Raw genomic sequence first — 442,971 nt, 5'->3', positions numbered from 1 at the left:
TCATTGCAGTGCCTTCTCTTGTTGCGGAGCATGGGCTCTAGGCACATGGGCTTCAACAGTTGTGGCACGTGGGCTCACTAGTTGTGGCTCACGGGCTCTGGAGCGCAGGCTCAGTAGTTGTGGCACACGGGCTTAGTTGCTCTATGGCATGTGGGATCTTCCCGGACCAGGGCTCGAACTCATGTCCCCTCCATTGGCAGGTGGATTCTTAACCACTGTGCCACCAGGGAAGCCCTAGAATTTATTATTACCAAATCCATGTGTATGGGGAACCGTGTTAAATCTCTTGCTGATAAAATGAAACTAAGTGCAATCAGCTTTGGAAACCACGGTGGGAAGCCTTGGCTCCTAACCTCTGTCCAGACAGATACTAATTCTGGCTGGAGTTTTCCCTGGTCCCTGGGGATCAAGCAAGCAAAGAAGAACATGTAGCACACGCTTCAGCTCAAAGAACTCTCATTTAATATGTGACTGGGAGCTTACAGCATTTCGGGAGTTAAAATGTCTGCTGTGTTTGAGATGGTGGTCATAGGAGATGGCAGTGTGCTTTTTTCGTATTTCTAACTACTTTTCCTCTTTGCCTTGGTTTTCGATCTCAGCTGAACAGCTAAAGGAATGCAGTGCGATGAATGGGAGTGTCTGGGGTTCCTCATCGTGGCCTCTTTTTCTCCAACTCCAACTTGATTGTTCAAAATAAAGTCACTGAGACGGAAGCCCTGGTTCTGGGAGGGCTGAAACACGACATGACACTTCTACTCCAAGGCATAATGGGTAGGGGGAGAAGCCACCCAATGTATTCAGATACATATGGCAGAGCCCCCTGTCATGAGTTAGCTATTTTAGGGCTCAAGTCCATTAAGTCAGTGGGTGGTGGAGGCTGGATTTGAACCCAAGTCTGTCTGGGGCCAGAGCCCATGGGCACACAGGCCCACTGCCCGTCCCCAGCATTAATAGGAGGCATTCAGGCAGGAAGACGTGAGTGTGTAACCACTCCGCATGGATTCACAAATGGGTCAGGAAGTGACCTCAAAGGGTGGAGGGAACTTTCTTTTCCTTTTCATATAAAAAGAAAGAAAAGCGGGAGGGGGGAATAACCTGAAAGAAAATCGTGTTTTAATCAGCATTGTCTTGACTTTCTATTCTGAGTCCCTCACCAGTCCTCAGGGATGCACATGTTTTTCCCCATAACCCTCTTCCATTTGCTAGCAGCCATGGTGCATTGGACCATTAGCCAACCCCCTCAGTGCCTCAGTTTCCCTCTCTGCAAAATGGGTATATTAACTGTCCTACCTCCCAGGGTGATTATAAGGATTAAATGAGACGAGGGGTAAAACAGGCAACGTATTTCAACCATCAGGGCTGACTATCTTCAGTATTGTTATTGGGAGGAAGAAGAAAAAGCCCCGTGGTGCAATGGGAAGGTATGGATTTGGAAGACAGGGAGATCTGGTTTCAAGTCCCAAATGGCCACTTCCTTAGCTGTGTGACCTTAAGCTGGTAAGTTACCCTCTCTGAACCTCCAATTTCCCCATCATTCGACCTAACTTTGGGATATAAAGAATAGGCAATCTACAGAGATGGAAAGTAGAGTAGTGGTTGTCTGGGACTGGGAGACATGGGGGTCTTGGAAGGTGATGACTAGGAGGTACAGGGTTTCTCTGTGGAGTGATGAAAATGTTCTAAAATTGATCATGATGATGGTTGCACAGCTCTGTGAATACACGAAAAGCCATTGAACTGTACACTTTAAATTTTTGTGTTTTTTTGGCCACGCTATGCGGCATGCTGGATCTTCCCTGACCGGGGATCGAACCCATGCCCCCTGCCTTGGGAGCGAGGAATCTTAACCACTCGACCACCAGGGAAATCCCTGAACTGTACACTTTAGATAGGTGAATTGTATGGGATGTGAACTCTGTCAAAGCTTTTCAAAACAAACCACCTACCTTAGAAGGCTGTTTAAAGAATTAATGGCTGGGACTTCCCTGGTGGCGCAGTGGTTAAGAATCTGCCTGCCAGTGCAGGGGACACGGGTTTGATCCCTGGTCCGGGAAGATCCCGCATACGTCAGGGCAACTAAGCCCGTGTGCCACAACTACTGAGCCTGAGCTTTAGAGCCCGTGAGACACAACTACTGAGCCTGCGCTCCAGAGCCTGCGACCCAGAACTACAGAGCCTGCGTGCCACAACTACCAAAGCCCACACGCCTAGAGCCCATGCTCCACAACAAGAGAAGCCACCGCAGTGAGAAGCCTGTGCACCGCAACGAATAGTAGCCCCCACTCGCCACAACTAGAGAAAGCTCACGCGCAGCAACGAAGACCCAACACAACCAAAAATAACTAAATTTAAAAGAAAATTAAAAGAGAAAAGAATTAATGGCTAACACAGCTTAGCACAATGCAGTCTTCAATAAAGTAGCAGCTGCTCATTATAATAATCATTATTAGATAGTGGCTCTTCTGAACCTGGCCGTCCTCTCCCGGTCACGCACGGCAGCGGCCAGGCTGAGGTCCACCACGCTGCCCCAGGCCCTTGCCAACCTCCTCCCTCCACCCAACAGCCAAAAACAACCAGAAAACCCCGAGAGGTTTTGAGTTTGGTTTCCTTTCCTGATATTGTTCAGAGAAGTGCATGTCCCCTGGGGACAAGCTGAGTCCCAGCTGCTGGCTGGCAGGCGTCTGTGAGAGGAAGTACCACCCAGAACTGGCTTCCAGACCTGGTCAGGGTTAGGCTCAATCTAGAAGTTTCTGCATGGGGGGGGCAGTCAGACCCCCCTATTTTTTTTTCAGCTTTCCTGAGGTATAATTGGTACTAAACTGTGTACAATGAAAGCACAGAAGCTGATGAATTAGGACATACGCATACACCTGAGAAACCGTCACTGCAATCAGGGCAATAAACACCCATCACCTTCAAAAGTTTCTTGTATCCTTTTGTTATTGTTGTTATTTTTTGTGTTGTTGTATTTGCATGTGTATGTGTGGTAAGAACACAACATGACCCCTGCCCTCTCAACACGTTTTTTTTTTTTAAGATTTATTTTTTATTTATTCATTCTAGGACGCGTCGGGTCTTAGTTGCAGCACGCTGGCTTTTCGTTGTGGTGCGCGGGTTTCTCTCTAGTTGTGGTGTGTGAGTTTTCTCTTCTCTAGTCGTGGTGCACAGGCTCCAGGGCACACAGGCTCTGTAGTTGTGGTGCACGGGTTCCAGAGTGCGTGGGCTCTGCAGTTTGCGGCACGCGTGCTCTAGTTGTGGCACGCGGGCTTAGTTGCCCCACGGCATGTGGGATCTTAGTCCCCTGACCAGGGATCAAACCCGCGTTTCCTGTATTGCAAGGCAGATTCTTTACCACTGGACCACCAGGGAAGTCCCTCAACAAGTTTTCAAGTGTAAAATACAGTACTGTTAACCCAGAACTTACTCATCTTGTAGAACAGAAACTTTAGATACACTGAACAACTCTCCGTTTCCCCCTCCTCCCAGCCCCTGGCAACCGTCATTCTATGCTCTGTTTCTATAAGTTTGACTATTTTAGGTGGCTCATGTGAGAAGAATCAAGCAGTGTTTTTCCTTCTGTGTCTGGCTTATTTCATTTAGCATAATGTCCTCCATGTTGTCGCAAACAATAGAATTTCCTTCTTTTTAGAGGGTAAATAACATTCCATTGTATTTATACACGACATTTTCTTTATTCATTCCCGCATCCATAGAGGTTTAGATTGTTTCCATATCTTGGCTATTGTGAATAATGCTGCAACAAACATGGGAGTCCAGATACCTCTTCACGATACTGCTTTCAATTCTTTGGGATATACACCCAGAAGGGGGATGGCTGGATCATATGGTAGTTCTATTTTAAAATTTGGGGGAAGCTCCAATGTTTTTCATAGCTGCTGCACCATTTTACATTCCCACCAACAGTGCACAAGAGTTCCAATTTCTCCACTGTCTCTCCAACGCTTGTTTCCTTTTGGTTTTTTGGTGAGAGCCATTATAACAGGTATAAGGTTATACCTCACTATGGTTTTCATTTGCATTTCCCTGATGATTACCGATGCTAAGCACCTTTTCATATGCCTCTAGGCCATTTGTATGTCTTCTTTAAAGAAACATCTTCAGGTCCTTTGCCCATTTTTAAGGCAGGTTATTTGGGGTGTTTGTTTGTTTGTTTGTTACTATTGAGTTGTAGGAGGCTGCTATTCAAATTGAGGGCTGCTTGGGAAAGCCTCTGGTCCTGTGGTTTTAATTTGGGCTTCTCAAAAAATGGGTAGATGACCTAAATAGACATTTCTCCAAAGAAGACATACAGATGGCCAACAGGCACATGAAAAGACGCTCAACATCACTAATTATTAGAGAAATGCAAATCAAAACTACAATTACATACCCCCTCACAGCTGTCAGAATGGCCATCATCAAAAAGTCTACAAATAACAAATGCTGGAGAGAGTGTGGAGAAAAGGGAGCCCTCCTACAATGTTGGTGGGAATATAAGTTGGTGCAGCCACTATGTAAAACAGTATGGAGGTTCCTCAAAAAACTAAAATAGAGCTACCATATGATCCAGCAATCCCACTCCTGGGCACATATCCAGACAAAACTATAATTCAAAAAGATACACGCACCCCTATGTTCACAGCAGCACTTCACAATAGCCAAGACATGGAAACAACCTAAATGTCCGTCCACAGATGAATGGATAAAGAAGATGTGGTACATGTACACAATGGAATACTATCCGGCCATAAAAAAAGAAGGAAGTAGTGCCATTTGCAGCAACATGGATGGACCTAGAGATTATCATACTAGGGGAAGTCAAGTCAGAAAGAGAAAGACAAATACTATATGATATCACTTATATGTAGAATCTAAAATATGACACAAATATGGGCCTTCCCTATTGGTCCAGTGGTTAAGACTCCGCGCTTCCAACACAGGGGGCTCGGGTTCGATCCCTGGTTGGAGGACTAAGATCCCATATGCTGTGGGGTGCGGCCAAAAAAAATATATGATACAAACTTATCTACGAAACAGACTCACAGACATAGAGAGCAGACTTGTGGTTGCCAAGGAGTACGAGGGGTGGGGGAGGGTTGGATTGGGAGTTTGGGATGAGCAGACGCAAACTATTACATATAGAATGGATAAACAAAAAGGTCCTACTGTACAGCACAGGGAACTATATTCAATATCCTGTGATAGACCATATGGAAAAGAAGATGAAAAAGAATGTATATATATATATATATGAATATATATATATATATTCACTTTGCTGTACAGTAGAAATTACCACAACACTGTAAATCAACTATACTTGAATAAAATAAATTTTTAAAAAACATAAATGAGGGACTTCCCTGGTGGCGCAGTGGTTAAGGCTGCCTGCCAGTGCAGGGGACACGGGTTCAATCCCTGGCCCGGGAAGATCCCACATGCTGCACAGCAACTAAGCCCGTGCGCCACAGCTGCTGAGGCTGCACTCTAGAGCCTGCCCGCCACAACTACTGAGCCTGCACGCCCTAAAGCCTGTGAGCCACAACTACTGAGCCCACGCACTGCAACTGCTGAAGCCCTCGTGCTCTAGGGCCCATGCTCCGCAACAAGAGAAGCCCGCGCACCGCAATGAAGAGTAGCCCCCGCTCGCTGCAACTAGAGAAAGCCCGCGTGCAGCAACAAAGACTCAATGCAGCCAAAAAATAAATTGTTTTTTAAAAATGAAATAAACAAGGCTAATTGGGCAAAGCTGGTCAATGCCCTTGGAATAATGGTTCTCTTGGACTGGGGAGGGGCAGAAGACAGGCTCTTGGTGAGCTGTGATGTGCTCAGTTCTGATCTGGTGATTCATGTGAGGTGGTCACTCAATGAAAATGTACCGAGCCTTATGCTTACAACTCATGCGACTTTATGTTATACCTCAATTAAAAAAATTAATATTTTTTAAAGGCTGTTCAATGTGTTAACAGGTTGTCTCTGATTTGTTTCTGCCTTCAGTGTTTTCTACATATGCTTTACTAAGCATGTCTTAGCTATACGAGAAAACCAAATGTGTTTCAAAATCAAGGCTGTCACAGGTCACTTTTCTGCATGATGTCATGCAACAATAAAAACATTAAAATACAAGGGCATTAGCTAAAGGGAAGAGGAAGCATTTAAAATCTTTGCCATGAACCAAAATCAGTAACATGTATTGAATACCTACCTTGCACCAGGACCCTTCATGCAGTAAATGCACTAACCCCTCACAACAAAGTCAGGAAGCTCAATTATTCTCATGTCTCTTTTACTGATGAGGAAACTGAGGCTCAGAGGTGTTAAATGATTCACAGAGGTGACCCAGCAGTTGGTGGCAGAGCTGGACTCTGAAGCAGAGTGCCTTCTTCAAGATCTGGGGTTATTTCGACTCCCACAAAGGACTCTTGCTTCTCCTGGGGTTCTCAGGGAGGTCTAAGACACACTCAGAGATGCTGGGTCTACAGAATCAGAACCTTGAGGATGGGACCTGGGACCTGGGGATCTGCATTTTAACGCCCCCACCCCCCACCCCCATCCCATGATTCTTTTGTACCCTCTAGTATGGGCAACAGTGCCTTCTGCTGAAACAAGGAAGAAACACATCATGGGCCTTTTCAGAGGTGGAAAGCAGTCTGGGCACTTCGGGCAGATACAGGAAGGTATTAGGTATTATAAAGATATTATAAAGATATTATAAAGATAAGGAGGTTATGCCTGGCAGATTCCAGAAAGACGACCTCATAATGAGTTCCTTTGGGAGAGAGGGCATTGACTAATACTCCCTCCATGGAATCCATGATGAATTCTCCTTAAACACCAATTTGACAGATCACTCATTCAGTCATGCAGCTTACCTAAATACCTGTTGAATGCTATGTGTCAGTCACTACTCTAGGTTCTGAGGATAAGAAAAGGAGAGATTCATTCTCTATCAAGAGGTCGCAGCTGGTGGGAAAGATTAGCAGGTAAAAAAAAAATGGTTACCTGTTAAAATGGCTAAACTAAAAACACCTGACGGGGAATTCCCTGGCGGTCCAATGGTTAGCACTCGGCACACTCACTGCCGGGGCCCGGGTTCGATCCCCGGTTGGGGAACTAAGATCCCGCAAGCCTCGCAGCACGGCCAAAAATATATATATAAATAAATATAATTCAAAAAATAAAAACACCTGGCAATAGCCAGGGCTGGAGTGCACGTGGAGCCACTGATGGGAATGCAAAATGGTGCAGCCTCTTTGGAAAACAGCTGCGCAGTTTCTTAAGTTAAATACGCTTACCGTACAATGCAACAATCCCACATCTAGGTGTTTACACGAGAGAAATAAAAGCATACGTCCATGCAAAGAACTATACACTAACGTTTACAGCAGCTTTATAATCACTGAAAACCGGAAACAGCACAGATGCCTTTCAACTGGTGAAGAGATAAACAAACATCCTTACACTGAAATGGCACCCATGGATAAAAGGGAAGAAACGCCAAGGATGCATCTCCCATGCACTATGCTAAGGGAGAGATGCCAGCATCAAAAGACCACAGAGCTGTGATTCCATTGATCGGACATTCTGGAGGAGGCAAAACCACAGGGACAGAAAATAGATCACTGGGTGCCAGAGACTGGGGGTGTGGAGGGGGGTTGACTACAAAAGCACGTAACAGACTTTGCGGGCTGGGGGCAGATGCAACCGTTTTACATTTGGTCGTGGCAGAGTTACATGACTTTATGAACTTGCCAAAACTCGTAGAACTCTGTACCCCAAAGGGTGAATCTTCCTGAGTGTAAATCATATTTTATTAAGAAAAAAAAAGCTGATTACAATACAGGTGATAAGGCCAAGGTTGAGAGAGAAGGGATAATTAACGCAGGTTTGGGGGGAAAAAATGAGAAGAGAGGATCAGGAAGCCTTCCGGAAGGGGTGATCCTTACACTGAGACTAGACAAAGGACAGGAGTTCAAGTTCGTGAAGTTGAACTGGGAGGGGAGGAGAGAGGGCAGGATTTCAGATAGGGGAACCGCCTGCTCTGGGAGTGACTCAGTTCTGCTGCAGTGAGGGCTGGACGTGCCTGGAGGGGAAGGAAGGCAGGCAGGGCTCCACTCCGGCAGGGCCGGCTCAGTCCTGCTGAGGCATCTGGACTCTACCCAGGAACAATGGGAGCTACCGCAGGTCTCAGAGCAGAAGAGTGACTTGGATGATTTCTGGTTTGGAAAACTCACAGTTGACCGGGAGGAGGGTGGGATGAGGGAGCCGGGCTGCAGGCAGGAGGGCTGGTCGAGACGTTCTGTGCCTACGGCTGTGCGTCCTTGGATGAGGCCTTCTGTCACTCAGCAGACACTAACCAAGCACTGGCCACTTGCCAGGCCTGTTAGCAGAAGCCGGGGATATACGAATGCACCCAAACTCCCTGTGTCTCTTGCATTCTACTGGGGAAGACAGACCACAAACAAGGAAGCACGGTGTCAAGGTCACTGCAGATGGGGTGGAGCAGGCGAATATTACGGGGGAGGTGGGGGGGGAGGTGAGGGAGGTGTTTACACCCGGCGGCGGCGGCGGCGGCGCAAAGGCCTCTCAGAGGGGGTGCCAACGGAGCCTGAAGAAGGAGCTTCTCAGGCAAAAGCAAAGCCCCCAGCGACACACCTGATTGCTTCTGAGGGTCACACAACGGGTGCAGGATGTGGAACCCCTAAAGCCCTGGGGTGGGGGGCAGCTATGCCTCCCTGGGGTCTCTGTTCCCGCAGGAGAGGGACAGGGCCTTCGCCGGCAGCAGCTGTTTCCCTTCATATTCTGGTGAATAACAGTTTAAGGGCCGGAGTGTGAGCGTGGAGAGAACAGCCTGAATCCATAAGGGCCGCTTTCCTCTCGGGTCTATCGGTCACAGCCGTTGCCATTATAAACAGCGCCCATGTGGACACAACCACAGCAGCTCCAGAGTCAGGGAGACTCAGGACATACCTGGGAAGGCCAAGCTGGATTTTCACATTTAAAACAATTTTTAAAAGACCCTAGCAAGCAAACACACATGAGTGACAGGTGACTCATGTGTTTCCTGAATCCTCCCCGTCAACAGAGCAGGCTGTGCCTGAGTCTCTCCTGGCCTGTCACCTCCCTCGGCCACACAGCACGGGGTCCACAGGCGTCATTCCTGCACAGATTGAACCTTTGCATCAAGTCTGAATTAAGCCACTAATTGGTCAGCCAGACCCCCAACTTGTAAGAGACCAAAATGTCACTGACAAGTGCATTGGTCTCCTGGGGCTGCCGTAACAAAGTACCACTGGGGAGCTTAAAACAACAGAAATTCGGGGCTTCCCTGGTGGCGCAGTGGTTGAAAGTCCACCTGCCGATGCAGGGGACATGGGTTCGTGCCCCGGTCCGCGAAGATCCCACATGCCGCAGAGCGGCTAGGCCCGTGAGCCATGGCCGCTGAGCCTGCGCGTCCGGAGCCTGTGCTCTGCAACGGGAGAGGCCACAACAGTGAGAGGCCTGCGTACCGCAAAAAAGGGAAAAAAAAAAAAAGGGCAAAAAAATCCAAATAGACGTTTTTTCCAAAGAAGATATACAAATGGCCAATAAGCACATGAAAAGATGCTTTTCATCATGAGCCATCTGGAAATGCAAATTGAAATCACATGAGATACCACTTCACACCCACTAGGATTGCAAACCTGAAAAAGAAAATCACAAGTGTTGACAAGGATGAGGGAGAAATTAGAAGCTGCTGGTGGGAATGTAAAATGGTGTAGCTGTTTTGGAAAACAACCTGGCAGTTCCTCAAAAGGTTAAACAGAGTTATTATATGACTCAGCAATTCCATGCCCAGGTGTATACCCAAGAGAACTGAAAATGTTCACAAAAACACTTGTAATGATGTTAATATCAGCATTACTCATAACAGAGGAAAGGCGGAAACAATCCAGATGCTCACCGATGACTGAACGGCTAAACAAATTGTAGAACATCCCTACGATGGAATATATTCAGCAATAAAAAGAAATTAAGTATCGATACACACTACAACATGAACGAACCTCGAAAACTTCATGCAAAGTGAAAGAAGCCGGTCAAGACAGACCACCTAGTGTGTGATTCCATTTACATGAAACATCTCGAATAAGCAAAGCTACACAGACAGAAGGTAAATTTGTGATTGAAGGTGGTTGGGGAAAAGGGGAAATGAGGAGCAGCTGCTTTATGGGTATGGGGTTTCTGCTCGGGGTGATAATAAATGTTCTCAAATTGATTGTGGTGATGGTTTCACAACTGTGTGAATACACTAAAAGCCACTGAATATACACTTTAAATGGGTGAATGGTATGGTATGTGAATTATGTCTCAAACTGTTCAAAGTGTAAAAAAAAAAGAACTGAAGGAAAATGTCAAACAATGGCTTTTTTCTGTTGGTTTGGGATTGTGTGTGTGTGTGTGTCTGTGTGCTTTGTTTCCCGGGCCTGGCACAAATTGGAGTCCAGCAAATGTCTACTGAATGAACGGATGGACAAATGACAAAAGGATGGCTGGCTGGCTGGCTGGATGGATGGATGGACGCCTGAATGGATGGATGGATGGACGGATGGATGGATGGATGGATGGACGGATGGACGGATGGATGGACAGATGCCTGGATGGATGGATGGATGGATGGCTGGATGGATGCCTGGATGGATGGCTGGATGGATGCCTGGATGGATGGCTGGATGGATGGCTGGATGGCTGGATGGCTAGCTAGCTGGCTGGCTGGGGGCACCAGGGGAATGACTGTCTCTCCGTGGACTTTGTGGAACACTCTTTTCTGATGGCCTGGAGCTCTGGGGGACAGCACAGTCTCAGTGTCCTCGAGGGGTGTCCTTGGAGCTTGCAGACGCGGCTTCAGGAGCTGAGGGCAGATGCTTCAGTTAAAGGTACAGGCGGGGCCGGTCTCCCATGGACGGCCACCTCCCTGCTCGGCGGGGCAACACCTTCCTGCTTGCCAAGACTGACACATGTTCTATCTCCTGACCCCCAACCCACAAGAAGGGGAAGGGTTTTTTTCCAGCCTCACTCTACAGATCAGGACACAGGGGCTCAGAGAGGCCAGGCACTTTGCCTAAGGACACAGAGCTCGCTCTTCCTCTTCAGACACGTCCCTCACTTTGTGCTGTAGCCAGGGTGATGACCTTGGCAGGGGTCACCACTTCTGAGCCAGCTTGGAAAGTCAGCTCGACGCCTGGGGCAAAATTCACATGCTGCAGTACCTGGGACAGAGTAGGTGCTCAGTAAATATTTCTAAAACCCAAGCCCTCCTTTTTTACATAATAATTATCTTTAAAAATAAAAATAATAATAACTAATTTTTTAATAGCTACAATGTGCCAGGCATTTTCTACATGTTACTCTACTTAATCTTCATGGCCTATTCTATTTAATTCTATTTAATACCCCAGAGCAGGTCATTAGTGCCCCGTTGGGGATTTCTGCAAATATTTAAGACAGGCCTGGATTTGACAAACCTAGGGAGAAGTGTCAGGAGGGGTAGGGGCCTCCACTAGTGAGCTCTGCCAGAGGGCCAGGCAAAAAGTCATCCACTAAAGCAGCTGGTGACTCCTTCCCAGGTCCCTGAGGAGGATAAACTGTGAAGTGCATTGCTTTGCGAGTTTCCAAATCACCTACCATGTGGGGTGTGCTGCAAAGAACACAGAAAAGACAAACGGGAAAGGAGAAGGATGGGGAAGGAAGGGAATGGGGGAGGGGAATGGGGAGGTCATGCCAGAGGCTTCTCTCTGTCCCCTCCTAGCACAGGTGAAGGTGGCAAACCTAAAAGTGGGTTCCCAGGACCTGGGGTCCCTGGGTCAACCCCCAAGCATGGTCCCCAAGGACCAAAGTCCTCAGCCTGCCAGGTCTGGCCTTGCCTTCCCCCTGGAATCGCCCCAGGCCAGCAGGGCTGTGATGGGGACCCAGGCCAGCCGACCAGCCAGTGCCCTCACACCAGCTTAGCCTCCACCAGAGGTGGGACTGGCCTGGCCCTAGCCACTTCGTCTCCCTCCACAGCCACCCCTCGCTACCCCGCGCCCTGCAGCTAACTCCGCAAGATGAAGCGCCAAACCAGCGCTCCTCTCATCTCCAGCCAGAGCGCCTCTTCCGCCCCTGTAATCATGGCTATGGCCTGTCTTCGGTCATCCTCCCAGCTGCCTCATCCCCTCCCTAACTCAGGGCCCAGACTGAACCTGGTCATGGAGAACAGTACAGTCAAGCTCAAAGGAAAGAGGAAAGGGCTCCTCCTTGCCTGTACCAGTGCCCGTGTTGGTCAGCACCCAAAGGTTCCCCTCCGGTCCAGCTCAGGCTCTCCCAGAGGTGGTCCAAGGCATGGCTTTCTGGCTTTAGGCCATGGACATGGAGAGAGGGACACCCCCCAGATGAAGAGAGATTCCCAGAGACCTGGAAAAGGCGAAAAAGAAATCTGAGTCCCGGGGAAGGACCAGGGCCAGCCCCAAGGGATGCTCCATGGCAGGGTCAGGCTGGTATGGTGCTGCAGAAGCAGTAAGATTGCAGGATCGGATCTCAGCAAGTACACAGAGGCACCAGAAACCAGAGCTAACAGTTACTAGCACTGCCGGTGTGCCAGGCACCATTCCAAGTAAAATTCTAATGACCACCACAGCCCCATGAGGCAGGTGCTCGCGCATCCCATGTTACAGCAGAGGAAACTGAAGCACAGAGAGGGTAAGGGACCTGCCCAAGGTCACACCACTTGGAAGTGGCAGAGCCAGGGTTGGAACCCACCACGTCGAGCTCCTGATTCCACCACCCTCTGTCGTCAGTACATCCAGAGGGGCCTCCCCAGTGCTTGGGCCCAAATTAAAAACCAACAAATCAGACAGAATTACCATATGACCCAGCAACTCCTCTTCTAGGTGTACACCCAGAAGCACTGCAATAGGGAGTTAAACAGATATTTGCACCGTTATGTGCATTCGCAGCCTTATTCACCGTGGCCAAGATGCGGAAGCAACCCAAGTGTCCACTGATGGATGAGTGGATAAGCAAAACGTGGCCTAGACACACAATGAAATATTATTCAACCACAAAAAGGAGAGAAATGCTGACACCTGCTACAACGCAGATGAACTTCGAGGACCTTACTCCAACTGAAATACGCCAGTCACAAAAAGACGAACACTGTATGATTCCACCTATATGAGGCACGTAGAGTAGTCAGATTCGTAGAGACAGAAAGTAGAAGGGTAGGTGCCAGGGGCTGGGAGAGGGGAAATGGGGAGTTAGTGCTTAATGAGGACAGAGTTTCAACTGGGAAAAACAAAAAGTTCTGGAGATGGGTGGTAGTGATGATTGCAGAACGATGTGAATGTATTTAATGCCACAGAAGTGTACACTTAAAAACGGTTAAGGGCTTCCCTGGTGGCGCCGTAGTTAAGAATCCGCCTGCCAATGCAGGGGACACGGGTTCAAGCCCTGGTCCGGGAAGATGCCGCAGAGCAACTAAGCCCATGCGCCACAACTACTGAGCCTGCGCTCTAGAGCCCACGAGCCACAACTACTGAGTGCACATGCCACAACTACTGAAGCCCACACGCCTAGAGCCCGTGCTCTGCAACGAGAAGCCACCACAATGAGAAGCCCGTGCACCTCAACAAAGAGCAGCCCCCGCTCGCCACAACTAGAGAAAGCCCGCGTGCAGCAACAAAGACCTAACGCAGCCAAAAATAAATAAATTAAATAAATAAATTTATTCTTTTTAAAAAAGGTTAAGATGGTTGATCTTATGTTATGTAAATTTGACCACAAGAATCAAAACAAACCCAGGACTTTGGCTCGACACTGGGCCGGGCACCCCAACAACGGCTGACAATGATGTTTCACCAAACTGGCTAGATGGGCTGAAAGGCTACAAACTAAAGAAAGGTGGTATTCCTTGCGGAACTGAGCTCGAGGGCCATACCTGCTGCAGGAGGGAAGCCGGGCAGCTGGGCGGGTGGGAGTCGAGACAGGGCAGAGGCCAAGAACAGAGCTGGGTAGCTGTGACTCGTGGGGGTGGAGGCATCCTGAGAGGCTCAGGCCAGCAGCAGCTCTGCCTAATAAGAGCTGATACCATTATTAAGCACCTGCTGTGTACCAGGCTCTGTGCTTAGCACGATACACGTAGCACCTCATTTATTCCTTATTATTACAACACTTGGAGGTGTTATTATTTACGTCCATTGCACAGATGAGGAAACTGAGGCTCCAAGAAGAAAAGCAAGTTGCCCAAGGCCTCCAGCTAACAAGTGGCCGAGCAAGGCCTGGACCCTGCATCTCTGGACACCCATCCTCTTCCCGGGCGGCAGCTCCTCTGCCTCTGGGGGCATTTGTTACTGTGGTGTCTGGCGCTGGGCTGGGGTCTTCACCTTCCTGGGCATCCTGAGGGGTCTGGCTGTCCAGGCAGGGGTCCTGGACTTGGGCCACATCCTCCATGGAAGTCGCTGGGAGCAGATTCTGCCCAGGCAGAGCCTGAAGGGAGGGTGGGCAGCAGTGGGTCAGCGTTACGGGTCCCTAGGGAGCGCTCGGGGAGCACACCCACCCCCCACTGCTCTCTGGGGTGTGGGGTAGGACCCTGGACGTGGAGGAGGAGAAATGCCCGCAGCCCGGCGGGCGAGCGTTTCCAGGAGAGCCTCAGAGGCCTCCTCGGCCACCGCCTGGGTGGCTGCCATTAGTGTGGTCACAGATGCCTCCGCCCCAAGGAAAAGAGGAAGTGGTCAGAAGCAGTGAGAGAGAACACAGAGAACCTTAAGAGGACGTGTCCCAACCCACACTGCCCCCTCCCCTCAGAAGAAAAGGGGCCGAGCTGGCCCAGTGCTTCTTGGAAGCTCCCACCAGTGAAGAGGGAACCTGCTTTAACCCCATACTGATGTTCTGAAAACACTCTAGACCTCTGCGGGCCTCCGGCCCTCCAGCCTCGGGGAACCCTGAGACCCAGGGGCAGAGGACAGTGGGAGCCCCCAGCCCAGTGCTCACAGCCATGAGCCATGGAGGATGGGGCATTGTGGGGTTCTGGGTTCAAATCCTGCTCTGCCCTTGTTAGTTCTGCGGTTAGAGACAGGTTGCTCACCTTGCTGGGGCGCCAGTTTCCTCATCTGCAACCTGGAGATAACGAGAGCCCCTAGCTTGTGGTGAGCATTCAGTGAGGCTTTAGATATGAAGTGCTAATGCCATGCCTGGTACGCAGTAAGAGGTTAATAAGCATTAGCTATTGCTATGTCAGGGGAATCTCTGAGGCCCGCAGGTTGCCTCTCTCCTCTAGGAGGGTGGGCCTAGGGCTGGCAGCAGGTGGAGGCTAGGCATGGGGTACATCCAGAGAACACTAGCCATGCTTCTACCACAAATGGAGAGAGAATCAGAAAAATCTCTGGGACAAAAATGGATGAGCCCCACCTCTCCAGAGGCCTACTCTGAACCCCCTCCACAGCACAGTCTAATCCTCAACACCTCCAGACGAGGAGTTGCCACCAACATGCCAAATGGCACGGCACAAAGGGTCTGGGACCCTATCTCGGGAGCTAAGCCAAAACTCTGCTGCTTTGACCTGGATGCAGAATTAGTTGTGTCTGTTCCATCACCATGTTGAACCTAGTTCAGCAGAAATGGTCAGCACCACTCTACCTCGTAGTGCAATAGCTGTTTACAGATCTTTTGTTCTGTCATCATGAAGCAGTCAAGGAACTTCCCTGGTGGTCTAGTGATAAAGAATCCGCCTTACAACGCAGGGGATGGGGGTTCGATCCCTGGGCAGGGAATTAAGATTCCCACGTGCCGCGGGGAAACTAAGCCTGCGTGCCACAACTACTGAGCTCGCGCGCCCCAACTAGAGCCCGCGGGCCGCAAACTACAGAGCTCACGCACTCTGGAACCAGCACGCCACAACTAGAGAAGAGAAAACCCTCACGCCACATCTAGAGAGAAGCCCGCATGCCACAATGAAAGATTCCGCATGCCTCAACGAAGATCCCACATGCTGCAACTAAGACCGAATGCAACCAAAAGTAAATAAAATAAAGAAATAAATCTTAAAAAAAAAAGCCGTCAGTAGGGCTGGGGCTTGAGTGAGGTGATTGAAGTACCTAGGATGGGTCCCTGAGAGTGAGTACCTCCTTACACTTTGTGTATCCTTAAATTTGGCAACTCCTGAAACGTTCACTCTCAGGGTGGACCTTAGGCCCCTTGCTCGCTCCACCCTAGTCTTGGCCTTGGTCATCAGTCTCTAGTTCCCATCACTCCTTCTTTCAAACATTCTAACCACCTCCACTTACAAACTATTCACCAAGAACCAAACAATATACTTTACAAGAACTCCCTAGAATTGAAAGAAGGAAGAAACAGGAGTGACGCTTTGGGCAGGAAACTTCATATTTTTCAAAGCCCTGCATTTCACAGGTTAACTCATTACATTAAGACGCAGAGTGCTCTCTGCTTCAAGTTCAGAAAGCTCTTTTCCAAAATACCCTTGTGAAGGAAGCATTGGAAATCTAAATAGAAACTCTTATGAGACATGGTTTCAGAATTTTACACCATTTGTACGTGACAAAACAGCAAGGAACAGTAATATTTCAGCAATTCACACAAGAGGAAACACAATTGGCCAACCCCCCCCGCCAAAAAAAAAAAAAAAGAGTCAACCTCACTAATCATCAAAGAAATGAAAATGAAATGTCATTTTTACATTCTAGTCAAATAATTTGATATCTAACCTTATAAATTGTTTTTTCTTATGTTTATTCTAACATATATATCTCTGTGAATATATGCTTCTAGTTAGCTTTTTTTTTTTTGAAATGAGATCATCTTTTAACTCACTATAGTGTAGACATCTTTCTGGGCCAGCAAATGCAGCAAACCTCATGGTATATTGTTTGGTTTCGTTTTGTTTTTGTTTTTAATCAGCCGTGTCACTTTGCAAACCCTTGTGCACATGGAGACCCATTGCGTTTAGCAGTTGCCTACTGATGGGCTGTTTACAGTTTTGGGTCTTTCTGTTATAAGCAATGCATCTTTGCACATGTATCTTTGAACACCTGGGTGAACATAATCACAGAAAAAAACCATCTGCCATTGTAAATGCTGGATCACGTACCAAAACGTGTCTGTGTGTATATATATATATATATATATATATATATATATATATGTTTTTTTTTTTTTTTTTTTTCGGTACGTGGGCCTCTCACTGCTGTGGCCTCTCCCATTGCGGAGCACAGGCTCCGGACGCGCAGGCTCAGCGGCCATGGCTCACAGGCCCAGCCGCTCCGCGGCATGTGGGATCCTCCCGGACCGGGGCACGAACCCGCGTCCCCTGCATCGGCAGGCGGACTCCCAACCACTGCGCCACCAGGGAAGCCCTATATATATGTATTTTTTAAAAAATTTTGACAGAAATGCCAAATGACCCTCTAGATACTTCACTGTTGAATTAGTAACAATATCCATCTAATACTTTGATTTTTTTTTTTAAATAAAAGGACCACTTTAAGATTTAAGATTACAGAGATGGTAAAAAACAGCCCAGATGGGCTCAGAGATGAGGTTCTTTGGCTGAGTTAGCTCGTGGTCCCCCAAATAAACCCCCAAACCAGTAATGCATGAACATGTAAATCAAACCCATGCTTTGGATGCCCAGCATTGATGTCTGTTTCCTGCCTGGAGAGCCCCATGTAAAAGCAGCAGTGGGAAGGCAGCTGGGCTGAACTTCAGGCTCCACCTTGGGCCCTCTCCTCCCACCCCCAGCTCTCAGGGCTTGGAGAGGTCCCCTGAAGGAGGGAAGGAGCCAGGCTGCGTCACTAGAAAAGACTCAGTTTCAATCCCAGCTCTGACTTTGGACTAGTTGCTAAGTGCTAAGTGGACTAGTTGCTAAGACTCTCTGAGCCTCAGTTTTCCTAATCTGTAAAATGGGCCTGATAAAACCTGCCTGGCTCATTCATTGTGATGAGGATCAGATGTGGGAAAGGATGTGAAAGTAACTGGTGTTCCTTCTGCTTTGGGTTTGCTGTCAGGTCTACAGCTGGGGAATAGCGGAGCCCAGTCTGGGGTTTTCTGACCACAAGTGCTTTCCCAGAAACAATCTTCTCTTAAGTTGTTATTTTTTTATCTGAATAGATTATATGCAATACAAAGTTCAAAAGGTCTAAAAGGGTAAGGGTGAGAACCTCCTTTTCCCACTCCTGTCCCCCCAACCCCCCATCTCCCCTCCCCAGAGGCAGCCTTTGTCACCTCTTTCTTCTGTCTTCCTCTGGGGTTAGTTTTTGCACACCTCCACAAAAATGCAGCATTCTACATCTATTGCTCTGCCCCTTGCTTTTTAAAAAAATTTTCCAACATTTCCCACAGTTTTCTCCCTACCAGTGCATATGGAGCTTCCTCATTCTTTTTCCTCCCAACTTTTTACTTTGGAGAATTTCAATGCTATAAAAAAAAAATTTGCAAGAATAGGAAAATAAACAACCATATTTTTTAACTTAGCAACTATTAATCAATTATTAATACATGCCACGTTTGTTTCATCTCTTTCTCTCTCTTTTTTCTAAACTATCCAAGAGTTAGTATTTCAATCCCAAACACTTCAGCAGGTATCTCCTAAGAAGGACATTCTCCTTCATAACCACAATACAATTATCTCATTCAGGAAACTCAATCATCTAGTGTATTGCCCATAATCAAACTTCCCCAGGTATTTAAATTTAATTTAAACATCCCTTTAAAAAATTCAGGTTCCAATTAAGGATTTGCCATTGCATTTAGCAGTCATGTCTCTTTAGTCTCCTTGAATCTGGAACAGTCCCCAGCCTCTCTTGTCTTCCATGACATTGACATTTTTGAGTGTCTAGGTCAGTTCTGCAAAATATCCCTCAATTTGGACTTCCCTGACTCTTTCCTCAAAACAGATGAAGGTAAAACAATTTTTTTTGTGTGCAGGAATAGTACATAGCTGACGTTACACCTCATTAGTTTTGATGGCAACAGAGTATCCCAGTGTATACAAGTTGTGTAACTGGTCCTTTATCTACAGATGTCTAGATGATTTCCAATCATTTGTTTTATACACAGTGCTACAATGAATATTCTTAAATCTATCCTCTTGAAAGTTTCTGAGTATAGAGTGTGTCTGTAGGGTAAACTCCTGGAAGAGGAATCACTGTACCTACATATAGATGCATTTGTAATCTTGAAAGCTATTGGCAAATGGCCCTTTCTAGAGGATGTATTTATTAATACTCCCACTAATACTGTGTGAGGACGCTTGCCCCAGAAGCCTGTCATATTTTTAAACTTTCATCTCCCTGAGTCCTGGCTCGCAGGGCCACGCAGCCTTGCAGAGCCACTGTCTGACAAGATTTCCTTATATTTTCCCCTATGAACTTTGACTGGAATCCGAACAAAATCCTACCTTTCAAAGACAAAGTCCAAAGAATTCTCAGGGAGCAGAATTGTTGATATTTGTTACAATACACATCCATTTGTTCATTAAGCTGCTACGATTCAAAAGGAGGGATTTGTTAAGCAACGCCTGATGGATGCCTGCGAAGTGTGCATTATTAACACGCCCACTTTACAGATAAGCAAACAGGATGATGAGGTCAAGCCGACTGTTCAGTCCAGTCTGAGCGAGGAATAACAGATCCAGACCAGTTTGCCATCACAGAAGCGGGAATAGCCTCCTTGGATGTTGGGAGGGGACAGATACAAAAATAAATCCTACAAAATAACTCCAAATCCAAAACTTGTTAACGCCCTGCAGCCGCTTTCTGCTCGGGTGAGATCATCTCGGTTCCCACTGCTGGGTTCTCAGACTGCTTGAAAACTATCTTCCCCAGAATGCATCGCTCTCAGGGATCCTCCGGCCTCTGTGGACTACACTTCCCAGAATACAGTGCGGCCACATCCCGCTGGCGCGCTTCCGCTTCCGGCCTAGGTGTTTTCTGGGAGTTGTGGTCTCTGAGGGGTCCGGGATCGGAAATGCTAGGACCTAAGGGGCTCGGGACTGACCAGGCAGCGAACCCGTATGGCACAAAGATGTCTGGTGGGAATAGATACCGCATTTATAAACCGGGAGGCACTGAGCAGGCCTGAAGTCACTTTCTGCTTCCCTTTACCCAGCAGACTGGCTCTGTCTGTGGCCACACCGCTCTGGGAGGCTATCGGTTGTGACTTTCTCTGACCGACTTCAGGGTTAGCAGAGGTTCCTTTAGGATCCTGGCATTCACTTTACTGCTGAGTCTTCTAAGGGCCCCGAGGTTCCGTCCTTTATTCTGTGACACCATATTGCCCAAGAAGCGCACCCTGTTTCTTCCTCCTTGAGACACCCGCTCCCTTCCAAGCGGTAAAGAAAAAAAAAAAAAAAGGAAGCACCTTTTAAAAGTTATCTTGTGGGGCTTCCCTGGTGGCACAGTGGTTAAGAATCCTCCTCCCAATGCAGGGGACACGGGTTCGAGCCCTGGTCCACGGAGCAACTAAGCCGTGCGCCACTACTGAGTCCACGTGCCACAGCTACTGAAGTCTGCACGCCTAGAGCCTGTGCTCTGCAACAAGAGAAGCCACTGCAATGAGAAGCCCACGCACCGCAACAAAGAGTAGCCCCCGCTCGCGTTAATTAGAGAAAGCCCGCGCACAGCAACGAAGACCCAATGCAGCCAAAAATAAATAAATAAAATAAATTTATTTAAAAAAAAAGTTATCTTGCTTCTTCAGATAGTCAAATAGTTGTATTACAGGCAGGAAGTTCAAAAATAAAGTCTGGACGCTGAAGTCAGCTTCTGAATCAATAGGTGAGAGCAGGGTCCTCAACCTCCTCTCTCTTAAAACTCACAAGCCCAGGCCAACCCAGATCCACTGAATCAGAATCTGGACAAAGCTCCCCACGTGATTCTAACCTGCAGCCAAGGTCATAGCCTCAGGTTTACAGGGAAAATACGAAATGTTTGTATTCTAGATTTACCTACATTTTCTTACAGGAGCTACGAGACTGCCTGCTTTGAGAGCAGTGAATGTACAGAATTTATCACTGCATCCCCAACACCCAGCCCATGCTGCCCAGAATAAGAAGTGCCCTTGGGGTTGATATCCAGCTGATATTTACCATATGGCCAAGTTGCCTGTGGCCATTCAATGTGCAGTGCCCATGCCATCCTGGTTGTTAAATATTTTGAATACAGTTCCTAAGTTATAGTCATTGTTTTGAGAAGGAGAGGGAGAGGGAGAGAGAGAGAGAGAGAGAGAGAGGGGTGTGTATGTGTGTGTGTGTGTGTGTGTGTGTTGTGTGTGTGTGTGTGTGTGTTTCCGGGGGTAGCCAGAATTCAGGAAAATTGAAGCTGGGAGACAGAGAATGGTCAGAGGAGAAGATATTTGGTGGCAACACTAAGAGAATATTGGAACTTAGAGAAAAGAAAGATGTATATGGCCACAGGTCATCACGGAAGGCTTCTGGCAACCCTACCTGTTTCTCATAGGTCAGCACTAGGTCACGTGCACATGTCCAATCAGTGGGAAGAGGACGAGGAATGACTAGCTTAGATCAACCAAGATTCGATCTCTGCGCTGGGCACCCTGATGTGGTGTCAGCAAGGAGGAAAGGGAACCTATAACACCACGTGTTACTGAACACACCTTCTCTAGTTCAGCCCTGCAGGGAGCTGGATGCAAAAGCCAGCGTCTTCACTGGGGCTGATTTACATAAAACGAGCATTTACTGGTTCATGTATTCTTTACTGAACGTTTACAGAATAATGGAAAGTTCCACTGCCCAACATTCTTTTTAAAATCCATAACAGTGTTGGGGTTAAGATTAGACATTTTTGGTCAAGAAAAAGCAGCATTTCTTTTCATCTCCCCTTCCTTCCCATAGTGCCCAGTCTTGTCGGTTCCTCTTTCCAGCTCTCCAAATTTCTCTCAAAAATTCAAATTCCTTTTCCCGCTATTATTTAGAGCAATTCAGTTCCTCCCCAGCTCCTTTTCCACACTTCCTTCCTCATCACCACCATCACTACTACAGTTGACCCTTGAACAACACGAGGGTTAGGAGTGCTGACACCCTCACTGTCAAAAATCCGCCTATAACTTCACAGTCAGCCCCTCCCTATATCCCAGGTTCTGCACCCACGGATTCAACCAACCGCAAATTGTGCAGAAGGTATTGATAGAAAGAAATCAAACCCATGTTGTTCAAGGTCAACTGCACTTATGGAGTCTACTGCTGTGAAATTGGAATCTTTTGGTTGCAAGTGAGAGAAAAGTCAACTAAAACTGATATAAACAAGAAGGGAAATGATCAGCTCATGTAACTAAGGGTCCAGGCCTGCAGTCACAGCTGGATCCAGGAGCTCAGACAATGTCATTATTCTTAGTCTCTCTCCATCTCGCCTGGCTATTTCCTTCTAGGGGGACCTTGACCTCAGGCAGGCTCTCTCCCACAGTAGCCTCGGCAGCTCCAAGTTTCCCTTGTCCCAACTTCCTATCCACAAGGAAGAAGAGCTCCCGACCCACCAAGTCCATTGAAAGCCCTGAGCCCAAGTTCTCATCAGCTCAACGTGGACGAGGTGCCTATTCCTGAGCCCCTGTGTGAATGGAGACGGAATATAGTGACTAGCTTAGGCGGGATCAGATGATCACCCCTAGAGCTGTGGGGTCAGGGACAGTCAGAGCCATCAAACCATGGACCCAGAGTGCATGCGAATTGGTTCCCTCAAGGCACGTGGGAGACCGTCAGCAGAGAAGAGAGGGTGGATGTTGGGTTAGACCATGCGTGTCCACTAGGATGCACGCTGGGCTACACTTCACACAGATTAGCCCACTCATTATCCTGTCAACACTACACAAGAGGGGCTATCATCCCCATTGAATTGATGAGTAAACTGAGGCCAGTAAGTGGCGACAGTGAGATCTGAACCCAGGCAATCCTAACTCCAGAGCCAAGTGAGTTCAGGTGCTCAGTGAAGCAAAGGGTCCTCCTGTCAACAGGCCACCCCTCCCCCAGCAGAGAGTTTAGAAGGTGGTCTTTGCTGGTTGGGCATGCCTTTAAGGGTTCACCTTCCACCCTAAAGAGCTCATCAAAGTATAGCTTATAAAGAAACATGGCCCTCTGCCCTAGAGCAGGGGTTTATTTAGCCTGATGACTGTGGTTAAACGGGTCCATGAATTTGGATGCTGTTACCGATGAAAGTTTGTGTCCTCCACCCCCAGAGCCATGGTTGAGCCCTAACCCTCCACATGATGGTATTTAAAGGTGGGGCCTTTTGGAGATGACCAGGGTTAGATGAGGTCATGAGGGTGGGACCCCACCATGGGAGTAGTGGCTGTATGAGGACATAGTGAGAAGGCAGCTGTCTGAGGGCCAGGAAGTGGGTTCTCGCCAGGAACGGAATCGGCCAGCACCTTGACCTTGGGCTTCCAGCCTCCAGCACTGTGAGAAATAAATATCTGTTGTTTAAGCCACCCGGTCTATGGTATTTTATTACGGCAGCCCGAGCTAATACAGATGGGGAAAAAAATGACACCTTCATTTGCACTAACCTTTAACTGAAATTTAGCGTTTCCTTCCATGATGAACATGGCAACAGGATACAGGAGTATCAGCAGGACCTGTGACTTTCTCACCCTCAGAAGTTACAGATATTTTCACATCACATTATAGTTGTTGCAGACGTCTCAGGGATCACTGACGCTCATCACTCCCTGCAAATTCTAGTATCACGAGACTGCTTACTAGAGCTGGTTATTAAATATGTTACTTACAAGCACAGGTATTATTATACTACAGATTTGGATTTTATATCTTGATAACTCTATTCAATATAACTGGTGTCCTTAAGACTCCTTGGACTTTATTTTATGCACTTAAAAATATTATTTGAAGAAGGGCACAGGCGCGGGCCCAGAGGAAGCCTGGGGAGCAAACTGTTCTCTTTCTTGTTATGCCTCATGGGAAGAACCACTGAAGGGACTTGCAACGTTCTGCCCAAAGCAGGTAAGACCTGGGGACATCGGAGCTGCCATCAAATCCTCAGGGATGTTCGCATTTAGGAGCGAGGACCCAAGATGGAAACTACAGGAAAGCAAGCCTGGGTTTCCCATAAGCAGGCTGTACCTCACTGTCAGAGTGACGTGAGGGAACCCTGGAGTGAACCCACACACCCACTCTTGCCCCCTCCCGTCAGTGAGGCTCACTGTAGCCAAGGCAATCCTCTGGAAGATAAATCAGATCACATCACTCCGTCACTTTACATTCCACGGCGCCCCAGCTCCCTCAGGATCTCATCCAGACTCCGCTCCATGGCCCATGAGAGCCGAGCCATCCAGCCTCACCTTCTTCTACCTGCCACCCCGTTCACTCCCTCCAGCCCACCCCCTCTCCCAGCTTCTGGAATGTGCCTCGCTCCCTCCAGCCTCATGGCTTTTGGCCATGCAGGTGCCTCTGTGGGCACTGCACCACCTTCTGCTCCTTGCCCAGCTGATGCCCGTTCCTCCAGTATCGTCGAGAACGGAAAGCACCCTGGTTCTTTTAACAGAGACCGTGTAATGTAGCTGCTGACCAGGTATTGCGAACCCAAAAGACAACATGGGGACACTAGGTATCGCGGGCTAATAGGGACCCAGGGCAGCCATCATCCCAGGGCTGGAGGAACAAGGGAAGCAGGCGATGATGCAAATGGAGAAGCTTGGAGGGGGACGAGGTGCTGGGCCTGAGGCCTCTGAGGCGGGGCTGGCCAGCTTGTGAGCCGCAATTTGAACATCATCTCCCTCGAAAGGGGGCCCTGAGGGTGGTAACCTACCTGCCCTTCAGAACGCTGTGACATGTGGTAACCGGTGTGCACATGTGCTGGTGTCCGCCTGCCCTCACTCTCCCCACCAGACCCCCGAGAACGGTGATTATGCTGTGTTGTACTAAGTGCCCCCCAGAAACCCTTTGACAGAATCATTCCTCAGGGACGGTGTGTCGGAAGCTCCTTTCGTGGCTGGACTGGGTCTCTGTCAGGTTATCTAAACTCTCCTTGATCTTGAACCTGGGCTGGGACTAGAGTGACGAAGAGGGGCCACGCTAGGTTCCTGTTGCAGGACTTCGGGTGGTGCCCCCTCTGGGGGCCATGCAGGTGCAGGGTCTACCCTGAGAGGGAGCTTCACCTTAAACTCTTCACCTGGGGCCCCTCACGGCCTCATCTTGAACACTAGGCCCTGCCTTGGACCCTGCCGGGCAGGTAGTAGGGCCCCATAAGATGTGTTGAGTGAATGAATGAGTCCAGGCCTCCGTTTTCCAGGGGAAAACAGCCCACTTGGAGTAGCGAGTTCTCTAGGTCATCTCTTAGCTGAGAAGGGCTATTCTGCCTTTGAAAATTCCCTCTCTTAGATGGCACATTTTATATGGATTTTATGATTAAAAAACATTTTTTTAATCGAAAAAAATGCCCCTACCAATAATAAGCCTCTTGGTGCTGTGAGAAGTCCCCCTGCTTTGGAGCCAGACTGCCTGGGTTCAAATGGAAGTGATTCTACTTCCTGGCTGTGTGGCTTTGGGCAAGTCACTTTACCTCTCTGAGCCATAGTTGCCTTGCCTGTAAATGCAACTAAAGCCCCAGCACAGCACCTGGCACATGGTAGGTACTTAATACACGTCAGTTTCCTCTTGTTGTGAGCCCTGATCACACCTCAAACACAGAGGACCTGCCTCTCTGAGTGAATGGGAGTGACCCAGGATGGGGCTGGATCAAAACCAAGGCTGAGGGCCCTGGTCCATGGGAGAAGGGGACTGCCTTGAGGAAATCCCTCCCGCTCTATGGAGCAAAGAAGGTATATGGATCAGAACTCTATTCAAACTTGCTTAAGCAAAATGAGAGAGTTATGGTCTCACATGCTGGGAATCCCAGGGAGGACACTGGCTTCAGGTTAGGCTGGATCCAGGGACTCAACTAGACCTTTATCAGGTTGGTCTCACTCACTAACCCAGTGACTGGCCGGGGAAATAGGGTACAGTGATTGGCCTTGCCTGACTCACATGCCCTTTAGGGGAGGGCAGGGTTGGGGGCTGCGATCGACAGCCCCACTGATCCAGCTCCCCGAGGGAGGGAGAATGGGTGTTGTCACCAGAAGAAGGGAGGAAAGTAAGATAAATGGTAAACCTTCCGACCTGCCACACACTGTCCTAAACACTCATACTTAAGTCATTGAATCCTTATAACAACCCTACAAAGTGGGTACCATTTTCATCACTCCCATATTACAGATGAAGAAACTGAGGCCGTGGGTGCCTCAGGTCACAGTCAGTGAGGGACAGAGCCAGTATCCGGCCCCAGACAGTCTGGCTCCAAGTCCAAGTGTGTCACCACTTTCTCATGTCGCTTCTCCCCATCAGATAAAAACAAGAGACAGTTGTCAGAGGGGCAGCCCCGGAAGGAGTCCCAGGGCTCCCCTGGAGTAGAATGGGGAGCAGCTGAGGACAGCAGGTGGCCCAGTCTTGTCACGAAGCCTGTCTCGAGTGCCTCTCGCTGTATCTGGAAAATGCTGGGAGCTCCCAAAGAACTTACCAGAAATTGAGGACACTCCCAGACTCTGCCCCAGGGGCAAAAGTCCTGGCCTGAAGACCCAGACCCCGGCTTTGCACTGCCACAAGCTGGCTGTGTGAGTTGGGGCCGGTTACTGCCCCTCTCTGGGCCTGTTTCTTCCTCTTGCAAATGAGTAAGTTGGGCCTGAATCTCCATCACTGAGGGCCTGGGCTCCCCCTGGGGAAAAGCTGGGGGTGCACTGCCCTGACTTGTGGTCGGCCACAAACTGCTCTGTCCCCAGCAGCCCTAGGTGCTGGGAAAGCAAGGTGGCCTCCTCCCCAGCCTGGCCCCCAGCACATCACCGAGAAGGCCCAGCCATGAACCCAGCCTCCTTCCGGACGATGGCCCCTAGTCCCTGGCTGACCACTGCTGGGCCCACCCCTAGCCGGCACCCAGGGCGGTGCCACGCCCCCCCAAGCCCCACCCCCCACTGCAACTTCCCCATCCGGTGTCTTAGCCTCCTAAACAGGTATCAAAAACTCGCTAGGGCAGGGGTTCTCAACCGCTGATTTTGTCCCCTTGGGGTTTCCAGATTTAACGAATAAAAATGCAATCTTTGGGACATAATTCTACTAAAAAGTTGTGAGTTGCTCATCTGTGATGCAAATTTAACTGGGAAACCTGTATTTTATCTGGCAACCTCATACTCAGGGGACATCTGTCCACATCTGGAGACATTTTCGATGATCAAATTGGGGGGTTCTATTGGCAGCTAGCGGCTGGAGGCCGGGCTGCTGCTGAACACCCCACCACGCCCAGGACGGCCCCATGAACACCCCACCATGCCCAGGACGGCTCCAGCACAGAGAACGATGCAGCCCAAATGTCAGCAGTGCTCGAGGCTGACACACCTGCCCTGGGTCGTTCCCGAAGCTGACACACATACCCACCTGCGATCTCAGGGACTTGTCAGAGGGAGCAGTGGTTATCCTCACGTGAAAGCCAGTGAAACAGAGGCACAGGTTAAATGGCTTGTTCAAGATCACACCAAGCGGAGTCTTCCGCCTGTCTGTGCCCTCTCCTCTCTAATAACCTCATGCGTTCTTCTAGACAGGGAGCCATGCAAGGCCAGCCAGGAAGTACAGTAGGGGAAGGGGGACTGGTAGAGCTATGCAGGGTCCCCAGACGCCACGCTGGCGCTCTGGGTTCCCAATGGGCAAGCAAGCCAGTCGTGGAGAGGGAGGCTCCCAGGCGTCACTACCAGGGATGCTGTCAGTTGTGTCACCAGGGGGCAGCAGAGACTGGGAAATGATTCCATGTGCCTGTGCCTTCCGCTACTGGAAGGAACTGGGTATTCATCCTGACTCCCGGGTCCCACCCACAGAGATTCTGACTAAGCGAGTCTGCATGGGCACCAGGCATTGGTGGGGTTTTTTGGGGGGTTTTTTTTGTTTTTTTTTTAAACAGCTCCCATGTGCAGACAGGATTGAGAACGAAGGGCTCAATTTTCATGCCTGATTTCACATCACAATCACCTGGGAGCTTTAAAAAATACCAATGTGGAAACAACCCAAATGCCCATGGATGGATGAAGGGATAAACAAAAGGTGGCATATATTATACAGACAGTGGAATATTATTCCACCGAAGAAGAATGAAATTCTGACACATGCTACATGGGTGAACCTGGAACACGCTGTGCTAAGTGAATTACTAGCCAGACACAAAAGGACAAATATTGTATGATTTCACTTAAATGAGGCTCCTAGAAGCAGTCAAATTCACAGAGACAGAAAATAGAATAGATGTAACCAGGGACTGGGGAGAGGGAGGGATGGTGAGTTAGTGTTTCACGGGTACAGACTTTCAGCCTGGGAAGATGAGAAAGGTCTGGAGGTGACGGTTGTACCATAATGTGAATGCACTTAATACCACTGAATTGTACCCTCAAAAATGGTTAAAATGGGGCTTCCCTGGTGGCGCAGTGGTTGAGAGTCCACCTGTCGATGCAGGGGACACGGGTTCGTGCTCCGGTCCGGGAAGATCCCACGTGCCGTGGAGTGGCTGGGCCCGCGAGCTATGGTCGCTGAGCCTGTGTGTCCGGAGCCTGTGCTCCACAATGGGAAGGGCCACAACAGTGAGAGGCCCACGTACCGCAAAAAAAAGGTTTAAAATGGTAATATGTTACATATATTTCACCACAATTACAAAAAAATATGTAATGGGAATATACATGCTGGGTTTCATGATTAAAGTTTAAGATCACTCCACAAAACAAACACAAATGTCCACGGGTCTCACCAGACTAACTAAATAAGACGGTCTGGGGGTCAAGCCCTGGGCACTGATATTTTCTAAGTATCCCAGATGAATTTAACTGTGCAGTTACGAAGGAGGGTCCCTGTTCTAAGATTATTCTAAGATTCCAACATACAGGAAGAATAGTGGGTGTGCCATTCACTTATCTGTTGTGATGGTTTGAAAACCTGTCCACAAAATCTTTGATGCCCTTCCTTCAAGAGGTGGAGCCTAATTCCCCTCTCTCTGAGTGTCATCGGACTTAGTGACTTGCTTCTAACAAACAGAGAAGAAAGAAAAGGGAGACGCGATGGTGATGGAGAAACAAAGGCCTCCCACCAACAGCCATGAGAGGGAGCCATCGTAGAAGTGGGTCCTCCAGCCCCAGCTGATACCTTGGTTGCAATGAGAAGTCAGGACTGAGTCAGAACTACCCAGCTAAGTCACTCCAGAATTCCTGTCCCACAGAAGTGGTGAGATAATGCTTGTTTTAAGCCACTAAATTTTGGGGTGATTTGTTACACAGCAATAGATAATTAATACATCCATTCAGGAGTCATTGAACCATCCATGCATCCCTGTACACACCCACCCATTTATCTACCCACCCACCTCACCTATCCTTTCATTTATCCATCCATCTATCCATTGATCTCCTTATCTATTCATTCATTTATTCACTCACACATCCACCCATCCATCTACCCCTCCATCCACCCACCATCCTAGAACACAGGGCCTAGCACATAGGAGACCCATGTAAATATTTGTCAAATAAATGAACGAACATTTTCTAAATGTCTCCTCTATGTTACTGCCTGAGACAGGCCAGGGGACTTGCCGAGAAACGTGACCCTCGGATCATACTGGGTTGGTACCTGGTCCTGCAGGACAAGCCTGGGCAGCCCAAGGACATACTCTGGCTCACAGAGACTGTTGACCACCTTGTGGGGAGGAACTTCCCCACCTGAGCCCATCCAGCCTCATTTCCTCCTGCTGAGAAGCTTTAGCCTGGAAAAGGAAGACTGGGGGGATGGCAGAGCCGCCTGCCCCTGGGGGTTTTGTGATGAGAAGATCTGGGCTTTCCTGGAGTGGGGCAGCCACAGAAAGGCCGATTTCCTCCTGTGCAGGCTCATTCTCTTCCCTGAGAACAGAATGGAGGCCCGGGCCCTTCCCACCCCATACATGCCTTTCCTAGCCTACTCTTCTTCTCATCCCTCAGGGTTACATGCTAGGACCTCAGTTTTCTCATCTGTAAAATGGGAATAACAAGGGTATTTTGGAGGTGAGATGACTGGGTGCCCGGGAAGAGCCTCAGCAAAGGCCCAGTGGCAGCAAGCATTATACTGTGCCCTGGGAGCTGTGATGAGGGGTGCAGAGTGACAGTAAAACCAACGTCCTCCCGGCGGGGGCAGGGCCGCAGGTGACCACCCTCTCCTCTCCGCTTTGCTCACTCTGCTCCTGCTGTGTCATCTCCTCCTGTTCCTCTAACATTCCATGCCCGGCTGCTCCCACCTCTGGGCCTCTGCACAGGCTGTTCCCTCCTCTTGGAAAGCTCTTCCCCAACTGACAGCTTCGCCCTCCCTCCTTCAGGTGTCTGCTCAAATCGTCATCTTCTCAGCAAGGCCTTCCCTGGCCCTCCTTCCTTTACTCTCTCCATCCCCTTTTTGGATTCATTTTTTTCCATTACATTTATCCTTCTAAGACACTACATCCTTTCCTTACTGCGTTTGCTTACTGTCAGACTTCCCTCAGAACATTGGCTCCACAAGAGGGGGTTTGGCCTTGTTTATGCACTGCTAGATCCCTCACCTGCCAGAGTGACCAGCACATAGTAGGTTTACAAGATGGACGGATGGCTGGCTGGAGGATGATGGATAGATGGCTGGCTGGCTGGAAGATGATGAATGGGTGGATGAACGAATGGATGGTTGGAGGATAATGGGTGGATGGAGGATGATGGCTGGCTGGCTGGAAGATGATGAATGGGTGGATGAACGAATGGATGGTTGGAGGATAATGGGTGGATGGAGGATGATGGATGGATGGATGGAAGATGATGAATGGGTAGATGAACGAATGGATGGTTGGAGGATAATGGGTGGATGGAGGATGATGGATGGATGGATGGATGGATGGAAGATGATGAATGGGTGGGTGGATGGATGGAGGATGATGGATGGATAGATGGATGAATGGGTGGAAGATGATGAACGGGTAGATGGACGGATGGATGGATGGGTGATGACATGATGAATGCATGGATGGATAAATGAACAGATGTTTAAAGTAAGGATACCGAGCGGGACTTCTCCAGCAGCCCTGAAATCAGCATCTAGGTGTAAGTTCCCCACATTCTAGAAGAAGCCAGGAAAGAGAAGCCCAGACCCCAAGGCTTATTAAATGTGCTTGCAAAGGTTCTGCTCTCCCCATTTGTCATCCCAGCACCAACAAAAGATGGGGGTGGGATGAGAAGGGAGAGAAAAGGAGAAACTTCCCTTCCCAGGTCCCAGGCTCAGCCCTGTCCTGCGCCCATCCCCAGGTAAGGCAGGTGCCGCTGATCTTCACGTGGCACCTGCCTGATGTAGGGGCAAGAGAACTGGCAAGAGGTGAGCATTGCAGGGAGGCGTGACTTCTGGTAATCACATGGACACCAGGAAGGAAGCAGGGCCTGAGACACTTTCCTAGTATCATCCCACCCGAAAGCGTTGGCCCCGGGGTGAGGAGCCCTTTCCCCCGACCCCCAGGAAGCAGTGGGAGGTGGGAGATGGACCACAAGGGGAGCAAGCTGCAGGGGAACACGCCGTGGGGACCCTCACCTCTGCCCCCACCCATACGGTTCCCCAAAAAGCACACGTTTGGGCGGCCTCTGAACACCCCTGTGGACAAAAGCATGATGCCTGCCATTTCAGAAAACAAACAATGCTGCCCGCCATCGAGCCATCAGCCACTATAGCCCTCCCATCCCGAAGGTGCGCCCTGAAGGGAATTCAGGATGGAAAAATACAGGACACTGGCCCTAGAGAGTTAAGATGACTATCAAAGGAATCATTTCAATGAGCCAGACTCTTGCACCATCCCATACACAGAAAGACACTAAGATCATTAACTTGAGATGTCTGGTTTTTGTGGTGAGCAGTAATCTTTTGTAAGTCTTTCTACAGCATTTGTTTTTTCCCAGCAAAAACTCCTATATATCGAGGTTCTTCCCTTACCTCTTTGGAACAGTCCCTCAGAGCCAGCTGAGAGGCTGCCTTCCTGGGCTACAGTCCTCAGAAATGTCCTCGAATGAAACATAATCCTCAACTTTTAGGTTGTACTTTTTCTTTTTTTTTTAAGTCAACACCCCTGGTCACTTCTCTGATGGCCAGCCAGGAGAAGCAGCAATGACCAGACAAGGGCAAGGACACCAGTGGTCCCTTCTCCACCTTCGCCCCGCACAGGAGGAGACAGGGACTCAGAAAAGGGAAAAGGCATGAAATGAACGTGAAATTGGATGGGAGGCTAACGTTCTCAACTAGCCTGGGCATTTTGCTACTGAAAGTGTCTTTAAGAAACTGGAAAGAAAGATTTCAGAGAACAAGGTTTAGCGACAAAGAACACACCATGTTACATGTGTGCTCCATACGTGAGCAGTGGGCCAGCTTCCCTTGCTGGACCGCCCTGAGGATCACAGGTGCTCAGCTCGGCAGAGCGCCTGGCACGAGGAGGTCTCCGGAAATCGTTGAATGAAGCTAGGAGTGCGGGGGTGGGAGGGGTCAGTAGAGGGCGCCTACAAGCCCGCCTCCCTTGGCCGCCACTGTGGGGAAGGGCCACAGCCTGAGCTGTTTTACACCAAGACATCTCCCAGACTGCAAGACAGGAGCGTGTCTGGGTGACAGGCTTGCGGGCAGGATGGAGAGCTGGAGGGCCCCCCTCCCGGTGCTGGTACCCTGCCTTCTCCCGGACCGTGCTCTGGGGCACAGGCCCGCAGGGTTCAGGGCTGTTCTTCCTGCAGAGCCTTCCCTGCCCGGGGGTCTCCAGCAGCTGCAACACGTGCTGCTGGAAGCCGGGGGAGGGGGGGTCTCCATGGCAACACTGACGTGTCATGGACCTGGAGTCCCTGAACGCTGCCTCCCGCCCCCCACCAGGGCCTGGTGCAGCCGTAGCCTCACTCAGCAGCGGCTGGGACCTCAGGGGCGTTGGAGGTGCCACCCTGCCCTCCGCTGGCTCTCGTCCTGGCCACCAGAAGCAGACAGCTGTGAACCGGGCCAGCCAGGTCTCACCTGCTAGCCACCTTCCTGATGCCCCTTTGTCCTCAAAGCACTCTCAGCTGGCTGCTAGCTCAAGAGACCTTACTTCCTGTTTCATTAACAGGAAGCCCCGGAGAAAGCACATCTTAATACAATGTGGGAGGTGAGGTGCTGGCCCCAGCCCCCAAATGCTAACCGTGCCTGAGGACTGAGACCTAAGGGCCTTGCCCGTCTGTCCCGCTGCACACTCCTCCTCTCCGTCCTGGCAGTCTGCCCCCCCCAAGTGCCAGGCACTGCCTCAGGGCCTCCACCCTTGCTTCCCTCTGCCTGGAAGGCTGTTCCCTCCTCCATCTCCTCTCGGGGCGGGTCATTCCCGGCTCCTTCTCCAGGTCAGCTCTGTGCTGCCCTGGGCGGCGCTCCCTCCAGCCTGTACTTCCTTTTAGCTCAATAGATACACCGCCTTGATGGAAAATATCTGTGAGATTAGTCTAATGGTCGCCTCCTCCCTCAGGCTGTATGTGGTGGAGGACAGGGTTTACTGTATTCAGTCCTGAGTCCCCAGTGTGCCTGGCACACAGTAGGTACTCAACACATTAAAAAAGAAAAAAAAAAAAACAGGCTTACTGAGATATATTTCACATACAATCCACCCAAGTAACGTGTACAATTCCATGTTTTTTTAGCATATTTACAGAGCCGTGCAGACATCACCAGAGTCAGTTTTAGAACATGTTCATCACCAAAAAGAAACCTCTGCCCTTTAGCTGTCACCTCCTGGTCCCCTGACCCCTCGGCCCTAAGCAACCATTAGTTGACTTTCTGCCTCCAGAGAGTTCCCTGCGCTGGACACTCGCTCAGACAACTGGAACGTTAAAGCATGTGGACCTTGGCTTCTTTCAGTTATCAGTGCTTTCAAGGTTCAGTGTATACATTTTTGCTCAGTGAATGAATGAATGGGTGATTGAATGAATGAAAGGCTATGGGAAGCAAAGGAAAGGTGCTCTCCTGGTGGGATGATGGGCAGCGGGAGGATGGTCCTGGGTCTGTTATGGGATCCACATCTAAGAAGGGACAGACTCTGAAGGAGACTATGGCCTGGCTGCCCCAGAGACACACTTGCTTGTCTCAACATCAAGATTCCAGTCTCACTGTCCAACCCCTGACAGCGGATGTAGGTCAGATGCCCACTGCCCCTTGGTCCATCAGCAGAGCTCCTTTCCTGTCTTCACATCGGAGTTTTTCATTCATTCATTCGTTTATGCCACCGAAATGCATGGTTATGATCTATAAGTCTTTCTCTTGTAAATGAATATGTTTCTTTAAAAAAAAATCAAAATAGACAGATGCTTGCTTTCCAGGGTGACTTGAGGCCAGACCCTCAAACCTGGCAGCTCTGGACATCAGTTCTGCAGGAGGCCCCCCGCAGGGTGTCCAGCCTTTCCTGCGTGGGGTCCCTCATGGGGGGCTCTGAAACAGAGGGAAGGAGGCAGGGCACAACCTTTCAAAGAATAACATAGCCCGAGGACATGACATATTTGGTTCTAATCAGTTTAGGTCCAAGATGGCGGCCCACTTCCAGTGGACCTGGAGCCTCGTTATGCGCTCATTGTGACACATCAGCTAAATGACACACCCACGGGTGCCATGACAGTTCCAAGGCGACCACAAAGGTCCACAAGTGGGTGACAGCCCAATTCCTGGAAATCTCCACCCTTTCCCCCAAAATAGCTGGAAGACTCCCTCCACCCATTAGCCTATGAAATGACCCACCCCTATAAAAACTGACAATCCCATACCCTGGGACCACTCGCGCCGTATGAGATGGCCCACACTCTGTCCGTGGAGTGTGTTTCTCTCTAAATAAATGCACTTCTTATCTATCACTTTGTCTCTCACTGAATTCTTTCTGCGATGAGACATCAAGAACCTGAGCTTCATTAAGTCCTGAGACCAGGTGTGTGATCTCAGGTAAAACAACGTGGGTTCAAGTCCCAATCTGAGGGGACTTCCCTGGTGGTCCAGGCAAGACCCAACAACCCCAGCGCAGGGGGCCCGGGTTCGATCCCTGGTCAGGGAACTAGATCCCACATGCTGCAACTAAGAGTTCACATGCTGCAATTAAAGATCCCACAGGCCGCCACTAAGACCCGATGCAGCCAAACAAATACATAAATAAATATTTTAAAAAACAGTCCCAATCTGAGATGCACAGTTTCAGCTCTGCGGTGGCCGTGAAACTGAGCAGCACCCTGTGGGGCCCTCCCAGGTACAAGCCCTATCTGTGTCCCCTGTCTCTTGTTTGTAGGAAGTGGGCTTTATTCAGCCTCCTTGACCTTCTCTGAGTTCCAAAGGGCAGATCCAAACAGTTGCTAATCAGGGAAGGGAAGGAACACAGAAACAAGGGAGGAGCAGTCAAGAAACAATAGTGCAGGGGCTTCCCTGGTGGCGCAGTGGTTGAGAGTCCGCCTGCCGATGCAGGGGACACGGGTTTGTGCCCCGGTCCGGGAGGATCCCACATGCCGCGGAGCGGCTGGGCCCGTGAGCCATGGCCGCTGAGCCTGCGCGTCTGGAGCCTGTGCTCCGCAATGGGAGAGGCCACAACAGTAAGAGGCCCGCATACCGCAAAAAAAAAAAAGAAAGAAACAATAGTGCAGCCTTGTGGCAGGGTCCTCCTCAAGGAATATACATAACAGTATCTTTGAGTTCTTCTGCAGGAACTTAGGCCCCATCCAGGTGGAGGATGGTAACTTCAGGCTGAGCGCAACATTCCTGAAGCAACGCCCTGTTACCTCACCAACAACCAATCAGACAAAAGTCACACACCCTGCAGCCCTCACACCAAATTTTGCCTATTAAAAACGTCCCCCCACCATGGACTTCCCTGGTGGCGCAGTGGTTAGGAATCCCCCTGCCAATGCAGGGGACATGGGTTCGAGCCCTGGTCCAAGAAGATCCCACATACCATGGAGCTACTCTTCGCAGCTAGAGGAAGCCCACGCACAGCAACGAAGACCAAACACAGCCAAAAATAAATAAATAAATACATTTAGAAAAAAAAACTTCTTCCCCCAGACCATACGGAATTTCGTTTTCTTTTTTTTTTTCTTTAATATTTACTCATTTATTTGCCTGCGTCGGGTCTTAGTTGCGGCACATGAGATCTTTAGTTGCGGCATGTGGGCTCTTATTTGCAGCATGAGAGATCTAGTTCCCCCGACCAGGGATCGAACCCATGTCCCCTGCTTTGGGAGCATGGAGTCTTAACCACCTGAGTACCAGGGAAGTCCCAGGATTTCAGGGGTTTTGACCACGAGCCACCCGTTCTCCTTGCTTGGCCCTGCGCTAAACTTTTCTCTGCTCCAGACTCCCCCGTTTGGGTTTGTTTGCCCTCACTGTACATTGGGCACGTGAACCTGTAACAGCCTCTCAAGTCACACCATCTCAGTAAAAACCATTTATGGGTAAGTGCTGGCTCCAGTCCTGTCCCCTTGCTGCTCTCCCCACTTCCCACCAAGCTGCCACTGCCCCTGCTCCTGGTTTATGGAAATGCTGGAACCATGCTGTCCACACAAGAGCCACTGGCCACATATGGCTGCTACTGGGCACTTGAACATGATTGGTCCTGACTGAGATGCCCCGGAAGGGCAAATTACACACTGGATTTCAAAGACTTTGTATTAAAAAAAAAAAAAAAGAATGTAAAATATCTCAATAATTTGTTTCCAATAATTTTTATATTGCTGGCAGGTTGAAATGTTTGGGCATGTTAGGGTAAGAGATATATATTATTAAAATGAATGTGGCCTGTGTTTCCTTTAACTTTTAAAAATGTGTCTACGAGAACACTTTACATGTGTGGCTTCTGTTCTATTTCTCTAGGACACCACTAGTCTTGAACGGCCGTCCACCAGGGGACACAGCCCCCAACCCCATGGCCATGGTGGACACCGCCGGAACTCCAGGCCTGTGAGGGGCTTAAGATGCATCGCTGCTACCCACAAAAAACCCCACCTCCCACCCCAGCAAATCCCCTGTAGCCAGTGGGTGGGAGAAGCCCCAGACAGGAGCTGCTGTTGAGACCAAGCAGGACCCTGTGGGGCTCCTGGACACAGAAGCCTTTCTGTGTCCCCTGTTTCTTGTTTGTAGGTCAAGGGATACACATAACAACATCTTTGAGCTCTTTACAGAACGAAAACCCCTAACGAATGGAAGATGCTAGCATTCTTCATTCCGGAGAAGATCACAGTTTGATAACCTCGAGAAGCTCATCAAGAGACCATCTGAGGCCAGATCAAAGAAACCAGAAAAGCTCATCGGGAGCTTTTCTGAGACCAGATTAAAGGAGCGCAGGCCCTGCACACACCTTGATCCTTATCAGCAACTCTGCCCTTGAACCACTGCTCTAAAACTCCTCACCAAATCCTCCCAGGTTGGGACACACAGTTTTTCAGGGCACGAGCTCACTGTATCCCCCTTTGCCTGGCAAAGCAATAAAGCTCTTCTTTTCTACTTCATCCAAAACTGTCTCTGAGATTCGATTCGGCACCGGCTGCACAGAGGCAGAGTTTTCGGCAACACTGTGAGGGGTAAGTTGTGCCCAGCAAGCTGCTAAGATTCCAGAACCCCATTACTGAACCTCCCTTCCCACTGGATCTGACAGCCCCTTCCCCTCCCTGGCAAATCAGAGAGGAGGCGCCGCCCGGTGTTTTAGGGGTGTTCAGATCCTCGTCCCTACGTCAGAGGGAAAACAGCCAGGACGTCTGTCACCAGGAGCTTGGTGGAGACCTTCCAGCCCGTCCTCGGCCTCCTGCTTCTTTGATGACCACAAGTTCTCTGGGGAAGGTTTCATTTCTAGAGGTGACTCTGAAAGGCAGGTTTCAATACACTGATCAGGGAGCAGGTGGATTTCATCTCCCTGACAAATCTGGGAGAGGCTAGCCCAGGCTTGCCTTATTCAGCATTACCGCGGAACAGGAGGGAAAAGTCAGCCTTAAGGTTTTCAAGGCCGCATCCAAGTCTGGATAGAGTACACTGAAAAATAAAGCCAAGTCACCTATCCTGCCACGTACAGTTGTGCACGTTGGGCACTGTACAAGGGTGCAGCATTTAGAAGTTTGTATGTTTATTACATAAACTTGAATATTTACTACGACAAATTTCCAGCAGGTGGCAGTAGAGTGTTTTGAGGAGGCGACACAACCATTCACCAAGAGGCTTCGCAAGGACGGACAAGTATGGCTGTGATAGGAGATGTCATGGTGGCATTGGCACCCCTCATGCTCCCCAGCCCAGACACAGCAGAGAGAAGCAGCAGCCACCCTGTCATTGAAAAAATTCTGTTTTGATGCCACTTAAGAAAAAACGGATGCAAAATTCAAATTAAACAAACCACTTTAGAGTGGCATTTCAAACATTCACAATGTTGCACAATCACCACCTCTATCTAGCTCCAGAAATTGTTCATCACTGTGGAGCTGCACCCCGCAGGCCTATAAGGCCTGCACTTGCCCAGCTTTAAGATGGAAGAAAGAGCCCAGAGTCGGCAACAGAGACATCAAAGGTTGAATGGATGGGGGAGCTTCCAGGTCTGAAGCAAGGTCCTGGAGCAACGTCCACGAGCAACACCCCACCGTATGTGGCTCCTGGTGGGTAGGACATGGTGGCAGGCTTCGCTCCTGAGGGCCAGGGGAGGTTACCAGTTATAGGGGAAATGACCTCAGGTGGGCTCATTAGCTAGCAGGGAAACCAGCAGAGGGACACGAGGGGAGGCCCCTCACCGGTCCTTTGATAAGAACAATCACCAGCTGGGGCCCCCGGGGCAAGTACATAGAGGAAGGTCAGTCAGGTGAGTAGGATGTAGGGGAAGCAGGCCCTGGTCGGGCAGGGGTTGGAAGAGAGCAACAGAACAGCCACCTTGAATGGCCTGACCATACACTCAACCCCAAATAAAACCCCATAGCCATGAAGCAGTCACTCCCCAGCCACTGGTAAACACCAATCTGCTTTCTCCCCATACAGATTTGCCTATTCTATTATTTCATATAAATGGAATCATACAGTATGTGGTCTTTTGTGTCTGGCTTATTTAACTTAGCATAAGGTTCTGAAGATTCATCATGTTGGCGCATGTATCAGTGCTTCCTTCCTTTTCACGGATGGACAGGAGTCCATTGTCTATATATACCATGTTTATTTATCTGTTCATCTACGGATGGGCATTTGGATTGTTTCCACCTGCTGCCACTCTTATAAAGTTGATGTGGGGCTTTCTCTGGTGGTCCAGTGGTTAAGACTCCACCCGTCCAATGCAGAGGGCGTGGGTTTGATCCCTACTCAGGGGAACTAAGATCCCACAGGCTGTGTGGCCAAAAAAAAAAAAAAAAAAAAAGTTGACATGTAATGAACACAGTAAATTACACGAATCGCACCCCAGAAGATTCCCTCCTACCTTCCTCATCAATAACAACCCCTGGTGGCACAGCGGTTGAGAGTCCGCCTGCCTGGGCTTCCCTGGTGGCACAGCGGTTGAGAGTCCGCCTGCCGATGCAGGGGACATGGGTTCGTGCCCCGGTCCGGGAAGATCCCACATGCCGCGGAGCGGCTGGGCCCGTGAGCCATGGCCACTGAGCCTGCGCGTCCGGAGCCTGTGCTCCACAACGGGAGAGGCCACAACGGTAAGAGGCCCGCGTACCGCAACAAAAATAAAAAATAACAACCCCTCTTATCTCTTGCAGAGATAACCACTACTGTGACCTCTAAAACCACAGATAACTTGTGCTTCTTCATGAACTTTATACAAATGGAATCACACAGCAAACCCTCATTTGCGTCTGGCTCCTTTCACACAGCATAACGTCTGTCCAATTCGTTCACGCCATTGTGTGCATCCGTTGTATCTTTTTCTCCTTTTCTGCAGAATCCTCTCATATGGACATGTCATCATGTATTTATTCTTCCTCCTGTTGATGGAGGCATTTGCGTCGTCCGCTGTATGTCTGTTCCACAGTTAGTTTATTCATCTCCTGTCAGTGGACATTTGGGCTGTTTCCACTTTGGGCTATTATGAATAACACTGCTATAAACATTCTTGTTTGTGTCTTCGGTGGACACATGAGCTCAGCTCTCTCAGGCGTCCACCCAGGAGCAGAGCTGCATGGTCACGGGGTCAGCAGATGTTTAGCTTTAGTAGATACGCTTCCCAAAGCGGTAGAACCAATTTCTACTCCTGCCAGCAAAGTCTGAGAGCTTCTGTCAGCCGCCACTCCCACCTCTGAAAACGGGTGCAAGCTGATTCCGGGGGCCCCTGTCGCCGAGCTCTTCCAGCTCGGCTGGGAGGCACTTGTGTTGCTGAGGTTGGGACAGGAATACCCGGTAACCTGGTATCCTTGGGAGGGATTTCCCAGCCTGTCGTGGAGATGCTCCCCTCCATCCTGTCCCTCTGTCCCCTGGCACAGTCAGTCACTGTCTTAGTTTGGGCTTCCCCAGAAGCAGGCTCTGCGATAACTATTCCAGCAAAGGTAGCTTATTTGGGAAGTGGCCCCAGGAACCATGAATGGGATCATGGGAAAGTGAGGGGAGAAGAGCAGGAAGTCCTAACAAGCAAGTCAGCCCAGGGGGCAGCTGGAGATTCATCCCAGGGAAGGACTCCAGGAATCAAGGAAGAAAAGGAGCCTTGGAGGTCTCCGCCCCCACCAGGAGCCAGAGAGCAGGGGCATTTGCACACGAGCTCCCCCTGCCACGAGGGCTGCTGCCAGGCAGAGGTGCAATTCTGGGCCTCACAGAGCCTCAGGGAATAAGCCAAGAAACCGAACTTCACCCTTCACTCCTTGCTGGCCCTCCTTCCATACCTATCACCACGTTCTACAGTTTTACTCCTAAGCTTCTCTTGAATTTGTTTCTCCACGTGGTCCAAGCCACAGCCTCAGCCCCATCCACTCACCAGTCAGCAGTGGAGAGATCTTCCCATAATGCCTGGGTCATAAGGTTGCTTTGATCCCCAGCTCCCTGCGTGACCTTGACCAAGAGACCCAGCCTGTTCTGGCCTCCACTTCCCCATCGGTCAAGAGGGATCATGTTAGCACCTGCCTCATAGGCCTGCCAGGAGGCGTAAATGAGTTCAGACCTATAAAACCCTGTTACCACGCCTGGCGTGTAGTAGGTGCTGTATACATGCTTTGTCAGCAAATGGATAAGATCATTGCAACGTCCTTACCATCATTCATAGCCCTCGGGGTAAATCCCAGACTTCGATCAATAAATACGACTAACGAGACACTGGCTGGTCTCACCCCACGCCTGCTCCCCCTGTGATATGCTGAGTGGTGGCCCCAGAAAGTACCTTCACCCGGAACCAGTGACCAGGAATTCATCTGGAAAGAGTCTTCTTCGTAGATCACGTAATCACGCTAAGGACCTGGCCATGAGATCATCCTGGATCATCCAGGTGGGCCCTAAATCCAACGTCAAATGTCCTTACGATAGAAAGGCAGAGGGAAGTGTGAGCTGGAGAAGAGGAGGAACCACATGAAACAGAGGCAGAGACGGGAGTGATGCAGCCGCCAGTCAGGAACGCCGGTAGCCACCAGAAGCCGGAAGGGAGAAGGAAATGTTTCTCCTCTACAGTCTTCAGAGGGGGCAGTGGAAGCGTGAAGTCCTAACCACTGGACCACCAGGGAATTCCCCCTGCCGACACCTCGATTTGGGACTTCCGGTCTCCAGAAACAGAATACATGTCTGTGTTTTCAGCCACCGGGTTTGTGGTACTTTTTGCGGCAGCCCTGGAAAACGGATGCACTCTGTGTTTTAGGGCCGCCGTGAAAAAGCACCACAAACTGGGGGGCTTAAAATAACAGAAGTGTATTCTTTCACAGTTCTGGGCGCCAGAAAACCAAATTCAAGGTGTTGGCAGGGTTGGTTTTTTCTGAGGGCTGTGAGGGAGAGTCTGTTCCCGGCCTCTCTGCCGGCTTCTGGTGGCTTACTAGCCATCTTTGGTGTGTAAGAGGCATCATTCCTGTCTCTGCCCTCATCTTCACATGGCCTTCTGCCTGTGTGCCTGTCTCTTCAGATCAATTTCCTGCTGTGCATGTCTGCTTCTGTGACCAAATTTCCCCTTTTTACAAGGACACCAGCCATACTGGATTAGGGCCCACTCTAATGACCTCATTTTAACTTGAATACTCTGTAAAGACTTTATTTCCAAATAAGGCCACACTCTCAGGTATTAAGAACTTCAACATCTCTCTTTTAAGAGACACAATTCAACTCCAACGATAACAGCCACCACCCCGCCCCCATGCCCACCATGCTTTCCATCTGCAGGTCCCAACACAGATCCCGCTCCGGTCTGTCGCCACATCTTTGCACACCCCCCTTTCCTCTCTGATGATGTGACGAACGTCCTCATTCTTCACTGTCAACAATACCACCTCCTCCAGGAAGCGCCGCCCCCCTGCCCCGACTTCCAAAGCCTGGGTTAGCTGCCACCCTCCATGCCCACCATAGCTTCCTGTCATGGCATCTGTCACACAATATCAGGGCTGCCTGACTGATTGCCAGCATGTGCCAGGTCACTGGGGCCCTGGACGGCGAGGGCCATGTCTCCTGCTTCTTCTAGCATGTTTTCTAGAACGTGCTAGCACCTGCTAGAAACAGGTGTTCAATAAGGAATAGTTGAATGCATGAATGAATGAGGCCAGGACCTTTTCCAAGGCTCTCTGACCCCTTTCCCGGCTGGCCTTTAGAGAAACTTCTAGCAGTCTGTCAGACACAAATGACAACCAGGTTCCCACGTGGTACAACTCCAGGGAGTACCATTCACACTGTAGATCTACCCTGAAATTTCCTGATGAACTTCCCTCCCCAGCTCAAGGACCTAGCGCTCCACTGGGTTCTCACTGGGCCCCTCACCATCAGCTGTGGGGGGAGGGGGGAGGGGGGAAGAGGGGGAGAGGGGGGAGTTGCACGTGTGTTACGGGAGGAACAGGTAGGGTCCTGGCCTGAAACAGAAGACCCACTCTGGTGGGTTCTGTAAAGTCAGTGAGGAAGGGCTAGCTCTGGAGGGGCGGTGCTGGCTAGGTAATTGACAAGGGACGCTGAGGTCCCGGAACATACACCAGGGGGCTCTTACCACGTGCAGGTCGGCAGGGTGAGTGGAAGACGCGGTGTAACTCAGTTTCTGTAGGAGGAGGGCAAGCTGGTGACCTTCTGGTCCAGAGGGTGGGCGGGGTTAAGGAAAGTGAGGCACTGGATGGGCCGGGTTAAGTAAAGTGAGGCACGTGGGTTGGCCGGGGTTAAAGGGAGTGAGGCACGTGGGTGGGCGGGGTTAAGGGACCGTGAGGCAAGGCATGTGGTGGGCGGGGCTAAGAAATGTGAGGCACCTGAAGCTGGCAGCCCGCAGGTCCCTCCAGGCCAAGGCTGAGGGTGGGGGTGAGGGTTGTGCTCAGAGCTGGAATCGTGGAGGGCGGCTGCCGGGGGGTACCTGAGCTCACAGAGGGAGGCCGATTCGGCAAGAAAAGCATGGGGGAGGAAACGCCCTGATTCTCTCTTCCCGCGTCCCCGCCTCTCTGCCAGGTAGCCAGCATTCTCCAGGCTCAGCCGGAGGAGCCCAGGTGACAGGGTGGGGAGGAGGGCTGAGGACAGGTGCCTGCAGGGTCCTACCTTTTCCATCTGGCAGTGATGAGCGCCTGCTGAGCCAGGCCCTCTGCTGGGTGGGAAGGATCAGAGACGGCAGGTTGCGGCCGTGAAGCCAGGGCCATCTGGCCTGAGGACCGGAGCTCCTGGAGCTCGCCCGCCAGCCCTGCAAGTCCAGGGCCCTCCTTGTTCTCACGCAGGGCACCTGGCTTCCCTGAGTGGCCGGAGGTCGTCATGTGGGTCAGCTGACAGGCCGCACACCTGAGGGATGTAGAGGCCTCGGGGAGTGAGGAGGCCAGGGGAGGGGGAGGTGTGCGGAGAGGCAGGGAGGTAGCGGGGGTGGGAAAAAGGTATGGGGTTATCAGGGGGCGGTGAGGGGGTTACACCAGTTGTCCTTGGGAGAGGGATGAGGGGCCTGGCTGAAAGGGCGGGGCGGGGGGGGGGCGGATGGAGGTGCAGAGGGAGGACTCAGCAACCCAGCAGCAGTGGGCTGGCCGTGGGGCAGGGTGGAGGTGAAAGTTCCGTTTCTTCTTATCTCGGGGAGGAGCCAGCTGGCTGGATGCGTCTAGGCACTGGACCTCAGGGAGCCCGCCACAGACCAGAGGCATCCACGTCAGCCAGAGCTTCTCAGAAATGCAGGGTCTTTGGTGCCCACCCAGACCCTGGGGATCAGAACCCGCGTTTTCTGGAGACTCTCACTGGCCTAGAGCTTCCGTGACGCCCTACCGCACAGCAGTCTAGGTGGACGGCCGGGTTCTACCCTGGGGGTGACTCTTCCCCCCACCCCACCCCACCCCACCCCACCCGGGGACACTAGGCCCCATCTGGAGACATTTTCAGTTACAACTGCAGTGGGTGGTGGAGAGGTACTCCTGGCATCTAGTGGGTCAGGGCTGGCGGGAGGCCTGCTCAACATCCTTTGATGCCCAGGGCGGCCTCACAACAAAGGAAGGTCTGCCCCCTAACGCGCCAGGGTGAGGAGTCCTGGACATTCGGAGAGGGTGTCCGGGCTCTGCCGTGAGCCCCCGACTCTCGGCCTAGGTCTCGTCCCTTCCCATCGCCCTGGGAGGCCCCTTCAAAGCCACACAGAAAGGCCAGATGTCAATGAGTCACTTACAGTTTATTTTTGCCTGAAAGTATTTCACATCTCTGAACACAGCTACGTGACAGTAGTATTAACCATCAGGAAAAGCAACAGTGCGAAGGGAAAAGGTGGCATGTCTCGACTCTTCTTTTTTTTTTTTTTCTTTTAAAATTTTTTTTTTTTTTTGCTTCTGCTTCTTCCTGCACCAGAGTGCTGTAAAGTATGGGACCGAAGGGGAGCGAATAAAACCAAACAACAGAAAACAACAACAACAAAAAAAAACACGAAACGGAACACACTCACACGCACACACGAAATCAAACCTGGCACGGAAAATGAATTAAGACTGAAACCCAATTTCTTTTTTTTCCCTTTTTTAAAAAAATGAGGGCATAGTCGGGGGGTAATAAAGTCTACCTAGCAAAGTATAAAACGACAAAAGCATGGTTTCCATTGAATAAGATTAAATATATATAAAACAATTACATTGACTGGGGGTTAGGTCTGGAGGTGCTGAAGGGGGGCTGTGTTTGTGCTAAACCAACAGAAGAAGGGGCTTGGGGGAGAGGGGACCCCAAGTAAACCATGAGGGCTGTTTTGTACAGTGAGGGCTTGTTTATAAAAGAAACAGAGGTTGGTGTGTCTTTGGGGCAGGTGTGGGGACGGAGGGGGCAGAAGGGGCGTCTGCGCTGCAGTGGTCACATTCGTGGGCGGGGTGGGCAGTCAGGCTGGTGGAGGCGACGTCTCTCTTCTCCCAAGAGACCATGCAGAGAGGCGGGCATGCATGAGGGGACCGCGGGAGGCACAGGACGGCGGGGAGGCCACAGGTCGCAGAGCCTCAGCGGGGATGGGGGCAGCAGAGGCCACCGCAGATGGGAGAGCTCCGGGGGAGGGGGAGGGGCAGCTCTCCTGCGGGACGGATGGGAGGACAGGTTAGCACCCTCCCCCTCCAAATGTGTAAAAGGGGGCCGAGAGAAAGCTGGGGCCATAGAGGAGCAAGACGACAATGTGGGGACCCCACTTCTCCTCCCCCAGCTGACCTCCACCCTGTGAGGAAACTGGAGACGTCTGGGATCGAAACACACGGTGGCGTGGCGGGCAGAGGGATGGACGGACGGACCGACATGAGAGCGTTAGCATAGAGAATCCATTACGAAAAAGCAATTAATTTTCCAAGGAGGTTCTTTTTTTTTTTTTTTTTCCGTCTGTTTGTTTCCTTTAAAAAAATAACAAGAATACTACCACTACCCTGACAGCTGACTGGTTTGTACAGTACTACACGCCAGGGGCGGCCGGCGGGCGGGCGGGCGGGCGGGCGGGTCAAAGACTTCATAAATAAGAAGCAGGTCCCAGACCTGCAATTTGTCAACGTTTCTTAAATAGGCGCATTATTTAAATCTTATGTACAACAAGAATCACTTTGCATAGCAATGGCGAGGACACAGGACGGGTGTGGGTGTGATGACGTGACCACGTGACCGGGTCTTGTCCGATGGCGATGATGGCGATGGCGATGGCGGGGCGAGTTCTCCGCAGGGCCTCGGAGGGAGAAAGCATCCTTCCTTGGCCTCCAGGCCCGTCGGGGTTGCGAGACGATGGCATCAGAGTTGACTCTTCCCACATGGCATTGAACACAGAGGCAAAGAAAATCCACAAAGGGTCCCCCCTCCCCAAGCGCCCCCATCCCCACCCTCTCCCCGACCCGCTGCCGCTCCTCTGGTTGCTACAAAGTCCGTTTTAGATCAGGTCAATGTTTCCGATTATGAAGCTAAAAGAATTAGGTGGGGGCTGGGCGTGCTTACGGACCCCCTCCCCACCCCCTCCCCCCTCCGCCCTCCGCCCCCAGAAAGACTCCCCCGTCTATCTCACAGCCAGGACGCGGGGTGGGACCCCGAGACCCGCTGCTCTACAGCTATTAGTCAAGAGTTGCGTGTCGCAGTTGCAAACTCCTTCCTGCCGAGTGGGAGCTTCACCAGGCTTCCGTGTAGCGGACGTCCACCTCCTTCAGGTTGGGAAGCTTGGCCTGGGGGGAGCAAGAAGGATCCAGTCCCTTCCAGAACCTGGTGGCGCAGAGCTCCATCCCGCCCCCGCCCGGCGGCTGGCATTCCCACGATGCCCTCCCCACTTTGTCACCATCGGGGGCTCCCGAGCCCAGAGCTGGGGAACCTCCGGGAGAACCAAGTAGGCGGCACGGGGCTCCACAGAAAGCAGGCGATAGCTGCTGGGGAGCCCACATTCCCACCCCACAGAGGCTTCGGGTCACTGGCTCTGAGGGCAGGAAACCCAGGATGTGCGCCCCCCACCACCGTCACTTGCAGGCCACCTGCCCTTGGGTAGAGCCCTGGCCTCCGGGAGCCGGCTTCCTCATCTGTGGAGGGAATCTGAGTCCAGTCCCTGGCTCACGGGACGGGGCGAGGCAGGGCAAACCCAGAGCACCCGGTCCGAGACAGTGCCTGTGCCCTCAGGGCTGTCAGGAGTCCGGCGGGGAGAGTGGAGAGGGATCCGTAAGCTGCCGGTTCCTGGCGGGTGGGTGGAGATCCTTCCCACTCAGGCTCCCCCACGTGGATCGGTGGCCGGACTACAGGATCCCACCTGCTACTCCTCAGAGCGGCTTCCTGCCCCCCATCGCTGCCACCCAGACGCGCTTCTGCTCTGCCTTCTTTTATGAACGGTTTACTTTTTCTTACAAGCCTTTGCTGTACAGAGAGGCTGCTAACTGGTCTCCTGCCTTTGCTTCCCGCCTCCCCAGCTTCCTGGGCACTGGCCTGCCCGGCAGGCTCACTTTAACCACTCCTTTCTGTGCAGGCTCTCCCGCCCCAATGAACGGAGCTGGCGGTCCCCTCCCTGCTGGCCCCTGAGCCCCGTCCTGCTGCAGTCTGCTGCACGTGTCTGTCTGCCGGGACTGAGCTCTCTCCTGGGCAGGGGTGAGCCCACCGCACCTCGGCGTCCCTGTCCCCAGCGCAAGCCTGCCACACAGAAGGCGTCTGGAGGCTTGGCCAGTGAATGGGCCTCAGGCTACAGGTCTGGCTGAGCTGGAGGGGAAGCTGAGGCGGGGGGGGGGGGGGAGGCCCTGCTGGAGGTGGGCTTCCAGGGCGCCCAGGATCTGGTGCGCTCCTGGCCCGGCCCTTCCTTCCCAGGGCTCTGCGGCTGAGCCCACTCCTCTGGGCCCAGGATGAGGGGGCGGCAGGAGCCTGCTGAAGGCTCAGCCCTTCCAGCCCTGACGAGACATGCGTTTTTACAAACAAAATGTGCCCACCTTCCACCACCCAGATCCTCTTTCCTTGATTTTAAGTTGCCAACCTAGCCCAGCCTGCGGGTCCTGGGTCTCACCTGTGTGACTGCACCAGCCCTGCAAACCTTCTCCATGCTGCTACCCCTTGCTTGTACTCGCCCTCAAAAATCCTGCTTTCCGCGTAACAACCAGAACGAGCTTGTAAAAGCAGAACTCACTACCCTGCTTAGAGCCTCTGAGAGCCTCCTGAACCTGGATGAGATCCAGAGTCCTTCCGTGACCTGCGAGGCCTTATCCGGTCTGGCTCCGGTCTCTTCTCTCACTTTCTAGTCACGCTGGCTACAAAGTCGGTTCGTACCAACCCTTTCTGCCTCAGGACCTTTGCACTTGCAAAGGAAGGAAGGAAGGAAGGAGGGAAGAAAAGGATTACCTTCAGGTCTTCGTAGGTGTCCGCCGACAGCTTGGTGCTGTTCATGTTTAAGCTGCAGAGACTCTTCATGGCTGTCCAGGGACAGACAGACAGACACAGTCATTAGGTCAGTGGGACCCCACAAGGGGCAGTTGCAGGTACAGGATGGAAAAGCTGGGGGCGGACTGAGTTGCTGAGGCCTCTGGTTCAGAGACGGGGTCGGGGAGGTGGGGTTTCAGAGGCACAGCCCGGGACCACTACGTACAGAAGGTCTATTTCAGGCAGGAGCTGATCTGAATTGGGCCCACGTTCTCCCCCTGCCCTCTGAGCCTCTCTCCCTTCTGGTCCCCCTCTGTCATGTCCCTCCACTGCCTGTACCCCAAATGTCCCCAGAACTTGCCTGCCGCACTGCAGACAGTGGACCCCGCTGTGACTCTAAACCTCATCCTCTCTGCCCTCCGTTACCCCGTCACCTGCCCCCAGCCACTCCCAAGCCACCCAGAACGTGCCGACAACCTTGCAGGAGTCATGCCCACTGCCCAGAATGCCTCCCCCTCGGTCAATTCCTACGTATGTGTCTTTCACCCCCAGATCCAGTCACCTCCCTGGGAAGCCTTCCTGGATTCCTCCCAGCTGAGGCCCAGGGCCTCTCATCTAAACCAATGGACCTGGAAATGGGAAATGCAGATTCCCAGGCTCGACATCACCCAAGATTTGAGTTTAGTAGATTGGGGTCAGGGTACAGAAGTCGACAGCTCTAGGTGCCTCGAGTATTTTGGGGCTCCTCCTACTAGGGCGGTGCTTCTCAAACTTTACTGTGCGTTGAGAATCGCCCGGCACTTTGTTACAGTGCAGTTTCTGAGTCAGCAGGTCTGGGGCAGGGCCCGAGAATTTGCATTTCTAACCAACTCCCGGGTGAAGGCTGTGGCTGGGGCTGCAGCTGCTGTGGCGGCTCAGGGGAGCACGATCGCCCTCAGGGGCTGGGACAGCGTCGGGAGCGCACAGGCTGGGCCTCACTCATTCTTCCTTTTTCCTCTAGAGCATCAGCTCCACGAGGGCAGGGATACTTCTGCCTGGCATGGGGGAGGTGCTCCGGGAGCACACAGCACGGTGCGTGAATGGAGGAAGGGAGGAAGGGATGAAGGGATGGATGGAGGGACTCACAGCTGAGGGCCAGCAGGCCGGCGTCGGTGACGGGCGTCTCGCACAGGTTCAGCACCTGCAGCATCGTGAGGTGTTCCGACAGGAGCCGCAGGCCGGCGTCTCCAAACTGTGGGGCAGAGACCTGCTCAGCCTGGACACTGACGCTGGCCTCCCCGGGCGCCCGGGGCGACGACCCCGAGGCAGGGGCAGCGGCGGAGCAAGGAGACAGGACAGAGCCCAGGCCTGAGGCCCATGGCCTCCACGCCTCAGGGCCTGGGCCGCTCTCGCTTCTCGCCAGACTCCAGTGCCCTGACCGGGTTCAAATCCAGCTTCTGCCAGTGCCGTGGACCAGACAAGGGCCCCCCCCTGGAGTCGGTGTTGCCGTCTGTCAAGGGTGGCTTTGAACTCAGTGACTCGTGGCTACTAGCGGGAGCCGAGGTGGCCCTTCCCTGGGCGGGACAGTGGGACAGCAGGGCAGCTGGGAACGCCCGGGTTCTCTTCTGCGAGATGAAGGTGTCGGCAGGGCCTGCACCTCACAATGGAGTGGAGACCACACGTGCTGATACGTGTTTAACAGCCCAGTCGGTACTAAGCACGGGCAGCGGGCACCGTGCGCTGTGGTCATTACAAGGAGGAGACCCACCAGCCGCCTGCACACCCCCTGGGCAGGGGTGTGAGACCTGTGTCACGTGTCAGCTGTGCCGGGCACGCCCCTGCTCTGGGCCTTGGCGACTCCAACTGTGGGACGGGCCACTGGGCTTCACGAGGGGCTAAACCTTCTCTGGCCTGGGACCCTCCGGGGGACGTGGGTGCTGTGCCGTGGAGGGGGCGTGGTGATGAAGCGAATGGCCCCGTGGGTTCTGGGCAGAAAGCCAGCCATGGAGGAGGGTGCAGGGCAGGCCTGGGGCAGGGGTGCACGGTGGGCACGGAGGGGGCGCAGGGGGCAGGGGCAGGGCAGGCCACATGTACCTGAGTGGACCACAGGTTCAGCTGCTTGAGAGAAGGCAGTTTGATGAGGTGCTCAGCGCAGGCACTGGTTACGTTGGTGAAGGCCAAACTGAGGTTCTCCAGGTTTCCAAAGGAGCCAGAGCTCAGCAAACGAGCCAAGTCAGCATCCTGCAGACGGGACGGGCAGGCGGGGTCTCAGGAGGCCTGGGGCTGCCAGCAGCTCCCCGAGGCCCTAAGCCTCCCCTCCCCAGCCCCACAGAAAGCTGTGGCGGGGAGGAGAGCACGGTCCAGTGGGTTGGGACAAAACGGGGTGTCAGGGAGGGCGCGGCTGCCTCCACGTCTCCGTGGCGGCAGCTGCCTAGCTGGAGAAAGCCTTCGGAGCTGTGACCCACAGCCTGAGTCACCAGTGGGGTGTTCCGAGGCCACGTCCCTCCCACAGGCGTGTGCACGTGTGTCCGACCATCTCACTTTCCCAGGCGGGAGCTTGCGCCCACTTCCTACCTGCAAACACTGAGGCCCTTTCCAGGAGTATGTGAGCACTAGACTCTGAGGTCGTTGAGGGTCCCTTCCATCTTTGTGATAGAATCCTTGAGTTTTAGCTGCCAACTGGCTGCCCTGGATTAAGGCTAATCTCCCAGCTAGGTGGGGCCACGTGCTAAACCTGGACAATGGTATACAAGCAGATGTGTCCCGCAGAACTTCCAGGAAGGTCTTTAAAGGGAAGGGGCGTGTTCCTCTTTGCCTCTTCCTCCTTCCTCCTGGCTTGAATGGAGATAAAATGGCTGGAGCTTGAGCAGCCAGTTTGGACTATGAGGTGGAAGCTATGTGCCAAGGACAGTGGGGCAGCAGGATAGAAGGAACTAAGATCCCTGAAGACCTTGTAAAATGGGGAAGGAGGCACCAGCCTGATAGGCTTCTTGTCATAAGATAAAATGAATTATGAGCACAATTTATGTGGTACGTGAATCCTCCATATATATGAGCTATTATCGTCATCATTGTGAGTAACTGGTAACATAGTAACATTAATATCAACAGTAATCTTTATCATAATGTTTGGTTTCCTGCAACCCAGTTCCCTCCTAGGGAGGGAAGTACCATAGGGTCCCTGTTTACCTCCTCCCATCACCTCCAGCAGACACTGTCTGCTGTTCCCCACCGGGGAGGGTAACCCGCTTCTTCCCTCCCAGCCCTGCAGGAGAATGAAACCGACTCACTGTGGACTTGGAGGGCAGTGTTAGCCTGGTGGGCCCGCCTTTCCTTTGCTGCAACAGAAGTCAGACTGGTTACGACCCACTTTTCCCTGAGCCCTCACCCGGTACCCGCACCTCCAGTAACACCTCTCATGGCACTGTTTGTATTCCTTGGGAGTGGCGGGCAACATGGTGGTCTTTGTCTCAGGGGCAGACCCCGAGGCCAGGTCTGAGGGCAGGTGGTATATCAGAGAGGCGACCTCAAGAAACCCCAGCGGTGGAGCGGGGAACTGAGACCACAAGGCCCCTAAAGGAAGAGGCTGTGATCACCCCTGGGCCTCGGGGAAATGGTGGCGAAGTCACATCTCACAGGGAGACCCCACCTCTCCTGTCAGTCACTGGTTGAGAGCTGCTCCAGGAGACCACGGGGTGTGAATTTTCCACCCTTCTGTCCTGCTGTGCCCGTGGACAGAGAAAGCCCTTTGGCCAGGAGGTACGGGTGCTGGCGTTTGGAAATCAAGCCCCGTGCCCTGAAATGAAGGGCCTGAGGGAAGTGGGTGAGGGAGGGAGGGAGGGAGGAGGGGCACAGACAGCCACTGCCAGGCTTGGCTCGGAGGGTGACACAGGATGTGGCTGTGACCGGGCGCATATGGGCTGTTTGACCTTGGGCCACAGACTCAGCCTCTCTGATCATCTGGAAAGTGGCGGGTGGCAATCTCGACCTCTCTGGGTCTGGAGGAGGAGTCAGTGAGGTGGAGGCCGGCACAGGTGCCACGGACCCTGGGCTCTGCCCTGCTCACTGCAGCCACGCTCTCGCTGCTGGGCAGGGGAGCCCCGGAGCCGGGCCGGGCAGCCGGGCGTGGACTCACCAGCTCCTTCAGCTCCCGCTGCCGGTCGCACAGCTGCTCATACATGCGCTTCCCCACGCCCGTGCTCTCCAGGGTCGAGATGATCTGCAGCTGCGTGTCGTTGTTGTCGATGATGTTGTATTCCAGCATCAAGCACAGGATCTGCCAAGAGCCGGGAGGCGAGTTACCGCCAGCCCGAGGCTCTGGGCAGGGCTGGTCCTCGGAGGCGCGGAGGCCTGAACCCTCAGCCTGTCCCAAGAGCCCCTCACGCCTCGGGAGGCGGCCAAGCTCGGCACACCCATGCGTTCCCAGGTCTTGTTCTCTCCCCGCTCTCTGCACTTCCGGCTGTGCGATGCTGGGGGGATCGCCTGCCCCGGTGTCCCCTCTGTGTAACGGGAACATTAGTGCACACACACTCAGCGCGTGGGAGCTCCTGGTTAACGCTTGTGGGCACCATGCACGCCGGGCCCCTATGGCCCGGTAGAGCCCAAAAGACAGGACACCTCTTTCTATCCCTTGCTTTTCCACGGAAAGCTCTGGGAGTCAAACTCTTTGATGCTCTCCCTGCTGAGAGGTGAAGTCTAATTCCCATCCCCTTGACTATGGGCCTGGCCTCGGTGACTCACTTCTATTATTTTTTATTTATTTATTTTTTTCCGGCACGCGGGCCTCCCACTGCTGTGGCCTCTCCCGTTGCGAAGCACAGGCTCTAGGCACGCAGGCTCAGTGGCCATGGCCCACGGGCCCAGCCGCTCTGCGGCATGTCGGATCCTCCCAGACCGGGGCACAAACCCGCGTCCCCTGCATCGGCAGGCGGACTCCCAACCACTGCGCCACCAGGGAAGCCCTCACTTCTTTTTTTTTTTTTTTAATTTATTTATTTATTTATTTGACTGCACTGGGTCTTAGTTGTGGCACGCTAATCTTTAGTTGCGGCATGCGTGTGGGATCTAGTTCCCTGACCGGGGATTGAACCCATGCCCCCTGCATTGGGAGCGTGGAGTCTTAACCACTGGACCACCAGGGAAGTCCCGGGGACCGACTTCTCATGGCCAGAAAGTGGCAGAAGTGATGCTGCCTGACTTCTGAGGTTGAGTCAGGAAAAGAGATATAGCTTCTGCCGGGTCTCTTTGGACAGTGGCTGTGGAAGCCCCAGGCTTCTGGGGACTTTGGGGGAGACAGAGGTGACATGAGTGCCCGGGGCTGGTGTGTGCTCCTCGGTGAGTGGGACGGCTACGACCAAGGCTGCTGTGTGGACGGCGGCCTGGCAGCCCCAGCTGCTCCAGCCTCCGCTGGTCGAGTCCCCTCAGGCCAGTGCCAGACACGTGAGGGAAGCAGCCTTGGGAGGACCTAGCCCACCCCCATCTGACTGCGACCCCATGAGACACTCAGAGTGAGAAGTGGTCAGCTGAGCCCAGTCATCCCAAGACCCAGGAGCAAATAAATGAGCATTATTGTTTTTAGCCCCCATTTGGGGGTGGTCTGTTCTGCAGCAACAGACAAATGGAACAGAAACCTGCCCAGTCGATCCCTTGGACCCACGTGGATCAAAAAGTGAAATTAAAATGAAATTAGCAGACGGTTTGATGAAGGTCTCCCGCTCCCGCTAAGCTCAGGAGGGCTGGGGCTGTGCCTGCCTCATCCGCTGCCGTGTCCCCAGCTCTTGTAATAACTCGGGGCTCCTAGAAGCTCCTAGAAGGTGCTCCATCAACAAGGATGAAGTCCTGGGAGAGTTGGCAACCTTACCAGGGACTCGGGCCAGCTCCTTACCTCCACCATGGTCTGGTTCCCCCTCAGCGCCAGGAGCATGCAGGGTCCCAGCTTGTTTTCTGCCAGGGAGAGCAGGAATTTTTTGGTCTTGTAACAGGAGCCCATGAGGATGTGCACCTGTGAGGAGAGATGGGCCAGGTGAAGGGCAGTGACCGCGTGGGCTGTGGCCCGCGGTGCCTGCCTTCTACGTGCTACAAGGATCGTGAGACCAGAAGACACGGATCAGACACGCCCCACACCCAGTCTGGACACTGCATCCGCAACGATCACCAGACTCTCCCCGGGGGATTCAAAGGATGCCCCCCCCACCCCCGACACCGGCTCCACTGTGCTGCGTGAAGTAAGCCACTCACAGAAGGACATATCCGGTAGGGTCCCACTCATGGGAGGGACCTAGGGTCAGACTACAGAGACGGAAAGGAGAAGCGGGGGTGGGGTGGGGTGTCGGGGCTGGGGGAGGGCGTGGGGAGCTAGTGTTTACAGCGGGGACAGTTTCAGTTTGGGAAGATGAAGGTTTGGAGATGGATGGTGGTGGTCACTGCGGAACACTGTCGGTGCACTTGACGCTACAGAACTGTACACTTAAAGACGGTTCAGGTGGGCAGAAATGAACACAACGTTGTAAATCAACTACACTTCGATAAAAATATTTTAAAAAATGGTTAAGGTGGTAAGATGTATGTTATATATGTTTTACCTCCGCTCCGTACACACACACAAAAGCCCCCTCTCCCGTCCCCCTCGGGACTCTGCTGACACCTGGCCCTCTGGGTCGTGGCACTGTCAAAGCTGGCGGAAACGTCTCGGCAGCCCCTGCTCAGGGTGCGCAGGCCCACCCCTCACACGCAGGGTAGGGAACAGTACGGAGCCCCGTCTCCCCTTCCCAAGCGCCCTGTGAGTCCCAAAGGTATTCTGAGTGATCGCCTGCCCCAGAAACCCAAGAACTGGCCAATTCTGCTCCATCTTGGGTTATCCGCAGGCCGGCCATTAAGAAAAGTGTGTTTCTTTCTGGTGCATCTGGAGATGGGTGCCCAAGGGCAAGGGTCCCCAACCAACGGCTGGGAGGCCCACACACCTGGTGTGCTCTCCCCCTGACTTCACGTTAGAGCAAAGGCCCTTCTGCGGTTGGAAACGGCAGCCTAATCAAGGGGACCTCATCCGTGCCATGCGTCTCCATGGGAACGACGCATCACCATCCAGGGGCTGCCTGCTTCCTTCCCCACGTATATTCTTTTCTGCTCCATCACCAACAACTCTGGCATACAAATGCAATCTCTCAGGCTGGGGAGCTGCCAGCTCCCTGACTTCTCTCTCTCACAGTCCCCGCACCAAGGGGCGGGGGGGACCACGGGGCGTTGCCATGGTGAAGCTGTGACATCAGAGCAGAGAAGCCTGTGAGAGGTGGTGCAGGCAGGCAAGGCCAGCATTTTCAGGACACACAGGGCACTCAAAGGGGACGTGTCAGGCAGCAGGCGAGGAGTGGAGAGCAAGTGCGTAAGGAAAGGAACCTAAAAATAAGCCCCTTTCCAGAGAGGATCCAGAGGCAGTGCTGGGGTCTGTCGTCACTGCGCACACACTGCCAAGTTCACTGCGGAGAGCGCTATGAGCTGCTCACCCCACTGAACCGGCTGCCCAGTAGGGATGAGAATAGCCACACCCGTCACTTCTGCGCACTCACTGTGCGCTAGGCCCTGGCCCGGTGCCTCGCATATATTATCACAGGCAGTCACCATGGTAACCCCGAGACGCCAGGACTACGCTCCCCGTTTCACAGACGAGGAAACCGAAGCCCCGAGAGGCAAGTTACTGATCTGAGGTCATCAGGCTAGCATGTAGCAGGGCTGCAACCTTAGCCACAGCTGGCCTAGGCTTGCGCCTTCCTCAAGCTCTGGAACATGAGTGACTGTGGAACGGAGCTGGTTTCGTCAGCAAGCGGGCTAGGTGAGGTTGCCGGCCGCCTAGAGGAGCATCTGCCCTGGGGAAGGGGCATCTGTGCCTCCTTTCACAAGATGGACACTCTCTGCTACTGGAAGAAGGGCCGGCTCTGGACAGCGTGGGCCTGGCCGAGGGAGGAACCTGGAGGCCGGAGGCCTGTGTGACCTCGGGCAAGCCACTGCACCTCTCTGTGCCCGTTTCCACACAGAGGTAGTTAAGGGATGGGGCTGCCGTGAAGATGAAGAAAGATCGTGCATGTGAGGTGTCGGTCACAGTGCACAAGGCAAGTATCAGGAGTCACCAAGGATGCGGCTATTGGTCTGGGGATCTCAGATGCCTCATCTCCAAGGTGGGCCGGTCATCCTGACCTTGGCGCTACGGGGCAAGGATCAGACGAGCTGGCGGATGGATCTGCAGCGCCTTCTGGGATACCTGTGCCCATTACGCGCTCAGTCCCTTGAACAAAGCAACGCGCTGCAGTGAACCCGATGAGCTTGGGCAGTTAACACCTGTAACGTCTGGAAGATGGGGTAATAGGAAGTGTCCCTCCTCACGCTGCTGGGGGAGCCTCTGGCTCGGGGCCTGCTCAGGTAAGAGATGAGGAAGTGACACCTGTGGCCGGCGTCACCATCACCATCTTCATCACCGGCATCCTTTCAGCCTGGAAATTCCAGGGCTGGCCCCAGCGGGCACGGGGCGGCTCTCTCACTGGTCAGGGGAGGGGAAGCCAGTGTGCCCGCCCGTGGCTCCGGCCACTCCCACCCCTGCCCCTCACGTACCATACTGGCGAACAGCTCCCCGTCGTCGTCGCAGGCCACCCCTCCGGGGCTGTAGAGCTGGAACCAGCCGTCCTTGCCGGCTCGCACGCTCAGCAGGCACGAGTGGACCTGCCGCAGGGGGAGAGGCTTGGTCAGCCCCTGCAGACCCACGACGACGGTGGCCCACGATCCACACACGCCAATGGCAAACGCCCAGACAAGTCCCACGGTTAAGGAACTGGTTTAACTTAGTTTAGTCCAGACCCGCCCAGCCTTCTACTAAATTCCACGGAAGGCCTTTTGGGAAAAACTCTGATATCCATAAACAGGGGAACTCCAGCTCCTCAGGATGGAGGGCCGGGTCCTGGCTTGTTTAGCTGCCCTGAATAAAGCACGTCTGTGGCCAAGTCGGGGTAGAGAGGCGCAAAGGGACCTCTGTGCCGCTCTCTCCTGCACCTTGGATGGGGGCATTTTTTTCTCTTTTCTCTGTCTGGGTGTCTGTCCCCCTCTCTGTGTCTCCAATTCCTCTCTCTCTCTGCTCTCCTTTCTCTCTGAACCTCTGCCCCACTCCCTCACTTTTGGGGCGTTTGCCCCTCCACCTCTGGGGGTCTGCCTGCTTCCCTACTTCACCCTCATGGGTGCTGTCCCCAGGGTTTGCCTCTGTCCCGCCGATGTCTCTCTCTCTCTCTCTCTGGGACCCTGACATTCTCTCCTTAGGAGAAAGGGTCTCTGTCCAGAGTCGGGGGCAATTTCAGTGCTGCCCGAAGCACAGCTCTCTCTGTGGCTCTCAGCTTCCTCCCCAGGGCTCCACGCGTCTGTGTGTGGGTGGCGTGTGTGCGTGTGTGCAAACACGTGTACACATGTGGGAGGAATTCCACATCCACCCCGGCCCCGCTGTAATTGCAGGGAGAGAGTGAAGGACGAGCTCCTGCCAAGAGTCACTTACTCACAGATATTCAGTTGATCACAACCCACACACAAGTAAACAGAAAGCAGGGGCGGCAGGGCTCTGACTTTCCCCTCTGAGTTGGAAGACTATCGGCCGCTAACTTAGCTATACTTCAGAGAAACAAGGAAGCAAGAGTATGAAACTCTGTTCAACAGATACAGCAGAGAATCTATAAGAAAACAACTGTGGCTCCATCTGGGAGGGAGAAGGTGGGAAGGGAGACGAGTGAGGGGAAGAGAAGCAGGAGAGGAAATCAGAGCAGGAGGCGGGCGGAAGCGGGAGGCACGGCTGGCAAGAGGGGCCTGCGGGGGGGCCGTGTCCTCAGCAGCCTCCCGGGCGTTACCCGGGCTGGGAAGTTGCCCTCCTGGCACCCGGCACTGCCGCTCCGCTCTGGGATGCAGCTGCTACCGCTTTTATTCATCAACTTCAAAGTCGGTGTCTGAAATGAAGCCTCACTTTCCAGGGGAATTCTGAGACTCTGCCTTCACGCACGGCGAGGGATGGCTCAGGGTTAAGAAGAACGGAGACCATCGCTGGTACCCAGACGTTTAAAAGCTCCCTGTCTATGGCTTCTGCCTGAGGATCGCTTTTGGAGGCAGGTGTAGAATCATGGTGTTTTCGAACTAGATCCTTCTAGATCCTTCTCGACCCAGGCTTTATAGTGTGGCCTCTTAGAATATACTCTGGCTCCACCGAGAAGAACTCCCTCCCTCATCCTCCGGCTCCGCCTCTGTCCCCGCCTGGGAACCAGGCCCCTCGTGCCCCAGACTCTGTGTGCACAGAGGAGGGGCCTGAGCACCTCAGGGCAGCCCCCGCCCGGCCCGCTGCGCACGCTGCATGGCTCGCCCCTTCTGGAGCCTAACTACCCCCGGGTGAGGGTAGGGCCTCGGCCCGTGTACCAGCTGTGTGATCTCGGGCATGTAACCCCCGTTTTCTCAACTCTAAAAGGAGGGTGATTCCAATGTAAAATGGGGATGATGGCAGCACCTAGTCACAGGGTTGTCGTGAGGATTAAATGAGAGAACGCATGTGCCTGACACAGCGTGAGCACCCAGCGAAGGCTGCTGCTGTCATTACAGCGATGCAATGGGAGAACGGCTGGGGTGGGTTCCCAGCCCACTCTGAGTCCTTGTTCACACACAGGGGCTCTGGGAGGGAAGGCTGCTGCCCTCTCCCTGAAGCCCAGCTGTTGGAGGGGCAGAGTGGCCCCTCGGGGAGGCCCTAGGCCACCATGCCCGGGAAATAAAACCTGGCTCAGATCCCAGCTCAGACATCTTCCCTGGCCCGCTGATACTCAGAACGGCAGGACCAGAGAGGATGAGCCGTATCTCAGAGCTGGTTAGGAGCCCGGGTGCCAGCCTGGCCCTAAACCATGGCCCGTGCCCTAAGGAGCCGGTGGGAAACACCTCTGGGGAGTCTCAGTTTACAGTAAAACACTGACATCACGGGCCAGGCTTGGACACTTGGGTTGGGGGCTGTGTTTATGCACAAGGCAAAGGAGCCTTTGTAAACTGTTAAGGATGCCCGCGGGGCACAAGGGGGCCCCGACAGAGCCACATGCGCCCTGCTGCAGCCTGGACCGTGTGCCTGCGAGGGAGAGGGAGGCCTCACCTCTTGTCGTGGGTCTTCGGCGAACCTCTGAATCACGTACTTCAGTTCCCTGAAAGAGACGGGGTAGGGGCAGAGTCATGCCCTGGGTCCTGGCTGGGGTGGGCCAGGATGGGGGGCTGAGGACAGAGCTGGGGAGGGGCGGGGGCACCGGCTGAGCTGGCGGGATCAGGAGACGCCTGGACGGGCCTGGACACGCGTCTCCGGGAGAACTTCTGGGAGGAGCCATCCTTGCCTCCCAGAAGGCACGTGACGAGGACGGGCCGGAAGGAGGGCTGGCTGCTGGGGGACGCCCGCAGGACAGAGGACACTCGTCCGGGAAGAAGGTAACAAGGGCGTTGCCCAAATACTCACTTGGTGAACTTCTCGTGTGCGAGAGCTCTGCAACAGAAACAAAGGGAAAACCGCAGTGAGCAGGGCGTTCGCAACAGCACAGTGACCCAGGGTCCTTCCTCTGGGGGCGGCAGGCTTTCTGCCGGATTCCAAGAATGAAGGGGAAGTTGAGCATGAAACACCGACATCGTGTCCCCACTCGACATGACATGGAGCAGAGGAACGGGAACGGGCTGAGTTCCCCGGGCCCCTGCTTACTCTAAAAGGAGGGTAATTCTATTGTAAAATGGGGATGACGGTAGCACCTAGTCACGAGCACCAGGCTTCAGAGGAAGCAGAAGCGGCGCTCCGGGGGGTGCACGTGAGCACGTCTGCACGTGGGCACCAGGGACCCAGGTGTGCTTGTGAACTGTTCCACCACTAAGGCGCGGCTGCGCTAATTGCCACCACTCATCCGAGCGGCAACCGGGGACCCTTCTCAGGGCCAATCGCCTCATGGGCCCACCGTCAGGTGTATCCCCGCAGCTGTGGGAACAGTGACTGCAGCCGATGACGCCACTGCTCTCAGGAGTCGGATTTCTCCAGTCTCAAATCCTGGGGGCTCCAGGGACCAGCTGGGCCGGCAAATGGGGTAATTACTGAGTGTAATGGCCCCTGGGAGAGCCGCATTTCATAAACACAGAGCTCCTCCGGAGAGAGCCCCCGGGGCTGCCTCCTGGGGCCCGGCTCCTTCACAGCTATCAAAACAGGCCTGCAGGCATTTTAGGGCCTGGTGATTTAGACAAAGCCTTCTCCTCAGGCCATTATCCACCAGAGAGTTTTCTCCCTATTTTCCCGTGATAAATTCAATACTGGGATAAGGGCTGGAGAGACGGAAGGGTCCGTTCCTGGCCCAGCTCACTGTGGGGCGGGAGCTAATCCTGTAATGGGGGTACTAAGGGAGCTTTCAGCATATGGCCGCACAGCACACAAAGCCATTCCGCACGCGTTATGTCTGGATTTCTACTCTGGCCCTCGGGAGACGGGAGAGGCAGGTTTTCCTACGCCCATCTGACGCACAATAAACACCGCTGACGTGACCGCATGGGGCCTTTGTACTCTTAGCTCAGTGAAGCCATCTAGCCATGCAAGCACGTGATTTCCCCATTTTCGGGGGTGGGAGTGAGCCTCCTCGGGGTCCCACAGCTGAGGACCAACACCTCCATCCCCATCTCCCGCTGTCGTCTGTGGTGTCCCCCGGTGCGTCCCGTGACCTGATCGGTCCCCCTGCTAAGGCCGGGGTGGCCGACGGAGGTTGTCCTTTCAGGGCCGGAGGGTGCTGGGGACGTGTGTGGGACTTACTCTTTGGGGAATGGAATGGGCTGAAGCAAGCTGGCCAGAGACGGTCTCCAGTCATCATAGTCAGACCTGGAACGAGAGGGGCCGACGGTCAGGGCTGGTCTAGACGAGGGGCGGTTAATGGTGTGTTATCACACAGGGTCAAAGATGGGGCGAGAGTCTGGCGACCTCGGCTCCCAGGGGCCCCGAGGGACAAGCAGCTGGTGTCTGCAGCGTGGCCGCGAGGCCTGATAAGCCTCTCCGGAGACTTCCCCGTGGCCGCCGAAGGGGCTGGTCACCCAGCTCCCCGGATTCCTGCTCCTCGCCACCACACCCAGGTTCCCAGACCCTCGTTCCTTCTACCTTCCAGAGCACGGAGGGCTGTCATGGGCTGAAACGTATCCCCCTCAGATTCGTACGCTGAAGTCCTAACCCCAGGACCCGAGCCCAGGAAGAGGTGACTGAGGTAAAACGAGGTCATTGGGGTGGGTCCTAACCCAACCTGACTGGTGTCCTCGTAAGTGGAGATCAGGACACAGACACACACACAGGGATGACCACCTGTGAGCCGAGCAGAGAGGGCCTCAGACACAACCAACACTACCCGCACCTTGATTCCACAGTTCCAGCCTCCAGAACGGTGAGAAAATACATTTCTGTTGTTTAAGCCCCTTGGTCTGTGCTGCAACCTGGCCTAAGCAGAGGACGGCCACGGACCCCAGACCTAATTTGTGGTCCTGTGGGCCCGGGGCTCCCTGATGTATAGAATTCGCTGTTTTTTGTTTTCTTTTGTTTTGTTTTGTTGGCACTGCCGTGCGGCTTGTGCGATCTTAGTTCCCCAGTCAGGGATCGAACCTGTGCCCCCTGCGGTGGAAGCGTGGAGTCCTAACCACGGGACCACCAGGGAAGTCCCAGAATTTGTTGTTTTTCAACCTTCTTTTCATTCAGTTGGACCCCTCTGCCCCCCGCCGCCCCAAGGAGCTTTTTCAACATTTTCCTCAATTGCTCTCTAAGTACACTATATCTGTATGCTGTATGTCTGTCTCTACTTCATTCCAAAAAAGAGGAAGATCTTCTCACCCCCCAGAACAAATAATTCGCCCTCACCAACAATGCACAGTTTAGATAACCCCGGCGTAGGAACTGTTCCCACCCCTCCTTCCTCCAAATAAAGTGATGATAAAGTGGCAGCCTTCAGAATCCAGCTCACACCCTGGAGTGTTCCGCGGAAAGCCGCCGGACACACCGAAAAGAATTCCCAGAAAAGCCTGTGGCCTGAGATAAGTTCTGACAGTGTTGCCAGCTGAGAGTTACTAAGCACTGACCAGGCCAGGCAGTGGGCACAGCCCGGCTCACTTAGTCCTCAGAACAGGCACTTGAGGACAAAGAGTATCGCACCTGCCCTACAGGTGAGAAAGCGAGGCCCCTCGTGCCTCCTGAGTTCAAGCAGCTAGGACGCTCAGAGCAAGGATTCACAGCCAGGTCCTCGGACTCCAGTGCCCGAGGCTGGGTGTGTGCTTTATGCTGCCCATGGGTGGATGGGCACAGGGAGCCCAGATCACGATGTGGAGACAGACCCCTTTCGACCTCATACCTGCGGTCATTGATTTTTACAGCTGGCTTGTCTTCCCTCTAAACCCCTTCCCTCTTTCCCTCCCACCTGTCACTGACTGACTTATGGTTTCCAGAAAAATCTAAAAGTAATAGGAGCAAACACTGTAGACAGCACCTGTCTCGAGCCAGGGGCCCTTCCAGGCACACACATGGATCAGCCCCTGTGTTCCTCCCAGAGACCTGGTGAGCTGGATGCACCCGCCATCCCCATTCTACAGCCAAGGAAACTGAGTCTCGGTGAAGACAGGCACTGGCCCAAGGCCACACAGTCGGTAAGAGCTGGGGTTTGACCCCAGGAGCCTGGCTCCCGTGTCTGTGCTCCTGCCCACTGAACAACACATCTCGTGGCCCCTGTTTCCACCTGCAGAGGCAGGCCCTGTTCCCTTTCTCAAAAGGGGCACGTACTCATTTTTCTTTTGCTTTACAAAAATATGTTCAATGTAGAAATGCCATTAAATACAGGAATCTCTACGGAGTGTTTAAATCACCCATGATCAGAGTGGGTGTCAGAGGAGCTGTGGCCGCGCCTGGTGTGTAGGACCTGCTGGGCTCCCGGACAGACACAGCCCGGACCATGGCTCACTCCGGAGGAAGGGCAGGTGATCAATGAACAGCGTTGTGTCACTGGGTCCAGGTGCTAAGCTCAGTGGGAGGATGGGGCAGGGGTCTAGGTGAAAGTGTCTCCCCAGCCTGGAGCTCGGCCTCCTGAAGGCTCTGTCATGGCAGCTCACGCAGGACCAGGGGGAGGACGCAGGGGTGAAGGAAGAGGCAGAGGCAGACGGACTTCCTTCCTGGCCTGGGCCCTGCCCAGCTCCAAGTTTGCAGCTGGCCCCTGGACTTACTCCAAATGTCCGGTCTGACCATTTTAGCGTACATGGTGGGTGTGCTGGGCAGAGACTGGGAAGCTAGGAGCCCGGGGCCTGGCCAGGCCCAAGGGATGGGCGTGGGATCCCTGTGGCCAGCAGAGCGCCTGTCAGGAGCATCCTGAGAGCAGTGCTGGCCTCAGGGCTGGCAGGCCAGGCTGACCTGGGGTGGAAGGGAGAGCTGCAGGCCGGGCCGTGAGAGGCCTGAGCCCACCTGCAGGAAGGACAGGATAGCCAGGCCTTCCTGGGCTCAGGGAGGAAGGGGAGAGTGAACCAGGTGCCTTAAGCAACCTGAGGGCCTCTGATGGGCCTCAGGTGTCAAGCAGCACACATTTAATCCTATAACCCCCATTTACAGATGAGAAATGGAGGCCCAGAGAGGTCAGGACACCTGCTGAAGATCACAGAGCTCATGAGGGGAGAAGCTGGACTGGAACGAGGCTCCTTGAGCAAGAAATCCAGCCCTCTGGCCTCGGGCTGCTCTCCACGAGCGGTTTAGAGCCTACATGGCTGAGGACTTCCTTTCTCTTGCTTGGGAGGGGGAGCGGGGGCGGCGGGGGGTGGTGGTGGGGGTGGTGCGCGTAGGTAACACCAGAGACAAGCTGGGCCGGGGAGGGGTGGACGTGGGAAATGAGGGCAGAGTGGTTCCGAGGATTTGGGGCGGCCGCCTTGGCCCGGCAGAGACAATGCACACTTGGTAGAATTGTAACCCAGCTTGACAGGTGCTGTTAGACCAGAGCTCGGAGCTGTCCCGTGGACAAGGTGCTTCCTCCAAGCAGACCCTTTCCCCGATTTCACGGAATCTTCCGCATGGCATAGGGAGAACACGCCAGCCTGAGGGCACGGGGGGCCAAGCAAGCCTCTGAGAAGCCGAAGCCCCCAGCACACGGGTCTGGGACGGGCAGGCCTGGCCCTGACGGCTGCGTGCTCGCAGCACCCAACCTGAACCCTGGCTCTGTCACGGCCACAGCCTGGAGAATGCCGTGTGTGGCTCCCTGGGGTGGGGCACTGGTGGGGTCCTCAAAGGGGCCCCTGGGGGTGAGCTAGGGCACAGCGAGGCCTGGGAGACCAAGGGGAGGTCCACGGCCTTTCTAGAAGACCATGAGCAAGGCACCTAATGCAGCCCAGGGCGCCAGGAGGGTGTGTCAGGGACACAGCTCATTCTGCTTTGCTCCTGCCGTCACACGTACAAGTATCTGCTCCCTCCAAAGGCAACTAGCTGGCCCAGGGATTAAAATCCAAGGTGAGAAGTGAGTGGCCTTTATCTCTGAAGCTGGGGACCTGGGCAAACCCCCCTTCTCTGCCTCGTCATCCCACCAGGGACCTTCCAGGGCTGTAGGCAGATCCGCTGGCCTCAAATGCTCTAGGGAGTGTCTGGGTTCTACAGAGTGGCCACAAGCCCCAGGAATCTGCATCTGAAATTTTCCAAACGGATCAGTCCATCTATACGCATACATACACTATACATACACACACACACAGACACACACACACACACACACACACACACACACACGTGTATTTCTGCTGCTCTGCAGACCTCATCTAAAACCCTCGCCGGAAGCCCGAGCACGGAGATGCTGAGCGTGGGGATGGGGGTACCTGTCCTTGCCGCAAGCCTGCAGGGTGCCAGGTGGTGTGGCGAACGCGTGGCACACACAAATTCACTGAATTCTCGAGGCAGCCCTGAGAGCCAGGACGCACTGACAGGCGTCCCTATCCTTATTTCACAACTGGGAAACCGAGGCCCAGAGAGGCGGACTCATTGTCCGAAATCATACGATCAGTTGAACGGTGGGGGGGAAGACTGGACCCCAGTCTGGCTGACATTCAACCAAGGAGGTGAGGTGGTCCTTCCACCCCCGACCCCGGGCACCCAGCTCCCGCCCCCGAGTCCCACTGGGAAGACAGCGGCTGGCAGACGGTGAGCTGACCTGGAGGAACGGCTGGCAGCGGTGGTGTCTGGGGCCTGAGGACCCACGTGAGGGCAGAGATGCTGACTGGGCTCCAGTCCACCCCACCCCAGAGCCTCATCAGACTCCCCAGCCACACTCACGGGCTTCATCCTGGCCGCGCGGTCGCCTGCAACCTCCTTCTCCATCTCTCCGCCTGTTGGAGGCTATTCCAGCCACTCCTTGTCCGCCAGGGTCTCCAAGCCCCCAGACAGTCCCCCTTCCCTGCACTGAACTCCGGGCATTTCCGCTCAGCAGAGCTGCGCTATCTGGCTATGCCAGTCCTTCACGGAGCAGGGAGGTCCTGGGTGATGTCCCCGGCGCCTGCCTTCTACATTCTAGTCACTATCGTGCTTCCCGGTCACGAGGACAACCCCAAGTCCATCTGCATTTTCCCTGAAGGCCCCGAGGGGTGAGGCGTCTTCCAGCTGACCTCCAGCCCAACGAGGCCTCTTTTAAAATCCATGTGTTTGCAAAAGTAACAAGTAGCCAGATTCGAGCTGATCAGAAAACAGTGGATGTGCCCATCTCCCATCTCTCCCTCACGATGGCAGCTCTTTTCTCTTCCTGGACGGAAGGGCATCCCTTTGCCTGTGGCCACACGTGTGTCAGGAGATTCCCACGCTCCATCCCACCGGGCAGGCAATGTCGCTGCTTTCAGAACTTGGTGCTACTCAGATTCAGAGGGAATGAGAGCAGGGGGCGTTGGGTCCCCAGCATTTAGCACAGAACCTGGCCCACCTGGGTGTGCTGTAAGTGTTTGGTGAAAGAATGCATACATAAGTGGGTAAACAAAAGTGTGAACCACACACACGTGCCCAGGAAGTTAAGAGCTGGAATCCGAACAACTATAGGCCAAACGTGCTCTGTCCAGCTCCCAAAGTCCACATTCTTTCCATCGAACCACCCAGCTTGGGCCTCACAGGGTGATGATCTCAGAGTCAGCCTTGACCTGTGCTGGGAATAGTTTTCCTTTTCTGAGTCTCCAGGGAACGTTTTGCAGTTTACGTTACTTTCCAATGGTGTTAAATTCTAACTATTTGAGGGCCCTCTGATGGGAACACAACTAATCAGGGCCCCTGTCCACTCTCTCGGGATGGAGTGGTGCCCGCCTGTTCCTGTGGACGTGGTCTGCCAGGCTGGGCCCAGGCTCTAAGCATGGCTTCTTTGGCCCCCACAATGCACTGATAGGACCCCTCAATTCCACATTAGAGCCTCTGTCCTTCCATTCTTTACACACTACTCTCATCTGGGGAGCCGTCCTACTGGAAACAGCAGTCCACTCTCACCAAGTCCTAAATTCTCCCAATAGCCCCTCTGAGGAAGACACCCATTTTAGAGATGAGAAAACTCAGGCCCAGAGAAGCCAAGAACACTGCCTGCAGTTACACAGCAGACTAAGTCCTATGGCCGCATTTCCTCGATTCTCAGATGCACACTTCCTGCAAACTGAGTCTGCACTGAATGCCACATTCGTGGGTTTTTTTCTTTCTTTTTTCCCCTCTCAAAGTGCTGTTATTAAATCGATGATGTGTCTTACTCCCAATGGTACCTTAAAATAGAGGAAACACAGTTGTAGTCAGAAAGTGTAGTAACTCCCATCTGCCCAGTGTCCATGCCTGCAAGATACCTGCTCTGTGCTGGGGCCCGAAGCCATGCCCTCTAATGGCTGGGGGCAGCTCGACTCAGAGAGGGTGGGTAACCAGTGCAAGGTCACAAGCTAACACTGACACCCCTGGGCCCTGAACCCGGCAGCCTGGCTCTGAATCTGTGCTTTTTCCAACGTATCGTGCTTTGGAGCACTTTGAGCTGCTGGGGTTTTGTGGATTTGACACATGTGAGGCCCTCCAGTGGGCCAGTGAGTCAAGCAGGCAGCAGGGTTAGAGAAGGAAAGCTGCTAGGGAAAGAAGTGATCAGGCCCACATCGTGCTCTGCGCTCCCCCAAGGTGAAAAAGGCTTCTGGACGTACAAACCCTGCTTCGTGGAGATCTCCGGGTGGGGCGGGACGTGCTACCCTGAGCAGTGGTCAGGAACGCCGCCCAGCGCCCAGCAGGCAGCCTCTGACGGGCCCCCTGACCCCCACCCAGGACCTGGCAGCTGGGCAATGCGGGCAGGCAGGAGGTCTGGAAGCAGATCAGGAAGAACAGAGTCCTCATTCATGAGCATGTTGATGAAGAAGGAAAAAAAATGTGTGTCAACTGCATGATGAAACTCAAATCCTTAGTGCTTAATGAGAACTATGAATCAGGGCCCGAACTGGCAGAAGGTCTGGGAGTTCCAGGTGTCTGCGGAAAACAGCCGGAGTCAGGGGCCGCAGGAGAGCCGGGCCCGGCCAGATGAGAAGGAGATGTGGGCCGCGGCTGGCTGGTCCCTCAGAGGGCTGGCCGCCACCCTGGGAGAAAGCGGGGACTCCTCCAGCCTTAAAGAGACTGAGACGTGTTCTCGGAGATGCTCTCTGAGCAGAATTTTAAATCTGCTTTGGGTGGGGAGATCGCTAATCGCGGTCGTGCCCTCAGCTGGCCTTGGCTGCCGGAACCAAGGGAGGCCTCCCCTTCTCCTCTCCGGGGCCAAAGCAAGGGCAGAGGAAGAGTCTGGGGATGCTGCAACCAGAGTCACCTCCAATCGCGAGAAGCCACTGCATAACGTGTACGCCTGTGTGTGCACACACGTGCTCACCTCCACAGACACCACAGGCCTCGCTTTTAGAGCGTGAACAGGGGCACCCCTAGGCAGCTCTCATTCACCAGCTCACCAGGCAACCGGCAGGTAGCCTCCACCCTCCGGACCACGAGCACACTCCGGGCAGCACCCCGTTCATGAGAGCAGAACGAATGCCGCAGAGACGAGCAACAACGACGCGGGGACTCAGTGTGACCCCAGCAACACTGACGAGCCCCAGGAGGCAGGCCCCCCCCAGATCGAGGGGCCCTGGTGCCCTGACATTAGATAAGCGCCGGGCATCGGTCAGACGCGACCATGCCGTCATGCCCCCAACCCCTCGGAAAAGCCCACGTGCCACCACCCACTGCGCCGGGCAATGCCCATCCCTGCAAGTGGCGCCAAGTCCTGTTCTGAAGGACAGAGCTGGTGGGAGCAAGTGGGGGAGGCGTCTGCTGGGTTCTCCCGGCCCGGCTGGTCCACAGAACTGCAGAGCTCAGCGCGGGGCGGAAGGGAGTGGACAGCAAGGCCCTCCCAGGCGCACATAGTCCGAGACGGGTCTGGGGTGTGAATGGTGGAACTGGAAAGACCCTTGGGGGTCAAAGACTAAGACCCCCTCCATTCTAGAGTCACACAACTGAGGCTCGGGGAGGGGCAGGCACGGTCCAAAACACCCAGCTCAGAAGCACCACTCAGAGCAGACTGGTCTCCGGCTCCTGCTTAGAACTCCTCCCACCAGCCAGGCGCGTGGAGCCTGATCCGCATGCCATGCTCCCTCCCCCGCCCGGCGGATGAGGCTGCATGGGGACAGCTGCTGGAACCCGGACGGCCGGTACGCACCACACACGCGAAGCGTGCATGGATCGTGTGACACAGAAACACACCCACATGCTGGCTCATGGGCATATCTGCACACATACACAGAGAACATACACACACACTCCAGCTCTTGTGCACAAATGCTCATACCCACGTGTTGCACTCAGAGCCACTCATGCACAGAAGCAGCACAAGCACCCGGACACACCTACACGTGTGCACTTACACTCACAGGCACTCGAAACACACATACTGCCCCTATAGAGAAATCCACATCCCTCCCATATCCAACTCCTATATGGAGACACACAGACACACACAACACACAGAAACTCGGGCGATCACCCACATGCTGTTATGCCCTCATACATCCAAAGCCATTTATACTCACACAAGGACAATTACAGATTCAGAACGAGCCCACACCCTACACAACACGCAGAGGTGTCCACACACGCACAGACATACTCGGGGCCCGTGCGCTGAAGCACATCCTGGCAGGCGTACACACTCACACATTCTCAAACTCATGGACACAGGTGTAGACATCATGCTTGTGCCCGTACCCTACACACGTGTCCAGATCCTCGAGCATACACGTACACACGCAGCCCTGCACGCACACACCCCAAAACAAGTGCCCTCACACCCTACCTCTGCATCCTGTGCACCCACACTCGGCACGCCCACCCCTGCACGCCTCCAGCCAGCGGCAAGCCCCTCCCCAACCCGAGGGCACCAGGCAGGCCGGGGGACACTCACAGCAGCTTGAGGATCTCCACGTAGCAGCCGAGCGTGCGGTCGGCCTGGGGGCCCAGCTCGATGCTCATGGTGCTGCAGGCGGGGCTGACCATGAGGCAGTCGATGAGGTTGGGCTCGCTGTCGTTGCCCACGCTGGCCGTCAGCGCCGGCTTGGCAGTGCTGGCGGGCTCCACCTCCACGTGGATCTCGCTGGAGGCCACGACCACCGACTTGAGCCGCGCCTCGGACAGCGTGGCTTCCTGAGACACCAGGTCCGGGCTGGGGTGCAGAAGGCGCAGAGGTAAGGTGGGCTTCCGGTCGCAGGGCTGCTGGCAGCCATTCCGGATCTCCTTCAGGCTGGGGGAATTGTCGCGGCTGGGGGAGAGGTGGAGAGGGGCGTGAGTGCGGGCCCTGGGGGCAGGTCACAGAAGCCGCGAGCTGCCATCTAGTGGCTGCTTCCAAGCACCAGGCTGCTTCCAAGCGCCAGGCTGCACACGGCTAAGGGTCCCCGGAACCCCACAGCGGTGCGAAGAGCTGGTGCTACTGTATCCCTCCCCACCAGCGAGGAGACAGGCTCCCTCAAGGCCTCCAGACAGGGAGAGGTGGGGATGGCATCCAAACCGGGCTGCCTGTCATCGAGGCACGTGCTGTAGTCCCAGCACATAGCAGGCGGTCGACACGTTTGTGGAACGAATAAGTGATGTTAACCTCTACACAAGACCCATAAGGCCCCTGGTGTTCACCTCCACCAAGATGCCTTCCCTGGCCACCTTCCGGACACACCTATGAGACCTACTAGCGATTTTGCTTCTAGTTGCTTCCTGTGGTCTAACTGTCCCCCTCCCCCTAATATCCTCGGGGCAAGGCCCAGGCCCCACCTCTGCGGCCCCATCCCTGCTGGGTGAGAAAGCTCAGCTTCTGCCCTCCACCTGGGAACACCCTTCAAAGGGATCCCAAACCCCAGATGCTAGTCCCCTGGAGTCTGCACGTCCCTCCTGTCTGTAGCACCCCACCGCTCTGGGCTAACCCCCCACCCCGCCCCTTGCAGCATCTCCACCGCCTAGAGGAACAATGCTTGTGCAGGGGGTTAACAGGTGTTAGCTGAGGAAAGTGCGCTATGGCATCATTGAGGTCACATGTGTTTGGGAAATGCTGGGCCTCTTTATAGCAGGACTTGTCAGAGCTTTGAGTCTGGGTAAAGCGCCTCCTCACTGGGTGCTTCCAAACATTACGGGGAGGCGCGCGTCAGGACAAAGGTAACTCCAGCAACAGGCTTCCTTTGTTGGTGCCCCTGGGCTAGCACGGTGCTAAGTGCTATCACGCAGACATTTTCAGATATCTCTGAATGGCAGGTATTACCATCTCCACATGACAGGTGAGGAAAGATGCTACCAGAGGTCAAATGACTACCCTGATGACATGGCTCGTAAGTGGAGAGGACTTGGATTTGAAACCAGGTCTCTGACCGCATGTCCAAGATGCTGCATGATCCCATGCAGGTCCTCCTCCCCCACAAAGTCCTCCCTGATTTCTTCCACCCGCCGCTCTCACCCTTCCTGCCCCTGTGCCAGAAGCTTCCACCCATGGCTGGACACCAGTGTCCCTTGAGGCACTTCTAAACATCCTAACGTCCCAGTAGGTCGGAATCTCTAGGGTGGAGTCCGGACACCAGTCATGTTTAGGGCTTCCTGTGTGTGCAGTCACGGTTGAGCCCACTGCTCCAAGAGACTCAGAGCACGATGATATGATCACAAACAGCTGCTCGTCCAGTCCTTCCCTAAGTGGGCCACACGCATGCGCCTGTGCTTCCAAAGAGACGCGTGTGCTCCCTGCGCACAAGGACCGGCTCAAGCACAGAACTCACACCCAGTGTGCTCAGAGGGCCTGAATTTGTCCAGCACGTGCCACGAGCCAGGCCTGAGCTGAGCCCACCAAGGATGTTTGATAAATACACTCTGAGCTTTGCTGGGGAAAAACAAAACCCTTTAGCTAAAGTCCGAGAATTCTATGCCTGATGGAAAATTGTGTGTGGTCCGGCGGAGGATGTGGTGTAGTTACTCAGAGCAAACTTGCTATCCAGTACTCGGCTCCAGCCCCTTTGCCTTTGCTGGGATTTAGGAGTGGATTTTCAAGGCTGCTTGGCTTAGATCGGGCGATTTTCCAGCGAGCTATGCTAACCTGGGTCAAGTTGTCTGTTCTCTTGTGCGCAAGTACATCACGTACCTACTGAGAGTGCCGCAGATGGGCCCGGTAGACGGCACGGGGTTTTATCTTCCAGGGACTGACCGAGGGGGTGGGATGGACCTGAGCCTAGGGAAGGTCTTGCATCCCTCAGCGTGATTTCCTGGGGGAGGTGAGGGCAGAACTTGGATCCCCAGCTACTGTGGGCTGCGAGGGGGCTGGGCTGTCTTGAGCAGGGAATCAGGGCAGGCCCGAGCGGGAGGCAGCAGGCCCGCCTCGTCCTCCCCAGGCCTCCACCCTGGACACCTAGTAGCAACCGCCGCCTACTGGGATCCCCAAGGTCGTGCTTGGCCTCTGCAGCGGCAGCCAGAGGGGAGTCTGGAAACTGACACCTCATCAAGTCCCTTCTCTACTTAAAACCCATCGGCGACTACAACGCCCTTAGAATAAAACCTCCACAACTGACACACAGGCACAGCTCCGCCACTCAAAGCACGGTCCCCAACCAGCAGCAGCGGCATTACTGGGAGTCTATGAGACAAGCAGAGGCTCAGGCCCTGCCGCAGACCCGCTGACATGACCCCAGGAGCAGCTCAGCACGGGAGGTGGAGGTGGGAGAAGCTCAGTGGTACGAGTCTCTCCATGGCCTGGCCTTCCTCTCCAACTTCGTCTTCTGCCTCTGCCCCTCTCTCTGCTCAGGGCACACTCAGTTTCCTTCACTTCCTCCCCTGCAGTGGCCTTTAGCATGGAGCAGATCACTTGTGGAGTTTAAGAATGCAGATTCCTGGGCCTGGCCCGGAAACGCTGCGTCCAGGAGTCTGCATTTTCAAGCAGCACTCCAGGGGACTCTAAAGCAGGTGTTTAAGGACCATGGGTAGGACGTGTGACCAATGGCAGCTCCATCTGCACTGCCGGGCCTTTGCACATGCCATTCCCTCTGCCTGGAACGTCTTGTCCTCTTGCCTTGCTGACAGCCAGCAGGTGTCAATTTAAATATCACCTCCCTGCAGAATCCCCTCCTCACTTCCCCCTAGAGCAGGGGTTCTCAACTCTGGTCACATACTCCACTTGCCTAAGGTGTTAAAAAAAAGAAAGAACCCGATGCCAGGGACATCCCAATTAAATCAGAATTGCAGTGGGTGGGGCCCAGGCACCTTCTTTTCTTCTTCTTCTTCTTTAAGATATAACCAGTGGGATGAGGGTAAATGTCTTAACAACAAAGTCTCCAGAAAAAAAAGAGCCCTGACTGGTAGCGTTTGCCAATTTTCTTGGTGTAAATACTCCCACCATGATTGAAGTCACGCTACCAACATGCCATCCCTCACTGTGGAATTGGGAAGAGATGTGCTTCCAAGTGTGCCTGGGCTCCAGCACACCCCGGGGGAAACATCAGGCCAGTCTCGTCCACAAATCTTAGGTGCAGAGCTTTGTGACTATCACGAATTCCCCTGTGTAATAAGCAGCCACCAGACCAGGGCTCCTCCTCTCGATACTTCAGACACCTGCGGCCAGACAGTTCAGAGGATTCCGGGCTGCTCTGTGCGTGGCAGCGTGTTCAGCGGCATCCCTGACTCCCACCGCTGGATGCCGGCAGCACCCCTCCTTCTGCAGCCCAGAATGTCTCCGGACGTTGCCAGATATCCCCTGGGGGTCAGAGCTGCCCCCAGCTGAGAAGCACTGACCAAGATCAAGATGTGAAACATTTCCAAGGACCCAGAAGCTCCTCTCACGCCTTTCCACCTAAGTCCCTGCCCCGAGGCTGCCACCATTCTGGCCTCTATCACCAGAGATTGGTTTTGCCTGTTCTTGAAACTCAAGGGACGAGATTCACACTCTGGGTATCTTTCGGTTGTGGCTTCTTTTCCTCCATATTACGTCTGTAAGATTAGTTCGCTGCTGGCTGGTTGCACTAGTTTGTTCATTCTTGCTGTCCTGCAGTGTGCCTTCGTGTGGACACACCACAACGTACCCGTTCTCCTGTTGTAGGACACTGGGGTTGAGGCAGATTCTAGTTTGGGGCTATTACAAATAATGCTGCTGTAAACCTTCTTGTACGTGCCTTCTGATGAATATACCAAAGTGATGAGAGCTGGGTCCCAGGGTTTATGTGTGTTTAGCTTCCGTAAAGCCTTCCCAGTGACTCTGACACGCAGCCAGGGTTGAGACTCCTTGCCGTGGACCACGTTAATTACGCCTCTGGCGTCTTTCATCACAGCCCTGATGAAATCGATCGCATTCTCACTCCCACCCGCTCTGCCCACTGCCACACCATCCGCTCTGGGAGGGCAGGGGCCCCATCGGCTGGTTTACTTTTGTACCTTCAGCACCTGGCACAGCAGGGACCCTCACTAAACAAGTGTTGAAAGGATGAGAGAAGGACAGAGGCTGGCTGTTGCCGTGTACAGTGTGCACGGGTCCTAATTCTGGTTCTTTCCATCTCTGCCCTTCTCCTCGGGTGGGAACTGGGAAAGAGATTCCATTCTGCTTCCTGCTCCCCAGTCAGGGAAACCCTGCTCTAGGGCAGCCAGGCAGAGCCTTGGAGTCGCAGAGGGAGAACGCTGCCAGGTGCTGTTTCCTGTTCCTGCCCCGAAACCTAAGTCCCAGCTCAGGTGTCTGCGGAGCGAGCCCGGGGAGGGTGGATGAGGCGGACGCTTCGGGAGGAAAAGGAGCCTGCGAGTCTGTGGCACCCCTGATGCTCTTCCTACTTGCTGGGGTGGCCTGGGCTTGAAATGCACGCGGATCAGCTCCAGAGCTGCAGTGCATGAGGCCAAGGGCAAGTGACCATCCATGTACACAGGGATGCCGAGGATGGTTGTACAGGCCATGCCTTACTCTCTACTGCCTCCTCCTTTTTTTTTTTTGGCTTTTAATATAACATGCTGTAGGGCATGGAACAGGCACCTGGGAATGACCAGCATGACATCTTCATGTTGCCCTGTTTGCACAGGTTTTCAGTGATGCTCCACTGCCTTTCCTTTAAGGACTGAAATACATTCCTGCAATGCTCCCAGCTCTAGCGGCGCCTAGACACATTTCGGTCCTCTCCAAGTTGTGCAGTACTCCACCTGAACAACTGGACAGGGCGGCTGCAGAAGATGCCATCTGTGCCCTGCACATCATACCTTCTCTGATGACCCCAGAGATCACCAGAGAAAGTTCTATATGACCAATGGCATCCACGTCACACTGCATCCCAGGAGCCAACCTCAATCCGGGAAGAATGGGAGCTGGTAAGTAACTACCCGGGTGTCATCATCCTTCAGGGGAGGGACTCTGAGAGAACATTCCACAGTCTCCCGGGAGGTCCCACTGGGACACGCACAGGTGCCTTCAGTGGTCACCTGCTTACGAACGTCGAGTCTGCTGGCTGTCCTCCCTTCCCAGGCTCCCTCCCACTGCTTCCTGGGGTTACCTCCCTAATAAGCTGCTTGCCCCCAAACCCTGGGGGACCCAGGACAGTGGCTCCGTCATGTCTTCTTCCGGTTACATGTGCCCGCTGGTGAGAAATCTTCAGAATAAAACACTTGCTCCTAAAGCCAAGTCAACACGACGGCCTTGCAGTACCAGTGTTGATTCACAGTGTTTGCTTTTCCAGTCACATCCCTGGGTTCTGGGCCCTGGCACCAGCGAACACAGGGGATTTGGCAAACACACTTGAGGCAGGTCCAGTGGAAGCCATTCCACCTCCCCGCCTGGCCAGGTGTGTACAGGTCACCGTCCTTGGGGCAAGCGTGTCCCACCCAGGCCCTCCCGAGGCGGTGGGGACTGACCTGTTGATGAACTCTTCGTAGCAGGAGTAGATGGCGGCCAGGCACACAGCCACCAGGTTGGGCAGGACCCGGGGGTGGGGGCAGTGCCCCGTGGGGCCGTGCATGCTAGAAAAGAGGAGAGGGCTAGGTGAGGTGACGGCAGGGAGGAGGGGGAGACGGGGTGCCCTTCAGACACACACTGGGGGGTGGGATGGGGGGCACCGCAAGTCCTCTGCTGGGGGGTTGGCAATTTGCGTCCTGGCTCTGCCATGTGCAGGCAGCAGAGAGCCAAGCTCTGGGCCGTGGGCTCCAGATCCAGGGAGCCTGTGTTCACGCCCAGCTGAGTGGCCTTGGCGGGCTTCTTAAACTCTGCACTCTTTCCTAAGCTAGAAAATGGGGACAACGGCCCCCTCCTCAGTGGGTACCGTGAGGATCTAATTTTCTAATTCATGGGAAGAGTCAGCGGACAGTGGCCATGCGTCCTGTGTCTGTAAATCATGCCCAGCGGTTCTGTAACCATCATTCACCTCATTTTCCTTTCCAAGTGGCCTGCTTTGAAAGTAAAGTTATTATGGTCAACCTGATCCTGGCCTAGCATGAGGTCTGGGACACATTTGCTAAGTCCTCCATAAATGCCAGCCATTGTTATTCGTCACAGCTAGGTCCGTGCCTCAGTTTTCTCATCTGTAAAATGGGGCTAATATCCCTACTCCCAGGGCTGCTTGGGGCCTGGGGATAATACCTGTAACATTCCTGGAAAATCGGTGTGGCCGCTGGGACTAAGAGGCCTAACCTGAAACAATTTCGTAAACCGTTACTGGGTGCTTTAAAGGGACCCTGGGGTCACCAGGGTTCCAGCAGGACAACTTTTTTTTTTTTTTTAATTTATCTATTTTTCTTTGGCTGTGCCGCGCGGCATGCAGGATCTTAGCTCCCCGACTAGGGATGGAACCCGTGCCCCCTGCAGTGGAAGTGCGGAGTCTTAACCACTGCACTGCCAGGGAAGTGCCCAGAAGGACACATTCCTTGGGTTTGGAAATGCTTTGTGAGTTCCAGGTGACTATCTTTTGGAACCGGCTTCAACAGGCTGTCACGATTTTCTTAAAAAATGAGAAGAGTCGTGATGACGACCACTAACGTTCCCATCACACTTAGGCACCGTTCTTGGTGTTTATGTGTATAAGCTCACAGAATCCTCATGTTACCTAGCTGAAGTAAGTACTATAGTTCTCATCTTACAGATGAGGAAACTGAGGCACAGAGAAAAATTTTAAAAATCAAAACAAAAGCACCCCCTCCCCGCCCCAAACACCAAAAGTAAGAGTCAGAATATCAGGCTTCCTCTAGGCCGAGTCTGGGAGGTGGCTGTTCAAATCCCCAGTGATGACTCTCCTGGGCTAGCAGGAGATCGTTCCCTACACACCCAGCACCCACAGGTGGGATCCACAGAAATCCTCTTATTATTTAGGACTGTTAACCATTTCCTGAGTTCCTACTGAGCATCAGGCACTGTGCTAGGGGCTTCCTCATATATCATCTTATTTAACTGCACGACAACCCCTGTGGATAGCAGAGGAAAGAGGATCAGAGAGGTGCAGTGACTGGCTCAATGTCACACAGCAAGCAAGTGCCTCAGACCACGTGGGGTCAGGAGGACGCAGGAGACGCTCATAGAAGATGAGACGCTCGGGGCCTCTGAACGCCAGCAGCTCCTCTCCAGGCATCGATGGAGTGAGTGGTTCCGGGCGCAGAGGAAAGCTGGCTTGCAGGCCAGGAAGGGGAGGGGGCCCCGCTGAGGAACCCACCTCTGAATGAACTTCTTCACCACCTCCATCCCCGCGTTGAGCTCGTTCAAGGCGAGGATGTACTCCTGAGTGAACAGCCTCAGTCGCGGGCACTTGCCGAAGTCCTGCAGAGAGAGCAGAGGGCAGGAGCTGGGGAGACAGGCAGGCAGGAGGCCAGGGGGTGGTGGGAGCCCACTCTGCCCCGAGACACTGGGGTGGAAGGCAACCGGGACATGCCAGCCATCTCTTCCTAAGAGCACAAGTATCTTTCACTCGAAGGGACCGGCCCTGTCACCCTCTCCTCACAACTCCCGACGGCTGCCCGTGGAGATGGGAGACGTCCTGCCACAGGAGGGTCCCTGACACGTGTCACCCACCCTGTGGGTCAGCGTGCCACCCAGACGTGCTCGGAGAACAGCCCAGCTGGTGTGTTTCCCTTCTGCGCGGCTGCACGGGGGCCTGCAGATGCCCAGCTGGCCTTCAGCGGGGACCGGCTCCTCTTGTGCCGTCCCCCGAGAGTTTCTGGGCCCCCTGCTTTCTCAGCTAAGAGGGGAAAGGCCAACGTCCAAGGTGGCTGTCGGCTCGGGGACGTGTCAGGAGAAGCAGCACAGGCGGTGCAGGAGAGAAGGGCGTGGGCCAGGAAAGGACCGCGTCCCTTCCCACGTCACTGCACTTCTGAACCCGCGTGCTGGGCTGTGAACGGCCAGGAGGGCAAGTCACGGTGTGGGGATGAGGTTGACCAGTAAGACATCGGAGGGAAGCCTGGTGGTCTCCAAACTCCGCTGTTTCTTCTCCTGCCCCTGCTCAGGGGGAACCCATTTAATAAAAAGCAACCTGGATCAGACTCTAATCTAAAATAAAGCCTGTGGAGACTTTCCTTGTAGATCTAACCGATCCTGCGGGTCCTGGGGAAAGCCCAGATCAGAACACTGCCCGCCCACGCCCTCCTGCCAGCTCACAGGAGCGAGTTTCTAGAGCACCTGGTGCTTCTTCAACCTGGAGTGAGAGGCTGAATTAGTATCCTCAAGACGACGGGGGCTCATCTGCTTCCATCCTGCCTACTAGGGTTATGCCTTTGCATAAGGAGGGCAGCAAAAGCCACGAGAAAGCTCAGAAGGATCTGCGCACGCACATGCGTGCGCACACACACCACAAATACATACGTACATACACGCGCACAGAGAGCGTTGGGCTAGAGGATGGGGCCCCTGCATGAAGAGAAGATGGAAGCTTGATTGTGCTTTCAAACTGAGGAAGTTGCCCAGAGTCCCTGAGTCCCCGGGAAAAGGGTAACAGGAAAGCTCTGTGGCCTTGTGCAGCCATGGCCCTCTCTGGGCCTCACTGTCTCCACTGTGGAACGAGAGCTGAAGAAACGATCTCTAGGCCCCTTCCACCCTTAACGTTTTATGATTCTATGAAAACTGATTCAACTAAGCCCTGCTAACTGCCATTATCTTTGTTACTAGATTTCTGGATAGTCAAGGTCATTTCCCTGGAAATTAACATTATAGATGGGTCTGGTGGCCTTTTAACATGTGGGTGAGGGACATTTTGCCTCTTTGGCAAAGTCAAATATGTTGCCTTTGGAAAGTAGGAGGTCAGATCACGGGCCACTAGAGGCCACAGCCACATCTTCTTGTCGCCTCTGCCACAAGAACACGCCAATGAGTGGCATGTGGGCACAGGATCCGTGATCATTCTTGGGGATGCAGCTGAACAAACTGTTTAGAATCTCCAGGGGAACATACTTAAGGGTGCTTCCATTTGTATCTAGTTTTTATTGTGGCCCAAGGAGTAACGTTCTTCGAGACTCTTAACCTAGATTCAGTTTGCTCATCCCTGAAACGGGACACGGGATATAGTGACAAAAGACGCACTCTGAGAGTAGGGGAAGCTCTGAAATCCCAGAATACCACGGGGGTGTGTGACCTTCCCCATTTCCCAAACATTCAAGCGTGTCCTTGAGAAACACTGCACGTGGGGTGAAGTCAGGGCTTAGGCTGTGCTGACAGGTCTGTGGCTGGCGGCAGACAGTGACCATACACCCCACGCCCGCTCCGAAATGCTGTCCCGGCCGATCACTTAGGTTTAGGGAGTGTGAAGTGGGTGACACCGAAGGCCCGCCGCGCTTCCCGTGCCTGGTGTGAGCACAATCACATTTGTCTCTCCTGCAGGAGGGCCTAATTCCCCCACCCTGTCCTGTCTACAGTTCTCTTTGACATAGTTCAGTGTGTAGTTAGTGGACTTTAAGAGCAAGTGGGATCGTGAAGCGTTACAGCATCCCCAGACCCCGGGACCATACGGGGGAGTTCTTTAAAAGTGAAGTAAGCATTCGTGCCCGAGGGTCCCCGGTCTCTGCCAGGCCACAAAAGATGCTATAAATTCTGGATCTGCCTTGTAGGTGTTCTGATTCTTATCCAGAAAATTACAGTCAACACTCCAGGCCCATAAAACTAACCAGGTATAAGGGAGATGCTGTATGGTTAAGCCTTGGGAGGCTGCCTGAAATTTGACATTTTCCCCTTTGAAGTCAGATGTCCTAAAAGAACCCTTATTAAACAGCCTATTGACTACCATGGAATGCGCAAAAATGCTTACGCACCTGAGGAGGCATGGACCCTGGCCAGGGGTGCCCTGGGGATGTGGCTCTGTCACTGACGTGTTGTGACGAGAGAAGGTCCTTTGCAAAAGAAACTCCAGAACCTTTGCTCTGGACTCTGCAAGGGCATGGCCCTCACCTCACACCACATCCACAGTGACTTTAAAGTTAACAATCAGGGGACTTCCCTGGTGGCGCGGTGGTTAAGAATCTGCCTGCCAATGCAGGGGACACGGGTTCCAGCCCTGATCCGGGAAGATCCCACGTGCCGCGGAGCAACTAAGCCCGTGCGCCACAACTACTGAGGCCGCACACCACATTTACTGAAGCCCGCACGCCTAGAGCTCGTGCTCCGCAACAAGAGAAGCCACCGCAATGAGAAGCCCGCGCACCACAACGAAGAGCAGCCCCCGCTCGCCACAACTAGAGAAAGCCCGCACGCAGCAATGAAGACCCAAAGCAGCCAAAAATAAATAAATAAATAAATAAACAAATGAGGGGGAAAAAAGTTAACAATCAGGGACCTTTTCCTCCCAGCTGGCCCAGGCCAGAGAGTGCCCTTGCAATGATTAAGGCCTAAATTAAGGCAGCGCACGCACACACACACACACACACACACACACACACACACACACACACACACACACACACACACCCATCCCCCAGGGGAGTTTCTTTGTTAGTTCTTTTTCAGAAAACAAGAAATACATTTATCTCAAATTAAGGAGGATCTCAGAAATAAGCAACAATTTAATTATGGTGTGTGATCACTCAGGGAGAATGGTAAAGAGAATCTGTAGGGTACCAACATGGTACAACCGGTAGTGGCTGCTTGGAATGCTGTGCAGAGAAAGACTGAAGCTAACTCTGGGCTCTGCAGGAGGAGTGCTATAATCGGCTAATGATGTCTGCCAGGGGTGTGGGATGGGGGAGAGTGGCACATGTGTCATACTTTCCATTCCTGACTGGGGAAGGGGGTAGGTTATGTACTATTCTTTGGGGATCTGGTGTCGAGACAGGAAGGCTACCTCACAAACCAAATTGTGAGCAGGTCACCCCTTTTCAGAGCTGTTTTCACATGCTGCCTCTCGACAGGGTGGGGGGGCAGTAGTCACGGTCACCCCACAACCGATTCAGTGGCCCAACGTGTGATGCAATGACACAGATGCTTCCACGCCACCCAGGCGACGTCAGTCCAGGTTGGTGGCTGGCTCAGCAGAGCCTGTTGGAACACCAGCCCTTGCTTCAGACTGCCGGCTCCCTAGCGCCACTCATGAGAGACCACACCTGCCCACAGGGCCCTGAGTAACCTACAGAAATCACAGCTGCCTAGAGGTTCCAGGAGGAACCCACGGCACTTTCCGGGTTTCCGCTTCCTCATCTGCAGAAGGAGGTCACGGGCCGTCATGGGGGTCACATGACATAATACACTGGAGCGTCACACTGCATCCGGCTCTGAAAGGTGCTCCATAAATACCTGAGAGTAGGCACTAGTTGTTCTTATTCCCAGCTGTGGCCCTGGGGCCAGTTAGAGGACTTTGCTCAGCCTCAGTTTCCCCATGTGTAATACAGACAAAACAATGACATTTGCTGCTCTCACTGGACTGAGGACAGAATGCAAAAGGGCCAGCAGATTACAAGAGCCCGGACCACTGAGTGCGCAATGAAATTCTGCGCCTATGTTCTTTAAAATTAACCTAATTTAAGTCCATACTTTATGCGGATTTCCTTGATTTTCCCCTCATGTCCTTTTTCTGTCCCAGGATCCCATCCAGAAAACTCCACTGCAATTACTCATCACGTCTCCTAGGGCCTCTATGCTGTGACCGCTTCTCAGACTCTCCTTGTGTTCGATGACCTGGCGGTTCTGAGGGCCATCAGGTGTGCTGTAGAATGTCCCTCAGCTGGGATTAGTCTGACGTTTTTGTTATGATTAGACTGAGGTGGTGGGTTTGAGAGAGAAGACCCGCGAGGTCCAGGGCCCTCCTCCTCACATCACACCAAGGGGACATGCCGCACTGTGACTTAACACTGTGGACGTAGACCCTGACCTCTGGCTGAGGTCACGACTGTCAGGTCTCTGCACTGTGCAGCCCTCTTTCCGCCCTTTCCATGGACGCTCCTATGGGTAGCCCCCTCTTAAGGAGTGAGGAGTTCCCTCCCCTTCCTCGAGGGCTGAGTTTCTACAGATATTATTTGTGTCGCTACACAACTATCTCTTTTCCCCCGGCCACATGATTTTTGCCATTCTTATCGTGGAAAGATTCCTCCTGTTGTCTTAAGAGCAAAAAACAGAACCAAGCCGGGTAGGGTGCACGAAAACCCACAGGGTGCAACAGAATCCCCAGCCCAGTCCCTGGCCGTCAGCCGCCAACCCCATCCCCACATCTTTGGAAAAGCGAAAGACTGGAAGCTTGTGCCCCTCCCCTGGCTCTGCGGTCCGGGTGTCGGGGGAACTTACCATGTTATGCTTGAGAATTCTCTGGACCACGGGGGTGAACACTTCGATGACCACCATAGACCGGGGCCGCTCTCTGCAGTGCTGGGGAGGCAGGAGGAAATGGTCAGCGCCGAGCCTGGCGGGGTCCAGCCGGGGCCTGCGGAAGCCCTGACCGTGGTCCGTGGCTCGGGGCAGTGAGCCCGGCTCTGGCGCCTGGGTTCCCCTGCTCAATACTGCTGCATACCTTTTTGTTCATTTTGGGGGAGTGAGAGAAGGAGGTGGGGATGGGATGTTCTGTTTGCTTTTTGTTTTGATCTGACTGACGGTCTGAGGTTGTTTCAGGGGGGTACAGACAGGAGTCCGTTCCCACACAATCCTACTTAACAGGGCAAGATCCCCACAGCGCTAAGCTTCGGCGTGCGTGGTCTACCAGAGGAGCCTCTTGAAAATCAGGTGCAAGAATACCGGGGGTTAGTGCTTGGATGCCAGAATCTCGAAAATTCTGTGACTTCTCAGTTGAAGGCTTTGATAAGCTGGCTGCAGGGTGCAGGCCACACGCAGCTCTTAGAAGTATTTTATCTCACCAGCATGGGGTTTTTGTTTTTCAAAGTGAAATTGATGGCCTTCGGGTGGAACAGACGATGTGCTCCACCACATTTAAACCTGCCTGGGCCTGAAGGTGCTGTTTCCAACCCTGGAAGAGGACACTGGACTTGGGATATTAGAAATCCTAGACTATTCTTGATAAGTAAACTTGCCCCAAATCTCGGGGTCCTGGCTTCCAAGTCTGGCAGGAGAGGCTGCCTGGACGTGTCCAGAGAGCTGGCCAAGTGGACCCGGTGGAGGCGACTTTGTTCCCTCAAGCCTTCCTCTCTGGGTGGGCTGCCTGATGGAGGAAGTGCTGAGGCTGCAACTCCAACCCCCCACCCCCAACCCGAGGGAAAACAGCCCTGAGTCTCACCGATCCCTGGGCCTGGGCCCCTCACTCCAAACAGCAGGGCAGCTACCCAGGGAGTTCTATCAGGAAATGCCAAAAGGGATGGTGTCCTCCACATCACTGTTTTTCAAACTGTGCTACCAGGAACCCTCAGGAATGATTTACTTTGAACAAAGGTCCATTGTTCTAGAACGAAAGTCTGAATGCTGTGAGATCTGGGAGAAACCACCCAGCTTGAGAGGGGAACAAGGAGCAGGTCTGGATTAAATGGGACAAAATACTGCGAGAGGAGATGACCCGCCGGGACAGGTAAGGGAGCAGCTGGCTGCTCTCTCAGGAGCCCAAACACTGGGTGACCTGACTGCCCTGCTTGGGGGTACAACGCCAGGTGCTGGGGGCAGAGAAGGCCCGTCTTAGTTGTGTGCAGTCCCACCAAGTGGTTACTCCTTCCGCAGCTGTTCCCCACGGGGGAGGGGGGCCTTGGTACAGCACAGGGCCCGATGCCTAGGCACGCCCTTGCACACACACAGCTGTGCACTCGGGGCTCACCCGCGTGGGCCAGAGGCCATTCACTGGCACATGCCCACATTAAGAGATGCCCCTGGGCATTTCAGGTAGCAGGCTGGGCCCACCTCTGCTCTGTGGGTCGCTGGGAAAGGTCTGCTGATGGAGAGACAGGGCCAAAGAGGATGATGTGATCCTGCCTCCCTAAAGCTTGCGTCCCCTAACACACACAGAGGACATGCTCCCTGGGTAAGGGGACAGAGGAGCAATAAGTGCACCATGGTCCCCTTCACCCCAGAACCAGCAGGTCCCCAGGAGCCTGCTCTGCCACCCCACGCGCCTGTCTCACTGGTGCACACAGCCCACACCCCCAAAGGACGGTGTGTGGCCGTGGAAGGAACAAGCTCGGTGAAGGGGGTCGGCGAGAGGAAGAGCAGGGGAGCGCTGGGAAAGCAGCAAAGCCAGGCCCTGCGACTTTCCAAGGACATCAGACCACTGCATTAAAAAAAATCACCCAGGGGCTTCCCTGGTGGCGCAGTGGTTGAGAGTCCGCCTGCCGATGCAGGGGACACGGGTTCGTGCCCCGGTCCTGGAAGATCCCACATGCCGCGGAGCGGCTGGGACCGTGAGTCATGGCCGCTGAGCCTGCGTGTCCGGAGCCTGTGCTCCGCAACGGGAGAGGCCACAACGGTGAGAGGCCCACGTACAGGGAAAAAAAAAAAAAAAAAAAAAAAAAAAAAAAATCACCCAGCAAAGGATCAAACAGGATTGTGTGCTGGTCCAGCCCCCGGGCCACCAAGGTGCTCTCAGACGGGGGATGCCTGGTCCCTGATGTGCTCTGGGGATGTTCCACGTAGATCCCACTGCAAGGCTGGCCTGGCGTGGGGTCCCTGGGACTGGATGTCCTGCTCCAGGGCTCCTCCAAGCTCACCTGGCATCCCCTGCCTGCCTGCCCTGTTCAGGGAAAGCCCCACGGCTGTGCCCTCACTGTGGGCCGGCCGGTGCTCACAGGAGCCCTGGCTAATAATAATAGCCCAGCTCTGATGTCAGGAGCTCAGAAAGTCTGCTGCAAACTTCTCCCAAGACAGCCAGGAAGACATTCCAAGGAAAACTCTGATGCTCCTCCCTGACCTGCTGGTCTGACCCTGGGTCTCGCTTATCACCTGTCTGGCGGAGAGGGGGCTGTAACCCAGGAACGGGGTGCCTGGCTTGTCTCTGGCTGTGTCAGGGGCCCTGACCTGGTCAGGGCCGGGGGAGGGCCTAAGTTTGGTTTTCAGCAAATTTTGCAAAACCAGCCCCTGCCGTGCACATGCTGAGACAGGCTGCTTCCTGAAAACACAGGCCTGCTTCCGCAGTGCCATACCTTGCAGAAGAATTCACAGAGATCTGGTGGTGGATGGTTGTTTTCCAGCAAAGGAGCGATTGCCTGAAAGAAAAGGAACAAACGTCAGTCGGAATCTCTTGGAAGGAATCGTAGGGGTGGGGGTGGGGGTGTCTACGTAAGATGGTTAACTCACGGTGGAAAGCACAACCTCCTTGTCACCCTCTGGGCAAAAAAGCCATCCTCTAACTTGCCGGCCAGAGCTCCTAAATTGTGTGTGTGTGTGGGGGGGTACGTGGCTCCCACTGCGAAGCTGATAAAATCTCTGGGCCGCCCCCTAGAAAAATATCCATCTGTAACGATGCATGCAGCTTTAGGGGTTTCACGACCTGCTGATGACCATCCGCGTCCCCCGTGGATCCATAGTGCCTGCCTACAAGGCAGGACGCGTGGTGGTTATAAGCCCAGGCTTTGGGGGCAGAGTCCTGGGTGCAAGTCCTGCTTCAGGCACTTGCTATGATGTGACCGTTAGAGCAAGTTATTTCATCTCTCTTAACCCTGTGGTCCCCACCAGGAAGGTGGACCAGAGAGCATCACTTTGAGGGTGAGCGGAGGTAATCTGTGCAGAGAAGGCTTCTTAGCCTGGCCCTGTGAGCACCTGGGGCTGGCCCTTGCCTGCAGCGCAGCTGTCCTGTGCACTGCAGGATGGCTGGTAGCATCCTTGCTCTCAACCCCCAAGCCAACCATGACAATCAAAACTGTCTCCAGGGCTTCCCTGGTGGCGCAGTGGTTGAGAGTCCGCCTGCCGACGCAGGGGACACGGGTTCGTGCCCCGGTCTGGGAAGATCCCACATGCCGCGGAGCGGCTGGGCCCGTGAGCCATGGTTGCTGAGCCTGCGCGTCCGGAGCCTTTGTTCCGCAACGGGAGAGGCCGCAACAGCGAGAGGTCCGTGTACCGCAAACAACAACAACAACAACAAAAAAAACCTGTCTCCAGATGCACTTCATTTCATATTAAGGGAGGTTAGAATTTCTAATGCCCCTTGAATTCATTCCTCACCGAGTCTTTTTTTTTTTTTTTAATTTTTAAAAATGTGGCTGCGCTGCGTGGCGTGTGGGATCCTAAGTTCCCCGACCAGGGATTGAACCCGCGCCCCCTGCATTGGAAGTGTGGAGTCCTAACCACTGGACTGCCAGGGAAGTCCCACCACCGAGCCTTCTTAGGCCAGCTGTACACTGTTACCTGTTCCCGCTGCCATTCCTGTGCAAGGGTCCCATGGCTCAGATGGTGTTTGATTCTTGATTTTTCTGCCCCTTTCATAATTTCTGTTTTAATGATTTTGCTAAATTTCAAATTCAAATAAAAAATTGGAACAATGGAAAAAAAGCTATGTCCAGACATCGCCAAATTCCCCTTGGGGGACAAAATCGGCCCCAACTGAGAACCCCTGGTGTAAAGTGCCTCTCCCAGCCTGAGATAAGGCCAGCTCTCCATAAACATTCATCATGGGACGGATGGTTAATGCCTACGTGAAGCCCACTCGCTGTGGACTGGTCACAACATTAGGAAATGGGGGACCCAGGACCCAGTTCCACACTGGTCACAACATTAGGAAACGGAAGACCCAGGACCCAGCACCGAGACTGCCGGGCTGTGTGACTGAGTGAGCAGCTCGGCCTCTCTGGACATTTCGTCTTCTAGTCTATAAAACGTGGAAAACTAGAGTTACCAATTCACAGGGTTGTTGGGGGGAGGTGATGAGAGAAAACTCTAGAAGCTTTGGTGTCTCAGGCTTGGGATAAGCCCACTGCCTGGAGTACAGTTTGTCACTGACACCAGCACAGGGGGACCGTACTGGACTCGCCTGACTCCTCAGGAAGGCTCTGTGATGACAGGGTCTCCCCATCACTGAGCCCCATAGCCCAGACCCTGCCTGCTTGGTTTCAGAGGGTCTCCTGGCTCTGCTCCCGCAAGCAGGGCCTTTGGATGTGGGTGCGTACCCCTCGGTGAGGGCTTCCGCCTGTCTCGGGACCGTTAGGGGAAGGAACACGTAGCTCGATGGCAGTAGGGGGATGACCACCGGCCCACCTTCCCCATTATGTGGAAGACGAAATCATCAAAAGCTGAGTCTCTGCTTCACAGCAGCAACGGTCAGGCTGACCAGCAAGTGGAGATGGGGCCCAGGGTCTCACTCGCCTAGGGCTAGGCGGTCCAACATGGTAGCCACCAGCCACGTGTAACTCTTCCCGTTGTAACTGACATGGAAGAAACGATTTCTTTCTTTCTTTCTTTTCTTTTTTTTGGCCACCCTCCATGGCTTGCGGGATCTTAGTTCCCCAACCAGGGATTGAATCCGTGCCCCCTACAGTGGAAGCGCGGAGTCTCAACCACTGGACCGCCACAGAATTCCCAAGAAACGGTTCTAAAGGAAATGAAATTGAAAGTGCAGTTCCTCAGACGCACTGACCGCATTTCCAGTGCTCACCGGCCCCATGAACCTAGTGGCCGCTGCAATGCCCAGCGCAGATGGAGAGCATGTCCATCACCACAGGCAGCTCTCCCCGACGGTGTGGGAAGGGGGCTGGTGGGCTCCGACCAGACTGCAAGGCTGAGCCCATCACCCTCTCACAATCCCCCGCAGCTACGTGGACCAATCATTGCACTGATGATAATAATATACCAACAGCCACACCCACAATAGCCGTAGCTGTTGCAGGCACTGCCTGTGCTGGGCTCTGGGCTGTGTCCTGTCACTTAATCTTCACTGTGTGCTGGGAGCGGGGTGTGCGTCTTGCCCTCTCCTCAGAGAGATAAAGTCTGCTGCCCAAGGTCGCATGGTGAGAATGTGCTGGGGCCGGATTTGAAGCCCTGTGTGTGACCCAGGAGCCTGAATTATTCACCATGCTACTTCTCAGCCCGGGCTCTCCACACGAAGAGCCCGGAAACAAGCAACCCATCTCGTGACAACTCCATAGGAGGAGAAATGGGGCAGTGAAAGACGATGAAACACCCCAAAGTAGGCCGGGCCCACAGTTCGGGCTCTGCACGCTCATTTTCAGAAGTTCAGCGCCCAGCCTGTCAGGTGGGAACTCTCTGCTGCCCATGCTGGTGAACGCAGGGAGAGGTCAGGCCACAGCATCGGTGTCGGGGCAGGGCAAGGGCCTCCCCCAGCCCTCGAGTCGCTGCCTGGCCCGCGGCTCTGCTCCCCACACTGAGCTCTGGGACCACCTCTGGGAGGAAGGATCACGTGCAGGGTGTATCCTCCTGGCTTCAGCCCCTTCAGTCAAGCTGGGCCCACCTCTTTCACAGGGATGAATCAAAGAATAAAGGAGTGGGAACAGATTAAGCGCCCACAGTGGGCGTCAGGCGTGGGCTCCGCGCTTCCACAGCCATTATCTCATTTGATCCTCACGACAACTCTGTGAGGTCAAGCGGTAGTGATTTCCATTTGTACAGATGAAGAGACAGAGGGTCAGGGATGTTGTTACAAGGCCTGCCCCAGTCACAGAGTAAGGATCATTTTAGATCGTATTATTAATAAGAAGATTTTATGTTTCTGCGGCATCTTGCTATGAGCCTAGCCCTCTTCCAAGCATGTTCGGTGTGTTAGCCCATTTAACTTTCCCAGCAGTCCTGTAGGAAATGGCACTGTATCACACACATTTCATAGATGAGGGGACTGAGGCTTAGAGTGTCAAGTTAGCTGGAAATGATCTGAATGGCCATCTGGTTAAATACAAATACTCTAGAGCCAGTGGAAAGAATGGAGTATGGGGTAGAACAGTGGTTCTCAACCAGGGTCAGCTCTGCCCCCCTCCCAAGGGATATTAGCAGGTGTGGAGACAGTGCGATCATCACAACAGGGGAATGCTGGGTGGAGTTCTAGTGGGTGGAGGCCAGGGATGCTACCCAACATCCTACAATGCCCAGGACGGCCCCACCACAAACCATCGTCCATGCCCAAATGTCACTAGTGCCGAGGGTGAGAAACCCTGGGTTAGACACGTGCTTGCATGTCTTGACTTGAAAGAATCTTCAAGACATGCTGTTAAGTGAAAAATCGAACACAGGACGACACATCAAGCTTCGCATCTAAAAGCAAAAAATAAAAACACAACCGTGTCTGTCTCCGTGGGTTTGCCACCCCATGAAAACCTCCAGGGCTGCCTCTGAAGGGGCCGCTGGGATGGGGTGAAATCTTTTTTTTTTTTTTTTTAAACAATGAAAACATGCTCATGAAATCCTTACAAAAGTACTTTAAAGAACATTTTAAAGATACTTTAAGTGAAATTAAAAGCTCTTCCATTACTCGCCCAAGGTCACAGCTGGTAGGGGGTGAGCCCAGGGTCTGCACTCAGCTCTGAACTTGAACCACACTCAGCTTTAAGCCCACGTTCTTCACCAGCACGTGGGAACGCCGCCGGAGTCTGGACTCCAGGTCCACGCTTGTCCAGTGACACGCCAGCTGTTACCAGCTAACAATTACCCACGGCACTGATGCCTGACTGATGGGTTGAATAAAACCAACTTAAATTACTTGTGAAAGTACTTTTGAAAAATAAGTGCATAAAAAACAAAAAAAAACCAAGCCCCGCTGGGAGAAGACTAATTGCCAACAGGTCAAATCAGAAAATGTAATGGCTGGAACGAAAGGAGGCTACAGAAGGCTTCACGATAGTAACAGCACTGGTAATAGAGAACACTGAAAGCAAGGCTGTAAAACGGGCGGCTGAGGGTCAGGCCCTGAGTTCAAATTCTTCCCTGTTCTCAGGCATCCCCACTGAGCAGGGAAGCTCAGCCCAGTCCCATTAGGGGTCAGCCCAGTAAATTAGCTGAATAAATGCAGCTTGGATTTCTCAGATCACAACTCCTTCCCCAGGCTCCTCCCAAGTCCAAAGCCCTGACCCTCCTTCCAGGGCTGAGGTGTACAGTGGGACCCACAGGTGTTGCCAACCAGGAGGGGAAGATGCCAACTCCTTCCCCAGCACCACCCACGTCCTTGCCTGCTTCTCCACCAGCGAGAGCCTCTTTGCCTTTGCCTGTGCTGGGCTCCCTGCCTGGACTGCCTTTCCCAGGAGCATCCTATCCACCTGTTAAGACTCAGTTCACTTACCTCCTCCTTGAAGCGCTCTTCCATCCCCCTCCCAGTCCCCTCCCTGAGAGAGGAGGTCGGGTGCCTGCCCTCTGTGCTCCCCTAACACCCTGAACACATCTCAAGCCCGGACCACGTGATTTCTGGATTATCTGTCAGGTCCCGCCAGCACACAGTAATCCCTCAATGGTGGCTCTGTCTGTGCAACAGAGACCAGCGTCTGGCACATACTTGTCCTCACACGTCAACGAATGTTTTGTTAAGTGAATTTATTAATTAATACCATGCCAGAGAAACGTGGTGGTGGGTGACTGGGGAGGTCCAGGCTGATGCTGCCCCTGTTCTAGCAAGAGGAGGCAATGGGTGGTCAGAGCGGAGCATGGGAAAAACCTCTATATTCTTAGCAGACACCCACTGAGCAGCTGCTATGCGCCAGACACTGCGGTTGGGACACCACAGAAGCTGCTGCCTTTACTCTCCAGGATAAAAGCCCTAAGGCTCACCTCCTTTGGAGCCCACAGGACCCAGCTGCAGCATGGAGGGTGATTCTCCAGGCTGGGCTGACCAGGGCCAAGGGGGTGGGCTCCCGAAGCCCTAAAGCAGCTCAGAGGGGCACGGTGTCTGGGATGTGGCCCTTGTGTCAAAGGCTGCAGCTGCGGGACCTCTTGGGCAGGTAAATGTTCCAGGTCCTTTCCTGGGCACACAAAGCTCTGCCTCTCACTTCCATTTCAAGTTCCGCCTTCCTGCGTCCTACTTCCTTAGGTTTTATGCTCCAGCAATGCTGAAGCTTCCAGAATATACCATGTTGCTTTAAATCTCTGTGCATGGGACTTCCCTGGTGGTCCAGTGGTTAAGACTCCGCACTCCCAATGCAGGGGGCCCAGGTTCGATCCCTGGTCAGGGAACTAGATCCCATATGCTGCAACTAAAGATCCCGCACGTGGCAACAAAGATCCCGTGTGCCATAACTAAAGACCCGGCGCAGACAAATAAATAAACATTAAAAAAAAATTTCTCTGCAAGTTTTGTTTTCTCTCTCTGGAAAGCCCTTCCCCTGTTTTGCCACCTGGCAAACTCCTATTGATCCTTCGAAACCCGGCTCAGACATCATTGCCTTTGCGAAGCTCTCTGGCTTCTTTCCCAGGTGAGTTTATCACTCTACTCTCTCTGTTACACGCCTCTTATTTTTGCAGTGATCTCATTTAATAGACCAAGAACTCCTTGGGTGCAGGGGCCATCTTAGTTACCTGTGGATTCAAATACAGAGCTCAGTGCTTGGCACCCAGTAGGTGCAACTTCATTTCTTTCTTCTCTCTTGGGAGAACCACTTTTCATAGTTTAAAATCACCCAGGAAGATATTTTACACCAAAGATGCTCACATCAAAGTCAAGTCCCAGAAACTACCATCGCACTTTGCACATCAGAGGGAATTCAATCCGGGTTTCTAGGTGTGGATTAATTGGGAGCATGTCCTGGGGCAAGAAAGAGAGAGTTTACCTTTCAGCTAACAGGGTTACGGGCTGAGAGTAAATTATATGGTCTCTGCCATCTCTGGCCTCCTCTCCCTGCGACCAACTAGGGAAGGAGGAGGCGATTAAGGCACATTTGCTACCAACCTCAGAGACTGATAATTACATCCCCCCAATCAACTGGGGCTCTGACACGTGCAAAGGCAGGAGGGAGACATGTCTGGCCTGATAGAAAAGACAAAATTGAGCAAGGCCACCGTGCTGGGGGATGATGCTGGCGTTTCAAGAGTTCACTCAAACCAGGGGAGGCTTGTGGGCACAGGAGGTGGGCGGAGGGAGAGGGGCTGCCCGGGACTTACCACAATGATGTTTTCATGCTCTTGGGTAGTCAAGTTTGTGTTCTGAAGGATGAGCGGAGAGAGCAGGAGGAAAACAAAGCAAAACACACTATTAATAAAATGGAAATTGGGAAATTGGGACTGACACATACACACTACTATATATATATAAAGGAGAGAACTAATAAGGACCTACTATGTAGCACAGGGAACTCAATACTCTGTAATGGCCTATATGGGAAAAGAATCTAAAAAAGAGTGGATATAGGTACACGTATAACTGATTCGCTTTGTTGTACAGCAGAAACACATTTTAAATCAACTATACTCCAATAAAAATTAAATTAATAAATACAATGGCACATTTGCATCTCAAAGGTCCATGCAGTTTCAAATGCTTTCAGCCTCTCGGACAGAGGGCACTTGTCACTTTTTCTTAATTAAATAGATCAGAAGACCCTCAAAGGCAGGGTCGGAAGCAGGGGAAGGACGGCTTCGGGGCAGGAAGAATTGAGTTCCAAGTCCCTGTTTCACCACTGGAGTGACGTGACCTTGGACTAGTCACTTCTCAGTGAGACAGTTTCTTCTTCCGTAGATGGGGCTCCTCTTCGGGCTTAAACTCATGCTTGGCCCTCGTCATAGTGACACATGCCACTTGGAAGGCCAGAGGCAGCTTCATAATAAACATGTAAAGAAACAGACTTTCGGGCCTTGACTTTGTGCCAGGTAGTCTTTGGGGAGCAGCACATGGAATATTTCAGTGGTTCCCAAACTAGGTTCCCAGGGAACACTAGTGTTCCATGAGTTGGCCGAAGATGGTCTAGCTATGTTTAAATTCTAGCAATCAACTTGCAAAAATATTAAGCGGAATGGATTAAACTTGCTAAATTTCTAGGGTTTTTTTCTCCCCCCCACCCCCCACCCCGCCCTGCCATCTGGAATTTGCTTACACAGCTGGTACCTGTGACCACCATCCTGTGTATGCAAATGAGGATGCGAATGAGGTTGCAAATGAGGAAAGGGATGAATATGCAATAAGCAAGAGACAGTGAAAAAAACTCAGAAACAGCCGCTATTGTCTTTTTTGCTAGTGTCCTGGTGTGTTCTGCTCTGACCATCTGTCTCAGTGGACACAAGCTTTCACTGGTATCAACTCTTATTTCCTAACAGCCGTGTTTGCTGTTCATAAGGCACCTCCTCGTTGGGCAGTAAACCCCAAGATCGACCGTTCCCGGGTTCTAGAAAGAGCTCCACGGGCTGAACAGGTTTGAGAGGTACCTGTTAGCTGATGCATTTACACCAGCTACAAGTGGAAGAAAAGCTAGTGAGCTGTGGATTTCCTTTTGTCCAGTAAGCTGGCTGCCCAAGGGGGGAAGGCGGCACAGAACCAGGGTCAGTGCCTGAGCGCCACGAGCGGCCCGGTTCCCATGGAGACCGCCTGACTTATGTGCTTGGGGTCCAGGACATGCGGGAGGATGTCTTTTGGATTCTAACACCTTTTTCTTTTTGTGGATGCTGGTGTGGCTTGAGCACCCCGTTTATGACAGATTATTAAACACTAGCCATTTTTCAGCCGAGGGCAGAGGAAAGCCTGGCTTTGGTCTTTCCTACACACTACACCTAAGGCACTGTTGTCAGGGCTTTGCTACCCTCCTCCCACCCATTTCCTGTTCTTGGGATAGGTTCTATTATCCCAGTGACAGATGAGCAACCAGTGGCTCACCCGGGAGCACAGGTAACAGGTGGCGGAGTGGAGATCTGACCCCTGTCTGTCCTGTTCCAAAGCCTATACCGCCAACCACTGAGCTATACAGCTCAGTCCATGCGAGGGGAGGTTCCATCTTTCAGGCTGCCGTGGGAGCTCCGAAGGGACCAGCCATCCCTCACCACACCCATGCACCTTTCCTAGAAGAGCCTCTGGCAAACACAGGTGCCGTTTCTTTGCTCCCAGTCACCGGTGACGGCACATGGCACTCTGCAGGGAAACTTCTCTCCACTAAGGCCATTTCTGACCCGGGGTGGAGAGCTCTCACTAACAGCCACTGGCCTGGAGGGGACACTTGAATCCTGAAGCGAGCGGCCACTCCACACACTCAACCCAACAAAGGCCTGGGAGGGTGGGGATGCCAGCTTTAACAGGCCTGTCCTCCCCTTCCCTCCCTTGGGATCCTGCCCACCTTCTGGTCGCTTTGGTGATGCCTGGGGCCTCTTAGGAGGAGGCCTCAGGAACAGCTTACGTAAAGAGAACAGACAGGGAATCCAGTCCATACACAAAAAAGGGCAAGAAAGAGGGAGAGTTTGTTTTTCCACCCATCCCCTCTAGACATCTAGCTGAGGGTACTGAAGGTCAAGTTCACAGCCATCTCCCAGGATAACAGAAATGTGACCTGTTATCCATTGGTCCCTATACATCAGGCACAGTGCCAGGCACTGTATACATATTAGAGCATCCAATCCCGAATTCTGTGAAACGGGTGCTAATCTTAGCCCCAACTCATAGATGAAAAGAGCACTGAGAGATCCAGTACCCTGAGCAAGGCCAGGGAGCTCCTGAGAGGAGAACCGGGTCTTCCTCACTCTGCACACCTGCTCTTAACTGCCGTCCTTGGTGGCTGGGTCCCTCACTCACGAAAAAGTCTCTACCGATTCAGGTAATGTCACATTAGCTTTGCAGTTGGGCAGACCTGGGCCTGGGTCCTGCCTACCCCTCACCCAAGTGACCCTGGGCAGGCGACGTAACCCCTCGGAGCCTCCGTTTACATTTCCGTATGTTTTAATACTTACCTTGCAGGGTCGCTGGGAGACATGTAAAAGGACTGGTGTAAATGCCCGCCACTGTGACCGTCACAGAGAACGTGTTCAGAAAACGTCAGCATCGCTCAGGGAGGCGTTAGCCTCACTGGAGGGGACGCCACCTGGGCTGCGGCCCCAGCTCTGTCCCTCGCAAACAGCGCTCTTAGCAGTAAATTGGGGATAGCACGGACCCCTTGCCTGACTCACAGTTGGTGCACAGCAAATCCAAGCTCCCTCCTTATTTTTCCTTTAAATGCCTCTGTCTCTCTACCCTAGCGCTTGGGATCAGCTGACTTTGAGATCCATGATCTAAAGCCTCAGAAGTGATGCAAAGCCCACGAGCACGTGGTCACATGAAACATATCTGAGACGGACAAGAAATCCCTCCAGAGGTCGGCCACAGTGTCGTCTGCCACCTTCGCCATCGTCCTGACGACAAGCCTGATTTAATGACGGTGTGATGGCGGCTGAGACTGGTGGCGTTGATGGGGTGGGCGGTGCAGCTCTGCAGTAAGAGCTAGACAGCCTTAAGGTGAAACTCCCGGCCCCACTGCTTTCTCGGCAGGTCACTCGGTATCTCCGGGCCTCAGCTTTCCCATCTGTGAAATGGAGACAGCAAGGGCTGTCTCTCGGGGAGCGTGAGGATCAGATGGGATGCTGTGTGCGTGGCACCCGGCGCCTGCCCAGCATGTAGCAGGTGCTTCCTGAGGGCGAGCTGCTTCCCCTTCTCCAGATGAGAAGCCAGTCCCGGGCCTGCCGACAAGCCCTTCCCACTCAGGTGGGAAGCCTGGACTCGAGGCCGGGTGTACGGCACAGGCCTCAAATCCCAGACCTTGACCGTGATTCATTTCAGAGCCACGGTCTTTACTCTTCTGGGGGACGAGGCTGGTCTCCCACCCGAGGGCAGACACGTCCTCTGCTCCTTTGCCACCCACTTTCTACCTCTCGTTCCCACCTCCTCCCAGGGTGAGGGACCCTCTCTATTCAGCAGACATGGAAGGCCTGGGCCAGTTTCCTGGACCAACGGGCAGTGACCAGCCTGGGTCTGCAGAGAAAGCGGAGGTTCTAGGTAGCAGGGAACTTGTGCCGGAGTCCGAGGTGGGGGGGCTGGGAGAAGTCATCAAGGGCACCGGGGCAGCCAGAGAAGCAGGGGCCGCTCCCTGGGGAGAGGGACAGAGAGATAGCTCTGCCGGCCACGCATAGCTGAAACCAGGAGTCATCAACCCCAGTGTCCCTAGAGGGCCAGGCAGGCAAATAAATGAGAGAAGTATTAATATCTGTCAAGTGCTTAAAATAGTACTGGAGCACAGTAAACAGAGAGATGTTTCCGAGCACCCCTCGCCCTCCATCGGGCAGCCTAACTGACGGATTAAAGCCTCAGGTCCCACTGTCTTTCCTGCCAGAACGTAAGCTCTAGGAGGGCAGGGGACCATCTTCATCCAAGTGCGCAGAACAGCGCCTGGCACACGGCACACACTCAAAGTGTGGGGCTGCCTGGCAAAGCCGACGGCTCAGCTGGGCGGCACTAAGCAGCGAGCTGCAAAGTGCTGCTGGATTTTCCGACCGTTTTTAAAGAGAACCTGGAAATCCCTATTTTGTTGTGAAATCTCTCGACTTTTAATATCCTGTGTGAGTTGAAGGACAGCTATGGGCTGTGAGGGATGATTAGAGCGGAGAGCCATGTCTGCCTGGACCTCCAGTGCTGGCGGGGGACGGGGCGGGGGGAGACGGAGGCGGGCCCACGCCATGGGTATAGGAAGGGCAGTCTGGGGGCTTCACGGACGTGTTCCCGCTCAGGAACGAACTAGAGAATTCTAGCTGCCATCATCACCATCGCCAGCCCAGCTCGGGCCCAAGAGCAACACCCACCACGTCCTCCCTTGAATCCAGTCCTGGGGCACAGCAGGGTGGCAACCACTCTACCATCGTCCCTGGACGGCTCAGCTGGAAGCACCGGGGGCAAGCCTCCTCCTCAACTCCCTCGTGTTGCTGGGGGACCGCTCACCTCCTCCCGCAAAAGGGAGACAACACAGACTCAAATTCGATTCTGCTGCTTGGTACCGGGTGGTACTCAGCAGGTGTAAAGGAAGCCGACTTCAAAGTGGCGGGGGGTGCGTGGGTGGGGAATGGGATGGCACAGTGCGAAATCAAGCCACGGGGAAGCGTTACCTCTGAGAGCAGTTTCGAGACGATTTCCAGTGGGGCTTGGTTGATGGAGTCATCCTGCAGGGGGGACGTCAGGGCCATGTCCACCAGAGTTCGGATCTCCTTCAAGACGACTTCCCAACGGCTTGGGTTACTCAGGACTTTCTTGTATTTGTAAATCTTTTTCTGGTTGGGAGAGAAAAAGAGACCCACACGTGTTATTAACAGGCCAGGGGTGGAATATACAAGACGATCAAAGAATCAGATGTACTGGATGTGAAAGGCCCCACGTCTGGACCCCTCCCAGCCCCATCAGAATCCGACCCCCGAAGAAGGGACAGTCTTGCCCCAAGTCGAAGGCTGCATTTGCAGATAGTCAGGCCTCCTGAACGCTAGTAATTTCCACTCCTTTTCCAATGACATAAAAAAAAAAAGATGAAGCTATTTATCCTTCAGGTTATATCTTTTGCCAAACTTGTTCCCCAAGTATTCAAACGCAATCGGAGGGGAAGCATTCCGGGTCCACGAAGGCACTTTCTTTGCATTGGAGGCACTGTTTCTGCTCACCCTGACCCTAAGAGGTCCCCTTGGAGACTGTGCTCAGCTGGGAAACCTGACAGACAGGCTTGGGGCCTGGAATTCAGCTCCAGCCAGGTGGGGACCGAGCCCAGAATGGTCCTCAGCTTCCACCTGGGGAGTAAGATGGGCGCGTTCTCACCTCCGCATCCAAAGCTGGCGAGCGGCTGGGGCAGTGGCCGCGGCTCTGTCCATATGAGGCCGGGCTGGCTCCGCCCTCTGACATCATGGAAACAGAAGCCCTCTCTGAGGCCGAGGTCCCAGCCTGCGCTCCCCCGGCTCCGCAGTGGCCTGCCCCACTGCCGCCTGGCTTGCCTGGCCATCTCTCTCTCTAACTGGATAAACTTCATTAAGTGCTCTCTGCTCCTTGGGGAAAACCTAATTTTAATGCCACTGAGCCAGCAGCCAGCTGGGTGACATGTCACAATCTCTGAACCAAAGTCTGAATGAGGGCAGGAGGAGGTGAGGGTCCCCCACTGGCCCCGAGGCTCAAAGAGAAGCTTGTAGGCCACCAGTGTCTCCCCGACCACTTAGTTTCTGAGTTAAGAATTACAAAGGGTCTTGGAAGCCAAGGCCTAAAATGAAGCATTTGGGGGACAAATTCTGCATCCAACTGGGTAGTTCTCTGTGCTGAGTGAGGCGTGGTGGTGGAACAGGTGGTCGACTGTAGGATCAGACAGGCCTGGTTCTTCCCATAAAGTATTTCACCTACGGAGCCTCAGCCTCGTCTTCTGTAAATTATGCATGAAAATACCCTGTGGCCTCTTCCAATGTGGAACCCTTATAAATCCTGGACCCAGGTGGTCCCCTCTCTGTGAGGAGTTACAGTCAAAAGCGTAGTCCCAACAGCACAACCACATAACCCAAAGGGAACTCGCGATACTCAACCTGCCTCTTCTGAAAAACTTTAAAGGAATGAAATGGACAACGCTCAGTGACCCGGACAGCACCCCGTTTTTTCCTCCCATGTTTCTCCCACACTGCATGATGTTCTGGGGCCTCTTATTTGCTAATCATACCCCTGCGCCACCACCATCACCCGCTTAGTTAACTACACCTAAGCTTATTTCCCATAGTCATTCCAGATCTTTCTTATGTCAATCTCCACAGTCTGCCTCTCCCTCCTTCTCTCTCTCCTTCCACACACTCTGCCGGCCCCACTGCCTCCCTCCCTCTCTCCAAGCTTTTTTTTTTTTTTAACATCTTTATTGGAGTATAATTGCTTTACAATGGTGTGTTAGTTTCTGCTTTATAGCAAAGTGACTCAGTTGTACATATACATATGTTCCCATATCTCTTCCCTCTTGCTCCCTCCCTCCCACCCTCCCTATCCCACCCCTCCAGGCGGTCACAAAGCACCGAGCTGATCTCCTTGTGCTATGCAGCTGCTTCCCACTAGCTATCTATTTTACGTCTGGTAGTGTATACATGTCCATCCCGCTCTCTTGCTTTGTCACAGCTTACCCTTCCCCCTCCCCATATTCTCAAGTCCATTCTCTAGTAGGTCTGTGTCTTTATTCCTGTCTTACCCCTACGTTCTTCGTAACATTTTTTTTTCTTAAATTCCATATATATGTGTTAGCATACGGTATTTGTCTTTCTCTTTCTGACTTACTTCACTCTGTATGACAGACTCTAGGTCCATCCACCTCATTACAAATAGCTCAATTTCGTTTCTTTTTATGGCTGAGTAATATTCCATTGTATATATGTGCCACATCTTCTTTATCCATTCATCTGTCAATGGACACTTGGGTTGCTTTACATGTCTATTGTAAATAGAGCTGCAGTGAACATTGTGGTACATGACTCTTTTTGAATGCTGGTTTTCTCAGGGTATATGCCCAGTAGTGGGATTGCTGGGTCATATGGTAATTCTATTTGTAGTTTTTTTAATGAACCTCCATACTGTTCTCCATAGCGGCTGTACAATCTCCAAGCTTTTGACGTGAAGACAGCACAGTTTTCGTCAAGTAGGGAATGGGAAAGAGTAGAAACGTTTACTTGTCAATCATTTTAGATCCTATGAGGGCTGGAAGAAACGCATGGTAACTCCTGTTGGGGGTGGGTGTTCAGTGAATAATAAATACACTGTTGATGGAGACGATGGTGACAAGCAGTATTTGCTGAACTCCGTGACTTTCGTGATGAGGCGCACCTAGCCTCTTGAGGCTCCCCTGGGACCGTAACCAGCCTCCGTCCCAGTTACCTGACTGGTGTTGTGAGCCAGGAGCATGACCATGTCTATACAAATTCAAAGTGCCCCAAGTCTGAAGCGGTAGAGACACTTCCCAAGGCAAGAACCCGTCCCGTCCCCGAAGATGAACGCTCCTTTGAGTCCTAGACACTGCGGTTCTGCTCTGGGCCCAGAGGATTGCTTAATTTTTAAATGACCGTGAAATGGTCACAGAAACTCACCGTATACTCAGCCCCAAAGAAAACCACAAGGACGCACAGCCGTGCATTCCCACGGTAGATGCTAGACTGGAATACGGTCTGCACTTAAGCGCCCTCTCTCGTAATCAGCGGCAAGCTGTTTACTTTTGAAAGAATAATGACTTCACTCTTTTTGTGAAAACGAGGCATGCTCACTGTAAGAAATGTAAACCACACTGAAAAGCACAAAGAAGAGGATAAACGAAAAAAGGTCTCGAAAATCCCACAACCTAGAAATAGCCATCACTAACCTCTGGTGAGCACTGTTCCAGCTGGCCCTCAGTTAAACTTTGCCCGTGGGGGTGGGCGGCCGTGAGCTCGGCCCCTAAGTCCTCAGGACCCACCCTCGATGTCACCGAGACGGTGAGGCCCAGGTGAGAAGGCCCATCGGGCGCCGCCTGCCCCAGCGAGGCCCTTCACAGGCGCGCCCAGCCTCGGGCTCACAGACACAGCCCCCCTGACAGGCCGCGGAGGTCAACAGCTTTCCCACGAGCCCCTGCTTAAGGTGCGTCCCAAGGAGAGTGGTCACAGAGGCTGCACTCAAGACCAGAGGTTCCCAGGGGCTGACAAGGGCTAACGTTCAACGACCCACCAGGCACTGTGCAGAGCACTTCGGGGCATCATCTCACTCCACCCTCACAGTAACCCCAGGAGCTGGGGACCTGCCATGGGCCCTGGGAGCAGAACCGCAGACAAGGACCCGAGCGCAGATGGTTTATTTACTGGGGAGGTAATGGAGGACACGTCAGTGCAGGGGTGAGAGTGAGACTGGGAGAAGAAGGCAGTCAGTCACCGCCAGAGCATCATCAAGTGTTAGGACTGGGCAACAGGCAACGCCACCACTGTGGGGACAAGGCTGAGTCCTGAGGGGGCCTCTGGGAGACAGTGTGGATCACGCCCTAGAGTTGACCCACCCAAGGAGCAAGGAAGCGGCACTGTTTACCCACCAACTTCCTGGACTTCTGGCTGCCCTGCGCCCAGGCCAAAATGCTCCCACAGCCAGGAAAAGACGTGCCCCCAGGGCAGAGTCACCGTGTTTACAGTCTTCAGGGCAGAGCGATGCCAAGAGGTAGGGCGTCTGCAGCTTCTGCCCCAGGCTCTAGTTTCCTGTTTACACACAAGACTACCAGGGCCGGGAGGTGACATGACTTGCCCAAGGTCACACAGCTAGAAAGGGGCAATTCACAAGTACACACCGGCTCTGGTGGACCCCAGAGGTCTCCCTCTTTCCATTACATGGGTCAGGGCCAGCGCAGATGGTGGAGAGGAGGCGCAGGTTCACCAAGAGACACCGAGAGGAAGGCTGCAAGGACGCCTGACGGTCTGGGATGAGGGCTAGAACACGTCTCCAAGGCGCTGAGAGCTGGTGGGAGCAGCAGGGGGGCAGTGCAGCTGTGACACGGTGGTCATGGGGTGTGGGTAGGTGGCTGGCTCCCGGAAGAGGCTCTGAGCCCTGGCACAGGGCAGCCACAGGACAGAGGGAGGCCTGCCCAGGACCGTGGGGGCCTAGTCACTCTGCCTTGGGTGACAAATCGGCACATTTCATCCCAGGAGCTCTGCTGAGCTCATCTGGTGATGAATCACGGTGGGACTGGGTTGGGGATGCCTCTGGAACCCTGACACCCAGAAGCCCGGCCCTCAGCTTTGCCCTATGGTCCCTCCACTGAGCCCACGTCACCAGAAGGGCCGGGTGACCTCTTGCCGTGTCTGGAGTGGATGGGCTGCTGGACTCCTTTGACAGGAACCTCGCAACTGTCTCCCTGCTTGTTTTTGTGTAAGAAAGCCAAGAATGGTCTCACATTTTTTTTTTTAAGGGTTGTTCAGGGGAGAAAACCAACAACAAAACAAGAATACGCAACAGAATCAAATGTAGCCCACAAAGCCCCAAACATTTGCTGTCTGGACCTTTAAAGAAAAAGTGTGCTAACCCATGGCTGGAAAGGTCGAACCCCACCCAGCCAAGGAGTAACAGCACGACGCAGCTCAAGATCAGGGGCCATCAGGGGAACACAGGTTCAAACCATAAAGAGCTACTGCTCCACACCCACTAGGCTGGCTGGAACCAAAAGACAGGTATCTCCAAGTGTTGACAAGGATGAGGAGAAAATGGGATCCTTGTGCATTGCTGCTGGGAATGTAAATCAGTACAGCACCACTGGAAAACAGGTTGACACTTTCTTAACTCATTAAACATAAATTTATCATGTGACCCAGCAACTCTGTTCCTAGAAATCTACTCAAGAGAAAAACAGACTCTACATAAAGACATGTACGTGAATGTCCACAGCAGCATTATTCATAACAGCTCCAAAGTGGAAACAACCCACATGTCCATTAGCTGATGACTGGATAAGCAAGACATGGTATATCCAGACAATGGAATAGTACTTGGCAGTAAAAAGGATGGAAACACTCGTATGTGCTACAAATATGGATGAATCTCACAAATATGCTAAGTGAAAGAAGCCAGATGCAACAGACTTACTGGAGGATTCCTTTTATAGGAAACGTCTAGAAAAGGCAAATTTAGAGAGACAGAAAGTGGAACGGTTATTGCCTGGAGTTGGGAGGTGGCAACAGGGATTATTAGGCTGCAAACAGATATGAGGGCGTTTTTAGATGATGGAAATACTCTAAAACTGCATTGTGATGGTCACATAACCCTATAAATCTACTAAAATCATTGAATCATTCACTTACAATACGTGAATTTTATGCCATGTAAATTACACCTTCATTAAGGTGTTAAAGAAAAAAATCCCAACCCAGGTAGGTGGAGGACATCAAAAAAAAAGTCAGAGGCAGTATGGCTTCGTGGTTAAGAGTGCAGGTTTTGCAATCAGCAGAATTCAGTTCAAATCTAAGCTCTACTTCATCTACCCATCCACCTATTCACTTATCCATCCATCCATCCATCCGTCCATCCACCCATCCACTCATCCATCCATCCATTTATCTAATCATCCAATAACAGTTACTGGGAACCGTCTAGTATGCTGTGGCAAGTACTGAGTTAAGTCCTAAGGATACCAGTGATGAGCAAAGCAGACAGATCCCAGTGCTCGTGGAACTTACAGCGTATTACTGACACCCTACTTTCCTCGTCTGCAACGTGGGATGAGAACAACCACTATCAAAGGCTTGCCATGCCCATTCCATGAGATGATATGTATAAACACTTAGCCCTGTTCCTCGCAAAACAGCAGCGCTCATTCTTATCACCCACCAAGTCCTGTGGGTGAGTGATCCAGAGCAGGCAGGACTCAGGAGGGCTCCCGGCATCTGTGACTAAGCCCCACCCGCTCCCGAAACAACAGAGCCAGCAGGAAGAGCCAGCCGCTCCTCCACTGCAGTCTTCGCCCTCTGCTTATCAGGAAGGGGGCGTTACCTGGGCAACATCCGCCATCTCTCCAGCAAATGCTGCTATACCGCAGAGACAACCACAGACGCCCGGGTTCCCCGGCCTGGGAAAGTGGAGCCCGTCGGCTCCTCCACGGGAGACAAGCCGTCCCCGGGCAGGCGCCCCTCTCCAGGAGAGGTGTGACTCAGAATGTGCGGGCACCACGCCTCCCGCTGACGGGGCGGCTGCTCTGCCGCTTGCTGCAGCCTCCGAAGCTCGGGCTCACGCAAGCACGCATGCTCCCCCCACCCGTCATCAAAGGAGAGGGCGCTCCTGGAGCCAATGAGAAAAAGGAGCCCGGCGGGAGCTGGGCTGGCTGTGACAACTTCTTTCCAGGGGGTGTCCCAAAGCTGTGCTGCCCGGCACGAGAGCCAGCAGTCCCGTGTGGCTACTTACACTGAACCTAATTAAAATGAAATACGACTGAAAATTCAGCGCCTCAGTCCCACTAGCCGCATGCCAGCGGCTGGACAGCCACACGTGGCTAGAGGCTGCCACACTGGACAGTGCAAATAGAGAACATTTTCATCACTGCAGAAAGTTCTATTGGGCAGGCTGTCCTAAAGTCTTAGCATGCCCCAGAGGACCAGTGACGTGCTCGTTGCCTCTCCCATCACTCAGGCAACGCCTATTTGCTGGGGCCAGTATGTGAGCGGCACGCTGCCCATCTCCTCCAACTTTCCCTCCAAGGCCTGCAGGGGCTGTCCCCAGATGTCCTCTGCACACCCAGGGAGAATGACCAAGTGGTTGACTTCTTTGGCTTCCCTGATTCCTAGACGGGGGGGGGGGGGGCCTCTGACCTCCTCATTCCCTCAAGACTCACTTGGGGCTATGGAGGAGTGCGCCAGGTAACTCACCACCTCTGCCAACCCAGTGTGCTTCTGGGGCCCACTTATAAAAATTCTCACAACGACCCAACAGTGTGAGCAGTATAATTAACTTCATTTTACAGATAAGAAGTCTGAGGCTGAGAGAGGTTAAGTCAAGGCGCTAGTAAGAGCCAGAGCTGGAGCTGGGACCCAGGTAGAGCCGGATCCTGAGTCCCCGACCACCGTGCCACTCTGAGAGGCACACCTGAGTGCTTTCTCTGCCTTGATCGATGCTGCTGCCTCCTGCTGAAACGAACAAGAAGCCCTTTAAATTGGAGGGCTGAGCCCAGGGGCAATTCCAGACTGGCTGCAGCCGGGCGTCTGGATGACATCTGCCTGGAAAGCCGGGTCCCGGGGAGATGGGCAATTTGTTTGAAAAAGGGGGAAGAGCATGGCACTCTGCCCCCTAAGTGCCCACTGGAGACGGTCTTCCTGCAGTCATTACTGCTTCCAAGGAAACAGCAGAAACTCGGGCACAGTGTCCTGCTCATCGTCTCTGGAGCATCGCCTGGTTGCCTGGGCAACCATGCATCTGGCTGGTGAGGAGATGTACTGGTCTTGGTGCCAGGCTTGCAGCTGGGTACCACATCCTACCTGGCTCTTAGGGCCTGCTGCAACCTTGGCAAAATCCAATCATCCCACGGATCTGACTGACTGCACTGAGAAAATTTTAGGTGGCTGTTTTCCTCACTGAGCTCTGGCCCCTTGGGGACAGGGATAATGCCTTGTCTGTTTCTTTACTGTTCTGTGTGGTGGCTGGAACCGCTGAGGGCACATGGAAGGTGCTCTCAGTATTTGTCAAAGGGAGGAGAATAAGAATCAGAAATAATGGTTGGGCTTCCCGGGTGGCACAGTGGTTAAGAATCCGCCTGCCAATGCAGGCGACACGGGTTCGAGCCCTGGTCTGGGAAGATCCCACATGCCGCGGAGCAACTAAGCCTGTGCACCACAACTACTGAGCCTGCGCTCTAGAGCCCGCGAGCCACAGCTACTGAGCCCGCGAGCCACAACTACTGAGCCTGCGCGCCTACAGCCCGTGCTCCACAAGAGAAGCCACCGCAGTGAGAAGCCCGCGCACCAAAGAGAAGCCCTGCAACAAAGAGCAGCCCCCGCTCGCCACAACTAGAGAAAGCCCGCGTGCAGCAACAAAGACCCAACACAGCCAAAAATAAATAAAATTTAAAAAATGACACCTGTTCTTGAAAGAAAGAAAGAAAGAAAGAACGGCCAACATGTAGGAAGGGCTTCCACTGTTGTCAGCTACTACACCGAATCCTTTAACCCTCCCAGCCCACGGCAAACACATGAACTACCTGCAGGGGGAGCTTGTTAAAAGGCAGATTCTAACTCGGTAGAGCTGGATGGGGCCTGGGAGTCTGCACTTTCCAGTAGTTTCCAGATAAGAGAGATGCTCTTGAACCCAACCCCAGGTGCCTCGTCTGTTCCTCCCTAGGAGGCATGCTTGCTCTGCACCCATGATACAGAGAAGGGGGCAGTGAGGGAGTGATACCTTGCCTGCGGTCACACAGCTGGTGTTGCGAGCTATGTTCCCCAAAATACTATGTCCAAGTCCTATAACCGCTGGTATCTGTGGATGTGACCTTATTTGGAAATAGGTCTTTACAGAGGCCATCAAGTGAAGGTGAGGTCATGCTGGATTAGGGTGGGTCCTTATAAAAAGACCAGGGGAAGACACACACATACACAGGGAGAGAAGCTAGGTGAAGGTGGAGGCAGAGACTGAAGCAACGCCTCTACCAGCCAAGGGACGCCAAGGAGTGTAGCAACCACCAGAAGCTGCAAGAGGCCGGGAGGGAACCTCCCTTAGAGTCTCTGGAGGGAGCATGGCCCTGCCAACACCTTGATTTTGGACCTCTGGCCCCAGAACTGTGAGCGGTTACATTTCTGTTGTTTTCAGCCACCCAGTTTGTGGTACTTTGTTATGGGAAACCCACACAGCTGGTGAGCAGCAAAGCAAGGCAGACCCCAGGGAGCCTGGCTCCTGGTCACCCTGCTGGTCCGCTTCAGCCCTTCGAGCTGACCCTTCCCATCCTTTTATTTTATGGAGGTGGCAGCCGGGGCCCCTGCTCTCAGCGGCTTCTCCCAGCTTACCCTCGGCTTGGAATTGGTTAGGTTTTCTCTTGCTGGGGAAGACCTGACCTCCTGTCTCCTCTTGTTCCCTCAGGGTTGGAAAAGCTGGCGTCCATGCTTGACGCCTGCCTCCAGCCCATCACCCGAGCGCAGAAGCCCCTGGTCCTGTGCTGCCTGCACACCTGGGCGCCTGCACCATCACTAATGCCATGAGGAGCCGCCTGGACACCCAGAGAAGCTGCAGAGGGAATTCCAAGGAGGATTCGGGAGGACGTCAGCACAGGGCTGGCTTAGGGTCCTCGGCAAAGAGTCATGAGGTGGGCTCTGGCTCAGAGTAAACACAGCCCGCTTTCCTTTTATTTTTTTTTTTAATTGAAGTATAGTTGATTTAGAATGTTTCAGATGTATAGCAAAGTGATTCAGTTATATATATATGATATATATATATATTTCCAGATTCTTTTCCATTATAGGTTATTACAAGATATTGAATATAGTTCCCTGTGCTATACAGTAGGTCCTTGTTTATTTATTTTTTATATAGTAGTGTGTATATGTTAATCCCAAATTCCCAATTTATCCTCCCCACCCCTTTCCCTGTGGTAACCATGTCTGTGAGTCTGTTTGTTTTGTAAATAAGTTTATTTGTATCTTTTTTTTTTAAGATTCCACATATAAGTAATATCGTATGATATCTGTCTTTCCTTGTCTGACTTACTTCACTTACTATGATGATCTCTAGGTCCATCTATGTTGCTGCAAGTGACATTATTTCATTTGTTTTTATGGCTGAGTGATATTCCATTGTATATATGTATCACACCTTCTTTATCCATTCCTCTGTCAATGGACGTTGAGGTTGCTTCCTTGTCTCGGCTATTGGAAACAGAGCTGCTGTGAACATTGGGGCGCATGTATTTTTTCTAATTAGAGTTTTCGTCTTTTCTGGATATATGCCCTGGAGTGGGATCGCTGGATCATTGTTGGTTCTATTTTTAGTTTTTTGAGGAACCCTCCTACTGTTCTCCATACTGGCTGTACCAATTTACGTTTCCACCAAGAGTGTAGGAAGGTTCCCTTTTCTCCACACCCTCTCCAGCATTTCTCTTTCTTTTTTTTTTTTTTTTTGCGGTACGCGGGCCTCTCACTGCTGTGGCCTCTCCCGTTGCGGAGCACAGGCTCCAGACGCGCAGACTCAGCGGCCATGGCTCACGGGCCGAGCCCCTCTGCGGCATGTGGGATCTTCCCCGGACCGGGGCACGAACCCGCGGCAGGTGGACTCTCAACCACTGCGCCACCAGGGAAGCCCTCTCTTTCCTTTCATGAGGTTTACACATCTGCCCATGGTTGGCAACCCCCATTACGCCAGCTGACAGCCCAGGGTTTCCTACAGCCGGGCACTGCACTAAACTCATCCCAGAACAACTGTCCCAGGGTTCTCAATCCTGGCTACGCATAAGAACTATTTGGGAGGCTTAACAACATTCCAATAACAGAGTCCAACCCCAGGCCAATCCCACTCGGCGGCTGCTGTGGGCAGGGCGGAGCCGAGGCATCTGGCTCTTTGGCCACTGGTATATTTTAAAGTACATCTGAACACCAATGGGCACAACAACATTATTCACAATTGCCAAAAGGTGGAGGCAACTCAAGTGTCCACCGACAGGTGAACGGATATGTGGGCTATGGATACAAAGGATTATTCAGCCATGAAAAGGAAGGGGATTCTGACACCTGCCACAACATGGGTGAACCTTGAGCACATCATGCAAGTGAAATAAAAGCCAGTCACAAAAAGACAGACACGGTAGTTTCCGTTCACAGGAGGCAATACCTAGAGCCATCCGATTCATAGAGACAGAAAGTAGACGGAACGTAGAACGCGGGTTGCCAGGAGCTGGGGGAGTGGGGAGGGGGAGTCCGTGTTTAACAGGGATGGAGTTTCAGTTGTGCAAGATGAAAACGTTCCAGAGAAGGCTGGTGGAGGTGGCTGTACAGTGTGAGTGCACTGAACGCCGCAGAACTGAACGCTTAAATCTCCAGGTGACTTGAGCCTGCAGCTAGAGGTCAGCCCCGGTGTCCAGTCTAAGGTGGCAGATGCGACCCCTGCACGCCGTACAGACGCGAGACCCCAACAGTAACCTGCTCCGGGTCAAAGCGGCTGTCTGAACCAGGACCCCTCCTCAGGGTCACCTCATTGTCCTGAGTCATGGTCAATGAAGAGACCGTGAGCTGCAATACATAGGTACAGCCCTGGACCTGCTCTCAGCTTCTGGAAATGCTCTCCTGTCTCCACATGGCCTAACCTCAGGGGCTGGGGAATGGGCAGTGCCCAGGGCGGGGCTGCACGCACCTTCCGGCCTGGTCACAGCCCTCTAGGGAGGCTGGGGGCTCCCCAGTCGTGCTCAGCACACCTGGCGCTACACCCTCACTGCCTTTGCTCACATGCCTCCACCCTTGTCAACTCCTGGGGTGCTCAGAGGCTCAGTCACGACCCTGCTGTGGCCCTCAGGTGTGTGCAGAGTGGCGCACCTCTGCATGCGGACCTCTGCTGCTAATAAGCTGTGCAGCCTCAGGCAAATCATATCACCTGTCTGAACCTTAGTTTCCTCATCTGTAAAATGGGGATGATAGTCGCGCCTGCCTCTTGCGGCTGTTGACAAGATTAAATGTGATATTTCATGCTGAATCTTATAGATGCTCAATAAATGGTAGCTACTCAGTCAGTAGGACATCGATGAAAGACAGTTAACTGCTGAGAAAAAATAAAGGTGACTAGAAACCCCTAAGTGCCCATTGATAGGGAAATGCCTGAACAAACTACAGCCACATGCAGCATCACACCAGACAGCAGTTAAAAGGAACAAAGGCAAGCCAACAGACCTGCCACGGATTCCACCCCCACGAACCGTGTTAAGTGTAGAAGCAAACACACACACGTGTATGTATATATTTACATGCCTACGCTGCACATACATGGGTGGGGAGGGGAGGACCAAAGAGGGGGCTGAGGAAGAGAGCTTCAGCTCTACCTGAAATGTTTCAAACTGTTGCAGGAAGCCATAGCCGTGTATTATACATTAATTTAAAAGAAATAAAATTCCCAGGATTACTTCATTTTTGAAATGATACGTGTTCACTGGAAAACCAGAATAGTACAGAACGGTGTCCAGGAAGGGAGTAATAAAGTGCGCAACAGCTCAAGGTGTGGGCTCACCGCCTGCACATCTGTATGCGGGTGACCATCGCTCCACAGATTCTCTTTCTGTGCACATGCATACCCCTGCCATAAAAGTGTACATAAATTTAGCCCATATCGCACGTGTTGGCTTTTTTGTTTTTAATTTATTTTTGGCTGCGTTGGGTCTTTGTTGCTGCGTGCGGGCTTTCTCTAGTTGCGGCGAGCGGGGGCTACTGTTCGTTGCCGTGCGCGGGCTTCTCATTGCAGTGGCTTCTCCTGTTGCAGAGCACAGGCTCTGGGCGCGTGGGCTCCCGTAGTTGTGGCACGTGGGCTCAGTAGTTGTGGCTCGCGGAATCTAGAGCGCAGGCTCAGTAGCTGTGGTGCGCGGGCTTAGTTGCTCCGCGGCATGTGGGATCTTCCCGGACCAGGGCTCGAACCCGTGTCCCCTGCATTGGCAGGTGGATTCTTAACCACTGCGCCACCAGGGCAGTCCCTGTTGGCTTGTTTTTTAACCTCACCTCTGCCTCCCCTGCATCTCCCCCACCCCAGAATCCATGCTAAAAACAAACCATATGGTTGGCAAACATTTTCTGTAAAAGGGTCAGGTAATAAAGATTACAGGCTTTTCTGGCCACACTCTGCTGTTGTAGCACAAATGGGTGGGGCTGGGTCCCCCCAAACCTCTTATTTACAAAACCAGGCAGTGAGCCTGATAGTCTGTCCACCCCCGTACATATCAATTCACATATTCCTCCACGGCCATACGTTAATCAAATGCAAATATAGAGAGAGATTTTCTTTGGTCCTTAGCCTTTGTTTTGTTTTACGAAAAGGGCATCACATTATACGTGGATCTCTGCATCTTGCTTTTTCTCTCTTAACACCTGGAAGTGGCCCCATGTCAATCAGTATAGATGTTCCCATGCTGTGTGTTTTTATAAGCCACCTGAAATATCACCGGGCAAAGGTAGCATATACGTCTAGAAAATGAAAAATCAAGCCAACAGGAGTCCTCTCGCCTGACCTCAGCCTTCTGTTCAGATCCTCTGGGAGGTCTTTCTGGCAGCAGCCATCGGGCGCCGTGACCGCCATACATCAGTGACCGGGCGCATCCCTGACCAGACAATCTGCGTCAAAGAGCTCTTCTCCAGGGGCCACTGCCTGCCCTGAGGCGGCCCCCTTGGTCCAACACGTACTTCCACGGTTCCCGAGATCAAAGCCACCCCCCCCCCCGCCAGCCTCTCACATACCCCGAGACGTGTCCTGATTCTCCTTAATTGTAAACTCGACCCAAGGTGTGGGTGAGACCCCATCTTTAACAGAATGTTTAAGGAGATCCTATTATTTTCCTGTAATGATTTTGCCAATGACGTTAGTGGTGCCGGGAACCCCGTGCAGAGCTGAACCACATCCTGAAGGGCACAGTGGGGGCCACCTGCTAATCAATAGCAGGAAAGGCTGTTTTCTGAGGAAACACCCCCGATGGCTAGCAACTCACCAAATAAATTAAAAAATGCAAATAAGGTACCAGAGGCTGCTTTTCCTCTGCCGTGCGGAGGAGGCCGGCCCCAGCGGGTTTGGCTGCGCTTAAGGGCAGAGGACAGCACAGGGCTGTTGCCCTTGGGTCCGATAAAGGGAAACCTCTACCCCAAATAAGGAGTTCTCCGGATTGGCTTCAGACGGTAGCATCTCAACAGGGGCCTCCGCTGTTTATTTGACTAACAACTTTATCTACTGCTCGCAGCACTTCAAAGGCATCCGATCCGTTCATCCCTTTGTGTGGGAAGACTCTAGTCCTTGTCGGGCTGCCGCCTCTGGGCTGGAGCCATGGCTCCTGCCACAAGCCGCCTTAATTTACGAGCACCCTGGAAAAGGGTCCAGTTCCCTAATTAATTCACCCGCAGCGGATCGTCAAGGGGTGTGCCCAGGCAGGCAATGAGGGTGCGCTTGCATCAGCGTGGGGCGTACTCCTGCCTTCACTAGCGGGGGTCTTGTGGGGAGGCAGGATGCACCAGGGGCTGTTCCTTCCTTGCTGAGGAAGGCCCCTCAGACAGGCCCAGGGCATGGTCAAGACAGAGTCCAGGGGTGGGACCTGGGAGGCATTCACGGCGGTCAAGTCCGAGTTGCCCGCACAAGTGGAGGAGAGGCTGGCAGAGCAATGCAAGAGCCCTTCCTGCTTGATCGCAAGCCGAGAGGGACCCAGCAACAGGGCCTAAGGGACACAGAGGAGGCTCAGGCCTGGGTCTGAAATTCTGGCTCAGATACAGGGGAAAGTTATTTACTCTGAGTCAGTTTTCGGGTCTGCAAAATGGGGACGCAATCCTACCTCCCAGGGACTCTGTATAGACTAAAATAGGGCAGCAGATGAAGTGGCTGGAAAACAGTCGGCACTCAATAAACATCTGCTGCTCTTTCCCCTTTCTTCTTTTTTTAAAAATTTTATTTGTTTGTTTATTTCTTTTTTGGCCACGTTGGGTCTTAGTTGCGGCACGCGGGGTCTTTCGCTGCGGTGCGCGGGCTCTTCATTGTGGCGCACGAGCTTCTCCCTAGTTGTGCCGTGCGGGTTTTCTCTCTCTAGTTGTGGCGCACGGGCTCCAGGGCACGCGGGCTCTCTAGTTGAGGTGTGTGGGCTTAGTTGCCCCGCGGCATGTGGGATCTTAGTTTCCCGACCAGGGATCGAACCCACGTCCCCCCTCATTGGAAGGCGGATTCTTTACCACTGGACCACCAGGGAAGTCCCATCTTTCCCCTTTCTTTAAGCTACTGCAGTGGCTCTCCGACTGTGCTGTGTATCAGAATCACTTGGAGGGCATGGAAAACACACCTTGCTACACTCTCCTCCCCCACTTTCCAGTTTATAAGACAGAAGATCTGCATTCCTAGTAAGTTTCCAGGCTACGTTGAGGCTGCTGGTCTGGGAACCCCACTTTGAGAACCACTGAGCTACAGTTCGGAACCCCCGGGGTCCATCGTGACGGAGAGGCCTCTGAGGAAATAAAGACCATCCCTGATGGAAAGTTCAACGCAGGTGCTGACAAAGGCTTCGAGAGCCAACAGATGCCAATGGTCTGCTCCAGCCTGCCACCTTCGGCCATTGCTCAGCTGGCCCTTGGTCTCCTGGGGGCGCTTTTCAGGGTCCACGCACTCTCGGACGTCTGTTCCAGCCCAGAGGGCAGATTCGGCCCACTCTGCCAAAGGGTCTTATCCACGCATCTGCTTGGTCCCCACTGTTTCTCCAGCTCCCACCCGGACACAGACCACCGGGGCCTCCTGCCGCCAAGGTCAGCAGGCTCCGTCCGGGTGGCGTTAGCACCCTGGACAGGGGCGGGCTCTCTGTCCATTTCAGAGCCTTCTGCAAAACCATCCTTGGGGTCTCAGAGGGACAAGGGCCATGGGACTTCCGCCCTTGTCTCCCGATCAATTAGCCTCTCTCCCAAACCCCTTTCCATCCAGAGAGTTGGCTGCCCACTGGGTATTTTCTGATGGCCGGGAGAGGTGAGGACCTAATCCCTCTGTGGGGACAGGCACTGCTCTTTTCAGAGGCTCTGTTTGGCCTTCTCTCTGAGCCAACAGGCGGGCAGGAGCCTTGGAGGCAAACCCAGAACGGCAGGCCACCCTCCCCTCCGAGGCCGGCCCCGCCCCCCGCATGGCCCCCCGAGAGCTGCCCAGCATCCCCGGCTTGCTGCCCACCACCCAGCTGCGGAAGGGACCTGCAGACTCCTGTAGAACAGAAGGTCTTCCTGGTCAAGAGATTGTCTCTCATTTATGTTTTTTGTTTGTTTTTGCGGTACGCGGGCCTCTCACTGCTGTGGCCTCTCCCGTTGCAGAGCACAGGCTCCGGACGCGCAGGCTCAGTGGCCATGGCTCAGGGGCCCAGCCGCTCCACGGCACGTGGGATCTTCCCGGACCAGGGCACGAACCCGTGTCCCCTGCATCAGCAGGCGGACTCTCAACCACTGCGCCACCAGGGAAGCCCCCATTTATGTTTTAAAGACTTATTTGAAGAAAGAGAAAGGCACAAAAAAATTTTTGCCTTAAAGGGCTGGAAACAAGTTCACCCGCAAAACGTTTACGTGGAAAACTTCCTTGTGTGGTGCGGTGACTCATCAGCCCCGTCAAAGTGTGCGTGGGATGACACGCTGAAGCCCTGGGCCCCCTCCTCGTCTGGGAAAGAAAAACAACCCACAGATGCCCTTCTTTCCTGACTGTTTGGAGAGTCGGCTGCCACCCGTCCCTCCTGAGGCCCAGGGAAGGCCGTCATGCAGGGGGCACTGGGGTGTCTAATGTCTCCAAGCCCGGTGCTGGGGCAGCAGGGGGCAGGGAAAGGCCTGGGGTCCCAGGGACGTGGTGCAAACCCAGCTCCCCTGCTTCCTGCCCTGCGGCCCGGACAGGTCATTCCACTTGGGGCCCCTGGGCTCCATGTTCTTGACCTTTTGAGTGGGATGGTTAGAGGGATCCAAAGGGGTGAGGATTAGGTACAAGGTGCCTCTCACTGCCTCTGGCCGGTGGACGGCGGGCACTCAGCAATGCCTGTCCTTTCCCGCAGAAACTCAGCTTCTCAACAGTAAAAACCGAAAGATCTAAAGTCCCACCTGGCTTGACGCTTGTCTGAATGAAATACTACAAAACCGTAAAAAGAAATGAAGTAGATCTGAACGTGCTGTATGAGCTCGTGTATGAGCTCAAGCACGATACGTAATCAAAGGGTAAAGGACCGAGGAACACCCAGTGTGGATAATAAAACCTGTGTGGTGTTTTAAAAGGAATTTTCATAAAACCTTCTGAAGGGCCCCATGAGACTAACAGGACTGCCTTTGGGAAAATGGAGTGGAGGGAGGAGAGACTATGCATTTTACACCCTTCTAGAGTTTTTAGAATTACCGAGTACATGCATAACTCACTGGTCTTAGATGCTAACAGCGGATATCTGGGGAGTGAGGGATTGGCTGGAAAAGGCGGCAGGAGGGAACTGTCCTGGGTGACAGGAACCTGGATGGTGGTGATTCAGGTGACTACAACAGTCAAAACTCAGCAGACCCAAAAGATAAATGGGTGCATTTTGTTATGTCTCCATTCTAGCTCCATTTATTTTTAAACTTAAAAAGTGTTAACAAAGGTTTATGGACAGTGGGAAATTTTTTTAGTTTTCTTTGTCCTTTTCACTATTAAAAGAAAATCTTAATACATGCAATTTTAAATGTCTCACCTTAGTACTCTTGCATACCCCTGGTAGGTGTATAAATTGGTTTGGACCACTTTGGAAAACTGTTGGGCAGCATCCACCAGAGGGGACCCTCTGCTTGCCCTACGGCCCGTGCTCCGAAGGCTGTAAACATACGTTCACCAGGAGACATGTTTATAATGGTTCTATTCATAGTAGCTCCCACCTGGAAGTATCTGTCCATTAACAGAATGAACAAATTAATAGTCTATATTCATTTAGCAGAATGCTATGGAGCAAAGCAAATGAATAAATTACCGCTACACAGGATATTATATATTGCATAGGTAAATCTTACAAACATAATTTTGAGCCGAAGGAGCCAGGCACGGAAGAGTTCAGCCTGTACGATTCCATTTACGTGAAGTTCAGGTTCGTGCGAGACTACTCCATGCTGCTGGAAGGCAGGAGAGTGGTTTCCTGTGCTGGGGGCGGTGGGGCAGGGGGGTTGGCAGGGACTGGAGGGCCTGGGGCGGGGGCGGGGGGCACCAGGGAGGTGGTCATGCTCTGTGTCTTGATCTGCGTGGTTACACAGGTTGATTCTGCGAGAATTTGTGAGAATTCATCCAGCAGCACTCTTTTGATCTATGCACTTTTCTACATGTATGTTATCCCTTGAAAAGTTTATTTAAAAACCAGACCAGAGGACTTCCCTGGTGGCGCAGTGGTTAAGAATCCGCCTGCCAGTGCAGGGGACACGGGTTCGAGCCCTAGTCCGGGAAGATCCCACATGCCGCGGAGCAGCTAAGCCCACGCGCCACAACTACTGAGCCTCTGCGCCAGAGCCCGCGAGCCACAACTACTGAGCCCACGTGCCACAACTACCAAAGCCCGCGCGCCCAGAGCCTGCGTACCGCAACAAAGAGAAGCCCCCGCTCGCTGCAACTAGAGAAAGCCCGCGCGCAGCAACGAAGACCCAACGCAGCCAAAAATAAATAAATAAATTTATCAAAACAACACCAATGAAACAGACCAAAGCGCCCCATGTCTATTCCAAAGAGAGCTCTGGTTGGGGAAAGTGGAGACTACTGCAAGGGCTTAACGCCCATCTGGGGCTTCCTGGCCTCTGTGGGCTCAGACACAGGGCTACGCTGCCCACACCCGCAACCTCTCCAGGCCTGAGATGGCGTCTCCTCCCACCAGGATAAGGGGGTTGGGCTCGGAGACCCACCACCCCGGGTTCAAATCCCAGCTCTGCCTGGTTCTAGCTATGGACAAGCCCCTTTGCCCTCTCAGCTCCTCCTTCAAGATGGGCCTGACTTTGAGAAGACTGCAAGAGAGCACACATCAGAGCCCCCCGCACAGCTCCTGAAGCTAGTAGGTACCTAGTAAGTGTTCTCTCCGTGTACTGTAAAGAAAACCCAGGAGAGCGTGAGCTCTCCTCCCCAGGCCGTCCTGCCCTCTGCCACTTGTTAGTTTCAAACCCCGAAGCTTCCTTTGTTATTAGTTACAGGGTCCCCGATGACCCACCGAGGGCCGTGAGCTGTGGCTGGGAGTCGCTGGAGGCTGGACTGTGGTCCTCCCCGAGGGACTGGCAGCCTGGGCCCCATGGCCTCCCTCGAGTTCCGTTGACCACAGGTGCAGAAGTGGCCTGGCTGGACTCACCTCTGTGAGGGCCTCTGCTCTCGGGGGCCTGGCTCTGCCACCAGCTGCACCTCCCGCTGAGGGCCCCCCCAGAAGTCCTGGACTGTGACGGGCCCCCTGCCTCATGGGGAGAGCCCCTCATTTCACAGTTCTCTGTGGGATCCCTCTGATCCCTCATAGGAAGTCACAAAGCCCTCTGACCAAGTGCCAGAAATCAATCTGGATGGAATTCCTGCCTTTTCGACCTGGAGGAAGCAGACCTGTGGCCGGGCCTGTAAAAGGACCGAGGGCAACTCCCGCCCTCCTTGCCCTGCTTCCCTGATTTACCTTCCTGCTCAGAGGCGGGACGGCTGACACTCATGACCTTCCCAGGCAGCGGAGAAGAGGAAGCTCAGCAAAGGCTCCCGTGAAAAAGCCCCAAGGAGACACAGGCCAGAACTGACAGGACTGGACGTGGCTTCCCAGTAATACTCAAATTCCACAGGTCCAGGAGGTCACTAAAGCGGGTGTGGTGGGTGTTCGCCTCCTCTGTCAACTCAGGTTGACCAGCAGGTACTATGTGGAGAAGAGTTCAGTGACTGATTAGTGATGCATGTCATGGGGCTCACTGGAGGTTGATGGCACGCGCGCTATACATGTGCCCCCTTCCTTCTAGAGCCCTGTCCTTTGGAGCCTTTCTACGCAAAGGGAAAGAGGCCTTGATCACTAAAGAAGAAGAATTAACATTGATCCAATACTTATTCACATGGCAGGTGCCGTTCTAAGCTCTTTACTGCGACTAACCCATTTAACTCTCACAGGAACATAACAAGCTTGGTCCTATCATGACCCCCACTTTATTCAGGAGGAAAAAGAGGCCCACAGAGGAAAGCAGCTAGTCCAGGGTCACAGAGCCCGTGGGCAGTAGAGCCAGGATTTGAACTCACGCAGTGTGGCCCAGAGCTCTCCCCTTAGGCATTACAGAAATTTTTCTTTGGGGAGCAAATTGGCAGTATGTGGAAAGAGTCACACACACAAAAACACCCCTACTCTCTGCCTGGTAACCACTGTTGTGGAAACCTGCCCTAAAACGTAGTTCAAAAGAAGCAAAAGCTTGGCTATAGGTGACAGTCGTGACTGCATTATCTATAACCGAGAAAAACGGGAACAGTGCAAATGCCCAAAAGCAGGTCCTTCGGTCAATTTTTTTTTATTAATGTTATTTTGATTTATTTTGCAGAAGACATAATCCATCTGTATGTATATACATATATATGTATATATATTTTTTTTCTTTTTTTTCTTTTTTTAAAATTTACCTTTGGTCAATTATGTCACGACCTCTCTACAGACGTGACGGACATAGGCTGAAACGTTTAAGCTGCAGCGTTAATGCTGGCAGGACTGTCTGCACGCCTGGCCACAGCTGCCAAAAGGTCCATGCAAAGGTGGACGAAAGCTGGAAGGGCATTTGCAGGAGTAAAATCCACCCTCAGGTGGGGACTGGCCAGAGCAGAGCGGTCTCTGCCCTCGAATGTGGTCGTAAAGGCGTTTTCATGATCGTGGTAGAAGGGCAGAGAGAGAGGGGAGCGGGGCAGGAGGGATGGGCTGTGTGGAAATGGCAGGAGGCGAAACAGGGGTCGCTACCTTCCCTCTAGACACTGTGAGCCTAGCAGGAGCCACATGGGAGCGTGTGGCCCAGAGCCAAGGGGGGCCAGGAGCAAGGCTAGGTCAGGTAACACAGCCTCGATGCTCGAACCCGGGGACACGGGCGACACGGTGTGTTCGGGCAGATGTGTAAGTGGCTGGTCCTGACCTTGACCTTCCGGGGCCCAGGCCCAGGCGGTCTGCCGTGTGCCGTGCGCCACGCAGGGCGGGCGGGGCACTTGGCCCTTCCCACAAGAAGCAGGGGATGGCCGAGTCAGAGGTTAATTCACATAATCCTCACGGGGACGTCTGTGAGACTCAGAGAAAAATGTAAAGCTCTCATGAAATGCTTCACGAGACAAAAATACCACAGCCCCCGACACGCAAGGCACGAGGACAGACAGGCGATGGGGGTGGTCAGGAGCGCAAGCCCGCAGGTGTGAGGGAGGAACTGTCCGGTGCGTAAGCGTGTCTGCGTGTGTGTGCGCGCACACACGTGTGCAACGGAAGCCACGTTCCCAGTGGTGACGATCCCAGGTTCTGGAATCAAACTTGTGTTCAGACCCCAGCTCTGTCACTTAATAGGTGCGGGCCCTTGAGCAAGCAGTTCACCTCTCGGCCTCTGTCTCCGCATCTGTGAAACGGGGCAGCAGGAGGACGTGTCCCCTCCTCAGGGCTGCGGGGATTCAGCGGGGTGGTGCGCGAGGCCCTGGCACCTGCTCAGCACAGGAGGAGCGTCCCGTGGCGGGTGCTGAGGCCACCGGCCGCCGTGCGCTGAGGCAGGGCTGGACTTAGGCTCGGGCACGTGTTTTAGGGGATGCGTGCTCGGGGGATCTGCAGGGGATAGAGCGGGGTAGTCCAGGGGCCGCGGCTGCGGGACTAGAAGTGGCTCTTCCCCTGGGAGTAAAGGTCTCGGACTCCTGTGCCCAAGAGGGAGAGGGAGGAGGGTCCAGGAGGAAGGTCAGAGTGGAGGGTGACAGCACCCACTGAAGGGTCCCACCCTTCCCCTGCACAGCTTCCCCTCAGGGGAGGAGCATCAGCTCAAGGGCCTTCTGTCCCCGCTGACCCAGCTTCCCCCAGGAATCTCAGCACCAGCGGGGCCTCTCTCCCTGCATGGGACTGGGGGTGATGGTCCAGCCTTCCCAAAAGGGCGACCCGATGGGAGAGAGAAGCCAGGCTCCCAGGCACGCCCTACACCCCCAGTTCCTCACCTATGCACCGGGGACCCTGGTTGGGGCTCAGCCCAGGGCCTGATGTGGAAGCTAGACTGTGACACCATTGGGAGCGGCCGCCCTTGGCAATGGCCGTCCCCTCATCCATGAGGCGGGGTAGCAAAGACCTTGCAGAACCGCTACTGCAGGCCTGGCGATAGGAGCGCCCCACAGCCTGCGCCAGGCAGGGCCCTCCGAGGACAGACTGCCCACCCCCTCGGATCTTACAGACATGCCACGGGGGCACTGCAGGGGCTGGGTGCCCACTCCCACCCGCTGGCTGCTCTGATAAGGGCGCAGGGGATGATGCTCCCACGGCCCTGGGAGGGCAGCCCTTCTTCACACTGACCCAGTGGGCGAGGTGCTGGTTAGCAATTTCCCCATTTCACAGAGGAGAAAACTGAGGCCCCAAAAAACACACCCCACACCCAATGCACCCATAACGCAGTCACCCCCTCGCGCTCACACACACACACACACATGCACACAGACCCCACGTTCTTCTCCACCCTCCTACCCTCTACAGAGGATGGGGTGACCACGTCGCTGTGGCCGCCCCAGGGGCTTGGGAAACCCTGCCTGGGGACTCGGGGAGAGGGCGGCAGCGTGGCCAGGGCAGCAGGCCAGAGAGGATGCGAACCTGGGCTGGGATTTTCCCAGAGCCAAGTGCGTTCCTCTGCCTGGCGGCCTTGCGACAGGAAAACAGGCGGCTTCTGGTCTCACACAGCCTGCTCCCCGCCGCGGCGCTCGGTCGGCCCCTGGGGCTGTCGTTGGTGACCCAGCTTCCCCCAGGGAGAAAATCATCTTGGTTTTCAAGACTGCTGTGCAAGGGCCGAGGAAGCCCTCTCAGGGAGGGAGAAGGCGTCTTTCAGAGCTGGAGGCACCAGAAGCGCCGGCTACACAAAGCGGGCGCTTTTTGGTACCTGGCTTTTTCGGGGGCACCTGATGCACATGTCTCTTCCCAGCCAGGTACTCGGGGCCTTGTGCGCCCAGACGGGCCTGTCCTCACAGCTGTGAGCACCTGGGCCTCTCGGCTTGGACCTAGAAACAGGCCAGCTTCCTGACAGCGTTATAAACACACACTGGACCCTCACAGGCTGCAGCACACTCTGGCTGTGTCACACAAACCAGGTCTGTCCCCTCCTGGCCTCGTACACCCACACAGGCCTGTCCCCTCACAACCTGACACACGCGGGCAGGCCTGTCTCCGCAGGACGTGGCTTCCAAGGTGCATCTGAGTCAGAAATGAGGCCTCATTAACTCAGTACAACTGTTTATGCCTCCATCCCCCCAGGAACTGGCCCCGGGGGCCAAGCCACCCCAACCAAACAGGCCTGGCCTCCCCAGAGAGCCCTGAGGACAGCGTGCTCCGCTGCGGGCCCACCCCCTTCCTGTCATTCTCCTCCGGGCCCCAGGCCTTCCCTGCACCTCCCTGATCAGTGCTGCCCAAGGGCGGGAATCCGGGAGGAAGGGCAGAGATGCCCGAAGAGAGGGAGAGGTAGGGAAGGGGGTCCGGGGGCCAGGATGTTGTGGGTCAAACCCCTGTCCCCCCTCTGGGGGCCCTGGCACCTTGGACAAGTGACTCCGATTCCCTCACATGCAAACGTCAACAACAGATCATTCAGTGAGCTGAGATGACGCTTAAAATACAGAGTCCAGCGCGGAGGGGGCGCTCCCGACGCGCTGTGACGGCCTGTGGACGCACAGAGCTGAGCTGAGGCCACGAGAGCAACGGGACCCCCAGGATGGAGACGGGCATCAAGAGCATCACACAGGTGTGTTACTCAGACTCTGCCTTGTTCAACATCACAACCTGAGGTAGATTCTAGAGCAGTGCTTCTCAAGTTTCTTTTCCATTATCATTCCCCTAAGGAGCCTTTTAAGATACCCGCCCCCGCCCCCCCCCACCTTGCCCTGATCCCTTAGAAACTAAATTCTAGACAGTAAGATTTTGTTGAGTAGGTTGAACTAGGAAGGCCTCACACCACTGGAATAACTTAAGGTTTTTTAAGCCCCCAAATACCAATTTTGACCCCCTTGGAGACAATATCACACCTGTGGAGAATGCCCTGGAGGTGTCAGCATAACTGGATAACAACTCGATAAAGCAACAGGAACGCAGCATTTAAGAGCTAACATTCTTTAAAAATAGAAAAAATATTCTCTCTCTGCGCTGCGGCTACAACAGGGACGTATACGTTGGTATAGGAGAAAAAGTGATAAACACAACATTTAGAAATTTTTAAAACTCAAGCTGAGGTTGTGGGGTTTCTAAAATCCTTAATTTTGGATGTTCTATTGATTCCCCCCCCTTTTAGTTAAAGATAGAGAAAAGAAAAGGAAAGAAAAAGAAAAACCCCAAATGGTTGGTGGTAACTACAGAGGAGAGAGTGGCTGTATCAGGTGGGAGAAGCAGGACACATCCCGAGTGGGCTGAAAAGGCCAAAGCTCAGGATCACACACAGCTGGATCAAGAAAGAAAAAGGGCAGCTCCACGAAGCTGTACTGAACTCCACTGTGTGACTATGGGCAAGTAACTAGACCTCTCTGAGCCTTGTCACCTGCTGAATGACAAGGAACAGGAAAGCCCCTGGCCGTGCCTTGTATATTGTAGGTACTCAGTAACCACATATGGATCAATGAACACTTGCTACAATCTATGCGGACCACAAGAGAAGTCACCTATAGAACCAGGATTCGAATCTGGGTCTCAACTCATTTCACCAGCAGGCAGTACCTCAGAAACACCTTATGTTTCTTTGCCATTTTACAAGGAAGGAGAGCACGCCTCCCTCCAATCTCATCAAAACCGAGTGGCAAAGAGCCACAGAAATGAAATCAGGTCGGTGATACTGAAATATCACTGCCACCTGGTGGCAGCATACCTAAATTATGGGGGGGGGGTGTCCAAAGGGAAAAACTGCTAGCATCTTACACATGCCTAAGACACGAGCAGATATCAAAACAGTGAGAACAAAGGTCACCCTCCTTCACCTGGCAAAAGGGCCACTCACTGCTGAGCATCTGCTGATTCCTTGATATCCTGATCTGAGTTTCCGCGATGCTTGCTTTCCTTTCTTTTTTTTTTTTGCGGTACGCGGGCCTCTCACTGTTGTGGCCTCTCCCCGTTGCGGAGCACAGGCTCCGGACGCGCAGGCTCAGTGGCCACGGCTCACGGGCCCAGCCGCTCCGCGTCATGTGGGATCTTCCCGGACCGGGGCACGAACCCGCGTCCCCTGCATCGGCAGGCGGACTCTCAACCACTGCGCCACCAGGGAAGCCCTCTTTTCTTTTTAAAAATTCAACTGATTAGATTTAACAACCATACACAAACCAAACAGCACCAAAATTGAGTGCAGATATCCAGGTCTTTATGAGAACTGCTAGAAGTCCAGGGATCCCCAGTTCTGTACTTGCTCAATCAACTGTCTGAACCCCACATGCAATCCTTGACGTCTGAATGTGTACATTTCAAGCTTGTCACTCTTAAATCATCCTTCTGGCTGTCACTGATCTCCCGAAATCTGGCTTTCTATGCCCACCATCTTAGTCATCCCTTGTAGCTGCATAATATTCACACATTTCACAAGCACTGCCTTTTAGGTGTTCCCAGAGATTCCCGAAAATGGTTGAAGAAAACGTGGACCAGGGCAAGGAGGAAAGCAGAGCTCTGCGGAATCCACTAAAGACCACCTCTTCCTTGACACTGATCTCGGCCACCTTTTCCAAGAGGCGTTTCCCCAAACTGTCAAGTAGGCGGTATGTCTCCAAGTACTTCCTGCCCCACCCTGACCTAAGAAAAAGCAAAGCAGTCACTTACTGAGGACTCACAAGGAAAACACGCATGAATGACAGAAGAGGGAAGCCTCTAAGTAACCACTGTCCGTGGCAGTGAAGCGGCCTTTCCTGCAGGGCCCCCACTGCCCCGTGCCTCTATTCCTCCCTCCCTCTAGACTGCTCCGGCATTTAACTCCCCGGTGGCCCCTGGCAGGTCCTGATGTATGTCCTGCCTGTCCTGGGACACACCTGGCGGCAGAGAGCCAGGCCTTAGGGATGATGTCCCGGCAGAAATCAAGCTCTCAGCAGCACCTGCAGACTCCAAGCAGGCACGTGCCACTTGCCTGCTTAGCTTTCACCCGGGGCCTTCTGCCTGCGTCCAGAAACGGCAACAACCTGGGCCTGAACACTGCCCCAGGCCCTTACCAGCTATGGGAGTTGGGCTCCGGTCTGGCCTCGCCTTCCCTGTATAAAAAATGGGAGCAATGACAACAAGCTGCCCTACGAGGCTGCCGCAAGGGTGGAATGGGCGCGATGGGCCAGGCTCACGTCCCAGGCGCACAGTAGGTGCTCAGTAAATGCTAGTCCTTTCCCTTTGCGGCCCCTTTGGAGAGTCCCGCTCAGCCTCTGAGATGGCCATCCTGGCACAAAGGAGGCGACCTGCAGCTGTCGGGGAAAGGAGGGGAGCGGCCTCTTTGGGACCAGGAATGTAATTTTCCGGGGTTGTATTTCTGTCCTCCGCCCAGCTGTGACGAGAGCCCCTCCAGAGGCACGAGAAGAATTCTAAGTGTCCCTTTGGTCATCCCAACACGGCACATGGTCTCAAACCCTGTCCAGGGCCAGCTGCTCGTCCCCCACCACGCTCCAGATTACAGTAAAGGTGACAGCTCAGGACAGGCACCGGCCATGCTGGCCATACCCTGCTGGCTCTGCGAGCCCGTGGGCCTGTCACGCCTTGTTCTAAACTAAAAGGTCAGAAGGCAGGAGAGACAGGGGGGCAGGGTGCGAAGGTCCTGAGCCACGGAGCAGAACGCGGACTCCCCAGGGGGCTGGGAGGACGCTTCTCATAAATCTGGCCCCTGGGTCTTGAAGGTGACCAGTCGGGAGCTAATTCACTGTGTGTATTAGAAGGCCGGGGACCCTGCTATGCAGAGCTAGAACTGGGAAATTAGGGCCAAAGGAAGTGAAGCCTCTGGAAATACGGTTGGGCTTCTGCACCTCTGATAAATTTACCTCTGCTGGCGCCTTCGGAAGTTCCTTTCAACCCATCACCTCGAGCCCCTCAGATGAGCCCCTGTCCTGGGATCAAGCAGGCACCACGCGATAAGGCTCCTGGGCAAAGTCAAGGGCCAGCCGGGCACGAGCACAGTGTCACCATCGCAAGGGGGAAAGGTATCAACCATCCAAGAGGGAGGTGGGGGGCTTCCACACAGTGGAGCAAAGCCCCTGGGCTGAGCCTCCTAGAAGGCAGGAGACCTCTGCCCTCACGTCTCTGGCTGGCAGACCGGCTCCTCCAACAAGCAAGCGAGTCAGGACTTACCTTCCACTGCAGAGAATGGAACCACTGGTCTCGCAGGTAGCTGTTGGCAGCCTGCAACGAGAAGAACAGGACAGCAAGGTCAAGTCGCCGGCTCGCAGCATTTCAGAGCATTTTACAGGCCGGCATGAGAGCCCCAGCCGGCTCTGTCCTGCAGGCTCTGCCCCGTGGCCCTGCAGAGCCTTCCGAGGCAGGCACCAAGCTGAACCCCTGGTGCGTAAAACCAGACCGGAAGTGGTCACCTGGGGGACTCGTCTGAAATAGACACTGCTGCCACCGGGCGCTTATTCTGCTGGGTAGACACTGGTGCCTGGAAGAGCTTAAACTGTACACATATCTCAACTCATCCGGGATCAGAGAAGGGGCCAGGATGAGTGGGGAAGAGGCGTGTAGGGAGATGATGATGATAGTGTAGCTGCCTGGGTGCTCCCCAAGCCCTGCTCCAGGCACCGGGCCTTTGTTATCCACGTAATCCGTCATCAGCCCTCACGACAGCCCTACGAGGTGGGCAACACTGCGTCTATTTCACAAAGGGAAAAACTGAGACCCCGAGCTCTCACGTCAACTGACCGCACTTAAACCCAGAGCACGGCTTCCAAGCCCGCGGGTTTAACCACTGCACCTCCTGCCAAAGCACGGCTTCCAAGCCCGCGGGTTTAACCACTGCACCTCCTGGCAGAAAGCCGTGGTAGAGAGCACCCAGCCTTGACCTCGGGCAGAACTACATTTCAAAGCACCACGCAGGGAGCCAGGCCTTCCCTGATCCACACCACACCCGTTCAGGGACTTCGGGCCGCTCAGCCTCACGCCGCTCTCACCCCCGGTTCCAGCAGATTTGCTGGTGGCAAAGGCAGTATTTACGGCACGTCTGACAGGCCCTAGACGGAGCACTAAGCCCCACGCGTGGACTGGCTCCTCCAGTCCTCGCCAGTCAGTGCTGGGAAGCTGGCACTGTCAGCACCATTATCCCTATGGTACAGATGAGGAAACTGAGGCTCGGGAGGTTAAACTCTCCCACGGGCTCACAGGCAGTAGGTGTGGGGCAGGGCCTGAACCGGCGGTCTGACTCATGCTGAAACCACAGTGTGACGGCGCTTCAAGTTTGCTGCTGGCCACCCCCAGGGCAGAAATGCAGCGTCTGTTCCCTGCCTGACCCCGCAGCTCCCTGTTTCAAGTCGCTGTGACCCTGATAGGCAAGGGGCTCTGACAGGGCCGGAGCCTCGCCCCAAGCAGGAAGGCCCATCTTCTTTTCCTGAGCCACACAGGTGTACACGTGCACGCACGCACAGCGTGTGCAACTTGGGGTCACCCTCATTCAAGGAGATCCAGGTCTTGCAGATTACCTCCCCCCACTCCCGCCAAATCACCGACGAAATGTCAGCAGCTCGCCCGGGGCAGAGTTTGGGCAAATCTCTGGGCCAGAACGAATGAACCAGTTCAGTGGCCTGTGCAGCCGGGAATCAGGCTCCCGTGAGCAAAGCTCGGAGACTCGTTCCAAACCCTGAACAGATCCACTCCAGCACCTGGAGGCAAGGCGAGTTTGTCTTTCTGCCCCGCGTGGGGAGCAGGCTGGGGGACACCCTCCGTGTGATGCAGGAACATCTGCAGCAGCTGAGTCTCCAGCAGACCCGGGTTCAAGCCCCCATTCTGCCCTGGTGTGACCTGGAGCAAGTTCCCTGATGATGCAGAGCCCGTGACACCTGACAGGGGCAGCAGAGGCTGAAGGGGAGTCCACCACGGGGACCAGAAGCCCCCCTCTGGAGGGTCCGTGCCTGGGTCACCTCCTGTCAGTGCTGACCTGGCTGTGCTCTCAGGACAATTCTTGTTCATTAGGGTGACAAAATACATCCCACACTCAGGAGTAGCGGTGCAGATACCAAATGATGAGATAATCCGTGTAAAACGCTTACTCAGCGCGGCGCCAGGCATGTGCAAACACTACCAACAGCAGGGAGCCGGCAGCAGCACGGCCAGCGCTGTGCTGATAAATGCGTCACAACAGGCTCTCCTGGATAAAAAGCCCCGGGCACAGTGTGCCTGGGGCCTTCCGTGAATGATGGCATTTGGCCGGTTCCACGCTACCAGGGGCCGTCCCTGGACCAGAGCTGAGAGGAGCTGACCCCGATCGGCTCTTGGGTGCTGGTACAAGCCGGTATGAGCTGGCTGCAGCATGCTTCTGGTCTGCAACCATCTGTCTGCTTTTTAACACACCGACGTAGCCAGAGAGAGGGGAGGTGTGGTAGGTTGAATGAGGGACCTCCGAAGACTGTCCATGTCCTAATACCCTGGGAATGTGTTACTTTAGGTGCAAAGGGACTTTGCAGATGTCATTAAGTGAAGAACCCCGAGACGGGGAGATGATTCTGGAATCTCTGGGTGAACCAATGTCATCACAAGGGTCTATAGAACAGACAGGCAGGAGGTCAGAGAGTCAGAGAGGGACGTAGAGGTTGGAATGATGTGGCCATGAGCCCAGGGATGTAGGCGGCCTCTAGAAGCTGGAAATGGCAAGGAAATGGATTCTTCCCTAGAGTTTCAGAAGGAACCAGCCCTGCGCATACCTTGATTTTAGCCCAGTGGGACCTGTGTTGGATTCGGCCCTTCAGAATAGTCAGATAACAAATGTGTGTTGTTTTTGTGGTAAATTTGTGGTAACTTGCCACGGTAGCAGTAGGAAATGAATACAGGAGGCATGGCCAGGTTGGTTTAGTGCTGACGTGGATCACTGCATTGGTTCTGAGGGTCCACGGCGGGCCCAGACAGTGCCCACAAGGTGTCACTGGCTGGACTGAAAGACCGAGAGAAGACACAAAGGAAGAGAGAGGAGACAGCAGAGGAGAGGGAAGTGGAGCAGGAGCGGGGGAAGGAGACCCATGTTCTCCCTCTTCTGCGCCCATTGGCCAACCCACCATGCTGCCCTGCCGACACGAGTGACCCGTGTGTGACCCCTGTGTGACCATCACTGTACCCCCAGGGCCTGGGGCATGAGGTGCCCGAGAGAGACCTGCTGAAGGAATGAACAAATGAATGAACGAGAGGACTGTAAACTCCCTGAGGGCAGGGTCTCATTTCCAACTCCCTCACTCTGATTAGCGTGGCCAGTAGTACCATCAGGGCTGGTTGCACAAGAACGAATGAACACAAACAAACAATGCAAGAAACAGGAGGGCAATGGTAGTAAGTGGTGGATGCTGACTCCTTTCTCTGCCTCGGCAATCCAGCCCAACACAGACCAGTCTTCCCCACAACCAGGCCCAGCCCTTCCCATTCTGGGGCCTCTCCAGTGTGAGTCCCTGGTAAAGATCTTTTTTTTTTTGGCCATGCCACGCGGCTTGTGGGATCTCAGTTCCCCGACCAGGGATTGAACCTGGGCCACGGCAGTGAAAGCCCAGAACGCTAACCTAAGCGCTGGGCCAGCAGGGGACTAAAGATCTTTAAATGGGCCTCCTGGCCCCTCCCTTGGCCATGTGTGAGCAGGTGATCTGACTGGGCAATCAGAAGCTCCTGCTGGGACTCTGGGTCTCGAGCAAGTGATGTCAAGGTGGGGGGTGGGGGGCTGACAATTCTTTACGAAGCAAGGGCTGTGTCTTCCTTTAAAGATGGTTACTGGGCTGGGACATGGCTCCCACACCGGCCTCGGCTCTCCAGGATCCCGCCAGTCCTTCTAGTATATTTCCCTTCCCGCTCGCGATAGCCTGAGTCCACCTCTGCTGCTTGCGTCTTAGAGTCCTGATGGATCCCCGCGGCCCCGCCGGATCCGTTTTTCCCTGCAGCTGTCTCTCCAGAAGGAGCCAGCCAGCTCCCAGAGACACAGCTTCTCCCAGTTACACTGTGAGCCCTCCTGGCACCGCCAGGTCCCAGGGCTCACACGCCAGATGGTTCTGGCCCTGCCCAGAGCTCATTCAATGTGCCCAGCTCGCTGCTGAGCAGGGACAGCTCCAGAGATTTCCTCTCCTGCCCCGTGTCCGGTCCAGCCTTGTCCTGGTCTCACTTGGGTCTGTGTGCCCCGCCTTTCACAGCCGTCTCACTGTCTGGAGGGGAGGAGAATTTCTTCAGGGACATGAACCACCATCTCCCCTGCCCTTTGTCATCTCCCCTCTCAGCCTAACCTTTCAGGCAGGACAACCTGCGTTTTCCAAGTCTTTGCTCATGTGGGAGAGTGTGTGCAAACTCCCATCTCACAGATGAGGAAATCGAGTCTCAGAGCAGGTGGAGGGCCCTGTGGCCCGCGCAGGAGTCCGACCCAGCCCTGCCCTGACCACACCATCGCCCCCGTGCCCACCGTTCTTCGAGGGCACTCGCCCACTTTTCTCTGCTTTTGAAACCCCTTGCCCTCCCCGAGGCCCTGGCCAGGTCCACCCTCCCTCCCCTGCTTCCCAGCTCTTAGAGCCCTTACCCTGCCCACGCCCCCTGCCGGTTATCTGTCCTGCCCACAGGATTAGGAAAGGAGGCAGGATCCAGTGGGATTAAGTGCTGCCTCCGCAGTGAGTCTGGTGTTAAAGAGTCCGCTGAGTGAATTAATTTCAGGCGAGGCAAAGCACAAGAAGCCTGCTGGGGAAGGGTGACGCCACCCAGCTTCCCGAGCCACCTTCCCTGGGAGGCAGAGACACCCAATGTCTCCCGTCCACCCGCGGGCTCATTCCTCCCAACTCCACTGGGAGGGGAGGCGGCCACAGTCCCCTCTTCCGCTGCAGGCTCGCTGCACTTTGGAGGAAGACAGAGGCCTTGGCCGTGTTCGTCCACTGTAACAAACGGCTCTTTGATTCAGAGGCTCAAAGGGATTTCAAGGATCACCCAGACCAGGGCTACTGGGTCTTTTGGGGGTTTATGGGAGCCTGAAACAAGCTGTGGACTCGCACCCAAGTAATGTGCACATGTGTACAACCCCCCCCACACACACACAATTGTGCAAGCAGTTTCAGAACACACCACGGACCAAAGGGTAAGGACCCGACTCTGACCCAACCTTTTCCTCTCCAGCCTTGTTTCTGATGAGGAAACCAAGACCCAGACTTGCTGTGGTCTCATCGTGTCCTCCCCCAACGTCTCCAGCTCTCCTTCAGGCACGAGGTAGGAATGCACAGCCATGGGACTTGTGTCACTTCTGGTGGAAGCCTTGACGAGCCAGCGCACGACTGAGGAGGTCCCTTCCCCCTGCCCTGCTGACCAGAAAGACTGCAGATGGAGCGTGCTCCCAGCCGACCCATGATGGACACGCAGCAGGAGTGAGAAATAATCCTTTGCTGTTTGAAGCCACTTAGAATTCAGGGCTGCTTGTCACTGCAGCATAACCTAGCATAACCTGGCTTGCTTTGTTTCAGTCTGGCTTTCACACAGTGTGGACAACCCTTCACCCCCTCCCTCAATGCCTGCTGAACTGTTCACCTTTCGTGTCTCACCTGAAATGGCAATTCTCTGGAATGCCTGTCTGAGTGGTGCCTTCCCCCTCGCCACCCTTGACCACATCAGGTGATGACGCCTCATTGAACAGGTCACACTGCCCTGTGATCGCTTGTCTCGCTGTTTTTCTTCCTTTCCAGCCTGTGGGCCCTGTGAGGTCGGGGACCCTGTCTGACTTATTCAACACTGTGTCCGTAAAACTCAGATAAATGTTTGCTAAATGGAAGTTTGGCTGACTTGTTGAATGAATGAATGAATGAATGACTGGATGGATACATGGATAAATGGATAAGTGGATGGACAGATGGGTGAACGGACTGATGGATAAATGGATGGGTAGGTGAATAGATGGCTGGCTGGCTGAAGCATCGGTATACCCATTCTGTTCACTGAAGCACATTTCATGTGCAGTAAACTTCAAAAGAACTGTCCAGCCTCGATACCCTCTCTTCCCCATGTCATATTTGACGAGGGCTCTAGAAATAATCAAGGCAGTCTTTTCCTGAACACCTACTGTGCACCAGGCGTAGTGTTTAAGGATTTTACATGTAATATCGCTGATGCTCACGGCACCCAAGGAGACAGGTATTATGGGTCCGGTTTCCAGATAAATTGCCAGCCCAGAGAGGTCATCCTGCTGCCCAAGGTTACAAAGGTAGAGAAAGCATGGTAGAGCTGGGCTGGGCCTCCGGTTGGGCTGAGCCCACAGCCTGCTCTCTCTGCAGCTGGGCTCCCAAGAACTGGGCTGGGGAATCTGAAAGCGCCGTGCTGATGAACGGGAAAGCTCCAATCACCAGGAGGCCCCGCACCGCCAACAAGAGGGTAGGCCAGAAGTTTCCTCCAGAAGAGGGGAGGCAACCTGTGGTGTGGCCACCGCATCCTCACAGCTGCGTCCCCTCTCGATGACGGAACCAGAGAGGATGCGACATCCCAGAGGGGATGGGTTCATCCTGCTCCTTCCTTTGGCTTGTCTAGTTTCGAAGAAGGATAGGGGCTGCTGAGGGACGTCCGGAATCCCAGCACAGGCATCTCTAAGTGCCTTCCAGGGGAATGGAGAGCGCACTGGGCTGTGCCCGGCCTGGGGGACAGAGTGAGTTTCCGCGGAGTCACCACACTGACGTGTGAAGGGCTGAGCCTGGATGACCCGGCCCCACGGGACACAGGGCCCACCTCTGAGTCCTGAGGGTCACTCAGCGGAGCCCGGATCCAAGCCTGGGAAAGACCCCTGGAAGCAGGCAGGCCTGCTCGGGCAGGCGCCGACCTCTCCCAGTGATAAGGCTTTCGAATACCGAAAGGGCCTCGTTCCAGGCAAATTCTGCCTAATTTCCTCTTCGAAAGTTGCCAAGTTCTCCCTCATTGTTGTATTGTCTCGAGAGGTGAGATAAACAGTCAAGGGTGCACCGTGGGTGGGTGAGCGTTCCCAGGTTCGCCTTCCCCGGCCCAGCTTCTTAGGGAAAAAACAGCACGTGCTTTTCAGGCCGGAAAGGTCTTTCTCTCTGGCTTCCAGTAAGAAGGGCACCCGCCCTGTCCCTGCCCCTGCTGCCAGCGTTTGGGATCAACAGTTGCCTGGTCTCCTGAGGGGCTTTCGGGAATGTCAGGGAGAAGAGCGGGTCTTGGAAGCCGTTCCAGAAAGCAGCAGCAGCAGAAGCTCGTGGGAAAGGGGGGGGCGGGCGGGCCCCCTTGCTCTTGTCCCGCCCAAAAGCTTGTTTTTCCGAACAGTGGCCTCTGTCCGCTTCTCATCAATGGGTGGAAACCCATCTGGGAGGCAGAACTCCCCGGAAGGTGACGTGCCGCCACCCAGTTCTTGAATCCCCGCTCGCTCCCCGACCCCGCAGGCGTGCAAGGAGCACCCCGCAGGATGCTTTCCCGGCACTGTTTACGTACTCGTGGAGATACTCCTCACGGTGAAATGCCAGCCGAAAGGGCATTAAGGGAAGAAGGAAGATAAATAGGTCCTTTCTGCCCCCGGGGATTCTAATAACATGGCATATTAGGGAGCTCACGATGAAATACCACAAAGCATCCAGAAACACACCGATTGGACCCAGGCTGGAAGAAGGCTGGCGCCTTTGCCTGGTGACTCGACCTGCTGGCGTGTTGCTCGGGGTCTCTGAGCAGAGTGGGGGAGGCGTGTCCGCCTGAGAGCGTTTCTTAACCTTCCTTGAACTCAGTTCCCAGGTCAGTTCCCAGGGGTCTGAGTGAGGTACCGAGTCAAATTCTCATAAAGCAGCTGTGTAAGGACGCTGTGGGCAGAGGGGCAGGGAGAGGGGAGGGAGAGAGGAGAGCGTTCAGTCCAGACACACAGAGAGAAGGGCTCAGGTGGAGAGAGAGGCCTGGAGAAAGACACCAGAGGAAAAGAAACTACAAGAGAAGCAGAGAGTGAGGTATATCAAGAGATAGAGATGGGGAGGGGAGGGGAGAGATGGAGAAAGAGGTGTCAAAGAGAGTCAGAGGGAAACAGACGTACGTGGATACGGAGAACCTGAACGAGACAGAGAGACCGGGCACGCTAGGGCAAGGACCCCTGTGACCCCCAGACGTCACCCCTACATAGAGAACGTCTGTGCCACATGCAGCAGGAGGGAATCCTACTCAGGGACGCAGGAATGCTGGAACCCTACGGACCCCCCCTGCATTCTCAGGCTATTTCCCATGGCGGGAGCGGTGCACGGAGCATGGGGTCAAAATGAAAAGTTCTGGGGTCATATCCTTTGTGTGATGATGGAAACGTTCTCCATCGGCACAATAGTGGCCACGGGCCACACGTGTGTCCTGAGCACTTGGAACACGGCTAGGGGACTGAGAAACTGCCTTCTTGATTTATTAACTTAAATTTAAGTGCAAACAACCCCGTGTGGCCAGTGGCTGATGTAGGGACAGCACGGTTCACGGCATCTTCACCCTCTGCTGACCAGAAGCCCCCAGGTGAAGTGTGGCCTTGACCCCCCACCCCGAGCACACCTGGCTGCTTCTCGGTCCTCCCCCGCCCACCCCCCACTGGAGCAGGGAAGGCTGCTCTGTCACGCCATTGCTCTGGCTCCTGTCATGGGACTCGGGACCAAACCAAAGCAGAGGATCCTGCTGACCGTCCCAAGAGCATGGGAGGGACGCCCTGCCTGCCACCTCCGGGCACCACCCCGGGCCCCACGGGACCCCTACCCCGGGCTGCCCCATAACCATACGGACCTCCCAGCGTGGAGCCCATCTCCAAGATGACTCGAACCCGCTTACATAACAAGACGGCCACACGCCACCCATGAATCACAGGAGGGAGAGGAGGAGGGTGACGACAAGAAGGAAGGAAGGTAGAAGCGATGGAAATGACAGTGACGGAGAGACCGAGGCGGCAGGGGCAGGGCTGCACCCACCTGGGCCTCCCCGGGTTGGGGGCGGGGGACGGGCGGGCAGAGGCTGCGAGCGCTTCCCGCCCTGGCTCTGAGTCCCGCCCTGGCTCTGAGTCCCGCCCTGGCTCTGAGTCCCGCCCTGGCTCTGAGTCCCGCCCTGGCTCTGAGTCCCGCCCTGGCTCTGAGTCCCGCCCTGGCTCTGAGTGAGTCCCGCCCTGGCTCTGAGTCCCGCCCTGGCTCTGAGTCCCGCCCTGGCTCTGAGTGAGTCCCGCCCTGGCTCCCGCCAGTGCCTGGGCTGTGACAGCTGTGCCGCCCACTGGAGCAGGGACCCGGCGAGACAGGGGTGCGGCGCAGCCGCAGGCCCGCCCGGCCTCCGTCAACACGTCAGGGGGAGCTCTGACGTGAGGCCACCGCGGGACACAGCCCCAGCCGGGCGAGTCATCACAGCCGGCCCGTGGCCACCGCCAAGATTAAAGGGACATTCTGGTGCTGCCCGGTGACCTGCATCCTCCAAGCCGCACCGCCCCCTGTCCCCGGGGCGAGTGATGCTCGGGTCCTCCTTGGGGGTAGGCTGCCCCTCCAGCCCCCAAAGCAATGAGGCCACCCAGCTGCCTCTACCAGGGGAGCGACCATCACACCCAGGGAGCTGGGGGCTCGGGGCCCTCCCTCCTCCAGCTGGGCTATCTCAAGGTTTCCCTCCGTCCTGCCTGCCCGTGGCACTCATGGATCCAGCACCCTCTGCCCTGCAAACGGACTGATCCCGCTACTGGGCCACCACCTCTCAGGAGCTTTCGGTGACTCCCTACTGCCCCTCAGAATGACACTGCGGCTTCTCCACTCAGCTAACAAGACCTGTATGATCTGGCTGCGACCCAACAACTCCAGACGCATGGGCAAGGCCCTGCATCCACCTCCCCCTCTTCTCCACGGCAGCGAAGGCCCCCTCCGCCACATTCATGCTTTATACCCCCTTTTCCCTCTGCCCGGAGGGTGTGGCCCCCCATCCTGGCCCATTCCTACTCATCCCTCTACACCCAGCTCTAATATCACCATCCCGGGCGGAGCCTTCTTTGGTACCCCTAGGCCCAGTGAGTCACTCCCTGCTCTGGGCTCCCAGTCCTTGGGGACAGGCCTCTATTTCAGCTGCTACCTCTGCAGTCATTTGTTTATGGCTCTGTCTCCCCGGGGGGGGCCCAGGAGCTCTTCAAGGATGGGGCCGAGGGGCTGACTCACCTCCCCACCCCCAGCCCTAGCACATGGGACGGCAGGCTCAGTGCTCCGTGATTCAAACTGTAGAGAGTGAGAGATTTAAGAAGAAAACAGACAGGCAGGTGTGGCTCTGGTGTCTTCCAACAGACATCAGTGAATGACGGGGTTTTCCTAAAGGATGCTTAGCTGTTACACGCAGCTTCTGGGGCTCGGCATTCCTCAGAGGCCAAACTGTGTGCCTCTTGGCTCCAATGTTGTAAAACAATCCAGTGGCCACTTTTCAAACAAGTTTTAGGGGGCATCTCTTTGGGCTCAAAGCAGGTCTCCCCGGACTGACAGAGTTAGAAAACGTTCCTAGAAAAATGCCCAAGGCAGACCATCCTCCCAATGATGAGAGAGTACATTCTCTCAGGACAAGGAGTCTCTGACTTGGGGTCCCTGTTGGAAAGTGGGGTGGCACTCCCTGAAATGATACAGAACATGTCACATGCATGTACTGCAGCAGCCGTGCTATTATTTCTGCCGCAATTCCTTTCTTGGTGGACCCACCCCTCCCCTCCCATGAGGTCCTGGTAGGGCTATCAGAGTACACAGCTGCCGCTGTAAAGGTGGGCATGTAACCCAGGACAGGGCATCCCCTGGGGTGAATCGGACAATAGCACGGCCAATCAGAATCTTCCATGAGATTTTATAGAAAGATACTGAAAGGAAAATGCGTTCTCACATTTTTTAAGAATTACAAGCTCCAAGAATGTAGTTTGAGGCTGCCAGAAGCCCATCTTTCCCACCACATGGAGAGCCTCTGCCTGATAATGAACCAGCACACAGAAGCAAAGCCAGGAGATAGAGAGAGACTGAATATTAATGATAGCATTTGACTCCTGGGTCCAGCCATGCCTGAAGTCCTCTCTTAGACTTCCACTTACTTTAATACACTTACAGCATCCAATTCTCTTTTTGCTTCAGGTCATTTGAATAATGTTTGCATCATATCCAACCAACAGTCTTGATCAATACACACAAAATGCACCCTTTTCCAAGGAGATGGCTCATATTTCCATCAGAGTCTCAAAAGACTGAGATCAACGAGGAGTAAGAAACCTCCTCACTCGAAGTACGTGCTTTCTACAGCCTTTTAAAGCCTGTGCCTGTGTGCCTCAGTTTCCTCACCTGTAAAATGGAGATCAGAAAACCTATGTTTTGGCTTTGTTAAGAGCAATAAAAACACAACATGGAAAGCTCCTAGATGGTGGCAGGTGTGTAGCAGGAGCTCCATCTGCACGCACTCCTTCGTCTCCCACAGTAAGCCCCAATTTACACCTTTCTTGTACTTGGAGGAAAAAAACATCCTAAGTTAAACAACCTTTCCTCTTAATAGTTGGCTGTCTCCCTCCAAGGGATAAGAGGAGGGCAAGTGAGTGGGGATATGGAGCAGAAACTGCTTGTTCATGTTTATTTATCCTACCTGCAGTAGGACAGTTCCCCCAGGAATTGTAAGCTGTAAACAGTACTTCGGGGCATTCTCCCAGGACAGCAGCTGAACATCTTCTATGGCGCTGTAGGAGACTGAGTTTTCCATGTACCCAGTTGGCTGCAACAAAAAAAGAAAAAGCGAAGACATACATTGGTTACAAGATCAGGCACGATATCTGCACTGGAAAACATTCTCACTCTAGCAAACAAGCAGACTGAGCTGGTACAGTCACTTGGCAACTCTGGGGACCAAAGGACTCCGTCTTTCCTAGCTGGCAGCATCCAGCTGGAGGGGAGGGGTGTCATGGTGGACACCCGCCCATGTGTTGGGACGTGCAGAGCTGGGACCAGACTGGGGGCCTTTGAGGGCAAGGCCTGTGCATTGTTCCTCTGGGCTTCTGTGGGGCCCAGCACAGCCGGAGCCTGGACCCCTCCATCCCTCACCATGTCCAAGGCACCACCCTCTCCTGCCCAGAAAGTAGTCACAGCCCACCCACCCCCACTGGACTCCTTGCCTCATCTCCCCCTACAGATATGTGTCCTCCACTCTGCACTCGGGGCCATGTTCCAAGTCAGCAAACTCGATCCCTCTGCCCTCCTGCTCAGCAGCCTTCGGTGGCTCCCAGTGGCCCAACCACATATGCCACACTCCCATCCACCACCGACGGGGCCCCGCAGGAATGGTCTCGCACCCTCCTCCGGCCCCACCCCCTTCGTCTCTCTCCCTTTCCGAGCACCCACACACAGACACAGGCCTGCTGACAGCACGGCAAACTCAGGCTGCTCTTTGGTCCCCAAAAGGCTGTGGTCCCCCCGACCCACCCCTGGCATCTCCTCTTCTACTCTCCAGACCCCATAACCCACCTGGTCACATCCCTCCCTGTGCCCTACGTGCTTACCACGCCCGCTTTGTTGGTTTTTTTTTTTTTTTGATGTGGACTATTTTTAAAGTCTTTATTGAATTTGTTACAATATTGCTTCGGTTTTATGTTTTGGTTTTCTGGCCGCGAGGCGAGGCAAGTGGGATCTTAGCTCCCCGATCAGGGATCGAACCCAAGCCCCCTGCAGTGGAAGCACGGAGCCTTAACCACTGGACCACCAGGGAAGTCTCGACCATACCCGTGTTAATTACTGTGGACCTATGCGTTATCTGTTTGCTGTCTGCCTCCTTAGCCAGGCTGCAGCTCCGTGAGGTCGGGCCAGTGTGTGTCTTGGTCCCTGCTCTCTCTCCCCAATGCCTGGTACGTGGCAAGGGCGCCATCATTTGTGCTGAAAGGGAGAATGATAAGGGCTATCATCGGTCAATGCTGGGGTAAGGGTGGGGCAAGAGAAATTCACAGCCACTCACGGCTGAGTGAGTTCCGCTGTCACGGGGAGAAGGCGCTAGGGACCAGGGGGATGCGCTGGCCACCGGGAACCAGCAGTGTCCTTGTCACTCTGGCCCCAGGAAGCCAGACTTCAGCAGAATCAGAGGTGAGCGCAACACAGCTGAGAAGAGTAACAGCTAACATCTCCTACGCTCTGACAAAGGCCGAGCGCTCCCCAAGCACATGGCAAGTGCTATCTCCTTTAATCCTCACGAGAGCCATCCCCACTGCACAGATGAGGAAGCTGACACTCAGCAGGTCATGTGACTTGCCCAAAGTCACCCAGCCGGGAAGGGGCGTGGCCAAGCTTGAACTCAGCTGCTGACTCAGGGATCGCTGCCCGGACCACTAAGCTGTGATACAAGCGATTTAAAATCGGTGGCCCAACAAGTGAATGTTACCCCGAGGATTGAGGACCTCCACGAGGTTTTTTATTTTCAATTTCTGTCTGCCAACGCTGAGGTACGGTGGTCGTGGCGGCGGAGGAGAAAAGGCTGAGGGCTTAGGCTGCCTCAAATCTCCCTGGTACGATCAGTTACCACGCTCAGGAAGTAAGAGTAACTTGACCCATCGATTTGTTCATTCATTCGTTCACTCGTTCATTCATCTGACAGATGTTTATTGAGCACCGGTTACGTTCCAGGCCCCGTGCTGGCTGCTGGGGATACAGCAGTGAACAAGACAGAAGCGCAGCGGGGCTAAGAGACAGCAAACAGACAAAATACCCAAATAAGTAAACGATTGGAGAGTGGCCAAGTGCGGCACCAAAAACCAAGATAGGGTGTGGCGACGGGTGGCAGAGAGCTGGAGCGCCGCGGAAGGATGGAGGGGAAGCGCGTCGCGGGCCCATGGCCTGTGCAAAGGCCCAGGGGTGGGAACAAGCTGGGAGTGCTCAGGGAGGAGCAATGGCCAAAGGGAGGGAGGGCGGGTAAGAACGGTCTTGAAGAGATGGGCAGGCCATCCCTGGAGGGACTGGAAGGCCCAGTGGGATTCCGGGGATTGCTGCCCATGGGGTGGGCGTAGCATCACTGGGACTGCTGCGTGGAGACAGTTGGCGGAAGCAGGGAACAGCCTAGAGGCTCCCGCATGGGTCCAGTTGAGCCACAAGGCTGCTGACACCCAGGCAGGGCGGGGATGAGGCAGCCAAGTCCATCTAGCCCTTCTCACCAGTGCATGGGCCGCCCCTCGGCACCAACCCAGGCAGCCTCTGTGTCCAACCAAGATGGCTTATCAGCGTATCCCAAAGGCAGACACGTGGGCTCCCCTTGGCCCTTCTGCCCTGTTCCACATCCCCTGCGCTGGCATGTTCTCAGTATTCTGCAGTACATGACTCAGCCTCAACAGCACGTCTTGTCCTGAGAATACCAGCGGCACCAGGGGCCCGGCGGATGGGTGACTACGCTTGCGCTTCTTGCTGACTGTCTCCCCTGCTGGTGTGTCAGCACCACGAGGGCGAGAATTTTTACCTGCTCCGTTTCTTGTGCCTAATCCGCGCCTGACGTTTAGGAGGTGACTGGTATTTCCTTAACAAATGAAGGAATATTTTCCTAAATAAAAAAAATGTCCATCCGTGTTACTACTTACAATCACACGCATAACATACTTGGGAAGAGGCTTTGGTTACTGGTTTCAAATATTAAATTAAAAATAAATTAATAAATTTTAAAAATTCTCCTTTGGGAAGCAATGGCACCTGGGTGCCCGGATGTGCTGAAGAGCTCTCCTTGGTGGCCCACGGCCATCTCTCTCCGTTTTCTAGGTCTGGCTGGGTCCCAAACCCCAGGCCACTGACCCCTTGATGCACAAAGAAGCCAGAGAACACGTACTAGGACGCAGCCACTAGGGCATCTAGAAAATCTCTGGATCACACCAAACGACAGACATACAGAAACCCATTCCCAAAATCCCACAACGGTATGGAGCGTGACCACAATGGGGTGGATTTGATTATCCAAACTGAGCAAATGGCCAGCCTCGTTCCTTTAGAACTACACCTTGGGCACATGAGCAGAAAGCCTGGAGGCTTCTATTTCCCACCACAGCCTCCTGGAGACGAAGACACAGCAAGGCCCTGTGCCGCCCAGTGCCCACCAAGCCCGTGGGAACACTTTCCAGATGACCACGGCATGTGGGATGTAACATGATGGAGGGCCAGCTAACCACCCGCGCTGGCCTTTTTCTCGACCCCGCTGTAGCTGTCTCAAGGTGACCTTGACTAAAAGTTTCAGCACGGGCATTTTGGGGAAACAGGTATAAATAAATACATACTGTTTTTTAAAAGCAGATGCATTGCTGTTTGAAGCAGTATTGGCTAAAAGCAAAATTTGGAGAATCAATGAGACCTGTGTTTGAGCCACTTACTGTGTGTCTTTACGTAAGTTACTGCACCTCTCTGAGCCCATTTCCTCCAATGGTAAAATGAGAATTTAAGAGAGTATTAGGAGCCTTAAAGGGAATCCAATTTGTTAAGGGCTTAGCACAGCATCTGGAACATACTGAAAAACTCAATAATATGAACAATTGTGAGAAACACTAATGTTTCTTATTCTGGGATCTTCCTCCTCTAAAGCCATAATTCTAGTCTAACCATGAGAAAAACAGCAGACAAACCCCAGTTGAGGGACAGTCCTCAAAATACCTGACCTGTACTCATCAGAAACAAGGAAAGTCTGAGCATCTGTCCCCGCCAAGTCTATGGAGACATGATGACTAAATGTACTGTGAGCCCATGTGAGATCCTGGGACAGAAAAAGGACATTAGGGAAAAACTAAGGAAATCAAATATAGTGTGGACTTCAATAAGAGCATATCAATACGGGTTCATTCGCTGTGACAAATGTCTCATGCTATTGTAAGATATTAACCATTGGGGAAAGGGGATGTGGGGTATGTGGGAACTCTCTGTACTGTCTTTGCAACTTTTCTTTGCATCTCAAACTGTTCTGACATAAAATGCTTATTAAGAAAAATTAACTGCTGCTGCTACCCCTATTGTTGATCCTATTATCATCATGGACAGAGCCTGGAGGGGGTGCCCCTGAGGCTTGCAAGGGTAACGGGGCAGATCGGGATTGGAAGCCCCCCCCCCACACCTCCCACGCTGCTCTTTGGATGCAGGTGTGAGCTAATGCTGACCAAGGACCTCCTTCATCCTGGGTACTTTCACACTGTTGGGATGATTTTACAGATAACTGATAATTCCCTGGTAATCTGAACATGATGATCAGAGCTACATCGGAGGAGATTCCTGCATGGGTTAAAGGCTGAGTTAGATAAAAAGGAAAAATTAAATTCTCTACTTGAGGGAAGCTAGGAAATCCAGCTCTAAGAGGTGCATTTAAGAGAACATTAAGCAGATTAAAAGTTATTTCTACCTGTACAAGCAGTGCAAGAGGTACTGTATGATTCCGTTTGTATGACATCCTGGAATTAGCAAGAACTACAGGGGCTGAAATCAGACCAGTGGTTGCCAGCAGATGCGGGAGGGGACTGGTTACCAAGGGGCCTGGGGGAGGGGCGTGGAGGATCTTTTTGGGGTGATGGAAATATTCTGTCCCGACTGTGGTGGTGGTTACTTGACTGTACACATTTGTTAAAATCCACAGATCTGCACACTAAAAGGGTGAATTTTACTGAATGTAAATTACAACTCAAACCTAAGAAAGGCAATGCGTGAATGTTCAAGATGAGTTGGAAGACGATAAATAGAATGAAATCTTTCAGATAAAATCATTATCAAGGCCTCTCATAAGCGCTTTGGTATACTGCCTTCCTGATTTTTTTTTTTTTTTTTTGCGGTGCGCGGGCCTCTCACTGTTGTGGCCTCTCCCGTTGCGGAGCACAGGCTCCGGACGCGCAGGCTCAGTGGCCGTGGCTCACAGGCCCAGCCGCTCCGCGGCATGTGGGATCCTCCCGGACCGGGGCACGAACCCGTGTCCCCTGCATCGGCAGGCAGACTCTCAACCACTGCGCCACCAGGGAAGCCCCTGATTATTTTTTATACGTAATTTTTTTTTACAGGTACACATAATTCTGTAACTCGCCTTTTTTCACGTTACAGCATATGCCCATTCCATATTCTGAACCCATTCTGAACATGCCCATCCCATCTTCAGAACAACCATTTTAGTGCCTATTAAGTATTTGACCCCCGTTTGTCTCATCACCACTCCCACCCCCTCCCCTAGACACTGCGGTGGTTTCACTTTATGCTACTATAAACAACTCCACAATGAACATCCTTGTGAAACATGTTTTTCTACCCCATGTTTAGGATTATTTCCTTAGGCCGGATTCCCAGAAATGGAATTACTGGGACAAAGGGTAAGAGCATATTTTATGTTGTTGCCAAATTGCTCTCATTAAAGAGAAATTAAAGAGATCTGGGGAGTCCTGGCTAAGCCTGGGGGGCTTTACCCTGGGCCACCAGCTTGGCTGGGTCCTGCTGGACGCTACTCTGACCCGCGTGAGTTCTGAGCAACCGCCTGCTCGATGAGGGCCTGCAATGTAACTGCACGGCATGGGTGCTGGTGTCTCAGAAGTTTGCAAGCAGGGTCTTTTTGCAAGGGGGAATCCTTCTGTGGGAGGGGGTTCCTTCTGCAGGGGAGGTTCCTTCTGCAGGAGGGTCCTTCTGCAAGCCAGGTCCTGGCTCTTGCTTTCCCATGGGAGTCGGGGAACAGGTCGGGGATGCCTTTGCCCTTTTGCTCTCAGGGACTGATGAGGGGCCAGGGTGGGCCCTGGTGTTGCCAGACAGGGAAGAGAACATTGCCTCCCTGCTTCTGTTTCTGAGAGGAGCTTTTTCCCTGTCCACACAACACCTGGATCTGGACTAGAGGCAGCAGGGCTTGAAGGGAACTCATCAGGGCCCCCAGTGACCCCCAAAGGCCTTCAGGGTTGATGTTCCAAACTCTGTACCTTCTCCACTTTCCCATGTGGCAGAGTTGGCAGGGAGTGGGGTGACCAAAGGCCCCCTGAAAACAGCCCCTGACCTCAGCCCCTAATGCTGGCAGGATGCCACCAGGCTTCACCTCCCCCTGCCTTTCTGGGGAGCCAGCTCCCTCCCGCCCAGACATGCCTGCTTGTTTCCATGGGGATTTCTCTAAAAGCGAGTATGAATCATGAGTCTGAAGGCCCCCAAGAGGAGGCTCTGGGCTGATTCAAGACACAAGTCGGGAAAGCTCCCAGCACTGTTCCTGGGGAGGGGGAGGAGGAGGGGGAGGGGATGAGGGGAAGGGGAGGGGAGGATGGGGAGGATGGGGAGGAGGGGGAGGAGGGGAGGGGGAGGGGAGGAGGGGGAGGAGGGGAAGGGGGAGGGGGAGGAGAGGAAGGGGGAGGGGAGGAGGGGGAGGGGAGGGGGGAGGGCGGAGGGGGAGTAGGGGGAGTAGGGGAACTCTTGCCCGGCCGGGGGGCCAGGCTGGGAACAGCAGGCTGTCTGGGGGGTGGCCGCCCAGGCAGGCAGGCCACGTTGGGGCCTGGGGACGATCTCTTCTCTCCGTGTGTGGACGTCGCCTGAGTCATGCAGGGGACCCACACGGCACAGCCTGACTCTATATGGTACCACCCTTCCGCCACGAGGAAGGATTTGCCCCCAGCCCCACACACAAACCCCTGCCTCAAAGGAGAGAGATCAAATCAGAGGGCAGGGGAGCCCCCTCCGGCCCTGCCTTGGATGGCCAACAACACCAGCGGCAGTAATAATAATGGTGACGCCATTACCCCTTGGATCAGGGGAGTGGGCTTCAGTCCTCATCTCCCCCTGCTGCTCTTTTAAAGACTGTGGTAAAATTCATATGACATAAAATTAAACACTAACCATTTTAAAATGTACAATTCAGTGGCACTTAGCGCATTCACAGTGCTGTACAACCTCCGGCGCAGTTTAGCGCTGAGACACTTGCATCGTCCCAAAGGAAAGCCCGCACCCACCAAGCAGTCGCTCTCTGCCCCCCACCGTCCGTCCATGGCGACCACTGGTCTGCTGTCTGTCTCTGTGGATTTGCCTGTTCTGGCCATTTCACATCAGTGGAACCATACAGTATGTGTTGCTTTCTACTTGGCTCCTTTCACCTAAATGTTTTTGAGGTTCACCCACATTGTAGCATGTGTCACCATGCTGTTCCTTTTTTATGGCTGAATAATATTCCATTGAACTGAGAGGCCACATTTGGTTTACCCACTCGTCAGCCGATGGACATTTGGGTTGTTTCCGTCTTGGTTTTTGTGAACAGCCTGTTGGATATTTTCTTCAGTGACACGGCAGGACACACACTCTGCAAACACCACCCACATGACTCCCCCCACTGCCTACACACACACACACGTAGAAAGGCACGGGTGTCCCTGGGTAACATTTATCAAGCCGTTACGTGGCCAGCACCATGCTGAAGGCTTTATATGCTATATTATCTCATTTAACTGTACAACAACACTGGGGTCAGGGGCTGTATTTATCTCTATTTATCCACACGCTACAGAAGAAGCAATGGAAGCACAAATCGGCGATGACATGTCACTAGTCCCTGCTTTTAAGAAACAGACCATGGATTCAATCTCACATCCCCCCATATGGTGACCTCCATCTCTATGCTCTGCCCAACTCCTCCGGCCAGATCCAGACTCCAGTGTGTGTACCTGAACGCACGGTGTGCAGAAAGGAACCAGCACGGCGCGGGGCTCAGAATCTCCCTTCCCGCTGCCACCCACCCAGCCCCTACAGCCGCCATCGGCTCAACTCGGCCTTGAGGGCAGACGCACACACACTCTCACTTGGGAAAGGCATGTCAAAATAGTTTGATGTTCTTTTTAATCCCACAAAGAGAAAGTTGTATAGCAAAAGCAAAGCAGCAGGTTAACAATTTGGACCAGTCTGGACCCCAGTCCCGGAGCAAAGCTCCTCGAATGCCTCTCACACTCCCTCTCCCCTTGTTTCCATAAACCAAAGATACTGAGCATAACTTACCCTTTTGCTGCCCCGGAGCTACCGTTACTACTACCACCCACCATCCACTGGTGAGTGGTGCTACAGCCCAGCAAAGCTCTTGGTGCCACGAAGGGGGCAGAGAGCTGCCTGCTGCTACATCTACTGGCCTCAGAGTGTGAGAGAGCGTGTCTGACCTGAACAGTCTCCAATCACTCTCTTGATGCCAAACGGCGACTTCCTATCGTCCCCACACCCGACCCTCAAAAGGTTTCTGCTCTACTGTTGTTGGCTGTGAAACCAGACAGCCAAGCCTGTTACAATCACATGTAAAGTAAAAGTAACTGGGCTTTGAGCAGGAAAATCTCTTACGAGAAAAAAACATCTTTCTTACGTTTTAGGGTGTTTTGTTTGATCTTCTTTCCTTGGTGGTGATTATTCTAAGTTCTTCATAAATAACCCTGGATCGGCACTGCCCAACAGAACGGTCTAGGATAATGGAAATGTGCTGTAACAGCGCTGTCCACCGCACTAAACACCCGTGGGCTCCTGAGAACCTGACAGGTGGCCAGTGCAACAGTCACCTCGGGACCGAATTCACATAGCCACTCAACACGTGGGACCCGTTCCGTGTGCAACCTAATGCCAGGGCTGGGCACGTGGCAGTGAAGAGAAGGGACATGGCCCTACAGTCAGGGAGGAAACAGATGACCCAGGAAAACCAGGGGGATCAGATGACCGGGAATCTGTGTCGTTGGGCACGGCACTTTTCATCTGTGCCCCTGGGCATCTCTGTCAGCCGAGCAACTGATCAAGGATGTCTGGAACGGAGCCTGGATGGAGGGACAGGCCCAGCAGAGCATCCCTCCCCTGCCCCAGTGTCAAGACCTCTCCGGCCGGGAGCACCCCTGCTGGCTCCCCTCACCCACCCACCTCCATCAGCCCCCTAGAAGCCACAGCCCTCCCGGGAGGCAGGTATGACCACCACCCCTGTGACAGACCAGAAATGGAGGTTCTGAGCAGGTGCGAGCCTGGCCCAGCCATACACAGCAACTCAGGACAGACCAGAAGAGAACCGAGGCCGTCACACTTCACGTCCCAACCTTTGTCTCCAACAGGCGGGTGAGTTAAAAATGGGGGCGGGGGAATCCTGTCACAGTGAGAGACCATCACACCATCCTCCAGCAGAACTGGTGACCCCGCAGGTTCCCCCTGGGTGGGAGAGGACTGGAAAGGGACAGGAGGGAGCTGAAGGAGGCCTGGTACCGTCCTAGGTCTTGCCTCCGGGTGGGAGCGACACAGCATGTTCACGCTGTTAAAATGCATCAGGCAGGACACGGCATGGGCACTTTTCTGGGTGTGTGCGTGTGTGCTCTACTTCAATCAAAAGATTTTTTAAAAACCAGAAGTTCTAGAGTTGAATCCAGGCTCCACCACTTGCCGGCTGTGTGGCCTTAGGCAACTCAGCCTCTCTGAGACTCCAATTTCGCCCTTGTAAAAGCGAGGTAGTATGCATATCCACTTTTTTTTTTAAGACAATAACAGGTGTTGGAGAAGAGGTAGAGAAACTGGAACCCTCATACAATGCTGGTGGAAATGTGAAAGGGGGCCGCCACGTGCGAAAGCAGTCTGGCAGTTCTTCAGAAAGTTCAGCAGTTTCCATACGGCCCATGTGGGGAATTTCATGGTATGTGAATTAAATCACAATAAGAAAAAGTAGCAGCCTTCAGATCTTAAGGGTGTTTGTGGTAAGCAATTAGGTATGTACAGCTCTGCACCTCCTAGGAGCTGGATATAGGCAACTCCTCTCACGGTCACCCCGAGACGGCGCTGCACAGGGGTGGCCGGAGAGAGATGGCCCGGAATGGGCTGGGGGCGGGGCAGCCGCGAGGTGAGGGCACCGTGTCTTTGAGTTCCACTCCCCGCATGCGGCCCGGGCGCTAGGAGGGAGCTCCTTACACCCAGGCGATCACGTTCAAGCCTCAACAGAAGGAAAAGGGGGCTTTAACACAAGAGCCCTCCAAGGCCCTCCCTCATCACAGATCACTCCATAAAGATGGATCAGAGAGGAGGGCTCTGGCTCGGAGTGGCCTGGTGCACAGGAGGTGATCAACCAGCTCGGGATGACGGATGACAAGCAGGCCCCATCCGTTGTGGACGGTCTGGGGTCAGGCCCCCATACGGCATCCCAGGAGCTCTGGGCCGCATAGCACCGCCTGTTCCAGGCTCGCCCCCCTCGCCTTGTCCCGTCTCAAGCACCCCTCCCCCGACAGCCCAGGCCTCTTTGGGGGGCCAGGAGGGTCGCCTAGGGGGCCGTGGGATCTTCAACACAGAGGAAGAGCCACTAGCCCCCCTTCCCTGCTGAGCAGACCTCGGCAGAGCAGTGCCGGAGGCTGGACCGTGAGAGCGGGGCTGGAGTCCGGGGCCAGCCAAGGCTGTTCTCTATGGACTGCGCTCCGTGCAGATGGTCAGGAGGCCCACTGGGCTCATTAACCATGAGTCCAGCCACGGCAGCTACCCGCTTGTATGGCCAAATGGCTCAGGAAGTTTAACATTAGAGCGAAGGGCCGGTATGTCCACGTTCAGACCCTTCCCAGTCCAGCCTCCAGGGCGGGCACGGGAAGACAAATGGAAATCCAGACCCCCAGGGCGCCGCGCCACCCTGGGGCGTCTGTGCCACCCGGTGCCTTTGCCACTGGAGCTGTTGATCAAGGCTCTTGAGGGCTGGACACAAAGCCAGCATACTTCCAACCACCGGGTTGGCAAACATCTTCAAGGATCAGCTAAGGAGGTCACAGGCACCATCTCACTGATTCTTCGCAAGGACCCTGGGAAACGGGTGCCGCTAGGACCCCCCAGGCGGTAGAGGGAGGCTGGGGGCAGTCACAGCTGGTCAGGAGAAAGGCCACACTGTTGACTCAGAGGCCAGGTCTGGTCCACTGGGCCACGCCCCCTGTCTGTTCTCTGAGACAATGGCCCTGCAGTGACAAGATGACCAGGACTGGCTGGAGTGGGCCTCTTGATTGGGGCAGAGGTGGGGGGGGGGCCGGGTCACAGAGGTGCACAAAGGTAACGGCCACACGAGGTGATAAGCACTACGGTTGCAGACAAGGTACAAAGGGCAAGTGGGGGGAGGAATGCTCTGGAACATTGGGGAAGGCTTCCCAGCAGAGGGAAGGGAGGGTACAGGAGCCTGCAGTGTGTGGGACCCTGATCTCAGAACAGGGAGGTGTTACCCGAGGCTGGGGTACCAGCCTCCCAGGAAGGCCTGAGACAGGACCCAGACCAGGGCACAGCCCTTGACTGCCCAACCTATTTCTTGGATATCCTCTCTCTCTCTCTTTCCTCCTATCTTTTAAAAACTTACGGTACACCATATAAACAGTAAAGTGCAAAAATGCACGAATATTTGGCTGCATTTATTTTTGCATAAGCACAGCCCCGTGTCACCCCTACCTGGGTCAAGACGTGGACCGTCTGCAACACCCCAGGAGGCAGGCTCCCTTGCGTCCCCCATCTAGATCCGCTGTTCTAGATCTACCACTGGAGATTGGTCCTCGGACTTCCTACAGGAGGAAGCACACGGTAGACACACTGGCGTCTGGCTTCTTTCGCTCGGCGTCACGTCTGTGAGATGCGTGTGTCCGTAGCTTATTCACCTTTTCTTTTCCCCCCTTCGGCTTTGTTGGGTTCTTGTTGCTTGCGCGCGGGTTTTCTCTAGTTGCGGCGAGCGGGGGCTTCTCTTGTTGCGGAGCACGGGCTTCAGTAGTTGCGGTGCGTGGGCTCAGTAGTTGTGGCTCACGGGCTCTAGAGCACAGGCTCAGTAGTTGTGGTGCACAGATCGAACCCGTGGCCCCTGCATTGGCAGGCAGATTCTCAACCACTGTGCCACCAGGGAAGTCCCTTACTGGTCTTTCAAATCGCAAGGCAGCGTTCCTTTCTATGTGCCACCGCTGTCTGTGGACCTTTAGTTATTTCCAGTTTGGGGCTACTGTGTAGAAAGCTGCTGTGAACGTTTCTGTACTTATTGGTAGGGTGCAGGGGATGGCAAATGCACTCCTCTGGGTAAATACCCAGGAGTGGGATTCCTGGTCCACAGGATAAACTGCTTTTATTTAAGTCCAAGAAAACTTGTTTGTGGGGAATTCCAGGGAAGTCTGATATAAATGCAAGCTTCTTTGTAGGGCCTGCTCTTCTCAAGTACCCACGCCTTTGGGAGAACAGGATTCCTGAGTCTGGGGGACGGAACTGGGTGGTGATGGAGCTCAATTTTCTCAAAAGGTGGAGCGTGCCTTTCGCACGGGCCTCTGAGAAACGCAGGGGAGGCAGCACCCTTCTCAAAACTGCACTCAGAGCTGCAGAGGACGTTGCGGCAACTTAGAAACTTTTTCTTTGTGGCTCATGTGGCAGAAAGGGACGTCTCTGTTCCCTTCGTGTTCGGTCTCCTTGCTGTGCTCGGCACAGATGCTGTTGCAGATGGAAAGGGCATGTCTGCTCAAGATTAGAGCTCCGAGCTAAAGGCTGGGAACAGCAACTGTTATTTTTTGGTCAACATTAGCGTTAATTTAACTCCAAGATCACAGGCCACTGTCACACAGGCCTTTATCCACTTGGTGTTTTCGATGTAAGGATGCCAGTGGGGACCAGAGGGCACACTGTCAGGTCTTCACAAACATATGCTAGTTGATGGTGTAACTCAGGGGCCTCTTGACAGCCTGGAAACAGGGCCACCTGCCTCTAGGCTCTCCTAGGCCGGGGCACCCCTCAACTGCGGGACCTTCCTGTGCACTGTCGTCAGCTGTTTGTGTGCTGTGAGCTCCTGAGGACAGGCACCCTGCCACCTTAGCCTGCTTCCAGAGTAACTGTCTTGGTCAAGGAGCATCTATGTGACTATGCGGGTCAACTGCTCACAGATGTCTTCCCCTTGACTCCTCAGAGGGACCCACGAGATGGATGTCACTATGGTCCCATTTTACAGCTGAGAAAACCGAGGCCCAGAAAAGAGAAATAACTTGCTCTAAGCCATGCTGCCAGTTATCGCTGAAGCCAGGACTGGCACTCCAGCCCTTTGATCTAAACCAGGGGTGGGTAAACATTTTCCGTCAAGGGCCAGAGAGTAAATTCTTTAGGTTTTGTGAGTCACGTGGTCTCTGTCCTAACAATTCAACAGTGCCCGTTGTGGTGTGAAAGCAGCCACAGACAATAGACAAATGACTGTGGCTGCGTTCCAATAAAACTTTATTTACAAAGGCAGGCGGAGGCAGAGGCAGTTTTGGCCTGGGGGCTATAGCTTGCCAATCTCTGACTTAAACCACTCCAGAGGAGTAAAAATACGTGATCGATAGATGGATGGGAGAAAATGAGTGGAATGTTCTCTCTCCTTGCTTTCTTTCTAGGGTGACATTAGCACAGAGCATCAAAAGATGTTTCAGCGGGTAAGGAGGTGAGTGGATCAATTTGCTATTTATTGCGTCCACCAGGGCTGGGTCCCGCTGAGACTTCCTGAGGTTGGCTCCAGCAATGTCCCCTCTACCGACTGGCCTTAGCTCTAACCCTAAATTCTATGGATGCACGAGACAAGCTCTGCAGAAATTTCCCAGACGACACACTTGAGGAAACCCTCACCCCGGTCCCATCTCGAAATGCAAACAAACGACCCAGAAGCCAGGGCACGTGGGTGTTCTCTCCTAGCGCCACCCACGTCCACTGGGGATGTAGGCTGCTGAGATGAGCCGGGAAGTGAGCTAGCAGGACCCAGGTGCTGCTACCCTCATTTTATTTTTGTTCCCAAAACAATGGGAACAAGTCAGCATGAGTGAAGTCCCATTCGGAGAACCTGACAGTGTAAAGAAAGCTGGGGACAGTGCCTTCCGTCAAAGCAGCCTTCTAGAAAATACCGGGAGAAGGGAGGGTGGGAGGAAAAGAACAAGAATGATGTTTTGGTCCAACATGCAAAGGAAACAGGCTCAGAGAGGTGCAGTAACTCCCCAGGGTCACCCAGCTGGGAGTGGCAGAACTGAGTCAGGACCGCCGGACTCTCTGAGACAGAGCTGCCTCTTGTGAGTTCCACCCAGAGCTGGACCTCGGTGCGTGAGGATTGCTGGTGGTAAGCGACGCGAGTTTCGGAATGATAGCTCACCTTGCCCTATGGTCCAGGGTCCATCTGGCCTTCATCAACCCACGTCCCTGCCACCCCCGACCCAGCAGATTCCAGCACCCCTCCTCTGGGGTCACAGAAGACCCCTGGCAGATGTCAACCTATCACATGTGCTTTCACACACGGAAACTGTCTGTGACTTACATTTTTCATTAAACAGATTAACTCCATGCCCGGAGTTCACCCCACTCTCCATGACAAGGTAAGGGAGAGAAGGAGCTGGGCTACTTTTTACGAAGTCTGACTGTGCGAAGGAATTTTCAAGCATCTGTTAATCGTCACTGGAACGCGCTCTTCCTCCCATTTTACAGATGAGTCAGCAAGGCACCGGGAGGCAAAGCCACCTACAAGAGAGCAGTGGGGCCTGGACTTGAATCCTGACCCGTCCAACCCTTGTAATCGCTGTTCAGTCCTGTGATGGTGATAATAAAACTGGTGGCTCAGAAGACCCTGGAGCAACCCAGGAGACCCAGGAGACCCTGGCTGCAGAGAAGGGGGGAAGAGGGAAAAGGAGAAAGGGGAAGGAAGAGGCCCTTTGGGGATGCAAAGCACGAGGTGCCCCCAGGTTTTCCTGTTCTGGAAACTGGCTCTGACCCTAGACAGGCCAGCCCAGGGCCCACTCGGGATCTGCTGATACCACCAGAGTCGGTGTCCGTCAGCACAATAAACAAGTGGACTAAGGGGAAAACTCTAATTAGACATGAAAACGGTGCACAGAGGAAACGTGTGGCTGCCTGCTGGCCCCCAAGACATCACAAGAGCAGAACGGCGGCTGATGACACCCCACGTAGGGGCAGGTGGGACACGGGCACAGGCCCGGCCCACGCCGGGCACAGGTCTGCTGTCGAGCTCTCCTCTCTGTTGATTCGTTATTTCCAGAAGGTGCTGCCCTGTGCTAATTACAGCAAGGCGGACGTGGTCCCCTTTGATCCGAGCTGCAAGGCTGGCCTTTCGCGTGCCACTTGGGAGGGTGCGTGTCCTTTGGGGGCACCTGGGGGGCTGTACTGAGGTCACGGCTGGCAGCTGCCTCTGCCCCGAATGTTTTTCAGTTAATGCCATCTCTTCTACGCTGTGAGACACAGGATTTGGGGTTCTGATCAGATCCTGGGGCAAGAACTTGGGAAAGTAAACAGGTCTTTTCTTGCAAAGAAAGAGAGAGAGAGAGAGAGAGAGAGAGATCTCCCTGCAGGTCTGGGGCTGCACGGGGTCAGCACCTGTCAGGGCGAGTTTAGCTCTGACGTTTCCACAATCCAAGGATTCTTTTCTCTCTCCCCTGGAATCGCAGCACATGGCTGTCACTCTCACCAGTGATTTAACTCCACAAGCGTGTATTGCTTGCCCTACTGTGCACCAGCAGCCTTACCATGATTGGAAGGACACCAAAGGTGATCCAGCATCACCTGCAACGGCCCGGAATAAAATAACCAATACTCAAGGCAGCTACCCAGATAAATTCATCAAAACCTCATGCTTCTGAAACCAGATTAAAACCACCAAGCAATCACTACACACCTACTAGAATGGCTTAAAAAGAAGAAACTATCAACATCTCACACACATTAGTACGGCCACGATCAAAATAAAACCAGAACCCAGAAAATAACAAGTGTTGGTGAGGATACGAAGAAATTGGAACCCTTGGGCACTGCTGGTGGGAATATAAGATGTTGCAGCCGCTGGCGGAAAACAGTTGGAGGTTCCTCAAAAAATTAAGCACAGAATTACCATATGATCCAGCAATTCCATTTCTGGGTATATACCCCGAAGAACTGAGAAGCAGTGACTTGAAAAGATATTTGTATATCCCTGTTCACAGGGATCTATATTCAATATCCTGTGATAAACCACAATGGAAAAGAATATGAAAAAGAATGTATATAAATGTATAACTGAATCACTTTGCTGTACAGCAGAAATTAACATAACCTTGTAAATCAACTATATTTCAACAAAATAAATTTAAAAAGACAGATCTAGAAAATTCCAGAAAGCAAATAAAGAAACAACAAAAAAAAAGGAAGTAAGTTCTGATGAACCTTGAGAACATTATGCCAAGTGAAACAGGACAGTCACAAAAAAGACAAATACCGGGGCTTCCCTGGTGGCGCCCCGTGGTTAAGAATCCGCCTGCCAGTGCAGGGGACACGGGGTCGAGCCCTGGTCCGGGAAGATCCCACATGCTGCGGAGCAAGGAAGCCCGTGCACCACAACTACTGAGCCTGCCCTCTAGAGCCCGCGAGCCACAACTACTGAAGCCCGCACGCCTAGAGCCCGTGCTCCTCAACAAGAGAAGCCACCGCAATGAGAAGCCCGCGCACCACAACGAAGAGTAGCCCCTGCTCGCCGCAACTAGAGAAAGCCCGCGCGCAGCAACGAAGACCCAACGCAAACAAACAAACAAAAAAAGACAAATACTGTATGAGTCCACTTATATGAGGGATCTACAGCAGTCAGATTCGTAGAGATAGAAAGTAGCAAGACTGCCAATGGCTGGAGGGTCGGGGGGAGGGGGTGGGAGTCACTGTCGAATGGGTGCAGTTTCAGGTTTGCAAGATGAAAAGAGTTCTGGGGAAGGATGGTGGTGATGGTGGCACGACAATGTAAATGAACTGATGCCACAGAACCGTACCCTTAAAGCTGGCTAAAACGGTAAATTTCAAGTCATGTGTATTTTGCCACAACAATAAAAAAAATTGGGGAAAAATGACAGTAGCCAGTGACAGCCAAGATGAGGAGAAACCAGGATGCTCCTGCCTTGCTAGCGGGAGCATGAACTGGTACAGCACTTTGGAAAGTAACTTACAGCATTTGCTAAAGCGGACTCTCCCCTACCTTCTGCATCCTGGGATCACCACTCCTAGATACTCCCAACAGGGCTGTGTCCACGCGGTCACCATGCCCCCAGGGTCACAGGAGCACTTCACAAACAAACACCCGTTGACAGTAACGGAGCAAATAAACGATGGGTATTCACCCAGTGGAAAACGACACGGCGGTGAGAATAGAAAAACTGTAGGTCTTCACAGCGATACGATGAGTTTCACCGACAAAAGAGTATATACCGTGTGAGTCCATTTATATAAGGTCCAAGGATAGTGTAGTGGTCACCTCTGGGGGAGTGGTGGCTGGAAGGGGACCGAGAAGGGTCTCGGGAGCTGTCATCCTCCTTGTCTTAATCTGGGTACAGGTGACAAGGACGTGTTCAATGTGCAAATTCACCGAAGTGTATACTTAGGATCTGTGTGTTCTCCTGCAGGTCTTTTATACAATTCAACAGAAGAAGGTCCTTTGAAAGACCGTATTCCTCTGGATCAACGGTTGCCAGTAATGGGCACAGACCAGGGTGGGGGCTTGCAGAATGACTCTGTGATCTTTTCTCGCCACGCACGCCTGCGTCATGCAACAGAGAGAGCCCACGTGTGCCGGGCACATGCCAGGCTGCGGGGGATGCCAAGGTGTGCGAGACCCACCCCTGCCCACAAGCACACCCTGTAGACTGAAAAACTGGTATGTCTGTGTACACATTGTACACTATCTCAAATGCAGGCAGAAGCTCTCACTGTGGATGTAAATTTGTTGAAAAGCAAGACTGAGTTCAGGCATTTTATAAGCAAAATACATAGGATGTCAAGTGTCGGTAAGTTCAAGTTAAACGAAGCAGGTCAGAGCAGGAGGGGATGCCGGGCTTTGGCGCGGCCATAGAGTTTCAAAAGGAAGGAGAGAGGGACTCCCCTGGCGGTCCAGTGGTTAAGAATCTGTCTTGCAACGCAGGGGACGCCGGTTCGATCCCTGGTCGGGGAACTAAGATTCCACATGCCCCGGGGCTACTGAGCCCGTGCGCCACAATTAGAGAGCCCTCACGCCGCAACTAGTGAGGCTGCGAGCCACAACTGGAGAGAAACCCATGCACTGCAATGAAAGATCCCACGTGCCGCAACTAAAATCTGATGCAGCCAAAGACCCGATGCAGCCAAAGAGTAGTTAGGTAAATAAGTATTTTTTTAAAAAAATTTAAAGAAAAAACAAAGGGAAGGAGAGAATAACGTGACCATCACGTGGAAATCACAATGGGACGCGCTGTGATCGGAGGTAAACCACCCCTGGCCTGAAACGAGCCCCCTGGCTGGTGACGTAACAGGACCAAGCTAAACGGCCCCTCCTACTAAGGGTCAGAGCTCAGGAAGGCAGCCCTTTCTAGGGGCAACTGTGATTGACAATCCCACCCAGAATCTCTTAAAGAGGTTTAATCCGTGAATGGGGAAAAAGAGAGAGGAGAAAGGCAGGGAAGGGGTGGGATCTATCCTGTGAGATGGACTTGTGTGTTTTTCCCGGTCAGAAAACAAAAGCAATGTAAACCATGTTTCCCTTTTGCTGCCTAAACACAGAGCCGGGACAGCCAAACAAGGCTTGGGATAATGGGCGTCTCTGGGGATCCGAGGGGCGTGTTCTGTGAGATCCTAATTGCCTCATTTCACATGGCGTCTTAGCTCTGAGAAGCCGCTGTCCTCTTGGAGGCAGGCAGGGTATAATCTTAGACAAATAAACAACAGCTCTTGGGGAAGCATGGCTGGCAGCCACCGCTGGTGCCTTTCAAATAAGAAGTGGGAAATCCCTGCTTGTTCTGCCTCGGATCTTGCCTGGGGGCTGCAAGCTTCCATCTGAGGGTTCTGGGACGTGTGACAAGGGAATTCTTGCACGCTAGCTGCTTGTGCACAGCCCCGGTGATCCTTCTCCAAGGAAGCTGGGCTGCAGGGCCAGAAGCATCTCTAAGGCTTGTGAAAGCTCTCGCTCACCACCCAGAGGCGGGACCTCTAGGACCATCATTTAAAAATCTGCCTCTGAAAAATTTATGTCCCTTCTAAAACCTGCACAGGGATGACACAGCGGCCTTATTTGGAATTGCCCAAACCTGGAAGCAACCCAGATGTCTTTTAGTACGTGAGTGGATAAAGTGTGGCACATCTGGACAGTGGAATATTAGTCAGCACTGAAAAGAAATGAGCTATCAAGCTAGGAAAAGCCATGGAGGAAGCTTAAATGCATGTTACTAAGCGAAAGGAGCCAATCTAAAAAGGCTACATACTGCATGATTACAACTATGTGAGATTCCGGAAAAGGCAAAAATTTGGAGACAGTGAAAAGATCAGTGGTTGCCAGGGGTTCAGGGAGATGGGGGGAGCAAGGGATGAACATGCAGAGCTCAGAGGATTTTCAGGTCAGTGAAAAGTGTTTTGTATGATACTACAGTGGTGGATACACATCATTATTTATCTGTCCAAACCCACAGAATGTACAACACCAAGAGTGAACCGTAAGGTAAACTATGGGCTTTGGAGGATTCGGGTGATGTATCAATGTTAGGTCCAGCAACTGTAACAAAGGAACCACTCTGGCGGTGGGGGGCTGTGCACAGGTGGGGACACAGGTACCTGTGAAATCTCTGTACCTTCTCAATTTTGCTGTGAACCTAATGCTGCTCTAAAAAAAAACCCATGAAGCTTAAAAAAAAAATCTGCTCCTGCTATGTCAGAAGAGGAGGGAGACATAGGCTGGTCACTTCAGGAAGTCAGGTGGGATGAAGGAAAGATCTGGAATGTGGAGTCAGACGGCTGTATCCCCATCCCAGCTCTGCAGCTCACTCGCGGGGCAGCTCACCTCTGTCACTGGTAAGATGGTCACGATGACTGTGACGGTTATGACATCTACGTGGACACTTGGGAAGCCAAGGACTTTCTAAGCGGTGACTCTGAGGGTGCAGATGTCAAGTGAGCCACTGAGTCCGGGTCCCCACGTGTGCAGACGTGACCCAGAGTAACCACCGCATGGATCTGACCCTCAGGCACTCTCCCTACCAAACAAAACCTACCTATGACGTAGTAAACAGAAGTGATAGTAAAAATATTTAATAGCTGAGACAGCCTAGGAATGAATGAATCAGAACAGACACCAGCTGTAAGCAGCTGGTCCTGCGTCCAGGTGCAGCCCACGGGATTCCTGCCTGTGGTAATGAGTTGCGCATGACGCCCTTTTCATGAACAAAAGACCCTCTTTCTCTGCCCAGCAGCATTCTGGGTCAACGCCACGTGCCGCATAACAGGGATTACCAAATCGACCTGAATACGTTGTACTGAAAACCCCCAACCAACCAATCCCATAGGTTTGATCTCGAAGACTGTTCTTTACACTTTTCAAAATTATTAAAACAGTTCAGGGGTCCCAAGGGATTTGCAGACACACACACACACACACACACACACACACACACACACACACACACACACACACACACACACCAGAATTCTGGAGCCCTCACGTTTGAATCCAGCCATCACCCCTCTTTGAGTAATCTACCTGGCTTGCCTCCTTCACCCAGCTTTAAGCACCCCCAGATACCTCCTCATTCACTTGTCAAGCATTTGCTCCAAGAACAAAAACACAGTCTAGAATCCCATCCTTTCAGGACCTCTCCGTTGAGTGCGGGAGTCAGACACATCATAGATCATCAGAATTCCACGTGCATGATACCTGCAGATGGAAGGCACTGGAGCCCTGGGGAAGGTGACCTAACTAACCTCACTACCGGGTCATTCAAGAAGCCTTCGGAGGCTATGTGATGTTTGAGTTGGGTCTTGAAGGGTGAAGAGTTCATCAGGCAGAGGGGCGGAGGTTGAGGGAGACGAGTCAGAAAAACTCTTAAGGTCCAGATTATGGAGAGCTTTGAAGGCCAGGCTGTAACCTCCACTGGATAACCGAGGAAGGTGGGATGGGATTCCTCGGTGCACAAGACATCGAGTGAACCGACGTGTGCGAGGCCTCGGAGAGAGGGACTTGACAGGCGGCCCCCGAGGACAGTTGTTGTCTACAACTGGGTGAGCCTTGAACAACCATCTCTTTCCGTTATCGATGTTGCTATCATAACAGTCACAACAAGTCATCACCTCAATGAGGAAGAGCTGCATGGCAGTCCCAGCAGGTCTTCCCTCTCAGGGCCACAGCCCACGGCGGGACGTTTGCCTTGGCCATCAAAAGCATTTCTAAACCTGAGTTATCGAAACAGTGGTGTGAAAGTTACCTTCTACCTCTCAGCACCCCCATTTACACAAGAGGTTCCAAAATCCCATCTCTGAGGGACCCCGGCGGTTGGAAGGCTAGGTGTGCAGCAACCCCTGTCACCACAAGTAGCTGTTTAGAGCCAAGCAAACCCCAAATCCCTTCTGGAAAAAGACAGGAGGACAATAAATGACAACAGGACGGATCTCAGAAGCTAGCAAGAGGAAGCAGTGACGTCTGAGTGTGAGAATGCCATTTGTTTATTCGTTGGGTCACTCATTCACTCAACAAACATTCAATGGCAGCGCCCTGTGCTCTGTCCTCCAGGAGCTCACGGAGAACAGGCGACACGGTCAGCACGGGATGAGATGTAGTGCCACACGAGGGTACAGACTCTCCCGAGACGGTAAAGAAGACAACCACCGATTCTGCGAAGCTGACTCTTGAGAAACGAGTAGGAGTTTGCTGGGCGGAGGAGGCAGAAAGGTGTCTGGGACAGTTTGGGGGATGGTGGGAAGTGGGCATGGCTGCAGCGTGGCATCCACGAGGGAAAGGGTGGGCTATGAGATCAGAGAGCTAGGCTGGGTCGGGAAAGGTAGGGAAGGCCAAGCTGTAGACACAGGTCGTGTCCGGCATGTGGCCGGATGGAGGCATCTGGGCACAGGAGAAGGACTGGTGGGGTTCTCCTCCAGCCCAGGCTGTGCGTGGGAGCTTCCAAGGGCCAGGGAGGAGGACTGAGAGCTAAGTCACGGGGCATCTGCAAACTCTGTGGTTTGACATGAACTTCTCTGCAAAACGGAAGGAATTCATACTGACGCAGGCGACAACGCAGATGAACCTGGAAATGGTATGCTAGATGAAAGCCAGATACAAAAGGCCTCAGAGGGTATGATTCCATTCACATGAAACATCCAGAATCGATAAATCCAGAGAGACAGAAAGCAGACTGGCGGTGGCCGAGGGCCGGGGTGGGGGTGGGGGAATGCTCATGAGCGTGGGGCGGGGTGGCCGCCTTTGGAGGCGACCAGAGTGCTGTGGAACGAGATAAAGGTGGTGTCTAACAACACTGTGAAGGAACGAAAGGCCACTGAATCGTATACTTTAAAATGGCTAATTTTCTGTTATAGGAATTTCACTTCAATTTTTTAAAAGTTCTAAATAAATGTAATGAATTCTAAGAACTTTACAGACTCGAGGATGACGGCGGAGCGGTTGGCTTGAAGCCTCTGCTCCTCCTTAGGCCTCACACGCAGGTGTCCAGGCCCAGTGGCCAGTGGCATCCTGCACCGGACAGAGAGAGAGGAGGAACTAGGGTCTCGGGGGACTCCTTCAGAGGCCATTTCAAGAGAAGAAAATCATCTCCTGGCACTGAATCATGTGTTGATAATTCCGATGATGGATGACGCCAGGCTGGTCTGTACAGGATGAAACGGCGTTTATTTCCAAGAGCACTGGCCTCCCTGGTAGGATGAACCAAGCCATTGTGTACAGCGGCGATCAATCGATGTTGACGTGCTCTTAACTCCAGATCAATGGCCTCATCACTTTCCATGGAAAACTCTATGACCGCATTAGGCAAAAACAGGGTCATTCTCTGGCAGTGCGAGGGATGATAATATATATGTGCGCGCGTGCACGCGCACGCGCACGCGCGCACACACACACACACACACACACACACACACACTGTCTTGTACTCAGCTCGACAGAAATAATCCAAAAACTGGCTTAAGAGTCTGTTTCCTGAGCTTCAGACTCACAGTTTATTCATTCATCAAATATTTATAGAAGACTTCCTGTGTGCCACGAAAGTACTTCCAGTATGTTCTGGGTGTTTGGGGACACGTCACCAAACAGAACAAAGCCCTTTGCCTTCGTGGAGGGATTACACTCTAGCGATCGCCGGCGGGCAGCTCCACCTTGATGCCTTCCAGGCCCCTCCAGATCACCACCCAAGGTGAGCCCACACGGTGGGCTCCCTTGCTGTCTTCCCAAGCCTGGTTTGTGGCAACACATCTACTAGTTGGCCCCCTGCGAAGTCTAACTGCTCAAACCTCTTCAAGCCCTAACTCCTGACGTTAGGGCATCACCAGGGTCAGATCCAGCTACATCTGCCCCTTCAATTCACCCATGTTTTTCAATGCATGCTACTCCAGTTCTGTCATTTTCCTTCTAGAATACTGCAAAGGCTTCCTGTCTGGATTTCCTGCTCCCAGCTTACTCTCTCCACCTCTCTCTGATGGAACATTGCCACCAGAGTTTTCTTCCTGAAACCCACTCGGTTTTCTTGTTCCTCTGCCCAGTGACTCTGGGTAGCCCTGCTTTGCCTTCAGAGAAAAACCCAGCCCTCTGACCCTGCACTCAGGAGCGACCATGACGTTTCTCAGATACTCTGGTCTCTCCCAGAGCCCATGTGATCAGGGTACCCAGAGTACCTGTGCAAAGTCTGAGAGCAGAGAGGAGCTTGGATCCAAAGAAAGGTATTCCCCCCAAACCCCAATGGGGGGCGACAGTAAAAAGAAGGGACTCGGAGACAAAGGGCCTCCTTTGGGGACTCGACCACTCCGCTCTGAACCTTTGACCCAACTGTGGGAAACTCCACTGACAACTTTCATTGACGGATGGTCCCCCTCTCTGCCCAGGGACAAATATTCCCAATGATTTATTTTTAAAAAGCAAAATCGGGCAATGATTGAGAAAGAATTCAGATTTAGCCCAGGACAGTTGCTCCACAAATAACAAGAATAGACTGGTGGCCGATTGCAGTCAGGGTCAAAGAACAGAGCCTCCTTTGCTGCTGTCTGGAACCACAGCTGTAGGGGAGGCCCCCAGTTCCGACCCTGGGCCGGGACTCGTGACACAGGGGGACGTTCACACAGACAAGAGGCCCAGGGCTCTCCCAACGCTGCTCGCCATCAGTGGGGAGACAGAGGGGCCAAGCAGCCCAGATGTTGGCAGGGTCCCGTTTGCAGCCCCAGGAACAATTCCCTCTTTCACTGCCCAGGCAGGTGGCCAAGGTCAGAGGCAATGCCAGCCAGAGCTTACCCTCCGTGCCAAGGCCCTTTAGAAAAATTTAAATAATTTTAGATAGAAATGTCTCCTCTTTCCTTGCTGTAAACAGACCATTCAGAATATCCTTTGCCCTTTTCTGGATGACATAATCGCCATCCTGAACATGCCTGATTGCACACTGCCACCGTCAGGGGCTCGGGACGCAGTGGCGAGCCGGCTGCTGGGCACTCAATGTCCCCAGCTGCCGTGCAGTTTTGCACTTTTCTTTTCTTTCTCTCATTTCCCCCTCCCTCCCCCCGCAGCTTCAGGCCGCCATGTGTTCCTGCTCCCCTGCTCCCCAAGCATGTCAGTCCGTGAAAATTACCCTAACCTCCTCCTAAGTTGCTGCTTCTAATTCATGGTCTTGGGAACCCAAGCAATACACTTGTTGGAGCTGTGCCCGGTATGTGAGTAATGAGACCTGTGAGCTCGGTGTGGGGCTGCTACCGCCTCTCAGGATGCATCTTCCTGGGGTTCTGGGCTGTATTGGGGGCTGGTGTGCCTGCTGGAAGGTGACCTCGGAATAAGTGGGGCGTTCCTCTGTCTACTCGAAACAAGGTCCACCGCTGACTCAAGGAGCAGAGGTTCTTGCAACTGAAAAGCAGCACCATTGAACTCCAGGTTGTAATTAAAGGCCACTCCCTGCCTTTTCGGGAAGGCCTTTGATTCAGAAAGGAACTCTTCTAGATCCCCACTCCTCCAGCCCCACCTGCCTGTCTGATAAGTGATTTTTAAAAGCATCGCCTTGGTCCCGTCAGGCTCAGAAAGATGGGGGCTGAGCTGGCAAGCCGGCACATGACCATTCCAGGCAGGAATTCCCAGGGGCGCTGCGTGAGCAGCCCCTTGGTGCCCAGGCCCTCCGGGGAGGAAGCCGAGAGCAGGAAGCGAAGGCCCTGGGCTCTGGGGGTCAGACTCCCTGGGTTCGAACCCCAGCTCTGTCACTTTGAAGCTGTTTGACGTGAGGCAAGTGGTTCCATCACTCTGTGCCTCTGAAACATCTGCATCTACCTCGAAGTGCTATTGTGAGGAGTAAAGAAGAGGCAGTTCTTAGACCTCGAAGCTCCGCAACTCCCCTCCTAGGTACAGAAGCCAACAGAGCTGAAAACGGGGACCCAAACAAATACTTATGTAATACATCATTGCACACAGCGGCTTATTCACGGTAGCCAAAAGGTGGAAACGACCCAAAAGTCCATCCGCGGATGAACGGATCAAGAAATGTGGTCTGTCCGTGCAGTGGAACACTATTCAGCCATAAAAACGGTTACATGCCACAACATGGATGAACCTTGAAAACATCAGGCTAAGTGAAAGGGGCCACACACGAAAGGCCACATATTGTATGAGTCCATGTATGCGAAGTGTCCAGAATGTGGAGAGCCCCAGGGACAGAGCACAGAGTGGTGGGTGCCGGGGGCTGAAGGAGGGAAGCAGGGGGAAAGGAGGAGTGACTGCTAGTGGCGACAGAGTTTCCTTTTGGGATGGTGAGATGTCCTGGAGCTAGACAGAAGTGACGGTTGAACGACATTATGAACATAATAAAGGTCTTTGAATTCTTCACTTTACAAGAGGTAATTTCATGCTATGTGACTTTCACCTGAGTTTTAAAGACCTTAGCTCAGTGCCCAGCACACAGCTCACTGTGTCCAAGGCTCTGGCACTGGGAGACCCTGCAGCTCCCTACTCAGATTCCTCGTTCGTCCATCAGATGGGTCTGATCATGGCCGTGACCTCATGGGGCTGCTGAAGTGAGGAAATGAGGCAGTGTGTGCAGGTGCTTGACACGGGGCCTGGGACGTGACTAAAACACTCAGTCTGTCAGGCTGAGGGGTCTGAAGAGGTGGGAGGAGGCAGGGAGGGGATGGGGGCCAGTGCAGAAGCCGATAAAGCAGGTGTGTCTGAAGGCAGGTGAGGAAGCCTCCCAGACCCCACCTTCCTCGCTTATGAGGATCTGAAGAGGAGAAAGAACTCTTCCAAAAGCCCAAAGACACTGGCTCAGTCCTACTGGAAACACTGGTTCCTCAGCAAGTCATAGCTATCCCAGCTTAGCACTTTGCAAACCTGTCGAATCATTTTGTTGTTTTTGTTTTTAAAGCAAGAGAACCTTTTTTTCAAACGAAACCTTTGTCCAGAGTCCCGATAGGTGAAAGATAAGGCAGGCGCCTCTCAGGGCGGGGAGGAGTGGGCTGGGGAGGGCCTGGGCCCAGCCCCTCAACCTCTCCCCATCCTGCTCTGGTTCATTTCCTCACATCTTCCTTGTGAGACACTCAGGAACAGGCCTGGCAGGTTTCTGCTGATTCCTTCAAGAAGGAGGCTCAAGGTGAGCCCTTTTCACGAGGGACAGAATTGTTTTTGAGCTAGAGATTGCCTTCCAAAGTCCGGAGGGCTGCTGTGGTGAGGCCAGGAGAAGGAGGTGCGTTTGTGGGTGGAGGGCTGAAGGATATGAGGCAGAGGGGAGGAGATGAAGGTCTCTGGACCCCGAGAGGTGCCCAGGCAGGCAAGGAGCCTCAGGAGGCTGGTCACTGCACCCTGTCTCGGCTGACTGCAGCAGCCCCTCGTCCTCTTCTTTCCACTCGTTACTACAAGATGACCGCAAACCTGCTCTAGCAGGCAGGGATGCCATCCCCATTTCCCTGCAGGGGAAACCAAGGCACAGAGAGGTCAGGGCGCTTGCCCCAAGGTCAACGGGAATTCTTATCTGAACCTGAAGAGAAAAACAGAGGCTCAGGGGAGGGAGCTGACAGAGCTGATTAAGATCTGGGACTCTTGTCTCCTGACCTCAGCTCAGCCAGGCGCTCCTTCTGCCCTACTCCACTGGCCGGCACAGAGAGGCAAGAGAGACACAGCTGGAAAAGCCAGCTGGTACCGACTGAGGCCAGACCTCGCCGGCCAGGGCCAGAGCGCATGGCTGCAGGGCCACAGGGGGCTTGGGCTCGCCTCTGCCATCATCCCTCCCTGAAGACCAGTGTGCTCTGACTTACGTGCAGTGGTCCCTGCCTGCAGCCACCACAGGCGGGGAGCAGGTGTTACTGCTTCCAGGCCGTGGTCCCCAGAGAGAGTCACAGAGCATGTGTGCTCACAGCCTTTTGTGCCATCTTCCGTGTGGAAAAGCCCAAGGCATCCTTATCCAACTGGTCCAGAAAGATATCCTGCACGTCCATGAGGCTGAAGGGACCAGGGGAAGGGATGGGAAATTCACAAGGACAGCCCTCTCTAATGTGGATTCCAAGATGAGATTGTTTTGGGACAAAAAAGAGGAAGGAAAGAAGGAAGGAAGGAAGAGAGGGAGGGAGGAAGAGGTCTCACAGACAAACACACTTGGAGAACTGCCTCCCTGTTACTCTCCTCATTGAGGTTTACAATTCATGGCAACCTATTAAAGGCACTGATAAGTCCTGCAATCAAAACACCTGTCTATATTGTTTCTCTATCACTGAACCTTTGGATTGTGTTTGTTTTGCTGTTGTTGTTATTCTTCTTTTTGCCAGCACACCTATTAACATCGTGGAACAAAACTCATTTCAGGAAATGCTAGGCTAAGATATTCCTGGCGCCACCAGGAAAAAGCGTGAGGGGTTTGAATTTCTTTATTTGGGAAGGAGAAGTCCTTCTCAACTGCAAGGAGAAGATCACACTACACTTCTTAAGGAACTCTGGTGTGCCGCTGTATTTCTCAGAAAAGATCCAAACCCCTAAGAGTGGCATTCGAGGCCCTCGACAACTGGTGCTGGTCTCCCTCTAAGTCTCACCTCCTGCCGCTCTCACCTCCCTTCACTGCTGAGGATTTCACTGATCCCTCGGCATTCTGTGCTCAGCATCCACTGTGCCTCTAACAACACGCCCTCAGCTTCCAGAAAAAGCCCTGGTAACAATCGCCTAAGCTCACCAGGCAGGGGAAACTTTTCAGAGGTAAGAAAAATCACAAATTTATTTTCCAAAAGTGTTACAAGAAAGAGGAAGTGTGGTGAGGGATTCTTAGTGAAGTCAGTGTTACGGTGCCCATTTCACAGATGAGAAAACAGAGGCTGATACCCCTTCTCAGTACCCTCTTGGGATTTCCTGCTCTTGAGCTATCCTGGCCCCTGAATGGAACCTGCAGGCTTGTTGGCAGGTAGGACTGAAGGACTCATGCTGAGTTCCATCTAAGTGATCCATCCAGAAAGACTCCTCAAGTGGACTAGTTTCTCCTACTCCTTCCCTGCACTCATATAACTCCAAAACACTCTCATTTTCCAAATCAAATGTTATGGCCCATTAGTCCCAGGGTTGGGGTTGAGCACTTAAAAGTACTCCCCTGCCCTTCCTTTCTGAAGACAAGCATGACCTGGACATTGTTCAGATAATGTGAAGATTATACACTAGGAAAGACCCAGCATTCACATAGCTCAAGACTGGGACTGTCACTGACTGGGATGAGACCGAGGCACGCTGCTCCCACTGTGACGGAGTCACGAGGGAGAGCAGGGAAGAGGCCTTGCACGCAGTGTCTTTCACTGTCAGTGATACGACGATGGTGAGGTGAGTGACGATGCTGCTGAGAGTGACGGGGGTGACGATGGTGATGATGGTGATACTGGAGGTGGCGATGAGAGTGATGGTAACGGGGTAGTAATGACGATGATGATAGTGATAGCGGTGACGGGGACGGGGGTGGTGGTAATGATGGTGACGGTGACGGTGATGAAAACGGCTCCCGCTGTGGCCAAGTGCTTCTTTGAGCCTCATCAAATTTGACCGCTGCTGTGACACTTCCATTTCACGGCTGCGAACGCCAAGCCTTAGAGATTCTGGGACATCTCAAAGCCACACGGTTGGTAAGTCATAGGAGTGGGCTCCACAGCTGGATCTAGCTCTAGACCCTCTGTTCTACACTAGGCTTAGTTCGTGTAATTCCGTAGCACACGTCAGCGGTTACGAAACCAGGCTCTGCAAACAGGCTGCTTGGGTTTGAACCCTGCCTCTGACTCTTTGTAGCTGCATGTACTTGAGCAAGTTACTGCACCTCTCTGTGCCTTGATATCCTCATCTAGAATGAACACAGTAATACTGTATTTCATCAATTCAAAGACGCACAGCCTAATCTCCCTTAAAGGCGATGTGGTAACGAAGCTCTAGGTGCATTCTTTTCTCTCTTAGATGTACATAAGAGAATGCAATATCTAACAAGCAATGGTCTCAGATTTGCTGAAAGATGGTGGTCCCTACCGCACAGAGTTGTTCCGGGGACAAAGGGAGACAGTATCTACTGAGTGCTTAGAACTGCACCAGGCACTAAGCGAGCAGTTATAAGCATTTGCTCTCATTTTGAAATGTTTAGAGTTTAGCCAGTCTACAAAACTCATTCAAGTGTTAGTTCAGTGATCACCCTGCCCCTCCCCTGAAAGACCATCACAGACCCCTGCCCACACATCAGGCCTCAAGCTCACACGGCTAGGAAGCGCCAGAGGCGGGACTTGAACTCAGAACTCCTAACTGCCCACACACAGCTCAAAGCACGCTGGCTTGCAGCTTCACTGCTGTCACGCTGGCAGTAATTCAAGCATCCCAAGGGGAACAGGGGAGTAAAGGAAGGGAGCAGGGCAGCATGTCCCAGGCCCCAGCTGCAGCCTCAAGGGCCTGTCGTCACGGTGTTTACTGTGCACTAATGGGTGAAGTCAGCCTCCGCGTGGGACCTTCCTTCCCGGGGCCCAGACCGTCACTCTGGAGACCCGCTGGCTCCACTTAGGGAAAAGTTCTCTGTTCTCTGCAGCCCCGCCTCGCCCCTGCTCTGAGCCTCCTAGAAAACTGGGCCAGCGACAGCTTTGGAACCGCCTGGTGGTGTGGCGGCTGAGGTCAAGGAATTCAGTGCCAGGGTCAATTCAGTCCAAGTCGGCTTCTCAGGAAGGTTCTGAGCTGCAGAGGAGACTGAGGGATTCCCCGCTCCTCCGCTGCCTGACTTGATCTCAACTACCAAACTTTTCTGTGCCTCAGTTTCCTCCTCTGTAAAATGGGAATGATAATAACAGGTCCCTTGTTTGAGTAAAAGTTAACTGAGATCATCAGAGTAAAGCATTGAGCATGTACTGAGCACACAGTAAACTTGGTTCATCTTAGATATTACACTATAAGGCAACTCTCCTTGAGGACATTCCAGAAGCAGCAGGGAATGCCTCTTTGAGCTCCATAAAGTGGGAGCAATGAATATCCCCTCTCTGAGAAGGAAAGGACAAAGATTTCAGTAGATGACAATGTCCTATAGAAATGTTCCTCCAGCAACCACTTAATGAGCACCTACTGTGCTCCGGGCCCTGTGGACACTCAGGGGACAGTAACAGTCCTTGCCAGGCCCCCTTACATTTGGTGCATTCCGGCACTCAGTACTGGTGGTGAAAGCACTGACGGAGCTGAAGTGTGACTATTTGCTTAGGCGTCTGACCCTCTGCCGGGTCTGTGAACCTGACAGCAGGGACGGTGACCCGTCCCCCAGAGGTCACCCATGTATCCCCAGCACGGACCCCAGGGCCCAGCACATCAAACCTGCTAACAGATGGGTGAAAGAAATGAGCAAAGGTCAAGGGCTATTTCAGGTCAAAAATCAAAGCCTCTTTCTTACAGCAACACCCATCATCTTTCCCTCCCTCTGTTTTTTGGTGAATGAAAGTTTCCTGATTTGTCCAGTACGAGCGCCTCCAGGAGTTCCCAGTTTTCGCCAAACCATCATCTCTTCCTGATGGGTCACGCAGACACCACGAGCCCAGGACAGGGCCTGCCCAGTCCGGCTGAGCCAACACGCCAGGTGCCAAGCCTGGCAACTCCCCCCCACACACACATCCTCCTATCTGCCAGCAGGAGGACTCCTGGCGCTGGGAAGTTGCCGGGGCCAGGCGCCGGGTGGCCCCGGGAAGGGGCAAGAGGCTACCAGGAGAGCTGGAGGGGATGCAGACTCACAGCCTGCCGCCGGATGCGGAGCTTGGGGAAGTGCGCAGGTGGGCTCCCCGGCAGCACCCACCACCCCGCCCCCGCCCCGGGGTTCAGCGCTCCAACGCAGCGGCCAGGGGTGGCTACAGGGCTCTCCAAGAGTGGCCAGTGCGACTGCAGAACTGCGTTCCTCGAAAGTGATTTGAACGCAGCGTGGCTAGTGGCTACAGTACTAAGCAGCCCAGGCAGGGACTCCACAGGTCAAGCCCAGGATTTGGAGGTTAAGCTGCAGCCCAGGAAACCAGCCAGATGCAGCACAGCACGTCAGAGCCCTGCTCTCAGACACACGGTCTCCCCTCTGCTCAAGAGGCCTCAGACGGCTAACAGCTCACGTTCTCGAACCCGGGCCTCGCGTTAAGCGCTGCACTTCCCCTAACCGGCTTCAGCGGGCACACCCACCCAGGGAGGCGAGCGTGACGGCAACGCCCACTTCCCAGAGGAAGAGGCTGAGGTTTGTGTTGCCGGAGGGACACAGGATTAGAACTCAGGTCTGAGTATTCCGGGGCTTCAGCCGCCATCCTATGTCGCCCCATTCTCCCCACCCCCATCTCAACACACTCACACACACCCCTCCGGGGGCGGGGCTGTCCGCCAGCCACCCTCCTGCAGCGGGGTGTGCTGGGTTGTTCCCCCATTTCGTGCATCTGCTGAACAGGGATGCAGGGCAAGTGTGGAGGAGGGCGCTGGGTGGTGAAGGCCTCCGGGGGGTGTCCAGTTCCTCTCAGATGGCCCACCATCCACAGGAGACGGAAGGCTTTGCCAGAACAATACGGAAAGTGACAATTCCATCGATAATGCTTCCTTCAACTAAAGTCAATTTCTGTTTCCACATCTCCCCTCAAACTCCTCCTTCCAGCTCGGGAGAAGAAAGACTCGGCTCTCAATGAGCGTGGGTTGGAGGTCTGTTTCTCTCCGACTTCTCAACGCGCAGTGACACCCCGATGTGGGGGCACGCTGCCCCCGCCTGGACCTCCCCACCTCCGACCTCTGGAGCACCCACTCCGCAATCTCCCCGCTCCCCTCAGCCAACGGTCAAATTCCTCACCGCTTCTTCCCAAAGCCTCCAAGGATGAGATAGCAGGGAGCACCTTCCTTTTTAAAAGAAGGTTCTCGTGCTATGGCTGCATTCAAAATCCTGGCTGTTCCCATAGAGGAATTTCCCGATGACAGCTGTGATAATTAGGGACAGGAGGTCATTTCACGATCTTGTATTTACATTTCTCTCTCAATCTGAAACTCGCCGACACTTGAAGAAAGTGGGATGTGAAGGACCAACCATGCTGGTCTGCCCGGGATGGAGGAGTTTCCCAGAACAAGGGCCTTGCAGTGCTGGGCTGGGGAAGTCCCGCTGGTCACTGACCTCGGTCACAAGGGGCTGACTCTCCCAGCCCCGTGTCACTTTCCACGAGAAGCATCAGGCTGATTTCACAACCATCACCAGGGACCTGGGGCACCTCTGACTAAGGGGTCATCAGTCACCAGGCAAGGAAGGGCCGTCAAGAAAGGAGCCTGGATTTGAAGGCAGACTGAACGAGGTTTGGATCCCAGACCAACCCCAATCCCAGACCTGCTCCGTGCTGGTACGTGGAGCAAGGAGTTTCTTGGGGCCTCAGTTTCTTCATCTGTAAAATAAGGACAGGAAGGCTCCCCTCCCAGGGCTGCCGTGGGGAGGACAAAGAAATAAGAGCACCTTAGGTGCTCACAGAATACGTTTTGCTGCCACTATTAAAAAAGTCCAGAAGAAGAACTAACTTTTCTGAATAACTGCAAGGAAAAACTCTAAATATCTCATTTAATTAACGTTCCCACACCCTGTACCCCATCTGTACAGGGGGGAGGGACTCTTTCCAGGACAGACCTCAGAGCCCAGCCTTGGGATGGGGGGCTCATGCCGTGGCCCACCATCCACAGAAAGAGCTGATGGGGGCCACGTGCTGCTCTGAGCAGGGTCAGGGCAGACACGGTAGCCAAGCAGGGGGCCGACCTGAGGGACAGAAATGGGAAGCTGAGTCTGGGGCAGTTGCCTGAAATCACCACTCTGGAGATCCAAGAAAGAGATGGCCGCTCAGATGGCGAGCTCAAGGTCTCTGAAGCCTTGGCAAGAACACGCAAAAGAAGTCCCGGGCAGAGAAGGAGGGAAATTGGCCCAAGGACCGGCCCAAACACTACATCAAAGTGTCCTGGGCTGGTGCCCAGGGCTGGGGCCAAGGACTTCCTGGTGATGAGTCCATGAGGGTCTGATGGTGGAACTCACTTCCCAATGCCCTTCCTCCCGTGAGATGAAGGCTGAGGGAGCTGTGGTGGGCAGGACCAGGACAACCAGAGAAGAGGTCATTTCAGCACAGGTCCACCCATCAGTACAGGAGGAGGCTGGGACTCTTCCTGGGCATCACGGGAAAGGCTCAGAGCTCGGGAAGCACTCCTGGCTTGGGAGGCACGATCGGGGCTGCCGTGCGCTGGTCAGGGTTGCCATGCTGGGAGCGGGGTGGGGCCAGCCAAGGCGATGAATGGGACGCCCTCCAGTCCACGCTGCGCTCTCTACGCATGCGTGCGGCTCAAGAGGAGGGGGCTGTGTGAGCCCGCAGCTCTCTGGACGGCCTGTTTCTTTTCAATGGATCTTATTGTTTCAAACAGCTTCAGATTTATAGAAAATAGGCAAGACAGTACAGTCAGCTCCCATGTACCCCGCACTCCATTTCCTCTATTTACACTAGTGCGGTGCCTTTGTTACAAGTGAAATAATATTGATGCCTTATTTTAACTAACGTCCATGCTTATTTCCGATTTCCTTATTTTTCACCTTTCCTGCTCCAGGCTCTCACATCACATTTAGTCGTCATGTCTCCTTAGGCTCCTCTAGCTATGACGGCTTCTTAGATTCTTCTTGTTGTTAATGACCTTGAGTTTCCAGGAGTGCTGGTCAGGTGTTTCGGAGGAGGTCCCTCAGTTGGGATACCTGATGTTTTCCTCATGACTACACTGGCGTTGTGAGTTTTGGGGAGGAAGAGCCAGGAGGTAAACCACCCCCCCCCCCACATCCTATCAGGGGTGCAGGCCATCACGGGACTTGTCGCCGTGGTGGTGACCTCGAGCACCTGGCTGAGGGGTGTCCGCAGGTCTCTCCACCACACGGGTAGTCCTTTCCTTCCCTTTTCCATACTGTGCTCCTTGGCAAGAAGTCACTACGAGAGCCTCTCTGGGTATGGCCAGTACTATTCGTACCTCTTGATGAAGCAACTGCTCCAAGGCTGTGTGAACGGGGTGCGGAATCAGCCTCTGGAGGGAGACAAACGGGGCTGCTGATCCGGCTTCGGTCAGTCTCTGTGATCAGGCAAGAGACATGCGCATCGGACCTCTGCTTGCGGACTGTGCCCCCCAGACGGGAACGATGAGAACCACGCCGCAGGGTGGTCGTAGGGACCAGAGGTCGTGCCTGTAAAGCGCCCAGCACTCGGTAGGGCTCAGGAAACGTGGTCCTCATTTCTGGTGGCTACAGTGGGGGGCTGATGACCTGAAGGCCCGAAGGTGAGACACAAAGGGGATCGGGAACCAGAGACCCCAAGAAACGGAGCAGTGTCTTCTTCCAGAGCTGCACTCAGAGGACCCAATTCACACGGGATGATGTTTCACCAGGGAAAGAAAGCCCTTTCCCTCGTCCCTCCTCGCTTCTCCTCCCAGGCCTGCTGGCGCCTAGAGGAAGAAGGGGGCCCAATCGGGAGACTCTCGAAGTCCCAGCCACGGCCCAGGGGTGACGCAGCCGCTTGGCAGAAACACCGAGAACACAATGAGCCATGGAAAAGGGCTTCTCAGCACCGGCCTCGTCAATACCAACCCTCCGCCACCGGCGTGGAAGCTGCGGTCAGCACAGTTTTATAGACGGGGAAACTGAGGCTCAGAACAAAGCATCACGGGAAGTGGCCAGGTCAGGCTCAAGCCCAGGCTCTCTGGCTGCACCTGCCCCATGACTGTAGCACCTGAAGCACCAGGTCACGTCCTCTGAGCAGACAACACGGTGCGCCAGCATTGGCTGTTAGAACACACGCGGCTCTGGGTGTGGGCTTCTCAACCCTTGTCAGCCACAGCCAGGCGGCCACATAAACGCAGATTGCTCTCCTGGTAAAAACACACTGCCCTGGGCTCAAACCACAGCCAACAAGGGGCAGACCAGGCCCCTCTGGAGAAGGGTCTCAGGTTCCCCTTTGCTGATTCTCCAAAGGAGAGAGGGCAAAGGAAGATTCCAGCATGGTCCTGGTGCACAGTGGACCCTCAATGAACAGATGCTGACGGACTGAAGGAGTGACTGAAAGCTGGATGAATGAATGGATGAACAAATGAATGAAAAGTCATGCGCACACAATAACAACTTAGCACCTACTCTGTACAGGCACTGTACCAAGACTTTACCTGTGTTCACCTGTTTAATCTTCATGAGCAACCTCATAAAGCAGATATTATTCCCATTTCACAGATGAGGAAACTGAGCCTCAGACAACGAAGTGATCTGAACAAGGCTCCCCACCGGGACATGGAGCAGCTGTGGGGTATGAGCTAGAGCTGGCTCTAGACAACTATTCACATCTCTGCCCAATTCTGCAGTCAGTGGTCTTGCTTTGGCCACAGCAGGGTTAGTTACACTGGAAACTGGCAAACTCTATAACAAGGCTTCCCCCCAGAAAATGCACCACTTCCCAGAAAGCAGATTCACAGGCAACCACTGATTCAAACTCAGAGAGTCAGAAATCGTGCACTCTACCACCAGGGCACATCCCCTCTCTGAGTGTGGGTCTATGTGTATATGGTGTGTGTGTGTGTGTGTGTGTGTGCGTGTGCGTGCACACGCGCACACGATGCTCTGCCCTTCAGGCTCCCAGGTTTTGTGAGAAACCCACACTCCCACACTCAGAGTTCAGATACCTATGGGATGATTTGTCTCAATGAGCAAACACCACGTGGCAAAGCTATGGATGCCCACCTACAGCCCAGCGGCCTCCTTGGCAGGGCTGTCCTCGCGAGTCAGCCCCTGCAGACCACAGCTGCTGGAAGGGCAAAATACAGACCAGAGATGCCAGGACCCAAAACGCGAAGGGAGGCAGAGAGGAGGAGAGCATGGCCTTTGGGGCTAGTTACCTCTGGGTTCAATCTCCAGCTCCACTACCCACCGTGGGGCCTTCCTCAAGTCACTTCGCCATCCTGAGCCTCAGTTTTCTCATCTGCAAAACGGAGCAATAAGCCGTCCTACGTAGGATGTCCAGAATAAGATGATATGGGCAGAAGGCCTGACCCAGAGTAGGTGCTCATGCGCGGTGGCTACTAGAGCCTCGGCAGACACGGAGCAGGGGTAAGAGAGAACAGGGACAAGGCCACTGAAAGACTAACGGACTTAGAGGAGGGGGCTGGCACGCCCAGAAGGGAGAGGGTCCACTACAACGATGCAGACACCTCTCTTCCTTGCAAAATGCATTATCATGTTTCAATCTTTGCTAGTTTTCCAGGTGAAAAACTGTATCCCATTTCCTTTTTAATTCACATATCTGATTATTGGGAGGCTGACCCTTCTCAGACAGTTACTGGCCATTGCATTTCTCCTTTTGATCTTTGCACATTTTCCCCTTCAAGTGATCACGGCTTCTCACCGATTCACGCACCCTTTCTGCACATTAAGGTTTTTTACTCTTTATTTGCCAAACTCTTTATTTGCTGCAACTGTATTTTCCCAGTTCATCACGTGCCTTTCAAATTGGTTTATGGTGAGGCTGATCTGTTTGTCTGTTTTTCCATGCTCAAGGGTCACTTTTTACGTAGCCAAATCCAGTTCTCCCTTCCTTTGTGGTTTCTCGAACAGAAAGAGCCAAGGTTCAGGGCTGTTGTTGATCTGTGAGGTTGATCCCCACTAATTGGCTTGCAGAGTGAGAAACAACTGTAAAAGTTTCCGCTCTCCTCCCCTCTCACCCAGCAAGCCAAGGGCCGTGCCTGGGCCTCCTCCCCGCCAGGGCTTCACTCACTGGGGTCACTCCCCTGTCCCCTGGACCTCCTCTGCCTGGCATGGAGAAGGAGTGACTCGCCCCCGAGGCACCGCACCCTAGCAGCCCAGAGGCTGCGGGGTTTTCACAGAGCAGCCCCTCACCTGAGGGTGGGGGACCCAGCTCTCTTCTGATGCACGCGCAAGCCTGATGGACATTCGCACATGCACACGCCCGTGTGGCCGCCACCCAGCTCCCAGCAGGCTTCCTGGTGCCCCTTCCCGGTCAACGTCCCCCAGAAATAACCACTCTTGTGATCTCTGTCACTACAGGCTAGTTCTGTCTGCCCTTGAACTTCGCATAAATGCAGTCGTGCAGTAGGTACTCATCTGTGTCTGGCTTATTTTGCTCAACATAATGCCTGTGAGATTCATCTGCGGTGTTTATTTTTCATGGCCGTATAGTACTCCCCTGTGTGCTTATGCCATAATCTGTTTATCCATTCTACTGTTGATGGATACTTGGGTTGTTTCCAGTTTTAGGCTATTACTCAGGCTGCTCTGAACGCTCTTGTTCATGCCTCTTGGTGAACATCATTGGGAATAGGATCACTGGGTCCTGGGAGAAACAGGAATGAACAGTAGAGCCTTGCCAAGACCCGGTAGGCAGGCAACACGAGCCTCATCATGTACATGAGGAAACAGAGAGGTCAAGCAGCATGCCCAGGGTCACACAGCTAGAGCGTAGCAGAGCTGGGACTGAAACTCAGCTATGCACAGCTCCTCTCTCACATGGGTGGATGCCCTGAGTGGTACCTGCTGGAGAAAGAGATTTCAGAGAAAGGGAGATCTCTTCAGGGGCAGGATAACGCTCCTTAACTCCCTGGAAGAGCAGCAAGGCCCCCGTCTGTCCCCAGGAGGCTGGGAGACCAGGGATGGGGCCCGGAGGGCTGAGCAAACAGAGACGCATGAATGAGGCCTAAGTCCACCAAACCCCAAGCACATAACTTCACCTGGAAGCAAAGGCGTCCAGCCGCCCGGCGTGCCCTCCTTCTTGGGGAGAGGGCAGCCTCCGATCTGAAGCGCCTTTGTCTCCCTGGAGTGTCCAAGACGGAGTGGCAGAAGCCTCGCTTGTCCAAACAAAGGACAGTCAACGGTCCCCCACGTCCCCTGATGCCTGATTTCAGCTTCAAAGGACCAACTATTTCTCCAGTCTCTCGAGTTTCTCGCCTGAAGTTTCCTGTTGGCTGTGAGGACACACTCTGTCTGGTCCTAGTCCTGAAGCCTAGAGGAGGGGGCATGTCCCCCCGTGTGACATCTGTGCCTGCTCACCCTTTGCCACCCCAACACAGGGCTGGGAAGAGACGGATGGGGCTAGCATGTCTGGAAGGAGGAGTTCATGTTCTCAGAGGGAGATAAATGTAACGACAGACAGATGTGTGTTGAGGCTGCCTTTCCACTGACAGGATGAGTGAAGGGCTGAAGAATCAGAGAAGCCAGGAGGCACCCAAACTCTTCCTGGGCGTGGGGTACCAGTGGCACAGCTGCTGTCTCTGTGTCACTCCCTCCCCTTTCGAAAACTCTAAATTTCCCCTATGAATGTCCCTGCCTCCATTGGCTGTAGGGTCGCCATGGTTACCATAGGAAGCTGCCCTGTGTACACTATGACCCGGCCCGGTAGCCATGGTGATGGTCCAGAGGTCGGTATCTGCCCTAAGCCTGGCCATATGGGGTCCCTTCTTGGGAACTTGGAAACTGAGAGTGAGAGCAGACAGTCTTCTCACCAACGGGGAAGCTGCAAAGGGTAAGCCGGGTGCACTGGAGGCCGTGTTTTAGCCTGAGAGAGGCAGAAGGAGGAAGCAGAAATGCAGAGAGCAGTGAAGATGAAGGCGCCAGGGGCTTCTGGTCCTGCTTTCCCACGGTCCTGAGTTGGGCTGCTGTGATGTGTGCCTGGAACTGGGAAGGTTATCTGAAGGCAGCACCTTTCAGTGGGTCTTGGAGGATGCATAGGAGTTTATACAGTAAAGACCAGGGAGAAAGGCTCGTCTCCTCTGAGTAAGCCCAACGGCACCCGAAGGAGCAAACTTCCCTCTGGAAGGTCTGCCATGTAGCCGGATGCACCCCACTCCACGCCCAGCTGGGAGGCAGACTCTGGGCTAAAGTTCACAGTACTGCCCTGACCTTGGTCCAAGGAGGGACTTTCCGTAGGTTCCACAGTAACCGTGCCATTTCTGCCTCACTCCCAGAACTGAGCCCATAACCAGCCAGAAGGTCCTGAGCTCCCTCCTGGATCGGCCAGCCCTCACACGGCACACCAGAGCAGCAACCCTTCAGTTAACCCACTCTGGAGGTCGCTTCTCCACCCTTACTGCCTTGGAACCCCGATCTGCGCACGTGCGCCCGGCACGCGCGCGTTCGCTGCTGTACTTCGGCATGTTATCATTTGCAAACTCATTCTCCGTACACTCACCCGTCACCTCGTGCACGTTTTATTCATTGCTGTATACACGCCTCCACTCATCACATATTTACCGAGCACCTATTACGTGCTGATTCTTCCCCCAGTGCCCAGTTTCTAAGAGTGTGATCTGCAGGGTCACCAGCCTCGGAATCGCCTCGGCTTGATTGTTTGACATACAGAGCAGCCCAGCCCACTGCCACCATCACCCAGGACCACGTTCCTGTAACAGGCTCCCTGCGCTGCCGGCGCGCACTCCAGTTTGAGAACGGCTGGCAGAGTGCTGACGCAGGCCAGCTTTGCCCCCTCCTGGTCCTCGTGATTCACTCCCCACCCCCCATCGATCCTCAGAGATTCCAGGAAGGGGCTCAGAGCCACATTACGTGGAGAAGAGATTCCTCTCTGATAGCTTTATGGTTTGATTTCTGCTCCGGAAGCATTAAATATATACATAACACGCACACACAGAGATCTAACATCTGTTTCTAAATGTGTCTGTGGGTGTATACACTTTTGAGTTGAGTCTCTGGAGGTCTTCTTGAACATGTCTTAGGGAAGCTCCCCCAAGAAAGGTGACTTAAGTGGGCATGCAGAGGGCGATGCCAATGGCCCCAGGGCCAACAAGTCTTTATCTGCGGTCCCTCTGGGCCGCCGGCTCCCCTGCCCGTGTGGGGGGCTGAATTCTCTTGTCCCCTGAGAGACTGATTTGCCCAATTAAGACCTGGACTCCCCCGTGACGTAATAGCCGCCTGCTTCTCTCCCACCCACCCCGAGCTCTCTCAGACCACAAATATCGATCTGTCCTAAAACTGCGAGCTGGGCGAGAGGAGGGAGGCGGTGTGGCTGGCCTCCGGGCCCTGGGCTCGGGCTCTGCGGCTCTGGCAGCTGCACGACGCTGGGCTCCGCCGGCCGGGCCGAGGCACCGCCAGCTGGAGACAGCTGAGCCGCAGCAGGGCTGGGCGGTCCCCAGCCTGCGGTCTGCAATGGGAGTCTGGCTCTTCGAGGCAAGGTAGACGGCCAGACTGCAGCAGGAGCAGGGCCAAAGGCGGAAGCTTTTCCAGGTATTGATCTGTTTTCCAGGGCACCTCATCTCTGCACCATGAAGCCCCGTAAAGATGAGAGTATGAGAGAGGCGGCCCGACACTGCACAGCTCATAAGAAGCAGGAACACGCCCACCAAGAGCGGCGTGGTGCCTCTTGGTGTTACAGAATTACCTCGTGCAGTTCAGTTCACCCCGGAGCTTCTCGCGTTTAACGTGCATACGGATCGCCTGTGTGTTTTGAGAAAACCCACATTGTAACGCAGTAGGTTCGAGAAGGGTCTAGAGCCTGCACTTCTAACAGGTTTCCAGGTGACGCTGAGGCTGCTGCCGCATGGACCACGCCTCAGATGGAAAGTTATTTCACACCAGATGGAGGAGGTTATCGTCATCATCGCTCCCATTTTAACAACAAAAAGGGAACTGGCAGCTTGTAGAATTCAGGAGCTGCCTGGAGCCACAAAGGCAGAAGAGGCAGAGGCGGGATCTGAACTCGGGACTGGGGGCTCCACGGCACAAGCCCGTGACCACGAAGCCGAGGTGCCACCCCGGTCCCCCTCTGGGCTTTGCTTCATTCTCGCCAGTTCTCTGTGTCTGCCGTCCCGGGTGCCAGCCAGCCTGTGGGAATCAGAAAACGAAACCCCCTCGCAGCCAACACGGGTCATGGCCTGGCGAGCTGGGGGAGCCTTTGTGCAAAGAACAAGATGCCCTTTTCTCCGGGTGGGTCAGTGCCTTGCCAGGGCACGTGGGATTCCGGCCCACTCAACCCTTGGCCGTGCCAAGGGCTGAAGTGAAAAGTGCACCACCGTCTGCAGGAGGCCGTGCTCCCCAGTGTTTCAGGCTGAGGTAGCAAGTCCTCGCGAGGGCAACATGAGGGATTCCAGCAGCACTTAGTTTAAATTCCGCCTCTACTAGTTAGCCGCTGTGTGACTTTGAGCAAGTGACTGTACCTCTCTGAGCCTCAGTTTCCACATGTGGAAAATGGGGGAACTACCCACCTTCCTCACGGACCTACTGTGAAATACGAACTCGGCGCCCTTTGACGCCGGCACAGAGTCGGCACTGGATAGATGAGTGAGCCAGGCGGGTGTTCAGGGGCCCAGCGGGGCAGCCTGCCCGTGGTGGGGGAGGGTGAGGTTGGGAAAAACGGGAGGACACCTCGGCAGCCTTGCTTTGCCGCGTGACCCACTGTCATGGGCCACAGCCCAGGGAGCACTGCCCTGGCCCCCAGGCCCACACCTGGGTGCCTGCCAAGCACGGCCAACACTCCGTGTCGGTCCCAGATGAACTCGCTCGGGGGCAGGAGGGTCTGGCACCTCGCAGGTGGTTTCCGGGATGAGAGAACGGCCAATGAGCCGCTCCCTGTGAACAGCTCAGAGCGGAGAAGACCCAGGGTCTGAATCCTGATGCTCTGAACCCCGAGGCAGATGAGCCTGGCAGGCCATGGCCCTCCGTGGGGCCTCCCCTGCTCCGCTGACAAAGGGGGCTCCAGGAGAACCGGCACAGGCCGTGTACTCGGTGGGTGAGTTCCAGTTACGTCTGCGCCCTCATCTCATAAATGCCTCGCAGCCAGCCTAGCTGCCCTCAGCTTCCCTCCCTCACATGTTTACACCCAACCCATGAGCAAGTCCTGTCCTTTTCACCTCCAACCAGGTCCTGCAACCAACCCCTGGTCACAAGTAGCCAAATATCAGAGTCGGCTCTCACCTGGACGATTACAGCAGCTCCCAGCAGGAGCCCGGAGCGCACTCTCCCCCCTGCCCCCCTTACACAGCACTGTCCACACACACGAGAGAACTTTCTGGGGCGGCGGAGGTGTTCTGTGTCTGCAATGGCTAGTGAGTGCGCGAAATGTCGCTGCTGCTGTGGAGGGAATGAATTTTCGGCTCTATTTCTTTTCAATTAATTGAAATTTCAATGGTCACGTGTGGCTCGTGGCCATAGGACTGGAGGTTTAGGCTATTCTCCATCCAGCAGCCGAGGGCTGCTTTTTAAAGCCAAAGTCAGTCAGACTGTGTCCCTCCTCTGCTCAAAACCCTCCAAAGGCCCCCTTCTCACTCAGAGGAAAACCCTAAGCCCCGGCACGTGCCTGCAAGATCCTCTGTGATCTGCCCGTCTCCACTCTCTCCAGGCTTAGCACCTATCTCTTCCTTACTCACTCCGTTCTGCCCCACTGGCTTGCCACAGGGCCTTTGCACGTGCTGTACCTACCCATCTCTCTCTCTCTCTCTCTCTCTCTCTCTCTCTCTCTCTCTCACACACACACACACACACACACACACACACACACACACACACTCCCCCAAATATCTTCACAGCTGCTTCCCTTAATTCAGGGCTCTGTACTTGACCCCACGAAATGACACCTGGGTCCCCTGTGCCTCACGGCCCACTGCTTTGTTTCTTCAGAACACCTATGACCACCTGAACTATTATGTATCTGTTCACATGTTTATTCTTTCTTTCCTTACCAGAATGTGAGATTCATGGAAACAAAACCTTTGTCTGTCACGCTCGCAGCTGTATCTCCTGTGCCTGGGACAGCCCTGGATGGGCACAGGGCAGGCCCTTGATAAAGGTGAACGGAAGAATCGTTAAGATGCCCCGTGCACAGTAGGTGCTCAATAAATGGCTGCCGCTGCTGCGGTAACAGTAAATTGTCACCATTATTCTTACCCCGAACCCAACCAGTCCGTGTCAGGGCCTGATGTCACATCACCTGGTCCACTCAGCCAGGCCCGGTGTTCGCCTTAAATAAAAGCCAACAAGGGAACGACACCCTCTCCTCTGCTCGCATGTCCTGCCTGCAGGTGCCAAGAAGCTGGAAGCCCCACACAGAAGAAGGAAGCCCTGTGCAGGAGGGCAGCGGGGGGGAACCCGTGGTCCCGGTTGCCGGGCAACCCCACCCCATCACTCACAAACACGGGCGAGCAGGTTCCACCGGGAAGGACTGTGTGTTTGTTTACTCGGCTGTCTTATCTGCCAGCCTGGCAGCCAGGGCTTGCGCCTTGCTTTCAAAAGGACAAAGTACCTTGGGGAGCGACGGCTGAATGGGACCAGAGTCACGATCGCAGGGCACGTGTCTGCAGGGGGGAAGGAAGGCGAGTTCAGGTTGCTGAGGACCCGTGCAGCCCACATTCAACGCTCCAGACCACCCCTGTGAGGCCGTGGGTTTAAAGGAGAAAACACGAGAAAGGTGCTTCCTGCGGCGCCCGGCACCCCGAGGAGAGCTCGGTAAACATTAACCGCTGCTGTGGTGGTTAGTTTTATTCTTCTGGAACCTGCTCCTCGCAATTTTCGCAGCAGCCTGCCTGGCCAGGCCTGCCTCCACCTTCCCCCGCCTCGTTCCGAGTCTGTCCCTCTGCCCCTCCCTCACTCTAGTCCAGCGTTTCTCCACCTCGGCACTGCTGACCCTTGGGGCCAGATGGTTCTTTGCCGTGGGGCCTGTCCTGAGCACTGTCTGGCGTTGAACGGCAACCCTGGCCCCTACCCACTATTGGTGGCAATGGAGGATGGAGGCCCCTCAGAAAATGAGAACTCGAACTACCATAGGATCCAGCCATTCCGCTTCTGGGGTGGGTACACACCCCAAAGAAGTGAAAGCAGGATCTCTAAGAGATATCCGTACATCTGTCTTCATAGCAGCATTATTCACAAGAACCAAAAGGTAGAAGCAACCCAAGTATCCACGGAGAGATTAATGGGTAAAGAAGATGTGGTTTATACACTCAGTCTTAAAAAGGAAAGAGATTTTGACACATGCTACAACACAGAGGAACCTCGAGGACATTACGCTAGACGAAATACGCCAGCCACGAAAATACAAACGTTGCATGATTCCACATATAAGAGCTACCTACGGGAGTCAAGGTCACAGAGACAGAGTGTGGATGAAGGGTCACTGGGGACCACGCCCCTCAGGAGGCTGAGCCGGGCACCTCGGTCCTGCTGACTCTCCCCCACAGAAGGCTGTCCTCACCCCACCATCAGGTCCCCACTCAGAGGGAACCTCCTGTGGGGCTGCTCACCCCAGTGTGCAAAGCTGAGCCCACACATCCCAGAGCCCCTGAAAGTTCCCTGGGTTTTAGCACAACGAGGATTATTCGGAAACATGACTGGGATCTCCCAGGGATACAGAGAAAGGTTAAAGATGCGAAAAGTCTCGAAGAATATATTCCAAAATATTAACCGCACTATCTCTGGGTTGTGGGATTCCAAGTAATTCTTTCTTTACTTTGCTTCGCTGTATCTCCTATAAGCAAGTATTTCGTTGGCTTGTTTTTTGCTGTAAAAGTTAAAGTAGAAAAGAAACCAAACAGATAAAGGCATTTCACTCACAAAGAAAAAAGCTAATATTCAAGGTATTAGTATTAAGAAGCCAGTGAAGTAACTAACAGGGTGTTGGCACTTGGAAAAGAACAAGCTCCAGGGACCAGGAATGTTCTCTTGGATGGTCCAGCAGTCAAGGCAGTGGGGATTCAGTTCTTTTAGGATCTTAACTGTTCAGGCTGAACTCTGAGCCACCTTGATGGGTGTTCCTTCTGCCCACACACTCTTCCCTCCATGCTTCACCCAACAGGTCCCTGACAAACCTCAGATTAACCATCATCACTTCTCCTGGAGGCCCTCCCTGACCCCACCCACCCAGATCAGACACGTCCCCCCTCTTAACAACTTTTTAAAAACATTTTTAAATCATTTGAGTTTTACAGAAAAGTTGCAAAGATAGTACAAGGAATTCCCATGAATTCTGGTATACCTCTCACCCAATTTCCCCTAATGTTAACATCTTCATATCCATGGGACGTCTGTCGCAAGCCAGAAGCCAGTGTTGGTACGTGACTATTAGCTAACTCGACATTTCATTTGGACTCGACTGCTTCCCTCTAGTGTCCTCTTCCTGTCCCAGGATCGCAGCCAGGACTGCATTACACTTGTCATCACATCACCCTAGCCGCCTGTGGTCTACAACAGTTTCTCACACGTTCCTTGCCTCCGAAGTTCTGGACAGGTTTGAGGTGCGCTGCTCAGGTGTTTTACAGAATGCCCTTCAAAGCGGGTTTCTCTAATGTGGCATCTCATTTTTTTTTTCATTGTGGTAAAACATACATAACATAAAATTTAGGATTTTAATCGTTCTTAAATAGCATTAAATGCATGCACGTTGTTGTACACTCTTCACCACCATCCATCTCTAGAACGTTCTCATCTTGCCAGCTGAACCTCTGTCCCCATTAAATGTTAACTCCCCTTTCACCACTCCCCTGCCCTGGGGGAACCAATATTCTTCCTTCTGCCTCTCTGAATGCAAACCACATGGAGATGCCGCTTCACCCCCGTTAGGATGGCTATTATCAAACCAACAGAAAATAACAAGCGCTGGGAGGACGCAGAGGAACTAGAACTCTTGCCTGCTGCTGGCGGGGATGTAAAATGGTGCAGCGCCCAGGGTGGAAGACAGTTTGGCAGCTCCTCAAAAAATTAAACACGGAATTACCACATGACCCAGTGATTCCATGACTAGGTATATACCCTCAGGAATCGACAGCAGGGACTTGGATGGGTATTTGTACACTTGTGTTCATAGCAGCATTATGCAAAATAGCCAGAAAATGGAAGCAACCCACGTCCGTGGACACCTAGTTCCTTTTAGAACTGGCCTCCCCTTGTAATAGCCAGTTCAACACCTGTGTCCCCACCTCCCTACCTTCCACCTGTCGGGGCTGCGTCTACCTTGCTCCTTGGGGCATCCCAGCCCCAGTGATGTCCAGCACGGAGCATGGGCTCCATGAGGGCACGCTGAGGTCACCTGCGGCCACGTGAGCCTGCGCCACGATGGAAGTCCCCGGCTGAGGCTGCATCAGAGGGCAGTGCTGTGGTGGAGATGCCACAGCGGACACCCACGGTCCCCCAGGCAGCTGCTGCCTCCCTGGAAGAGCTGGGGCCCAGGGCAGGGGCACTGGGCGGGGCCTGCACTACTGACACCACCTGGTGGCTCTTGAAGCACAGGTGGGAAAGAGAGGCTCCCTCCCCGGAGACTCTGACCAGCAGCCCCTCCCTCCCCAGCACACACACACCTGGGAAGTGACAGCCACAGCTGTGTCCACCAAGAGAAGAGTAACAACCTGCTAACAGTCGTCCTCACTGGGCTGAATGAGCACTTGACAAGGGATGTGACTCGCCCAAGGTCACATAGGTATCATCCTGGTCAGTGTGACTCTGGAACCCAAGTTCTGATGCCCACGGGATGTCCCTCCCGGCTGGAGGCGTTAGGAGTTAAGGGAGCCCATTGCATGATTCCCACCGTATAACTGGGTCTGCATTTGTTAGGGAAACAAAGGCTAAAGCAAGAGAAGACGGTGATTGTTTGCGGTGGGACCGTACTCAAGTGGTAAGAAGAGTGAGTGACAGCCGCAAAGGAGTCGCTATTTATTAGGCACTTACTGTATGCTAAGGTTTACCTCCTAGCCGTCCTCTTCATGGCCCCCCACCTGCAGGCATTATTGTCCACCCATTTTAGAGGTGAGCAAACTAAGGTTCAGGGAGGAATCAGGCTCCTCCATTCAGGGTAGATTGTCAACAGCCCCAACGGCAGTAATTGGCACCAAGGAGTGTCACCTTCTCTAAAGTGCATGATTGGATGCACTAGGGCAGGAGGGGTCCCACAGCCCCGCAAGACAGGAGCGGAGGGTCTAAGGGGAGGGGACAGCTGTTCTAAGGCCAGGCATGGGGCTGGGAGGGAAGGGCCACGAAAGCAGCCCTTCTTTCAACCCTAACCCACATCAGAATATCCTTCCGGGGCTTCCCTGGTGGCGCAGTGGTTGAGAGTCCGCCTGCCGATGCAGGGGACACGGGTTCGTGCCTGGGTCCGGGAAGATCCCACGTGCCGCGGAGCGGCTGGGCCTGTGAGCCATGGCCGCTGAGCCTGCGCGTCCGGAGCCTGTGCTCCGCAATGGGAGAGGCCACAACAGTGAGAGGCCCGCGTGCCACAAAAACAAACAAACAAAAAACACCCTTCTGAATTTCACATTTCTTGCCTGTTAATTTTTGAGTCTCTTCCCCCCCCCTCAGTTTTATTTACTCATACGTGGAAAGTTCCAGCAAAGGTCCAAGGTGTGTTCCAAGGAGGCAACACAGTCCCGCTGCACTTGCACTGGAATTGGAGGATCGGGGTGCACTTTCCTGCTGTGCCACTGGAAGCTGTGTGACCTTGGGCGAGTGGCCTCACCCCTCTGAGCGTCAGTCTCAGCACTGCAGGATGGAAGGAATCATATGCACCAGCAGGCTTGCCGGGCTCCTTAAATGAAATCGTGACTGTGGGAGCACCTGGAGCAGAGTCAGGCACGTGCAGCTCTGCAGGAAGTTGGGCGGAATCTGAACGGGCGGACAAAACAGAGGAAAAGGCCCTTGCGCCCAGCAGGGGGCGGGGAATGTGGCACACACCTGCCCAGGTAACACACCTGACACACTGCGGCGCGAGCCACACAAGAGCCCAGGCCCTGGTTCCCCGCTCGGTGCCCCCTCCACCCGCTTCCTGTCCGGCAGGCCCTTTCCATTTGGGCGACCCTGGGGCCTGCAGGTTCCCCTCAGATCTGCCTGGGACCCCCTCCCTGGGAGGCCTGGCAGTGGCGTTAACAAGCCCGTGGGGTCACCATCTCCCTGTGTCCCCCGCCAGGGTGTAGGTGTGTTCCCCAAAGGTAAGTCAGAATGGAGAAGACGTCCCCACCTGAGGCCAGGGGTACCCTGAATTCCCCAGAGCCACGGTGACCGCTCTGGAGAAAAAGGCACGAGGGCATTTTCCCCGAGTCGCTCCATCGTGTTTCCCACCCCTAGATGATGCCTGTTGCTTATTATAACGATGACAACATCGGAAATATTTCTTGTGGATTTCCACAGGGGGAAACGACAGGCCTACTTTTCCCTCTGGCTTTGCGTTGGATGCTGCAGACCTGAGATGAGGTCTTCAGGTGTGCGATGGTTCCCTGGGCTGGGAGGAGTGAATGCGGGGTGGCGGGGGTGGGGGCATCAGAGTGAGAGGGGGTTAGGGCGTGTGCTGAGGAGGGCTGGCTGGAGACCCAGGAAGGGCGGGCCTCCCCAGGCGCTTCAGCCCAGTGCCACCTGCTGCCGGGGCTTCAATCTGCTGAGGATTTAGGGGGGAGACAAATGTATTTTTAAATTGCTATCATTTCCTGAGTGTCCATTAGGCGCTAGCAAGTACTGTTCCAAGTGCCCTGAGCTTTGGTTGGGCCTCCGGGAGTCTTGCCAGACATTATAATTATTTCCATCCTACAAACAAGGAACTGTGGTCCACAGAAGACTAAAGTGGCCTGACCAGGGTTACACGGTCAGTGAAGTGGCCACAGGAAGAAAGACACCTATTGACGCTGGTAACTGAAGAAAAGGAGAAAGTACAGGGACCATCCTGAGTCAGAAAGTAGAAATTTGGAGGTTAAGGTACAGATGAATTCGATTATATGGAAATGCTTGTCAATTTGGGATTTTGCAAACATCTCAAGTGCCTGGTGGTGACTTCCTGGAGGTGTGTTGTGAAGGATCCTGCAGCTGCATCTGGGCTCAACAGGAAAGAGTGGTGATTGATTACTGATGTCTGCTCTGGGCACAGCTGTGGGAAACACTACAACAGATGCCACATTTATCATCACCAGGCAACTGTACATCCTCCTGACGCTGGAGAATGAACCTCCCTGGTCCTTAGCTTCCCCTTGCATTAAATGAGCTCAGATAAAGAATAAGAGGTAGAAATACTTTTGGAGAGGAGGGTATTTTTGTCTGAATATTAAATGACACACTTGGCATTCAATTCTTACAGGCAGTGTACACTTATTAGACACCCACTGTGTTCTAGGGTCTCTGCCCTCACAGTGCTTAGCAAGGAAGACAATTAACTTAATAATTAAATACAGTTGGTCTAAATGCCTCAAGTGGAAAGTCCAGGGGGCCACCACACCCACCAGTCCCTGCCTCTCTGGCAAGGATTTGACCCTGACGTGGAAAATTACCTTCCCGTCCACAGTCCACTGGAAACACTTGCATGTGGGCTCTGGCGCCCAGCAGGGTGTTGAAGGCTGAGGAATGTGGGCACGAGAGGGAAAGGGCACCTCGGGAGGCTGCAGCACACGAAGCCCAGGGTGGTCCCTCCACCAGCCATGTGTCTATCTTTGCTAATTAGAAGGTCATGCCTCGTCCTTTGATTCTTCCACCCCAAAGAGGAATCTTGGCCACGCCGCCTAGAGTTTTTGGCAGGGGGCAAAGGCACAGGAGAAAGAGAACGCCAATGGCATCTCTCAGGGCTCAGAGGGAAGGTGTGTTTACAGCCAGTGGAGCGTGTCCAGCTTTTATCTCTAGGCTGTACTTAGAGGTCTCGCTCTCCCCTTGGCCTGAACAACCTCGCCCACCGCCATGCGGGAGGGGGGCCACAGCGCGTCACAGTCACCTCCCCTGTTTAAGGCTGGCACCAAGACCGGCAGCGGGGTTTGTTTGGAGGATCTGTTCTTCATCAGAGGAGCCTTAGACAATCCCCCTTTCTGGCCCGAGGATGAGGAAGGCATCTCTGAGGCCGGCGCTTCCCCCAGTGCAAACAGCGGAGCCCAGGCTGCCCAGCCCGGCTTTCGACTGTGGTGCTTTTGCAAATATCAGTAGGTCCTGGGTCCTGTTTCCCACCTCCCTGCAGCCAAGTCCGGCCGGCCTCCTGGAGGCATGGCCCACGCTGGGGCCAGAGACCCGGACCAGGAGGAAGCCGTCGCCTCCCACCTCCCTGAAAAGCGGTGGGTGGGCAGAGGGGTCCACGAACACAGCAGGCATGATTAGCGCAGACAAAAATGAGGAGTGACTTCCAGAAACTGAGGGAGCCCAGGCCCTGGGCACTGGGACCAAGCAGCGAGGAACCCGTCTTTATAACGTTATCCTCCAGCTCACTTCCCTAACCCCTCCTCACTGCTCAGGTCACAGCTGACAAATCCCTGCCTGGGGCTTCCCTGGCAGCGCAGTGGTTAAGAATCCGCCTGCCAATGCAGGGAACAGGGGTTCGAGCCCTGGTCCGGGAAGATCCCACGTGCCACGGAGCAACTAAGCCCGTGCGCCACAACTACTGAGCCTGCGCTCTAGGGCCCGAGAGCCACAACTGCTGAAGCCCGTGCTCCTAGAACCCGTGCTCCGCAACGAGAAGCCACCACAATGAGAAGCCCGCACACCGCAACGAAGCGTAGCCTCTGCTCGCCGCAACTAGAGAAAGCCCGTGCGCAGCAACCAAGACCCAACGCCCCCCCCAAAAAAAACCCCTGCCGTGCCCCACCCCCCCAAAAAAAACCCCTGCCGTGCCCCACCCCGAGCAGGCAACTGGGCCGCCCCATAAAACGTGCCCACTGTTCACGTCAGTCCCCCTCGTCCCCCCACCCTGGAATGGGCTGGCAGCTCCATGAGGAAGGGGCTTCGTCAGCCCCAGTCCCCAGCACAGTGTCTGGAGGGAAACAAAGAGCAAGGGAGGAACAGAAGCGGGGGAGGGGAGGGAGCCTGGTTTTTCCTACCAGGGCTGGCCTGTGTGGTCAGCAGAATAACGGCCCCCCGAGATGCCCACGTCCTAATCCTTGGAACCTGTGAATATGTGACATGACAAGGCAAAAGGGTCTTTGCAGGCGTGATTAAGAGCCTTGAAGTGGGGAGATGATCCTGGGCTACCCAGGTGGCCTCACGTCATCACATCGTCCTTATAAGAGGGAGGCAGGAAGATCAGAGGCAGAGACCAGAGTGATGCCGCCAGGAGCCAAGGGGTGTGGGCAGTCTGGAGAAACTGGAGGAGGAAAGGGAAGGGATTCTGCCCCCTCGTTGACAACTCGATTTTAGCCTGGGGGACCCATTTTGGACTTCTGACCTCCAGAACTATGAGATGATAAATTTATGTGGTTTTAAGCCACAAAGTTTATGGGAATTTGTCATAGCAGCCAAAGGAAACTAAAACACCCAGGTAGGACACTCGAGACCTCCAGCCTGCGATGATCAGCCCCACTGATCCCACATCCATAACAGGCAGACAATACTAATGGCCACTGAGTCCTGGTTTCCTCCTACTCCAGCTACCGGAAAGATGGAGAGTCCTGCCCCCTTGGAGCCAGGCCACAGCTGCATGACAGATTCCGGCGGAACCTATGTGAGACAAGTGACATGAGTGCCTTCCCGAGGCCAGCGGACTATACTGCCGGCGCTGAGGGCTCCAGTACTCCCCGCCCCTGAGAACCCGGGTGTGGAGGTGACACATCACCAGGTGGAGGAACCTCCACCAGCCTGGCCCCCAACATACCGCCACGTGGAGCAGGGTCCCTGCTGACGCTTCATGGACACGTCAAGGGAGCAAGAAGAAACCGACGTATGCCCCTGGGGTCGGGGGATCTTCTGTTACAAACACAACCTTGCCCATCCTGACGAGGCCCGTGGGGACCCGTGTATGTAAGCAGCAGTTGTCACCCCCGTGCATCTGGTGGAGCTGTCCACTCAAGAGCTCTCAGCCGCCTTTGGAAGCCTTGCCGCAGACCCTTGCAACGTCCCCAGGGTCCCCTCAACAACTTCCACCAGGGACAGGGGAAGTCTGCCGTAGTCATCAGATGACCATGAAGTGAAATCACTTCTTCCAGACAGTGTGGAGGGAAAGGGGAAGACGGAGCCGCTTCCCATGCCTCCCACGCGTGTCCTGCGTGTGTCTTTGAGGCAAGTACCCGCCGACACGCCCAGTGTGACCTGGTCCTTTGTGCTTCCTTCCTCGGGACCCACAAACGTCTTCCCGTTTCTGGGCTTCTCTGCCAGGCCCTCTGCCATGCCTATGGCTGGGATTCTAGGAAGTCAGTGGATACTTTCAGAGCTTTATCGTCCCATTCTTCACTTGCTAATTAGCAAGGAGTGACTAATCAGAAAACAGTGGCGAGGCAGAGAAAATACTCCCATTTTCTTGGCTTTCGGTTGCCCATGGTTACTGAGAACCCTCTGGCTTTATCTGATGGAGCTGGGGTGCGGGGTGTACAAAATGGGGGTGGGATTTTCTTTGTCCTCTCCTGGGCAAACGGGAAGAACCTGGGAGGCTGTCGCTACGGGAAAGGGTGGCAGCGTCACATAAGAATGGCAGTGTTTTGGTCACCAGGGGGCACAGCTGGGGTCTCTGGAGCCCCTGACCCTGAGCGGAAGAGCTATGGGAACACAAACGGCCCCACTGAGTTCTGGCCTCTCCAGGCACCAGAGGCCACGTGACCGGGCCACACCATGTGTGAGGAGATGCGTCTACCCAGGCCTGCCCGATGCTGGGAGGGGAACCAGAGTCCCCACCTCCCCAAAGCCTGAGGGTGGGGACAAACCTCTACCCGCTGCCCTCTCCCAGCCAGGCTCCCAGCCACATTGTCACCTGTGGTCCTCATCGCAACTCCTCCTCAAGGTTGCTGTCTTTTATTCTCCCATTTCACAGACCCAAACGCTGAGGCTCAGAAAGTGGGTGTGACTAGCCTCAGGTCAAGTGAGTAACTGGCAAAGCTGGGGGTCAAGTCCAGGTCTCTCTGTGTCCACCGGTGTGACAACGGGGGGAGAAGGGGTCATGTCACACACAAGCATGCAACACGTATGCGTGCACACAGGAGGACACATATGCATGCACAGATTTAAACACACACAGGCACACAGACACGTGTACACACATGCAAATGCACACAAATGCGCACACACACAGATGCATACGCAGTGGTCACCCAGACACAGGTTAACATGCACACACACACAAGCACTTGTATATGTACACACACAGCTTCTCAACACGCAGAAGAAGAGGACACTCGCCACCCTGTGCCCTGCTCTGCATTCTGTCAACCCAGCTGCCAGTTTAGCAAAGGCCAGGCCTTGCCGCCTCTGGCCCTGGGGCGATTTCATCACTGACGGTGATTTCCAAAGACAGTAAATAAACAAGCAGGACTCAGGCCTGCCTCTCAGGGCCATCTCCTCAACACGTCCCAGAAACACACACACACACACACACACACACACACACACACTCACACACACACACACACTACACACCACACACATACACTCACATGCCCACACCACACCCTCACACTACACAGACACACACACACTCACACCACACACACCACACCACACACACTACACACACACTATACACACATACACACACACATACACACCACACACACACTACACACACATACACACCACACACATACTCACATGCCCACACCACACCCTCACACTACACATAGACACACACACACTCACACCACACACTCACACACCACACACACACTACACACACATACACACCACACCACACACACTACACACACACACACTCTCACACTACACACTCACACCACACACGCTCACACACACACACACAACCCGGCCCTGAAAGACCCCATCTGGGAGTTGTCCGGAGGGCAAGCGGCAGACCAGGGCTGGCAAGGGAAAGACGGAGGGATCTGCCTGCGGCTTCCCCAGTGGGCCCTCAGCACGGCTCCTGACCTCGTGGGTAATAAGAGCCCGATGAAGAAAGAGCAGATGAAACAAACGGCCCCACTTCTGCACGGCTGGCATTTTCCAGGGAAAAGTTCTGCCTCTCAAATGAGTGACCAGCTCAGGTTAATTGCTGCCTAGAACGGGCGGCTCCCTCATCCCTCAAGGCTGCTCCCCCTGGTGCTACTGCAGGTCCCGCAACTCAGGGACCAGCTGGGGGTCAGAGAGCCCACCGTCCCCGCCCTGCAGCTCCAGCTCCAGCTCGGCTGACCGAATAAGCCAGTGATCGGTCATCAAAAGAGCCCTTTCACTGACCACCTACTACGTGCCTGGCCTTGGGCTACACCCTTGCCATCTAGGCCAACAGTAAAACAGAGTTAACGGCCCGAGCACCCAGGCCCAAGTGGACAGACGCCCGGGTTCAAATCCCAGCGCTGACAGCTCAGCTCTGACGCCTGCTGGTTCCACGTCTGTCAAATGGGTTGCTATGGGAATGCACGGGACAATGTGTGTTAGGGGTCCTCAGTCACGGGCATCTGGCAGTGTCTGGAGACATTGTGTTTGTCGCAACTGGGGGCGGGGGCTACTGGCACCTAGTGGATGGAGGCCAGGGATGCGCTAAACGTGCTCCCATGCCCAGGACAGTCCCGAGCGCAGAGGATGATCCGGCCCCACGTGTCCAGTGCCGAGAGTGAGAGATGCTGGTGCAAAGGGTGCAACACAATGCCTGGCTCAAGGTAAGCCCTCAGTAAACGCCTGCTGCTGTCATCGGCTCAAAATGGTCCCGGTGGCCCTACAGCGTGACATTATTGTCACCAGGCTGCAGAGGAGGAAGCGGGGCTCCGAGAGGCTGCGACTCACTCAGGTGACTAAAGGAGCAGAGCTGAATGGGCCACCCGGCTCCACCCGCATTCCTGTCCCCCACGGCACCTGGAGCTGTGGCACAGGCCCGGGGTAAGCCGCCCTCGCCGCCCCAGCATCGCAAGCCAGCCTCTCCGCGCGCTCCGTCCTTCCGCAGCTCCGCAGAGGGAAGAGGGGTCGTGTCTGGACCAGTTTTCTGGGGTGCCGAAGGGACGAACACCGAGTGTGGACCCTGCAGACAGCTCGGGGCAGACTCTTCCTTCCCCCTCCTCCTCTCCTCCTCCCCCACCTGCCTTCCGGGCTTTTGCTCAAGAGGGGCCCTCTGAGCAAGATGCCCGCCCCAGCCCTGCGAGCTGGACCCTCCCCCCGCCTCCCGGAGGGTCTGCAAGAGCCGGGACGGCCTGGTCTCCCTCCACTTCCTGCTTGTCCGTCTCCGCACTTACAGCCACAGAAACGCACGGGGTCCATGACTAGCCACGCTGAACTCCTTTCGTCTCTCCAGCCTCTTTCTAGAGCCCAGGCCTTGATACATGTTCCTCCCTCTTCCTGGCACACTGTTCCCCTCCCCACTTGCCCCATACCCTCTTCACGAGACGCAGATTTCACTGCAACACCCCCGGCCTCTGGAGGCCAGGCTCGGCTGGGCCGCGCCGCTTCAGTGCACCCACGCCTCGGCACCTACCACCCTGCGCCTTAACGGAATGCACGCTGCTCTTCATCCAACACCAAGAGCCGCCAACCCCAAGGGCAGAGCCTTCCTGAGCGCCCCCCTTCGCGGCCCGGCGTATCAAGCAGCACTGTATTCCCAATGCAACTTCCTGCAGTGTTGGAAACGGCCTGTTTCTGCCCGGTCCGGTATGGGAGCCAGTACCCACATGCGGCTAAGGGGTATGTGAAATGGGCTTGTGCACCTGAAGGACTGAATGTTTAATTTTGTTTCATTTTAATTACATGGAAACAGCCACACGTGGCTAGTGGTTACTATCTGGGAAGTGCAGGCCTAGAACCATGCCTAGCGCGTGGTAAGTGCCAGATACCCGCTGGTTCAGTGAATGAATGAATGAGTGATGTTCATTATCCCACTTTATCGCCCCACATTATGATTGTCGCACGGCAGTCGTCTCCGGCGGGCTGAGGGCACCCCGAGGGCAGGATACAGTGGGTTCCTGCTCAGCACTACATACCCAATGTTTTATATGGTTCCCGGGACCTCAATAAATAGTCACTGAAGGAATGAGCTGTAACTCAGTCCCCCTCTCCCTTCCTTACAACATCGAAGGAAAACTGTGGTGAGAAAGACAGCAGTCCCACTGGGCTGGTTTCTGAATGTATTTCCAGCCCAGTTCTTCCTTCTCGCTAAAGTGACCGCCTGCCCCTTGCGTGCTGGTGTCAACTGTGAGATTCGGCTGCCATGAGCAAGCATCCTTTCTCTCGTGCCCTTCCCTTTCCCCCGATGCCATGGAACAAGTAGAGCAAGTCTGTTTGCTCTAGGCTCAGAGGAAAGGATGAGGACTCCTCCTTTCCCCGGGGCTGCTGTTCCCTGCTTCTGTGCACAGGCGGCAGGGGCCCCCCAGGAACTTTCAGGAAAAATTCTAACTCATGAGAATGAGGATGAATGTGAGATTCTGTTATAAATCAAATGCCTTTCATCTCTGACTGTCGGCTGCGATGCTCTCCCACACTGTTATTCTCCCCCCGCACCGCCCGCCCCACTTCCTCCCAATGTAGGTCACGGTGGATTCTCCCTGCGTTCACTAGGTGTGCCACCAGTGACGGGGGTGGCACCGCTGGAAGCAAATTTAGGCATCCTCTCAAGGACATGTAGGAACGCTGTGCTCTCTCGGTCAGCTGACACCCAGACTTGCAACCGCAGGAGGAAACCCTGTGCAAAGACCCTGCGGCACCTGGAAGGGTGGGCAGGGCGGTTCCTATACCCAAGGAAGTTGGACGGGTAGAACTCGAAAGCCATCATCACAAGGATAACGATGCCAAGGAAGGTTTAGTGTCCAGAACAAAAGCAGATCAGGCGAGTGGTAACCGGCCTTACTTGACGGCGAGTGTCTCACTAACCGTGTGACCTCGAGCTAGTGGCTTCCCTTCTCTGGGCCCCATGTTTCCACCTGCAAAGGGGGAATCATGCCAGAATCATGGATTAAATGCATTCACAGAGGCCGAGGGCTTCGCAGGGGCCCAGCACAGAAGCCACCCTCAGTACGCATATATTACTACTGATGCCGATGTGTCTGCCAGCCTCTTTCAGCAGCACATCAGCATCTTACTACAGAACCTAAGCTTCTGCTCCTCGGTTCTGACCAGCACTGAGCTCGGACCCCTGCCGGGCAATGCACTTGGTGCCGGCGACACGGAGACGGGTCAGAGTCTGCACCCCTTCTCAGGTAGCCAGACACCTGCTGGACGACGGACACAATAAATCAAACACAACAGTGCACGTGACAAGAGTCTCGCGAGGATAAAAGAGGCTAAGGAATCCGGCGGAGGAAGGACTCGATCTGGGCAGGCCTGGGAGGTTTCACACCCATGCGAGCTGGGCCCGGAAAGAGGAATGAAAGGGGATCCCTGGCTGTGGGCCTGGCATCTTCAAAGGTCTAGAAGGGCACAAGATCATGGGCTCTTTGGGCAATAGCAAAAGGTTGTTTGTGGCTGGAGCAGAGGGTGCTTGGTAAGGAACTGGCAGGAGATGAAAATGAAAAGATTGAGTTTGGGCCAAATTCAGGCTTCTCTGCCAGGAAAATAAGGAGCTGAACTTTGTCCTGTGGATGACAGAAGGGTTTTAAGTACCACTCATAAAGTTACTCAACTCTGGAGACCGGTAGCATGCCCCCTACACACACACACACACACACACACACACACACACACACACACACACACAAGCAGACACACAACACTCCACACACATATACCCTCTCCACGCACACAGACACGCACAAATACACACACACACGTGCACATATGCACGTGCACACGCGTTTACCCATTGAGGACGAGAGCTCTTATGGGTAATTCAACGTGATGCCTTTGCAGGTCAGGGCGACCACATGTAGCACCAGAGACTTTACAATAAAAATCCAGTATTTTTCACTTGCACAACTTTCCAGCCTGATCCTCATTTAAAAAAAAAAAAAATCCTCCCTCGCTCCAACTTAAAAGGGAAGTGTGGGTCTGTCTGCACGAACTCAGAGCCACGGTGCAGAAGGTACAGTGATGGGGGCCCCATGAAAGATGGAACGATGGTGGGGGAGACTCCACCATGTGAAGAGAGACCACACTTGGTCTCTTCCTTCCTCCCTCTCCTGAGCTGATGAACTGTTTTCCAAGGAGAATGGTTAACCCAAGGAGGCTCCTTCGGATTTCTTGCGGCAGGTGGGTGCAAATAAAGATGAGTTCAAGTTCCTTAAAATAGCTGCATTCTCCTCAGTAGGATAAACCTTTTCCCCTGCAATATGGTTCATACCAGCATAATAGCTCAGCAAACCCTTCTCTTTCGAGAGAAAGCAGAAGTTGAAATGGCAAGGACTTCAGGGGCTGGATTGGAGGGAATCAGTTTTTAAAAACTGAATTCAAACTCAGTTATTTCCTCGGAAGGAGAGACTGCCTGAACCAAACAAGGATCTGCCTTTGTCCCGGAGAATTCAACGCCGTCTCCGTTAGGGCTGATACAGAAGCCAGGCGCTGCTCCAAGACAGGAGCTGGTTTCATCCCCGCCGTGACTCCTGATGGGGAAACTGAGCAGTGAAGTGACTTGCCCAAGGTCACAGAGCAGAAGCCAGGACGTGACCCAGGCCATCTGGCTCTAAGGGTCAGGCTCTTACCCCACGACCCTGACCTCCCTCTCGGCACATTCGGCCCTCTCGTTCTGCTGGGCTGAGGCCGGGCCACACGCACACTTAGCAGGGCCCAGGAAGACAGCGGCAGAGTCCTGAGCGGCCCTGAACTTTGACGTGGGGACGGCTGGCCAACACGATGTCTTAGCAACAAGCAGCAATCAATGGGGGTGGATGTGATTGTTTCCAAATGTTCTCCTGGGGCCAACAAAGAGGACTCTCTGGCTGTCATGTGGCCTTGGCTGTGACTGGGGGCGGGGAGGGTTGAAAGATGGCCATGAGGCCTGGCTGCGGGTGCCACTCTATGGCATCTCAGCACTATACTTCTTCAGATTCCCCAAAACTGACCCAGCGCACCTATCAGATGGGTACACTGAGGCCCAGAGCAGTGAAGCAACTTCTCCAAAGCCACACAGCAAGTCAGAGACAGAACCAGGAGTGACACACAGGTCCCATGATGCCTCTGCCCTTCCCACCTCACAGATTCCAAGTCAGTGGGGGTCAGGTGAACACTCTTTGGAAGGGGCCCCTGAACTTACCTCTCACTAGGCCTAGGACAGAAAATCCACAACCCCCCCGCAAAGAGCCAAGTCACAAGCCAACCTATATATTCTGGCCCTTTGTAAAACGTTCCTCCTCTTTGCTCTTCCATGCCGGGGATGGTGTTATGGACTTAATGTGTTTGTCCCCGAAACTCCTATGTTGAAGCTCTAACCCCCAATGTGAATGGTATTGAGAGGTAGGACCTTTGGGAGATAATTAGGTTTGATGAGGTCATGAGGGTGGGGCCCCCATGATGGGATTAGTTGTCCTTACAAGAAGAGAAAGAAACCAGAACTCATTCTCTCAGCCTCGTGAGGACATAGGCAGAAGGTGGCTGTCTGCAAGCCAGGAAGAGGGCTCTTGCCAGGAATCGACCATGCTGGCATCCTGATCTCAGACTTCCAGCCACCAGAGAGCTGTGCGAAATAAATGTCTGCTGTGTAGGCCCCCCAGTCTATGGTATTTTGCTACGGCAGCCTGAGCTGACTGAGACAGATGGAGAATACTACCTTTTAGACTAAGGCCCAGAAAACTCCACTTGTGCAGTCTGTTCTTCCAAATACTGAATAATTTTCCCTGCTTCTCAGGACCAGGACCCCATACTGGGCATCTCCCACTCCCCAGTGCCTAACATGGCCCCCTGGCATACAAGGGGGGGCTCAAGAAACACTTGCTGAACAAACAGAACTAAGCACTGGTTGAGTACCTGCACATTTACTACCTGTGCCCTAATGTAACCCTCACTCACAGCTGAAAGACTGTTCCTTCCTTCACAGAGCTCCCAGCCCAGAAGTCTGCAACTTCCAAATCAACCAGTGCCAACCTCCATGAAAATGAAGAATGCCCAGACCCGGCGATTCTGTATCTCAGCAGTTACCCACAACCGATGTGTGCACAGGGATCTCAGATAACGCTGCCTGCTCCTGCACTGCATTTAAGTGAGAAACGACCTTCGCGTCCATCGACAGGGGTCGGGGTCGGGGAGTGGCCATTTCATGGAATTTGATGCAGCAGCTGAACAGAATGGGGGAGGTCTACAGCTATCAGATGAACGCAAAATAAGTCAATTAAAGGAGGGAAGCACAAAATGGAACAGACATTTTATTTTTACTGAGAATATCTAAAACGGGTATTTGTTCTCCACCTTTCGCGGCAGCAGCGATGCCTTGTCCTTGAAGATGCCCCCCTACCGAAATCCCCCCAGTCTTTCTCACAGAAGCCCCAAGCAATCTGCAATTGACAATTTGCAATTCCTGCTCCTTTAAAGACCTTCACAAGTCCATCCGGTTATTGTGGCTTCTTCTCACTCTGACGGTTCTCTCACCCACAACAGCTATTGTTTCACTGAGACTTTCTTAAGCATTCCATTTGGTTTTCATAAAAACAACCACTCTCTTTTCACACTCATATTTCATAAGTTTACGTAATCTTCAAGTAAATTGTGTGATTACAGTAACACCTATAACCAGCATCATCAGGTTTGGGAACAAACACACTGGCTCTTGGAAACACACAGCACGACTCATCAGGAGAAAAGCACAGGGGCTTCCTGGAGCATCCCGTCAGCTGTGCCTCAGCCATTGAGGAGGGGGTCGTCGTCCCAGCCAATCTCTTAAATAAGTCTTCAGCCATTTACAGTTAGAGGAGTGAGTCCAGTTAGCATAATGCATGCGGTTCTAGTGAACTAAAACACACATCCCCAAAAAGTCTTAGTAAGAGAAAAGGCAAACTGCAGAAAGATACATGCAATCTGATTCCTTGTATGTTTATAGACTTGCTATAGAACTACCTGTTTAGATATAAATCTACAGAAAAAAAAGACTGGAAGGATGGGATGTGGGGTAGGAAGGGGACTGGTGGTCAAGGAAGGGGAACTTTACACTTTTCTCTAAGGCATAATTTTTTGCAAGAATATGTATAGATAAAGTATATAATTGAGTTTTTTTAATCAACAGGATTTAACAGAAGAGTACAGCACATGAGACAAATAAGCCTACAGTTGGATACATATGCAGCTTAGAAAAAAATTAAAATAACACTCAAAACAAGAAACATTCTACTGGCTTCAAAGAAACAGCTGTCTGCCTCTCAGCCGGGGTGAGCAAGTGAATGGCGTGGTCAGAGGCATGCAGGGGCTGGAGATCTTCAACGGGCAGGACTAGAGGGTTCTCACCAGACACAAGGTCCGCACTGGCGTTAAGCCACCGCAGTGACCGACTGCTCTCGGCCCTTGATTTGCTCCTCCATTTAGCCGGATGTGCTGTACCATCTGACAAATTCACCGAGAAGTAGCGCTCAAAGGGAGTTTCAAGGTGGCTGAGTTATTCTGCAAGTTAGACAACTACTTTTTAGCCTCATTCACTGCAAACGTTTGTGCCCATCATTCATCCCCCAGGGATCTGTGGGTCCCCCGTTCATGTGAGGCATGGCACTCGGACCCGGGGGCTGGCTGTGAACTTGGAGACTGTGTCCCAGCACACAGGACACAAAACCACCAACGGACAAATTATCCCATGGGAACTGTGTTCGTGCTATAAAGCCCTTAAAGAGAACGACCTAGCCTATCCTGGCGGTTGCGGGAGGCCCATGAAGGGACCCCTGGGGAGAGGGCACTGAAGCTGAGAACCGGTGGGGACTCAGGAGGGAGGGAGTGAAGGTGGGAGAGAGGATGGCCTTTGCAACGAGGACAGCGTGCACCCAGATGATCAGAAGGCTGGCCTGGCTGAGCAAAGGACTCCCTGGATGGGGCCAGGGAAGCGAACCCCACAGTGCGTGAAGAGGTGGCAGAGATGGGTCTGGACGGAATCATATGTAGCCGTGAGGCCCAGGTCAAGAATTATGAAGGTTTCCTAAACACACCGGGGGACCTGAGCAGGATTCCTGAGCAGGAGGGTGGCATTTCATCATGCACGTGCCGTCCATGCCCAGCTGAAAAAACACTGGTTTTGCAGCCTGTGCTTCCAACGTGGCCCTCATTTTCTTCCAGTACCGTGGGCCTCACCAATGTGCGTGTCAGGCCCCCTAGAACAGCTAGACCCTCTGCAGCTGTCCCCACCCATCATGATCAAGGGTGCCTGGTTAAAAACCCTCTCACCGTGCTGCACAGACCCTCACACTGCTGGGCTTATGGAAACCTTCCCAAAATGGTTTTCTGTGCAATTGAGACGCCTGCTTGGAAGATCCCTGCTGCAAGCATTTCTTCCTCCCAGGCGGCTACACCCAACTGTTTTGCTGCAAGGTTCTGCGTCACAAAAGGGATCTCCCCAGCTAATATGACATTCGGATGAACCGGAGAATCTAGGCTGCCTGAATGCAGGGCAATCACGTCCCTTCAGTGTGTGCTCTTCCTCTCCATTATCTAATTGAATTTCCTATGTGTATGAATATAAATACTGTTGTTCTGACCCATGATGAACTGGTAAACAGACTGATTATATAAGCTTTAATAGACTAAGTTTTCCAAAAAGATATGGACACCATTTCTTTTATTTTAATTTAAAATGAACGCAATTTCCACTGCATATGGATAAAATTAATCATCTTTAGAAGGAATCAACTTGCCTGTGAAAAAAAATTCGGATAATCGAGTCACCATCCAACATCATCCCACGGTCTTAGATGGAGGTGTCACACGCTATTTCCGCCTTTCTCTGTTTCCTTGGCATGAGGCTATGCTAACACGTTCCTTTGCGAGCACTGAGTTTCAGGGGAATCGGCTTAAATGGCAGGGGATAGATCACCACCCCGAAATTACTGCAACCAAGAGAAATCCACAGGATCAAGACCAGACCAAGAAAATCTTATAAAATGGTAATGAAATCAACTTCCTCCCCAAACCAGGCTCTTTTTAAATTGCGGTTATCAGCTTACTCAGTTTATGAAGTAAGAATACGGAGATACATGCCAGCCTCAAGCAAATCCTCTGAAAAAACTCCAGCTAACCCACCACACGTTCACTAGTGATGATGAAACTGGTTTCGACCGTGTTTCCACCGGGTCCCAACAACCCCTCGCAGTCAGATAGGGAGCCTTCTCTCAGTGTGTACCCCGCTCAGGTTCCCGGAAGCCGGAGGGCCCCATGCTGACTCCGTGAGTTCTGTGGGCAGGTCTCAGAGCGTGGGGGGTTAGGAGTGAAGTTCTGAGAACCAAACGGTCCCGGTCCTACCCCTCCTCCTTCCAGACACCTGATCTAGGGAAAGTCATCTCACCTGCCAAGCCTCAGTTTTCTCGTCTGAAAATGGGCACAGCGGTGGTACCTGCCTCACAGGGTTGTGGCAGGGATGCAATGAAATGCGTAACGTGCTTATTTAATAGTGTCCCCTGGCAAGTGTCAAGTATCACTGCTATTCACGTTCTAGGAGGCTTACTTCTTAATTGACTAAAACAGTTTATAGTACCGTGTTTATTACACCAGATTGCAGGTATAACGCATCGGTCATGTTTTCTACGATACTTTCATGGTAGCGCCTCGGCTGAATTATCTCCAGCGGCAGTAAAATATTGGCAATAGCTTTAAGAATACTTTCAAATTAAATGAACAAAATAAATATCAATGTTGGATGATTATAGATGAAACAGGTTCAAGAGGAAATTAAGACAGCATCATTAAAAAGCAACCACTCTGAATAAAATAACCATTTTTTAAAAAGTTATTACTGTTACTGTTCGATCCAGAACACTTGGTCTTTTCTCCCTGACACACCCAATTCCCACACTCGCCCTACGCTTCTCTGGGAATCCTCAGTCACTCCTTTGGTTGACCTTTGCCCTGTGCTCCCTCCAGGCATCTCTCACCACCCCAGGGTCTCACTGTCACGGAGAACACAGGTCACTTCGCTAATCAACATAAGCTGTTCCTGGAACACCCACGTCTAATTCCTCCACTGAACATGCACGAAACTCCCGAGCTGGCCACTTCTATCCAACTTTATTTCTCAGGATCCCCCCGCACCCCAGGCCAACTGTCACTCTCACGTGCCCCCTGAAAGGCAGGACGGTGGAGCAGATGGGGCAGACCCGAGTCTGCATCCCAGGTCTGCCTCCGACTGGCTCCGCAGTCTCCAACAAGCTGCTTGTATAAGTCACACAAACATCACATATACAAAAGCTGCCAGACAAGACTGTACACGCTGAATGCACTGGTGTGAAGCTCGGGGACGGACAAGACTACTGGATGCTAATGAAGGTCAGGAGAGCAGGTACCCCTGGGGTTGAGGACACGGGGAGGGCTGGCCTGCTTCTTGATTTGAGTGCTGGTTACACAGATGTGTTTAGTTGGCAAAAATTCACGGAGCGGTACAGTATCTGTGCATATTTCTGGATATATATTTAAATAACATTTACTAAAAAAAAAAAAAAGCAATGAAGGACAATCTGGGCCTCAGTTTCATCATCTGTAAAATGGGAGGTACTGGGGAGATAATAGACCTACTGCAGAGGTCTCTGCCCGTGCTGCTTCTCCTTTCCCTTCCTGCCCTAAATTCTATCCACCTCGCCTGAAGGTCGTGAACTAGGTGCCCATCCTGAGGTCAGCTCTAGGACTTCATTTAAGATGAATGATAAAGTTTTGGAGATCAGCGGCACAGCAACGTAAATATACTTAGCACCACGGAACTGTATACTTAAAAACGGTTAAGATGATAAATTTTACATGGTGTGTATTTTACCACAGTTAGAAAAAGAAAAAAGAGACGAACTATAAGGGAATATTCGAATCCTGAAGATGAATCTATAAAGCCCCAGAGTTAGTGACTTGTGAGAAAGGCACCAAGTTGCACCCTGGGGCTTCTATGTTTCAAAACGCTTGCCTTGAGGCAGGGAAAAAATGAATAAATAGCAATAGCTGTTAAGAGAGAACACAGGATACACATTTTTATGTATTTGGAAAAATATGTTGAAACACGCAGGGATTTAGACAAAGAGTAGGAAAAGGAGCCATGGACAACAGCAATTATTGTTCTGAGGAGCAGAAATCCTGATGCTTTTCTTTTTCTATTTTTCTACACTTTGAATATTTTAGATTCATATTTCCTAATCATAAAACTAAATGACAATAAATAACTTTTATCATGGTCTAGCTGCTCCCCTTTGTGAAGTGGCTTTTTAGCCCAGTTTTATTGTGTGTCTCTGTGGATTCCTGTGTTTCTAAGAGACACCACCGCCCCTCTTCCCTACATGGAAATATCTAGATTTCAGCCCTTTTTCCTGCTGAGCTTAAATCAAGCCCCAGAATCCTTCTCAATACAGTGTCCCAGGCAGTCCCATCCCTAATTACGCTCGCCCTCCCTCCTCTTTTCCCCTCATTGTTTCCCAGAGCTCGTCCTCATTCCCCCTGGACACAAGTGCAGGATGGGGCAGGGGGACGTCTTGGTTCTAAGCAGAGGGGATGAGAGGTTCAACAACCACACTTGTGACTGACCACCTCTCAGGTGACACCACCCCTCTCCCTTTGGCTGAAAGCTCACTCTTCTTTTTTTTTTTTTTTTTTTTTTTAAATAAATCTATTTATTTATTTTTGGCACGTTGGGTCTTCGTTGCCGCGCGCAGGCTCTCTCTAGTTGCGGTGAGCGGGGGCTACTCTTTGTTGCATAGCACGGGCTCTAGGCACGTGGGCTTCAGTAGTTGTGGCACACGGGCTTCAGCAGTTGTGGCGCACAGGCTTAGTTGCTTTGCAGCATGTGGGATCTTCCCGGACCAGGGCTCGAACCCATGTCCCCTGCATTGGCAGGCGGATTCTTAACCACTGCGCCACCAGGCAAGTCCCCACGAAAGCTCACTCTTGACTCAGTTCCAAATCAAGGCCACCTCTTTCCAAGCCAAGGAACTGCCAAGCATGGGTTCCTACAGAGCGTGACCCAGAACAGCTTCCACATGACGGTTAATATCAACCCACATTCCAGAGTCCAGGCACTCAGAGGGGACGCACCTCTGTCCACGCGCAAGAAAGCGACTTCAGGGACTTCCCTGGTGACGCAGTGGTTAAGGATCCGCCTGCCAATGCAGGGGACACGGGTTCGAGCCCTGGTCCGGGAAGATCCCACATGCCGCACAGCAAGTGAGCCCGTGCACCACAACTACCGAGCCTGCGCTCTAGAGCCCGCGAGCCACAACTACTGAGCTCACGTGCCACAACTACTGAAGCCCGCGTGCCTAGAGCCCGTGCTCCGCAACAAGAGAAGCCACAGCAATGAGAAGCCTGTGCATTGCAACTAAGAGTAGCCCCCGCTCGCCGCAACTAGAGAAAGCCTGTGTGCAGCAATGCAGTCGTAAATAAATAAATAAATTTATTAAAAAGAAGAAAAAAGAAAGCAACATCAGCAACAAGGTTGGGGAGCACCTTCCAAGCGCCTTCACCCTCCAACAGGTTCGAGGAACCAGTTATTTCACGGAACCTGGTCTCTCCTATGTGTAATATGAAAGTAACTAACAGGTACCTGATTTCAGAATTTTTACAGGGAAATTCATCTTTGCGTTGGCCAATTATAGCTGCACTGCAGACCTTGCGGTAGGGGTGCTTTGAGTCCCTGCCCACGAGCTTATCCTGCACGGGATCCACTTCCGTTGATCCAGAAGTGCCTGGGACACTGCAGACACGAGGTCCCTCATCGCTGAGGTTCTCTGGCCCTCGGGTGGCACGACTCTGGGGGAGACACAGATTGACCTCGAGTCCTTGCTCAAGTGTATGATTTCTTATCACTGCAAGAGCTTGTTAGCCCACTGAGAGTGTGGGACCATCTGAGTAATTTATTGGATGGAGGGGGAGGTGGACATCAGGGTCCAACACTGGCCATTGGGAGTATCCTGAAAACTCAAGGACATATGACTACAGTGCATTTACTATGAATTCTGCTCAGAGGTGAAAGGTGTGAAGTAAAAACGTACCTTACAGAAAGTCAATGACACTGATGGAAATAATAATAACTGTACTATTATTAATAGATTAAGGGCTTTTATGTGCCAGACATGGTACTAGGAAATTCACATCTGATCTCATGCTTGCTAATTTTAGCAGATACTAAGGGCTAGCTCTGCTTAGGAGAGACAGAACTTACTAAGGCTGTGGGAACAACAACAACAACAACAAAACATGTCCGTGATATGCCAGGAGCAAAAGTGATAAAAATACATAAGAAGCACAGAAAGCCATCGTGAGAAACACCTACAAGAAAGTTAAATACACTGGAAATTATATGCATATGAGATTTGGAGACCCCAATTAGCTGTGTGACTTTGGGAAAGTTACTTGACCTCTCTGTACCTTGGTTCCTTGATCTTTAAAAGGAAGGCGTTTAACTTTACAACACTATGAATCTACAATAACTAAAACAGTACAGCGCTGGAGCAAGGATAGTAAATCAGTAGCAACTAACAGAAAGCCTAAAAGAGACTTCAGCACATATCTGAGATTTTTAGCATACGATATAGGGATATTTTAAAGCAGTGGAAAAGGGAACATTATTCATTGAATAATACTGGACAATCAGTTAACTATTTGGAGGGAAAGAACAGCCTCACACCTTATACCAAAAATTAACTCTAGTTTAATTTTACAGTTATATGTTAAAAAACAAACAAACAAACAACAATGGGGAATGTCTGCTCAATCTTGAAATTTGGAAGAACTTTTTTTTTTTTTTTTTTTTTTTTTTGCAGTACGCGGGCCTCTCACTATTGTGGCCACTCCCGTTGAGGAGCACAGGCTCCGGACACGCAGGCTCAGCAGCCATGGCTCACAGGCCCAGCCGCTCGGCGGCACGTGGGATCTTCCCGGACCGGGGCACGAACCCGCATCACCTGCATCGGCAGGCGGACTCCCAACCACTGCGCCACCAGGGAAGCCCTGGAAGAACTTTTATAAACCACTAAGACAGTTCATTAACAAGCCATGGATTAAGACACTGAGATCCAACCACAGAAAAATGTGAAACTTCTATATGTCAGTAAATACCTCACACGAAATTAAGAAGCCAGAGAAAAAGATAAGTGGGCAGGGGTAACAATTGCTACATATCTGATTTGAAAAAAGCTTAATAATTTTTCTATATGAAAAATGAAACCCTTATAAACTACTTTTTTTAAAAAAGGCATATACTCCAATTAAAAATAAAACATAAGGAATCTAAACAATGCACAACAGAAATGCAAATAGTTAATAACAAACTCATGAAGCGAGGAGAGTGAATGAGATTTAAGGTAGCCAATCCTTACAGAGGGTACCACGCGAGGTTCGTGCTCCTTAAGAGTTCAGAGTTCACTATCATCAGGCATGTGTGGCCTTGCTTGTGTGGTCAAAAGGGTGCATTCCTGAAAGTCCCGGCCAAGAGACACAGCTGACCACAGGCTGCCCGGGACGTGCCCAGGTGCAAGAATCCTGACAGAGACAGGCGCCCCAGCCCCAGCCTGGTGGAGACAGACAGACCCACGTAAGGGGGGCAGTGGAGCTGTGAGCGGAGCTTCCACGGGACCCCTCTCCTGCCCTGCCTCGAATGAGACAGCAGGAAAAAGAATCTTCCTTCCCCCTCTGGCTGCCCAGAGGATGCCCCGATGCTCAAGGTTGATGGCGGGGGTGGTGGTGGTGGGGGGCCTCCCTGCCTTCAAACCAGCTGTCCCGCACTGGCTCAGCCCCAGCTCATGCTCTGGAGAACCTTCAGCTGCAGCCCCTTGATTTTAAAGATCAAGCACAGAATGACAATATAAATAACAGAAGCTGTCACTTAGTGAGTAACTATCACTTCGTGAATGCCTACTACATACTTAGTAGGCAGACTTCACTCCAATGAGCAAAGTGAGGCTCTGCGAAGTTAAACAGATTCACTTATTCATTCATTCATTCACTCAGAAGGTATTTATCGAGCATCTACAAGCACAGAGCCCTGTTCTGAATGCTGGGTATACAGCAGTGGGGGGAGAGAAGACAAACAAAAGTCCCTGCCTTTCTAACAGGAGGAGAAAATAAACAAAACGGATAACAAATGCATAGTCTGTTAGATTATGGCAAGTGCTAAGGAGAAAAAATAAGGCAGAGAACGAGAAGTAAGCTAAAATATTGCGGCGGTGGGGTGGGTGTCAACATCTTAGACGGGATAGTCGAGGAAACATGATTAGGTGACTTCTGGGTAAAGATCAAAAAGAAGTGAGGGGGCTGGCGGTGTGGATAGTTAGTCCAAGATGCAAACAGAGGGACCAGCCAGGGCAAAGGCCTCCAGGTGCATCGCCGGGCGTGTCCACGGCGGCAGCCCAGGCCAGCCCCAGTGGAAGCAATGAGGTGAGCTCGCAGGCCACACTGCCTTTGCTGACGGCCCGGGAGGCCACGTGGTGTGCCCAAGGTCACACGGTTAATCATTGAGAGACCAGCCAGACGTGGATGGCACTACGGAAAAAGGGCATGGAGCCCGGCACTGGATGCCCCACCTCCACCCTCCTTCATGGGCTGGGGGTAAAAAGCCCTGGGACCTGCCGACCCACCTCCCACCCACCTCATAGTACTGGGTCCCAGAGCATCACCTCCCCCTTCCTCTGGCCCCGGGGAAGCTTCTCCTGACTCAGCCACTGGACAAGCGGAGGGGGCCTCCTTCGATCTGCAGGACTGAGCTGAGGACGGCCAGCCCCGGTCCCTGGGGAAGCACAGGGCTATTTGTGGGATTTAAAAGGTACTTGAAGAGACTGCGAGTAAAGCCCAGTGGTTCATCTGTTGGGCTCCACTTATTGGTCTGCCAGGAGAGGTCATTTAGGAACTTTTTCAAAATTGGTGACGGTTGACATTCTTGAAGACACTTATATGTACGCAATGGCCTGCTGCACAAGCCTGCACTCACACCACACGCTCTCCTGCCAAGCGCACATCTAAATGTGAACACCCTGTGCTTGTTCTTCTCTGCCATCTAATTACGAAGGTGTCTGCAGTTAGCAGGAAGACGGGCAGGGCAGAACAGACTCTTGAGGCCGAAGACTGCGGTCTGGAAGCCAGCTCGCACAGGCATGAGCTGCACGCCCTCGGCCTCCTAACTTCCTTAGCTGTCCTGGCCTCAGTTTCGTCATCTGGAGCTCACCAGATTACTGTGAAAGCCACAGGTAACGTAAGTAAAGTACCCAGCGTTGTGCCTGACAGAGGTGGAGATCCACGAAATGGAAGCTAGCCAATCACAGTATGGTTTTAGAACTACTTGCAGTGCAATCGTTTCATTTTAGAGGACAAACCAGACCCACGTAAGCAAATTTATAAGCTATTTCTAAATACAAATGGCAACAGAGGTGAGATAATCAACAACTAGCCCCAACTAGTAATTTGCAACAGAAATGAATGTTTCTTAGTCAATAATCTGGTTTTTTTTTTTTTTTTTTTCCTTTCCTGGCTGTGGCATGGTTTGAATCAGCCAGTCTGGGAAAAGCCACGACATGGTTTGAGCTCTTGAAATCAGTTAACTTGGAAGGAGAGGAAACGATTCCTGAACCCAATGAACCCAGTTCTCCAAGCGAAGGTTGGACTGCGAACCTGAGCTTGACTATATTTGCAAAGGCCCTGTCTCCAAATAAGGTCACATTCCTAGGTACTGGAGGTTAGGACGTGAACAGATCTTTTTCAGGGACGCAATCCAACTCACGACAGTGGTAATGGTATTAGAGCAAGCTGACATCAGCCAGTGGCTAATGTCCCAAGTTCAACACTTAGAAGGGACGTGAGTGGGTAAATGTGCCGGGTGCCAGGTTCAGCTTTTCCACTTACTAACCCGGAGGTGTTAGGATAAAACATTTAATGCAGGAGTTGTAATGCTAAATAAGGTAACGTATATGTAAAGGAGGGCACAGTGCCGGCACTCAATCCCACCTAGAGATGCCCTTATGGGTAGTGACTGGAGGAGGCTCCTGGCTCCATCGCTGGGTAACATCAACATCTCCTGGTGACACAGACGTCTTGGAGGTAGCAGTCACATAGGCCCCGGCTCAGGGAGAGCCGTGGGAGGGAGGCGGGGCGGGAGAGGCTCTGCTCTGTTCTCGGGGGAAGGAGGCTTTTGTGAGCAGAAGGCAGGAGATTCTAGAGGATTGTCAGGGTGTCAGCTGCGGAAGGTGCTGCTGGGGGAGCCGCTGAGTCAGACGGGCCGCACCGATCCCACCAGAGGAATACTCCCACCTAGAGAAATCTGTTTGACTTTAGGAAAGTACAGGTTACAGTGATACTACACACCCCACCTTCCCGCTCAGCAGACGGGAGAATGAGTAACAGGAAATCCATCAAGGTCCCTAAGGGATCTGCCATTTTCGCTGGGATTTTTCACCCCAAAGCGGGGTCCAGTTCACATCGTATCTGCTTGGGGTGATGTATGATCAGAATCCCCCAGAAAGGAGTTTCCAACATCCTAACACATGGGTCCTGGGTAAGCACGCGGGATCAGTGAGTCTCCTTGACACTAAATGAGGTTGATTTCCCTCTGGCCTTAAATGGAACAATTTATCTACCAAGAACACTGGATGGAAGCGGGACTCTCTAAGAAGGTTCTCAGGAAACGGTGATGGTCTTACCGTCCCTGGCCAAAAAGTCCTGCACCCCTAACCCAGATCCTTGTACAAAGGTTTTCAGATGACCCCACGCGTTAACCAGCGTATCAGTTTCCGGAGGCTGCTGCAGCGGACATCTATAACTTGGTGACTTAAAACAACACAAATGTATTCTCTTACAGTTCTGGAGGCCAGAAGTCCAAAATAGGTCTCCGAGGGCCCAAACCAAGGTGTCGGCAGGGCTGCACTCCTTCTGGAGGCTCAGGGGGGAGACTGTCTGCTGGCCTTTTCCAGCTTCTAGAGGCGCTCACACTCCTTGTCTTGTGGCCCCTTCCTCCATCTGCAAAGCTGGTGGCAGCATCACTCTCACCTCTGCTCTGTTCTCACAGTCTCCACCTCTGACCCTGTCTCTTCTGCCTCCCCCTTCTCTTACAAGTATCCCTGTGACTACACAGAACCCATCTGGATAACCCAGGATACCTTCTCCATCACAAGATCTTTAACTCAATCACATCTCAGAGTCCCTTTTGCCATGTCAGGTCACATAGTCACAGGTTCTGGGGGTTAGGATGTGGACATCTTTGGGGGGCATTAGTCTGTCCTACTGCCCCATATAAATGCTGTCCCAGTGCCCCTTGGAGGGCTGTTAGGCCCTGCCTAATCTGCCTGCTGACCCCTCCAGAGCTGTATCTCCCACCTGACCTCACACCTGGTGGCCTGAGGTTCACTCAGCGCCCCCGGCACAGCTCACCTGTCTTCCTCCATCAGGGAAACCAGAGGTCCACTCTCTCCCATCACCCTCCCTCACTGGGCCCATCCCGAGACAGTGTTAAGATGCAGCTTCTGGGGCTTCCCTGGTGGCGCAGTGGTTGAGGGTCCACCTGCCAATGCAGGGGACACGGGTTGGAGCCCTGGTCTGGGAAGATCCAACATGCCGCGGAGCAACTGAGCCCGTGTGTCGCAACTACTGAAGCCCGAATGCCTAGAGCCCGTGCTCCGCAACAAGAGAAGCCACCGCAATGAGAAGCCTGCGCGCTGCAACAAACAGTAGGCCCTGCTCGCCACAACTAGAGAAAGCCTGTGTGCAGCAGTGAAGACCCAACGCAGCCAAAAATTTTTAAAAAATGAATTAAAAAGAAAACAAAATGAAAGAAGAAAAATGTTGAAAGGCTCTTACCGTGGATACTCATACATTCACCAGTTAGATGCTACGAAGAACATTTTACGACTCCTGCTTTTTCAGCTCTCTATCCATTCTTCTAGCCATCCACCAGGCCTCAGTATTAGTGTTCAGTAATATTTTTGTGTGTGTGTGGTACGCGGGCCTCTCACTGTTGTGGCCTCTCCCGTTGCGGAGCACAGGCTCCGGACACGCAGGCTCAGCAGCCATGCCTCACGGGCCTAGCCGCTCCGCGGCATGTGGGATCTTCCTAGACCGGGGCACGAACCTGTGTCCCCTGCATCGGCAGGCGGACTCTCAACCACTGCGCCACCAGAGAAGCCCAATAATAATATTTTAACATGCAGGCCATAAAGCCAAAGTTTCTCAAACAACACAGCCCGGCCTTCCCCACCACAGCTCTTCACCAAGCCAGGGCCGTCTGCAAACCTACCTCCCCCGACTCCGGCCACCACCACCACCCCAGGCCCCATCACCTTGCTCCCTCCACCCCCCCCCTCCGCCCCCAGTCCCACTTTGGGCTGATGAGCTGGAGAATGGAGATGTCGTGAAGTGGGCAAAAACTAAGGATATACGTTCCTCTTCGCGCTCAGACCCGTCTGGCCTTGCGCTGTCCGAACTGTACCATCACCCTGCAGGCTGCGTCCTCCAGTGGAACCAGTCCCAAGGCTGCAGGGCGCACGCCCCTGTGTGCTCACTCCTGGGAGCCCAGACGGACTCAAAACATGTCCAGAGCCATCCCGGAAACAGAGAAGATTCCATAATTATGAAGTGAAATTTCTCTTCTCAGTTTTGTGGGGTAGGGAGCGGCTGAAAATCATTGAGGGCCCAGGATGCCTGACCACCCCTCCAAAGAAACTCTGATTCTCCTCCACGGAGCTGCCTGGAAGCAATAATGTAAACCTACTCCGTCCGGTGGGCTGGATCCTGCACTGTGGGACCTGCAGTGGGAGAGGGGGTACCTCCTGAGAAGAGGGGGCCTGTGTGTACTCGTGGGCAGGGGAAGATGCACAGGCCTCTTAACCTCTTTTGTGCCTTGGAGCCCTTGGCTGTCTGGTGACTCTGGACCTCTTCTTAGAATAAACTTTTTATTTTTTATTTTATTATTTTTAAAAAGTACACCTTTACTTTATTTTTTGGCCACACCGTGCGGCATGCAGGATCTTAGTTTCCCGACCACGGATCGAACCCATGCCCACTGCGATGAAAGCGTGGAAGCCAGTGGACCGCCAGGGAAGTCCCAGAATAAACTTTTGAAACGGACAAAAGAAATTCATAGGATCGCAAGGGAACCTGGTGACATATGGATCATAGTGAAATATGGTTATCAAAATATTTCTTAAAATTTGTGATGGAGCAAAAGATAACTTCTTTACTGCATTAAATAACAAGATCTAGCCGTAGGTGTGATAACTACCGTAACTTCGGAGTAGTGACAAAGATAACGATATTCCAAGATATCTACAATGGCAGGAACGGTACCTGAAAACATCTGGGATTTCTGTTAGTGACTGTGTCACAGGTACTGCTAACATTGCCGCCGCAGCACTGTCTACAGTCATTCTCGAAGGAAATGCTGCATGTCAGTTACAGGTCAGGGACAATAAAAAGCGGTCATTTTTTTTTTTTCCATATCCAGGTCCACAGATACCCTGAATTCTATCCATGGGCCTGAGGATAAGAACTCCTGGAAGTTAGGAGTTTTCCTTTTTGTTCCTTTTATTTTATTCCTGATGATAAAATGCTCCCTGCACCTACATATATACACAAACGAAGTGACAGTTGAAAGGAGAGACTCAAACAGATACTTGTACACCAACGTGCACAGCAGAGCTACTCCCATTCACTAAAAGTTGCAAACAACCCAAATGTCCACTGACAGATGAGTGGATGAACAAAATGTGGTGTGTGCACCCACGTGCGTGCACACACACACACACACACACACACGAATATTATTCAGCCTTAGAAAGGAAATTCTGACATGTTACAACATGGAGGAACCTTGAGGACATTATGCTAAGTGAGATAAGCCAGACACAAAAATACAACCACTGTCCGATTCCATTCACATGAGAGACCTCGAGTAGTCAGATATCTAGAGACAGAAAGTATCACGAGCACGTGGTTACAGGGACCTGGGGGTAGGGAGAATGTGAAGTTAGGTGTTTACTAGGGACAGTTTCAGTCTGGGAAGATGAAAAGATTCTGGAGAACGACGGTAGTGATGGTTACACAACAGTGTGAACGTACTTAATGCCACAGAACTGTACACTTAAAAATGGCTAGGATGGTAAACTTTACGTTATGCATATTTGACCACGATCATAAATAAACAAATCATACATTAATTAATTAATTAAAAAAAAAACAACAAACCACTCCCTGTAGAACATGGAGGGCACTGGCTCTGTGAAAAGAGGAACAGCCTCCCCTGTGGCTGGGGCCCGGGCCGCTACACAGGCCTGGGATCGCGAGCTGCTGCACCACCATGGGCAGGTCACTTCACCTCTCTGGCTTCAATCTCCACTTCCGTAAGAGAGGGCTGTGGTCACAGCGCAGCTGCCTTCCGTAACCCCCAGGGGTTGGAGCACTGTGCCTGTGCTCACAGGGGACTTAGCTGACCTCACCCGAGGTCACTGGCAAGGACTGGCAGGCTGGGCTGACAGAGGAGCCCCAGGTCCGGCCCTGTGATTATCTGCCTGGTGCTCGTTTACTGTCTCTCCCACTGGGCAGCAGGCTCCAGCATGACAGACACCGTCTCTGTTCCATTTGCCACACTATCCCCAGGGCAGGCGCTCCGGAGGCGCAGTAAATACCTGCTGGGCGACTGGAAGAATCAAGTTCTGTCTGACCGCAAAACTGACTTTCCTTTTAAGCGAGGGACAGTGGCACTCACTGGGCCTGGGCTCTCAGGTCTCCACGTGGACGCTGTGATTCCCCCGGCGAGTCATAGGTCACTGTTCTCCCCGGGGCCGCCAGCAGAGGTGGGGCTGGAGGGAGCCACAGTTAGAGGGGCTGAAAAATCCACGTACCTGCTGGTGGCTGCCCACGTACCGGCACACGTACCACGCACACCTGGCGACAACACCGATGACTCAGAAACCAGGAGCTGCGAGTTTCTGCCAGTGTGCAAGGGGGTGGCTTTTGGTTCAAGGGGTCCCGACGCCTGGGAGAGAGCCGAGGGATGAGGTCAGCCTTACGGCCACGCTCCCTGCATGAGGGAGCTGCGCCTGAGCAAAAGGTCAGGGTTCCCTGAGGGTGACTCAGTGCAGGAGGCGACTCGGGGTGCTCAGCAGAGCGGCGCCGGCACCCAAGGCTGCCTTTGCCACCTTGCGGCCGGGGCCTCCAACCAGGGGGTGAGGGTGGTCAGGGAAATGGGCACAGCGCTCTCCCAACAAAAGCGCCGTCATCGCATTTCCTTTTCAGACGGCACTCTAGGCCACAGGGCTCTTTCAGGGAGGGGGTTGGCAGTGACCTAGATTAGGCAAACACAGCTGAGCTGGGTGACTCGGGAACCTGAATTCGTCAGACTGCATTCGTCAGCTGCTGGGCCAGGGACGTGAGGGACGCCCTGCCTTTGGAGTCCCACCAACATGGGGGCGGGTGGGGTTACGAAGCCCACCTTGCAGCCGAGTGACCACGGGCTCCAGGTCCCCCTCTGTAAGACAAGGTTTATCTGCACAAGATGGCAAACACAGGGTTACTGTGCAGCAGGGAAAAGAAGTGAGCGAAACAGGAACCAACAGACACAGATCCCAAACCCGGGAGCAAATGGCGCAGGGGGGGAAAGCCAAGTTGTAAGCACATTTTAAAAACATACGCAAAGCAATGCTACACACTGTTTATGGTTACATGTGTGTGTAAAAGTATTTAGAGGGAAATTAATGGAAAGATCTACACCAAATTCGTAATAAAGAGCAGCTGGAGGCGGGTGCTGAGCTACAGGTCAAGGTAATTATTCACTTTTCCAATGGTGTCTTATTCCTTTTACTTAAAAAGGCAAAGCAAAGAGGATAAAATATAAACAATGGTCAATTATGGGTGGTAGAAATGTGTTTTCTGATATCAGTCTTTGACGCTTTCTGTTTGATTATTGGCTAACCTGAAAGTCATCTTGATAGATCCGTATGTGGTCAAGCAATGAATCCTACTGCTTGTATATGTATCCTACGTTGTGTTTTTCTTTTTTTAATTCTCAAAATTCAAAAAGAAGAAGTCTCGGGCTTCCCTGGTGGCGCAGTGGTTGAGAAGCCGCCTGCCAATGCGGGGGACACGGGTTCAATCCCTGGTCCAGGAAGATCCCACGTGTCTTGGAGCAACTAAGCCCGTGTGCCGCAACTTCTGACCCTGCGCTCTAGAGCCGGCGAGCCACAACTACGGAGCCCGCGTGCCGCAACTACTGAAGCCCGCACGCCTAGGGCCCGTACTGAGCAACAAGAGAGGCCACTGCAATGAGAAGCCCGCGCACCGCAACGAAGAGTAGCCCCTGCTCGCCGCAACTAGAGAAAGCCCACGTTCAGCAACGAAGACCCAACGCAGCCAAAAATAAATAAATAAAATAAATTAATTAAAAAAAAAAAAAGAAGTCTCCCAGAGTACGCAGTGTTCATTCAAAGTGCTCACTAAACTGCAGTCCTCCCAAAAAGAACCCAGAGTTGGGTGCTCCCCGGCTCAGCTCGTAGGCACTCCTCTGACCTCTGGCTACTTCAGGTGAAAAGAGTTGGTCCGCTCGGCCCTGGGCCCTGCCACGAGGCCATGTTCCTGGGACAGGCACTTGAGGAGCTCTGGGTGTCCCGCAGTGGAGGCACCAGCACTGAGCCCTCCATCCCGCCCGTTTCAATCCAGGTATGGCCACCTGGAACACGGCTCTGATGGCAGGGTCCGATCCACCAATCACACCCCAGGAAACCCAGTGACGGCACCGACCGCCAATCGGAGCGCCTGCCCGGCATGAGCGAATCGTGTTGCCACACCAGGTTGACAGGATTTCAGCTCGAGGCAAAGACATTTCCTTTCTCTTGGGAAGCCTTTATCAAGGTGGATGTGCAATTTATGGACGGCGTTGTCCAACAATGAAACCAGCAGCCCCCGTGTCCGCCCACACTTAGCTCCTAAATTTCAGATTTCCTCTTAAATTGTAACAGTGCCTCTTGAATCCTGCTTACTCACTCTCCCTCCCTCATCTCTAGATAAAAAAGAAATGACATTCTGTATGCTATGTCTCACTGTATCATCTGCTTGCCTTTCTACGGAGAACTCCTAGCTGTAAGATTTCAGATGCCAGAAGGGAAAAGAAACACTCAGGATACTTTATTCCTTTCCCTGATCGTAGCCAACCCCCAAGTGAAGAAAAGGATCACGTGCTGGACAACCCGTGACCCCCATACCGTGGCCATGCTGAAATCTGGATGCAAGGTACCGCAGGAGTTTTACAAACCATCTGGTTTCTCCTGCAAGTAAAGGCGGACTCGGATGGGAAAATACGGACTTGGAACTTGCATGGTTCTCTGGTTTACTCCAGGGAACCACCAGGAGGGGCTTTTTGGATCAGCTCCCCACAGACCCCACCTGCTACTTTCAGGGTCCACATGAAGCCCCCTCCCCAGCTGAGGTGCCCCAGACATTCAGGGCCCTCCCCTTCTGGAGGCAGAAACACCCCTGTACAGCCCAGTCCTTCCAAGAAGCAGCACTGACGTTTCGCGGCGGGGAGGCGACCTCAGCAGTAACCATTTTACACAGCAGAGCGGCAGTGGGGGCAGCTCGTGTTGTGCTGTTCAGGGGGGCGGCGAATGCAGAGCCACCGGATAACTAAAACCTCTGCTGTCTTCCTGCCACTGCCGACCATCACCATAGGAACCACATCCTGCTGCTACCATGGCAACTGCACAGTACCATCCGCTCAGCAAGCAATGATGCAGAGGCCACTCGGGAAGGCTTGCTGCAAAAGGTCTTGGGGCTGACAGTGTCCTGCGGTCCACAGTCACGGGCACCGGGAAGTGACAGAAGCCTTCCGAAACGATTAGAGCGGGGTTTAAAAGCCCTCATCCTGCTCCTCAAGAATTCATTTACCCCCAAATTAAATCCTTTCTAAAGTACATTCCTGTTCCTGAGCTGCAGAAATCTCCAGAGTAAAATACATAAGAAAAGAACCCTACAGGTACTTCTTTCCACACGTGGCCACAGCTCAAATGGAGAGAGCAGGCTGTGACACCAAGGGGCTTCCACAGTAAGCCCACAAGCTCCCGACAGGAGCCCCTACAGCAGACTAGGGACTTGGGAGAGGCCCTTCCAAAAGCAGCATCTGATTTCATCCTCACAACCCTGCTCATAAATTGAAGGTCCCACTTCCTACCCATATTTTACAGAGGAATGAGGCTCAGAGAGGTTAAGTGACATGTCCAAGGTCACACAGCACACTGGGCAGGGCTGTCTGAATCTGACTCTCAGGCCCTGAGAAATTCTGGTCACCTTTGTTATCTCCAATGCAGTGTTCAATGAATCAGGCCCTACTTATTAACAGTGGCTAATGGTGATTTTTAGTAAGTATTATTTTCAATACACATTCATAGCTACTCCACAGAGACTGCTTACTTTGTGCTAGGCGTTGTGCTAGATACTTTACATGAGGCATCTTACGTGTCTCCCAGAGACTGTGAGGCAGAAACTACTACAGATGAGGAAACTGAGGTGCAGAGAGGTGAAATGACTTGTCTGAGGGCACAGAGCAACCAAGAGGCAGACATGGGGTTCAAACTCGACCAGCTAGACTCCAGAGCCGGGGCTCTTGACCACCGGCTTCCCAACCACACACGCGGCTGAAACACAAACATTAGACCCCAGCCAGCCAGCACAGCTTCCCGAGGCCTCCCAACCCTCTGGGCTGCGCCTGTCACCCCATGACACTGTTGGAAAGGACCCTGCTTGGCCTCACAGGAGCATCTGCGTCAGCACCCACGGCTGTGTCCACGCAGCCCCTCCGCGAATCCTAATGACGGCTTCAGTGAACGGCCCCCTCCGTGCACGCGGGACCTTCCAGGGAGTCATGACTTCACTGCTCCCTCTTCATTCAGAGGCAATGATTTCAGAAGCCACTTCCCATTCACTGCAGTCCAGGGAGACAGGGCCCTCAAGGTTGAGGGCGTGAAGGGAGGAAACAAGAGTCTAGCCCGTCCCTGCACCTCACAAAGGCATTTCCATGGTGTAAGGACTCAGCAGAGCCATGTGAAATTGCCGTTTTGTAGGGTAAAAGTGGCCAAATGCTGGCAGTTTCATGTGGCTTATCCTAATGTCCGAGCCTCATTACAGCTCCACTTTACAGATGAGCAAACTGAGGCTCAGAGAGGGTTAGTGACCTGTCCAAGGTCACAGAGACGGGGAGTAGGAGATGCAGCACTGTGGCCAGGTCTCTCTGGTTTCACAAAGTCCTTTCCCCTTCCCAACAGCCATATGCTGTTTCCCCGTGTGCCCTGGGGGCTGGGAAGCCCAGCGAGGCTGTCACTGAGTGGGAAAACAGACCAGAGAAAGCACTTCCTGTACTCTGTAAGATATGAGTTAGGAGGCCAGGGGCTAGGACTTTCTCTGGGGGTCTAGGCTCTGCTGTCAAATGCAAGCAGGCCCAGTGTAGTGGTGGGACCAGCAATTACAGGGATTTTGTCTCATACTTTGAAGTCAATATCCATAGACACAGAACACAGGAAGCAGGTACACAGTTACTTAATCGGTTTGAGCTCAGCTGGCTAGTGAGTAAGGTAGGACGCTAACGCCCACTGCACAGTGCTGGCTGAGAAATAAACGCCATGGTGTGAGCCACAAGCCCGGCGCCACTCTTGGGACACAGGCGGGACTCAGAATCCGCACTTCCCTTAACCACGGCTGGCCTCTGGACCTCTTGCCAAGCTGGTGGGGTGCAGCCCAGCCTGGTCCCTTCCCAAGCCTGTGCCCTCTTTCTGTCCCTGAAAGGTTCACGCATTTCCTGTATTCCGTCCACCATGAGAAAGCCATTGTTTTGATTCACGACCCTGACACCTCTCTCCACTTCCCAACTCTATGGCGTCAAAAGCTCAGGGGACAGACAGTGAGCCAGGTGAACTGAGCCCTTCGCAGATGGCAGGTCACGCTTTCAAAATCACGACAGATTTTTCTGTGCTCAGCGATCTTCTGATCAAAGAGAGAGCCAAACAGGAAATGTAGGGATGAGATAATAAACGGGCTTTAGCCATGGGGGTTTCAAAGGTGACTTGGGAAACAGCATCTCATCGACTCAAGCCTTCCAAAGGATGGCAAGTCCTCAAGGAGCTGCATTACCTGCTCCCGCCTCCACTCCGGTAACACACACACACACACACACACACACACACACACACACACACACACACACACACACACACACACACACAGAGTTAACCATGGTGGGGTGAGGGCAGGGGGCAGTCAAAGGAACTCCTTTCATTTACTTTGCCTGCAAAGAAATTCCACAAATCCATTGATGTCCACTCTCCTAGAAAATCCAGCAACTATAAGAGGTTCCCATTGTTGTGATGTGAGGTCAAGGTTGAAAACAGATGTTTTAAGCCAACTTTGTGCCACAGCTGCATCTTCCAAGTCTCCAAGGAAGACTTAACTCCAAAACGGCATTCCCGAAGGATGGGACTGTTTCCGATATATTCCCAACAGAGACGAGGCTGTTCCGTGTTTCTTCTGGAGAAAATGTCTCCAGTCTCCCTAGTGTTTTGAGGGGAGTTTCCTAGGACACACTAGCTTAAACATGGGGGTGTCTTTCCGTCGATACACCATTACTTAGTTTACAGTTACGTAGCTAACACATTAATACAGTGTTGTCATAAAAACTCAACGATCCAGAAATATGAAGGGCGAAAAGCAACAAAGTCAGCTTCACCTGGATCCAGTCCCACTGGCTTCCCCAGCAATAATCCCTTTTGCCAGTTTGGGGGTGTTTCCTTGGAGTCATTTTCTAGGCATTTATGTGCATGTAAAAAAATACCTTTATGTTTTGGTCTGACAATGGGTCTCAAACAACAGCACGTCTTGGGCATCTTTCCGCGGCAATGCATTTTAGATGAACCTCACTCTTTTTCATCGTGTATCATACTCCACAGGATCAACGGACTGAAACGTACTGACCGAGTCCTTCACTGACAAACCTGGATGCCGTCTCTAGCTTTTTACTCTGCTCCCTTACACATCCTCTAGGGCATGCCTCTAGACGCACGAGGGAGAACTTCTTTAGGACAGACACCTAGACGCCTTGGTACCTATCGCCAGGCCCCCAGACTCAGCAGTACACAGCCAGACCCGGTCCCAGCCCCGTGGAGTCCTGAGCCCCGAGCGAGCACGGGGTGCCGTCATCCATGGGACACACAGGCTGGGGAGGCAGGGCCAGCTTCCTCTAGTGGGGAAGACAGACCTCAGAGTGTCCAGGGAGGGGCGCTGGGGACAGATTCCAAGCCTGGTAAGAGCACACGCCTGCCCAGAACAAGCGGGCAGTCGGAGTGCCGTTCCTCAGGAGGAAGATGCAGTCAGCGTGACGGAGACCCTGCCGGGAAGGATGGTGGAGACGGAGAAGCAGGCTCCGAGGAGAAGCGTGATTTGATTTTACAAGCACCCAGGGGAAGCAGGAAAGAGAAAGCAGGCTGAGATGACAACCCGGGCCCCGAGGAAAGGCATGGGCAGACTGAAGCGTGAGGAGGGGAGAGTCTGAGCGCGTGGAAAACGGCAGAGGGAAAAAGAATTTATGGCTGAGACCTGAATCAGGTGACAAGACTGGAAATCACGCAGAAGCTGGGACCCTGGGGTCTTCATCTGGTGGATCAGAGGCAACTAACCAGAGACAGAAGCCCCTAGGGTGTTTGAACTGCGGGACTTAATTAATGCAGGGAAATGGGTACACAGGGATGGAAGAGCTGAGAAGTCAAATGGGGGACTCGGAGGAGACCCGGAGATCAGCAGCAGCAGGAAGCTGCCACCACCCCTAGACAGGAAAGACAGAGGGAGGGAGTGGCAGTCCTGACGCCCGGGACTGGGGACAGAACCACAGCCTGTCCAGTGGAAGCCAGGGCCACGGGGGAGGGGCAGCTGCTGTCACAGAGACTTCCGGAGACAGAGAGGGGGAGAAATCCTCCAGCCTTCCGCTGGCTCCTCCCACTGGCCAAACCCAGTGACACAGGCACTCGGGACATGTGGCCTGCAGGGTCGCCCCCTCTCCCCGGCACCCAGCGGGAGAGAGGAAGGGCAAGGAATGGACAGGGAGTCAGCAAGTCCAGACCAGCACAGCTAAGACCCTGGTACCTGGAGTAGCACCTGGTGCAGGAGACATGTCTCCTAAAAGCATAAATAGAGCCCAGATGGCATCAGAGGCCCTCCAAGCCTACGATCGATTTCCCGATAGCCACTGACGCTGCTCTCAGACTGACGAAATCCGCTTCTCGTTATCTGAGCCCGGTCCGCGTGCCCCACATCCAAGAGCCGATCGATAGCGTGTTCTCTGAAACAGCAGCCAAGGGGTGCCCACCTGCCTGGCCGCAGAGCTGGGACTGCACGCGCCCCTCCCCTCCCGTCCCCACAGACGGCAGTACCATCCAGCAGAGGCTGATTTCCACACCGTGAAGCGGGAGGGACCTCAAAGGTTCAGGGATAAGAACCAGAACTCACTTAAAGTGTGAGTCATGGGACATGCCTGGCGGCCCAGTGGTTAAGACTTCGCCTTCCAGGGCAGGGGGTGTGGGTTCAACCCCTGGCTGGGGAGCTGAGATCCCACATGCCTTGCGGCCAAACAACCAAAACATAAAACAAAAGCAATATTGTAACAAAATTCAATAAAGACTTAAAAAAAATGGCCCATATTAAAAAAAGAAATCTTAAAAGAAAAAAAGAAAAATGTGAGTCACTTTGAGGCCTCCAAGTGCAAGCGAGGGGATCCAGCCTTACCTGCGCAGTCAATCCTGAAACCCTGCTCGGGGTCTCTGGCACATCCTGGCTCAGAATAAAGGCCTGCTGCCAGTAGGTTTCTCTCTGCTAGAGCCTGTGCTTCAGTCTAGCTGGGAGAAGACACGGGGAAGAGGCTGAGGGCTTTGCGGCTGCCCGGCTCTGCCAGGAACCGGCTGCGTGGCTGTGGGTCACCCCCGGGGCTCGGGCTCCAGCTCTGGGGAACGGGAAGGATAGGATCTCCCTCCAGGGCTGCTGGGAAATTTACTGAAATGGTGCCTGGTTCTCAAACAATCACCCTTGGGTGAGCCATTCACTGCACCTCCTGTCACTGGAGCAAAGGGCCCCATTCTGGGCCCATGGCAGCCACTTCGGACAGACGGTCGTATTAATATCAACTAGAGTAATAATGTTGGCACTGACCCAGCACAGACACGTGCCAGGTGTCATCCTAAGGACTTCATATCCCTTAAGCCACTTAACCTTCACAAGCCTGGGAGGTAGGAAATATCATGACACCCATTTTACAGGTGAGGAGACTCAGGCACTGAGAAGTTCAGAAACAAACCCGTGAACTCACAGTCTGTAACAGGTGGAGCCAGAACTCGTTCGCAGGCACCCCAGAGCCCACACGATTAACCGCCTTGCTCGCGCTATCCATTACAGGTACCCGCTCTGTGCCAGGAACTAAGTGAAAGGCCCCCCACTTTATGGATGAAGAAATGGAGGCTCAGGGAGGTGAAGCCACTTGTCCAGGGGTCACAGGCTAACAGGGAGCCACGCAGGTTGGGACCTAGGTGGTCTCATTCCAGAACTCTACTCCCGACCCACGGGCTCAGCCTTGTTGCCAAGGTCAGGTTGGTCTGCCCTTCCGCTCTCCTCGCTCCATTTCTGGAAACTTCTCTCATCCTCATCCTCTGGGGGTGGTCCCACGTCCCCCAGAGGGGAAGCTTCCTTGGTCACTCTCTTCCTCCCTGCCCACCCTCCCCTCGGCTGCATGGGTCGGAACACCTGCCCTCCTCACGACAAATCCGCACACAAATCCACCCTCAGACAGACCAGAAGTTTCACCGGATTCCAGCCTCTTCTACAGTAAATACATGAAGTCATTCTCCATAAACACACACGTTATTCTGGGGACCAAGAGTCTCTGGACATCAACAAAGCTGGCAGCGTTTTTCTTTTGTTTTTTTAAACCAGCAGCAGCAACCAAAAGCCCCGAGGTCCATCTAGGGGTCCGGCCACAGAGCCTTCCTTGAGCCCATGACTGTGCTGGGTACTCGGGACGAGCCCGGCCAGGGCAAGGGGAGCAGAGCAAATATTGACAATAGTGCAGAGGCTGCAAGTCAGCGCAGTGAAATCCATGCCCAGAGGCTCTGAGAGCTGGAGCCGCGCCGCTGGGCCAGGGACCGGCTCCAGTTTTGCCTGGGCCCCCAGGGACGGCCCGGTCTGGGAAGTGTCAGAGCCGGCCCTCGCACCCCGGCCAGTGCCCCTCGCAGGAGGACGGGCGGCTCCCACATCAGCACCCTCGGTGCGACCCTGGAGGTTTCACCCCAGCTCCCCATGCACTTGGCCCTGGGAGGGTGTCCTGAGGCCGCAGGGAATCAAAGGCCAGCTCTATTTTCGAGTTGGCCTCTCGGGAGAATCCCAGGGAGGAGCGGAACCCAACCCAGCCAGGTGGTGTGACGGATCAGCTTTCGGTCCCTTCATTCACTCGACAGCCGTTTCCGGAACACCTACTATGTGTGGGGCCCGAGCCAGCAGTGCTGGCCTGGCTCCTCCACTCCAGCCTCTGGCTGGCACCTTGGCAACGAGGCCAGCGGGGAAGGTGGCACCTATGAATAGCCCTCTGGCAGGAAGCCCCTACATTCCGGGCCTGGTGAGCAGCGGTGAATGCAGGCAGGCCCCACTCCTTCTGGAAGAAAGGGAATCTTCCCATCAGCTGAAAAGAGGAGAGAACTTGGAGATTCACAAAGGGTTTAGTCGAGGAATCAAAATCAAGGCCAGAGGCTCCCACTGGCCACAGGTGGGACGATCGACATCAAAAAGAAGAGTAACTACATTGGATTCAGACACATCAAGTACAAATTTAAACCCCTGAACTCACATTGATAGTAAAAAAAAGTTTTAAATAAACCTTGGGAAGGTTCTGCCAAATCAGCTCATTGCTCTAAAACTTGGCGATACGGGGGAAGACTGAAGCTTTCTTCCCTGCCTTTTCTGTGTAAACTGAACTTCAGTACAAACAAGTAGCTGACGAAGTGAAGCCCTTTTTAGAATAATTCCATCTAACCAATGAAGAAGGAAAGGTAGACTTAAAGTATCGTCTCTCTGCATCCCTGAGGAAATAACGCACCCCAGCATGATCGTTGATGACAACTAAAAACTTAGCAGGAAAGCCGGCGGCTGTTGTGTTAGACAGCACAGGTGTCGAGCTACCTAGAAAGTCACAGGAGGTGCAGAAAATTTACAGGGAATACAGGGTACAGAGGAACGAGCTCGATGACACCACGAGGAAGCAATCGGCAAAACTGGGGGGATGGAAAATTCCACAAGATACATGACCTGATTCCAAAAGAGAGTTAAAAACCCTTAAGAGACATATTAAGCAACCGTGATGTACTGACCATGCCTGGATTCTTCTTTGAACAAATCACAACCAAAATCATTTACGACACAACTGGGGAAATGTGACAGGGCGTTTGACATCAAGGAATCATTGTTAGTTTCTTAGGCAGGAGAATGGCATTACGTTTCTATTTATTTTTTTAAAGATACCTTATTTTTTAGAGATACCTATTTAAGTAATCCCTGATAAAGTGAGATGTCAGGGAATTGCTTCCAGATAATTCCTTGGCTGGGGGAGAGGGGAGTGGCGGGGGGAAACTTACTGGACAAGACTGGCCCAGAGCTGGTAACTGCTGAAGATGGTGACGGGTGTGCAGGGGGTCATTTTACTGTTCTGTGGTGCCAGTATATGTTTTTAAATTTCCCAAAATAAAGGTTTGATTTATTTTTTTCTTTTAATTAGAGACAAAACCATGAGTCTCGGGCTGGTCTGAGGCAGCAGCACAGGAGGGTGGTGTTGGAACAATGACAGCCAGCCCTGGAATCTCGCCTCCAGGATTGAAACCCTGGCGTTGTCACTGGCTGGTCTCGTGACTGCACGTGTCCCTTCACTGCCAAACCTCAGTTTACTTCTCTGTTAAGTGGAGCTAATCACAATGGTGCTTCCTCGGGAGACTGTTACGAGGATTACAAAAAATAATCCAAACTGAGGGCTTAGCCCATAATAACGTCAGGTGGCAGCATTACCGGTTTTCACATCATCATCTTCAGAGAGAATGTTGGACACGAGGTGTCTGTCCTGAGCACATTCTAAGCTGAGCTCCAGGGTCCTCACCCTGGGAAACGAAGGACCTGATCTCTGCAGCTCTTGGGCAGTTGTGAGGAGCGAGTGTCTCCTCGTCCCCGAATGGACCCTGAGAACCATGAATTCCAGGAGGAAGAAGGTGGAAGGACGCCGGTGCCCGTCATCGAAGCCTCGACAGGGCACTGCTAGGGAGAGAAGGCAGAGCCCAGCTAGACGGCTCCTGCCACACGGCCCATCAGAGGTAAAAGGGCACCCTCATCCGAAAGGGTAACGTAAACCGATCAGAAGACGAGGTGCGTCTGCCAGCCAGATCCGATTTAGGCGAAGTTCCTCCGGGGCAGAACTTCTAGGTGGAGTTCCAGACCAAGGGCCTCCTCCCAGAGAGGTGGGCAGGCCATTCCATTCCGTCTTACCAATCTCACTTCCACGCCCCGGCCCATCTGGCCAGGGGAGACAGGAGGACAGCTCTTTGGGGTCCTGGGTCCCGGGTAAGACCCAGCCACAGAGATGTAGCTGGGGCAGGTGTGCCCAAGAGAAAGCGGGCCAGACCATGCCCTTGGGCGGTCCAGGCAGGCTTCGGGAGCCACCCCGCAAGACGTCCCTGCCTGACTCAAGGGAGATGCTCTGTGTTGGGGCCACACTGGCCCGACCTGCTCGGGATGACGGGAGGAGATGGACAAACGGGGCAGGAGGGAAAGACAGCCAGACCGCGCCTCCCTGAGCGCCCACCCTATCAAGAAGGCCATTCCCATTTTTCGTGCTGACAAGGCTCAAGTTCAGAGAGGCGCCGGAGGTGACACAGACAGGAAGCAGGGGAGCCTCTGTTTCAAACCCAGTGACTGTCTCCAAAGCCATGCTCCCTCCATTGCACGCTGCCCAGGGCCTGGGTGGCGGGGACGAAACCCCAAGAGGCGGGGAGGCACACACGCTGGGTGGTCCTGCCAGGGCCGCACCGGCTCTGCAGGACGGAGCTAATAAAAGCCCACCGCAGTGAGAATGACGTCCCAGAGGACAAGGGCCCGCCATGCGGGGAGCACGCGTCACCTTCGCAGACTTGTATGAGCCTGCTGGCTTTTCTCCCTGGAGGGCGATCTTTCTTTGAAAAACAGTAAATAATGATTTCCCTCCGTATCATTAAAGCTGCTTCTCTTCGGGCAAAGTGAAAGGGAACCGGAGCTGGATGAAAGAGTTCATTCCTGGGAGAGGCGGGACTTCACACCAAGCAAGAAGGCGGCTGTACATCCCAAGTATCCAAATTCCTTCGGAATGAAGGCATCACGTGCTGAATTTTGCAAACAAACCGAGGGAGGCTGGCTCTGGGCTGTGACACTTGTTCTCCTAAGCGCCGCCCAACCCACGTTGCATCGTTGACGAAGCACATGTCAGGCCCCCGGATACGAGGCCCAGCCCAGCCTGGTGCCTGCTCTCTCCACAGGCCACCCCAGGCCTCCACACACTGTCCTGAGACCTCCCTCAGGGGCACCCTCTCGGGGCAGCACGGTTCGGAAATCTCTCTCAATGTTCCAAAGGCGCATAACCTTTGACCCAGCTACTCCGCTTCTAGGAATTTATCCCAGAGACAAGCTTGCACGTCTCAATGATATACGTATGCGGCTGATCGCCGCCAGCATTACTTGAAACAGCAAAAGGCTGGAAACAAACCCATCATGAGGGGATGGTTCTGCAAATCCAAACAGGGGAATACTCTGCAGCCACAAGGAGAGAACGAGGGAGCCGTACTGATAGAAACAAATAATACAGGAACAGGTGTGCGGGATTCCGTCATTTGTTTAAACAAACAAAACAGAAAATAAAAATATGCACGCATCTGCTTGTGTGTACCTAGGCTACCTCTGGAGATGGGACCACTTCTGTCCTTCAAAGATCCTCAAGGCTGGCCTGGTGTCCTGGGCAGCAACAGGACGCGACGCACGCCCTCAGCACTACTGGCGCCGTCGTTACAAACCCTCCCTAGATCCCAAGCCTCTTGTGCCTCCAAGAACCCCAAATATAAAGAAGGCAAACACTCAGTAACCCACATCCACTCCATCAGGAAATCTCACTCAAGTCTTGTGTTTAATCCTAAGAAGCCTTGTGGATTTTGCATTCCACCCCATATCGGCGCCTGCTCTAACAGCAAACTCACATTTTAAATGACTCCTTAGTTAGGCTGTTGAAACCTTCCCCATCACCAAGTCTGCTTCTAAAATGGATGCTTCCAGAAAGGGGTGACATATTACAAATTACACACCAGTGAAATCACCTAACCTTTCCCTCCGTCAAGTAAAATGCTCATTCCAAGAGGATGAGCCATGTTTTCAATTATAGATTAGCTAAAAGACTTAACCTTCTCCCTCTGAATCGACAAGTCAAGCAGATACGTGGGGAAGACACACCGGGTTAGCCTATGGTTTCTGGAACTCCTGATTCCCCGTGGGCTGCACGTACCCTGTTTGAGAGGAGTAGTTTGAGGCCCATCATTCAATCTGCAGAGTGCAGGTGCCCGAGACCCCCAAGAGCCAGGCCACGGGGCTGCATCTCAGGGCACATTTAGAAAAAAGGCTTTGAGCCCCTTCGACTTCAAAGACCCACTTTATTCTCCTCCCACTTAATAATCTTTATATTTAGAAAACCTCCCCAGCCCCCAACGAGTGTTCTGAAGCCATTACCAACTTTTCTTTCCATTTTCCATTTTTATTTCCATTTTCCAATGCTATTTCCATAGCACAAGGACAGTTTTTTAAAAAAAAAAACAAATCGTAAATGTCAATAAAAGGAAGGATCAGGTTTCCCTGTGTAATAAAGTGGCTGAACTTAACTTAGCCAGGATCCAGGTCTCAAGAACAAATGTCAAGACTGCACTGGGCTTTCTGAAGGTTCAGAATTTCTCCGGGGAGCCTGCCTCATCACTATCTCCTGAGATCCCAACTCAGTAAAGCAGTTCAGAGAGCAAGCTCAGGATCACACAGACCTGGATCCAGCCCCAGCTCAGCCACCTGTGCGACCTAGAGGAAGTTCCTTCACCTCTCTGAGCCTTGGTGGCCTCATCCATAAAACGAGGCTAAGAACAGTCCCACCTGTCAGGGTTGCAGAAGGATGAATCAAGAAAATGTGTGCAAATGGCTCAGCCTGGTGCCTAGCACTTAGTAAGCACCCAATCAACAGTAGTTCATGTTGTTCCTGATTTACACCAGCCCCTGCTTCACCAAGGAGAGCCCCGAGGTCTGGGAAGGGAAATTATCTTGGCCAACATGTCAGAGTAGCTTCCTGACGCTGCTCGCCATTTCTTCCCTTGCACAGCCTGGCGGAAGTAGACAAGACTTTCAGTTCCCAAACCAAGAAAGCACTAAAGCTACCCTCCAGCAGGGCCCGGAACCCAGTCCAGAGGGCCTCACCTGGTGCCCTGGGCCCACGGACCCTGCTGCCTGTGGAAACCGGAGTGTAAATGGTGGGACAAAATCAGCGGCCCTGAGGTTGTGGGAGCCTGGCCGGCCCAGAGGACCAGTCACCCCCAGAGCGGGAACAGGCAGGAGTGTGGTAGGTAGCAGGGCTGTTCCCAAACACGCAGGTCTCCTCCTTTATCCAGGCACAGGGTGGGGCTCCACTTCACCCCTCCTTAAATTGTAGGTGTGGCTGTGTGACTCGCTCCAGCCAGTGCAATGGCAAAAGTGACGTGTGTCACTTGCAGGTCCATGTACAAGTTGCCGCATCTCTTATCCTGCCTTCCTGATGGGGGAAACATATGTTGAGATGGGGCCTCCACCAGCCTGGGGCCCCGTGTATTCCGGAGACAAGCAAGGCCCCTGCTGAAGTGCCCCGGATGTTCAGCACGAAGGAGAAATAAACTTCAGTTGTGTAAAGCTACTGGTGGGCAGGGCTGTTTGCTACTGCGGCATAACCTCACCTAACTGGCTGATACAAGGAGTTAAACAGCACAGTCTATGGCAGCATTTCTTAACCTACCTGTTGTGAGAGACCAGTTTTCACTTTTATTTTTAATTTCCAATCCATTGCAGACCAATACTTTTGAAAAACACAATAAAAACAACATTGCAATGTTAAATTACTAGCAAAGCGTCTACACCCTTATTCTCGCTCTCTGTACTCATCTCCTCGCAGATCGGCCCAGATCCCGGGCCACACTGCAGAGGCACGGTCTGTGGCTCAAGACAAAGGTGGGCTCAAGCCCCAGCTTCACATTTTTCTAACGATGGGGAAACAATTTTACCTTTTCAAGCCTCAAGTCTCCATTTGTAAAGTAAGGATTTTCGCGTGAGGGTTTAAACACGAAGCGCACAGACCACGACGCCAGGTGTGATCACACGCAGGCCCAGTGGCTGGTTCCGGGATCTGGGCGGGGCCCCAGGCTGCAGGCAGCCTCAGAGAACAAGGTAGTGGGCCGAGACGCAGAATTCACTTCCAGACACCCTCCCTGAGTTAAGGTGGTCAGACTGGGCAGGCTTCCTGGCTGTCCACCGAAACCAGAGGATAATAACTACTGTCTCGGCACCAGGAGGAAAATCTTAAGATAATTTATAACCAGCAAGGAACCAGCGCTCACCACCACTTGCGAGGCGTCATAAATTACTGATACCTCACAGTGACCCCGTGAGATGGGTACCAATAAAGCCTCTTCTGCAGGAGAGGAAACTGAGGCTCAGTGTGGCTAAGCAACGTACCGGCTGACACACAGCAGAGCCCGGTGTGGTCACCCATGGCTGGCTTCGCTCCAGAGGAGGGTGACCAATGGCCCTCTTTCCCTGGGACTTGGGACTTCCCAATGAGGAAACAGGGGTGAGCTGTTTGCCCAACCCCAGAGCCCTGTGTTCTTCAGCCACCGTATTTAGCACGTGCTGAACTGGGGCAGGTCTTTAATAAAACATCCACCGGGAAAGCCACATCCCACGACATCCTGCAAACACATCTAAGGACAGGGAGACAGGGCGCAGTGGGTGTGCACCAACGATAAACCAATTACCAGGCATCTTGAGGACAGCAATGTCTCCATACAGCCTGGGGACTGGCCCTGCCCCAAGGCCGGCTCAGGAATGGAAACTTCGAAATACCGATCACATAACCAGAAGCTGTTTTCTGGCCGGCTTCTTTTTCTTTTTTTTTTTTTTAAATTCAAACAACAGGTAATCAGAATGTGCTGGGTTGGTGATATATTGTCACAATTTGCCAAACAAAGCAAGGGGACTATGAACGGGGGTAATGCTTTGCATTTCTTACAAGGGCGAGTCTTGGGGGTGACTTCATCTTCCAGAGCTGCTAGCTGTGTCCTCTGTCTCCCTTCTCATCACCCCCCGCAACGAACCCCCAGCCCCATAGCACGACACCCGCGAATGCCTGGCATGTGAGAGATGCCCAGCGCAGTCGGTGAATGAACTGATGCAGGAGGACATCTCTGTTCTGCAGTGACTCAGGCAACCCCCCCGGCTACCCAAGCTGGTGGTGATGGCTGTGTCACCTCCCCCTCCATCGTTCCCGTGGATCCTGTGCCCACAGCCCAGTTCCCGGGACTGTCCAAAGTACTCCACACATCAGCTGACCCCATCAGCTATCCTCCAAATGGGACAGACAGTCTGGGGAATGACTTGAAGTGGGGCATGACTGATAATTACACCAGGATTACAAACGTATCCTGGGATTGTCCCAAGCAAAACAGGATAGGGCTCACCCTGCTGAAGGACAGCACCTCATCTTACCCTACCTAGAGCGACATGTACCTCCGTGGGAACAAGCCCAGATGCTGAGGCCAGACTTTCTGGTCTAAAGCCCGGCCCTACCACCGACCAGCAGCAGCCTGAGTTACTTAACCTCTCTGGGCCCCGGTCTCCTCATCTGTGTAATGGAGCTAAGTATCAGCGGCCTCAGAGGGCTGCTGCAAAGATTACATTAGTTAATATTTGCAAACCCTTAATGCAGGACCCAGCATGTGGTAGGTGCATTATACAGGTGTTTATTGGATCAAGAAGTTCTACCATTCCCAGGGGAGTACGAGAATCATCACTGTTTTACAAATAAGGAAACTAAGGCACAGAGGGGTTACATAACTTGCTAGTTAGTGACAGAACTGGATGCGAACCTAAGACTCGGGCCGTGTCTTAACCACCGGCAGTCCTACCCCCCTCTCCCGCAATGGGGAGCACAGCAGCTCCTCTCCCCGTTTGGGAGTTTAGGTCACAGGTCAAGTAAGAGGTGCAAGAAGGCCTGAATCCACACGTGGCACATGGCACTGCCAGAGCTCGCCCTAGGCCCGGAGAGGTAGCTGACTCAGAGGAGGGGATCTGGGTCCCCTGAGGCTGCATGGCCCCGCTCCCATAAAGGGCACTGCTGCCTCAGTCACAAGCCAGAGTTCCCCTTTTTCCCTCTAGCCAAGTTACTCGAGCTCAGAAATTCCTTTGCAAGACAAGGCTGAAATGCAATCTCCAAGCCCATCGGGCCCAGAGGAATTTCACTAACACAAATTGCCGAGTTCTCCAGGAAAACGGAGGAAGCTTGCCTGAAGTTTCAGATTCTTGGTAGGTCTTAGAAAGCTCAGGCACTCGAGCGGCTCCTGGAAGCGGCAGGAAGTGGTTTGCCTTTGCTTATTTTCCAAAGGATAACCACCAGATTTGCTCATAAAAACTTTTAAACCAATTGGCAAGGGGCACCTGCGCTATCAAGTGATTTCTCAGCTCCTTGGGGTTTTCTTTTGTTAGTTCAATGTGCGGCTTCAAAGCAGCAGCGCTCAGGGCTGGACACAGTGCTTGGCACACGGAAAGAAAGACAGGAAGAGCAGAGTGGGGCGGGCGGGGGGGAGGAGGGAGAGAGGGAGCGTGGGCATCTTGATGAAGAATCAAAATTCACCAAAAGAAAAGCTGCAAGTTCAGTGAAAGCCCACGGCTCCAGGCCCAGCAGCGCTCAGACAGCACTGACCACCAGCTCTAACGGAGGTCAGAGGCTGAAGACGGCTGAGCACAAAGGGGGGACTTGGTGCCTCCCTCCAGGCTGGGTATGTTTTGTAGAAGGAAAGAGAGATTCCACGGGGGGCGGTGGGGAGACGGCCAAGCAAGGTGCAGAGACAGGTTAAGGTGCCGGGGGGCGCAGCAGCTCTGGCCGTGGCCCGGAGGTCTGGATACTTCTCACGAGGCCAAAACAGGAGTCTCGCCTCGGCCGACAAGCCCAGACTCGAACGTGAGGGCAACAACTGCAGGCCCTGGGCAGGGCTGGGAGCCGCTGATGGTCAGATTCAAAGGCCCTGCGGGGTCGGGGTGGGCGGATGAGCTGGAAGGGAGGTGGGGGACAACTGCCAGGAAGTGAAGGACCAGAAGGAGGAAACGTGAGTTTCCTGCCGGGGACTCGTGGGAAGCCTTTGGACCAGTCACTCCTGCCCCCCGGGACGCGGCCCTGTCCCCGGCCCAGCCCAGCATGGCTGTTCCCAGATACCTGTGCCAACCGAGAAGATGGATGGGAAGGGAGCCAAGTAGGGGCCCTGGCAGAGGGAAGAGCTGTGGGGCTCTGGGGGCGGCCCTGGGTCAGGGCTGCCTGCCACACAAGGGCCACAAGCCGGGGAGAAGGTGAGCACAGGTGGCCCCGGTTGGGCAAGTCCAAACCTGTAGAATCACTTCCCTCTCCGGCCGGGTGAGTGTGCGGAAACAGAGAACAATCTAGAAGGTGGGAAAGGGAGCTGGAGACTGGGGCGAGGCTTGGGAGAGAGGTACAGGATACCTGTGTGTCTGTCTGTGTGTGTGCGAGTGGCATGCGTGCAGACATAAGCGTGTTCTCTGGCACGTGTATCGTGTGTCCTCCCGTGCACGTGGGCAGCGTGTGCACCCGTGACCTTGAGAAGGTGGTCACGTGTGTACACTGCGAGGGGTGTACACCACGCCTACACACATTCACAGGGTGAGCGTGGCACAAGCCACACACCTTCACGGGAAGAGCATCGCGGCGGGCTTCAGAGTCCTGGCTAGAGCCAGGCTGGGGCTGAAGCTTGGCCTGCCCTGCCCTGGCGTGCGACCTTGAACCAGAGACCCTAACTTCCCCAGGCCTGTTTCCTCATCTGGAAGACAGGGCTCATGGTAGTCACCACCTCAGAGTGTCCTCAGGGGGATTAAATGAACTCCTGGTTGTAAAGCACTTTGGTGGGGCCTGAGTAAATGCGATGTATGTGTGTGTTAAAAAAATAAATACGCACATGTAAGTGAGTGCTCACACGGTTGGACATGCACACCTGTATACACTGCAGAGGTGTGCACAGTGTAGACTAAATGGGGGCACACGCACACTTGGGGCAGGGAAACATGGGCTGGGTGTGCAGCGGAGCAGCGTGCAAGAGTGAAATGTGCCCAGCTGTTCTCCAACACGTGTGCTGCGTGTAACCACGATGCCAGAGGTCGTAGGAAGTGTGTGTGACTGCCCCAAACACGTGCTGCTCCCGGGCCAGTGTGAAGACACGTGTGCACATAGGCGGGCGTGCAGAGTGTGCAGGCATGCTCAGGGAGCACGCGCGTGCATGGGGTGGACCCGCTCGGGGGGGAGAATCGTGCTGAGCGTGGGCCTGATAACCCCAGTGGGAAGGGCGGCCCTGAGCAGCCTGGGCTATCGGTGGCCAAGTGCTCAGAGGGACCCATCGGCTGACTGTACGTGGAGAAAGGTGGGGAAGCCACTCCGGCAAGACCGGCGACACGGGCCACCGGTGACTCGACCCTGTGCCTCAGCAAGTTCTGTAGGAAGGACGGAGAGAAAACGCGAGTGTGAGCTGGTGAGGGACAGACATGCACGACAGTCCACGGACCAGCCACTGCACACACGCGCGCCAGGGGCTCCGCGTGCTATTTCCTTTCACCCTCCTGACGGCCCTAGGAGGAGTGCCATCCCCATTAGGTTAAGTAATTTGTCCCCAGACCCCCAGCTCGGAGCAGGGGCTCGAAGCCAGCTCTGTGTGCTCTGGGCCTGCCCTCTGAGCTGCTGCGCGGTTCTGAATGAATGAATGGAAACGAATGAAAAAATGGGCGTACACAGGCAGGAATGAACGAACAAACACACAAAGAACAATGAAAAGCAAACCGAAACCGAGTGCCCAGAGAAGGCCTGGCACAAGGGAAGCGCCGGCGTAGCGGGGGCATGCCACATTCAAGAAGCCGCGGGGGGCAGGGCCGCCCCCCGAAGTAGTCCTGCTGGGGGCCCAGGACCCACGTGGCAGAGGAGGCAGCCTGGGTGGGGTGGAGGCTCCCAGGCCGGCCTCCACCAGCCCAGAGTCTGTGCAGGCCCGGCAGCTGCACGCCGGGGCCTCAGGGTGCTTTCTGAAAACTGGCATTCCACGTTCACCTCAGCTCCCCCTGGGACTTCAGATTAGTTAGAACCCAGCTGCCAGGGCCTGGCCAGCCTGCCTAGGCTGGGATGTCACAGGGAGGACGAGCTCGCACTGCAAACTCAACGAGCCGGCTGTGTCGTAAGGCCCCATAGGGCTCAAGCCAATGATGGTGAGAGAAAGTCCCCCGGCCCCCGGAGACCCTTCTGGAAGCTGCCAGCCGGGTTCAGGGGCCCTTTGCAGACGGCTCCTTGAGCCCTCAGCTGGCCACACCTCGCAGTCCTGAGCTCCAGGCAGCCTTGGACCAGTGGCTCAACCTGGCCGGGCCCCGAGCTCCTCCCCTGGGGTGGGGAGGGCCCCGTACAAGGTGGAAAGCACGTCTCATGAGACACGTAGCAGGTCCTCCCACATGACGGCTGCTCTCATAATCAGCAGCCATCGGGGGCCAGAGCTACCTGGGCAGACAGGGCCCCACGCTGCTGACCCCACGGCTGCCCGAGGCTGCCAGGAGCGGCTGTGAGGGGTCTCAGCGTGGCCGCCTCGGCTCCCCTGCCCCTGCGTCCCTGCCCCTCTCTACATCTGAGACCTTGCCACGCCCCAGACACCCCTTCAGGGGCCCAGCCGGTACTTCTCTGCAGTCCACTTTCATGGCCACTGCCAGCTGCTCAACTCACCTGCCACCTTGAGGTGAGCAAGTGGCCCCAGTGCCCGGTGAGTGGGCAGCCCCTAGGCACTGCCTTCCAACTGGCACTGCTTTCTCTATCTTAAACCTGCCCTTTGCCCCCTTTCCCCCAATTCTGTTTAACAGAATATTCTTCTTAGACTCTGTGATCATCTTTTTTTTTTTTTCTTTTTTTTGCGGTACGCGGGCCTCTCACTGCTGTGGCCCCTCCCGCCGCGGAGCGCAGGCTCAGCGGCCATGGCTCACGGGCCCAGCTGCTCCGCGGCATGTGAGATCTTCCTGGACCGGGGCATGAGCCCATGTCCCCTGCATCGGCAGGCAGACTCTCAACCACCGCGCCACCAGGGAAGCCCTCTGTGATCGTTTTAATTGGGAAGAGACACAAGAGATGGAATGTTGGTTTTCAAACTGTGCTCCCTGGGACCCCTAAATGGGCTCCAAGGGTCCCCGTGGGGGGCTGACCCCCACCTCAACCTGCACGGCATGGCTTTATGAACCTGCTCTTCAGGATGGTGTTTGAGGAGCACTGTGACATCAAAATCACTGACAGTATGTGCACAAAAGTTCACCCAATTTAACATCACAAAACCCCTTCTCACCGACGCCCTGCTCCACCGCGTGGCTTAATCCCTCTGCACAGCGCACAGCATCACCATCACCATCACCACCATCACCATCCCGGTAGGACGCACCATCATCGTACATACGTTTCACTTACTTATCCGTTTCCTATCCATCTCCCGTAACTAGTAAGGCCCATGAAGGCAGGGGGTTGTTTGTTTTGTTCACGTCTGTATCCTCAGGACAACAGTAGGTACAACAAATATTGATTCGACATTGTTTTAATGAACTAAATGCAATAATTAATAACAGTAACCACAGTACTCACTACAGGCTAGGCTCTGTCTATACGGGTTACGAGCGTTAACTCACCCACTGCTCACATTGACCCTTTAAGGTAGGTCCCCTTGTTATCCCCATTTTACAGAGGAGAAAACTGAGGCACAGCTGAGCTCACCACCCCAGATCTGCAGCATCTTCAGGGTCCCTGCCTTCCGTCACTGGCTCTCCTGCTCCCCTTGACCCTCCCCTTTTCACCAGACAGTCTCTGCTCCTGCAAGTCTCAGGGCTGGAGGAAGCGGGAGTGCACAGGCAGTTATCCTGCAATGTGTACGTTTCCGAGATGAGGAGACTGAGGGCTAAGAAATTCCTCTCTAGGTGGGGGATAAGCTGGAAAGGAAACAGCCAACAGTGAAGTCGTGGAGCAGGGCTGACCAACATTCCAAGAAGGATGGCTGCCTGCTGCTGGGCATCAGGGAGGGCTTCTAGGAGGTGACAGCTCTCAAGGGTGTCAGGCTGGAGCTGCAGCTCCTCCATCAGGGAGGGCTCCATGTCAAGGCCTCCAAATGCCAGTGGCCAACAGTTCTGGGGTCTCAGCCACTCCTCCCACAAAAATAAAAGGAAGAGGGGCCCAGGATATCTCAGGTTAGGGGACACAGCTACCCACCCTCCAGTAAGCAGGTGTGTGACTTCCATCAGCCCGTGGTCAGCAGCAGGAGGGCTCTGGACACGGCCCGTGAGCTGCGCAGGAGCACAGCAAGCTTCCCACCAGCCTCCCCATGCCGACCGCACCCCAGCAGCCGGGCAGCCGGTCCCATCCTTCCCTGGAAGCCAGGGCGGAAATCCGTAACTTCCCTCCTCGCGGGAAATGGAGCGGTGGTGGCGGGCTGGGTCGGTCTGCTGTTCTCCCGGAGGCCCCTCCGCCGCCCACCTGCGCGGGCAGCTCCTCTTCACGCCCACGCCCACGCCCAGCCCCCTCACAGGAGCCTCGGTCCTTAGGTCTGCCTGGCTCCCCTCTACCGCTGTGCCCAACCTGCCCGGGCACACCCATGGGGGCTCCTCCTCTACCTCCCCAGGCCAGGAAGTTCCACTCTGACCATCAGTGTCTATTCCTCATGAGACCCTGTGTTATGGTACTAATGACGACGATGCCCGTGACGGCAGCTGACACTGTGCCAGGCACTTTCCACTTAATTAATTCACATAATTCAAAACTTTGCTATAGGGAGCGTGATTAGGCCCATATATAGAAGAGGAAACTCAGGTTCAGAGAGGTCACCTAACTTGCTCGAAGCCTTAGCGTGCCCAGGTATAGGACGTTGGTCATCAGAACCAGGTGGAGGTCCCATCTCTCCGTCTCTGACAGCAGCTGTATGATTGATGGCTAGTGACGTAACCCATGCATCATGATGGATAATGGGGCCCATGCCATGGGCTTCTTTAGCAGGCAAACGAGATGATGCAGGGAAGTGCCTGGCAGCTAGAGGCTCTGGATAAGTGGCAGCTGTTATTATTTATCCTTAGTAAGAATATTCACGATAAAAATCAATTCTGTGCTTTTCTGGGGACAAGAGTACCAGGTACCCACAGGCACGTATCCAGAGGGAGTCAAAGGAGCCCAGGACGTGGGGCACAGGATGAAGAGCCTGAATCCTGGCTCACCACTTCTTACCGTGCGGCCCTGGGCATCGTGGGCAAGGTGAGGAGGGCAGCCCGTGACCCCCGGAACCGTGCAGAGAAACGTAAGCAGTGCTTGGCACGAGGGGCCGCCCTGAACGCCAGCCCCTGGTAGGAACCAGCCAGCGCTCCTCTAACCCGTTCTTTTGATGTTGGCTTCCTGTGGGAAGTGTGTCCTGCTTCATTTCCTCCCTGAGGTGAAAGGAAGGCTGTTTGGCCTTCCCCTGGAAAGTTCCTAAGGAGGCCCAGCCCTCCCACCGCAGCCCCAGGCTCCTCTCTCACCCTTTGCATCAACGCAGGTCGGTGCCGGGGCTCTTCCCCCCCTGCATCTGCTCCATTCTTGGTGCACATCTGGAAACACCCCTGGACGACTGGACCTGCTGCGGGTGCCCCGGCGCGGGGCTGGGGACAGAGAGAGGAACGATGCCACAGTCGGCGGGCAGGCACGCCCCGGATCTGCCAGGCCAAGGCCAAGGCCAAGGCCAAGGCCAAGGTCGGAGGTCAGAGGGAGCACAGGGTCGAAGCCAGCCACGGGCTGAAGACCCAGGAAGACGTGGCTCCAACAGCCTGATGCCCACCTAACCCTGCCCTGCTTCCCCAGGTGACTGGTCAGTGGGCAAGGACGGTGCCCGGAGGCAAGCTTCTGGAACATTCCCCACCCAGGTGGGCACGGCTGTGACCTTTGAGTCAGGTACTCTGGCTTCCACCTCTCAGATCAAGTGGAATCACAATTCCACACACTCACATACTTTTTTTTTTTTAATTAAGAGATGAAAAACGGCTAATAAATAAATCATCTTTCCTGAGACTTCCTGAAAAGCTCCAGTTCATAGGCTGGGCCTGAAAATGAAGCAAACGCCCTGTGGACTGTGTGGACCCCGCTCAGCCTGGTCCTGTCCCTCCACGGGGCCCAAGCCGCCCAGTTTCCTCTTTGAGCTTCAGTTTCCTCATCTGTCAGTTCCACTGTTTGGAGGATTACAAATGGCACAGATGCCCTGTGCATGGTAGGCCCTCAAAAAGTTTGTTGTTGCCACTGTTACTGTTCTTCTTCTTATTATACTAACTCTCTGAACTGCAGTTTCGCACGTGTGAAGTGGGAACAATCAGGCTGCATGAGCCAGGTGGCTGGGGAGGCGACACCAGGCAAGGCTCCCGGTCGGGGCTCACGCCATGGTGGCTGCAGTACCGCTGCCATCGCCACAGTCACTGCAAGGAGGGCAGCCCCTAAGGTCCCAGCAGAATCCGCGCCACGTGCCCGGCCTGCTCCAAGTGCCGTACACAGCAAACTGCACTTGATCCTCACGCCCTGAGAAGTGGGCAATGTCGCTACTGTCTGAATTTCACAGATGGACAACAGGTAAGGAAGAGATGACAACAGGTAAAGGAGAGACTAAGCACTCCCAGGTCCCCTGGCCTGCAGGGTGGCAGCCAGCCGTGCACCGGGGCATCCAGGCCCCAGCGTCCGTGCCCACCCACCTCCTCACAGACGGCTGTTCTCAACACCCACTGCCCCAGCAGACTGGCTTCTGATGCTGGTGGGGTGTCCGGGGAGGACCTGGTGGACGTGGCTTTGTCACTCTGAAGCGGGTGTCACCGTGTGCCAGGTGCTTGCCAACACTGTCACCCCGTGCGGACAGTGCCATCACCAGAGGCGGAACTGGGGTCACTTGGCTGGGAAGGGGCAGACTCGGGTGGAAACCCGTGCCCAGCTACAAGTCACTGCGCTTAACTTCCCATTCAAGTTTCATATGGACAACACAGGTGTCCCACCTCCCCCCCCCTTGCTCACACCCTGGTCCCGCCGGGCTCAGAGGCCGCCCGCCACAGAGAAAGCAACGACTTCATATAAAGCAAGGGGTTCTTATCTCCCCACTCGCCACCCCTCCCCCCATTCCATTCCCTCCCGCTCTCTCCTTTTCCCTTTTTCTCTCTTCTTCATCCCACGCCCCATCCCTGTCTCTCTGCGTCTGTCTCTCTGTCTGTCTGTCTATGTGTCTCTCGCTGTCTGACTCTCCCTGACTCTGTCTTTGTCTCTCATGGCCCAGACCCCGTGCTCCTCCCCTGAAACCCCTTCTCGCTTTACGCCCATCTCCCTCTTCGCGTTCCCGCCACACCATCCATCCTCCGCTCTTGCACATCCTGCCTTTCTCCCCAGTGGTTCTGTCTCCTGACCTTCACTGCTGTTCAGGGGTCCATCTGTGCCAGGCTCTGTCTGCGCTTCCCCCGCCTGGATTTCTCCAGGGCCCTCCATTCCCTCACGGGTTTAGAACACCCTCCCGAGGCGCCTCTGTCCCCAGACCCTCTCCCCGGGCCCCTCCTCTCTGCTCCTCGTCCCCCCTTGTTCTGCAGGCGGGACAGGAAGTGGTGTCCTGGTCGGAGGGTACGCGGTGCCACCTCTGCTGCTGACAGCAGTGCTGGTGGCTGAGTGTCGAGGGACGGGAGGAAAGAGGGCACCCGTGAGCTGAAGACACGAGGGCAAGTGTCTCAAAGCCAACTTCTCACTGACAACACTCAACGCCACACCATTTTCAACCCGTGAATTTAAAACGAAAAAAAAAAAAAAGGAAGAAAAGAAAAACAATGACACCCAGAGTGGGCTCGGCTGTGGGAAAATGAGGACATTTGTGGTGCCGAAGGCATTACAAATAGGTTCAACTCTTTTGGAAAGCAACAGAGCCTCGTTACTATCAAAAGCCGTCAAAACGCTCGTACTCCTTTGACCGACTAATCTCCCTCCTGGGGATTTTTCCAAACAATTATTCATCATCATAAGGAAAGAGGGGAAAGAGCTACGAGCGTACAGATATTCACAGTGGCACATTCTAGTGAAGAAGAAAGGCTGGAAATTGACTTAATATCTAACCAAAGGGAGACGGTTTCATAAAAACACGGTGCAGTGACTACCAGGGAGCCAGTGAAAATAATGATTGTGGAGACTGTGAGAAACATAATCTCTGCTGGTGACGGCAGAGGAAAAAATGAAAAAGAAGCCGGCATGTTCCCCCTGTAATGACATAAAAATACATGCCTATATGGACAGAAACCAAGAGGAATAATTAGAAAATCAATACAAGAAGTGCTCAATGGCCAAATCCATCCAGCTCCAGGTCAGATAGGGAAGGATGCCAAATAATTGGAATCTGTGCGGTTCCAAGTTTGGGACAGCAATTAGCGCGGGTTAGGAAAATACAGAATTTATCTGAAAACACATCCAGATCTGTTCAGCTGGTACGTGTTTGGGTAGGACAGGATATTCGTGGTTATGTTGAGGTGGTGTAACTGTAAGTGAACGATTTTTCTTTTCTTTTTAAACTCTTTAATGTTGCTTTGATACCGTTTTTGCAATAAAATAAAGGGAAAAAAAGCAGGATTCTCATGTACCAGGCTTTCGAGCTGACAAAGGGCTTTCTCATCTATAATCTTAGTTGATCCTCACAAAAGCTCTGGAAGGGAGGTACGGCAGGGAGCTGCTGACCCTATTTTTACCAAGATGAAAGCCAGGCCTCAGAAACGAGGTGACTTCCTCAGCATCGCTCAGCCACGTGGTGGCGGAGAAGGAACTCAAACCAGGGCCACCAGGAGGGAAGCGCCAGGCACCACACAAGGCCTGTGGGCCCGTCCTCTCTGGGCAAGCAGACACCAGAGCTCCAACCCCCTGGACGTCTCTGGCCGTCCCCCAACGTGACACCACTCTGGGCCACACCACGGATCAGCCTCCGGGGCTGCCAGCCAAGAGCCTCCACAAAGGTAACGCCCCTGACCTGCAGCTGACCGAACGCCGTGCTCTACACATGGCTCAGGAGCAGGGGACCCACAGACGCAAACCTCCACCACTGGTCTCACCTAAGCCCTGCAGCCGGATGAGGATGACAGCACAAGCGCACCAGCTGCGGCTGTGAATCCCGACTCCTCCGCTTACTGCCCGCGTGCCGAATCGCCCTGAGCCTCAACGTGACCAATCAGTAAAACGGTCATAACCTCCAAGGGTTACTGACGCAAGGGGACAGTGCGTGTCATGCACCCCATTCAATGTCCGGTCACAGCAAGCGCTCCTCCGTGCCTCAGGGCCTTTGCACTTGCTCCCTCTGTCTGGAATGATACCCTTGTGGCTGCCCCCTTCACTTCCTTCGAGTCTCAGCTCGAGCGCTCCCCTGGCGCTCGGAGCCCGACCCTGTTCACATGATGGACGTTCCTAACCCGGTATCCTGCCTCGGTCTCCTTCATGGCCCTTATCCATACCCAACGTGCTGTGTATTCATCAGGTTAGGGTCAGGCTGCCCCTACCATGAGAACAGAGACTTTGTTCCTTGCGGTGCTGTATTTCCTAGCACACAGTAGGAGCTCAGTCAATGGTGAGCTGATTAATGAATAAGCGGTGGTGATGATTTTGCCACAGAAACAGGCACCTTCGGCCACACTTAACTAAGGGCCGACACGGCCTTTACAGCCCCCAAGGGGCATCAGATTCCCCGGGACACTGCAGGCCTCTGGCCAGGCCACCACAGTGCCCAGGGGTCCTACGCCCTCTCTGCTTCCCTGCCCACTCCCTAGGGACCGAAAGGGCACCAGACCAAAGACTGCCACTGAGAATATACCACGAACCCTGCTGGCCAAAAACACGACAAGCTGCCTCGCTGTGGCAGGGACTATAGATTTCAGCACATCCACTGGATTCCGGAACCCCTGGGGGAGGCCAAAGCCAAATTCCTAGTGCTGGATGGCTGGGGAAGCTCCCCGGGTCTCTCCCTCCCCACTGTGACTCCTCCTGCTGGGAGGGACCCACCGGGCCAGGACCAGGACCTCGGGCGCTGGCATTTGCAGAAACCTCCCTTGTGTGGGGCGTTTCACACACATCACAGCTCTACTCCCCCGGCACCCTGAGCCAGTGCCATTTCACAGAGGACAGGGGCTCCAAAAACCCAGATGTGAAAGCCAAGGCCACCCCAGGAACCGGGTCCTGGGAGAAGAGCAGCCACATGGTTTGGTTTGGTTCCAAAGGGCTTCCAGACCTCTGGGTACAGTGGGATTTTTGGAATGAGGGACCCACAAACTAGACCTCCAGGGCTGGTCTCTCACCTAAGCCCCTGCATCCAAATGGTGTATCTCATTACAGAGGGGAAGAAAGTATCACCTTCCTGGAGTTCTGGAAGCCCATTCTTTGCCCCAGGGACCCTGAGCCTCTGCAGGTGAGGTCCACTCTACAGGCAACAAGTACCACCTCCCCTCCTCCCCCGGCTAACTCTAGCTCCGCCCCCGGGTGTCCACTTGGATGCCGCCTCCTGCAGAAAGCCTTCCCTGACCCCTCAAGTCAGCCTTTGAGAGTCCCAGTGGCACCTGGATGGGCGCTGCTCCCGGATGCATCTCCCATGCCTGAGAGTGAGGCCAGGACACAGCAGACACTCAATCAGCTGAAAAATGAGTGACTGACAAGAGAATGAATGAAAGCAAAGAGTGGGAACAGAGGGAATGAAAAAAACTGAATGAACGACAGAATAAAGCGTGAACAAAACATGCAGGAAGAAGCGAGAGGCCGTCCCTCCCCCAGTGACCGTCCAGAGTCGGGAGGCGCAGTCAAGTGGCAAACGACGGCAGCGCACACCTGACTTTACAATCACCCCCCATTGTCCCCTCGAGATCACACTGGGTGACAAAACAAGAGTGAGTCGGGCGCGGGGGAGGGTTCCCGGAACGGGGTCCCGAGGCTCCAGGGCCCACCCGACGCGCTTCTGGAAGTCACAGGGGCGATGCCAGGGCTGGGGTCAAGCAAGGGGAAGGAGCCCACTGAGGGGGACAGGGAAGGGACTGGCCCGTCACCCTTACAGCAGTCCCAGGAGACTGGCAGTTGTGCTCCTGGAGGGAACCAGACACAGACTCAAGGAAGGACTGCAGAGAATCCACTAACACAGACTCCCGCTGCGCACCAGGCCCCGTTCCAGGCACTTTTCACTACTACCTCATTTAAGCCTCACAACAGCCCTTTGAGGGAGACAGTATTATCTCTACTTTAGAGGTTGGGAGACTGCAGCACAGAGACACTCAGCAAGTGGCCCAAGGTCACACAGCTAGGAAGCAGAGGAAGAGGAATTTAAAACCCATGCAGACTGGCTCCGGAACCAGGACTTTTAACCACTATGGTCAACGTCTCTCAGCTTTAGTGTGCTTTGGTCATGTAGATGATGATGATGATGATGATGATGATAATACTCTAATAATACTCTCAGCTTTAGTATGTAAAGGTCGTAGAGCCGACAAACAGTTAATAAATAAACAGGGTATAACAACGGCCCCTCCAAGTCACGTACCACAATGTTCACTGCAGCTCTATTTACAATAGCCAGGACATGGAAGCAACCTAAGTGTCCATCGACAGATGAACGGATAAAGAAGATGTGGCACATATATCCAATGGAATATTACTCAGCCATAAAAGGAAACGAAACTGAGTTATTTGTAGTGAGGTGGATGGACCTAGAGACTGCCATACAGAGTGAAGTAAGTCAGAAAGAGAAAAATAAATACCGTATGCTAACACATATATATGGTATCTAAAAAAAAAAAGGTTCTGAAGAACCCAGGGGCAGGACAGGAATAAAGACACAGACGTAGAGAATGGACTCGAGGACACGGGGAGGGGGAAGGGTAAGCTGGGACAAAGTGAGAGAGTGGCATGGACATATATACACTACCAAACGTAAAACAGATAGCTAGTGGGAAGCAGCCGCATAGCACAGGGAGATCAGCTCGGTGCTTTGTGACCACCTAGAGGGGTGGGATAGGGAGGGTGGGAGGGAGACGCAAGAGGAAGGGGATATGGGGACGTATGTATACATATAGCTGATTGACTTTGTTGTACAGCAGAAACTAACACACCATTGTAAAGCAAGTATACTCCGATAAAGATGCTTAAAAAAAAAAAAAAAAACAACGGCCCCTCCAGAATTTATATAGAAGAGGGGCTGGAGGCGGTAATTCGGTGAGACAAAGGTTATCGGGAGAGTGTCTAACAGTGGTTTGCAAAACTAGCACATTTTTTGTCTAGATTGTATGTCAGTTGGGGTGTGGCTCGCCCCCCCGCCCCCAAACTACTGTTTGGTACCCTAACTTTGGAGCCGAGCGCCAGGCTAATCACTTCACACAGATTTTCTCCTTTGAAAATGCTGCAAGGATGCCCCGCGTTTGCAAAAAAAAGCAGCTGAGGCTCAGAGAGGTCAAGTGACTCGCCCAAGGTCAGACAGGTAGGAAGTGACATTTGAACTGAGCCTCTCTGACCCCCAAGCCCGGGCCCTGGCCCTCTGGCTCTGGCCTCCTTCGCTGCGCAGGGGAGGAGCTGCCCGGAAGCCAAGAGGGACAGCCTGCCCGGCCTGCCCCTTCCCTTCCCGCCAAGTCGGCCCCCTCGGCCTGCCACAGGGCCCGGAACCCCATCACTTCAAAGTGACTCACCCTCGAGGGCCGGGTGGCTTGGTTTGGGCCTGGGGGGAGGGGGGGCGGTGAAGGGACCAGAGCCATGCTCACCCCTGACCACCCAGGTTTGCACCGGGTTCCCCAGGACCTCGGGAGTCCAAGGGCAGCCCTCGGCGACCGCCCAGCGGGAGCAGCAGAATGCCACCGGTGCTCAGGAAGTCGGGTGGGGCTCCCAGGCACAGATGCAGGGGGAGGAGGGGGAGCCCCAAGGCAGCCCCGACTCCTGGCTGCGCAGCGGTCTTGCCTCTCTGTTCCCAGCAGGGCCCGGTTGCTCTCCCCGGACCCCCATGGGCTGCAGGCCAGCCCCGGCCCAGCAGGCCTCCCCTCGGTTTCTCCTGCTGTCCCCAATCCGGGTCCCACGCTCCCTCTAGAGGCTTCCCTTGTCCTGCTCAATGCCCCCAAAGCGGTCATCCCCTGCCTTGTGCCCCGGACGCCAGGAGGCCAGGGGGAGGCTGGAATGTGCCATGCCTGAGGTCACAGCCCGAGTTTGATTTGAGTTGGGTTGAGACGAGAGGAAAATGGCCAAGAACAACTCGCTCATTTACTTCATTTCCAGACTTGGCGGCTGCCAGGGCCAGGCTTCCAAACCAAGCTGGCTTTGGCCAGGACATCTGCAGCAGCGCCGGCCACAAGGCACATCTGGATCCGCTTAGGGAGTTAAGAGCCATAAAGTTCTCTTAAGAAATTAGTTCCTGGGGAGCCTGGGTCTCTCTGGGGACTGGGTGAGGGCCCCCCTCGGGCTAAGGACGCCCGGAAAGCACATCAGTGGGGCCGGTGGACCTCTAGGTGTGCTTGGAGTCACAGCGTGCGCTCACGCACAAAGCGGCTTGAGAGGGAAGGCAGGCCAAGCCCTGACACTTCCTGCGGTGTGACCTTGGGCACCTCTCTTGACCTCTCTGAGCCGCTTGGCAAACCATCTCATCTCACCTCTCCTGGAAGACAATGAACTCGGGAAAGGACCCCAAGTGCCATTTCCTAACTTGCCACTGTGTGTTGGGGTCTAGTGAGTACCGGCCCACATACGAGGTGAATGAGTGAAGGAAACCGGGAATGAATGACCGAGACTCGGTTTCCTCATCTGTCAAATGGGGAGGATAATCTCCACCACCCCCTCCCAAGGCTGTTCTGAGGACAGACGGAGAGAACAGTCTGAAGGCTCTGCCAGAGTATGTGCATACCCGTCCCTTAATGTTTAAGTCTGTCAACTGCAGACCTCACAGCCTGAGTCTTGGGAACCTGAACGCCCTGAGAAAACCTAACCCACGCACCTGCCCCTGCACCCACTCACGTGAGGTCTGACACACGCATTTACTCTGACCAGGCAGGTGACGAGCGTGCAAACCGACACGCAGAGAACACAGGGTGACGGCCTTGAGAATGGCGTTGGCTGAGGCCCCCTCAGCCTGTCAGGCACAGGGCCAGGCTCATGCCCAACACCTCACCTCTCGGCACCAGGTCTGGGAGCTCAGGGTCATTAGCCCCGTGACACGGGCTCAGAGCAGCGGGGTGACTCAGTGGAGGAAGCGGCCAGCACCGTCATTCATCAGCAATACTACCTCCAGCAATTCCCCTTGCCTCGACTTCCCCATCTGCACCAGGGGATGACAGGAGCACCTATTTCATCAGGCCGTTTCTCACCTGTGTAAAACGGCACCCACATAACTAAACAATCCTGAAAATGCTCAAAAACATCTGGCGTATTTTAAGTGCTCAGCAAATGTTAACTCTTACTATTACTTCCACTGTCTGTCTAAACCTACAGCAAAATACATAAGCCACTGGTTCCCATTGTGTCCAGAGGGATGACCTGGAATCTTCTAAGCTGGAGATCGCCACTCTGGACGCACGTTCAAATCACCTGGGGAGTGTTTACAGATGGTGGTGTGTCCAGCAGTAACCAACTGTGTTTTGTGGGCACAACTAATCGGCATTTCTACGAGCAAGGATCATTTTTACATTATCATCAGCTTTCTACAATAGAGTTGTAAAATAGCTCCAAGACAATGGAAGGCAGAAAATAGCTCAGATGAGTGAGCGAGACAAGACACCCAGGAATCTTTCCCCACCCATTTCAAAGTCATTTACAATATTTCTTGACAGACGTGATCTCAGAAATAGATGGATGTAGAACGTACTATCGTTGGAAAATTTAGAAACAATTCAAATGTCTGTCAAAGGAAACAATTCTGGTATATACGTGCAAGAGACTACTCTGCAGCTATTAAATTAGATGATGTCATCATAAAAACCGACGCCTGGGCCCCACCACACATCGCGTGGACCCCAGTCTCTGGGGGTGGGGCCCGGGGAATCAGCATAGTCTCCTAAAGTCCCGCAGGTTCTGAAGGGCAGCCCAGGGTGGGAGCTGCTGCCTTGGACAGAAAAGGGAGGTCGTCGGGGGCTGCCTGCAGGCAGGAGGGGAGGGAAGAGGGTGTGCCTGGGCAGAGGGCATTCCCAGGAGGGGACAGAGGGATAAGGAAGCTGAGAGTCTAGCAAAGGCAGGCCGACCGCTGAGGAGCAGAAGGGAGGCTGAGTTCCACACTTGCTCCAGAAGCCACCTGGCATCCTCCAGCCCTGTCCAGAGCCTCCGAGGACTGCATCTGTCCAATATTTCCACCACTTAATAGTCTGCAAAAGGCTGATCAATGGTCCTTAACTAGCCGTTCTGTGTACACACCCCACAGGCTCACTCCTGCCTCCCCTCCAGCTCTACCTGGACCAAGGGGAAGGGAGACGGTTTTTACTGCGAGGGCTTCTATAATCGAGTCATCTTTCTCCACTAGACTGAAGGTGAACTTGCACCCCCTCCAGGCCCTTAGGGAGGCAGGAGGCCGTGGCAATGGCAACCCCGATACCTTGGCCCAGGCAGGGGCCGGCTGAGTGCCACCCAGCAGTTTCTGCTTCTGCACCTCACAGAAGTTTTCCCCAGGCTGGCAAGTGCAGCTGCAGAGCTGCCAATGCTACTTCACCAAAACCGACTGCCACAGGGAAGGGGGACCAGCAGGGTCCACGAGGGGAGAAAGGCTTCCACCAGGTGGGCCTCCAAGCTGACCTGGGGTGATGACGTCAAAACAAGACTGAAATTATTTTGACTTGTTTTCTTGCTTTCTGTAAAGCCACAGAGAAGGTTCCTGTTTTGTTCACCACCAAATCTCATGTCTAGAAGAAAACTGCACACAGGGTAGGTGTGCGACACACATTAACCAATTCTGTAACCTTGAAATGATTATATACAGAATTGAGCTAAACTGGATGCTACCTTACATGAGTCCACTGGAAGTCAAACACATAAGGAAAAATATAATGGGTGGGAAACATGAAACGCAGACAATTCTTTCTACAGTCGTTGGTTTGGAGAAAGATCGCCATTATTTGCCTGAAGAGATAATGTACTGCAGGAGAGGCTGAGAAATTCTAGAAGCAGAGCTTGTAAACCACTGTGTCATATAAATAGCAAAAGCCATGTCAGACGGGTGGTGAGGCTGGAGGGGGGACAGCGAGTGAAGCCCCCAGACAGCACAGCAGGTGAGGCTGGGCTCAATGCAGCAAGGCCTTGATGGGCCAACCCTTCTCACACAACAGGGTGGGCAGTGGATGCAGGCGGCAGGGAGGGAGGGAGGGAGGGAGGCGCTGAGGCCTTTGAGAGCTGCCATGTTCTTGGATGCCTGCTCCGGCACAGCTCTCTTCTCCCTCAGGGTCAAAGCCAAAGTTCAAGCAAGGCCTTACACCGTCTGGCCCCTCCCTGACTCACTGACTCACTGACGTCAACTCCTACCACCCTCCTCAAGTTGACTGGCTCTACTTCGACCACATTCACCTCCTTGCATTACTAGGAAATGCCAAGCTCCTACCCCAGGGCCTTTGCACGTGCTGAGATAACTGCATGGCTTGCTCCCTTACTTCCTTCGGGTATCTGCTAAAATGTCACCTCACCCAGATGTTCCCTGACCACCTTATTTAACATGCCACCACACACAGACCCCTCCTCACTCATGCCAGCGCTCCCATCCTCCTTACCCTGCTGTATTTTTCTCCATAGCATTTATCAGCAGCTGACAAGATTCTCTATTTCCTTCTTCTTCCTACAGGGGCCCAGGGGCTCCGAGAGGGTCAGGACCTTGTCTGCTCTGCTCTGCGCCTTGAACAGTACCTGGCGCACAGCGGATACTCCAGCCACACCTGCCGGATGAAGGAGCAGGCGGGTGGGCGGGTGGGCGGGCGAGCGAGCTCTGCTCGTCCCATGACTCGCCTCATTTGGTTCCTCCTCACAGGTGACCCTGTGAGACGGGCACCGTCTCACCCCCATTTTACAGAAGAATGGGCTTGGCTTAGAATGTGGTGGAGCCTGGACACTCCCAGCCCCGGGGGCTCCAAAGCCCAGGCATGTCACGTCCCGCCGAAGTGGCTGATGTAGCGTGTGGGGCCTGCCCGACCCCATCGAGCCAAACACCCTCCTGCCTCGGAGACCGCTGGCACCTGCAGGACGCGGATGCCCCCAGCTCTCCATCTTCCTGCCCAGAGGCTGCAGGACGGAGGCTCCTCCTCTCTTACCTCCAGGCCCCAGGCTAGCCCCACTCTCCCCTGCTGTGGAAGGCACAGTAACGGCCCCCAAGGACGTCCTTGCCCTAATCCCTGTGAATATGTTACTGTACATGGTGAATGGGACTTTGCAGATGCAGCCAAGCCAGGGATCTTGAGATGGGGATACTGTCCTGGATTACCTGGGTGGCCCCAATGTCATCACAAGGGTCCTTATAAGAGGGAGGCAGGAGGGTCAGAGTCAGAGAAGGACACGTGACAACAGAAGTAGAGGCTGGCCTGATACCGCCGTGAACCAAAAAATTCAAGCAGCCTCTAGAAACTGGAAAAGGCAGGAAACAAATTTTTCCCTAAAGCTTCTAGAAGGAATGCAAAACTTGGTTTTAGCCTGCATGACACCCATTTTTGGACTTCTGATCTCCATAAGTGTATGAAAATAAATGCATTCTGTTTAAGCCACCAAATTTGTGGCACTTTGTTACAGCAGCCATGGGAAACCAACGCACCCCTGCACCCGCAGCTCAGGGGGGTGCTGCCCTGGCCTCGGCGTGGTCTGACCTCATGCAGATGCTCCAGGGACTTCTTCTTTCACAATTATCCATCAGTGGCTGGGAGCTTGAACTGTGACGCCGGCAGCCCGTTCAACTTCAGCCTCCGCCTCTCACAAGCTGTGCAACCTTGGAAATGTTTCCCAACTTCTCTGTGCCACCTTCTCCTCATCTCTTACACGGGGCCAGTATCTCCTGCAAGTGCCGTGAGGCCTCATGTGAGAACCCACGCAGAGACAGGGCCCGGCTCGCTCAAAGGAGGGTTTGCCACTATGATCTGTATCCTGCAGAGAAATCTGGGCTGTGCAGAGAGGAAACTGTGCCCACCTTATCCACCACGTACCCCCAGAGTGCCCAACAGTGCCACGCTATCAGGTCTAATGTTTGTTGAATGAATGAATTTATGAGTGAGGCCCAAAGCATCAAAAGAACTCAGACACCAACCATGTGACACGGTGTTCCTGAAGGAAGCCAAGCCAGGCCCTGAAGGTCGCATGGCTTCTCCTGGGTCGACGCTGGTGGATATAACTGGGCAGAGGAAGCACTGATGGCCCAGGCCTTCCAGTGAAAATGCTGTGTCCAGCTTCAAGACTGGCCTCAGATCGCCACCGCACAGGCCAACCTGCCCTCTCCCTTCTTGGTTTTTTTTTTTTTTTTTAAACTGATTGATTGATTGATTGCCGTATTGGGTCTTCGCTGCTGCGCACAGGCTTTCTCTAGTTGTGGTGAGCAGGGGCTACTCTTTGTTGCGGTGTGCGGGCTTCTCACTGCAGTGGCTTCTCGTTGCGGAACACGGGCTCTAGGCGCACGGGCTTCAGTAGTCGTGGCGCACGGGCTCTAGAGCGCAGACTCAGTCGTGGCGCACGGGCTTAGCTGCTCCGCCGCATGTGGGATCTTCCCGGACCAGGGCTCGAACCCACGTCCCCTGCAATGGCAGGCGGATTCTTAACCACTGCGCCACCAGGGAAGCCCTCCCTCTCCCTCTGCTTCAGGAGAGCCCCCCATCACGATGGCTGCGTGACGGCTGATGGGGCCCCACCTGTCTTTCCCCAGTAATGTATGAGCAAATCACGTCCCCTTTAGCGCCAGCTCATGGGGAAACATGTCATTATGACATCTCCCCTGCACGGGGCTCCTGTAGGGGTAAAATGAGAGAAGGCGAATGAAGTGTATAGTGCCTGGCATACAGTTAGTGCTCCATAAATGCTAGTGAGTTTTTAGTTATTTTATCCCATAGCACACATTTGAGTAGCTATAGGTCCCCCTTCGAAATCACATATAAATAGGACTAACTGCGGGGGCCGGGGACAGCAGAAAGGGTCGGGTCAGGGCTCTGGACTCACACAAAGATTTGAAGCTGTGCGAGCCTGGATAAATTGCTGAACCTCTCTGAACCTGTTTCCTTATCTATAAAATGGAGATCACATGTAGCCCCAAAGAAGCGCTACAGCACAGTGAAATCATGCGTATCAGTCATTCTCACACTAGAATCACTTCAGGAGCTGTTTAAAAAAGCCCAGTGCCCAGGCCTCCCCTGGACCAATGCACTCAGCATCTCCAGGTTATGAAGACCACCTGAGTGACTGCACAGTACAACCAGGTCAGAGAAACACGGATGTTTGTATGCACCTGGCACATAGTAAGTGCTCAGGAAATTCAAGCTTTCCTCACTATTTCACCAACTGGCAAGGCTTTTCCTTCATTCATTCAACAAACATTTGTAGAGCGCCTAGTACACGCCTCGCCTCGTAGATGCAAATTCACAGGTTTAAACCATATGCTGGTTGCCAAGGGCTGGGGGTTGGGGGATGGGGAGTAAGTGTTAATGGGTACAGGGTTTCCTCTTGGGGCGATGAAATATTTTGGAACTAGATCGAGGTGGTGGTTGCACAACACTGCGAATGCACTAAATGCCGTCGAACTGTCCACTTTAAAATGGTTGGATTTTGTCAATCTCACCTCAATAGAAAAAAAAAATCATAATCCAGACACAAAAGGACGAATACTATGATTCCACTTTTATGAGGTACCTGAAGCGGTCAAATTCAGAGGCAGAAAGTAGAATGATGGCTGCGTGGGGCTGGGAGGATGGGGAGTTAGTGTTTCACGGGTGCAGAGTTTCAGTTTGGGAAGAGAGAAAGTTCTGGAGACGGATGGTGATGACGGTTGCACAAGTGAATGTACTTAGCACTGCACACTTAAAAATGGTGAAAATGGCAAAACTGCATCTTCTGTGTATTTTACCACAGTTTAAAAAGTCATAAGCTGACCTTCCAAGACATCACGATAAATAAACTTGCCGGGGCCCATTGGAGCGTCCCCAGCACACAACTCACTTCTGTCCGAGGCGACACCTTCCCAGCTTTTCCAGGCCAGTGACCTCGAGTACCAAACGCCCTCTTTACAAACAGGATGGAGACTGTGCATTTGTTTTCTCTACTGGGCAAGGCCAGATTAAGTAAAGAAAACAGAGGATCCCTCCCCTCCCCCCAGGAAAGACTCTGCCGGGTCAATAGCAGAACTAAAAGGGCCGGAGCACACTTTCACTTCCCGCTCCCCCCAGGCCCCGCGTCCGGGTGTCCAGCCAAGCCCAGGCATGGGGGCAGGTGCTGCCCTTCAGGCGGGTCTGGAGGGCCGGGCGTGCAGCCCAGGAAACAAGACACAGCGACGCCGCCTCCAGGAGGCAACTCCTGCAGCTGAGGCTGAGAGGGGCCGCCGGCCCGCACTGTGCACCGCTGGGCACGTCACTTCCCTGTCTCGCCCTCAACGTCCTCACCTGAGAGACAGGATTCAGGCAGGAAAGGCAAATGAGCCGCCTATCAACAGGGGGCTCTGGGAGGGTTCTCAGGTGGCATTTGGGTTCCACGGGGCACCAGGATGGACCAGTGATGACCGCCATCGGCGGGCTGGGGGAGGGAGGTGACAACGCATGGTCCAGTCCTGGATGAGCTCCCCTAGACAGCAATTCCCATGAGGTCCCATGAACCTTCCTTCCAGATCTGGAACACACTCAGTGGCCTCCCTGACTGACACACGTCCCTTCAACTTCTGCTCGCATATGTCCTCTCTCAGGGAGCTCACTACCTCTTCTGGTAGCCTATTCTTGCACATACAGGAAGCCAAATCTCTGCCTTCAACCCTTTCTCAAGGAGCATAGTTCCAATCTCTGATACTGTAAAGAATAAGACAGTTCTTTGTTCTACTTTACACCCTTGATGAAGAAAACTTACTCCATATCCCGGCTCCTGTGAAAAGAGTTCCTTCCACTGTTCTACATGTGGGCAGGTTTCCCAAGGATGGCCTGTTTTAGAAACACGAGGGTACGTCTGTGCCCTGCTTACCATGTGTCTTCCTGACTACATTTCCTAGACTCCCCTGAAGCTAGGAATTGCTTTGTGACTCGGTCTGGCAAATAAGATGAAAGCAGAAGTCTCCTTAAAAAAGAAGTCCTTTTCCACTCTCCCTCCCACTCCCACTTACTGCTATTACTGCTAATTGGAACGCAGATGCGACAGCAGGAACCTGAGCAGCTACTTGAACCATGAGGCAAGGTGCTAAGACCAGTGGAGCAGCAAGGCAGAAGAAGCACCTTGGGTCCGTGAAGAGCACAGACCAACCACACTAGTCCGAACATGATAGCCTACACACCCTAGACTTTTACATGAGAGAAAAATGTAAAACTTCTGTTTGTTTAACCTGCTGGGGTTCTTTAATATTTTACGAACCCTGAACCCAAATACAGGATAAATCAAGTCTTACTGCCAATGATTAAAGAGTCTGGCTGCCTTCACACAAGACAGAGCACCCTGCCATCTTCAGTGGAAGAGGAGGTAACCCCAGTCGCCAGGCCCTGGTGATTTCAACATACAGCCCCTACCATGCCCTAGTATCTTCCCCTTAGGAATTCGGGGCCAACATTTCCAAGGTTGATGTGTTCCTGCCAAGTCAGTAGATGGACTGGTTTTACCAGTGGGTGATAATATAACTAGCCACCATTTAGCAAGCACGTACTATACGCTCCCGGTGCTCTGCCCAATTCTGCATGAATTATCTTAGCCCCACAAGATGGAAACAGCCACATTACAGGTGGAGCCCAAAGACGTCCAGCACGTTAGAGGTAAAACCGAGGACCCAGCCCTCTTCACTGTCCCCTGAAGATTTTCAGGAGGTCCAACGGGCTGAACTTGGCTGCCGCTGGGAAGTGAGGACCTGAGGAAGGGAGGGGTGGGGAGAGGATGAGAAGGAGGAGAGGATGGGGTCAGCAGGAAAAGCCCTTCACTCCGCAAAGGGGGATGTTTATAAAGAGTTCAGGGCTGAGAGAAAGGCAAGGGCTACAGCCAGAGAGCAGAGAGGGGCACACATGGGAACGTCAGGAGTCGCAGCTGGAATGGTGGACTTCTTCCACCGGGTGTCATGTTCACATACTACTTTACATACTGCTTTGGATGGCTAAAACTGTTCGGCATCTTAAAAGGCGAGGGAGAGGGCTTCCCTGGTGGCGCAGTGGTTGAGAGTCCGCCTGCCGATGCAGGGGACGTGGGTTCGTGCCCCGGGCCGGGAAGATCCCACGTGCCGCGGAGCGGCTGGGCCCGTGAGCCATGGCCGCTGAGCCTGCGTGTCCGGAGCCTGTGCTCCGCGACGGGAGAGGCCGCAACGGTGAGAGGCCCGCGTACCGCAAAAAAAAAAAAAAAAAGGAGAGGGCGAATGTGCAGTTTATCGTATGTCAATTACACCTCAATAAAGAGGTTTTTTTAATGCACCCAGGGCGGGGGCGGGGAGATGGGAAAGAGGGAGGGAAGGGTTAAGACCTCCGAACACAGCGGCGTATCATCACACGCGTGCTCCTCTCTGCCCCTGGGAAGGCCAGCCATGCTGACCGCAACAGCTCCATCCACGAAGCCACAAGCCCTCCTGTGAAAAGGGCCACTTCACCTCCATGTTGCTGAAGCCTCCTTAGGTGAAATAACGTCTCAGAGCTTCCAGAATGAGTCACCCTCGAGCCTGCCCACCCCAGAACCACGTTCCGCCCACCAGCAGTTTCGACAAACAGTGGCCGGTCCCCTCCCATCCCCCATGGCGGGGCTGGCGGGGCCTCGGAGCAGACACGGTCCTGGGCTTGCTCCCTGGCCCTAAGCGGGGGGAAGGGGAAGAGGACGGGGCGCCCCACAAGGAGGTACCTCCAGCACAGCCCCTCTGCAGCTCTTTTCACAGGCGGGCATGGATCCTCTGCTGTCCCCACGGTCCCCCTTCCAGGAAGTGTGGCCGACGCAGGGCAGGAGGCCGGGGTCCCCCTTCTCCTGCGGCCTGACTCCGTTCACCGCGGAGACCCTCACGTGGCACCTCCCACTGGAGGTCTGGACTGAAACTCAGAAGCCTGCGTGAATCCCCACGGGGAGCAGCAGTGGTGTGGGGTTTGCCCGGCCCAGGTGGGCCCTGGCTGACTGCCAGCTCATGGTCGGGGGAGAATAAGTCAGTGATAAGTGACTCAATGCCAAGATCAGCAGTTTTCCTCCCATCACCCATGTGGACCTCTCCACGCTCAAGAAGGTACAAACTCCGACGACCCCGGGCTCAGGCAGGTGAGGAACCTGAGTTCAGGGGGCCGGCTAAGGCCAGGGCGAGTGGAGGGTGTATGCCCAGCCCCAAGCAGGCACATACACAGCCAGGAGCAGCCTGGGTCACCGCCTGCCTCGGTTTCCCCAGCTGCAGGAGGAGGCTGATAACAAAGACACCTGCGGCACGGAACCGTCTTGAGGATCAGAGGAGAGAAGAGACACAAGTCGTTTAGAACCGCGCCAGGCACATAGTGAGCGACACAGAAGTGTTTGCTTTTGTTGTTATTATTAGAAAATGGAAATCCGGATTTTTTTAGGGGAACTCTCCCGATTTTCAAATGCGGACAACTTACTGAAGCATTTTTTTTCCCGAAATACTGTGTGGGCCAAACAAAACAGATAGCAGACTGGACTTGGCCCACGGGTCTCCGCTTGTCACCTCTGCTCAGCGTGCCCCCTGCTTCCCTCCAAGGCAGTCATCGCAAACCACCAGCCACCAGCCAGGATTTGAGATCACCCCACTTCCAGCACCAGCTTCCAGCCCATGAACCTCTTAATGGGAAATAAATGTTTTAGTCAACCCGCACCTGACTCTCACACCAAAAGGACAGAAACTACTAATTCCTACCCACCACATCCAAGTTGCCAGTTTTCTTTCATAGGAAGGGGGGGAAAAAGAAAGGACCTATTAAAAACAAAAAAGAAGGGCTTCCCTGGTGGCGCAGTGGTTGAGAGTCCGCCTGCCGATGCAGGGGACGCAGGTTCGTGCCCCGGTCCGGGAGGACCCCGCGTGCCGCGGAGCGGCTGGGCCCGTGAGCCATGGCCGCTGGGCCTGCGTGTCCGGAGCCTCTGCTCCGCGGCGGGAGAGGTCACAGCGGTGAGAGGCCCGCGGACCGCAAAAAAAAAAAAAGAGAGAGAGAAAAAAGAAAACCAACAAAGGCAAACTGGGGAAGGGCACTGCTGTTGACCCGGGCGACAGCCACCGCCATCAGAGGAAAGCAGCTCAGCTCTGGGCCCGTCCCAGACATGAAAACTACAGAGCAGCGTCGCAGACATACCCCTGCCCTGTGTGTCATTCACGCAGGAGGAATGCGTCAAGACGCCCTCCCCCAGGCCGGACAGGGAACAGAGCTGACCTCAGGGAAGGACGTGGGGGCCCAGGCGGAGCGATGGGAGGGTGGAGGCTGCCACACTCACGCCCACTGCGCAGATCAGGACAACAGAGGAGACGGGGTGCAAGCCCGTGCGGTGGACCAATCGGACGCGCGGGGAACAGCTGTCCTCACACGCTCAGGATGAGCAGTGCAACAGGCCGCGGGCAGCCACTGGGCGGTCGCTGCGCAGCTGAGCCTGAGGCAGGCCCAAAGGGGCGAAAGGAGATCAGGACACACAGTCCACCCTTGACCCCGTCTCACCAACCTCTGTAAAAGGACGTCAGATCTCGCCATGGCCCTGCTTCCCAAGGCACTGGGAATAAAATCCAAGCTCCTTGCTGAGGTCACCGTGGCGATCGGCCCCTGCCTGCCCCGCTAGCTTTCCACCTCGGGGCCTTTGCACTCGCTGCACCCAACCCCGGAACGTTCCTCCCCGGACCCCCACAGGACCGGCTCACCATCAGGGCCACCTCCTCGGAGAGGCCTTCCTTGACTGAGCTGTCTACAGTATTCCTCGGCCCCGACCGTCTCTACCCCGTCCCATTTCTGTCCTAGCACTTGTCACCTCTGAGAGGACCTTGGTGATTGCTGACTTGTTTATTTGCTGTCACGTCCCCACACCCCGCCGTGAACACTAAGCTTCCCGAGAACAGAGGCCGTGCGTGGCGCAGAGCTGCCGTTCGGCGGTGCTGGGTGGGTGGTAGAGTTCACCATCTACCCGTAACCAGGAGAACCGCAGGCAGGACGGGCCAAACCCTCCACCCGCGGGCAAGCCGAGGGCCGTGGGAAGAGCGGAGAAGGCCAGCCAAGAAGACACCAGAAAGAACACTGAACGTAAGAACAGCTCCTCTGGACTGAGCCCCGTTGAGGTCCTGGGCCTTCCTAGGCTTGTTTTATGCGTTCTCTCACCGCATCCTGACCACAGTCCCAGGTCACAAATACTACTACTGAGCTCATCTTAGAGATGAGGACACAGGCGGAGGTTAGACAGCTTGCCCCAAGTCACACACACCTGGTAGATCTGAACGCAGGAGTGAAACGCCAGACAGCCTTTGAAGATGTGCGTGTATGTGTATGTGTGTGTGTGTTGTGCGTCTGTGTATGTATATGCCTGTATGTGTGTGTACGTATGTCTATGTGTGTGTATGCACATACATATGTATATGTACACCAGACATTACATTCCCTTTTCCTCCGCAAGAAAGGGCTTCCTTCCCTACTGATCTTAGGAGTCTCAGGGCCACAGCCAAGAAATGACACCAGAAAGTCGGGAATTGAGTTTACTTGAAAACTCACGGTTTGAACTTTGTGAAACCAATATTCAATCACTTTTGACGCAAAATCATAGTTCCCTATGGTCCCCCCAGTGTAACCCAAGAGCCCCCCTTTCTGTGGAGTCTTAAAGGGCGGGCAGGGGTCAAGGGGAGAATACCAGGGCCAGGATCCCCGGGTGGCGGGGGGGGGGCACTGGTCACTGCAGTCCAGGCCCAGCTTATCTTTAGCACTTTCTCCAGACACCCCGAGGGGAAAAGAAAGCTGCTTTGAGGTCAAACTTCTGAAACACTGCACCGCCTCTGAGAGGCGGCCTGTGTGTGCAAACGCCACAGCGCGCAGGACGGGAAACACCAAGCACAGGCCTGGAACCCTGGCCTCTCAGCCAGCAGCCTGCGTGCACAGAGAAAGCTCCGAACCCGGGCTGCTTCTCGAACCCGAACCCGACCCCGAAGCATCCCCGTGGGCGCCTCGTCCAAGGGCAGAGCAGCCGGGAGCCGAGGCTTGAGGCCACTGTATTCGTCTAACTCTTCTCAACATCTTTGTTGTTGTTGTTTTAAATTCTCGTCAAACTGAAACTGTCAAGAGTTGAGCCTGATCAATCTGAAGGCTGGAGAGGAAGTGGTTTGTCCTTCCTCCCGCTCATGACTTCTGCAAAAGATAACACACAGCTCTGGGTGAAATGTCAGGCGCGGCCAGGGCTCCCACCGGGGCCCGAGCCTCCGGACGAGGTCAAGGTGCAGGTTTCTCGGGTTCCCTGGCCCCCACGGCCTGCGGGGCTTCAGGAGACAGGGGGAGCCAAAGGAAGCCCTCACCTCCGCCCCCCAAACTGGATTCAGGCCGGAGCCGCCACCTGGCGGCTCTTATACCTCCACAGCAGCCTGGGAACAGCGTGTTATTATCCCACTTTCCAGGCAAGACTACTAAGGGGTCAGGATGTAAATAACATGTTCAATATTTTCTCAATAACTTGCTACGTGTCCCATACAGCCAGGGACTGGCAGGGCCTGACCCTAAAGCTCTAAGTCACCTGCCCCGGGAAGCCGTCTCCGGCCCCTTCCTCCCGGGCTCAGGAGTCAAGTCCCCTCCTCTGTAGTCTTGGTAACGGCACTAGTCATCACAGGAACAATAAGATCTCTCTTCTTCTTGGGCCCCAGCTCCGTGCTGCGCATGGCACTAACACTAGACATGCACTATTCTCACCAAATCCTCTCAGAAACCCAGAGGATTGGTACCACTATCTACCTCATTGTACCAAGGAGAAACAAAAGCTCAGAAAGGTGAAGCCACTCGCCCAGGTCACACAGCTGGCAAGGGGCGGAGCCCAGGGTGGGACTCCCAACTTGCTGCTCTGATCAGGAGCCCAGGGGCTCCTTTCGCCATGGAAGACTGATCCCAGCCTTTCAAATACCAGACAGTTCTCTCCATTATCTTGAGCTCAATGCTTCTGGCCCAGAATGACCTCAAGGGCTGGCCCCTTTGAGTCTTTCCACCAACACCAAAGGTTCAGGGAGACAGGCCATTTCCTTGCTGGCAAAGAACTGAGCCCCACCCATGCCACCAGCTCAGCATTTCCCAGGTTCTCATGCCTAAGGATGACCAAGTCAGAGCAAAGAACGAGGTCCCTTCAAGTCCCAGCAGGAAGGAACAAGATGTTCAGGGCATTCCAGGGACTGGGCTTCCATCTTCAAGTCCACAGTCCTGAGCCCAGCACCCAGGACAGCTCACCCGGGCCCACCCCATTCAGCACACTCCTAGCACAAGGAGCGGCTCCCTCTGCAGGCAATGCTGGCCCCGCCACACCTCTGGGCTCTGCCAACGTCTCTCTTGGCCTGGAATGCCGTTCCCTGCCTTCTCCACCTGGCCGAAGCCAACCCCTTCTCTGATCAGCAGCCTTCTCCTCGGGGGACCCCGGTGCTTCCCCAAGCCCCCCATCATGTGGGGCGTTAGATCCAACTGTCCCCAGCCCTCTCTCCTCGGGCTCTCTGTATTCCCAACCTTTGGAGCCAAGCCTGGTACCCAGTAGGTGCTCCACAGCGCATGTTTCAGGCATGGACGCCTGAATGTCGAGTGAGGAGCCCCCAGAACGCACGGAGGACGCAGCGTGCACAGCCCCGGGGGAGTCTTCTCCCTTCGTTCCCACCCTACCTTGTGTAGAAGGCTCCGTCCTGTAAGGAAAGGAGGGGCACGGCCGGGGTTCAAGGCCAACCCTTCTGAGCCTGGCACAGACACATCGCCTGAGAGCGTGAGAGGCAGGTGGGTGGGGAGGGAATGAGCCCACTGTAGTTTATTTCAGAGGCGGGAGCAGAGCCGATCCTGCGGGAAGGGGGAACTGCAGCCCCCCATCCATTCCCGCACCCGCCTCCCCACCCTCCCAGCCCACCCAGCCCCATAAGGCCCTCTCCTGTCATCTCGGACTCCAGCGAGCCACCAGGTGGCCCCAACTGTGCATCTCATGGTCTTGTGCAGCAGGGCCCAGGCCCGTGGGAGCCCTCGGATTCGAAGAGGGGCAGAACGGGGAGGCCCCGAAAAGGAAAGCACTCAATTCCTCTTCCTGCCAGGCCTGAACCTGGGGTACAAATGGCACTTCTGAGGGGAGAGCTTGCAAGCCCTCCCACCTTCACACGGCAGGCATTTGTGGGGGGAGGGGGGCCCTTGTTGGGGTGCCCCTCCTACACGTCCCCCACCTGCCTGACGAGACCCGGGGTGGCCTTGTGCCTCCTGTGCAGGTGGGACCTGAGGCCAGGCACTCAGAGACACTGAAGGGCTCAAGTGGGACTGACGGTGAGGGGCAAACCAGGTCCAGGTCCAACACACACAGTGGCTGGGCCCACACGGGCCGGGTGACACCCTGCAACCTCGCCAAGTCCTTTGCCTGATGACCTGGAAACTTGCTCAAATTAAAAACCTCTCTGTGCCCAAGGAGATCCCTGTCCCTGCCCCGTGAGGATGGGCGTACTTCGAAGGGCAGTCTGGGGGTTTCTGTCTGCTTATTTTCCTGTGTGTTCTGCTCATCGCACCCATCTAACCAGAGGGCCCTGGCCCCAACTGAGGCACAGGAAAAATGAAAGAGCTGGGCCCTGCCACAGAACTCCTGGCACCAGCTGCAGATCTCGCCTTTGGCGTTCCCCAACTTGGTCAGGGAACAGGGCCCCTTTCATGGCTGGGCCCTTTGTTCCTGTTCCCAGGGAGAAGGGCGTGCTGGACAAATTCGGTTCAACCAAAGCATCCAGGGAAGGGATGCTGTGTCGAGTGCCCTACACTCACCGCCCTCCTGGCCCCTCTGCGTTAACCAGTGGATTGGATGGGCCGGTTTTGCCGTTTTAAAACCACGTAGCCGGCAGCCTCATTATTCCGGGATCGCAGGAGCAGCAGCAGGCGTCGCTGAGAACTCATGACGGGCACTGTGCACAGTGCTCCATGGGCAATGTCGCCGTTAGGCCGCATCATAACTCGAGGAAGCAGACACACCACTGTCTTTCGTATACAGACAAGAAAACTGAGCCTTGCACCTTGCCAAGGTCATTGCTAGCAAGAGGAGGAGCTGGGATTCAAACCTGGTAAAGTGCACACATCCCTGGCCTCCAAGCAACCAAGAAGTAGCCAGACTGGATTAATTTTTATTTTTTTAAGAGAAAGAGAGAAATGAAGAGGGAAAAAAAAAGAAAAAGATGCGGTTTTCATCACATTTATAGCTATCTGAAATTACGGTGTTCTTTTGCCCAAGCGTGTCCCCTACTCTGGAACGTAAGGTCCTTGAAGGGGTCCTGTTTTGGTCACCCCACAGCCCAGCCCGTAGCCAGACACCCCCAGGAAACCCCCAGCAAACATCTGTGCAGTGAGGGAACACGCACAGGGGGAGTAAACAGGGCCCTGTGAACCCAGCTTCGCAGGGAGAGCCTCCACAGCAGGGGGACAGCAAGGAAGAGGCACAGGGACGACGCAGCGTGCAGCATGCCTGTGCGGGGTCCCACCCAAGAGGGCCCGACTCCACTCGATGACGTCGATGAGTCTCAAGTCTGCAGGCTGGTTAATTTCACTTATTCATTCAGCCCCTTCTCTACTGAGCAGGAAGCACCACCAGGCGCTGTGCTGGGCAGCCCTCCCGGGACTCAGACGGTCCAGCGGGTGGGGGGGGACGGGGCAGATAACAGCAAAGGGAACAGGCAAAGCAGGACACAGAGCAGTCACAGGCAGGGGGGCGTGCCCTGGAGGCAGTGCACATTCAGCTGGGTCGCAAAGAGCGAGCGGCGCCTCCTCCCCCCTCCCAGTGCCTTACACAAAGGTTTGCCCATTTCTGAATGAAGACCTATCCACACCCCCAAACACTGTGCAGATACAGAGTAATCCTGTGTGGACGGAACAAACGGCACACGCAAACGACCGGCATACAGAAAACATTAATTATCGTTCCCGGGTGTTCCCATTCTGGTTAAATCTTATTTTTTTCTTTTGTTTGACTGTACTGACTAATTATTCTACAATGAACCCGAGTTCCCTTTGAAATGGGAGAGAAGGAGATGAATGTCTTTAAATAATTAATGTCCACACCTAGGTACGTAGGCAAAAGAACTGAAATCAAGAACCCTAACAGATATTTGCCCCCATGTTCACAGCATCATCATCACAGAGTCAAAAGTTCATGGAAACAGGGACTTCCCTGGTGGTCCAGTGGTTAAGACTTCACCTTCCAGTGCAGGGGGTGCAGGTTCGATCCCTGGTCAGGAAATTAAGATCCCACATGCCTCTGTGGCCAAAAGACCAAAACATAAAACAGAAGCAATATTGTAACAAATTCAATAAAGACTTTAAAAATGGCCCACATCAAAAAAATCTTAAAAAAAAAAAAAGAGTTCATGGAAACAACCCAAGTGTCCATCAACAGATGAACGGATAAACAAAATATGGTCTACCCATACAAGAGAGTACTATTGAGCTGTGAAAAGGAATGAAATTTTGATATATGCTATAACATGGGTAGACTCTGAAAACATTATGCTAAGTGACACCAACCAGACACAAGAGCATAAGTATCATATAATACCACTTACAAGATGTACCTAGAACAGGCAAATCCACAGAGACCGAAAGTAGAATAGCGGTTGCCAGGGGCTGGGGGGAGTGGAGAAGGGAGAGTTATTGTTTAATAGGTACAGAATTTATATTGGGGATGATGAAAAGTTTCGGGTATAGGTAGTGGTGATGGTAACACAACACTGTTAATGTATTTAATGCCACTGGATTGCACACCTACAAATGGTTAGAATGATAAATGTTATGTATATTTCATCACACACACACACACACACACACACACACACACACACACACACACACACACACACACACACACACACACACACACAGAACTCAAATGCCTAAATAAGACCGTGGCGCCACAGTGTAGATAAAGAGAGAAAACCAGAAGCTACGCCGGGGAAGGAATGGTGACCCGGGCAGTCTCTCTCCCTGGGCCTCAGTTTACCCAACTGTAAAATGAAAGCACGGGCCTAGATGATCTCAAAAGGCCCCGCCAGACCAGATGTGGACTCAGCAACCAGAGGGATCTCTTCCCTCGTGTAGTGACTCAGAGCTGATTCAGGGAAGATGCTGGCAGGTATGTGCCTCCGGCTCGTGACACCAACCCCCAAGATGCAACTCTTCCAGGTAAACGGGTGGTACACACCTACTAGGAACAGTTCAGGCTCAGCCTGGCCCCTCATTATCCAAATGGCCACGCCCAAGCCACACACCCCCACAGAGCCCCAGTTTTCTCACCTGTGAGACAGGGAGACTGATGAGAAAGCTATCTCCTCTGCACCCCCTTCCTTTATATACCGGCCAGGGTGGTCGTGGAAGGTCACACAGGTTAGGCAGATGAAGCCCTAACTTCATCCCAGAGCCGGCTGCCTGGAGAAGGCCACCTTGGCCGGTGACTAGGACGTGACTAGGACGGCAGGGACAATCCCAGCCACACCTGAGCTCAGCAGCAAGGAGGCTGCCGAGCTGGAGAAACAGAACTCTCCAGGCTTTCCCTTGTCCAACCAGTGCCTACTCATTTTTCCTCAAGTGGAATCTTACCAGGGTGGGGACATGAAGAACACCGAGGAAGTCCCTTGAGGCCACAGGAGCAGCGTGGGACTCAGGGAAAAACGCATGGATTCAGGTCAGCCTGACCTGGGTGTGACTTGCAGCTGTGCAACCAACAGCTGTGTGACCCCGAAGACCAGGGGCTGTCCCCAGCCCTGTGACACGGGGACACTGCCCACCCGGGGGGTTGCTGCAAGGGTGAGATGAGATGCATAAGTGCCTGGCACACAGTAGGTGCTCAAGAAATGGGAGATTCCATTACTCCGTCCAGCTGGACAGTCATCTCAGATCTCCCTACAAAAATCTTCAGGGATGCGGGAGGCCTCCAGGCTCACAGCACACTTTTAAAGACAAATTTGAGAGCCATAAAAACACACCACCTCATGCCGCCCAGACTGCCAAACGTAGTGGGGACAATGAAGCAAAACAAAGGGAAAGTCCAACTCTTTTCTCCGGCTTAAGAACACCCACATGCAAACGTCAGTGGCAAAGCAATCACCCCAGCAAACCCCAGGTCTAAACGTGAAATGGTTCCCTGGAACCCTCTCTCTCCCAAGTCACCGAAATCATGCTTCAGTCCAGGGCGTGGCTAAAGACGGTGCCCCGGGTAGGGGGCAGGGGGCGTCGGAAGAGTCGAAGGCAACGAGGGGACTCATTACTGGGGCCCTTCTATAAGTTACCAACCAAGGAAGACCCTGGCTTTCTCTTAACTATGCTGGTCAGCCTGCTTGAAGCCTTGTGTGTCCAGGAGGAGAAAGCACATTAGAATTGTACTCATCCTGCACCTCACAGAAGAACTCAGTTCACTTCAGCGGGATCTGTCAGGCAACCTCCATCGTACAGGCTCAGTAAAAACACCAACCTTTCACAGAGCAAAGGATCCAAACTACTTAGTCCCAATTCCAAGCAACTGAATACAAAATCCACCATGGCCCATTTGGACATTCTCTGGACTGTCATGCTTACTAGAGTCTTTAATCCTTGACTACCAGGGGTTGGTGGTCATTCTGTCCCCCGCTTCACAGGTCAGAGGTGAGGTGGCCCAAGGTCACTGTGCGCCGGGCAGGCTGAGCGCTGGGCCACCATCTGCAGTGCTAGCGGAGTCGCCTGTGCTCGGCCACGGCGCGTCTGCAATGATGCTCTCTGCCTTATCAGAGTGAAGAACTGTTCTAAACCTTAAAATAAACATTTTAGGGGCAAGAAGTACCAACCTTGAAACTCCAGACTAGGGTAAAAGAAAAAATCTTTTACCATAACCAAGAAGACTAAACACAGCTTAACAAGCATAGAAAATGCTACGTGGACAAACCCACTTGCCCAGCCAAAGGAGCAGAACTCTGAATAAAAACCTTGACCTTTCATAATGAACCATTTTGCTTTTGTCATTTACATGTTTATTTCCGGGCAAAGTTCCATTCCATGCTAACCAGAGTGTCCCAGGCCCCCTGGACTGATTATAACCTGAGGGGTCCATGAGTCAATCCCTAAAAATGCCTACACTATAGATGCTTAACTTTATAAGCCTGTCATCTTAGCATTTTGCCTGCAGAAGGGTCCACAGCTTTTCTCAAATTTCCAAAAGGAGTGTGTCCCTCTAAACGGTCTAAGACCCAGTCTCCTGTCATATCCATTCGGTCTCCCTGTCCCAATCGGCCCAGATACAAGGATGGAAACGAGATGAGGAATGAAAGAAAAAATACATCACTTCCCAAAGCAAGTCATGTGATGCATAAACAGGCCAAATTTAAGTGGCTGTGTTGTTAAAAAATAACAATAACACCACAATTTCACAGGGTCTCCAAGAAGCAGAGGAAGAAATGCAGCATCACTTGAATCTTTAAGGCACAGCCACTGAGGGGAGGGCCTTGTCTACAGGGCTCACCACCACACGCCAGGACCAGAGCAGTCCTGGGCGCACACTAGGCCCTCCACCAGTATCTGCTGGAGGCTGAATTAACATTCCATGTCATTTATTCCTCACAACCCTGGGATGTAGGGATTACAGTTTCTAGTTTCACAGACCAGGTTCAAAGAAGCCATGTGACTTGCCTGAAGTTACAACCAGTAAAAGCAGAACTGGGATTTAAACCCAGATCCACACACTGCTATGCAAAACCCAGGTCCTTCCCCCACACCACACTTTGCTTAGATGGCGGACTTTTAACCCAAAGTCATCTCTCAACAGCAGGCTCCACAACCCCAGTGGCTCCCTTGAGGGTCATTTAACTTCTCTGGGCCTTGGGTTCCTAATGTATACGGTGGGAGACATGGTGCATGCCAACAACAGTTGATTAGCAGTGGCTGTCTCCAGGCTCAATGGGAAGGATCGATTACGCCTGGGTTGATTAACAATGTCTACCAGGGGCTAGGCAATGAGCAATGGTTGCACGTGTGTCATACATTCACCATCCCAGAACTAGATGACCTGCAGGTTCTCTTCCAAGTCTGGCCGCCTCTGATTTTAACTATAAAAATTTTTAAGGTGGGGGGGGTATGGAAAAGGAAAGAACAGACTAACATTTTCCAACACCAGCCATAGCTAAATGCAGCAAGGCCAAAACTGGCTGCCCAGCCAGTCCTGCATGCTCCATGCACACAGCCCCGCCACATGAGAGGAAGTGGAGAACATCAGATCTGCTGCCTGCACCCCCAATAAGACACCCTGTCCAAGCCAGAAGCAGCAAAACTGTGGGTTTGTCTGGCCGGGCCTGGGTTGTAAAACACCTCATCAGTAAGCATAGAAACCTCGCAGGGAACGTCATCGGGGTTCATACCCTAGCCCGACCTCCTACCCATCCTGAGCTCTAGGCAAATTACTTTACCTCACTAAGCCTCAGTTTTCTCATCCTGGACAATCCTCAGAGGATTGTCTTAATGATTAAACACAAGGGTGCATCAAAGTTCTTAACACAACAAGAAGCCCATAGTAAGTGGGCAGAGAGCCACGGCTATCATCATCACCATTTGTCTCTGAAGGGGGCATATTTTCAGAAAAAAAGTATAAGTGCAAGAGATTAATTTCTTTCTCCCCACGTTTAGCATTACAGCCCATTTGGCTACTACGAACTCTAAAAGGAAAGAGGCTCTGAAAACAACTCCATCCTCCTGAAGCTCCTGGTGTATCAGCCGGGGCCCTGGGGAGAAGCAGATGGCAGACACAAAACGGTGTCATTTGAAGAAATTGTAACAAAAGGACAACATACCAAGGTGTGGGCAGAACACAGGGAAAACACAAGAGGTGGTTTTCTCCTAGGGTGACCAAATGTCCTGATTTGCTTGGGACTGAGGGGTTTCCCGGGACACAGGACGTGAGTGTAAACACCTGGGCCAGTCCCGGGAAAGCCAGGACTTGGTCACCTCACTCCTACCCTATGTGCTCCTACCCCAAGGCCTGAAGGGACAAGCGAAAGGAGCAGTTACTGAAGCCCGGAATCGGGGGTGGGGGGGTGGGGGGGTGGTGACAGGACAGGGGCCGTGACCAAGGGACGCTGCCTGCCCACAGCAACCCTGAAGGAAGAAGCCAAGGGCCTCCATCTCCCTGCAGGGTCCCCACTTATGAGCCAAGCCCACCTGGAGGCCGGAGGGCACAGAAGCCTGTGGATGAAGGCCACACAGCCAGGTCCTGGGCACAGGGAAGGGTGGTCAAGAACAGAGTGTTAATCCTGGGATGGCCAGGGGGCCAGACGCCACCTCTCAGAAGGCTCCCTAGGGGGCCTGGTGGGGACTCAGAGCTCCCAATCTTCGTCCAGCAGGGAGAGGACCCTCCTCCTGCTTTGGGATGGGAACACTGGATGGGACAACCAGATTCAAGCTCCGTGAAGCCACCCATCAATGGGCTTAGTTCTCGGCAGGGGTCCAAGGAAGAAGCCCCCTCCCCTGGCAGCAGGGTCGCAGTCAACGGTGGGAGCGAGGCTAAGACGACACAGTGAGCTCCCTCAGAAGTAGACGGCCTTCCCGGGCTCTGTCTAAACGGGGCGCTCTGTCACTGCAGACCCAAGTGGGGGGATCAAAGGTGGAGAGCCGAGGGCGGGGGGCGGTAGGGGTATGATATATACACAGGTGCGCCTCATGGAAGGGCCGTGAGTGGGCTCCCTACTGGCAGGCTCGGACCGGACACCACCATTCAAGGCCCTGTGCGTGTGTCAGGGGCAATATCGTTGAGAAAATAAAAGCGACTTTCAATTCTGTTTTTAAATCATATTTTCCAAGATCAAAATCTTATTTCCCAAGCACTGCTGCTGAAAGCTGAGGCGAAAACCACCAATAATGTCTTAATCTTCCCAACTGCCAGTTTCTATCTTGCCCAAGTCGGGGACACGGTGACTGGGGTTGAGTCCAGGACTGTGGTCCATTCCAGGTCCCGGTGCCCAAGGTCACAAGCACACCCTGGAGGTTCTCCCAACGGCTGCGAGGTCGCCAGGCAGGGCCGGGGTTTCCAGCAAAACGTGAGACCCTTTTCTGTCCCTGTGACGCCTGGGGCCTCTATACATCAAGCAACCGTATTCAGCCAGAAGCCTGTACTGCCATCGGGTACGGCTGGATGAGACACCTGCCTTCGAGAAGTTCACAGTCGAGCAGAAGCGGGAACGCAGTGGGCAGAGCAGCAGCCAGGACTGAGCTGGTGGTCATGAGGCGCACTGACTGAGCACTGGCTCCGAGCCTGACACCACCAAGCACTTTCCATGTGTGCAGCATCTCCTTTATGATTCGGATAACCCTGGGAGGTGGCCACGATGATCCCCAGCTTACAGATGAGAAAACTGAGAGCTGGATCACACCACTACTTACATGGTCTAATATGAAGTGTCTGAATCCAAAAACTCTGGCCAGAGCTCGAAACCACTTTGCCCCCCACCAACCACTAGGGAAGGACTGACCTGGGAAGGCAGGGTCTTTGGCGCCTCTACCTCCACCCTGGGTTTCAAAGTGGGGGCAGAGCGTTTGCAGCCCCCCAATCCGCAGCACACACCCCTTCAAGCAAGGCCGCGGTGAATGCCGAGCAGGGCCTGCCCGACACGAGACTGCCCAGCCGGGCCGAGCAGGGGCTGAGATCCACCAGCACTCGGCTGTCCCGGCCCAGAGGTACCCTGCTGAACCCCAGACCGCTGCCCTCTGCAACAGTCTCTGGCCTGAGACCCTCGCACCTTCACTGCACCTGCTGGCAGGGCCCACACATACTCCAGAAGCTTCCTCTTTGTATCTTTCCTGGTGGTATGGTTCACTTAGCTCCAAAAAGCAGAGGGACGCAAAGCACAGCCTTGGGTGGGGCTTGACTCAGACAGAGGAAGGCCTTTATCGAAGAGCCATGTGGCCAGGTCGCCCGCCACGGCCCACCCCCTTTCCTCGCTGCACGCACTCCCCCAAAAATACTCAAACAGGATTCGAGAAGCAGGTTTCAGAGTCTTTTCCTCACACCAAAACTTCCTAATGCTAATTTCCTCTCTTTCTTCTTTTTTAGTGGCATGAAGCAATTCCCCTTCCAACAACCCAGATCTCTGAAGTCCTGAGTCATCAGGACACAGCAGGGGAGCCGACAGGAGGGATCAAAGGTGTGGGAAGCTCGCTAATGCCGGGGGCCAGCAGGATTTCCTTCCAGGGTCCCTGCCGGCTCTCGGCCCGCGCCACGCAGACAGAGGGATCTGGGCTCCTGCAGCCCCATGCAGTTCTCGGTTCCCACCTCTGTGCCAGGTTCCAAAGAGGCAAGGTGACTGCAGACAGGAGCACAGGCTCCCAGCTCTCCCCCGGGCCAGCCCGCAGCCGGGGCTACTCATCAAACGGGACCTCTCAGGGTAGGTGGGACATCAGCCAAGTCACCACAGGGGTTCTCAGCCGGTGATGTGCCCCCCAGGGGACCTGTGGCAACATCCGCAGGCATTTGGGGCTGTTACACTGTGGGGAGCGGAGTACTGGCATCTAGTGGGCCGAGGCCAGGGATACTCAACATCCACAAAGCCCAGGACGGCCCCCCCCCACCAAGTAAGATCTGGGGCCCAAGGGGACACACTCTGAGATCATGTATGAAAATGGCTTAGCACTTATGAATAAGACCTCACCCTACTCGCTGTGCACACGATCATGTGTGTCACACGTACTCGTCCAGGAAGAAAGCAGAGATGGCTCTACCCCAAAGTGTGCATCTGGGTGCTTTCTGGGTGGTGGGATTATGGGAGAATCTTTTCCTTCTTTATTTTTTAAGATCATCATCATCCCTGGGTGCTTATTTTTGTTTTATTTTTTACAAGTACGGAGGCGAATAGCTGGTAGAGAAGACAGACGGGCAAAGAGGCAATCGCCACCCAGCTGGAGCTCGCAGGGAGCAAGCCCTCACTCCAACTGGGGGTCGGGGAGGCTCCGGGGGCCAGCAGCACTCCCCACGGCGGAGGGGAGAGGGGCTGAGCCAGAGCCCCGAGGGGTGGGGTGAGCCCAGTCACGCTCTGAGACGGGCTCCAGACCCCATGCTCGCCTGCACCAAGCCATCACAGCCGGCTCTCAGGGTCAGGCCATCTCAGGCGAGGAAACAGGCTCCGAGAGGTTGAGTTCACGACCCCAACACCAAGCAGGGGCAGGTGAGAAGCAAACCTCCACCACGGCTCTCCCAGAGATGCGTCTGCAGGAAGACGGCCGAACCACCCAGGGTGAGACACTCGACTCTGTCCCCACCCTCCCGCCTTCTGCACGGCCCCCCTGCTCGGCAGGGAGCCAGCCCTGGCCACCCTGGGTCTTCCTGAGCCTCTGCTCCTGAGCCAGGATCGCAGCCCCATGCAGTTATTCTCTGGAGCCAGATGGCCTGGGTGCAAATCCCAGCTCCACCACTACTAGCTGGGTAAGTAGACCTCATCTCTCTGGGCCCCAGTTTGATCATCTGTAAAACAGGAACCATGACAGCAATACCTCACAGGTGCATCGGGAGGTTTAAACAAGCTCATCTACGTATGACCCAGCAGTTTCACTCCTGGGTACGCATCCGGAAAAAAAGAAAACACTAATTCGAAAAGATACACGCACCCCAATGCTCACAGCAGCATTATTTACAATAGCCAAGATATGGAAGCAACCTAAATGTCCATCAACAGACGAATGGATAAAGAAGATGTGGTATACATATACAATGGAATACTACTCAGCCATAAAAAAGAATGGGGCTTCCCTGGTGGTGCAGTGGTTGAGAGTCCGCCTGCCGATGCAGGGGACACGGGTTCGTGCCCCGGTCTGGAAGGATCCCTCGTGCTGCGGAGCGGCTGGGCCCGTGAGCCATGGCCGCTGAGCCTGTGCGTCCAGAGCCTGTGCTCCGCAACGGGAGAGGCCACAACAGTGAGAGGCCCGCGTACCGCAAAATAAAATAAAATAAAATAAAAAAAGAATGAAATTCTGGCATTTGCAGGAATGTGAATGGACATAGATCAGAGAAATATAAATACTGTAGATGTCACTTTCGTGTGGAATCTGAAAAATAACACGAATGTATAGAGCAAAACAGAAATAGACTCACAGAAAACAAACAAGTGGTTACCAGTGGTGGTGGGGGGGGCAAGACAGGAGTATGGGATTAAGAGATACAAACTATAGATAAGCAACAAGGACATGTTGTACAGCACAGGGAATTATAGGCATTATTTTGTCATAACTTTTAAGGGAGTGTAAACTGTAAAAATACTGGATCACTACGCTGTGTACCTGACACTAATATAATATTGTTAAGTCAACTATACTGCAGTAAAAGAAAAGCGCTCATCCACGCGTAGGCTCAGAACAGAAGACTCTGTGCGAGCACTCGCTGTAGTTCTCACTGCTTTGCTGGTGACTGTTCCTCGCTGCCCAGGTCCTCGTGCTCGAAGCCACCAAGGAGGCGCCGTGCTCTGTGCAGGAGGCCTCTGGCTCTGGAGCCAGGTCGTCTGGGTTGCAGTGATGTAACCTGAAACTCACAGGGCCTTAGTTTCCCCAGGTGTAAACAGGAGCCTCGGGGGCTGGGTTAAATGCACAGATACACCCAAGAGGCTCGGCGGGGCTGGAGGAAATGATCGCTACTGCCCCGCAGTCACCTCCACCCCGTCCTGGTCTGTGTGACCCTGCAGGCTGACCCTGCTTGGAACGCCAAGCCCAGTAGCCACCAGACTGCTGGGACAGGTCAAGCTCTTTCACCTTCCCACCGTCAAGGCAGGCATCGGCCACAGGTGAAACGCGACCCAACAGGAGCAACAGGCAGACGTCAGAGTCACTGCTCCTCTTTCCAGCGGGGCAGCCCTGCTCCCACTGCCCCATAGCCCCCAGGCCCGAGAGCCCACTAAGGGCACCAGCAGGGCGCCACAGCTGCCCTGCCTCGGCCCGATGGTGCCACCTTCCCAAGCCCCACGGCTGGGCGGGGCCTTCCCACCTGGCCTCCAGGAAGGAAGCTTCCAGAAGGGGAGCCCTGGGAGCCAAAGCTCAGAGCGGAGGGCTCAGGCCCGGGATCCAGAAAGCACCAGAGGCCTCTGGTGGCAGCAGCCTCACGGGCCCGGCAGTGGGCCAGGAACCGCGGGCCTGTGTCCACCCCGAGGCCAGCTCTGCAGGGCAACTCGAGGGCCCACTGCACGCACTGTCCTTCACTGGAGGTGAAAGAGACACGCAGGGTTCCAGGGACGCAGAGGGTGGAGGTCTGGACGTGGCTCTTCCCTCACCCCTTCCAACAGGAGGGGCCACCCAACTGAACCTGTGCGGCAGCTCATTCATTCCTTCCTTCACTCATTCATCCACTCATCTGGCCAAAGAGCGTCTGCTGAACAGCCTCCGGGTCCCCAGCTGTAAAATGCAGGGAGCGACAGCAACTTGTTGGGCTGTTATGGAGGCCACCGACGTGACCTCCCAGCCCAGCTCCTAGCAAACAAACTCTCGTGAGTGGCCACGAGACCACTGCTGCAGTGGTCACTACTGTGACTAATGCCTGGCCCGGTGGCTCACATCCCTGCGCTCCTGAAGCTTCCATTCAGGGGCATCCCGGGCTCCCAGCTGGCGGCCCGCTCCCCGTCCATCTGCATCATGATCAGGGCCCTCCCTCCCGGCTCGCACATGAATCCCATACTGACCTCGAGGGCCCCTCTGGGAAGTGACCCTGCCTCCATCTTTCTCCCTACCTGCTCTCACGGTGCCAACCACTGCTGCGGCCCCTCTGCCCATTCCCAGCCCTGGCCCCCAGCCCCTTCTCTGCCAGTCCCCGGCCCTACCTCTGTCCGTCCAGAAGTCCTTCCTGAAACCGCCTGGCCCCTCCAAACAGCAGGACAAGGCACAAATCTCTCTGAGGATGTGTGCTGCTATAGTGTATCCTAATCTGAAGTGTCCCCCAATTTAACTGTGAGCCTTTGGGGAACAAAGGGTCGTCTGACTTTGTAAGCATAGTACCAGGGAACACTCACCTTGTCAGCCCGGTGCCTGGAGATACTCACTCCACGAGTGCAGTACCTGGGAAACTCCCTTTGCACACACAGCATCTGGTACTCAAGTCACAAACTTGGTACCTGGCTCTTACCCTTTACAAATACTTGGCATTCACTTTCCAACACCAGTTCCCTGAACTCACTTGACAAATTCACAAAGGGAGGTCTGCCAAACATCGGCAAGCACTGAACTGATAAGCCCACTGATTCCCCACTAAGGCGTTTCTGCAAGAGGCTGAAATCATGTTACATAGATCCAACACATGCACATATATCCACGGACACACACACTCAGGTGTGGCGGCAGACCTGCCTTTGCCTCTCAACTCCACTTCTTCCCAGTTCTCCTTGTCTGAGTCTCTGTTGCAACATCTATAAAATGGGAAAAGTAATAGCTGCCCCGTAGGACTGTCTGGAAAATTAAAAGGGCACAGTACCTGGCACTCAGCAGGGGCACAGTAAGTGTCGCTGTAATCACGAGCGCATTGCTCCATCCCTTGCAACAGGTTCACGAAGATGTTTTACTCCCCACCAGAGAGCAGACTGCAAACTTTCCTGACCTGCCACCAAGCTCAAACCCAGAAGCCAGAGGAGACCACGGCGTCTGAATTTCCTGTCCAGGGAAGCAGCTCTGCTGCTGGTACCCTGGAGACCTCCAGACCACTGCAGGGTCCCAACGGTCCTGGGGTGGGTGTCGCCATCTATCCATGGCCTCCTGTCTCCTGGACACAGCTAACCCTGTTCCCTAGCCTCCCCTGCACTCGGGGGTAGCCATGTGACTGAGCTGTGGCCAATGGAGCGGCAAGACCCACAGACCGAACCTCTGCCTGCTGCTCACGCCTTCTCCCCAGCCCCGACTCCCCGAGGCCCTGAAGGGGCAGAAACCTCCCCCGGACCGGGACACGAGGCACATGTAAACCGTGCTGCGTGAAGCCCCCCAGGTTTGGGGGCTGGCTTTTGCAGCAGTGAGCCCACCCTGACTGTGGCCCGGCCCCACCACCGGCTGGGCCTCACACAAGCACGCGCGGCGATGCACATTCACCTGGGCAGGACGGTGAGTCAAACGAGGCGGCAGTCTGGGCTTTCCCAGGCTGTGTGCCCCTATCTGCAGCTTCTCTGGGCCTCGAGGAGCTTGGGACTGGCCCAGGACACCAGGAAACATTCCCGTGCTATCTCCGCTCTCCTGAGGACCCCGGCCCCAGGGAAGCCTCCGCTGCCCCGCCCCGCGGAGTCCTGCCCACCCACCAGGGGGCTGGAGAATCCAGCTCTTCTGCTTCCCTCCAAAGTGAGTTTACTCAGCCTCATCTGCTTATACACTCTCCGGATCTGATACCAGCTAGAAAGCAGAACCCATGACAAAGGAGGGCAGTGAAGGTGCCAGGGGTGCGGTGAGTCCTGGGTGTGAAGCCCAGCCCGGCTGCTGGGCAACACGCCGGTGCTCAGCGCTTCCCCCACACTAAGTGCTTCCCCATGGGAAAAAAGCCTGAGGCGAATTCAGCGATTAGGGTGTTCTAGGTCCTAGAACCGTTGTAACACAGCACGGACAAAGGGAGCTGGTTTTGGTAATCTAAGAGTCTCTTAAAGCACTGCTATTCTTCGCTATGGGAGGGAGCGGGTTAAATAAAACACACACAGCCCAGAAGTGCTAGAAACTAAGCAAGCTCCATGGGGGCAGGGAGCTGTCTATTCGCCCAGCACCTAGCATATGCTGGGTGCCCATTAATATTCTGTAATAGATGATAACAGCTCCTGGAAGGCAGGGGTGATGACAACTGTAGAGCATTTACTAAGATCCGGGCACTTCCCTGGGTGATCTCTAAGTCCGGTCCAGCCTCAGGGCCTTTGCACTTGCCATCCTCTCTGCCAAGAATGCTCCCCCACTAGATACCATCTCCTTCCCTGAACACCATGTGCAGAGTAGCAAGGCTCCTGGTCCCCAAGCCCCGCACACCCCACCCACCACTGCTTTGTTTTCTCCGGGGCCAGACAGATTTTATAATTACTTACTCAGTGGTTTATTGTCTGTCCCCTACCCTAGTCCAGGAGGGCAGAGACTGGTTTTCCTCAAAGTGCCTACAAACAGTGGTATTTATCTGTTGAATGAACTGCCATGCCTTACTCCACCTAATCCTGACATCATGCTAAAAGGAAGTCCCCAGAATGTGAATTTCACAGATAAGGAGGGAGGTTAGGTGACCTGCCCAAGGTCACCCACCAGCTAGGACGCTGCAAGGGCAGGACTCAAGCTTGCCTGTCTGACCCCTCTGCTGCGACTGGCTGTTCTCCTCCCTCCACCTTCCTGACACCCCAGACACCGGTATGTGGCAGGTGTAAAGAAATGGCTACTGGACATTCAGTTTCACCACAACAATCAACTTCAGCACCAAAACTATGTTCTCTGTGGTCCCCTTTGCCTCAACAGACATGAACACCTCCCCCATACACACACACACACACACACACACACACACACACACACACACACACACACACACACGCCTCATCACCCTTTGTAGGGCTCTGCTGGTATCAGCTGAGCTTCCTTTCAACCTCACACGGCCTCCCTCAGTGGCCCGCTGAAGGCACTGGGTGCCTTGTCACCAGAGCCAGGAGCAGGGAAGAGACACTGTCACTTCCTCCTTTTCTCTACCATGGGGCCAGGCGGCCTGGCTTCCATCCTGGGGAAGCAGGAAGCCTGGGGACAAAAACGATGCTCTCAGGTGGAGCAGGAAACAGCTCTCCTGGCCATGCAGACCCTTGTCCTTGGGGCAGAGGTCTGTGGGACTGGCCGGAGCCCCCCACCAGTTCCTGGTGGGGCTGGGGGGCCAAACCCTCAGGAGGCTCCCTAGCCAGTGACAGTGAGCCAGACCCAAGCATGACTCCAGACCGCGGGGACCCCAGGCAGCACTGCCCTTCCCCCCTCTGAGGGAGGGTCAGCTCACCCTTGCAAAGCACTGGGGGACTAAATATTTTAACACTCACCAAAGAAGGAGGCAAAAAAACATTCAAATTATCAAAACACAAACAACTCCACTCAATCAAAGTGGAAAGTGTCTTGTTGGAAACTGCAAAAGCCTGGGGCTAACCTCAATGTCCAGTGATAGGGGATGGTCTACCTGTATTATTATGGTGCCCCTCTATGATGGAACACCATGCAGCAGGGAAGAGCAGCTGTGCACAGGCACAGATCTAGAATGACTGCCAAAACACACCGTCCAATGAACAATAACGGCACAGAACTGTGTAAATGCCCAGGATGCTCAGCAAGGATGCAGGGCTGGCCTGCGAGGAGGGGAACTAGGGGCCACGGGCCCGTGGAATAAGACAGAAGCTTCATTTTCCCTTATATGCCTTGCTGTACCATCTGAATTTATTTGATGTGCACGTTACTATTTCAATTTTCCAAAAAAAAGAGTTCTGTATTTTTTCAAAGGAAACCAGACTGTGCCCCCTGAGAAATTTTTCTTAAACTGCTTTCAACAATTTCATTGCTCTCACACATACCAGATCCACTAAATACCCCTAACTTTCCCAAATGCACCGCTCATCTCAGGAGACTTTCCTCTAGAGACTGCCCGTTTTTAAGTAGCAATAATCCCTTGCATTTGGGCAGAATTTCCTGAAGCACTCTCAGGGTAATTAGGAAAACACAAAGTGGAATACAGGCCCCTTGTCATACCCCTACTGTGTGCTGGCCGTCCTGCTAGGTGCTAGTCTGAGTGATCCCCAATCCTTTCAGCAACCCTGTAAATGAGGTAGGATTATCCCACCCCCTTGGAGGAAAAGCAAGCCCCGGCACGGGAAAGCAAAGCAACGTTCCAAAAGTCACACAGCCAGGAAGTTGTAACCTCAGAATCCAGAGCCCGGTGCAAGTGGCAGCAAACCCCGTTGTGTTGCCCCACGGTGGAGACGCCGTGAACCATTTGGCTGCCTTGCTGAATCTCACTTAATCCTTTAATCAAAGGCATAACTTGACCATCTCAGATGTTTATTCCACCAAAACACCAAGGGGATACCATCCATGTGGGCCAAGCTGAGGCCGGCAGTGAGGCACCCTCAGAGAGCTTTGGTTTTTTAGGATGACACGGCCACCAGGCTCCCCCTAAGCCTCACCGGACGTGGTGCCCCAGAAATGCCCTCTCCCACTGCCAGGTGAGTCAGCGGGCTCCCCGGTTGGCACAGAGGAGCGGGCAACACTATACACAGCCACCTGTGGGCCACGGAGCCCCAGCCAGCTCGGCAGCAAAGCCCAGCCATGAGCAGCGAGTGACACACCTTCAACCTGGCCTGGTACAACTTTGCCAGCGGCTAGAAAAGGCATCTCGGGTTGCGCCAGGAGAATGGCAGCATCAAAACTACTCCCTCCTTAAAATGCTCTTCTTTACTGCAGCCTGGGGAAGGCAGACCACGTGTGCTGTTTACAGGGAATTCAGATTTTTTTCCTCTGCTTCTGTCTCAGCCCCTCCCCTCCACCACCTCCAATCAGACAAGTAACCTGGGCAACAAATTTGATATACTCCAAAATCTTATGACAAATGGCACTGAAAGAAAAAAAAAATTCTTTGTGTTTATTTATGCCACAAAAAAAATCCCATAAATCAGAAGCGGGGAGGACGGGCACAAGGAGGAGGTGTAGGTGACGAAGCGGAGAAACGAACACGCGTGTGCGTGTGCACACAGGCGAGTTCCCACGGGACCTCTGACTACTCGGGGGGACACAGATTTTAATTCCCAAGGGGGAACCACCATCGGGATGAATGCAGCACTCTGACGCCCAGTAGGCGCTTCGTAAGCATAAGTCCAAGTTCAGAAGGTTGCCGCCCCCAAGAAAACACCAGCCTAAAGAAACCGACGAGAACTGAGGTGACTCCTCTTTTCCTTTCCACAACAGAAAGCCCACAGACGTTTCAATTGAAGCAGCAGAGTGGTGAAAATTTAAAAAACAAGTCAAGGCTACTGTGCCTGTGCTCTGACCCCCGTTTGACCGATTGGACCCTCCCCATTCTGAGATGCCACCTGCTACATGTTAGAAAAAATAAGGTAAAATAAAAGGTAAGCAGCTGATTCGTACTTCTTTGGTGCAGAGGAGACAAAGCACACGGACAAAGCCCTCTTCCAGAGGACAAACATGCCTAGCAGGTGATCAAATTCAGCCCAGACACGAGAACGGCAAAATGGATTCTTGACCCACGGACCCGAACCTTCTTGGCTACAGCCGACACCATGGTTGGCAACCACAAAAAGCCCAGGGAGGCCCGGGGACTGGGAAGTCTGGACGTGAGAGGGGAATGAGGAACAGCGACGTCCAGGCCACAGCCTGGGCAGATGCACCCTTCCGCCGGCAAGGTGCGGCCGTGTGTACCCCAGGGAGGGGCGGACACCTCCCAGTCCCCCTCCCGGCAGCCGGGTCACTGGCGCCTTTGTGTTTCCTCCTTTGTTTATGAGTCTTCTGGATCCAAAGTCTCCAGCACAGAGTGCATCGGGCCCGGCGCTGTCACCGGCCATGTCAGGCACTGTTGACTCCGCAAGGATTTAATCAGTAACCGGCCCAGCAGATAGGCACAGGGGCAAGCTCCAACCTGACCCCAGAGAAGGCAAAGTTTACAGCCAGGCCAGGGAGTGAGGCCGCGGGCCCCCCGGGGCCCCAGGCTGAGCCCATCTCCCCGGCAGGGAATGCAGAGAGGTCCGTCCACCTGGGGGGTGTACCCAGCTGGAGCGCCTGCCGGGTGGGACTGAGAGCCCCCGGACGCCTCCACCCAGGCCTGATGCAGCTGTGGTCGTGGAAGCCTGGTCTGTAGCTCTGACTACCCTCCAACTGACTGGATCAGTGCAGACAGACCCTGAAAACGGTTTGGGCAGAGGGTGTATTGGGTTTGTTTATGGGTTTGAATCTAGATCAATCACTCTGAGTCTTGCGCCTGAAACCCACACAATTAACCAGATAATTACCAGATGGTTCTGAGGTGAGCTGTGTAGAGGGCTTAACAAAAGGATGACGTACACTTCATGGAAGGCTATGACCAATACAGAACGCCCGACACACCCAGCAGCTCGTGGCTGGGCCACAGGGGGCTTTCCGTTGAGTGAGCTGCACTCAAATTCACCTTTGTTTCGTTTGGGCTCCCATTTCTCAATTGAGTGCTTGGGCCGCACTACAAAATGCAGACAGATTACATAACGCCCGGGCCTCAGGGAAACCCCTCAGGGGCCTGCTTTGCTTCCCGCGGGGGTGGGGGGTGGGGGGCCTGGACACACCAACAACCAGGTGTCTCAGGACCGGACAAGGTCCCCAGTGGTGGTGCCACCCACACCCCTGCCCCGGAGGCCACGGCCTCAGCAGCCCCCCTCCACGCTCACAGGCCCCGGCAGGGAGGGCCGTGCACCCCACCCGAGCCCACCAAGGCCACATGTAAGGACACTCCCTGCCCTGCCCGCGGGGCTCGCCAACGACAGGCGGAGAAAGGGGACAGCCCATTGGACACTCGCGCGTAGTTCCTCCCTCCTCGCTTCCCAACGCCACAGCAAGGCTCTGCGAGACAAATCTTGTGCCACGGATGGCCCTCGGCCCCCAGTCCAGAAAATCACGGCTCCTCTCCAGAGAGGCCCAAGAAGACGAAGGTGCCACCACCACGCCTGCTTGAGAAGCCAGCGCAGGGCTTCAGGCGCCCTTCCTCCCCACTCTCTCTCTCCAACAGACACCTCTTGAGCAATCAGAGGTAAACTGGGGGAGGGGGAGGGGCACCTTGAGCCTCCAAAGCTGGCTTCCCCCAGCCGTGGGCAGCACAGCACAGCTCCTGGCTTCTCCCGGGGGAGCACGGGAGCTCGGCCTGTCCTTCCCACGGAGGGTCACTGTGCCTCCCAGCCATCTTCTCCTCCCCAACTCCCCTTCACTTTAAGGGGTGACAGAAAGAAAAATAAAGCTTCCCCAGCCCCGGCCAGGGGAAAATTCTGAAGCCAGATCTGGAGGCTGCTGACCCCAGGCAGGGAACTACTGAGGACACCAGTTCCTCCCTGAATCTGAAACACTGCGCGCTGGCGAATTTTCTGCGGCTCTCCCTCCATCAAATGAAAAGCCAAATGCCGAGGCCTGTGGCTCGGGACAGGTTTGAGAACGTGCACGAGCCTGAGACTGGGACTGGACCGCTTCTCGCCAACCAGGGATCCTCCCCGAGAAAGCAGCCTTTGCAGATTGCACCAGTGTGCCCACAGGAAAGAAAAAATAGGTGTTCTGAGTACGTCGGACCCAAAATTCAGAATAAAAGTCCTCGTGTGCTTCAGTGCCCTGGGGGGGGGGGCCGGGGGGGAGCTGTTTCAAGGAGTATGGTTTCTTCTGCTAACTTTTCCCCCTCCCCATTCCCTGGAGCATGTGTCACAGCCTGTGACACACTGCCAAGGGAACATGGATGCCGGGGAAATGTCTGCACATGCTACACGTTTGTGACATGCTATGTAAGCGACACCCTGTTTCCCGGCTGGGTTTTCTTGGCACAGGTGTGGGCAGGCGTTAGATTCAGCGCCCCCGCCCCGACCACCGTGCTTAGTGAACCGGATCACGGTTGCCCCAGAGGGGAGCGTGCATTCTGGGGAAGACGTGCCACCTCTCCATAGAGGACGGGACCCCCTCACAGCAAGCCTCGGGCCCAAGCAGAGCTGGTGCTTTAAACTGTCCTCCTTTCAAAACACAAAGCATCCTGTTCCGGCTCCTGCCCGCCACCCTCCCCCGCTGCGACCCCACCGCAGCCCTCTGTCTCCACCTTGCAGATTTGATTTCAGAAACAGATCGATGACTTCTCTCCCTCTCATGAGGGCGACCCAGTCCCAGCCATGTATTTTAAAACAGTAACAATAACATAATAAAACCTCCAGCAACAAAACACACGTATACAATACTGCATAGACTATACAAGACCAGAACCCCACAGGCCAGCTTCCGCACTAGAACTTGACCGCCCCCCGTGGGGAGGAGATAGCCCAGGACCCCTGCCCCCTCTCCCTCCCCCTCCCCCTCCACTTCCACCCTCCCAGTGTGTCAGTGAAATTTTTTCAGAAAGGGAAGCACCCAGTTTTGCCTGCCAGCCCGGGCAGGAAAAAGACGGGTAGAGAGCAAAGAAAGGAACTGGCTTCTGGAAATTCTTTGGGTTTGGGGGTTTTGAGGTTGTTGGGGTTTTTTTGTTTTTTTTTTTTCTGGTTGTTTTGTTTTCCCATCCGCCGCAGATCCAGATGTGCTTTCCGAAAGGGAACCCCACCACCATCAGGGCCCAGCCTCGGGGGTCTATCCCAAGGTCCCATCCGTAATTAACACAAGCGCTGGGCCCGGAGGTACCCAAATGCTCAGTCCGGGGTGGGCCAGATCCTCTCCATAATTCTAAGGGTCTCCCCGAGCCCGCCGGCAGGGCAGAGCTTCGGATTCCACAATCCAGTCCGGAGCCCAGGCCAGGAAGGGGGCGCCCGGTTCTTCCCGCCCCCCGGCGCCCTGCAGGCCCCGGGCTCCAGGTGCAGCGGCAGGCAGGGGGCAGCCGGTGGGAGGGGGCGCCTCCCGGGCCCCGAGGGGAGGCGCGGGGGTGCAGGCGCGCCGCCGCGCAGAGCGACTCACCGTGGCGGACGCCAGGCTGTTGTCGGCCAGCGTTAGGTGGTGCGGCTCCCAGCGCCTCAGGAATTTCGAGGTGAGGATCTTGCTGAGAAAGGTCCGCGGGTGCCGGATGACACAGACCTGGATGTCGCCCTCCTGCAGCAGTTTGTACCTCATCCCGTTGCACAGCAGAAGGGCCCGGCGGCAGGGCACGGCGCCCATCTTCGTGCCCTCGGGGGCCGGCACGTCACCCCCCAGCAGCGGCTTGGTCTCCTCGATCTGCCGGGAATCGCCGCCGCCCGAGGTGCTGGTCAGATCCATGGCCGGCCGGCCGGGCCGGGGAGGGGGCCGGGGGCGGGGAGAGGGGCTGTCCCGGCTGCCCGGGCGGCGGGGCCCCCGGTCGGCGTCCCGCACCCCCCCACCCCCCAGGAAGGTGGGGGGGTGTGGGGCTGGGGGCGCCCCGCAAGGGAGGGGCCCGGGCGGGCGGGCGGGCGGGCGGCCGGCGCTCGGTCCTTCCTGCGGGGCTCCGGCTTCCTCCTAGCTCGTCGGATGCATGCTCGCGGCGGCCGGACCGGCTCGGCGGAGGGGCGGGCGGGCGGGGACGCGGGGCAGCGCCGGCGGGGGGGCCGGGGGCCCGGTGGCGGCGGCGGCGAGCGGGGGCCGCGCGGGCGGGCGTGTCTCGGCCCCGCCGCCCGCTCGTGTGTACAGTACGTGTGTCTGGGCGGCCGTCCGCGGGCGAGTGTGCGGCGGGGGCCGCGGGGGCCGGCTCAGTTGAGAGATTGCAGAAGCCGCTCGGCGCCCGCGCGATTGGTCCCCGCGGGGTCATGTGCCCGCCCCTCTGACGTCAATGGCGGCAACGGCGGCTGCCGCCGCGGCTTCGGCCTCTCGCAGGCGGAGTCCGTCGCCGGGCGGGGACGCGAGGGGCCGAGGCGCGGCTCGACGGGAGGGGGCGGCCCCCGGGGAGGGGGCTGGGGCGGGCGAGCCCTGGCAGGCCCGGGCCCGCCCCGCCCGGAACCTGGGGAGTGGGCGGGGGCCTCGGGGGCGGGGCGCGTGACGTCACGCCGAGCCGCGCCCCCGCCGGTGCCCAGGCCGGTGTTGAGCCGCGCGGCCCGCCTGCCCGACGGTTCTGAGAACGCGCCGCGGCCCCCGCAGCCCACCCTTACCCCCGCGGCCAGCCGGGATCCGAAATGTCAGCGCCCCGAAACCTGTGCACGCGGATGGCGGAGTTGCGGCCAGGTGCAAACCCGAGGGACCGGGGCCGGGCTGGGCCGGGCCGAAGGTGTGGGGACAGGACCGCAGGCAGGAAGCTGTCCACCTGGCTGGCCAGATGGCGCCACAAGACAGAGATATTTCCTTGAACTGAATGTGTCCCGTCAGTTATCCGGGGAATGAGCCACGCTGCCCTGGCTCAGCCTGCAGCACTCTGCAGGCCTCCTGGTCATTTAGAAATGTCTGCCCGCCGTGGCCCTTGGGGTCCTCAGGCCTACTGGGGGGATGGGACAGGCTCCTCAGCCCCACTCCTTCCTTCTGCCCCTGGAGTCTGATTAGCTCCTAATAGGATCCTAGACAACAAAATCCCTCCCCAGCGTTACCGGCGCCCCCCTCCTCTGCCTGCACCCCAGCAGCTCCAGCCTCTTTACCTCTCCCCTCAGGCCGGGACCGGGTCATTCATCCCAGGTCCTGCGCAGAGCTGTGAGAGAATCATACTGGAAGCCCCTTTGGGGAATGAGCTATGGTGTCACTCGGGAACGCCAGCTGTGCAACAAAAAAACGTTCCCTTTCTGCCATCAGGAGTGGCACCAAAAGCCACGCAGCAAGTGCTCTGCTCTGAGGTGGGGCTTTCTCACATCCACGCACTTCTGCAGTTAATATCATTAAAACCCCCAGGTCTGTGCCTTTTTTGTTAAGTGAAGGTGTCTCTGTAGTGAACACACAAGTGTGTGAGCATGCGTTGAATTGCATCATGAGTGTCGAAGTTTGTCCACGGCAGCCCTACAGTGGGGACTGCCCCCTCCCCCTCTCTCCCAAGAACATACAAGATGAGGGCCCCCCAAAACACTCTCACTTGATCCCGACCAGGGCTGGGGCCAGGGTGGAAGGCAGGGCCCCCGCATGTGTCCCTCACCAGAGAAGACGCATCTCCAGCCTGCCCAGGAGACGGGCAGAGCTGTTCTCTCCTCGTGAGCCCTGGGGAGGCACAGTTAGGCGGGAAAATGGGGAATTCACTGACTCCCCACAGCCTCCTGGCAAATTCTGTTCTTGAAGTTCTGAACATCAACGGCCTTGAGAAAACCATCAAGCAAGGAGGAGTCAGGCAAGCCAGAGACCCCACCCGGTGACACAGACGTGGATGCCGGAGGTGGGGATGGCAGGTGGTTGTGACCAAGACGCCCAGGCCACGCCGCCAAGGGGGTTAGGTCTGTTGTCCGAACCTTGATTGAGCTCCTGCTGTTTGCCGGTTGCAGGAGTAATTCCCCGCGTCCTAAGCACGCACGCAACTTTTCCTTCTCACAGCAACCCATGACACAGGGTTGACCCATCAGCATCCCCTCCTGCAGGTGAGGATGCAGGGAGACTGCCAGGCTCACTTGGCTAGCCAGGACTGGGCCCCGGTGCGGAGCTCAGGGTCTAAGACCATGTAAAGACAATGACCGCACTGTGCTTGGGGCTACAGGGAGGGGGAGGGGCGTATCTAACCCAGCCGGGCTGTGGCACTGGGGACACGTCCTGACTCCAAGAGGTCTTTAGGAATCAGGTAAAGAAGGGGAAAGGTGCTCCTGGAAGGGGGGACGGCACATACAAAGGCAAAGAGGTGGGAAGACCCTCAGCCTGTGCAGGAAACTCCAGACTTTTTTTTGTTGTTTTTTATTTATTTTTGGCGGCGTTGGGTCTTCGTTGCTGCACGCGGGCTTTCTCTAGTTGCAGCGAGCGGGGGCTACTCTTCGTTGCGGTACTCGGGCTTCTCCTTGTGGTGGCTTCTCTTGTGGCGGAGCACAGGCTCTAGGCGCGTGGGCTGCGGTAGTTGTGGTGCACGGGCTCAGTAGTTGTGGCTCGCGGGCTCTAGAGCGTAGGCTCAGTAGTTGTGGCACACGGGCTTAGTTGCTCTGCGGCATGTGGGATCTTCCCAGACCAGGGCTTGAACCTGTGTCCCCTGCATTGGCAGGCGGATTCTTAACCACTGTGCCACCAGGGGAGCCCCAGACATTTTGCCAAGGCATGCAAGGAGCCCAGGGGATGCAGGGCAGAGGCCTCAGAGGTGAGCAGGGGCTGAGCGGGCAGTACCTTGAAATGCAGGCCCAGGGACCAGACTCTGCCCTGAGAGCAGTGGGAAGCTACCACGTGGGGCATGCAGGGAGCGACTTGTAGATATCACCTTCATAAGGTCACTGGCCACAGCATGACATGGACAAGATTTGCAGAGCGGCAGCCTGGAGGCAGGGAGGCTGGTGAGGAGGCTGTTGAGGGTACCCGGGAGGGAGGTGATGGGGTCCAGCAGGAAATCATGGAGTGGGGAGGCTCGGTGGCAGACAAAGCAGCTGGTGTCCACTCGAGGGACATCTGTGGACCCTCCTCCCCCTGTTCAGGGGGCAAAACTTCAGCAGAACGTGATTCACCAGGAGGCAGAGGATCCCTGATTTTATCCAGACATCCTCAACACTGCTTGATATGGTGGTTGATCTGTAAGCATTAAACAGGAACAGCATGATAAAATGACCAGCACCCAAGTGCCAGGTACTATGTTGGGGGTGTTATATATATAGACATATATATATATATATATTTTAACATCTTTATTGGAGTATAATTGCTTTACAATGGTGTGTTAGTTTCTGCTTGATAACAAAGTGAATCAGCTATACACATACATATGTTCCCATATCTCCTCCCTCTTACGTCCCCCCTTCCACCCTCCCTATCCCACCCCTCTAGGTGGTCACAGAGCACCGAGCTGATCTCCCTGTGCTATGCGGCTGCTTCCCACTAGCTACCTGTTTTACATTTGGTAGTGTATATATGTCCATGCCACTCTCTCGCTTCGTCCCGGCTTACCCTTCCCCCTCCCCCTGTCCTCAGGTCCATTCTCTACGTCTGCATCTTTATTCCTGTCCTGTGGGGGCATTATATATCGATATTTGTTCTCCTTTCTTCCAACCAACCCAGAAGGCAAAAATTCTTACCATCCCCATCTTAAGGGCGAGGAAGTTGAGTCTCAGAGAGGATCAGACAACCATAGGGATCCAGCCAAGATTTGTACCCGAAATTCTGACCTGCAAGTCCATGTTTTTCCCGCTCCTCCTTTGTTAAGGTTTTCCTGAGCAGGGACTCAGGAAGAAAGTGTTGAATCTGATCAATGTCATCTTTCAATAAGAATATTTCTTGGCCTGAGTTTGACGTCAGTGATATGGAGCCCCCAAGATGCTGCCAGAAGTTCCTTGAGAACAGAAACCAGGAGCTCCTGGTGGACAGCGGCACACAGTGCCTGCAGGCAAATAGGCAGTGACTTTTGGTCAGACTCTCCTATCCTCTGTTGCCTAGGCACGCACAGGCAGTAGGTCGAGGTCAGTAAGTGAGGGTGTGAGAAGGTGGGACACGTTGATAGCTGGTGATACGCAGAGCCCCTCGCCTCCCACTGTCCCAGGTTCCTGACCTAAAAATGAGTAAGTCCAACTGTCAGATTCCTTCAGAAGTCCCCTCCCTCCAGCCCGCCAGCCTCTGTAGGAAACACAAGCCCATCAAGTTTCCACTGATGGATCATGTACCCAGGTCATCCTTGGTGCCACGAGAACCCTGACTCTGCAGAGAACAGTGCAGGCCCCTTAGAGTTCACCCTCCCGGCGTCAAACTTCAGAGGGTTATGGAGCAGCAGGAAGGGCACGCAAGTTCACAAACGCTTCACTCTCCTCGGGCCCCCACTGGCCAGTTGACTCACAAAGGTCACCAGACAGAGCTGCCATGTTCTGCATTCTTTGCTGGCAGTCCCAAAGAGCAACGTTCTGCTCTCACCTGCTCACTGGAAGTACCTCTCCCACTCGGGTCAGCAAGTGGGAGACTTATTACCACTACGGGCTTACCCCGGGCCGTACTGGTGGAGAAGCTACTCCGCCTGAGGAGCTGGGAGAATGCAGTGAGCAGGCAGGGAACTGCCCTCGTGAGCTCACATCTCAACCCCAAGGTCCCTCAAGTCACCCCTGGAGCCAACTCAGAGCGGAAAGACAGACCTGTTACCCTGGCTGCCCACAAAGGGGTCCCTGGTGGGGAGGAGAGCATAGGAGCTGACGGCCAGCCCTAGGAGAGGACCACCTAAGCACCCGCTTCTAGCAGCCCTGCCCCTTCCGGCAGACGCCCACAGGTGGGTGTCCTCCTCGGACTGGTCTCCAGCAGCCTTTGCCCAGCTCCCTCCTTGCCCCCGCCCCCAGCTATGAAAGGGTGCACGAACCCAACACACTGTACCCTGCAAGAGGGCAGGGTCCATTCCAGTTCCGCGCATCACTGTGTCCGGTGGCGTGCTGGTGAAATGTTTAACCATCGGCTTGCGGGGGGCGGGGAAGCCCTGATTTATAGCATTTGACAATTCCCCAGTTGGAAATATTCCCACCATGGCCGTTTTCAGGTTATCAACATGCATCACTGAACGTGAAGTTGGGAAGAGACGCACCCCATTGTAGAGTGTTTCTACCCTACGGATAGAACATTCCAGGGGGCAGCAAACAGTGGCTGAGGGGCCACACTCAGCTCATGGCTTACAAAGGCTAAAATATTTACTACCTGGCCCTTTTACAGAAGAAGTTTGGCGACCCCTGAAAGAGACATAAATAACCTACAGAATGGAGATACAAAATGTAGTATAATATGTAGTCAAATAATTAGGAAGTGGTGAGTTTTATTACCTTTTTAAGAATATGATTTATTTAATCGTAACTTTATATTAATTCAATCTTGTTTAATGGCTGTTTGACAACCAGCTTGCAAAATTCATGAAAAATTAACAATCAGCTCTCATGAGCCAGTATAGGTCAGCTTGAGCAGGTCCCTGCCTGTTCTGGCCCAGAGAAGATGCTCTATGGTTATCTGTTGAATGGTTGGAAATCAAACTGCAACACCAACGTTCTAACCACTAGGCCACCTTGCCCTGCTTCCTTCCTTCCTTCTTTCATTCAGTTCCATTAAACATGTGTCTGTTAGCACCTACTGAGTGCCAAGGACTTTGTTGGGGACTACAGATCCAGCTCACACAAGATGCTGCCCTCATGGGCTCATAGTCAAGTGAGGGGAATCAGACACCCCTCCTCCCCCAATCATCCCCCCTCAAAAAAAAAAAGTATGCGAGGAAGAAAACAAACTCCTTGGCCTTTCCTTTACCAGCTCTGTGTATCTTTGGTTGATTTACTATAAAATGGAACTGCAACGGTACCTTTTTCCAGAGTCAAAGGAATTAAGTGAGATAATGAATGTTGAGCTCACAGCCTGGCACTGGGTTAGCACTTAGAATAAGCGTTGGCTATTTTGTGTTGCCACTGTCATTTTAGAACCCATGTTTCCACGGCCCTGATCGCAGGTGCTCCTCTAGATCACTTCTCCAAACGTTTCCCATCTGCGCAACAACTGGGATACAGATACCCAATACAGCACCTTTGCAGGGTTTTCAACGTTGGCGCCATTAACATTTACGGCTGGATCATTCTTGGCGGTAGACAGCTGTCCTGACGACTTCAGGGTGTTTAGCAGAATCCTTGGCCTTAACCCACAGATGCCAGGAGCAGCCACAATTTGTGACAACCAAAATGTCCCCAGACGTTACCCCATGTCACCTGGGAGGCAAAATCAGCCCCGATTGAGAACCCCTGGTTTAAAGGAAGACATTTTTCCCACCCTGTCAGCCGGTACAGGCTGCTCCCCAGCCAGCCTGTGGTTCCCAGTCTGGGGGAGATTATATTGTCCACGTTCATGCAACGGCACGTCCTTCCTCAGATGCCACTTCCCAGGGGCCGGAGGAAACTCGCAGCCAGCTTTATCAGACTGTCAAGGAACACGAGGACCCACAGGATGAATAAGGTGCAACCTGTTTTGAGTCGTGTTTTTAGAGCCCTTTAATGGCATGAAGCCATGCCTGTAATCATATGCCAAGCACCAAAAGCAGACGACAGAATCGTTTGTTCTTAATTTCATAGCTGCTCATGGCACTGTTGCTTTTGGGAAACGCTCTGGAAGCTCCACCTGAAAACTGTCTCAAAATTACATCATCCAGGAGAGCATTCCCGAACCTCTTTTTTTTTTTTTTTTTTTTGCGGTACGCGGGCCTCTCACTGTTGCGGCCTCTCCCGTTGCGGAGCACAGGCTCCGGACGCGCAGGCTCAGCGGCCATGGCTCACGGGCCCAGCCGCTCCGCGGCGTGTGGGATCCTCCCGGACCGGGGCACGAACCCGTGTCCCCTGCAACGGCAGGCGGACTCTCAACCACTGCGCCACCAGGGAAGCCCCCGAACCTCATTTTTAATAGGCATGAGACACCAGCATAACGGAACACACACTCTGTACCGATGGCATTTAATGTACTGATTGAATAATAAAATGTGCTTATTCTCCTGGTATAGGGAGAGGAGTCATGTTTTCATCCTGAAGTTGGGGAACATCCCCCTTCTGCTTCTGAGCTGATGTGAAGTCAGCCCATTTTCTAGGCTCACGGGTGGGGAAGAAGGGAGGAGCGGGTGGGAGCACGATTGCTACTTCACAGCCTCTGATACTGGGTGGCTGAGTGATGACTGTGCCACCCTGCCCACTTCTCTGGTTTGGGGGATTTGGGGGTGCAAAGGTGGGCATCAAAGGAACATGGAGTACCACCCGCTCTGCCTTTCTTTCTCACTCTCCCCAAATAATTAAATCTGAGGTTAATTTTTTTTTAAAGTATCACAGAGGATTGAACATTTATCTGGAACTAATCTTTGTTACACACAATCAGTGGATTCATTTATATACACACACCAAAACCTTAATAGCGGTTACCTCTGGAGTGGTGGGATTACAGGTCATTCTTTTCCCTTTTGACATCAACATCATCAAAGTATAATTTACATGAAATAAAACGCACCCACTTTAAAAGAACAGGTTGATAAGGGCTGACGAATGTCTACATCCAGGTAACTACCACCCCAATCAAGGTATTGACGTAGAACATTCCCACAACCCAAGAAAAGTTTCTTACGCTCCTCTGCCGTTGATTCCAGCCACCCACTTCCGGACCTAGGCAACCCCCGATCTGACTACTGTCACTACTTCTTGGACCGCATATAAATAGAGTCAAAAGATACATCCTCCTTCGGGTCTGACCTCTTTGATGCGGCATAACAATTTTTGCAATCCATCTGTGTTGGTGCACGTATTGTGGTCTGTTCCTTTCGTGGCTGACTAATCTAAGCATTACACGGCTGTAACAATTACAGGGAAATATTTGTTTTCTTCTTTATGCCTCTCTTCCCACCCCCCAAGCCCAAATTTTCTACAATGAACACGCATTGATTTGTTTCACTTTTTAAAATGAAGACGAATGCCATTCGTTTGTGTTAAAATTCACGGGGACTTTATGAAGAGCCCGAAGGCCAGGCTGCTGCTGACTCGTGGAAGTGGATGCCTGGCACAGCTCCACGGAGGACTGAAGGCCATGGATCATATTTTTAAAAATAAAAACCACTGTGTTTTTCAGATTAATTGCATCTCTCTCCCACACCAGCCTTTGCGGTGAGCTGCTCAAATTGACCAATTTAAATGTGACCTCACTTCTTTCCCCTTCATCCGCTCTGAGTCAGTTGCTAAGAAGCAAAAGGAAAGGAAGTATCGGAGGGGGGCAGGGAAACGTGTTACATGTGTGGAGTACGTGTGGCTCTTCCCAAACTTCCCCACACCCCCCTTTCATCAGCTGAGGCACGATCAAGGGTTTGTGCGAGATCCCAGAGCAGGAGAGCAGAAGGATGCCAGCCAGGGGCTCCAGGTAGGATGGGAAGGAGGCTGAAAGCACAAACTTTGGATCTGGAGCCCAGCTGTCCACCTTACTCAGGTGGGTGATACTAACCAAACCTCTTAACCTCTCGGAACCTCAGTCTCTTCATCTGTGAAACAGAGACCCAATCGTGATACTCACAATCGAGCAAATGAGATAATGCATGTAAAGTGCCCAGAACAAGGTTTAGGAAGAAGTCAGTGCCCAATACATGGTAGGGAAATAAATGGTTGCTCAACTCCTGGTCCCTTCTTTCTTCAACCACAGCACGAAACTGAAACTGCAGTCTGCTTGGGCTGACAGGAGAGGAGTGGACATTTTCCTCTACTAACTCCAGGGAGCAGACCCTCGCAGACGCAAAGAAACACGGGGAAGTCAGGCTGCGGCATCCAGGTATTCACCAAGACCCCGGCTGCAACAGAAACCAATCAGAGTAGCTTCAGAAAGGGTGGAAATGGCTTTTCAGGAATCGAGGGTGTCTCCCAGAACCCCAAGGGCATAAAGGTAGGCAGGTCTCAGCAAGAGCCAGAAGCCAGGGACCCAGGAGCTTCTCTCTGCCCTGTGTACCTGCTTCTCTCTGACTCATCCTTCCCCCCCATCCTGGCTTTCTCTGCTGTGTTGCCTCCGCCTGACAGAAGGTGACCACTCGAGAGACCAGCAGGATCAACAAACTAGGAGCTCTCTTTTGGTCCAGTTCTAAGGGAAGAACTTGGTTGCTCAGTTGGCCCAGATGCCCACCCTAGCCAGTGTCCGAGCCGAGCTGCACAAATATGGCTGCTGGCAACCCGCTCCTTAGAGGTGAGGAGGACGGTCAGGTGGGCCACTGTGATCTGGTCAGACCCCCCCCACCCCAAGGAACGTCTTATCCCAAATAACAACTACTTCTTTCATTGTGTTCCCCAACCTTGTGCATTTCTTGACTTTATTAGTAATAGTAGCAAATAACCACATAGGGCTTACTGTGTGCCATCCCCTGGTGTGAGCACGTCGCCTATGTGGACTCCTTTAAATTAATCCTCACAAAATTGCAATGAGGTTTACTGTGCCCATTGTACGGATGAGGAAACTGACAAGCAGGGAGGTTAATTAACTTGCCAAGGTCACACTTGAACTCAGCCAGTCTGGTACCAGACTCCTCTTAGCCACCACGCCATGTTGCCTATTTTAGCCCCAATCATGTTTTTTATAATTTCTCTGTTAGCCCATGTCTCTCAAAAAGAGAAGAAAAAGACGAGGAAGGGGATGAACACCATCTCTGACATTTCGCAAAAGCCTTTTACAGTAGACAATGGAAAATGCTGGAACTTTGCTGGCTGTCCTCACTGTTTCATTTTGAGCTGTGGGAGTCAGGGGGGACAGGCATGACAGCATTGTTATTGCCTCTCCACGCCGCCCTGTGACACTCCCCTGGCCTGGACCACCTGGGGCAGGACCTGTAGCTTCTTAACCTGCATGCAACGGGTGCTCAGTAAGGTGGTTTTTGCCAAGAAAATGTGTTCCCCGCATTACAGTTTTCAAAGCACTTCCAAGACAGGCAAAGAGATCAGTTAATATACTGTCCCCGTGATACCTCAAGGAAGGGGAGTCCGTGGGAAGAACAGACACGTGAGAACCCAGCCAACGCTGAACAACCAGGCCCTGGGAGGAACAGGAATCACGGCAGGGTCTGCACAAAGCCTCCTCTCTCCTCTCTGCCTTTTGTCCTGATCTCTCTGGGATTCTGGTCCAGTGCTTCATGGGACTCTGACTGCCTCTGCTATGTGTCTGGCACTGGGCCTGAAATGGCCAACTCAGCCCATGCACCAGGGCTGTGGGCACCATCTCCCAGCTTCCCACCACCTCCAAATGTCCAGGTGAGGAATCTGATGGATGGCTGGATTTTATCCATACAGGCCCCGAGTCTCAGGTTCTTTGGCCCCAGGCTCAAAGAAGGAAAGTAACTTGCCCAAGGTCTCCCAGAGGGGAGGCCACCAAGTCAGGATACTGGCCTGTCAGCACCCGGACTCCTTTCCTGGGCTGCTGTAACAAGGCACCACAGCCTGGGTGGCTTGGACAGCGGAAATGTACTGTTTCACAGCTCTGGAGGCTAGAAGTTCTAAACCAAGGTGTCAGCGGGTCTGGTGCCTTCTGAGCGCTGAGAAAAGGACCCGTTCTGTGCCTGTCCTGTAGCTTCTGCCGGTTTGCTGGCCATCTCTAGCTTGTAAACAGAGGCATCTCCCCAAGCTCTGCCTTCAAGTTCAAGGCATTCTCCCTAGGTATGCCTGTGTCCAAACTTCTATTTTTATAAGGACACAGTCATACTGGATGAGGGGCCCACCCTATTCCAATGTGACCTCATTTTAACTTATTACCTCTGCAACAACCCTATTTCCAAATAAGGTCACAGTTCTTATTTGGCGGTACTGGGGGCTAGGACTTGGACATCTTTTTTTTTTTTTTTTTTCCCTTGGTTGTGCTGCGTGGCTTATGGGATCTGGACCACCAGGGAATTCCCCTTTGGACATCTTTTTTGAAGGGCATAATGTGACCCCTTACAGAGCCCAAAGCCGGCTTTGGAAGTACCACTCCGTTCTACCCCAGCCAGTTCTCACCGTAACGCCCTGGTTCCTTATGGCCCTGGAAGGCTTTGCTCATCCTGTTTTCCCTGGAACAGGCATGGACACAAGTCTGTCCTCCAGCTCACATGGGAGCAGTTCCCAGGAAGCAGCCGTGATTCAGGAGAACCCACTGGGGCACCCTGGGCGGGGCATTAGGGAGCTTTTATTCAGACGGTGGCCCATTGTCTGACCTTCTCCACCATGCTCCAGTGTCATCAGGCAACTGCAGAGGCATTAAACCTGAACAGCTCACAATGGACTAATGAATTTCATTCAGCGTGGATGACAATGACCCAGGCATCAAAGCCGGCTGGTGTGACCTCTGGCCTTGCGGTTTCACAATGGTGATGGTGGACAGGTGGCTGGGTCCTGGGCCAGAGATTCAGGCAAGTGATTCATTTCTATATTTATTCACTTCTCTATTTGGTTTGGCTAAAAATCTTCAGCAGATTTTCCTCGAAGGTGAATCAGCCACACCTACCCCGATGATTAGCTGCATCTCGGAAGCCCAGGATCTGGGTTCAGGAAAAGTCGGTCCTGCCCATTTCTTCAGCCTTGACAGACATCAGCAACCCTTTGTGGAATGCTACCTAAGATCACAGGGCAGGAAGGGGCCGGGTGAGCAGTGGAATCCAGGACGGTGTAGCTACAGTCTGTATTCATTTGGTACTTTGACTTGGTGACTCACAGTTTTGAGCCTGGACTGGGTGTTTGCCTCCTTGAAAGGAGAAGTGCTGAGGGCATCACCAGTGCCTCCAGGTCCCAGCAGCTGCGACGCCCTCCTTCATCCCCAGGGAGCAGTCAGTGAGACGGAACACTGGCCTTGCCACAGCTAAAAGAAAGCCCTATGGGGCTCTCGGTCCACCCCTCCTATTTTGCAGGTGGGAGAAACTGAGGTTCAGAGAAGAGAAGGAGCCTTACCCAAGACCACACAGGTGATGGATGGGTGGCAAATCCAGGCTCAGAGCTCCTGATCCCCCAACCCAGAGCTCTCCCCCACCCCCAAGCTCCTGCTTTTCTTCTCCAGCTGCTGATGGAGGATGCCGGATCCTTTGTATTTCTCATCTGTCTGCCTGTTGTAGGAGTCTGTGGAGTCAAGTCCCTGGGGGAGGCTCATCTTCCTCTTTCCCATCTGCCCCAGCCCCTCGAAACCAGGCTGTGCGCTCCCTCGCCGTCCCAATGATGTGTGCTGTTGCTTCCACCCTCTCCTGGGATTTCTGCAGCTTTTCACACTTTACTGCGTTTCCTCTGGGCCTCCCTCCTGGTGTCACCACCCTCAGCCCCCAGGAAGGGGCCAGACCTGGGTCCTGGACCCCAGATTCCACCCGGGGCATTTCCTTTGAGCCCCTCTGGCTCTGTTTCCCACCTGGACACTCCCTCATTCTGCCATCTTCAACTGCCCGATGCTGGCGGTCCTTCCTCAGGGCCTAGTGGATAGGGTGGGCCCAGCAAACAAAGTGAAGACAGACCCCCTTGTGGCTACAAATCAACGTAACTTTGAAAAGTCTAGCAGCCCAGGAATGCTTTTAAACTTTTTTTTTACAAAAAGGATATATTTTCACTTGGGAAAAATCAGAAGATATGGATGAAGAACAAAACAAGTCATAATGGATGTTAATTAGGTACCTACTACATTCTAAGCACTATGCACATATTAGCTCATTTAATCCTCAAATGAGCAATCCTACACGACAAATGACATGATTTCTTCAACAAATGGCAACAAAACAAAACAAAAACATGACAGCAAGGAGAGTGTTGAGGTTAAAAGAAACTTAAAAGTGCTACCAACTGTAGAGAGATAGGTAGATAGGCAAGTGACAAAGCACAGTAAACATGTCAGTGGTTCAACCTAGGGGGTGACACACACGCTCACTGTAAAATCCTTCTGCCTTCGCTGGATATTTGAAAATTGTCCTATTAAAACTCCGGGGAAGGGATTTGCCTGGTGGCGCAGTGGTTAAGAATCCGCCTGCCAATGCAGGGGACACGGGTTCGAGCCCTGGTCTGGGAAGATCCCACATGCCGCGGAGCAACTAAGTCTGTGCGCCACAACTACTGAGCCCGCGTGCCACACCTACTGAAGCCTGCACACCTAGAGTCCGTGCTCCGCAACAAGAGAAGCCACCGCAATGAGAAGCCCATGCACCGCAACGATGAGTAGCCCCCGCTCACCGCAACTAGAGAAAGCCGGTGCGCAGCAACGATGACCCAACACAGCCAAAAGAAAAGAACAAAACTCTGGGGAAATGGATATATCAGGCAAATGAAATGTGTGGATCTTGTGAATCCCGATTCAAGCAAATCAAACTTAAAAAGCATTTATGGGACAACCGAGGACGATTATACACTGATCAGACTTTAGATGATTTCAGAAATTGTTTTTTAAAAAATTTTAGGCACGATAATGGTATTGTGGTGGGGTTTTTTTTTAAGAGTCTCTTTGTTTGGGATTTGCTTTAAAATAACAGCCGGAGGAAGGGTGGGGAGGTAGAGATGAAACAAAATTGGCAATTTATTGCTACCTCTTGGCCCTGGGTAATGGAGGTTCACTAGACTATTTCTTCTTCTTTTGTGAAGGCTTGAACGTTCCCATAATAAAGAGTTAAAAAGAAGAAAAACACTCATAGTTTGCACTTGAGGAAACTGAACTGACGTTTGGAGATGTCAGGTTATTTGCCCAAGATCTTATAGCCAGAAATCCCTTAATAGGGATTCAAGAAAAAAATTCCTGGAACTTCCCTGGTGGTCCAGTGGGTAAGACTCCACGCTCCCAATGCAGGGGGCCTGGGTTTGATCCCTGGTCGGGGAACCAGATCCCGCATGCATGCCGCAACTGAGAGTCCGCACGCCGCAACTAAGAAGCCCGCGTGCCCCAACTAAAGATCCCACATGCCGTAATGAAGATCCAGCGTGCCACAACTAAGACCCTTCACAGCCAAAATAAATAGATAAATAAATATTAAAAATATATATATTCCTACCTGGCATCCTATCATGCACTCTTCACACCTTGGTGAATTACCCAGAACTTCTGTGCGTGTCAAAGGATTGTACATGACTTAAAATATGTGTATATACACTGCCTGACTCCATCCCTGGGCAACATGAATCATGTCAGTGTTGTCCTCAAGCATCTCTTTCTGACGTGGAACTCCGGAAAAGGAACTCACCCATATGGAGGGACTTCTGAGCTAAGTAGTCCCGCCCGGCCGATTCAGAGGGTGCTCGTGGAGCCTCCAGCATTACTGCTAGTCATGTGATTGTCCCTGTTTTTACAGAGAAGGAAATGAACTCAGAAAGGAGAAGCAGCTTGTCCAAGGTCACAGACCTAATCACTGATAGGAAAGTCATGCCCGTATTTGATGATGTGACTTGGTGAAGGTCTGTCTGCCCCTGTTGCCTGGAGCCTTCAGCAGGGCAGCAACCTTGTTGGCTTCCCTCACGGCCATACAGCACCTGAACACGAGAAATAAAGCCACATGGACAGAAGAACGCACAAAGAGGTGTGGCTGCGATTTGAATCCCCCCTCCGCCAATCAACTACTATACTAGGCATCCTTTTTGTAACAAGACCATGGTAAAAGACACATAACATATAATGTACACTTAACCACTGGATAAATGTACAGCTCTGAGCATTAAGTGTATTCACACTGTTACACAACCATGACTACCATCCACCTCGAGAACTTTGCAACTTCCCAAACTGAAACTCTGCCCCCGTTAAACACTAACTTCCCTCTTCCCCTCCCCCCAGCCCTGCAACCACAGTCTACTTTCTGTGTCTATGAATAATCTGACTACTCCAGGTCCCTCATATAAGGAGACTCGTATGGCATCCGTCCTGTGTGTTTGGCTTCCTTCACTTAGCATAACATCCTCAAGGTTCATCCATGTTGTAACATGTGTCAGAATTTCCTTCCTCTTTAAGGCTGAATAATATTCCACTGTGTGGACAGACCACATTTGTTTGATCCATTTATTTGTGGATAATGGACATTTACCTTGTTTTCACCTTTTGACTATTGGGAATAATGCTGCTGTGAACACGGGTGGACACACATGTATTCGAATCCCTGTTTTTCCTTATGGGTAGATGCCCAGAAGTAGGACTGCTGAAAAATACTGCAATTCTCTTTTTTTTAGGCACTCTTCTTTTTTTTTTTTTAGATTTATTTATTATTTTTTCATTTATTTTAGGCTGCATCAGGTCTTAGTTGCGGCACGCGGGATCTTCATTGAGGAACGCGGGATCTTTTCTCGTCGCGGTGTGCGGGCTCTTTGTGGTGGTGCGCGGGCTTCTCTCTAGTTGTGTCACGCAGGCTACAAGGCGCGTGGGCTCTGTAGTTGTGGCGCATGGGTTCCAGAGCACGAGGGCTCTGTAGTTTGCGGCACGCAGGCTCTAGTTGAGGCATGCGAGCTCAGTAGCTGTGGCACGCGGGCTTTTAGTTGCCCCGCGGCATGTGGGATCTTAGTTCCCCGACCAAGGATTGAACCCTCGTCCCCTGCATTGGAAGGTGGATTCTTTACCACTGGAACACCAGGGAAGTCCCTAGGCACTCTTCTGAATCAATTTTTAGGCTGCATGTTTCACCTAATCAGGCACCTTTCCGTGCTGCCATGTTTTTGTAATTTTGGTGGCCAGTCGTGGGTCCCAGCAAGGTAGGTCAGTTCCTGCAGGCTTGCTGCCCTCCTCCTGAAACCTCCTTCCTGGCTGAGCCTGGTCCACCAGAGAAAACTTATCCCTCATGACTTAGTTTCATGGACTCAGACCAGCTTCGGGCCACTGGATCACACCTGAGACTTCCCTGGGTGTCCATTTCCTAATTGACATTATGTGATCCTTTGGGCCATCACAAGTAGAACCTCCCCCCTCACGATGGAGGCAGCAAGTGTATCCTCCTCTCCTCTGCTCTCTCCCTTCCCCATCTACTTCTAAGTCTCTTCCTTGGTCTGCATGATGCTCAAATGTTATTGAAGTAATTAAGTAATTACCTTCTCTCCTGGGGGTTATGTCCAACTTTTCAATATTACTAACAAAGCCACAACGAGAAGATCTTTTTTTCCACGCTGTTGAATCAGTTCCTTAAGATATATTCCCAGGAATGGGATAACTCATCACTGGATTTGGGAATCGGGGAGGAAATAAAAGAAAAATGGCAGATTGGGCGCCCTGTTCACCAAACAAGGGAGGCAGAAGGCGGTGCGTGTCGGGGAGAGAAAGCGACTGTTGAAGGAAGAAACTCTTCTTTCCACTACAGATAATACCTCTAGTGGGTGGAATGCTGGCGCCCAAAAGATACGTTCCACCCACAACTTGTCAATGTGACCTGACTCGGAAAAAGGGATTGGCAAATATAATGCAGGATCTCAGGATGAGATCCTCCTGGATTAGGGTGGGCCCTAAATCCACTGAGAATCCTTAAAAGAGAAGGGGAAACGGACAGAGACGTAGAGGAGAAGACCATGTGAGATAGAGCAGAGGTTGGAGTGACCCATCTATAAGACAACAGATACCAAGAACTGCCGGAGGCCGTGCGAAGCTCAGAGAGGAGCCTGGGACAGATTCTCTCTTGCAGCTTCCAGAAGGAATCAACCCCGCTGACACCTTGACTTCAGACTTCCGGCCTCCTGAGCTGTGAGAGAATATGTGTCTGTTATTTTAAGGCATCAAGTTTGTGGTCATGTGTTATGGCAGCCCCAGGAAACTAGTGCCGTATCCATCTCTGCAGCCCCTTCCAGAAGGACACAGCCACAGCTGCAGGCTCCAGCTGGGCTCATCCTGGGAGCAGGCACAGACGTCACTGTTTCGAGCACTGAGCCCTTTTCAGGAGGAAAATCCCCGGGTGTGCTGTGAATACTGATGTCAGGGACCGGGATGCCGGGGCCTCGGCCCACCAGGGAAACCAGAGCATGAAATGGGGTGAGTCTGGCCATTGGCAATCCATCTGGGAAAACAAAATTCGATTTTTTTTTTTCATCCATCGCACATGGAAATAAATCCCAGGTGGACTGAGGCCAGAAAGTGAGAAACAAAGCTTGGAATTATTTAGTAGAAAATATAAGACGGTATTTCTACGACGTTGGTGTAGGGAAGGATTTCTTAAACAAGATCAACCTTGGTGCTTGAAGCATTTGACTACGTTGAGATGAAAAACCTCTGTACATCAAAGGAGACCATAAACAAGTATAAAGGTGAGCCAGAGACCAGCTGAAAAGGCTTGCAATGCAGGGTAGTATCCAGGATCTACAAAGAATTCCTACAAATGAGTATGAAAGACACTCTTAACTCCAACTGAAAAATGGGCAAGGTACGAATAGGGAATTCACCAAAGCAGACACAAAATACATGAAAAGATCTCAATCTCACTAAAAATTGCGGGGAGAGGGGGCAAATCAGATGACAGTGATGTGCACTTTCATCAAATTGGCCAAAAATGAAGAATCCTGGCAATGTCAGCAGCTGTGAACCCTGAGAAGCAGGAAGGTCTATATGTCCCCGGCAAGCGTGCATTGGTGCAACCAGGGTGGAAAGCCATGGCCTCACTCGTGTCATAGGGTGAACTGTGTCCCCCGCCCCCCAAATTCATATGTTGAAGCTCTAAAGCCCAGTACCTCAGGACGGGACAGTGTTTGGAGATAGTTCTTTAAAGAGGCAATTAATTTAAAATGAGGTCATACGAATGGGCCCTCACCCAACAGGACTAGTGTCCTCATAAAAAGCGAAAAATTTGGACACAGAGACAGAAACACATAGAAAGAGAACACTGGGAAGACTCATGGAGAATGCCATTTACAAGCACCGGGATGCCTGAGGCCACCCGAAGCTGGAAGAGAGGCCTGAAACAGACTTTCCCTCCCAGGCTTCAGAAGGAACCAACCTGCTGACACCTTGGTTTTGGACTTCTAGCCTACAGAACTGTGAGAGAATACATTTCTGTCGTTTAAGCCACCCACTCTGTGATATTTCATTACGGTAGCCCTGGGAAACCAATACAGCCACCAATCAAAGAATGGCTCATTAATTGTGGGACATCCGCCCAATGAAATCCTATATGAGAAGGAAAGCAATCTACACAAGCAAGCTGCAGAGTGACACGGACAGTATCATACCATTTACACAAGGTTGGGAAGCATAAAAAAATGCTAGATCTAGTTTTTGCAAACATAAATGAATAGAAGTAGTATGAAAACAAGCATAGGAAGAGAAACTCCAGAGAGGGGTGATATGTCCCTGGAGGGAAGAAGAAACTTAGCTACAAAAGGGCCCCCTGAAGTCGGGAGCTTCAGCTACACCTAGAATGTTTCTTTAAAAGGATTGAGAGAAATAAGGTAAGACTCATGTATTCAATAAATGCTGAGTGCCCACCAGGTGAGGGGCAGGGGTGGGACCCATGCAAAATTGCCCCCAAGCGTCTGGGTAAATGCTTCTTGATTCATACCCTTCTCTGGGCATCCATGCCCTCCTTCTCCCCAGCAGACATCACAAAAACACACAAGGTGAGTTTCAGAAGGCAGCTTTTTACCCACATCTGTGAGCGTGCATGCACGAACACACACACCGACATCAAAAAGAACAACACGACATGGCAATTTCCTCTCCCTATTATTTTTTTTTTGGCATAAAGAAACAGAAAAAATTCAGGTCCATCTTTCACATCGTGGTAACAGGAAAGAAAAGAACAAAAATACAGCAAGAAAAAAGCTGTCAGCAAGACAACAGGGACCCAGTTTTCAGCGAAAAAGGTATGCATACCCCAAAGCTGTAACCTCGCAAAGGCCCAGGAGGAAATTCAAAGAGGAAACAAATGTATGGAAAATGGTCAACCTCATGAGTGGCCGGAATCCCCACTCACAAACCCTCCCACCTGCACACGTCGGGAGCGACGGAGGTGAAAAGGCTCCTGGGGCCTGAGAATTCCTGCCCACTGGGCCCACAAATGACAGGGAGCAAGTGACCCTCAGAGAGGCCAGGCGCCTGGAGTGTGGGAAGGGGCCAGGCTGAAGAAGGTCGGGGACACCAGGCCATGTGGGAAGGCCGGGGGCTCCCCAGAGATAGTCTCAAACACAGACGATTTGTGAGTGCCTCAGCCATGGGGCAACAGAGTAAGTGTCACAGAAACTATGATGAAAGCACCGCTTTACTCTATTTCCAGTTTTTTGAATAACACCCAGTGCTGGGAAGATGGAGGACTAAGAAAAGGAGAGCTTCTGTGCACACAGGATCTGAACCATCCATGAATCACCCAGTGCCCATTTAGGGTGTGCTAGTCAGTTTCAGGCACTGGGGCTGCCCTTTCATCCAATCAGCTGGTTTCATACTTACAGCAAGTCTCTGCGGGGCATTGGTATGATCCGACCGTCATTGGACTGACCAACTTGTCCGGGTTTGACTGGGACATGCTTGACTTCAGCACGGAAAGTCCCGCATCCCAGAAAAACAGGCACGGTTGGTCACCCTACACTTTTTGGGTGAGGAAATCTGATCAGAGAGGTGAAGTGGTCGGACCAAGGCCAAGATGCCAAGCCAGGGATCAAAGAATCCACAGTGGCACAGGTAGGGAGCAACAGAGAAATCAAGGGCACCCAGATCAAATCAACTTTGAGGGCCCTGGACACGTGCTCTTTTGGACAGAGCAGCTAAGCCTCAACACTGGGTGAGGGCTGGTGAGTTACGCAGGCCCGGCTGCCACCCATGTCAGTGTCTAGAGGGCTGTCTCCTTGTAAAGCAATGTGGCTACTTGCAGTTCGTGCTGTGAAACTGTAGAGCCTTTGACTGAATAATACTATGCTTGGAAATCTATTCTAAGGAAATTATCTCTTTTTTTATTATGATTAAAAAGCTCCTGGAGGACTTCTCCGGTGGTGCAGTGGTTAAGAATCTACTTGCCAATGCAGGGGACATGGGTTCAATCCCTGGTCCGGGAAGATCCCACATGCCGCGGAGCAACTAAGCCCGTGCGTCACAACTACTGAGCCTGCGCTCTACAGCCTGTGAGCCACAACTACTGAGCACGCGTGCCACAACTACTAAGCCCGTGTGCCACAACTACTGAAGCCCATGCAGCTAGAGCCCGTGCTCCACAACAAGAGAAGCCACCGCAATAAGAAGCCCACACACCACAACGAAGAGTAGCCCCCACTCACCACAACTACAGAAAGCCCGTGCGCAGCAACGAAGACCCAACGCAGCCAAAAATAAAATAAGTAAATAAATAAATTTATTAAAAAAAAAAAGCTATTGGAGAGAAAATGTTCTCTGCAGTATTATCTGGAAGAGAAAAAAACCTGAACAGTCCACAGGGGGCGATGGCTTCGTACATCATGACCCATCTGCCCAGGGACATTGTCACACAGCCACAAAAATGTAATATGGATGACTGGCAACATGGAAAACTCTTATGATGTAGCTTATGGAACAGGATAAAAATGTCTCTTGTGCCTACAACTTTGCAAAATGCTCTTGATTGAGGACCAGGCTGGAAGGGAATATGCAGAGTGGCAGGCATGGTGGGGATAAGGGAAGATTTTTATAAATTAAAGATAGCTTTTAATCTCCTTACATTGTCTTTTCAAAAGCAAGAAAGAAGAATTTTCTGCACAGATAGGCTCATGCACATGGACAGAGACATCACTTACCAAGACGGTCTTTGTGGTACTGGTGGAAATACCAAATGATTGGAAACAACCTGAAAATCCATCAAGGGGGAATAGTTAAATAAAAACTGGTACATCCAGGGACTTCCCTGGTGGCACAGTGGTTAAGAATCCGTCTGCCAATGAAGGGGACATGGGTTCAATCCCTGCTCTGGGACTATCCCACATGCCGCGGAGCAACTAACCCCGTGCATCACAACTACTGATCTTGCACTCTAGAGCCCCTGAGCCACAACTACTGAGCCCTTGTGCCACAACTACTGAAGCCCACACGCCTAGAGCCCATGGTCCGCAACAAGAGAAGCCTCCGCAATGAGAAGCCCACACACCACAACAAAGAGCAGCCCCACTCACCGCAACTAGAGAAAGCCCGTGCACAGCAACAAAGACCCAATGCAGCCAAAAAAAAAAAATAAACCTGGTACATCCATACAATGGAGTATTACATAGCTGTTAAAAAGAATGAGGCGGCTATAGTTACAGGACGATCATTAAGATACATTAAGAAAGAAAGGCCAAGTGCAGAAGTGTGTAGAGAATGCTACTATTTGTGTAAAAATCACACACACACACACATACAGCTATACCTATATTCCTATATACGCAGAGACTGTCTCAGGAATAAACTCTGTGGAGGTCTATGGGTGCCTGGATGACACGGGTGGGAGGGCGCTTACCTCCCCTCCATGCATTTGGTACGTGTAGTGGGTTAAATGGTGATCCCCCCAACCCAGATACAGATACCCGAGGCATTCTACAGATTCAATGCAATCCCTATCAAATTACAATGGAATTTTTCACAGAACTAGAACAAAAAAATTTTTAATTTGTATGGAAACACAAAAGACGGAAATAGCAACAGCAACCTTGAGAAAGAAAACGGAGCTGGACAGGCTCCCTGACTTCAGACTATATTACAAAGCTACAGTCATCAAAACAGTATGGTACTGGCACAAAAACAGAAATATAGGTCAATGGAACAGGATAGAAAGCCCAGAAATAAACCCACGCACCTATGGTCAATTAATCTATGACAAATGAGGCAAGAATACACAATGGAGAAAAGACGGTCTCATCAATAAGTGGTGCTGGGAAAACTGGACAGCTACAAGTAAAAGAATGAAATTACACCATACACAAAAATAAACTCAAAATGGATTAAAGACCTAATTGTAAGGCCGGATACTATAAAACTCTTAGAGGAAAACAAAGGCAGAACACTCTTTGACATAAATTGCAGCAATACTTTTATGGATCCGCCTCCTAGAGTAATGAAAATTAAAACAAAAATAAACAAATGGGGCCTAGTTAAACTTAAAAGCATTTGCACAGCAAAGGAAACCACAAACAAAACAAAAAGACAACCCACAGAATGGGAAAAAATATTTGCAAACGAAGCAACCAACAAGGGATTAATCTCCAAAATAAACTCATGCAGCTCTACATCAAACAAACAACGCAATCAAAAACTGGGCAGAAGATATAAATGGACATTTCTGCAAAGAAGACATACAGATGGCCAAAAAGCACATGAAAAGATGCTCGACGTCACTAATTATTAGAGAAATGCAAATCAAAACAACAATGAGGCATCACCTCACATTGGTGATCATCAAAAAATCTACAAACAATAAATGCTGAAGAGGGTGTGGAGAAAAGGGAACCCTCCTACACTGTTAGGTGGGAATGTAAATTGGTACAACCACTATGGAGAACAGTATGGAAATTCATTAAAAGAATAAAAATAAAATTACCGTATGATCCAACAATCCCACTCCTGGGCATATATCTGGAGAAAACCATCATTTGAAAAGATACATGCACCCTGATGTTCCCTGTAGCACTACTTACAATACCCAAGGCATGGAAGCAACCTAAATGTCCACTGACAGAAGAATGGATAAAGAAGATGTGGTACATATATACAATAGAATGTTACTCAGCCATAAAAAAGAATGAAATAATGCCATTTGCAGCAACATGGATGGACCTAGAGATTATCATATTAAGTGAAATAAGTCAGACAGAGAAAGAAAAATATCATATGATATCACTCATGTGTGGAATCTAAAGAAAAAAATGATACAAATGAAGTTATCCAAAAAACAGAAACTGACTCACAGACTTCAAAAACGAAATTATGGTTACCAAAGAGGAAGCATGGTGAGGGAAGGGATAAATTAGGAGATTGGAATTAACGTTACACACCACTATATATAAAATAGATAACTAACAAGGACCTACTATATAGCACAGGGAACTCTACTCAATATTCTTTTTTTTTAAAACATCTTTATTGGAGTATAATTGCTTTACAATGGTGTGTTAGTCTACTCAATATTCTCTGATAACCTATATGGGAAAAGAATCTAAAAAAGAATGGATATATGTATACACATAACTGAATCACTTTGCTGTACACCTGAAACTAACACAACACTGTAAATCAACTATACTCCAATATAAAATCAGAATTAAATTTAAAAAAATACACGATATCCAGGGAGCTGCTCACTGTGGCTGGGAGGGTGGGCTGGGGGTGGTGGGGGAATGTACACATCACCCTGGAGACGCAGGGAGACAGAGGGAAGCCACATGACCCAGGTCAATCGTGGAGGGGCGCTCCAGGGAGGGGTGCTCTCCTGGCCTGCCTACAACCTCCTGTGGGTCCACGGAGGCTCAAAGCAGTCCCAGGGATGTCGTGTGGATTGCAACCCTCCCCCAAAGACTGCACTGTGGTTGTTCTTGTGATCCCATCAAGGGGGAGTAAGGGCTCTGGATGTCATGCAGATCCATTGGATCCAGTTCATTAGTTCATTCACTGATTCCACAAGTACTGACTGAGTGCCTACTATGTGCCCAGCCCTGCTCCAGGCACTGCTGACAGAGCCGTTACAGAGACACACTGTGAAAGAGACAAATACATGGAATCAAAGGTACGTCAGGTGCTGCTAAAAGCTAAGGAGGAAAAGGAGGTAGGGGTAGAGGGCGGGGAGAGGGGAGGGTTTGATTTTAGGTAGGACAGGCCCTTCACTTTCGTTTTAGAATGCATCAGTAGGTACTCAAAAAATATTTGATGAATGACTCGTAAAATATAAAAGGCGCAAGAGACTTTGAAGATCATCTGCTCCCAAACTCTCAGTTTACAGGTGAGGAGACTGAGGCTCTGCGAGGCTAAATCGTCAGCCACGTGTCACTGTAGCTATGAGGTGACTCAGCAAGGAAGAGCAGATGCTGGGGTCATCTGCCTCGTGACGCCAAGGCTCCGCCAACGGCCCTCCCTGCTCCTCATTCATCACAACCTGTGGAGGGCAGGGCGACTGCACATCCGCCTGTGGCTGGAGGCAGTGAAAGCCTGTGGCGCCGCCCCTGACCCGCGTGTGGAGACGCAGGGCCGGCCCAGTGTCGGTGTCGGCGCTGGACGCTGAGCCTGGCCTCGCCTGCAGCTCTTCTCAGCAATGTCGGGGGATAACAAAAAGGTGCCCCTCTGCTCCTGGCGTGCGTTTGCAGTGACTTGGTTTACGCAGAGCCCAGCCAGCGTGTGGGGATCACGCACGAGGTCACCGATGGGCTACTGGCCGGGCCTGTGCTGGTGCCCCAGGGAGGGGCCCAGGAGTGAGTAAGCCATGCCCCCCGCTCCAGACACGGCCATCAGAGGTGCTGGGAACACGGCTCAAATATCGCAGCCTGCAGAGCAGGGGCAGAAAGTAAAGATCTGGGGGCTGTGACGGGGAAAGGGGCCTAGGATGGGGTTCGGGGAGCAGCATCGGTGATGGGACTTGAAGGATGGGCAAGCTGGAGATGGTGGGGGTAAGGCCGGGAGGAGAAAGCACGGCCGGGCTCAGGGGCAGGTGTGTGGTTCAGTCCAGAGTTCGGGGCTTACACCCAGAAGGGCAGGGTCATCCACGAGGCTAGTGGGGGCCTGGCTGTCGTGTCTTTGATGGAAATCCGCGGGAGGTGTTGAGCGCGGCAGTAAGGGAGAATGGAAGACGCTTCTCTGGAGGATCTGAAGTTCCGGATTCATTTCCTAGTTTCCTGTGTGACCTTGGGCGTGTCACCTGACCTCTCTGAGTCTCAGTTTCCTCACCTGAACGGGGGACTAAGAATCCTTCCTGGGCTGCTGTGAGGAGCAAGTGAGCACGGTACCAAGCAGGAGCCGCTACTAGGATTCACGTCTTTGACAAACATTTATTGGGCACCTACTGTATGCCAGGCTCTGAAGCTGACCTGGGCTTCAGTGGTGAAGGGCAAAGCCTTCTGGCTTCCTGGGGGGAGATGGACAAGTTATCAAGGCTCTCAAATTCTGGTGGGTGGGGCCTCGGGGCAGGGAAGGGCATCGCCCCAGCCTGGCGGCATCGGGGTGAGCTTCCTGAAGGAAGAGGAGACACTCCCTCGGTGAAGAGAGGAAGGAACAACGTAGGCCAAGACCCGGAGGGACAGCCTCACCCACTAGCCCCCTGTGCTCCTGGACATGTGTGCTCCTGGACATGTGTGCTCCTGGACATGTGTCCCCAGAACGTGTGTGTGTGGGAGCCACTGGCACTTGGCAGCGGCAGTGGGCAGGAAGGCTAGACGTCCTGTAGTGCGCCCGCCAGTCCCCACGACCGGGATGGGCCCACGTCCCGCGTGACGGTCTGACGTCTCACCAGGCATTCATGTAGGCAAAAACCCCGCTTGAAATGATCTGTGTCTAGAATCTAACTTCATCTTACATATAAATGCAAGTTTTCTTTTCCTGCCCCATTTTAATAGTCACTGGATTTTCCAGGAACGCCACCACCATGTCAGTTGAGGGAAGGTTGTTCTTTGTTTCATTTGGACATTAACCAAGAGCTGGTCACCATTCTGGAAAATCACGTCACCAACGGCCTCACCCACGGGGCACACCTGTGACTGTCTGCACTTGTGGCCGCTGCCTTCCTGGAGATCCTGGTACAGGACAAGCTTCTGATTCCCCACATCGTTTTATGACAAATTACCTTCCTTTTAATCCTCCCGTTTTACGTTATAATGAGGGAATTATATCGCTGTTTTGGAAATCACACATACAGGCAAATTACATACCTATGAACTCAACTTCAGGAAAGAGAGTCACGTTACAAAATATTCGTTTTATAAAAGAAGCATCGGGGGACTTCCCTGGTGGTCCGGTGGTTAAGACTCCGTGCTTCCAATGCAGGGGGCACAGGTTCAACCCCTGGTCGGGGAACTAAGATCCCACACGCCGCGCGGTACAGCCAAAAGTTAAAAAATAAATACATAAAAGAAGCGTCAGGTCTGAATGTTTGCGAGCCCCTGAGTCAGGAGACAGACAGGGAACTGGTTTTATGATGGTGTCCGCCAGGGCTGAGTGGAGGGACCAGCTAGCCTGGGGCACCCACCAAGGGGCATGCAGACCTCAGGAATGAGTCAGTGATGTGGGAATGAGTCAGGATGGGGGATCAGAACCTCGCACCACCCGCTCCAAACAGTGCCCTCAGGCGGAGATTTCAAAAGAACCTTTGCCTGGTACTGACTCATCTGTGTGCTCATAGGTGCGTCCTGGGAGAGGATTGTGATCCCGAGAGCAGCCAACTGCACCCAGTCGCCCCGATTTGGGTGGGCAAGGTGGAGGCTCCTTATGGCAAAGAAGACTTTGAAACTGAATCCACCTGGGATACGGCCAGCCTTTACGGAGGGTGAATGACCCACCAACGAGGGCAGGGAATGTCACATGAGAGACACTTCCAGACCAAATGGCAGGTCACTTCAGAGGACATGATCTAAAGCCCCTGGGTTCACCAAAAGAGGGAGGAATGGACTTTGTATTCGTAAAAAATGTGGTTTCCTTTGGGATAAATGTGCAAATATTTAAAAACTATCAAGACGAGTGTCAAATTTCCAACCTGCCTGGGACCCCCGTGGTTGGATCACGGCTGTCCCTTAGAGGAATGAGGCCAGAGTGCCAGGCATCGGCCAGATGACCAAAGGCCTCGTAAATCACGTCAAGGAGTTGAAACTTAATCCCAAATTTAATGGAAAGCCTTCGGCAGATGCTGACCAGCGAGCAACGTGATCAGGCCTGCGTCTTAGAAAAGTCAGTTTGGCTACAGGGCGGACAATGGGTAGGAGGGTTCAAGACTAGGTGAGGAGTCTCGCAGCATGCTGGGGGAGGGAGGCAGATTGTCTTAGGGGGCAGGAGATGACAGTAGGGGCCGTGTAGCGGGGAGATGAGGCTGGCCCAAGAAATCTCGGGGGTGTGGGCACACAGGTGGTCTGGACTGCCCAGGGGGGAGATGTCAGCGGCCTGGCTTAGCAAATGGGCATGTGCAACCCTTCTGTAGCCCATGCCCTGGGCAGGCACTGCTCACGCAATCCTCCCAGCAAACCTCTATGGCAGGTCCATTGTGATCATTTCCATCTGACACGACATCATTTCCATATGACATGACCGTGTCATTTTTACAGACAAGGAAACAGAAACAGAGAGCTTAAGCCCTTGCCTTGGTCATCTCAGTGGGACCTCATTCTCAGAGATTCCAGGGCTCTTTCGGAGGCAGACTGCCAGGTCTCGTGACTGATTTGTGCTAAGGAAGAATGCGTGTCTGCGTGGACTGGCCAGGGTCTCCTCAACCTCATTCAGGAACAAAGAACTCAGGTTCTTCTGTCCAGGCAACGGCCCCTAACTCAAACCAGCTCATGCTGGGAAGGTAGCCCTGCAGAGTTGCCTCGCTGAGAAATGGGTGGTAGAGTGTTCCTGGTGGGCAGCCGAGCTGGGTGGGTGCCGCCAAGAGCCTCTTGTCTGAGTGGACACAGCTGCCCCACGCAGGGAACGAACCAAACCCTCCTCCCGCCTCCCAAGGTCACAGGCAGCGCTGATCAGGGCCAGTAAGGGTGCAGGACGCCCCTCCCTTCCTGCTTCTCCACCATCACCGGCGAGAGTCACTTAAGCCCTGTCCAGAGTCCAGCGGTCTTTCTGCAGAAGACCTGGCGGGGTACCGGCTGGAGGCCAAAGCGCAGAACCTCCCCCTTCCCCCACCTCCACGCCTCCCTGGGCGACCGCGAGAGCAGGAGACGCCGGCCCTGTGGGTTTGGGGCGCCCTCTGCTGGACATTTTCCACTGTCCGCCGTGTGATGCCGGCACCTGCGTCTGGACTGGATATTTGAGGGTTTGCGGCAGGCGGGGACACGAGGCATGTGGGGAGAGGATCTTCTTTCTCCTCAAGCTGGGAAGGGGAGGCAGTCACAGGGGTAAGATGGCCGGTCCCCAGCCGATGGGAAAGAATACGCAGGGCAGATCAGCCTACGTTTTTCATTTCAATTTTTGTGTCCCCATCAATAGCGATCTGCCCTGCTGGGACCCCCACTCCATCCCTCCCACAGGCCGTCTCTGATCGCTTACCTTATTTACGAGTCACAGTAGCCCTCGATAATCACAGTACTAAAATCATTTTAATGAATATCACTGCTACTACTACTTAATTTATTGGATATTATTTATTAGCTATTGGATTCACAATAGCCCATGATAACAGTATTAAAATTACTTTAGTGGATATAATTATTCCTACTTATTTATTAGATATTATTTGAACGGCTATGCCAAATATTCTTACTTATCTGTGGGTATTTTATTCAATATTATTTGTTGGATTTGGAAATTTATTAGATACAGGATATTACTTACTGTATATCAGATATTGCTTATTGGATACTGGATTCACAGTAGCTCATAATTATGGTATTAAATTCATTTTTAATGGCTAGAACCGCTCCTCCTATTTATTTACTGGATATCTGATTGGATATTATTTGAATGGACAAAACTGACAGAACTCAGTTATGTGTCCAAGTCTCATTACCTCGTTTAATCCTCACTTCTATTATCAAGCCCATTTTTCAGATGAGAAAACTGAGGTCCCCAAAGATTAAGCCCCATGCCCAAATCACAGGCCAGCACTCTCCCACCTTCGCCTTGCGGGCCCCTCCCGCTGAGCCAGACAGCTTGCACACACACACACACACACACACCCCGTCCCCCCACCCAGCCCCAAGGCGGTGGGAAAGTTCTAACTGGGCTCTGACTAGCGCAGGGAGCCACTTACCTTCCGCCACCCGCTGGTGCAGCTCTGTCTGGTAGCTCCTTACTTGAGAAGCGGCGGAGGCGAGGGCCCGGCCTGACACATGCGCACGGGAGTTCCCGCAGCGCCTTCTGCGCTGGGGGTGGGACTTGGGGATTCCCATCACCCCTCCCTGCGTGCAAGTGAAGGAGGCTTTGTCCGAAACCATCTGTGTGATCAGGAATGTTGATTAAAGAAAGGTCATCTCTTGGCCGGGGAAGAACAGCCTCTTCCAACAACATTCTTTCAAAACAAATCCATCTCAGCTCTGTGGGGTGTGCGTCCCAGGGTGCTGGTGCTTCGCGAAGATCCCAGCACGTCCTAAGGGGCCCCTTCAGGTTTTCTTTCTGGAGACACGCCTGAGCTAGACATTGGGCGGTGGGGGAGGAAGGACGGATGCAGAATTAGCCCTCACCGAACACCCTCAACCAGGTTTTCCAGGCCCCGTGCAGGGTGTTTTCATTGGCTATCTCACCAGCTCATTACCCGTGGGGAGACTGAGGCACAGAAATGTTAAATGACTTCCTTGCCCAGGGTCACCCAGCTGGGGCATGACAGGCCTAGGATTTGAACTCAGACCTTTCCCACTCCAAAATACCCACGATTTCCCCATTAAAGTGACATTTGTATTTGGCCTGTGGCCTGCTTTGACTTCCAGATCTTGTTCTCCTCCACGTTTGCCCAAGGCCAGTCCTATCCTGTCTGGCAGCAATACGCAGTGTTTAAGTGCACGGGCTCGGGGATCAGCCCACCTGGGATTTAATCCTGAGCCCACTACTCACCTGCACCAGGTAAATGCCTTCATCACTCTGGGCCTCAGTTTCCTCATCTGTAGAAGAGGGATAGTGATAGCAGTACCTACCTCCGAAGGATCCTGTGAAGAGTAAATGAGTTAATATTTACATATGTGAAATTCTTAGAGTCTGGTACAAGATAAATGCTCAACAAATATGGGCTTTTAATCACTGATGTAGTTGCTCTCAGCACTGGTTGCGAATCAACCCAGGAGCTTTAGAAAAATGCCAACATGTGGGTCCCACCCCAGAGATTCTGATTTAATTGGTCTCAGGTGGAGGGAGGCCAAGTGTAGGTGTCAGAGCTCCCCACGTGATGCCAATGCTAAAAGGTGAGATGAAAAAAAAAAAAAAAAAGGTGAGATGCACCAGGCCAGAGTCTCCACGGCAGGGCTGGTGTCCTGGGCACCCGGGATAGTGGGCGGCACCCAGCAGGTGTCAGGAAATGCTGGAGGGCTACTCAGATGCCCTGTAGGTCTATGTCACTCTATTCAACATCAAGATCACGAGTTTGGATCTCATCTCCCATCACTTAGGAGGGAGGTCACCCACTCAGACGCAGGTCATCACCCCTGAAATAAAGACAAGCTCTGTCCCATCCTGAAAGTCCCTAATCCAAACATGAAATCATCCCAACTCTGCTTCTGCCAAGGGCTGTGCAAGTTCCGCCTGGACTACGCCAAGTCCCCGGAATTTCCGAGAAGGGACTCGCCCCGTTTCTTTCTAAGTCACCTGCTGCTGGCCCCTGGCTTCCCTGGAATGTGCCAGGAGGAGAAATTCAGGTCCAGTGAAGATGTTGGGGCAGGCGGAGGGCTCTGAGCTCCGGCCCACCCCTTCCAAGTCACCCAGATCCCTCTCCAGCCGAGGAGGTTGATACACGTTGACTTTATACCATTTTACAAATGACTTCCACTCTCTGGGTCTTTGTTTCTTTGTCTGAAAATACTTTGTAGGTTTCAGTGAGGATTCAAATGATTGAAGACATTAAGTGGTGGTTATTTATTTATTTTATTTTTATAAATTTATTTATTTTTGGCTGTGTTGGGTCTTGGTTGCTGTGTGCGGGCTTTCCCTAGTTGTGGCGAGCGGGGGCTACTCTTCGTTGCGGTGCGCAGGCTTCTCATTGCGGTAGCTTCTCCTGTTGTGGAGCATGGGCTCTACGCCTGTGGGCTTCAGTAGTTACGGTGCGCAGGCTCAGTAGTTGTGGCTCGCGGGCTCTAGGTGCGCGGGCTTCAGTAGTTGTGGCACGTGGGCTCAGTAGTTGTGGCGCACGGGCTTAGTTGCTCTGCAGCACGTGGGATCTTCCCGGACCAGGGATTGAACCTGTGTCCCCTGCATTGGCAGGCGGATTCTCAACCACTGCACCACCAGGGAAGCCCCTTAAGTAGTGGTTATAATACAACAGTCACACCCGTTGTGACAGGGGTGGCCCAGGCGCATCACATGATGAGGGGCAGCTGGCCATGCTGAGTGGGGAGAGGGCTGCAGGGGTTCAAGGCCCAGGTATGGCCCTTAGAGGAGGGGTCAGAGGCTGGCAGAGAGCAGACAGAGAAAAGTGCAGTTGGCACCAAAGTCAGACCCATCCCCTGCTCCATAAAATGTTCCTAACTGGGACCTGATTGCAGACAGAGAACACACTCAGGGACCACCATGGGTTCTGTTTGCAGCTCTGGAGCCAAGCATCCTCATCTCTGCTCTTCTGTCCCCAGCTGCAGATCCCAAGCATGGGGACCAAGCCAGAAAATGCCACCCACCCAAGATGGCGTTTCCCCCCAGAGACATCAAGGGACCCACATTTCCAGAGTTCCTCCAAGCACAGAGCAATATGCCTACACAGGCATGACGTGCATCTTGGGTAAGCCTCCCGGCAGCCTTTCAAGGAGATGCCAGCCTCTGCTCTCTGCTTTGAAGGCAACTGTGGCTGGGAGGGGTTACCTGCTCCAGAATCCACACCCCAATGTGCTCAAGTGTGAAGCCACACCTTTTCTACTCTGTTTGCATGCTGGAATCAGATGTAGCTGAAGTATCAGCCAGGGGTCTAAGGGACCTCCCTACATTATCTGGTTAAAATTATATGAAGGAAGATGCACAAGTCTAAGACGCACAAGTCTAAGTCACGTTCCCTCATGGGGGGACAGGTCACTCTCATCTCCAGCTTGATGTCTTGTGACAAGGGGGTGGCCTCCCAAGTCTTTGTTGGCTTAAACATTCATTTATTCATTCTTTGAGCAAATACTTATTGAGCACCTCCTGGCCATGATATGAAGCACTACAGACCCGACAGGGAACAAGACAGACAAGGTCCCTGGGCTGACAGAGCCGGCATTCCAGGGTGTGGGGGGAGCCAGGTGAGCAAGGAAGAGACAAAAAAGTAAACAAACAACAATGATGAAAGACTGTAATAAGGGCTATGTATCGGTTCTGTGTTGCTGCCTAACAAACACTCCTAGACATACGGCTTAGACAACCATCATTTATTTCCTCCCAATTCTGCAATTTAGGCCAGACTCAGCTGGGCAGTTCTTCTGCTGGTCTTGCCTGAGGTCACTGGTAGCCTCAGCTGTTATTGGGTGGCTTGACCGGGGGTGGGGTGGCTGGAGGGTTTCAGCTGGCCTCACCAGTGTCTTCTCTCTCTCCATGTAGTCTCTCGTTATCCAACAGTGTACCTGATGGCTTCCTCACATGGTGGCCAGAGGGTTTCAAGAGGGCAAAGGCAGAGCTGCAAGGCCATTTGGGGCCCAGGCTTTGGAACCAGTGCTACGTCACTTCTGCCGCTTTCTATTGGCAAAGCGAGTCTGCAGACCAGCCCAGATTCAGGAGATGGGAAAATTAACTCCCCTTTCTTTGTGGGAGCAGCTGCAAAATGATATGGCCATGTTTTTCAATTTACTCCAGGCTAGGAGAGGCATACCAGGTGCTGAGGTAGGGCAGAAGTCAGAAATGAGGCCCATAGACATATGTGCTTGGTCTCAACAGTGTTACACTTTAAAAAAAAATATCAAATTAACTTTAAATGCAGAAACCAGAGCATTTCGTGCAAAACTCCAGATTGTCCAGCTTCTGTCCAAAACAGAAGTTCTGGCAACACCTGGCCAGCATCCCCACATGGCAGCAGACTACTTGCTGAGCCGTGGCTGCCACCACCAGATGGGTATCAAAGTTCTCACCTCTCTCTGCTGATTTCTGACCCTGAGGCTGAGCGTCTGTGGCCAGTTAGGACTCTTCAGCTACTGTGGTTCTGACGGTAGAGCTGAGGAGGAAAGTGAAACATTGCTCCTACCTGTGGAAAAAACAGTAGACCGAGAAGAGCCCAGGTTTGGTTATTTGTATTGTGTATGTCATTTGTATTTGCAGAGAATCAGCAGTTGGTTCTTTACACCTCTGCTTCACTTTTAGACCCTTCTGGCATCTTCCACCCTTCTGATACAGAGTTGGAGGAGAGGAGCAGGGAAGTTCTCCATAAAGACAAGCCATTGATGCTGTACCTGAAGGATGAGAAGCCAGGATGAGTGAAGGGAGGGGGCACAGCATATGCCAATGCCCTGTGGTCACAGAGGGCCCCTGGGGCTGAAGGGTGAGGTGTCAAGTGGCACAGAATGAAGCTGGAGCCGTGGGCAGGGGCCCCCTGGCAGTGGTTCAGAGGCCACGGCATGGTCGGGTTTCATTCTCAAGGCAGTGGGACAGCAGCAAAGGGCTTTTACGCTGGGGAGTAACATGGTGGGATTTCCAGAGACTGAGAGAGCAGATGGGAGGGGGCTAGGATTTGGGGGATGGGTTTTTATAGAAGTTGAGCGGGATTGGCAGAGAGCACTGGTGAAGACAAGAGGGTCCGTCTGGCAAGACGCCTGTCTGTCTGAAGGAAGCCTGGGTAAAGAGAGGCCTCCAGTGACTCAGGTGGCCCAGGGCCTTCTGCTGTAGCCTCTGTAGGGTAGGAAGTTTGAGTGGCTCAGACCTTGAGGAGTCGGACTGGCAAACTCTGGCCAGCGAAAGCCTTGGCCAACTCTGGAAGCAGATGCATCGTTTCCAAGATGGAAAGAAATCTGGGAGATGGGTGGGTCCCAGCTCTGGCTGAACATTAGAGTCACCTGGGTCCTATTCCTGGGCCCCCCCAGACTAATCAAGGCTGAACTCCTGGAGGGTGGGGTTGTATGAGTTTCCTACGGCTGCTGTAACAGACCACCACGAACTGAATGGCTTCCAACAACACACATTTATTATCTCGCAGTTCTGGAGGTCAGAAGTCCAACGCTGGTCTCACTGAGCTCAAATCAAGGTATCACAGGACCGTCTTCCCTCTGGAGGCTCCAGGGCAGAATCGGTTTCCTTCCTTTTTCCGACGTTCTAGAGGCCGCCCACATTCCTTGGCCTGGGGCCCTGCGTCACTCTAACCTCTGCTTCTGTTGTCACCTCTTCTCTTTGGTCCTCCTGCCTCCCTATTATAAGAACCCCTGTCATGACACGGGGCCCACCTGGATAGCCCAGGATCATCTCCCAGCTCAAACCCTTAACTCAGTCACATCTGCAAAGTCCCTTTTGCCACATCAGGTCACAGATTCTCTGGTTCAGGGATTAGGACATCGATGTATCTGGGGGCCGGGGGAGCATCGTTCCGTTAACCACAGGAGTTAAGGTATCGCAGGGTTTTTTCTGCAGAGAACGCTGAGAGGGAGGGCCCTGAGCACAGCTGGCTCTGCTGGCCATGTCTCCAGGCTGGGTGCTGTGTGGACCCATCAGCGTGGGGACTGTGCTAGTGCCAGTCTCCCTGTGTTCTGCCTGCTGACAAAAAGAGACAGCATAAAGGCGAAAGGACAGTTGTAGGAAGAACCTGGGCATGGGTATCAGATAGACCTGGGTCCAAATGCCAGTTCTGCCTCAGACCAGCCACATGACTTGGAGCAAGTGACTCAAATGGCTTGTGACGTTCCTGTCTGTTAGGGGAGGGTCACAATGATCTCTTAGGAATGCTGTGAGGATAACCGGCTCACCACTGTATGGTAGGTGTCCGATGGGTGCTGTCCCCCCAGAGTCCCTGGGCAGCTTAAAGGATGGGGGGAAGGCAGCTAAGGGGCACCGACACCCCAGGCAGGTGATACCCCTCTTCCTCCCAGCTGCAGTGGGGAAACACAGCAGTGGCAGTGATGGAGAATCTGGCCAGGCTGGAATTGTTAGTCAGTTTCCCCTTTCCTGGTCATAGCTGATAAGTATATCCTGCTGGATAAAAATACATCCACCCTTACGGTAAGATTCCCAGGCTGGGAATTCTCCGAGCACCCCGCCTCCAGCCTGGGGGAGCGCAAGTTGCCTTTCCCTGCAAACATTTTAGGAGTGGCTATGGTTCCTGGGCGAGGGGTCCGGCAGCCGTGCCACACTCTGAGGCGGGGAGGAGGCTGCTGCTACCGCTGGGGAAGCAGCGGGCCAGGCTGGGCCGTAGTGCAGGGCACCCTGTTAGTAAGTGGCAGTGCCGACGGAGCCTAGAGGCAAGAGCCCTGTGACCAGCACAGGGCCTTGCCGTGCGCCGGCCGGGGCTTGGTGCCACGTGGTAGCCCCTTCAGCTCGCACTATGTCCCCAGGATGGTCCCGTTGTCCCTGAGGCACAGGGGGTAAGGAACTACCCCAAGGAAGCAGTGGTGGTGGAGACCGGATTTGAACTCAGCCGTCTGGTATTTAACAGGTAGACTGGCTCCTGCTGAATCGAATTCAGAAAAGCTGTTCGGATTTTCAGTTTCCTGATGGTGAGGAAGAGGTCTGTGGATCACCCCAGACGCCAGCTGACACACACACAGGTGGCAGACCTCGCACACCAGACACGTGGCACTCCCGCCCGGGGCCGTCTACAGTGCACAGCACTGGGGGTAGGAAACTGGATTCCCATTTCCTCAACCTTGCCAACGACCCAGCAGCTAGTGTTGATCACTTTTCTGATTTGTTCCCTATACTTGATCCCTCATCCTTTTATTTGAGGCTAACTTCACATAACACAAACCATTTGAAAGTGTGCAATTCGGTGGCATTCAGTACTTTTCACGACGTCGTGCAAGCACTTCTTTTTCCAAAACGTGTTCTTCACCTGAAGGGAATCCCCAGGCCCATGAGCAGTTGCTCCCCGTTCCTCTCTCCCTCCAGGCCTGGCAACCATGAATCTACTTTTGGTCTCTAGGGATCTGTCTTTTCTGGACATTTTGTATAAATGGAATCATAGAATACATGGTGTTTTGTGACTGGCTTCTTTCACCTGGCGTGCTTTCAAGGTTCATTCATGTTGGAGCATGTATCAGTGCTTCGCTCCTTTTTATGGCTGTATAGTATTCCACTGGATGAACAGGCCACATGGTGTGTATCCATTCATCTCTTGGTGGACATGTGGGTTGTCTCCACCTATCGGCTAATGTGAGCAGTGCTGCTGTGAACATTGGTTTGAGCCCCTGTCTTCATCTTTCCTGGGTATATATGCCTGAGAGTGGAAATGCTGGGTCACATGGTAACTCTCTTCAACTTGCTGAGGAAACGCCAAATGGCCCCCCATAGCGGTTGCACCGTTTTCCATTCCCACCAGCAGTACACGAGGGTTCCAATTTCTCTACATCCTCAGCAACACTCGCTATTTTCTGTAGCTGTTGTTTCATGATAGCCATCCTAGTGTGTGCGAACTGCTTATCCTTCACTGTGAAAGTGGAGCTGAGATACCACACAGCCCCACCTCCACAGATCCAGCTGAGAAAGTGGATTCCCAAGGTCATCCTAGAACTCAAACCCTCTGCAGCCCCGGGGGCGACTTTATTAGCAGGGAATGCGTTGCACGCAGACAGAGATCCTTGGGTGAAAATGGACTGGGGCCAGGCGAGGCCACTGACACAGCTCTTGGAAAAAATTCGTGGGGACAAAGAGGATCATGCCCTACTCACACCGAAATTTCAGAAGCTACTCCAAAACCTAACAGGCAGTGAACATGAATTAACTCAAGTTCTCCAGAAAGCTACAGGTTTCTTTTACAACAAAACACCACCACACACACACACACACACACACACACACACACACACACACACACACACACACACACACACACACCCTCACTCAAAGTTGGTTTTTGTTTTTGTTTTTGAATTAATTAATTTATTTATTTTTGGCCACATTGGGCCTTCGTTGCTGTGTGCAGGCTTTCTCTAGTTGCGGCGAGCGGAGGCTACTCTTCGTTGCGGTGCACAGGCTTCTCATTGTGGTGGCTTCTCTTGTTGTGGAGCACCAGCTCTAGGCTTGCGGGCTCAGTAGTTGTGGCACTCAGGCTCAGTAGTTGTGGCTTGCGGGCTCTAGAGCGCAGGCTCAGTAGTTGGGGCGCACGGACTTAGCTGCGCCGCGGCATGTGGGATCTTCCCGGACCAGGCCTTGAACCTGTGTCCCCAGCACTGGCAGGCAGATTCTTAACCACTGTGCCACCAGTGAAGTCCGGTCTCAGTTTTTTAAAAAAATACCTTGGCTCTCATCAGCTTCTATTCCAGCTGAAAAAATGGTGGCGGCACCAGCAACAAACCTCCTATTTCAGCTCCCATCGAGAAAGTCTTCCCTGACTGACCCCTTTGGCCACAAAACTGTTTGATTTTCCATCCTTGGCCATTGGGCAAACACATGAGCAGCTTTCAAGAAGGTCTGTCCCCTTTCCAGAGAGACAGGCTGTTGGTCTGCCTGGCCTTGAATCCAGCTCTGCCCTCCCACCACCAAGCCTGAGTTTTGGCCAAGTGATAACTTCTACGGGCCTCAGTTTTCTCTGCTGTAAAATGGGTTGCTGTGAGGATGAAGTGAGTTAACACATGAGGTGCTTAAAGCAGTCCCTGGCGCACAGTGGGTCAAGACAAGATACGTGTCACTCTCTGAAGCCAGCAACAGTATCAGGAAGGTGACACGGTCAACGCCCATTGTCCCATCTCCACCTGCATCAAAACTGACAAAGCGCCCCTCCCCCACCACCTACAACAGGCAATCTGGGGTCTATTCTTCCAGAACTGGGTTCCTTTGCAGGGCAGGCTTTGAGCAGACTGACATCTCAGGTACTGTAGACATAAAAGGGAACCGGCAATGATCTGGTCCAGGGTTTTATATAACAAGGAACTATGTTCTTGCCCTCCAGACAAGGAAATCCAGTGACCTAAGTCTCATTTTATAGATAAGAAATGGAGGCTCTGGGAGGGCAGAGACTGCTAAGGTTTCCCAAGGGTGAATGGGTACAGCCAGGACCCCTCGGAGCTGCTGGTGGAGGCCTGGGCATCGCAGGGTCGGGCTTCAGGCTCCGACAGCTCCGACTACACCCTTCCGCAGCCAGCCAACTTGGGCACTGGTTTCTGGCCAAGTCTTTGTTTAAAGAAAGGGTTCCACAGCAACCTTCCCACCCCCCTCAAAGATAAAAAGGCTGGCAGACCGCTGGACCATAGAACCTTCTCGCTATTACGGAAGGTGGAAAGAATTTAAGACCAACTTCCAGAACTACCTGACGCTATGCTGTACGACTGAAGAGGAATATTCCATTTCTTCTTCTTTCCAGGTGACCTCAGGAGTGATTCTGGCCGACTTCATGTACGTAACCTTGACATTACTGGGAGGGTCTCTCTTTGCCCCGTGTCTTCGGTGGAGATCTGCCTGTGACATTTTTCAGGACCCCTGGTCTTTGTAGCTTTGTAGTCTGTGGGCATGAGAGCAAGAAGAAATTACAGAGAATTCTGTTTGTCAGAGACAGAATTCTCCAACGTATAATTAGACCGTTGAGGTCAGGATCCTCTATTCCTCGTAAGTCTAATTTCATTCTCTCTTCCAAGGAAAGTAAATTTGAAACTGTCTTTTGGGGAAGTCAGAATGGGGACTTATTCTGATAAGGGATGGAAGACACCAAGGCAATGACTGTGGAGTGTGGTGAAGGAGTGTATCTTACACTGTGAGCCAGGATCCAGGGAGCTGATACCCAAACCGTTTAAGATGTGGTGTAAAAAACAGAATTTTCCATTCAGAAGTCAAGCCAAGCTGTATCGACAACGCTAACTTAGTGGGAACCACTGTAAAAATCAGAACCAATTACAATGCGTTCCCCATCAAATTGTTTTATTAGGTTAATTAAACAGCTTAAAGACGATTCGTTTGTTCGGTACCCTTCTAGAAAATATTTCAAGTTTTAAATGAACTTCCAGTACATAAAACAAAATTACTTTACCATAGACAAATTTCAGATCAAAATACAACACTCTGTTTCTGTTTTCTTACAGTTATAAAATCCAGTCAATACAAACTACATAAAAAAGATAAAACACTTTCACTGATCCTTGGTACAAGAGAACAGCACGAACGCAGTTATGTTCCCAAAGCACAAATCCTGTGCTCGTGAAACGGGGTGACCCCGTAGTTACCCCACAATAAACCAAGCTTGTAAACAAAGTGCGTGCTACTTAATTTTAAGAAAGTTAACATAGCCTGTTTGCATCAGTATTACTTGTAAACCATAAAGCAACTTTGTAAGAAAGGTCACTAATTCAAAATTACTTCAACTTCACTAAAATTTCGTACCAGCAACAGAATAGAAAACTACTCCACAGAAGAAACGAATACGCTTGTACCACAGGATGTTTGAGACGTGACGTTTCAATGAAATCACATTAGCACAATTTCTCTGCTATCCTACTGAATTCGGGGAGGATAACTCTACAAGTTGCAACTTCCCAGTACTTGAAATATTTTGAACTTTCCATAGCATGTCTTTTGTCTAGCTTATGTCTATTTCATTGCAAATCTGTTTTTTTTCAGTAGTAGGTCTTTCTTTAAAGATCGAGATACCTCATCTGAACACATGTAACCTCATCGGAATACACGTCTAAGTAGACTGCTCAACTTGGAATCTTACCAGATAATAAAAGCTGCAGGATTTAAATTAAAAACTCTTCTGTATGTACCACGTCAGAAAATATAGATATGTTAATTAAACAAAGACTTGCGTTTAAGAGGATGAGTTTTGATACGGTATTTTGGGAATCTGGTATTCATGGACTTTGCTTTATGGTATTAAAAGCATTGAACATGACAAAACAAGAGTGTGCTGAAAACTGGTTCTTGACAAGGGCGACTGTCACATATGGCAGCTGGTGCCGCCCAGGCAACCAGGCAACAGGAGTGTCGCTGGTTGTTCTGCCGGACCAGGGCCCACTGTGAAGATCAGCCCTGAGTCTGGGAAAGTCAAACTGAATTTATGGCCCTGTTTCAAGGAGTTCCCTTGGTAGTCTTCTCTCACAGCGGAAGACTGGGATCGGTGAGAGAAAACCAACGAATGAATCTACACGTTTTAGAATGAGTGATGGATGGACCCCATTCACAGACAGGTACGAGCGTCTCTGTCACCAGGAACATACAGTGTGAAAATGAAGTCTGCCAGAGCCTGTACTTCTACAATAGTTTCTGATGAGGATGGGAGGGAAGGGGTGGAGGAGGGAGGTGCTTTTGTTAAATCCACTGATCACTCCAAGCTCTGCTGATGCAATTGCAGAACGGGCCGCGACAGGTGTTCAAAATGTTCTGCCGAAAACACGATTATTTTTTCATGGTCGTCACGGTTCACAAGTGGTATGATCGAACACAAAACAAGTACCGCTATGTCACTGGCGACTTGAAGGGGTACAGGAATGAGGAACCAAACAGAGGCTGTGTCACAGATGCGTCAAAATGAAAAGAATCCCATCAGCAGAAAAAGCCACTGATATTTAATGAAGCAAGTGTTGCTAAAGCGCCTGTGCTTTTCTCAACTAAAGGCCACTGGAGACATTTCCCATCATAAAATCATCTACCCCATGCAACCTGGCTGATTTGTTTGCACGCAGAACTTAAATTTTGAGGTCCCCTATAGGAAAACAATGCTGTAAACCCACCGACACTGAAGGTTTGTTTTTAAGCTGATGATACATACCCTTTTGCCCCACGTACCAGATCCTACGTAATTTTATACAAAGCATAGAGTCCAATTCAGTGAGCATATGCTTAGATTAACAAGAATACATTTACTTTCTAGAGTTTTTTCTGAAGCAAAAATTCCTTTTGAAAAAAATACATAAAGATGGTCTCTCTCTTACTGTAAATGAGGAATTCTAATTTCCGATCCTAGTCACAATTTGGAGTGCAGTGTGTTTTTAATCAGAGCTAAATAAGAGGAAAGGAAGAGGTGGAGCCCGCACGGCGCCTGGCAGCTGGGTGCTGATGTGGTATGTCTGGCATCTGGGGCCCCTGCTTCTGGCTCAGAGAGGAGCCCTAAGAACCTCCGGGGCAGGTGTGGAAGGTGAGGCCGCCTGGGGCCCTGGGGAGGCTGTTCCAGTCTAGCTGCTTAAGGAGCCGCAGAGATGCACCTCCCAGGCCTGGGGTGGGAGGCTCTGGGCCCCGGGTTCTCACATGGGAGGAGCAGAGCAGTGCAGACTCTGGGAGCTGCCCGGCCTGGGCCACCGCTCTGGCTCTCTGGCGGCGGAAAGTGCTGGTCACAGAGGCCAGGTGAGGGATCCTGGAAGAATGCTTTTTCAACACGTGTTTTAGGCTAAATGTCTGGGGAACTAGAAGAGCGCCCCCCACTCTTTTGGCTACATAATTCAAGCAGTTAAAAAACCAGACTGGGAGAGGCCACGGGATGAGAACAGAGGGCAGGCGAGGATGCGATTGCCAAGAAAAGTAGGTAAATAAGCGTACACTGCAGAACGCAACCGAAATACCTCCCCCATCTTGACTAAAGTTCCTCAACCGCCCAGAAGGAGTGCCAACTGCAGGAAGGGCCCATGTCCTCGGAGATCCCGCCCACAGCCTGTGCAGGCGCAAGGGGACACGGGACGAAAGTGGGCGCTGGCTCACACAGGGGGTTGGCAGTGAGCGGAGACAGCCGAGGGGATGCGCGGAGACAGCCGAGGGGATGCGCGGAGACAGCCGAGGGGATGCGCAGAAGGCACACGCCCGGAAAACAACGCGGACAGCTCCCTCCCCCGGACCTGGACTTGGACCTGGACTTGACTGCCTGTCCCAGCCTCTGCTCAGTCCCTGGGCTTTGGGGCAGGTGGGGTCGGGAGGAGACACAGAGGGGGAGTGGCGCCCCTGCAGCCCCGTCAACTGGGAGGAAGACGGCAGGGGCTTTCACAGAAGAGGTAGGGACAGAACCCGAGAGGAAGCAGGTCCTCTGGAAACGCTTCTCCAGGGATGACAAAGTAACCCATCAGCGAGGTGCCCATTCCTGGAGCTGGGAGGGGCTGGAAGAGGTCAGCCAACCCAACTCCCCCCAGTACACGGTCCCCTCGATGGCTTCCCAGGCCCTGCTTAAGAGTCCGATTTTTACTTACCAGCTTTCTTAAGCCTGCAGAGGCACTAAGGGATTTAGAACAAAGAGTATACAAACAGCAACAATCACTGTCTAGTTAACATGGCTTTAGGGAAATCGCTAGAAGTACGTCTATTTCTGAAGGTTCAGCTGAAGCTGGCTGTAGCCGTGGGCCAGTGGCTGCAATCAGGAGGCGGTGAGCGAACAGAGAGGACGGAGGGGAGGGAGGCGGGGAGAGAGCACACGTCAGGAGGAACAGAGGCCCTTCTCCTCAAAAACAATGTGAAAGCTAAAATACAAACGTTATCCCCCCCCCAACTTTTTTTACTAAACTGTTCACAGAACCTCATCTGCAAGAAGCTTTGGAGCCTGTGACAACATCCTGTCACCGTGCAAGACCCCCATGGTTGACACTGTCACACCCACTAGTCACAGTTGCACGGGGCACCCTTGGGGTGATTCTCAGAGCTGAGTGCTCAGAACCACAGGAGGCACCCATTTCATCACGAGGCAATTCTAGAAAGTTCTAAGAGCGACAGAAACATTCTGCCTCTACCGTTTCTGCCTCTCGGCTTGAGCAAGGCGCTCTGGGGCACGCACATCTGCTCCTTCTAAAGCCCCCCCAGCAGGCCAGAGCCTGGGGCCTCCAGAGAGCCCACCACCCCAGCTATCATCCTCCAGGTGGCCTCCCAGGTGCTGGTGCCCAGAGTCGGCAGCTCAGTGCGGTTCCCAGGGCCCATCAATGCAGCATGTGGATGGAACAGACTTCCTCCTCGGGCTACCAGCCCCCAACACAGACAAGGGCACTATTTTTTTAAACAGTTGGCTTATGTTCAAATTATCAATGATTCCCCCCCCCACCCGCCACACACAATTTTTTCTTTCCCTTTCAATTGGGAACTATCTTCTCTGAACCTAGACATAAGACTATATTTAGCCATGTTATTAGACTGTAAAAAAAGCACTGCAGACCCTAACACCCAACACTTTCCTCTGCCGTCTATAGTTTTATACAAGTTAGTAGTGAAAACGTTAAAAACGCATACTGCTAGATCACCCCCATCCGTGCTGACACAAGGGCCCGTTCCTATCAACACTGCCTGGGTATTTCTCAGCCCTTTTAAACCTATTTCTACTCCCTTTTCTCAATCACAAAAATATCAAGAATGACTTTATCAAATGCCTTATTGAAGTCAAGATAAGCTGGGTATGTCACGTACCACTAAATTCACCAGGCTGTAATCTGAACTGGAAAGGAAGTGATTTTATAAAAGGATTAAGTAGCTCACTTTTGGTATCACTTTGTGAAATAACCCTTCTTTACCTGAAGGTACAGAAGTTCTACACACACACACACACACACGTAACACAAAGTTTCTTTGTTTGTTTTTAGGTTCCACATAACATCCAAGTTCAGAAAGCATAGTTCAGGTATACTGATCTCAAACAGAGATCTAGAAAACATCCAGTTTATTGGACTAATATAGACTACTACCTTTAATATTTTAGGGAAAAAAGAAAAATTCAACTTCAGAAAAGAGTTTTAAATATTACTAGAGTACTTCATTAGGCAAACCCTGAAATAAGGGATATTTATAACCACTCTAAATATTCTAAACACATATTTTGGGGTGTTTCCGCTGTCTAGAGTTACCTTGAATTGAGGTCTTAGAGAAGTAGGAGGAGAACGGTGTCATGGATCCAGAAAATAATTTTGGAAGTGCAAATATGCATTTACTCGTGTATTGTGGTGGCAGACGTGAGAATGAAGAAAGCACTAAGGGTGGGGACACTCAGCGAAGGGCGAGAGCTAAGACCATGAGTGACTAGAGGCTGAGTCGGGTGGCAATGGCAGCTGAGATCCCAACCACCCCATCTGTGTGCAAGACACCAAGTTCTCACCGTCCTTATTCCACTGATTCCTCACAGCAACCCCAGCAGGTAAACACCCATCATCTCTTTCTACGGGGTAAAGAGCTTTGAAGCTCACGAAGCAGCCAGCGGCCAGCATCTCCAAACCCACGTGCACCCGGCCCTGAAGCCCACGCGTGCTCACAACCATTGGGTTCACTTGGGACAGTACAGAGAATGTTTACAGATATTTTCCTCAAAACAGTTACAATACAAAAGCTTGGGGCTTTAGAGGGGTGCACCTTGGTTCTCTTGGCAACCACCTAAGGGAATGCCTCATGGCCGACGGCTAGAACCACCCGAGGAGGACTTTGTCAGCAGCAAGCCCTTTAGTCTACAAAGCACGAGCACATCCATTAAATCTTAATGCACAAGGACAGTTAAGGTTTTAGATCTCACCTGGTATGTAAGTTATTCCTAGTATGCTAAGTTTTTAGGAATGGGCATAACTCTTTTTGGCCATGAAGGGTACTGGGTAATTCCTATAAGAAGTCACCCCTGGAAGGGAAGGTCTGTCTACGAGAAGTGATGGCCCCGCAGCTCCCCCTCACTCACCAGCCAGGTAGGCGGACAGATGCTGGCGAGGACAGCACCCACACGTGCCCTGTGCAGATGGTGCGTACGGGGGGAAGCTGGGGACATTCCACTGACACACAAAACAAACCCGATCACTCTTGATTTTAAGCGTAATGCAGTTCTGTGTTGTTTGGTCAACTCAACCCTGCACTTTCAGAGTTTCATTTTAAAACCCCAGGTTATCAGAACTAAAAGAGAAGAGGAACTTCTTGATGAGCCCTATACTTTCATCAAAATTAAGATTCTTGGGAAACAAATTCATGAAACTACACCTAACAGACCCTTAAACTGCTCCCAATAGCACCTTATAGAATAGGAAAAACAGTAGCCCCAAGCATCTAAATCCCAAACACTGGGTCAAATTACAGACAGACAAGATTTCCTGTCTGATCTGAATGACGATGGCAATGAAGCCCTCTATTTTACACAGCAGTGGTGTTTAAATATACTACTTTTCTACGTTATGAAAACATAGCCTTGTAAAGACTCTTTAAAGTTCAAGTTGAGTTTCAAGTAATCACTTTGCAGCAGCTCTAGGAGAATTATTGTTCCTCCTGATTAAAAGTGCCTATTTTTTTTAAAAAAAGTAGTAAAATGGAAACTACGCCTTAGAGAATTGTATTCCTCAAGGCCACTTACTGCTTGTTTCCAGGCTTTTGTTAAAGGACAGAATGTGTTGAATTCTTCTAAACTGGCAGGGGATCAAGCACAACACTACATAATGAGGTAGCCGAGAACAGCGTCTTTCCTATAAACACGAAGAACAAGGGAATACGCGCATGTGTAATTCTCATCCGATTAAACAGGAAACATGATAAAGCAAACTGTGAACCAAATTCCTCGGTTTAACTTGAAAAAATTTAACCCAAGGTTCTAAGGTACACCTTGTGTGTGATTGATGAGTGAGAGGAATAAAAATAAGGTACTTAAAAAGCTGTACTGATATGCTAAAAATAAAGTTCTAACAAATATAATTCACCAACCAGAAAGAAAGATGAACCCACAGCCACTCGGGATTTGAAGTGGCCATTCATTTACTTGGGTCCCAGGAAGTGGCTAAGCTTTCTCCGCGTCATCTTACGCAATGTGTACCCAGACTTCGTGGGCTGTCACCCCCTCCTACCTGCACCTTCTCTAATTCAGATCACAGTGATTTAAGAGTCTACAACAACTTTGTTGGGCCATGAAGACGTCAATATCAAAAATTATAATTAGCCTAAATTTCAGGTGAGTAGCAATTTTAAAAGATGAGTTTTTATCTCAACATGAAAAAGAGAAGGCAACAGACATTTCTCACTAGATCATTATGCAACGTTATTAGATATTTGATTTCATAAGAAAGGGAAGGAGTTTAAAAATCCATTCGTTTAGAGAACTTCAATGATAGAATTGAAAAGAACTAACTTTCCTAAGCAGTATGCATCAGTCCAAAGAATATAGAGCTATATCTGAGCTTCTCACACGTCACATACTGCAGAGACCAAGTTGAGATATGTTTAAAATTAAAATAATAGAATTACCTCTGAAACAAAATTACAAAAAATTTAGAAGTTTTACTAGCTGGTTTGCCAAAAAATAGAGGAAGTCTCCAGTTCAAGACCAGGAGGACTCCGCTGCCAGCAGGCAGGATTAACTCACCTAAGTTCACACTCCCCTCAAATGTGGGCAAGTGGGGCATTCCTCACCCTTGTACCATAAACTTCTATCAACCAGCTCTAGGGAATACTTCAGGGATTACTAGAAAGCTAGCAAAATGCTTCCCTCAACATTCTAAGACACAGTGTCTTTTCCCTTACTGATTAGATGTGGTAAGAAAGGGAAGGATAAATGAAGCTTCAGCTTTTAAAAGTAGAAACAGCTTCTCTCTCAAACACAAACGCTTATGACTTCTGTTCTTACAACTTTAGTAAATTCTTAAATTTCCCACAGCTAAATGACAAAGAAAACCAAAGATCTTTTAGTTTATATTTGTGCAACTTGCAAAGGATACGTTTGGGGGTTTAAGTTATACCATAAATGATTATCATATGATTAAAAATACTTGTATGCCTAAAAAATTAAGTGATATTCTAATACACTGAACAGTGAAACTGATAATCCAAAGACCAGATTCCACCTTTTGGCTTCTACTCACATCTGAAGCGGGGAATGAAGCTGTATCTACTGGGCCTCAAAGGCTGCTTTCTGTCCAATGGAGAGCACTGCACCCATCACAGAGATGTGAGGATCAAAGCAGTACATTCTGGAAAAGATTTTGAGCCCCATAGAAAAAGCAGTGAACAAAACCCAACATTAGATGCCGTAAACATTATTGGGTGTGCTGAGTACAGGGTCTCAAAAATCCTCCAGAACATATGGAGACCACAGAGCTGTGCGTCACATATAAGTCAGGCACTTTGCGTTTTTTATTCTGTACTGGTTTCCCACTCTGTATTATGAGGCCGGCCTATCTGTGTGCAAAGTTTCTCACTTAAAAGTAAGTCCCTTTCAATCCTGTGTAGAACGTCACCGGGATCACAAGGACACTGTATTCGTTGGTCATTTATTGACTACCTACTGTGTGCCAAGCACTAGGATTAGCAGAAGACTAAAGTAGGGTTCCTGCCCACAAGGAGTTTACAGTCTGGAGGGAGGGCAGGATTTCATCTGCCTCACTGTGAAGCTCCCCAGAAACCCAAGCAGAATTCTGAGTAGGTGCTCAATCAACACTGTTGATTAAACCCAGGGCGGGTTTTTCTGTGCCGGTTGGAGTCTCTTCTCTCACGGTTCCAGGGGCAGCCACTGAACCAGAGCAGCCTCACCCTTCCCTTCCCTTCCACTGGGTGCTCTGTACGGGGGTTCCAGCACCTTCAAAACTGATGTGGTGAAAGTGCCGCCTCATTCTTTCCCCGGATAATCACATGTCTTCACCTGATCACAGGCAGCCTCCTCTTGAATCAAGAAAAACAACATTCCGGAAGGTAATACTGCAGTGTTTGTAATGCTCCTTGGAAAACTTCTGGAGATCCCTGGTTTGGTGCAATGAAGCAGGAACACACCAAACGGAACCCCAAAGGACCTAAGCAGCTAACACATTTCTCTAAAAACCTAACTTGCTACCCTGAGTAACTGCAGCGCCACAGCAAAGGAGCCCTGCCTTTACCACATCGATATAAAGGATGTATCTCCCAGGCATTGCCTAGGGGACTCCTCACTCATAAATGACAAAATGGCACTTCCACAGCATCACCGAAGAAAGCGCCGTCATTAAAGTGGTCGTGCAGGATAACAGAACACTTCAAGGCAAGCAACATGCCGTCCAGCATCCCCCAGATACTCTCTTCTGCTGGTTGCACAGTTTGAAAAAAGCCTGCTGTCAGCTGTCAACTCCTCATAGCAGTAAAAGACACGAGGAATTTAGAAATTTCTTAGGCCAAATCTTTATAACATACCAACTATGAGTTGGTAAACACTAACACTGTTTTTAATATGCTAAAGAAAAGAAATGCAAACGCCAAGTAAAACTTACTACAAACTACAAATACGTCAATATATACACTCAACATGAGTTAACACAGTAGTATAAACTGAAGGACCACAGGCTCAAGAATTTATCTGAAGCACCAGGAGACAATAATATATGTAGTTTGGAACGACAATTCCAAAGCTAAACATATACAAACAGACTTAGCTAGTCACATCACACACATACACACACTCACACACACACTCTCTCTCACACTTTTACTCTCACAGGATATAAGCACGATCACAAAAAAATTTAAAACTTCATTTTAAATTAAACACTTAAATCTTTGAAAAAAAATCTGTATTTGGATGTGTTAAACAAAGAAACAAACAAACCTACTTTAGACCGTAGCCTAGAAGAAATACTTTAAATTACTCTAAGCTGAGACAACTTTCCTTCTGTTGGTGGATAATGAAAATAAATTGCACTTCCCCCAAAGATACTGTATTTAAAATTTTAAGATCTATCTTTCGCTGCCAATTCCAATATACACCTGATAAAAGTGCCTAATGGAAAAAGAAGTATCAAAAATTTACCAAGAAAGGGTATTTCAAGGCATAAATGGATGGTTAAAACACAAACCTGTGTGAAATTAGTTAAAAATTTTTTCACGATACTAAAGTAACTGTAATTTACAAAAAAGTCATGATTAATTTTGGAATATAATAAAATTAAATACATGCCTACATTTCAATATAATATTTTTATATTATTATATAGTAAAATAACAGTTTGGCACTTAGCAGCTTTTCTTGTTTATTGCATCCCATATTATGCAGCAAATTTAATTTTAAAAAAGTTACCTAATTTCTGCAGCTACAGTGTCAATGAACTAAATTAAAAAATAAACAAAACTACTTTTATAAAATGAATTGACCAAGTCATGCAGGCACTGATAATACTGCAACAGGGACCCATTCACTCCTAAACAATGAACTGTCTCCTTGGAGAGGCCTGGCGTAGCCTGGGAAGGACTTTAAATTTCAGAAATTAAAGAAAAGAGAATTGCTGACTGTCATGGCTTTAATAGGACATCAGTTACCACTTTAACATACCTCAGCTGTGGCTTCTGAAGGCCAAGGTTCTGTTCTGTATGGGACATTTTATCAAAGAAAATCCACTTTTTCAGAAATTTATTTCCTCTAAAACTAACATCTAGTTGTACAAAGAAAGTTTTCTTTCTTTGCAGTGGCCATGCAGTTTGCTTTGATTAGAAGACACCCAAGGTATCCTGGGGAAAGCATGCAGACAACTGCTGACTGGTACACGGTACAAAGCAAAGAGGCTGGCTTTGACTTACGCGTCAAATCTGACTGTATGTGAATGGCCGGCAAATCTGGCCCAGTGCCTCTGATAGAGAGGAGGAAAACCCTGTACCTCCTTTTACCCATGTCTCTGCCAGGATGGAGAGTTAATGCACACACAACATTCTTTAGAATTCCCACAGACAAGGCTGCTCAGTGACTTTTCTAGCACTGGATTGACTTCTACTGTTCCTGGGTGGGAAAAGACAAGTGATGTTTCATATGCATGGGTAAAGCATACACACATTCCAGGTAGGAAGTTTCTAGGAGAAATTCCTATTCTCAAATTTATAACCAAAGGATACACTTATACATTTATTAATCATTAAGACTAAATGCTGCTTCTTATAGCCATATACTAAGGGGGGGAAGCTGTAGAAAACAATTAGAAATGAAGAGCTCTATATTAAATTGATTAGAAATCTGATATTGCATAAAATTCAAATGATGAAGTCATCAAGCACTTTGAACTCCTTGGTTTCACACTAAGGTGGTATAATTCGAATGGAAAACAAAATATCTTACAAGGTAAGTACCACTAATGACAGACTTTTTCCCCTTTGAGGAGTGGGGTTGAATGGGTCGACATGGGAGTGAGAGGGAGGGAAGGAGGAAAGGATTAATTTGCTCTACAGGAACAGAATGAAATTAAGTTGAGGTAGTTTATTCTACCAGCCAACCTTTACTTGTAATGTAATTTGTCTGAAACTCGTACTAGTGAACGGCATTGAGAAAATTCTGCTACAAAGACTAGATTCTTAACGTGGATTTGCATTCCGAGACACGTTTTCAAATCCTAGACAGTAGTAAACAAGACTCTGTGTGCTTTCAGACAGATTACTTTTAAAAGTTTTTGATCCCTATATATTTCCTCTGGACTTTTTTTTTTTTTTTTTTGGTCATAGCAGACCTTTATTATTTGTCCGGCTCAGGTCTTTCTTTTACAAAATCTCCTACTCACTAATATCCTCATATTTATAAAACAGTTCTGGTTAGTTGGAAAGGAAGACTGGCACTGCATGAGATCCTTCACAACCCCAGAAATGACGGCATGACACATCTTCATCTGAATTAACACAGAAGTCAGCAACTTCCTTTAAATTCATGGGAGGGCTGCCACCTGACTCCTTAATTTATTGACTCCTTTGGATTACTAAGATAGAATGTCATAAAAGAGAAATTTTATCTTAGTTTCAATTCATCATAATTTAGTTTAAAAAAGATTCTTAGGACAGAGAACTAGTAGTAAGTGGAGACTAACTGGCATTGAGTCCAATCTAACATTTTAGGCACAAACCTTAGATTGTTGGGCAGAGTTAGGCATAATATCTCCTTCCAAGTGCAGTGGAAAAGCAACCCCGGTATGTTTGGATATGTTGATATATGCACGTTTGCTCGTTTGTTAACCAAAGCCAGGTACTCGAACAGAGCGGTCAGGCAGACGTGAGTTCCCCGCGGGGAACATGCACCTTGGTGCTATAACTTCCTGATTTTACATGACACGGATTCCCACTTCCCTTTTCCTCTGACGCTGACTAGCCCGGTTGGTCTAGGGACACATCTCCTGGAGGAACTGACTCCTCCTCGTTTTTTTTCAGCAGTTACGTGTTCTCCCGAACAAGAGCTGGAAGCCCAGGCTTCTAAGCGTTAGAAAACCACTCGTGTTACCGCACAGAGGCCGGCGCAGAGCAAGGGTCGCCTGCCATCTCTGTCCCCTCGCAGAGCGCCGCGTCCCGGCGCGCTTGGTCAGGAGCTCCGCTTCCGCGCCGCGGCCCCGTCAAGGTGAGTGAACGCGGATGCGGAACAAGCCCTGCTGAAGCTGCAGGCGGAAAAGCTTGCAATTCGCAATACGTAAGGCTGCACACCCGGTGCGGCGGAGGTCGGAGGGGAGGAGGGGCTTGGTGTGGTGCCAGGTTCCCGTGCTCCTTTTGAACTCGCGCACGTAGTCGTAATTGGTACCTGCGCCGTGAGAATAAGCAGAGGTGACACACCGTGCCTCGGAATCACCGGGAAACGGTTCCGACAAGATCACTGTAACATTCTGACCTGTATCAAGATCTCCGATGACATAGATACTGGCTCCTATGGGGACAGCTCCGTACACAAAAGAGGAACTGGCGGGGATGCATAAATTCTGGTCATTAAGATAGATCCACCTGAGAACAAACAGAGGGACAGAATGAAGGAGGTCAAAGGGTGTCCACGACATCTCAGCAGACTGAGATGACAAAACTCTGAGCCACCTACAGTACAAGGCACGACACCGACACCCCTCTTCCGCGGACACACTCATTTCCTTCCTGTCACTGAAGACTTAGTTGTGTCTGTTCCAGAACGTCGCATATAATGCATCATAGAGTGCACTATCCAGTCCGCTTCCTTCACTCAGCACAGTGTGAAGGAGGTTCATCCATGCTGTGGCTTCATCGTTACCTCATTTCTTGTAATCTTAAGCAGGATTCCATTACATGGTACAGCAGAATTTGTTACCCATTCACCTGTTCAGGTTCATCTGGGCAGCCTCCAGTGTCTGGCTATTGTGAGTGAAGCTATTTTGGACTTGAGAGGGCAAAGCTCTTTTGTGGGCTTACGTTATGGAATTGCTTGGTTATACGGTTAAAGGTATATTTCCTTTGATAAGAAAACACCACACTGTTTTCCAAGGTGTTGTGCCATTTTGCATTCCAATGAGCAACATGTGAAAACTCCAACTGCCCGGCATTACTGCCAGCTCGGGTACCGTCGGTCTTTGTCATTTTAGCCATATGAGTGGTGTGCTTTTCCCTGAAGACCAATGGTGCTAAGCATCTCTGCATGTGCTTACTGGACACTTTATGTATCTACTTTTGTGAAATTTCTGCTCAAAGATCTGCTCATTTTTCAAATTGGCTTTTCTGTCTTCTTACTAAATTTTAAGATTCTTTTTATTTCATGGATACAAGTCCTTTGTTGGATACGTGTATCACAAATCTTTTTCCCAGCATGTAGACTGTCTTTTCATTATCTTAATGGGGACTTTGAGAACAGAGATTTTTAATTTTGATGAATTCCAGTTTATCATTTTTTTCTTTTTATAGTTCATGCTTTCTATGTCCTCCTAGGAAATCTTTGCCTACTCCAAGGTTGCAAAGGTTTTTTAAATTAAAATTTCTGGAAATTTTATTGTTTCAGTTTTTACACTTAGGTCTTATGATACATTTCAAGTTAACTTTTGTGTATGATATGAGGTATAAGAGTCAAGTCCTTTTTCTCCCCCATACGGATACCTAGGTGTTCCAGCATCACTTGCTGAAAAGACATTTCTGTCCCCACTAAATTGCTTGGTACTTCTGTTGAAAATCAATTTAATAGCCACTAAAAGGAGCCAGGGCTCCATGAAGAAGTGGCTGACTCCACAGAAGAGGCAGAAAATTCAAGATGAGCCTGGATCATCTTGCGCTGCCACATAGGAAGAGCTTAAAACAGGATGAGTTGTGTCAGAAGGACACCGGAGCTGATATGCAGTAGCTCCCAATGGCCACGGTGGGAACAACTGGAGCAACACAGTGAATAATGATAGTCCTGGACAGATAACTCACAGAATAAATATCCGTAAGTCCATACTGATAAAAAGAAATGACTGAATACATTAAAAAAAAATTAGGGAGAAGGGGCAGGTCTTCTTTACAGAATTCCAGCTGACAAAGGTAGAAGGAATGAGGGAAGCAGAAAAATCACCATTAGGCAAAGAGCACAGTGATAACTACTGCAAGGCCAGTCCACCAATGATGCTAAATTAGTGGTGAAAGTTTAAGGAGAAACAGTATATTCCCATATTCACAAATTCTCTCTTCCAAGATACTCATTGATTACAAAGGGAGAAGTAGTGACTTTACAATGGGGAAACCCAAAAGATGCCACCTTAACCAAGTCGTCAAGATTAGCATCACCAGTAACGAGACATTATCGACATCATGCTCCCGCTGACGCCGGGCAGAGAAGGGCCCAGCAGCACTTCTGTGGGATTCCCGGCCCCAACGCGCAACCTCAGCCTCATCGCGAGACGTCATGAGACAAACCCACATGAAGAGACATCCTAGTAAAAAACTGACCAATAACCTTCAAGGGTGTCAAGGTCATGAAGGACGAGGAAAGACTGAGGAACCGTCACAGATTATAGGAGACCGAAGAAACTCAACAACTGAAAGCCATGTCAGGTCCTGGATCGGATCCCGGAGCAGAGAGAAAAAGATATTAGTGGGCAAGCTGGTGAAATTTGAATAAAGTCTGTAGTTTACTTAATAATACTATACCTATGTGAGTATCCTGGTTTTGATATCTGTACTACGGTACGTAAGATGTTAACATTAGGAGAAGCTGGGTGAAGCTGGGAGAAGCTTTTGGGAACTCTTAATATTTTTGCCACTTTTCTACAAGTCTAAAATTATTCCAAAATAAAAGGGTTTTTTTGCTTTAAAACGAAAACAAATGACTCTGCTATGTAATAATATTTACTTAAGGTAGTCTGACCAAACAATTTCCCTTTAATAGCTAAAGGCATAGCCAGGTCAGAGCAGACCTCAGTCAGATCTTGGAAATGTATCTAAACCCTTCAGAACTACCAGTGTCTGGGCCTCCCTCACCATCAGAGCACGAAGATGCCCTGGCACTGTTCCTGTGTGTCTAACTCTGCCATCAAGTGTCCAAGAAGCCACTGGCTAAGGTCTACAGCATCTTGATGTTAAATACAAATGTAAAATTATTTCACTAAGAACAGCACTCTCATTTCAATGAGCACTCTTCCCAGACTGTTATATAAAGTAGTAGCTTCCATATTTTTAATCCCAAGAAACCCAGAAGCAGAATGATTTGCCCAAGATCATGGAACTACTCAGAAGCAAAGCTGCTGTAAAGCTGTCATACCCCTGAGTACCTTTACCTAACATCCGATTCCTCGAACATCTGAAAGTTGATTGGAATCAAGCAGTTTGCTGGGACTGGGAGTTCAGTTTGGCCCCTGCCTCCGAGCTGCCTCTAATAAATAGGAAAAGGGAAACATCTAAGAGCTCTCAATGCAAAGTGAAAACGGGGACCCGAACAGGCCTTTGAAAGAAAAAGTTGGAAAAATGTCAAATACAACAACTGGTTTGTTCATATTTTATGTCTTCAAGGCTAAATAAATATAAATAACTAAACCTCGACATTTCAATTCTTCCCAGGTCCTGAATCAAACAAAGCCGATGAGTATCCCCCTGCCCTGTCTGCAGCTGAGCCACTCCCAGGATGGCCCTTCGGGGAGGCATACAACCCTCCCAGCAAGTCCACCAACAGGGCCGCAGGCACGCCCACGAGGCAGCTGGTACTTCTGAACTAAGACATACGCAACTAGATCACCTACCGAAAGAACGCGTCAGAATACAAGGGCATTCCTCAGTGATTCTGTAGAGTTGAGAATTCAACATAATTCCTCCCTGGAATAAATCCACAAAACTGAAGAGATTGGTCTATGTGGACTGTCTACCAAATTTGGTCCAAAGCAGATCAGTGATTCAGAGTTCCTGGGTTTCAGGAAAACAATCCTGTGTGATCTATTTTATATAATGCTGAGGCTTCAAAGTACATAAAATATGAGAATTTAATTGGATCATATATTTAGCTGCTGCTTTTAAAAATGGTATAAATGGCATGTACTTCTGCATTTCTTTCTCTACCATTTTTCACCTCGTTGACCTTGGATGACTGAGCTAACCCAGTCTCTCTTTCGTCATTTGTAAGGTGGGGACGCCATCACCAAGTTCAGGTGTCTGCTGTGAGGATGAAATGGAACAGCCAATGTAAAGTACTTTGCACAGTGTCTAGTACATAGCAGGCATCGTGAAGTAGCAGTAATTTTTGTAATGGACAAGGCAACATTATGCCTTTATTACACTGTTCTCAAACGTGGGCTCCTCGGGACTTGCAGGCTACAATGATGTGTCCTCTGGTAACTCAGAATTAAGAATCCCCCCTCCCTCAAAGGAAACTTTAAAATGGGGCAAGCTTCAGAGAGAGCAGAGAGGGAGGGGTAAGACAGGCAAGGAGAGAAGGTGGGAAGGAGAGAAGGTGGGAAGGAGAGAGGGAGGGGAGAGGGAGGGGAGAGGGAGGGGAGAGGGAGGGGAGAGGGAGGGGAGAGGGAGGGGAGAGGGAGGGGAGAGGGAGGGGAGAGGGAGGGGAGAAGGAGCTTCAGCGAGGGCTCGGTTGAGCCTCCCACAGAGAAGCAGCTACAAATTCTAGACAAAATACAAAAGACAGACTGCCTGAGGGCTCTGGAGACCGGGCAGAAGCAGGCAGATTTGGGAAAGAAGTTGAAAGCTGAACAAGCACCCACATGGAATGAGTTTCCAGTTCCTTGGTAGCTCCGTCTGAAGGCAGCCTGGGGCTGGCAGCTCTGGGGAACAAAAGCCCTAGAGAAAACCCTGCCATCTTTCTGGCCACCGGAATCAGGGGAGAGCATCTTGGGGCAACAAGGATCACTGAAGCGTGCGGGGGTCTCAGAAAGATGGAAGGTACAGAACTAAACTGACGGACATCCACCCGAGTCACGTCTGACTGACACCGGAGCCAAGAATGTTTGCACCTGAGGCTCCATGAGTCTAACCAAGTCCACTGTCTGCTAAATGCCCGGAGCACGTCTCTGAAGCAGCAGCAAGAGACCTCGGGGCCTCAACAATGTCATGTTCGCAACGCCCCGGACACAATCCAGAATTACTCAACAAAAGAGCCAGAAAAATGAAAACCCCTTTGCAAGGAAATAAACCATCAACAGACGCCAACTCTGAGATGACTCAGATGCTGGGATTATCTGCCAGACAGGGACCTGCACGCAGCTACCATAACGATGCTCAGTGAGGGAAAGGAAAACACGCTTATGATAAAAAGATAGGAGAAATTTAAAAAATCTAATATGCTACCTGAAGAAGCTAGAAAAGGAGGAACAACATAAACCCAAAGTAAGTAAAAGGAAGGAAATAATACAGACAAGGGGAGAAACCAATGAAACAGAAAACACAGTGGAGAAAATGAACATGGATGCGTAGCTGGTTCTTTGAGAAGATAAGTGCAGCACAGAGAGCGCTGGCGGGACTGCAAGGCTGGGGAGAGGAAAGGGCTTCTTCCCTGGTGTCGGTGGCCTTTTCCTTCCTCCATCTGCTCTGCCGCCTCCTGTGTGCCGGGGGACCAGAGTGGCTCTCCCTCAGGGTGGTCCTTTGCCAGCCAGCAGGCAGCTTCCACGCACCAGCTCTGGCCCTGGCACCCCAGGGCTCTGCCACGTCTGGGGCCACTGCACACCCTCCTCCAAGGAGGTAAATCCAGCCTTGCGGGGCAGGGAGGGCTCTTCCCAGTTTGCTCCTTCCTGGGGCACTTTCCCTCAGCCCTAAAGGCTGTAGTCGCGCTTCCTTCGTCGGCTGTTTCTGCATTCTCTCACCTGTTAGCAGCTAACTACTCTTCCTAGTTAATAATTACGTACATTAAATCTCCCCTGCAGACTACGAGGTGGTTTCTGTCTCCGGGCTGGACCATGACTGAAGTGGATTTGGTTAGGAGCAGCGTTCATCTCCCATCCTCTTGCTCACGTGTCTTACAAAGGCATCTGTAGTATGTGCTACTTCCTAAGCCTCAGACCCAAACAGCATAACATGGTCAACGGGGCAGACCAATACAGTACGGCACACCAAGGTAATCAAAATCTCTGGGGCTAATAATATACTGCACACGGCAAAACTGACACAGTCCTGAGGCAACACTGTACAGGGGTACCGCTGGTCCTGCCAGGTACAGGAAACAGCTGCTGGTGGTCGCTGCAGACTGGTGTGAAGAGAAGGCATCAGCTAAGGCAACAGCGGCACCAAGGCCAGGGTCTGTGCTGCATAAAGACCCTACCCGCGGGACTGAGTCTGTGATCAGCTTAATCACCTGCTTAAGTTTATGAAAGCTCACGGTTATTTTCCAAAATCCACTTGACTTTTCTACGTTTTCTAAGTGAATTAAGTGGGGATATGATACGTAGCACGACTCTTGCATTTTCAAGTCTTTGACGGTGGCACAAATGTCTGCACATTCCTCAGGATGCAGTACTGCTTCTGGTTTTCTATCTCGGCAGGGAAGGAAAGTTCCAGTGACTTCCACTTAACCCTTGCTACCATAATGGTCCCTTACCCACAAGTCAGAGAACCACAGGGGATTCAGCCAGTGGTCAAAGATGTCTGTCCAAGTATACATTCAGGCATCAAAAGATGAAACTGACAGATGTAGGCTTCAAAGAATAGTTAACATGATTTACCTATAATATAAAAATGAAAGGGGGAGGGTATCTCGGCTGAGCAAATGCACAGAGACAATAAAACACAGGATGGCTATAAGAAGTGAGCTGGAGTACAGAACATGTGAAAAGGAGAAAGCGAAAAAGGCTCAACATTTTTCTCAACCTCAGATCATGGAGGGCCCCGAGTAGGAGGCTAAATACTATTATCTTTACTTGGTAAGCAATGGGGAAACAGGAAGCATTTCCATCACAATGAAATGACCAACGTCAGATTAATCTTTCAAAAGCACAAGTAGGTGAAACTTATTAGAGAGACTGGTTAGAAGACTTTGCACATATAAAAGAGTGAGCTCACTGGAGTCAGGGCAGAAAAATAAAGTGGGGGGGGGATGTGTGAAAAATACTACAGAGTTTAAAAAAAAGAAGAAAAAAGAAAAAACTTGGCAACTCATGAGATGTGAAGCGTAAGAGAGAATCAAAGATGACCTTATTTTGAATATGGACCACTGGGAGGATGGTAGTACGAGTAAAAGAACAGGGATACAAGGAACAGAAATAGAGGATCTGTCTTTCTGGATATATGAAGTTGTTGCCATGACTTGGTAGAAATAATGGCAATTTTTTTTTGCTTTCCTTCACATAGTTTTGTTTTTAGTCAGAAACACAGAAAATAGTAAGATATGGCATTTTTCCAGGAAAGTTTTAACCTAAAAATAGGGAACAAAGACAGGAAAGACAAGAGATTACTTAAAAACAGTAAATGGTCTCCAATCTAATGCAGGTTGTTCATCTGGCAACAGTTTCCAGAGTATGCAAATATCACACACTTGGAAACATCTGATCTTTAAAGAAATAAACTACTTATAGATTTTTTTTTCCTTCTATAGATATTTATGGGAAAGCCTATATTTTTAAGGCAATATTGTGTGGTGGCTGAAAATGTGGACTCTGGGGCCTGAGTTCAAATTCCAGCTCTGCCACCTGCTACCTGTGTGTTTTGGGGCACATTACTTAACCTCTCTGTGTTTTGGTTTCCTCGTATGCAAGATAGGAATAAAAAGAGTAACTATATCTCAGAGGGTTGTTTTGAAGATTAAATGAGTTAATACACGGCACTTAGTGTTATATGCATGTTTAGTGTTATCTAAACAAGAATCCTATATATCAACAGAAGTTAAGCTTTCTTCATTCTGTTTGTGAACCAACACTGGAAAGCTTGAATATAAGCAAACTAAAGATAATACAAATTTTATCTGGAAGTGCTTTTAAACAGCAAGGAAGAAGCAATACTCACGTTTAACAATTATGAACTGAAAGCAAGTAATATACTCATATCTGAAGCTTCTCAACTATATTAATATGAGACAACCTGACAGAAATCTAAAGGTTCTAATAATTGCTAGCATATCAAGGGCAGATAAAAAACTTTACAGCCAGATTTAAGTCCTACACAATCAAAATAGGGACAGAAAATGGTAAAACCATAAGCAACCCTGATTACTTCAGCAAGCGAGTTTATAGCTCTCTAGCCCACACTGTCCAAACAGTAATTCAGTCATTATGACAAAGGCTTATAACAATATTTTATCAGAAACCAAACGTACTGACCACTGCTTGTTAATGAGGTTGGGCACACTGTTTTGGGATTCATTTGGGCAAGAAATTAATAAACTACTTCACACCTTGAACAGTCAGCCCTTGCAGTAACATATTATGGAAGAGAAGTGTAGCAAAGTCCTTGAAATTCTGCCCCCCACCGCTACCAGAGCAAGCATTCTCAAACTGCTCTCACACGTTGTCTAGTAAATTTTCCTAAGACTGTTTGCTCCCTGTAATTGAAGGAAAAAGGGGGGAAAAAGGCTATGCAAATATCCTAACTTTAAAATACACTAATAGTTAGGTAACATTTATACATATTTCTAAAATCTTGGCAACCGCTCATTGTTTGCCCTTATCTAAAATAGTATGAACTTGAACATTATATTCTGGCGCCCCCTTCTGGTAACACAGTTGAAATGCTACCACAAGATTAACTTCAGCAGGGCAGTTTCCCTGTAGGATTTGAACATATTACTGCAATAACAATACTGTTTGGTGGCTACAACAATGTAACGTGTCAGAGGAGGGAAGTGAGGGGGTTGGAAGGATGCTGCCTACTTTACAAGACATATGGCAGCCTGTCAGATGTTTTAAGAATCTCTGACACCACGTTTACTGAGTGTCTGACACTGGCCAGGTATGATGCCAGAAGCTAGGACCCAAAGCTGAGCTGGAACTTCTCCTGAAGGAGCTTCCGTTACCTCTATCACATCCGAGAGAGATGTATAGGATCCCAGACTGAGGAGCCTGACTCAGACTGTGAGGTGTGAGAAGGCTTTCTCTGGGCAGTGATGATTAAGCAGAGTTTTGGAAGAGGCCAAATTAACTGGATAAACATGGGAAGGGAAATATTAGGCAAAGAGAATAGTACAAAAGCACAGAGCTTTCTCACAGCTTACCCTTCCCCCCCCCATATCCTCAAGTCCATTCTCTAGTAGGTCTGTGTCTTTATTCCTGTCTTGTCCCTAGGTTCTTCATGACCTTTTTTTTTTTTTTCTTAGATTCCATATATATGCATTAGCATACGGTATTTGTTTTTCTCTTTCTGACTCACTTCACTCTGTATGACAGACTCTAGGCAAAGTGAGAGAGTGGCATGGACATATGTACACTACCAAACGTAAAACAGATAGCTAGTGGGAAGCAGCCGCATAGCACAGGGAGATCAGCTCGGTGCTTTGTGACCACCTAGAGGGGTGGGATAGGGAGGGTGGGAGGGAGGGAGACGCAAGAGGGAAGAGATATGGGAACATATGTATATGTATGTGTATAACTGATTCACTTTGTTATAAAGCAGAAACTAACACACCATTGTAAAGCAATTATACTCCAATAAAGATGTTAAAAAAAAAAAAGCACAGAGCTGAGACAATCACACCACGTTTTGGAGGAAAAAAGTCACTCAGTGGGACTCAAGTGACGCATCTGGGTTGAACAGTAGCAGAAACAGTAGACATAGGCCAAATCACAAAAGGCCATATCTGCTAAGTTAAGGAGTTTAAACTTTCTCCTAAAAGCTATCAGAAGTGTCAAGGTCTGATCTACATTTTAGAAACATTCTTCTATGGCTTTCCTATGAGTTACCAAGATTTCCGAAGTCACTGAATAAATATCTACTATGCATTAGACATAAATAGATAAATTCAATGAAATAATTTGAAAACAAAACTAAACAAAGCAAAACATGCCTTTGAAAGCATAAAGAAAAAGTTGCAGAAGCCGCATGAAACCATTCATAAATACCTTTTAAACTCATCGTGGTAGAATTCCGACTTGCAGGTTACCATCTCGCCCCCCTGGATGTCCTCACGACTTCTGACTCCCCCAAATACATACAGTTCCATGGCGACTCCACAGGCTACAGCTCCAAACCTGAAAGGCCACATAGGGCATACTAGGTATTAGATTTACAACCCATGACCCGATTCCATAATTCCTCTTACGCTTGTTTTAGCTCTGCGCCATTCAACGTTTCACAAATACATGGGTCTTCCTTTTTCAGGAAATGGCTTATTAATTTAATGTTATATCAACCAAATGCCAAGTCAAATAAAAGATTAGCCGGAAAGAAGGGAAAAACAAAAGCCAGGTGAAGGGGGCTCTGCACAGTCCTTATCCAAGTTCTCTCACCTTCTCTCTTTCAGTGGACAGATAGCGGTCCACTGCTGGGTCCGTGTGTCATAACATTCCACAGACTCGAAGAGTTTTCCATATGATCCTCCACCCATGGCATAGATTTTCTTTTTCATAGCTGCATAGCAGCCAATCTGAAAGGAGAAAGCAACAGTGGGGGAGGCAACATTTATTATTAAAGTTGGGCGAGTAAATACCAGCTTGGCTAGAGAGCACTGGCAAATATCTGGAAAAGGATCTGACTTCTAATAGTAAGACTATGTATGGTGCCTTCCAATATTACAACAGAGGCTTTTAAAAATGAGAAGAGCAAGGTAATACACACACTGTTAATCCTCAGAAAAGGATTAACTCCATCTAATACTATTCCGCTAAGTGAGTAAATAATCCTAACTTTTAAAGAGGCTTCCCAGGCTCTCTGTTCTCACCATGATTTCAAGAGTCCCAGATGTGGACTCCTTGGAGCAAGACATCATTCAATTCCTGCCCCAAGTAAGTCAGTCGAAAGGGCACAGACGGTGAGAGATCATATTATGAGTAAATCCCAGTACCCACGGTGTAAAATACCTAGGGCGCTGGACAAGGCTTTGGCCTGATGATGAAACTCCAGCCTCCACCAGGGAAAAGAAATACAGACTAAGCTGTAAACAGCTAACATGAGCCATTTGTTTTCATCCTACTCAGCAATGGCAGTTCTCTACCTATGGATTAATGTTTCTCCCCAGTCCTGCACAATGATTAAGAAAACAGGTTTGGGAGACCTGGTTCCTTCCTAGGTTAGTGCAGTCACAAAGCATTTATCAGGCGTGGGCCTTGGACACAGCAGCGCTGCCCAGAGCCCACTGCCAAGGTAAACGCTCTCACACACCGTTTCCTAGCTTGGTGTGTGGCTGGTAATAGTGAAGGCAAGCTACCCACAAAGACAGAATTCTATCATGTTAATTCTTTTACCACTATCAATTGTGTTAAAAGGCATACGTAGGAAATGAAGAAACATAACTTTAAAATCCAATTTGTGAATTAGTTATCACAAGATATCGTTCTCACCTTTCTAACCATGGTTAAAGCGGGTTGCTTTGTCCAGGTTTTAGAATAAATATCATAACATTCCATGGAAATTAGCTCTTTTTCACCATCTTCTCCTCCTAAAACGTACAGCATCCCATCTATCTCCACAATTCCAAAGTTATGTCTTGCCTGAAAAGACATCAAAGATCTTTGTAGACAAAAGGCCAACTATCAGATTGAAAGCTGATATTCATACATTTAATAAATATTACAGATATTATTATATTCCAGCGTTCCAGCAAAGAAATACCAGGCTCAAAACCATCTCTCTCAAATATTTCTGATTTCCCTAGCAGCTCACTCTTCTATCACAATAGACAGAGAACCCAAGTCCAGGAATTTCCCGGAACAAGGGAACTACACACGTGGTGAATTCACTGGCAGAATCCTTACTTTTTACTCACAACAGCTCACGACAAGAAAGAGAACTATTACCGTGTGGCTCTGTAAAATGATCTTTGTACAGCAGTGGGCAGCAAGTGGTTCCCAGCTGACGTGTGAAGTCAAGTAAGATCCACGTCAACAGCACTGCCTGTGGCTGGAGAGGTGGGGGTGGGAGGGCGAGAGGCCCGGGCTAAGGCTGCCTGGAGCAACAGAACCTGATGTGTTTCACACTCATCCACTCACAGCACTTCCTGGGCGCCCAGCCCCACTCCAGCGCTGAAGGGAGAGCGCTGACCACACAAACGAAATGCGCTGCCATCATCAAAAAGCTTGTGCGAACCGTTGAGAAAGATCTAGTGTGTGAGGAGGTTCTACGTGGTATGAAGAGAAGGAAAGCAGGGGAGGGGGCAGGAGAGCTGAGAGGCCGGGGGAGGCCTCGCTGAGAAGGAGCCACATGGACAAACACTGAAGGAAGCAAGCGGCGAGCCATGTGGGTACCTGGCAAAGGTCCCAAAGCAAGTGCACTCCTAGGAGGCTTCAGAAGGGGGAGCGAGGGAAGGCACAGGGAGCAGAGCCGGGAGGGGGGCACGAGCGTACCAGGCAGGGGGGCTTGGCGAGGCTGCTACCTCTTTCCTTATACTCAAACGCAAAGCAAACAAAAGTGCTAAAGGGAAAAAAGAAACATCAGACAAATTACAAAAGCAGTATTTTACCTCGTTCATTGGTGGCAGTGCGGTCCATGTGTTTGCATCTGGGTCATACTTTTCTCCTGAGCTCAGGGTCTGCTTATTTTCGTCTTGGCCCCCAAATACAAACAAAAATCCTTCTGCAAAAAATCAAAGAAGACACGCAAGGAAGTTGTAATGTAAGTTTTCAACACCTATCTCTAGTCAAATACAAATGCCGTAAGGGCAGAGATAGGATGTGGAGATACCTTCTCTGACAACAACGGGTTCGAGATCTTACCAAGCCTGGGTGATAGAGCCAAATCTGTGAGTCACTCTGACCATTTCGCTTGCCTTGGGATCTCTGAGTGGATTCCCACTACCCTGCACCTTAAGAGGAAAACTGACACCACCCACCCGGTCAGCAAGTGACTTCGAGTTATCTCAGTTCATCTGTTCTGTTCCCCAGACTCTATTTAAAATAGTCTTCTTAAAGGAGAAGAAGCCAACAAGACACTATGGTAAAACTGAAGGGAAATGTGGGCCCTAGAGAGGTTACCATGCATGGAAACCATTTTGCTCTGAGGGCGTTTAGCAATCTGGGAAAAATGCAACCTTTCTCTTAATGGCTTTGAGGGGATGAAGAAGATAGAAATCTAAATCCCAGGCCCACAGACGGCGTGGCTTCTGGCAGGAAAGCCTCGCTGAAGTTCTAACCATCAGGATGAAGGCCAACCAGAATTAGAAGCCAGATTTAAATCTCCTTGCTTATCTAGGAAATCTCAAAATTGGAATTCGATTTACAGTAATTACAAATTAGTAGTGTTTTCAGGCAACTGGCAGAAAAAAACACAAAAGTTCTATGGAAGAAAGTATATTTATCTAAGTTTTAGATTCTAACATTCTAAGATTTTAAAACATCACATTATCCCTACAAATAATTATTATTATTATTATTATTTTTTTGCAGTACGCGGGCCTCTCACTGTTGTGGCCTCTCCCGTTGCGGAGCACAGGCTCCAGATGTGCAGGCTCAGCGGCCATGGCTCACGTGCCCAGGCTCACGCTCCACGGCATGTGGGTTCCTCCCGGACCGGGGCACAAACCCATGTCCCCTGCATCGGCAGGCGGACTCTCAACCACTGGCGCCACCAGGGAAGCCCCCTACAAATAATTTTTAATAAAACAATCTTTGGCACTTAGCCAAAGATACTCAGGTATACAAAGAAAACAGACTCTATTAAGAAGAAACAGCAGAAGCAGACAATAGGGAGTAGTGTTGCAAAGAGTCCAAATTTCAAATATTGGAGTAATCAGAAAGACAATAAAACAACAATGCTCACTATGTTTTAAAAAAAGACAAATGTGAAGGTAACTCTAGAAGGGACAAGAGAAGTGACATAGTAGATTTGAAAAAAAATTACAGAGAATTTCTAGGGAAAAAAAGATAAAAACAGGTTAAATAAAAAATTCAATGGATGGATTTAATGGCAGATCCATCACAGTTAAAGAGAGAATTCATTAAGTGCAAGATAAATCAAAAGAAATCACAGAGCAACATGGAGAAGCAAAAAGATGAAAAAGAAAACAAAAAGAAGGTAGAAGGCAGGGGCTGGAGTAGAAAGGTCTAGCCATGTTTGATCTGACTTCCAAAAGCAGAGAGATAGAGAAGGAGCAAGGATGACATATGAAGACATAACAAACAAGAAGTTTCCAGATTTGATGAAAGGCCAAGCTACAGAGTCAAGATGCCCAACAGTCTCCAAATATGGTAAAATTTCAAATAAAATATTGCCTAAGCACACTACCGTGAAATGGCAGAAAAATCAAGACAAAAAGAAAATCTTAAATACAGCCCAGAGAAAAGGCAGAACTTTAGATCTGACAACTGACTTAACAACAGGAATGACAGAAGTCAGTGGAAAAACATCTTCAATAATAGATGCCAAGCTAAAATTCTATACCCAGCAAAAATATCCTTTAAGGATGAAGGCACAATAATGACATCTTTAGACAAACAAATCTAAGAGTTTGCTACCACTAGACCCACATTAAAGGAAATTCAAAAGGATGAACTTCAGAGAGAAGGAAAATGGTCCTAGATGGAAAGTTTGAGGAGTAAGAGGGAAAAACAAAGAAAGTGGTAAATATGTGGATAAATCTAAATGAACACTATCTACAGATATGTGTATAAAACAGATAAACATATATATGTAAATAGCTACTTATAAATAACTATGTGTTTTAATACTGTAAGACTATGGAATATGAAAAATAAGAGTATAAATGTACTATTTATACTACTAGACTTTGTTAACAGTACAGGCTGTGGATTCAAAAGTGACCTTCAGGCGACTTCCCTGGTGGAGCAGTGGTTAAGACTCCGCACTCCCAATGCAGGGGGCCCGGGTTCGATCCCTGGTCAGGGAACTAGATCTCACATGTGTGCCACGACTAAGGAGCTGGCGAGCGGCAACTAAGGAGCCTGTGAGGAGCAACCAAGAAACCTACCTGCCACAACTAAGACCCAACGCAACCAAATAAATAAATAAGTAAATATTAAAAAAACAAAACAAAACAAACATAAAGTGACCTTCAAAGGAATATAGACATAGAATATAACTTCTAACCTGGTAGAGAGGGAAAAAACCGAATGACAAAAAAGTCAATCAATTTTTTGAAAAAAGGCAAGAAAAGAAGAAACACAGAATGAGCTGGACAAATAGGAACTACTCAGTCATTTCACAACTTCAATGAATACAACTGGGCACAATTCCTCTCCTCATTGTTTCAAGTTTCTGAAACAACCTCTCTAGGAAATCTGAAAATCAGTGATATAGGAACCTTTGTGGTAGGTGTGCATGTGTGAAAATTATGCACATGTATACACATTATGGTAGGACAACTTAAGGAAGCTAATTTTAAGAAGGAACAGAGAAATCAGACCCACATCCTGTTGCCTACACCACTCCATCCAGCTGATTATCATTGACAAAAACTTCGATAATTGTGGAACCTACGATTCCATTTCTATTCCATAGCTTTAGGTATATCTAAAATATGGTACAGTGTGGCATAGCTTAAAACTTTTAAGGAATGTTTGTGGGCAAGCAGAGACTATAAACGAAGAGCTGCTAACAATAGTTAGAATGAAGTGAAATGGCACTTGCAGGATGAAGCCAGCAAGGCAAATCCAAGGTGAAGAGAAAGGCAGCAAGGACAGCCTTCCCCATCACCTCCTGGAGAGAAAGCTTTGAATAACGTTCCAAACTTGTAAACGTCAACCGAAACATACTTCCTGTCATAAAACAACTTGAAGCCAGAGCTAAGTTAAGCAGTATCTTCTCAAGTTTCATCTGAAATGCCTGCTTTTATGTGACGCTCTTATTTTGAATATAGTTACATGTTGCGATTCTACACTGCACAACTTTCCAAGATGAGAGGCTATCACGGCTCAAAGAAGTCCTGCGCCTCAGGTGTGATCATCCAGCTAACGGGTGGTAGGAGTCACTGAGTTTTGCTCTTCTATCAGTTAAGTCATCCAATAAAATGCTCCTCAAGTGACGTCTTAAAAACAGCTACGTATTTGAGATTTGGGACGATAAGGACTGACGGAAGACACTCTTCTTACCATACTCTTGGAAGCTAGAGCCACCCTGAAAAAGTCACCACAGAGGGATAATAAAATTATTTCTTTAAAAGGTTTTGAGTCATTCTGCACAACTCTGAAATGACATTACTTGCCCTTGTGTTTAGGTAAACTTGGTGACAGCACGGTACCTGCTGAGAGGACTCCGTGGTTGATTCTCGGCATGCTTAAAGGGGCCAGTTCAATCCACAGCTGCCGATTAGGGTCATAAAGGGGGCACATACATCGCATCGCTGCTGTTGGCTTCCGCGAACTAAGGAGAGAGATAACTGATTAGTAGTTAGTATGTTTTATATAGTTCTGCTTATAATAACTAGGACTAGTTTTACTACGCTAAAGAATGTTTCAAACATTTAAAAAAACCTATTGCTATTAGGCTTTAGATACTGAAACGTGTTATAAATTTCTGTTTACGTGGAAATCTCTCTTCCCTTACACCACCACCCATCAAACCGCTCACAGCCACGCTTACACTCTTTCCTCTCCGCCAACGGTCACGATGCACTCCGAGTAGCCCCGGGGCTTGAAGCTGGCGAGCATGGCCTCACCCTGCTGCGGCTGGCTGAGAGGGATGTTGCTGCACTCTTTGACAATCTCTCGGACTAACGGCTCATTCAGCATCTGCTCCCGTAAATAGCTCGAGTCCAACCCTGAAACCCACAGCGCTGACATGACATCCTTCATGTGGACCTGGAGGGCGGAAAGCACGGGGAGGAAAAATGGAGAATACGTTGTACATTTAGAATATACGTTTTCCCACTCCTGGAAGACTAAAATTATTGACAGTCAGATTATCAACAGGCAAGTGGTAAGGGTCAGTACTGCTTGAATGTGTTTACGGCCCCTTTTCTTTCTACTTCCCTTGGCCTTGATAAATAAAAGTTTAACTTAAAAAAAGCCATCACTTCAGATTTATATTTGATGTATCTATCACTGCGAAGTTTTAAGCAGCTTTCTTTAATGCCCTACAGGGTTCCCACAGCAACAGGAAAACTTAGAAGAACCCTGCTATGATTTGCCTTATTTCACATGCTTGGATGTGCTGTGAGTTACATCACATTTATAGAAACGTCATATACAGGAATAGCTTGATACAATATGGTCAACTAGATAATGAACATGTAACAACATTAACGTTACAAGAAAAATCTGAAAAAGCCAAATTTCAAAAAAATAATCCTGAGTACTATATAATCATTTCTTCAGTAATTACTGTTAACAATTATCTAACATGTATAATGTGAATGATATACTTTTTAAAAAAATATTCAAGCATTTTACTTGTTTATTTTCCTTATTTATTTATTTATTTTTTGGCTGCGTCGGGTCTCATTTGCAGCACATGGGCTCTTTGTTGAGGCATGAGGGATCTTTTCATTACGGTATGCAGTCTGCTAGGGTTTCTCTCTAGTTGCGGCATGTGGGCTTCTCTCCAGTTGTGGCGTGAGGGTTTTCTCTCTGTAGTTTGTGGCACGCGGGCTCTCTCATTGAGGCACGCGAGCTCACTACTTGTGGTGTGCGGACTTAGTTGCCCCGCGGCATGTGGGATCGTAGTTCTCCGACCAGGGATCGAACCCACGTCCCCTGCAGTGGAAGGCAGATTCTTTACCACTGGACCACCAGGGAAGTCCCTGAATGATATACTTTTCATACTCAATCATCAGATTTGAACCAACTGACTATAGCACTCTACGTACATAAGGTGACTAGTTTTTCTGGGCTTTGAAATTGTCATTTTAAGGTACACCCTTTTATACCCTGAGTAATAAAAGCCAACAGTCCTTACAGCACCAAGTTCAGATTAACCACAGGATGAGGAACTGCCTCTTGTTTCCCAGCAGCCGTTCCATCTTATATGCCCTCATCACTTTAAGGCAAGAAGAGGGTCAGAGAGAAGATACTTCAGTGGTGGCAGCAAGGTGGAAACTCTTCTATCCCCTTTCCCAATCTACCCCACCAATGGGGAAAACAGAACACTAATTGTACTAAGGAGCTGAAGCTACGAATGTGGTTTCTAAGTGGACAAGCTCATGGGCCTGCAGAATTTAAAAATTACAAGATAATCATTAAAATGTCAGCCAAGAGTTACTAAGAACAATTAACAATGCAATTATGCATTCTGAAAGCCACTCTGAAACCTAATATATTTCTTTATTTTGATATAGTAACTGGAGCCTCTAGTATATAAATATTACACTTAAAGCCTTGTGATTTAGAGGTGAGAGCTCCCTCCCCCAATGTATTAACAATGTGGATCTCAAGCCTGATATTCTCTAAGACCCTTCCTTCCTAGGCTGTCACTCCTAGAACCTTCCTATTTGGAACCTCATTGCCATGACAGCTCCGGAATGCTCTCCCACTTTCTCCTCCAGTGGTGTCAGTCACTCCAGGGAGAGCTCAGTGCCAGAATTCAGCCCTCTGCCAGAATTCCATTCTTTTCTCACCCCACTTCCTGCACCAGAGTCCCTGTAGGGGTTAGCCCACCATCGCAGAGGGAAGGATGCTGAAAGCTAGGATGAGGAGTATAGGGTGCATTTCTATACTCTCCAGCTTAGCTTGAAATCCCTTTCCCCTTAATAACAACATTCAAAGGATATCATGTGACTTGTAAGTATTACTATTTTCATTGCTATATGATGAGTTACATGGACTTTGGTAGACTGGTCTGAACAACAAACTGCTTTAGTGAGGCTATAGGAAGATGTTTTCCAGGTTATGGTTTAGATCACAACCTTGTCAGTTTTTCAAGTTGGAGGAGAAAAATAAAACATCTAGAATTTGGATTAAAAATAAACAAATGAATAAATAAGTGAAAAGGCAAAGTCAGAGCACGCTATAAAGTACGGGTACCTTTCTTATTTCTGTATCATGTGCTATCCATCGGATGACTGCTTCAAATACATATCGTTCATTGCCAACGTTTAACTTCTCAAGAGAAATCACTTCTTTAAGCTTTTGAGGACTCAGTTCTAGGAATTCCTCTGTGCTGCTGACATCTCGGAAGTGAGTCTCCAGGTATTCTGTGGCCAGGTAATGGACGTGGTGCAGGCAGTAGTGGAGTGCAAAGTCTCGGATTCCGATGCAGTTCTCGGCGGCAATGCAGCCTTCTAAGAACTCACAGCAGAGAGTTTTAAGATCCGTCAGCAGGAGCAGGTCTGCTGCCTGCACAACATCTTGGATGGTATCTTCGCTCAGCCGGATCTGTAAGAATGATATAGATAGTCTATGTTTGAATGTATATATTTAGAATGCAACCACTAATCTATCAGGCTGGACCATATGAAAGCTCCATTTGTAGAGGTCAAAGATGATTGAAAACTAGCAATTTCATACGGTTCAGCTTTGTTTTCAAGAATAGTCCGAGGGCACCAAGGCACCTGCGGACAACATAGGCAGCGCGTGGCTGATTAACTTTTCCCAGCTCTTCCCTTCCTTTACCGAGATGAACCACCAATATCCCTGCCAAGGTGAACTGTCCATGGGGCTCGCTTCTATACTTAGAGAAAAACCTCAAATGACTGAAATGCTTAGGAAATGGCAAGTTCCGCATTCTATGGCAAACTGAAGGCGATTTCTTTAAATGCTAGCACCTGAACTAATGAAAATCCTGCCTCCAAATACATTAAGTTCACTTCTTTGCCAAATGGTACGTGGACGATACCACATGGACCCTTGAAGAGAGGGAGAGCCACACTGCCCAAGGGGCCTCATTCTGAACACCAAACATTGCACTTGGTGCAAAAGATACAATTTGGTCTCAAAGCTACTTTCTGGAATAAATCCCTAAGCAGATTTTTTTTTTTTTTTGTGGTACGCGGGCCTCTCACTGTTGTGGTCTCTCCCGTTGCGGAGCACAGGCTTCGGACGCGCAGGCTCAGCGGCCATGGCTCACGGGCCCAGCCGCTCTGCGGCATGTGGGATCTTCCCGGACCAGGGCACGAACTCATGTCCCCTGCATCAGCAGGCGGACTCTCAACCACTGCACCACCAGGGAAGCCTGATTTTTTTTTTTTTTTTAATCATTGTGAACATTTACTTCCCCTTAATTTTCTTCAATTTCTTGACTGATGCTTCTTCCTCCAACCACTTCACAGTTTTTCTACGCAACAGTAAGGCAACATCAAGAAACAGGCCCCTAAAATACTGTCACAATCACGAACGGTCCAGACTCTCCGAAAGAATGGGTATTTATCCTCCATTAGGAAGCGTTAAGGAGAGATTTAACAGTGAAGTGCAGCAAGAAACATTTTACCACAATTTGCACATTCTGTACCATAGTTTCCAATGCAAGCCTGAACATGAATACACTCCTCTAACTTGTTATAACTGCCACTGAACTGATTTTACAAGTTGGGTAAGAGTTTGGACCTAAGCCTGGTTTTGTGATGCTAAAGAGCATTGCCAGTATTTTAAGGGCTGTCCCCAAATTGGTTTAAATTCATTTATTTTTAATAATCATACACATAACCTTATTTCCACACACCCACCACCCAGTGTTCAGAGAAAAGAGAAAGTGATAACATCATGAAATGAAATAAAAAAACTTCAAAGAGGATGACGATCACCGAGTTTGACTCTGGACAGAATGAACATATTTAGAGAAAGTAAGCAGTACACTCAATACTTATGTAGGAGACAGAGCCTTTACAAAAGGAAAATTAAAAGAAGGATGAGGAAGAAGGAATAAAGGAGAGAGCAGGACATGAGCCCTCAAAAGGAGTAAAGATAAAACGTACTCTTGCGTGATGAGATGTGAGGCACGTGAACTTCTTCCTAATTCACACCCAAGATTATCCTTAAGAGTCCTCATGCTATACACTTTAAATCACATGAACAGGGGAGTAGTGGGGTGGAGGAGGGCAAAGAAAGGGAAAGGACCACTAGTCACTGATCACTTTCTTCCTTGGCTTTCATGAAATCCCCAGAAATATAAATGGGTACAGAGACTAAAGGGAAATCAGAAAGAAAGAATGTGGGGGAACAGGGATGTTGGTCCTCCTGAGGCAACAGGACGGAGGCATCATGAGTACGATGCACGTGCCTGTCCCTGGTGTGAATCTCGAAGTCTTTATTTCTACAAAATAATCCCCACCGCCCAAGGAGGCTCCCAAGTCCATGCTGTGGAGACAGAACGAGTTCCCCGATAGTGTGGGTACAAAGCAAGACTGGAATGAAGATTTAAAAAACAAAAAGACAGCAGTGAAGGGAGCATCCCATGTTCCTCATGTCTCAGACTGGAAGGTGGAGCTCAGGACGGTAGAAACAAAACCTGGGATTTGGGTAAGATCTTACTTAGTCTGCTTTTCCTTCAAGGGCAGAGCCCCGGAAGAACACCCTTGGGTGCCACGTCCAGGAGGAGACCCAAGTCAAGCACACAGTGACAGAAGATGGAGATGGCGGTGTTGCTCAGTCACAGAGTGGATGAAGGAGACCCTCACCCTGAGCTTGAGGAGCCTCTACTCAGTCCTCCTTCCTCTGTGTCTCATCATACCTGCCCACTGAAGATGTAATCCAGGATCTCTCTCATAACCATTACCGATATCCCTTCAAGTTCAATCTTATAGGTTGATCCATCATCTTTTGGAGGATTATAGTTTAACTTTGTCCTAAGAAAGGGAAAAAACATGTAAAATTTCTATGAAAGAACAGAAATAGCTAGAAATATTTATGCACTAAATACTCTATAAAGTACATGATACGTATCCATATATGAATCACACCTGAAACATTTCGTTTGTTAACTTTAGAGCAACATATTTTTTATGACTTTTAACTACAAAGCATTTGTTCCAGGATTCAGAGTGCTACCTCTTAAAAAAAACAAACGAAACAGACAACCAAAGCACTAAGGTCCATGTGAGCAAGGATCTCTACTTCACCTTGGGAACCCTAGGCCCTTTAGGCTTATTTTTTTCCCTGTATTTAATTATCCAATTATTTTCAGTAATGTAACAAGGACCCCACAAACCTACCACCCAAAACAAAAGCTAGGACCTTGACGATAACCTGCTTCTAACCAAATGGTCCTCGCCGCCAATTCATTCCTCTGCTTCCCCATCTGAAGTAACTATTATCCTAAATCCCACCTATATTCAATTTTCTCTTGCTTTCTTTTTTATTTTTGTATCCATGAAATATATATAACCTATAACATATAGATTTATTGATAATCAATGTATATATGTAATTCTAAGTTTTTAATTTTATAAAAGTGTTTCATGCTGTCTGTAATCTTCTGGGGCTAACTTTTTTCATTTAATATTATATCGCTGAGTCATTCATCTTGCTGCATATCACACGCGTTCTTTTGCTCTTTCTGCTGTATAGTATGCCACGTTCCTGTTGATGAGCCCCTGGGCTGGGGCTCCAGGTTTTTGGTATTGTGAACAGTACTGCTATGACTATCCTTGTATATGTCTCCTTTTGTGATACGCAAAAGAATTTCTCTTGGGTGTATCCCTGGGAGTAGAATTAAGCTACTTTCTTCTCCAAAGTATGAGCTAATACTCAATTATTCTCCAAAGTAGCTGGAGCAGTTTTTAGCCTCATCTGGTATATGTAAGGGGATGTGTGGACCCACAAAGTCTACGACATTTATCTCTGTCCCACTTCCTAATCCTCCAATGCACGATCCAGTGAGCGAAGTATGGTCTCCGGTGGTGGTTGTGACCTGCCTTCCCCTCATTACCCAGGTGCTAAACAGCTCTTCAAAGGTCTGTAGCCCCCTGTGTTTCCTCTTCTGTGAAACACATGGCCAGTTGAAGTCTCTCTCTTTTTTATTCATTCATTCATTTATTTATGGCTGTGTTGGGTCTTGCTGCACGTGGGATTTCTCTAGTTGCAGCGAGCAGGGGCTATTCTTCATTGCAGTGTGCAGGCTTCTCATCGTGGTGGCTTCTCTTGTTGCAGAGCAGGGGCTCTAGGTGCGCGGGCTTCAGTAGTTGTGGCACAAGGGCTCAGTAGTTGTGGCTCGCGGACTCTAGAGTGCAGGCTCAGTAGTTGTGGTGCACAGGCTTAGTAGCTCCGGATCTTCCCGGACCAGAGCTCGAACCCGTGTCCTCTGCATTGGCAGGCAGATTCTTAACCACTGTGCCACCAGGGAAGTCCCTCAAGTCTCATTTTTAATTGAGCTAATCACCCTCCTCATATTGAGGTGTAGGCGTTTTCTGTTATCTTCTTGATATCAAACCTTTGGCAGACTTGACACTTTTTTTTAAGGTGATGAACAATGTGAAGAATAATTTTTCACAGTCAACACTTTTTGTGCCTTGTTTAAGAACAGGTACTTTACCCAAGATCTAAAAGATATTCCTAATTTAGCAGCGAGGGAAGCTCAGACACAACCTAAGTTGCATTTAATTACCCCAAGGCTCGGAATTGGTAGGATGAGGAAGCTGTGGAAGGAGGGGTGAAGGATGAGCTAGTTACAGAAGAAGAGACTGACAAAGTCTTAGGAAATAGGTGAGTTCCCAGATCCTTGCTCCACATAGATACACGACTCCTCTGCCCTGTTTAGTAAGGCTCCCCAGCTCCAGTGGAAGATAAGTGACGTGCTCTGGAGAGTGTGAGATGGAGTGGGCGTCTCTGGACAGGGGGGTAGCAGGCACATCTGAGGGTAGGTGCACTGCACCAAAAACTGAGAGAGTCAAGAGAGTGTCTACATATTGAATGCTGAGATCAGCAGACTTTTTTCTCAATTTTGCTCCTAAAATTACTGAAAGCCAGGCCTGCATCCTCCAGGTGAGAACCTGATGACTCTTCTGGAGGATTTGATCAGCCCCAAAGGAAAGGTCTAAAGACATGGGCACAGATCTGCCTCAAGAAAATGACCCAGGTGGACCATGCAACAATGAAACCCACTGTCACTAAGCCAACCTATGGGCTCTGAGCTTCCCACGCACTGTGGGGAGCACTTCTGAAACTTCTTCACTTCACACCACACGCAGAAAATGTAATATGACCCTGGGGTAAACAGATGAGGCTGTGTGCAGGGCCAGGGGGATTCAGCCTCCCCAGATGCTGCCCTGCCACTTGGAGGGCTGACACCATCATTACCTTCACACATTATGACATCTTTTTTGGGGGGGCACGTGGGTTAAGAAACTCTGCTTTAGAGCCCCACTCTTAAAACTGAGCAACTCAATAGATGCCTAACAAAGAAGAAAGACAGAAACCAAAACCAGCAGAAAAAAAGTCAACTTGGAGGAAGTACAGATCTCACGCAAGATGCAAAGTCAAGGAAAAAAGAAAACCTCCCATTAACATTCCCAGAGAGAAAAAAGAGGATGTTGTGCTCGTGAAACAAGAATAGGATGCTCTAAAAGGGAACATTCAGAGAACAACAACAACAACATTTTAGTGAAACAAGAATAGGATGCTCTAAAAGGGAACATTCAGAGAACAACAACAACAACATTTTAAAGACTACAAAAAATTTTTTTTAATGTAATGTCAAAATTAAAATTTGTAGAAGTCATAGACTTGTAGGCTTCAAATCGTAGAACTTGTAGACCTCAAGTCTGCCAAGAAAGCAAAAAAGACAAAGGTAGAAAATAGGAGACACAAGGTAAGAAAACTGGAAGATCAGTCCGGAAGGTTGAACATCTGAAAAACAGGAATGCCCATGCCAAAAAAAAAAAAAAAAAGAGAATATTATCAAGTAAATGCTCATAACAAGGGATAAAAATATGCCTTTCCGAGGCATGTCGTCATAATACTTCAGAATACTGGAAACAGAAAAATTCGTAAAAGCTTCCAGAAAGAAAAACAGGTTACGCAGAAAGGAATGGGTATCAGAACGGCTTCGTACTTCCAAATGGAACTTTAATAGCAGTGTGGAAATGACTTCAAAATTCTGAAGGAAAATTATTTTCAACCTAGATTTTTATAGCCAGCCAAACTACTCATCAAATATCAGGACAGAATAGACATTTTCAGCTATACAAACTCTCAAAATAATTGATCTTCCATGCAGCCCTTCTCAGAATGCTGTTGAAAAAAACTGCCCCAACAAAGAGGAAGATTCTGGACTAAAAAAAGACATGATCCAACACAGAAAAGCAGGGAAAGGAACGGTGAAGAATGACCCTAAGGTAACAGCTCTGCACCAGCAGAAGGAAAGCTGGTTCATTCTGGTACAGCAGGAAGCCTCAGCAGGCCTTAGGAGGGTGAAACTGATGGAATATATAACATGTGTTTTAGACAACTTTGTTTCCCCCCTATATTCTGTATCTGCTATTCCTACCTCTACAGTTTGTATAGAACTAATAATTTTACTCAAAAGCCATTTCTTTTCTGCTTGCTGCACCCTAGGTGTACCTATATGACTGACACTTTGACTAAAAGTGAAGAAAAAAACTTCAGTCAATTCTCAGTCAAGAGAGAAAAATAACGTAAGTAGTAAGAATAACACCTAAATCATTAATATTTGGCTCTGAAATCTATCGTATGCAGACACGTCCTCCAGGAATATTACACTCAGGATGTCATGACTATTTGTATTTCTTAGTCACCGTGCTGGTTATCAACATATTGCCTCTCAGCTCCAAGTCCACCCTTTTTGCATGCTCTGTGAAAATGGCTCTGAGCCTTTCCAACAGTTTTTCTGCGTTAACTGGTATGATGTTAAGCTTCTCAGTGGAGAGTGCTGGAAAGACACTGAAGGAGGAGAGAGTTTTGCTGCCGGGCTCTGGTTCTGCAGCTGGATAGGCTCCCGCAGTGCACAGCTGCCAGCAGCACCCTGCAGCTTTCCCTGGAACTCCCAGAGGCAGTTTTGCAGTCAACTGTTTCTGGGGAGACACCTCCCTGTGAACAGCTTTCCCAGACACCTTAAAGGACAGATTTCTGGCAAGTTCCAGAGGGCTGATTTCAAGCAAATTCCACCAGTGTGGCTTCTCTGCCATGAGGTGAGCTGTGGCTGTGTGCCGTCCAATAAAGTCTGGATCTCAGCCCTGGGTACACCAGCTATTCCTTTAATTTTTAGAGTTTACTTCTTAGTAGCCAATCCCTTATTACTCTAATCTCTTGCTGCAGTTAAAAATTCTTTATAGTAAACTCTCCTTGTTCAAATTACTATGTGGTTTCTTTCTCCTGACTAGATACAGACGAGTCTTGCACCTATTTAAAGGCAGTAGCTCTAAAACGTGTTCAGATGGAGGGGCACCACCTAGAATTCAAGTTGTTCAAACAAGAGCTGGCTGTGCCTGCCCATGGGCTGTGGACAGTGCAGGAGGAGGGGGACCAGGCTGACGGGGAAAGGGGTTACAAAGAGACCGTGCAGTGTGTCCCCTTTTTATTTTTCAACCATGCGACTGGATTTTTTTTTAAAAGATGACTATACAGTCATCTCTTGGTATCCTCGAGGGACTGATTCCAGGACCCACACGGATACCAAAGTCTGCAGATGCGCAAGTCCAGTAGTCCGCCCCCCCGTATCCTCACCCACAGACTCAACCAACCATAGATCGTGTACAGCTGACCCTTGAAAAACATGGATTTGAACTGTATGGGTCCACTTATACGTGGATTTTTTTCCCAATTAATCTGTGTATAAGTAAACCCGTGCAATACTGAAAAACATCTGTGCATATGTGGATCTGTGCAGTTCAAACCCATGTTGTTCATGGATCAACTGTACTATCTCATGTTTTCACAATGAAAAATGTTTCCTTTTAAAGAGTATGGTTTTCTTTCAGCAGATGGCAGGGTACAGACAATGGCTAAGAGGACAGAAAAAAACACTCCTTTAAATATGAGCATTCACCATTTCAGATCCATAAAGTCTGACCCTTTTTAAAGCCCATGAAAAATGAATCATTGTATTCTTGAAGTCTCTAAATGTCTTGAGGGTTAAATTATAAAACCTTATTTTGATTACGGTTTAAATTCAGATCCCAAGCTTCCCATCTTTCGGTCCCACTTCTGATCTCTCCCTCATGCCGTCTGCGCATGTCCAATTCCTGCCATCTTCTTAGGAGCTGTTCGAATGCCGGCCTGGCAGTGGCTCCCCTTCACCTGCCCTACCCCAGGCTCCATCTCCGCCCTCACTGCCCTGCGGGTGAAAAGAATTCCTCATGTTATCAATTTCCCCAGCACTTGATATTGTGGGATCATTAGGTCCTGTCTTGTATGATGGTATTTACGTACGAAGCCCATTTCCTCTCTCCTTTATTAACCTCAAGTTCGAACTTCCTAATAGTTTCATGCATTCAATGTTGAAAGGTCTGAAGCACAGAGCTTCTCAAGCTTTCAGAAGGTCCGTGGTGGGAGCTGAGTTTCTGCATTGGTAACACTCTCAGTGACCCAGACCCCTCCAGACCTCTCTGAGTAGCAAGGGGTTAAGTGATGCTTCTCAAATTATCCATGTGTGTTTTTGTATTTCTAACCCATCTCAGATGAATCTTTTGTAAAATACGATAAAAATGTAATGGGGATGAAGTGTACAGCACGGTGCCTAGTTAATAATACTGTACTGAATACCTGAAAGTTGCTGAGAGAGCAGATCTTAAAAGTTCTCACCATAAGAAAAAAAATTTTGTAACTACGTGTGGTGACAGATGTTAACTAGACTTATTGTGGTGACTCTTCTGTAATATACACAAATATTAAATCATTATGTTGTACACCCTGAAACTAATATAATGTTCTATGTCAATTATACCTTAATAAAAAATGAATGAGTTATTAAAAAACAAAATTTAAAAGACATAAAATACAGGCCCCAATTCTTTTTTTTTTTTTTTTTTTTTTTTTTTTTTGCGGTACTCGGGCCCCTCACTGTTGTGGCCTCTCCCGTTGCGGAGCGCAGGCTCTGGATGCGCAGGCTCAGCAGCCATGGCTCACGGGCCCAGCTGCTCCGTGGCATGTGGGATCTTCCCAGACCGGGGCACGAACCCACGTCCCCCTGCATCGGTAGGCGGACTCCCAATCACTGCGCCACCAGGGAAGCCCCCAATTCTTTTTTAAATTTTTTTTTTTTTTTTGGTTGCGCTGACCAGGGATTGAACCTGGGCCACGGCAATGAAAGCGCAGAGTCCCAACCACTGGACCGCCAGGGAATTCCTGTGGCCCCAACTCTTTTATCATTAGATTCAACGGACATAAAATTATTCTGCCAAACTGCTACAAGAGTTTCTAACTTTTACTCTCCGTGTGTACTTATATTATCATGGCCAGGTGACAATTCACAGACCATCACCAGCCTGCAGGTGACGTCTCAGGAGGCTGATATCCATCCGTCTGTCAGGAACATAGTGAAAGTTGGCCGTTAGCCCTTATCCGTCTTACACACTAAGAGTCACTCAGACCTGCTGTGAAACTGTCTTGCTTCACAGCCAGCTGTCATTTGCAGTTACTTCCTTCTTTCACTTCTTTCTATTTTTTAAAGTTTTTTATTCGAAGTATAGTCGATTTATAGTGATCCAATATTTTTATAAGACTTTTCTTTTTTTTGGTCTTGCCGTGGGGCATGCAGGATCTTAGTTCCCTGACCAGGGATCTTACCCCCACTCCCTGCATTGGAAGCACGGAGTCGTAACCACTGGACCACCAGGGAAGTTCCCCCTTCCTTCATTGCCTGGATACTTGCCATCCCTTTCTCATTTACAAACCTGGACTTATTTTCCCTCTTCTTGTCTTCACTTCCCCCTCCCCCATTCCCCAATTAAATCTCTATATCCCTTCAGTTTTTGTTGCATTCTGTTTCACATTTCTTTCCTCCAGTAAATACCCTGATTTTCCCAATATCTACCAACACATTTTCTCTGTATTTTCCCTTTTTTAATCTAGAATTTTCTCACCTTGAACATCATTTCTATCTTCTCTGCCACATATAACTGAGAATTCAATGAACTGGACTGAATGAGTTAATGAATTAAAAAAAAAAAAACTAAGCCAAAGGGTTAATAACCAATAGTTTTGTTTCTAAAGTTAGTCCATATATATCAGGAAGTAAATCAACTCTTCTGTTTCCTTTCTTATTTTAATTAAAGTATAGTTGATATACACTGCTATATAAGTTCCAGGTATACGATATAGTGACTCACAATTTTTAAAGGTTATACTCCACTTATAATTATTATAGAATACTGGCTATATTCCCCGTGTTGTACAATATATCCTTGTAGCTTATTTTATGCATAACAGTTTGTACCTCTTAATCTCCTACCCTAATATTGCCCCTCTCCCTCTTCTTTTCTGTTTTGTATCTCCACCCCAGGAAGATATAGAGTCATATATAAATTTATTGGAAGTCACAAAATCCTTGTTTTTATTATTATTATTGATGTCAATTTACAAACTCTCTCCTAGAAACTGCCGTAGACTTAAAACATCACTTTGAGAATTTCATAACACTCTTTGAAAAAAACTAGAAGTAATGGGGAGTATTGTAAGATTGGGCCTCCAGCGTTCAGATATAAATATCCATGCCTATCACACTCTTCCCCAGTTTTCTGTTTCTAGGGCAAAACATTCCCCCCCCCGCCCCTGTTCTCTCATTTGTAAAAAGAAGAGGTTAAATAAGGTGATCTGAGGGCTTCCCCACCCCTGAGCACTTCTGGGCTAAACTGCTGAAACGCACCAAAAAGTTAGGCGGAGACTCAGCTCTGGAGACACACATTCTGTTGAGTCCTAGAGGATAAAGTCCAGCCAACTCAATCAGTTTCATAGGATTTACAATATGCCTTCTGTGGGTGATGCAGTGCAAGTTCATTTTCCCTCCTATCACCTACCCTCTGGGCAAGCATTTATTTTCTGTTCTATTAAACTTAAACACAAGTGAAACAAAATCACTTTTTCTTTCTCTTGACAACACTGGAAAGACGTTTTATAAGAAAAAAGCTGTTGGCTAATAAAGAAGCTGGCATGATTCAAAGTTTTACATCCATGAAAGAGGTCTACGACTTTTAAAAAAGTGTAACAGAGCGAAGTCCTCTGCTGGTTGTATACTATCCTCTTCTAACTGGCTTCCCATTGCTGGAAAAGTCCGGTGTGTCTAAACGTCATAACAAACACCCCAGGTAATCAGTCCTGGTCCTCCTCCTCACGGGAGACGTTACTGAACAGGATCTGATATAACAGTGACACAGAAGACATCTAAGTGACTTTTCCTCCCCCGGGACGCAAAAGCTTGTCTCCAATAAAAGCAAGGAAACCTCCTCAAATAGGATGCAAGAGAATGTAATGCTCAAGGAGTCAAGCTTTACAGAAGCTCCAGGGAAATTCAGGGGCATTACTCACACGGTTTCAAATGATTCATGTCACCTCAACCTGGGTAGCTCTCAAGAGCAGAGGGGCGTGGGCTCAGCACTGCATTTGCCCACTGAGGCCCAACTAATGATGTCTGCTCCTGTGGGGAGGCTGTTTTACAAATGCCCCCTCCTCCTTTTTTTGTCTTCGTGAGCTCCTAAAAACCACACCAAAAAAGGATCTTTAGGGCACAGGAATTTCAGGGCAGTGACACTAGTCAGTATGTTACTACGACGGTGGATACATGTCATTATGCATCTGTCCAAACCCACAAAACATACACCAAGAGTGAACCCTAACGTAACCTATGGACCCTGGGGGATGAGTTATCAATGGAGCATCATCAGCTGTAACAAAGGCTCCCCTCTGGGGGGCGATGCTGAGCATGGGGGAGGCTACACATGTTCTGTTTGGGTTTTTTTGACTATTTAAAAATATATATTTATTAAAATATATTTCTTTTTAAGTTCTCAAAGCTTCAGACCATCTTTCATCTAGCCCACGAGGTACTTGAGTGTAGACATTACAGTGTACAGCAGTGATTTTTCTCTCCGCGGGTCTATTCTTCCCTTTTCTTGAAAGTGAAAAGGTTCACATATCTGAAGAGCCCCACCTAACTCTACTAGTGTAATGCGTTGGTTTGGCTGCTTATTGCATCTTCAGTCATTACCCCCTGTGGCTTACTCAGTATTTTAAATGGATGAGTCGTGTTTCCCTACCAGATCATTATGGGTGAGCAGTAAGTAATAAATAAAGAACATCTGTATTGAATAGTACTCAATGCAGTTCTTGGTTTTGCATAGAAGGAGGATCAGAATAAGAGGGGGGCATTAAGGCCATGAAGAGCTCCCTGACACCTAAAGCCATTGAAGTATCATCTTCCTGCAGGCAGCGCTGTCTGATGGGAGGAGCTCACTCTATTTGGAGGATAGGTCAAAGCCTTGCTAACAGTCCTGCTTCTCTGCCTTTAGTCTGCTGTCACTCTTCCCCCAAGAAAGGGAAACAGGTCCCAGCATATGCTGCCATCATCAGGAAACCTGCCCCCCGGGTTCTGGTCTCTCCATCCACCCTCTGGTCACAGCAGCCTTCTTAAGGCACAGAAAGACTATGCTTGGGCCCTCTGCAGCCTGGCTGAGGAGCTGCAGTGGCCTCTGAACTCCAGGGAGCAAATGCTGGCTTCAACTCAAAGTTTCCAGGAGCTGGGAATGCCATGAGAACAGCCAACAGAAGAAAAAGGAGACGTGGGGCTGCAAGTTCAATGTCTGGAAAGAATGGCCCCAGCTCTCTCCAGCTCCCAGAGCCTGCACAGCTGTCACCAGCTAAGTCATGCTGAGATGTGGATAGGCTAGGTAGTAGCCCACACCTGAGCCAGGACCACGCCAAAGAAAATCCAGGTGTTGTAGGACATAATAGCCAGCATCATGAAGTAGCCGATGACCACCTGAGCAACATGAAGTAGAGACTGGCCGAAGGGACACAAGAACCACCTGAGGTGGGTTCTGCTGACCGCAGGGGACTCTGAGCTTGAAGAACTCTGGTCTGTCTCTTCGATGAGCTGCTGGCTGGTGGAGATGCACAGGCTCATCAGGGCCTGGTGGAGCAGCCTGGCTTTGCCAACCTTGATGCCTTCATACAACACAGCCAGGAACAAGACGACCAACACCGAAAGGGCCATGCCTGCAGGACTGTGGACACTCCAGAAATCAAAGAGAAGCGGAAGTAGGCAGGAGGTATATGGGGAACCTCTATCTTCCTCTCAATTTTGCTGTGAACCTTAAACTGCTCTAAAAAAGACAGTCTCTTTTTAAAATGTAATTTTTTAGTCCCAGTCAACTTTATGAAATATAAATGTGCAGGTAATATTTCCATCAACAGATGGCATCCTCTCACGACAAGGCCTGCTTTTTGGTGGATGGGAATGCAGGAACCCATCTATCTCCCAGTTCCTGCCACCTAAGAATTCCATCCACACAGGAGAAAAGCATTTACACAGATGTCTGACACGTGACCAGGTGTCCCAGAGGGAGGTCCAAGGAGATCCCGAGGCACACGGTGGGATATGAGCTAGGTGCCACCGGCCAACCTCTAGGTAAGCTCCCCTTGCACAGCACCTCAACCTACATAGGCTAACTAATCCTTGCAATGCTCCTCCCACAAGACCGAGCAAAGTCAGGGAGCAGTGAGCAGAGGAAACCACGAGAAAACACAGGCATGGTGCTGTGTGGCCCGTCTGGGAACTGCCACCAGCAGGACATTGGTTCACTCAGAGCAGGAGGTGCCAAAGAAAAAGAAATGCGGACCAGAGCCGCAGTCCTCTATTATTCTAAGAATCAAACTTTATTATAAGAATAGCATTCTCATTAAGGTTCAAGACTGTTTCTTTCCCTTCATTACTTCCTTTAATTTCCTCTATTCATTTCTCTTTGCCTCCAATTCTTTTTTTTTTTTTCTCGGTACGCAGGCCTCTCACTGTTGCGGTCTCTCCCGTTGCGGAGCACAGGCTCCGGACGCGCAGTCTCAGCGGCCATGGCTCACGGGCCCAGCTGCTCCGCGGCATGTGGGATCTTCCCGGACCGGGGCATGAACCCGCACCCCCTGCATCGGCAGGCGGACTCTCAACCACTGCGCCACCAGGGAAGCCCTGCCTCCAATTCTTTTTACCCAGAGGGATTATGGTTTTTACCTATTTACCATCAACACTGTTTTCCTCATATAGATCCTGGAATGACTCATACTTTTACTGGATTTTAAGAGTAGCTCTGCTTCCCAGAAGCTTCTGAAGAGCTTTTATAGAAAAGCAGGTCCTAGACCAATTATGTCAGGTCCAAGACAACGTATATTTTAAACGTTTCCCAGCTTATTCTGATGTATTCCCTCCTGCCTGGAATATTCTCTCCACCTCCCACTTCCTTGATTAGTGGAAGGAAGACTTAATCCTTCACTGACTTCAGGTCTCTACTCCAGGAACACCTCCAAAGAGCGGCCCAGGTACCTTGTTATCTAAAATAACACCCCCTGGGCTTCCCTGGTGGCGCAGTGGTTAAGAATCTGCCTGCCAACGCAGGGGACACGGGTTCGAGTCCTGGTCTGGGAAGATTCCACATGCAGTGGAACAACTAAGCCCGTGCACCACAACTACTGAGCCTGCGCTCTAGAGCCCACGAGCCGCAACTACTGAAGCCTGCACGCCTAGAGCCCGTGCTCTGCAACAAAAGAAGCCACCGCAATGAGAAGCCCCTGCACCACAACGAAGAGTAGCCCCCGCTTGCCGAAACTAAAGCCTGTGCGTAGCAACTAAGACCCAAAGCAGCCAAAAACAAATATTAAAAATAGATAAATAAATTAATTAATTAAATAAAATAACATCCCCACTCCCCTCCCTGCTTTATTTTATTCCTAGAATTTACCACCATCTAATAGAAGGCATTTGTTTAATGTTTACATCCATGAAAACAGGGACTTTGTTTTGTTCACTGCTCTACCTCTATACCCCATAAAGTGTCCAGTACTGAATGGGCACTTGAAAAATATCATGCACTTGATAACAGCACACAGCCAGGCAGGGGAACCAATGGATTTTAACGCTGCAATGATCAGTTACTGTTTCCATTTGGCTCCGAAACAAAATGAGCACAAGTGTTCAGAAGGGGCATCGTTCACCAGCTAAGCATCTGTACGCTCCCCTGTACAGCATCCGCTGGTTGGTCTGCACTGCTTTCCCCCGGCATCCGAGCCAGGGTGTGCTGTAGTCAGCATTCAAGAATTGAATGTTCAAATGTTCCACTATCCAGAGGCCCCCGATGCAATCATCTGCCTTTGTGCTGAGGCCCGAATGTAAACTGGCTGTAGGGGAGGCCTGTCGTCTGTGAATGTGCCTAACTGCCTGGCGCTCCATCCTGCCCTGCTTCGCTGCCTTCCCCTCACCATAACTGGTGCACTGCATGGGAAATTACGAGCTACAGAGTGATGGAGAAGTGCGAAGGTTAGGAAAGGTTTCCAGAAAAGGAAAGGCTTCCTGTCCAGGTGTCAGTCCACCAAACCAGCCCCTGGTAATGAAGCCGAAGCAGGGCCACTTCACCATAGAGGATGCAGAGGCCACAGTCCTATCTGTCCCTGACCACCTCCCCGCTCCCTGATCACACAACACTTTGTGAGGATTCACAAAAATGTTTTCCATCTTCCTCCTCTTATCACATCATCCACTCTGAAGATGAAGTACAGCGTTTCATATTTAGATCTGCTCTGAGTAACCACATCCTATGACATCAATATCTGGAAGAGATACGAAAACACAAAGTATATGCCTTCCAGTCATGTGATTTGAACAAAATAGAAATTTACCTCAGGGAAGATGATGTTTTCTGAAAAGAGAATGTGGAAAGTGTGAATTACACCTCAAACAGGGACAGCTCAAGGAAACTGTGTAGATTGTGAGCCAGTGTTGGGGCGGGGTGGGGAGCGGACAGGGAGGGAGGTAGGGAGGTGGTATCCATGAAATATCACAGGGACAGTGGGTGTACACGACCACGGGTGACATTAATTACTCCTGGCAGAAACGCAGTGATTGCCAGAGGGAAAGCTGTAAAGTGAGACCAAACCCATAAAAATGGTGACTCTGTTTTGCACAGCTAGTCCCTTCACTGCCCGGGCACAGCATTCGGCACTGGGCACGGATTTAGAAACTGGATCTCAACCAGCCGGTGGTCCCCATCCTTGAGGAACTGACCAACTGTCACTTCTAACCATGGTCTTAATGTTAGTAAAATGAAATGTTACCAGTCATTTCTAGGAATTGGGGTTTTAACCCCCTCATCTGAAGCCTCTAGATAAAGTACCCTTTACGTTCCACAATAAGTCTTTGTCCCGACCTGCTGAAAGCCTGTTCCTCCCTCTACTGTCCCCATCGTGGTAAACGGTACGATTTCCTACCTAGCTGCTTAAGCCTAAAATTTAGGAGCCCGACTAATACATACAGAAGGAATGATAGTTACAGAGCATAAGCGGATGCTAAAACTAGAAGGTTGATGGGGAATGCAATATTTACATAATCTCAAAGTCTCGCCCCATTAATTACATGTTAAGTACAAAGAGAAAAGGAGTGGATTAACCTGGCGGACATCGTCTCTAACCATGTGATCAAATCAACACTACTGATGTTGGGACAAGCTGCCAACACGGACCCCTGATCAATGCACCGAGGAGGGTGCAGCCTCGCTCATGTGCTGTTCTTGCCAAAAACGAGTAACCTCAATCGAATTGTAAAAAATCAAACAAACCCAAGTCGAGGGACCATGCAAAAGAATGTGGACTTCACCTTGAGGGAAATGGAGACACTCAGGAGGAGTTTCTTAAAAGTCTTTTCATTTTGAAATAATTTTAAACTCACAAAAAAGTTTTTAAGAATTGTAGGGTTCCTGTATACCCTTCATGAAGCATATCTACTGTTAATAAATCACACAGTCTTTAAAAAATTTTTTTTTATTTTTAAAATAAAAAAAATTTTTAATTAAAAAATTTTTATTAAAGTATAGTTGATTTACAATGCCGTATTAGCTTCAGGTATACAGCAAAGTGTTTCAGTTATATATACATCTATTTTTTTTCAGATTCTTTTCCCTTACATGTCATTGCAAAATATTGAGTAGAGTTCCCTGTGTACTACATTAGGTCCTTGCTGGTTATCTATTTTATATATAGTAGTGTGGCTATGTTAATCCCAAACTCCTAATATATCCACCCTCCTTTCCCCTTTGGTAACCATAAGTTTGTTTTCTATGCCTGTGGGTCTATTTCTGTTTTGTAAATAAGTTCATTTGTATCTTTTTTTTTTTTTAAGATTCCACATATAAGCAACATCATTTGATCTTTGTCTTTCTCTGGTTACTTCACTTGGTATGTAACCTATATAATCTTAGTACAATGATCAAAACTAAGAAATAAAGATTGGTCAGTACTATTCAATAAACTATAGACTTTATTCAAATTTAACCAGTTTTCCCCCTAATGTCCTTTCTCCATTCTGGGACCCAATCCAGGGTTCCAAACTGCATTTAGTTGTTGTGTCCCTAACCTGTGACAGTTCCTCAGTCTTTCTTCATCTTTAAAGACCTGACACTTTGGTGAGCACTGGTCAATTATTCTGTACAATGTCCCTGAACTTGGGTTTAACTTCTTATGATTAGACTGAGGCTGAGCATTTCTGGCAGGGATACTACCAAAGTGATGCTGTGCCCATCACATCAGGGAAAACATGATGTCAATATGCTATTAACCTTGGGCATGTTATTAACCATGTGTCAATGTGCTGACCTTAACCTTGGCCACTTGGTTAGGTGCTGTTAGGTTTCTCCACTCTAAGATACTATTTTTCCCTTTGTAATTAATAAATATATCAGAAGAGGTAATGTGAGAATATGCAAATATCCTTTTTCTCTTCAAACTCTTGTCCACTAATTTTAGTCTCCATTATTACTGTGGTGTTCAATGGATGATTTCCTATTCTCTTATTCCTTCTTCTACATTTATTAATTGAAATTCTTCTGTAAGAAAGAACTGTTTCTTCTCCACCATTAATTTATTTATCCATCCAACCATTTATTCATCCACAGACACACAGGTATTTCTTTATTCTAGGGATCATAATCCAATGTTGTTGGTATTCATTTTCTTGCTCAAATCATTCCAGCTTTGGCCGTCGGGACTTCTTTCAGGCCAAGTCTGTGCTCTTTCTAAAAGCCTCTGCCTTCTTCTGAGCACCTCTTTACCTTACTTTCTGGCACAAGTGCTCCAGGCACATAGTATATTCTTCCTGCCCCAGCGCCTGAATCAGCCACATCCCCAAACACACTGGAGTTTCGAACATTATCTAATTACATTCTAGAAACATCACTCTGGTGGCAGCTCTGGGAGACTGATGAACCAGCAGAGATCCTGCCACAACTCAGGAATTATGGAAGCTAGAGCACGAGTGCCGGCGATGGTAACGAAGAGACAGCTTCCAGGAGGGTAACGGAGGGGGTGGCGCCCTGAGGACTCCCCCGTTTCTCCTGGAGAGTCTGGTAATGAAGGACAACCTGCCTGGGGGCAGAGGGAGCTGGACCTGACTGGGTGTGGGGTGGCCGCATAGCTGGCCGTCGGATGTCCAGGCCTGGGGCTCAGAAGAGAGGGGGCAGCAGCACCTTTGGTGCTGATTTGATGAGATTGTTGTGGGGAGAGTACAGCGAGAAGACAGAACCTTGTGCCACATCACGTTTAGAGACAGATAAGGAAAGAACCAGAAAAGGAGACTGTGGGGGAAATGGGACAAAGGTGTCACAGAGGCCTGGAGAGCCTGAGCATCAAGAAAATGTCCTAGAGTGATAAACACAGCAGACAGGTCAAGTGCGAGAAGCACTTAAAAGTTTGAACTTGAGTAAGTCAGAAAGAGAAAGACAAATACTATATGATATGACTTATATGTGGAATCTAAAATATGACACAAATGAACTTCTCTATGAAACAGAAACAGACTCACAGACATAGAGAACAGACTTGTGGTTGCCAAGGGGGAGGGGACTGGGGGAGAGATGGATTGGGAATTTGGGGTTAGCAGATGTTAGCTTTTATATATAGAATGAATAACAACAAGGTCCTACTGTACAGCACAGGGACTATACTTAATATCCTATGATAAACCATAACGGAAAAGAATATTTAAAAAAAGAATGTGTATATATATATATATGTGTATATATATATATATATATACACATATATATATCTGAATCACTTTGCTGTATGGCAGAAATTAACACAAAATTGTAAATCAACTCTACTTCAATAAAAAAAAGTTTTCACTTGATTTGGCCATTATATTTAGCAATTTTCGAAAGAACAGTTTTAATGGAGTGAGAAGTCACGAACCTATGGGCAGAGTGAAGCAGGAGGTGAGACCAAGGACGAGATACACAGACTCTTCCTTCAAGAATCACTGGAGCAAAGTCAAGGAAATCATGCACTTGTTAGAAGAGGATGCAGAGTATGTTTGCTTTTAACGGACGTATTCATTCAACATTTGCACATCTCCTAAATGCCGGTTGCTGGAAAGGACTTAACCATACTCTCATGCTCGGGAAAAGGAGCCAGAAAGGAAGGAAAAAAAAATGTTTTTTTAAGGAGAAGGAAGAGGATACACAACAGACCATCCAAGAAGAAAGAGATGAATACGGGGGGCGGAGGGGAGGGCAGGTGAGGGAGCCAGGGAGAATCAGCCTTGACTGCCAGCCTCTGCTCTCTGGAAGACCAGCATGCAAATCATGACCTGACATTTAAACTGCATTAAACATGATCACCAGCGTTAGAGGTTTTATGTCCAAATTTTAAAAACTCAAATACTCTAGATCACGGTTGACACACTACAACCCACAGCCTGTTTTTGTATGGCCCTTGAGCTAAAAATGGTTTTTATGTTTTAAAAGGTTGTTGTTAAAAATAAGAACAAACAAAGAAGAGTATGTGACAGAGACCACATCTGGACTGGAAAGCCTAAAATATTTCTGACCCTTTAGAGAAAAAGTTTGCCAAACCCTGCTCTAAATATTTTTACCATGGCAAACATACAACATTTAGAAATCCAGCCTAACGAAATAGTAATAATATGCAAAATAGTAATAACTTTGAGAAACCACTTGCAAAAGGGACCAGGCAATGGTAATAAACCTGAGGGGAATAAAAAAATAATCAAGATACACACTGCCAGGGTCTTGATATGATAATCCAGTCTTCCTGTATAGTAATCTGGTTTCATATAATAAGAACAAATTTGTTTCTATCTTCAGAAACAGATATGCCTGGGACATAGTCCCCACAGTGGGTTTACCTACAAAAAATACAAAGAAAAAACAACCAAGAGTCTTTTTTTTCCCCCTAATTTGTTTATAGTGACTACTCAGAAGAAAAAAATAACTGCAAATTAAAATGTCAAAGAGGAATGATGAAGCAAATTATATGGCGCAGCAATATGACGTCATAACAAATAGCTATTAAAAGTGATTATGGGCATTACACTGAGATATAAGAGGGACACAACTTGACTTCAAATAAAAAGATGAACCAGAAATAATATGTACATATAGAATACAACTGTAACAATATATTACGTACCCTGGTCAGAACCAGAACTTAGGGTGACATAAATAATTGAACCTTCATGGGGTTTTCCATAAAACATTTTGTATAAAAAATTCTTAAAATTTAAATCCAGTTCTTGTACATCTGGGAGTAAAGCAGTCAATAAAATTTACCTTTTAAAAGACAAGGTTTGAAAATGCATATTAAAATTTTAGGGTGAGTTCAAAGACAGAATCATGAGGCAGCAACTTGCGAAGCCAAAAATTCTTCTAGGATGAAACAAGCCTGATTCCTTGTTCTAGTCACACCCTGACTTTTTGGAAATAAAAGAAAGACATTCATGCCTCAACCTGTCAAATAGTTCCAGATGTTCTCCTCAGGTATGATTTTTCAGATGCTGTTTAAAAGAGGCTCCTCCTCTAACCTTAAGAGCCCATGGAGGGCTTCCCTGGTGGCGCAGTGGTTAAGAATCTGCCTGCCAATGCAGGGGACACGGGTTTGAGCCCTGGCCTGGGAAGATCCCACATGCCGCGGAGCAACTAAGCCTGTGCGTCACAACTACTGAACCTGCGCTCTAGAGCCCGTGAGCCACAACTACTGAGCTCGCGTGCTACAACTACGGAAGCCTGCACACCTAGAAACCGTGCTCCGCAACGAGAGGCACCGCAATGAGGAGCCCATGCACAGCAACGAAGAGTAGCCCCTGCTCGCCACAACTAGAGAAAGCCCATGTGCAGCAACGAAGACCCAACACAGCCAAAAATAAATAAGTAAGTAAATTTATATATATATTAAAAAAGAGTCCATGGAAATATACAACCATCTCAAGAGTAAGTAAGCCCCTTTGATCTGGGGGGCATTCTTACAAGTCTTCTCTAATTAAAAACTGGTGCACCTGGGTCTTCTTTGCTGCAGTACACCCATGGCACTGAACACTACAGAAATTTCATACTGCAGAAGTAGGTCCATATTTCTACTCACTTTCTGTTCCCTCTTCCCAATGTAAAGAGTCAGAAGGAAGGTTTATGTCTTTTCAAAGGCAAAGTGGAACTCCTGAATAAATTCAAAGGAGAAGTAAGAATTTATATGAATTTATTCTTGTCTTTGTATTCATCCTTTTTCTTTTTTTTTAGCGGTACGCAGGCCTCACACTGTTGTGGCCTCTCCCGTTGCGGAGCACAGGCTCCGGATGCGCGCAGGCTCAGCGGCCATGGCTCACAGGCCCAGGTGCTCCACGGCATGTGGGATCTTCCCGGACCGGGGCACGAACCCGCGTTCCCTGCATCGGCAGGCGGACCCTCAACCACTGCGCCACCAGGGAAGCCCTGTATTCATCCTTTCAAAGGAGTTCAAACCAAAGTGTTAAGTGACGGTTAAGAAGCTCTTTTTTTCTTTTTAAAAAAGGATAGTGGGACTAGGAAAACAAAAACAAAACCAAAAATCAACTACAGCCTGAAACACACCCCCTTTCAGTTTTCTTTAATAAATGAGAGGCAGCTCAGGATGAGTTGCACTTCAGCATCTCACAATGATCTTTCTGCTTCTGGCGCCTTCTTAGTTTATAATCTACTGTTATAAACTTCTCTAAACAACCTGAAGCTGAAAATGCCTTCCAAAATGTTGTCAAGGGAATGAATGCTTCTCTATTAATTCTTTAGTCATGTTGTGACAAAAGCTCTCTCACTGGAGCTACCATTTTTGAATAAAGAATTTGGACCCTTCTCCCAGGTTTCTTGGCACCAGAAATGGACTTTGTTGAGCTTGACTGCGCCATGTGAAACGGGACAAAATTAAAGACTCTCTTCTGATTAAAATCTGTTCTAAGATGGTTTCTTCTGCCCCTCTCCCCCAGTCCCCAATACATATTCAGCTATACAGTAAAATGTCACAGCCGAAAGTTTCATCTTGTTTGGAAGCAGTGTATACAGCATCCTGAACTCTCATCTTCTACTTCTTCATCAGTACTTAGACTGCAGTCAACTCAAGTCTCTTACCTACAGACTTTCCACTAATGGATTTAGTGCCTCTGACCCTAGAGATAAAGGACGCTTTGAAAGCACCCAGTCCATCTGTCTGTTCTATTTCTCCCCACTGAATAAAAGTCAGCGGGGCACTGACACGTGGTACACTGAATGTACATGCCACACACTGTAGAGAAGCCTGTAGGACAGAGGGATTATTTGGCAGAATTGGGAAAATGTTACAAAGGAAGGGATACCGGGTCCTGAAGGATGAACAGGAATTCCTCTGCCAGTAAAAAGCAGGAAGTCAAGAGAGGCCGAGGTGAGAAACACACACATTCGCAGGTAAGTGTCACACTCCATAGAATGTAATTAAGGGGTTTCTAGGGCGATGCTACCTTGAATAGGACACATCGAAGACAGACGTTACCTTCCCCACTTTTCTTAAGCAGCTGGCCTCAAAACCTCTTAGCTCTTCCCTCTCCCTCAGCCTAATTCCCACATCCATTAGCAGTCGATTGCTACTTCCTCTAATCCCGACCTCGGTCATTACTACTGACACGGTGCGGGACAGCGCCACGGGGTGCTGACCTGAATCCGTAAGCAACTCTGGTCCCCGTCTCGGTCCTGTGAACAAACAACCTCCAAGTCACCTTCTTAAAGCAGAGCTCTGTTTCTATCACTAGTACTACTGGTGAAAGACTGAATAAAAATCTAAGAGATATGGGGATATATGTATATGTATAACTGATTCACTTTGTTATGAAGCAGAAACTAGCACACCACTGTAAAGCACTTATACTCCAGTAAAGACGTTAAAAAAAAAAAAAAATCTAAGCGAACTAGCCTGGCACTCGGGAATGCCGTCCTGACCTGCCCGTCCACCAGCACTTGCCTAGCCAAGGCTCCAGTCCAGCCCCGGGGAAGTATACTTACTACCCTGGGCGCATACAAGCCCCCGCACTCAAACCTTTGTTCACCTGAACCCTTCTCCTTGCCCCCCCTTCCCCTACCCGCCCACCCACCCACCTCCAACTCCTCCCCTAGGCCGTGTTCAATTCTGTTTACAAAACCTTACGGGATCACGCAAGGGGTCCTTCCTCCTCGGAACTCCTATGGCTAGAAGTGTCTATGCAATTAAAAGAGCCTTGGTTCTGCACTTTGTGCCTCCACAACTAAGCTGTAAACTCTGAGGACAGATCCTGTACTCCACAGTCTTTTACAGCTGTCCTTATACCCACAGCAAGTGATGATAAACACTGGTCACTGGGGATACTGAGGCAGTGACCCTGGGCTCTCCTGGGTCTTTCCCTTTTCTCACCAACAAGTCCTATTGCTAATCTCCCTACTATAGCCACTTCACTCCAAGTCCACGGACCCACCCTAGCCCAGGGCACCCTCATTTCCTGTCAGAACCATTGCAGTGCCCTCCTAAATGACTCCCATCAATGCCTAACCTAAAGCCTTATAATAAAACCTAAACTCTCTTGCATGGAATAACCCATGTCAGAAAAAATTCTGAGGTCCCTTTCCCACACCCGCCACCTCCCCAGCTGGCTCCCCACACACAGCCCCTCTGGGAGACGTTCCCGCTAAAGTTTAATCTGGCTGGGGAGCAAGCAGTGCACGTGCCAACCTGAACTCAGGACTACGAGGCCCTGCTACCCCTCTAGTCTGGCTTCCTGCCACACTACCTGCCGCTCATCATCTCCTCACGCTGCTGTGCTCCGCCCCCCTGGCTGTGCCAGTCTGACCGTCTCCAGAGCGCAGCACTTCTGCTCCCGGTGCCCTGCCCCTCCGCCCCCAGCTCTGCTCACACTGAAGCTCTCCTCCAGATCTCAGGTGAAGCGGCACGTCCTCAGAGCGGTGCTCCTCTCACCCATCCACGGCGGCAACCACGCCCATCCCTCACGTCTCTCTGTAACGAGGCCTCTTCATTGTCTGCCTCCCCAGCTGGAGTCCGCGGATGCCGGAGCCTTGAAAGCCCAGAGCACGGCAGCACCACACGTAAACGCTCAAGAAAAGTTGAATGAATGAACGAGCATTTAGGAAACCTTGGCCAAGGATCTATGTTCGCTACTTAAAAACAGCTGTTTCTGGAATCTGCCTGCCAATGCAGGGGACGTGTGTTCGAGTCCTGGTCCGGGAAGATACCACACGTCACGGAGCAACTTAGCCCGTGCACCACAACTACTGAGCCTGCACTCTAGAGCCTGCGAGCCACAACTACTAAAGCCTGCGCGCCTAGAGCCCATGCTCCACAACAAGAGAAGCCAGCGCAATGAGAAGCCCTCACACTGCAACGAAGAGTAGCCTCCGCTCACCGCAACTAGAGAAAGCCCGCGCACAGCAACGAAGACCCAAGGCAGCCAAAAGTAAATAAATAATTCTATTTAAAAAAGTTGTTTCTGTACATGTGATTAATTGCCGTTACTAACATAGTAGCGAATGATCAGATGAGTCATTTAAGTATACTCTTTTTTTTTTTGTTTTTTTTGCGGTACGCGGGCCTCTCACTGTTGTGGCCTCTCCCGTTGCGGAGCACAGGCTCTGGACGCGCCGGCTCAGCGGCCATGGCTCATGGGCGCAGCCGCTCCGCGGCATGTGGGATCTTCCCGGACCGGGGCACGAACCCGTGTCCCCTGCATCGGCAGGCAGACTCTCAACCACTGCGCCACCAGGGAAGCCCTAAGTATACTCTTTATTTTATTTTGACATCTTTACTGGAGTATAATTGCTTTACAATGTTGTGTTAGTTTCTGCTGTATAACAAAGTGAATCAGCTATACATATACATATATCCCCATATCCCCTCCCTCTTGAGCCTCCCTCCCACCCATCTAGGTGGTCACAAAGCACTGAGCTGATCTCCCTGTGCTATGCGGCTGCTTCCCACTAGCTATCTATTTTACATTTGGTAGTGTATATATGTCCATGCCACTCTCTCACTTTGTCCCAGCTTACCCTTCCCCCTCCCCGAGTCCTCAAGTCCATTCTCTACGTCTGCAACTTTATTCCTGTCCTGCCACTAGGTTCATCAGAACCATTTTTTTTAGATTCCATATATATGTGTTAGCATACTGTATTTGTTTTTCTCTTTCTGACTTACTTCACTCTGTATGACAGACTCTAGGTCCACCTCACCGCAAATAACTCAATTTCGTTTCTTTTTAAGCCTGAGTAATATTCCGTTGTATGTATGTGCCACATCTTAATTATACTTTTTAGAGCAGACTTTCAGAAGTGACTACTCCAAAAATAAAGTCAATCTCTTCTTTTCCCATTCTTTTTTTTTTTTTTTTGCGGTTCACGGGCCTCTCACTGTTGTGGCCTCTCCCGTTGTGGGACACAGGCTCCGGACATGCAGGCTCAGCGGCCATGGCTCACAGGCCCAGCCGCTCTGCGGCATGTGGGTTCTTCCCGGACCGGGGCACAAACCCGTGTCCCCTGCATCGGCAGACGGACTCTCAACCACTGCGCCACCAGGGAAGCCTTCTTTTCCCATTCTTAAAATTCTGGTACTACCACACTACACAGTACAGTAGTGAAAAATTAAGTGAACGTCAAAGATAATTTAAAAACTGTTAGCTTTATGTTTCTTTCCTTTACTGGCCACACAGGTGGAAAAAATAAGTTGAGTGATTTTGATCTCCACGTGCTGTCTCAGTTTTGACAGTGTTTGTGCGAGATCATTGAATATACACTCAAATGGCAGCCAGCACCCAAGAAAGACAATGGAGCCTGGGAAGGTGTAACACTCCGCAAACCATGAAATACAAACTCCTGCCCGTCTCCCCCCAGCACCCAGCTGTTGCTGATACCCAGTGTCTCCTGTGTATTTGTTGAAGGAATGATTAATCCTAATTAGTCAACACTAGTTATGTAAGGTCCCTTGACAGGGAACTCCGTCATGAATTAATACATGACACATTTCAACATTATGACAATGTTAATTCTTGAACTGTACTTTATTATTGGTGAGCACAATCCCACAAGCATATGGGTTAAGGTGGTGCTGACATTTCTAAAGAATGTACCAGCAGCATGACAATAGTGCACATTTTCATAGTCCCCTTTCCTATCAATAGGAAAACAGACAGTAAGGAAAGGGAACAGAGCACCTATTCTTCTCCTGTTCCATTGCAGGAGGTGAGAGAAATGAGAATTTTGCTCCCTCTCGGCCAGCAACAGGGATTCTCCCTTTTGGGCAAGGAACAAAGTTGGTAGCTCTGCTCATACAAGCAGCAGTGTTAAGAAGTCAGGCAGGAAAATAAACAAACCAACCAACCAACAACACCTGAAAGAAGTCTCTAATCTGCGAGGTAAGTCTGAACTTCCCATACCAGCTTTAGCACAGGAGGAAAAGCTGGACGGAGGTGGGAAACTCTTCCCTTGACTAACCAAATGGAATATTCAAGAAGACCCTGGGTTCTGCCGGCCTCCAATTCTATCCCTGAAGCAGAAGTGGGCTCCAGCGAGGAAAGAATAGAAATCAGTGATCAATGACCTTTCTTTCTAAGGATTCCCATGGCTTTTCTCAATTCCACCTTTCTCACACTGCCGGCCACTCCCAGTGAATGTGCTCTAAGTGTCAGAAGAGACTCATCCCAACCTCACACCCTAAATATGCAGTTTCCTCCAATTCAGGGACGGACTCATATAAACAATTTCAGTGACAAAAGTCTGAAAATATTTGGAACTCAACAGTACTAGACAATTTACAATTATTCAGAGGCATAGGCAACTGGTTAATGATGAATGCGAATATGACTATCAAACTATGTTTTACAATATTTCTACTCATCTTATCGTGTTAACATAAAAATCACAAGTGTCAAATGGTCTTTAAAAATGCTCCTAAAAAGATACCAAAATACTTAGTAGTTGAAAGAATCACAAAATACCTATGAACAAAGATGTACATTTAAGGTTCTGTATCCATTAGCACATTAACTCTAAACAGAAAAACGAAGGACACTGTATTGGTCTATATCCCATTATAACAGTCTGTTTTTAAAAACCAGTCTTCCCCCCTTCCACCTGATATGTGCTGCCTCCCAAAGCTTTACTGCCTGAAGGCTAACTGTTTTATCTAACAAAATACTTCACCAAGATCTCATTTTCCCCTAAGCATTCTATTTTTCTAAAACTCTCTGAAAAGAAGAAAAAAAATTATAATTTACTCCCACAGAGAAATGGAAGCAGCAAACACGAGACATTAGATCATTGTGTGGTGAAGATATTCTTTGGCAACACTTAGGAAAACGACTTCAGTCTCTGCTCTTCTGAGCATGGGGGTCAAGAACTCCACCTGAGTGACAGAGGACGTTTAGATGGACACACGACCTTTATCCTCCATAGAGCTACAGCTGCCATCTTTGATCTCCTTCCTTCTTTGGACTCATCGGGTCTTAGGAGGCAGAGGACCCATGGGAAGCACTCAAATTCAAGGCTGCAGCCCTAACCTGCCAACTGTCACACCCACACCCCCGCACCTCCACCCTTAACCTAGGATTCCAACTTTAAAATTATGCATTTATATTATAGCTCTAGTGCACAAAATGATAGATTTGTATCCTTCTGAAGGATGAATCCAAACAACTCCTTATTTGTCCTAATTATGTTTTCTTTATGGATTATAGATTTTAAGCCTCACTTTGATATCATGAGACAGACCGACGAACAGTGTAAACAACGGATAAGGCGGTTTTGTAATCTGGATGCTCAGTCTCTATTACCCAAATCTAAATCCAAGGAACCAACCTTTCTATGTGGAAAAGCACTTTGCTTGACTCTCTAAATTATATAATGAAAATTACTTTAAGAACACTGAAGAGGACTTGCAGAGGAAAATACACACTGCAAGAAGAGGTAAAAGTCAGAGGGCACAGGTAAAAGGGGAGAACTTACCAGCTGGTGCTCAGTGGAGCTAGGATTTACTTCTATCACATTACTATCACTCAAAATGACAACCCTCAGGAAAGTTCTACAATAAATCTAAACATTCAACACTTCACTTTATGTTAGATTCACTAGTCTAACAAGAATTTTATTGATTTGTTTCATCGTTTGAAACCTTCCGAGAACCCGTCCAGAATTAGAGCATTCACTGCTACTAAGAGTGGCAACCGCCGCCTTGTACAAATAAACACATATATTTCACTGAAATAAGTAATCTATGTTAAACTTAGAGCTCCAATTCACAAGCTCTTAGTTTCCTTAAGAAGCCCAGAGAAAATACTTCTTCGATCTTCTAAAAGACAACATACTTTAATATTGGTTTTGGAAAACTCACGTTAAGAAAAGGGTTTAATCAAATATGACTGCAAGTACTAAAGAGGAGGAGGGGGAGGGGGAAAGGGAAGGGAAGCAGGGGGAGGGGAGGGAAAGGGGGAAAGGGAAGGGGAGGAGGGGGAGGGGAGGGAAAGGGGGAAGGGGAAGGGGAGGAGGGGGGCAGGAAGAGGAGGAGAAGGATGGAGTCGATCATTTTGAACCATGGGACTGTAAGCCCTTCAGGACAGATTTCATCTTTTTAAGCAGTTGTAAGGGATGCCTTATAGTAGCTGGATAAAAACAAACAAGCCTAGATCCATCAAAAGATATTCAGGCCCAATGTATTTCCCATCACCATCAGAGGACAGCAAGCGGTAGGTACAGCTGATTTGATTTAAAGACTGCTCAGGATTCAGCAACAGTCTCAGAACCGGGAGCTTCTAGCTGAACCCTTGAGAACTAAGAAACTTAACAGGTTACAATTGCTATACAAAACCCTTATGACAATCATTCATGAGCTGCTACATACACAGGTGACTATGAACTCAGAGCACAAGTGAAAGAAAAGGGACTTGGGGGCTGACAGCTTGCTCTGCCCATAGCAGACAACACTAGTGGACTTTACTGCTCATAAAATACAGGGCAGATTTCAAGTACCTAAAGAAAGGATGATAACAATTTCTGCATCACCATGAAACTTGGACTCCTACAGAGATCACAACCATCTCCTTAAGAAGTTTCATCAGCATCATCTATGAGTCAAATTTTAGATTTAAATGGCAAAACAGGCTCATCAATAACTAGGCCTTGGAAAGCATCCAGATTAACAGCATAAAATAAATGCTTGTTACAAAACAACTCTACAGGGCTAGATTTATACAGCAGAATACCCAACCACGTCCTGTGTGACAGGGCAAAGGAAAGGCTTTAACATCAATGGGCAACAAAACTTTACATGATACAGTAAAGCCGTAAGAACAGAGACAGACCCCCTCCCCACAACACAGACACGCCAAGCGGACCGAAAACAGCACGGAGCCCAATCAACCTCACTTCACAGATGAGCAGACTAAGACCCAGAAAAGTTGTCCAAGATGATCCAGGCTGGATTCTAGGCCCAATGCCTCCACTCCACCCCCACTAGACCAGCTTTCTCTCAAAAAGCAAGGGCAAAACTGCCATTCTTATTGTTGGCTAACTCATCAAAGGATCCCAAAATCCTGGGAATCTTTCTTTCCTTTACTATGCGGGACTGGAACCTGTACAGAGCCACTATAATGCCACTGCAGAATCACACGGCAATTCATTGCCAAATCCTTTCACATACATTACCCCCGAAGAACCACAGCTCACGAAAGAGAGGAGTCTGAACTCCACATCAGATCAAGGGAATTGTGCCAGAATGAGAAGAGCCTCAGACATGAAGCAAAGCAAACTTTGCAATATTCAAGAGAAAAGGAAATTTCCTGTAAGCCTCAGGGAACCTTTCCCAGGAGGTCTCAGGGTTGCTGAGAAAGGAAAGGGTTGCTGTGGGTCGTTGTTACAAGCTATGAATTCAATGTCATCATTCTTAAAGGTCGTCAGCTACATTTAGATTTTGTTTTCCCAACAAACCAAAGGAAAAATGTCATTCAGGATCATGAGAAAATGCTGGGCAGAGGGCATGCTGGGAAAGTAGCTTCCCACTTACTGGGGTGAGTGATGAACTATGGAAGCTCCTGCCTGTCTTCCCTACAGCATTTGAATCTTAGGCTGCATGACACACACCCTACATAATCTTCTTTCAGGTTATCACTGGGGTTTTGTGGCCGAACTTGGGTTTTTTCTGGCTTTTTCCTTTTATACTGAAAGTGTTTCTAAGGCAGTATGATTGCTAAGACGACCCGGAGGAAAAACAAATGTTAAACCAAAGATAAAGCACAGGAAAAGAGTAAACCAGTAAGGCTAAAAGACTTCTATATTTAGTAGAAAGTATGCCAAATGAGTTGTTTTAATTCCTAGTGCAACAGTGTTGGATTGGTTCCCTTGGTTGATGATACAGAAGCAATATATAACATTGTTTCTAAACTGCACAACTTCAGACCCCTATGACAGTTACTAAAACCAGGCTAACTGAAGACATTAAACAAAACTCAGATTTTTATAAAACTTCAGAGACTACCAAACTTTTGAACTCCCAATCCCTATATTAATGATATCACAGACCTAAATGCTTCAGCTTCCAAAGGGAAAATGAGAAACATCAAGTTCTAGAACATACAGACTCATTTTGTTTCAACAGAATTCTTTAAGTTCCATTCAAACAAAACAAAGATGTTATAAAAGCCCAACATCATTGGTGTCAAAAATTAAAGTTTGTTTCTAAGCAGTAACACAAATTAGTCACATTACTTTGAAGTAGCCTTGAGATTGATAATTTTAAAAGAAACCCAAGAACAAATATACCACTTCAACAGTCAAATAAAGTTACAGCAATTAGTCACTGAAAAAACACATATTGACTAATTCATATTTATCTGTAAAATGTCAAAAATATCTGCCCTGCCTACTGTACAAGATGGTTGAAAATGAAAATCAAAGTGAGACAGCATGTGAAAGTACTTAATAAGCACGTAAATCATAACATATTGTGTAAACTCTACCGCTTACTGACTTGCAAAGAACAGTTACATGTGAGTAATGCTGTAGCTTGGTAGGGTAAACGATTAGGAGACTAGGTGTCATTAACCTGCAGTCTAATCCTAGTTCAACCATTAAGTGCTAATAACCTCACTGTAATACAGATCACTAATGCCCACCGAGCACCACTTCTTCATCTGGAAAGTAACAGAATTGGATTAGAGGGGTCTGAAGTCCCTTTTGGCTCTGCTACTACGATTAGTAATATTTCACATCTAAATTACTGCTAGCGGGACTTCCCTGGTGGTCCAGAGGTAAAGAATCCGCCTTACAATGCAGGGGACACGGGTTCGAGCCCTGGTCGGGGGAACTAAGATCCCACATGCCGCAGGGCAACCAAGCCCGCGCGCCAGCCAAGCCCGCACGCCACAACTACTGAGCTCGCGCGTCTCAACTAGAGAGCCCACATGCCCTGGAGGCTGCACGCCACTAGGGAGAGAAAAACCCGCAGGCCACAACTAGAGAGAAGCCCGTGCACCGCAACGAAGAGCCCACACCACAACGAAGAACCCACGCCGCAACGAAAGATCCCGCGTGCCGAAATGAAAGATCCCGTGTACCCCAACAAAGATCCCGCGTGCCGCAATTAAGACCCACGCAACCAAGAATAAAATAAATAAATAAATAAATAAATCTTAAAAAAAAAACTAAAAATAGAGAAAAAAAATACTGCTAGTCTAAATAACATTTCACATTACTAAATATTCTCATACGTGCCACCACATCACAAGCGGATGCCCCACCTTTCCTAATTCAGCAGATATAGCAGTGATACCACTACCTTTGGAAACCTGTGTGCAGACCTGTGAGCGGCTCAAAGCACTATTACCTACTTCTTCACAGTGTGGGTCAAAGATTAAATGAGATGAAGACGCATTTCATCCCTCATTTATCAGACTAGTGAGCTGAAGCCAAGATGAAGTCATCTATGGACAACTCGCAGAAGAGTGAAAGCTGGGAGCAGAAAGCAGGTGCAGGGCTCTTCTCAATCAGGGACAACTGAGCATCTGAAATGGAAACGCACCAGGGCCGGTCCTCTCATGTCCAGTCTTCTGTGGCATAAAGGAAGGCAGTCCCTGCTTCAACCCATCTGCTAACCACTAGGCACTGGTCTTTCTGTGTGCCAGGGATACGGTAATGAACGAAAGGAAAGTCCCTGGCCTCTTGGAGCTTACACTGTGGGTGGGGAAGATCCACAGAGTAAATGAATAAAATATAGGGTATATTATAGTGGCAAGTGCTATGGAGAAAAATGAACCACGGAAAGGGAATAGAGAGCATGTATTTGGTGATTTGCAATTTTCTTTTAAGCCAGCTGGATGTCACTTACAAAACTACACTAATACATCTAAAGTAGTTTTCCTAACCATTTCCCCAAACAGGGAATACTTTGGATACAGGGAAGACGCTGGCTTGCTGATGCCAATTTTATATTGACTGCTCAAAGCTTTGAACTGCCAGCTATGAGATATCTGTCATGTTGGCAATCTAAATCCACACTAATGACAACTCACCCCAACCGCACCTTTAAATCCACAAAGAAAGAGTGCAAGTGGATTTAGGAGAGCCAGGAGGAGCCAGAAGTTACCAGAGCGCTTGAGCTGCTTCTGACTTAGCACAAATGTCTGCCAATGCAAAGGTTAAAATGCAGTTTGTGTGCCGAGTTCTGCTAGGACAATGCACTAAGAATGCAGCGCACATCATTTTGCCTTTTCTGACCTGTCAATTCTAGTGACATTCTCTACTATTAGTCTATATTTAACCAGCTTACTAGGCAGTTTCTCCAGCTTCTAGCATTTTTTTTTTTTTATTGAAAGAGTAACCCAGTTTGCAAGAAAGTTGCTGTAACATAACAGCCCTCTCAAGATGTGACACACTTGTATGAGCACTGTCCTATCAACCTTTAATTCACCTCGTTAGCTGAGCTGGCAAACCAGGTTAAGCTTTGTTTTAAATGCTTTCTGTAAGTCGCTAAAATCTCATGGTCCTCGGGCTGTAACAGCATCCTGAGAATTACAGTAAGTCTTTTAAAATGTGCTACAGCTTACTTTAACGTCTATAACGCACTACCCTTCTCTTTAAAAGGAGTTCCCACAAAGGGTGGAAAGTCACTTTTGCGAAGAACTTGGGGCTGGGGGGGAGGGGGTGTCGGATCGTCCATCCTAAGAAAAAGATCCGACAGGGTTTTCCCTCTGCCAACACCCGGAGAGGAGGTATTTGTTTGGCTTCTCCGCGGGAGGGACGCTCCCTGGCCGCTTTCGCGGCGCTGGGCCCGGCCCACTATGTGTCGATTTGGAGGCGAACGGCCGGCAAACTTCACCAGGGATCCGCGGGCTGGGCCGGGGCGAGGAGGCAGCTCTTCCCGGGCGCCGCCCAAGCCCTGCTCGCGGTCGCGGGGCCGGGTCCGGCCCAGGACGGCGTCTGGGGGCCTCCGGGGTTCTGAGGCCCCGGCCAGCGCCGGGCGGTGGGAACTCGAGGAGGGAGGGCGGGGGGACTGAGGTCCGGGGTCAACTCCAGGGGGAGTGGGGTCCTGTGGGGGGCACGGGCCCGGCCCGGCCGAAGCCATAGGAGCTGTCCTGCGGGGAGGCAACGAGTGGGGCCCGGCCGGGGTGTCTGCCGGGAGGGACACCGCGCTAAGCGGTGACCAGAGGGACCCCGGCAGCTGGGGGGTGGGGACCAGGGGCTCCGGGGACACGCCCGCCTCGCCCCGCCCCCGGGCTCCGGGCAGCGCGGCCCCGCCCGACCCCCTCTTCACCTGATGTACGGGCTGGCAGCCGCCAGGATGTTCTTCTGTACCGGTATCTCCTCCCCGTCGAGGACCAGGTGCGCGTCGCAGAAGCGGGACTCCTCGCGGAAAGAGCTGAGCGCTCGCAGTAGGCGCGTGGCGTGCTGAGGGTCTGACACTGCGCTGCCCTCGGCCATCGCGGCGCCCGCTCCTCAGCCCGCCGGTCGGGCTCCGGACGCCGCCCAAACGGACCCCTCGAGCCGCCCGCGTCCAGCGCACGCCCCGTCTGCACAGCCCGCTCGCGCCCGTCTGCCCGGGCCGGCTCCCAGCGATGCGAGCAAAATCGGGAGCCTCCGGAACGCGCCTGCGCCGTGCGCCGCTCGAGAGTCCGGCGCCTTTAAGGAGCCGCGGTGTTGCGTCATTTCTGCGCGACGCCCCTGCGCCTTTGTGCCCTCCCTCTCCCCCGGCGTCGCCGGAGGCTGCCAATCCGAAGCCTCGTTCCTCCTACTGAGCTGCTGGTCGCGGAACGGTCGCTGCCGGGCGCGGTCCGCCGCTGAGAGCGATCGCTGCAGCGATGGAGGGGTATGCGGGCAGGCTGGCACTCGGTGGTTAAGCCCGTGGCCTCTGGCGCCGTGAGTCTGAATCCGAGTCTGGGCTCTTCCACTTACTAGCTGTGTTACCATGGGTAAGGTGCCCATCCTTAATTTGTCCGTCTGCAAAATGAAGATGATATCTTAGTGTTGTTGCGGATTCATGTGAGATAACGCATGTAAGCGAGGGCGCGGTAGTTGTAGCGTTCACTATTTACGAGAGAAAAGGCGCTTCCCAGGTAAGAGCACAGAGACCCGAGAAACCAGGCCCTGAAAAGAGCGTTTGGGTTGCCGGCCAGGGAGGAGATGGAGCAGAAGCAGGGCCTCCTTAGCAGTGATAAGGAAGTTGGTCTTGATCCCATAGGTGTTAGGAACCATGAGAGGGTTTTTAGCAGGTCGTTTCACGATCACTCAGCCACTGCGTGGAGAATTGGTGTGTGTGGGGGGGGGGTTGCCAAAGGCAGAAAAGTGCTTAAATATTGCCGTACTTGAGGGAAGAGAATGGTGGCCTGGATGGAAGGGTGATGATGGAGGTGGACAGTAGTGGATGGCTGTAAACGAATAGGCAGAATTAGAAGGGAGAGGGAGTCCAGGATAATGTTCTGGGTTGAGTAACTAATTGCATGATGTTGGTACATTTCAGAGAGAGAGAGAAACGCTGAAGGGTGGAAGGTAGAGAGGCCAGATGTTCAGATGTGACCAGGCTCCCCACCCAGTGAAGATCAAGGTGATGACAGGAAGCAAATCTGGGGCAGCTTGGCCTGCAGAGCAAGCCCCATACTGTCTGAGGTTTCTGGGAAGGTTGCTAAGGGCACATGGGAATGTGGAATGTAGCTCCCGTTTTGTCCACACATTAGGGGCTCAACAAGCTTATAAGAAATTAGCAGTTTTACAAAGGCCAAGGACCAGAAGAATATGTTCAGTATTCCAGATAAGGCAGGATGGGGTTTTCACTGGATCAGCTCAGGCTTTTCCTTCTGTCAACTCAGAGGCTCCAATAAAGTCTTGGATCTTTACCCTGAACCAGTCAAGGATTTGGGGTTACTGGTGGGAATCAGGGTATATAACTCTGGTGGAGTAGTCACTGGCAAAAGAATAGATTGGGAGAAGGATGTTACTAGCGGAAAGTCCAGACATTTCCAGCTCAGTATTATGGATGAAATGATTAAAACGTCTAGGATTGGCTTCCAAACAAAACAAAGGGATGGAGTGAAGTGGGTGGAGGTATAAATGAATCAAAAGTGGCTATGACAAAGTGAGAGAGTGGCATGGACATATATACACTACCAAACGTAAAATAGATAGCTAGTGGGAGGCAGCCGTATAGCACAGGGAGATCAGCTCGGTGCTTTGTGACCACCTAGAGGGGTGGGATAGGGAGGGTGGGAGGGAGGGAGATGCAAGAGGGAAGAGATATGGGAACATATGTATATGTATAACTGATTCACTTTGTTATAAAGCAGAAACTAACACACCATTGTAAAGCAATTATACTCCAATAAAGCTGTTAAAAAAATAATAATAATAGAAAAAAAAGTGGCTATGAGTTACTACTTTTAAAGCCGGGTCATGGGTACATGGAGATTCGTTGTACTCGTCTCTATATTTTTGTGTATGTTGTAAAATGTCATGATACAAAGTCAATAAGATAAGCAGCTGGAGCTTATCTTCTCCGTGATACCTGCTCAGTATTCATGGGAGCAGTCAACACTTCTTTTTAAAGTTATTGCTGTACTTTGAACATTGCTCTGGCAGGAAAATTACTGTAAGGGGTTTATTTATCCATGTCTCCTGCTAGCTTGTATATTTCAGTGCATCTCCATTTCTAGGTGCCAAGCTCACTGCCTGGCCCTATTAGTGCTCAGTAAATGTTGGATGGATGGAGGTATTTTAAAAATTGTGAATATCAGGCATTTAATAAATGTTTTCTGAATTGCAGTCTGTTTTCAGTTTGTGTTTGTCTTCTTTCTCAACTGGGTCATTGTTGGAGCCAAAAATGATATATATGACAGAAAGAGTTCCAATCAAATACATAGGTGTTTGATAAACACTTACTGATCAATTACTTGGAATGCTGGTCTATTCTTCAAATGTCAGAGGTTCCAAAACAAAACAAAGAGCTCAAATAACAGAATCACCCTCAGGTAGCCAGTTTTTCCAGAATGGGAGTGTTGCCTTAGTTGAAGTAACTGGAGGTGAATGGGGATTAGTCAGGCAGGCTCTTCCTGGTAGAGGTAACCTTCTCTGGTGTTTTGACAGAAGGAAGGTATGGGAGGACCTGGGCAGAGGGTTGTAGACAGACCAGCATCAATCAGGGGAAAGGTAGTTGCTGGCTTGAGAGTTTCCCCTGTGCAACAGGCAGCAATTCGGCAGAAGATCTTATAAATGCTCTCCATTCCACCCCCACTGTTTGCAATATTCCCCACCAACCACCTGCCTGAATCATTCATATTCATCCTTCAAAATCCAGCTCAGTGACCTTCAGAGAACCTCCAACCAGTTTCTCAGGGCAGAGACCCCATGCTGTGCCATGGTCATGCCTTCTGTGCTGCATTTAGCTCACTGCACTGTAATTAACTGGTTTATACACCAGCTCCTCCAGGGTAGTAGCTGTGTTGCGTTTAAGTATTCCAAGAGACTTGCACAGTGCCTGGTGCTCAGTGGGTTATCCCTGAATGCGTCCCGTAATCTGTTAGAGGTGGCAAGTTGGGTGAATGAGCCCAGGAGGCAGGATATAGCACAGTAGGGGCAGGTGGGACCACAGGGAGCTGAAGAACACAGCCCCTGTGTCAGGTGGGAGGCTTGCCCTCACTTCCAGCTGATTGCTCCAGGTGATGAGGGCCCATGGGTGCCAAATCCAGCGATTTTTCAAGAGATCTGAAAACTCAGATCCACATGTCCAGTGTCCCAGTTTTTCAACATTAGCCACGAATTCCATCTGAGAAAAAAAGATACAGCATGTGTCTGCAGACAGGATCTGGCTTCCATTCATTTCCAGAGGCAATCAGAAGACCATCTTGGTTTACTGAGAAGGGAGTTAACAATCGAAAGAATGCTAGATTCTCAATAAAAATTGTTGAGTTGAACTCAAGTGCCCCAAAAAACCTCATCTTGGTTCTGTAGGGAAGGAAGAGGGCCCAAGTGTGGGAGGAAGGACTTGTGGGGCAGCTGCTACCAGAGCCCCTCCTGGTTAGACCATGGACTGTTTCGCAGCCTTTCTTGATATTGCTCAAACCGAGCCACCCTTGATATTGTTTACGGCCATCAGAGTGGTGTATTTAGTGTTATTGTTTCCCTACATTCCATAGATAACAGACATCAGCTGTTGTGAAATGTGTAATCTCAGAGATTTGATACAGTCCTAGCAAGTTTCAGTCTCTGGTGGCTATAACTATAGCCTCTTCAGAGGCTAAACAACCCCAGAGAAAGGATTCTTTTTTTCCTCTGAAGACTAAAAAGGATGTTTTCACAAGATACTAACAGTAGTCATTCATTCAATAAATATTTATTAAGCACCTGCTAATATGATACCTGTTGCAGAGGCACTGATGGTGAAAACAGACATAGTTACCTCCATGGTATCATTGTAGGGACTTTTTATTCTCTGTGCTTTTCTGAACATGTATCATTTTACAGTCAGGAAAAAAACATGTTTCATTTGCAAAAAGAAAATACTTTGCTTCAAAAAATGAACCCTCAAAAGAAAGAAGAATCACCTTGGAGTTTGGGGTTTTATTTTTAAATAAATGTTAGAAAGAGGAATAAGAGTCCAGGAGAAGATAATGCAAAGAAAAAAATTAGTAGTTTGTAAGCGCTTTGGAAAATACTGCCTTCAGTGGATTCATTTTATTGAAGTGAAAACTGAAGCAAGATGATGAAGGACTCAGTCAAGGTCATACCTGTGATCTAGTTGGGCAGGACAGACAGGCCCAGAGCTTCTGCCTTCCAGCCCTGTAAGCTTTTCCATTACACCAAGTTGACTCTTCATAAACATTAATTTGGTTGAGGCAGTCTCTTCTGATTCATTTTAAGGCAGTCTTCAAATATTTTATTAGGTAAATCTGTCATTTGTCCAAAGCTATATATAGCTCCTTTCTTTCCGAGAATCTGAGCTCTTCCAAATTGCTGAGTCAGAGAACATCTCAGTATTTATAACTCTTGAGAGTTGATTCTATATATTTATACAATATTCAGAGAAGTGTCTCAGAAACCAGTGAACTAATTTAGCTGTAATGAAGATAGTTTATGTTTCTGGGCAAATCCATGCTGTATTCCCAGCACCTGGCACAGGGCCTGACACACAGTAGGTACTCAATAAATATTTGCTGAATGAATAAATGTTAATAAGTAGGGAGAACTGGGATTTTTCTATCCACAAGGGATTACTTCGCTTGTTGTTTTCCACAGTACCCCCATGAACTCCAAGCTGGTCTATGCAACAGCAGGCTAACATCTCTGGTTGAAAATAAACTCCTGATTTTACCCCTTAAACCTAATCATTCCCCAAATAAAGTGGTAGCATCATTCGTTTAACCAAGGACAGAGATTTCGGGACATTCTTGCTCTTTTTTCTCATGCCCTTCATCCAATTCACTAGCAAACCCTGCAGCTTCTCCTGCAGACTGTGTCCTGAGTCCAGCCTCATCTCCTGACCCCCATCAGTACCACCTGAGTCCAGCCACCAGTCAGCTCCCCCTGGACTCCTGCAATAGCCTCCTAGGCTGTGCTCCCTGTTCCTCTTGCCCGCTTATGAGTTCTTTCTCACTGTAAGTTAATCAGATCCAGTTGCTTCCCAAAACAAAACCCTCCAATAGCTTCCAATCAAACTTAGGGAAAAAAAGTCCAAAGTAGAAAGCCCTGAGAGATGTGGGCCTCGTACTTCCTCTGTGATGTCATTTCCTACCACTCTCCTCTCCCTCGATGTGCACTAACCAAACTGGCCTTCTTGCTGTTCCTTGGACAGGCCTCACAGATGCCCACCCCAGGGCCTTTGCACTGGCTGATTTCTAAGCCTGGAAATGTCTTTCCTCATATTCTCAGACTTTGATCTTTCCTTCTACATACATCAGAGCTCAAATGTCAGCTCCTCAGAGAGGCCTTCACTTATCTTCCTGTATAATGAATGCTTCCCTCAACCTCCTTCATTTTTCCTCACTGCATTCAATGAGTACCTAAAATAATATATGTTTATTTGTGTATCGTGTGTCTCCTCTGATTATAAGTTTCATGAGGCCTGGCAGGGACTTCCTAGTTTATTTATCACTGTATCGCCAGCCTCTAAAACAATGCATGGAATATAACTGATACACAATAAATATAGACTTACTGAAAGAAAGAAACAGACTGAAGGAAGGGAGGAAGGGAGAAAATCTTCCTGGATCTTTTCGTCCCTTGCTGCCTAACCTGACCTTGCCAATGTGGAGAAAGATGAATTATCAAGAGTGATTCAAAGGACGTGAAACTTCCAAGCCTCAGAAGGTCACGATATAACAGCTATGGGCAGAGGTCGCCCCAGTTACTTCTTTCAAACCAAGTCCTGTGCAAGAACCTTTATTTCCTCCTTCGAGCCACACCATTTTCCACTTTGTACTCTTTAAATTTAGTATGTTGTTGATATGCCCCAAAGCATGCAAAAGATACTCAATTTCTGTCCTCCCTCTAGAATTCTAGCCAATACGCTGCTGATTTATTCTGCAGCATTTATATCATGTAAGTCATTTGCCTGCTCCTTAGACCTGTTTTAACGTGAAGTCATTTGAATTCCTTTAAGTCATTGGATTTCCTCACTACCTCCCCACGAGGTCTCTTTCTCCTATTCTTGGAGGCTCCGGGTTAATTACTCCGCTTCTTCAGTTTCTCCCTCTGTAAAACTAGCATAATCGTAGTAACTTCCCGGAGCGGTTGTGAGGATTAAATGAGATGATACTAGTGAAGCACTGACAAGAAGGTCTGGCACATAACAGTGCTCAGCAAGTGCTAAGTGTTCTTGTTTATGATCGCTGTCATCACCACGGTCGTCCTCCTGGTTTTTAATGGCATTTTTCCCAGCTCACGAATTATTAGCTTCTGGTTGACTTTCAAGTCAAAAATCTAGTCTCTTCACCTCTACAGTCCGGGCTCCACCAGCTACCTCCTCGCGGGTCTGGCTTGACAACTTCACGTCTCACTTCTCCCTGATGTAAATGCTGGACTGTAGTGAACTTTAATCTATTTTCTGACTCCATCTGCCATTTTCCCTTCCTATTCCAGCTCTTTAAACATCGCTATTCTACTGCTTTTTATTTCATGCTCCATGTATTTAATTTGATTTTTTAACATTTAAATTCATTCTTATATTTTCAGAAATATGTTAGACATCTTTGCCTAGCAAGGTTTGAAACTAATTAACACTTTAATATATTTATTATCTTGGAAAAACATCTTGATTGAGGTATAACATAACGTGTACGGCTCAGTGAATTGTTCCATGTGGATACACCTGTGAACTCACCATCCGGGTCAAGATAAAGAACATTCCCAGTAACCCAGAAGGTTCCCTCAGTGTTTCCAGTTAGTACCTCCCACAGGAAACCACTGTTCTGACTTCTATCACTATTGATTGCTTTTTCCTGTTCTTGAACCTTTGCATTTGGCATATTTCACTCCATACAGTGTCTTTGAAATTCTTCCATTTGTTACTTTCAAATTCTTCCATTTGTTACTTGTAGCAATAGTTGGTTCTTTATTACTGTGACTCTACCACTGCATGAATATACCATCATTTATGTATCTGTTTCCCTGTTGGCAGATACTTGGACTGTTTCCAGTTTGGGGCTATTACAATAAAGCTGTTATGAACATTCTCAAACAAGTCTTTGTTTGGGTGGACACATGCGCTTTTTTCCCTTGTGGATGTGCCCGGGTTCAGTTGCCGGGTCACAGAAAAGGCATATGTTCAGCTTCAGCAGACGCTGCCAGTTTTCCAAAGTGGCTGTACCAAACTACACTCCCACCAGTCGTTTATGAGAGTTCCAGTTGCTCCACATCCCTCAATAATCGGTGGTGTCTTTGTTTTAATTACACCCATTCTGGTGAGTGTGTAGTGGTATCTTGTTGTTTTAATTTGTATTTCCATAACGAATAACAATGTTGAGCACCTTTTTATATGCTTTTTGATCACTTGTATCTTTTTTTAAGTGCTTGTTTAACCTTTGTTTCATTTTTAAAAATTGGGTTTTCAAATCGATTTTTTTAGGAGTTCTTTTATTATGTATATGGAGCACAAATTTCTTCTCCCAACCTGTGGCTTCTGGAGGATCTTACAGAAAATCCCAAACGCACTTTTTGGCCAACCCTATACTTTCCCCATAGAACATCGGCGTAGATTACATTCCCTGCGTGCCATGATCCTGTCTTTCTCATCCTTCACTGGTCCCCCAAGTCCCTGTGCCTGACTCATGAGGTGTCCCACCATCTGGCCCACTCCTCCCTCCCCACCCTCACCTTCTAGACCCACGCCGCCCTCCATCCCAGACCCTGTGCACAGACCCAGCTCTTCATCCTGCCACCGCTTCCCTCCTGCCTGGACTCCTTCTCCCATGACTTTGGTGCCTGAAAAACTGCTCACCGCTCCAGCACCTCCTCTGTGAAGCCTCTCTGGCTTCTTTCTGTCTCTTTGTGCCTTGAAATCTGCCTCTGGAACCAGACTGCTGGGTTCAAACCCTCCTTCTGTCCCTTTCCAGCTCTGTGGCCCTAAGGTTTAAATGGCCTAAACCTCAGATTCCTCACTGGGAAAAATTGTGGTTCCTGCTATATATGGTTTTGTGCAAATAAATGAGATGATCCAGGTACAACTGTTTAGCACAGTGTCTGGCACATAGTAAGTGCTCTGTAAATGATTTAAAAAAAAATGTCAAGGGGTTTCCCTGGTGGCGCAGTGGTTGAGAGTCCACCTGCCGATGCAGGGGACGCGGGTTCGTGCCCCGGTCCAGGAAGATCCCACATGCCGCGGAGCGGCTGGGCCCGTGAGCCATGGCCGCTGAGCCTGCGCGTCCAGAGCCTGTGCTCCGCACAGAGGCCACAGCGGTGAGAGGCCCGCGTACCGCAAAAAAAAAAAAAAAAAAGTCAAAAATAGTCATACCCATCACACTAATGCCATTTATCTGTTAACATATTGGTCTTTTCACTAGACTGGGTGTTTCTTGAAATCAGAAGTCATTACCTTAACTTTTGGAGTTTGTGGAGTTCTTAGTGCAGTTTGCTGTGCAAGGAGCTTTACGTCCATTACCCCAACAGATGTTTACAACAACCTGCAAGGTAAGTATTAGGATGTCCATGCCAAGGGTTACAAAACTGAGGCTCCAGCCCACATCCCTCAGCTGATTCATAGAGGAGCCAGGATTTTGACTCCCTGATTCACTGCAAAGTTTTTAAGCCATTCATTGGACATTCTTGCCTCTCCATGTGTCCCCAGCACCTACACAATGAGCTTGGTAAATATCTGATGAGTAGAATTGAGTCTAATAAACCCCAACGTACCCAAGCTTGTCAGAAAAGAACACGGGTTTATCTGTGCTGCTGAAGTTTTGAAGCTGACCCTCAAAGGCCAAGCAATTAGAGACTGAGATCCTTTTGGCAAAACAGACAGCACCTAGAGCAGGTGCCTGCTTTCAACTTTTCCCTCTCAGGAAACAGTGGTTTCAACATCAGTAAGTTGAAGGTGTGCTCTTTAATTGACACAATGCTACTTTTCCAGAGGAACAGGTTGTCGCTTTTCACAAAATTTGTCCTATTTAATGAAACGTTGTTTGCTATCTTAGTTACCTACCATCTCACCTATTGCTATATTACAGTCCCAAGCTTTTAAAATGCTGTACCAAGAGTCTTGGGAAGATCCTTTTCAGGCAGATTCTGGAAGCTTGGCCTCTCCAGCTCAATTGTAAATACCTTGAGAGCAGGAATCACCTCATATCCGTCTTTATCTCCCATGGCACCTGACTCAGTTAGGCAGGAATTCAATAAGTATTTGCCAAATCCATTACTGCCTGCTTATTTCATGCTGGGGACTGGGCTAAGCCTTGGGAAGGAGAAAGGAGGAATCACATTCAGATCTTACCCTCCAGGAGCTTCTAGGCCAACCCAGGAGATAAGAGTCAAATGTAAACAAAAAGCATCTGATATGGAAAACGGTGTTTGTAATGGGGATTATAGCAGAGAGCTACACTGGGGTACCGCCCTCCCCCCACCCCAACACACACCCAAAGCACCATTTGTACCTAAAGATTGCTGGGAAGTTCTTTGCTATTAAAATAAGCATGGACATACTGTGGAGTACACTCTAACATGTATATGCACTTTAAGGTAAAATGCAGATTTCAAGGTGCTGTATTTGGTAGACCTGTGCCCCCACCTTTCTTTAGCTCCCCTCTCCTCTGCCTCTAGGAATGTTTTGGTGGGTGTGATGCTGAACACTGCTATTGGCATCAGACAAAACTGGGTTTTCATTCAGGCTCTGCTCCATCACTTTCTAGCTGTGTGAATTTGAGCAAATGGTCTGAGCTCTCTGAACCTCAGAGTATTCATGATTTTTATGAGGGTTAGTGTTTCATGTAAAGCTTTTGTCACATACACAGTAGCTTTTATGCCTGTTGTGAGAAAACAAGTGTGGGACGGACGGATGGATGGATGGATGGAGCAGGGAACAGGCCAGCCTTGCCACAGCAAAAAAGGCACATTCCCTCTGACATGAACACTTTGCAATTCTATAGCATTTTATACACTTGAAGCATTTTCATAATCACACAAAAATCAAAGAAAGTAGAGCCATCCCATTTCTACCTATGAGAAAAACTGAAGCCTCAAGAAATGCCCAGAGGGACTTCCCTGGTGGCGCAGTGGTTAAGAATCTGCCTGCCAATGTAGGGGACACGGGTTCAATCCCTGGTCTGGGAAGATCCCACCTGCCACGGAGCAACTAAACCTGTGCGCCACAACTACTGAGCCTGTGCTCTAGAACCCATGCACCACAACTACTGAGCCCTCGTGCCACAACTACCGAAGCCTGCGTGCCTAGAGCCTGTGCTCCCCAACAAGAGAAGCCACTGCAATGAGAAGCCCACGCACTGCAAGGAAGAGTAGCCCCTGCTCACTGCATCTAGGGAAAGCCCATGCGCAGCAACGAAGACTCAATGCAGCCAAAAATAAAGAGTCTTGCAAAGACTGAGATCGGTCATCTTGAGATTTGAGTCACTGCCTGGTTCAGCATCTTTAACACAACAGCTTGGGGACTTGTTAGGCGATAGAGGATGGGGAGAAGGGGGCCTGCTTTTCAAACTGCTGCCTTTCCTTTCTGAGCTGTGTACGGCCTGTTAATTTGACCTACATGTTGTGAGACACAGAGTCACAGAATCCTCACGGCTGGGGTAGTGCAAAAGTCCTTCACTTTCCCTGTTGAGAAGCTGATACAAGCGATGGACTCTACTCTCCTTAAGAACACACAGACACACAAAAACTCACATACAGTTTCAGGAAGCCCCGGGTGCCCTGAAGCCCCTCCACCATGCCCCCTAAGGCACTCAAGCCCCCTCTACAGAGACCATCCTGAGCCTGACCAACTGCAGAAACCACAAGCTCATTTCCTCCAGCAGACCGGTAGAAACAGTATAACCCAACATAACAAAGCCCTGCAACTTCAGCCAGGGACAACTCCCCCATCCAGCTCTGCAATCATCCAAATTCTAAGTCTATCCTTCAATAAATGTCCAAAGTCAAACCATCCATTTCCCTCCCAAACTTTCGCAAGTCTTGGTGGAGATAATTGAGGTTATCTGTGTTTTAGAAATAAAAATTGCCAGTGTGTTAATAGAACGGGGAGACCCGTGAACAGGATTAATACAGAGGTTACCTAGAGTCGATTGGCTTCACCACAGGCAACGCCTTCATTGTCATGAAAGCCAAGATTGAGCACAAAAGATAAAGAACCGGGTCGGCGGCCGAGGGAAATTTGGTGAGGCATTCAGTTCATGTGTTTGTTCAGCACTCATGTATCGAGCACTTACTACGTGCCAGGCACTGTTCTAGACCCCCAGGATACATCTGAGACTAAAACAGAAAAATCCTCACCCTGAATGTCATCTCTGAGCTTACATTCTAGTGGGGGAGATGGACAAATGCCAATAAACATAATAAATAAGTCAATTTTATAGTATGCTAGAAGGCAAAAAGTTCTAGGGGGGAAAAAGGAATTAAGCTGGATAAAGGGATCAGGAGTGTGTGTTCAATGGAGGAAGCAAGTTGCAGGGTTCAACTAGGGTCAGGAAACCTGCATTGAAATAACATTTGAGCAAGACTTGAAGGCGAGGAGACCACATACACATCCTGAAGCCAAGATGATGCCAACGACAATACTCAATGGCTAACATTCACCTGTTCACTCAACCAATATATACTGAGTGCATTAAGAGCTAGGTGCTTGGGGTCGGCTGAATAACGGTCCCCAAAGATATCCAGGTCCTAACCCCTGGAACCTGTGTATGTCACCTATATGGCAAAAGGGACTTTGCAGATGTCACAAAGTTAAGGATTTTGAAATAGGGAGATTATCCTGGATGATCCAGTGGGCCCTAAATGTAATCATGAGGGTCCTTATTGCAAGAGGGAGATTTGACTTCATAGAAGGAAAAGAAGTGATGTAACAAACGTATGGATACCAAGGTGGGGAAGTGGCGGGGAGGGGGGCGTGTGTGATGAATTGGGAGATTGGGATTGACATATATACACTAATATGTATGAAATGGATAACTAATAAGAACCTGCTGTATAAAAAAATAAATAAAATTCTAAAATTCAAAAAAAAAAAGTGATGTGACGATGAAAGCAGGGAAGAAAAGGTGAAGTGAGGCGGGACCATAAGCAAAGGAATGAGGGAGCTGGAAAAGGCAAGGAAACCGACTCTCGCCTGGAGACTCCAGAAGGAAGCTGCCCTTCTGACACCTTGATCTTATTCCCATAAGACTCACTGTAGACTTCTGACCCCAGAACTGTAAGAATAAATCTGTGTTGTTTTATGCCACCAGTTTTTGGTAATTTGTTACAGCAGCCATAGGAACCCAATACAGCGCTATTTTAGACAGGGATATAGTGAGAAAAAAACTGATGGAAATCCCTGCCATGTGGATGTCCCGCCCTTGACCACTCATTCTGCGCCTGGCACTGGCCTGTGCCTTTGATACACAGCATCCTTTTAGTGATCACATCCGTCCTAGGGGACGGCTGCTATTTGAACTGAGACCGTGTAACTCGGAGACCCTGTTCTCTGACCATTGGAGGGTCTTCTGGTCATGCCCCATCAGACTATGGCTATTTTGGGTGTGCCAGTGATCTGCTTATGTCATCTCTGATGCCACTGGTCACTCTGGGTGCCTGGGACACTGTCCCCATCCTCTCTCACCACACCAGGAGGAAGGCCCTTCCGAAAGAGAGAAGGAACAGCCTTCGCTTGGGGGTTTACGAGTAGCATCCTCTGCATGAACTGCCCCCATAATTTTCTCTAACTCAGATGGTTAGAGGCAACTAAGAGGCAGACACTTCTTCTAAGGGCTACCAGAACATTATTTAATCCCCACTGTAGCCCTGCGAGGTGGGTTCTAATGTTATCCCCATTTCACAGGTCAGGAACCAGAGGCACAGAGAGTTTAAATAACTTATCAAAGGTCTTATGACTAGTGAGGGTTGGGAGCCAAGAGTCAACCTCTTAACTGTTTTTAAGGCCCATAAATAAAATAGCTAAAATTTATTGAAAACTGCTATGCGTCAGGCAATCTTCATTTAAATTTCATGACTCTCTGAATGAGGGACATGTACTATCTCTATTTTACGGACGATGAAACTGAGGCATCATGAGGTTTCGAGAGGATCAAAACCCAGGCAGTGAGCCTGGAGTCCCTGTGCCTTTAATTAACTACCCACTTTGTCCCAGGCACTCAACGAAGCCCTGAGGGTGAAGAAGTGAATAAGATTAAGACAGTAAAAGTAGTGGTTAAGAGGTTAGACTTGTGGTCTCAGGAGCCACCTGTGTGATCTTGGGAAAGTTACTTAACTGTTCTGAGACTCAGTTTTCTCATCCCTAAAATGAGAATGGTACCAGGACCGACCTCAGGGCTGTTGCGAGGATTACATGAGAACCAGCACTTACAGTGAGGTGTCAACACACATCAGCTGATGTTATCCTGTTGTTACTATTATAATAAGCTCTGTTCCTGCCCTTAACCACAGAAGATGCACAAACAATGTAGACATCACTGTTCTTTCCACATTGATTCTGATGATAATTTAAGGAACCCTGAACTAGGCTAAGACCTCCTGCCTGCCCAACCCAAAGGGCAGACTGAAGACAAAATCAGGGAACCCATGCCTTTCACTGGTCCCAACCTCCTGGATTGGATTAGCATCTCTAGGAACACCAGTCACCCTCGGCCCTCCTGGAACACAGTAGATGTACTTAAGGAAAGAAAAAACCTGGAAAATCCTACCAGGGGATGTGACTCTGAATTGAACATGCATACACTGGACTTACCTAGAACTTCGCCAGGACCCAGTGATGAAGATGGAGGAAGATACTAAATCTCCACTGACTGAGGCTCCATCTTGGTTTCCTTGTCTCTGAACCAAGGCCTTGCTGGAACCAGCAGAGAGCTGCCCTACAGTTTCTTTTCACTGGTTGAAGGAACAATCTTCAAAGGAATGGTGGAGGAAAAGGAGATACATTTTGTTTCCTGTGTGGAAGGAAGATTTATCAACCCTACATGGTGACTTTTATGTTGGGACAATTGGATATCCATATGCAAAAAAATGAAGCAGGACCCCTACCTCACACTGTACACAAAAATTAACTCAAAATGGATCATAGACCTAAATGTAAGAGCTAAAACTATAACATTCATGGGAGTACATCTTTGGGACCATAGATTAAGTTATGGTTTCTTAGATATGACACCAAAAGCAGAAGAGATAAAAGAAAAATTAGATTAAATTGGACTTCATCAAAATTTTAAAACTTTTGTATTTCAAAAGCACCATCAAGGCTTCCCTGGTGGCGCAGTGGTTAAGAGTCTGCCTGCCGATGCAGGGGACACGGGTTCGTGCCCTGGTCCGGGCATGCCGCAGAGCGGCTGGGCCCATGAGCCATGGCCGATGAGCCTGCGCATCCGGAGCCTGTGCTCCGCAGCGGGAGAGGCCACAGCGGTGAGAGGCCTGTGTACTACAAAAAAAAACAAAAGCACCATCAAGAAAGTGAAAAGACTACCCACAGAATGGGAGAGAATATTGCAGAGCACACATGAGTAGGTACTTCCCCAAAGAAGATCTACAAATAGCCAATAAGCACATGAAAATATGTTCAGCATCATTAGTTATTAGGAAAATACCAGTGAAAACTATAATGAGACACCACTTCATTTTACCTAGGATGACTGAAATAAAAACAGCCGACAATAACAAATTAGGGAGGATGTGGACATATTGAAACTCTTAAATGCTGCTGGTGAAACTGTAAAATGGTGCAGCCACTTTGGAAAACAGTTTGGCAGCTCCTCAAAATGTTAAACATATTGATACCATGACCCAGCAATTTCACTCATGGGAATATATTCAAGAGAAATGAAGACATACGTCCACATTAAACACTTGAACATGCGTGTTACTCATGACAGCTCAAAAGAAGAAACAACCCAGATGTCTCTCAACTGATGAGTGGATAAACAAAATGTGGTATGTTCATACAATGGAATATTATTTAGCCACAAAAGGAAAGAAGTACTGATTCATACAACCACATAGATGAACCTTGAAAATATCAGGCTAAGTGAAAGAAGCCAATCACAAAAAACCCTACATATTGCATGATTCAATTCATATGAAATGTCCAGACTAGGCAAAGTCATAGAGATAGAAAGTAGATTTATGTTTGCCTAGAACTGGGGGGAGGGGATGCACAATGAGAGGGGACTGCTCATGGGTACAGGGTTTCTTTTGGGGATGATGAAGATGTTCTAAAAATAGACAGTGGTGATAGTTACACAATAGTCAATATACTAAAAATCACCGAATTGAATACTCTAAAAGAGTGAATTTTATGGTATAGGAATTAGATCTCAAAAAAGCTATTATTTAAAAAAATTACTGGGAATTCCCTGGCGGCCCAGTGGTTAGGACTCCATGCTCTCATTGCCGAGGGCCTGGGTTTGATCCCTGGTTGGGGAACTAAGACCCCACAAGCCACGTGACGTGGCCAAAACAAAAAAATTACTGTCGGTCCTTGAAGAAACTATTGGAGACTTCTCTTTAGTTAATGCCAATTCCACTTCTTACTTGAGTACAGATAAACTGGGGTTCTGGCTGAAACTTGTCTTTTCTGCCATCTTCTACGCCACAATTCTACGCCCACAGAAGTTCTTGGTAAACTTCTACCTTTAGTTTACCAAGCTCTCTCCTGATTCCATGCCCCTTTCTTTATCTGCATTGCCCATTTCACCTGGTTACCTGCTACCATGCTTCACATATCAGCCATCCCTGGCTCCTGAGACAGTATTGGGGGTAGCCGGGGGTTCCCTTTTTACTGCCAGTCCATTGAATTGTGTTGGTTTGTTCCTTGGTGCTGTGTCCTTCACTATGCTATACGCTCCCTGAGGACAGTGGAGGTACTCGTTCTGTTGACCCTTACATGCCAACATAATCTTGGTCATCACTGAATGAATGAGTGAGTGAGTGAATATATGCTTGAAAAGAACAAGTATCTGAATGGAGTGGAAAGATACAGAGGATAAGAAGGAATAGAGGAAAGGAAGAAGGGAGAATTTGGATTAAACTTACATTCTCATGTACCTACTTTTTTTCCCTATTGCTTGAGAAATGTGGATTTCTCAGCCCTATAGCCACATTGACCATCTGAGCCTCTCAGATTCTAGAATGGCTTCTCAGTTTCCTATGAATCAAACCAAAACCTTTGGACTTTCAAAGAACACTCGAACCTTGTTTTTCCACTCTTTGGCTCAGAAATCCAAAGTTGGGAATCTAGCTAAAGAAAATAACAATAACAAGCACCTGAATACAGAGAGGGATGCGGCGTGGACCCTAAAAATAGACACACATTGTATATAATACAATCTGGCATTGTTTATAATAGTCAAAACCTAAATGTCCACCAGCAGGCGGGTGTACATCCTGCCATGTCCCAAAGATGGAATAATATGCACCCATTAGAAGAATTTCATGATCTGGGAAAATCATTGTATTGTATAGTAAGTGAAAAAAGCAGGTTATAAACTGGTGGGTTACAAACCTATCACCAATATGTAAACTGTGCATAGAAAAAATTTTTAAATTTGGGAAAAAACACACCAGAATGATTTCAGGGGTTTTCTTTCGGTAGTGGGACCCTGGGTGCCTTTCTCGTTTCTTTTTTTAACATAACGAGGTGCTCTACTGTGAACATATATGACTTTTATAATCAGAGAAAACAACACCCCCTAATTCTCTCACTCTTTCATGGGAAATTCACTCAACACCTGCTTTGTTCAGTCAACCCACATCCGCCTTCAGATCCTCATCCTGACCTTCACCCTCAGAATCTGGGCAGGCGCTCCCTCCAGGAGGCCTTTCCTGGTCGCCAGGAGGAAGGAAGGCTGGCTCATCCCCACCTGTCCCAACACAGGGCTCCCACATCTCTCCCTGCTCACCTTGTCCAAGAAAACTCCAGCCTCTCTGCTGGTGCTTGACCTCGAGAGACTGCTTCCTGCTGCAGCCCGGCAGCCAGGGCAGTGGCCCTGAGTCTGCACCTGGTCGCTGAGTCCAGACTCCTGGAAGGAAGCTGAAGAGCAGAGGCCATTGGTCTCACTGTCATTGGATGATGAGGAAGGCGGTGATGACTCTTCTGTCTGCATGTCCTGATTTGCCATGGGAAAGACTTCCCCCGGCCATTTAAAAACCATCCAAACTGTCTTTAAACAGCTGAAGAAGTGATCAAAGGTGTTTTCACTTAATCTGGACAAGCAACCTTCTCAATAGAGTCAGCCCACTGCTCGGTAGCTTTGGGAGGAAACGAGTACAAACCAGTAATGCGGATGGAGCTCGAATGCACTTGGATTTTTTGTGAGTTGATTTGTCCACGTATACATCCAGCTTATTCCTGAGATGGAATCAAATTAGAGAAACCCTTGAAGGAAAAATTAGTGGGTCAAACATCTGAGGGCTTACCACATACCTGACACATCTTAGAGCGCTTGTGAAAAGCTGTGGCTTTATCAAAGGAATAAACAAATCCAGGGTGATTTTTCCTGCAGAACTTCCTGGACATGCACTACACCCACATGAAGCATAACAAGGAAGGCTCTGAGGATAAGACGGATGGTCTCGGCTTCAAGAAAGGTGCATGTGTCTTAGCTCCTGTGGCCTTTTGAGCTAATTACCCTGGCCTGTGTCTGAAATATGACAGAATTCAGGATCAAGGCAAATTGGACGTCCCGGCATTGATCTTTGGTGTGTCTGAAACCAAGAAGAAAAGATGTGGTGTGCCAGGCTTCCTCATTGGTCTGGTATTTTACCTGTCTTCCTAAACAAGGAAAACGAACCACGGACATACTTTTCTTCCCCGCAGAACTGCGTCCTTTTTCATGACTAGGTCTGGGTATTGTTTGGCAATGGGAATTCAGTAGAATAGCGGTGGGGAAGCATTTTTTAAATACCACCCTCTTCTCAAACGTTTAAAGTAAAATAATGAATAGGTGAGTGACTGTCCCATTTGTCAACTCTTTTCCATTCCTGCCACCCAAATGCAGGCCTCCATCACATGTTTCTTAGGCCACCATGGTTGACATTTCTTTCCAATCCATCTTATCAAGGCTGGAAGTACTGAGGTCTCCAGAGGAGAAGAGTAGATGTTCTTTATTCTGCCATCCACGGAGTTTGGGTTTTTGTTTAATGGGATCTATGAACTGAGCATGAAATGGAAATGCTGGGATGGTAGAGGAGTTTTTGAGGAACCAACAGGGGAAGAAAGAGAGGAGAGATGAGGGACAGCTGGGAGAGGAACCCTTGTTGGGAATTTGGGGGTGGTGTTCCATGTGAACTGTCTTCCTTGTCTTCCCAGGAGATCCTCAGTAAAATATCCTGTTATTTTTTTCTTTTTTTAAATATCCATCCCTTTTTGGTACATTATGGAGTTGGATTTCTTTGTTGGCGGAATTCATTCGTTCAACAAACAGTTAATTTGTTGGTAGAGGCTGCATCTACCAGGCAGTGTTCTAGAGGATAAAGTAGTGAATAAAACCTACCCAACACAGGACAACTTGGATGAAAACAAACAACAACTTGGATAGCACTTCCCTGGTGGTCCAGTGGTTAAGAATCCGCCTTCCAATGCAGGGGATGGGGGTTCGATCCCTGGTCGGGGAGCTAAGACCCCACATGCCACGGGGCAACTAAGATCACGTGCTCTGGAGCCTGCGCACCACAACTAGAGAGAAGCCCGGGAGCCGCAACTAAGACCCGACGCAGCCAAATAAATAAAAAGGAGAGCAAAACAACAACGACAACTTGGATGAATCTCCAAGGAATTCTGCTGACGGGACCCCCTTTCCTGTAGGGCTCTGGCACGCCCCGCCACCCTGGTTCTCAGCATCAGGCAAGACAGGACTCAATCCTGGATTCCAGCCCCTCCATGCCCTCCTGCAGTGGGGGACGCCCACACCAGTCTGCTGTCCCACTGGGTGTACAATGAGGCACCTGGCGGACTATGAACCGTCTAGCTCTGCCCCTCTGTTTTACTGCCTTAGAAGATCTTCAGAGGAAAGAAGCCATGTAAAATTAAAATAAGGTCTGAAAAGGCTTTAAAGTTTTATTATTTTATACTATGCCCTGCCTTGCATGGAATGACCACAAAGTACACGCCTTTTGGGCCACGTAGTCTACTAACAGCACAGGGTTGAGAAAGCTAGAACTCACGATGTGGTCCACGGGGAAGAAAGGAGGGAGGGAAGGGAAAGAAAGCTGGGGAGGGAGGAGCAAAGATAAATATTTCTGTGTCTCTTCTCCGGTGGGTCAGTGGCTGCCCATTCTAGGAGCAATGATTATGTGCCTTAATACAATTGCTGATTCATGGTCACGGTCTTTATACTAAAGGAAAGGGGCTTTTAGAAGTACTAGAGCTAATCAGTAAATATTTGATCAACTTTCCAACAAGGTTCTAATGGCCAAAATGAAATGAAAGAAAAGATACTGATAAAAGCTCTATTTCCGTAACTTTGTCTCAAAGCAACCATGGAAAGAATAAGTGCAAAATAAAATGAAGGGCCCCCCCACCCAGGGAGGGACCACCCTTGAGTCTGGTGGAGCCATTCTCCAGGGCCCAGGCCCCCACCCTGTCAGGTCCTTGGGGCCACACGGCGCTCAGCAGCCCTGTCCCGCTCCTCCCGGGAAGGGGCCTGCTTCCCTGCATCCCAGTCGGCACCTGGGATGAACAGCCCGTGGAGATCCAGGTGCATCTCTACATCAACGGAGGCACGAGCCAATTCTGTAAACGTCTTGGCATCCAGAACCAGCAGAAAAGGCAGCTTCTGGGGATCGGTAGAGACAATGGCTGATAAGATAATCCCTTTGGGGAAACAAAAAGAGACACTTTGTAAAAGCGCAGCCTTGAACCTGGTCCAGCTGGGGGGATAAGGTTCTCAGCTCTATCTCCCTGTCCTTTGAATGTAAGTTATCTAATCAAAACAGAAGGGAAGTGAATTTGGTATTCTGTGGGAGCAGAAGGGAGAGGCCAGGGAAATTGGAAAGCTTGGCTGAACCAGTCCCCTCACCTTTCTGAGCCTCAGTCTCTGCATCTGTAGAGTGGGGATAATCCTCCCCACCCTCAGATGGTTGCTGAGAGGCTCTTGCACGGTCAGTTATGAAAGCACTTTGTAAATCATTACATGCACTGAAGAATGGCTATTTTCCTACTATCTAGAAACTCCAGTTACAGAGAATCAGCTTTGACGCTGCACTTAGGCTAATATCCGTCACTCGGCTAAACCCGGACCAGTTGCACTCAAATGGCGTTTGAATGAGTCCAGTTCATCTCATGCACGTGCAGCTTTCCCCTCTGTAAAATGGGAATATTCTAAACACCCACTCTCAAGGGACAGAGGGCTAAATGAAATAGTGCACATAAACTTCCAGCGAAACTTTGTGATTCTTCCCAAGGCCTCCCGGCTTTCAGAGTGGCCGAGGGCAGCTGAGGTCAGATCAGCTTGAATTCGACCCTCCTCTGTATGCACTGGGCATGTGACAGACCGTGGGTAAGACCTCACTCTCTGAGCCTCTCCTTTGGTGGAATGAAGACCAGGTTGCTCCCTGCCCACAAGAATTGTGCAGGACGCACTTGCCCAGCCCAGGGGGAGGCCAGCCTTAGCAGGAGGTGGCACCAACCATCCCCCACCTTGGAGGTGACAGTGACACGGGGTCCCTTACCTGGCGCGTGCAGTGCAGGTCGATAGGAAGACCCAGGTAGAAAACCACTCCCTTCTCACCTGAGGGAAGCAGCTGGCAGACTCAGCAGGGGGCAGCCTGCCCTTCCCCATAGGCGTGGGCAGCCCCACCCAGGCTTGTAGTACCCTCCTTAGCATCCCTAGGGGGTGGGCAGGGCATTTCTGGGGCAAAGGCAGAATCAAAGAGGGAAAGGACCATTTGGTCAGGTGGAAACCTGGACAAGAGAGGAGGGCCACAAGCATTTCTAGGTGCTCCACGGAAAACTTACATGCTTAGAGGAGTCACAAATTCAGACCCAGCCATTGCAATGGATTTTAAAACCAAGATTCTATACTCTGGGCAAAGGTAGGGCAGCTCCGTGGAAAGGAAGTGGGCTTTTGTGTCGCAAACAATTTAATCACCCCGGAAGGGAGGTCTGACCTTCTGCTCCTGGGAGATGACCTCTAAGCCTTTGGACTGACGGTCTGATGAGAGTGCCTTTGTTTACCTGGGGCCACTGCATATAACCCATCCTAGCAAAGTGATTTAGGGGGAGGCCTGGGCCACAGGTGTCAGCTTAACCTCCAGAGGGGCCGAAGACTGGAGGTCACCATGTCCGCATGACCACGCCCCACACGGGCTCCGACACAGGGCTTGGAGAGCTTCCCTGGTTGGCCATGCTCCGTGGACGTCGCTGGGGAAGTTGGTGTGGTCCTACCCCCCACAGGAAAGGACCAGCGGAAACCCCAAGCACAGGACTCTCCTGGATCCCGCCCCACTCGCCTTTTCTCTTTCAATCTGCACCCTTTCGCCGAGATAAACCATAACCATGAGTACAACAGATTTCGGTGTGTTCTGTGAGCTCTTCTCTTGAAACTGAGGGTGGTCTTGGGGATCCCCAAACTTGCAGCTGGTGTCAGAAGTGGGGGTGGGCTGGGGGACTCCCTCATCCCACAGCTTTGGACTCAGACACACCTGGGCTTCAAAGCATGACTCCACCAGCTGTGTGATGGGGGGTGGTCACTGCCCCCAAACGATGTCTCTGTTTGAGGGGTGATCACAGGTACAGTGCAGCAAGCGGGCTGCCCTTCCTGGAGCCTTACCGTGATCCTCGTCCTCGGCACCTGGTGTGGGCACGAACACTGGCTCCGCCGGCCAGCAGTGCACCTCTCCCCACTTCAAGGATGACTTCGTGAGAATGTCGTATTTTATTATCTGCGCATCCAAAGGGGAGAAACATGGGGATGAGTGGTTGGAGAGCATGCTTATTCCCTGCGAACAGGAAGGCATCAAGGCCCCAGAGAGAGGGGAGTGGACTCTGGTGAACGTAGACCCCAAACGGCATCTGCCTCTGGTCAGTGTAACAGCAGAAAGAAAAGCCGCTTGCTTCCTCCTCTGACTTGAAGCAAAGGTCCTCCTGCCACTGCAGAGCTGACAGTACACACTGAATTCTTTCAGAAATAAAACCCCTGGATTTATCTGGTACTTGGCACTATATTGCTTTTTTTTTTTTTTTTTTTGCGGTACGCAGGTCTGTCACTGCTGTGGCCCCTCTCGCCGCGGAGCACAGGCTCCGGACGCGCAGGCTCAGCGGCCATGGCTCACGGGCCCAGCCGCTCCGCGGCATGTGGGATCTTCCCGGAGCGGGACACGAACCCGTGTCCCCTGCATCAGCAAGCAGACTCCCAACCACTGCGCCATCAGGGAAGCCCATATATTGCAATTTTTATACACATTAGATAAACTATTCAATGCAAACCTTTAAAGTATAATATGATTCCTTTGTTGTTTTAAAAGTGCGAGTCCCTGGCCTTCTCTCAATCTCTAATAGGCCTCTTTCCCCTGAGGGTGTGGGATTAGAGGGGAGTGACTCGGGGTGTGCGTATGTGTGTGGGGGAACCTTAATTTTTTGCTTTGTACATTTCTGCACTGCTTGCATTAAAAAAATTTTTTTTCCATTTTATTACTAAAAACTGAAGCTACTAAGGAAAACTGATGTCTGTACAGCACTCAGCATGGTCCCTGGGAAACAGCAAGTGTTCAAACAAATAGCAGTTTAAAAAACAAAATATGAATCGCTATGCTGTACACCTGAAACTAACACGATATTGTAAATCAACTATACTTCAATTTAAAAATAAGTTAAAAGGGACTTTCCAGGTGGCGCAGTGGATAGGACTCTGCACCCCCAAGGCAGAGGGCCTGGGTTCGATCCCTGGTCAGGGAACTAGATCCCACATGCATGCTGCAACTAAGAGTTCGCATGCCACAACTAAGAAGCCTGTGAGATGCAACTAAGGAGCCCACCTGCCGCAACTAAGACCCAGTGCAACCAAATAAATAAATAATTAATTTAAAAAATAAGTTAATTAAAAAAAACGTAAATCGTCCTAGTTTCAGCTCTACCCTCTCTGCTTGAGACAGTGAGTTCCTTGAGGGCAGGAACTGGGATCTTCCTGTTCACTTCCTTTTCCTCGGTGCCTACCACATTGTAGCACATAGCTGGTGCTCAATAAACATGCATCCAAAAAAGAAATCAATGGATAAACTCCAGACACCACATCCTTCTTGAGCGACAGCCCATAAGGTGCAATTCCCTCCCCTGGATGGTCCATCGTTGCTTCCAGTGTATTTTGTCCCAAGCTGACGTCACTTTCTGACTTACCCCCACCCCAAGGGGACCTCGGTTCTGACCTCCCTGAGAACCTGGGAACTCAGCTTTGCAGACAGACACGATGGTTATAGGCTGCCATCTCCCAAGGACTAGTACCTTGGTTGGGATGGGGCTCCACTGGACTTCAGCAGCAAAGACATAACGGTATCGCTTCCCGTTGTGAGAGTAATTGATCCGAGGCAGCTCTAAGCCTAGAGAGAAATGGCACAGCTGACAAAGCCCCCTTCACCGAGAGCTGGGACCACGGGTCTTTTGTGGTATCCAGGCTGGGCATCCTTTTCACAAAAACGGTTCCCAAGCCAGGATCCCTGAACTTGATTCAGGCCCTAGATTGGATCAAGGGTGATCACAGGGCAGGAGGAAGGAACTTCTGATAACTACCCCAGCTCCATTAGAAGCTCCATTAAGAGCAAGGTAAGATAGACCTGGGTTTCTAAGTGTATAAACATCTTTAATTATCCAAGATAAAAATCAAAGAAAATTGCATGAGTAAAATCAGAGGCTACTGCAATTTTTTAAAACTCTTTTTAAAAAAAGTGTGTGCGTGCACATGTGTGGGTGTGAATAGAAACTTCTGAAACTGTGGAAGGAGCATCAGTGGGGAATATTTAAATAAATCTGGTGAAATCATATAATAACATTATACAAAAGTAACATTTACAAAGAATTTTAATAACATGGGGAAATGTCCACATCATAAGATTAAATGTAAAAGGCTGCTTATGGGATTATCTCCACTGTGTTATAAATGAAGAGAAAAAGTTTGGAAGCATTGCTGGGGTGATAACTTCCTCATGGTGGTTTATAGTTTGTACTGTCCATTCTAAGTTTTTCATTGTGTGAAATTTTCATTATACCTATTACTTTTGTAATCCAAAAAGCCTTAAAAATGTGTCCATGTCCATGCATATATATTTATATATGCTTGTGTCAAATTGAATTTCTAAGTCTGAATATTGAAATGAAAGTCCATCTTATGAAATACTGCAGCGAGTTGGAGCCAACAGCTGGTGAAAATATAATGTCCAAGAAAAGAAGAAGCAGAGATGGAAACATCTGCCACATAAAAGCCTCCTGAAGAGGACCCAGGGCCTAACTGGTTATCGGGCTCAGTGGGGAGGGAAGTGGGGTGCAGCAGTAAGAAGGGAAGATGTCTGATCCCACAGTCGGGTAATCACGAAATTCCCAAGGTCAAGATGAACGTGAGGACGAGGGACCACCCACACACTCAACTCAGAAAAAAGATGCCCACTGTCGGTCCCAGAGTCGGTCTGAGACTCCCTGTGATGCTCTTGGGTCCCTCGAACCTGGTCTGGAGCCCCCCTGTCCTCCACTCTGTAAATGACCAGCTATACGCCCATGGTTAAGTAAAATGTGATTCATGCCTGTGAATTCTGTCTGGCTATTAAAGCCACGCTCTTGAAGAATCTTGGGGATGTGGGGGAATTCCCAGGCTATGTTCATTAAGTGGAAGAAGCCATTTCAGAACATTCTGGATGGTATGGTATGCATTTTGTATAACCGTAAATGCAGAGGTTAAGGGTTTTTCGAGTCAGTGAAGCCTGGGTTCAGATGCTGGCTCTGCTGCCCAACTTCAGGCAAGTTATCGAATTATTCTCAGCTCTGCTGTCCTTGGTTCTAAAGCATGAACAGTACATGGCAGCCCCTGACTCTTAGAGGTGTTCTAATCACGGCTGCTTTTAGCTGGACTCTCACTGCGGGCCAGGCCCTCAGCTAAGCCCCTTACATGCATGGACTCACCTAACGTGATAAGAACAGGATGAGACTGGGGAGGAAAGGACGGGAAGTTGGGGAGCCCCTAGAAGAGGGCCTGGCATGCGCCAAGCAACGCCTATGTGATGGAAAGACTGCGTGGATGTTTCCAAACGGCCGTCACAGGTGGAGGGATTATGAAGGATTTGTCTACGGTCATGCTTTTCAGCGCTGCCCAAGGTTGCTACGATAAACAAGAATTCCCTTCCCAGAAATAAAACGACCGTAGTGTTTTACTCCTCCATCTGCCCATGTGAGTGACAGGTGAGCAGAGATGGAAGTTGATGCCTTAAGAATAGGGACGAACATGTCTATATTCACTTCCAAAGACTCTGAGGGGCTGGGGCACCACACAGAACCCATTATGGGATCCATGGGATGCCATGTGTAGACGGGGTTCTTAGTGGGCAAATCTGAGGTCGTCCTAGCAGAGTCCCCAGGACTGTCCTTCCAGACGCCTGGCCCTGGCGTGGGGCAGCGACATGGGGAGCCGGGCTCCCAGCCTAGAGCCCCGCCCGCCACTCCCCAGCCCTGTCCTGGGCAGGCCTGTTCATTCCACACTGCAGTACTGAGCACACCCTGCTCTAAGCCAGACTTCTGTCACGTGCCGGTGACAGCACTGAGCACACAAACACGGTCCCCACCCCATGGGCTTCTATGCTAGGGCAGTGGTTCTCAATCAGGTTGGAGGCCAGGGACGCTTATCTACATCCTCCAATGCCCAGGGCAGCCCTCTCCGCAAAGAACGACCCGGCCCCGGTATCAGCAGTGCCCACATTGGGATGCCCTGCTCTGGTGGGTGCTTCTCTCTGGGGGGGTTTATGCTCTGGGTGTAGCTCAGGCTTTCTGAGGCCCAATTTTCTCCTCTGGCAAATGGGGCTGAAAGCACCGATTCTGCAGGGTGTTCTGAGTGTGCACAGGTAGAAATCTGCACGTGCCATGCCTTTCAGTAAGTCAGCGTTCAATACACAGCAGCATTTGATACAGAGAACAAACTAGTGGCTACCAGTTGAGGGGGGCGATATAGGGGTGGGGAAGAGGGAAGTACGAACTATTGGGTGTAAGACAGGCTCACGGATGTATTGTACAACACAGGGAATACAACCAATACTTTGTAATAACTGTAAATGGAAAGTAACCTTTAAAAACTGCATTTAAAATTTAAATTCAAAAAAATAAAATAAACTTTTAAAAAGAAAGCAAAAAAAAAAAAAAAAAAAAAACCACGGAAGCATTTGAAAGGCTAGCCATGAAAGTCCCTGGGTCCAACGACCACCCGAGTACCTCCCTGGGAGGGGTATGAAGATACATGAAAGAGAAGTGTCCCCAGATGCCTTCCCCTGGGCGTCCCAACAGCCTTCCTCTCAGTCCCTTGTCCTCGTCCTCGCACATCTCCTCTGCATCAGAAAGAGGTATCATATAAAGAGGACATTCAGCCCCTCCCTAAACACAGGAGAGAGGATGCACTTTACCTTCATAAAGCAACTCCGGCTGGCAGTAGACTTGGTCCTCTTTTTCCTTCAGGGCTCTTGCTGTTGTAGATGACAGTTTGATTAAATTGGAGCCCGCCTCTGCGTTCTGAAAGAATCGGTTTTCCAGAAAAATAAACACTTGGTATCCAGAACAAATATTTGTGTTACTGTGCACATGTTAAAAAATGCTTTAGTGTCGTCACCTTGTTCCGGCCTCACATTAACCACCGGAAGCAGCTGTTATACAATTGGTATTTTCAGTTAAAAATGAGAACTGGGGGCTGGAAGTAACTCCCCAAAGAGGGCAAAGCTGGTGGGTGGTAGAAGGGGGGCCCTAAAAACCCTGGATCTTTTCTTCTACTCTGGGGTGCCTGATCCCTCACAGGTGAATTAATGTACGTATAAGTTCTCGCTTTTTAAATACTGGATGATTCACCTGTAAAAGGCTGCATCAGTCATTCAAAAGGTGTTTATAAAGAGTTCATAATAACGTGTGAAATGCTGATGATAGAATACTAAGTGAAAAAAGCAGCAGAGTAAACTGCATACACAGTCTGAGCTCAACCATGTTAAACAAAGAAAAAGAAAAAGAAATTACATTGAAAACAGCCTGGGAGAAATACCAAATAGTAACAATATAGCATGTGGTGGGATTATGGAGACTTTCATTTCTTTTTCTAGGCTTTTCTAGATTTTCAGTATTTTCTCCTATGAAAATGTACCCCTGCTGAAAAGAAAACAAACATGCAATAAAAATTACTTGGGAGAAAAATATCTCTCAAGGACATCTCTTGGTCTCAAGTGACAATCAGACTTTGTTCAGTACTTTACCATCATCGTTGTAACCCAGGAGAGAGACTGAACACAATTAATTAAATATCTATTGAGCATCTACTACTCCCTGTGTCCCCACATACTCTCTGTGAGACCTTGAACAACTTATTTGGTATCTCTGAAGTTCAGTTTCCCCTTCTGTATAATGAGGTATAGCACAAGCGTCGTATAAATAGTATGTGCGTCTCCGAGTTATTATGTAGGTTAAATAAAATAATCCATGCAGTTGGTTTATAAGAGGGCCTGGTTAGCGGTAAATGCTAGATAAATGTTAACTGCTATTGATAACATAATTGTATTATTATTAGCATTATTTTTACTACTACTACTACTGCCACTATCCCTGGGGGTGGGTTCAGGTTAGCTGCTGGGGGAGAAGGGGTAACAAGACTGCAAATCCCTGCATTCATGGAGTTACAGGAGGAGAAGTATGGTCATGTCTGACTTCTCATTTAAACTTTTCTCTACTTTCCAAACTTTCCAAAATAAGCTTTTATAATGAAAACAAACCTATTTGAACAATAGCAGCTTTTTGCTGAGAAGGTGGGAAATTTACTGCAGCCTAGAAGCTGAACTGTAGGGCCCCTCTGAGATTTGTTCAGGGCGATCCCAATTAACAGAAGAGGAAACTGAGGCCCAGGGAAGGAAAGTGACTTGCCCAAGGTCACACAGAGGGGAGCAGAGGCTGGGCCCAGAGGTTCGCACTGAGATTCTTCTGCTCAGAAGCAAAAGCACTACAGGCAGCAGGCAAAGCAAAGCCCCTGAGGCTGGCCGGTTCCCATCCCATAGTTCTCGGCTCAAACATCCCTTTCCCTGACAAGTTAGTCTGCAGTGTCTCCAAGGCGTGTGTCCCAAGCTGTAAATATCTCCTTTATGGACCTGCTTCCTTCTTTCATGCTGTCTTCCCTGTGCAGACAGTGATCAGATTCTATTCAGTGCATGGCACATAGTCAGCTCCCAGGAAGTAACTGCTGAAGGAATGAGCAAATGCATGACTCAATGAGCTTTTCCTTCAACTCTTAAGGGGCAGAACATGTGCTTTGCAGGTGGTTGTAAAAATCAAACGAAGGGCGTGAAAAGGTCGTCTAGCGCCTAGCACATCGGGTGACTTGGAAGCAGAGGCTCTGTTTGCCTTCATCTGTATGTGCAGCCCCACACGTGAGAGGCCCTGCCCTGTGCCTTGCTAGTCAAGCCACAGGCCTCTTGTGCATGTCCCGGGCTTGATTCTCAGGGAGTCAGTCCGCAGAGATGTTTTCTAGCTGCAGCATGAAACTGGTCAGACTGGTTGAGGCATAAACTGTGAATTTTTCCACACACAGCAGTAACGAACATGACTTGGCAGCCTTCTATGGCCAATGTGCTCAACTTTGGGAAGAAATCACTTTCCAGCCAGAATTCAACGAAATCCTGCAGTCTGGCTTTGAAATTCCTCAACTCGAGGGAACTCCCGTGAGAAGCAGTAATCTCAATAATCCCGCAAAACACTGGCTTTGGCAGCCTTGGGTGTGCAGTATGACTGTAGAGCTTTCTACGTGAACTTGAGCCTGCTTCCTCGTTTGTATAAAGGGGGGCAATCCATAACTTTTGGACGGGTGGTGAGTACAAGCAAAGGTCCCTTTGACCTGCATCTGGGGATTGTGGTTAGGATTAAATTAAATAATGGTTATGAAAGCACCTGATCCAGGGCCAGGCCATCGTAGTCAGTAATTTGGAGCCAGATAGACATGCATTCCAATCCCAACTCAGACCCTCTGGATGATTCTGCCATGTTGGGCAAGTTACTGTCTCTCTCATCTACAGTCATGGGGATGATAAATAACCCCAAGGACTGTCATACAGATTCGGTGAGAAGCATGTGGAGCATCTCACAGGGCCAAAAACATTCAGGACCCGGGATGAGAGCAGAGGCCCACCAAACCTATGTCCACATATAGCAAATTGTTAAGTAAAATACCGTTCTCTCCCGCCTTCCTTTATGCACAGAGCTTCAGAATGTTGTGGAACTGTGCTGATACGGCAACCACCACCAGCCATGCGTAGCTATTTAAATTTAAATTTAATGAAATTTAAAATTCCCTTCCTCGGCTGCACTGGCCACATTTCAGTAGCCTAGATATCTGGCTGCTACTGCTTGGACAGAGAATATTCCTTCATTGCAGCAGGTTCTAGTGCCCAGTGCTGGTCTGGAAGGATGCATGTGAATTCAGAATCCCAGGACTCCTTGGCATTCTGAGCTAGAAGCAGGTGGCAGAGTGAAGGCTGGCCTCTGGACCCAGGCTTCCCGCCTCCTTTTCTTGCCACTGCGTGGAAGCCCCAGCCAGCCCTGGCCTCCCTGGTGGGTCTGAGGGCTGCATCCAGCAGCACAGCCTGCCCTTAGGAGGACAGAGGCAGCTGCTGCAGGCTGGCTTGGGTCATTTGTGCAGGGAATTCAGGGATCCCAGGCCACAGTTGGGGTCGGAAGGGTGCCCCTCTGGGTGGGCACCCTGTGGCCCTGTGAATTCCTCACCCAGTGAAGAAGGGACACTGATGGAGAAAGGCCAGAGCAGGGGGCCCCTCTGGCCTGGGTCTAAGAGCAGAAAAGGCATCTGACACAGGGCCACGCACAGAGTGAGCTCTTGAGAAATGGTGCCTTCTCTTATTATTGGGTCTTCATTTTTGCATTTGAAAACAAGACAAAAACCGAATCTACTGAGCCAGGAGTTGGAACCATCCCTTCTAGCTCCAAGATGCCAGCCCCGCCCCTCCCTGGAGCCCTGCAGGACGAGGGCAGGGTGGCTGGCAGGGACTGTTGGCACCGCCCATGCCCCTTGGGGCCCAGCCCCGCCTTAAACAACCCCCGCACAACCCCTACACAAACAGGCAGAGGGTGTCAGTGGGCCCCTCCTTCCTTTGACCCCAGCTGGCCCAAACGCCGGAGAAGGTGGGGCAGCTGGGAGGCCCCAGACTTTTGAACACACTTCAGTATAGCCCATTCTATGTGGAAGGTACTTTCCACTTGGGAAATGTTCCAAGCGCTAAAGGAAGACCTTGCGCCCTTTTAGAGACCTTGCTTCACCTTTTTCATTCATTCATCGTTCATTCATTTATTTAAAATATCTAAGGGCTTAATGAGAACCCTCTGAGTACCAGACCCTGTGATGGGCTCAGAGGATAAACTGCTGACAAGACCAAGAGTCCCAGCCCTCTGGGAGCTTTAACAGGAAGCTCATTACACCTGCCATCAATGTGAGCAAAGAGCTGCAGGTGCCATTAGAATATACAAACCCACCGAGGGAGTCAGGATGCCAGACCTGAAGGATGAGAAGGGAGTAGAATCCCCTGGAGGTTGTGCCTTCACTGGGCTGGTCTCAGAACCCCCCAGTAAGTTCAACCTGCAGCCAGGACAGGAGCAGAGGTCTCACGGGAAGAGGACAGGGTTGCAGGCAGAGGGACAGCGACGTGCAAAGGACCCAGACTGAAGGGCATTTGAGAAAGGACAGCATCCCCTAAGGCCCTTCCCTAATATGCTTTTGGACGGGATGGAATCAGAGCCGCCGGATCTGGACACATAGGCCATGTCTGTAGCTCAAATTTCCCCTTTCAACACGCAGGTGGGGCGACTTGAAAGTGAAGCAAGGAGACATTTTTAAGGGACAATAAACAGCAATTAAAAAGCGTGGCCGGAGCTACCTTTCCCAGCACTCGCTCTTCTTTGCAGACGGCTCATGCAGTGCCTTTTTAAAACACACGAGCTAAACTTCTTAGCTTGGTTCCAAGGAAGTAAATCATTTCTAGAGCCTGATAAAAGGTTATAAAATCCTGCAGTGTGTGGGCAGCGGAAGGGAGTGTTTCCTCTCTGTGTATCAGCCGCAGGCTGAGGCCTCCACAAGGCGGGGGTGGGGTGGGAGGTGTGGTGGAGGTGCGCAGGCCTCAGGATTTGCCACCTGTGTGCTTTGTGACACCCCCATTGCATCCTGGAGCCAGGAGACACCCCAAGCGCTGCACTATGGAACTTCCCAGAGTGATGGGCACAGAGGCCAGCGGCTCAGATGATGATTTTGTGGGACACGGCCATTCATTCAATAGCCCTGAATCACATGGGGAGAAAGTTAATCCCTTTTTCTCTTCCAATCTTTCCGACTGGGTCAAGGCGAGAGTCTCAGTTAAGTGCCACTATGTCTTTGACACCTAATACTTTTCCAACGTTCTCTTTAAGGAAGAGATCAGGTCTTGGCAAGAGCATCAGCATCAGGCTAGAGCTCAGGACCTCTGCTTTATTACCAGCCCTTCACGCTCATCTGCTCTTCCATCTGCAGCGCGCAATGGCAGCGCGCAATGCTGCCTTTCCACTGGGTCGTCATAGGTTTCCTTCCAAATGGGTTAAGGGAAGAGTGAGTTGATTTAAATGAAAACATGATTTTGTAAATGTTAATAGAGGTGATAGGAAATACAGTGAAAATCATGACAGAGATACACAAATGACTGCAGCTGGGGAAATGCTGGAGAGAGGAGAAAGGACCCAACTCTGAAGTTGGACAAAGCTGGGTTCAGATGCGGGTCTTCCGCCCACTGGTTGGGAGGTGCCTGAACTCCTGCATGGAGGAGGCTGGAGGGTGAGAGAAGCCTCCCTGGGCATGGAGGAGTGTCTTCTGTTCCCTAGGCCTGCAGGGCCCTGAGAGAGGTCAGGGTGACCCTCTGGGACTCCTTCCAGGAGTTAGGCCTGCTCCGGAGATCAGCAGAGTTATACCCCTTACCAGCTCCAAGGAAGGGTTTAGAGCCAACCTTGGCTCTGCCACCGGGCTGTGTGACCTTGGGCACATTCCTTAACCTCTCTGTAAAATGAGGCTAACCTGAGGATGTCTCCCATAGATTGTTTTGATCATTAAGTTAGGTAAGGAAAATACAATGCTTAGCAAAGTACCTGGCACATAGAGTGCATTGAGTAAGGATGAGCCATCAAAACTGAATTGAATTGAATTTGGATTCATTTAAATTAATTAAGTCATGAAGTCAGGAAGTTCTGGAGCCAGAAGCCTCTGTAGCCTTTAAAACCAAACCCAGAGCCCTGGCAGCATCAGCCTAATTAAGGATAGCCTCTGGCCCAGGGGTCATTTTTAATGTAAGAACAGGACTGTTCAACATCAGGGAGACGGGTAAGCAACTGGTGATGAATCCCCACCACGGACTGTCAGGCCAATATTTAAAATGATGTCATAGAAGAATATTTAACGTCATGGAGAGATGTCTACATACACAAGTAGGTGGAAATAGTATGTATAGCAGTAGACTAAATAGTAGGTACATATTCAGCCATGAAAAAAAATGAGGCCCTGATACGTGCTACAACACTGATGAACTGTGAAAACATGCTTCGTGAAAGAGGCCAGCCACGAAAGACTACATATTGTATGATTTCATTTATATGAGATATCTAGAATAGGCAAATACACAGAGATAGAAAGTAGATTAGTGGTTACCTGGGGCTGGGGGGGGGATGGAGGGGTTGGGGGGTGGGGAGCTGATGGTTAAAGGGTACAAGGTGTCTTTTGGGGAAATGAAAATGTTTTAAAATTGCTTGTGCTGATGGTTGTACATTCAACTCTGTGAATATGCTAAAAACCATTGAATTGAACACTTTGTTTTGTTTTTTTTAAGATTTTTTTTTAATGTTGACCATTTTTAAAGTCTTTATTTAGCTTGTTACAATGTTGCTTCTGTTTTATGTTTTGGTTTTTTGGCCGGCAGGGCATGTGGGACCTTAGCTCCCTGACCGGGGATTGAACTCTCACCCCCTGCATTGGAAGGCGAAGTGTTAACCACTGGACGGCCACAACTAACTGAAGCCCGCTCGCCCAGAGCCCATGCTCTGCAACAAGAGAAGCCACCGAAATGAGAAGCCCGCGCACCGCAATGAAGAGTAGCCCCGCTCGCCGCAACTAGAGAAGGCCCGCGCGCAGCAACGAAGACCCAACATAGCCAAAAAAAAAAAAAAGAAAAGAACAGCTCATTTTGAATTTCAATATTAATGAAATTAGAGCCAAAGTCACTTCCTGAGTAGGCTCACATCTCCCAGGACTCAAGCCATTACCTTGTCCATGTGGAGGGGCACTGCAAACCTCTTGAGGGCTGGGACGGAGGTGAGCTTGGAGTTCTCCTCGAAGTTCTTGTTCAGGTTGGCCAAGTAGAAGAGCTGGTAAAGGCTGCTGTCCTCGTAGGCAATGACGTCGAACAGAAGGCAACCGTCCTCTTCGTAGGCATTGACGTGATGAAACACCACCATGGGGTCCGTGTAAAATTTGGTCAGCACGGGCTTCCTCGTCCTTTGGTCAATGATGTGAATGTAAGTCTGAAAGGAGATGCACATCAGTGGTCAGCTCTTCCTCTGCAGGCCCAACACAGCGGCATCAGGCAGGGGACAAGACCCAGCCCTGCCATCCACTTGCTTGTGACCCTGAAGCATTCCCTCCCCTTTATGAGCCTCTCTGTACCACCTCCAGACACATGCAGAAGTGCTGAGGGAGGAGGGAAGCTTTGCTGCCAGGGCCCCTTCCTCACCAGGAGGACAGTACCCAGGGAGATACAGGATCTGAGAGTGTACCGTCTCCCCAGCCTTCACTTGACTGTGATCCAGGTGGGCAGCGACAGGCCAGCTCCCAGGCCAGGCCAGGTTGGGGAGAAACAGTCAGGTCCAGCCCTCTAGGGCTCCTCAGGCCCCATTGGTGGCCAGCGCCCCTAAAGCCCCTCCTGGGTCCCCTCTCCTGACCTTTGCCCGCTGCAGGTGTGGTTTTCCCAGTAACCCCGCAGCCCTGGAGGGCTGCGGTGCTGAGTGACCGGTCTAGTCAGGGAGCCCACGTGAGTATCGGCTCATTAGGCATCCTCAGGCACCTCTGGGTGTCACAGGCAGTATCACTCTGGGTGTCAAGTAGCCATATCTGCAGCCCCAGTTGCCTAATCCAAGGAGGAAGGGGTATTTTCTTTCGTTTGGCAGCTCTGGCCTAACCATCCTCCTTCTGAAAGGAGGGAGGGGCTGCTCCAGGCTGCCATTTCCCCACCTCCTCTGGCTCATTGCTTCTTTCTCTCCTTTCCCAGAATCAGGCTTTGAAGTTAAGTGGGGGAGGGGCGAGGAGTAGTGTACAGAGGAGGAGGGCATTGGGAGGGAGGGTGGGTTTGGGGAGGTGAACACAGGCGTCGTAGGCTTTCTTCCCCATAAACCCAATCCCAGGGTCAGCCACAGGGACTTCTTGGAAAGTTCTCCAAATGCATTCCAAAGCCCTTCCCAGGGCTCTGTGCCCCGTCCTCGGGGGCTCTGTCTTCTCACTGTGGGACTCTCCAGGGCCAGAGGTCCCCAGGGGCTGCAGACTGGAGGCCTAGGGGGCCCCGACACTCCTGCTGGCGGGACGCTCATGGTCCTGCGGAGCAAACCCACTTCCGCAGGCTCCCTGCTGGCCCCCTTGCCCAGCTCATTCAGTCCACAAACATTCATATGAGGGCCTAAGACACATCAGACACTTTCGGGGGAACTGGAGAGAGAAAATAAAACCACCCGCCCACTTTCATGGAGCGTATACTTCAGTGGGGGTGAGGCCAAGGTCAGTGATCAATATATACAACACGTCACGGATGACGGATGAGCACGACTGAGAAAATGGAGTGGGGGATGCAGAAAGCCTGTCGGGGGTTGGGGGTTCTGTGATAGACAGGCGGACCTCAGGGATGGGGGAGCGTAGAGCGAGAGCGGGATTGATCAAGGGAGGAAGCCATCTGGGGAAAAACATTCCAGGTGGAGGGGACACAAAATCAAAGGCCCTGAGGCAGGAACGTGTTTGGCAGGTTTGAGGTGTAGGAGGCGACCACGTGAGCAGGAAGCCAGCGGTTGGGATGAGGGCATGTGGGCCTTTATGGGCTGGTGAGTGAAGCCTTTGGATCCTATTCTGAGGAAGACGGGAAATCACCAGAAGGTTCTGAGCAGAGGAGGGATGTCGCCTAACCCCTTTGTTCCCTCGAGGACCTCACTCTCCTTGAGAATACAGGCATCATAGAGGCGGCAGCCACACACGGGACACATATTTGCATGGGAACATGAAGATGCACGTGCTGCACAGAAAGAGGAGTAGAGGGTGTTGGATGGATGGTGGTGACTCCCTCTGGAGGGGGCTGGACGGGGAGGTGGGAGGAAGGGGACGGAGAGGAGGAAGGGGACTTGATCTGTTGCTTTCTACGCTTGTGTGCTATTTGAATAGATGACACGGAGGATTACTTGATTATTTTTCACGAGTAACAAGAGCAAATAAATACTTACATACACCTATACATGAATAATGTATTCATACCCACATGTATACACACATGCAGACATCACATATACAGGGAGGTACACGTACACAACAGGCACACAGATATTCTGAGCACTCCACTCAGGTGTACCTAAATTGAAGACGTTTCTGTTACACCATCTGGTGGGACGCTCTATCATCATGATGTCTAAATAATCTGTGACATCCCCTCCCCCCCCCCCAGCAGGGATGCTGAAAGGGCCTTGTCAATGGATGGCGGAGGCTGGAGGAGGCCAGGCGCCGCTCAGGGCTGACGAGCAGTCCCTTTGCTGCTGGGCGAGTAGGGGCTGCCCTGGCTGCTGAGGCTGCCTCACCCAAGGTCCCACGCTCTTCTGCCGATGGTCTGCTCTACTGACTTATGGGCGTCGGGGCATAAAGGCCCAGCCCCTTGCCCTAACTGGGGACCACTGTGAAGGACCATCCCAGCTTCAGAACTCGCTGGAAGGTCGGCTCATGCCTCTGGGGAGACTGCGTGGCAGCTGAGGGCCTCCCTCCTGAAGCCACCCCTGCCTGCTGACCTCCATCTTGCTCTCGCCGTCCTCGTGCTGCGGGGTCGCCGGCCCTGCCTTACCTTGTCCTCCCTGTGGAAAGCCAGGCAGGAAGCCCAGCTCGCGCCCCGGAGGTAGGCAGTTGCCATCTTGAGGATATCCATCTTGAAAGGCTGCTCGAGGAAAACGATGTAGCTCTCGGTGACTCCGAAGCTGTGGTAATAGCTCGGGGAGAGGAGCGAACGCGAGGCGATGGAGCAGAACACCTCCATGTGTTTCAGGGGGCTCAGCCCCTTCCTCCTGCCTCCTAGAGAGAAGCCAGCCTCAGAGACAGCGCAGGGCCTGGCGGCCCCCAACGGGACCACCGTCTCCTGCAGCGCGGCCTCTCAAACCCACCCGGCCGCTGAGAAGAAGCTTTGAATGAGAGCCGACAGCAAACGGGGTGAAGGGGCTGCTGCCTGGCTGATGCAGGGACGGGGCCCTTCCCCCGTGAGATCTGGTCTGGCATCCAAAACCACTGCATCCCCAGGCTCTGGGTCTCTGGACCGCAGGGCCTCTGGGCCAGGCGTGTGCAACTCCAACACAGGGCTAACCCAGACTCCACCTGTTTTCTACGTAGAGGTTTATCTGGACCGTGGCCCCTGCAGGGTCCAAGGCTGCTTTGCTTTCGAGATTCAGAGTTGAGCACACGCCACGGAGACCATACAGGCGGCAAAGCCTCAAATACTTATTTTGTGGACATTTACGGAAAACATTTGCCAACCCCTGCTCTGGAGCAATGTTCCTCACTTTCACGTGCACGCGGATCATCTGGGCGTCATGACAAAATGTGGAGTGTGACTCAGCCTGTGGGGTGGGGCCCGAGGCCCTGCATTTCCATCAAGCTCCTAGGCAGTGGGCTAGCTTCCCAAGGTTAGGCTTTGATATGTTGCTGAGAACCATCATTTGACGTGTACTTCACGGGGTTTCTATGAATTTCTTTTGGCATTGCCCATTCTGAAACACCTGGGAATGAGACTAAGTGTCTATGGTAATGTGACAGATTGTGACAGTCAAGGTAGGCTGTACGATTCCCATTTTACAGGTGGGAAACTAGGGCTTGGTGGGACGCTCCATCATTACAGCCAGAGGCACAGTGTTAAGCCGGAAAGACACAGGCTCCTTAGCCTGGCTGCCTACTCTGTTATTAGAGGGAAGGGAGAGACCAAGGGAAATCCTGCAGGAGTCCAAGTACCTTGCTCAGCATCCACCACGAAGGTGCTCAGAACTATTCTGTTTTCTTTTTCCTCTGCAAGGATGAGTCACCCGCTGGCCAAAAGGCCTCCCAACCCAGGCCTGGGGCTGGGTTATAATGAGTTACATGCAAGCGTAGCCACCTTTCTTGTGGCCACCTGTGCACACTGTAAACAGCTGGCTGGTGGGAGGGATGCTCTGGGTTGTGGGGCAGTTCTTTTCTTCACCAAACCAATGGAACACAAAGCAAACTGAAAGGAAAGGCACCCGGGCCTGGGAGGCAGGACACAGGTGTGAATCCCAGCAAAGCTGCCAGCCTGGACCAGGTGTGCAGAGGGTACCTCCTGTGAGCCGTGCGCATGTCACCTGATGCCCCTGGGACTCGCAGTGCTCTGTAATATGAGGTGGCAAACTCAAATGGCTAGACCACCCCCAGGTCTGCATTCTAGGATCCCAAGCCAGACCCTATATCCCTTTATTGGCTTAATTAATGGCAGTTCCATTTAACAAGAGCATTGTACCTTCTGACCTCCGGGGCTCCCATCTGCCAGCAGAGCCTGGAATGTGCTGGGGGGGGGCGGGGGGGGCTCTACGGGACTGTGAGGGAGGGGAGCTAGCAGGGATCACAGATGGAAACCAGCCTTCCTAAACCAGAAGGTCTAGCCAAGCACCCTCATAGTTCTGTCTCCTGAGCCTGCGCAGCTACTCTTGGAGGCCTGGTCTCCTGGGTGTGGCTCCCAAGAGAGTCCTGGACAAATAAGGGCTAGGAGCCCCGCCCTCCTCCCCCTCAGGAACATGATCGGTCTGGGCTCCACGCCGGGTTCCCGCCCCTAAATGGAGAAGGTCCAGGAGGCCAGCAGAACAGGGAGGGGATCTGGAGTGAGTGCCAGCACGGCTGAGCTCCCTGAACAACCCTGGGAGCCTGGCTTCAGGCGCTGGGATGAAAGAGGACAGCACAGCCCTGACATACAGAGGTTTGTCAGAAAACTAAAAATGAATGAAAGAAAGGAAGGATGGCTGGATGGCTGCATGATGGCTGCATGATGAATAGATTAATGGATGGATTGATAGGTAGATGATTAATGAATAATGGATAAATTAATGAATTAATGAACAGGAACCTAAAGAAAAGGAGGTTGGAATAGCAAAGGGATTCACTTCTTCCAAAAGGAAGCCTAGCATCATTTCTTTTCTCCTAAAGGAGAAAAGTGAGTTCACGGTCCTCTGAATCATCTGTGCGGGTAAGTGTCAGATTGAGTGCTGTGTTATCAACCAAAATCAGAACTCTTCCGAAAGAGCCACCCTTGGTGTCTGTACTCCATTACAGCCTCAGAATGACCCACCTGATACTGTGGCAGGGATCTTAAAGATCACATATTTTGTCTTCCCCTTGTCCACGATGGACGTACCAATGTTGAGAACATTTCCAGCGTCATCATAATGAGGATGTGATGTTGCCAGATTTACAGCCACATGTTTACGATAGTCAACCTGCAAAACATGACAGCCACCTGGTTTTTGAAAGGGGAAAGGGTGAAATCCTATGAAAAGCTGACTGACTCCAGGTTCAGAGAGATGATGGTTATTTTTGCACATCTCCTGATCTGAAAATAAGGCAGACATCACCTTTAAAGGAGATGTTTCCTCTTGCAACCTGATGTAACCTCGAGGGGGCCTCCCACAGCTAATAGGCTGCAGGGGACTTGGTGAGCTACATGTGTTTTCTCTGACAGCTGTTCCTACCCTGCCACCTGGCCTTGCCGGCAGAGAGGCAGCCTTAGGGCTAATCTTGGCCACTTCTTTGGTGAAGCTATTTAAATTCTCCCCTTTTGCATCCCACAGAGGCATAAATCTCCAGGCCTCTCTCATAGGGTTATTCTGGGAACAGAAAGGTTACAAAAACATTTGGTCAAAGGGAAAAGAGACTAAGGAGCTCAATAATGATCCCGACTCCTAACAAGCCACAACCATACAGCAATGGGGTGGCCCGGGAGCCAACTGCCTGCCCTTCTTCCCCCAGAATAGCACAACCTCCTCCAGCCAAAAGTCAGGCGATAGCTCGTTCTCTCCTAGTAATTCCTCTCTGCAGCTCTGTGGAAAGCGTACATCAGTTGGACCTACGCCGCCTAGCCTAAAAGGAGCTGGACGTAATTTCACAGCTAAGGAAAGCACTCCTTCCAAGGGATCGTTAAATTGTATTGCAAAGACATCCAGGCTTTGAACTGCCAGCTGGAGAAAACTGAAAGTGGGTCTATTGATCTTCACGAAAATGTAGACTTGATTCTACCCAGGAAAGGTATCTGCTTGGGCACTGATTTTTGCACCCTTGCTCTGTGCCTAATGCCTCCCTCTTCAGGTCAATACAAGGCAGGGCTGCTGGGAGTCCTGGGTGGCCCAGTATAGTCATTCATTCAAATTTCCATTGAGGTGCCACTCAGTGTCAAGGAGTATGGACGCTGTTAGGGGTTGAATTGTATCTTCCAAAAAGATATGTTGAAGTCCTAACCCCTGGTGCCTAAATTTGGAAATAGGGTCTTTGTAGATGTAATCAAGTTAAAAAGAGGTCATTCTGGATTAGGGTGGGCCTTCACACAATAATTTGTAGCTTTGCAAGAGATTGGATTACAACAATTATTCGTTGTTCCTATAAACCAAGGAACAACCACCAGAAGCTGGAAGAGGCAGAGAAGGATCCTCCCCTAGAAACTTCAGAGAGAGAATGGCTCTGCTGATACCTTGATTTCAGACTTCCAGCCTCCAGAACTGTGATAGGATACATTTCTGTTGTCTTAAGCCACCTAAGATACATTTCTGTTGTATTCCTTTGTTATGGGAGTCCTAGGAATGAATACAGACACAAAGATGACAGGACACAGTCCTGCTGTAAGGAAGCTTAGAATCTAGTGCTAAGTGCTGAGCTGGGAGAGCCCAAGACCCAAGGGCATCAGAGGAGGGCTCCTCTGTGAGTTCCTGCAGGCTCCTGGCCTCCTGCAGGGGGTCCCTTTCTTGAGTCAAGAACTGAGGCTGGCTGTAGATTTACTGATACCTTCTCCAGGGTTTCCAGGGTCTGGGGATTGATTTTCCTGATGTAATTGGTCTCTGTGGTTGCATAAAAGTCTTCTCCACACTTCATGATGTTGATCAGACAGTTGTCTGTGAAATCAGGGATGGTGTGGGACAGGTAGGAGAAAGCTCTGGGGAGGAAGCAAGTCAACGGGGTCAATGGCTGTGTCCACCCAGCTGGAAAGTTCTACTCGAGATGGTTTTAATTTTCCCACCACTTAAAACACTCTACTTCAACTAAGGGAGAAAAAGTACTGGGTCCTAATGGGTTCCTTGAAGAATCCTGAGGACTCAGAGATCAAGTTACCCAAAAATACCACCACATTCAATCAGCTAAGGAGGGAGTCAGCTGAGACAACAAGGCTGCCCACTGAGCCCTCCTGGGCTCCCCAAATCCAAAAGTCTCCTGCACCAGAGCCATCAAGACCTGGTGGATTGTTCTGAAGTATTTTAAGAAGCTCTACAGAAATCATATTCATACCCATAACAGCCCCCCAAAGACTAGCAAACCAGCTAATCTGCTTTGCGCAGGAATGTGAGCCCACCCTGGTTACCCAACTTTGTCCAGGATATTAGATTTTTGAAAAAGAAGAGTAAACTAATTATGAGTTAAGAACTGATCACTTGATTAGAAGGCAAACTCAAAGGAGGAAGTCCTGACCCCGTGTACTGGTTAGTGCTCCTCCTACTGGCAAACAGTGTAACAGCAAGGAGGCCCCACAGGCTGCAGTTTTAAATTCATTCCCTCCCCCTCCCCCAGGCTCCTCCCCCAGGCTCCTCCCCCAGCAGGGAATGGGAGTTCCCCGCTTGCTGTGTGCCGGACTCAGCACTGGACGCTAAGACTGGAGAGATGATGTCAGTTCTGGAAAAGTAGAAGCCAGCCTCCCTCTCTGGGCCAGTCTACCCCTAAGACATTTCACAATCCTTCTATGTCTAAAGAGTATCAGAAAGGAGGTACTGATGGCTGGCCTGATTCCCTGGCCAACAATTTAAGTGTTGAACATGTATGTAATACATTCATATACATCACAACCCAGATGATTTTAACTGTATACAACTGAAAATTTCCCCCATCCTTCCTCTCATCAGTTCCCCACTTCCCTCATGCATCCTTCCAGAGTTTCTGCACATACGAAAATAAATCTAGATTTCCCCGTGCCTTCTTACACAAATTATAGCATACTATATGCTCTTTCTACACTTTGCTTTTTTTTTTTTCCACTTAACAGTATATCTTGGAAATCTTTCATTTGGAACATAGAGAGCAACCTCATTCCTTTATTTATACCTGCCTGGCATTTTCCTGTAGTGTTACTGTGATTTATTTAACCACTCCTCTGTTGATGATCATTTGAGTTATTTTCAGTTCCTCCTCATAACAAATAATTCAGCCATGAATAACCTTGTACATTTGTCATTTCAGACACAAGCAAGTACCCCTCTGGACTGAAGGGAATGTGCATTTGTAATTTTGATAGATAATTCCAAAGTGCTCTCCCACCAGCTATGTGGGAGAACACCTAACAAATCTGTCAGATGCTCTTTGCCTCTCCTGCTGTCAGTGATCAAAAACTGCGTAGCGTATGTGGTCAAAGGCCATCACGGGAAATTTTCCACCCAACCTACAGACAGCTATCCAGAGCAAACGCTGGTTGTTTTGACTGCAAAGGACATTGGAAAGCAGGACTAGATTCAAAATGGACAGTTACTTGGAAAATATGTTTTTGCAGGGGTCCGGATAGGCCATTGTTCCAAATTCTGACACCACAATCCTGTTCGCTTCAATATTGGCATTGTAGGTATCACTTCTCAGGTATTTGCTCCTGTAATAGACTTCACCTGAAAGAGAAGCAGCAGAATCATCCCAGACTGACACCTTTACAGGGCTTTGAAGTTGATTTCAGCCATTCCAGGGATTTGATGGGCAGCGGGGGGGTTGGGGGGGACGGGGTAGGGAGTCCACTGGGACAGTCCCTTTAATGTGTGTGCTAGATAAAACAAGCATTTGGAGGGAACTCTCATACACATTTCAGCAAGGTTGAGACTCACAGCAATATGTCCAGGTAAGTATTCCTGTTCCCAGCCCCATCTTCATAGGAGGGAACTGAGGCTCAGAAATGTTCCATCCCGTTGCCCAGCATCACCCAGAGAGGTGCTGACCCAGGCCATCAACCACCCCTTCCACCATATTTGTATCTTTCCAGGTAAGGTCCAGATTTGGAGGATTAGTCCAGAAGGCCCCGTACTTAGGCTAGGTTTCTCCAGGGCCCAGTTCAGTTCTGGGGGCCCTACACTGGCAATTTAGCCCCTGGAGTAACATTTCATATCTCTTTGCAACCAGGGAGCACCCTTATACCCAATTCTGCACACAACAGAGGGTCAGTACATGTGTTGATGACACTGCAGAGAATCTGACTCACTCCAGAAAAGCATGGACTCTTGACTAGTCCACCAAGACCAACCTGAAAATATACCAGATGGTTCTAGACCTATATTAATTTCCTATGGCTGCTGTTACAAATGATCATAAATGCAGTGGCTTAAAACAACACAAATTTGTTATCTTACTGTGTTAGACGACATCGTCTGAAATGGGTTTTACAAGGCAAAAATCGAAGTGTCAGCAAGGCTAGTTCCTCCTGGAGGCTCTAGGGGAGAACCTAGAAGCTGCCTTTATTCCTTGGCTTGTGGCTGCATCACTCTGAGCTCTGATTCGCTGTCACATCTTTTCTGACTCTGACCTCCTGCCTTCCTCTTTCCTTTATGACTACACCGAGCCCACCCTGATAATCCAGGAAATCTCCCCATCTCAAGGTCCTTAACTTAATCACATCTGCAAGACCCTTTTACCATGTAGAATAGCACATAATATATTCAAAGGTTCCTTCTGGGGAGAGAAGGGGGAGGGAAGGGAAGAGAGGGGAGAGGAGAGAGGGGAGAGGGAAGAAGGGAGAGAGATATGGAGGGAGAGAGATACATATACTTTTCGCGGGTATGGGTGAGTCAGGAGAGGCTTCACAGAGGAGGTAGCACTTGACAAAGCCCTTGAAGGATAAGTAGAATTGAACTGCAACAGATCCGGGAGGTGGGGCTAGGAAGAGGGTCAGGTGTTCCCATGGACTCTTCCCAGAAAGTCTGTAAGCAAAGACCTAGGGGTGGGGAGTACAGCCCACTTCCTGGAAGGGCTAAGTCAGTGTGGGCTGGAACACCAGGCACTTGGGAGCAGCAGGCATGAGATGAGGCTGGGGTTCAGGTGGGGACCTTACTAAGTCTTCAGGGCTGTGAATACCGAGGCCTTTGACCTTTGTAGTGGCCTATCCGGACCCCTGCAAAAACATATTTTCCAAGTAACTGTCCATTTTGAATCTAGTCCTGCTTTCCAATGTCCTTTACAGTCAAAACAACCAGCGTTTGCTCCGGATGGCTGTCTGTAGGTTGGGTGGCTCATTTGAAACCTCTAGGGTTTTTTTTTTTTTTTTTTTTTTTTTGCGGTACGCGGGCCTCTCACTGCTGCGGCCTCTCCCGCTGCGGAGCACAGGCTCCGGACGTGCAGGCTCAGGGGCCATGGCTCACGGGCCCAGCCGCTCCGCGGCACGTGGGATCCTCCTGGACCGGGGCACGAACCGGCGTCCCCTGCAATCGGCAGGCGGACTTGCAACCTCTGCGCCACCAGGGAAGCCCCTCCTCTAGAGTTTTTGTTTCATTTTATTTTGCCATTAGTTAGCAAATGACATTATGTTGACTTTTCCCCTCTAGAGAACACATTCCTTGCTGTAGTATAACCTATGCTTCCAGGGTTGGTACAATGATAACATGCAAAAAAGTAGGACCCAGGATATACTGACAGTTTGTTCCCATAAAAAAGAGGTTCATCAGAGAAACGCCCATCATGTATCCACTGTCACAATGATGGCCTTCAAGGAGAGACTGAATCCCAAGAAATTCCTGCCCAGGGCCTTTTTATATTTTCAGGAGAGGAAATGAAACTAAGAGCTAACATTTATTGAGCATGTGTGTGCTAATCACTGTGAGGGCACTTTATGTGTATTATCTGGTTTAATCCTCTGAACATAAGAAGTATGTAGAAGACTCTAACTAGAAAAGTATTCTTTAGGGAAAAAAAAATCAACTTAATGTCATTTGCTAATTAACAGCCAAATAAAACAAAATTTAAACAACACTTGAAGGTTTCAGATTTCTTACAAAATGAAGGGCAAAGGCCTTGGGCACTCACAACCGACCCTGCAGGCCCATTTCCCAGCTAATAAACTGAGGCACAGAGATGTTAAGTACCTTGCCTTAAGCCACACAGCTAGCGAGTGGTAAACTGGACTCAAAAGCTGGCAACTGGAAGATCCTGGCACAGCGACCACGTCAATTGACCATTCTATCTGTTCCTTGTTATTAAAAATATACCTATAGAAATATGCTACCATAACTGTATGGTTTGGTGAAGTTTCACAAACTAAACCTACCCATATAAACTACTTCCTGATCAAGAAACAGAATGTGAGCAGCCTTTGGGAAGGCCGCTCATATCTGATCCTGTACTAGCCTCCCCGATCCCAACCCTGCAGGGGAACCACTATCTTGACTTCCAACAGTCTTGGTTAGTTTTGCCCTCAGGGTTGCGTTTTCACCTCTGTTTCCAAAGGATGTGAGTGTACGTTCCAGCAGTGATGACTCCAACCTGTGCATTTAAGTGGCAACAGCAACAATAATGGTAACACTCGTCATGATAAAATTAGAAGAGACCATGAAAGACCTTCTGGTGCCTTCTCCAGTCTTCAGGAGGTAAACTGTGTGTCAGATGATCATCTGTTCTCTTTGCAAGCATCTTTCCAGGGGTGGCTACTGTACATCAGGATCTCTGAGATATTTGGTGGGGGGAGCTTTGTTCCTGGGGCAGCGGAAAGGAACATGGAGGAATGGTTAGGAGCAAGGGCTCTGAGTCTAACTGGGCCCGGGGTTCATGCATTTGATCACTATTTGTTAAACACCTGGATGGGCCAGGATGTGAGTATGTAATGGTGAGTGGGACAGGCAAGATCTCCACCCCAAGTAGGTTCGAGTCTCCACGTGGATATGAATCCTTGCTCCATCATCTACCGGCCATGCACTTGACCTTGTGTCAAAGGCAAGCCTCAGTCCCCTCTGCTCTGACATGAGAACCCTGATACCTTCCTCACAGAGCTGCTATAACATTTAAGGCCTGTAAAGCACTTAGCACATAGTAGGTGCTCAATAAAAAGCTACATATGCTAGTCAGATACAGTAGGTAGCTGGGGCAAGGCTTTGGCTCTGGGCAAGTCCCCATCCAAGCCATGTGACCTTGGGTGAGTCCCTTTATCACTGAACCTCAGTTTCTTCAACTGCAAGCTGGGGATCATACAGTCCTCCCCAACTAGAGTTGGCAGTTTTAAATGAGATGGGACGATAGAAGGAGTTTGGCTCCCTGGCCCCTAGCATGCACGTGATAAGTGATGGCTGCAGTTCTGCATTCTCCAAAATCCTGGAGGCAGGAAGACTCACCTGGGGGCTGGTGAGGCCACACCTACTCGTCTTCATGCTACACAGGACCAGCTTTAAGGCCACTCTGGTCTCCCCTTGAGCCAGCCTGCCCTTCACGGTCACTCTCTCTGAGGGCTGCCACCCATAGGTACTGGCTAATGTGCTTTGCCTAAAATGCTGAATTCTGTTCATATGAAACATAAACACCCAGCCCAGGCTGGTTGTCAACAGGCAGCCCATATCCCAGCACCAGAGCAGGGAGCGCTCAGAGGGCCATGGGGAAATGTGCCTCTGGAATTACTCAAGGCTGACACTTACTTTGAGATTGAGATAAAAGAAGGAGGCACGGAGCGTTCTCTAGCACCCTGCTGTTGGGAGCCCAATTAACCACATTCCTTCTAAAGGGACACAAGTAAACAGACGCGTTCCCGCCTGGGATCTTCCAGAACTGGGTCAAGTGTTATTATTTGGTGGGGCGGGAGATATACATATATATATTTTTTAATTAGAAAAAAATTAAAGCAAACTTTCCAAAAGACTACACTGGAGCTACAACAGTTGAAAAAGTCAGTTTGGGAGAGGCTTTGTGCCCCTAAGTCTCTGTGACTCTGCTGTTGGTAGGAATGTAAATTGGTACAACCATTATGGAGAACAGTATGGAGGTTCCTTAAAAAACTAAAAATAGAGCTACCATATGATCCAGCAATCCCACTCCTGGGCATATATCTGGAGAAAACCATCATTCAAAAAGATGCATGCACCCCAATGTTCATTGCAGCACTGTTCACATAGCCAAGACATGGAAGCAACCTAAATGTCCACTGACAGAGGAATGGATAAAGATGTGGTATACACACACACACACACACACACACACACACACACACACACACACACACACACTGGAATATTACTCAGCCATAAAAAAGAATGAAATAATGCCATGTGCAGCCACATGGATGGACCTGGAGATTGTCATACTGAGTGAAGTAAGTCAAACAGAGAAAGAGAAATATTGTATGATATCACTTATATGTAGAATCTAAAAAGATGATACAAATGAACTTATTTACAAAACAGAAATAGAGTCACAGATATAAAAAAAACAAACTTATGGTTACCAGGGGGAAAGTGGGGGAGGGATGTATTGGAAGATTAGGATTGACATATACACACTACTATATATAAAGCAGATAACTAATAAGGACCTACTGTACAGCACAGGGAACTATACTCAATACTCTGTAATGACCTATATGGGAAAAGAATCTAAAAAAGAGTGGACATATGAATATGTATAACTGATTCACTATGCTGTACAGCAGAAACTAACACAACACTGTAAATCAACTATACTCCAGTTTAAAAAAAATATCTCTGTGACTCTGACTCTTGGAATTCACACGTTCAAATCCTCACGGGACACCGACTTTGCCTCTTATTGGAAAAGTATCAAATGTGCTGCTAAGAGGGACCTGGGTTGACTCATCTCCATGCCTGCTTTATAAAAATTTTCCATTTTGAAAGAATTTTAGACTTACAGAAAAGAGCGCTCCTGTACACCCTTCACCCGGCTTCCCCATCTCCACTCTGCCTTTTTTATTCAAATCTTTTTTAGTTTTTTAAAGCATTATCTTCTAGTGACTTCTCCTGAAGGCTATGAGTCATTTTCCTGTCTTTTGCTTTCTTACTTTCTTCCTCCAGTCCTTTCTTCCTGGTTTGGCACTAATTTCCATTCTCCATGCTAGCTGTGCACTAGAACCACCTGGTACTTTTAAAAAATCATGGAGCCCCAAGCCCCAAACCACCAGTGTGCACGGGGTCATCTGGGAAGCGTGTTGGAAACATAGATGCTCTATCCCTACCCTTCAAGCCCTGGGTGGGGTCTCAGGATTCACAACCTAAATGAGCATCCTGGGGGATTCTGGTGCAGGAAGCCCACAAACCACCTTTTGAGAAATACTGGCTTTGTGTTACCTGCAAATCAGAGAACCCTGATTGCATTGTCCTCTTAAATTGGGTATGGTAGTACTTAACATTTTTGGTTTATATTTCCACTGTTAGACACTGGGGAGCCATTGAGAGTTCAAGAGGAGAGGAGAGACGACGCCAGGCTGTGCTACACCAACACTGGCAATCTGGCAGCCTCAGGAGGATTAGGCTGGAGAGTTGGGGAGAGATGGTAGCTGGCAGGAGTGGGGAATGGGGGCAGAATTGCATAATGCTTAGGACTTAGGATTCTGGATTTAAAGAGCATTGAGTTTATAACTGACTACCACTGCTTCTTAGCTGTGTGCATTTGGGTAAGTTCTTTGGCTACTCTGGGCCTTAGACGCCCGTCTGTAAAATCAAGATAGTAACAGTGGTCCCTTCCCCAGGAGCTGCAGTGAGGGCTGAGTCGTGGATGGCCATGAACCACTTAGGCCAATGGCCAGCAAGCACTCCCTGTAGCAAGTATTGAAGAGATGGACTGGGGAAGTATTGCCTCCTTCTACCAAAACATCTTCACCTTGCTTGTGTCATTTCAGCTCCACAGAGTTCCTAAGTGCCCCTGTGGGCCAGACCCTGTGCTAAGTGATGAAGATACAACAACCTGAACAGGGACCCTGCACTCTGGGGCCTCCGCCCTAGGCTGGAGAACGGCACACTGATCATTGCAAAGCAGAGTGGGGCCACACACCCTTGACACACGCCCAGGTTCAAGAGCAGGACAGGCAGGGGAGGGCGAGTAATTGGCTATAGTCTCCATTCCTCCCACTTTCTAGCCAATTCCAGATTATGAATAGAACTGTCTTTCATGCTGCTTTATTGTATGTATTTAATATTTTCTGCATATTATGATGTTTTCACACCTTAAAAAAACTTTCTGGCTGGAACAAGACTGTGTCTCCCTGGACCAGACAATTCTTAGAGGCAGGAAAGAGCCCAGTATGTCTTTGATATGCAAACTAACCAATCCTCCATCTGGTCCATACACCCCCGGAGACAATGTCCCTCCGCCTTAATCAGCCCAGGACTGAGTACCAGGCAACTAGGAACCATCCCTCTAGCCCAAAGTTCACTGAATTGTTCACCTAGCCAGTCCTAGGCTGTTCACTCTGCCCTTTCCTGCCTTGCCCTCAGAAACCCCAATAAAGGCCTCAGTCTCAGAGTTCACCCCGCTCCTGTCTTCTGTCTCCTGTCCACCCTGGTGTCTTTTCCATGTGCCCTGAGCCACTCGCCTCCTGTCTCCAGCACCTGTGGATAGAATAACCTTTGTTTTCCTGAGTCTCTCTGTGTCTCCTCTTGTGGTTGCACCTGACCGACCATCTCAGAAAAGAACAGAAAACAGCTACTTGCCTCTGACAGTAAACTTTTAGTTTGAAAACCTACTAGAAGCTTTTAGAAAGTCTAAATAGTATGGGATAACTTTGGTCACTGGCCCGTTTAGCCCACTCAAGGGTTTTGGTGGACAGCAGCCATACTTCTGTAAGACGGCTAGGGCTCGGTCATCCCCTGCTGGTTCCCTTGTCCCTGGATTCTCTACTGAAGGATACCATTTAAGCATCTGCCATTTCTCAGAGGTATGTGTGTATGTGTGTGTGTGTGTGTGTGTGCACGCACACGCGCACGTGTGTGCTGGGCTGAGGACAGGAGAGAAAGCTGCAAACGAACTCCAGACAAGTTCAGATCCCACCCCTACATCAGTGACTTTGGATCAGTCACCTAACCTCCCTAAAGTTTCAGTGTCACATGTGCAAGGAGACAAGAGTACCCCCCCACACATGAATGTGAGCTCGGAAATGGACCATGAAGAACCTGGCAGCAGGTGAGGCAGGGCCTCAGAGAAGGGACGCCTCTCAGACACCTCATCCAGAACAGCACTTCTGTCCCCAGGAATCACTGGGAACTTCTGTTTAGGAAAAGAGGGGACTGTTAAGGCTCAAGGCTGTCGGGAAATATGGAACTACCCACCCTGTAGCTGAGTCACAGTAAAAACTGTGAGTTTTTGCAAACTCGGAGCTCATGGCATTCACACACGGTGTCTCTTCATGAAATGCTAGAGCAAGTTGCTGGCGGAGTCCGCACCCAAAAAATAATTGCCGACTAGCTTGAAAGAGATGACAGTCATGTGAAAATTATAGCTAACGCTTATGGAGCACATATGATGAGCCGGGCATTATACAAAGCCCCTCACACGTATTAATTTATTTAAATTCCACATCAATTCTACGGGACATGCTACTAATAGCCCCATTTTACAGATGGGGAGACTGAGACACAGATAGGGTCAGTAACTTTGGCCAAGTCACACAGCTTAGGTATGTGTTAGTTAGCATGGTGGAGCTGGGATTCAAACCCAGCAACAGTGATGGTGGTTTTTATTTTATTTTACTTTTCAATAAATTTATTTACTTATTTTTTGGCTGTGTTGGGTCTTCGTTGCTGCGCGCGGGCTTTCTCTAGTTGCGGCTAGTGGGGGCTACTCTTCGTCTCAGTGCGCGGGCATCTCACTGCGGTGGCTTCTCTTGTTGCGGAGCATGGGCTTTAGGCGTGCTCCACGGCATGTGGGATCTTCCACGACCAGGGCTCAAACCCATGTCCCCTGCATTGGCAGGCAGATTCTTAACCATTGTGCCACCAGGGAGGTCCTATGATGGTGGTTTTTAATCTACTGAGCATCTACCAGGCATCAAATCCTTGCTGGACACCTAGTACTTCTGATCATCACAAAAGCTTTCCAGGGAGAACGATCAAGCTCCTTTTACTGATGAGGAAACTGAGGCCCAGGGAGGTGGAGTGGCTGCAGCTTGCCCAAGCTGGAACACAGGGGTCAGAGTAAACTCTCACCACGCTGAACCCTACCACATGGCCCTGAGCCTGCTGAAGCCTCCCAGAACCCTCCAGACCTTTTAAGAACCCGGCTTGTACTTTGTGACACAAATCAGCTCAATGACCAATAGCACCTCCTGAGTCAGTCATCTGAACTCGGAATTTCACTTTAGCTGCGGCACCTCCTACCTTCTGCTCTGTGTTCAGTGTCTTCTCAGGGACATGACTGACCTGGCTCTCCCTGCCTGGTGAGCAATAGGCTCACTTTGTTCTTTTCAGCTCTACACTCCTATTTTAATTTGATGTGTGTCTGATTCCAAAGCCTGTAAACTTCCACCTGTCCCTGCCCACCTTACTGAGAATGCATATTATTTTTCCGGTTGAACTCGCTGAAAAACAACCCTGGCCACCTTTCCAGGGAGGTTTGTGCTTGTGGTGGGCTGAATAATGGCTTCCCGAGATGTCCACATCCCAATCCCTGGAACCTCTGAATATGTTACTTTACAGGGCAGTAGAGACTTTATAGACGTGATTGGGTTAAGGATCTTGAAGTGGGTGATTACCCTGGATTATTTGAGTGAGCCTAGAGTAATTACAAAAACTTTTATAAGAGGGAGACAGGGGAATTCCCTGGTGGTCCAGTGGGTAAGACTCCATGCATGCGTGCCACAACTAAGAGTTTGCATGCTGCAACTGAGAGTCCACATGCCACAACTAAGAAGTCTGCATGCTGCAACGAAGATCCTGTGTGCCACAACTAAGACCCTGAGCAGCCTAAATAAATAAATATTTTCAAAAAAAAGAGAGAGAGAGAGAGAGACAGGAGAGTCAGACTCAGAGAAAGGGATGTAATGATAGAAGCAGAGAGACAGAGAGAGAAAGAGAGAGACCACAAGATGCTATGCTGCTGGCTTTGAAGATGAAGATGGGGCCACAAGCCAAGGGATGCAAGTGACTTCTAGAAGCTAGGAAAAGCAAGGAAACGGATTCTTTCCCTGGAGCCTCCAGAAGGAATACAGCCCTGCCGACACCTTTATTTTAGCCCAGGGAAATACATTTTAGACTTCCGACTTCCAGAACTGTAAGAGAATTAAATGTGTGTTGCTTTAAGCTACTCCATTGGTGGTCATTTGTTACGGCAGCTATGGCAAATCACACGGTGCTCTTACCGTCTCTGATTGTGAAACTGTGGAGCAAGGCCAGGCCATCGAACCAGTGGTTGTATCTGGTCTCGCCCACTGTGTGCATCCCAGGCCCATTGCGGAGCAGGGTCCCCTGCAGCCATGCTGGAATCCTGCCTGGTGAGAGAAAGAACATTTAGTTTCCAGGTCTGCACCTAAACCAAAAAGCTAAAAGAAGTGGCCATATAGCCCCTGTACCACTTGCTGCATCTGTTCATTTCCAGAAAGAATATGTCTGACATTGTGCTAGTGCTGAGGATACCAAGATGAACAGGCATCATCCCTGTCTCCAAGTTGCTCCCCATCCATTAAAAGACAAAAACAAAGGAAAACACTCGAAGTACACTGTGCTAAAGGCAAGGCAACAGACTCAGCAAGGGTGCTGCGTGGAACAGAACTCCACCCTGAAATTGGGTGATAGCAGGAGGGTGAGGAATGTTTCCTGAGGAGGCGACCTGGTTGAGTTTTGAGGGAGAGTAAGTGTTTGCCTTGCAAAGGCCTGAGGAGAGAACATTCTAGAGCTGTGCTGTCCAATGTGGTAGTCACCACCCCCGAGTGGCAACTGGGCGCTGGAAACGTGGCTAGTCCCAACTGAGATGTGCAGTAAATGTGAAACGCACACCACATTGCAAAGACTTAGTATGAAAAAGAAATGTAAAACATCTCATTAGCAGTTTAAAAATATTAATTACATGTTGGTCTGATAACATTCTGGATATGTGGTATTAAATAAAATATACTATTAAAATTAATTTCATCTGTTTCTTTGTATTTCTTTGAATGCGGCTATTCGAAAATTTTAAATTACACATGAGCAGGCGTTATATTGCCATTGGACAGCATTGCAGGTGCTGTTGGGGTCCCGCCCCTGTCCCCTTGGCGTTCACCTCTCCCTGAAGGCTGCTTTCTGCAAAAACCTACAGCTCTCCACCTGAGGGCTTTGTTCTCACTGTGGAGCAGCTCTGCCCACACGTGGATGAGCTGGAAGCTCACTGGAGAGTTAATGCCCATGAAAGCTGCTCTCACCCAAAGATGGATGGGATGCTATGGGTCAAAGGCCACCAATTCCTTGCCCTCGGCTGACACAATGCAGGGCATATTTTATGCTTTGTCCAGAGGATTCGGCTCCAATGATTCCTGGTGGTCAATGGCTTGACAATGTCTTCTTCACTGGCTTCCCTCCCAGTGTTCCTTAGGAAGCACATCCCAAATAAACGACACCTGAATTCTTATCTCTGGAGAAACCCGAACCCAGAGATCAAAGACCAATTCAAAGATCAGGAGATGTGCAAATTGCTTAGTAAGAGCTGGCCTGTAACTTTCAAGCGAGGGCATCATAAATATTGCGGCTGGAGAGTTAAGTAGGGCCAAGCGACCAAGGTCAACGAGACCACACCAAGCTTTGATTTGGTGCTCAGAAGAATGGGACACCTTTGATGGTTATAACAGGGAAAATAGGATCAGATTTTTTTTTTTTTTGCGATTTTAAAAATTGAGATAAAATTCACATAACATAAAATGCACCATTTCAAAGTGTACAGTTCAGGATTATTATTTTTTAATGAACATTTACAATGTTGTGCAACTATTACCACTAACTCCAGAACATTTCCATCACCCCGAAAAGAAGCCCTGTTCCCATTAGCAGTCGATCCCCATCCCCCGCTCAGCCTCTAGCAACCACTAATCCACGGTCTGTCTCTAAGGATCTGCCTCTTCTCATACTAAAGGAATGTGATCAGATTTGGGGGTTTCGAAAGTTATTTCTGGCTATGGTGTGGAGTGTGGATGGGAGGAGCCAGAGGGAGGTGGGAAGGCCAGAGAGAGGAACAGGGTAGCAGCAGTGGGGATGGAGAGAAACCAATGGAACAAAGGGACTTAGAGTTTGACTAAATGTATGGGGAAGGGGAGGGGAACACTCAAAAAAATGCAGCCGAGTCTCTTGCCTTGGGTGGGATTATTCACAGAGACCCAGGACACAGAAGGAGCAGGTTGAGGCAGAGCAGGGAGAGATGAATCTGAGCATATATTAAAGCCCTAGACATAATAAGACCATTTATTGAGCACTATGTGTTTTAATAGATTAAATCATTTAGTCATTGCGGCAATCTCATGTGGTAGGTACATGTTGACTTTATTAGACGTGAGAGGAAACTGAGTCAGAAAATGCTTAAGTAACTCGCCAAAGAAGCCTCAGAGCCAAGAATGCGCAGCTGGACGTGAAGCCAGAGCCTTGGCCTGGCCCCCCGGGGCAGACGTGTCCACACAGGCTCAGTGTTTAGTGAGCTGTCTGCCAGCGGACGCTGACCAGCTGATTAGACGTGACCCAGGGCTGGAGGCCTGCCCTAAGCTGGAGCCCATCCTCTGCTGGCCGCCAGGACTCAGGCAAGTTGCTGCTTCTCCCTGGCCCTCGGCTTCACACCTGCCCAGTAGGGAGGCCTGATTTACAGCAGTGGTCCCCCACTTGGAATCACCCAGAGGGCTGTAAAAACACAGGTTTCTGGGCGCCACCCCCGGAGTATCTGATTCAGAGGGTCTGAAGTGAGGCCAGGAATCTGTGATTCTAACAAGAGCCCAGGGGATGCTGATGCGGCAGGTCTGGGGTCCATCCTCTGAGAACAGCTGATCTAGATCTAGAGGTTCATTCAGCTTCTCAGGTCCTAGGATTCTTGTTTTCTAAAATTCCCAAGCATTTCCATGCAGTCACTAAACATGAGCTGTAAAGGGGTATAATGGCAAAATGTCCGTGGTACCCCAGAGAATAAAAGGATAGGCATCAAGCATCCCTTTTTTAAAAATAGAAAGTTAACAGTAAGTGTATATTTGTTTTTTGAAAAAGTATTTATATGTAAAATCTATTAATAGATCTTTGTACTCTCTATATTTATGTATCTTTTAAAAACTTAAATAGGCTCAAATATTAATAGTGCCTAAGAGATGGAAATACAGCAGAGTTTTATTTCCCTCTGTGTTCTCATTTGCACTTCCAAGTTTTATGCGTAATATAGACACGCATATAGATTTCACATTACCTCTGTAATCAGAAAAAATATACATAAAATCTTTTTTTTCTTTCAAAAGCCACCCAAGGCAATTCCTCAGCTGAGAAGCTCCAATCTGACTTGCCTCACAAAGGGCACTGTTGTCCTGTCCTTGTGAAAACTGTGCATCTATCCAAAACGGTGGTGTGGCTGAGCCAACCCCCTCCCTGTTTCAGCACCACTCCTGGGACGGGAGAGTTCAGATCCACTTACTGCCCTGCAGAGTCTAAACAAAATGGTCCCACGAAAGTGGCCACTAAGAAGAGGTGGAGAAAACCCATGAAACGGAGATTCCGGAGGAGGCTCCCACCCTGGGCTCTGCAGGTACTCGCATCCTGAAATCGCACCTTCTAGGAAATCACATCGGGCTCCGCGATGCCCCCCAGCGCGCATGTGCAGCAGTGGGCGCTCCCACGCGATTCTCTTATTACTTCGAAATTAACTTAGGACGCGCACATTTTTACAAATATATCACGCACTGGGGATGGAGCACAATTTGCAGAAGAATCCCATTGTCTGTATGCCAATTGCAGCAGTCCCGGGACTTTTCTCCTGGAAATAGTGAGAACGACTCTCTCTCCTTGAAAACTGTTATAATGCATAAAAGCACAACTAGTTTTTCACAGAGAATATATCTAGATTATGGATCATCTTCCCTCTATATACCGCTTTCCAGATTTTTCAAAAATAATTTATAATAAACATTACTTTTATAAGCAGAAAAAAAGTGTACATCTAAACATATAAGCACCCATCGCTTATAGAAAACGCTCACCTGTCACTCTGGCCCTCAGAGGTTCCAGTTGTTCCTTCTTATTTCTGCCAAATATTATATCCATCGTGCAGGACAATGAGCAACAGTGGTATTAACAGTGAACAGACGCTCCTCTGTGTTCAAGGCGACTGCTCCTGGCCCCTCCTTGCCTTCCCGTCCTGCTCTCCTGCAGCTTCCTTTACATCTCCTTCCCTTCTGATGCCACTCGTTTCTCCATTTGCTTTTCGCTCTCCACTCTCCGCTCTCCGCTCTCCGAGGGCCTGGGATCTCTTCGTGCACACGGTGGCAGGAAGGTGCACTGGCGTTATTTACGTTTGGTCAACGGTCAATTCCCCAGCCATGTGTCCCAGTTAATCTTTAATTCTCTGATTGTGTCCTCAACTCTCCCTTTCCACTTCCACTTTTGGTTGAATCAAGAAAAGCGAGTTTCTTGCTGTGTTTAAGCTGACAGGGTCCGGGGGGTGGGGTGGCGGGGGAGGGATAAATTGGAAGATTGGGATTGACGCATACACACTACTATATATAAAATAGATAACTAATAAGGACCTGCTGTATAGCACATGGAACTCTACTCAATACTCTGTAATGGCCTATATGGGAAAAGAATCTAAAAAAGAGTGGATATAAGTATATGTGTAACTGATTCACTTTGCTGTACACCTGAAACTAACACAACATGGTAAATCAACTCTGCTCCAATAAAAATTTTAAAAAACAGCAGGTGGGATCATTTAGCGGTGCGTTCTGCTTAGGACACCTGGATTAGGGCAGCCCAGAGTGCATCAATCACGTGAATCCCTACTGCTCAGCATGGGAACTCAGTTTGCCAGAGACGGAAAGTATTGTTTTGTTTTGTTTTGTTGTGAATAAAGGTCCTTGAGCTTCCTCACCACCCTCCCCACTGCTCAGAAAGAAAAAAATCATATGTAAAGAGCAACTTAATTATACTTCATTTTTTGGAGAAGTAAACATAAAATGTTTCATGTATCCGTTTAAACAATAAATTCAGGGAACCAAAAACTCTACTCAGGAACTACAAGGAATAGTAAAAAACAAACTTCAGCTCCAACTTTCTGGCCCATCAAGAGGGAGATAGTATGCCTGTATTTGATTTTAAGGTTCCCCTACATTCATGAATCTCGAGGTGATGCCATTGCCTAAAATCCATATTCAACTTGCTATGAATGTTGGGTGATGAGTTACTGGCCTCACCTTTGCTCATGCTGCTTTAAGAAAGAACCAGCTGTTCCCTCTCTGGGTGGAGTGAGAAAAGCTGGCCTTTA

General features: G+C 51.1%; 4 protein-coding genes and 1 non-coding gene across 19 annotated transcripts; 1 reads left to right on the top strand and 4 right to left on the bottom strand.

Annotated features, from left to right (window-relative positions):
- Positions 1-46,583: 46,583 nt before the first annotated feature.
- On the bottom strand, positions 46,584-311,145 carry CMIP (c-Maf inducing protein). Of its 3 annotated transcripts, none has more exons than XM_060131647.1 (22): positions 311,062-311,145; positions 310,265-310,638; positions 136,119-136,244; positions 124,704-124,754; positions 97,216-97,377; positions 92,275-92,316; positions 85,395-85,457; positions 82,612-82,692; positions 77,573-77,676; positions 75,789-75,893; positions 69,859-70,212; positions 61,215-61,280; positions 59,895-59,921; positions 59,544-59,592; positions 57,005-57,112; positions 54,291-54,407; positions 52,542-52,682; positions 51,697-51,744; positions 50,501-50,647; positions 49,553-49,658; positions 48,410-48,480; positions 46,584-46,770 (listed from the first exon to the last, which is right to left on the bottom strand). In XM_060131647.1, exons 3-22 carry the CDS (start codon positions 136,230-136,232, stop codon positions 46,717-46,719), a joined length of 2,010 nt encoding a protein of 669 aa, XP_059987630.1. In that variant the 5' UTR covers positions 136,233-136,244; positions 310,265-310,638; positions 311,062-311,145; the 3' UTR covers positions 46,584-46,716. The 3 variants fall into 3 exon arrangements, with proteins under 3 accessions (XP_059987630.1, XP_059987631.1, XP_059987629.1); XM_060131648.1 differs by having other exon boundaries at positions 310,265-310,643; positions 311,062-311,115; XM_060131646.1 differs by lacking the exons at positions 310,265-310,638; positions 311,062-311,145 and adding an exon at positions 280,957-281,470.
- Positions 91,278-91,350, top strand: TRNAG-CCC (transfer RNA glycine (anticodon CCC)). The gene has a single exon. It is a non-coding gene; the product is annotated as a tRNA-Gly (tRNA).
- Positions 283,819-385,893, bottom strand: GAN (gigaxonin). Of its 13 annotated transcripts, none has more exons than XR_009537195.1 (14): positions 385,482-385,856; positions 353,950-354,064; positions 351,309-351,659; positions 348,931-349,148; positions 348,590-348,711; positions 344,858-344,970; positions 343,740-343,889; positions 342,690-342,826; positions 342,303-342,431; positions 340,643-340,789; positions 338,855-338,978; positions 335,601-336,468; positions 335,305-335,395; positions 314,445-314,558 (listed from the first exon to the last, which is right to left on the bottom strand). XR_009537195.1 is itself a non-coding variant. In XM_060131649.1 (12 exons), the coding sequence occupies exons 1-12, from the start codon at positions 385,646-385,648 to the stop codon at positions 311,138-311,140; spliced, it is 1,833 nt and encodes a 610-aa protein (XP_059987632.1). In that variant the 5' UTR covers positions 385,649-385,891; the 3' UTR covers positions 310,450-311,137. The 13 variants fall into 13 exon arrangements, 3 of the variants coding, with proteins under 3 accessions (XP_059987635.1, XP_059987632.1, XP_059987634.1); XR_009537194.1 differs by lacking the exons at positions 314,445-314,558; positions 335,305-335,395 and adding exons at positions 332,613-332,641; positions 332,729-332,838; XR_009537192.1 differs by lacking the exons at positions 335,305-335,395; positions 335,601-336,468; positions 338,855-338,978; positions 340,643-340,789 and adding exons at positions 319,553-319,744; positions 332,351-332,641; positions 332,729-332,838 and having other exon boundaries at positions 314,438-314,558; positions 385,482-385,893.
- LOC132510409 (protein SLC31A2-like) lies at positions 364,051-364,416 on the bottom strand. Its single transcript, XM_060132439.1, has one exon. It carries the CDS (start codon positions 364,378-364,380, stop codon positions 364,051-364,053), a length of 330 nt encoding a protein of 109 aa, XP_059988422.1. The 5' UTR covers positions 364,381-364,416.
- A 19,008-nt stretch (positions 385,894-404,901) lies between the features above and the next one.
- BCO1 (beta-carotene oxygenase 1) lies at positions 404,902-441,854 on the bottom strand. Its single transcript, XM_060130672.1, has 11 exons — positions 441,689-441,854; positions 437,861-437,989; positions 428,078-428,207; positions 426,352-426,499; positions 424,649-424,796; positions 422,156-422,379; positions 419,340-419,597; positions 412,439-412,544; positions 409,290-409,384; positions 407,623-407,734; positions 404,902-405,665 (listed from the first exon to the last, which is right to left on the bottom strand). The coding sequence occupies exons 1-11, from the start codon at positions 441,750-441,752 to the stop codon at positions 405,436-405,438; spliced, it is 1,644 nt and encodes a 547-aa protein (XP_059986655.1). The 5' UTR covers positions 441,753-441,854; the 3' UTR covers positions 404,902-405,435.
- Positions 441,855-442,971: the final 1,117 nt, after the last annotated feature.

This window comes from Lagenorhynchus albirostris, chromosome 19 (genome assembly GCF_949774975.1).
Source record: "Lagenorhynchus albirostris chromosome 19, mLagAlb1.1, whole genome shotgun sequence".
NCBI lineage: Eukaryota > Metazoa > Chordata > Mammalia > Artiodactyla > Delphinidae > Lagenorhynchus > Lagenorhynchus albirostris.
Note: the sequence above shows the minus strand (reverse complement) of the source record. Positions and strands in the feature narration are given on the sequence as shown.

Excerpts from the sequence above, each read along its gene's own strand:
- GAN (XM_060131649.1), bottom strand. The coding sequence starts at position 385,648 with ATGGCCGAGGGCAGCGCAGTGTCAGACCCTCAGCACGCCACGCGCCTA. Across the intron at positions 349,149-351,308 it reads ATGATACAGAAATAAGAAAG|GTCCACATGAAGGATGTCAT; the intron begins GTACCCGTACTT and ends TCCGCCCTCCAG. Across the intron at positions 344,971-348,589 it reads CCACGGAGTCCTCTCAGCAG|AAGGATTTTTGTTTGTATTT; the intron begins GTACCGTGCTGT and ends GATTTTTTGCAG.
- CMIP (XM_060131646.1), bottom strand. The coding sequence starts at position 281,253 with ATGGATCTGACCAGCACCTCGGGCGGCGGCGATTCCCGGCAGATCGAG. Across the intron at positions 85,458-92,274 it reads AGCATGAAAACATCATTGTG|GCAATCGCTCCTTTGCTGGA; the intron begins GTAAGTCCCGGG and ends CTTTTCTTTCAG. Across the intron at positions 52,683-54,290 it reads GGAACCAGACCATGGTGGAG|ATCCTGTGCTTGATGCTGGA; the intron begins GTAAGGAGCTGG and ends GGCTCTTGGCAG.
- BCO1 (XM_060130672.1), bottom strand. The coding sequence starts at position 441,752 with ATGGATATAATATTTGGCAGAAATAAGAAGGAACAACTGGAACCTCTG. Across the intron at positions 437,990-441,688 it reads TCTGAGGGCCAGAGTGACAG|GCAGGATTCCAGCATGGCTG; the intron begins GTGAGCGTTTTC and ends TTCTCTCACCAG. Across the intron at positions 405,666-407,622 it reads TGCCGAGGACGAGGATCACG|GGATTATCTTATCAGCCATT; the intron begins GTAAGGCTCCAG and ends GTTTCCCCAAAG.
- LOC132510409 (XM_060132439.1), bottom strand. The coding sequence starts at position 364,380 with ATGGCCCTTTCGGTGTTGGTCGTCTTGTTCCTGGCTGTGTTGTATGAA.